General features: G+C 41.1%; 4 protein-coding genes and 3 long non-coding RNA genes across 27 annotated transcripts; 4 read left to right on the top strand and 3 right to left on the bottom strand.

The window, feature by feature from the left end:
* The first annotated feature begins 12,937 nt into the window (after nucleotides 1–12,937).
* On the top strand, nucleotides 12,938–101,296 carry RPGR (retinitis pigmentosa GTPase regulator). Of its 9 annotated transcripts, none has more exons than XM_058713334.1 (18): nucleotides 15,904–16,128; nucleotides 17,836–17,961; nucleotides 18,445–18,537; nucleotides 19,992–20,054; nucleotides 22,026–22,184; nucleotides 23,473–23,622; nucleotides 26,727–26,885; nucleotides 31,084–31,239; nucleotides 34,393–34,517; nucleotides 35,786–35,971; nucleotides 37,149–37,320; nucleotides 42,517–42,614; nucleotides 42,960–43,025; nucleotides 45,290–46,246; nucleotides 55,789–55,902; nucleotides 57,148–57,205; nucleotides 58,738–58,826; nucleotides 89,869–90,013. In XM_058713334.1, exons 1-18 carry the CDS (start codon nucleotides 15,966–15,968, stop codon nucleotides 89,935–89,937), a joined length of 3,003 nt encoding a protein of 1,000 aa, XP_058569317.1. In that variant the 5' UTR covers nucleotides 15,904–15,965; the 3' UTR covers nucleotides 89,938–90,013. The 9 variants fall into 9 exon arrangements, with proteins under 9 accessions (XP_058569313.1, XP_058569312.1, XP_058569311.1 ...); XM_058713333.1 differs by lacking the exon at nucleotides 89,869–90,013 and adding an exon at nucleotides 61,354–61,630; XM_058713335.1 differs by lacking the exon at nucleotides 89,869–90,013 and adding an exon at nucleotides 97,994–101,296 and having other exon boundaries at nucleotides 15,905–16,128.
* Nucleotides 101,297–108,517: 7,221 nt separating this feature from the next.
* SRPX (sushi repeat containing protein X-linked) lies at nucleotides 108,518–220,754 on the top strand. Of its 7 annotated transcripts, none has more exons than XM_058713338.1 (10): nucleotides 108,518–108,732; nucleotides 159,529–159,588; nucleotides 164,951–165,142; nucleotides 167,073–167,249; nucleotides 177,321–177,447; nucleotides 180,408–180,529; nucleotides 181,259–181,438; nucleotides 182,997–183,130; nucleotides 204,500–204,621; nucleotides 220,207–220,754. In XM_058713338.1, exons 1-10 carry the CDS (start codon nucleotides 108,642–108,644, stop codon nucleotides 220,388–220,390), a joined length of 1,389 nt encoding a protein of 462 aa, XP_058569321.1. In that variant the 5' UTR covers nucleotides 108,518–108,641; the 3' UTR covers nucleotides 220,391–220,754. The 7 variants fall into 7 exon arrangements, 6 of the variants coding, with proteins under 6 accessions (XP_058569321.1, XP_058569323.1, XP_058569322.1 ...); XM_058713339.1 differs by lacking the exon at nucleotides 108,518–108,732 and adding an exon at nucleotides 158,694–158,733; XR_009257075.1 differs by lacking the exons at nucleotides 108,518–108,732; nucleotides 159,529–159,588 and adding exons at nucleotides 161,549–162,147; nucleotides 206,029–206,123 and having other exon boundaries at nucleotides 220,207–220,342.
* Nucleotides 220,755–239,323: 18,569 nt separating this feature from the next.
* SYTL5 (synaptotagmin like 5) lies at nucleotides 239,324–512,154 on the bottom strand. 7 transcript variants are annotated; one of them, XR_009256972.1, is made up of 20 exons: nucleotides 512,028–512,154; nucleotides 352,849–353,169; nucleotides 330,587–330,796; nucleotides 300,964–301,079; nucleotides 299,414–299,522; nucleotides 295,691–295,825; nucleotides 282,452–282,593; nucleotides 278,320–278,452; nucleotides 275,587–275,693; nucleotides 269,334–269,426; nucleotides 268,658–268,723; nucleotides 265,373–265,551; nucleotides 263,249–263,348; nucleotides 260,447–260,608; nucleotides 249,915–250,023; nucleotides 248,421–248,556; nucleotides 245,113–245,321; nucleotides 243,877–244,021; nucleotides 241,629–241,678; nucleotides 239,324–240,125 (listed from the first exon to the last, which is right to left on the bottom strand). XR_009256972.1 is itself a non-coding variant. In XM_058712816.1 (19 exons), exons 2-18 carry the CDS (start codon nucleotides 352,965–352,967, stop codon nucleotides 243,879–243,881), a joined length of 2,268 nt encoding a protein of 755 aa, XP_058568799.1. In that variant the 5' UTR covers nucleotides 352,968–353,169; nucleotides 512,028–512,154; the 3' UTR covers nucleotides 240,365–241,678; nucleotides 243,877–243,878. The 7 variants fall into 7 exon arrangements, 6 of the variants coding, with proteins under 6 accessions (XP_058568799.1, XP_058568802.1, XP_058568800.1 ...); XM_058712816.1 differs by lacking the exon at nucleotides 239,324–240,125 and having other exon boundaries at nucleotides 240,365–241,678; XM_058712819.1 differs by lacking the exon at nucleotides 239,324–240,125 and having other exon boundaries at nucleotides 240,365–241,678; nucleotides 278,320–278,449.
* LOC131502203 (huntingtin-interacting protein M) lies at nucleotides 383,988–384,550 on the bottom strand. The gene has a single exon (XM_058712823.1). It carries the CDS (start codon nucleotides 384,437–384,439, stop codon nucleotides 384,101–384,103), a length of 339 nt encoding a protein of 112 aa, XP_058568806.1. The 5' UTR covers nucleotides 384,440–384,550; the 3' UTR covers nucleotides 383,988–384,100.
* A 7,976-nt stretch (nucleotides 512,155–520,130) lies between the features above and the next one.
* LOC131502653 (uncharacterized) lies at nucleotides 520,131–520,856 on the top strand. The gene is made up of 3 exons (XR_009257103.1): nucleotides 520,131–520,217; nucleotides 520,464–520,555; nucleotides 520,681–520,856. It is a non-coding gene; the product is annotated as an uncharacterized LOC131502653 (long non-coding RNA).
* An 841-nt stretch (nucleotides 520,857–521,697) lies between these two features.
* On the top strand, nucleotides 521,698–546,592 carry LOC131502651 (uncharacterized). The gene is made up of 3 exons (XR_009257101.1): nucleotides 521,698–521,804; nucleotides 521,971–522,069; nucleotides 546,295–546,592. It is a non-coding gene; the product is annotated as an uncharacterized LOC131502651 (long non-coding RNA).
* On the bottom strand, nucleotides 529,111–554,058 carry LOC131502652 (uncharacterized). Its single transcript, XR_009257102.1, has 3 exons — nucleotides 553,920–554,058; nucleotides 546,436–546,501; nucleotides 529,111–530,195 (listed from the first exon to the last, which is right to left on the bottom strand). It is a non-coding gene; the product is annotated as an uncharacterized LOC131502652 (long non-coding RNA).
* Nucleotides 554,059–560,184: the final 6,126 nt, after the last annotated feature.

The following is a 560,184-nucleotide window of genomic DNA, read 5'->3' as shown; positions in this document are numbered from 1 at the left end:
TAATGGATGTAGAGTACATATGCTACTGAATACCATACTACAGTACTGTACCTGGCTTTACTGAACAATAATGTTAGCTTTTATTCGTTACTGGCATTAGAACATGCAGTGAGTCGGGGCGCCTGGGTGTCGCAGTCGGTTAAGCGTCCGACTTCAGCCAGGTCACGATCTCGTGGTCCGTGAGTTCGAGCCCCGCATCGGGCTCTGTGCTGATGGCTCGGAGCCTGGAGCCTGTTTCCGATTCTGTGTCTCCCTCTCTCTCTGCCCCTCCCCCGTTCATGCTCTGTCTCTCTCTGTCCCAAAAATAAATAAAAAACGTTGAAAAAAAAAAAAAAGAACATGCAGTGAGAACCCCCACACCTTGTCCCACTTGTTGGTTTATTGTAGTCACTTTCCTGGAACTAAAAGAGAGGTGTCCTGGTTTTTCTCCCCAACATTATCCTCTAAACTAATCAAAATTAAGAAAGAAGCAAAACATGTTTCTCCGTGAGGACCTATGATGTGTTTTCTTCTCTCCTTTCCTTTTCCCCTTAAATGATGGGAAAACCAGGGACTTTGTTCTCCCTCAGTACTTCAACTGACTGACTTTTCATGTTTCTAATATTTTACTGTCTGATAGTATTTTCCTTCTGTACCCTGCCATGCTCACCAGCCTATTCCATGTGAGATGGAAATGAGATAAAGTAATTAATGATTAATACAAAGGACTCTGTAAATGCCAATAGTCAGTGTTGCTTTCCAGTATAATGAAACAGTGGAACAAAAATGGATCATTACATCTTTTTGCTTCCATGGCCACTACTCTTCTGCCAGTTAAAATTTATAATTATTTCCTGTTTGTTCAAAGCAACGAGGGACATGAAGACAAGCCAGTCACTATTTTGAAGCAGGTGTCCCCAAGCAATTGAACACAAACGAGTCTGGAGACATCAGCAATACATTTTGCGAAGTTCACGTGATAATAACACATCATGATCACCTTCGGTTTTCAATGACATGACTGACCCTTCCCCCCCCCCCCCGACCCACAAGCTCTTTTTCTGCAGTGAATGTGCCGTTCACATCTCATCTCTCCTATGAGTTAATTTACATCACTACCAGGTGTTTTTATGCACCTTGCATCATAGCACAGGACACTGGACAGAGAGGATAAATAATCCAGGTAACTTTAGGTTAGGTAGGGGGCAAAGAGTAAATGCATTATTGAGTTTACAACAAACTGTTTGATCAGCTCGAAGTAAAAGCTATTTGCTAGTTTCCTGTTGTAATTCCAAATGGGACAGCACTTTGGAGTTGCTAGGTGTAAGTGCCACCATGCATGGAAGGCCACCTATTTCTTTGTGTCTGGGGAAGCCTGGGGACCTTAGTATGATTCTACAAATGATTAAGACATAGCAAAGGATCCAAAGAATTGGGTTTCCATTACAGGGTCTGGATCTATTCACCACCCAGAATTCAGGGTTATTTTGGAACCAAACTCCTATAGAAGTGTAGAACAATTTTGAAATTGACCACAGTTTTCAGAACATTCTGTGCTATTTTTTTCTTCTTCATCCTGACACTACCCTTTCATTTAACAAAGTAATGTTGGCATCTGACACTATTCCTTAACTTTATTAAGTAAGTATAATTAAAAGTTATTTACGTTCAATTATTTGCTTATCTGCTTCTTTGATTGTGCCTTCTCTTTTCATCAATACCAATTTTAGCTTCATCTAATCAAAGTGGTGAAATAATTAGATAGATAAGAGATTTAAAGTAAAACTGATGCATCAACCTTGATAAGACCCTAAGGCTTCCCAGAATATTAACTTGTTTTTCCACTGTTATCCCTAAGGTTCACCTTGATTTTTATGTGCCTCTTAACTTGGGTGGGAGATACTGAGGAAGCTATTAAAATCAACATGAAATGTTGGGGCACCTGGATGGCTCAGTCGGTTAGGTATCCAACTCTTGATTTTGGCTCAGGTCATGATCTCATGGTTCGTGAGTTTGAGCCCCGCACTGGGCTCTGTGCTAACAGTGCAGAGCCTGCTTGGAATTCTCTCCCCCTCGCTCTCTGCCCTTCCCCAGCTTGTACTCTCTCTCTCAAATAAGTAAACATTAAAAAGTCATAGGAGGAATTCCGTAAATATTATGACTTGCTGATATATGTTGAAGTTTCACGTACAGTGAGAAACTGGGTCAAAATGACCACTTAGAACTACTCATTAGACAAAAGGAAAGACTTGAGACTATGCATTTATTAAACTTTAAAAAAAATTAATGTTTACTTATTTTTGAGAGAGAGCACAAGCAGGGGAGGGGCAGAAAGAGAGAGGGACAGAGGATCTGAAGCGGGCTCTGTGCTGAGAGCAGTGAGCCCAATGTGTCACTCGAACTCATGAACCATGAGATCATGACATGAGCCGAAGTCAGATGCCTAACCATCTGAGTCACCCAGGTGCCCCAAAGATGCTCTTTTACTGAGGAGAGTTACCTTGTAAGATGAAGGCAGTTGTCTTCATCCACCCCCACCAATCCCCAAGATCATCAGATCTCATCATAATTCTGGGAGGGGGATGGCAGTGACAAAGTCTGAAGCAAAGAATGGCAAAGAACTTGTGGATCTAGTTTATATTGGAAAAACTCTGGCAAGTGACTATGAGAATAGAGTAAAAGTATGCTTGATCAAGGATGAGACGGGTAATTTTGGATTGGTCTGGATCCAACAGCTGAAGATTCACTGTGGATTGAGCAGCTATATTGACTCTGAGGAATAAAGAAGGGAAATGCTCCCAAAGGGCAAAACTTCAAGTGGTATACCTTGACTCGCATTTCACTTGGAGGGAGAGAAGCCTTGAGGCATGGATCTATACGCATTCATAAGCAGTGGTTAATGGTTTGGCCAGATGATTAAGCACATGGAAGGGACAAGATTAAAGACTGAAGACAAGGGGGCGCCTGGGTGGCGCAGTCGGTTAAGCGTCCGACTTCAGCCAGGTCACGATCTCGCGGTCCGTGAGTTCGAGCCCCGTGTCGGGCTCTGGGCTGATGGCTCGGAGCCTGGAGCCTGTTTCCGATTCTGTGTCTCCCTCTCTCTCTGCCCCTCCCCCGTTCATGCTCTGTCTCTCTCTGTCCCAAAAATAAATTTTAAAACGTTGGAAAAAAAAAAAAAGACTGAAGACAAGTGTTTTCCACATGAAGAACAGCTGAAAAACACCAAAATTGTATTGAAATACGTGTTCACTGAAGTTTTGGTATGAACAGCCCAAGAGGTTTACGTGTTCTATTAGGAAAACAGTGATTAGTGCATTCTATTGTGTAGACTAATATATATTTTTGGCTTCCCAGCATTTGAACCCCCAAGTAGATTTAAAAATCTTGTTCCTTTCCTCCTCTCTCGTGTAAAGATCTAGAGACATAAAGGGAACTTCCTAAGATCAGGGAATGAGGGATGGAAGGAAATGAGAGCGAGAGAGAGAACAGAGAACTGGAAATAAAAACCAAATCCATATACTCTCGCTGATAGTCTTACTGTTACAGATTAATAAATGATACATAAGGGGCGCCTGGGTGGCGCAGTCGGTTAAGCGTCCGACTTCAGCCAGGTCACGATCTCACAGTCCGTGAGTTCGAGCCCCGCGTCGGGCTCTGGGCTGATGGCTCAGAGCCTGGAGCCTGTTTCCGATTCTGTGTCTCCCTCTCTCTCTGCCCCTCCCCCGTTCATGCTCTGTCTCTCTCTGTCCCAAAAATAAATAAAAAACATTGAAAAAAAAATAAATGATACATAAGAGGTCATTTTTTAATTGAGATTTGTCTTTTTTTTTTTTAAAGAGGAGACAGAATTGTCTTGTGAGCTCTTTCCAGATACCTAGAAATCCCCAGGTGCGTGAGTTTTGAAAGAAGGCAGCAGCCTGGTTCCCATCAAGGAAACCAAAGGAAGCAATATTCCCTATCCTCCCTCCCCTCGGCGAAAAGGGTTAACTAGTAGGTGAACTAGCCCTAACCAATTGGATGCTTCCACCCAGGACTTTTCCCTCAAGAGTGTGACCAAAAGACGAAGGGACAAGATTAGAAGAACTGTGAAAACAGTGGCTTTGTCTAGCAGTGAAATCCTAGCCAGATTGTTCCTGCTGGGTAGCTTTCCTTGATCTCTGCCTTTTTTTTTTTTTTTTTTCACAAGCCTCATTCCCCAGTCCTCCATTGATTCTCTGCACTAGTTGATAGCCTCAGGTGCTAGTTATCTACCCAGGAAAGTTGATTTGCATGGGTTACATTAGTGAGCTCTCAGGTCTTCTAGCTTCTGATTGGATTTGGCCATTGGAACCCCAGCTGGAGAATGGAGGGAGAGAGTAGAATGAAGTCAGAATATTTATGTGTTTTGGGGCGCCTGGGTGGCTCAGTCGGTTAAGCGTCCGACTTCAGCTCAGGTCACGATCTCACAGTCCGTGAGTTCGAGCCATGCATCGGGCTCTGGGCTGATGGCTCAGAGCCTGGAGCCTGCTTCGGATTCTGTGTCTCCCTCTCTCTCTGCCCCTCCCCTGCTCACGCTCTGTCTCTCTCTGTCTCAAAAATAAATAAAAACGTTTAAAAAATTAAAAAAAAAAGAATATTTATGTGTTTAGATATGTAATACGTAATATTTCTGGCTTCCCATGAGGTCACCTTGGGTTGGCTGTTCCTCAACAGAAATGAACTGTTCTTCTCAAGGTGGCCTACTCTACATAACTCTCTCTCCTTCCAAGTTTTTTTTAATGTTTATTTATTTTTGAGAGAGAGAGATCCTTCCGAGTTCTAGTAAGCTCACCATGCCTTCAACTTCTGGGGCCAAGGGATAGTAACAGTTCTATTGCTGTCAGCACTATGCCTTGTGTTTGCCCTAACCCCCTTCCGAGCCTTTGGAATTAGTTCCTTTGTAAATAAACCTTTCTCCAATTATCCTAATAAGAGAGTGCCATCTGTTTGTCAGCAAGCTGATATGCCTTCAAGTACCTTCATTTTCTGGTTAACTTTGTGCCAAAGAAACCCAACAGACTTAGCGTTCTGACAAGAGGATAGAGAAGGAGCAAAAGCCTAGAGTTGGGGTCAAAGGTGAAATTTTCAGTGAATGGTAATAAATGAGAGTGAATGTAGCCAAGGTACTCTGTTAGGAAAAAGTCACCCATGGAAAGGCATAGATAAAAATAGCTCGGAATCCACTTACAGTCTTCAAGCCTGACCCCTAATCACAAAGGGCAATGGCTCACAGTTGATGTAAAAGGAAGCTTCTGTTCATAAACGTACAATTGCTGAATAGTCAGGCCATTCATTTTTAAGTGTCTGGACAGTCATTAAGTCTGCCCTCCCTCCCTCCCAGTTCCTGTGGTGTTTTACACAAAGGAAAATGCACATAGGTTCTTCCACACGTCTCCTCTAGAGTTTTCTTTTCTGTCAGAGGGACACAGCAGCGCCATGTTTGCAATGATGAGCGTGAAAAAGCTATTAATCTAGCTCCATCTAGATGCACCAAGTCTAACTGCAGGGCTGCCTCCAGCTTCATTGTGTACAAAGTAATGGAATTCTAAAAGCACGGACCATGAAACAAAAACCGGGAATTCAAGTTATGGGAGAAAGCAAATAATATGTGAAGAGCTTACTGAAAGCCAGGCACCACAGATTGTGTACACATAATCTCATTTAAACCGCACAATCCTGCAAATTAGGAGTTATTCTCTTGATTTAACAGGTGAAGAATCAAAGGCAGAGTAAGCAACTTTCCCAGATTATTCATGGAACAAGTGGTAAATCCATAATTCACAGCCGTGCTAGTCCAAGCCTAGCTTTGAAACTGAGGTGCGCGGCCCCCAGGGGATGCTCGAGACAACCCATTTTGATGGAGCAAGCCAAATATTAGAACTTTCGGTTCTGTTTCATTTTCATCAGCTTATCTGAAATCTTTTTGTGCATATTTTACAATATACATAATAATATATGAGTACAGCAGTACATGCAGACAAATAGGTAAATACACATGTATTTCTTCTGCTGGGTAGTTTTCCTTGATCTTTGTCTTTGTATTTTCTGAGCTTCATTCCTCAAACTTCTCACTGATTCTGCATGCCAGCTGGTAACGTCGAGTATAGGTATAAACCCAGGAAAACTGATTTGCATCGGCCACATCAGTGAGCTCTCACATCTTCTGGCTTCTGGCTGGCTATAAATGATGTGCGATCTAAAAGGTTTGAAGACCACTGCTCTGCGCCTCTCAAAAGGCAGTATAGTGTAGTTGTTAGGAGGATGGGTTCTGGAGCTAGACTGCATGTGTTCCAACCCCAGCTACCACGTTTTAGCCGAGAGACGTTGGATAACTTCACCTGTCTGTACCTCAGTTTCCTCGCCTACAATATGCAGATTTAGATAATTAATACATAGTGTGCTTTGACCAATATCTGACAAAGCTAAGAGTACAAGCCATTATCATCACATTACATGATCCTTCAAAGTAGTCATCTAGGAAAGTACCTTGTCATAGAACTCCTGCCATATTTCCCTTACAACTCTTCTTTAGGAACTGGCTCTTGAGTTAGTCTGTGAGCCACCTGAGATCACCAGATCCCTTTCTTTTAAAAAAAAATTTTAATGTTTATTTATTTTGGGGGGAGAGAGAGAGAGTGGGAGAAGCAGAGAGAGGGGGAGACAGAGAATCCAAAGTATGTTCTACACTGTCAGCACAAAGCCTGATGTGGGGGCTCAAACCCACAAACTGAGGGATCATGACCTGAACTGAAGTCAGATGCTTAACTGACTGAGCCACCCAGGCGCCCCCCTGGATCCATTTTTAATAGTCATCCTTTATTTGTCACCCCAAAGGATATTGTTCTTCTTGAAAATGTTTTTTACTTTATATCAACTTAAGTTTCATATTATTTTTGAAAACAAATCTATTTTCTAAAATCTAACACAAATGCAAAGATTAAGGGTTTACATTTCTGTAGTTTTTTACAGAAACATACCCCAAGCTCTCAAGTTTCTTCCAAGACTATCAAAGCATGTTCTCAACAATTTCAGTGTCCTCCCAAAGAAGGGGAAATGTCTCATTTGGATGCCTAGTTATGTCTAGCGAAAATAATGGTCATTTTACTGCAAAAAATTAACCATTTTATTAGAGCATGGTGTAATATAGGGAGTCCAATCATCTACGTCAAATAAAACTAGGTTTGACTCCTGGCTCAATATTTGCTAATAGAATCACTTACAGATCATTAACATCTATGAAGTGATTTAATAATTCCTTGCTGCAGGTTTGGGGTGGAAAATGAGCTCAGTGAGGCAGAGAGCCAGATGATGTAGTCTGTTGTTAGGACTATGGCTTTTTTTTTTTTTTCCAGTGAACAGGGAGGGTCTATTGGAGGGTCTTGAGAAAGAAGAAGGCGTGTCATTTTCTTAAAAGGATTGTTCTGATTCCTGGGTTGTGAATAGTGTTAGGATGGAAGCAGGGACACCAGTTAAGAAGTGATGGCAATGGTCCAGGTGAGAGGTGATGGCGTTTTAGGACAGGGAGGTGATAGTGGAGGTGATGAGATTGTAAGGAGCTTAGACGTATTTGATAGAGATAGAGATAGAGATAGAGATAGAGATAGAGATAGAGATAGAGACAGATCTCAATCAGGTAGATGTGTATAAAATACAACAAAGGGACACAATCATTACTACTCTATGCTCAAAACTTGTGCAATAATCAATGGATGGCTAGGTCAGGATTGGTGTGAACTAGAATCTTATATTTTTTCCTTCCAGTCATATTTTAATTTTTCCTCAATAGGCAGATAACATAGTCTTCCTGAGAGTTAGGGTTCTGTAGCCAGACAAATATGGGTTCAAATCTTGGCTCCACCTCTTACTAACTGTTTGACCTAGAGGAAGTTACTTAACCTCTCTGTACCTCGGTGTCTTTATCTGTAAAATGAGGCCACTCGATAACATGTATCCTAGACAGTTTTGTGAGGATTCACTAAGTTAATGTGTCTAAAGTCCTTAGAACTGTGCCTGCCACATAATAAATGCTCATTGAATGTTAGCTATTATGATTTTCAGCTTCTATTAGTTGTTTGATTTCTTATTTTTTATTTTGAACCCTTTTGTTTTGATCAAAAAGCAAATTGTGTTAATTATAAAAAAAAAATTAAAACCATACAGATAGGTAGGGCTTAGAAATTAGAAGGCCATGGGGCACCTGGGTGACTCGGTCAGTTAAACGTCCAACTCTTGGTTTCAGCTCAGGTCATGATCTCATGGTTCATGGGATCAATCCCCCAGGTCGTCCTCCATGCTGACAATGTGGAGCCTGCTTGGGATTCTCTCCCGCCCCTCCCCCGTGCTCGCTCTCTCTCTCTCTCTCTCTCTCTCTCTCTCTCAAAATAAATAACTTAAAAAAATTTTTTGATGACCTCTCTAATTGCACACCCCAGAGGAAACTACTATTAAACAGTGTAGTAAATATTTTTTTTTAATTTGTTTAATGTTTATTTATCTTGGAGAGAGAGACAGAGTGCGAGCGAGGGAGGGGCAGAGAGAGAGGGAGACACAGAATCCGAAGCAGGCTCCAGGTTCCAAGCTGTCAGCACAGAGCCCGACGTGGGGCTCCAACTCATGCACGGGGAGATCATGCCCTGAGCCGAAGTCATAGGCTTAACCGACTGAGCCACCCAGGCCCCCCTAAAGAGTATAGTAAATATTGATCCAGATTTTTACCTATGTGTTTATTACACCTATCCATATATGCATATATGTTAATTTAGTTTTTATGAAATGGGATAATACTCTACATATTATTTTGCAATTTGTTTTTATCACTTAAAATTTGATCTTAGATATTTTTCCATTTAAGTGCATGTAAAGCTATTATATTGATTTTCATGATTGCATAGTATCCTATTGTGTGGAAGCCCAATAATTTACTTATTCAGTAGCTTATTGAAGTCATGTATCTGTCTTTATCTATTTATTTATTTATTTTATTCTAAATTTTATTCTAATGGAGTATTTTGGGTGCACATATTTTCGGTGCAAATTTCTATATTTCTGTAGGAAAAAATTCTGAAAGAACTTATTATAGAAGTGGTTTTGATGAGTAAGAATGATATGCCTTTTTTAAAAAATTGTAATTTATATTGCCAAATGACCTTTCGAAAAGATCATATTTTTGTTGAATTCCCACAAACCATGAATAAATGTGCTTATTCTTCTGCTAACTATATCCTGGCAATCTTTTTAATCTTTGCCAGTTTAATAGGAAAAGTAAATAAGTGTTATGGTTTTATTTACACTTTTTTTTTTAAATTTTTTTTTTCAATGTTTTTTATTTATTTTTGGGACAGAGAGAGACAGAGCATGAACGGGGGAGGGGCAGAGAGAGGGAGACACAGAGTCGGAAACAGGCTCCAGGCTCCGAGCCATCAGCCCAGAGCCTGACGCGGGGCTCGAACTCACGGACCGCGAGATCATGACCTGGCTGAAGTCGGACGCTTAACCGACTGCGCCACCCAGGCGCCCCGGTTTTATTTACACTTTTAATAATACAGTTAACTGTCTTTTCAAATGATTAAAATTTGAATTTTTTGGTACAAACTTCCTATTTTATCCATTGATTTTTTTTTTTTGGCTGAGATCTTTTTTATTTATTTTTTCCTTTTCTCTCCTTTAAGATTTGGAAAAGGCAAGCTATAGGCTTGGAGAAAATATTCATAATACATAAAACTGACGATAGACACTGGATATCTATCCAAAAGAAGTTTTGGCATTTGTCCGAAAAAGAACCCAAAAAACAAAAACCATGAATAGCCAAAGCAGCTTTATTTATGAAAGCCCTAATGTGGAAATGACTCAAAGGTCCACCAGTAGTTAAATGGATAAATCAATTAAGGTATATCCATAAAAATGAACAAATTACCAATACACACAACAACTTAAAATAATTTCAAAAACAGTATGCTGAGCGAAAGAAACCAGACATGAAAGAAGTCGTACAAAAGACAATACTAATCTATGACCATGAAAAATCAGAATTTTTTTTTTTTTTCTCCTAGGAGGTGGGAGTGGGGAAGGAAATGTTCATCTGGCTTAGGCTGGTGGTTACATGGTATAAGGGTATAAACATCTGCCAAAGCTCATCAAAGTATGCACTTAAATGGGTGCATTTATTCTATTTCAATTATGTCTGATCAGGTTGACTTAAAAAGGAAAACTCGTTTTGTTTCTAATTACAAACACTTCAATTGTGCATTTAGGAAGAGAAAATAATATAAGTCACTCACATATCCACCACTCTGATCGAAAAGATGTCAACATTTTGCCCTATTTGCTTTACTTTTTAATGTTTATTTATTTTTGAGAGAGAGAGAGAGACAGAGCACAAGTGGGGGAGGGGCAGAGAGAGAAAGAGGAAGACACAGAATCTGAAGCAGGCTCCAGGCTCTGAGCTGTCAGCGCGGAACCTGATGCGGGGCTCGAACTCACGAACAGCGAGATCATGACCTGAGCCGAAGTCAGACGCTCAACCGACTGAGCCACCCAGGTGCCCCTTGCCATATTTGCTTTAGATCTCTGTTATTTTTTTTTAATTTTTTTAACGTTTTTATTTTATTTTTGAGACAGAGAGAGACAGAGAGAGACAGAGCATGAGCAGGGGAGGGGCAGAGATAGAGGGAGACACAGAATCTGAAGCAGGCTCCAGGCTCTGAGCTGTCAGCACAGAGCCCGACGCGGGGCTCGAACCCACGGACCGTGAGATCATGACCTGAGCCGAGGTCGGACGCTTAACCGACTGAGCCACCCAGGCGCCCCTCTCTGTTATTTTTAAAGAAGCAAACCATTACTGATGCTTGTTCCACCATTCATCCCTTCTTTCCTGTTCCAGAAGAAATGACTCTCCCTAATGTGATGTACATCATTCCCATGAATGATCATATTGCGTATATGTCGCTCTACAAATACTCTATTTTTCATGTTTAAATTCTTTTCAACAGGGGTGCCTGGGTGGCTCTTGATATCAGCTGAGGTCATGACCCCAGGTTCATGGGATGGAGCCCCATGTCGGGCTCCATGCTGAGTGTAGAGCCTGTTTTAAGATTCTCTCTCTCTCTTCCTCTGCCCCTCTCCCCACTCATACACCCTCTCTTTCTCTAAAATAAAATTTAATAAAATAAATTATTTTTGATAAAATAGCATCATATAGTGCATATCGTTTTGTAATCTTATTTTTCTCAACATTACATTTTTGGGAATTCTTCATGTCCCTACATGTATAACTGGCTCCTTTGTTATAACTGCTATATAATATTCATTCCGGTGTGAAAAAACAGCCTTTCCCTTTTTTCTAGGATAAACAGTGCTGCTGTGAACAACCTCATGTATGACACTTTGGGCATAGTTACCTTTTCAACTTTATTTAGTTTGGCAAATTATTTAAATAACGTGATCGTACTAATTTGCATTCTCACTAGCAAGCTTCCCATATTCCTAAATACTCAAACACACTTAAAATTAATAATGTTATTATTTTTGCCAATAATATGAGTGTAAAATGTTATCTCATTATTACTTCTTTTGCATTTTCCTTATTTCCAATAAGGTTGAATATCTTTTTATATGTTTATAGGCTATTTGGATTTTTATTGCTGTGAATGAAATATCCTTTGATTATTTTATATTTCTTATATTTTTGTCTTTTTCTTACTGCTTCATTGGTATTCTATACATACTCTGAATACTAGATCCTTTATCCAACAAATTGTCTATAATCACATTTACCAGCCTGTTCATTTATTGCTTCCATAAACTACTTCTTATGCTTATGAGTTAAACTCTTGCTACATAAAGTGTGATCCATGGACCAGGAGCGTCAGCATTAGATGGGAATTTGTTAAAATTGCAGATTACTGAGGCCCACCCACAATCTGCTAAATCAGAAACTGCATTTTAACAAGACTACTGGATGATTTGTATGTGCATTAAAGATTTTAAAATAGCAGATTAAATGATTAAGAAAAGTGTAAATTTTCTTCCCTGAGTAATAGGATAGTCGTCCCCACCTGCCTTCTGCTGCTTTTCTATAAATCAAATTCCCTGGCTTTGGACCCAAATGTCCTCAGTTAATGTATCCTGGAGCTGCACCACAAAATTTCAGCAAAGAAGCTATTAGAATCTGATTTGTAAATGTGGATGTTTATGGGATTTCAGAGTGGGGTTTTCAAAGTGGAGATACACCTGTTTATCTGAGTCCAAAGAAAGAAACAGTGGTGGCAGCTACATTGTTATACAACTCAAAATGCAAGCCTTGGAAGTTTCATTGAGTGCCCCCAAGAAAGGAACTCGTTCGGGGAGGAAGCATGATCCGTCAGCTGTCTTCCTTGTTTGTACATGCCTCTATTTTTAAGTTGACACAAAATGCTCCAGAAATGAAAAACAACTAAAATTAATAGGGGAAATCCAAGAGTTGTGCATATTGTCAGACGTACGATGACTTCCATATACCTACATGATTTCCTGAGGCTAGCCACCTAGGAAGGGGCACTGAAAAGAGCACGGGACTGTAGTCAAGAGTCAGAAAGTTATACCTTAGAACTCCCTGCCTTCCCTTTTGGGATGAGCACTGGGTGTTGTATGGAAACCAATTTGACAATAAATTTCATATATTTAAAAAAAAAAAAAAAGAACTCCCTGCCTTCTCCAACACGAGGGAGGTGATTCCACAGAAACCATCGGCCTATAGGGATGTGGCAGAGATATTTACCACTCCCTGAATGTCTCAGGTGCTCCCACATTTCCCCGCCTGCCTGCAGTTCACAGGGGCACAGCACATGGGATCAGGCCAATGGGTTGTAAGAAGCCCAAACGTGTCACCTGTTGCCTGAAACATTTCATTTCCTGCTTCCTCTCTCTCTTGACCTGCTATGGCAACCAAGGAGGTCAGGAGTCACAATGGTGCCTTTGTAAGGCTGTTGAACCTCTGTCAGTTGTCCTGGCCCCTGAGTGATCAGTGAAAGAGGATCCTCCCAGTGAGCCACGTTGGACATGTAGCATGAGTGAGGAAAAAACATTTTTGTTTGTGTTAAGCCACTGAGGTTTGAGTGTTTCTTACAATGCAGCATAGCCTGGGTTATGCTGATACGGGGAGCATAGATGACTCTGCCTTATTAATAACAGCTAACATTGCTGAGTGTTACTTTCTAGTCTAGGCACCGTAGTATAAGTTCTATGTGCATTATCTAGTATCTCACAATAACCTGCGGAGATAGAAAATAGTATTATCATATATTATATGACATATGTGATATGTACCTATACCATATGTATCAGTTTTATATAGATATAATCTACTATATGTGTGTGTATGTATGTACATATCAGTGGTATATTGTACAAGGAGGCTTTCTTCCTTTCCTCTTGTTATGCTAAACATACTGTCTCTCCTTCTAGCTAAGACTAGTCCCTCCACATGAGATCTGGATGCTATCTCTTCCTTATATTATTGGTTATCCTTTCACTCTCTTGAACCTGTGTTTTCTGTCCTATTCTGTTTGCCCCTCAGTATTCTCAAGTCTTCCCAAACTTATCAGAATCCCTCCATCTACCCCCCTTCCTCCTCCTCCAAATACTATCTCCTGTCCCCTCCTATTCCATCTCAATCTCCTGTGTCTAACGTGTTCACCCTCACTTGTTCCTTTCAGCTTCAGTATTATTTCTTCCTCCATCACTCTACCAAAACACCTCTTTTCAGCACTACTGGTGATCCCTGCATTGCGAAATTCAGTGGGCAGCTTTCACCTTACCTCATTTCTGAGCGTCGCGTGACAACTGACCACACCCCTCCTGTTGAAACCCTATTCTGTCCAGCTCTCCCTCCATGGTTTCTCTCTCTTTTTTAGCTTCATCGTCTCTTTCTGGGCCATTAAATATTGGCCTTCATCACAACTCATCCCAGTCTCCCTTTTCTTTCCTTCTATAGTCACCATATAGCCAGTCGTTTATAGTCACTTTTATAGCCAGTCTTTCACCTAGAAGTCTTTCCCAAGGCTTCCTAGACCCAGGCACCCCCAAATATGTGCCTCTATCTGGGACTCCTACTTGCCAATTGGCTGCTCAGCTCGGCACCTCCAGTTGGATGGATGCCTTAGTGTGCTCAAGGCTGAACCATACTGTTCCCTCCGCCCCACCTACTTTACTCCACCCTTCCTTTTCTTTCCTCAGTGTTCCCCATCTTGGTGAATGGCACCACCCTTCCCCTATTTGCTTATGTTGGAAACCCTGGAGTAGAGCTACATCAATACCTTTCGGAATGCTCAGGCACCAAAATGTGCTTTCTCTTTTTGAAATTAAAAAAAAAAAAAAAACAACTAAAGCATATCATAACTAAACTAAGTGTTTAGAAATTCTTATTTTCCCATAGTGACTATTATGATGCTTTCATAAAGAATATTAACCTTTTCCCAAAATAATTTAGGGCCCTTTGCTGTTGTTGTAAGAGCTATTTGGTAGCCCTGCACTGCCTAAGAGTCAATAGTCAGACACCATTCCCTGTTGGTTCTGCCTCCTAAGATATTTTCAAATCTGCCTGCTCCAAATTTGTCAGAACACCATATGCCAAGCCATGGTGACTGTTATCTGCACTAGCCTCTGAACCCTCCTCCTTGCTCCAATTTACTCCCCACAGATCAGCCAGGTAGAGTGATCCCAGGAATACACATGGCTGATCCTGTCACTCCACTGCTTAAAACCCCTCAGTGGCTTCCCATTGTCCTTAGGATAAAATCTCAGATCCTTAACAGGCCCAAGACCCTGCCACTTTGCCATGAGCCAGTGTTATCTCTTTGAGCTCCTAGAAAGGGCTACACTTTTTATGAGTCCTTGCCCACAATTTACTTTCTTCCCAGAGCTGTCTCACCTCTCCCTGCTTCTCCTTCTTCAGTTCTTAGATTTAATGAGGTTTCTTTAGAGAAGCATTTCTTAACCTCTCACACCAGGTCAATGCTCCCTCTTAAACACTTTCTTGGTAACTCCCGCTTGATTGTGTATTGCATAGTTTAATCTCTCCTTCCCATTTTAATCAGACTCCCTGAGAAAGCCAATAACATGCTCTAGTACACACAAGATCCCTGAATCCAGCTTTGTTTATTTCTAGAGTCCGTGGCCACAACTACCACATGTGCATACATTTACTCCTCCTGGAGGATGGCTTTGTGCCTCTTTGTTTTATGATGAATGGGAAACTAAAGTTAGTAGAAAAATACAACATTTCTGGATGAATTCTAAAGCAATGATGTGCTGCTGTTGGCGAATCTCTGTGTGGATTTTCTGTCAGTAGCAGATTGCACGCCTCAGCCATCTTCTGTGGGAGGACAGAGGGGAACACTCAAAGGACAGGTTGGGCAGGCTAAGCTAGACCCCAGCTCTCCCCCATTGTATGACCTCCACATCCATAAAAGGGAGTAACATTAACTACCTTACAGGACTGCAGTAGGGCTCATTAATTCAATAAAGATTTAATGAGCATCTAGTACATGCAAGGTCTCGATTTATATGCTGGGGATACAAATGCCTTTTGCGGATATTTAACATAGTGCCTATTTCATTTACAGTTATAGATGGTCACTTATTACTAGTATTATTACATTTGTGTGTCGACGTTTGCCTGTGTCACACAGCCTGAGTGAGACAGCAGGTGATATTTGTGACGTCTGTCACTACCCTTAACAGGACCCCGCAGGGCCTGGATCTCCATATCCTCACTGAACGGCGTGGCCGCCCCTCCCCTCCTGGCCACCAGAGGGCGCGCGGCCTCTACCGCCCCGCCCGCAGCGTTTGCGCCTGCGCCTGCGCCGCGCCGGGCGCCCGGCGCCAGGCCTCCGCCCCCCTTCCCCAACGGCCGCCCCGCCTCCCGCCCCAACGTTCCGCCTCCGTTGCCCCTAGCGGCTGTTTGTTGACTTCCGGGAACGCGGCAGTTGCCGATGTCCGGGGTGTCGCTATGGGGCCCCGGGGGGCTTCCGCAGCCCGCGTCGGGGCTGAGAAGCTGCCGTAGACCCCGCGGAGTCGCCCCCGCCACCTTCCCGGTTCAGGCGCAGGCTTCCCGCACCGCCTTCGGCATGGGGGAATCCGAGGAGGTGGTACCCGGTGAGTCGCGTCCGCGGTGGTGGCGGCGGGCCGGGAGGGAGGGTCCGCGGGCGGGCGGGCGGCCAGGTCCCGCCTCCGGGCCGCCCCGTTGGGGGAAAGGCCCGGGCGGCGGCCGCGGGACTGGGTCCGGGGTTCAGGCCGTGCCCGGGCGCAAGACTGAGAGGAGCAGAAAGGAAGGGGGGGAGCACGGGGAAGCGGTATTTGTGTTTCTTCTTTCTTTTCGAAGAAGCTTTCGATGAGTTTCTCGAAGGCAGGGGCAGTTTTTACCTCCCAGTAAACTTCCCAAAGTACCTCCTTCGAGGTCTCCAGGACGCAGTTGTGTATTGAATGCAGTCAAGAGTGGGTGACCAGGGGGTCGGGTGTGGGGTATAAAAGCTGTTAGCGAGTGCTCGGTGAAGACTATTTCCCTCAGTTCCAGAAATAACGTTTGACATTGTGACCCTGTACCATATGTATAGTGTAGCAGAAACAGACGTTTCATGAAGTAGTGCTTATTCTAACCACTTGGTCTGCACTCGGATCTTTTCTATAGTACATCCCTTTAAAAATGCTAATCGTGACCTACTAAAGTGATTTTCTGACCCACTAATGGCTCAAGAACAAGAGTTTAAAATAACACTGGATTACAGCAGAATCAAGTATTTACTGAAATAAATAAATATGTATTGTGTTTTCTGCCATGCTCTTGACTCTGACATGATTAGATTTCTGACCTCCTGGACTTCACAACCTAGTGAGAGATACTAGAAAGTAAGCAAAATGACAATACCATTTCACAGTAAAAACCAGTGGACAGAGCACAGCCACCAAACCCTGTCTTGTGGTGAGGGGATCAGGGCGGCTATCTGGAAGGCCAGAATCGGACAAAACAGTTAAAATTATTCATTCTAGGAAAACCCAGAGCCTGTTCTAGAACCTGGCCTCTCACATCTCAATTATCAGTTTGAACTGACACGCCTCACAGTTGTTCTCAAAAGATTTCTTATAGTGTCTAGTCTTTTGTATATTATTATTTATTATTAATACTTATGTTTGCTATGTTTTACTTTTTGGTACCCATTAGTTTCTTTCTGTGTGATTATTCTTGAGATTTCCTCAGAATCTGGATCTGGCCTATCTGGGTGTGTGTGTATGTGTTTAAATGGTTATTGGGGACTAGTAGAGATTTTTGGTCTCTCTCCAAAATGGTACTGAACCAAAGTAGTTTGTGAATACTACACAGATCAGGTAGTGTTCATTCATTGAGAGCGTTAAATCTCAACATACTGTATTGACAGGATGCTGCTGCTGAAACAATTCTGTCCTGTTCCCACGTGTGGAGAAAAGCTTTCACTGAGGGCCTGGACCATGAGGTGTTAACCAGGGTTAACCGCAGGGGTTGTATCAGCTCATTCCAGGGAGCAGATGGTCCACCTGGGGACAACAGGACTTTTAGTAACGGATGACTGCCTTATTTATTTATTTATTTTACTTTACACCCGTAAATGAATAATACATACACAGTTTAGTAGATTTCATAAATAAAAGTCGAATCAAGTCTGAGGAATAAGACTGAAGTAAGGTAGAAAGAGAGCATAAACAGTGCTGGAGTGGAAGCAAAGCGGACAGGAGACATGGAGTCGGTATAGACAAATTACTGAAAATGTCTTTTAGTAACAGGCCGCGGAGTGAAAGTTGTAAAATAGAAACTGTCGTATGTTTTTGCAGATTCAGGTGCTGTGTTTACTTTTGGAAAAACTAGATTTGCCGAAAATATTCCCAGCAAGTTCTGGTTTAAAAATGATATACCTACACTTCTTTCCTGTGGAGATGAACATACTGCAGTTGTTACAGGTTAGTATTGAAATCCTAAAAGAGGATAGTAAGGCTTAGAGCATCCTGAATCTTAGACATGTGCTGTGTTTGAAACATGTTGGATATATACTCTGCTTTACCAGAAATGTGATTTTTCTTTCTTTTACCGGAGAATTCTTGACAATTTGATTCATCAAGAGAGTGTTTTAAATTTTAAATTCCCTGAGTATATTTAATTATGATTTTCTATACACACTACTTTCTTGGAATATATTTATTTTACTGTATCTATATAATCAAAAGTGATTACTGTATAATCTTAGACACTTTTTACACCTAACAGAATCTGTAGATGGACAGTTAAAATAATTTGTTTTAACCTGGGCAAGGTAACCGGTTTCAATATGGAAAAGCAATACAACTCTTAAGTATAGCTTTTTTTATTGCTTTGTGATGACTTCATCTCTCGTCACTTTATGTTGAAAATGTTTCACTTTCTTGTGTCTTTTTCCTTCCCACCAGGAAATAATAAACTTTACATGTTTGGCAGTAACAACTGGGGCCAGTTAGGATTAGGATCGAAGTCAACTGTTAGCAAGCCAACGTGTGTCAAAGGTTTGGGGTCTTTTCTTCTTTATTGCTTGAAATACTTAAACTGCATACAGTACTTTTATGCTGATTGTAATGTTCTTTAATATCATATTAAAAATAAAAACCTTTAGTTCTTTTATTCTCTAGTATTTACTTGGCCGTTATTGGTGTTTAGCTTTATTTTTTATGTGATATTCGGAACTACTTTTATATGTTAGGGTCTAACCATCACATTGATTTTAAACCCGAAGACCACAAAGGAAGTGATGATTCTTCAGTATTGCCCTTGAATATCCTTTTATTTTGCCTGTTTGTAAACCTACTTAAATATTACTGTTATTATATATACAAAGAACAACCAATACAATATATTAGAATTTTGAGCCCTGTCTCATTTGTTACAAGCTGTGGACATCATGGTTTTATGTAATTGCCGGTTTTAGAAGTTCTACTTTACCCTGCGGTACACAGTGAGTAGATGTACTGAGTGAGACATTGGGACTAGGGGTTGGTTAATACTGGTGTCCTTACGAGAACAGGACAAACTATTTTAAATCAGGACTGTCCTCAAAAACGTGGGGCGTATAATACCTTTACAAAGCTTTCTTGACATTATGTGCGAAACTTCTGTTTGGCTATAACCTGTGGACATCAGCTAAGCGTGAGTGGTGATGGAGATTCCTTGGAATGTGACACCAGCAGTATTCTTTATCTTCGTAGCCAAATTTTTAATTTCAGCTCCAAATTGCAGTGTAATTTAGCATATCCATGCTATTCATGGAAGCTGTTACGGAGCTTTCACAGTATTCCACTTGGTCAAAAAGTATTTATGGAGCACAGTCTCCTAAACCCTGGGTTTATTCACAGTCCTTATGATCTTTACTCTCAAATATCTAATACATGAGGTGACAGCATTGTCTAGACTCTGAGATCCTTGACACCAGAGGCTCTGTCCTAGTGATCTTTGCAGCCCCTATGCCAAGCACTTAGAGGGATAGTCTGTAAATTTTTTTGAATATGTAAATGAATGAGTGAAGAACTTTAACATAGGTGTATGCCTATGAACATGGGACTTGTAGCATCTCATTGTGTGAGGTAGAAGGCGACCTTGCTGATGGTGATAGCAGATGAGGGAATAGATGAGGTTGGTGGGAGGCATCATAACAGCGCAGGGGATCTCAGTACTTACTAATTACCTGTTTTGAAAAATATGTAGATGCCTAGGCCCTACCTCAGACCTACTGGTGCAGATTCTCCAGGGGCGGGGCTGAGCTATCTACATTCTCAAAGTTCCGCTGGTTATTCTGATGCACGGCCAGTTCTGAAAACTTTCGGTTCATTCATCAACATCAACTCGGGAGTCCGACAGGCCTGGGTTTAAATCTTACTTCTACGGCTTAGTTACCCTTGGACCTGGGTTATTTATCATTCTCATAACCATAAAATAGTTTAATTGTCCTATCTTTTTATATTTTTAGCCTTAAAACCTGAAAAAGTGAAATTCGCTGCCTGTGGAAGGAACCACACCCTAGTCTCAACAGGTGTAGTATTCAATCTGTACGACTTGCTGCCCTATCTGAGGACTGAGGTCGCACTGCAGTAACATTTGTGACTTTGTAAAGTTAATAGAAATGGTACCTTGGCAACAGTAAGGTTAGGATTTTTAAAAATGTAAATGGTTGGTATACTTGTTTGCCTTTGAAAATATGTATTTCAGTGTTAAATGGCTGAAGAAAATCCTCTTTTCTTGGATTATGTCAAGGGGCAGATCTCCTTACCTGTGTGCACACCTCAAGGGCCACTTGCTCCTGGTCTTGCCTTTCCCTCTTTTCTGAGGGTTAGTGGAAGCCGCCCCTGAAAGGCTATTAATGTGAGCACAATTCCAATCAAAATCCAAACTCTGTGTGTGTGTGTGTGTGTGTGTGTGTGTGTGTGTGTGTGTGTAGAAACTGACAAGGTAATTTTAAAGTTTATATGGAAAAGCACAGGACCTAGAATAGCCAAAAGAGTTTAGAAAAGAACAGAATTGGAAGACTAGCACTACTGATTTCAAGACCCATAAAGCCACAGTAATCAAGACAGTGGGCCATTTGCAAAAATAGGGACAAAGATTCACAGAACAAAACAGTCCAGAAGTAGACCCACGCGCGTATGCCCAACTAACGTTTCACAAAGGTGCCAGGATAATCCAATGGGGGAGAAAGTCATCTTTTCAAACAAATGCTGCAGGAACAAATGGAAACCCAGGCACCGATCACCGAGCCTCCTTTCCTACCTCCCTTCCGTGTTCAGGTTATTCTCACTGCCTCCAGCTTCTCCTGGGCTCTGTGCCCTCATTCATACTTTTTCCTTGCTGAAATGTCCTTCTCTTATTCAGGTTCTTACCGTTTAAGATCAGTATAAGTCTTCTTCCATGGAAGTTTCCATGGCTATTCAACTTTGACTCATGCAGCTCTCTGAACTGCTTTAGCATTCCACCAGCTCTTGTTCATGCCATATGTGTTAAATTGTGTGGTCCTATTCCACTTGGCCTTCTAGTCTGTTCCATTTGAAAGCTAGTCTTGCTTCCTCAGTTGGGTTTCATTTTTTTCCTAAAATTCTTTAAATTTTTACTGATTCAGGCTGATTTTGCCCTCAGTTTCCCCTATAATTTAATTTCACGTGCATTTTTATGACGAATTTTTAATGCATGTATGTTTTTAAAAATCTACTTTAGAGCTTACTGGCAATTTTTATTATCTAGGCATGATATACTTCATAATTAATGAAGTAAACATTTATATAGTACTTACAATGAGCCAAGTGCTGTTCTAAGAATTTTATGTCAGCTAATTTAATCTTTATAACAACTCTGTGAAGTAGGCAGCATTTTTATCCCCATTTCACAGAGGAGGAAAATGAGCCACTGAGAGGTTAAGTATAGCTTGCCCTAGGTCACACAGCTGGTAAGTGGCAAGCTGGCGTTTATACCCAGGAAATCTGGCTCTCCAGTCCTTTGTCCTAAACACAATACTATACTGCCTTCCTATTTAGCTTGAAAATTAAAATAATTACACAACATAGAGTTTTCATGTTTCTAATTATATTCTTTGTGGATTTGCCTCATTTTACTTGTTACATATTATATCTTAACTTTAATGGACATGGAAGTTAAAATTAATGAACCACATCTCTTTTAAAATAGTTAGATTTGGATTATAAACTAATTTGGAAATTACTTTCCCCTTTTTTGCTCTGAATTAATAAACTGCTACATTAGCAAGGAAATATATTCCTCACATTCTGTGCATTTCAATTGCTACTTAAGCTCTAGACTGATTTAGGAAACCTCACAAAAATATATAACCCTGCTTGTTTTGCTTCGTTTTTGACAATGAATTGAAGTTCAGCAAATTGTAGGATGATGTCAGCTTTCGTCTTTCTTCACTCTTAACAGAAGAAATAGCTGGTAACTGGCCCATCTTATAAAGATGGTGACTCTGGTATACTGATGTTTTCTTTTCCGTGTGCAGAAGGAGGCAAAGTGTATGCAGCTGGAGGAAATAATGAAGGACAGCTGGGACTTGGTGACACCGAAGAGAGAAACACTTTTCATCTAATTAGTTTTTTTACTTCCCAGCATAAGATTAAACAGCTCTCTGCTGGATCGAACACTTCAGCTGCGCTAACTGGTGAGACTTTGTTCCATTTCAAGCTGGGATCCATCCCTTTCCTTTAGACCAGGTTTTACCAACTCAGTAAACTGACAACAGCATTGCTATTTAGTTTTCTTTCATTAACTGTGTTTTCGGAAGACATTTAAAATCGAACTTTGAGTCATGACATGTATTACAGTTTTGGGCTTAGAGTCAGACTTAGCTGCTGTGCCGTCCATCTACTCCTTTAGATGTTCTTAGATACTATCTTCATTGTATAGTGAAAGTTTTATTTGCAGCTTAATGAAGTTGCTATCAGAAACATGGAAATCTATGGGATGTATGTTACTAAAATACGGTCTGTAACGGTCATTGTATCTCTCTGGCCTCCCTCTCGAAAGCCCATCTGAGAAATGTCTTCAAAATTGGAGCCAAGATCTCCCTGGTGCCTGTGAGGGAGCTGCCGGCGGGCTTGTGGGCTCCTGTCGGCAGAGCCGGTGACTTCCCGCCCGGCTCCTGGCTGTCAGGAAGGCCAGGCTCAGAGCCGCAGCCCCACGCCTCCATCTCTGTCTGCCGTCCACTTAGCAATTTGACGTCCTTCTTTTGGTTCTTGTTCTCAGTTTTCCTTTTATTTGCCTCATTATTACACCACTTCAGAGATTTAAAACATTTTCAATTTAATGAACAGACATAGGTCTTGATAATTTCCTTTCTAAAGTATCATACCCAGCTTAACTTTTTCTTCCATCGAAACCCTTGTCAGAAAGAACATAACCTAACGTGTTTCGGAGATGCTGTATGTCCTAATTCTCTGGAGCTGTGTTACATGTTTTCAAGTATAAATTATATTAAAAAAGTGAAATATATTTCTATGTATTTTTGTCTTCCTTTAAAACTTCATTTTTCACAGTGCTCTCAAGAGCAAGGTCCTCCAGGCCCTTTTGACCTAGGACTTGCCCAGGAGATGTCCAGTGCCAGTCATGCTGTCATTCAGCTGCAGGCAGACTGCTTGGAAGGAGGAACCATTTTCTGTTTAGAGACGGTAGACTAGGAAAAGGTTCTTGTAGGGAAAAACACTCTGTCTTTGCTAGTGAGATCAAGATATGGACACGATTTGCATCACATTATTCTCTGTCCTTTACCTCATAGAAGCATTTCATAATAGAAATTGAACTCTTAAGTAGCTAGCTGGTGTGAATACCTTAGCATTTTCTCTCAAGACACGTAGTTTTTCTAAATTAAAAAATCAATGGTGTGTTGGAAATAGAGTGACTTGATAGCATTGCTACCTCTTAAAACCTTCTTCCTTGTGTTTTCTTTTTAGAGGATGGCGAGCTTTTTATGTGGGGTGACAATTCTGAAGGGCAAATTGGTTTAAAAGATGTAACTAATGTGTGTGTCCCTCAGCAAGTGACCGTTGGGAAGCCTATTTCCTGGATCTCTTGTGGATATTACCATTCAGCTTTTGTAACAAGTAAGAAAGGACATTTTGGATTTATCATGGTCTCTCCCATTTCTAAGTGTTTACTCAATAATAAAATGAGCTAACATTCTACAGTTCTGTGGAAATGAGGCCATGGCCGTCTATTTAATGAAATAATTTTGGCCTGTTTTGGGTCACAGTGTTTCTCCATTTTAGTGATGAGAGTTTATAATTTCAAGCTCACTCTGACAGGCTAACTTTTCAGTGAATATTAGGTCTGTGAGAAAAACAAAATGCAGATGTTAGAAACTCTTCTCAACTTTGGTTCTCAAACTTCTTGGATTCCTTGGCGTTGGAAATGAGACCTATGGGCCGGTTTCCCCTGGGTGCATTTGCCTGTATACTTCGACCTACTCTACTCTTGTCCTGATAATTTGCTTTTATTTCAGCAAGAGAGTCCCAGGCTTTCACTGTGAGAGCAGGGATATAGAGTAGATGAAAAAAGAAGATTGCTCAGTATGGGATATGATTTCCTTTGCTGGGACTTTGCTCAGTATCCACAGTCTCTCCCTTTCCAGGGCTCCCTGGCAACCCTTTCTGCCTTAGTTAAAATATTTAAAATGTTTTCATCTGCACCAACACCAGGAGTATTGAAGTATGATCCTTCCATCTTATCAGAGTTTTTTCTAAGCACGAAAACACCTAGAGGAAGTAGTTTTGTGGCCCCTCTTACATATCTCTAAATCTTTGTTTTATACATTTACTCCGTTTTTCATGCACATCAGATTCAGATTTAGAAAGTGCTTATTGAGCCATCCCGGTGGCTCCAGATCTACCAATGACTTGGTAGCATCATGGTACCAAGAGAGGGCAAACTCCCAACTCACCTGGCATTGTTCACCACTATATCAGCTTGTGTCTCGAACAAGCTAATAATAAATATCACCGAATGAGGGAGGGAGTGAATGAACAATTAGTTGTGTTCCTTGGGGCAATGCTACCTACCAACTTACTGGCAATTTCTGGGCTTGTGGGGTGGCTCTAGTCTGTGCTCACTTTATGAGACAAACAAAAAGAGCACACAAATGGAAAAACAGTCCAAACAAAAACCCCAGGCAAAAGCATGGTCTTATATTTAGATTTTAATAGAAGTACCAGATTCAATGTTATGAGCAAACTCTGCTTTGGCCAGTAGGAAAACAAGGGGAATTGCTCGTCATAACCAGCAGGCATTACACTGAGCATTTTTGTTTTGTTTGTATTTATGCCTTTTTAAAAACAGCTTTATTGAGTGGAATTTAAGAAACAAATGAGCAAAGGGGAAAAAAAGAGACAAATTGAGAAACGGACTCTTAACTATAGAGAACAAACTGCTGGTTACCAGAGGGGAGGTGGAGGGGGTGGGGCTGGGGAAAATAGGTGAAGGGGATCGAGGCGTGCACTTGTCGTGATGAGCACTGGGTGATGTATGGAAGTGTTGAGTCACTATATGGTACACCTGCAACTAATAACAACACTGTACGTTAACTGGCTGGAATGAAAAAACAATTTTTTTAAGTCAACAGACACAAAACCAGCTTTATTGACATGTAGCTCCCATACCATACAATTCACCCATGTTAAGATGTGAGGAGCAGCAGGAAATTTATAGACAGAAGTGGAAAGAAACTCATTTGGACTTAGTGACTCCTTTCATGTGAGAGGCAAGAGGCACGAGAAAAGAGGAAGGGAGCTGACATATGGGACACTTCTATGCCAGCATTTGCTACTTGATTTTCTATGCTGATCAGTCCAGAAAACTGGTACAACTATCTTTGTAGTATTTGATCAAGTTTTAAGTGGTGCATACCAGGCATGTCCCACAACTTCCCTAAGTTCTGATTTACTAGAAGGACTCTCAAGCTTCAATAGCAGGTTATACTCATGGCTAATATTTATTACAGCAAAGGATACAGAGCAGGAACAGCTGGAAGAAGATACCTGTCTTCCAGAGAAGTCTAGCATACGCTCCCTAGTCCTTTCTCTTCTGAGGCTGCACAGGACGTGCTTTCTCTTTGGCAGTGAGCTACAGGGATGTGTGTGTGATGTCCCTGCCCAGAGAAGCCCACTGTATTCTCAGGGCCTGAGGCTTCTTTGTGGGGGGCTGGCAGTGTAGGTATAACCTGCTGGCAAGTAGTCACAGCAACTGAAACTCAGGTCCCTCGACAATGAAACCAGGTGCCCTAAGGACCCACGCTGGCATAAATCGCTGCCTCAGGTATACAAAACAAAAATGTCAAGCACTAACAAAGAATACTCCAAGGGCCACGTTCCCCGGGGTTGGTCCGTAGTCAATCGTGGTTCTCTTGGAGACGTGCAAGTGATAAGCCGTCAGATGTACCGTGTTCCCTCTTTGCTCACACCAGCGGTGATATGTTCTGTGTCAGATTACATTATATATCTACAAAGATTTTTAAGTTCCTGCCTTATAGAATTCAATTATTATCCATTTACAGAAATGGGTAAAACAAATGTACCTGCCTTCAAGAAGCTCATAGTCAGTGTGATAAGTATAGCAGAAGCAAGTCAAGACTACTAGTACGGACAAGACAGTGACTAAACATCAAGAGTTCCTTGATAAGAGAATCTTTCTGGAGGAAGTGCCATCTACTTGAGTAAAATCTGCTATCTAAAGGCTTACTCAGCATATTTACTTCACACATAAATGAGTTTTTTAAAACAAATTTCATAAAACATTTAACAAGTATTCATTAAATATTTCATATACTGGACACTGCTAGGTTCTTGGAATACCAAAATGGACAAGACAAAATCCATGTCCCTATGTGGGCTTAATGTCTAGTCATTTTGCTTTACTAAAAGTAAGTGGAAGTAAGATGGTCTTCTCTATGTCTTATGAAAGAGCTAAAATCATTTTCTAGTTCATTAGTAGTGATGGTTGTGAATTCATGAACATTTTGGGTTAGAATAATCAAGGGGAAAAGAAAACCTTAGCTTTATTTCCTTACCATGCAGTAAGAATATCTCAAGAAAGGTTAAATTTATCCAGTTGTCATTGAATGCATTTTTGGTTGAACATGAGAACGTGTACCTCAAAGACCAGTATTTTGTCCGTAGGTCTGTCATCATTGACTACTGTTCTTTTCCTTCAATAGCGGAGGGAGAACTGTACACGTTTGGAGAACCAGAGAGTGGGAAGTTAGGTCTTCCCAATCAGCTGCTTTGCAACCACAGGATGCCCCAGCCGGTGCCTGGAATTCCCGAGAAGGTGGTCCAGGTAGCTTGTGGTGGAGGGCACACGGTGGTTCTCACAGGTACGTGTGGAACTCGCTGCTGCGTTCCCAACTTTCTGTGCTGGCTAATGAAAAAAACATTTACGTTCATTTTCTTTTATTGTGATGAGAAAGCTTCACACCTGATCCACCCTCTTCACAGATTTTTAAGTCTGTAATACAGTATCGTTATCTCTAGACACAGTGTTGCACAGCAGATCTCTAGAACTTATCTTGTGCAACTGAAACTTTGTACCCATTGATAAGCTGCAACCCTTTCCCCCTCCCAACCCTGGCAACCACCATTCTGGTCTCTGCTTCTATGAGCTTGACCGTCTGAGATACCTCACATAGGCTGGCCTTGCATCTGGTTTTTACTAAGATCCCCACCTTTGATTTCCATCGTTAACACGCATTCCTGGCCTATGGAAGAAATTTGTAAGTAGAAAAAAATGAATCTTTTTGAATTGTTTTGAATCTTTTGTTTGAATAGTGGACATTTTCATGATCTTAACACCTTTAACGGCAGCAGATAACATTGTTTTAGCTTGTTTTCAAGGACCGTTTTCCTCGCCCACGCGTGTGTGTATATATATTCCATATTTATCTAAAATTGACATTATTTTTCCTGAAACATTTTCTTTTCCCTGTTCATGCTATTTTCTACATGTCATTGATGATTCTTTTCTTTGTGATATTCACAGTGTAGAAGTTGGTCATTTCTTTGTGATTTTTATGTTCTGTTATAGTAATTCATCAAAAAATGTTAAGTTTTAAATTCTAGATAATAAAAGAAAGTTAGAGCCTTAAACGCAATGTCACTTTTGGCTTTTGAATTTCGTGTTTGGTATGACATGTCACTTTTCAGGATGCTAGTCAATACGGTGAAATATATGTACTTCTTGATAATACACTTACTAAATTGCTGCCCCTAAATTTGTTCAGCATCAGATTTTTTTATGACGAGTAGTATACAGGTAATACAGTCAGTGAATTATTATGGGTTTTTTTTGGTCAAAAAGAAATGAACAGTTTCTGAAGTTACCACTTAATCGTCAAGTAACCCAAAGTTAGCATTCTAGACAAATTTTGAATAATATCCAATTCTCAGATGATCTGCTTAATGTTGCAAGGTGATTGAGCAACATTTTACCTTTAGATTTCCCTCCCTTCTATCACTTTGCCTTAACTTTTTGGTCTAAATCCCAGTCATGGTTATTAAGCTATGGTTTTCCAGAATTACAGTGCCCTGATGGGATCCTTTTTCCAGGTTAGAAATAATTTTTTTCCAAGACCTCCACTCTGAATTTTGGAAATAATTCTGGGGTTTAAGATTTCTTTGAATTTCTGCTAACAGAATGAATTTTCATATGTTTTTAGAAAGATTTATTCTAGCAGAGCCTGGGTGGCTCGGTCAGTTAAATGTGCAGCTCTTGATTTCAGCTCAGGTTATGATCTTCCAGTCGTGAGAGTGAGCCCCTCATCTGGCTTTGTGCTGGACATGGAGTCTCTCTCCCTCTCCCCGTCCCTGTGCCCCTGCCCTGTGCACATGCTCTCTCTCTCTCTCTCTCTTTTTCTCTCCAAAAAAAAAAAAAAAAGATTTATTCTAGAAATTACACTTTTAAATTAATCTTTATAAATTATCTGAAAATGTATTCTATAGGCAGAAATACAACTTATTCTTTATGTGTCATATATTTTCTATAGTTTCTACAAAGATTATAGAAAGAATTTATTAGGAGACTGAAGCTTATTCTAAAGGACACAAATATTGATTATATAATAATAATGTCATTCAGCCATATATTATAAAATACTATTACAGAAAATGAGCACCCAGATAATCCATAATACTTTTAATTATACTTAAAATTTAAAAATGCACCGAAGCGTGATATTTTCTTGCAGGATTATAGAAATTTACCTTTCTGTGGATTTAATTTTGAGGTTAAAAACTTTGCTGCCAGAAATTGTTCTCTCTAGATTCTTGCAGCCTTCAGGATGTCACAGAGCAGTAAAGTTTTCATATTTAAAATTTTTAATTTTGTGAAAAGAATAGGAGGACCATCAGGGGTGCCTGGGTGGCTCAGTCAGTTAGGTGTCCACCTCCAGCTCAGGTCATGGTCTTGTGGTCCACGAGTTCGAGCCCCGCGTCAGGCTCTGTGCTGACAGCTCAGAGCCTGGAGCCTGCTTCGGATACTGTGTCTCCCTCTCTCTTTGCCCCTCCCCCACTCACACTCTGTCTCTCTCTCTCAAAAATAAATAAATAAATAATAAATAAATAATAAACAAATTTTTAAAAAAAGAATACAAGGACCAACAGACAGTTGCCATGTTCTGATTTGCATTTGGCTAAATATGGACATTGCATAAAAAATGTAAGCGTTCCATCATTATACCATAAATAACGGGCATTTCAAAACAAATATTAATAAGCTCCCAATTCTATTGTAAAACACACTCTCTTAAATTATATACATTTATCTGTATGGAAAAGTCACTACTTTACCTGTTTTTCACATATCTCCACGGACCTGTGACAGCTTTATTATGACCCAGCCCTGGTGAGAAACCTGTGTCCCGGAGTACAGTGTGGACAGAAATGTTTAGTCCTAACTGATGAAGAAATGGACCTGAAGCATGTATTGATTATCGTTGACTAAGTGCTAAATTGAATACTTGAGAGCTATAGAATACTGTGCAAGACCTTAAAGGAAATAATAGCTAACCATCTGTTCCAGACCATTCCCTTCACTAAAGGAAAGGGCTTGGATTAGGTGATTCTATGGGGTCCCCCCCTAGCATTCTTTTTCCTTTTGTCTGTAACTCTGATCTTAAAAGCTGTTTGGGTATCATTCATTAAAATACTTTAAAGGTAATTTCAATTAGTTTATTGCTGATGAATTTATTTAAAACATAATGTTTCTACATTGACTGTAATAGGTTAGAAAATGAAACTACTGGTTGTAGTGAAGGTATGATTAGTTTCTTCTTAGAATCAGGGAGACAATGGACTCCTGTTGAGAAAGTGTCAGCCTGCAACTTGGGATACACTGAGTGAGACAGAGTGATAGATGTAATCTGGTATGTCGTCCACAGTGTTCCCGACAAACAAAACAGTCCTGCTTATAAGATGGGGTCCATAGTGAAGTCACTACAGGGCAGCAAGCTACTAGTCATGAGATCAAGTGTATTCTGAGAAATCAGAATACTATTGAAGCTAATAAAACTGGTTTTCCTAATAGGGTATTATTAATCAGCGTCAAATTACATTGTTAAATGTTACAAAGGTGATATGACCAAAAATATATTAGTTGCGAAACGTAACGTCCTTAGCTAAAAGAGTCTTAGGTCATTTTTTAAAAAATGGAAACTGTTGTCATTGCTAATCATCCAAGTACCCAAGAGCGAACCCAATAGGGTAAGGAGCAAAGTTTGTGTAGCCTGATTCAGGCTGCCGAAATGGCTTCATTTCCCAGGCTCATCTCAGTCTGCGCAAGCTAGGGTGATTATTGGCCAGCAAGAGATAGGCACTTGTTTTTTTATGTTTATTTATGTTTGAGAGAGAGACAGACAGACAGAGTGTGAGCAGGGGAGGGGCAGAGAGAGAGGGAGACACAGAATCCGAACCAGGCTCCAGACTCTGAGCTGTCAGCACAGAGCCTGACACGGGGCTCGAACTCAATGGACCCCAAGATCATGACCTGAGCTGAAGTCAGATGCTTAACCAACTGAGCCACCCAGGTGCCCCTGGTGACTTGTAATTCTCATGCAAATTCTCCTCTGAAATTGTTTTACAAAACATATTACTCTGTTAAACTACTTTTGAAAAGTAAGGAGTTTTTCTGGAGGAAACACTACTCATGTTTTTATTTTAAGGCAATGAAAGGAATTAGCTTAATGACAACTGATGCTATTTTTAAAAAGCTGAGTGCTAATTATAAGGACATGTTAGGTAGTTCACTGAGTTACGTGTCTTTAGCAATTCTTCTTATGGTTGTACGTAAAAGATAAAACCAGGCCCATGCCCTAACTTTTAGAATTGTGTGCCTTGTCATTTTTCTCTTCCTTTGTCATTGAGAATGTGTACCTAAGTATTAGGCATTCTTATATGGGTGTTTCAGAGGCACTTAACTTTCATCATGAAAGTTTGATTGTGACAGTTTTTCTAGCTATAATGGTGAATGTGTCTGCTTCCCTGCAGTCCTTTTCTTATATTTATTTGCTCATTCCCTTTCAGAGAAAGCCGTGTATACCTTTGGGCTGGGACAGTTCGGTCAGCTGGGTCTTGGTACTTTTCTTTTCGAAACTTCAGTACCCAAAGTCATTGAGCATATTAAGGATCAGAAAATAAGTTCTATTTCCTGTGGAGAAAATCACACAGCTCTGATAACAGGTACAGATGAGAATTTCTGTTACATATTTATAGAACTGGGTATGTTTTAGTACAAAATAAAAACTATGTGGAATGATCGTATCTAACTTAAGCAAAGGAATCAATAACTGACAAAATAGAAGTTCTTGTTTAATATGCCAAAGTGTAAAGTTGTAAACTCTTTTTTAGTATTTGTTCAATTTAAAATCAGTGTAAATGATCCAAAGATTTAGAACCTCAAAACAAGTATTATACTCTGGCAGAAAGCTGGAATCTTTTTGAAATTGCATCAGTTTGCAGGCTCTTAACTCTGCTCAGGCCAGAGGAAAAAGTCTTATGAGAAAGAACCTACTATAAAAGAGTCTCCACGTTCAGTCAGACACGGCTATATTCTGGCTGAGTCGGTTCCTACGAAGCTTTTGCCACTAGGAGGCGTTTTCAGGAGTGACTCTGGTACTTTCTCCCCAGTGATGGAAGGGCACCTCAAAGGCTGCTAAGTGGACACCTGAGTCCTCGAGATCTTTCGCTCTGTACTTTCTCCATTATCCATGGAGACTGCTTTGGGCCTGCTTCTCAACCTTAGAAACCATGTGCTGCTAATATGGACTCAATATAAGATTCTCCCTTAGAAATGACGCCCTTACTTTACCTGTAGATAATTGATATACTGCACAATTATCATTGCTTTGGAACAAAAGCCTCTGTAATTTCAGTCTTTCTGGCTCACATTTCTATCTAAAAATGAAGTCAAACATAAAAAGGCAGAAATCATACAGTGTTTTGAAATAAACCAGATACTGGTATTTCCACATTTGTTTCCTTCTTTCTAAAAAAGCTACTGCTAAATGAAGCTCATCTAATGGTATCTAGTTGGGGGAACTGGTAATCTGCAAACACAACGTACTACCATGCATTGCCCTTTTTCCCCAAAGAGCCTTTCAGAGAGAACTACCTGCCCATTTTCAAGTATCAATGTCCTTGTTAATGTAGCATGAAATCAAACTATATAGAACATAAAGAATTATTATTCATTCATGGTCCCGCAAGGGTTGTTGATATGTATCCCTTACTGCAGGGTCTTTATGTCAGTTTTTCATCAACTGTCCTTACTGCTGTTTTTCATCAACTCTAAATTGCCATAGATGGTAAATACATACTTTTTATGGATCATCTAACATACAATTAGACTATTTGGTTAAATTTTGATACTACCTTTCCTCCTGATGGAAGAAGTCATAGCACAAATAATTGAACATTAACTTGGTTTGTCTTTTTGCTCATGAAGCCTCCTCAGGGGGCAGGTGTTATGAATTTTTTTCTTCCAGGACTAATGAGAGGTGTGTAGTGAGTTATCTGTAATTTCTTGCCAGTTCCCCATTATGTAGCCAGTGGCTTATGTTTTAAACAGCTCTCAAGCTGGAAGTACAATAAAGTAGCTTGGATCAGACTTTATTTTTTCTGGCTATAGATCATCAAGTTAAAACACAGAGCCTAAAAAGCACTTTGGATAAAGAAATGAGGGGTCAAAAGAAGAGGAAGAAGGGAAAAGGATGATAAGGAGGGTATCTAAAGAAAAGAAATTAGCTAATACTAAGTATTATAAGAGCCTAAATTCAGGGTGTAAATACTGCTTATTGCTTATTTATGGTTTTTGAACTTGACACTTTACTGCATAATGTTATTTCTCATTTTTCATTTAGTTCTCTTGAATTTTCTTAGGATGACATTACTTTGCCCTCTTAAACTAGAAGTTCCCAAATGAGATCTTAACATGTCCTAGCTCAAAACCATTCATTCAGGGGCGCCTGGGTGGCTCAGTCGGTTAAGTGTCCAACTTTAGCTCAGGTCATGATCTCGCGGCTTGTGAGTTCGAGCCCTGCGTTGGGCTCTGTGCTGACAGCTCAGAGCCTGGAGCCTGCTTCTGATTCTGTCTCCCTATCTCTCCGCTCCTCCCCTGTTCTCTCTCTCTCTTTCTCTCTCTCAAAAATTAATAAACATTTTGAAAAAATTTTAAAAAACCATTCATTCAGTTTATTGCCCTTAAGATAGAGTTTAAAAATTCTTAATATGAACTAATTGGGTCCTCTGTGGTGTGGTTTCTTCTTACCTCTTCAGACTCATCTCCTTCCATTAGTTGCCTTTCAGCTTCTTGACTGTGTTATGTTTTCTCTTGATTCAGAGCCTTTGGATGTGCTCCCTTCTTGCAGCTAAAATCCTAACCATCCTGTAGGTTTCAGCTTGAAAGCCTTCCTAACCCCCACACTAGAAAGAAATCCCCTCCTGCCCCCCTTTCCTTTTGCTTCCATGACCTTTTCCCCCACCTGAGGGAGAAAGTGTGAAGGAGGGCTTGAGAAGAGGAGCAAAGGTTCAGAATAGCCGCTGTGGCAATGGGCAAAGGGTTAACTGCAGAGAAGCAGCCAGATGACTCCCCATCATCGAAGGGGTCCTCGGTTATTGGTATAGGGACTAGTCCACCTGGTTGGTTTACGGCACTTCCTTCAGGGGCATTCCACGGCCCAGGGACCGAATTAGTAAAAGAGACAGTTGGATTGGTCCAAGCTAGTAGTTCTCCACCGGTGGTGATTTGTCCTGCAGGGACACATGACAGTGTCTGGAGACATTTTTTTCTTGTCCCAACTGCAGAGGCAGGGTGTTTTCTGGACATTTAGTAGGGAGAAGCTATGGATGCTGCTCAACACTCCACAAAGCACAGGACAGACCCACACAGCCAAGGATTCCCTGACACCAGATGTCAGTGGTACCCAGGTTGAGAAACCCTGATGTAATCAGTGGCCTGAGGGGGAAAAACTAGGTTGCATTGGAACATAGGGGGCTCAGAATACAAAAATCTCTTTCCCCTTGAGAAGATGGCGCACATCACAAGATCGCTCACACTGGGTTGCTGCTGTTGCACACAGTGCCTCACACGACCAGGCTTCAAATTCACAAGCCGCCAAGGGCTTGATGATTTTTCTCAGAGTATCTGTTGCCTAACGTTATGTGCAGGACCACGGAGACCACATAGGGTGTGGAAATATCAGTGAATCAGAGTAAATATGGTGTAGAATTTGAGGGGGAAAATCATAATTGCAATGTAAGTAAATATATCTGTCTGTTTATAAGTAGATCCATATAAGTAAGCCTTTTATAATTCTCTCTTTTTTTGCATTTTAGATATAGGTCTCGTGTATACTTTTGGAGATGGTCGATACGGAAAATTAGGTCTCGGACTGGAGAACTTTACCAATCAGTTCATTCCCACTTTGTGCTCTCATTTTTTGAGATTTATAGCTCAATTGGTAAGGGCACCACATTTCCATGTTTACATTTTCATATTGTAATACTTGAGTTTCAGTATTTCATAGAAACTAAGGAATTTTATGTTTGTATAAAAGAATATCATGCCTATATCTAATCAGTATATTCGTCTCCTAAAAGCCAAACGTCAGACATCATGCCACTTGGAAAATCTGTCCCTTTCCCACTTTCCCTCCCGTCAGCATCTTCCTTTTCGCCCTAATCTGGACTCTTCTGCTTCGTTCTCCTGTGTCTCTTGAGAGCCAGAACAGTGCCATGCCTGGCAGCTTTGTGGCCTCTGCCAGCGCCCAGCAGAGTATCTGACAGTAGTCCACTGTCAATATTTGTTGAATTAGATCTTACTGAGTCTTATTTGAAATGATAATAATTTCAGGGCCCCTGGGTGGCTCAATCGGTTAAGTGTCCGACTTTGGCTCAAGGCATGATCTCGTGGTCCTTGAGTTGGAGCCCCACATTGGGTTCTGTGCTGACAGCTCGGAGCCTGGAGCCTGCTTCGGATTCTGTGTCTCCCTCTCTCTGACCCTCCCCTGCTGGTGCTCTCTCTCAGCATAATAAGTAAACATTAAAAAAGAAATAATAATTTCAAAATATTATGAAGTAAAGGTTCAGAGTATGCTATTCTTATAACCACCACGTTGAACACTATAAAGACACTAAAAATCTGTGTCTTGCAAATGCTACACAACGGCGGTTTAGGCATTTTATTGAAAACCAGCTATTTCTGAAAATCCTTTGGATGTTGGTTTCATTTTTCATTGTTGCACCATCGTGCATGCTTACCTTTCACTCTAAGGACTTTGAAGCATTAAAATAAAAAAAGTGTTCATGTAAAAAAAAAGGTTTGGAGATTTAATTTCCCCAAGAGACTGATTTATGCTTGGATCACTTTTTTCTAAGTAGAACTTCTCGGAGTAATTTTTTCAAGGTGTTAGTGTTGCTCCCAAATTAAAATAACGTTTTCTAACTAGTTAGGAGAAATGTAATGTGCCAAATAGTTTTTTTCTCTATACTCTATAAAATTGGAAGTAAAATGGTACGTTAAACTTGTTCTCATTTTCAATCGCAGTGTTTAAATTATATATATATTGCCATCCGTGTGTGCGTATGTAACTTGGGAGGGGGGCAGACAGACTGACTGACTACCTAGGAAGTCTACCATTAAGTAAACGTTTTGTGGCTGCCAACTGTTAAAAACCCCTTTGCATTTGAAGCCAGTGTTGATTGATTTATCTGTGGTTTTATGCTGCAGGTGTCTTGTGGTGGATGTCACATGCTAGTTTTTGCCGTTCCGAGACTTGGTGGGACAGAAGAAATTGAGTTAGAGGAAGTTAAGGATGCTTGCTTCCATGCAGCGGCTTCTCTGCCCCTCCGCGATCTGAACTCAGGAAATGTTTTGCAAACAACTCTATCAGCACGTGTGCGGCGACGAGAGAGGGTACAAATTGTGGCCAATTCTATATCATGGCACTACAAAGAAAACAAAAAAATTCATTTTCTTTTTAAATCAAAGAAGGGTCTTTTAAGACAGATTTACGAAATAAAATGGTTAGAGTTTCAGGCTTACAAACTTGAAGCAAATTCAGAGTTAAGCTGTTACACACACAAATGAGAAAATTCAAATGATCATGGATAACCTTGACTTACCGAGAGTGGATACAAAGCAAGGATACAAAGCGTCCTTTTAGAGGCCTATCTCAGCTCTTCACGTTGAATGCTGAATTGTTTTCTCACCTCTATGTGCATTGATTCTACTTTGCTTTTTATCTGTTGGCTATACCTCGTGAGCTGTGGAAGGTTATCCATTATAAACAATGAAATGTAAGAAACAGAAATAAGGACTTCCATTCGAGATAGGGAGTGTTCTTTCTCATTGAGATTTAAAGGTTCTCATTCAGCTTTAAAATGATTATTTCAATAACAATATTTAAAAAAAGAAAATGTCAAATAATTTTAAAGGAGACATTCCTTTTTAAAAAAATTAAGTTCCAAAAAAAAGAGGTTAGAGTGGGAGAGAGCCAAAGCGTAAGAGACTCTTAAAAACTGATAACAAACTGAGGGTTGATGGGGGGTGGGAGGGAGGGGAGGGTGGGCGATGGGTATTGAGGAGGGCACCTTTTGGGATGAGCACTGGGTGTTGTATGGAAACCGATTTGACAATAAATTTCATATATTAAAATAAATAAATAAATAAATAAATAAATAAATAAATAAATAAAAATTAAGTTCCAAAACATTTTCCTTTTGAAGTAAAAAGGTTAAGTTTGACTTTTTGTTATGAAAAAGCATATATAGAAAGATTGAGAAATATCAGTGTTTTGGAGTTACTCTTTTTGTTTAGGCCTCATGACTGATTTTTTGTTTCCTAGCAGAGAAAATACATATACGCTTTTCCCCATCATGTGAAAAACAGGCTTCTAACTTAACAATTTAGAGCAATTTAGATACAGAGATAACAGAACAAAACATTTTTGAGTTCTTGGGGATTATTTAAAAATGAATGTGGGACAGTGGGTAACTTTGAAGTCTCTTTCTTAAATATTTTTAGCAACTGGAGAACAGTTTATATCAATATTAAAAACATCCTCTGTTTATTTAACCTGTTTATTTTAAAGGAGAAATCGCCTGACTCTTTTCGAATAACACGAACACTACCTCCACTTGAAGGGAATCCTGTGCCACCTGTTTGCTTTCCCCCCATTCCAGTTCCTTTCCATATGTCTGCAATTAATCTGCCAGAGACCATGATACCTGAAGATGAAGACCTCATGCAGCCAATGGAACCAGGTAACATCTGATACTCTGCAGGCTCACACAAGAAATGTACCTTTTATTTCTGTTGTTTTCATGTTTATCTTAAGATGTTTTTGTCAATTAGTTAAAATGTCTTCCTAGTTAGAGGCTGACATCTCTTATCTGAGCTCAAGTCCAGGAATACTCTTACAAATACAGAGCATCATAAGTGACCCTAGAAATCCCGTGTAACAATAGCAGTGTATTTTTATAGAGCAATGTATAATACACATAGTACCTTCTCTTATATCATCTCCTTTAAATCCTGAAGCAATTCCATGAAATAGGTGGGAGTTAATAAATTTGTTATTTTTATAGATAAGAAATGCAAGGTTTGAAGAGACTGAGTGACTTGGTCACAGCCACTCAGCTTATAAATGAAGTGAGCAGGATTCGAATACTAGTCTTCTGGTGGACCTATGTGAAGTCCTGCGTTTAGATAGTATAGCATAGTGGTTAAGAGCATGGGGTATGGGGTTCAATTGACCCGGAGTGGGATGTCCGCTCTGACATTTATTGACTGTGTGATTTACTTTGGGAAAGTTACTTAATTTCTCTGAGACTTAGTTTCCCTATCTTTGAAATGAGTCTAATACTTCTTTAGAGAGTGATTGAGATTAAATGAGATATGGTATATAAAATACTTAGCATTGAGCCTAGCACCTCTAGGAACCTCTTTGTAAGTATAATCTTGGTTATTATTAACACCTCTACCTCACTGCCTATTAGATATACATTTTATGTTTTATTTTTTTAACGTTTATTTATTTTGAGATAGAAGGAGAGCGCGAGCAGGGGAGGGGCAGAGAGAAGGGGAGAAAGAATACCAAGCAGGTTCCGTGCTGTCAGTGCAGAGCCCGACATGGGGCTTGATCTCACGAACCATGATACCATGACCCGAGCCAAAATCAGAGTCGGACGCTTAACTGACTAAGCCACCCAGACACCCCCATTTAATGTTTTAAATTGTAATCCCAGCTCCTTGGCTATGTAGTCCTCTTCTAAGTAATTTTGTTTACAGGTATTTGTGTATCTTAAGAGGGTATGTATGTTACTGCAGGGAATGTGCATGGATAGTAGGGGCAGGGTAAGAATCCAGGACCCAAGAGATCAGAGTAAGCAGTAGGTTTGGAATTAAGATAATTTGGGCATCTGGAATTAAGAACCATGGCACAGAGAATTTGTAGTGTCTTTGGGATCAAGAACCTAGACAGAAGTTGAGGTCATAAAAGCAAGAATTGTACGCCATGAGAATAGAATATTACCTACAACCAGGACCTTCGTAAGGAGCTGGTTTCTTGCATCTCACACACAACTTTTGTATGATCCCTTTTGAGATAAGAATCACTGGCACCATTCTGTCCTGTACATGGAAAAAGCCGAGTCTGACAACAGTGTGTACAAGGAAAAGAGAAGTTTACAGTTTGGGGGAAGTCGTTTCCTACCTTAAGAGATTTGAATGTGAACATGTACAGAGTTTTGTAGCTAGATCCAAAAGAAAAGTGATCCCTTATCTTTTTGTGGCTGTTTGCTAAAAGTGTCTACAAAGTATTCTGAAAGTTATGTCTAACATATAATGTGACTTTTTCTAAATTATTTGCAGACTTCAGTGTTTATCAGGGAGGTAGAAAGGTCAGGGAAGATCTTGCTGAGGAGGTGACATTTAAGCTAAAACATAGAGAATAAGAAAGACAGCCACATGAAGAGAGAGAATGATATGCATTTTAGGCAAGGAAAATAATGTAGGCAAAGGTTTGGAGGCAGTTTATAAGAAAAGGAAGGAAGACCATTGGAGCTAAACAGTGGGGAAAAGGCTAGAAAGATGCTGAAGAAAGAATGGGAAAGTATTCTTGATTTTATAGGCTGTGAGAAGCCTATTTTATTTGAGTGTTTTTCTTAAGTGCAATAGAAAGTCATTAAAGGGTTTTAAACAGTGGAGTGATGTGCTCCAATCCAATTTACATTTTAAGATGCTCCGTTTGCCTCTGTATGGATTGTAGGGAGGAAAGACCAAAAGTAGGAAGAACATTTAGCAGCCTTTTGCAGGAGACATCAGTGTGTGGTCCAAGGTGTTTGCTGTGGAGATGGAGAGAAGGGGGCAGATTGGACATACATTTTAGACAGAACTAACTGGATTTGCCAACCTTATTAATGGATTACACATAGATGTGAAGGAAAGGGAAGAATCAAGGATGGTTCCTAGGCAAGAAGATGGTTGGCAAGCTTGAAGGAAAAATTAAAAATTGAGTTTGAGATACCTGTGAGACATCGAAGCAGAAATATCGAGCAGGCAGTTGAAGATGCAAGCCTAAAGTTCAGAAGAGAGGTCTGAACTAGAGAGAGAACTTTGGAACCCAGACAACACAGAGATGGTATTTGCAACCCATGGGACTTGGTGAAATCACCTGATAGATAGAATCACCTACTAGCTAGAGAAGAGAGCCCAGGATTTTGCCCTAAAAACATCTAACATTTAGAGTGTTTGGGAGGAAGAGCCAGCAGAGAAGCTCCATCAGCCAGTGGGGTAAGAGGGAAATCAAGAGAGAGTAGGGTCCTGAATTCAAAGTACTGCTCAGAGGTCATGGAAAAAGCTCAAAGAAGCATCCCATGGATCTGGCATCGTGGAGAACACCGGTGATCTTGACACAAGTAGTTCCAGGGGAAGATGAGGGCAGAAACCAGAGTGTTTAGAGTTGAGGCATGAATGGGAAATGAGGAAGTGAAGAGATGGGGTGTGTAGATAACCCTTTTGCATATTAGTCATGAAGAGGAGTGGAGAAAAGGGCTGGCAGTTAGAGGGAGATGTGGGGTCAATGGAAAATGTTAGAGCATTTTTGTATGCTAATGGACACGAGCCAGTAGTCCCAGATGGATTGGTAGCACACGAGAGCGATAATCCCCAAAGTGCAAAACTCTTGAGGAGAGTGGGGCTGGCATACCGAGCAGTCTTTGATAAGAGGAAAGACACATCCTATATTTTAACAGGAAAGTGGAGGTAAATGTGTCCATTTGTTGGTGGGAAGATAAGGCAGATCAGGTCTGATGACTTCTATTTTCTCAGTCAGGTATAAGGCAAAGCTTAAATGATCTACTGTCTCTTTTCCAAACCTCCATTCTCTGCCGTCTCCAAACTATCCTGCTTAGCATTTCCTATGTTAACCTTCCTCAGGCACAGTTCATTTCCTGTCTGTTCCAGTGTCTTCTGAGAATCCCTAATATTTTTTTAATTAAGTGTAAGTTTCCCCATATAACTCCCAACATGCTTTTCTAGCTTCATCTGTCAATAGTCTTTTTCTTATAACCTTAATTTAGGTCACAGGTCTGTAATCTACAGCTCATGAGCCAAATCTAGCCAGCTGCTTATTTTTGTAAGTAAAGTTTTATTGGAACTCAGTCATGCCATTCCTTTATGTAATGCCTATGGCTGCTTTTCCACTACAGTAGCAGCGTTTGAGTCATTAGGACAGAGACTATATGGCCACAAGGCCTAAAATGTTTGCTATGTGGCCTTTTACAGAAATAGTTTACCAGCTCCTAATCTTGATCAAACTGAGCTCTTCACAGTCAGACTTAGCGGAAAAGCTGTGAAGTCAAGACACACCTGACATTGACACTTGGCACTTAATAATTTGTGAAACCGAGATACACTACTTACCTCTCTTGTTGTCATGGAGGTCACTCAACATGTATGAAGGCGTGCGCTCCCAGCACATGGAAAGCCTTCATTACAAGTCATTCTGCCACTTCTCTTAGTGCTGGGCTTCCTTTTCTTCTCTGCCCACTTCATCTACTCCTCTCAGAATTCTGCTCACTCTTCCCTGCACCTCCTCAGTGAAATATTTCCTGATTCCCAACATTCGGGTGTGATTTCTCATGCCAATATATCACATATTTTATATTCCCTTCTAGACTGTAAGTTCATTAAGAAATAGTAGTTACTTAAGTTGATTATCTCCTGCATAGTACCTCACGTGGAATAAGCACAAACTGGTTATTTGCTCATTTGAATTGAATGTATTTACAAGGGACAGATCAGTGGGGACTGGTGTTTTCAGCGAAGACTTCATTCAGGAGTTCCTCTCAAATATGTATACAGGTGCTAAATGCAGGCAGAGTAAATGAGAAAAATGTAAGGTCAAGTAGAGCTCATAAGTCTTTTTTTTTTTTGGTGTTTATTTTTGAGAGAGAGGGAGGGACAAAGTATGAGCGGGGGAGGGGCATTGAGTGAGAGGGAGACACAGAATCCAAAACAGGCTCCAGGCTCTGAGCTGTCAGCACAGAGCCCGACCCGGGGCTTGATCCCACGAGCCGTGACGTCATGACCTGAGCCGAAGTCGGACGCTTAACTGACTGAGCCACCCAGTGCCCCAAGCTCATAAGTTTTAATGATCTGCTTTATGATGTAATAACCTTACAGTTTTCCATGCAAGTTTGTAGGTGCTTGTACTAGTTATCTTTTCCTACATAACAAGTGACCTTAAAACTTATCTAAGAGTTTGTGAGGGCCAAGAATCCAGGTGCAGCCCAGCTGAGGGGTTCTGGCTCAGAGTGTTTCCTGCAGTTACAATCATGCTGTCAGATGGGGCTGTAGTCATCTGAAGGCTCAATTGGGGCCGAAGGATCCTCTTCCATGTTCACTCATGTGGCGATTGGCAGGAGGTTTTACTTCCTCAGCATGTGGACTTCTCCCTAGGAATGCTCCTAGCATGGCTTCCCCCAGAGAAAGGGATGCAAGAGAGAAAGACGGGGCAGGGGGACCAAGATGTAAACTGCATTGACATTACAATTATGTCAGCTTTATTTTATTGGCCATACAGATCAGCCTGGTAAAATGTGGAAGGGAACAACACAAGGGCACACATACCAGGAGGATGTGGGTCACTGGGGCCCCTTTTAGGGACTGGCTGTCACAGTGCTTGATACCTGGGTAGTACATCTCCCAAAGGAAGTGTATTTGCCCGTTCATATGAATGTAGCAGTTGTTATCATCAGCATCAAAACCTTTCAACTTTCAGAAAGAGACTTTAAAACCTGTTATCACTATGAATGAATTCTGTTCAGTTCCCTAAACATGAAGTTAAAGGACTTTAGTAATATTATGCCTGCACTTTACATTATGGAATAATTTGTTATCTAGTTGTCTTTCAGTTTTCCATTGAAATCTGGTTTTCCCTTTTCCCTTTGAATCAGATTATTTTCAAGATAAAATGACCACAGAGAAAGAGACAGACATTTCTTCAGCAACAGATTCAGAAAGCCTTGGAGAAACTACTGATGTTTTAAATATGGTAATAGTTTTCTTATTTATCTATATAGATTTCTTTGAATTTTAGTTCATCATGTATTCATATGTGTGTATACTTCCTATACTGTTAAATGCATCACAAAAGCTTTTGATTTTGGTTTTGTTTTCATTTTGCTTGTTATTTTTATGTTACACATTATTTTATTGAGGTACAGATTTCATACAAATACAATTACTTTCAGTCCTCATAACATTAGTATGCAATTGAGAGTTGATTATATTACTATCTGAACTGTTTTGTGTTAATTTCATATATACATTAGAATGTGTAAATGTGTAATTCTATACATAGTATTCTTTTTAGAACATATTTTTTTATTTATTTCAGACACATATGATGAGCCTGAATTCCAATGAAAAGTCATTAAAATTATCACCAGTTCAAAAGCAAAAGGTAAAATATGGAGACTTATTTTCATTATTGTGGGTAAGAACAGTTCAAATTACATTTTTTGTTGAAAGGTTTCTAGAAAGAACACATGAAAGATAAGTATTCATTTACTTTAGATTTTAACAGACACAGGAATACATTGTAGATAGCCTCAATTTGGGTCTGTTCTGTTGGAATATATTTCCTGTGGTGCAGAAAGGGTGACAGAATTTCATTGGTATCACTAACAAGTCTAATAGCAGTATTTTCTTATCATCAAAGCAAAGGATTATTACAGCACTTCCTAAATACTGGAAGAGGCTACTGTTTATCAGAACAATTCTCAGACTTGGGTTGAGTAGGAATTTGGTTGAGTTACCATGCTGACCTAAAAGGTCTTTTCTAGCTCTGAAATTTGCTGGTTTTAGTGAAAATATTTGATAATTGCTTTTCCAATGTGTGGAATGGGTTTTAATCTGTCAAGGAATTGCTAGCATAAAAACAGAATTAAACATTTGGAAATTAATCAGAAACCATGCTTGGGTGATAAAGGGACGCTTTTAATGAATAACAAATGAATAGCAAAAGGAAAGGATAGTCTGGTTTTCACAGCCCTGTCAAGATAAAGGCCTGCCCTAAAATCCTTTGCTTCTCCTGGCTTTGAGGACCAGTGAGGTGAAAGGAGGAGAGGGGTTTGGCGATTAGAAAAGTAAATTGGAGAAATATAAATTGAAGGAAGAAGGCTTATAGAAAACATTTCATTTCCATTTCCAGTGCCTTTGCCACATTAATAAACTAAAACTCCTTAACCAAAATGCAAGAGAGTCTCACTGAATTATAAAAATTTAGTGCCAGTCTTCATTTAGTCTTATCTCTAGTTTGCTGAGAGGCCTGGCCAATAACAACATTCCTTTTGAATATGGGAGAGTTGTTGTCGTAATACACCGAGGAAGCCCAGCGAATGTTGACTGACTATACTTCCATGCAGATATCTTTCCTATGTATTTTCTTCCTCTTTTAGACTCGAGGCTCTCCTCTTCCGTGCTGCCTTACTGTACTAGGGAAATAAAGACACATGCATGTAGAAATCATTTCTGGCATCTGGGCCTCCGTCTCTCTTTAGGGCTCTGGAAAGAATTGTGACTTTGTAAATAGGACCGAGAACAAACAGAAAAGGAAAGCACTTCCTTTTAAACTGAGATATATTTTATACACGTAGTCCTTTTAAGCAGAAGCCTGACAAGACCTATTCTAGTGAACAGAAAAAGATTTATTTTAGTGTTTCCATATATTAATTTTTAACTTGTGCTGTTTTAATAATTTTTTAAGCAAAAAAAAAAATGACCTCTTCCTAGGCCTAGCACTCATGCCAATTTTTAAAACTTGATTTCATGAGATTTTACAATCCAGAGAGCTGAATTCATCAAATATTTCAATTCATTAGCTTGTAGAATTTAGGCCAACAATTTGATTTTTACCTTATTTTGCCCAGCAGGAAATTAATTTCATATTCTTAATGTATCATTTGAGTCACAATGTTTAGTTTCATAGCTTTTATAAAAATCTTACATTTTACCTGAAGTATTTTTTCCTCATAGTGGTTTCTTTTACATATGCAAGTTTTTATAATTAAAGAATACAATAGATAGAAGGAAAGCGTTAAAAATTTGAAAGCCCAAAGAATTGTTTTGAAAAGAAAGATATTATTATCTAGTATGTGGATAAGAAGATTTGTTGTTTTCATTTCAGATTTTTCTTGTAGAGATAAGCTATTCATTTTTTCTATTTTGTAACAATTTCATATTTTCATTTATTTTGTTCTGGGAAGTTCATGGAATCAAAAGACCAATCACAGTTTGACAATTAAAATACTAGGGAAGGTAGTTGCATTGCATGGAAGAGAAGTGTACATTTTTAACAGTATTCTGCAGAATCAGTCTGGAAGTGTACTCCATTTGAGAATTGATTCAGGACGAGAAAAGGGGTAGAGAAGAAATATCGATGGTACTGTGTGAGTAACAGCCAAATGGAAGCAGGTGGTAAGAATGTGCAGGTTAGACGCAGAGACACGGTACCACAGCAGAACCGGTTGCCCCGTAGACTTAGAGAGTAGCATAAATCGTCTCTAGAGAAAGCGACATCTGAGCAAAGCATCTGGTCCAACTGGACGCTTTTTATTCTGCCAGCGACACTTAAGAGTGATGCAGAATCTTGGCGGTATTTTGTAGCAGATAAGTTAACCTTTGTCAATTAACAGTCCTATGACAATTATTTCACAAAATTTGCAGAAACGAGAAACAGTCGAGAAACTGGAGCAGCATACAGCTCACTTTGAAAATGATGGTAGTAAAGAGCGTGCAAGTGAAGAGACGTCCAGAACGGTGAAAGAGGGGAAAGTATATAGACAGCTGGTGGCAAAGGGAACGTACATGCTGCCAGTACCTGGGACTGGGCGCGCGTTTTCATATGAGGACTTAGGTGAGGAGTGGGGCCAGCCGGGGCCTCAGGCTGACACCCATGCCGAGGGTGTGCGCAAAGAGATATTTAGATGTGAGAGCAAGCACGGTATTTACCCACCTGATGGTAGAGAGATAGAACGGGAAAGCGATGGAGGCAAAAGTCTGAAGGACTCAGAAACGGAAGAAGCAGTGTCTGAGAGAGGAGCTGAGCTGCCAGAAATGGCAGGTCTGAAGGATATGAGACAAAGCGAAGAGAATTTAAGATATATGAATATGTTCTTTGACGACTTACCAAATAGAGATGTGGATATTGAGGATGAAGAGAGTGAACGCTTTGTTAAGGACAGTAAGAGGAACAAGCAAGACGTGATCTTTGACAGTGAAAGAGAATCTATAGAGTCAGACAGTTACATGGAAGGAGAAAGTTCAAGTCAGCAAGGTATCGCTGATGGCTCTGAGCAGCCCGAGTCAGTAGAATTTAGTAGCGGAGAGAAAGAGGATGATGAAGTGGAAACTGACCAAAACTTGTGGTATAGCAGGAAATTTATTCAACAAAGACATGAGGAAGAGACTGAACACAAAATGTCCACATTCATCGCAAAATATAATTTTAACTTTGGGCACTTGTCAGAGATCCCAGAGGAGCAGGAAGGCACAGAGGAGTCAGAAGGAAGTGAAATAGAGAAGCAAGAGGTAGATGCAAATGAGGAAAATGTGGAGGTGCCCGAAGGAAAAGAGGAGAAGGAAATAGAGATCCTGTCAGACGACCTTAAAGACAGAACTGAGGTGAGTGAGGGCAAGGGAAAGGCAGGGGGAGAGGTGGAGGAGGATGTGCCTGAAGCTGGAGGTGAGGGGGGAATCCAGCGGGAGGGAACTTCTGGAGTGGAACAGAGTCAGAGTGAGGAGGGGGAAGAGGAGGAAGACGAGGGAAGAGGAGAAACAGAGAGCCTGGATAAGGGAGAGAAAGACCTAGAAGAGGAGGAGGACCAGGACCAAAGGGAGAGGGAGCAAGACCATAAAGAGATAGGGGAAGGGGAGGGGCAAAGAGATGAAAAGGAAGGGGAGGGGAGAGAAGGGGAAGAAGACAGGGAAGAGGAAGAAGAGAAAGAAGGCAAGGAGGAGGGAGAAAGGAAAGAGGAAGAAGCTCAAGAGGAAGGACAGGGAGAAGGGGAAGAAGAAGAGGAGGAGGAGGAAGGGGAAGGAGAGGGAGAAGCAGAGAAAGGAGCGGAGGAAGCGGAGGGGGAAGGGAAGGAAGGAGAAGGGGAAGGAGAGGGAGAAGCAGAGAAAGAAGAGGAAGAAGGGGTGGAGGAAGAGGGGGAAGGGGAAGAGGAAGGGGAGGAGGTTGGAGAGGAGGAAGGAGAGGATGAAGGAAAGAAAAGAGAAAGTGAAGGGGAAGAAGAAGAGGGAGAAGCGGAGGAAGGAGAGGGAGAAGGGGAAGAAGAAGAAGAAGAAGTGGGGGGAGCAGGGGAGGAAGGAGAGGAGGAGGGGGAAGAGGATGAAGGAGAGGGGGGAGGGGAGGAGGGGGAGGAAGGAGAGGAGGAAGGGGAGGAAGGAGAGGGGGAAGGGGAGGAGGGGGAGGAAGGAGAGGGGGAAGGGGAGGAAGGAGAGGGGGAAGGGGAGGAGGGGGAGGAAGGAGAGGGGGAAGGGGAGGAAGGAGAGGGGGAAGGGGAGGAGGGGGAGGAAGGAGAGGGGGAAGGGGAGGAAGGAGAGGGGGAAGGGGAGGAGGGGGAGGAAGGAGAGGGGGAAGGGGAGGAGGAAGAGAAGAAAGGTGAGGGGGAAGAAGAGGTGGGGGAGGAAGAGGAAGAAAGAGGGGGGGAAGGGGAGGGGGACAAGGAAGAGGAAGAAGGGGAGGAGGAAGGAGAGGGGGAGGAAGCAGAGTGGGGAGTGAGGGAGAGGGAAGACAAAGAGGACGATGAGGAAGAAGGGAAATACAAAGAGATAGGAGATGAAGAGAGGGAAAAGCAGGAAAGGCAGGGTGAAGGAAGAGAGTCCAACAAAGTGAGCAAAATCAAAGGGTCTGTGAGATATGACAAAAATAAGGCACACCCCAAAAAGTTTACTACTAACACAGAGGAAAAGGGGAAAGAGTACAAGGTACAGAGGTTCAAAATGCCAGTGCAGTCAAAACAAGTTTTAGAAAATGGGCCACCAGGTTCCAAAAAATTCTGGAACAATGTATTGCCACATTATTTAGAACTGAAGTGACAAGCTTTAAATTTGACCTGATATTGTCCAGCCAAATAATTTGAACATTTTACACGTAATAGGCACTCAGTACATTGTATTAAATTGATTTTATGTCATGGTCACTTTATGTGTGGTACAGTAACGACTGATAAGACAGCACAAAGCACTGGTAAATTTGGCTCCTCTTAAGCCAATATTTTGGTATATTTTCCCTCTAAATTATAAATCTATCACTAGAAAATGGTCGTAGCAGATAGTTAACATTATATATTCCTCATTAAGGGCAGATTTGGAAAATAGGAGTATACTATAGGAGTATTGCGTTTGTATATACAAACTGGCCCCTTTAAAGATGGCATAGATCCTTAAGGGCTATGAAAACATCTCATTGCTTACACATTTCTTTCAGTCTCTGATTACAAGTTGCCTATACATAGAATAATTTTATAAGATTTTCTGAAGATTTTTTAGGGCTTTCTAAAGCTAAAATGGAAGATTCACATTTTTAAAAAGTAGTGCTGTCTTTTTACCTTTTATGTGTCCTTTTTGCAACAGTTTACCAAGTGACAGCTGGATTCAGGGCTCAGGTTGTAATGTGATGTCTTTCAGTTACTGTCCGGGCAACTGGCAGTGTATCTCATGAAATGGAGATGAACTTAAGCATCTATTCTGGAAGTATGTACAACTTTTAAGTATTTATTGCCCAGGCAGAGCTCCCCACTGGGCTTCGGTTTCCTCATGTGTAAAATGGAGTAGATTGGATGATAGAACTCCAATCCCTTTTAACTCTCAGACTCTTTCATTCTAACAGGCTGATTTACTCCCATCATGTTTGTTATTTGCAGAAGAGGTTTTTAAGGAAGAAAAATTATACTTTAAAATTAATTGAGTTTCTATAAAATATTGTTCTTGACTCTTACAAACTTAGGACGGCTTTAATGTCTCTTTTGTCATTCTGTATTTCTAAACTATAACTTCTGAGCTTTAACTGTACTGTCAGAATCTTCATTCCCAGTGTCTGTGATGTACCCTCAACCTGTTTTTCGCTGACTGTTCTGTAATTCTCAGTTTATTGCTTGTCAGAATGTTTCAAGTAAAATAAACATTAAGTGTATTCCATCAGTAATTGTTTGTGGAAAGAGAAACTAACATCATGTATTGAATTTTAGAGAGGCTGGATTTCTATTAGTGTAAATTCAATCTTCCCTTACAATGTTCAGTTCGTGTAATGCAGCCAGATCGTTCTTTATTCATAGCTCCATTTTCAATGGATTCACTGCTCCAGTCCCTTCCATATCTTGGGCATTAGGGATTTCTTATACTTTCTTTTATCAAGGAAGATCTTGATGGTAAACTTCCTGTGAATTTTGTGGAATGGGATCCTCTGTGCATTTGATTCTCCGTGAGCAAGAATCTGGGGAGAGAGACTAGAATACGAAGAGAAGAAACTCCTAGGAGCGATTGTAGATTTTGTTTTAGCTGCAGGGATACGTGGTTGCTGCCCCTAACTAACCAAATATGCTAATTTGGCATTGCAGGGTTCTACCAAATTCTACCACAGTCAGTAAGTGCCAGTGGGGTAGAGTTGGTACTTTGACAAAGTGTATGTGCTGTGTTGTCAATTCAAGGGCCTACCGTGGTTATTGAAAAGTCGACTTAAAATGATTAAGGGAGATGGATGATTGAAGAGGAGTTCATAAAGGAAAAGCCTTCAGGGAGAAAAGAAACTATTGCACTCAAGTTACTAATGTAAAAGGTGTGGACATTCTTCTTGCACCAAAGACGTCATCAGCCAGCAATGCTGAAATGGAGTTCTTACCACGTGCCCATCTCAGTATTGGAACTGGTCTAGAGAGCTGCTTTTAAACAGCATTTCCTGCCCATTTCTTCACATTGCCCTGGCCAAAAACATGTTCTGTGCTCTTTTAGGAAGGGTAGCTCGTGCAGGCACGGTGTTCTGGTCAGAAGAGCACAGGCCTAGTCATTTTGAGATGTGAGTTAGTACTTGGTTAAATAGCTTGGAATAATCGGTTCCATTCCTTGTCATCCCCATCTGCTGGTTGATCAAGCTTTTCTTGTCATTTATCACTGATCATTACTGAGGCCAGTGTGAGTTGTGTGTGTAGAGTCCATTGAGTTACAGTTCCAGGTGAGGACTCTGGCAGAAAAATAGTTTAAGGTAAGCTATGAAGGAGTACCACAGAAACATCTGCTGCCGCTGAATAGCAGCTCTTGAGGTGAGTGCAATGAAATGTCTTCTGTTACTTCATTATAGAGGTAAACTTGCTCTTCACGTATATAAAGATAAAAGACTGCCGTAAAGGAAGGCACTTTGATTCCTCCTTCCTTCATTCCTTCTGTTGTGCCTGACATATGGCTTCATACTTGGTGCCTATGATTCACTCAACCAATAAGCGTGTACCTAAGCACCAAAAAGGGAACAGAAGCTTTCCAAAATCAGGTAGATCTCCAGAAATGAGGGCTGCTTGTAGTCCAACTCCTGTGGCCTTTTTACCTGTCAGGGACATTAGGTAGGTACAGATTGCTTGAAAGAACACCAGGTAAAAGGAGTTCCTCGGGCTCTGCCTCTAACTGTGGCTTAACAGTGCCCTTGTGTTTCCCAGTACCCCCGTGTTCTTAGCTAGGACTACCCAAACAGAAAAATAGGATCTGAAAACAAATCTGTGGCTTTCTAGGCTGATGGGAGCCATGAGCGTGTTTCACTGTGACTGCAGCCTAGAGTATCTTTTGGTCCTGGATAAGGAGGCAAAGGGCCTTATGTGTTTATAAAATTTGTTAAACAGCAAGAGTAGGATGATCACATTTGGCCTTTTGCAACATTCTGGCAGCAGTATGGAGGGTGGGTTGGAGAGGAAGAGGACCAGAGCTAGGGATGCCAATTAGGCTGCTGTAGGGGACCAGACAGAGACAGAAGAGGGGCTGACCTAGAAGAGTGTGGACAGAGTCGGGGACATGTGTTATCAACAGAACTTCAGGGATAGAATTGGAGGGCTTAGTAAAGAGATGTAAGTTGGAGGGAGGGAAAAGGCCAAGCTTTTCTTGTTTCTGTTTGAAGAACTGGGTAGGAAGTGTGCCATTCACCAAGGCTGAGCACAGAGGAGTAGGGGTAGATTCAGGAGCCTGCTGGGCCCTGTTCATCCAGGAGGTGTCCAGCGGACAGATACACGTCTGGGCCTGGAGCTCAGGGGAGATGGCCAGGCTTTACCGACTTCCATGGGGAGTTAAAAGCATGGAGTTGTGTGAGAGGCGGCACTCACAGTGTGAGAAGGGAAGAGAACTGAAGACAGAGTTTGAGGAAACATCAGTAGGTAACGGAGAGGTTGAGCGAGGGAAATCTGAGAAGGAGGCCAGGTAGGAACACTTTCTAGGAAAGAGAGGCGCCCCCCAAGCCAAGGAAGCAGTGGTGGAGGGCAGCAGAGAGGTCTGGGAGAGGCCCGGCAGAGACCAGGCAAGAGCCCACACTGCCTGCTAAGAGAGATCCCCAGGAAGCCTGCCTTGCAGAGAAAAAGGGTCAGGGACTTCGGTGCCGTGGGAAAAACCATCTTAGACTTTTACCTGCGATTACTCTATATGAGGCTACATAAGCATAGGATCTTGAAGTGAGCTTATCATCAAAAAGGAAGAGCCTACAATGCCCTGAGTTCCAGCACGTGGGGGAAACAGCTCTGAGGGTGGCGGTTCTGGTTTTCACATTATTTGAGCAGAGCTGGGAAAGAGCCTGGGCCCTGGCACCTGGTAGGCCTGCATTCAAAACCCCAGTCCTTCACAGATTAAGCTGTGTGAATACCTGGAAAAGCTATTGTTTTCTTTTTCTTTTCTTTTTTTTTTTTTTTTTTTTGACTTTTCTGAGTCTTACTTATTTCTTTTTATAAAGGGAAGGGTCTTTGGATAGTTAACACATGAAACATGTTAGTGGTACTCAGCAAATGGTAACCTGTGTCACTTTGTCCCCTCTGACTCCCATCAAGTCAGGTGCAGAACTACCCTCGTGCATCTCCAGGTCACTGACAGATATGTGTGAGTCTAGTCCTGTGAACCTGACTTCTGTGTAAATACCACATAGCTACCCTCCCTGCCCCCCCAAATTGGCTTAAGACAGATCTGTGGGAATGAAGTGAGTTGCAATCATGATAAATATACCCTTAAATATGGGGTAGAGTGAAACTATGCACACCGTCCATGGGTCATCCTCAACATTTGAAGCATGGTCAGAGCTGATGGTACTCACACAGTTAGGCATCACTACTATCACAGGACAACAGATTTCCCTGTGTCCTAATGGTTTTTTTTTTTTTTTTTATCAAGATAGGTTAAAGAATAACTCCACACATAACAACTGCCTACCAACAAGAAGTGCTGTATGCCAGGCATGATATTCACTTTTGCAGGCCTGCTTGTCAGAGTCAAACTGGAATGGATTTGGCGGTGAAAATACTGGGTTAGGAATGAGCCCAGGGTTTTGGTACATAGAAAGCAGGAAACGTTTAGGGATTATAAAGTAGTGACAAAGCCAATAATTTGGAGGTCCACCTGGGAGCCCATAGGTGCAATCTGGCCTGCAGACTTTGTTTGGCATACACAGTGATTTTTTTAACATTTGAGGCCATTGCCAACATTGAAATACCCAGGAATTCTATACTGAAGCAGTGTTTTTCAAACTTCTCTTGGAAACCTGAGGCACCACTGGCCCACAGCCCAGTCAGAGTGGCCCTCCACTTCCGTGTCATCCTGGCCTGCTCCTGACAGGCCCTGCCTTCTCCCCTGGGCTGCTCTAGGTGCCGGGCTCCTGGCAAGAATCAAGGGGTATGTCTAAGAGGGTAGAACAAATAAGTGTACACTTCGAATGAATTACTTTCTGATGATAAGATCTGGGACATTATGGTGAAAAGGTGTCCAGGCATCTTGGGATTTTTTTTTTCTGATAGTCCTCTGTATATACTAGGGAGTCTTACAATCACAAATATGTTTTTAAATTGCTTATATTTATATACAGATACTTATCCTTTGCTTTTGTTGTTTTCTCTGTAAATAATCTTTTTAGTCTTGATATAAACCCGCCGAGGTAGGTGTTGCTAGTGTCATCCTCCCATTTAACAGAGAAACTGTAAAATACATTAATTAGGCACCTTGCTCAGGCTGTGATTGGTGGAGCAGAGCTTGGGAAGCAGTAGTTAGGTCTTTGTATTGAATGCCCTTCCTTCTCTCCTCCTGCCTCAGTGATTTCTAGGGTAGTATAATAGTATAAACATGAAGTTACATATTAACCCCTCTTGTCCTAAAAAACCTTGAAATTGAGCTTTTAGGATATACGCTTCCCCACCTGGTATGATGTAGGTACAAAGTTTAATGCTCTATTAACCTAGCTGGGAAAATGTCTGCCCTATATGACATTGAGGCATCTCACAAATCCAGAATTGTAGCACAAAATTTTACACTTTACAGTGCCTTTTCAAAACTTTTCTAAAAAACTCTTTATTGGAATATAATATATACAGAAAAGATCATATCTCATGCATGTATGTCCAGCTCAGTGTATTTTCCACAAATTGAACCTGTTCGTATAGTCAACATCCAGATCAAGGAGGAGCACACTGTCAGCTCCCCAGTAGCTCCCCTTCAACCCTCTTACAGGCATTTCTCATCCCCCCAGGGTGACTGCTATGCCAGTTTCTGATGGCAACCTCTAGTTTTTCAAGTATACAATATGATGGTATTCTTAAGCCAGCTGAAACCTCACGAGGAACGTTTGGTTTCTTGGTATTTCCCGTAAGAAATGTAAAACGTGTGGGCCCTGGGCCAGATCCAAGACTGCAGCTCCCCGTGTTGTGTCTGACCAATGAGACAACGGTCCTCTTGCGAGAGCCAGGCCTAATCACTTCTTCACTGTGGTCCCAACACAACATGCGTTTCCACTGACCATCCTAGACTGCTTTATGTCTTATGTGCTTCTGGTGACAAGAATGTATTTAAACTTTACCCTTTCTCTTTGTAAAATGATAGTGTTCTGCCAGTCTCTCCTAAATTGTTTCGGTTTGAAGGTAAGTACTGTATGTGATTTAAAGTAGTTGTCCAGATGTGAGTAGATTAATTTTCAGTGTGCTTAAGTGCAACGTGCTACACTTGATGTGATTTCTAGTGAAAATGTTTTCTAAGAGCTTTCTCAAATTGAGAAGACGATATCATTCCAGCAGTTGTTCGTTGTTGCAGATTTTCATAAAGTTAATGAGTAAATTTATAGTTTATTATAAGAGAGATGAGTGTTTTGCTTATTTCTGAAATAGGGCAAAATGTCATGTTCCTTTGTATAATCGCATGATATTGTCCTATGGTTACATTAATATCTTAGTTAACTGGCATGACTGGAGTTGACCCAGGTGCTAAACTAGCAGAACTCTCCGAGTGAAGAGGACTTTGCTGGAACACAGCACACTGACCCTCCCTCTGGGAGACAGTCAGTCTGAAATTGTCCTTCTCAGGAACACTGTTCTTTTCTAGTTGGCCTTCATTTATGTACATTCATGAATACATCTGTCTATCAGCCATCAATCCTAAATCCAGTAATCCTGCTTCCCATTCCCCTCCAAAGTAGTCTTTGATCATTTTACATACTCATAATGTGCTTATGGCTAGGCATAATATACAATATAAGTTGCTTAGGAAAAAAAAAAAGAAAGCTTTAGAAATTCTTGGTAAATGGTAGCTACCTTGTAGTTAACCCTACCCAACCTAAATGTGCAGCGCATCCTTTAATACAGCTCTCTACCCTGGCACCCTGTTTTCCTCTCCCGCTTTCCCCTCTTACATGCACTGACCTTTGCTTGACCTAAGTCAGGCCCTCCCAGAGCAACTTCTGAAACTCTTTTAAATCTCAAGCCTTCACTTCTGGATTGCTTGTCCTTAGTGGCAGTGCTGTTAGGCCACACCCTTTTTGCTACTGGCCTGAGGATGCCACTTACGTCTGTTACTAAGGTGTGAAATCTAAACATATCCTCTCCCTAGCCTGAGTTCTCACATTTTGTATTTTTGCCAGAAAAGAGATGAGTTAATTACAAGCATTATTTTCAAACCACCCACAAAAGATTCCTTTGGGTGTCCAGCTTATCCTTGGCCAAATAGCGACTGGGAAGGTGACCATAAGAAGCTAGTTACAGTGTTGAAGGGATATAAAGGGTGTGTATCGTCTGAGGCAGGTATGGCCCACGTGAACTTTGTAAAAACATTCTTCATGGGAGTAAATGGCACAAGTTACTTACTGCCTCACCTATTTTAGGGGCCATTGTGCCTTTAGTGAAGTGCATAAATGAAAAGCATAGGGAAAAAGTCCAGTAAGGAGCCTGATCCCTTAATGACAAAAAATAAGCAGTATTCCACCCAAAATACGAAACTGCAAAAAAAAAAAAAAAAAAAAAAAAATCTCAGTATAGAATAAAGTTACTCGGAACATAACGAATATTTTTCTGCCTATACTTAATATTACATGATTTACTGTGTGTATCAAATCCATAGACAGGTTATCTTATAATTTGGATTCGTTGGACAGGAGCCAGATGGACTAAGTTCTGCCTCTGTTTGGGTTTTCCCTCTGCTTTAAATTACCAAGAGCAGAGCATTTAAATTGCCTATGTCCCTTTATCTTCTTCCTGGAATGTAAGTAATTATACTTAACTCTCTCTCATGAATATCAGTGAACTGTACTCCTGGAGTGATTTTAAATCCCTATGTTTTGGAAAATAAATATAATATATAGATGTGATCATGTTATAATGCTACAGTAGAAAGCTTTTTAACTTCTCTAAAGTTTAAAAGCATTCTTTTGAGACAGCTCAAAAAGCATATTTAATTTTTTTCCCCCGTTTAACCTTGTCGTAGATGCAGATAGAATTTTGGAAATCCTGGCCATTGAAAATGTTGAAATAGAACGATGTGCATAAAGCCCTGGTAATACAGTAACTTGACATGCGTCATAGATTATGTAGCGTTTTGTTTCTTTGACTTCAGCATTTGAATCCATATTCTGTGTGTTCTTTAAGGTAGTATAAATTATTTATGATAGCAATATCAAATCTCTTTTTTTAAAAAAGAAAATCTTAACTCCTCCCTGATTATCAATTTTGACACAGGATCATGAATTTTCGGAAGACGAAGAGCTAGAGGACATGGATGAAATTGATGAGTACCTGAAAGGCGAGAAAAAAGTTGCTGCAGATGAAGCCAGTGACGACTCAGTTGAAAAGGTATTGACACCACTGAAAAGGTATGATGATATGTGCTTAAATCCTGGTATCCTGCCCAAGAGAAAGTATGTGGGTTCCATGGTCTCTGCAGAGGGCAGATCCCAACTTCCTTTGGGAGCAGAAATACTTCTCTGAATAACTTTGTTCATGTGCTGTAGGAAAAGCTTTGGGCAGATTTATGAATTAGGCACACTTTGTTTCTGACGCTTTCCACACTTCTTGGTGGCATTCGGATCCCCACTTGAGTGGAAATCAACTGATACAGGCCAGTATAGTACACTGTTGAGAAATTAACCGAGAAGTTCAACACTGGGTTCTTGAAAGGATGAAATTACCAAGTTAGGAGCCCTATACTGGTGGCAGAAATGGGACGTGTGTGTGCGCACACATACTAAGTGTATCTTTACATGTATGTGTGTTAAGTGAAAGCTGTTCACAGCAGTGTTGGAGGCTGTGATCACTTCTGCACAGATGTGGTGTAGAAGCAAGGATTTATAGGAGGATAAGGAGGCGCTATCACCGAGGAAAAGAAAGTCAGCCTAAGAGTGGAGCTAGGAATCCCAGAATCATCTCTTTTTGGCAGTTTTGTCCACGAGTGACACTGCTAGGAGACAGTTGGTAGGTTTGAAATCATTCATTTGCTAACACTGCTCTGGATTAATTTCACAGGCATGGAATTCAGAAACCCAAACTGAACAACACTATATTGATTCAGTTTTGGTTGCAGTGTCTGTACCTCTTTTAAAACGTGTGTTGATTCATGTCCATGTATTTTTAATTTACAAAATGGGATTGTGCTATAGAGGTCATTTTCTTTCTCAAGACTCGTTCCTCTCACTGAGAAAAAAAATGTTCTAGCAATTACTATTTTCTTTCAGAGGGAGGGACAGATTTATAAGGAATGTTTATGAGCTCCAGGTAGGGGGGTCCCTAAAACTCTTTAACATAGAACAAACTCCAGTCTGACAGTGTAAAATGTTGAGCTAATTCATACACCAACTAACGTTCCTGAATCTTCTTTGAGTAGGATCCTGCCACTTTTTGTAAGCATAGAACTTTAAGCTAGAAGAGACATTAGCAACCACTCGGCATCTAAGGCAGAAGTTCGGCAAAGTGAAGCAGTAGTCGCCTGTTTATGTTGTTAGCTGGAGGCGAACTTGAGAACCCTTGCCTAAAACCAGGATGACATTTTCTAGGCCATCTCAATTATGGTTTTTTATTACATTGTTTCTTTATCGCTTATAGGACAAGAAAACCAACCAAGAGGAACAGGCTGTGTGTGAATACAACGAGAATCCAAAAGGTGTGAACACATTTGACTTCAAAAGCATGCTTCCAAAGGGCTAGATACCTTAACACACACACACACATACATACACATGCATGTGTGCACATGTATGCCGTCGCTGAGTCATTATAGCTTATACACCTGTATTCTATTTTATCCTTTTTACTGTCACCTGGCTCTCATAACAAGCTAAGAAATATGTGCCACAGGCTTATTTGTTCTCATGAATAACCACTACAACTTCTTCACATAAAATATTCGCATTACTCATGGCTACTCGTGTGTCAGTGTTAAATGGTTTAGGACAGCCTTTTCACTGTCTTTTTTTCTTTTCGATCAGTAGTAGTAAGTTAGGCTTTCGTCCCACATCTCAATTTACATGCCTGATGGGCACTGCCAGACCCCATTGCTAGAGCCACGGCCGGTTATCCCCTCATGTATTCCCCGGAGCTCAGATCTGAGTCGTTGATCTTATTGCAGACATTTAAGACAGGTCCTTCCCCAAGCCTGACTGTTGGTGTCAGAGAACAGTTGCCACAGAATAGAGGGGACTGTGGTTATCCTTGAGACCTACATTCTCTACACCAAAATCACCTGTTTTTGCTGTACAGCCCACCCCTATATCATGTTTCCACACCGCCACATCAAAGTCTGCTTTTTGCTGTGTTCTCATTAAAAATAACCGTTCATAGCGGTGGATGTCTGATCTGAACTTAGGCAGAAGGAGGAATAGTTCCCTTGATATTTGTTTTCCTTCTGACTTCTGCAGAAAGAGTAGTAAGTTTTAGAATATTTTAAGCAAAATGTTAAAATATTTATCATCTGTAAGTATTTTTAGCATGTAAAGTGTGAAAAAGAAATTAAAAGTAAGATTTAAGTAGTTGATAATATCAAAAGAATGCATGTGCTTCATGAGTGTATTTAAAAGATCATTTTTTGGGGCACCTGGGTGGCTCAGTTGGTTGAGCGTCTGACTTCGGCTCAGGTCATGATCTTACGGTCCATGGGTTTGAGCCCCACATCGGGCCCTGTGCTGACAGCTCAGGGCCTGGAGCCTGCTTCAGGTTCTGTGTCTCCCTCTCTCTCTGCCCCTCTCCTGCTTGCACTCTCCCTCTTCTCTCTCTCTCAAAAATAAATAAACATTTAAAAAAAATTTTTAATTAAAAAAAAAGGATCATTTTCCAGCTGTATAACTTGTGGATCAGTTTGAAACACTAAAAAGTAACATGTCCATTTGAGTGCAAAGAATTTAATTTAAAAAAGGAAATTTATATTTTCCGGAAGTCTTTCCTAACACTGTTACCTTTGTAGCTGTGTTTGGGTACTGGTCATGCAAACGTCTACATTGGTCAGGTCATTCTGGGCTTTTTGCCTGAACTCAGCCTTTCAGAAAATATGCATTGTAGACCTTGTTCAGTGCTCCAGTGTCACGCCCTTTTTAGTATTTACCCCGTAAGTCAGGCTTGATGGAGTTGCGCTGAGGGCATCAGAACTTTTCTTCTTCTCATTACTTAGAAAAAAATATTTCTAAATATATCCTATTGTAGGAAGCATGTATGGCCACGCAAAGAGCAGTTCTGCAGAAGACCTGGAAGACACTGCATCAACAAGTAAAGACCTAAAAAAATCAATGAAGGTAAGTGAAATTTATTTTTCATTTTAGTGTTAAGACCAAAGTATTGAATTGCCTCCTCCTGCTTTTTATATGGCGATCCACATAATTTAACTCCTTAATGTGAGGTTTTTAGGCCCAAAAACATGTGAAGAATTTCAAGTGATGTTTCACATTTTAGCATGCATATCTGTTTACTGGACTTTAGATGGAGTCAGGTTGCCCTGCCAGAATTTAATAGCATGTTCCTTTCAGTAATCCCATTCATGCTGATTCGACTTATGGTAAAAATAATGCAAAAGAACTTTCTTGCTTGAATTATAAGAGTATAATCATCATGAGAGTCTGGAGAAAGTAAGGCAAAACCGAGAATTAGAGAGGATGAATGCAAAAATCAAGATACCCGTGCTTAGGAGAACTTACGAGCTACTCCAGTCTCTCCTGCCGAGTACCTGTTCTGAAGTTGTTAACAGTCTGATGGAGATGCCGCTGCTTTTTGGAAGTTACTCTTTCCACTTGCAGAAGAACTTTCTTTACCCATGAGGCCACATTTCAGGGTAGAAGTGTTACAAGGAAATGTGGATAAAGGGTAACTGAAAGGCCTTGTTAATTCCTCTTCAGCCTTCAGGTTTGGGCTTAACTTAGTCACTTCTGTATAGAGGCCTTTTGTGACCAGCTGCACTTAGGTAAATTATGTCCCCTTACTGTTCTCTCACATAACACCCTTTTCTTATCCTTTTTTGTATTTCTCGTAACTGGCGATCGCACAGTTAAGTGTATGCTTATTTGCCTTATGACTGTCTCTCTCTCCACTGGCCTGCTGCTCCATGGGATAGAAACTGTTTTCTGTTTTGCTTTCCGATGGATCTTTAGCAGGTAGCACTGTCCCTGGTACATGGTAAATGCTTAGTAAATAATTTTGGTTGACAGTGAACTATAGAACATAAGGAGGTGGGAAAGAGGATAGGGTGAAGGTAAAAGCAGGGGCAGCCCTTAGAGCAGTAGACGGTTTGTCTCTGGCTACTCTGAAACTACTTTCAGGGTGACTTCTGGCACAGGTCCCACTGTGGTCATCTTTTACTAAAAATTACTTGGTGAATAATCTTACCCTGATGAAAATGGCCTTATGTTTAGATTATCATATCCAAGAGAGAGTTGTGACCTGACTCAAAGGATACTCCAGAATTACTGTCCTTCTCAGAATTGTAATGTGTGTCATCAGCATATCCGATCAAGTGTTAGGGACTTTTTAGACTCTCTGTCTAGTAAAAGAACATTTACCAGATATTCTACTACACAGCAGTCCCGTGAAGACTTTTTCCCAATTATAAGAACTCAGGAAAAGACTCTGGAAAAGGAAATGAAATGTGAGGGAGCAAGATGAAAAGTAAAGGAGTCAGGAGACAGAGGAGCCTAATAGGAAAAGCGAAGTGAAGCAGCAGAAAGAAATATTTGAAACATACCTCTGACCAAATGAAAATGTGTATTCTGGAATACATGATTGAGTTTCGAGAAGTTTTCAGGCTCTCCAGTCTTAAGTGTTGCAATTGCCCATAGGCGGTAGGATTTGGATACACAGGACTAGGAGAGGGGGCCGAGCCAGGGAAGGAGTGCCCTGTGGGAAGCAGAGTGGTGCCTCCCATACAGAGCAGGCCAAGCAGGGAGCCCTAGTGCCAGCACCAGGGGATGGGACAGAGGTGAGGTCAGGCCAGGGTATAGTGGGCTACAGGTGCCAGGTTGAAGAATTCAGTCTTAAACTTGGATTCTGCTTAAATTCTCATTGACACCTAGTGGAAAAATGTATTTCAGTAAATGCATATGTCCTTGGTTAAAGAAAAGAAAATAATGAAAATCATATTTCAAAAGTCAAGCAGTAATAAATGTATTTCCTACTTAAAGAATATCCTGTTGTTCTACATATTTTAAAAAGAAAATAGATGATTTAGGTGAGATTTTCTTTCAGTCATTCCCACATGACCTTTTTTTTTAATCTACAGTGTCTCTAACCTTTTTATACCATCTGAGACAAACAAATCAGACAGTTTTTAAAACTTGGAAAATAAATGATGCATTAAATCATATCAAAAGAAACATATGTTTGAGATTTTGCATTCCAACCACCCCCCCATTCCCCCAGGTAATTAGACATCCCAAAGATAATCTGAAAAAAAAAAAGAAAAGAAAAGAAAGAATTGTACTCTGGGCACCTACAAAACAGAATTCACCACTGAATTTTGTTTTGGTGATTTTGAATGTTTCAGGTAGACAAGTTACGACCTATGATTTTAACAGGTGGCAGAGATCTTTTGTTAGGTGATTGTTCTATCTAGAGATTACCCAATATTACTTTTCCAAACTATAGTTAGTGCTGATTATTTGGATCCACAGTTAGTCACTAAGAAAAATATGTTATCGGCCTAATTTCCATCTAAGGTAGCTAAGGAAAAAAACGATAAACTTTTCAGCTATTAAGAAGAATTTTACATTATACAATGAGTTTATTCATGTATTTATTTAGCATATACTAATCGGTTATCTCTTAATGTGCCAGGCACAAGGCCAGAGGCTGCAGATTCAGAGGTTAAAGATGCACTGCCTTCCCTCAGAAAGTAGCTGGAACATGCCAGATTCTCTGGATAGCTCCCAGTGCCAGTTAACAGTCAATAGATTTTTTATCCGTTGTCACTACCATAAAGGACGCTGAGATGAGAATTTCTCCACCAAAAAAACATGCTTGTGAATTCTTGTCTTTCCTAGTTGCTATCTTTTCTCTGATGGTATGCTTTGTTCATCCATTGCAAGCTACAGATGAGCACTCGCCTCAAGTACACAGTTAGCTTTACTCTGTATTAGGAGAAAACTTCGAGGTAGATTACACATACGGTGTCCTGTCATTGTCAGTTTTTCCCAAGCTTGAAACCTGAGACGGTCTCAGGCTACCCAATAATGGCTCCCCTGCTTTTTAAAAATAGCTTTATTGAGGTATAATTGACATATAATAAACTACACATATTTAAAGTGTATAATTTGGTTAGTTGTGACGTGTGTGCACCTATGAAACCATAATCACAAGAGAGTGAACAGTGCCGTTATTGGCAGAAGGTTCTTTGTGCCTTTTTGTGATCCCCGTCTATGCCCCTTGGCCCCCTGCTATCCTTAGCAAACCTGCCTTCTGTTATCATACGTTATTTTGCAAGCTCTAGATTTTTATATAAATGAGATCCTACACCATGTACTCTTTTTGTTTGTTGGCTTCCTTTGTCCAGCCTAATTATTTTGAAACCCATCTATGCATGTATCAGTAGCTCATCCCTTTATATTGCTGAATAATATTCTAAGTGAATTTTTTATATGATGAGGGTATGAATTGAAGTTATTTTTTTTTGCATATGGACATCCAATCGTTCTAGCACCACGTGTTGAGAAAAGATGACCCTTTCTCTACTGAATTGTCTTCACAGAAATCAGTTAACTTTTCCATGTGTGGGCATATTTCTGGAGTCTAATCTGTTCCTTCCACCTGTTTATCTTGTGCCTATATCACACTGTCTTGATTACTGTAGCTTCATATAAGTCTTGAAATCAGGAAGCGTTAGTCCTCCAACTTTGTTCTTTTTCAAACTTGTTTTGGCCATCCGAGGCCCTTTGCATTTCCATGTGAATTTTTAGAATCAGTTTGACAATTACTGAAAAAAAAAATGTCTGCTGGGATTTTGATTGGGATTTCTTGGTATCTACAGATGAATTTGAGAAGAATTAACATCTTAACAATATGAAGTCTCCTAACTCATGAAGATACCTTTGTATTTATGGATGTCTTCTTAAATTTGTCCGGAATGTTTTGTAGTTTTTAGTATACAGGTCTTACACGGATTTTGTCAGATTTATTGTATGTCTTCTGTTTTTTATTCCCTGATTAACTGGTTAGAAGTTTATCATTTTTATTCATCTTTTCAAAGAACCAGTTTTTGGTTTCATTGATTTTTCTGTATCGTTTTCTATTTTATTTATGTCCACTCCAATCTTTACTAGTAAAACCTTGGTTTGTGAGTATAATTAGTTCCGGAAACACGCTTGTAATCCAAAGCACTCATAGATCAAAGCAAATTTCGAGAACCATTGGCTCAGTTGTGATCATGTGACGTTTGGCATCCCGTACTACTCATATTGCCAGACATCGCTCATTTATCAAGTTAAAATTTATTAGAAATGTCTGCTTGTCTTGCGGAACACTCGCAGAACAAGTTACAATCCAAGGTTTTACTGTTGTATTTCCTTTCTTCTACTTTCTTTGGGTTAATTTGCTCTTCTCTTCCTAAAGTTTCTTAACATGGAAGTTGCAGTCACTGATTTGAGACTTTTCTTACTTTTTAAAACAGGCTTTTTGTGCTGTAAATTTCCTCTGAAGTACTTGTTATGTTGTGTTTTCATTTTCATCCAGTTCAGAATACTTTCGGATTTCTTCTTTGACTCATGAGTTCTTTAATTTCAACTTATTTGGGGATTTTCCATAGATGTTTATGATATTAATTTCTAATTTAATTACATTGTGATTGGATAACATACTTAGTATGACTTGAGTCCTTTTAAATTTATTAAGACTTGTTTTATGGCCCCGAATCAGGTCTATCTTGGCAAGTGTTCCATGTGCACTTGAGAAGGTTGAGAAGAATACTGTTGTGTCCTGTCAGTACCAGTTGCATCAAGTTGGTTGACGGTGTTGTTCGTGTATTTTCTATCCTTTGAGTTGCTGTCTACTTGTAAGATCTATTATTAAGAGAAAAGCATTAATAATCCCTGAATAGGGGCTCCTGGGTGGCTCATCGGTTAAGCATCTGACTCTTGATTTTGGCTCAGGTAATGATCTCGTGGTTCGGGAGTTCAAGCCCCACATTGGGCTTCACGCTGACAGCGCAGAGCCTCCTTGGGATTCTCTCTCTCTTTCCCTCTTTCTCTCAAAATAAATAAATAAGCTCTAAAAAACCCTAAATATAATTGTGGATTTGTCGACTTTCTTTGTACTTCTATTAGTTTTTGCTTCATGTATTTTAAAGTTATTACTAGGTTCTGTAACATTTAGGATTGTTATATTCTCTTAATTGACCCCTTCATCATGAGATGGCCTTGTTTACCCCTGATAATAATCTTTACTCTGAAATCGGCTTGGTCTGATATTATATAGCAATTCAAGCTTTCATTTGATTAGAGTTATCATGTTATATCTTTTTCCATCGTTTTGCTTTTAACACACTTGTGATTTTATATTTGAAGTACGTTGATGCAGGCAGCATCTAGATGGGTTTTGCTCTTTTATCTAATCTGACAATCTCTGCCTTTTAATTGGAGCACTTAGCCCATTTGTATTTAATCTGATCATTAATGCAGTTACATTTAAATTTGTCATCTCACTATTTGTATTCTTCCTTATCCCTAAAAAACGCTAAAGTTTGTGTTGTCTGTTAATAATATAGCCATACTCTCTTTGCTTTGGTTAGCACTTGCCTGATACATCTGTTTTCATTCTTTGACTTGTGTTTTAGATGAGTCTCTTGCAAATGGCTTATGAGCTGGATTTGCGTCTTTGAAATTTTTAATATACGTACCTAAGATCTAAAGCTAATTAATGTTCCTGTCCTTTCCCCAAATAATAGCAAGATCTTAGAGGAGTCTTCTGTCACCCCTTCCTTCCCATTTTACATGTTATAGTGTCAAGTATTTTAAGTTTTTAGCGTCACCAATCACATGTTAACTATTATTTGTTACACCACTTTCTTACTCACCATTTCTTTTTACATCTCAGATGTCCTTTTTGGGATGCTTTTCCTTCTCCCTGAAGAAATCCTTTGGAGGTTCCTGTCAGAACTTTGGAAGTTCCTATCCATTTTGTAGTTAACTTTGTCAGTTTCTGTTCACTTGCAAATGAACATTGAGGTGACTGGGCAATGCTCACTTTCTCTTGGTATCTGCTCCTATGCTCCTTTTAAGAAATTTGCTTTAGTGTAATTGCTGATGACTTTGTATATAACTTGTCATTTCTCTCTGGCTGTTTTTTCACGCTGTTTACCTTTAACGTGCTTCAGTTCACTACTAGATGCCCAGGTGTGAACTGTTTTGCTTTAACTTTCTTCTAATTCATTCATTATGACTCTTGACTCTGAGAATTCAGGTCATTCACCAGTTTAAGAAAACTCTCATCCATTGTGTATTTGAGTATTTCTTCCCTCCTCTTTGGAATTCTGATATGAAATTTTTCTTTTTTTTTTTTTAATTTTTTTAATGTTTATTTTTGAGAGAGAGAGAGGGAGAAAGTGAACGAGCTTGAGCAGGGGAGGGGCAGAGAGAGAGGGAGACACAGAATCCAAAGCAGGCTCCAGGCTCTGCGCTCTCAGCCCAGAGCCTGACGTGGGGCTCAAACTCACAGACCGTGAGATCATCACCTGAGCTGAAGTCGGACACTTAACCGACTGAGCCACCCAGGTGCTCCCTGGTATGAAATTTTTCATTCTGTTGTCCATGCCTTTCAATGTTACTTTCCCATTGTCCGTGTCTAAGTAATATTTTGGGGGAATGTCACAGCCCTCATATTTCAGAGCTCTTTGATGCCATAGTTTCTTTACAGCTAAAACTAATCTTTTTAACCTACCTGTTGAGTGTTAATTTCATCGATTATATTTTTCTCATTTTGAAATGAAATTCTATTTTGATTCTTCTTCAAATCAATCTGATCTTTTAAAAACTAGTATCTTGTTTCGTGCTCATGTTTTTTATCCTGGTCCTTTAAGCACACTTATATTGTATATTTAGTTATCCCAACGTTAGACATCTTCAGGAATCTAAATCTGTCTGTTGCTTTGGTTGACTTGCTGGTAGTGTCCTGCTTCCTCATGTATTTTGAAATTTGGATTCTGGGGGCGCCTGGGTGGCTCAGTCAGTTAAGCGGCCGACTTCGGCTCAGGTCATGATCTCACGGTCCGTGAGTTCGAGCCCCGCGTTGGGCTCTGTGCTGACAGCTCAGAGCCTGGAGCCTGTTTCGGATTCTGTGTCTCCCTCTCTCTGACCCTCCCCCGTTCATGCTCTGTCTCTGTCTCAAAAATAAATAAACGTTAAAAAAAAAAAAAAAAAAGAAATTTGGATTCTGAGTTCATGTTCAGCTGAGACTTTTTGTGGACGCCCCTTAAGGCTTCCATGAAAATCCATCCATAGAGAATTTGTCAGAGCCTCTGGTAGCTCTCCTGGGCATTACCATTCCGGGAGCACGAAGCGTTCCTCACCGGCACCAGTAAAGTAAACGGGAGCCCAGCCTCACACTAGGAGAACGTGGTTCTCCCTCACTCACAGCCTAGACCAAGGGACACAGGTTATTTTGCCGTCTCCCAGTGTGTGTAAGTGGACTTAATTAAGGGCATAGTCCCTAGAGGGTCCTCACTTTATGTAGGGGCGTCTCAGTCCTGCTTTTCCACATTTTATGAGATCACATACATTTACCAAAGCGAGTCTAAGTTGTGAGATCAATAAATGCCATTTTATTGCTCGCTCACTTCTGAGGCTTCCTGCGCCCTCTTCATTTTGTGGCCCACAAGGATTTCCCTTCATTTTTTTCATGAACTTCTGTACACATCATAAAATTAGATTTTTTTACACTTAGAATTTTTTGATGTTTTGTAGTAGCAGAATTTTTATGATAGGGATTCCCGCACAAAAGCAGAAACGAAAGAGGGGTCCCCCCAGTTTAGTCCATAGACCCTTTTCTAGCTAGACTCTGAGTTTTTGGGTTACACCTTTTTGCTTTAATTCCTCCATTCTTCCAGACTAACAGCAAGCAATTACTTGCATCGTTTTGATTTCCAAAGGAGCCAAGTTCTCACCTGTTTTTTGTTTGGGGCATCTTGTCAGAACTGATATTTGTGCTGTTACACTTCAGGAATCCTGTTTTCTCTCTGACTAAATCCTCAAAGGGGCTAAGTCAAATGGAACTTTCCAGTCTTCATCTATCTCCCTTGATTTCTCCTGTCTGTGCTCTGTTGGCCACTCCCTTCTTGATGCATTTTCCTCCCTGACTCCTGAGGTGCCTCTCTTTCCTGACTGTGTTCCTACAAAGCTCTGTCCCCAGTGCTGGCTCTTCTTCCACCGCCTGTGTCTCACATTTGGCTCTCCCTCAGTCTCTTTTCTTCTGTTCTCTTTTCTGCCTGCCTGCGATCCTGGGTTATGGCATCGACTTTCCTCTCTCCAGCTGTTGTGTGTGTTCTCCCCGTTCACGGCCCCGGACTCCCCCGAGTAGCAGACCCAGGTATCCAGCTGACTGCTCAGGCCCCTGGGCCCCCAAAGCCATCATTCGGCAGCACCAGCATTTTCCCAGAAGTTCCCATCTACAGGAATGGGGAAATCCTCCAGAATACCCTACTTGTCTTTTTTTTTTCTCTCATCACAACAAAGTGAAATAACAAATTTGCTCTTTAAAGAAAAATGGTAATGTATTCCCAAGGCACTGACAGTGTTGAAAGCTAAACCCTGAAAGGTCTTATATGAGGGAAGGGGCATGATTGCCATTGGTAAAACAAGGTGCTGCCGGACACTAAGCATGTCCCTTTGTACATGTGACGCCCTGTAAGGGTGTGATGAAATAATGTTCAGACTAGTTGAAAATTATCCCCCCTAAATCCTATTAAGTGGCTATTCACTTACTGAAATGAATTCTTTGTGTGTGTGGGTTTTTTTTCTAGATTTTCTTCTTTAAAAGGATGTCACTCACGAGTCAGAAAAGTATGCAGAGTAATAATGAGCCACTCTCAGAGATAAAACCAATAGGAGATCAAATAGCTTTTAAAAGCAATCAGAAAGATGCCAGCCAGAGCCACATGGGGCAAAATCATCAGGATACTTCACCCCCAAGTATGGCGAGAAGGTCAAAATCTTGTACGATACTATAAATATACATTTATGTCTCCGTGATCACCAAGCACATTGTAATTTATACTTGAAAACCATTCTGACTTCTGAAGGAAAGTTTCTGATAACAAACCCTTAAACATAGAAGTTAATGTTTTATTTTTAATGTTACGACCAGTTTTGGTGTTTATCTATGCTAATATTTTTGACCAGCAATTTCAAAATATGTGTATCTCAAACTCTCCTTCAAGTTCTGTGGCCTTAACTGTTCAGTGTTGCATAAAATATATATTTTTATATGTGAAATTTAAATTAAGATATTTCATAGTTTTTACTGAACAATTTCTTTATCATTTCATAAGGCAACATTTGCAATCTCATGACACTGTAACAGTTTTTAATGTATTTGCAATTTTTCAAAACTGAGTCAAAATTGTTTTTGATGAACACATTTTAATAAACTATATCTGGTCGGTTCCACTGTTTAAATGTGTGAATATCAATAAAATTAAGAGGTACTTGGAGTTCTCTATCAGTTGACAGAATGGGGGCCAAAAACAACCTGTTCAGTTTTAAAATACTGAGAGACACAAAATTCGTTTACCTCTGAGTAAAGAAAATATCAGCACACCCGTGTCAGCGGTACATCTTTGTGGAGAAACTGTTGACATTTCTTTGCCTCCCACTCTTGTTCAGGGAGGGGATTTGGCACGGAGGCGTGGCAGACCGTGTGGTATGATCTGCAGCGTTTAACCTACCACAGATCACCACCGTGGCAGAACGAAACACGGCCAGGCTTGCTCACTTCAGCCGTCTCCAGCAATGACCGTGATAAGTGCTGTTGACTCCGTCACACGGTGCTCTGCCACAAGGAGTAGGAAGGGGGAAGCTGTCGAGTCTGCTCCGATAGAAACGTGGCTGTCTTGTGCTCACAGATAGTATGCGTTTCATGGAGCAGACCGCTTTGTCTTGGCCATTCGGGCTTCTGACTGCAACATTTTATTTTTCGATCACAGTGACCGTTGCCCCAGTTGAAGACAGGAAAAGAAACTCCATTCTTGTGTTTCATGCAAGGGATCGTTGGTCTAGAGTAGATGTGATTTTGAAATGGTACAAAATGGTCTTCCGTGTAAATATTACAGCCAGGGCAATTCTGATTTTGCAGTTGCCGCTGTAGTGCTAGTATAGTATTGCAAAAATCCTTTACCAAAATGTAAACTGTAGGAGCCTAGTGAAAATAAAGCACACAGATGGTACTGAGACATGCCGGTTGTGGCAGGCACAATTCAAAGATGGCCCCCCAGGTTCCCGTTGGCTGGTATAGTTGCCCTGAGTAATCCCTTCCCCGTGAGCATGGGCAGTGAATATGATGAAATACCACTCTATCGTTTAGGTTACATTCTGTGGAAAAGGCGAAAGATTTTGCAGTTGTAATTAAAATTCCTAAGCAGGTAACTTTAAGCAAAAGGGAAATGATCCTAGGTGGGTCTGACCTAATCAGGTGAGCCCTTTCAAAGAGGCACTGCAGATGAGAGATGGAAGAAGTCAGAGCAATTGAGAGCAGTGGAGATGCGGGCATTGAAGAAGCAAACTGCGTGTTCCAGAGAGGACAGTGTGGTAGGGAATGGTGGGAAGCCTCGAGGATGTGAGGGCCTCCATCCCACAAGTGCAAGGCGCTGAATTCTGCAAATAACTGGTGAGGCTGGAAGAGGAAACCAGTCCTTAGATTAGACCATAGCTCTGGCTGACATCTCGACTGCAGCCTTGTGAGGCCCTGAGCGGAGGGCCCAGCTCAGCAGCACCCAGGCTCCTGACCCAGGAAGATTACGAGATAATAACTATATATAGTTTTAATCCACTAAGTTTACAGTAATTTGTTATGCAGCGATAGAAACTAATAGCACTTTTATTCTGGCAAAAAGCCTTTCTATCTGGTTCTTCCACCATCAGAGCCAGCATGAGAGTTAATAGAGGCTGCTAACAAGACAGAGGTCACTGTCTTAGGTAACATGGTGCAAGTGGTGTTTTGTCACCGTTGACACATTCTGTTGGTTAGAAGCAAGCCACAAGGTCCACTCATACTCAGGATGAGGGCAGGGCACGAAGACCGGGAGGCAAGGGCTCTGCGTGATGGGGGCCATCTCAGAGCCTACCCGCCATACCAGTCATTTGGCCGCTTCTGGAAAAGGAGAACGGGTTGGGTTACAGACCAAAGAAAGGATTAAGTCAAAGCCCTTGGAAGAGGTGGACATGAGACCAGCATCATGTCATCCCTGCTTTCTCAGATGTCTGCACGAGTTCAGACTTTAATAAGGTGGTTGGTGCAGAATCGTCAACACCGAGAGTCCGTTTTAGTGTATAGGAGTAAATGCGTTTTTAAAAAGCCGCATCAAAACACCATACCAGTTGTCTGCCCCTGTAAATGCTTGTATTCTATTGATTTTCTAAATGTGATCTCATATCTGGCTTTTACTTCGAAGAAATAGTAACCGAGCACTTCCTATGGCCAGATATGATGCCACAAACTAAGAAAACATGGGAGTAGAAGGGAAAAGATGGGGAATGATTCTGCATTCTCACCTGGAGCTGTTTGGGCAATTTAGAAACCTAAGTTTCCTAACTGGATGGAAGGGAGATCAGTGGATGCTAAACTTAAACAAACAAAAAACAAAGCTAACATATTTGAGAACTCTTCAAAAGAAGCCAGAAGAGATCATTGATACAATTGAATAGGATGATCCATTTATACTAGTTTCAAAAATAAAAGGAATTCTATTTACCAATAACCTTAGCTTAATAGAAAGTGAAGTGATTTATTTCAGTCCCCAAACTGTTCATCTTCATTGCCTTTTCCATTCATTCCTTTTTCCTGTATATAAAACGTTTGCTTTGGACATTTTTTTAGCTTGTTTATTTATTTATTTTGAGAGGGGGAACAGAGAGAGAGAGAGGAGAGAGAGAGAAAATCCCGAGCAGGCTCCACACTGTCAGTGCAGAGCCTGACACAGGGCTCCATCTCCTAGACTGTGAGATCAGAACCTCAGTGGAGACGAAAAGTCAACCACTCAACTGACCGAGGCACCCAGGTGCCCCTGCTTTGGGTGTTTTCACTGACCTTTGTGGGACTTGAAAATAGAATCTGTTGACTTCACATTTAGGGGTTCACCGACCTTGTTCAGATCATTATGAACCAAATGTTAAATGGGTATTAACTTCGAAAATGTCAGTAGTGGTAGAACTTTTTAGGCATCATAAAAGAGCATGCAAATCCATGTCAAAACGTTAAAAAGGAGAACTTGGGAGGCACTAAGGCCTTGCTATGTATGAAGAAACCGTACAGTTCTGGAAAGGTTCTTGTATTATTTTCCTAGGGCTTCCGTAACAAGGTACCCTAAGCCGGGTGGCTTCAAACAATAGAGATTTATTGTCTCATAGTCCTGGAAGCCGGAAGTCTGCACTTAAGGTGTTTGCTGGGCCATGCTCCATCTGGAGGGAGCCTCTCTTGACTTCTGGTAGCCTCAGGTGTTGTCCTCTAGATACATCACTCCAACCCTTTGTCCTCGCACTGCATTGTCTCCCCATTGTCTTTGTTCTGTGCGTGCCCATCTCCGTTTCCGATTTCCCCTTTTGGTAAGGACACTGGTCCTACTGGATTAGAGCTCACCCTACTGACCTCATTTTAACTTGATCATTTCTTTAAAGGCTCTTTTCCCAAATAATACCACATTGTGAGGGCTTAGGACTTTAATATCTTCTCCAGACCATTCAACCCATAGCAAGACGTCAGGTTGAGAGCTACAGATCACACAAAACATCCTCAGTTGTTCATAGTCTCTACCCTCGTATATTCTTGCTATGACTTTTCCTAAAATGAAAAGACTTGCAAAATTCTGGATCTTTACTGATTAAGTATCTTCAGGGGAGGTGCTCTGTGATACTGAGATTTCTATCTCGTGTACCACCAGTTACAGCAAAGCAGGAATTGTCACGGGGTGTTATCTTTTCCAGGATCCCACACACGGTGGCTTGCGTTAAATGTCAAATGATTGTCAAATAAATTCTCACGTGTACAGTCATAGAGTTTGGGTAAGGATCTGTTTCTTAGAAATTTGCACACACACACTGTAAGTTTAATCTCAGTTTTTTTAAGTATTTGCCATATGGTTTATTGCAGTATAATGCTGCTGCCCATAGGCCATTATAAATCCGTAGAGGGAAAAGAAAGTCTTGCCATGAGCAGAGGAGAAACTCTTCCAACAGAAGTGGTGAACACGATCAGAAGCATCCACAAGAAAATTAGGCCAACTCATTTTACAATCATCAGGGTTGGCCACAAGAATGAAGCCAAAGTTATTGTCACAGACCTCTACCCTCAGGGACCCAAGTGGCAATGGAGTTAGAGTTGAAAATCTGAATAATTACTGGGGGAGACAACCAGACTGATTACGTTATCATGCTCCTGAGTTTCAATTAAGCATTTTTCTGCCTGCTTTGATTTTGGGAGGCTACCAAGACTGAAGACATTTCCAGACTTATAAAGTTTCCTTTTGCCAGCAGGGCACATGGTTTAAAGATTTTTCATCTGATATGAGTTCTTTAAAAAGCTTACAGTATCTTTTTTAGACAGAGCTTGAAGATGTGGCTTACTTTTTTACCTTGTAAGAGTAAGAAGTGAGTAAGTAAAAAGAGGAGACAAATCAAAAGGTTGGAAAGTCTTTATCTCAAGAGTGATGGGGATATTTTATTGAATTAAACAAACTGCATTTAAACCAGGGGTCACGTAACTAAAGTATTTTCAAAGGCTAAACAGGTATGCATATTGGAGCTGTGGCTGCTCTCTTCTAGCTGGTAACTGCTGTTTCTCAAGACTGCGCCCAGTATTCCCCGATCCCCAGCGTTTTATTTTCTATCTTTTTTAATGTTTGTTTATTTTTGAGAGAGAGAAAGAGAGAGACAGAGAGTACAAGTGGTGGAGGGTCAGAGAGAGAGGGAGACACAGAATCCGAAGCAGGCTCCAGGCTCTGAGCTGTCAGCACAGTGCCCGAAGCGGGGCTCAAACCCATGAACGGTGAGATCGTGGCCCAGGCTGAAGTCAGGTGCTTAGCCGACTGAGTCATCCATGCGCCCCCGATTCTCAGCATTTTGAAAAGAAGGTGGAAATCTGGGTTTTTATATGGATAGCTCATTTGCGTGCATGTACATACATAAGTTAGGGAGAGCCAAGTCATCGCTGCAGGCCAAATTTGGCCCACAAGAAGCAGTTTGTGACCTCCCTTCTAAACAAAAGATATAATTTTGGCAAGAGAAATTTGTTCACAAGGAAAATATGTTGAAAGAATTAATTGGGCCCTGGATTTATCCGAATTGTAATCTTCCCTAGTTTGATATCAGATTTTCAGCAGGAAAAGAGAGCTAAAGAATTACCAAGGGGCGCCTGGGTGGTTCAGCCAATTAAGCATCCCACTTCGGCTCAGGTCATGATCTCACAGCTCATGGGTTCAAGCCCCACATCAGGCTCTGTGCTGACAGCTGGGAGCCTGGAGCCTGCTTTGGATTCTGTGTCTCTTTCTGTCTCTGCCCCTCCCCTGCTCAGGCTCTGTGTCTCTGTCTTTCAAAAGATAAATGTTAAAAAAATTTTTTTTTTAAAGAATGAGAAGAGTGACCTACTAAGGTCAGTTTTTGGTTGCATACCTATGTACATTTAGCCTTCTTGGGAGTATGGGATGTTGGGGGCACAATGTAGTATAAATATATTGACTACGATAAAATGAGATGTTTATATTGGAAGAAGCTGCATTAAAGAGACCACAGACTGACAGGCTTTTGGTAAATAGTTCCTCCAACAATTCACAATCCTAATTACTGAAAATGTCAGGAAATGTAATCCTAACCCTAAAATTATTTACTAAAACTACAGCAGGAAAAGTTACCTGTCCAAGCCAGGCTGCATCCCCAAATAGTTCCACCTGCTTCCACTTTCATGTGGCATGTATAACACAGGTCGATTACGATAGGTAAGATGTCTTAAGTAAGGTTAGCAGTGGACCAGAGAGCTGGACCTAATTTTAAGAAATGTGTAAAGTAACGGTGATACCTTTGTATTTCTTTTTTTAAGTTTATTTATTTTGAGAGACAGAGAGGAGAGTCCCACGCCGGCTCTGCACTGTCAGCTCAGAGCCCAATGTGGGGCTCAATCTTACGAACCACAAGATTGTGACCTGAGCTGAAGTCGAGAGTCGAACGCTTTACCGACAGAGCCACCCAGGTGCCCCGATCCCTTTTTATTTTTACCTAAGAAAAGTCTTATCTGGGGGGACACCTGGGTGGCCTAGTCAGCTAAGCGTCCATCTTACGCTCAGGTCACGATCTCGCGGTCTGTGAGTTCGGGCCCCGTGTCGGGCTCTGTGCTGACACCTCAGAGCCTGGAGCCTGCTTCGAATTCTGTGTCTCCCTTTCTCTCTGCCCCTCCCCCCCTCACAATCTGTCTCTCTCAAAAATAAATAAACGTTAAAAAATTTGTAAAGAAAAGTCTTAGCTGGTTCAGTCAATGGTAAGCATCTATCCTAAGGTGAAAAAAAATTTTTTTATATTCTAGAAAACCTGTTGAACTTCCTCACAATCAATCTTTACAAGTAATTTGTTTAGAATTGTCAAAATAGTAGTACGCTACCTTTAAATTTTTACAGAACTTTCCCTGTGGGAAAGGTGGCATGAAGGTTATTATAACAAAAGTTTTCTAAGGAAAGTCTTAGTCTATCAGTTGCTTATAATCATTAAAATTCTGCGCATAGGAATGTTTCATTTCATTTGTTTGGATAATGTTTATTTTCCAGCTAGGCCTCAGACTTATATTAGCTCCTTAATTATTATAATTATTTAATTTACTGCATATAGTAATTAAGAATTACAAAATTATGTAGAAGTGTAAACCAGTTTGGGAAAACTTTTAAGCCTCAGATGGATCTTTGGTTGATTTTCCTCATTACTAGATACTATACAGCTTTAGAAGTTAAAGCTAGAGACTTTAAATATGAAATCTGGTAACATTACCTCTTGTGTGTTTAAAAAAATTTATCGTGAGACATTTCAAATATGTAGAAAAGTAGGAAGATTAATATAATAAGTGCCCACAAACCCCCATGCAGATTTAAGTCAATTACACTTTGCTTTTTGTCCCATGTCCTACCAGCACATCCTGATGTTCTAACGCTAAACACATCAATATACATTTCTAAAAATGACATTTTTGTGCATATCTGCAATGCCAGAATTTTCATTTAACGCAGTTATCAATAATTTTCTAATATCACCTATTTACTCCCCAATCTCTTCCTCAAATTTCCCGTGTTCTTCCCAAAATACCTTTTAGTAGCCGGTTCACTTGAATGGAGAATCAAACAAGGTCCATGTATTATATTAGGTTGTCTCTCAAGTCTCTCTTAATCTCACAGAGTTCCCTCATCATCTTTTTTTCATGATACTAAGTTTTGACAAACTGGGACAGTTGTCTTATAAAATTATCCCAGGCTTTAAAGCAAGTCTGGGGGCGTCTGGATGGCTCAGTCAGTTGAGTGTCCGACTTCGGCTCAGGTCACAATCTCGCAGTGCGTGAGTTCAGGCCCCGCATCGGGCTCTGTGCTGACGGCTCGGAGCCTGGAGCCTGCTTCGGATTCTGTGTCTCCCTCTCTCTCTGCCCCTCCCCTGCTCACGCTCTCTCTCCCTCTCTCTCAAAAAATAAGCATTAAAATTTTTTTTTGAACAAAGCAAGTCTGTAGTCTTCTGGTAATTCCTAGGAAGTGGCTCAAACCACCCAGGCGCTGGGAACAGATAGAAAAGTTGGCCAAATACATGTATTTGAAGAATTTGAAAGTATCAGAGTGCTATGAAGATAGTATGGGGCCAAAATTTGGGAGGAAGGAAGCCTGAATAGATGTGCCTGGCACATGAGGTTGCTTTTCAGCAAAAGGTATTAGTTGTTCCTAAATTCTAACATTTTCAAGGAATTCTTGATGGAGAGTTTTGAAGAAGATGGAGAATTTTGGTAGAAAATGGAAACTATTTAAAAAAGAACCAAATGTGTTGGGCTCTGCCCTGATAACATGGAGCCAGCTTGGGATTCTCTCTCTCCCTCCCTCTCTGCCCCTCCCCTCCTTGATCACTTGCTCTCTCTCTCAAAATAAATATTTTTTAAAGAAAAATAACTGAATGTGAATTTTAGAACTAAATATAAGCAGTGAAATTAAGACATTATTAAATGGGCCTAATAGATGGACAGAAAAAAAAATGGTAAACTGAAAGCTAGGCCAGAAGGAAATATTCAGACTGGAGCACAAAGAGACAAAAGGATGCAAAATATACAAAAGAGTCGTTGAGACATTTGTGGTGCTGTGAAAAGGTTGAATACATGTGTATTTGGAGTCCCAAAAGGGAAAGAGAAAATAGAACAGAAGTACTATTTAAAGAAATCATTTCTGAGAACTTTTCAAGACCAAAAATTAGCTCCCAAATTCAAGAAGCACTACAGACCTCAAGCAGGGAAAATATAAACCCACACCAGTGCACTTCATAGAAAACCTTATAACACTTATAATAGAGTATGGCTCCTATCTTTTATGCTACTTGACAACTTTTAAGCCCACCTCACCCTCTTTCCCTTCTGCCCCTGGGCAAGCTGATAAGAAGGCCCAGGTGTTGGGGCGCCTGGGTGGCTCAGTCGGTTGAGCCTCAGGCTTCGGTTCAGGTCATGATCTCACAGTTTGTGAGTTCGAGCTCCGTGTCGGGCTCTGTGCTGACAGCTCAAAGCCTGGAGCCTGCTTCCGGTTCTGTGTCTCCCTCTCCCTCTGCCCCCTCCCCTGCTCGCGCTCTGTCTCTCTCTCAAAATAAGTAAACATTTAAAAAAAATTAAAAAAAGAAGGCCCAGGTATTGGGGCACCTGGCTGGCTTAGTCACTAGAGCGTGTGACTCTTCATCTTGGGGTTGTGGGTTCGAACCCCACATTGAGTGTAGAGATTACTTAAAAATAAAATCTTTTTTTTTTTTTTTTTTTTGTAAAGAAAGCCCAGGTGCTCTCTTCTTTGGCATCAGACCAAAGTTCAAACCTTGGCCTATAGGTGGGAACCCTTAGTCCAGCCCCATTCCCTGACCACCGCAAAAATCCCAAGCCATTCTTCTTTCCTTGCTTTCTCAAACCATTCTCAGACCAGCTCGGGAAGCCCACCCTGCTCTCCCCAGTGAGCCTCATTGTGTGTGTAGCAAACCTTTCCTACTTTTTGGGTATGTGTGTGGCCTCATCGGTTTCATTATCAGAAGTAGATCTTCTTTCTGTCAAGAGTTCATTTCACCCATAGTACGACTATGCAGGTGATCAGAAAGAATGCTACATTAGCTCAAAAGGAACACTTAGCACTTGATAACTGACTTGTCAACAGAAACAATGAAATCTGGAGGATAATATGATCTTTTTTTAATATGCTGAAGGAAAACAGCTGTCAAGTTAGAATTCCACGTCCAGAGAAAATTTGCTTCAGAAATGTAGGTGAATAAAGGCATTTTAAGACAAAAAGTGATACTCATCAGGTTTTTGTTCCCTAAGGCGGTAGTTCTCCACTAGGGGGACAATATTTGGAGACATTTTTTTTATTTGTCACATGGAGGGCAGGGAGGTGGGGGGTGGGGGTGCTGCTGGCATCTAGTGGGTAGAAGCCAGGGATGCTGCTGACCATCCTATAGTACACAGGACGGCCCCTCCCAAATGAACTACCCATCCCAAAATGTCACCAGTACTGAAGTTGAGAAACATGGCCCTCGAGAGGGGAAAATTTAGGATGACGCAGACACCAATACACAAATGCTTTAATAGCACTTCTCTTCACAATCTCCCAAACCTGGAAACCATCCACTATCTTCCATGGTGAGTGGAAGCAAAGAGTAGTAGGTCCCTAAGATGGGATACTACTCAGCATTAAAGAGAAACTGTTGATAGATGCCAGTGACATGAATCACAAAAGCATTATGCTGAGTGAAAGAAACCCATCTCACCAGGTCACCTGTATATGATTTTATTTCTATGACGTTCTCGAAACGTCCGGGGAACAGATGGATGGTTGCGAGGGCTTTGGGGGAGGGGAGGGGAGGGTGTGACTACAAAAGGGTAGTTAGTGTAAGGTAAATTTTTGTTGGAGAGATGAACTGTTCTGTATGCTGATATGGGTAGTGTTACCTGAAAAGATACTTGTGTAAAATTCATAGAACTGTACATCTACAAGTCAATTTTGTTAGATGTTAATATTTTTTGATATAATCAAAATATACTTTAAAGAACTCAATTCAAATTATATGTTCCCCAAACCATGAGGCTTGACAATCTAGCTTAATCTGAAGGTAAGATCTGTCTTATTTTAGAGTAATGCCTCATTGCCAAGGGTATATGTAAAACACAGGGAAGTTTTTAAACATAATAACTGCCTGTGCCTTACCTGGTTCTGATTCACTAGGTCAAGACCAGGGCCTGGATATGCCTTTAAAAATAACTCCATAGGCAATTGTGATACATCAAGTGGAGAATAACTGATCAGAACTGGCCAATTACTGTAAAACTTCAGAATGTTATTTCTCACAAGCGAACTGTGAGATCATTAGACATCAGAAATTTCTACCTTGTCTTCTGTTAAAGATCCTCGTTGCATGAATCTATGTAGTTTAATTGCTGTAACAAATGCTAAATCTAAATGGTTTAATAACCAATAAGTGTTTATTTCTTGGTCATGTCAAAATATACCAAGGGTCAGCAGATGGCCTTGCTTCACACAGTAAGTCAGGGACCTTTGGCTATTACCACTTGGTAGCTTTGGTATCACCTTTGTGCCTTGGCATCCTCCAGGCCTGGAAGTTGTACATATCCCTTCTGCCTACATTCCATTGCCATTCAATGGTATGGGCCCAACTTCAAGGTAGATTGGAAATGGAGGCTAACTGTGATCCCAGGAAAACAAGAAAGCTGCCACGGTTGAATACGTTTACTGTATATGCCAGTGGAGGGCATATCCATGTGCCTTTACAGTTACCTGAGTGAAGGACCGTGGACTATTTTATACTTTTTATGGACTAAAACTCATTTTGAAGACAGTTAAATCCGCATAAAACAGTCACGTTGCGAAAGCATGACTGTGAGTTCCTAGGAATACTAGAAAATGCATAACGGAATTTAACCAAATCCCAAATTCCCTTTTGTCGATCTGAGTACATACTAGCTTCAGATATAATGACATGACTTGGCTTTTCCAACTCCATCGAGCCTTACACAAAGGTACGAACTCTCCCTGCTTGCTTTTGATCACAAGGACCTGCTGACATCAGCCCTGATTGTGTCCCTTGTACTCCAGCAAATGGGCACGTCTTCTAGGTTTTGTCAGCTCTGTTCTCCAGGATATTCAGTGAAGATCCACACAGATCTGTTTCCCCCCTTCCTACCACCCACACAGACAGTGGTGTGCGCTTGAAAAAAAAAAAACACTCATTACACATTCATTCTTGCAGTATATGAAAATATCCTTAACCATAACATATGCACCCTGTATCTTAGCACGTATGATATACTGGATATGGTCAGTGTGATGTCACCATAGAAGTGCTCCAAGAACACACATGGAATATCCCATATCTCCTTCACTTTCCATTTAAGTGCTCAAAAAAATGATTCTTTGGGTTGTGTGATAGAGATGCCAGCGATATTTGTATGTGTGGGAAGACATGGAAAAAGGAGGAAATGGAAGAATAGGAATTGTCTATGATCGACAGAAAGAGGAATTTATCCCGTTTTCTTAGAAGTTCCCAAATATCAAACAATACACCTTGTCTGTTCCCTGTGTTTGTAACAGACTCATTTGCATTGATTTGCAAAGGATTTTCATGCCTCCTACTTCCTGAAAAGCTGAATGAGGTAACATAATTGGACAGTGTTTTTCCTGTCTTTCATAATCATTAGTAAAGGGATTACTCCATGCACGAATACATCCAAGTAAGTGTTTTCAGGAGTCAGGAGAGAGAGTACTCCAAAAGACCACACCCCAGTCTTCAGCATGAGGCCAATGTCAGAACTACATCGTAGGGTTATGACTTCTTAGTGGCAGGATTTCGTATTTAGAAAACCAGAACAATTTATTTTCATTAAGGGTTGAAATGTAAGACCTAGGGCTCAGGGTGCAGGTGAAGCGATAAGAAAAGGAGTAAGATACATGCATAAACTGATAAAATTGTTGTCAGACTAGGAGGCGGATCTGTGTCACTTGTTCCTTAAAATTCTCCACGTGGTAGATTTTACATCCTCATAAGGAGCCAAGCAGAGTACCTATCTCAGGGTTGGTGTCTAATACTAAGGGGAATAATCATGAAAGAGAAAATTGAGAGGTTGGAAGAAATGTGGCATTTCACCAACCATAGGAGACCTTAAAAAGAGGCCTTGAAGGGATTGAAGTGGCCAAGATTGAAAAAGAAATGAAACCCAAATAATACAGAGAAACATGGACCTTCCCTCTGAACTTGGATTGGAGCATAGCTCAAAAAGCTGAAGCAACTTGGTTTTGTAATACAAATACACTTTCCTTTAAGCAACTGCCTACCGTGTCCAAGTTTCTTAAAGTAATATAAATGATTTTACCAATGATCAAATAGCCTGCCAAATCCTCTAAATCTTAGGGTAAAAATCTGACCTCCCAAAATCTACTGCAGGGAGAGTTCTTACATTTGTGTAAGGCTCGATGGAGTTGGAAAATGGCTTCTGTATTTATTTTTAAACGAAGGGGAGCTATTTGCTCACAGCTTGGTGTAGCAAGAGAGTCAGCCATGGCCACTCGCATTTGGCAGACACAGATAGGTAAGAAGTGGAAAAGCTTGATGGTGAAAAAAATGGAAGGCTTCAGGTATGCTCTAATTAGAAGTTGGTGGCATGGGAAAGCCCTGGGTAGGCTAACAAGAAGTGGGGCATCCCAGCGGTTGTGTTGAAGAGCGTATTTGGCTTTCTCTGCTTAGCCCTGAGTTGGAAAGGGCAATGATAGGGAAGTTGGTAAGTCCTAACCATTTTTTTTTTTTATTTTTAAACTTGAGTATAGTTGACATACAGTGTTACACTGGTTTCAAGTGTCCCTCATACCGATCCTACTTCTCTGTATCTTCTTCTGTGCTCAGCACGAGTGTAGCTGCCATCTGTCACCATACCACGCTATTTCGATATCATTGGCTATATTCCCTATGCTGTGCTTTATATTCCCATGGCTTATTCATTCCATAACTGGAAGCCCGGATCTCCCACTCCCCGTCACCCATTTTGTGCCTTCTCCCACCCCCTCCCCTCTGGCAACCATCAGTTTGCTCTCTGCATTTAAAGGTCCCATTCTGCTTTTTATTTGTTTATTCATTTGCTTTGTTTTGTTTAGATTCCAAATATGGGTGAAATGATATGGTATTTGTCTTTCTCTATCTGAATTATTTCACTTAGCATAATACCCACTAGGTCCATCCATGTTGTTGCAAATGGCACAATCTCATCTTTTTTACAGCTGAGTAATATCCCACTGTGTATACATGTCACATCTTCCTTATCCATTTGTCTATCAGTGGACACTTAGGTTGCTTCCATATCTTGGCTATTATTAATAGTGCTGCTATAAACATAGGGGTGCATGTATCTTTTCAAATTAGTGTTTTTGCTTTCTGCGGCTAAATACCCAGGAGTAGAATCATTGGGTCATATGGTATCTCATGTTTAATTTTTGAGGAACCTCCACACTGTCTTCCAGAGTGGCTGCACCAGTTTGCATTCCCACCACCAGTGCAAGAGGGTTCCCCTTCCTCCACATCCTTGTCATCACTTACTACTGCTTGTCTTTTTGATTCTACCATTCTGATGTGCGGGATAATATCTCCTTGTGGTTTTGATGTGCATTTCCCTGATGATGAGTGATGTTGAGCACCTTTTCCTGTGTCAGTTGGCCATCTGGATGACTTCTCTGGAGAAATGTCTATTCAGGTCCTCGGCCCATTTTAAAATTAGATTATTTGTTTTTTGGTGTTGAGTTGTAGGAGTTCTTTATATATTTTGGATATTAACCCCTTATCATATATATAATTTGTAAATATCTTCTCCCATTCAGTAGGCTGATATTTCATTTTATTGAAGATTTCTTTCACCGTATAAAAGCTCTTTATTTTGATGTACTTCCAATAACTTATTTTTGCTTTTGTTTCCCTTGTTTTAGGAGACATACCTAGAAAAATGTTGTTACAGCCAATGTTGGAGACATTGCTTGTGTTCTTGTGTAGGATTTTTATGGTTTCAGGTCTCACATTTCGGTCTTTAATTCATTTTGAGTTTATTTTTATGTATGGTGTTAGAAAATGGTCCAGTTTCATTCTTTTGCATCTAGCTATCCAGTTTTCCAGCGCTGTTTGGTGAATACACTGTCTTTTCCCTACTGTATAGTCTTGCCTCCTTTTTATAGATTAATTGACCATATAAGAAAATTGTGTTTCTATTTCAACAATTATTTACCACCTCAAAATATTTTCAGGAAAAAAGCAGTAGAAATATAAATAACAACATTTGACAATAATTTTCTCTGCCTTTAAAAAATACTCTTTGTCTCAGTAGGAAGGCTAAAAATTTATGCTCTACAACTGCCAAAAAAAGAGAGCTGAAAGCAATTGACCAAAATGATATTTTAAACAGCTTTGTTACATTTTTCATTTCCATTATTGTACTTTTCAGCTCTAGAATTTTCATTTGGTTTTTATGATTTTTTTCTATGTTGAGATTCCCTGTTTGTTAACTCATTAACATTCTTTTAATTTGTCAAGCATAGTTTCCTTCAATTCCTTGAACGAATTTATAACACTCGCTAAAGTGTTTGAAGACATTCTCTGCTAAATCCAACATCTGGGTCCACTCAGAGTCAGTCTCTATTGACTACTTTTTTCCTGAGTGTGGGTTACTTTGCAAAATCTTTGTATGTCTAGTAAATTTTGGTTTAAAAGTAGACATTTTAGGTAATATTTTATATGTTATAATAACTCTGGATTATTTTATTTCTCTGAGTGTTTCTTTGTCTGGTTGCTTTGTTTGTTCGGTGTTTAGTAACTTGTCTGAATTTAAACCGCAGGATCTGTCTTTACCTCCCCACAACCCCTACCTTCCCACCTTAGTCCCAGTATGCAGCTGGTGACATCTTTGTTCAGAGTTTTACGTCTTATTTTTACATTTTAGCCCAACTTTCTAAAGGTTAACTCTGGGTCTGAGTAGCTTAGTGTCTAGCCAATTAATTTGGCTTAAGTTGTGTTCTAACAACTGAGCTCATAACACTTCCACCCTTTGCTGAGTGAACTGTGCATGGTTAAGGAATGCATTCAAAGCTGTAGCCAGTTGTCATGTTTCCCTTGGCTTCCACTTTTCTCCAGGATCATTTGGCCCTCCCCAGTGTTTTTTAGCTTGGAAGTCCACGGAGGGGGTATGGAGAATCTATCTCAGCATTTCTGTGTTTCTCTGATTTCCTGAGTCTCCCCATTAAATAACTGGCTATCGTCAAAATTCACTTCAAACCAGGACCTCAGCCTTGGGCTAGCAAAGCTGGGATTTTCCCCATCTGTTACAGACCAAGTCCATCACTTCTTACTGGCAAATCTGTGCCTCTTCATCCTTTTCCCTTTTTTCTTCACAGGTATTACCCCCAATAAATCTCTTGCACATTTAATTCCATATTGGCATCTGCTTCTCAGAGGACCTAAATGGACACAGTAGGTGGCACAGTTAAAAGGGCCATCCACTTTGCAGTTTTCATTGATGAGGTATTTAAACTAGAATTGGATGATCTGGACTCATCCTCATTCGTGAAACTGAGACTGCTCTGGAACCAGTATCTGATCTCTGTCCAGGTCTACTGGCTTAAATCAAAGATACTGCTCAGTGCTTGAAGGAAACCGGGGGTAAAATTCTTCCTGTGGGAAGAGCTGAAGCAATCATATGGGGAGGGGGGGAGCATTCAATGGCCATGTGAATTTAATCAGTTGTCACCAGCCTGAGGTAGGAAAGCTAGATTAGGACCCAAAGGAGGATCCACAGGGAACACCATCCAGGCAAAAGCCTGAGCCAAGAGGTAAAAAGCATATTCCTAATAACCTTCTAAGATTTCCTAAATGTATTCAAGAACTGCATTTAACTACTATTAGTCAAAACCCGAATACGGTGCCTAAAAACACAAATGTTTGTTCTCTTGCATAAAACCAGATCACAGGTAGACAGTCTACTATTCATGTGACAGCTCCACAAAGTCATCAGGGATCAAGGACCATCCTTTTTGTCCAGCCATTCTCACCATGTGGCTTCTTCTGTCCTTAAGGTCATCCCGTGTTCCAAGGTAGATGCCAAAGCTCCAGCCATTATATATGCAGTCTAGGAAAGAGAACGGAAGGAAAGCAAAAAGGCTCTTCCCGCAAAGTGAGTCAGCTCCTTTAAAGAAATTCCTTCAAAGTTGCATATACCACTTCCACCAAATCCTATTGGCTAAAACTTGATTTCAACAAAAGAGGGCGTAGGATGTAGTCCTTTATTCTGAGAAGCAATGTACCTAGCTAAAAATCGGGCTTCTGTTAGTAAACAGAAGTCTGCCACAGTGATCCATCAGTTTTAAAAATCCACATTGATCTAGTTTAAGTTGAACAATGTGGCCAGAAAGAGAGAGGATCTTGGGAGAACATTTTTCTTTATGGATCCCACTAAAGAGAGATAAGAGGGTCGATTGAACCCCTTTTGTGAACCATGGCATGGAATCATCCATGACCAGCAGTCGACAGAGAAGAGTCTTCTCAGTACCCTAGAGACCCTGGAAAGAACTCAGACATGAGACTCAATAGCATACAACTTCATGATATTTTTACATGGCATTGAAGACTTTTTTTTCTTCTGGATAACAACAACTGGAAAGGCTCAGCCACACCTCATTTATAAAAAAGAGATGGTTCTATTATAAACTTCCTTGCCCAGTGAGGTCTTATACAATCATGGCACCCCTGGCTTACCCCCAAAAAGGTACTGAATGTTTTCAAATAACATTTAAACAAAATACAATCAACCAAACTGGCTGTGAAAATCTACTAAATCCAAACTCAGATTTGGTAACAGCCTCTCTTATACACACATACACACACGCACACGTACATGCACACGCATTCCAGTAAAAATCATCCCAGATCTAGAATTGAGTCTGATAAACCACAGTTGCACTTGCTTGAATACCTTGACTTTATTTACCTGAGAAATCTTGATTGAACACACAGGGCGGAATTTAGAAGAGCTTCCTAAAAAGTAGATGGTTTTTTGCTTTAGCTCTGATTATTCGTGGAATGTGAATATATATTATCTTTCTACGCCAGCAGTCCTGTGTTTCTCTGAGACATATAAATGTATAGAAAGGAGAATAGTTCATGTTCATGAGGTGCATATTGTATCAGAAACTTTCTTGAATGGGAAACATTCTGCAAGAGAGACTACAGACTTGGTTTTCCCTATTGTGGATACCAGAATCTTGCCTACAACTATCAGGCAGAGAAATACATAACACATGGAAGAAGCATTTCACCCAGAACTTCATGAAGACAACCTAGAAATTTACTGAAAATCATAAATGTATATATTTTAGGGGCACCTGGGTGGCTCGGTCTTTTAAGTGTCCAACTCCTGGTTTCAGCTCAGGTCATGATCTCACAGTTTGTGAGTTCGAGCCCCGCGTTGGGCTGTGTGCTGACAGTGCAGAGCCTGCTTAGGATTCTGTCTCCTTCTCTCTGCCCTCAAGCACACACACTCTCTCTCTCTCTCTGTCTGTCTCTCTCTCTCTCTCTCTCTCTCTGTCTCTGAAAATAAGTAAATGAAGTTAAAAATATATTTCAAAAAATAAAAATAAATGTATATATTTTATTGTAAAGGTAAAGCAGGATGATATACAACACTTAATAAGCACTTACATACCACACACTGCTCTAAGTGCCTTCTCTTTATTAATTCATTTAATCCTACCAACAAGCCTATAAGAAGAGTTTTATTATCCCCATTTTCAGATGTAGAAATGAGTCACAGAGAGGATAATTCACATAAGCACACACAACTTGTAAATGGATTTCTGACTTTACAAAACTTGTGCTTTTAGCCACTGTAAATTATGTAAAGTATAACACTGTTTTGCATTCCCTGCATTAATATGTATTTTTGTTCTCTCTCTGAGAATTGATGACTATCCTTCACCAGGTGTAACTAAGAAAATGGTCTTTGTTTTGATCCTATTTTAGTTTATTTTGTCTGTCACTCAGGTTCCACTGACAAGCCCCCTTCTGGGTATCACATTGCCCCCTCCATTAAGGCCTGTATTAAGTTAGGCCACATGTGTTGACTTTGTCTTGTGTCAACCTCGCTGTTAACCTGGGACTACGTTTCCCAGAATTTCATTCCTTGTGTGGTTCTGGTTTCTGGTGGGCCACAAGAGATTCTAGAAGGTAAAGATGAGGCAGTAGTCATTATTCGCTGAAGGTCAATGTAAGGTGCCAGGCAATACTGCAGAGTTCATACATTGCTGCTGATATGCGGGCTTGGGACAACAGATTCTGGGCCTGTAGACTCCTCAAGTCCTGCAGGATCTTCCTCAGCTTCAAGTTCCGGGCCAGATGCTTATGCGGCTCCTTGACAAAAGGGGCCAACTTCTGCAGGCTCCCCACATCATTAAATTTGAGATGGTGAGAACAGATGATTTTGGCTTTGTCCTTGTGGGTTCCAGTGTGTCCTTGCTCTCTTCCTCTTCAAGTTTAGTGTTTCTTCCTTCTAACCCTGATACCTGTAATGACCTTGGGCTCATCACCAGATGCAGAGACATACAGCACCTCACCAGATCCCATAGCTGTCTAAGGTCTAACTTCCAAATGCCATATCAATTATAGGAGTTCTGCTTTCCTAATTGAACGCTAATGGACAAACTCACTTATACTATGTTAATGAATTAACCTCAAAACCAGTGGCTTAACCTAACAAAGGTTTATTTTGAGCTCAGATTCTAAGTCCAATGTGAGTCAACAAGGTGGGCGATGGGGTGGCTCTGCTCCACAGAATCACTCAGGGACATAGGCCAATGGAGATGCTGACATCTTAACACTTGAGCTTCATTGTTGCTGAGACAGAGGGAGGGGGACTATCAGGCTCTTAAATGCTTTGGCTTGAAAATGACAAATGTTCCTTCTTCAAGTCCTTTGGCCATCCGACTCCATTTAACTATAAAGGGAATCTGGAAATGTAGAGAAATATATGGATACTCAATAAGCAGTAAATGTCTCTGCCACAGTTCACACTTCTGTTTACCAAATATCCTTAATGCTTTCCACTTCCCTATACTGGATGCTACTGGTGCCCCACCTTGATGTCTTTCATTAGGCAGATGGACACATCCCTAGCTGCTCTAGGTGTTGGCCAATGGCTCACAGCTTCTCTCTCTTTTGGAAAGTTGCCCTTGGCCAAAGGAAAGCCTCTTTGAACAGAAAGTGAGTGGACCTTCTATCCCTGGGGAGTGGACCTCAGCCAGTGATTGAATGACATAGGGTTCCAAAGGCCATTTCTCTTGCATCAGGGTAGCTAATCCTAGTGCTCCAGAGGTCTCCCATAGGATCACAGTGAATCTATTCTATACCTAATACCACAGTTATGCTTAGATTTCCCCCCTGCTCTATCCTTCTTCCCTAAATTCCTTTATCCTAAGAACATGCTCCCAATAAATCACTTGAACAAGAATCTTAGACTCTACTTCTAGACAACCTGATCTAAAACATTCCCACACACAGAACAGGCTCCACCATTCTCCAAGGGAGGCCGCTAAAGTCCCATCTATTCAGTGAACCTAGCTCATAATCCTGCATCTCTGGGTGATATGTGGTGACTACATCTGGACCAGTCTTGGTTCTACTTGGTCTAAAAGACTGACAAAAAAGGTAAATTATCCAGCTTACTCTCTAACATACATCTGATGTATAAGGGCAAAAATAAACACTCCTATTTGGAAAGGGGAAAAAGGGAGACACACAGAAGTCAGTGGGATGTAGCAATTTCAAAACTCTGCTTTGCAGATGATTGGAGGCCTCCCCTATGCTGAGAATGAAGGACATTCTGGATCAGGCCCTGGTTTTCTCTCTTGGAGTAACACCACTGTCCACTGTTCTTTGTGGTCCCTGAATCTGCTCTTTGGAGGTTTTTCCTTTCCTCTAACACTCCTTGCCACATCTGAAGTAGCTGTTGAAGAACATCTATGCCCTCCTTAAAATCTGTATAGATTTCTCAGTTGCCTTTAGAAGATTGGGGATTAAAATTAAAATTAGAAGATTGGTTTTAAGTCTTACATAGTCAAAGGCTTGTTTTGTTTTGCTTGGTATTGCTCAGGCTTGTAGCTTCTTGAGCAGAACAAGACTCTTAAAAACATAACCGACTTAACAGTAGATGAACAGATAAATAAAATGTAGTATATCCATATAATGAGATATTATTTAGCCATGAAAAAGAATGAAGTGGTGACACATACTACAATGTGGATGAACCTTAAAACAGTACACTAAGTTACCTAGAATTGAAATAAAAACTTGAAACAAAAATAAGAATAAAAACATGCAGGGTTTGGAAGACTTACAAAAACAAAAACATTATGCTAAGTGATAGAAGTCAGATACAGAAGCTCACAGATTAGTGGTTTCTGGGAGGAGGCAAAAAGGAAGTGACTGCTACCTGGGATATTTCTTTTTGGAATGGTGAAAAGGTTCTGGAATTAGATCATGGTGACAATTGTACAACTTTGTGACATACTAAGCATCACTGAACTATACACCCAAAAAATAAACTTAGTAAAAACTTAGTAGATTTCTTAACATATTGTAATTAATTCTGTGTTGCGGTCACACCCACAGTTCATTTGGGGACATAGTTAACAGATATGGAGCATTTTTTCCTGTTTTCTAAATTCCCCATCTTTTTCTTTCTTTTGATTTAATGGTAAAGGAATATAAGACAGAGAAGGCCATAATCTTAATCAGATCGTTTCCTTTAGTAATTTTATACAAGAGAGAGATTTTATTGAGGGCCACACCCTTAATCTGATCTTTACCCTACAGCACTTTTCAAAACATTGCTTTATTGAGGTATAATCGAAGTAAAATAAATGGCACATATTTAAAATGTACAATTTGACACGTTTTGACATGTGTGGGTGGGTGTGTGTATATATCCACACTCCGTATAATGATCTTATGCCTCTTTTCAACCTCTCTTTTTCACCCTTCTCCATATTCTCCCTCAGGACAATCAATGATAGGTTTTCTGTTACTACAGATTAGTTTGCATTTTCTAAAATTTACCTAAATGGAATAATGCAATATGTACTCTTTTTTTTTTTTTTTTTTTTTTTTTTTTTTTTTTGTCTGGCTGAATTCACTCGGCATAATTACTCTGAATGGAATGGTAGGGTCTTATGGTAGCTGTGTGGTTGTCTTTTTAAGAAACCACTATGGTATTTTCCAAAGTGGTTGAACCATTTTACATTTCTGCCAGCAGTGAATGAGTTTCAGTTTGTCCACATCTTTGCCAACACGTGGTATATATGGCCAGTGTTTTAAATTATAGTCATTCTGAAAGGAATGTAGTTGATCTCATTATGGTTTGAATTTGAATTTCCCTAATGATGTTGAGTATCTTTTCTGTGCTTATTTGCCCTCCATATATCTACTTCGATGAACTGTCTTTTATGAATTTGAGAGGTTATTTTCTTTAGTTTTGACAGTTCTTTACATATGCTAAATATGTGATTTGCAAAAGTTTTCTCTCCATCTGGGGTTTGTCTTTGAATTTTCCTCACTATCTTTTAAAGAGCAAGTGTTTTTAATGATGAAGTTTTATGTAACATTTTTTTTCTCTATGGATTGTGCTTTTGGTGTAGTAGCTAAGAAATTTTTGCCTACCCCAAGGTCACAACGTTTTTCTCCTATGTTTCCTTCTAGATATTTTACAGTTTTATGTTTTACATTAGGGACTACGATTCTTTTTAAATTAACGTTTGTCTTTAGTGTGAGGTATGGATCAAAGTTCTTTTTTTATTGACATATGAATGTTTCCTCATTCCAGCACCATTTGTTGAGAAGACTACCCTTGCTCCACTGCATTGCCTTAGCACCTTTGTCACAAATCAATTGACCTTATAAGGGCAGGCCTATTTCTAGATTTTGTCTGTTCCATTCCTCTATTTGTCTACCTTTATGCCAATACCACTCTATCTTCATTAATACAGATTTTTAATAAATCTTGAAGCCAAGGAGTGTTATTTCTTCATTTGTTCTTTTTTTTCCAAGTTGTTTTTGCTTTTCGAGGTTCTTTGCCTTTCTGTGTTAATTTTAGAATCGGCCTGTTCATTTTTATTTAAAAAGCCTCCTGAGATTCGGATTTGGATTGAGTTTAATGGATAGATCAGTTTGGGGAGAACTGACATTTTAACAATATCGAGGCTTCTGATCCATGAACTTTAATTTCTCTCCAAACAACATTATATGGTTTTGGTATTTAGATCTTACACAGCTTTGGTGAAATTTATCCCTAAATCTTTCATATTTTTAATGCTATGGAAAATGGCAGTATATTTAAATTTCAATTTTTAATTGTTTATATAGTGTATAGTATAAAGAACTCACTTATTCTAATAGCTTTTTCACAGATTCCATTTGATTTTCCACATAGACAATTATTTCATCTTTGAGTACAAAGTTTTGCTTTTTTCTTCTTCACAGTCTGAAAGTTTTAGTTCCTTTTCTTGCCTGATTGCTCTGGTTAGCACTTACATTACAATATTGAGCATCCAGTTGAGTGGCAAGTGTGGACATCATAATCTTAGGGGGAAAACATTTAGTCATTTGTCACTAAGTATGATATTAGCTGAAATTCTTTTGTGAATGTTCTTTATTGGGTTGAAGAAGTTTCTTTCTAGTCTCAGTTTGCTGACTTTTTTTTTTTTTTTACCAGGAAGGGATATTGAATTTTGTCAAGTACCTTTTCTGTGTGTATTGAGATTATCGTATAGTTTTTCTTTTATGGTCTGTTAATGTGGTGAAATACGTTGATTGAATTGTGGATGTCAAAACTAGTTTGTATTCCTAGGATAAACTCCATTTGGTCATTATGTATTGTACTTTTTACATTACATATGGTTTGATTCAATTTGCTAAATTTTAAAGAATTTTTACATCTATGTTCATGAGGGAAATTATTCTACAGTTTTCTTTTTTTTTTTTTTTTAATTTTTTTTTAACGTTTATTTATTTTGGAGACAGAGAGAGACAGAGCATGAACGGGGGAGGGTCAGAGAGAGAGGGAGACACAGAATCCGAAACAGGCTCCAGGCTCTGAGCTGTCAGCACAGAGCCCGACGCGGGGCTCGAACTCACGGACTGCGAGATCATGACCTGAGCCGAAGTCGGCCGCTTAACCGACTGAGCCACCCAGGCACCCCTCTTTTTTTTTTTTTTTTTTTTTTTTTTTAATATCTTTGTCTGGTTTCACTGTCAGAGTGATGTTGGGTTGGCCTCATAGAATGAGTTGAGACATATCTTCTCCTCTTCAGTTTTCTCTGAGTTAATGAGAATTGTTATTATTTCTTCCTTAAATGTTAGTTAGAATTCAGCAATAATGTCAGCTGGGCCTGGAATTTTCTTTGTAGGAAGACTTTTAACTATACATGTTGGCTCTTAAGTGCTAAAGCCTAGGAATGATGTATCACATTTCTCACAGCCACAGTCAGCCCCATGGTTCCACTTAATTGCAAGCAGGTTAGAAAATGTAGGGGAGAATGTAGATATTTGGTGATCAATAAATGTCTGTGCCATAGGGTCTTTGAGAAAATTTATAGATAATTATGTCTACATTGAGTAATTGCTCAGTTTACTTCGAAGTCCTAAGATGTAGGCAGGTTCATCCCCTCCAACACTGCATAAAAGCCCATTGCTTTTATTGCACAACTCTGGAAATAAGATCATATTCTCTGTGCTGTGGCTCCATTCTCTGTTCAGTGGAAACTCCGTTTTCTCTTCCTATGGCTTCTGCCCCACAATGGTGAAAGAGAGAATTTTATCCAAGTTCAACTTTGGCAGGAAAAATAATTTCTAAATTGGATCCAAGATGAAAATGGTTCCTTAGTCTTATGGAAACACAAATACCATGATTCTTCCTGTCTTACGCTATAAATATCCCAGTGTCTGCAGCAGCTTCTCTTGGCTGCAGAAATATTTAAATATTTCATGTCCATCAATATTTGGGCTGGGAAATCCCACAAAAGCTTGAATTTTGTTAATATGCCCATATTTTTAACACTGATATCCTAGGCATATCAGATAAGTTTGATTATAAATTAAAAACTTACTGTAAGTTGTGTCACTTGGGCCACATGATAAGATGCTGCAACAGAAGCCCTTTTTTCAGTAGCTTATTCAAGGTGTATATTTCTCTCTCAGATCACAGTTCAGAATTGTGCTGTCCAAGGTTAAGAAAACTGCTGTACAATCCTCTGTATGGGGCTCCCATTTATTTCATAGGAGATGGCTGCCCAGTTCTCTTCTCCCAGCCAAGAATATGGGCAAAGGCTCAAGAGAGCACATGAACCTTCCATTGTGAGAAGACAAGTAGAAATAGCATACATTACTTCTACTTACTTCTGATGACCAAAACTTAGTTTCATGACCACACCAAATTGCAAGGGAGAAAGTATCATCTTGAGCTGGGAATCCCCCTGTGTAGGGAAAGCTCGGGAGCTCTAGGGTAAAAGAGACTGGATATTGGTGGAATGTGATTAGGGTGTCAGAAATGTACAGTATCAACAGGGAGGCAGAAAGAAAGGATTTGGTAAGAAGGAAAAGGAGGGTCGCTCTGGATGGGGATGGGGTGCACGGGGAAATCATAGGAATCGTCACACATCATGGGAATCGTCAAGGCACTGCTCTTGGGTTAAAAAATAAAACCCCAACCATTTTGTCATTTTTCTGTCACTTGTTCTAGATTCAGGGTCCAAATGACAAAGAAATGGTGCCTGCCTTACACTGTATTGGGGAAATAAGGAAGAATCAAATGGATGTTACCGCCTGAAACCCTTTGGGTGTCCATAGTTGGAAAGGGAGCCATTTGGATTTCTCACCCCAATAGATTTTTTATAAAAGGGAGATGTAGTTTCCCAGAAAGAAATTGGGGTACCATTTGGAAGGGGTGTTGGTCTATCATAAGACATGTCTACTAAAGATGGAATTCTTGACCCATCTAATTTATTTGGGCATTCTAAAAACAAGATTGTGGCTATTATAAAAAAAAAAAGTCACCCTTGTAAAAGCATACCTTATATGCTGCTAGGATATAGATTTTATTGATGCTTTCTTTGTAATGTTTCTTGTACCTATGCCTTCTTCCCCATTCTTTATATGTTTTCTGAGCCTTTTCCTCTGTTGCTTGAACTATCCCTCCTTGGCTAGGATGCTAAGGATGCATGTAAGAGAAAATCCTAACTCAACTGATGCAAACAATAAGGACGTTTATTACCACCTATATCAAGCAGGCCAGAGTTACAGGTAGGCTCCAGGCACCATGGATCTGGGTTCTGGTTCTGTGTTGCTTACAGTTCTCTTCATTTTCCCCGTGTCCATATGTTGGCTCTAGTCACAAGCTGGTCGCAAAATGGCTGACACATTCTAGGCATCACATCCGTAAATAACAACATCCGTGGAAAGAGAGGAACTTCTCTTGTCTTCTGATTCTTTTAGGAGTATAGTGGATGCTGGGAAATGCTGGCAATATCAGGACTGGAGAGCCTGCAGCTGTCGGCCCTTTTTGGAAATGCTCTTTGTAGATGATAACTGCCTGATTCATGCCCACCTTCCCTTCCTGGGAGTGGCCAATATCCAATAACTGTGTGTCACGAGTGTATGAAGGCGCAGCCTCCTCACCCTAACTCAGAACAACTCTACAAGACCATCTTCAGAGTTGTTTGTTGTGGTGGCTCAGGTCTTCCTAGAGACAATATCACAGCTGAACTTCTCCCTCTGCCCCCTCTTGTTGCCGTCTCTTTCGTCCCACAGGTGTTGATCCTAAGTGCACTCCTTTGTGAACTTCCTGCCTGTTCATTGTTTTCTCAGAGCTTGCTTTTTAGGGAACATGATTTATAAGAAGAAATAAAGAAATCTTTCTGATATCCCCTCACATCTTAGTGTCCTACTGTGTCACATGCACACCCATTAATGGATCCCTGGGAAGCTGGCACAATCGGCTTAGGACAAGTAGGATTTGCCTTTGGAGCAGGCGACGGGGTCAAATTCCTCTAAATCTTGTGGGGCAAGAAATGCACAAAACTGGGGCTCTGCCAGCAGTGAAGATGTAGAAAATGGATATTGATTAGCGACCAACAGTGTTTGAGGAATCAGCTTCTGCCTCTGGGTTGCCCTTCTTACTCCTGGCACTCACTGCCATAGTCAACTTCCTCAGAGTCTGCCTTGGACATATGACTTTCATGCTTTAAAAAAAAAAAAAAAACCTAAATGGATAGACACAGATTGCATTACAGATAATTTCAATCTTTTCATTTTCTTTCTTTTGCTCCAACCCACTCAGAGAAACAACATATGCCTATCGGTCACAAGGGCTTGTTACTATTTAACTACAGACGGGATCCTGGAAAAGGAAAGAAACAAGAAGGACAGCCCCCGCAGGGTGCTGCAAGTCAGGCTTTACAGAAGCAGGTGTTTTTCACAACCCTGGGAAGCCACATTGCAGTCTCCTTAAGCATCACTCACCTATAAGTCCTAGGCTCTAGGATCAAGTACATAGCTTTTAGTCTGCTCTTCAAGAACCTATATAACGTTGGCTCTGATTATCCTCTCCCGCTGCTTTTCCCACTGTCCCCTTCCATGACCCTTCTGCTCCCGTCTTTATTGCAATGCACATGCCCACTTCCATGTTTTTGGTCACATTGTTCCCAGCCTCCATTCTTCAAAACCTGCCTTGAGCTGCACCTGCTCCATAATGGCTTTCCTGACACCTCCAGTCCATCCTGACATCTCATTGACCACACCACCCATAGTGTCACCCAGCACATGCTCCGAGTTCACAAAGTCTTCTAACCCACTGAAACATCAAATATGGATACTTCTTTGTTTTAAGATTTTATTTTTTTTAAACAGTCTCTATACCCAACATGGGGTTCAAACCCACAACCCCAAGATCAAGAGTCGCATGCCCTACTGACTAAGCCAGGCAGGCACCCCATCAAATGCAAATATTTCTATATGCCTTCCCAGCTTTTGCCCTAATCACATTTCGGTAGTCAAGCGATTCCTGGATGTGACCACCCTACAAGTTAATGCCACAAAGACACAGGCTGAATCACTTTAAGAACATTACCAGACAATAAACAAAAGTCTATGGGGATATAGATGCTGGAGAGTCAAGAGCCATTCACTGAACAGCTAAGGATCTAAACCTTTAAAACTCAAGTAAGCGTCTCAGTAATTTCTCACAAAAATAAACACAGGGAATGTGGAAACCCTGAATGCCGGTAGTCTCTGGTAAATTCTTGAAGTGTTCCATGTGGGAGCGACTGAAGTGCAGAAACCCTGTGGTGTAACTCCTGATATTTCCGAAGTGCCTTTTCATATAGTCACGTTTTTGATGAATGAATGTTAAATCATCAGTCCTCATGCTTCGAGTAATTAATTTTATAGTGAGAAATGTCACCTCAAATAAGTATTACAAAATTACACAATTGAATGTATTAAAGTGTTCGGCTAAGCTCTCATGTGTTAGAGTTTCTAAACCTAGTGCAAATAGGAATTCGTTCGTTTACTTAAAAAGTGTTTTTGGAATACCTACCATGTACTCTTTGTTAGTGCTATAAAGACAATGATGAGCAAATCAGACACTGTCCCTACTTGTATCAAAGGAATCGTAGTCTGTCGGGGAGTACAGGTGTCAGTCAAATACAAATATTTACCCAAATAGATAAACACTATGGTGGATTCAAATGACTCACACAAATAGGTACGACAATAGGTCCATGCTCAGAAGCACGTGTTTCCGTTATCTACTGCTGCATCACGAATCATCTCAAAAGGTAGTGGCTTAAAATAACAACTATCGTTTATCTTACAGTTGCAGGGGTTGACCGGGTTCATCTGCACAGTTCTCGCTCAGGGTCTCTCATATAGTTGCGGTCATACAGTGACTGCAGTTGGAGTCATTTTGAAGGCTTCCTCACTCCCCTGTCCAGCAGTTGGCGCTAGCTGCTGACTGGGGTCTCATCTGAGCTGTCAGGTGGCACACCCCTATGCGAAACCTTCATGTGGCTTCTGTACATCACAGTTGCCGGCTTCTAAGAGTGAGTACCTCAAAAAAAAAAAAAAAAAAAGAGAGAGAGAGAGAGACTAGACAAAGCTGTATCACTTCCTATGACCTGACCTTGATCACTTCCGGCATAGCCACAGACCCACCTTGATAAAGGGGGGGAGAGTGCAGAGCTCCCTTGATGGCAGGAGTGTTCAATGTCACCTTGCGAAGAACCTGAGGGAGGGGGGAGGGGGTATTGTTGCAGCCATCTTGGAAAATACACAGCATATGAAACGGGAAGACTTAAAACTTATCTCCTAGGGAGCCTAAGAAAGCTTCCCTGAATTTCCATGGAAAGTGCAATCTGAAAGTAAGATGTTATCTAGAATAAGGAGTAGGAAAAGCAAGCAGAAGGACGAGTATGCGCAAAGACCCTGAGGCAGAAAGAAACAGAACACAGACTGAAACATCCTGAGTCAATTCAGTATATGTAGAGTTGGAGATGCATTCGAACAATCAAGAGAAGTTATATAGTAGGGTCAGGAACACAGAGGGGAGCCCAAGGGATAGATTTATGAGTTCTCAGTGTTCAGCTGGTGATTAAAAGAACTTTAATCTTCTGAGTGTGGATGGGGTCACTTAGGGAAAGAGTATAGAGAGTCTCGTGGAATTTAACATTCAGTGGTTGCCCAGAGACTCATGGGTGGCCAGAGGCTAAGGAGCATGCAGAGTGGTTGGAGGAATGACAGTGCAGTGTCCTGGATGCTAAATATTATTAGTGTTCCTGGATGTGACAAGTAGTCATTAGTGTTGGATGCTTTCGAGAAGTGTATAAAGATGAGGACAAAAACACTTCTATTGATACAAACAATATGCAGTTTGTAAGAGCAGGAGTTATCTCAGAGGAGCAATGTGGGACCCAGATTGGAGCAGGTTGATAGAGGCAGAGTTCAGACAACTTTTCTGAAAAGGAAAGAGCCGGAAGAAAACGATACAGTATGACCATCATGCAACAGCATGCATTTGAGAGTAAGGTGTACCAAACATTAAGTTTCCTTGTACCAGATCATACACTCAAGAGACACATCACTGGTGTATTCTCCTTCTAAAGAGAAGGGGGCATGAGGTACATGAGGAAAATGCCTACGTTGTATATGTTCCAAACAAACAGAAATTGAACCCACTCCATCCAGCAAAGAGAGAAGGACTTGAGCAATGCAGGAAGGCTCAAGCAGCCACCTAAAAATATTAATGTAGAATCCGCAAGCCGATAGCTCAGAATCTCTGTTTAGCTTGGGTGTGTTCAACTCTTGTGGGCCTTTGTGCAAATCTTGTAACTTTTCCATGCATCAACTTTTCTTTGGCTACTTACCAGGGTCAGAGAAAGGTTGATCCTTGAAAAGCACTCAGAACAAAAAGTCCAACAGGATTTGACTAAATGAAGCATTTGATTAGTTATCACTAATAGTATGATGCAAGCCAGGAAGGACTATTAACTCCTTGTTTGTCAAATTGGCTTGCTTTTGTATTTGGCCAGGGCCCTCAGAGCTCTGGCCAAACAGCAGGGTTTCTGCATGTGCTCTGGCCTCCCTGAGGACCTCACAAGGAGCCAGAAACTCTCAGGATCCAAGAGAGGTCTTTAGGAGAACGAGGAGAAAGGGCATGGGTACAACCACAGGGAGAGGCCGCCTGTACCGTCCACACACATACAGGGGGTGTGTGTTAGCTGTTTTTACAGCTGGAAGCCATTCTTGAGCTCAATCTCTAAAACTAATTTTCCAGTCTAAGTCCTCGCGGTGATGCTGACCTTTGGGTTGATTATACGAGAGCAAATGAAAGCTTTCCCTCTCCTCCAACACATCCTTCTTTGACTTGAAACATGTGACAAGGCTGTTACCTCCAGCAGATGCTTTCTGGATGAATCAGCATTCTAAAAGACAGAGGCCCCAGGATGTGCCAACATCAACAGAATCAGCAGGGATTAACAAGAGAGAAGGGGAACAGCTGAGTGGATGCAGCCTTCAAGCAGGGGGTCGGTGGTAACATCTTCAAAGTTGGCAGCCCAAGAATCTTGCTGGAAATGAAGGGTGAAAGGGCCAAAACTGCTTCTGCAGAGTCCTGAACAGACCCCACTGGGCCAAGGACTGGGGTCTTCTTTGAGAAGTTGGTATCCTAAAGGTTGAGAGCATATCTCTGAGGATCCCGATGGCCTTTAGGCAAAAAGCATTCTCAGTGCCAAGGTACTTAAGAGTCCTTTTCAGATGCATAGCCTCTGGGGCAGCAATTGATTGTTTCCTCATTACCACATTAAAGTCTTCCTTCCTGGCTCTTCTGCTTCTCCGCTCTTCTGTGAGGAAGGGGGAGTAAGGCCACAAACCATATTCCAACCCAAGGAGAGGGCTTTGAGGTTACGGGGCTCAATCCTTATGGGAAAGAAGTTATGCCACAGGATCTAACTGATGTTTCCTCACTGTTCCATTTTCTGTCAGCCCCTAGTCCTGGGTCATGTTCCCTTGTATATATTTCCACAGGACCTGCCTGGCAAGAGAAAAAAAAAGTCCTTCCCCTTTGGGACTCAGATGTCTCCTGTGGAGATCCATTAGCTGATGTTTGCTACAGCCTCCTTCACTTTCCCCTCTTCTGCTTGTATATCCTCGTTTTCCTTTTCTTCCATTATCTCCAGTGTCCTTGAGGAATTCATCCACAGCACTGACTTCATCTTTCACCTCCATGCAAGCATTTCAAATCTATATCCCTCTCCTCAACTCTCCTACTGAATTGCAAATGATCTTAGCACCAGACGTCTCCACGTTGTTGTTTCACCTGCACTGCTGCCATCTTAGCATGTTCAAAACCAAGTTCATTTTCTCTCCACACTGGCTCCTCACCTGTGTCAGTCTGAGTTTAACCAGAGAAGTCAACTCAGTAAGGGATATATATTGCATAAGGCCAGTATGGATTTGAAAATTGCTCTTATGCAATTGTGGGAGCTTGCTGACCAGTCTCCTTATGGCTGTTATCTCTGAGTCTAATGCTGGAGCTTGAAGTTCATGGGGGCAGGCAGTAGAGAAGGAAAGCTATTGTTATGCCCAGAATTCATGATCCCCAAAGACCACTAGGGAGTCCGATGCAAAAGCAAAAGAGCCTTTATTCGAGCTAGCTCGAGCTCAAACCCCTACCTGCACGGACGTAGCGGTGAGATACCAGAGAGAGAGAGCGAGTTTCAAAAGCACAAAGGTTTTATTGGGGCCTAGGGGCAGTTGGTGAGGTAATGGCTGTGGCCTCAGCCGATTGGCTGGGGAAGGGTCGGAGTCCTGTTACGCAGGTCGCTGGGCGTGTTTTGATCAGGAAGTTTGAATGGGTGAGCGGGAGGTTACTCAAGGGGAGGAGGCGTGGTCTAGGTGAAGGACACAGAACAAGATGGAGTCGGCTGGCGTAGGCCCGCCCTTTCACTATGAAGTGCGGGGAGGAGATCAAGTGCAGACTGGAACCCACAAGCTTGAGCTGGAACTCCGTGGGGAAGGGCTATAACCTATGACAGTTCTTGTTGCCTCTGACCTTGGTGATGAGGGTATCCAGCAGAAGCGGGGCTCTTTATCACAGACCTAAACACATACACCTGACCTAGGAGTCAGGCTGAGGGAGGATCAGGGAAGGTAGGGCACTTGCAGGCCCAGCTGCTGCTTCATATCAACGAGGTAAGTCAGCAAATTGGCAAGGTGAGAACCACAAAATGGCCACTGACTGCTTCCCTTCCAGCCTCCAGATTCCCCGAGAATCTCCCTTGTGACTGACCCTAACTGGAAATAAGACAATGAATTCTGGGAAATGTAGCTCAGTCTCGCCAAGTTGACTCATTGCAAAGCCATTAAAATTCACCCCTAGTCAACTTAGCATACATATATATCTCCTTAAAGTATACTTAATCTCCGAAGAAAGACAATGTTAAAGTCCTACTTCTGCATAGCATCATACAACTATCCCCCATACAACTAAAAACAAAACAAAACAAAACAAAAACACGCTGTTTCCCCAGAAGAGAATTGCAAAGTTCCATTTTTGTCCTTGAGTGATGTTCATTCTTTTCCAAGCTGGTTCACATTCTTCCTTTGATATCTTATAATTTAAATCCTGATATATAAAGTTAAGTATTACTAATACATCTTGTATTAGATGATAAAGGGATGTAAAAGAAAAACAAAAATATCTGGTTAACATATATGGAAACACCTATATTAATTTTTTTAATGTTTATTTATTTTTGAGAGAGACAGAGACAGTATGCTAGTGGGTTAGGGGCAGAGAGAGAGGGAGACACAGAATCAGAAGCAGGCTCCAGGCTCTGAGCTGTCAGCACAGAGCCCAACGCGGGGCTTGAACTCATGAGCCGTGAGATCATGACCTGAGCCGAAGTCGGAAACTCAACCGACTGAGCCACCCAGGCACCCCTGGAAACATCTATATTAAAATAAGGAAGAAATATTCATAACTATTACAATCATTGTCTCTGCAATGGTCACATGGTCCTAGCTGATATTTGTGACTAGTCTCTTCCTACATTGTATCTTTGCATATTCTTTTTGCTCTCAGCAGGCACTTCGGCTGCTGGCCATGGCTTTTTGCTTGGTGGAGTGACACAAACTTTCATTCTTGAAGGCTCTGGGATATTAGCAGCCTTGCCTGAATTGGGTTGTTATAGTTTTCTGTTGACTTTAATTATAGGACATGGGCATATTAAAGGTACCTTGAGGATTTCCTGCTTTCCAAATACTCTCCTTATGCCCATCGTGTGGTAGTAGCAACACAATTTCTCCCTGATAGTCAGGATTAATCAACCCAACCAGAAAGTAACCCCCTTCTCTGCTGTTCATTCAGTGACACGAGGAACCCAGAGGGCCCAGGCAATGGTCTCAACTTCCATTTCAGTGGAATCATTGTTGGATCCCTTGGTGGAAGCATTCCTGTGTTTGGAACTAAGACCTCTAGACTCGCAGAGCCTATACATCATGGGGATGAGAAGTTACATTTTGCTAATGGATCACTAGAGCTAACAGTGACTAGTACCCTTCCCATTTTCACCACTGTACCCCTGGATTGGTGAATACTGGTTATGATCGTAACAGCTTCATATATTGGATCCTGACTCAAAGCAAATACAACATCCAGGAGGACCTTGCCTAGTCCTGCAGTGCACTTAGCTGGTGCATTAACTGTGTCTTCAAAAGGCCACTCTACTTCCTTTTTTTTTTTAATATTTATTTTGAGAGAGAGAGAGAGAGAGAGAGAGAGGGAATAGGGGAAGGGCAGAGAGAGAGGGAGAGAGAGAATCCCAAGCAGGCTCCGCAGTGTCAGTGCATAGCCCAGTGTGAGGCTTGAACTGAAACCAAGAGCCAGACGTTTAACTGACTGAACCACACAGGCACCCTAAGGCCACTCGACTTCTCTCAAGCTGCTTCAGGATGAGGGGGACATGGTAAGACCGGTGAATTCCATGAGCATGGGCCCTTTGCCTCATTTCATTTGATGTCAAGTGAGTCCTTTGATTGGAAGCAATGCTTGTAGAATACCATGATGGCACACAAGGAGTTCTGTAAGACCATGGGATGGTGATTTTGGCAGAAACATGTGGACAGAGAAGGAAAACCCATATCCAGTGTAAGTGTCTATTCACAGAATCAGGTAGACCACTCCAAGTCCTTCCTCCTAGGTGGAATTGCCCTCAACATTGTCCATCGGGGCTGTCAGAGAGTAGGGCTGCGGTGTTGGCCACTCTCCGCTACCATTTCAGGTGGTATTTACGTGCCATGCAAAACTATCTGAGGTGTTTCTTCCTCAGTCAAATGGTCCTAGGGAACGCTGCATCAGGCCAGAGATGCATGTTGGAAGAGAGAAGGTAACGTAGCAAAAGGAGGTGCCATGGGCATTTGGGCCACTTCCTAATGCAACTTACTTCTACTTTGGGGGCCTGCCCGAGCCTGACTACGTATACAGTAAAACCTTGGATTGTAACTTGTTCTGTGAGTGTCCCACAAGACGAGCAAACATTTCTAATACGTTTTAATTTGATAAACAAGCGATGTCTTGTAATACACCAAACGTCACATGATCAAAATTGAGCCGATGGTTCTTAAAATTCGCTTTGATATGTGAGTGCTTTGGATTACAAGCATGTTTCTGGAACAAATTATGCTTGCAAACTAATTTCACTATATATCACTTCCATTTGATGATAGACTGATGCTCTGCACACCCAACTGTATGGCTTGGCATTGGACAACACTCAGTTGAAGACAGGCAGCTCAGATTACATGGTAACTTGGTGACCCATGGTCAGGGATTCAGTCTCTAATAATGCCCAGTGGCAGGCCAGAATTGTTTCTAGAAAGGAGAGTAGTAATCAAGAAAAGGTGGCAGGGATTTACCACAAAATTTGAAGGGTCAGGTTTTGCTTCACCTATAGGAGCTTGCCAAAGACTTCAACATACATCCCTATCTGCCACTGACACCTTGAGTGCCACCTTGACCCGCTCCAGGGCCAGCTTGCACAGTGGCATCTTTTCTCGTTCTGAGCCCCACTCAAAGCTAGCATTTCCTAGGTCACATTCATACCGTGCCTCTTTGTTTTAAAATTTGGGGGGCAAGCCTGATTGGCCTGCCTGGGACCCGTGCTTACCTCTCTAATGACGGTGTCTCAGGAATAAAGTTCTATCATTGACCCAACCTGATTCCTGTAACCACACCTATGACCAAGACTTGGAGTGGCTGTGGTTGGCAGGTCCCCTCCAAAACCACATGGGCAGTTCCCCGAATGATGTTTTTCTGGGAATCAATCATCAAGACAAGTAAGGGAAATGCCCTTCCCTGAGGTGAGATAAGGCTTTGGTAAAGTCCTTCCCCTCACAGAGAGGCCCATTTGTGCAGAGAGGTCTCTGAGTATATTTCAGCATGATTATTCTTCCCCTCCCCCTGCCAGAGCAGGTGGGGTCTCTCTTGGACCTTCATCGTGAAAACCTGGTAGGGTTCTTGGAGGTAAAGCCCACAGCAGTGTGGGAGTTTCTGCCGTGGCTCAGCCCCAGGAGTTTCTTATGCTCCTAATTGTCCACACTCAGCTCCTGGCAATTTTCTAGATGGCCATTTATGTGTTCCTACCAATGTATGGGTCCTGGTGTTTTCTGCTCCAGGCAAGCCGATCTCCACTGTGACTGTCTGAATATGCCTGTCTTTCAGGGTAGTTAGTGACGGGTGACGATTTGCCCTTGAAAATGCACTTCTTTGTTGGATCCGAGAAAAGGCACTGATTTTCCTGCTTGCCCAGCCTTTTCTGGTTGCCAAGACAGGAATGATGACTTCCAAGCACGTGGCAATTGAAACTGAAAGCCGTTAATTACCTTTTTAAAGCTCTGCGTTTTTTTATTTCTCAATTCTCGGTATGACCTCCTGTTCCTACTTTATAAAAGCATTTTCCTTGAATCTGTTACTGAATATGCCAAATAGATATTTTCTAAAATTGCTTTTCCTTTTTTGTAGCTTATTATTTTTATAAAAGAGGTGATTTCCTTTGAATCTTTAGAGCAAAAATATTCCCTTTCCCTTATGCTGGGGACATTTTTCATACCCTAGAGCTTGTATTGTTTCATTCTGAATATTTATCTTAAGGAAGAAATCTCTTTAAGCCAGGGGATTGTAAACAGATACTATTCTTGGACTGGCCTTAGCTTTTTGATCTTGATCTCGAGCATTCTTACCTTAACCCTCTCAGATCTGGATATTTGATACATACCTATCAGCAAAAGTTCCAGCCCAACGCACCCTCTCTGCCATTCCTTTAGCATGATTCCAATAGACTGAGGTCAAATTTCCTTGTCCTTGTCTTGAGTTCCCAGAAACCTGCAGTCTACTATCGTCTGTGGTTCGTATGGCAACAGTATTAAAAAGCTAAATCCATGGGGCGCCCTCGATGGCTCAGTCAGTGGGGTGTCCAACTCTTGATTTCAGCTCAGATCATGATCTCATGGTTATGAGATTGAGCCCCGAGTCAGGTTCTGTGCTGACAGCATGGAGCCTGCTTGGGATTCTCTCTCCCTCTGCCCCTCCCCCAACTCAGGCTTGCTCGTGTGCTCTCTCTCTCTCTCTCAAAATGAATAAACTTTTTTTAAAAAAGCTAAATCCACTATATCTCTGCCACTCACAGTATAGCCCCAGAGCTGTGCTGCCCTCCCTCTCTCTCTCTCTCTCTCTGTTTTTTTTTTCATTTTTTTTTCTAGTGAGTCATGTTTATTGATTTTATAAAAGCATTGGCCAATGATGGATTGGAAATTTTAAAATAATAGTCCCTCATGGGGCGCCTGGGTGGCTCAGTCGGTTGGGCGTCCGACTTCGGCTCAGGTCACCATCTCACCGTCTGTGGGTTCGAGCCCCGCATCAGGCTCTGTGCTGACAGCTCAGAGCCTGGAGCCTGCTTCAGGTTTTGTCTTTCTGTCTCTCTCTCTTCTCCTCCCCCACTTGTGTTCTCTCTATCAAAAATTGATAAACATTTTTAAATTTTTTTTTTTCAACGTTTATTTTATTTTTTGGGACAGAGAGAGACAGAGCATGAACGGGGGAGGGACAGAGAGAGAGGGAGACACAGAATCGGAAACAGGCTCCAGGCTCTGAGCCATCAGCCCAGAGCCTGACGCGGGGCTCGAACTCACGGACCGTGAGATCGTGACCTGGCTGAAGTCGGACGCTTAACCGACTGCGCCACCCAGGCGCCCCGATAAACATTTTTAAAAAATTAAACATAATAGTCCCTTACTACAGATAGTTTGAGAAGCATTGATTTAGGCTGCATCACTTCGGAGTGGCTCCTTGACTTTGAGAAACGCCAATCCATTTCCCAAGGTACAGCGAGCCACCAACTTTCCCCTCAAACTTCAGGCCCTTAACTCTGAAAGAGAAGAACTGGTTTGAAGGGGGAGGAGAATGAGGAGGTGTGGGAATGTGGCCGGGGCACGGGGATGGAAGGGCCTTGACTGACGTCCTCAGGAAATCTCTCTCCTGCAGCAGGTAGGTGGCTGGCAGGTCCTCCTTCAGTGTCGTTTCTCACTTGACAAGCTCAAGGCAGAAATTGGGGGTGAATCCCGGGAAGCCTCCTCCTTCCTCTGCACAGTGGGTCATTCTGCTCTGACTCGGGATAAGACTGTGGTGTTTAAGCCAACCTCCTCCTCAACATGGCACAGAGGTTGTGCTCTCACAGCACCAAGTGGGAAGCCACTCTCCCCTCATCTCTATCTGTGTGCTTGGTTTTTGAGATCTAATGTAGAATGATCTACTTACCATTCAGAGTCCGTACAGCATTGCTGCCTGGAGAGATGTTTGGAACCTTCTTCTCGCCTGCCTAGCTTGCTGTCTCACGCCAACAGCGTCTTTTTTTCAACTCGTTAATAGTTACGTCCAGCAGGACAGGAATGAGATCATAGCTCTGGGGCTCCCCCTGAGTGACTTCTCTTCCTGTTTCCATCAACTTATTACCCCATCTTCTGGGTTCAGGTGTTAGATCTATGAATCTACGTAACCCTCCCATTGTCTAGCAAGATACTGTGGGATAAACTGATAACCTCTCTTCCTCCCCTTCCTCTGCCTTCATCCCTTCTATCCCAGAGAGACCTGGAATAATAGTAATAGTAATGGGGCACCTGGCTCAGTCGGTAGATTATGTGACTCTGGCTTTCCCAGTTGTGGGTTCAAGGGTGTGGAGCCTACTTAAAAAAATAATAAGAGTAATAGCAATAATAATAAAATCTGATTGGAGTTTTCTTTAAGGTAGCAGAGAGAAAAACTTTTTTTTTTACCATAAAAAAGTTGGTATAACATTTTATTTTTAATTTTAATTTTATTACAGTTAACATACAGTGTTACATTAATTTCAGGTGTACAACAGAGTGATTCAACACTTGTCTGCATTACTGGGTGCTCACCCTTCGTTTATTTCACCCCTCACCCCCGCATCTGTAACCATCTGTTCTCTGTAGTTCAGAGTCTGTTTTTCGGTCTTTTTTCCTTTGTTCGTCTGCTTTGTTTCTTAAATTCCACGTATGAGTGAAATCATATGGTATCTGTCTTTCTCTGACTGACTTATTTTGATTAGTGTTATTCACGCAAAGAGTGCATAGCACGGAGTGTATAACAAAGAGTGTATAACATCAAGAGTGGTATTTCGTCTAATTCAGCCAGACTCAGGGGCTAGGAGAGAGCCACGTGTTCCTTCTCAGCCCCGTGATAGAATAGAATTGCTAGTTTTTATGAGGAGAGCTTGCTTCAGAGGTGATCTAGAAAAGGAAGGCTACTGGACAAACTAACCTGGAATCTGGGGTGTGCATTCACTTGTGCTCATGAGCCTAGAACAGTTGTTCTCCACTGGGGGCAAACATTCCCCAAGGAGATATTTGACCACGCCTGGCATTTTTTGGTTGTCACGACTTGGAAAATGAGGTGTTTTACTGGAGTCTTGTGCACAGAGGCCAGGGATACTGCTAAACATCCTTCAATGCACAGACGGCTACTCTCCTCAACAAAGTAGTATCGAGCCCCAAATGTCAATAGTGCCTAGGTTGAGAGATGCTGGCCTGGAATTTAGCTCATTCTAAAACCTGCCCCACTGAGCATGGGGGAACAAAAATATGCATCTGCTCAGGGGTGCCTGGGTGGCTTAGTGGGTTAAGCATCTGACTCTTGATCTTGGCTCAGGTTGTGATCTCACGGTTCATGGGTTCGAGTCCTGTGTGGGGGTCTGCACTGACAGCATGGAGCCTTCTTGGAATTCTCTCTCCCTCTCTCTCTCTCTCTCTGCCTCTACCCCACTCGTGCTCTCTCAAAATAAATAAACTTTAAAATTTTTTTAAAAATATGCATCTGGTCAAACTCCAGGCCACATCCCTAAAGATTCTAGTTTCATCGGTCTGGGAGCCAGTCCTGACATGGTATTTTCATGAAGCTCACCACCCCCCCCCCCCCCCCGACTTCTTGTGGGTGGAGAGACTGGTCTGATGGAGGCCACAGAAGAGGATGATGTCCCTCATTTTCTTGTGACTGGTGGGGGCGTGGTTATTGAAAGGTTGTTGGCTCCTTGGGGAGGGAGCAGCAGTGGAGAAACCCACAGATGCAGAACCCCACCCCCGCCCCCCCACCCAGCCCTAGAAAAGATAAGATGGAAGTTCAAGGCAGGAGCTTTTGTGAAAATTGGGAAATGGGCTTGCCTCTAGATAAAAGAATTCAAAAACCTTCTGGATGGATGTTCCCAGGGCCCTTAGTCTACCTGGTGGATCAGACTGCTTGTGGTGAGGAGAAAGTTCCCTTCTACCATGTATGTGGCCCTTGCCAAGGCACAGAGCTCCCTGCCCCAAAGGTGGCTGGATTTGGGCTCCCACTTGCCCCTGCCTCCAGGCACCTTTGTACAGTGCACAACCTGACACAGCAGCCCTCATCAGAATTTGCCTTAGCTAAGATCTCTTTGGGGGCAGGAAAGGAGCGAGGTGCTGCCTTGTGGGTTTACAAAAAAACAAAAAACAAAAACAAAAAAAAATTGGGGGAAAGCCTGTAAGAAGAAACCAGATCCGTACTGCAGGCAGCCTAGAAACCCTATCCTGATGCCAGGCCACAGGGTGGAGGTTTCAGGCTGGTCCTGGTGTCCTTGGAGGTGGTAGAGAACAGCCCAGGAAATGGGGAACTCTGGTTGCAGAAAACTACAACAGCTGGATTCCCCAAGACTGGGAGTGAGACAGGGAACTTTCTGTGCCTTGCGCTTGTCCATCAGCCGACCCTGGAAAGAGAACCTCAAGCCCCATTCATTCCAAACCGCAGTGCAACTGGACCCAGTCCAGCCCTTGATTCATTCCCTTACAAAAGAGAAACAGAAACGCTGTAGTGTGGACCTTGATGCCGGCAGAACAGCACACCTAAGTTCAAATCCCTTCTCTGCCCATAAGGGTGAACTGGGCAAGTTTCCAAGCATTGGTGTCTTCTTGGGTAAAATGGGCATAATATACCGAACTTGAGACGTGCTCATGCGAATGTGGCCGTTAATAACGGGCGGCAGCGGCCAACGTGGACCCGATCGGTTGCCCCCTCTTTCTGTGTGACTCACGCAGCTCTCTGCACAGATAACAGTGTGGGGGCCCAGGATCTGGGAGGCGGCTGGGCACCAGTGTGCGTAGTCGGGGTGAGCGGAATCGGAGAGCAGGAAAATATTCGGGATCATCTGGTGTCCTAGGGCACGCCCCTGGCGCTCTCTGGCCCTGGGGGGCCAGTCCCGCTTCCAGAAGAAGCGCTGGCACCAAAGGAGGGGCTGGGTCGGAGCCCCGGACCGCGCCAGCGTCCCGGGGAGGAGGAGGGAGGAGGGCAGGCCCCAGGCGGGAGGGAGAGAGGGAGGGATAGCGGCGAGAGGAGGAGTTTTCCAGCACTGCTTCGCCCGCTCGCCGCGCAGCCCCTCGGCTGCGTCCGTCTCCTCCGCCCCCTTGGAAGCGCGCAGCGCAGCGCAGCGCAGCGCAGGGAGCCGAGCGAAGTGCCGGCGCGCCATGGGGAGCTCCGCACTCCGGGCCGCGCTGCTGCCGCTGCTGCCGCTGCTGCTGCTGTTGCTGCGGGTCCCGCCGAGCCGCGCCTTCCCAGGTAGGGCCGGAGGCGGGGCAGCCTCCCCGGCGGGGCGCCTTTTGTCTGCCCCGGACTCTGCTGCGGCGGCCCCGGGGAGGGGTGGGCGGCGCGCGTCGGACTCGCCTCTGGGCGCCGGGAGGGGAGAGCCGGCCGTCAGCCCCCTCCCGCCCGGCGCCGCGGACCCTCCGCGTCTGGGCTTCCAGGGGCCCCGGGCCAACCCGGGTTGGCGCCCGAGGCCACGGAGGGAAGTTTGGCGGCGGGCTGCTTTCTCACCACCTGGAGTTGTGCCTGTCACGCCGTGGCGCGGCCCAGGGGGCCGGCAGCTGGTCCTGGAAGGCGCCCCTACCCGCTCCCACCGGAGGTCCCGGGCCACCTCCGGGGCTGCAGGGCACGAGCCACGGGAGAGCGGCTCTTGTGGACCGCACAGGCGGGGCCTCTCCCGCACCCCCCAACCCCCCCTGCTGGGGATTCCGAGAAAGTCTGCGCCTCTGGGAGAGAGGTGCCAGCTGAGAGTGGTGACTTGTGGCATGCGCTCAGTTAGCCCCAGGGAAACTGGACGGCACACGCGCGGCTCTGCGAGGCAGGGGGTGTGGCTTCTTGTTGCTGGGGGGCGTGGTCTCTAGCATCTAAGGGGCCCCCTGGTGTTTATTAAGACTCTCTTGGTGTTGAAAACCACCTAAACCTTTGGCGATGTCCTTCTAAAAAGCTTCAGCTGACTCCCTCATCTGGGAGTCTTAGGTTAGCTGAGAGCCTCAGGGGAGCGGGGCAACATAGGCGCACCCCTGTGCCCCTGGAAGGGAGAAGAAATCCAGGGGCGCATTTTAATTTAGTGCTGATGGGAAAGTGGGTGACATGGGCTTTAGGGCGTGCAAACATTTGGCTTTGCGTTCAACGCTGTGGGCAGTTTAAATCCGTGGTCTGAGGAATGAACCTACCAAGTTCTGGGTGACAGACTGGGGGGGGGGGGGGGGGAGAGGCGGTGGAGGGTGCCCAGATAGTGTGCTTGGGAGATGTAGGGATGGTTGCTGGAAATACTCCGCACATCCCCAAACGATTGAGGGAATCAAACAAATGTATAAAGTGATAAGCAGGAACATTTGTGTTTTGAGCAGTCTCTAGTAAGTTTTAAGCTGTTTGGTTGGTAGAAACTGATTCAGGGCAAAGTCGAAAGGAGACGTAATCCTCGGCCCCAGGCAAGTGCCATTCCCATGGCCCCCACTCCGCTTTAGCGGGAGTTGGAGTTGAGTTAAAATGAACCTAGAGGAGAAGGGGAGGTCAATACTGGACAGGGAGCAGAGGAGAAGTTGAGTATCTACAGGCAGCCCTTCCCGCTGAAGCGAGAGGTGTCTCTGAGCTGCCTGTACATCTGCTCCTGGAGCCTTTCGCAGCCAAGGGGCCTCTTCTCTTTTTCCAACTGACCTCCCTCTGCTCTCCGTTCTCCCAGCTTCTACCCTTATATAGCGTAGCCTGCTGCCAGGGCCCAGCCATGCACAGAATCATGGGTTTGCCAGTTTGGGTACTCCTTTCTGTCTTTGGAGAACTGCCCCCTGGCTAGCTTGGCTCTCTCTGCCAGCCAGGAGGCTGCCCCCAGTTTGGCACCTCTCGGTGGGGTCTCTCAGGAAATGTGCCCTGCTGGGGCTGTTGAATCCAAAGGAGTCCAAATCACAGGTTTGGGAAGGCTGGGGAGGGGAGACTTTCTAGGCCAGTGGGTCCCCAGGCAAATGATGTCAGCTGAGGTCACCCCGAGTGCTGGGTGACAGAGAAGTGTTGCAGATCATTTCAGAGGCACTCCCAGAGGCAAGTGGATTATGTCTCCAGTGAGAGAAGGTGAAAGGCCTGGAATCAGGAACCTCTGAAAGAGGGAGATGGGGATGAAGGGCCCCATCACCACCCCCCTTCATTATATAACTGCCTGAGGTTTAACAGCCAGTCTGTCAGAGTGAGAGTAAATCATTCCCATTCTGACTCCTAGAAGGTCTCTGGAGTTCTTCCATTTTTGAATTTGCAGCTTTCCTGGCCATCTGATTCATTCTTTAAATTTTTTTTTTAACATTTATTTATTTTTGAGACAGAGAGAGACAGAGCATGAACGGGGGAGGGTCAGAGAGAGAGGGAGACACAGAATCCGAAGCAGGCTCCAGGCTCTGAGCCGTCAGCACAGAGCCCGACGCGGGGCTCGAACTCACGGACCGTGAGATCACGACCTAAGCCGAAGTCGGACGCTCAACCGACTGAGCCACCCAGGCGCCCTTGATTCATTCTTTGTAGCCTAGCAGACAGTGTCTATAAAAATCCTCATGAAATCTATAGAAAGTTCATAGCAAAGTTGTCTGTGTTTGTATGCCTATAAGAGAGTTTTTATTCTGTTCTTTTGTTGTTTTTTTGAGGTATAATTGACATGTAACATTATGTTTCAGGCATATATCCTAATGACTTGCTATTTATTTATATTGTGAAATGATCACCAGAAATCTAGTGCCATCAGTCACCATATGTACTTACAGGTTTTTTTCCTCTTGATGAAGACTTGTGAGGTTTACTCTCCGAGTAACTTTCAAATATGCAATACTGTATTTGTAACTGTAATCACCATGCTTTATATTATATCCCCAAGACACATTTTTTTCTAACTGGAAGTTTGTAACTTTTGACCCTTTTGGCCCATTTTGCCCACCCTCCATATCCCCCCCACCCCAGTTTTGCAACCACCAATCTATTTTCTGTGAGCTTGGGTTTTTTTGTTTGTTTTGTTTTTTAGATTCTACATGTAAGTGAGATCGTATGGTGATTTGTCTTTCTGTCTGACTTATTTCACGTAGCGTAATGTCCTCAAGGTTCCATGTTGCCAAATGAGTATGGCAAGATTCTATTCTTTTTTATAGTTGAATAGTATTGCCTTGTATATATATACATACACCACATCCTTTTTATCCATTCATCTATCGGTGGACACCTGGGTTGCTTCCATATCTTGGCTGTTGTAAATATTGCTGCAATAGACATGTGGGTGCAGATATCTTTTTGAATTAGTGTTTTCATTTTCTTTGGGTAAATACCCAGAAGCGAGTGCTGGATCATAGGGTAGTTCTATTTTGAGTTTTTTGAGGGACCGCCATGCTGTTTTCCACAGGGGCTGCACCAATTTACATTCTTGCCAACAGTGCAAGAGGGTTCCCTTTTCTCCACATCCTGGCCGACACTTGTTGTTTCTTGTCTTGTTGATGATAGCTATTCTAACAGGTGTGAGGTAATAGCTCATTGTGGTTTTGATTTGCGTTTCCGTTTTTATTCTGCGCTTAAACCAACTGTTGCGACCTCATTTACACCTGAGAGTTTGGAGGTTCCCTCCACCTCCTCCTGCAAGGAGGGCTGAAGTTGGAGACTGAGCACCGGTGGGGACTAAGGCTCCGTGAACCTTACACCTGGAGAAAACCTGGCCAAGTAGTGTGGTTTCACCGGTCAGGAAAACCGGATGAGGTTTGCTAGAAGCCCAAGCAGACCACGTCAGCCGAAGCAGTCCTCCAAAAGTGCCGCACTTGGAGATAAGTATTAGGAACTGAATACCTGGCTCAGGCCATACAGTTAAAGTCTCTCCAGGAACAGCCTAAGCTGGAAATTTCTATTTGGGGTTAAAACGTGTAAGGAGCTGACGGAATTCCTCTTCATTAAAAAGGGGGGAGGAAAGGGGGAATGCTGGAGAGAGCAGGACATTCTCATCTAGCATTTTCTTCACCGAGAATACTTCCAGTCCAGTGTATTGGTGTTACTGCTTCTCCTTTCACGGATGTGTGCACTGACAGACACCAGAAACCATCCTTCAAAGCAGTGTCTTTTTTTTTTTTTTTAATGTTTTTATTTATTTTTGAGACAGAGACAGAGCATGAGCAGGGGAGGGGCAGAGAGAGAGGGAGACACAGAATCCGAAGCAGGCTCCAGGCTCTGAGCTGTCAGCACAGAGCCCGATGAGGGGCTCGAGCTCACAGACTGTGAGATCATGACCTGAGCCGAAGTCGGCCGCTTAACCGACTGGGCCACCCAGGCGCCCCATCAAAGCGCTGTCTTGAAATGCTCCAACCTCATCAGCCCTCACACCACAATTGAAATAGAGTCCCTCTCTTTTCGAGGATTCCTAGAACATTCTCACTTTTAGTCTCTCTCATTCTAACTCATGGCCAGATACTGTTTATTTATTTTAAAAATTTTTTAATATTTATTTTTGGAGAGAGAGAGAGAGAGAGAACGAGCATGAGTGGGGGGTGGGCAGAAAGAGAGGGAGACACAATCCAAAACAGGCTCCAGGCTCTGAGCTGTCAGCACAGAGCCCAGTGCGGGGCTCGAACTCACAAGCCGTGAGATCATGACTTGAGCCAAAGTTGGACACTTCACCGACTGAGCCACCCGGGCGCCCCCAGATACTGGTCTTTTAAAGTACAACTTCACTTTTATCACGTTACTCTCCTACTCAGAAACCTAGAGCAGCAGCGCCCTGTCCTCTCTCAAGTTACCTAGAAAGTTCTCAACTGTTTGCAGGGGAGTGTACATTTGCTTCCAGTCCAAGTTTTCAGTCTTTCTCCCCTGGTTTCCTAAAATGTGGCCAAAATACACTACCTGTTTTTGCAGAGCTTGACTCACATTTTTCCTCCTCTTGATGATTACTATTTCGTGCACCTGGGATGCTTCCCGCGCCCCTCTGCCACCCAGCCACCTGTCTGCTCAAATTCTGCCCACCCTCCCATGACTTCCTCTCTTGGTTGAAACTTTCACGTGGTCCCTTGAATGGGAAGCTTCTGCCTTCCTTTAAACACCCACGGCGCTTCATGTTTCTCTTGTAGTGTTTGTGACACATGCCGTACGCTGACTTATGTCTTTCTTTTCATTTCCCATGGTGCCTAGCCGAGCCCCTTGAGCCAAGTGGCTATTTGCGCTGATGGAGTTAATAGCCCTATAATTTGGCTGATGGGCCATTGGAGAGAAAGGGGCTGAGTGAAATGTGCGCAGGTAAACAGGGCTTTGTGCCACCGTGAATCTGCATGCGTAGGGACTGTGGCTTGCTGGCCATAGAGGTTGCTTTTAAATCCATGAACACCCTCTGTTTAAGCAATAACCTTCTCTGTTGGGGGCTGTAAGGCAAGAGACTTACTGCAGCCACAAGCTGGAGCGTACATTTATTATTTTTGTTGGCCACTTTGCTACAGCCCCTTCCAAAGTGGTTGAATGGTTTCCTTAGTAAAGGAATATGTGTGCTACATCAGTTCCCCTTTCAGAGAACGCAACTAAAATGGGTAATTGAAGGGGAAGATTGAGTTTATACAGAGGAAGGTTACTTTTGCCAGGCTATAACATAGTACGAAATTGTGGCAGCCAAGTTATGATTAATACCCAGGTTAAAGATTAACTTTCAGCATAGCAGTGTGAATGGGCTCCAGGTCCTGGGGAGTTTCTCAAGCCAGCCCCTTAGTTCACCATTGTGTGATTTCTTGACTGTCAGCGTTTTTGGGCCATTGTTTATGGGAGTCTGTTAAGCCTGAACTTTTCTCTTGGATGTTTGAATGTAGATCTGAAATGGAATCAATTGTTCCCTTTTCTAATGAAACCTGGGCTCTACCCAGAGACTGACTTTTTATTTATTTAATTTATTTTTAAAGCTTTTTAAAAAAGTTTATATATTTATTTTGAAAGAGAGAGAGTGCGAGTGGGGCAGGGGTAGAGAGAGAGGGAGACAGAGAAGCCCAGGCAGGGTCTGCGCTGTCAGCACGAAGCCCAGCATGGGGCTCGAACCCACGAAACCATGAGATTGTGACCCAGCCGAAACCAGAATGGGACACTTAACTAACTGAGCCACCCAAGTACCCCGATACTTACTTTTTAAAGTGGACACTGAATGATGGAGTGCTTGGGACGATAGGGCAAAGAAGGTAGGGAATTCCTTCTCTTACAGCTTTCTGTCTTCTGGAGAAATAGACACTGAGTTATCTATGGGGGCGGGGGGCAGGGTAAACGTTGTAGCACAGGTGGGTCAACGGGTCCTGGTAGCTCAGAGGGCGGCAACGCAGTTAGATGGCTGATGCCAGGGACAGTGGCACTGCAGGCCCAAGGAAGGTTAATGGAGGTTGCCTGTGGGCTTCTCTAAGAACACTTGGAAATTGGAAACAAAAATCTGCATGGGTGTTTTTTTTCTGGGGAGAAGGTCCTTATCCCAATTCCGAACCACTCTTCACTAGATCATCTTCGTGACTTCTGTGAGATGTGCCTCAATGGGCACACAGATCCACATACAAAGTAAGACGAAATTGCCGGAGCAGGGGAACTACGATTGAACCAATAAGCGGGTAGGGGAGGGGGGAGTCTCGAGTTGTAAGCAGTGGTGCAGTTTCTCATTCTTCTTGTTTAAAAAGCAACACCAAACAAAGCGGGTGTAATCATCGATTGTAGTTGTATTTTGGGCTGGGCTGGCAGCTTGGTGTACCCCTTACTTTGCACGGCATCTGTGCCCTGAGGGAGGGTCATTAGTCAATATTTGTGCACCAGTTGACGAACTGAAATAATTGTGACAGAGAATAAACATTCTTTTTTTAATTTTTTTTTAACGTTTATTTATTTTTGAGACAGAGAGAGACACAGCATGAACGGGGGAGGGGCAGAGAGAGGGACACACAGAATCCGAAACAGGCTCCAGACTCTGAGCTGTCAGCACAGAGCCCGACGCGGGGCTCGAACTCACGGACCGCGAGATCATGACCTGAGCCGAAGTCGGACGCTTCACCGACTGAGCCACCCAGGCGCCCCTAAACATTCTATTTCAAGTATCCCTGCAGGATTTAACTGGAATTTCCAAGATGATAATTCCCAAAGAAAAAGGAATGCAAGGTAGCAAGATGTCAGAGGAAATTTGCACTGCCCTGAACAAGGACCTGTCTGGACAGGCAACAAGTCAGGGCATGGTTAATTGTTGAGGCTCTTGGATTTCAGATCACCCTGGAACACTATTCCAGGAGACTTACAAACTCCAGAGAGCCCCCAGGGGTGGGATTTTCAGATAAAGATATAAGGGGAAAGCTTGTGCAAGAGAAAGGTCACTGGTGGCATTGCCAAGCTCCCAAGTTTTCCAGATGATAATTGGTTTCACCTGGATTGTACGGTTTGCATGGCGCCCTCGACCCAGAAACCTCTGGAGTGCTCGTTCCCGAGCGGCATGATTCACTCACCCGTAATCCTTAGCTCATACTGGATGCGTCTTTATGCATTGTTCCCCAGGGAGAAGATAAATGGGTTTGGACATAATGGCTTGGATTATCCCAGAGGTTTGGGGTTGTAAATTGAGTATATTGGTTTTAAAACTTTTGTGTGTGAGTAATAGACAAATCCAAACATAGAATTGGGGGCCGACTTTCTGCCTTGGCCTTGAAATAGCATTGCACTATTTCTTCTGCCTTGCTCGTACAGTGATCTGTCATGTTGATGGGTCACGTGTACCAGCAGCTCGTTTCACCTGCTGTCACTGGCTGTTTGCAGTGTCTACCTAGTTGTGCCTAATGAACATCTATTTCTTCAATGCCAATTGTACCCCAGGACCCTCTGACTGATGGATGACTCTGGCCTGCCATTTGCTGTGTGGGTGGCTGAGCTGAATGGCCCTGCCAGTTCCAGGGATCCAGGAATGTTCACAAAAACTGGTTAAATTAGGGCCACAGGGCAAAGATTGAGCCAAGGTTTGGCAGGCCCCTTGTGGAGTGGAGAGGAAGTGGGGGCGTATAGGAACTCTGACAGACTTGTTGCCACTGACTCAGCATTTGTCAGACAAAGGCTCTAATTCCTTTAAATATCCAGTGTTGAAATCCTGTTTCCACTTAGATTTTAATTCAGCTTTCCAAGGGGTGGAATCATACTGTTTCCCCATTAGTTACTCATGGATCTGAGGCCTCCAGCCATGTGAGCCGATCTGGGCTCACTGGTTCATTTTGTGTCCTCACGGCGGCTCTCAGTGGGTCTGTGGAATGAAATCTGCCAAGGAGAACGCCTCTAGCCAGTCTTGACCCTGCTGAGTGTCCCAGGCTCTATCTAGATCCCCAGAGGAGTTTCCCATCCACATCTAGGCTCCCCGGTGTGGGCCACCTGATCTCTGGAACTGTGGAGTCTCAGACTGGTGGGGCCCCGAGATGCAACTCCCTGTGTCTTAGTGATGAGCCTCCGAAGCTCAGTAAGTTGAAGGGGTTTGTCTGGGGTGACATAGGGCGTGAGAAGCAGAGCTGGATTTAGAGCTAAGTGGTGGCCCCAGAATTCCAATCACTCTCCCCCAGGCATGCGCCAAATTTGGTTTTTGAGTGGCTACTTCGCGTTCGGACACCATCCCGGACACCGGCGATGGGCAGGCTGGAATCAGTTGGACCGTGCCCGTTTGCTGAGGGTGAAATACACCCGTCCGGGTGTATTTCGGCATGGTTGTGTATATCAACACTTAGCTGCAATGTCAGGCTCTCATGCCCGGGGCTGTTTGCACGTTCCTCCAGGGCTGTGAGCCCCAGATGCTCCCTCTCTATACCACTTGCTTTGAGCTCCCCAACTGGTATGTCAGGATATTATTAACAGCTTGATTGAGATATAATTCACATCCCATACTATTCACGCATGTAAACCAATTTGGTGGTTTCTAGTGTACTCACAGAGTTGTGTGTCCATCACAATTTTAGGACATTTTCATTAGCCCCAGAAGAAACGCCACGCCCCTCAGCCGTCACTCCTCACCCCCAAGCCCCTAGCTCCAGGCACCCGTTCATCTTTTTTGTGTCTCTACACATTTGTCTCTTCTTTACATTCCGTGTAAATGGAATCACTCCATATTTGTCCTTTTGTGTCAGGCTTCTTTCACTGAGCATAATGTTTTCAGGATTCATCCGTGTTGAGGCAGGTATCAGCACTTGATTCCTTTTTATGGTTGAATTTTATTCCATTGTGTGGTTATAGCACATTTTATCCATTCATCAGTTAATGGACATTTGAGTTGTTTCCACGTTTTGTTTTGAGAGAGAGAGAGAGAGAGAGAGAGAGAGAGCATGCGCATGCAGAAGGGGCGGGGGAGGGAGAGAAAGAGAGAATGAGAATGAGAATCTTAAACAGGCTTCATGGTTAGTGTGGAGCCCAGCATGGGGATTCGATCCTACAACCTTGGGATCATGACCTGAGCCGAAATCAAAAGTCGGACACTCAACTGACTGAGCGATGCACGTACACCTCTACTTTTGGTTTTATTATGAGTAATGCTGCAAACATTCCCCTAGGTTTCTGTGTGGGCATGTGGCTTCATTTCTCTTGGGTATATACCTAGCAGTGGAATTGCTGGGTCCTATGGCAATTCTGTGTTTAACCATTTGAGGAATGGCTATTTTCCAAAGCGACTGCAGCCTTTTCCATTCCCATCAGCAGTTGTGTGGTGCTTCCAGTTTCTCCACACCCTCAGCAACTCTTGATACTATCTGTCATTTGATTGAGTGGTATTGTTTTTATCTCAGGTCATTAACAGCCTCCACTCAAGGACTGAACGAGAAAGCAGTGTCTGTTCTGCCAACTACGGCAGGATACTGGTGAGAGTCACCTAAGGCTGCCTGCCACCCTTTCACTGCTGGCTGCAGGTCACTGCTAGTCATCGGGCACCCTCGGGCAAATCAGAAGAACATGCTGTGGGGGCGCCTGGGTGGCTCAGTCGGTTGAGCATCTGACCTCGGCTCAGGTCATGATCTCACAGTTCGTGAGTTTGAGCCCTGTGTCAGGTTTTGAGGCGACAGCAAGGAGCCTGCTTGGGATTCTCTTTCCCTCTCTGTCTCTGCCCCTCCCCCGCTTGTCCTCTCTCCCTCCCTTCCTCTCTCTCTCTCTGTCTCTCTGTCTCTCTCAAAAATAAACATAAAAGAACATGCCCTGTGTGGTTACATGTAATTCCATGGGCACGGGGCTTGGTCAGGAGACAGACTTTGGGCTAATTAGGAAAAGGATGGAGACCCACCCAGGAGTCAGGATTGAAGAGCGCAGGGCAGGATGATTTGAGACCCCGCTTGCTCTTTTGGTGGGTGTGACAGTGTAGGGGATAACCCGAACAACCTCACGTGGATGTCAGTGGCTCACCCCAGGTGGGACGGAGCTATGGACCCCATATTTGTTCACAACTTGTGGCTGTCTAAAAGGAGAGAGAACAAAGCAAAACAGAAAGCGTGCTTGCATATCGGCAGCATCCTCCCACGTGTGAATCCTTGGATCCCCCGGGAGCAGGTCAGAAATGCAGAAGTTCAGGCCCCACCCGAGATCTACCAAATCAGCACATGCGTTGTGATCAGATCCCTCCGCGATCCTTATCCACAGTGAAACTTCAGAAGTCCTGGTGTGATGAATGTGTTCAGCCCTTTGCCAAGTCAGGGCGGCTTGCCTGTTTCTATCTGCCGCAGAAGGGCTCCCTTACCCGCCTCCCCCTTTTCCTGTTGGCTTTGCCTTCATCATGGTCCTCTAGACTTCCTAAGTTCCCGACATTCCTGAGATAAGCCTGCACAGCCTTTAGGTCTCTACTCCCTCTTGTAACTCAAAAGCCAAGTCAGTCCTTAGGAGGACCTTGACTTCGTGTCCTTTGAAGTCCTTCCGCCTGGCCTAACGTCCAGCCGTCCGGGCCCCAGAACCGTCTTCAGTGATTGGTGACGGGGCCCTTGCATGGCTGTGCCCTGCAGCTAGGCTGTGCCTTAGAAATCTTAGAAGGCTCCTTAAGAAAGCCACAAGATTGTGGTCGGGCCCTCCCTTCCCTCCCCAGCAAGACCTCGTCCTGCGACTGAGAATTGCTAAACAGACACAGGGACTGCACATCTTTGTGCTAGAAACCAATGCCCCTGCTTGAGGGAGGAGGCAGCCCCTGGGATGATGCGTGAGATCAACACCAGCGGGGAAGTCAGAAGAACACACGCAGCCACTCACGCTCAGCGCCCCAAACCCCACGAATTGGGCAAGTCAGGAAGACTGAACTGGTAACAGCAATAAAGGGGGAGCCTCCCACCTTTTCCAGGGGGTGGGTCGACTCTGTATTCTGTTTTGGCAGATCCGGGCTAGGGATGAGTCATCCAGGCCAGGGGTGTCCCAAGTAAGTGTGGGCAGGCCACGTAGGGCCCACTGCCTGGTCTTGTGTGACCGGTGAGCCAAGAATGGTTTTCAAGTTTTGAAATGGTTGGAAAAGTCAGAAGGAGAATACTTTGTAGCATGTGAAGGTGTTATAAAGTGCAGGTATCTGTGTCATTGGAGCACAGCCATGCTTATCTGTTTGGGAACTGTCTATGGCTACTTGGTGACAGGATGGCACAGTTGGGTAGCTATGACCCAGACCAGGTGGCCTGCAATGCAGAAAACGTTTATTATCTGGCCCTTTGCAGAAAACGTCTGCCACCCCTAATCTCGGGCCTTGCTACTCAAGGTATGGACTGAGAACCAGCCTCATGGGGGAGCTTTAGAGGCCTGTAGAATCTATTCTTGCCAATTCTCAGCCAAGGCCTCCTTTCCTAAGTCAAAGCTGGAGGCAGACTGGCCTTTGCTACTTGCTGACAGACCTTGATGCAGTGAGGATTTCAGGGCGTCTTTCCAGATCTGCTGCCCTGCCAGGACCTTGCTATGTGGTGTGGCCTGCAGCACTCCACCGCCCCTTACCTTGGTGCTGAGGGCTTAACTGGACATGTCTTTTGCCAGGTGCTGTTCTTTCAGGAGCCTGTAATCTTTCTGCCAGTCAGGACTGTCCCTAGTAGAAGATCTCCCAAAGCGGCTTCCCGGAAGTGCTTCCCAGAGAGGTTCATAGATATTCTAGGAGTAGCAGAATGCATTGTCATTGGGAAATGCAGGGTTAGGTTTCTCTATTATGGCAGGACTGCGGAGGGTCATTGATATGCTAATGACCCTGTTACCCTCAGGGAGAGGACAGCAGAGACTAGTGAAGACCACAGACCCGCAAGGGCAGCACCACCTGGGAACTTATTAGATATGTAAATTCTCAGGCTGCACCCCAGAGCTGCTGAATCTGGATGTGAGGGGAGGTGGGCCCAGAAGTCTATTTTTTTTCCTTACATTTTTTTAAATTGACATGAAAGTTAGTTAGCATATAGTGCAACAATGATTTCAGGAGTAGGTTCCTTATTGTCCCTTACTCGTTTAGCCCATCCCTCCCACAACCCCTCCAGTAACCCTCTGTTTGTTCTCACTATTTACGAGTCTCCTGTGGTTTCTCCCCCTCCCTCTTTTGTTAATTTTGCTTCCCTTCCCTTATGTTCATCTGTTTTGTATCTTAAAGACCTCATATGAGTGGTCATATGATATTTGTCTTTGTCTGGCTGACTAATTTCACTTAGCATAATACCCTCTAGTTCCATCCACGTAGTTGCACATGGCAAGATTTCATTCTTTTTGAAGCAGTGTATTTTTTTTAAAATTTTTTTATTAAACATTTTTATTAATTTTTGAGAGACAGAGACAGAGCGCCAGCGGGGGAGGGACAGAGAGAGAGAGGGAGACACAGAATCCGAAGCAGGCTCCAGGCTCTGAGCTGTCAGCACAGAGCCCGACGCGCGGCTTGAACCCACAAACTGTGAGATCGTGACCTGAGCCGAGGTTGCACGCTCAACTGACTGAGCCACCCAGGCGCCCCAAGCAGTCTATGTTTTAACAAACCTTCCACGTGATTCTGATGTTTGCACAAGTGTCCGAATCACTGGTATGGTCATTTCCAAATTGGTTTCTCAGAGCACCTCATCAGACTAGTGTTCCACATTTTGTTTTTGTTTTTTGTTTTTTTCTATTTTTTAAATTGAAGTACAATTAACATACAGTGTTAATTAGTTACAGGGGTACAACATAATGATTCACCAGTTCTAGACGTTAGTGCTTGCCACGGTGAATGTAGCCATCATCTGTCACCAAACAACGTTAATGCAATATTATTGACCGTATTCCCTATGTCTTTTCATCTCGGTGACTTAATTATTTTATAACTGGAAGTTTCTGCCTTTTAATCCCCTTCATCTGTTTCACCCATTCATCCAGCTACCTCCCTTCTAGCAGCCACCAGCCTGTTCTCTGTATTTAAGAGTCTGTATAGGGTGCTTTTTGTTTGTCTGTTTGTTTTGTGTTCTTAGATTCCACATATAAGTGAAATCATATGGTGTTTGTCTTTCTCTGTCTGACTTATTTTATTTCATCCTGTAGGTCCATCCATGTGGTCGCAAATGGCAAGAGCTCATTCTTTTTTTTTTTTTTTTTTTTAACGGCTGAGTAGTAGCAGTGTGTGTGTATCACATTGTCTTTATCCATTAATCCATCCATGGACATGTGGGTTTCTTCCATATCTTCTCTATTGTAAATAATGCTGCTATAAACATGGGGGTGCCTATATCTTTTCAAACTAGTGTTTTTGTTTTCTTTGGGTAAATATCCAGTAGTGGTATTACTGGATCCTATGGTCCTTCTATTTTTAATTTTTTTTTAAGGAAACTCCATTCTGTTTTTCACGGTGGCTGTACCAGTTTGCATTCCTACCAACAGTGCATGGGAGTTCCTTTTTCTGCACATCCTTGCCAACCTTTGTTATTTCTTGTCTTTTTGGGTCTAGTCGTTCTGACAGGTGTGAGGTGATATCTCATTGTGGTTTTGATTTGCATTTCCCTGATGATGAGCGATGTTGAGCATATTTCCACATGTCTGTTAGTCATCTGGATGTCTTTGGAAAAATGTGTATTCAAGTCCTCTACCCATTTTAATCATACTATTATTTTTTTGTATGTGTGTGTTGAGTTGTGTAAGTTTTTTATATATTTTTAAATATTAGACCCTTATCAGATATATCATTTGCAAATATCTTCTCCCGTTCAGTAGGGTGACTTTCCATTTTGTTGGTTGTTTCCTTTGCTGTGCAGAAACTTTTTATTTTGACGTAGTCTCAATAGTTTATTTTTGTTTTTGTTCCAAAACACCTTGCCTCAGGAGACGTATCTGGAAAGAAGTCGCTCCCGCTGATGTCAAAGAAGTTACTGCTTGTGCTCTTGTCTAGGAATTTTATGGTTTCAGGTCTCACAATTTAATCCATTTTGAGTTTATTTTTGTGCATAGTGTAAGAAAGTGTTCCTGTTTCATTCTTTTACATGTAGCTGTCCACTTTCCCCAGCACCATTTTTGAAGAGACTGTCTTTTTCCCACTGGATATTCTTGCCTCCTTTGTTATAGATTAATTGACATGGGTTTATTTCTGGGCTTTCCATTCTGTTCCATTGATCTGTGTGTCTGTTTTTGTGCCAGGACCATAATGTCTTGATTACTGCGGCTTTGTAGTATATCTTGAAATCTGGGATTGTGATACCTCCAGATTTATTCTTCTTTTTCAAGATTGTTTTGGCTATTCGGGGCCTTTTGTGGTTCCATACAAATTTTAGGATTATTTGTTCAAGTTCTGAAGGGAAAAAGCTGCTGTTGGTATTTTGATAGGCATTGCATTAAGTCTGTAGATTGCCTTGGGTAGTATGGATATTTTAACGATATTAATTATTCCAATTCATGAATTGGAGTATCTTTCCATTTGTTTGTGTCATCACATTTGTTGTTTTTAAAGGGAACTGTGTTTTTGGTTTCAGGACAGGACATTTGAGAAGATGAAATTGAAATTCTTGAAGCCAGTTGCAGTGACCGCTGCAGGCTCAAGGGGGAAAAAAAGAAAACAAAAATCCAACTCTTTGGGTAGCATCATCTGTCCCACATCTGCCCCGCTAAGCAGTTGTATGCATACTTGGTTAAAAGAAGTTTCTTCCGGCTTGGAATTCCTTCTCTCTCTCTCTCTCTCTCTCTCTCTCTCTCTCTCTCTCTCTCTGTTTCTGCCCCTCCCCTGCTCACGCACGCTCGCTCTCTCTTTCAAAATAAATTAATTAATTAAAAAGAATAAATGAATGAAGAGCAAAGGCCTGGGCAAGAGAACTCAGTGGTTCCTCCCACCTCCCCTTCCATTTTTGAACTAAGAGACAACAACACAGTGTTTACAAACTCTCAGATAGCAAAGGATGAAAAGTGTCCATCTGCAGGCCCAAGGTTGTAACACCAAGCCGGCGCTGCACTGTTAGCACGGTGCCTGATGCAGGGCTCGAACTCACGAACCTGGAGATCATGACCTGAGCTGAGGTCAAGAGTCAGACGCCCAACTGACTGAGCCACCCAGGCGCCCCTTGCCCTTCGTTTAAGTGGAGGTGAGACCTCAAGACGACCGCAAGAGGTGATGTGGATGGGTGGGTTTGTGACTTGGTTTTGCCTCCTGAATAGAATCTAAGGAAGCAGGGTCACCTCATTGCCAGGGAAGAGGCAGTTTGGCAGGCCCCACAAGTGAATGGGGCGCTAGAGTGAGCTCTTCCCCTGCCCTGCGGCTCCTGGGCGTGCTGGCCAGCTAGGATGCCATGTGACCTCAGCCGGTGCCCAGCCTTCCTCCTTTCTTGGATTGGGAGTGTGTTTCAGTTGACCTCTGAGGAGGACCGGCGAGCCTTTGGGGGACCATATGGAGTTGCTTTTGTTCTGCTGTCTGGTCTTACTTTTAAAGGCTAGACCTCTTTTTGTCTGTCCATGCCGAATGTGCACGGTCAGCCCCCAGGGTCTTGGGGGTGCCCCTTGGTGCCACCAGGAGTTACTCTTTGTTGAGGGCCTGTGCTTTGGGATGACCTCAGATTTAGGTGCCCTGTTTCTCCTCTCTTCCAGCTTTCGGCGAGAGGCAGGGACCCACTTTGGCTCTTTCTAATATTAAACAATAGAAGGAGACTAAACTGAAAAAACAATATTATTTTTCCCTCGAACGAGAGTAATGCCTTCATTTATAAAGCTGTCCTTTTAGCTTGCTTTTTGTTAGCTGTGTGAAATATGGCCACAATTAAAATTTCGTAAACCACATCCTGTCTTAATTGTCTTTGCTAATGAAAGGCGGGGTGCCTGGGGACTGTGGGTGCCTTCCCTTTGGGCTCTTGTGTGGAAGGGTTTGAGTACAGGAAGAAACATTCTGTCAGGCGAAGCAGCTGTAGAAGCAAGGCTTGTCTCTGTGAGCTCCTGTCTGGCAGGGATGGCTTTCTCGCCAACCCCCCACCATATTTACCACTTGTATTTTTTTTTCTGGAGGAAATAAAGTTAGAATGGCTATTTAAGAGTAGCCTTAATGGGGAAAGAAGTTACCTAAGGTTGGTGTTGGGTACAAGAGAGGGAGGAAGAGCCCCCCCCCCCCCCCCCCCGCCCAACAGTAGGATGGAGTCCTAGTTGTCCACAGCAGTGGCCCAGTGAGCAGTAGACTTACAGCCTTCCCTCCCTTCCCGTCATTTTGCTTCCTGGGAATCTCCTCCCAAATGAGCTACTTGCACCTTATTATAGAGTCTGCTTTTGGGGGAACTCACACAATGTTGAAGCTGTAACTTTACCCAAGATTTTAGGTTCTAATTCAGAGTTTTCTCTACTGCTGAATTGATTCTTGCTGAGCAGAACTATCTAGGTCAGTAAGTGAACCAACCATAAGGCAGACTTCCATGAGGAAGCTTGGGGAGTGTTTCAGTCATCTGTTGCTGGGTAAGAAACCATCCTAAACCTTAGTGGCTGAAAACAGCCACCACCACTTATTGGCTTAGGAGTCTGCAATTTGGGCAGGGCTCAGTGGGGATGGCTCATCTCTGCTCAACATGCTGTTGCCTGGGGCAGCTCGTACGGGGCTGGAGGACCCAAGATGGCTCCACTCAACGTGTCTGGCACTTCATCTGGGATGACTGGAATGGCTGAGATGGCAGGGCCTCCCTTTTTTTTTTTTTTAATTTTTTTTTTTAATGTTTATTTATTTTTGGGACAGAGAGAGACAGAGCACGAACGGGGGAGGGACAGAGAGAGAGGGAGACACAGAATCGGAAGCAGGCTCCAGGCTCCGAGCCGTCAGCCCAGAGCCCGACGTGGGGCTCGAACTCACGCTCCGCGAGATCGTGACCTGAGCTAAAGTCGGACGCTTAACCGACTGAGCCACCCAGGCGCCCCAGGGCCTCCCTTTCTACCTCTCTGCAAGGCTCCTATTCTCTACATCTTCTCTGTCTCTCCGTTTGCCTTTCTGTCCGGCGGAGGAAATGGGCCTTTGTACCCACAGGTAGCTCCTCAAGGGATGAGAGCCAAAGCTGCCGGGATGCTTAAGGCCTGGGTGCAGGACCATCAGAGCACCGCTTTTGACACGTTCTGCTTGTTAAAGCAAATCACAGTGCAGGCCTAGTGATGGTGAAGGTGGATAGACTCCACTTCTAGAAATGGGAAGAGTGGTGTCAGGGAATTGTTGGTGGCCATTTGCAAGCAGTCCCCTATGGGTTTGGTTTGGAAGAGCAGAGTAGAAATGTCAGTTTAACCTCTCAGGGTGTATGCTGGGTGTGTTCTGATTAAATGCTGGATTAGCTCTCTGTGTATTAGGCTGTCTACCTATAGAATGTGCATGCCCTGATTCATGGCCAGTCCATAGAAGGGAGCGAGTCTGTGTCCCGGGAATGTCCAAGGTTCATTTGCCAGTGCTTACTGGTACTAGCAGCAGCCTCCATCCTTTGCTTCCCCAGACCTCTTTTATTTTCATCAGTGGCAATGACTGCTAAAGGAAAGGTAACTCGGGGTACTTGGGTGGCTCAGTCGGTTGAGCGGCCAACTCTTGGTTTTGGCCCAGGCCACGACCTCGCAGTTTGCGAGTTCAAGCCCCGCATTGGGCTCTGTGCTAATAGCACGGGGATTCTCTCTCTCCCTCTCTCTGCCCCTCCCCAGCTTGTGCGCGCTCTCTCTCTCTCTCTCTCGAAGATAAATAAATAAACTTAAAAAAGATAAAAAAAAGGTAACTCAAAGTAGGTCATAGACAAAAATATAAAACCTGTAACTGTAAGACTTGTTGGTGCTAATATGGAGAAAAAATCTTTGTACACTTGAGTTAGAAAAGATTTTCTTAGATATGACACCAAGAACATGATGTATTGTGCTCGCTCTGGCAGCACATTTACTAAAATGGGAAAGAGTGTGATTTATAAAGGATAAAAACTTTAAAAAAAGCCGCCTGGGTGGCTCAGTCAGTTGAGTATCCGACTTTTGATATTGGCTTGGATCAGGATCTCACGGTTCGAGGGGCGCCTGGGTGGCGCAGTCGGTTAAGCGTCCGACTTCAGCCAGGTCACGATCTCACGGCCCGTGAGTTCGAGCCCCGCGTCAGGCCCTGGGCTGATGGCTCGGAGCCTGGAGCCTGTTTCCGATTCTGTGTCTCCCTCTCTCTCTGCCCCTCCCCCGTTCATGCTCTGTCTCTCTCTGTCCCAAAAATAAATAAAAAGTGTTGAAAAAAAAAAAAAAAGGATCTCACGGTTCGTGAGTTGGAGCCCCGAGTAGGGCTCTGTGCTGATCGTGTGAAGCCTGCTTGGGATTCTCTCTCCCTCTTTCTCTGCCCCTCCCCCACTCACAACACCCACACCCCCCCCCCCGACACACACACACTCTCGCCAGCACACATGCGTGTGCACACAAAAATAAATAAACTTTATTAAAAATAAACAGTAAAAGAAAGTACTTCATCCAAATTTTAAACTTCATTTTTCAAAAGACACAGTTAAGAGGATGAAAAGATAAGCCACAGACTGGAGAAAGTATTTACAAATGACATATAATCCTGATAAAGCACTTTTGTCCAGAATATATAAAGAGCTCTCTAAACCCAAATAATAGGAAAACAAGTAACCCAATTTAAAGAGTAGGCAAAATATTTTATTTTTTAAATGTTTATTTATTTATTTTGAGAGAGACAGCATGCACGTGTGTGTGTGTGTGTGTGTGTGTGTGTGTGTGTGTATGTGAGAGAGAGAGAGAGAGAGAGCGAGCGAGCGAGCAGGGGACAGAGAGGGAGAGAGAATCTCAGGCTGCTAGTGTGGATCCCGACTCGGGGCTCAATCCCATGAACGAAGAGATCATGCGATCACGACCTGAGCCGAAGTCAAGAGTCAGACGCTTAACCAACTGAGCCACCCAGGCGCCCCAAGGGTAGGCAAAAAAAATATTTTAACAGACACTTCACCAAAGAAAGTATATGCAAAGATGCTCAGCGTGATTATCCACCTACTGGCTGGATGAACTTGGCCAGCTTCACTTCTGCTTTCATCTGCCAAATGTGAACCATGCCACCTGCTCCCCTGGGGAAGTGATTTGTAATGTGCAGCACAAATATAAGGTATTGTTGTAACTCCCCCAAAACAACTCGCGCACATCTTTGTTCCTCGTAGAGGGCTGACTAGCCATTTTCTCTCTCTCCCTCATTGGACCGTATGTGACAGACACCCACAAATTGCTGGCTCTGACGGCGAGGTAACCACTGGCCACTGGCAATTTGAGGCCAGTCATTTACTGTAAGCTCAAGTGGACGTGGGTGTCTCCCACTGTGCTTTTCCAAACCAGTCTGGTTTGTAGGGCTCCCTAAAAAAATCTCCCACTGTCTACTTCTTCTGCCCTCAAGTGTCCCAATGTCCTTTCATTTCAAGGAACTTGCATCATTTGTGCTCTGTAACCAAGGGCCTCAGTGTCCCTGAGTACTGTCAATACCTAAGAGATTGACCTTGGCCTTGATTTTTTTTTTTTTGTCTTGGAATTCATTTGTTATCAGTGGTAAAGTCGGAGATGTATTATTTTATATTCTCACATATTATATTTTTTCTCTAGGACCTCATGTTAAATTCAGTGCTGAATGCTTAGTAAGGACACTGATTGTGCGAGGAGTGAGTAAGAGAACATTTTTCATCAAGTTTCTAAATTTGGAAAAAGAAGCTTAGATGAACAGCTGCAGTATCCCAAATGATTTTCCATTTCTGTGAATCCCAAAGGCCCCTCTTCATGCATTTAAAATTCCTGGAATTCCTGAAATTAAAAAAAAAATACTGTGAGAGGAACACACAGGGTTTGTTTTTTTTTAACAGCTTTACTGAAGTCTACTTGACACAGTAAACTCCACTGAATTACCTTTGCAGCTTTTCTTTTTTTTTAAGTTTATTTATTTATTTTGCAAGAGAGGGAGCACAAATGGGGGAGGGAGGGAGAGAAAGAGAGAGAGAGAGAGAGAGAGAGAGAGAGAGAGAGAGAGAGAGAGAGAGAGAATGAGAATGAATTCCAAGCAGGCTTCACATTCTCAATGCAGACCCCAATGTGGGGCTCAAACCCACTAACCTTGAGATCATGACCTGAGCCAAAGTCAGATGCTTAACCGACTGAGCCACCCAGGTGCCCCCTGCACCTTTTCAAAAATTAATTGGCACGTTTGTTTTTTGCAGGTCTGCTTCTGTGTTCTTTATTTTGATCCATTGATCTGTGTGTCTATCCTTTCTCCAGTGCCACATTATTTTGATTACTGTAGCTTTGCAAATAGTCTTAAAATTGGGTAGTGATGTGGAAAACAAAGACAGAAGAAAAAAATGAAAGTTCCTTACAACGTACAGCCCATGGACAAGTCCTTGAGACAGGCAGAGTGACCTTCCTCTAGGAACTCAGCTGCCTCGATGTTAATACTTTGCTAAGGGCAAAAGGCAATCTTAGCTTAACATTAGCCTGACCTCCAGGATCCTTTAAGTCTCCTCTAATGTATAAAAATCCCTTTGGAAACTTCCTTATCTCTATCCCCCACCCAAGATATATGTTAGAAGTCATCTTCCAAAAATATGGACCTCTGATATACATCTGGAGGGTCTCATGACTAAAGGTTTTACTAGACACTAATAAATGACCTTATCCTAACAGCAACCAGCCTCTCAAGGTGCTGGAAACCTTGCTTCCAAATTTCTTAGAGATTTAGACTACCCCTAACCCCCTCCCAACTTGAAAGTATATAATCAGCCGCCTGTCACAACCCCAGTGCAGCTGTTTGTGCCCATGGGTCCTGTCCCCATGCTTTAATAAAACCACCTTTTTGCACCAAAGACATCTCAACAATTCTTTCTTGGCCATCATCTCTAAGCCCCAACATTTCCATATCAGGTAGTGTGCTTTCTCCAACTTTATTCTTTTCCAAAATGGTTTTGGGTCTAACCTCCATGTAAATTTTAGAATCATCTTATCTGTATCTACCAAAAAAATCTGCTGGGATTCGGATCAGAATGGTTAAATCTATCTATCAGTTTGGGGAGAATTGACATTTTTCCTATTTTGAATCTTCCAACCCACAAATACAGCATCTCTCTCAATTTATGTAGGTCATTTTTAAAATTTCTTCTGTCAGTATTTTGGAGTTTTCAGGCTACAGATTGGGTGCATGTTTTGTTAGCTTTATACTTAAGTATTTCATTTCCTGGAGCAAATAGAAATGATATTTTTTAAAAATCACTTTCTTTTTTTTACTTAAAAAAATTTTTTTTAATGTTTATTTTTGAGACGGAGGGAGACAGAACGCGAGTGGGGAAGGGGAAGAGAGAGAGGGAGACACAGAATCTGAAACAGGCTCCAGGCTCCAAGCTGTCAGCACAGAGCCTGACGCGGGGCTCGAACCCACAAACCGAGAGATCATGACCTGAGCTGAAGTCGGACACTTAACCGACTGATCTACCCAGGTGCCCCAAAAGTCACTTTCTAACAGTTGTTTGCTAGCAGGTAGAAATACAAGTGATTTTTGTGGGTTTTTTTAGTTGCAGTATAATTAACATACACAGTGTTATATTAGTTTCAGGTGTGTCATGATCCAACAATTGAGTACTCAGTGCTCATCATGACAAGTATACTCTTGATCCCCATCTCCTATTTCATCTGTCACTCTACCCACCTCCCCTCTGGTGACCACCAGTTTGTTCTCTGTAGTTAAGAGCTTGTGTGTGGGGTGGGTTTTTTTGGCTCCTTTTTTTTCTTCATTTGTGTGTTTCGTTTCTTAAATTTCACATCTGAGTGAAATCGATTTTTTTGCTTTGACTTTGTATCTTGAAACCTTGCTAACTTCGGGAGATATTTCATAGATTATTTAGGACTTTCTACATAGATAATAATGCCATCTGTGAAGAGGGACAAGTGTACTTCCTTTCCAATCTGCCTGCCTGCCTTCTTTCCTTCCTTCCCTTGTTCCTCCCTCCCTCCCTCCCTTCCTCCCTTCCTCCCTTCCCTTCCATATTGCGCTGGCTGGGGCTACCAGCATAATGTTGAATAAGACTGGTGAAGGTGAATGTCTTCACGTTTTCCCCAGTCATTCGGGATGGGGGGGAAACACTCAATCTTCCACCATGGAGCATAATGTTAATTGTAAGCTTTTTATACATCTTCTTCATCAGGTTGAGGAGGTTCCCTTCCCTTCCTAGTTTACTATGAATTTTGGTCATGAATGGATGTTAAATTTTATCAATGCTTTTTCTGTATCAATTGATATGATCATGTGAACTTTCTTTTTTAGTATGTTAATGTGGTAGATTACATTGATTGATTTTTTTCTTGATTGATTTTTTTTTTAATATTAAGCCAGACTTATATTCCCAGGATATAAATACCACTTGATGTTGGTATTTTTTTAAATGTATTGTTGGTTTTATCTGGTAATATTTCACTGACTGTTGCATCTGTGTTCCTGTAGTTTCTTTGTTTGGTTTTGGCATCAGAGTAATGCTGGCCTCCTAAAATAAATTGGGACATGTTCTCTCCACTTGTTTTAGGAAGAGATTCTGTAAAATTTAATGTTATATCTTCTTTAAATATTTAGTAGAATTCACCAGTGAAATCATCTGGGCCTGGAGATTTTAACTACAAATTTAATTTCTTTAATATTTATGGGATTATTTGGATTATTGATTTCATTCTGGGTGAGTTTTGGTAGTTTGTGAGTTTTGAGGAGTTGGTCCACTTCATCTAAGTTGTCGAAGTTATGTGTAGGGTTATATGTAGTATCTGAAGTGATATCCCCTGCTCTGCTTCTGATATTGGTGATTTGTTTCTTCTGTTTTTCTTTGTCATGTTTTCTAGAGTTGTACCAATTATATGAATATATTTAAAGAATCAGCTTTTGCATTGATTGACTTTTTTTTCTATTGTGTTGTTTCATTGATTGCTTTTACATTTATGATTTCCTTCTTGCTTTGGCTTTATTTTCTTCTTTTTTAAAAGTTTATTTATTTATTTTGAGAGAGAGAGAGAGAGAGAGAAAGTGCACGTGCACGTGTGCAGGCAGGGGAGGGGCAGAGAGAGGGAGAGAGAGAATCCCAAGCAGGTTCCATGCTGTCAGTGCAAAGCCAGTGCAGGGCTGTATCTCATGAACTGAGAGATCTTGACCTGAGCCACAACCAAGAGTCTGATGCTTAACTGGTTGAACCACCTCTATTTTCTTCTTTTTATCTAATTTGTTAAGGTGGAAGCTTAGTTTATTGTTTTGATACCTTTCCTATTTTGTGATCTAAGCATCGGATGCTATAAATTTCCCTCTATGCACTGCTTTAGCTGCATCCCACCACATTCGTTCTCTTCTCCTTCTTGAACTCTGTTGCCTTGAGTGGTAGACCTTTTGGTTTTGTCCCATAAGTCCCTGAAGAACAGAAAAAAAAGATTGGAAAAAATTAACCAAGCAAGGGGAATACAGGGAAGGACAAAAAGCCATGGGTGATCTCCCCTACCTTTTGAGACCACAGCTTCTCTAGTTTTCCAGAGACAAAGGTTCCCCCTACTCAGGAGTTTCAGGTGCCCACAGACCCCTGCTGCTACTGCCATAGCTGCCAGTGCCATCACTCCTGCCTGTTGCCACCACGAGGTTACCTGGGGCCCGGGACACGAGAGAACAAAGAAGACAAACAAAGGAAAACTGAAAGATTTTCCCTTCTTTTTGGACATTAAGAGTCTCCTTTTCTACTCTGAGCCAGAGCTAAAGGGCTTCTTCTGGAACTGTGTTTGCACCCAGTGTCCACTTTTGTGTTTGGGCTGACCTGAATTCAGTCCAAGGGAAAGCTACCACCAATTCAGTGGCACTTCAAATTTTGTCTTCTTCTCCAGTCTGTCTGCTAATGTTTATGTTTCACAGTCCTCAGATAGCTGTTCAGTGTACCCTGTTTGGGTTTGCTAGTTGCATTCTGTAGGAAAGTCAAGGTGGAGTGTATTTACTTCATCATACCCAGACCTGGAATCTTGTGAGCTGTTCTGGTAATGTTATATAATCTTTTTCGTGGTGGTCAAATGGGTGATTTCCTTCCTCCTGTCTTCCTTTCTTTTGTTTCTTCTTTCTTTCCCACATTTTCTTCTTTTTTTTAATGTTTATTTTTGAGAGACAGAGCACCAACGGGGAGGGGCAGAGAGAGAGGGAGACACAGAAACTGAAGCAGACTCCAGGCTCTGAGCTGTCGGCACAGAGCCCAACGTGGGGCTGGAACTCACCAGCCGTGAGATCATGACCTGAGCCGAAGTTGGATGCTTAACTGACTGAGCCACTCAGGCGCCCCTCTTTCCTACATTTTCTTGACTGTGGTACCAAGTATATTGGTAGACTTTGATAAATAACTTCTTACTTGACTTCATTGCAGATGCTAAATATCCTTTTTGCATTTGCATGATGTTTTATAAATATTACAATTTTGAGAAACGACTGGAATGCTTTGCATTGGAACACACTTTCTGCTCACCAAAGATATATCTAGTAGGATGAGATTAGAAAACAATCACAATTTAAAAAGTTGGGAATACTAATCTTATGGAGTCGAGTCACTCTGAAAGTTCAAAAGGATAATATACTTCTAAGTGACACAGGTGTAAGTTACTTTTGTTTCTTTAAATGAACTCAATTCTATCTAAAGTTTTTTTTTTTTTTTCATAACGTAATGCTGGTAATGATTGAAGGAACATGACTATGCAGAGCAATTATACATCAAAGGCCTCCTTCTTTTGCTTTATTAGATAGCTCATCTTAGTGGCGAATGAACGATCCTATCTGTAGCCTGAACAATGGAAACTGTGGAATTAATGGAGATTCAGTAAAACATGATTTTTCATACAGATGAGGCTCTTGGTGAACTTTTCAATTAATTACTTTAATTTTGGCACTCGTATTGGTATCATGAAAGTAAAAAGCTTTAAAACGTAAGTGAAGGGGCGCCGGGGTGGCTCAGTCAGTTCAGCTTCTGACTTTTGGTTTCAGCTCAGGTCATGATCTCACAGTTTGTGAGTTTGAGCCCCGCCTTGGTCTCTGCGCTGACAGTAGGAATCTGCTTGGGATTCTTTCTCTCTCTCTCTCTCTCTCTCTCTCTCTCTCTCTCTCTCTCTCACTGCCCCTCCCCTGCTCTCTCTCTTTCTCAAAATAAATAATTAAACTTAAAAAAACATAAGTGAAATTATATCCATTTTATTTATAAAAGAGCGAACTCGAGGAACTGCGTGGTTCTTTTCTACTTTAGTCAGGTGACTGGTTTCTGCAGTAGACCCATGAGCTGTGCAGGTCATGTACTAGGTGGCCCTGGCTCAGGTGATTGGCTCTGCTTCCTACTCCCACCCACGCTATTTCCAATCACAGAGGAACCAACCATACATCCTGATTTTGTGCAGACATCTGAAATTGACTGCAGCTTAATTCGAGCGAGAGCTGAGGTTCAGAAAACAACATTTGCATTAACATCCAATTTCTGTTCAAAACATCAGCAAAAGCCAGGGGCGCCTGGGTGGCTCAGTCAGTTAAGTGTCCGACTTCGGCTCAGGTCACGATCTCGCGGTTTGTGGGTTCAAGCCCCGCGTCGGGCTCTGTGCTGACAGCTCAGAGCCTGGAGCCTGTTTCAGATTCTGTGTCTCCCTCTCTTTCTTCCCCTTCCCTGTTCACGCTCTGTCTCTTAATAATAAATAAGTGTTAAAAAAATTGAAAAAAATCAGCAAAAGCAAATCCCCCAGTTTAATAGGCTCTTTTGAAGTCTTCTCTTGTGAGACAACAATGTTGACGTGTAATTCATCATTAGCTCATAGAAACGCTTCAGGAGTATAAGTCAGGATCGAATCTAAAATGGGGCCATGCTGCTTTTGACTGGAGCTTCCAGTCCCACGAGCCGAGACCTTCCCTCCTTTCCTCCAGCCACTCTGTCATTGATCAGTCCGATCATCCAGCTCACCTGTGTCCTCATGCTCACCGTCTTGAAATAAGTCTTTCCCTCTGTGGCAATGCCTGTGTTGAGTTTAACGATCTTCAAAAGAATACACCAACTCCACTTTTCAACGGGAGGACAGTAAGACTCAGAGACGGTGGGGCTGGCCGAGGTCGCGCAGCAGCCGGCTGGTACCTCTGCTACCCACTCCACTCTTTCACTCCCAGTCTTCTAGAAAGGCACCGCGCTGTTCCCAGAACCTCACCTCTGAAGGTACCACACTGCATTTTTAGTCTGCTTACAACGTTCTCTCCGCACTTTTTAAGAATATGAAAGAAAACAACCTGTGACGATGTTAGAAGTCAGGATGGTGGTGTAATTCTGCTTGTGGTCCATTTCTCGAGCGGAGTGTTTTTACGCGGGTGTCTTCAGTTTGTGACAGTTCGTTGAACCGTGTACTTTTCTGTAAATAAAACATTTACAAAAAAGTATCCGGAAGAGAGAAGTGCACAAGAGGAGAGAAGTGGCATGTGGCACGATTCCTGATTTTTTGCTTGGGCCTCAGAACTTAAAAATTCATTTTCCTCTTCAAGACCTTTTATTCTGCTCACCAGGGTACTTTTGCTTCCTGGCACCTGCATCGTCTTTGTACCATCAGTGCTGCAGAATCCTACTTAAAAGGAGGTATTTGCCGCAGCCGAAAATCACAGTGATAATCATGCAGTGATTTTGGTCCCCACCCCGGGGTGCTTGCTTGTTTGATATTTGCTGTGCACGCTTTCTAACAAGCCAGGGCACATCTGGATTTATAGTTTCCCTGCACGTCTGTGCTCCAAGGCTCCGACAATATGTGCGAGGGAGTCTGTAGCTTATTTTCTAAATGACAGCACTGAAACCTCTTGCTTTTCTCTTTTTACATTGGATCCAAGACATAGGAAATGATTCTTCTTTGAAGCTTCTCTCGTTCCACCCCCCACCCCCTTCCTTTTATAGCCGGGGAGGGGGCAGGAGCCCAAGTTTGTAACCAACAGTGGATTGAAAGCCATAGATTCTTCCCTCCTCCCCAGGGCTGACAAAATGATCTTGTGGAGGTGTTCATCACCCTGCCTTTTCATTATGTCTCTCTCTTATGTTTAGAGTCTTCTTTGGTTCTTTCCTCCACCCTTCTGCCCATCTGTCCCTCCCCAGAGCCTGCTTTTCGATGACATAGAAGCCAATCTGGGAGTCTATGTGCAATATATTATTTGGTATTATAGTTTTATAGACCCACAGAATCTTAATCTTGGAAAGGGCCTGAGATCTCCATGCTCCTCCCCAGCACAAGGATCCCTGGCTCACTACCCCCTACCCCGCCAGCCTCCCCCAGCCTTGCAGGAACATTTCAGGCTCCTTGAGATTTGATGGCGTCTCAAGATGGTCTCAAAGCCTTAGAAAATTTTTCCCCAAATTGAGCTGAAATTAGCTTCTGGATAACTTCCAAACACTGTCCCTGTTTTTCACTTTGGGGATTATGCAGACCAAATATCTCTCTTTATATTTACATCTACGAGAAATCGGAACACAGGCATTCTTGTTTACCCTGAAGTCTAGTTTTCTTCAGACAACAAATTGAAACTTTCCTCACCATTCAAGAAACATTTTAATTATTTGGTTACTTATTTCCTTGTTATTAAAGCTAGTGCATACTGGTCACTTTTTGGTTTTTCTTTCTAGCCTCTTCTAGCAGGTCTGTGTCATTCTCTAAATGTGGCCCTAGAGTTGGTCTAAATGGCCTGGTATTCCTGGTGTAGTTGGTTCAGTCTAGAATAAACTGCTCTTCTGTAGTTTAGCCTCTGCCCTCTTGCTGGTCACTGTTGCTTTCTCTTTTTAACAGATTTCTTTTTTTAAAAATTTTTTAATGTTTATTTTTGAGAGAAAGCGAGAGAGAGACAGACAGACAGAGCATGGGCAGGGGAGAGGCAGAGAGAGAGGGAGACACAGAATCTGAAGCAGGCTCCAGAGCCATCAGTACAGAGCCCAGCATGGGGCTCAAACCCACATGACATCATGACCTGAGCCAGCCGAAGACGGACACCTAACCGACTGGGCCACCCAGGTACCCCATGTTGCTTTCTCTTTTCAAGAGGGTGCTTCACCTGCTAGTTCACAGTGTGGACAACTAGCTGACCAAGTCGGCCAGGGCAGATCCCCCCACACTGGGTTTATACAGCTTAGTGTGGGAAGAAATATACAAGACTTCATGTTTATAATCTCTATTCAGTTTCTCCTTGTAGATTTCCAACCACCTACTGCCTCTGATGATTTCTTCATCTGTCGTCTTGCCCATTTGTAGCCATTGCTGCCGATGCCCCGCCCCATTTCCCCTCAGCCCACCTTCGCATTCTCCTGCAGCCCAGGTAGACCGTTTCCACTCATGCTGACGGTTTCTCGCCTTGGATGTCCCTGTGTCTCAGAGGCTTTGCCTGCAGGCTTTCATTGGTGCTGTGGGAGCTTGCTTAGCAGAAAGTTCTGGAAGAGTAGAAGATAAAACACCCCCGAGGCCAGCCCTCAGCCAGGTAGGGGCGGGAGTCAGTGCATAAATACCCACTCTGCAGAGCTTCCCCAGTTGGGAATGAGTGTGGTCTTCTCCAGAAGCAGCCTGCTCATTAGCACACCTTTGTGGACTTGACTCTTTTTTTATTCTTACTTCCCCTAACTTTCTCATTATGGTTTCTGCAGTCACCTCCCAAGTCACCTACCTGCACCCAAGTCCTTATCTCAGGGCCCGCTTTGGGAGGAACAAAACTAAGGACCTGTCCTCTCCAGCTTTGTGACTTGTGAAAATTATTCTTAATTCTTCAACTCCTAGAACTACACAAAGCCCTATGGCATATCTCCTGAAGGAGCGTCACCCATTAGTGGGTTATAAACTCCGTTTCCTGGGTCATGACCAGCACTTAAAAAAAAAAAAATTAATGTTTATTTATTTTTGAGAGAGAGAGAGAGACAGAGTGTGAGCGGAGGAAGAGCAGAGAGCGAGGGAGACACAGAATCCGAAGCAGGCTCCAGTCTCCGAGCTGTCAGCACAGAGCCGGACGTGGGGCTCAAACTCGGGAAGTGCAAGATCATGACCTGAGCTGAAGTCAGAGGCTTAACCAACTGAGCCACCCAGGCACCCCTTCACCAGCACTTTTTTGAAACTTAAATGGAATAGAACACAAAATATGAGAAGGCATCACACCTTAAGTATTGTTCTGTGACACTTTTTTCCGTCATGTAAATGTATATGTTTACTGAGTCACTAGATAGAGTTTATTTCTCACTGTGGGTTGTGGTAAGAAAAAAAGTTGAAAAGTCACTGCTTTTGCAAACACAGTATATAAATCAGTATTTTTTAGGGTATTTATATCAGCTTAAAGTATTACTGTCCAGACACAGGGATATCAAGTGAGGGTGTATGGGCCTTCATGCAAACGCAATGTGCTGTATCAGAGGGCCATTCTATCAAGTAAACCAAGGAAATGAGGTTAATTTGGCCTGATTTTTCTTTTTGAACCAGGGCGGATTCCAAATTATCCCTATTTAAAAACATTCTCCTCATTTTTCTGTTTAAAAAGACCTTCTCAAACAAAACTGAGGATAGAATTGAAGATTTTCCTGTCTGTAGTTTCCACACTCCGTATGTTAACCGGTTTGAAAATTGCCCGTCCTTCGTCTTTGACATTTCTTTGGTTCCCTTTTGTTTTTCAGTGATTACAAGGAATCGTTCCATAGCCTGCCCCGTATGTCCTTTCAGGCCCTGAGGTGGCTCTGGAAATTTGAGCCTGCTGGGGGTCTCGCTGCTCTTGTTTCAAACCCTCTTCCCGCTGTGTGCTGTTTTTCTACCTCTGATGGTAGTTCATCTCCACAGAGGTGCTGGAAACATAGCAGGAGTTGAGAGAAGCTAGTCTTCATCTGTTAATCTGTTAATGTTTCTACAGCCTCTCAAGTAGTATAAAATTCATCTTTACCTTCTTGTCACCATAAAGCTCTCTGTTTAGATGAAAACATATGGAATCTGGGCACTTTGTGTCATAATAGGATGGACAGGATGCTGCTCTTGTCTGGTCACTAATGCAGCGACTCTTCCATGTGACTATGGGAGTAGCAGGCCATGGTGGAAGCTTCTAGATTCCTGAGAGGGCAAGACAGCGTTTAGGGCCGGGTGTCGAAAGCCAGCTGGCACAGCAGCAGCAGGGCCGGCATGGCTGCCTGGGCTTTGGGCTTGCTCCACTCTGCCCCACTCCCAAACTCACCCCCTTCCTGCTTTCCACCGTTGAAATACTTTAGCTCTATTCTCTACTTGCTTTTTTGGAAATAACTTATTAAATAATTGTAAAAGTAACACCAGGCCGTTGAAAAAAAATCCAAAATGACTGAAAAGCATCATATATGAAAAAGAAAATCAAGTCACCTGTAATCTACCACCCAGAGATAACCACTTTTAATGTTGGCGTTTATGTTTCTAGGCTCTATTCTCTACGTACGTTCACATAACGACACCAGTGTTATTTATCCATCTGTGTTTGGGTAATCTGCTCTTTGTAAACTTAAAATTTGCGGGGGTCCCCTTTCCATTCTAATTGATATTTTTACCAATAAAATGTTGGCAAAAATTTCAAAGACACTGAAGAGTTGGAAACATTTTTATGGTGAACAGCCATATGGTACCAACTCAATTCCACGATTAACATTTACTGTACATGCTTCATTGCGTATCTATCCATGCCTCTATCCGTCCATCAGTGTATCTAGTTTTTTAAAATATATTTCACACGTATAGACCTTAACACCCGCCCCCATGCTTTAGTCTGCATAGCATTGTCATTTCAATTATTTTTTGTATCATTATTTAAAAAAAAAAATTTTTTTTAACGTTTATCTATTTTTGAGACAGGGAGAGACAGAGCATGAATGCGGGAGGGTCAGAGAGAGGGAGAAACAGAATCTGAAACAGGCTCCAGGCTCTGAGCTGTCAGCACAGAGCCCGACGCGGGGCTCGAACTCACGGACCGTGAGATCATGACCCGAGCCGAAGTCGGCTGCTCAACCGACTGAGCCACCCAGGCGCCCCTTGTATCATTATTTTTAATAGCTCTGTCATAATTTATTTAACTAGTCCCCTTTTGATGGACATTAGAGTATTTTCAGCTTCTTGTTAGGATAAACACCATCACAGTGAACATTGTGGTTTATGCACACTTCTCTGTTCCCTTAGGATGAATTTTGGAAGTGACTGGCATACGGTTCATGTGTGTTTTTAAGGATCTTCATGGGTATTGCCAGTTTGCTTTCCAGACAGACTCCTGCCAATTGCACATCTATAAGCGGTATGTTTCCCCACACTGTAAGAACACTAGATACTGATGATCTTTTAAAGTTTTTCTAATCCCTTTGGGAAGATACATTTTATGGATTTAATTTGTAAGCCTTTTCCCTTTTGTTCTTTCCCAGACTTCAGATCCTTTCTCGTCTTGCCATGGTGATCAGCACTTCCAGGCCCTTCTCTCCTGGGCAGTCTTCATTCAGAACCCTAACTTCCCATTGCAGAGATGGCAAGTTCTGTTGTCTGTGCACTTGGCCTTGCCTTCAGTTGACCTGAGCCCCGAGAGGCCTTTTCTGTCCACTTTGTTATATTCTCATCAGCCCTTTCCCACATGTATCTGACCCACACAGAAGGTTTCTCCTGAGCATTAGTGGTAGCGATGGTAGGGTATTGGCATACGTATTAAAGCAAGAAAAATTTTCGGTAGGCTTTAAGGAAGGACTGTGGACCATCCTAGAGGTAAAATGTTGGGAGTTGCTTGAGACTTGGCTGGGACAGTATGTCCTTGAAGCTGGTGTCTGCATCAGATTATCTTCTGAGAGTGTTTCCAGATCTAAGACTCTCTAATTTCATTGGCAAAGCATGCCTTTTACTGGAGGCTCAAATGGTCATTCTTAAGAACTTCTAGGATAAACAAGTTCTTGTAATTGCAAACAAATGAAAAACCAACCTAACAAACTTTTTGCATCAAAGACGTTGTAATTGCTCTGGTTAAAAAAAAAAAAAAAAAGGTTTAATTAAACATTGAGTAGAACAAAAGAATATATAATATGGGTAAAGTCATAAACAACAACAGCAACAACAAATAGCTGTGTACTTACCAGCTAGTTTAATCAAACAAACATTATCAAAAAAGAACATAAGCGTTATCTCAGAGTCCTTGCTACGTGCCTCCTGGATTCTATCCCTTCTACCACCTCAGAGGTAACCAATATCCAACCTTCAGGTTAACCATTCCTCTGGCTTTCTTCATAGTGTTACCAAATATGTTTATATCTCTAACAATGTATTATTTATGTTTGCATGTGTTTTTGACTTTTGTGTGAATGGTCTCATACTGAATGTATTCTTCCTCACCTTGCTTTTCTCAACATTAGATTCTTCAGATTTGTTTATATTATTGCATGTAGTTTTCGTCGGCTCATTCACATTACTCTATAGAATCCCATTGCATAAATATGCCCTCCTTTATTCATGGTGCTCTTGATGGGTATTTGGGTTCTTGCTAGTGTTCTGTTGTCACAAACAGTGCTGTGAGGAAGATTCTTGTGCATTTCCCTGGAACAATGTGCAGGAATTTTCTAGAATGAATACCTAGGTGTGGAATTGCTGGGTCACACTACATGCATAATTTTGAGTTTGTTCAGCAATACCCAGTTGTTTACTAAAGGCACTGTATTGTACCAATTTGTACCAATTTAAAGTCCTACAACCGATGTGTGTTTCTTGCGCTCACCATCATTGTCAACATCATTGTGATCTCGTTAGATTTAAAAATTTTTCCCAAACTGGTTGGGTGTGAAATGGTATCACTGTGGCTTTAATTATTATTAATGAGATTCTAGTAATAATACAATAGCAGTAATAATATAGTCATCAATTCTCCTGGGAGGGTTTTTTCATCTTCCATTCAGTGCTAGGGTGTAAGACAAGAACTTTTCTTTGTAGGCCTGGTACATGGACTGGATTTATTTCTAGCTTACTCTTTATGCTGAGTGTGTAGATGTTTGGCATATCAGCTCTGTGTGGGTGATGAGGGGAGGAGAGAGGTCTCCTCTGAAACTTTCAGTCTTCAGTGAGTCCAGTCCATGGAAGTCAAAGTTCAATTTCAATAGTTGTCCTCAGAATGAAAGGTGAAACCCAACCTGTGCTTATCTGACCAGGTTCCTGCTTTTGCAAAGGTTTTGGCCTCTATTCCTTCTTTCTTGCAAACTCGAAGTAGATTTCAAAAAATTTTTCAAAAATTGAAAATTTTTACTTGATTTTTTGTATGATCCCAGTCAGGCTACAATGGTTCACATGCTGCTTGAAATAGAGTCCTAACTGCTAGACTTTGCAACCGGTTCCCTTTCCAACCTATAGTTACTTTTAAATGTATTGTATGGGGGGCACCTGGGTGGCTCAGTCGGTTAAGCATCTGATTTCAGCTTAGGTCATGATCTCATGGTTTGTGGGTTTGAGCCCTGCGTCAGGACCTGGGCTAACAGCTCAGAGCCTGGGGCCTGCTTTGGATTCTGTGTCTCCCCCTCTCTCTGACTTTCCTGAACTTGTGCTTGCCCTCTCTTTCTCTATTTCTCTCTCAAAAATACATAAATATTAAAAAATTCTAAAATGTATTTTATGGGATTAGACCAGTACAATCTAGTAGTTTGATGGGTTGAAGGACACTTGTACCTCAAGTTCACATACTATAAAATTCTATGTGGAGATGGCTACCCCATCACTTGTTCAGCATTTTACACTAAAACAAAGGGGTGCCTTTGCTAAATTGCTAGGATGCTTCCCATGTACTGCCCGCTTTTAGTTTTCATTTGCAATTCCTTGCTCAGCGTTTCATTGAAGAGTGGTAGTTTCTAGGACACATCTGCATTCATGCTCTAAAAATGCCCATGTGTTGCTTCCCCAGTGCATCCTTACTGATGAAAAAGATTCCATACCTGATTTGATTTCGTTGTATTGGATTTGAGTGTGACATGACTACCATACATCTAGAAAAAACTTTCAAAGACCAATACCACCCCAAACAATTTACTGCCAACTTTTGTAAGGGGTGCAAAGTAGTGTGCTTACATTCTTCCTTCTCTTTATGAAGGCTTCATATGAATACATTGATTAAATAAATACTTGATGTAAATCACCCAGGGCGGTGCCTAGGGTAGTGTCTGTTCACTAAATGGTAGGTTCTTCTTCTTCCTTACAAGCTGTGAGCACCTGTGTTAGGACTCACGGGTGTCTACTTTGGCCAATAGGCCGAATAAAGTGGTGCTGCACAGAGCTGCTTGTGCAGGATGAAGGGTTGGAGGAATCACTGCTACTTCATTGCATTTACCTTTTATTTCGCTGTTTCCGTCTTACCCTGGACTTGCATCTTCTCATCAGGGTGCTGGAAAGTTGTGCAGAAAGATGTGACTTTGGCAAAGTTCCCTTCAGGGTGCGTACTTCCTTCCTCACTGGCCCCTGGCTTCTGAGAACTGGCCTCAGCCCCGCAAATGGGGACTTGACCAGCTCCACCAGTGCCCTCTCTGCTTGCAGTCTTGCCTTGACCCTGGGGCTTACTGGTGACATAAGTTGCCGGAGGAAGGACAAAGGGAGCTCGTCACTGCAGGCCTGTCTCTAGCAAGGGGCTGGGAAGGAGCCAGCATGCCAACAGGCTCCTGTATTGACAAGTTGCAGCATCCTTTACAGCAGCCAAGACATAAAAATGGGATTTTGTGTTTGCATCTGGAATTTCTGAGCTTTGAATTCTTGGACCGGAGGATTCTCAGTAAGAGAAACCAGGACGCACATATAAACATCCACATGGGTATTAGTCTCTTTGTTAGACTCTAGGTCAGCAGATCAAGACCGCCAACTAGCAGCATGATTGTACTGGGAATAGACTGAGCTTGAATGCTGTGTCCTGGGGCTGGGGCGGGGAGCAGCAGATGTGGGATGTTGCAGGAGCTAGAGAGAGGAGAATGCCCTCTCCTTTTAGTGAGGACTGAGTCACCCCCCGGGAACATTATGACTTAAAATGGCTCCTGTGGACTCTTCAGGGGATCTGATCACCATTTATAATATGGTTTCCAAGGGAAACCCAAGTTCAGGTTGTAAGCAGCTGACTTAAAATTGTACTTTTGGGACACTGACGTGTGTAGGTGAGAGGCACTTGGGCTCCACTCTCACCAGTGCCTGAAATCCGGCAGGGTTACAAGCCATCCTGTGCCTCATTTTGGGCAGGAGGCTACATGTGGTATTTGTTGAATGATGACACCAGAAGCCCATTGATGCAATATACTGCCCCCAACTCCCTGTTCTGCTACCTGAAGTTTTCCTGTGAAGATCGTGGGGTTTCTACAATGAGAAGGAAGCCATTTTTTTTTTTTTTTTTTTTTTTTACCTATTCTGATCTAATGTATTTTGTTGAAAATAAAGCTGGTCCCAGTGAATTTGTTTAACACACTAATGTGTTTTAAAACCGAGCTGCGGTATTGTTTTCAAATAAGGGATTGGAGGTGATATGCCGAGACCGACTTGTTATTCCAAACCCGATGTCCTGCCATATGTTGTGGGCACTCATTTTGCTCAGATGTGAATTGATGGCCTCCTGTTGAAGTCAGAAGTCTTGATGGTGAGTAATAGAAACCCATCTTGAACCAGCTTTGGCCAAAGGGAGATGGTATTGTTTTATGCAAAGGCAGGAATATGCTGTTGGGCCCAAGGAATACTGGAGCCAGGGACTCAAATTCTGTGGCATCTCTCCTTCTCTCCCTCTTTCTCTGTTTTTTCTCTGCTTTTCTCTGGTGATTCCATTCTCTTGCAGATTAGCATTTTCTTTGAGACTTAAGCTTTGTCATTGGCAACTACAGGGCTCACATCTTCCTTACTTTACCACCAGAGAAGAGTCCTCTGGAGGTTCTGATCGTGCCAGCTTCATTCATGTGATTGCCCCCGTGGTCAGGGGATGGGATAAAGCCATCGCCACGAGAGTTGCCCAGGTGGCATGGGGAACGATGTAGTTCTCCAAAAAGAAGGGTCTTGTTTCAGGTAGAAGAACACAGTAGATGTCCCTCACACCCAGACCCTAGGGATAGCGCCAGGCATTGTGTCCTGTGTCTTAGCCTCTCCCAACAAGTGTTGTGCGAGGCCTGCAGATTATCGTTTTGAAAACCAGAATTGCCATCCGCTCAGCTCCACCTTCTTTTTTTCCCCCAGAGCTTGAGTCTGCCAGTGAAGATAATGATAACTGACAGCAGCCAGCATGTGACTGTCAGTTCAAGGGCACTATATGGGAAATGGGTGCTTGCAAAATCAAAGAGAGGAGCTACCCCCAAAGAGAGCGTTCTACCTCCTATCCTGGGTGGAGTTGGCTAAATAAATCATGCGTGAGGGCTTCAAGGGAAGGCCAGGTTTTCATCCTTGGGTGCTCGCGCTCCGTCTTCTGCCAGGGAACCAGAGAATGTTGCAGAAGGACAACGCGTCAGGTTTTAGCTGAGCAGGCTGCAGCCTGGCACTTGTAGACATTTTCACAATGTTCACGTGAGGGCTGTTGACTCGAAGTGTCTTTCCTCGCAGGCTCTTCTCTCTCCCTCCGTCTCTCTACCATTTAATCTTTATTAAAATATCATTGTACGGCTGTGCAATGAAAGGCTTCCTGCCTACCCTTCCTGGTACATGCTGCTGCAATTTCATTTTCTTTTCTTAGTAGCTTGCTTGAATCCTGTTATTCTCAGTTTTGCCACAATGTGCCAGAATTTTGTAAATTATACCACTGGTTCAGTGCCAGGAATGATGTACCAGTTGCCACTTTACTTGGGCAGCTTCTTTGAATCTTAAATACAGTTATCTGTTTCTGTAAGTGCAGCCTTCACTAAGGGAGATGGGTGTCTCATTTTGACACTGATGGGAGAGCTCGAACAGACCAGTGGTGTGGGGGTACTTTGTTAGTTTCACTGGGGCAGGAAGAGGAAATGAAACCCCACCATATTCCTTGAGGAGTCTGATGTTTAGCTGGGAAGGCAGACTGGAACCATATGGGTGGCCTGGGACACACACATCTAAAATGACTTCCGAAAATCCAAAGCAATAGAAGATCAGTCCTAATTCCAAAAATGTGAAGAGAGCCTAGCCATGTGAATCGGATTTAAAGTAAAGGTTAGAGAAGACAAACGAGAGGAACCAGGCTTTGAAATGGCTCTTAAAACAGGAAAGGGACTAAGAAGGAGGGGAAGGACTTTTCAGGTTGGTTGTGCCAGGAGGGCATGAAGACAGAAACGAGTGGTTGTAAAGTTGTAAAATCTGATTTACGGTCAGAGGAGTCCAAGCCTTCTTTCTCTTATCATTGATATTCACTTCATTCTCGGAGTGCAGCTTACAGTCATGAACAAGGTAGCAAAGAGTTGCTGCCCTCCCAGCTTTACATTCTAGTGCCTGGCTCATAACTACCTCATGGGGTTGCACTGAGGACTTGAAGAGGCAATGAAAATGAGAGAACCTGCTGAAGGGTAGTGATTCCCTCTGCTAATTGTTTCTTACTAGTCAGAGGGGGAGGAGGAGGGCAGGTTGATTTGCTTGACCACAGTGATCTCAACGACAGGTTGAAGGTGGGACTGTTGTGAGAGAACATAATTTGAAAATATATACTGTCCTCTATGGTCGCTCTCTTTTGCAGATGAGCAAATTGAGGTTCAGGAAAGGCAAGTGGCTTCTTCCCCAGTTGGGACCATACAGTTAGTAGAGGGGTGGAACTTAATCACGGGGTTCTTCCTTTTATTTATTTATGTATTTATTTATTTTTAATGTTTATTTATTTTTGAGAGACAGAGATAGGGTGTGAGCAGGAGAGGGACAGAGAGTGAGGGAGACACAGAATTTGAAGCAGGTTCCAGGCTCTGAGCTGTCAGCACAGAGCCTGTCGCAGGGCTCAAACTCACGAACTGTGAAATCTGACCTGAGCCGAAGTCGGACGCTTAACTGACTGAGCCACCCCGGTGCCCCAATCCCAGGGCTTTCAATTGCATCCTACCAGCCAGGGTGGCCATGGGCAGTTGAAGAAACTCAGTACCTGCTTGACTTTCCATGGGCTTGAACATCCATGTCCTGAACAAATCAGGGGGAAGCAAAGGCTTCTGTCACAGCTCCTGGGGGCCTTTCTTAGGTAGATATCTTCATTTTGAGGGAAGAAACAAAGAATTAACACGACAAAGCCATTACCTATGGGTTTTTTAAATACCATATTCAGAATCACTGTTTTTCCAATTATTTTGACTGAGACCCATAAGAAGACATATATATTCTACTGTGGCCTATTATTAGAGTGACTATATCATTTACTGTCCAATTAGGAGGCTTTTGAGTGTCAAAAGGAGCGCTGTTGATAATGCTGGGACAACAGACACAAAATTGAAGTTTCCAGTGCAAACTGGGGACACCTTATCACACACACCCATGTAATTGAAACAAAGTTGCACAAAGCGGCATTTATATTTAATACAGGTAGCAGACTGTGCTATTTTCTTTTCTTTTTTTTTTAATTGAAGTATGGTTGGCACACAATGGGTCCATTAGTCTCGGGTCTGCGACACCAGGATTGGACAAGTATATACATTACGCTCTGCTCACCACAAGGGTAGTTACCATCTGTCACCATACAGTGTTATTACAACACCATTGACTGTATTCCCTTTGCTATGTTTTTATTCCCCTGACTTATTCATTCCATAACCAGAAGCCTGCCTCTCCCACTCCTCTGCACCCATTTTCCCCATCCCCCTCCTCCCTCTCTTCTGGCAGTCACCAGTTTGTTCTCCATACTTAGGGGTCTGTTTCTCATTTTTGTTTGTTTATTCATGGTTTAGTTTTTCGATGGCACATGTAAGTGAGATCCTATAGCGTTTGTCTTTCTCTGACTGGTTTCACTTGGCATAATCACTAGGTCCATCTATGTTGCTGAAAATGGCAAGACCTCATCCTTTTTCATGGCAGAGGGGAATATTACTCTGTAGTGTATAATTACATACATAATGTAATACATAATGTGTCTATGTGTGGAGATATATATATGTGTGTGTGTATATCTATATCTATCTATCTATCTATATATATATATATATATATATATATATCTTCTTTAGCAATGCATTCATCTATCGATGGACGCTTGCAAACCCTGCCATTTTCAATTCTCTTTAACTACAGAAGTACCTTATGACCCATTACATTGGGTTAAAAGTTTAAAACGCGCTACTCTAGTTGATTGTTGGTACATGTCAGGGGCTTGGGAAGAGAGAGAGTGTGAAGTGAATGTCTTGGGATACACTGTACTTGTCCTATCTGAACATTTTGGTAAACGTTCTCCCCCAAGAAAAACACTGGTGATAAACATTTCTTTCATTCTATTCCTCGTGATTCGGGAAGGGTTTAGATTGATTGTTCTGGATCCACTTGTTCCACTTGGAACAGGCATCTTCTTGGTGTACTCACCCTCCCACTCCCACCCCTTCACTTAGGTTTGGGCTATCTTCGGTTAGCCTGCTACTGACTTGGATGAGTGAGGCTTCCAAAGAAGAGTGGCTCATTTATAGTTTCTGGCCCTCTGCATACTTTTTCTGGGCCTGCATCTTGAAGTTGAAGCTCTTGTCAAATTAAAGTGTCTAATCTGCTCCACTCCTTTACACACACACATTTAGGTGCTCCTGGGTGGCTCAGTTGATTGAGCGTCCGCCTTTGGTTCAGGTCATGATCTCGCGGTTCATGGGTTCGAGCCCTATATCGGTGTCTGTGCTGACAGCCCAGAGCCTGGAGCCTGCTTCGGATTCTGTGTCTCCCTCTCTCTCTGCCCCTCCCCTGCTCACACTCTGTCTCTCTCTCCCTCTCAAAAATAAATAAACATTAAAAAAATTCTTTTTTAAAAATTAAATAAACACACACATTTATACACAGCTCCTGGGGGTGCCGGGTGGCTCAGTCGATTGAGTGTGTGACTCTTGATTTTGGCTCACGTCATGCTCTCCCATGAGATCGAGCCCTGTGTCTGGCTCTGCGCGAGCGTGGAGACTGCTTGGGATTCTCTCTCCCTGTTTTTCTGTCCCTCCCTCACTCACGTGCACGTACGCTTTCTCTCTCTCTCTCCTTCTGTCTCTCAAGATAAATAAACTTAAAAAACATAAATATTCACAGCTCCTGGAATGGACTCACTCTTGTGCTTCTTCAGCGGCCTCCCATATATTAAGCAACCTTTGTAAATTTACCCACGGAGGAGAGAAGGGTTACCACTCTACCCTCTGTCTACCCTTCCTCAGGGCCTCCAAATATTTGAACACTCCTATGTGCTACCAGGAGCCACAAAAATATGAGATGCAGTAGTAATATTCCACAGCAATAAAATCACTTTCTGTAGGTTCCCTGTTTGTAAAGATCTTAGATTGTGAAGGCACACAGTGGGCAACAGGGGTTTTTCTGCCTCAAAGGATAAGCTACGGTAATATTTTGAGCCCGAGAATCACTTTTTTTCTAAGGCAAATCTTATCATCTGATCATCTGAATCCATAGACTAAATTTGACATAGTTTATTTTACTAGAGGATTGAATATGTGGCTTTTCCTGGTGGTTATTGAGAAAAAAGTATGTGTGTACACACACACACACACACACACACACACACACACACATACACACACATTATACAAGATAGTTTAGTTGGAGGAGTTTGAAAACATCCACAGTAAACTTCGGTAGCACTGAGGTTCCTGACTGTACTTAATGCTTTGAAAATTCTCGAAAAACATATTAGGCCAGATTAAGTTTGTCATATTTTAATATTTTTACCAGAAGCTCATTTACATGCATAATAGCTCAAGGTAATAGAAGCCTGAAATATAATACACATTGAATTCAATAGAAAATGGGATTATAAACCATCAAATAAGAAGTTTATTAAAAAAAAACCAAGCACTGTACCAATTATTGTATTTTAATATAGTACTCTAAAAACCTATACATATGCCATTTGACCTTTACAGCAACCCTATGACACATGGCCAGTTGGGGTATTTGACTTTTAGGGAGATTCAATGGCTGTCTTAACTTGGTCCCCCGGAAGCTGAGTCTGTGGCTTGTGGAGGGACTGCTCTCAGGGAAAATCTACAAGTGAGGGAGGGGAGCAAACAAGTGCCGAGCAGGGATATGGTCTCAGGTAAAATCTAGCAGCATAAGATGCTCAAAACCATATATATTCTGCCAGGTTGCACTCCCTCCCCCACTCAGCCATCTTAGGGGCCGCATACCTCAGTCTGTACCTTCTGGCACCCAAAGACTCATGTCATTCCCCCATGCAGAATCCATTCACCCCCTCCCGAGGTCCCTAAAGTCTCATCTCATTCTACCATCAACTCAGAATCCACAGTCTCATCATCCACATCAGGTCTGGGTAGGTATGAGCCCCCTCATCTATACTTCCTTAGCTGTTACTCCTTAAATATAGATTTTCTTTATCTGGAGACCTGTAAAACTAAAGAGATAAGTTATCTGCTTCCCATGCACCCAGCCTACAATGGTGGGGTAGGCATAATATAACTGCTATAGACATTCCTTTTAAAAATGAGGTTAGGGGTGCCTGGGTGGCTCAGTTGGTTAAACGTCTGACTTTGGCCCAGGTCATGATCTCATGGTTCACGAGTTCAGGCCTCATGTCGGGCTCTGTGCTTGTTTCAGATTCTGTGTCTCCCTCTCTCTGCCCCTCCCCAGCTTGTGCTCTGTCTCTCTGTCTCTCTGTCTCTCTCTCTCAAAAATAAATAAAAACATTAAAAAATTTATGTAAAAATGAGGTTAAATTGGGGGCATAAAGTAGTCACTGCTCTCTAGAAACTCAGAAATCTAGCTGCCTCAATTTTGGTAGTTTATTGGTCATGTGTCACAGTCTGAAAATAATGCTTTTTATTTTTTTATTATTATTTTTAAAATTTATTTATTGTTTATTATTTTTTTTAATGTTTATCTTTTGAGAGAGAGAGAGAGAGAGAGCATGAGCAGGGGAAGTGCAGAGAGAGAGGGAGACACAGAATCCAAAGCAGGCTCCAGGCTCCGGGCTGTCAGCACAGAGTCTTATGCCGGGCTTGAACTCACGAACTGTGAAATCATGACCTGAGCTGAAGTCGGACACTTAACCTATTGAGCTACCAAGGTGCCCATATTTTTTTATTTTTACAGAGAGAATGTAAGCAGTGGGGAGAGACAGAGCGGGAGAGAGAGAAAATCCCAAGCAGGCTCTACACTCAGCATGGAGCCTGATACGGGGCTCAATCCCACAACCCTGGGATCATGACCTAAGCCAAAATCAAGAGTCAGACACTCAACCAACTGAGCCACTCAGGCGCCCCTGAAAAGAATTCCTTATGATTCTCTGCCCTCTTGATTCCAATCTCTGAGCACTATTTTATTTTATTTTATTTTATTTTATTTTATTTTATTTTATTTTATTTTATTTTATTTTTATGAAAGATCACACCTGTTGACAGCCAAGCAGTTCTGTGAGCCTGCTTCCTGACAGGACAGTTCTGGGAGTTCAAAGACCTTTCCTCATTCTGTAATGTTTCTGTCTTCTCCGTCATGCTGGGGATATTTCTGCATATAGAATTCATTAAGAACATTGTGGGTCTTCTGTGAATCTTCTTGGAATTCACTTCATTAGACAAAACCATAGCCACAGATTTTATAGATATAAACTCTCTTCTGCTGTTTGGTTGAAAGGATCTATGAGACACATCCTCATTCTCTTTCAGGGACCTATTGTATGATTGAAGATACTGAGGCACCACCTTGATTTAACAAAGGATTTGACAGTCATATCTTTGGCTTCGTCTTTAGCCTCTGTTTTCCTGGCAATGCCCTGGGTTTGATCTTTGTTCATAAGCCATCCAAATGTCCTTTTCACTTTATTGCGGCTGCATTGTAGCCCCTTTGGCAAATCATTTGGTAGCACTAAATCGTCTGGCTCCCACAAGTAAATACCCTCTGGCTTCCAATGGTACAAAATGCCTTTGTCTAAACATCCAGATCTCTCCAGCATTGTCACATTTCAAATTTATGTACCGAAGCTGTACCGAGTAGGATAAAACCCTTCCAGACGCATAAGCATAAGAACACATGATTTATGTGTCATAAGAAACTTAAGGGGATTTTTCTCTACCAATTCTGAGTCATATACTAGGTATACAAGGCATATTAGACATGGTTCTCACAGCTGAGCTCTTTAGAGATATAATCTGTCTCCACAGAGTATTTTTTAAGTTTATTTCTTTACTTATTTTAAGTAACCTCGACACCCAATGTGGGGCTCGAACTCAAGACCCCAAGATCAGGAGTTGCATGCTCTTCCAACTGAGCCAACCAGGCGCTCCTCCGTAGAATATTAAGTCGAGACCTATGCTGCCTAATGTGGCCACTACCAGCCACATGTGGCTATTTGAATTTAAAAGCACTCTGTTCCCCAGTTGTACTAGCCATATATTTCAAGTGGTTAATGATCACATATGGCTAGTGGCTACCCTATCAGACAGCAGAGATACAAAACATTTCCATCATTGCAGAAGGTTTCCTTCAACATCAAAATCTAGGGGAAAAACAATACGATCTAATAAAGATAAGCATTTATCTCTGGTTTAAATGTATTTATCTCTCTTCTCCCATACTAAAGGAGATACTGCATGCTTCAGTAAACATTCTGATATGCTTTATAGTAGAGAATGCCATAAAACTGTGGTTCTTCATATCTTTTAGATCATGGACCCTTACTAAAAGCTGAAAGTTAGCAACTTTTCCCCCAGGAATGTGTGTATTCATGTACCAAAAGGCATGTCTGATTACAGAGGGTTCATGGAGTACCCCCCACAAAACCCTTCCATTGATTCTCTAGAAGGCCAGGGACTTGGATTAAGGATCTCTACTGTAAAGTGAATTTTATTTTGCTACTTTCAGTATAAAATTGATGATGCAGTTTGCTATTTAATATGATGACTTCTGATAATAGTAAGAGTATATTTAGAATAATGATGATGGGGAAAAACAAAAATTTCCTACAGACATTAAGAATGCAGAGGGGCGCCTGGGTGGCGCAGTCGGTTAAGCGTCCGACTTCAGCCAGGTCACGATCTCGCGGTCCGTGAGTTCGAGCCCCGCGTCAGGCTCTGGGCTGATGGCTCGGAGCCTGGAGCCTGTTTCCGATTCTGTGTCTCCCTCTCTCTCTGCCCCTCCCCCGTTCATGCTCTGTCTCTCTCTGTCCCAAAAATAAAAATAAAAAAAATAAAAAAATAAAAAAAAAAAAAAGAATGCAGAGCTGTCTTCAAAATAACTGAAACATAAACCCAACCCTTTGAACTAAAAATTAAAAATATAACATAGAACCAGCAAATCTGTCAATTTGGATCGTGTATCACAATCAATAAAGAAGTATATACTTTTAGCAAATTGGCTACATTTTCATTAGTCTCAAATGCTCCCCCCCACAACCATGAGAAAACTTTTAGGGTGGTAGAAGGAACATTCTACTAGCCTTCTAAAATCTAAATCCCTGGAACCTCTGGGTGGCTCAGTTCATTATCCGACTCCTGATTTCGGCTCAGGTTGTGATCTCCTGGGTTCATGAGATTGAGCCCCACATGGGGCTCTGAGCTGACAGTGCGGGGCCTGCTTGGGTTTCTCTCTCTCCCTCTCTTTCTGTCCCTCCCCTACTCACACAAGAGTACGAGCATGCTCTCTCAAAATAAATAAATAAAAATAAATAAAATCCAAAGTCCTGTTGTAACTCTAATACACATAACGGATATGTCTTAAGGGTGATTTGGTGCCTCAGTAATACATGGGACATTCAGAATGATAGCATGGGATTCAGTAGACCAGGAAGACCCTTATTTGAACTGTGGGGGAGAAAAGTGGCTATTTCTTTGGAAATCTGTTGAATTAGATGAAGTTTCTGCAAGGAGAGCAGAATTATAAATGGAATTGGCTCCAGGTATGGCTGAGGGACAGAATCCTTCATGGCACCGAGTTTCTGATTTCTGAGCCAATGTAGAATTTGTATTTGTGTGGAAGAAGCACTGAAGCATTCTTTCCAAAGAGTGGTAATCTGAACCATATGAGGACTGATTAATGGTTGTCATAATAAAACCTCAGTTAACCAGAATTCTAAAGGAATAGACTTTCCGAAATAACGAAGAATGTGTTAGGGAGCCTCCTTCTCTCCTCCCCACCCTCTGTCTGTTTCTTCCTTCCTTTCTTTTCATTGTAACCCTATGGAACATCCCCAATATGTATGAATCTCTTTTACTGCTTATTAAACTCTAGAAGTAAAAGCCGCTGGACAACATGTTCATCTTTGGTCCGTCCTGTCGTATTGTCCAGTATGTTCATTTTGTAGACTGGTCATTATTTTTTATAGAAATTGATGTATGCATTTAGGCTGAATATAAACTGGACACTTTTGGAGAGGGATGGCTAATATCCGTTTATTTTCTTTCCACTTCTTTTATCCCCTATCAGTAATAGGCAGTAAATTTTCCCTTCAGTTTGGATGCACTCAGCTGCGAGTACTAAACAATGCTACTCATAGAACCTTAAATTGAAAGGACATTTATTACTGACCTAACAGGAAGTATGGAGGGAAGATGTCTAAGTTGGTTTAGTAGCCCAATAAGGTCATTACAGACCCCAGATTCTTGTTATCCTTCCACTCTACTATCCTCAGCTGAAAATCTTTAGGAGTCGCCACATCTTACCTCATGGTTGCAAAATGGCTGCCATAGCTTTAGGCAGTCATCCTTACACAATAGCTTCCGAAACAGGAGAGAAAAGAGGGCAAAAGAGTTTTCTACTGGTGCGGTTCTCTCTTTTATCAAGGAGAAAATCTTTCCCACATGCCCCATCCCCCCAAATCAGACTTCTTTTTACTTGCCGTTGGCCAATACTGGGTTTCTTGCCTACCCTTGGAACAGTCGTTGGCAAAGGGGAATTCCTGACTTACAGCCATCATAGTTCATCTCCTGGGGACGGGCACACTGCTGCTGAACACAACCTGGGGGTCTTTTAGCAAGAAGAAAGAGGAGAATGGCTGACAGGCTGACAGTCAGCAGTCTTTGGCGAACACAGATCCTTCTTGCTTTTGCGGGGCTCCCTCTTCCCTGGCGTACTTGTTATTGCAGTATGCAAAAGCCATTTGCTGTTTGCCGCCTGTCAGTGCTAGGGAGACAGATAATGGTGGGTTGGGATCTAGGCGGAGGGGGATGGACCAATGTAAGTGAGCTGCTAATCAAGATGCTAATAAAGGTAACCTCTGCCAGGATTCTGAATTGAGATAATCTGAAATGTCTGCCTTGCAGTCTCTAATTTAAATAAAAGCAGTAGTGAGAATGCTTGACTTTGGGTTTGAGCCGGCCATCCAAAGAAACAAATGAAGAAAAGAAAATGGTTGCTTTACCCCTGCCAGGGAGAGCGCTGTGTTCAGCGTGGTCATGTGAACCATCTCTGTCTCCTTTCAGCTCATTATCAAGATTTTCTCTTTTCTTTTTCCTGAGGCATATGTCTAGACGTGGAATGGCTGATATGAAGGGTTAGTTTCAAACGCAGTGCAAAGCTTCTCTTCACCCTAGTAGTACCAGTTGTACTCCACCAGCGGAACTTGAGAGTTCCCAGTGTGCCTGGGTGGCTCGGTAGGTTGATGGGTTCGAACCCCGTGTCAGGCTCTGTGCAGACAGCTCAGGGCCTGGAGCCTGCTTCAGATTCTATGTCTTCCTCTCTCTCTGCCCCTCCTCCACTCACACTCTGTCTCTCTGTCTCTCTCTCAAAAATAAATATTAAAAAAAAAAGAACTTGAGACTTCCCGTATCAACACATTCTTGCCAGTTAAATTTGTGCCAATCTGATGGCGTGAATTGGTATCTTGATATATATTGTCCTGATCACTAGTGAGGTTCAGGAGTCTTTCCTAGTAACATTTTGTCCCATTTGCTTTAAATTCAGGAGTACTTGTTCATATTTGTCATTTCTTTCCATTGGACTGTTTTCTTTATATATCCTGGATAGTAATTCTGTATTATATGCATTGCAAATATTTTCTCCCAGTCTGGGACTTGTCTTTAAACTTTGTTCACGTGTCTCTTATTACACCGAATTTTTACATTTTATTTTATTTTATTTCATTTTATTTTATTTTATTTTTTAATTTTTTTTTAACGTTTATTTATTTTTGAGATAGAGAGAGACAGAACATGAACAGGGGAGGGGCAGAGAGAGAGGGAGACACAGAATCTGAAACAGGCTCCAGGCTCTGAGCTGTCAGCACAGAGCCCAACGCGGGGCTCGAACTCACAGACCGTGAGATCATGACCTGAGCCGAAGTCGGACGCTTAACTGACCGAGCCACCCAGGCACCCCCCCGAATTTTTACATTTAATTTAATTTAATTTAATTTTATTTTATTTTATTTTATTTTTTAAGCTTATTTATTTTTGAGAGAGAGAGAGAGAGAGAGAGCGCGCACACAAGCAGGGGAAAGGCGGAGAGAGAGGGAGATACAGAATCTAAAGCAGGCTCCAGGCTCTGAACTGTCAGCACAGAACCCGGTGTGGGGCCCAAACCCATGAACCGTGAGATAATGACCTAAGCCAAAGTCGTACACTTAACTGACTGAGCCACCCAGACATCCCCAGAATTTTTACATTTTAGTGTGGTGAAGCGTAGCAGTATTTTCCTTTATAGGTTATTGTTTGTAAGTTTTGTTTAATAGTCTTTCCTTACCTCATGATCATGCAGATATTCAGCATTTTTTTCTCCCATTTTTGGCTTTCAAATTTAGGCCTATAACCTCTCTGGAAATGTTTCTTTGGTGTGGTGCAAGATGGGACTCATTTTTTTCTTCATATGCATATCCATTTAATCCTAGCGTATTTATTGACCTTTTCCCCCACTGATTAGTCCTCCTACCTTATCATATTCCAAATTTGACCTACATGGGTCAGTATTATATGTATATGTGTGTGTATATTCAGTTTTATGCTTCATTCTGTATATAGTTTGCAGTATTTGCTTTTTTCCTTGGCTGTATTTCATACACATTTCCCTATTGCAAACTTGATTAGTGGGTATATAATAGCTTGTTGATAGAGGATAACCTGGTTGCTCATTCCTCTATTGTCACATGTTTAATTTTCCCTCTAATAAACAATATGTGGCAAATGTGTCTTAAAATGCTGATCTACTGGCAAAATGGGACTGTGTACCCCAGGGTCACCTGCCTCCCCAGTAGGTCTCAGCCTCTTCCCTTCTCTATGGAGTGTCCTCCCCCACCATGCATTTACATATCTCAAGTTATTTGTCAATGAGCAAGTGTTGTGGTGGTCATGGATTGCCCTGACCAGATCTTCCTTCAAGGAAGGGCCAGTGGTCTCAGCTGGAGGCAATGCTGGCCTTGGTCAGCCATAAGCTTTCAACCCCTTCAGAGACTGCCTCAGCTGTTGGGAGTGCTTTGCCCGTGGTCATGTCCTTCCAACGTGGGCCATATCCTATGGCTGATGGAGGCAGGAATATAAAGGCTCAGCCATTTATACCCAACCTGAGAGGGTGTCCTTGGGCTGACATCAAAGCTCGACTTGTCCCTCTGTCCAAACCTGTTTCCTTCTTAGTCCCTTCACAGGGGTTGATCCCTAATAGACCTCCTGTGCACTATACGCCATCTCACAAGCCACTTCCCAGAGAACCCAACCTGTGACAGTTGCCTTCTTTGCTTTGAACCAGGAATATAAGTCCACAGCCTCTTACTGCCCAGGTAGATGATATGGAGGCCAGGCTAACTTGGGGGAAGAAGGAAGTGCTCTTAATATGAAATAGATCTCTTGACACTTAATATGAGCTATGCCATATGGACTTGAAGAATCCAGCAATTCTTTGAGGAATCCAGTTCAACTCTGAATGTGGAGAGAAATGGGGGCAGGGTGGGAGGAGAGGGACAGCAGATTCTTAAACATTTCTAATATATTCAAAATGTATTTTGGAAGCTAAGCTTCTCTGAATTCTATGCATAATAAAGTTTATTTTCCATTGTGAAAGTAATACATGTTTATAGTAGAAAATTTAGACGGGAAAGAAGAAAAACATCCAATTAGCATAAGGTCTTCTAAGCATTGTTTATTTTGAATTTGGTTGTTTTACATTGGCATAAATCACACCATTTGTATAACTTTGCCATAGCACATTGTTTACTTAATGTTATAACCTTTTCCCATGCTGTTGTATCTTTTTATAAACATTATTTTCAAAGGACCCATTATAGTATAATACAATGAATATGCTGTGGTTTATTTAACTATAATATTGACTATTTGGTCTATTTATAGTCTTCTGCTATTATAAGTGACGTTGCAAAGAAATCTTTGTATGCAAATTTTTTTTCCTATATTTAATATTATTTCCTTGGGATAGATTCCCAGAAGTGGGATGACTCGATAAAGGGGTTTGAACATAGGCTTTTGATTCAGGTAGCTAGATTGCTTTCCTGAAGGGCAATACTGGTCTTCACGTTCACTTTTTGCTATTGAGTGAGGAATAGTTTACTATTCCTTTGTGCCTGTTTGAGTGGCCAGAAACCTGGAGCAAAGAGAGACACAGAACTGGGCTTCCCTAGGTGGGGAGTAGGGGCTTTTTTCAAATGGACATGGTCCAGGCTTCATCACCTTCCTACTCTCAATTTCCATGCTCTCTCTCATCCAGAATATAAGTAGAGTAGGGACCATGACTCATTCACTTATCCTGTGTGGGGATTTGAAAAGCCTCATGATAGAGAGTGTGCTTGCCCTTGCCCTTGTCCCTCTAGGTAAATGTGTGACCATGATGGTGCTAACTCCATGGTCAGTGATCAGACCAGGAAGTCTAAAGGGAAAGGTATGTAAATTTAAGATTAAGGTTTTGAAGTTTGGGCCCTGATACCAATTTCAAGATTAAGATTGTACCACTTACTGGAATTCGGTATTGGATATTCTAAAAATGATTTGGTTCCAACTGCTAAATGAGTTTAAATTTTAAAATTGAATACAGACTTTCCCTCTAAGGCTGTGGTTTTCAAGGGTAGCAAGACTCCTCAAGAAACTTTACTTTAGTGATGCCTGGGTGAGAGGCTCCAAATAAACATCCAAATTGTTGACTTCGGCCCTCATTTCCTACAAATTTATCAAAGTAGCTTTGCATTTCTTTTGTCATTAAGATTAGACATTTGATTTGCCTCCTTATCCTCCACCCAAATTCATTTTACAAGATGGACTGATTTTCAGGTACCACAAACACTCGGTTCTCCTGGGTTTTCTTTGACTGCCGGAGAAACCGTAGGCCATGTCTGAGTCACACACATTTTACTGCGTCTCCCCTGGCATGAGATTCATATACATTGGCGTCTTCTCAGAGCGAAGTTGACTTTCTGTCCTGAGTCCAGAATTCCAGTTGGCTTGTGGTGATTCCAAAGCAGACGGAGGTTCGTTTTGATTGGCTCTGGCAATCTCAGCCCAGCCAGGTTCACTCTGAGAGGTGCCCCTGTCCCTTCGTGAATGGCCACCGAAGCTTTCACTCTTGGCTCTGCGTTCTAATAAGCCCCTCTTGCATGACTGTTGCCAAAGCGGTGCTTCAAAATATTCGTCCATATCATGTGGCTCTCCTTGCTGCAGTTTCTGTTCTTTTTTATTGTAGGATCTGGAGACTCACCGCTAGAAGACGATGAAGTCGGGTATTCACACGCTAGATATAAAGGTGAATGCTTTGCTTTTGTGCTAATGGGGACCTGCTGATGCCAGGAAAACTTTCCTTTTTGCCCTGCAGAGCAGACTATAATAAAGTGACCAGACAATGCATTAAAGTTCAAATGACCTGTCGGGGAAAAAAAAAATGTATTTAAAAATTAATAAGCATATGCTCCCATTTAAAAACAAAATGAAGAGAAATGAAAGAAAGAAAAAGCATTCGGAATTCTCTGAAGTGCTGTCCTTCAGCACCGCGGTGGTCATTTTATTCTCGTAAATTTCTTTACTGTCCTTACTTCTGCAAAGCCAAGCTCTAGCTGATGAAAGTGAAAATCAAGCCGTGAATTCTGCCTGATTCGTACATTACAGCCAGAATGGTCCAGAGTAAACCACCTAAGGTTGAATCTGGACCCCGTGCTGCTAATGTACTGAGATGAATGGGGAATGGGAAAACTTGATTTTCATAAGCTCATTTCACTGTGCTCTTTCTGAGTCCAGCTTGGCTCCTGAAATGATAAGTAGAGTGTGTTGCCAGATGAAACTTTATTCTAATGATAAAGAACTCCATCTCTACACATTTCCAGCAATCCACCCCCCACCAGGTATAAAAAGCCTAATCAAGAAACTTCTAAGCAGGCTCAGGTAAGTATGTCCACAAATATTTCTACTGGTGAGTCATTTCTCTGAAGCTTAGGGAGCCCTGGGAAAAGGGAAGGTACATTTAGGTGATTTCTCTCTGAAGCTGCTTCCTTTTTCAGTGGAGGGATGATGTGAAGAAAAATTGGTTAATAAAGTTCTGTTGCGGAACTTTTGCCCAAGAAATGTGCCCACAGGCTGGCAAGAGGACACTGCCCTGCTCTGTCGCGATATGTCCAAGTTGTAAGAGAATCAGGGTAGTACCAGCCAGTCCTTCGGTTGTTTTTCACATGAGTGAACAGTCTAATATAATGACCAGTGTCTGTCCAGTTGTGTTTCCCACCACATTCCACGTTTTCTTATGATTTGTGAATGCAGAGGCTCATTCCTATGCACAGCTCGTGTATTAATTGCCTCAGGAACTAACCAATCAAACAAAGGACAAACTTGTTAATTAGGTGTTTGGGGTAAGGAGATATTCCAATTCCTAACACTTCTTAATTGAGGGTTTAAAAAAATGTTTTTTCCTTGAGTCCCTTCTTGAAAAATCTTCCTAAAACACATATGTGCACATGTGATCCTTCCCTTGTGCAGTAGAGTTGCCCAGTGCCCTCAGCTCAGCGTTCCCAGTGTTCATCCTCCCCTCATGGCACTGTAAGTGTGCAAGGTAGACCAGATGGCTAAAATATGTGCCAATATATTTAGATGGCTAAAATATGAGTGTTTAAGAACAAATATGTCTTAGGAAATTGTTTTTATTGTCAGGTTTATTTTAGTAATTTCTACTCCCAACTTGGGACTCAAACTCACAACCCCGAGATCAAGAGTCACATGCTCTTCTGACTGAGCCAGGCCGGGCACCCCAGTTTTTTTTTTTTTTTTTTTTTTTTTCAAGTCATAACACTTTAGAGGCAAACCGTTGTTAACCAGGCCCCTGCACAGTGTCCGGCACAGAGTGTATACTCAATAAGTGCTTTGAGTTAAAGGAGAAGAAGGAAGAAAGGAAAATGTAAACGACATTTATTGTGTTCCCAGAATGTGGCAAGCGTTGCTTTTGATTCTCTTGCTTGGAATGCCATCGCACGGTCACATGAATGGAGGGAAGGGGGAGGGCATGTTGAGATAATCTTGTTATTCCTTATTCATAGGTGAAGGAACCACAGATTAGAGAGGGCAGGTGAGTTGCCCAGAGTCCTTCAGCTAGCCAACATTGCATTCAGGTGTGAAATCCAGATGTTTGAAGCTCTGTGTCCAGAGATTGGCTTCTCACTCATCTGCTCTAAGACACTGTCTATCCTAGAAACTCCAGGTAACTGGGAGGCTTACCGCTTTGGCCAAGGGGGTGCTGAAAAAGCTTTCCTGAACAACTGATTTAGAGTTCTCCCTAAATAAACCCCGTGTTAATTGAAGCAGCGTAAGGGCTTTGCTTCGCTAAACCTCTGTGTTAAACATCTTGCTAGTTCACTCTAACTCCTAGTGCTTTTGTGCACTTCAAGTTCAAGTCAGTCACTAGCATTTTAATTATGATTATGGCAGAGCTGTGAAACTGTCACAGTATCTTCCTTAGAAGATTTCTTGGGAAATGACCCAAAGACATTCCTTCTGCGAATAAATGAAAACAAGATTTTTTTCCCCACATGTTGACAACAGCGCAGCTTTCGATGTGCAGCCAGCACTTCTAGGAGGATTTGAGGACTCAGAACGAGGGACAGAAAGGAATCGCACTGAAAATATTGTATTGAAATATGTGAATTTGTGATGTATGTATACCCCGGTCATCCTCTACTGTACCTGCCAGCCTTAAATACTTGTCCTGGGTACATTTGTGGCAAAGACGACCGTAACATGCGTGCTAAAGGGAAGGTATGCTGCTTTCGCATTAGCTTCCTCAAGAATCGTGTCCCTCCTGAAAAAGAAGTCCAGAAGCTGGAAGGTGTGTATTCAACATTTGAGTGAAAAACAAGTTAAGAATTGGACACTCTTCCCGTTTTTACATCAGTAGGGTTGTGATCGGGAGCCAGAATGCACAATGGCTTTGCCTTCAGCTGGAAGGGTTATGAGAGACCACTCAGCAGGCAGAAGAAGGAGTAAGGAGGCAGGCATGGGCAGGGGATCAGAAAGGAATAAGGCAGAGTTTGAAGCCTACAGCTTCAAAGCTAGATGGGACTTTGAAAATAATTTAATCCACTCCTGTGGCTTAGAGTTGAGGAATCTGATTCCCTGAAAAGTTTAGTGAATTGTCCAGGATTGCTAGGAGAGGATGGAATTAGAATGTATGCCCGGGGCTCCTGTCCTTGCCTGGTATTACACTCCCCACACTTGACTAGTTCAGTACGTTTTCCTCCTCTCCCTCTGTGTCGCCCATATTCACTTCTCCCTCACCACCCTTCCCCCACCCCCAGTGCCGGCTTTACTTTCTCTCCCTGGAGGCCAGTTCTCGGGCTTCCACAGTTTGGCGTGTGAGATGGCAGAAAATAAGGCAGGAAAGGGGGCCCAGTCGGCAAGAGGAGGAGGCCGGAGATGGGGAGCGCAGAAGCAATGCGGTCTAGAAGGAGAACAGGACAGACAGGGAAACTAAAAGGAAACGAGGCAGTGAAGGAGTTGAGAAGGGGTGGGGAAGATGATAAAGAGGTAAAACAACAGGTCGTTTGTAAGATCTTTTTTAGTTACCATGGAAATCCTCTGACAAACTGTAAAAAGTGCTTCTTTGAGACAAAACAGCAAGAGCATTTGGGAATTTCCTTGTAGGTGATCTTTCCTATTGGAGTTGGAAAAGAAAGGCAGAGAGAGGGAAGGAGGGAGGGAGACAGACAGACAGGCAGACCTCACGTCTAGTAGTCACAGAAGCCAGTAGGTTCCAAATCTCAGTTTTATTTGAGTGGTAGGCATCTATGGATTTTTCCAGAGTTTATCTTAAGAACATTTGATTACAGAAGAAATATCAATACCTGTGATCGTGAAATCTCCTGGTTTCCTGGCTTTCCTGGAGCCATCACTGAAGAAAGGACCAAGGCATTTAAAATTGTTTCAAGAATTCTTTCATACCTAGAAGACAATAATGGAGACATGTATGCTGTTTTGTACTTTACTTCAGGGTCCAGATTATTCTTAGTTAAAAATGCTAGCACATGGGGCACCTGAGTAGCTCAGTTGGTTGAGCATCTGACTCTTGGTTTCGGCTCAGGTCATGATCTCATGGTTTCGTGAGTTTGAGCCCCACATTGGGCTCTGTGCTGACAGCATGGAGCCTGCTTGGGACTCTCTCCTTTCCCTGCCCCCCCCCCCCCAATAAATAAATAAACAAAAACTTGACAAAATAAAAACGAAAAAAATGTTCACACATACAATGTGTGTTAAGAGGAAACTTTGTTCAAGGAAGGTCTGTAGGCCTGATGTAAGCTCCTGGAAGCCTGTGTCCATGCGTCCGCATGGTCGAACTTAATCAGCCCCAGGCCAAGCCTGCAGGACATGACTTTTACCCAGAAAGTCCAGGAAATACTTGCTTGAGTCCTGACTGTAGGACCCACGTGGCAGCTGTCTGCAAAAACATTATATGATGAAAGTATTAGCCAAAGAAGTTCTGAAAGCACAAAAGAAAAAAAAAAAAACCCAAAACAGTCTGTGCATAAGCCCTGGACCTGACTTGGTCTTCATGGCTGAGAAGCAGTCAGAAACACATCCTCAGAAAATTCCTTGGGAAGTCAGACAAGGTGTCCTCCTTGGCCACATGATGGCGCACGCACCCCACTCACGGACAGCCCAGGTGCAGAGGAGCCTGGCAGCTGTGGGGAGGGGGCTCCCCTCGGAGGCATTGGGAGCGAGGCAGGCTCCGCTCGCTCGTGGTAGTTTGTGAGGTGGGCACTGTGGGAACTTCCCCACCAATGAGCCAGCCTTGCCCTAACAATTTTATGGCTTTCAGCAAGTACCTTCCAAAGGCACAGGGGAGAGGCTCTGATTTGTCAGCGTTCTCCTAGCTGTGCTCCGGGCAACTACTAGACAAAAATCAAAACACGCCAGAATTTTGCCATTTGGGAACTTTACCATTTGTGACACTTTCTTACCTGAATGGGGCCTAACCGGGGACGTCTGAAAAGGGGAGTTGCTTCCCTATGGGAAGCGATTGTTCTGTGACTTTAAGCCAAAATTATCTCCCGTGGTAAAACCTTGGAAATTGCAGCTTTGTTCACATGAATTAAAATAGTATTATGAGTTTTTACAGAGAATATGCATGCAGATTTGGGGGGGGAAAAAAACCTAACCAATTATGGACTTCCTTGCCACTATGTATGGATGGTTGGGGTTAGGGTTTACAATGATATCAAATGCCTTCAAAAGAAGAATTATGTTATCTCCTCAAGGGAAATGCCAACGAGAACAAGCATGTATTGAATATTTGCTATGTGCTAGGCACTGTGCTAGGTGTTTGATATGCATTATTATTTTTTTTTTATCCTTAGAAGAGCCCTGGGACAGAGGTATAGGTATTGACTCAGAGAGGTTCAGTAACTTGTCCAAGATCACACAGTTAGTAACGGAGGAACTCGGATCCATAGACAGATATGTCTGACACCTAGTCCTGTGATCGTAACCTCCCCACCCAGAGACACCTTAAACGACTCCTTAAGAGATTCCAAAATATAGAGTGCAGTCAGCCAGGGACTTTGAGGATGAGGAGACACATTTTCTAAAGATGTCATTTCCTATTTCTCCCCTCCTTTTGTTTCTGCGACCTGCAGACACCCCATGGTGCTCCCCCATCAAGGTGAAGTATGGGGATGTGTACTGCAGGGCCCCTCAAGGAGGATACTACAAAACAGCCCTGGGAACCAGGTGTGACATTCGCTGCCGGAAGGGCTATGAGCTGCATGGTTCTTCCCAGCTCATCTGCCAGTCAAACAGGCGCTGGTCCGACAAGGTCATCTGCAAGCGTGAGTAGCTTGGCCCCGGTGGGGTGGGTTTTTGGGGCCCGTCAGCACCAAGGTTCTTTTGCTCTGAGATGAGATTAGAGCTTTTTTTTCTTTACCGAATGTTATGTGGTCTCTAATGAGAAAAACTGACCTTGTGAGCGGATGCCAGTGGGTTTGCGAGATTTGGTGGAAGGGAGAGAACACCTTTCAGACACCACAGTGTGATCAGCTGTTCAAGAAAGGGGGAGAGAACAGAGGTTTGCTCCGCAGACAGGTTTTGTTTCAATATGTGCTAGACCCTGAAAAGGTGTTGGGGATCTCGAAACAAATAAGACACACGCAGGCTCTGCCATCAAGGATCTCACAGAATAGCATCGGAGAGCAGAGCAGGGGTGCAAATCGTACAGAACGTACCAGGTGCGAAGTCATGGACTTGTGTTCCTGGAGACAAGAAGTGTTCACCCAGAGGGCAGAGCTGACAGAGGCCGGCCGGCCGGGAAAGTTACTGAAGAATGCCATTCCAGGAAAGGGACCGTGCCTCAGGGGAGAAAGAAGATGGGCAGAGCGTTTCAGGGGCTCACTTTTAGCTGGAGGAGAAGTCACATCACATTCAGGCAACTGCCAGAGGTACAGCATTGTTGAAGCACATTTCAGGTGCCATTGTTATTCAAAACAGCCACCATTAATTGAGCACCTGTTGTATGCTGGGCGTTTGACATATGTCCAGTTTTTGCATTGAGGCTATTGACATGGGTGCCAGTACCTTAACTTTATCGTTGGGGAAACTGAGGTTCCGGGCTGCAGCCATATGACCCCGCCTATGCAGACCATGTGACAGGGTGACTGTATACATAGTGGACATTTTTGGTACTTCGCCTGGATATCCTTGGGTCCTGTTTTCCCAATTCTGGGTGTCCCTCCCCCAGCTTCTGACTTGCATGTTAGATCTTCTTCAGAGGAAGAGAGGAGACTGTGTTCCTTCAGAGGGCTGTTCTCTTTGTTCTGACAGGGAGGGCATCCCCAGTAGGCCTGGAGCTGCCCAGTACTGACTGGTAAAGGATTATGGGTGCCCAACTTCCTTGTGTGGAGACAGGACAAACCCCGGGGTCACTCTGCTCCAGAGCTCCCCTGGGCGGGGGCAGGCCAAGGCTGACTTTGCCTGAGATCCCATCTTGCCTGGCCTCCTTCCTTCCCCTGTTCTACCTTCTCCACCCCTCGCTGGTCTCCCTTGGGAGAACTTTCTCACTAAATCACTTGCACACAAATCCACGCCTCAGGGTCTGCTTCTGAGGAACCCGACCTGAAACACTGACTTAGCTGGGATGCCAATCCAAGCCAGTCTGATATGAAACTGTGTGCCCTTCCTTGTAACAAGCAGCCACCCATGGTTTCTCTGGTTCTAGCCATGATCTTTTAAAAATTGTATTATGTTTATTTATTTTTGAGAGGCAGAGAGAGACAGAGCACCACCAGGAGAGGGGCAGAGAGAGAGAGAGAGGGAGACACAGAATCCGAAGCAGGCTCCAGGCTCCGAGCCGTCAGCACAGAGCCAGACATGGGGCTTGAACTCGTGAACCAAAGTTGGATGCTTAACGCACTGAGCCACCCAGGCGCCCCTCTATCTGTGATCTTCTTTTTAAATTTTTTTTAACATTTATTTATTTTTGAGAGACAGAGATGGAGCATGAGTGGGAGAGGAGCAGAGAGAGAGGGAGATACAGAATTTGATGCAGGCTCTAGGCTCCGAGCTGTCAGCACAGAGCCCGATGCAGGACTTGAACTCACTCACAGTGAGATCATGAACGGAGCTGAAGTCGGAAACTTAACTGACTGACCCACTCTATCTGTGATCTTTAAATTGGCTTTGCACTCTGTGTTTTCGGAGTTTCTGGGCTCAAACTCTATGGACAAAAACTAAGAAATGCTGAGTGTCTGGTTTTCTCTTTTTCAGAAAAGCGGTGCCCCGTTCTGGCCATGCCAGCGAATGGAGGGTTTAAGTGCGTCGATGGTGCCTACTTTAACTCCCGGTGTGAGTACTACTGCTCACCAGGATACACGCTGAAAGGGGAGCGGACGGTCACGTGCATGGACAACAAGGCCTGGAGCGGCCGCCCAGCCTCCTGTGTCGGTAAGAAAATACCCATCTTCAAGGAGCGCATGCTTTGGGTGGGTTCCTACAGTGGATTTTACAGGAAGCATTAGCACCCCGAATGTAAAGCATAAGTACCCAGCTTTGCTTCCAGAAGCTCTCTTCATCCCTAGTCCTGTGGCTTAGACCAGACCTAACCTCGGGCTCTATCCTAGAGCCCACTTCACGGCCAGGGGCTTGCATCTAATGCCTCTCTTTCTTGGCTTGCTCCTGAGGCCGCGGCAGGCTGTCAGGGGTGCTGCTTCAGTCCAGGGATCTGCCCTAAAGCACTGAGCAGAGTGGTTGACGTTTGCAGGACAGCCCCACAGAGAACATCTGTGTGTCTTTGAGCTGACAGACGGAGTTCATTTGTTGTAGACTGCGATGGGATGGTCAGTCAGCAGGCACTCCCTTTGCTAAGCTGGGATTTGGAAATGTTACCTGACTCTGGGTTTGTTGAGCAATGGTTCTTAAGGTGTGCCCCTGGGAGCTACAGAAGCACTTGGGAATTCTTTAGAAAGGCAAACTCTTGGCATTGCCCCAGATCTGCTGAATCAGAGGCTCTGGGAGTGGGGCCCAGTGCTTTGCACTTTAAGGAGCCCCCGGGGCATTCTGAAGGGCTGAAAGAGAGCCCCTGATGTAAGGCAGTACTTCTCAAACTTTAAAGTGCATTGGAATCACCTGGAAACCTTGGTGAAAATGCAGATTCTAATTCAGCAGATCTGGGGTGGGGGTCTAGCAATTGGCATTTTCTTAGGCCCTCCAGGGGATTCTCATGCTCTGAAGTTTGAGAATCTGCCTTAAGAATATCAAACTTGGGGGGGCGCCTGGGTGGCTCAGTCGGTTAAGTGTCTGACATTGGCTCAGGTCATGATCTCGTGGTTCACCAGTTCGAGCCCCACATCGGGCTCTGTGCTGACAGCTCGGAGTCTCGAGCCTGCTTCGGATTCTGTGGCTCCCTCTGTGCTCCTCTGTCTCTCGCACTGTCTCTCTCTCTCTCTCTCTCTCTCTCTCTCTCTCTCAAAAATTAATAAACATTAAAAAAAATATCAAATATGGGAAGAACTTTAATACCTTTATGCCAGAAATAGTGCCCTTGGACCAGCAGTGTTAGCACCAGCAGGAAGCTTGTTAGAAATGTAGAATCTTGTGACCCATCCCACACCTGGCAGATGAAAATCCACATGTGAATAAGATCCCCAGGGGATTCCTGTGCCCTTTAAATACCGAGGCAGACTGCTCTGGGACAGTGGTTTTTCAACTCTGGCTTCTATTTAAATCTGAATCACTGGGGCCCTGGTATTTTTCCAAAGCTCCCTCCAAGTGGTTGAGAACCACTCTCCCAGAGGATCATTTACTCATGAACCATTAGAGCTGCCAGGACCCACCCTTACAGAATATTCTAGTCCCTTCCCCTATTCTACAGATGAGGCCTGAGAGGTCACCTGACATAAGCAAGGTTGTATAGAGCCAAGCCTGTGTCTCCAGGCTCTCAGGCCCAAAGTTCCTGGATCCAGAGATACCTCTGGCACTGACGTGCTAAAGCAACTGCCATAGGCGCTTGGCTCTTCCCTTGTTGGTATCTGCCCGTCCTCCAGAGAACCGGTCAGCTCAGTCTGCGAATGTGCCTTATGCCAAGGACTCGTTCCTGACTGTTCATTGTCTGGGGCATATACTTCAGGAGCAAGACTGAAATTGGATGCTACCCTCCGAGGGCAGAAGTATAACAGTAACAACTCTGGCCTCAGTCCCAGGGCTGTCTTCAGGACGGCACCTCTGTCCATGGTCTTCCCTGGCAGCCATTCTCGCTCTTCAGTTCTGTGGGTACTGAGCTATAGCCGAGGGATCTTGCCCAAGATGTGATATGAACCCTTCTAGGTCAGAGTCACAGCCTGGACCATACCTTGTATCCATTTGCCGAGAGCAACAGGTCCAAATAAACTCAGATAACAGACTCAGATTGATTCTAGGCTTCTCTTTTTCTATGTTTTAGGTAGGAGTTCGTAGTGGTCAGTAATTGGGAAAACAGAAACCATGCTAGGTATTTCAAATGGAGGAGAAGAATTTAACACAGGGAATTGGTTAAAAAATATAAAAAGAGCTGGAGGAGCAAATGGTGCCACGGTGTTGTCACCCAAAGTTCATAAGCCTGGCCTTATTGCTGACATTTCTGGAACTGACGCCATCGTCGATGAGGGTGAAATCAGGAGCCCACACTCCTGCCGCTAGTTCGGGAGTCCAGGAAACCCTCCCTGAAGCTCCACCTTCTCCTTGCGTTTTGTTCTCTGACAGGTGCCTCCTGTTTGCAAACTTATCTGGCACCCAGCAGGCAAAAAGAGTCTGGGAGATAGAATTTTGAGACCTTCAGTCCAGGTGGTAAAAGGGAGATTACAGAAAAACTGAGTAGCAACGGGGTATTTGGTTCAGCAACTTTTCTCCGAGGGTTTGGACTTCTCCCCCTGAGTCACAGTAGTTCTCGGTGAGAAGATGGCAAAGCAGTCCTGGTCAACCGATGCAGGTAGAGTGGTGCTGAGGACACACACCTCTTGAAGGACATGACCTAAGGCCAGGCGGTCGGGTCAGCAGGACCTCTCACAGATGTTGTTTTCAGTATCTCCCCTGTGACTTGCTATGTGCAAAGCTAGCTCTTCAGAACAGCCACCCAGATTTTAAATCTCTGCTCCCTCATGTCGGAAAGGACAGAGGTGATGGGAGGAAGGGAGATGTTTGAAAATCTTTCTGCTAAGCAAGCATTGGCGATGAGTTCTCTAGGGATCACACTGTTCAGGTGTCCAGATCGTGTGCAACAATGGAAAGAAAATGCTGATTGTTCTCAAAAAGCAACAGGCATGGCTTAAGCTGGACCAGATGGGGCTGGAACCTTCCCAGAGGGAGAGAGAAAGGACTAAGAAATGAACCCCAGTTGCAGGGAATTTATCTTAGAGTTTGCCAGGGCAAGGTTCAGGCATCCTGGGTGGGGAAGGGATATTGTGCATACAATGAGGTGGGAGAGGCGAAAAGGGGACCAGTGAGCCACAGGAGAGCATAGAGCTCCCAGGAAAAAGAGACAGACAGACAAAGCCAGCAGGCACTTCTTTCGTTAATTTTGGTGACAGAGAAGCTGGAGTTTGTCCCCAGTGACTTTTACTCCAGGGATGTCATGGACTCTGTTGGCTTTAAATGTATTAAATTAGTTTAATAACTTTGTTCATGTGTAGAGGGTCCTTGAGCATAGCTCAGAGCCTCAGCCTCTTTTAGATGCTGACCCATGGTGGCTGAGTAGTTCCCAAATTTCCGCACAACTTCCAGCAGCGCGTCTTGGCCAGAGCTTTGCTGAGTGCTGAGAAAATGGTCCCAGCTCTCCTCCAGACCTGGAGGGAGGAGAGAACACTGGCCAGGCTTTTGACTCTGAGGTGGTCAGTTCTGTGGTCTGGCTAATTTGAAAGTACCATGAGTTAAAATTAATTCTCTTAGGCAGACCGCACTCTGGCAGTGGACTCAAGTCCATGGTTATTTCCAAAACAGATATGGAGAGAAAGAAGTCAATGCAGGAGAAAAATCCTGCTGCAATTGCAGGAGGGTTAAACTAAAGAGCCACAACTTCCATTGATCTATATCTGTATCTAGATACATAGATATATGAAAAAAACCTTGAAATTAAACAGCTATTGTTTTTAGGGGATTTTTTTTCTTTCTTTCCATTTTTAGTTATTTTTGGTTACATTGGCATTTAGATAGAACAATGGACAGTTAGAATTACAAGCAAGCCCTCATCTAGATGCCAGATTTTGAGTTGATGTGGGATTTCTCCCTGAGACCAACACTTTTCCCTGCGCAAAAAGAGGAAGAGATAAACATTAAAGAAAATTAAAAATCACCGATAATGAAGACCCAGCCGATACCTTTTGACATGCAGAGAGCCCCCATTTAGTTGTTTTAACAAAGGACAGTGTACAAACCAACTTGATTTTTGGAATTGCTCTCTGCTTGTTTTGTATTTCCCGCAGAGTAGAATAGATTGAGACTTAGCACACACGAAATTCTGGAATAAAATATCATCTCTGAGATTTCAGATATGCACACTGATGGATTGCTTTTGTGGCTTCTCAGCTCTCTGACAGCTGGGCTTACCCACTGACCCACAGGGACATTCGATGGACTGCCCTGCCTTACTTCCAGAGAATCAGTTGAAGATACACACATTATGGGGCTAAGAATAAATGTGTCAGTGCATCGTTATCAGTGATCTTAAATTATGCTACATTCTTCCTGGGTTGACAAGCACACATCCTTTGGCAAACCTTCAGGAAGCTAGTTTAGCTTTGAAACGACTTGTTGGATTGAGATACTGATCCACATTTTTACCTGGCCTCAACAGGTAAACTCGTAGTGACCTTGTATAATATAAATACATCACCAATGAATTTTCAGTTGGGCATCTTTCTGGTGAAGATGGTGACTTTTTTTTAAATTAAAAAAAATTTTTTTAACGTTTGTTTATTTTTGAGAGAGAGAGAGAGAGTGAGCGAGCAGGGGAGGAGCAGAGGGAGAGGGAGACACAGAATCCGAAGCAGACTCCCCGGGCTCTGAGCTGTCAGCACAGAGCCCGATGCGGAGCTCGAACCCAAGAGCTGTGAGATCATGACCTGAGCCGAAGTCGGACGCCCAACCGACCGAGCCACCCAAGTGCCCTAAAGATGGTGACTTTTAATTGTGGAATTCACTGCCTCCATTTCTTGCCTCTTGCGTCCACTGGGGAAAATTTTCTGATACTTTATATGATAGCAAAAAAACAGAACCACCTCTGAGACACATCCACAAGGATTATATTCTGCTAAAGCTGGGGGAAGCAAACAGTCGGGCAAGTTTACAGAGTCCAGGTTTGTTCTGCCTTTGGGAATTACTCTCTTCCTGTGCCCCATGTAGTGGCCACTTCCTTCCTCTGTCACCAGCCTCAAACTATTTTATATTTGTATCAGTAATCTATTCCTGCACCAACGGACAACCCAAAATTCAGTGGCTTCCAACGACCATGTTATTGCTTCTGGTTGTTTGGGTTGGGGATTTGGGCAGGACTCAGTGGAGACAGCTCATCTCTGTTTGACATTGTAATAGCTGAGGTGACTGGGGACAAAGGATCCAAGATGGCTTCACTCACGTGTTTGGAACCTCAGTTGGCTGTGCTGGCTGGGGTTTGGCTGAGTGTGTCTGTCTGTCTCTCTCTCTTCATAATTTCTTGTCCTCTCCACATGGCCTCTCCAGTCAGATAATTAGACCCTTAGATGGCAGCTGGTTCCCAAGATAGCAAAAGTAGAAAGTGCCAGACCCTGTAAAGGGCCCAGACTTGGGACTGGCATAGATTTACTTCCCTTACATTCTCTTAGTCAAAGTGAGTCACAAGGCTGGTGCAGATTCAGAGGGAGGGGAAATAGACTCTACCTCTTGGTAGGAGGTGCTGAATATATATAAGGGGATTATGAGTAGCCATCTTTGCCAGAAATTCACCACAATATTCTTTGTTTGAAAAAAAAGTGCTTGGAAATCATTAATTAAATACATCTTGGAAGATGCCATACAAGATGAAGAAGTTTGAAAAAAAAAAAAAAAAACAGGTGTGATTGCTTATATACCTGTTCGGCCACTATTAACAAAGCTAAAATCATAATGCTTTAAATGAGATACAGGTTCTATTCTCCTATAAACGTTTATGCTTAAGCAGCCTTGGGCAGTGTCCGAGGCCCAACTCCTCCTCACTTGTTCTTCGGTCTAAGATGGCTGCTATTGCTCCCCCACCATATACCCACATTCAAACCAGGGTAGAGGAGGGAGGAAAAAGGGAAAGGTGCGCTCTTCCCACCCTTTTTAAAAGCACAACCCAGAAGTTGCACAGGTCACTTTTCCTCACAACCCATTGGTGGAGCCCATCACATGACCATGCCTAACTTCAAAGGAGGCTGGAAAATGTAGTCTTTCTTCTAGAAGGCCAAAGGCCCATGCAGACTTCTTTGACTACAAAAAAGGGGATCAGAGAGTAGGTAACTAACCAGTCCCAGCCACACTGACTGTACAGAGTGAGAGGAAGTTGGTGTGAAAGATCAGGGGATAAAAGAGGTGAGAGAAGTGGGGTGCCTCGGTGCTTCAGTCTGTTAAGCGCCTGACTCTTGCTTTTGGCACAGGTCACCATCTCACAGTTCCTGGGATCGAGCCCCACATGGGGCTCTGCACTGACAGCGACATCACAGAGCCTGCTTGGGATTCTCTATCTCTCCCCCTCTTGCTGCCCCGCCCCAATAAATAAATAAATAAACTTCATGGTGAGAGAAGCAGCAGGTTGAAAGCCAGTTTGTACGTAGGAAGTCGGGAAAGGGACAGTGAAGAGTCTGTTTCTGTGAGGAGCCGTGGCAACCTTTTACTTGGGTTAAGACTATCATCTTGCCTTAGAATGAGGCAGAAAGAGGGGACTCCACCTCAGGTCCCGCAGTCTCCGATAAAGGTATTGCCATGCTCTGAAGCGCCCGTTAATCATACGCCATCTTCAAACATGGCTCTCCGGTGGGAAACACTATTTAAGGAAACATTTGAGGATGCAGTTACTTTACAGCCTCAGTTTAAAAGGGTTTTTTTTTTTCCCTCTTGGAAAAAAGTGACCTGCTGGCCAGGACACTGTCCTTTTGAACCTCTTTCTTATTTCCACCACCTACCTGGTTAGACGTGTTAAGGATTCCCAAGCTTCTCCAATAAATAGTAGGTGATAGAGTGAAATATATTTGTTACTGATATTTTATATGCAGAGGGGCAGCTAGAGCCCTGAGAAGGGGAACAGTTGGTCAGATGTCTCCTGTGCATGGCCTGGGTTCTCCCAGAAGTTTTAGGGCTTCCACACAGTAACTGGCTCTGCGGTCATCCTGACTCAACAGGGAATTGCAATTATGTTTCTACAGTAACTGTGTTCATTCATGGAAATTTGTGATCGCTTCTAGAAACCATGAGGGCCATGGCTGTGTAATTATAGGCTTAGGTTTCTGGAACATCTGCTGAAAGGCAGGCTAGCTGGTCTCCTCAGCTGAATATGAGGGCAGCATGCTTGAGGGTGCAGCAGAATCTGCTCTTCAGGGATCGATGGCGAAGCTGTACCAGGCGACCCCAAAAGAATGTACGTCTTGGGAGGAAATTACCGGGTCAGCAGCAGGCAGACACCCAGACGTGTTTGGCTTATTAAGATAATTAAAAAATATGTGATCATGTCTGAAAATCCCAGACCATTGAGAAATTCCACAAGAGAGGAAATACTTCCTGGTATATAAGTGGGGATGTTAACAACAATACTCAGTCTGGTGGGTGGCCATGAGAAGTCAGTGACATAATGCATGGGGTGGGCAGGTAGGTTGGTTCCGTAAACATTCGCTGTTATTTTTAATGATTAATTTTTTTCTTGTTTCTAGTTTGGAAGAGCACTGCTTCTGAAAAACTAGGCCAGTTTCAGCTAATCACTGTTAGCCCGGACATAAGCTGGCTCTGGAAAGCTCTGAGAGCCTTCACCCAGATAATCTAATTTAGAGCACATTTGCTCACAATGGCGGTACGAATGGTTAAATACAGAAAACCCAGCATGTCTTCCAGATGTTTACTTTCCATGACACAGAGGCTAAATGTATCTCTTCACTCTGACAATGTCACCCCAAGAAAATAAGGAAACACTGTATAATTTTGCATTGAAATCTATCTCCTTTTCTCAGCCCATCCTTTTTTGCTTTAAATTAACCAAAAATATATATACTTTCTTTTTTATTAAAAAAATTTTTTTAATGTTTATTTATTTTTGAGAGAGAGAGAGAGAGAGAGAGAGAGAGAGCGAGCGAGCATGAACGGGGGAGAGGCAGAGAGAGGGAGACACAGAATCCGAAGCAGGTTCCAGGCTCTGAGCCGTCAGCACAGAGCCCGACGCGGGGCTCGAACTCATGAACTGGGAGATCATGATCTGAGCCGAAGTTGGCCGCTCAGCCGACTGAGCCACCCAAGTGCCCCTAAAAAAATACATACTTTCTAGGATGAGATTGCCAGCTAGATTTGACCAGCAGGGGGCAGGTACTGTATACTCATCTTTGGGATTCCCCCAAAGCTGTGAAATGTTCATCTCAATTATAAATGTATGTCTTCTATCATCTATCATAACAGAAGTTAAAAGGATTATTTTTAAAAACTTAGCAAATGAAAATAGGCACCTCAAATGCATTTAAAGCAGCTTCCATTTTATCAGAACCTGTATATACTTTATCAATTTTAGGAAGCATATTTGTTTACATTTTAATATCCCTGAAATTGGAATGCATCTCAAAATTGATTGTAACTTAGACGCAGTAAAATATGGTAATTATTCAATTTAGGATTAGCGTATTAAGGTTTGTAAATTCACACTCCATTGAAGCATGACATGGGAGGCATATGAATTTGCATAGCCGAAGGCGAAGTTGTTTACCAAGTTATTCATAACTTCTTGCCCTAAATAAAATGAGAAGTTATTAGAAAAGACATAGAAGGAGGGATGCCTGGGTGGTTCAGTCAGTTGAGCATCCGACTTCGGCTCAGATCACGATCTCAAGGTTCGTGGATTCAAACCCCGTGTCGGGCTTTGTGCTGACAGCTCGGAGCCTGGAGCCGGCTTCAGATTCTGTGTCTCCCTCTCCCTGCTCCTCCTCTGCTCATGCTCTGTCTCTCTGTCTCTCCGTCAAAAATAAACAAACATTAAAAAAAAGACCAGAGAAAGCATATTAAGACTTTACGTGGTGCTTTAGTCTCTCAAGGATGTTTCTGACTCAGAATGAAATGACATTTAATTTTCATTCAGGTTGTAGCATAGCGGCATTTAAATAATTATCAGTTGATGTCTAAAGCAATGAACATCTAAATGTTGTAACTTGCCAGGCTGTCTTTAAATATTTTCTCTACCTGTTCAGAATCATCAAATGGAATTTTCGAAAGTTTGAATTCCCCCTTCTTGTAATTTCACTTTAGCTACGACAAAATGAAACCCAACCCAGCGAGGATTGACGTCTCATTTATTTCTAACCCTCATTATCAACCCATCCTTGATACTGAGGGAGCAGAAATTCTGTTCCCAGGTAGAGAAACTACCTGGGCAAATTCAGGAGGCCTTTGGAGGGCCAGAGGCAAGGTAAAAACTGCTTTCCCGAAACACAAAACCATGGGTGTCGTCCAGTGGTAGGTGGCGAGCACAGTGCAGACCATTGTTTGTTGTAAGCTATTGAGGAGTGGGGAGTGGACTTAGCCAGAGGAGAGAGGGCTTGTTCTAGGAGTAAGTGCTTGGACCTCAGTTATAATTCACACTATCACTGTTTACACGCCTGGCCTTAAATAAATCACTTAAGCTCTCTAAACCTCAGTTTCCACACTTGTAAAATAGAGCATTGGGTCGTTTCTTTAAGCCTCTGTACCATTTGCTTCTGCCTCACCGTGGGCGGTACCATTTTCTACCTCGTGTCCTATTTTATGTATGGTGACAATAATCCCCCCAGTAGACTGTAAACTCTTGAGAAGCACGTAATTCCCTTGCCTTTGTGCATCCCTAAACCTAGTAGTTGGAATGGTGCCTCGAGTAAGGCAGTCGCTCACTAGAGATGTGTTGCCTTGAATTGCATTGAACTAGAAGACAGCTAAGGTGCCCCTTCTGATGTTCTGTCATGCTGTCCTTGAAGCAGGAGGGACTCCCTGTGGCTGAATGAGTTCTAGCTGGGTGGCGGCAATGTTGTGAAGTCAGTAAGCAGAGTCTGGAAGCGTGGGGAGAAGTTGCCGTAGCTGATCAATTATGCTAGAAGACACCTTGCAAGACCAGTTGATTGCGGGTCTGGCCCTGTGAGTTCCCGAGCAGTCTTCAAAGCTCAGCAGGAGAGAAGAGGCAAGATGAACGGAGGGAAGAGAAATACAGAGGGGTGAACAGACTCTTTGAAAATGGGGAGCACGTGGAGCTACCGGCAGGTCAAATGCTGGTTGTTGCACCCCAGGCCGACAAGATATTTCTTCGTGATGGTGACTGTACTGTGGTTCTGTTTTCAGATATAGAACCTCCTAGAATCAAGTGCCCAAGTGTGAAGGAACGCATTGCTGAACCCAATAAGCTGACGGTCCGGGTGTCCTGGGAGACGCCGGAGGGCAGAGACACGGCAGATGGCATTCTAACTGAGTAAGTGCACCTTTGGCAGTGGGAAGGATGTTGCTTCTTTTATGAGAGACGTTTACTGCCCAGAGTGGGGAAGTGTATCTCTGCTGGTCCATTTATGCTTTCAGAGCACTCCTTTAGCAATTCCTCATTCATGCGCTATTTTTCTCCGTGGTCGTCTTCAGCACCTGCCATACTGTATATTTTACTTATGTATTTGTTTATCGCCTGTCTCCACGATAGCATGTTTACTGCCATATCCCTAATGCCCAGAAACAGGCCTAGCACAGAGTTGGTACTCGGTAAATATTCGTCAAAGGAAAGGGAAGAAGGGAAGAAGAGGGATGGGAGGAGAAAGAGGACGCTAGCTGGTTAACTCTGGGATAAAATCACCCCCGTTGCCTGCCCACGGGGCTCCTACCGAAGCCCTTAGGCCTCACTAAGCCATCACCCGCCTCCCTGATAAGCCTCCGTGTGTCCCAGGTAGAGCCAGACGCTGCCCCCCTCCCCTTGTGCTCTGTGAGTATGGTTTAGTGCAGAACTTTCTATCCCTTGGTTTTTGGCAACTGCTCCTTTCAAAACTTTGACTTCTAGTTAAATTTTTTTAAACTTGTGACCACAATGGGGAGCCTGGATGGCTTAGTCATTTGAGCATCCGACTCTTGATTTCAGCTCAGGTCATGATCTCACGTTCTTGAGATACAGCCCGCCGTCGGGCTCTGTGCTGACAGTGCAGAACCTGCTTGGGATTCTCTGTATCCCTCTCCCTCTGCTCCTCTCTGTGCTCTATCTCTCAAAAATAAATGAACTTAAAAAAAAAATAAAAAATAGAGGCGCCTGGGCAGCTCAGTCGGTTAAGCATCCGACTCTTGGTTTCGGCTCAGGTCATGATCTTGCACTTTGTGAGTTTGAGCCCTACGTTGGGTTCCACATTGAGAGTGCAGATCCTACTTGGGATTCTCTCTCTCTCCCTCTCTCTGCCCCCTCTGACTTTCTTTCTGTGTCTCTAAATAATTAATTTTCAAACATTAAAAAAAATAAAAATCAACTTGTGACTACATTAAAGACTTACAGAAGAAGTTTATAAAACCAGAGGAAGGGTCTTCAGCTTTCTTCCCCACCCCAACCCCATTCTCCGGGACCAACTGTAGTAATAGTTTGACATACATCCAGAATGCTTTTTCAAATGTATGGTTCCCTTTGGGAAAGTTCAGCTACATGTTGTTCTAGTCTAGCACCTGGGCCTGTCCCCCTGCAGCTGTCTGATTGGTCTTCTTGTTCCCTGGATGCCACTACTTCATGTCAGCACGTTCACATCTGTGCCTTAAAGTTCACGGCCCTGTCAGACCTCCCTACTTGAGTTTCCATCTGCGGACAAAGGATACCTCTGACTTACTGCCTTATGAGCTACACGGCGGGGAAAGCCTTGCTAGAATCCTATCAGGCTCACTGCGCAAGAGGAAATATCTTAAGCAATTATGGGCAATGAGAGAACATCTACTGGGAAGATGTTCAGTCTTCACCCCTAAGCTCGGAAACAAGTGTTTCCTGTGAATTCACTTATTGACTCCTGGTGATGGTTATTTTCATGTCGCAGATGAAATAGAGTCTCTAAGAGGTTAGCGGCCACTCATATTTGAAGTATGATTCCTCTCAGGTTTTTTTAAATGTTTATTGAGGGAGAGAGAGAGAGAGAGAGAGAGAGAACGAGAATGATAACGAGAGAGAACACACAGGGGAGGGGCAGAGAGAGAATCCCAAGCAGGCTCCGCACTGTCAGCATAGAGCCTGATGTGGGGCTTGATCCCAGGAACCGTGAGATCATGGCTTGAGCTGAAATCAAGAGTCAGATGCTTAACTCACTGAGCTACCCAGGCGCCCTGCTCTCAGGTTTATGTGCATTTGAATTGTGCTTCCTGAGGACCTTTGAGCATCTAAGACCCAAAGTGATACATTTCTAATGGTGGGATTTCTGGCACTTTCCTAAGACCCTTCAGTTCACACCTTATGGACAGACACCCTGTCCACCTCTCTGGGAGGCTCTCTTCAGTAGTGACAATGATAATTTCACATATTCATTATTAGCAAATATTCTCATCATTGCTGAGAACTGTAGAGAGAAGGCCAATGAACCATGTATTGGAAAACCAACCAACCTGGCATGTGATCATGCCGCACTTATTGGTATTCTCCTCAGACAGCCAAGAAGAAAGCTACTACAGTCGCCCTAGTTACGTGATCTTGGGTGAGTTCCCTAAACTTTTGATGCCTCAGTTTCCTCATCTGTGAAATGGAGATAATAATACCTATCTCATAAGGTTGTTGTGAGGTTTAATATGTGTAAAAAACCTGGAACTGTGCCTAAAATATGTATATAAGGTTTATGTAAGTACAAAGAACTTATTATTATTACTACACCGGGATAATCAAGGAATCACAATAAAGTTGCCTTTTGCTCACGGAACCTCTCCACTAGGCCAGATAGCAAAAAAAGAGGCAATTCTAGCACCCCCCTGCAGGCCCAAATTTCCAATGACTACTTGGACTATACCCTCAAATGATTTTCCTCACAGAAAATTCCCTCACCCTCTCCAGAGTGAGGCAATTAAGGGTCCCCCTGGAACAAAGGTGGGCCTGGAAGAAGACTTGTGCCCTGGGTTCTCAGCATGCCCCATCATCTGTCCTACCTCCCAGTGAGAAAAATGAATCTAAATTTGCCAGGAACTGGCGACTTCCTTGTTCTGGTCTCAAACTGCTCTTCCAAAGCAGAATAAAGCTCAGGAAGTTCTGTTCTTCAAGAAATCTTTGTTCTAGTCGGATTGGCCTAATGGCTCTCCCTCAGTGTCTCCACATCCAGGGCAGAGTGGGTGCTGAACACGTGCCCGTAATGATCATCGTGGATCCTTGGGCCCACAGTGGCCTAGTTGTTGTTAGGCCCTTAATGATCGTCTTTGGTGTTTCTGGTTTTTTTCCCCTTCTTTAAGTGTTATTCTAAAAGGCCTCCCACCAGGCTCAAACTTTCCAGAAGGAGACCACAAGATCCAGTACACAGTCTATGACAGAGCTGAGAACAAGGGCGTTTGCAAATTTCGAGTTAAAGTAAGAGGTAAGAATACTGCTTATTGGCTTTTTCCTCTCTTTACAGGAGCAAAGGGAAGTAGGCCCTCAAGCAAGAACCCTTTATGAACTCCTGCTGCCATAGAGATACTTGCCAGCTTTGGATTAGCCTCTGATGACGAGGCTAGGGGAAGGGGGCCATCTTAATGGCTGAATTTCAGAATACAACTCTGGATGAGGTTCAGTGCCGGCAGATTATTTATGAGGTCGGAGGGAGCAGTGAGCCAGTGTCACATGAGCCCACAGCTGGCTGTCCCAGAAGAATCTTATTTTGATGACTTTTTCATCCCCGGGCTTGAGTGACCAGCTAAAGCCTCTAAGTCCTTCTATGAAGGAGGTTAGGAGCCCCCTAGCTTGGGCCATCAGGAATCCATGTTCTTGGTGTTCCAGAACCTTTGTTCTCCCTGAAAAAAATATTTTTAAGATTTATTTTATGCCTCATGGCTCGGGCAGCTAATTCCTAACCATCTTTATTCTTTATTCTTTTGGGTTCAACCTCCTCATGTATAGCACAGGGACTAAACCAGTTGATCTCGGTGGTCTCATTGGTATGAATGGTAAACATTCCAAGGCCCACCCACTGGCCAGATAGTCATATGTGCCCCCTCACTCATTCACAGGCCAGTAGAGGAGCTTGACTGCAAGACTGCCGCCTTCCCTGGTTACTCTGTGGAGGGTAGCTCAGCACTGAGCCTCCTCTGGCCTTGTGTCCCTACAGTCCGCCGCTGTGGCAAACTCAACGCCCCAGAGAACGGTTACGTGAAGTGCTCCAGCGATGGCGATAATTACGGGGCCACCTGTGAGTTCTCCTGCATCGGTGGCTATGAGCTACAGGGTAGTCCTGCCCGAGTCTGTCAGTCCAACCTGGCCTGGTCTGGCACGGAGCCCACCTGTGCAGGTATGAATACAGCCCTCTACCCAGCCAGCGGCAGAACCCGAAGACCCTTGGGTTCTGGATTCCAGTACAGGGAGCGAGGACTTCATTCTGTACACTTTGAAAGGTTCAGCGCCATCCCTCTTTATCTGAGGAGGGAAAATGGTCCCTGAATCTGGGGCAGCTCATCTCATCCACCTTCCTCCTTTGCCTCTGTCCGTCTCCTGATTTCTCTCTCATGCCCTCCAAGGAAGAAGCTGGAGGTGGGAACCCAGGGCCTGCCATTAGTGACTTTGCAAATTAGCAGAGTCCGCTTTAGGTACCCTTAGCCTTCCCTTCTACAAATGTGAGGGTCTTTTTTTGGCAAAGCCAGGATACTACTGCGTATGGACAGTATAATGCCTGCTTTGCAGCGCTGGCTTGAAAGTCACACAGACCATGGGCATTCAGGATGTTTCCTCCTCAGGTCAAATGAGGAAGACCATACCTTACCTACTACTTGAGTTGTCGTAAGGAGTAAATGAGGTCATCCATTGAACAGTGGACTAGAGCAGTGCCTGTCACAGGGTAAGGGCTCAATGCATGTCCGCTCTTATTACCGAGGAACACAGATTGGGCTGGGTAATGATAATGGTGTGAAATTTGGACTAGCCAGAAGATTCTGGGCATATCTTTTATTTATATACTCCACTTCTCCCCCCCACCCCGCATTTCCTGGTACTTTCTCATCTTTATGCTTCCTTTTAAACCCCAGCCATTCAGAGTTGGGTGAGAGAGAGACACATGTAGACCATCAGCTAAATTCCCAGTGTTCTTCAGTTTCATACGTTAAGGTACAAATAACTTCCTGAGGCAGGGAGAGTAATGCCCATCCTCCAAAGATGTTCCACAGCCTAATCCCTAGAATCTGTGACTATATTACCTGTAATAATATATTACCTGCATCTATTACCTGAATAATATATTACCCAAATATATTACCTAGGACCTGTGAATATAAAGGGGACTTTGCAGAGGTAATCAAGGATTTTGAGATGGGGAGGGTAGCTTGGATTTTCCAGGTGGGCCCAGTGTAGTCACAAGGGTCCTCATAAGGGGGAGGCAGAGAAAACGATGGAAGCAGAAGGTGGAGAGGAGAAAGAGGTGAAGATAGCACGCTGCTGACTTCCAAGATGCAAGAACGGCCATGAGCCTGGAAATGAAGGTGGCCTCTAGATGCTGGGAAAGGCAAGGATACAGGTTCTTCCCTAGAGCACCGGGGGGAATGCAGGCCTGGCAACCCTTTGACTTTAGCCCAGTGAAACTGATTTGAAACTCCTGATTGCCAGGACTGGAGGAGAATTTGGTGGGTTAAGCCCCTACAGTTATGGTGCTCTGGGATAGCTGTAAGAAAAAAACTGATATACTTCCCCATTCCCCAACCCCGTGCTTCTTGGGACCATCTCCCACATGAACCACTTACAGGTGAAATTTTATCTTGGGGTTTACTTCTTGATGCATACACTTCTGTAGGTTATCACAGGCTAGGTTGAGCCAGAGCAAGCAGAGACTTTCTCACGCATCTGGCCATTTCTCATTCCAGCCATGAATGTCAACGTGGGTGTCAGAACAGCAGCGGCACTTCTGGACCAGTTTTATGAGAAAAGGAGACTCCTCATTGTGTCCACACCCACAGCCCGGAACCTTCTATACAGGCTGCAGTTGGGAATGCTGCAGGTGAGTCCTTGCAGCAGGGCAAAGGTGAGGGGGAGACCTCTCACAGGAAGGGCTCAGTGATTTCATTAAAAGCAAAGGCCAGATTCAGTGCCTCATCTAGTTACCACGAACTTCAGGAACTGGCACTTTCGAGCTATCTCCATTCATTTCTGGGTCTGGGGCATAACCTGCTTAACCTGGACTCCCAGAGCTAACCCACTTGTTTTCCAACTAAAAAGGTTTGTCTTCGCTAGTAAGCCTCATTCACCTGCCATCCAGAATAGTTGTCTTTGTTGAACCTGTCCAGGATATGCCTATGCTGGAGGCCATCATTCAGTTGTTTGCCCAAAAGGAATGAGGGGAGTCCAGGAGCCCTCAGGCCCCAGATCCTGCTCCAGGGAGCTTCCCCAAGTCTCTTAGAGTTCCTCAGAGAATGATGGCTCTCTTTAAGAACAGTGGTTCTCAAAGTGTGGTCTGTGGACCAGCAGCATCCGCATCGCTTGGGAGCTTGTTAGAGATACAAATTCTCCCCCATCGCAGACCTACTGGGTCTAATCTACATTTTAACAAGACCTCCAGGTGATTCCTAAGCAACTGAAAGTTTGAGGTACACTTTTCTAGCAATGTGCCTTTCTCCGTGATGTAAATTTTGTAGCTACAAAATGAGGCAAGCAGGGTCTTCTGAAAACAAACAAACAAACAAACAAACCAAAAACCAGAAACAGAAAAGGATAGAAGTAGATCTTGCTCGATGTTGTCCAGAAGCTGCTATGCAACAAGAATGGCCAACCTGACTGAATGCTCAAGAGGCAGAATGTTATGCTGGGTCATGGACAATGGTGCTTCACGTTTTTGTTTTTGTTTTCATTTTATTTATTTTTATTTTTTTTTTCAATATATGAAGTTTATTGTCAAAATGGTTTCCATACAACACCCAGTGCTCATCCCAAAAGGTGCCCTCCTCAATACCCATCACCCACCCCCCCCATCAACCCTCAGTTTGTTCTCAGTTTTTAAGAGTCTCTTATGCTTTGGCTCTCTCCCACTCTAACCTCTTTTTTTTTTTTTTTCCTTCCCCTCCCCCATGGGTTTCTGTTACGTTTCTCAGGATCCACATAAGAGTGAAACCATATGGTATCTGTCTTTCTCTGTATGGCTTATTTCACTTAGCATCACACTCTCCAGTTCCATCCACGTGGCTACAAAGGGCATTCTGTTTTTGTTTTTTAATTTCATCTATTACAGTGAATAAGACTAAGTATTTCAAACAATCTTGGTTTAATCAAAAGCTACAGTTTTACGTCTCATTTCAGCATTAATGCAATGATAATGATAAGTCTTTCTTCCTTTTCCCCCGTGTACTTTTAGGGCTTCATGTAAACTCTGAAGAATCGTGCAAAATGTTTTAGGCTCCTTTGACAGGAACTCAACTCATTACATCTTTATTCCCAATCCCTACCACCTTACTTCCATCTTTGGAACCTTTTGTCCCAGCTAGGGACTCGCTCTCAGGGATCACCAGCCTACATGGCTCCACTGTGTGGGAAGCTGGCCTTGCAGGCTACATTACATGAGCATACATTTCCTGACTCGTTAGTTTCATAGAAAAATGAATAAGCCGGACAACTTGCTTTTCCTCTACGTTGGCAAACTATGGCTTTTGCGAGTGAAATTTGGTTGGAACGCCACCACCCTCATTCATTGGTGCATTGTCTGTGGCTGCTTTTGCACTCCAGTGGCATAGCTGTGTAGTTAGGACAGAGACCATCCAGCCCCGTGAAGTCCAAAATATTTACTATCTGGCCCTTTACCAAAAACTGTTTGCTGACCCCTGTCTGAGTCTATCTCATCCTTTCAGATACTTGCTAAATTACTGATGAAATAGTTGTGATGCCAGCAGGCAGGGTCCAAGGACCCAGAGAGGCCGTCCCTTAGGACCAGCCAATCGGGCCCCAGTCTGGAAATTAAGTAGGAGCCAGCAGGAGGTGAAAGTGAAGTTTACTGAAGGTATAGAAAGCGTGTAGGTACAGAGCGTCTGGGAGACTCAGAAAGGAAAGGAGAGAGTGTCCCATCTTTGTTCCGGGTCTGGGGCTTATACTGAGGATCGTGGTCTGGTGCACGTGCCCTCTCAGGCATCCAGGAACCGGTCAGAACAAAGACGAGGGCCCAGGTGTGAGTCTTTGGAGCCAGGAGATCTTGACATCGAGATATCTAGCGCTGGTGGTCTGGCATATGCCTATGATGGCTTCCTCTGGTCAGTCTCACCTGGTCCTTCCTTAAATGTTATCTGTTCGAAAGAAGTCATTAATTTCTTGTCCCTTAGGAGGAGGACATACACTATTTGCATTATAACATATGTGTAAAGCGGGGATGCAAGAATAGCAAGAATGGAAGCAGGAAGAGGAGCAAAAAGCAGATTTTTAGAGAGTCCTTCAGTTTGCCTGTCTCGGTTGGACAAGATATTTGGTGTCAAGGTCCTCATGTGTGACCCCCATGACATATTTACATTGGCATTTTAACCAGAGCTTTCAAGGAAAGGTTTGATTGAGATAGGTGGTTCAGTTACAGTAATAAATCTATGTATTTTTATACTTTTTACCAATTCTGTTACCTTATAGAGAGTTGTTTCAGTGCAGTGGTATTGTAGTAAAATGCTTGGTGTTGTAATGACTCAGGAGTTTAAATTTTCTTTCCCCATTTAGCCAGATTCATCTTACGTTACTTTCATCTTCCCTGTTGCCATTGCTGTTCCTGATGTGACCTCCGGGCACATGGTTGAGGGCCACATTCCTGAAGCTCTTGCCAAGGGCCATCTTAGAGGATTGGAACTTGCTTTTCTTTCTCTGCCTCTTTTTTAATGTTTATTTATTTTTGAGAGAGAAAGAGTGTGAGCGGGAGAGGGGCAGAGAGAGAAGGAGACACAGAATCCGAAGCAGGCTCCAGGCTTTAGGCTCTGAGCTGTCAGCACAGAGCCCGATGCGGGGCTCAAACCCACGAACCATGAGATCATGACCTGAGCTAAAGTCAGATGCTCAACTGACTGAGCCACCTAGACGCCCCTGGGATTTTCTATATATAGTCTCATGTCATCTGCCAATAGTGAGAATTTTGGATGTCTTTTATTTCTTTTTGTTGTCTGATTGCTGTGGCTAGGACTTCCAGTAGTATATGTTGAATAAAAGTGGTGATAGTGGACATACTTCTCTTATTCCTGATCTTTTAAAAAAAATTTTTTTTAATGTTTATTTATTTTGAGAGAGAGAGATACAGCATGAGCTGGGGAGGGGCAGAGAGAGAAGGAGATACAGAATCGGAAGCAGGCTCCAGGCTCTGAGCTGTCAGCACAGAGCCCGACACGGGGCTTGAACTCACGGACCCCGAGATCATGACCTGAGCTGAAGTTGGACACTTAACTGACTGAGCCACCTAGGCGCCCCCTCTTACTCCTCATCTTAAGGCAAAAGCTCTGTTTTTCACCATTGACGATGATGTTAGCTGTGGGTTTTTCATATATGGCCCAGGGGCACCTGGGGGACTCAGTCGATTAAGCATCCAACTCTTGATCTCATCTTAGGTCTTGATCTCACGGTCATGAGTTCAAGCCCCGCATTGGACTCTATGCTGAAGGCGTGAAGCCTACTTACAAAAAAAAAAAAAAAATTAGACTACAGAAAAACAGTATTTTCATATATGGCCTGTATAATGTTGAAGTATGTTCCCTCTAAACCTACTTTGTTGAAGGTTTTTATCATGAATGGATGTTGTACTTTGTCAAAATGCTTTTTCTTGATCTGTGGAGATAATCATATGGTTTTTATCCTTTCTCTTATTGATGTATCACATTGATTTGTGAATACTGAGCCATCTTTGCATTGCAGAAATAAATCCCACTTGATCATGGTGAATACTTTTTTTAATGTATCCTTGGATTTTGGTTTGCTAATAATCCGTTGAGAATTTTTGCATCTCTGTTCATCAAAGATATTGGCCTGTAGTTCTTCTTTTGTGGTGTCTTTATCCGGTTTAGGTATCAGGGTAATGCTGTCCTCATAGAATGATTTTGGAAGCTTTCCCACCGCTTTTATTTTTTGGAATATTTTGAGAAGAATATGTATCAACTCTTCTTTAAATGTTTGATAGGATTCAACTGTGAAGCCAACTGGTTCTGGACTTGTTTCCTGGGAGTTTTTTGATTACTGATTCAATTTCATTGCTGGTAATCAGGCTGTTCCAATTTTCTATTTCTTCTTGATTCAGTTTTAGGAGGTTACATGTTTCTAGGAATGTATCCATTTCTTCTAGGCTATCCAATTTGTTGGCATATAGTTTTTCATAATATTCTCTTAATAATTATTTGTTTTTCTGTGGTGTTGGTTGTTATTTCTCCTCCATGATTTTTGCTTTTCAGTGCTCTTTTTTTCTTTTTTTGATTAGTCTGGCTAAAGGTTTATAAATTTTGTTAATCTTCTCAAGAAATGAGCTTCTGGTTTCATTGATCTGTTCTGTTGGGGGTTTTTAGGTTGTATTTCATTTATTTCTGCTCCAGTCTTTATTATTTCCTTCCTTTTACTGGTTTTGGGTGGGTTTTTTTCTGGTTCCACCCACTCCTTTGGGTGTTTTTTTTTTTTTTTTTTTTTCTGTAAGATTAGGTTGTTTGAGATTTTTCATGCTTCTTGAGGTAAGCCTGTATTGCTAATAGACTTCCCTGTTGGAATGGCTTTTGCTGCATCACAAAGACTTTGGACCACTGTGTTTTCATTTTCATTTGTCACCATTTATATTGTGATTTCCTCTTTGATTTCTTCCTTGAGCCATTCATTGTTTAGTAGCATGTCATTTAACCTCCATGTATTTGTTTCTTTCCAGATTCTTTCTTTTCTTATAGTTGATTTCAAGTTTAATAATGTTGTGGTGAGAAAAGATGCATGGTATGACCTCAGTCTTTTCGAATTTGTGAGACTTTGTTGTGGCCAAACATGAGATCTGTTCTGGAGATTGTTCCATGTGCACTTGAAAAGAATATGTATTCTCCTGTTTCGGGATATAAAGTTCTGAATATATCTGTTAAATTCATCTGGTCCAATGTGTCATTTAAAACCACTATTGTCTTGTTGATTTTCTGTTTGATTGAATTGGCCATTGATGTAATGAGATGTGAAAGCCCCCTACCATTATTGTATTCCTATTGGTTACTTCCCTTATGTTTCCTATTAGCTGCTTTATGTATTTGAGTGCTTTCATGTTGGGTGCATAAATATTTACAGTTGTTATATCTTCTTGTTGGCTTCTCCCCATTTACAATTACATAGTTCCCATCTTTGTCTCTTGTTACAGTCTTTGTTTTTAATGTCTATTTTGTCTGATACAAGTATTGATACCATGGCTTTCTTTTCACTTCCATCTGTGTGATCAATATTTCTCCATCCTTTCACTTTCTTTTTTTTAAAGTTTATTTTTGAGAGAGAGAGTGAGGGAGGGGCAGAGAGAGAGAGAGAGAGAGAGAGAGAGAGAGAGAGAATCCCAAGCAGGCTCCGCGCTGTCAGCACAGAGCCTGATGTGGGGCTCGAACTCACGAACCATGAGATCATGACCTGAGCCAAAATCAAGAGTCAGTTGCCTAACTGACTGAGCCACCCAGGTGCCCTCCATCCCTTCACTTTGAATATGCATGTGTCAGGTCGCCTGGGTGGCTCAGTCGGTTAAGCGTCCGACTTCGGCCCAGGTCGTGATCTCACGGTCCATGGGTTCGAGCCCCGCGTCGGGCTCTGTGCTGACAGCTTAGAGCCTGGAGCCTGTTTCAGATTCTGTGTCTCCCTCTTTCTCTGACCCTCCCCTGTTCATGCTCCCTCTCTGTCTCAAAAATAAATAAATGTTAAGAAAAAATTTTTAAAAAATATGCATGTGTCTTTAGGTCTGAAGTGAGTCTCTTGTAGGCAGCATATAGCTGGGTCCTGTTTTGTTTTTTTTTTTTTTATCCATTCCATCACCATACATCTCTTTTGATTAGAGTGTTTAGTCAATTTATATTCAAAGTTGTTATTGATACATTTGTACTTATGCCATTTTGTTACTTGTTTCATGGTTGTTTTTGTCTTTCTTCTGTTTCTTCCCTTGTTCTCTTTTCTCATAAGTTGGCTTTCTTTAGTGATAGACTTGGATTCCTTTCCCTTTATTTTTGCATATGTATTACTGTTCTTTTTAATTGTGGTTACTTTGGGTTTATATGTAACCTCTATGCATTTTAAGTTGATGTTTGAGTTTGAGACCATTCTAAAATCACTAAATTTTTACTCTTCTCTGCTCCCAGGTTTAGGTATGTGATGTCAAACTTTACACCCTTTTATTTTGTGAATCCCTTGACTGATTTAAACAAATTTTTTTTAATTTATTTTTTGAGACAGACACAGAGCAGCAGGGCAGAGAGAAAGGGACAGAGAGAATCCCAAGCAGGCTCCACACTGTCAGTACAGAGCCCGATGCAGGGCTCAAACTCATGAACTGTGAGATCATGACCTGAGCTGAAACCAAGAGTCAGACGCTTAACCGACCGAGCCACCCAGGTGCCCCCTTTGACTGATTTTTATAGATATAATTATTTTTACTACTTTTTTGCTTCATACTTTTCTTATTCTTGATTATGGTCTTTCCTTTTTCCACTCAAAGAATCCCCTTTAACATTTCTTGTAAGGCTAGTTTAGTGGTGACGAATTCCTTTAACTTTTGTTTGTCCAGGAACCTCTTTATCTCTCCTTCTATGCTGAATGATAGCCTTGCTGGATAGAGCATTCTTGGCTGTAGGTTTTTCACTTTTAGCACTTTGAATATATTGTGCCACTCCCTTCTGGCCTGCAAGCATTCTGCTAAAAAATCAGCTGATGACCTTATGGGGTTTCCCTTGTGTGTAACTGTTTTTGCTGCTTTTTGTCATTTTAATTACTCTGTTTCTTGTTGTGGACTTTCTTGGGTTGATTTTGCTGGGGGTTCTCTGTGCCTCCTGGACCTGGATTCTGTTGCCTTTCCCAGATTCAGGATGTTTTCAGCTGTTATTCTTTCAAATAATTTTTCTGCCCCCTTTTCTGTCTCCTCTTTCTCTGGAATCCCTGTAATGCAAATGTTATTATGCTTGATGATGTAACTGAGTTCCCTTAATCTATTTTCATTTTTTACTGTTCTTTTTTCTCTATTCTATTCAGCTTGATTGCTTTTCATTACTGTGTCCTCCAGGTTGATGATCTGCTCTTCTGATTCCTCTAGTCTACTATTTATTCCATGTAGAATATCGTTAGTTACAGTTAAGTTCATCTCTGATTGGTTCTTTTTTATGTTTTCTCTCTCTTTATTGAGGGTCTCACTGAGGTTCTCCACTCCTTTTTCAAGTCTAGGTGAGTATCTTTATGACCATTACTTTAAATTCTCTGTCAGACATAATACTTATCTCCATTTATTTTAGCGCTCTTGCTATGCTTTTGTTTTCCTGTTCTTTCATTTAGGACATATTCCACTGTCTCCTCGTTTTGCCTCTCTGTGTGTTACAAAAGTGGGATATAGTTCCTTCTCTTCCTTTAGTGCCCTGCAGTGCAATGTACCGTGTTCACCAGAACCGGTTTGTCCTTTGTGGACAGGACTCGGTCCCTGTGTTTTTTGTGAGCCAGTCCAGGGCTGCCTTGGACCTGAGTTGGGTCAGACCAGACATTTGCCAGAACTGCAGGAGCACCGAACTGCAGGGTGCTCTCTCTGTGTTGTACCCTGAGAAGTTTTCATTGGCGGGCGGTGCCTGTAGTCAGTCAAGATGTCTGCTCCCAGCCTACTGCTGGGGCTGAAGTTAAACTGGTGTGTGTGGTTTTCTTCCCCTCTCCCTGGGGCAGGAGACACTTTGACATGGTGCTTGCCCCTGTTGGGGTTGCTTGCACACTGCTGTACTTGGGGCACCACTTTGGATGGACTCCTGCCAAGGGTGTGTTGGAGGGGGTGGGGCCACAGGAGAATATCGGGCAAGAAGGGAGGTGCACAGTGCCAGCAAGGTGCCAGGGCAAGATAGCAAGATAGATGAAGAGTGTTAGTGCTGCACTGGTTCCTGCAGGTGTTGGTGTATCTGGGCTGGAGGGCTTGGGTGGGAAATGGGGCCCTCCAACTCTTTTGTTCTTGGAGAAGTCTGTCAAAAATCCCTGCCCCTCCAGCACATGCGCTGAGCTTAGGAAACAAATCTTTTCCCTGTATACCCCAGGCATTTTTCGAACTGCTGCTTTTCTGCTGTATCTCAGCAGGGCTTTTTGTTGCGCTGTCTTTTAAAAAAAATTTTTTAATGTTAATTTATTCTTGAGAGAGAGAGAGAGAGAGAGAGAGAGAGAGAGTTGGGGGGGGGAGGGGCAGAAGTAGGGAGACACAGAATCTGAAGCAGGCTCCAGGTTCTGAGCTGTCAGCACAAAGCCCGATGCAGGACTCAAACTCTAACTCATGAACCTCAAGATCATGACCTGAGCCGAAGTCAGAAGCTTAACCAACTGAGCCACCCAGGCTCCCCTGTTGTGCTGCCTTTTTAAGGGTGGGGACTCAGTTTCCTGTAGCCTTCACATCTGAGCCCACTGTTTCAAAGTTCCATGTGTTGAGCCCCACTGTAAGGATTCACAGAGTTGACCCCTGTGCTTTTCAAACCAAATATTCTGGGGACTCATCTTCCCAGTGCTGGTCCCCCATGCCTGGAGTACCTGTTGTGGGGTCTGTTACTCTCCCCTTTCCACACCCACAGCATTCCTCCTTCCCATGGACAGTCCCACCAGTCAGTTTGTCTCCTGATTGCATCTCTACCCTTCCTAGCCTCTTTGCTGTGGCCTCTTTCCTATATTTAGCTGTGGAGAGCCTGTTGTGCCAGTCTCTGGGTCATTTTCTGGTTGTTTTCATGATCTAAGTGTTATCTAGGTATATACATGGGATGCGGTGAGCCTAGGATCCTCCTATCCTGCCATCTTCCTGAAAACTTTTTGCTTTTCTTTTGATGTCAAATTCAGACTATTATCACCAAAACCTATGTCAAGGAGCTTATTGCCTTTTTTTTAAGCCCTAGGATATTTATGGTTTCAGGTTTTACATTAAGTGTTTAACCCAATTGATTTTATTTTTGTATATGGTATAAGATAGTAGTCCAGTTTTCCCAAGACCATTTATTGAAGAGACCATCCTTTCCTTTCCCTATTTTATACTCTTGGCTCCTTTGTCATAAATTAGACCATATATGTATGAGTTTATTTTGGGATCTATATTCTGTTCCATTGATCTATGTGTTTTTATGCCAATACCATACTGTTTTGTTTACTATAGCTTTGTAATATAGTTTAAAATCAGGAATCATGATGCCTCCAACTTGGTTCTCAAAGTTGCTTTTGGTTTTCAGGATCTTTTGTAATTTTGTACAAATGTTAGCATTGTTTGATATATTTCTATGAAAAATGGCTTTTGAATTCTGATAGAGATTTCACTGAATCTGCAGATTGCTTTGGATAGTATGGACATGTTAACAGTATTAATTCTTCCAGTTCTTGAAGATGGAATATATTTCTATTTGTGTGTCTTTTTCAGTTTCTTTCATCAATGTCTTATGGTTTTCAGTGTACAGGTTTTGACTTCCTTGGTTAAGTTTATTCCTAAATTTATTCCTTGGAAAACAATTGGGATTGTTTTCTTAATTTCTCTCTCTGATAGTTTGCTATTAGTGTACAAAAAGGCAAAAGATTTTTGTATGTTGATTTTATATCCTTTAACTTTACTGAATTCATTTATTAGTTCTAACAGTATTTTGGTGGAGTCTAGGATTTTCCATATGTGTCATCTGCAAATAGTAAGTTTTACTTCCTTTCTAATTTGGGTGGCTTTTATTTCTTTTTCTTGTCTAATTGCTCTGGGAAGGACTTCGAGTACTATGTTGAATGAAAGTGGTGAGAATGGGCATCCTTATCTTGTTCCTGATCTTAGAGGAAAAGCTCTCAGCTTTTCACCATTGAGTGTGATGTTCAATGTAGGCTTGTCATATACGGCATTTACTATTTTGTTTCCCCTATAACCACTCTGCTGAGAGTTTTTATCCTAAATGGATATTGAATTTTGTCAAATGCTTTCTCTGTATCTATTGAGAGGATCATATAATTTTTATCCTTCATTTTGTTAACATATTATATCACATTGATTGGCAGATGTTGAACCATCTTTGCATCCCTGAAATGATGTTGGCATATGATTCTTTTAATGTATTGTTGAAATACAATACATTATAGGTTCGCTGATGTTTTGATGAGGATTTTTGAATCTATGTTCATCAGGGATATTGACCTGTAATTTTTTTCCTATGGTGGCCTTATCTGATTTTGGTATAAGGGAAATGCTAGCCTCATAAAATAAGTTTAGAAATGTTCCCTCCTGTTCTAAATAATAGGAATCCATGATAGCTGCTCTTCCAGTTTTGTGGAGGAAGAATTTATTAATTATAAGGGAAAAGGAATGTAAGGAAATAAACAATTATAGTAAACTTAGGGAGAGAGGTACAGAGAAGAACAAAGAAGGCTTGACATATCGAATCAGGTACTTACAACATCCAACTTTCTGGCTGGGGAAGCCCTGCTGAACAGCCTGACTGGAGTCCCAGCTGACGGTCCTGGGTGAAGCGTCCTCCCCACTGGTGAGACTTCCAACCAGCTCTTCCTGCCAGGGCAATATATACACTACCTGTGTGTCATTTATGGTTAGTCGTTAAGTTTGTCCAAGCGCAGTCCCGAGCGAGCTGGGTTTTGTTTTGTTTTTTTCTGTTTCTCTTATCATACCTCACAATCTTAGGAGTCTGGGAATCTGCATATACCTCTTCCCTCCCCGATCCATTCCAGGAGGCCAGCCTGGTCTGACTCAAGGAGGAAGATGAGGCACATTAATTCCTCTTGGCATCAGGAACAGAAGAGCCAGTTCTGATCCCGAGGCCAGATATGGAGTACAAGCCAATTAAGCCCCTGTGATTGTATATGTGCAGCTCTGGGCAGAAATGGATGCCAAGTCACATAAACAACTTCTATACAGAACACTTGCTCTTCTGTTCTTTGTTGTTGTTGTTGTTGTTGTTGTTGTTGTTGTTGTTTTGGAAGCACTTGAGAAGGATCTGTATTTTCTTTGAATTTTGGGGGAGAATTCACAAGTGAAGCTGTGTGGTCCTGGTCTTTGGTTTGTTGGGAGGTTTTTGATTAACAGTTCAGTATCCTTACTAAGTAATAGGTCTCTTTAGATTTTCTATTTCTTCATGATTCAATCTTAGAAGGTTGTATGACTCTAGGAATTTATCCATCTCTTCTAGGTTGTCAAGATTCTCGATGTGTAATTATTCAGAGTAGCCTCTTACTGTCCTTTGTGTATCTGTGTTATCAGTTGTAATGTTTCCTCTTTGATTTCTCAGTTTGAGTCCTCTTTTTTTCTTTGTGAGTCTAGCTAACGGTTTGTGAATTTTATCTTCAAGGAACCAACTCTTATATTCATTGATCTTTTGTATTGGCTTTTTAGTCTCTATTTCATTTCTTCTAACTTTGGGCTTTTCCTTTTTCTAGATCCTGCAGGTGTAAGGTTAGGTTGTTTTATTGAGCATTTTCTTGCTTCTTGAGATAGGCATTTATCACTCCGGACTTCTCTGAGAGGACTGCTTTTAGCTGCATCACATACTTTCTGGTACATTGTATTTCCATTTTCATTTGTCTCGGTATTTTTTCAGATTGCTCTTTTGACTTGCTGACCATTGCTTGTTCAGTGGCCTACTGTTTAATCTTCAATATTTGTGAATTTTCCAGTTTTCTTATAATTGATTTCTAGTTTCATACCACTGTGGTCTGAAAAAATATTTGATACGATTTCAGTCTTCTTAAATGCATTAAATGTTTTATGGCCTAACATATGATCTATCCTGGAGAATGTTCCACGTGTCCTTGAGAAGAATGTATTCAGTTGCTTGTGTATGGATTGTTCTATATATATCTGTTAAGTCCATCTGATCTAACATGTAGTTTAAGGCCAGTGGCTCCTTATTAATTTTCTCTCTGGATGATCTATGCATTGTTGTAAGTGGAGCATTAAAAAGTGTCCTGTTACCAGGGGCACCTGGGTGGCTCAGTTGGTTGAGCATCCAACTTTGGCTCAGGTCATCATCTCATGGTTGGTGGGTTCGAGCCCCGTGTCAGGCTCTTTGCTGACAGCTCTGAGCCTGGAGCCTGCTTTGGATTCGGTGTCTCCTTCTCTCTCTCTCTCTCTGCCCCTCCCCTGCTTGTGTGCTTGCTTGCTCTCTCAAAAATAAATAAACAAGGGGCGCCTGGGTGGCGCAGTCGGTTAAGCGTCCGACTTCAGCCAGGTCACGATCTCACGGTCTGAGTTCGAGCCCCGCGTCAGGCTCTGGGCTGATGGCTCGGAGCCTGGAGCCTGCTTCCGATTCTGTGTCTCCCTCTCTCTCTGCCCCTCCCCCGTTCATGCTCTGTCTCTCTCTGTCTCAAAAATAAATAAACGTTAAAAAAAATTTAAAAAAATAAAAAAATAAAAAAAAAAAATAAATAAATAAACAAAAAAAAATCCTTAAAAAATTTAAAAAGAAGTGTCCTATTATTGTACTGCTGTTTCTCTCTTTAGGTGTGTTAACATTTGGTTTATATATTTAGTTGCTTCTATGTTGTGTCCATAAAGATTCACAAATGTTATATCCTTTTGTTGGATTGATCCCTTTATCATTGTGTTCACTGTATGATACCCTTCTTTGTCTCTTATTAGAGTCTTTGTTTTAAAGTCAGTTTTGTCTGATGTAACTATAGTTACCCCAGCTCTCTTTTGGTTACCATTTGTAAGGAGTATGTTTTCTTAACCGTTTACTTTCAGTCTGTGTGTGTCCTTACATCTGAAGCGAGTGTCTTATAGGAAGCATATATATGAGTCTTGGTTGTTTTTTCTTTTTTTTTAATTTTTTAATGTTTGTCTCTGAGAGAGCGAGCAAGCATGAGTGGGGGAGGGGCAGAGAGAGAGAGGAGACACAGAATCCGAAGCAGGCTCCAGGCTCTGGACCATCAGCACAGAGCCTGACACGGGGCTTGAACTCACGAACCGTGAGATCATGACCTGAGCCAAAATTGGACACTTAACCAACTGAGCCACCCAGACACCCTTGTTTTTTTTATATATACATACATTCAGCTACTTTATGTCTTCTGATGGGAGAATTGTTTTTAATTTTTTTAATGTTTATTTTTGAGAGTGAGAGAGACAGAGTGTGAGCAGGGGAGGAGCAGAGAGGGAGACACAGACTCTGAAGCAGGCTCCAGGCTCTGAGCTGTCAGCACAGAGCCTCATACGGGGCTTGAACTCACAAACCATGAGATCATGACCTGAGCCGAAGTCAGATGCTCGACTGACTGAGCCACCCAGGTGCCCCTGATGGGAGAATTTAATACATTTACCTTGAAAGTCGTTATTGACAGATATGTACTTATTGTCATTTTCTTAATTTATGGCTATGTTTTTTAAAATATTTTTTAAAGAGAGGGAGAGCACGAACTGGAAGGGGCAGAGAGAGAGATGGAGACAGAGGATCTGACGCAGGCTCTGCACTGTCAGCATAGAGCCGGATGTGGAGTTCAAACTCACACACCATGATGAGATCATGACCTGAGCCAAAGCTGGACGCTTAATCAACTGAGCCACCTAGGCGCCCAAATTTCTGGCTGTTTTGTACTACCTGGGTTTCCTTACTTCATCTCTCGCTCTTTTATTTGTAGTTTGATGACTTTAGTAGTATGCTTAGATTCCTTTCTCATTATATTATGTTTCTTTTTTTAAAAAAAATTTTTAACCTTTATTTATTCTTGAGACAGAGAGAGACAGAGCATGAACCAGGGAGGGTCAGGGAGAGGGAGACACAGAATCTGAAACAGGCTCCAGGCTCTGAGCTGTCAGCACAGAGCCTGACGTGATGCTTGAACTCACGGACTGCGAGATCACGACCTGAGCCGAAGTGGGCCGCTTAACCGACTGAGCCACCCAGGCGCCCCTCATTATATTATGTTTCTACCATAGGTTTTTGCTTTGTGGCTACCATGAGGCTTACACATAACTTTTAACAGCCTATTTTAAGGTGATTAGACCTCAAGTTTGAATCCATTCTAAAGCTCTGCATTTCTTCTCTTTCCTTCATTTTATGTTTTTGATGTCATAATGCACATCTTTTTATCTTATGTATCCCTTAACTAATTATTGTAAAGTTATCTTTAGTACTCTTTTAACTTTGATACTAGCTTTATGTGATCAACCCACTACCTTTACTATATATTTATTTTTAGCAGTGAGTCTTTTATATGTTTTTTTTTTTTGTTATGAATTAGTGCCCTTTCATTTCAACTCAAAGAAGTCCCCTTTAGTAGTTTTTTTAAGGCTAGTTTAGTGGTGATGAGCTCTTTAACTTTTGCTCATCTGTAAAAATCTTTATCTCTCTTTAAATTCTGCACGAAAACTTTTACTGGGTAGAGTATTCTTGGTTGGAAGTTTGTTTTTTTTTTTCCCTTCAGCACTTGGAATGTGTTTTGCCACTCCCTCTGTCCTGAAAAGTTTCTGCTGAAAAATCTGAAGGGGGCTCGTGGGGACTCCCTTGAACTTAACAAGATGTTTTTCTTTTGCTGCCTTAAGAGTCTCTCCTTGACTTTGACATTTGAATTTTTAATTATGCTGTGTCTTGATATGTGGGCCTCTTTGGGTTTCTCTTAGACTCTCTGTGCTTCCTATATCTGGATAGTTGTCTGCTTCCTTACTTGGGTTAGAGAAGTTGTTAGCCATTAATTCATCAATAAGTTTTCTGCCCCTTTCTGTTTCTCTTCTCACTTCCAGGACTCCTTCAAGGTGAATGTTTCTCCAATTGACGTCCCACAAGTCAGTTAAGCTATCTTCACTGTTTCCATTCGTTTTTGTTTTTATTGCTGTAATTGTGTCCCACTGCTTTGTGTGTGAGCTCACTGATCCTTCTGCATCTAGTCTGCTATTGAACCACTCTGATGTGTCTTTCGGTTCATTTAGTGTATTCTTTAGCACTGTGACTTCTCTAATATTGTATTCTATTTTTTAGCTGTGGGTTGAAGTTCTCACTGTGTTCATTCATTCTTCTCCCAAGTTCAGTAAGCACCTTTATGACTATTACTTTGAACTGCTTATAAGGTAAATTACATATCTCCATCATTTCATTGAGTGTTTTAAATTTAACTTACTCCTTGAGAATCCACTGTATGCCAATGTCACATTCTCTTTTCTCTGGATCTTTTTCCCCTAGTTATATTTACATATAATTGACCTACATCCTTGTATGAGTTTAAGGTGTACAGCAAAATCGTTTGACTTACATATATTGTGAAATGACCACCACAGTAAGTTTAGTTAGCCTCCATCAGCTCATGAATAAAAAATGGAGGGTTGGGTGAGTGGCTCAGTCAGTAGAGCATCCCGACTCTTGATTTCAGCTCAGGTCATGATCCCAAGGATGTGGGATGGACCCCCGTGTCAGGGTATGTGGTGATCGTGTAGCCTGCTTGAGATTCTCATTCTCTCTCCCTCCCTCCCTCCCTCCCTCTCTCTCTCCTCCCCACCCCTGCTCATGCATGCTCCCCCCCCCACCCCTCTCCCCCCTCCCCTGCTCATGCATGCTCACTCTCTCAGTATAAATTAAATAAATATATAATAGAATGGAAAGCAAAAAAAGAAAAAATTTTTCCTTGTGATTTGAATGCTTAGGTTTTACTCTCAACAACTTTCTTATATATCGTACAGCAGGTGCTAACTATACTTATCATGTTGCAGGTTACATCTCTAGCATGTATTTATCTTCTAACTGGAAATCTCCACCTTTTGACCACGTTTCTCCAATTCCCCATCCCTCCAACTCTCACCCCTGATAACCACAAATTTGAATTTGATAATAGATTTTTCTGTCAGTTTTCTTTTTTCTTTCTTTTTCTTTCTTTCTTTCTTTCTTTTTTGCATTTCACATAGAAATCAGATTGTACAGTATTTGTCTTTCTCTATTTTATCTAGGACAATGCCCTAGATTATTCAGGGTCCATTTGTGGTGTTGCAAATGGGAAGGTTTCATTCTTTTTGGCTGAATAATCTTTCATTGTCTGTGTATCTCCCATTTTGTTTGTACATTCATCCACCAGTGGACATTGAGGTTGTTTCTGTATCTTGGCTACTGTGAATAATTCTGCAATGAACACCTTTTGAGTTAGTGTTTTTGTTTTCTTTGGCTAAATATCTAGAAGTAGAATTGCTGTATCATATGGAGGTTCTATTTTTAATTTGGGGGGTAATCTCCATACTATTTTCCATGGTGACTGCACCAATTTACATTCCCAACAGTGCACAAGGATTCTCTTTTCTTCACATCATACCAGGATTTGTTATGGCATTCTAACAGGAGTGAGGATATCTCATTACGGTTTGGATTTGCATTTCCCTGATAATTACTGATGTTGAGCATCTTTTCATGTACTTTTTGACCTTTCGTGTGTCTTCTTTGTAGAAATTTCTATTCAGATATTTCCCATTTTTAATGAGATTGTGGGTTTTTTGAGTTGTTTTGGTTTGGTTTTGCTACTGAGTTGTAGGAGTTCTTTATATATGTTGGATTGTAACCCCTTAGGTATATGGCTTACAAATATTTTTCCCAGTCTGTAGATTGTCTTTTCCCTTCTTTTTATTGTTTTTATTGCTGTGCAGAAGCTTTTTAGTCTGACGCAGTCCTACTTGTTTTTTATTCTGTTGCTTGTGCTTTAAGTGCATATCCAAAAAGTCAATGCCAAGATCCATGTCAAGGAGCCTTTTCCTTAATTTTCCTTCTAGGAATTTCATGGTTTCAGGTCTTATGTTTAAGTCTTTAATCCATGCCAAGTTAATTTTTGCAAGTGGTATAAGATAAGGGTCTAATTTCATTCTTTTACATATGAATATTCAATTTTCCCCAGCACCATTTATTGATGAGACTGTCTTTTCTCCATTGAGTATTCTTGCATCTCTTGTCAAATATTAGTTGACTATATATACTTGGGTTTACTTCTGGGCACTTGAGTCTGTTTCATTGATCTACATGTCTGTTTTTATTTTTTTTTTAATTTTTTAAGGTTTATTTATTTTTGGGAGAGAGAGAGAGAGAGAGAGAATGAGCGGGGGAGAGGCAGAGAGAGAAGGAGACACAGAATCCAAAGCAGGCACCAGGCCACGAGCCATCAGCACAGAGCCTGATGCGAGGCTCAAACCCAGGAGCTGTGAGATCATGACCTGAGCTGAAGTCAGACACCCAACCGACTGAGCCACCCAGGCGCCCCTACATGTCTGTTTTTATAGCAGAACCATCGTGTTTTGATTCTGCAGCTGCTTTGTAGTATAGCTTGAAATCAAGAAGTGTTAATACTTCCCGCTTTGTTCCTCTTTCTCAGGATTGCTTTGGATATTTGGGGTCTTTTGTGATTCTATAGAAGTTTTAGGATTTTTTTTCTACTTCTGTTAAAACAATGCCATTGCAATTTTGATGGTGATTGCATTGAATCTATAGATGGCTTTTGGTAGTATGCACATTTAAACATTTAATTGTGTTTTATTTCTTTCATCATTGCCTTGATGAAAATAAGTTCTGAGTAGAGATCTTTTACCTCCTTGGTTCTTTATTCCTATGTGTTTTACTGTTTTTGATGCTATTGTAAATGGGGTTGTTTTAGTACTTTTTTAGATAATTCATTGTTAGTTTATGGAAATGCTAATTTTCTAAGTTAATTTTCTATATTGTAACTTTATTGATTACATTGATTATATCTAACATTTTTCTGGTGGAATCTTTAGGCTTTCTTATATGTAAAGTCATGTCACCTTCAAACAGAGAAAATTTTACTTCCTTTCCAATTCTGATGCCTTTTCTTTCTTTCTATTGCCTGATAGCTCTAGTAAGTTCTTCCAGTACCAGTTGAATAGGAGTAGTGAGAACAGGCACCTTTGTTTTCTTTGTTATCAGGAAAAAAGCTTTCAACATTTAACCATTTGGTGTGAAATCAGATTTGGGCTTTATTATGTTGTGGTACATTCATTCTATACCTAATTTGTTAAGAGTTTTTATCATGAGCAGATGTTAAATTTTATCCAGTCATTTTTCTGTATCTATTGACTTTCTTCTTTTCATCTGATATATTACATTGGTTGATTCACATAAGTTGAAAATTCTTGCATCTCAGGAATAAATCCCACTTGATCTTTGTTGAATTCTTACTTTGTTCATGCATTGCTGCCCTAATTATGCTTCCAATGTGCTGCTTAATTTAGTTTGATAATATTTTATTGAAAATTTTTGCATTTGTATTCATCAGGGATGTTGGTCTGTAGTTTTGTGGTAGTATCTTTTTCTGGCTTTGGTATCAGAGTAATGGTGGCCTAATAAAATGAAATTGGAAGTATTCCTTACTTTTCAGTTTTTTGGAAGAGTCTGAGAAGGATTGGTTTTAATTCTTCTTTAAAGCTTCACCCGTGAAGCCATCATGTCCTGGGCGTTCTTGTAGTTCACTACACTTTCAGAAAATTATTCTGAATTCTCTGACAGTTCATAGATTTCCATATCCTTAGGATCAGTTATTAGAGTTTTATTAGTTCCCTTTGGTGGTGTCCTTTATTGGTTTCCTTTGGTGGTTCTTCACAATCCTTGATTTCTTATGTTGGGATGTATACATTTAAGTGTTCTCTTCCAGACTTTGCAGGTTCACTGTGGCTGAGACCATTCCTTAGCAATAAGCCCAGTTTTGGTTTTTTGGACATGTCTGCTGATAATGTCCTTGGGCAGGTGGGGCCTGTTGTTAGGGTCTATTTTGGGGCAAGGCAACTGTTTGAGTTCTAGGGTCAGTGGTTGGGGGTGGGGTGTGTGCGCCACTGCTGAGAATATTGGGAAAAGTCTGCTGGCTTGGTTCCCTGTCCAAGTGAAGCTGTAGGATGGACTTCACCATTGCCTGGAATCCCTGGTCAGGCTTATTAGTTAGGACCAGATACTATACTCGGCAGTAGTGGGGGGCTGTGAGTTATCTTCGCTGTTCTGGTGGGGCAACAGGACAGAACCCAGGGCTTGCACAGCTCACTGTGGACCTGAATCAGAAAAGAGTGTGCACTGAATATCGCAGTCAGGTGAGGCTACCAGTTTTGCTCTGTAGACAGGGAAAGCCATGGGCAGCACTCTCTGTTCAAGTGCCACTCTAAGCAGGGTTGTTAACTAGGCTATGCAGCATCCCTTAAGCTGCGGTAAGGTTCCCTGGTTGGGCAGTCTGAAGACTGTATTCAGCAATAAGTGGGGCTACAAATCAGTGGGCTATGCACTAGTTTCCCTGCTTGGGTACAGTGGGAACAGCAGCTCTGAGGCCACTAATGCTCTTTATTTTTGGTCTTGACTCAAGCCGACACAAGCTTCAAGCTCCATGGCTGAACAGGGCTACTGTGTGTGTTCTGGGGACAATCGGCTCTTACCATCCACCTCCCAGCTCTGGAGTTGCTGGGTTATGTAGTGTCCTGGCATTCTTACCAATCTTCCCTATTAGACGGGGGTAGAAGCCATACTCCGTAGCTGGTGGGGCCATGACTCATGCTCCTGCCTGGGCAAGACTAGGAGGGTTCACTTATGGCAACTCCCAAAGTTTCCCAAACAGGCTTTCTGTTCAGGAGTGGCTGTGAGCCTTCATCCATAGTAAGTGGGGCAAGGAGTTCCCCTGCCTGGGCATAGCAGAGAAAACCAAGAGAGAGAAAGGGGGGGGTGGTGCACGTGAGAGCACAAAGATGGTGTGTACTGGCCTATGTTCTAGAGCATCCCTTTAGGGCTCTAGGTGTGTGCCAAACCTGAATCTACCCCTTTAGCCAAAGATCCCAGACAGATGGGCTTCTTTCATAGAAATCCTGGGATTGTACTTCATTCTACTGTCCGTGAAGTACCCTAGGGGCGATAACCTGCCAAGAACTGTCTGATTGTCACAGTTCCCTAGGACCCAGGAACGTAAGCCTTCCCAGCCACCAGAGCCAGGCCATCAAGGGGCATCCTGTGAGTAGCAGCGATAAAAACCAGGGCACCAACATGAAAACTGGGGCACTGGATACTTACAGAGCTCTACGCCAAGAGATGCTGTCACTCTGGAATGTGGGAGAGGGAGAACGTGAAGAGACAGGGCCTGCCCTCCAAGTTCTCTGGAAAGGTTGACAGTCTGCCCTTAGAGGTATATTTATTTGAAAGCCCACCCTTCAGGCTGCAGCTATGATCATAAACTCACAGGCCTCTTCCACAGAATGACTGAGCTCCTGGATCTGTTACCTCTTGCTGAGCCCTGAGGGTGCTGGCTGTTTAAGAACTCTCTCTCCTTTGGCTCTGGTCCTGTGGGACTGCTAGTGCGAGCCTCACTAGACACCACAGCTGGGTGTTATAGAGGTTTGCCCCGGCAGCAGCCATAAAAGTCAGGTTACCAGACAAGGGAATAAGCTCCTTTCCGGAAGATCCCAGTGAGGTGGAATGAGGCAGAGGGAGAGCACAAAGATTGCACCCACTAGTGTCCATTCCCTGAGAGTCCCTCTGTAGGGCCTCAGATGTAGGCCCTTAGATGCCAAACCAGAAGCCTGCCCTTTAGGCCAAACCTCCTGGACAAGCAGATGGTTCTTTTTCTCAGAAAGGCCACAGGTGTCTTTCAGTCTGCCATCTGTCCTGTGCTGTAGGAGGTGTGGTTCACCAGTAACCATCTCTCCAATTGTTATGGTTCCTTGGGACCCAGGAATGCAAGCCCCCACCCCCTACCCTCCACCTCTAGAATCCAGTGATCAAAGGGTGTCCTATGAGAAGCAGGCATAAAAATCAGGTCACTAGATGTAAAAACTAGGGCACCAGATGAAGATTGAAACCTTTTATTACTGTGTGTTTTCTTTCTGTGTTTGGGCATGAGGAGTTTAGGGCAAGGGCATGGATGGTGGGGGGAGCAAGGCAGATAAGGGGACTCTGGAAGTACTCTTCTCTCCTTGAAAATACAAATAAGAATCCTCTGGGGCTGGTTTTGGATACTTCCTGGGATGTTAGGCTCATGCAAATTCACACCCCACCTGGAAATACGCAGATTGCCATCTTGCTTACATTTTCAAAATCTTATGGCCAAGCCATTTCTGAATGATTTCTCTAGGAGAGTATTTATAGGTTTTGTAACCACTAGTTGAACCAACATTTCTCACCTGTTTTCAAGACCATTGGAGTAGGCAAATCAACTTCCCAAAACAGAACGGTGCTGGTTCTGTCAGTCTGTAGTTTGACATGGGAGTCTCTTTCTTGAGTTAGCTCATGCCTTTCCTGTTGGGTTTTTTTTCCAGCAAGCACAGTGTGGCCTGGATCTTCGACACATCACCGTGGTCGAGCTGGTAGGTGTGTTCCCGACCCTCATCGGCAGGATAGGAGCAAAGATTATGCCTCCAGCCCTAGCTCTGCAGCTCAGGTAGGCGGAAGTTCTGTCCTTAAATTGTATCCCCTATGAAGGTACTTTTTTTAGATCAGGTTCCCTGATTTCTTGCTATTTGGTATTGATTCCAAGTAACCTTCAGTGTTTAATTGCTTTTAGTCTGAGAGCTCTATAACCATGCTAATTGGCATGGTGCTGCTTGTCCAAATATATCATGCCGTGGGTAATTTCCAGTGTTCTCTTCTTGTCCCTTTTAACCAGGTGTCTTTGTTTTGTTTTTCTTTCTGCTTGGGGGGTTGGGGGGTGGGATGGAAAGGGAAGAGCCTGAAAAAATGGACCTATGCAATCCTTTGTGTTATTAGGAAAGCAGGCATCCAATTAACTTTTCCAGGCTTCTTCTCTTTTCCCTCCATGCTTCCAGGCACTTGCCCATACCCCCATTTTAACAGCTAGATTTTATTTTGGTAATACTTACAAAGCTAGAATCATGGTGCCCAGGCTCTGTGTAGTGGTGTGTTACAAAAAGCAGAATTCAACAGCCGAAAGGTAATTTCAGAACAGTCTCCAATTTTTACTTGCATCTCTTGACCACTCTGAAAAGGATAATTGGGCTAAAGAAAACCCAAAATCTTGCTTCCTCACCCATCCTTTTTCTCACAACGCAAGGGAGGGTGCTTTGTTTATAGTCTATAATCGCTACTCTTTACATTCAGGGTCCCAGGCTGATGGTGGCTCCACCGTCTTGTAGCATCATTTGGAACACATGACTTCCGGGTTTCTGCAAAGGGGGAGGAGAGTAAAAACGAACCTCACCACTCTTTCACGCTTCATGTTGGAAGCCTGAAATTGCTCTCGGCAAGTCCATTGGCCAAAACTCGTCACGTGATTGCAACCCAACTTCAAAGCAGGCTGGGAAATGCAGTCTTTCTGTGTTCCCAGGAAGAAGAAAATGAAAGAGGACTCGATGAGCCCCATCACAGTTGTTCAGAGGTTCACAGAAATTCCTTGAGAAATTATATGCTAGAACTATGCCCTTAGCCAGTGATATTATAGATTGACACAATAGATTGTTTAATTTGCGTATTTTCCATCTGCCTTTTGACCCCCACCCCATCTCTGATTTATACTTCTTCACCCAAAAAGAGTGCCCCATCCATACCATACCAAGGTAAAAAACTCAGAGGGTGAGGGATGCAAAAAGAAATGAGGATAACTGAATTATTTTTAGTTGGCTGAAAGAGGGAGAAGGCTGGGTATACTCACAAGCATAAATGTGTGTGTGTGTGTGTGTGTGTGTATATATATGTCTGGCTACATTCAGTAGCACCTCTCTAGAGTGTAACACTTTGAGGTCAGTACCAGATCTCCGCAACAGTGCCGGGCACCATGTTGGAGGTAAGTGGAGGCAATGACTCTAAACTGAAACAGGTTTACTATTTCCAGGAGCGAGAGTGGCCTCTAAGAGTGTATTTACAGTTATATTTCAAGTTGAAAACAGCACAACTCGAGATTATGTCGACATCTGAAAAATTCCCAAAGTAGGTGTTTGAAGCTGTTGGTAATTTAGAACTACCTGTCCGTACCCTGTGTTAAAGATTTTTTAAAAAAACTTGTCACAGAATTTGCTACATGTTTCTCTTTGGATTGCAGACCTATAGAGAGGGAATCTTGATAAAATATTAATGTGATGTGATTTTAAACTATTGCAATTTGAAGAAAAGAAAACTCTGATTCAAGAAAAAAACTCTTATCATTCAGGTTGTATATGTTGGGGCTACTCGAGACCTCTTCAGGCTGAGGATGATTTGAGCAACAAAGAAGTTACATACATGAATTACACAGTGGTTCTCAAACTTTAACCTGCCCTAGGATCCCCCGGAGCACTGTTATAACATAGAACGCGGGGCCCCACCCCCAGAGCGTGTGATTCAGTATAGGATGGGGCCTGAGAATTTGCATTTCTAGCAAGTTCCTGCTCCTGTTCCCCTGTTGTTGAAGCTGCTGGTCTGAGGACCACACTGTGAGAACGACTGGCCTAGCATTTTACCAAAGGCTTCACACAGCTTTGAAATGGAAATTTTGCAAAGCAGCCTGTAAAAGGAGGGTCAGTCATTATTGTGTAGCCAGAAGATAGTCCGGGTCAATGTCACACAGAGATGATCCATCACATGCATTGTCTAAGGGATTCGGTGTCAGGCTACATGTCCCCTTTATCAGACCTATCGGTGAGGAATAAGGGAGTTCACAGATGGATGTTTTATCTTCTTCCCTTTGAATTCCACCCCAGAGTCTAGTGCAGATGAAAAGAGCCAATTTAGGCAAAGATTGGGAAGCGTGAAAGAAAAGGAGAGGCAGAATGACTGGAGAATCTAAAAATTCTCCTGTATGGTTAGAATACTATTTTCAAATAGCACTGAGGCCATGATAAAACAATCAAGGGCATCAGCAGTGCCTGGTGTTGTAAAGATACCACCTTCCGGCTTCCTTGCGCTCATGTCTTTTTAGAGATGAAGGTACGAGCAAATTCACGTTCCCTAGAGTAAATTTCCAGCAATTGCACGGGTGACAGGGACCAGGAATTTCATGATTTTTATTTCCATGTTATGTTTCAGCTAGAATTAACACTATTAAAGTATACAACCTAATGATTCAATATTTGTATATATTGCAAAATGATCATCATGCTAAACTAAGTCTATTTAACATCAGTCACCATACATAGTTACATTTTTTTCTTATGAAGAGAAATTTTTTTTTTTCAACATTTTTTATTTATTTTTGGGACAGCGAGAGACAGAGCATGAACGGGGGAGGGGCAGAGAAAGAGGGAGACACAGAATCGGAAACAGGCTCCAGGCTCCGAGCCATCAGCCCAGAGCCCGACACGGGGCTCGAACTCACAGACCGCAAGATCATGACCTGGCTGAAGTCGGACGCTTAACCGACTGTGCCACCCAGGCGCCCCTCTTATGAAGAGAAATTTTAAGACTTACTCTTAACTACTTTCAAATATGTAATACAGTATTATTAACTATAACCACCATGCTGTACATTAATTAATCCCTGTGACTTTTTTTATCTTTTGTGAACTCAGAGACTTTAAATAATTTTTTAAACCTTAAGTCAGAGTTTCCTTTTTCCTTCCAAAGTTTTTAGATTCAAATTAGTTAACATATAGTGTAGCATTGATTTCAGTAGAACCCAGTGATTCATCACATATACAACACCCAGTGCTCATCCCAACAAGTGCCCTCCTTGATGCCCGTCACCCATGTAGCCCATGGCCCCTGCTCCCTTCCACAAACCCTCATTAAGACCCATGATTTATTTTATATCTATAGGTTTCTACCCTTTGACCCCCTTCACACATTCTACCCACCCCTAACCCCCTGCCCCCTAAGTTTTTATATCTATGAGTTTGGGGTTTTTTTGTTGTTGTTATCTGTTGTTTTAGATTCTGCATGTAAGTGACACAATATGGTATTTGTCCTCTGATTTATTTCACTTAGGATAATGTCCATAAGGTTCATCCATATTTTCACAAATGGCAACATTTCATTCTTTTTATGGCTGAATAATATTCATGTGTATGTGTGTGTGCCATATTTTCTTTATCCATTCATCCATCGATGGACTCTTAGATTGTTTCCATCTCTTGGCTGTTGTAAATAATGCTAAAGATGAGGGTGCATATAGGTTTTCAAATTAGCTTTTTTTTAAATTTTCTTCAGATAAATACCCAAAAGCGGAATTGATCAATCATATAGCTCTTAATTTTTTTTTTTTAATTTTTTTAACGTTTATTTATTTTTGAGACCGAGAGAGACAGAGCATGAACAGGGGAGGGGCAGAGAGAGAGGGAGACACAGAATCTGAAACAGGCTCCAGGCTCTGAGCTGTCAGCACAGAGCCCGACGCGGGGCTCGAACTCACGGACCGTGAGATCATGACCTGAGCTGAAGTCGGACGCTTAACCGACCAAGCCACCCAGGCGCCCCATATAGCTCTTAATTTTTTGAGGGACATCCATACTGTCTTCCAAAGTGGCTGCACCAATTTACAATGTCACCAACAGTGACCAGTGTTCCCTTTTCTCCATATCTTCACCAATACTTACTTTTTGTATTTCTGGTAATAGCCATTCTAACAGGCATGAGGTGATATTTCACTGTAGTTTTGATTTCCATTTCCCTGCTGATTAGTGATGTTGAGCATCTTTTTGTGTGTCTGATGGCCATCCTTATGTCTTCTGTGGAAAAATGTCTATGCAGTTCTTCTGTCCATTTTTAAATTTTGTGTTTGTTGTTTTGGTATTGAGTTGTAGGAGTTCTTTATATATTTTGGATATTAACCTCTTATCACATGTGAGTAGTTGCAAATATTTTCTCCAATTTAGTAGGTTGTTCTTCATTTTGTTGATAATTTACTTGGCTATACAGCAACTTTTTTATTTGATGTACTCCCACTGGTTTATTTTTGCTGTTGTTACCTTTAATTTTGGTGTCAAATCCAAAAAAATCATCACAGTGATAATAAACTTACTATCTATTCTTCCAGGAGTTTTATAGTTTCAGGTGTTACATTCAAGTCTTTCATCCATTTTTTAGCTTATTTTTGTGTACAGTGATTGACTGACGAAATTGTCCCGTCCCCATTGTAAACTCTTGGTTCTTTTCTCATAAATTAATTGACCGTATATGTATGGATTTATTTCTGGGCACCCTATTCTGTTGATCTATGTGTCTGATTTTATGCCAGTATAATACTGTTTCAATTACAGTAACTTTGCAACATAGTTTGAAATCAAGGAGCATGATACCTCCTGGTTTGTTATTTCTCAAAATTGTTTTAGCCATTTAGCATCTTTGGTGCTTCTATACAAATTTAAGGGTTTTTTTATTCTATAATTATATAGTTGGAATTTTGATATGGATTGCATTGAATCTGTAGATTGCTTTGGGTAGCTTGGGCATTTTAACAATATCCCAATTCATGAGCATGGACTATCTTTCCATTTTTGTGTGTCTTCAATTTCATTCATCAATGTCATATAGATTTCAGTGTTCTGGTTTTTCACCTCCTTTATTCCTAGGAATTTTATTCATTTTCATGCAATTGTGAAAGTGTTTTCTTAATTTTCTGATATTTCATCATTAGTGTTTATATCTTGATTTTGTGTCCTGTAGCATTACTGAATTCACTTATTCTAACAGTTTTTTTGGTGGAATCTTTAGGATTTTGTATTTCTATATATAATATGTTCTCTGCAAGTAGTGACAGTTTTAATGGATGCCTTTTATTTTTCTTTCCTAATTTCTGTGGGTAGGATTTCTAATACTGTGTTGAAAATAGTGGTAAGAGTGGGCATCCTTGTCTTGTTCCTGATCTTATTAGAAAAACCTTCAGCTTTTCAACATCATGTATGATGCTAGATGTGGGCTTGTCATATATGGCCTGTATTATATTGAGGTATGCTTCCTCTATACATACTTTGTTGAGAGTTTTCATCATAAATGACATTGAATTTTGCAAATGGTTTTTCTGCATCTTTTGATGAGCATATCATTTTTACCACCCATTTTGCAAATGTGGTGAATCACGTTAACATAGGTTGAACCATCCTTGCATCCCTGCAAATAAACATTACTGGATAGGTGAATGATCCATTTGATGTATTAATGAATTCAGCCCTCTGATGTTTTGTTGAGGATTTTTTCATCTCTATTTACTAGGGATATTGGGCCTGTCTTGTAGTGTCTTCATCTGGTTTTGGTATCAAGGAAATTCTGGCCTCATAAAATTAGCTTGGGAGAGTTCCCTCCTCGTGTATTTTTACAAACAGTTTGAGAAGGACTGTTATTAAATTTGGAATGTTTGGTATAATGCTCCAGTGAAGCTATATGGACATGGTCTTACGTTTGGTGGGAGGTTTTTTGATTATGAGTGTCTCCTTACTGAGAAATTGGTGTATTCAGATTTGCTATTTCTTCATGATTTAGTTTAGGAAGGTTATGTGTTTCTAGGGTTTTATATATTTTTCCAGATTATCTAATTTGTTAGTGTATAATTGTTCATACTAGTCTATGATTTTCTGTCTCCTCTTGCATTTCTGTTTGAGCCCCCTTTTCCTTGGTGAGTCTAGCTAAAGGTTTATCAAGATTGTTGGTTTTCATCAAAAAGCAAGCTCTTCTTTCATCTTTCCTGTCCTTTTAGTCCTTTGTATTTATTTTGACTGTGAACATTATTTCCTTTTGTCTATTTAGGGCTTCCCCTGTTCTTTTTCTGGGTGAGGTGTAAGGTTAGGTTGTTTATTTCAGATTTTTTTCTTACAAGTTTTAGTATATTTTCATTCATTCGGTCTCAGGGCATTTTGTTGTTGATAAATGGAATTTTTTTTTTCTAGAGAACAAACTAACACATAAAGTATTATATGAAGAAAATAGGGCACTCATCACATGAAACATTCTCTAGAATAGATCACATAGTAGGTCACAAAACAAGCTTCAACGAATTCAAAAAGGTCGTAGTCCTACCATGCATCTTTTGTCACAACACTAGGAAACTAGAAATCAGCCACACAAAAAAAAAAAAAAAAATCTGGAAAGACCACAAATATATGGAGGTTTAATTTACATACTACTAAACAATGAATGCATCAACCAGGAAATTAAAGAAACAAAATATACATGGAAACAAATGAAAACACAATGGTTCAAAACCTTTGGGATGCAGCAAAAGCAGTTCTAAAGCAATACAGACCTACGTCAATAAGCAAAAAAATCTCAAACAACATAACTTTACACCTAATGGAGCTAGAAAAAGAACAAAACCCCAAGCCAGCAGAAGGAAGGAAATAATAAAGATTAGAACAGAAATAGGTGATATAAAAACTAAACACATCAATGAAACCTGGAGCTGGTTTTTTGAAAAAAATTAAATTGATAAACCTCTAGCCAGACTTATTAAGGAAAAAAGGGAAATGACTCAAAGAAAATCACAAATGATAAAAGAGAAATAACAACCAACACCATAGAAATACAGTTAGAATATTATGAAAAACTATGCCAACAAATTGGACAAACAGGAAGAAATAGAAAACTTGAACAGAATGATTACCAGCAAGGAAGTTGAGTCCATAATCAAATAACTCCCAACAAATAAAAAGTCCAGGGCCACATAGCTTCACAAGTGAATTCTACCAAACATTTATTTTTATTTTTATTTATTTTGGGTGAGTGAGTGAAAGAGAGAATACAAGCAGGGGAGGAGCAGAGAGAGAGAGAATCCCAAGCAGCCCCACAGTGTCAGTGCAGAGCCCAACTGTGGGGCTCAAACTTCCAAACCATGAGATCATGACCTGAGCTCAAACCAAGAGTCGGATGCTTAACCAACTGAGGCACAAACATTCATTCATTCAATCAATCATTTATTTATTTATTTCTATTTATTCTTGAGAGAGAATGGGGGAGGGGCAGAGAGACAGGGAGACACAGAATCTGAAGCAGGCTCTGAGCTGTCAGCACAGAGCCTGACACGGGGCCCTAACCCATGAGCTATGGGACCATGACCTGAGTCAAAGTCAGACGCTTAACCGACAGAGCCACCTAGGTGCCCCAGTGAGCCACAAACATTTAAAGAAGAGTTAATACCTATTGTTCTCAAACTATTCCAAAAAAACAGAAAAGAAAGGAAAACTTCCACATTCGTTCTATGAGGCCAGCATTACCCTGATACCTAAACCAGATAAACACACCACAAAAAAGATGACTACAGGCCAATATCTCTGATGAATATAGATACAAAAATCCTCAGAATACTAGTAAACCAAATCCAACAATACATTTTAAAAAATCATTCACCACAGTCAAGTGAGATTTGATCCTGGGTTGCAAAGAATGTTCAATATTCGCAATGTGATACATCATATCAATAAGAGAAAGGATAAGAACCATACGATCATTTCAATAGATGTAGAAAAACCATTTGACAAAGTACGATGTCCATTCATGATAAAAACCCTCAACAAGGTAGGTTTAGAAGGAACATACCTCAGTATCGTGAAGGCCATCTGTGAAAAGCCCACAGTGAACATCATCCTTAATAGGGAAAAACAGAGCTTTTCCTTAAAGAGCAGGAACGAGGCAAGGATGTCCACTCTCACCACTTTTGTTCAACACAGTACTGGAAATCCTAGCCACAGCCATCATACGACAGAAAGAAATAAAAGACCTCCAAATAGATAAGGAAGAAGTAAAACTTACACTATTTGCATATGGTATTATACTATATATTGAAAGCTCAAAAGACTATCAAAAAACTGCTAGAACTGATAAATTCAGTAAAGGCACAGGATACCAAATCAGTGTACAGAAGCCTATTGTATTTCTGTACACCAATAATGAAGCAGCAGAAAGAGAAATTAATAAAACTCATTTACAGTTGCACCAAAAGCCATAAGACACCTAGGAATAAAGCTAACAAAGGCGGTGTAAGGCCTGTACTCTGAAAACTATAAAACACTGATGAAAGAAATTGAAGAAGACACAAAGAAATGGAAAGACATTCCATGCTCATGGACTGGAAGAACAAATACTGTTAAAATGTCTATATTACCCAAACAATCTACATGTTTCATGCAATCCCTATCAAAATACCACCAGCAATTTTCAGAGCTAGAACAAACAATCCTAAAATCCGTATGGAACTGCAAAAGACCACAAATAGCCAAAGCAACCTTGAAAAAGAAAAGTAAAGCTGGAGACATCAGAATTCCAGGCTTCAAGATCTATTACAAAGCTGTAGTGATAAGAACAGTATCATACTGTCACGAATATAGACACATAGAACAATGGAACAGAAAGGAACCCACAACTCTATGGTCAATTAATCATGGACAAAGCGGGAAGGAATATCCAGTGGGAAAAAGTCTCTTCAACAAATGGTGTTGGGAAAACTGGACAGCACCATGCAAAAGAATAAAACTGGACCACTTTCTTACACCATACACAAAAATAAGCCCAAAATGAATTAAAGACTTAAATGAGAGACATGAAACCATAACCATACTAGAGAACATGGGCAGTAACCTCTGACATCAGCCATAGCAGCTGCCTTCCACATATGCCTTCCCTTGTCTCCTGAGGCAAGGGAAACAAAAACAAAAATAAACTATTGGGACTTCATCCAAATAAAAGGCTTCTGCACAGCAAAGGAAACAACAAAACTGAAAGGCAACCTATGGAAGGGGAGAAGATATTTGCAAATGACATAGCTGATACAGTGTTGGTATCCAAAATATATAAAGAACTTATACAACTCAACACCCAAAAAACAAATAGTCGAATTTTAAAATGGTCAGAAGACACGAACATTTTTCCAAAAAGACATATAGATGGCCAACAGACACGTGAAAAGATGCTCAACATAACTGGTCATCAGGGAAGTACAAATCAAAACTACAATGAGATACCACCCTCACCCCTGTCAGAGTGGCTGAAATCAACACAAGAAACAACATGAGTTGGTGAGGATGTGGAGAAAGGGGAACCCTCATGAACTGTTGATGGGGATGCAAATTGGTGCCCCCGCTGTGGAAAACAGGATGGAGGTTCCTCAAAAAGTTAAAACTCAAACTACCCCCTCTGATCCAGCCCGTGCACTACTAGGCATTTACCCAAAGGATACATTTTATGTTTTTGGTGTCACAACTCTATCTTTTTTATGTTGTGTATCCCTTAACCTATTGTAGTTATTTTTACAACTTTTGTATTTTAACCTTTATACTAACTTTATGTGATGAATCCACTACCTTTGCTATATATTTCCCTCTACCGATGAAATGTATACTTTCATATGTGGTCTTGTTAGTAACTCGTGCCCATTCTTTTCAGCATAAAGTCCCTTTACCATTTCTTGTAAGGCTGTTTTAGTGGTGATGAACTCTTGTCTGGAAAACTATCTCCTTCACTTCTGAATAATTTTGTTGAACAGAGTATTCTTGTTTGGAAGCTTTTTTCTTTCAACACTTTGAATGTATCATGCCACTCCCTTTGGCTTGCAAAGTTTCTTCTGCAAATACATGCTGATAGTCTTATGGGGGTTTCCATGTATGTAACAAGTTTTTCTCTTGCTGCTTTTAGGGTTGTCTCCTTGTCTTTGGCAGTTTTGGTATAGGTCTCTGGTTTCTTATTTAGAATTCTCCTTGATCTGGATGTCTATTTATTCCTCATGTTGGAGAAGTTTTCAGTCTCTCCCTCTCTCTTCTCCTTCTGGGACCCCTTGCATGTGAATAATGGGACCATGTTATATATGAAAGTCTGCTTGACATTTTTCCATATGTCCTTTAAGCTATCTTCATTGTTTAAAATTCTTTTTTCCTTTTGATTTTCTGAATGGGTAAATTCTTCTTCCCTGTCTTTGAGTTCACTGATTATTATATCTTCTGCTTCATCTAGTTTGTTGTTGAAGTCCTCTTAAGTATTTTTCAGTTCAGTTATTGAATTCTTCAGCTCTGTGACTTCTGTTTGGTACTTTCTTATATTTTTTTTAAACTTTTTGAAATTCTCATGATACTAAACCATTCTTTTTCCAAGTTTGGTGAACATTTTTATGATCATTACGTTGAACTCTTTATCGGATAAATTACTTTTCTCCATTTCATTATTTTCTGAGGTTTGATCTTACTATTTTGTTCGGAACATATTCTGTTGCGTTAGATGAAACATCCACCTTTCTCAATGTTGAAAGAGTGGTCTCATGTAGGAGATGATCCTTATTGGTCACCCATGCCCTAGCTTTTGGTTGTCTCTCATACCTTTCTGATTCTCTAAGCAGGCCATTTTATTTTCAGTCATTTCCAGTATTTGAGAGTGTGTCAATGTGTGTCAGTGTATGAAAGATGAGAATCTCAGCACTTACATTCAGGCTCATTGGAAGCCAGACTTTCAATCAGCAGCTAAGTATGCAAATGATAGATGGGTGGATAGATGGATAGATAGATAGATAGTGCTGTGGGACTGTAAAGTGTTAGCTCCACTGGCCACCAGTAGGTGATTGGGAGGTGTTCTCTGGGCATCAGCCACAAAAATTGGGGCCTCAGCCACTGTATAAGCTCTTCTCTGGGACATACTGGTGAGCTGTAGTGAGACAAAGGAAGAGCACAAAGATGGCTTCCCTTGGTGTATGTTTCCTGAGAGCCCCTTCGGAGGTTCCTAGATGTGTTCTAAATCTAAAGCCTGCCCCTTAGGATGAAGCTCCAGGATAAGCAAGTGGGGATTTTTCACAGAAAGATGGGGTCTCTTGTAATCTGTCTGCACAGTGCCCCAGAAGTGATAGACTGCCAAGAACTGCCTTCTTGATTGTTAGTCTTGTGGCACCCAGGAGTGCAAGTCCTTTTGGCCACTGAGCCAGGTGATCAAGTGGTATCCTTTGGGTGGCATCTGTGAAAACCATGGTACTAGATATAAAAACAGGGGCACCAGACGTATATGAGCTCCCCTGCAATAGATGCTAGCACTCTGGAGAGCAGCAGAGGGAGAGTACAAAAATAGCATCTCCCCTCCAAGGTCTCTGAAAGGTTTACAGTCAGTCCGTAGATGTGTATTTAATTAGAAGCTTTTCCCTCACGCTGTAGCTATGATGATAAGCTAAGAGGCCTCTTTCACAGAAAGATTGAGCTCCTGGGTCTGATCTTCTTGCTGTCTCTTGATGGTGGTTGCTGTCCTATACAGGTGTAAGCAACACTGGCCGAAGAGCCAGATGATGTAGAAGTGTCCCAGCAGCAGCATCAGCAAGTATTAGGGAGCCAGATAAGGTATAAGCTCCTTTCTTTAACATACTAGTGAGCTGTAGGGAGGCAGACGGAAAGTGTGAAGATCATGTCCTCCAGCTTGAGTGAAGCAGAGGGGGAGTGTAAAAGATGGTACTCACTGAAAAAGGGATAAAAAGACAAACGGAGATGGAGGGGGACAGAGCAAAGGAGACACACACATAGAGGGAGAGAGAGAGAGTAATGAGGAGATGGTTAGAGGGAAAGGGGAAATGGAGAGAGGGAGGTGGGAGTAGAGAGAGGAGAAATGAGCAAAGGAGAAAGACACACAAGGTGACACACAAATACAGAGAGAGATGCAGAGAGACATTGGCAGAGAGAGGGTAGAGGGAGACACAGACCAAGATGGACAGAGAGAGACAAGAACAGAGATGGGAACAAGAGGGATGTACAGAGAGGTAGAGGGAAGAAGAGATGGGAGAGAAAGGAAGAGAAGGGGAAGCTGGGACAGAGGAAGACTGAGACACACAAAGGGAGAGAGAGAGAGATACAGAGGTAGAAAGACCCACCCACATAGAGAAAGGGTGGCAAAGAGAGAGAGGGGTTGGAGAAAAGGAGAAACAGACACACCCAGAGAGACAAAGCAAGAGATGGACACACACAGAGGAGAGGGAAAGGGAGAGAGAAATGGAAAATGAGAGTGCACAAAGGACAGATGGAGAGAGGATGGGTTTGACAGAGACAGTGTGTGTGAGAGCTGGGGAGCAAGAGGTGGATAGAGCTGGAGGGAGGGACAGCATCAGGAACAGATTGGGAGCGAGAGACCTTGAGTGTACAAGCCAGGGAGAAAGAAATGGATGGAGAGGGACAGAGGGAGAGAGAAAGGTGGAGAGAGAGTGACCATGCCCACCAGTTATAGAAGGCAGGATAACACAAAGATGGCACCCGCTGGCAAGAGTGTGAAGTAGCAGCCCACGGGCCAAAAATGAAAAAGAGATGACTGCCACTGGCTTTAGCAACACAGAGGTATGGTGTGAAAATGGCACCCACCAGCCTCTGTCCCTGGAGAGTATCCCTCAGGCCCCTGCCCCTCAGTCACACACTTAAAAATTATCAAAGGAGGAGCACCTGGTGGCTAAGTTGGTTAAGTGTCCGACTCCTGATCTTGGTTCAGGTCATGATCTTGCAGTTTGTCAGATTGAGCCCTGTGTCGGGCTGTGTGCTGGCAGCACAGAGCCTGCTTGGGATTCTCTCTCTCCCCTCTCTGCCCCTCCCCTGCTCATGTGTGCGTGCATGCGTGCTCTCTCTCTCAAGGAGCCTCTCCCACCTGATGTCTGGGTGCTTTTCAGATGGCTGCTTTTGGGCTGCACCGTGGGGTGAGTTTGCACATGAGTCCTATAAAAACCATTTCTCAATTTACCACAGACCTACAGGTCTCAGGGGTTTCAGCCCTGTTGGTTTTCAAAACTAGACATTTAGGGGACTCTCTCAGGTGCAGGTCTCAAAAGATAGGGTTCCCCAAGTGGGGTGGGAACACGTTGATCCTCAAGGAGAAGTTCCAGGTTTTCAGTTCCCTCCCGATTTGGGGTCACTGCTAGGTGTGTGAATTTTTTGGTGAGAGTGTGTCTCAGCTTTTACTTACCCACTTGGATGTGGCTTTGTTCTCATTTCCTGAAATGCCTAGTTGCACTGCTTGGTTTCGGGTTTTTTTCCCCCAGAGGAAACTGTTCCAGACGAAGTTGTAAATTTGTTGTGTCCATGGGAAGAGGTGGGTTCAGAATCTTCTTCCACTGCCATCTTGAACTGGAACATCCCACATTATCCCACATCCCACTCTAAAGAGTTTTCTACAGTATTCTTCAGGAAGAGCTCATTCCAATCTGATGACAGGCATTTATGTAACTCCAACACCTGCTGGCACCACCCCCCTCAACCTGTGGGGTGTCCCAACATCCATCTCCAAGATTTCTGTGGTCTCTTGGCCATGGTGGGACACGTTCTAGTGACTGTTGATAGCCTGCTGCTCTGAACACTCATTTCTTCCCATGGTAGTTTTTTCTTTTCCTTTATGCTCTATCAAGGCACAAGGCTCACGCGAGGAATGTGTGTGGTCGCAGATGGTGGCATCATGGGAGATTTCCATCCTAGCCTCAGCACTATAACATCGAATGTTCCAATTCCTCATTAGTTGCGCTTTCCCACTGGTTGCAGCCACAACATTGCGTGGCCTTTTTCTCCCTCCAAACCTATTTTCTTTTCTACTCTTGTTTTCTGGGACCCCTCTGCCATAGGTAATCCCTCCCCCCTCCCCAGAAAAACACTAAATATTCCTCTTTTGAAGATGCACAGCAGTTTCTCTCTCCATTTTGATTCACTTCATGGTCTACAAACACTCATTAATGCATTTCTCAGTCATCTTACTACCTCAGGAGACCTGATGGAGATATTTAATGTCTTTTATTTCTAGTCGCTAGCAGTGGATTAGCAGTTTAGCTTCCCACTGAGATAAAATATAAATTGTCCTCATCTTCCCTGAAACTCCCTCTTAAAAGGTAGAAGAAAGCGTAATCAGTTTGGATTTTGAGTAGTGAATTTTTCCCTTGATCCTTTTGTGTGAGGAAAAATATTTCACTTTACAGAGAGCAGTGTGTATTCTACCTGACACATAATCTCTAGATAACTAAACTAAAAAATAAAATAAGCCCACCCAGTCTCTTCTCAATTTTATCAGTGGGCTCAGTTTACCAGCCTGTTTGCTTTCTCTGACTTCTTTCATCTAAACATGTTTCTGATGATATAAAAATAACTTACCCAGTATAAATTCTAGTGTGGTAGAGTAGGAAAAAAACATCAGACTTTGAGGTACAAAGAAAGTATAGTTAACCAAATTAATATACCTAGGGTATAGACCACATTTAATCTCCTCTAACTGCAGTCCTGAGCTGGCTGCTGAATAAGCCAGAATGGGCCAGAACTACAGTGTTTAGAAACTTATTTCAGTCAGCTTCACCCAGTCCAGGGTATCTCAACCTCAGTACTATTGATCGTTGGAACTGGATAATTCTTTGTCGGAAGATACTTTCCTGTGGGTTATAGTATATTAAGCAGCATCCCTGGCCTCTACTCACTAGAAGCCACAAGCACCACTCCACTGTGACAACAAAAAGTGTGTTCATACATAGCCAAACATTTCCTAAAAGGTCAAATCAGTCCTATTAACCATTGACCTAGTTCTAGTATGTACATGGTTATGCAATCCTAGTCTGTAAATTTCAGATGACTCCAATTTAAGGCAAAAGAAATCTGTTAGCATTGTTGGACATACCTTGTAGCAGCTATTGGCATAGAGCACCAATGCAGGCCTAGTATCTTCCTGACCACCATAAGGCAATGCTATCTGAGGTGCCTGGGTGGCTCAGGCCATGATCTCGCAGGTCATGGGTTTGAGCCCCACGTCAGGCTCTATACTGACAGCTCAGAACCTGTAGCCTGTTTCAGATTCTGTGTCTCCCTCTCTCTCTGCCTCTCCCTCACACACTCTCTCAAAAATAAACATTAAACAGTTTAAAGTAGTGCTACCCAACCTTACGTGTGCATACCAGTCATCTAGGCATCTTGCTAATAATGCAGATTCTAATTCAGTAGGGTTGGGGTGGAGCATGGGGTTCTCCATTTCTAACAACGTCCCATGTGATGGCTGTCAGTCCAAGCACCATCTTTTGAGTAGTAAGAGTCTTGAGATGGGTAAGTCCGTGGTATTAAGCCTTTTTGCTGCATACCGTGTCACTATAGGGCGCTGGCTGGTCCAACGGGACCCTTGAGAACCAGGTTTGACAATCTTCTCTCTGCCGTAGGTTGTTGCTGCGAATCCCACTCTATTCCTTCAGTATGGTGCTAGTGGATAAGCATGGCATGGACAAGGAGCGCTATGTCTCCCTGGTGATGCCTGTGGCCCTCTTCAACCTGATTGATACTTTCCCCTTGAGAAAAGAGGAGATGGCCCTGCAGGCTGAAATGGGCCAGACCTGCAACACCTGATGCCATGGCTCTTCTCTTCGCAGTTCCTCTGGTCGTCCAACAGAGTGCCATGCACACGGAAAGGCCTTAAAAGTATCCTTGATGTACAGATTTTTATTTGTAATTTTTAAAGTCTATTTTAATATGAGCTTTCTTTGCACTTAAGAATTACCATGATGCTTTTTGTACTTGGAAGTGTACCAAAAAATTATGAATATGATATTTACTCTTTCTCTTTATTCCATCATGGCTGGTTGATTTTATAGAGAAATTAGAAACCACAACCATACACATGCTTTCAATGTGTTATTCAGTGTAACACATAACTTCTATTTTGTTTTTTTTTTTATATAAAACTTATATGAATAAAATATTTTGGAGCAAATTTATTAAAACTCATTTTGTATTTCAAGCACAAGCCATACTTGCTCAATGTGGTCAGGGGTTTGAGGGCTGGGCTTCTTAGTAGTGCTTCAGGAAGGGAAAACTGAAAACTGTAATTACTTTTGTCAGGAGGTGCTCAGGTGAGCTGGGAGAACTGTGCTTTAACGTGATAGCATAGCTGATTGAAGCAACAAGCCAAAAATTAAAGAGTTAAGCCCTTAATCACTAGCTGTGATGACATAAACAGGAGGCTAAAACCAGAGGAAGCACCAATTCTGCCCTTTTGTTTTTCCCCAGTGGACCATTGTATCAGTCCAAGGTCAAGTGGATCCGCACCCTATTGGGTCATCACCCTATTGAGGGAAGTCCATGTTCTGGGACCCTCCACTCGAAGATAGCCCTACTAGTCCGTGGCCACACCCAAAGCCACAAAAGCTAGACACATGCTTCCCCCACCTCCCCAACTCTGCCACCACCTTTTATTCCCGACAGCTTTTTTTATACATGCACTCACCACCTCAGCAGCAAGTCAGCTCCCCCAGGAGAAACCAAAAACTTTTGCTGTAGCACTACTTTCTGGAGGGAAAAAGAAGCCTCCTAACTACTAACCAGTTGAACAATTAGAATCAAAGTAAACAGACGTTCATAAGATGGAGTAGATGGATCCTGAGCTCACCTCATCCCATGGGCACACTGAGGCATCAACTACATGTATATAACTAACTCTGAAAATCACCTGAAGACTGGCACAGCAGATCTTTACAGTTAGTCTTAGACAATATCAAAAAGGATAAGAGGAGTAGAGATGTGGTTAGGAACCAAACCTGTGGCACAACTAACTGCAAACAAGAGGGACATCACAAACGCGGAGGAGCAAGACAATTAAGACCCCACACTGGGCACCCCGGCACTGGGAACCTGTACTGGGAAGACTAGTGCCCATAATGTCTGGTTATGAAAACTGTTAGGGCTTAACTCTGGGAGAGTCCAAGAGTGATAGGAAACCAAGTTTCTGCCCTTAAAAAGCCAACATACTAAAAAAACAGCCCAAGACATAGCACAGAACCAACAGTTTGATAAGTGCCTGGGGTGTACACGAAGGAGATTTATCCACTAATCTTAGAACAAGTTTCAGAGGAGTAGAGATCTGCAAGAGATTCCTCCAGGAACAAAAGTGCTGGTGGGCACCATTTTTCTTGCTCTTCCCCAGGCTAGATAGCCAAATGCCTGTGGGAACCAGTTGTAACGCTCTCCATCCATCTTGTTAGCACTGCATGCTCTACGCTGGCCATCTCCTGGGCAACCACTCTACTCAATATACCTGCCTCCAAAGTGATTCCTGCCCTGCCTCACTTGGCAGGCAGCTCTGGCCACGACTGGCACCACTCCAATGTGATTCCTGCTGCCACACCAGAACACTCACAGTTCCAGCAACCAGACCTTTTCACTGTTTGTGGAATAAGCTCCGCTCCTTGATGCACCTGCAGCTGTGCCAGAAAGGCTAATTGCAGACAGCTGGGCTGATTACTGGCCTGGCCTATTAAGGAGGCTGTGGTGACTGCAGCCAGACAAGTCAATAGCACAGGGAGCAAACCTACCTAATGCATTCACAGCAGGCCAAGCAGGTTATTGCAGACAGCTTACCTGGAGGCAACCATGGCTCAGCCACAACAGGAAGGTGCACACAGCTGACACGGGACACCCCTAAAATGTCTGAATCTGACATTCAGCTAGGATTGTGCTAGAAGGGACCACAGGACCTCTTTTACACAAGATCACTAATTTTAAGACCAAAAACACAGAAACACAGAATTAAACAAAACACGGAGACATAGGAGTATGTCCCAAACAAAACAAGACAAAATCAAAGTAAAAGAACTACGTGAAACAGAGATAGTATGTCTAATAGCAGATTCAAAGTAATGGTCATAAAGATACTCATTGGACTTGAGAAAAGAGTGGAGGTGCTGAGAACTTCAACAAAGAAATAGAAAAACAGAGCTGAAGAAGTCAATAAATGAAATGAAAATAGACTAGAGGGAATCAACAGCAGATGATAGAATGAAAAGAAATGGATCAGCAATCTGGAAGATGATAATAGCAACCAAGCTGAAAATGAAAAAAGAGTAATAAAAGTAGGTGAAGGGAACTCTGACATCATCAAATGTCATAACATTTGTATCATAGGGGGTCTTAGAAGGAAAAGAGAGAGAGGAGTCAGAAAATTTATTTGAAGAAATAATAGCTGAAAACTTGCCCAATCTGAGGAAGGAAACAGACATTCAGGTCCAGGAAGCATTCAGTCCAGGACTCTCTAGTCCCTAAGAAGATGAATCCAAGTTGGTCTTTTAATCATAATTAAAATGGCAAAAAATAATGATAAAGATTGAATTTTAAAAGTAGCAAGAGAAAAGACAATTACATACAAGAGAAATCACATAAGTGTACTAGATGATTTTTCAGCAGAAACTTTGCAGGCCAGAAGGGAATAGCATGATATCTTTAATGGTGATGAAAGGGAAAAAAACCCTACACCCAACATACTATAGATTAATAACTTATAAATAGGCAATATGGACGTTAAAACACAAAATGGTAAAATCAATTATATCTATAAATATTAGTCCAGGGATACACAAAATAAAAAACTGTAAAATATTATATATATGATATATATATCATATATATGTAAAAATAATGGAGGGAGAAGTAAAAATTTACTATTTTAAAATGTGTTCAAACTTAAGTGACCATCGACTTAATAAAGACTACTATACATGTAGGATGTTACATATGAACCGAATGGTAACCATAAATCAAAAACCTATAGTAAAATACACACAAAAAAAATAAAATCTAAGCATAGTGCTAAAGAAAGCCATCAAATCACAAGGGAAGAAAGCCAAAGAAGAAAGGAACAGAAAATAGCTACAAAAACAACCAGGGAGCAACTTAAAAAATGGCAATAAGTACACACTTACCAATAATTACTTCAAATATAGATGGATTAAATGCTCCAGTCAAAAGATATATAGGGTGACTGAATAAATAAAAGAAACCAAACTCCTCTATATGCTGCTGCCTACAGGAGAGTTACATCAGACCAAAAGACACATACAGATGAAAGTGAAGGGATGGAAAAAGGCAAGTGATATTTATATCACACAAAAAAGACTTTAAAACAGACTATAATAAAGGACAAAGAAGGGCACTACATGATGAAAAGGGGATCAATCAAATAAAAGGATACAATAATTGTAAATATCTACATACTGAACATAGGACTTCTATGCATAAAGCAAATATTAATAGACATAAAGGGAGAAACTGAAAGTAATACAATAATAGTAGGGGACTTTTACATCAATGAATAGATCATTCAGACAAAGTCAACAGGGAAATTGTCTCTGAATGACACATTAGGCCGGGTGGACTTAAAAGCTACATATAGAACATTCTACCTAAAAAGAGAAGAATACACATTATTTTCAGGTGCACATGGAACATACTCCAGGATAGATTACATGTTTGGCCACAAAAGAAGTCTAAATAAATTTAAGAATATTGAAATTATCTAAAGCACTTATTCTGACCACAATGATATGAAACTAGAAATCAAATGCAACTTAAAAAACTAGAAAAAGCACAAATACATGGAGGCCAACAAACAACATACTACTAAATAAATGATGGCTCAACAAATAAATAAAAGAGAAAATAAAAAAATACATGGAGACAAGTAAAAATTAAGATATAACAGTCCAAAATCTTTTTTTTTTTTTTAATGTTTTTAATTTATTTTTGGGACAGAGAGAGACAGAGCATGAACGGGGGAGGGGCAGAGAGAGAGGGAGACACAGAATCGGAAACAGGCTCCAGGCTCCGAGCCATCAGCCCAGAGCCTGACGCGGGGCTCGAACTCACGGACCGCGAGATCGTGACCTGGCTGAAGTCGGACGCTTAACCGACTGCGCCACCCAGGCGCCCCCAAAATCTTTAAGACATAGTAAAAGCATTTCTAAGAGGAACATGTATAGTGATACAGGCCTACCTCAAGAAACAATATTTCAAAGAAACAAACAAGCAAAAAAACCTAGCTAATCTTACACCTAAAGGAAGTAGAAAAAGAACACACAAAGCCAGTACAAGAAAGGAAATAATAAAGATTAGAGGGGAAAATGAATAAAATAGACACTAAAAATACCCAACAAGATCAATGAAACCAAGAGTTGGTTTACTGAAAAGATAAATAAAATTGATAAATTTTTAGCTGAACTCATCAGAAAAAGAGAGGACTCAAAGTGAGAAATAAAGGAGGAGAAATAATACCACAGAAATAGAATTATAAGAGAACATTATGAAAACTTATATGCTAACAAATTGGACAACCTAGAAGAAATGGATAAATTCCTAGAAACACAATCTTCCAGAACGTGACTCAAGAAGAAACAGAAAATTTGAACAGACCAATTGCTATAATGAAATTGAATTGATAATCAGAAAACTCCCAATGGCTCACAGGTGAATTCTATACAGTATTTTTTTTTTTTTTTTTTTTTTTTTTTTTTTTTTGGGACAGAGAGAGACAGAGCATGAACGGGGGAGGGGCAGAGAGAGAGGGAGACACAGAATCGGAAACAGGCTCCAGGCTCTGAGCCGTCAGCCCAGAGCCTGACGCGGGGCTCGAACTCACGGACCGCGAGATCGTGACCTGGCTGAAGTCGGACGCTTAACCGACTGCGCCACCCAGGCGCCCCTCTATACAGTATTTTTAAAAGAGCTAATACCTATTCTTCTCAAACTATTCCGAAAAACAGAAGGAGGAAAACTTCCAAACTCATTCTATAAGGTCAGCATTACCCTGATAACAAAAGCAGACAAAGATACTACAAAAAAAAGAAAACTACAGGCTAATAACATAGATGTGAAAATCTTCAACAAAATATTAGCAAACCAAATTGAATGATACATTAAAAGGATCATTCACCATCAAGTGGGATTTTTTCCAGGGATAGAAGGATGGTTCAATATTCAAAACCCAATTAAGGTGATATATCACATCACATTAACAAGAGGAAAGATAAAAACCATGTTATTATTTCAAAAGATGTAGAAAAAGCATTTGACAAAATATAACATCTGCTCACGATAAAAACTCTCCACAAAGTAGGTTTAGAAGTAGCATACTTCAATATGATAAGGGCCAGTGATGAAAATCCCACAGCTAACATCATATTCAATGGTGAAAAAACAGCTTTTCCTATAAGATCAGGAACATGATAAGGATGTCCACTCTCACCACTTTTATTCAACACAGTACTGGGAATCCTTGCCAAAGCAATCAGACTAGAAAAAGAAATAAAAGGCACCCAAATTGGTAGGAAGGAGTAAAACCATCGCTATTAGCAAATGACATGATACTATATACAAAAATCCTAAAGACTCCACCAAAAAGCCATTAGAATAAATGAATGCAGTAAAGTTTCAGGATAGACAACTAACAGACATCTGTTGCATTTCTATACACTAATAACAAAGTAACGGGAAGAGAAATTAAGAAAACAATTCCATTTACAATTATACCAAAAAGAACAAAACACCTAGAAATAAACTTAACCAAGGAGGGGAAAGACCTACAATCTGAGAACTATAACACATTGATGAAAGAAAGTGAAGATGACACAAAGAAATGGAAAGACATGCCATGCTCATGGATTGGAAGAATACTGGTAAATTGTTCATACTAACCAAAGCAATCTACAGATTCATTGCATTCCCTATCAAAATACCAATAACATTTTTTTACAGAACTAGAACAAACAATCCTAAAATTTGTGTGGAACCTCAAAAGACCTTGGATGGCCAAGTAATTTTGAGAAAGAAAAAACAAAACAGGGATTGAAAGGTATCACAATCCCAGATTTCAAGATATAATACAAAGCTGAATTAATCAAAACGGTATAGTACTGGCACAAAAACAGACACATAGATCAATGGAACAGGATAGAAAGACAAGAAATAAACCCACAATTATATGGTCAATTAATCTTTAACAAAGGAAGCAAGAATATGCAAAGGGAAAAAGAGTTGAATAAATGGCTATCCAGTGGGAAAACTGGATAGTATAACTATCTGTGTAGCTATAGTGTAGGAAAACTATCCAGTGTAGCTATCTAGTGGGAAAACTGAATAGCTACATGCAAAAGTGAAAATGGACCACTTTCTTAACACTGTACACAGGAATAAAAAACCAAGATATTGAATAAAAAACCAATACAATAACCAAGATATTGAATTAAAGACCTGAAACCATAATTCTAAAAATAAACATAGGCAATAATCTCTTGAACATCAATCAGCCTTAGCAACATTTTTCTAGATAGGTCTCCAGAGGCAAGGGGAACAAAAGCAAATATAAACTATTGGGACTGCACCAAAAGAAAAAGCTTTTGCACATGAAGGAGACCAAAACAAAAAGACAACCTAGTGAATGGGAGAAGGTATTTGCAAATTATATATCTGATAAGTGGTTAATAGTCAAAATACAATAAGAGCTTATAGAACTCAACACCAAAAAATCCACAAATAATCTGATTAATCAATGGGCAGAGAACCTGAACAGATATTTTTCCCAAGAAGACATACAGATGACCAACAGACACATAAAAAGATGCTCAACATCACTATCAGGGAAATGCAAATCCAAATCACAACCACAGTGAAATATTACTTCATACAGTCAGAATGGCTAAAATCAAAAAGACAAGAAATAACAAGCGTGGGTAAGGATGTGGAGAAAAGGGATCACTCATGTACTGTTGGGTACAAGGTAAAATGGTGCAACCACTGTGGAAAACAGTATGGAGGTTCCTCAAAAAGTTAAAAATAGAACTACCATAAAATCCAGTAATTCCCCTGAGTATTTACCCAAAGAAAATGAAAACAGTAAATTGAAAAGGTGTATGCACCCCTATGTTTACTGCAGCATTATTTATAATAACCAAGATATGGAAGCAACCCAAATGCCTGTCAATAGATGAATGGAAAAAGAAGATGTGATACACACATGTATGCACACACATGTGACACGTGGACCTAGAGGGTATTACGCTAAGTTAAACAACTTACACATGGAATGATAAATACTGTATGAGCACTCATGTGGAAACCAAAAATAACAAATGAACAAATAAATGAAAAAGACTAAGATTCTTAAATACAGAGAAAATAACTGGTGATTTCTAGAAGGGAGGTACTAGGGAGGATGGGTGAAATAGATGAAGAGAATTAAGAGGTGTAAACTTCTAGTTATAAAGTAAGTCACAGACATAAAAAGTACTGCATAGGGAAATTAGTAATATTGTAATAGCACTATAGTGACAGATGCTGAGCACTGAGTAATGTATAGAATTATCAAATCAACATGTTGTATCCCTGTAATATAACATTGTCAATTATACTTAATAAATTTTTAAAAATAGGGTCAAAGTAAACAAAACCTCACAAAAATAAGAAAGGTGTTTTCCATGGCACATATGGCAGCACGTGCACATTTCATCAGACGCTATGAAAAATCATGGTAATATAACATTGCAAACAGAAAAATATAAATTCTCTAGCAATCAAACCCAAAGACATGGAATTACTGTGATCTAACTTAAGACAATTAAAACTAGCTGTTATGAAGAAATTCAATGTGCTACAAGAAAACTCAAAAAGGCAATTCAGTAAACTCAGGAATTAAATTAATGAATAGAAGGACTACTTCACCAAAGAGATTGAAATTCTGAAAAAGAAGCAAATTCTCGGGCTGAAGGACTCGATAAATCAGGTGGAGAATGCGTCAGAAAGCATTGGAAAGAGAGCAGATCAGACAGAAGAGAGACTAAGCAAGGTGGAAGACAGTGATTTAGAAATGATTCATGTAGAAGAGAAGAGAGAATTAAGGTTTTTTTTAAGTGAAGAAACTCAATGAGTACTCTCAGACTCCTACATTAGAAGAGCAAACACAAGATTAATGGGTATATTGGAGGAAGAGAGAGACAAGTGAGCACAGAGCTTATTTAAAGAAATAACAGCTGAGAACTTCCCAAATATGGGGAAAGAACTCGATCTACAAGTCCACAAAGTGAATTAAACACCTTTTTATCTCAATGCAAAAAGACATTCTCTAAGACATATTACAATAAAATTACCAAAGTCAATGATAAAGAATTTTAAAGGCAGCCAGGTGAAAGAAGACCATAAAACCTACAAAGGAACCCTCATTAAGCTATCAGCAGATTTTTCAGGAGAAACTCTATATTCCAGGAGAGAGTTGAATGACATATTCAAAATATTAAAAACTGCCCAAGTACGAGGTGCCTGGGTGGTTTCAGTTAAGTGTCTGACTTCGGCTCAGGTCATGATCTCACGGTTCGTGAGTTCAAGCCCCACATCGGGCTCTGTGCTGACAGCTCGGAGGCTGAAGCCTGCTTCAGATTCTGTGTTTCCCTCTCTATCTGCCCCTCCCCCACTCACACTCTGTCTCTGTCTCTCTCAAAAATAAATAAACATTTAAAAAATTTAAAAACTGCCAAAGTACATACTGTACGATTCCCTTTGCGTGAAATTTTTTAACAGGCAAAACTTTCTGTAGTGACAGAAACCAACACAAAAGTGGTTTCATCTGTCAGGAAATAAATTGAAAAGGAGCACAAAGAAAGCATCATAGGGTATTAGAAAAACTCTACCTTGATGGGGATGTAGGTTAAAGCCTGAGTGCTGACAACTTGAGCACCAAAAATGTGATCGTGATTAATGTCAACTAGAACCATAAGTCTACAATGACATAAAATGGTCCCAAACCAGAAAGTATGCTTTAAAACAGCATATGTCATGATGTGAATTGATCACAAAATGCAAGGGTGAGTTCAAGATATTGGATATATGACCATCCACCAAGACTGAAGGGGTAGACTATGAGAAAATGAGTGTCTCACGATGGTCCTTGGCCCAACATCGGAACCACCCAGATAAGAGGATGTTAAATTAGACTCACTGTGCGGATTGTGGGGAAAGAAAAGTTTATGCAACACCGCATAGGTGGAGGAGAACATATTCTCAACGACCTGCTACTGACTCAGTTTTCTCCCCACAGAGGAGGACATGGTTGAGGAGGAGGATCTTGGTTCAAAGATGGGAAGAGACAGGAATTCCACGTCCATTAACAGGAGTGTAGCTCATATAACTATAACTCCGGAAAAACATAGAAAAAAAAGGTTGTTTGAATTCACTGCAACTCAACCAAAAGCAGGTAAAAACTGGAGAAGATATGACCCTGAAAGAAGGAAACACATTGAATGAGCTCCAAATTTCACTGGCATTTCCTCTGAAGCCTCTTCCATTTGCTTGATGAACTGAACACGGAGCTCAAGCAGAAGGCTATATAGTCTTACTAAGTTGAGAATTTGGAGGACAGAGATAGGATTGCTAGAGAGGCTGGAAATTGAGGAAACACGAGAGAGGAGAAAGCCACAGTGAAGGAGGCTCTGAATCTGGAGATAAAATTATCTCAAATTTTTAACTGACCCCTGAGTTGTACAGAACAAAGTTCCAAAGGGTCCAGGTGGGAAAACAAAAGTTGAAGGTAAAAGAGCTGAACAGATATCTCGGGAGCTGATCAGTGCCTGAGATCAAGTCAAGTCAAAGGGGCTCACTGAACAGCTTAGGCTTCCATGGAAAACCCAGAAGTAAAGACTAAGTCTCTGGACTAAGATAAACCAAAATAGACCTGCTCAACAAATCCTAAAATCAAACTTCCATGAGATCAGGATGATGAACTAGTAATTTAACTGTCTGCAAGAACAAAAATGAGGCCAGCTTGTATGGTAAGCATTCCCTTAAGCTAGCAGTTCTCAAACCTTGGTAATGCTCCAAAGCATTTCTGTTTATTTGGGTGATATCTACGCATATTTACTGTGTTATAAATTAAAACTGAGAAGGAAGAAAATCTCATTTATAAGTATCAAAAACAATAATATACCTTTAAAAAAAAGAATAAAATACTTAGGAATACATTTAACCAAGGAAGTGAAAGATCTGTCAACTGAAAACTATAACACAATGATGAAAGAAAGTCAAGAAGACACAAATAAATGGATATCCCATACTTATAAATTGGAAGAATTAATATTGTTAAAATGCCCATACTACTCACAGAAAGCTATGAATTCAATCTAATCCTTATCCAAATTCCAGTGGCATTTTTCACAGAAATAGAACAAACAATCCTAAAATTTGTGTGGAATCACAAAAGACCCTGAATAGCCAAAGCAATCTTGAGAAAGAACAAAGCTGGAAGCATCATGCTACCTTGATTTCAAATTATATTACAAAGTGATAATAATAAAAACAGTATGGCATGAGCATAAAAACAGGCACACAGATCAATGGAACAGAATAGACAGTCCATATATAAACCCATGCATATATGGTCAATTAATTTATGACAAAAGAGTCAAGAAAATACAATGGGGAAAGGATAATCTCTTTAATAAATGGTGTTTGGATAACTGGACAGTCACATGCAAGAAAATGAGACTGGACTACTACCTTATGCCATACATAAAAAAAAAAAAAAAAACTTAAAATGGATTAAAGACTTGAAGGAAACACCTAAAACCATAACACTCCTAGATGAAAACATAGGCAGTAACCTCCTTGACATTAGTCTTGGATAGGACTCTTTGGATCTGATTCCAAAAGCAACAGTAACAAAAGCAAAAATAAGTAAGTGGGACTACATCAAGGTAAGAGGCTTTTACACACCAAAGGAAATCCCTTTTAAAATGAAAAGGCAACCTATTGAATGTGAGAAAATATTTGCAAAATCATGTAACCCAAAAGGAGTTAGTATCCAAAAAATATAAAGAACCTAGGGGCGCCTGGGTGGCGCAGTCGGTTAAGCGTCCGACTTCAGCCAGGTCACGATCTCGCGGTCCGTGAGTTCGAGCCCCGCGTCAGGCTCTGGGCTGATGGCTTGGAGCCTGGAGCCTGTTTCCAATTCTGTGTCTCCCTCTCTCTCTGCCCCTCCCCCGTTCATGCTCTGTCTCTCTCTGTCCCAAAAATAAATAAAAAACGTTGAAAAAAAAATTAAAAAAAAAAAAAAAATAAAGAACCTATACAACTCAACAGAAAAATAAAAACACAAAAAACAAAACAAAAACAGAAAACAAAAACAAAATACCAACAATCCAGTTAAAAAATGAGTGGAAGACCTGAATAGACCTTTTCCTAAATAAGACTTACAGATGGCCAACAGGTATATGGAAAGATGCTCAGCATTACTCATCAGGGAAATGCAAATCAAAATCACAATGAGATCTCACCTCACATCTGTCAAAATGGCTAGAATCAGAAAGACAAGAAATAACAAGTATTAACAAGGATGTAGAAAAAAAGGAAACCTCATGCATTTTTGGTGGGTATGGATAACAGCATGGAGGTTCCTCATAAAATTAAAAACAGAACTACCATATCTACTTCTGGATACTTACCCAAAGAAAACAAAATCACTATCCCAAGAAGATATAAGCATCCCCACATTCACTGCAGCATTATTTCCAATAGCTAAGATACGGAAACAACCTAAATGTCCATCAATGGGTGAGTGGATAAGGAAAATGTGTACACACACACTGGAATATTATTCAGCTACAAGAAATACAGTTTTCCCATTTGCAGCTACAACATGCATGGATCTTGAGGACACTCTCCTAAATGAAATAAATCAGAGAAAGATAAATACCATACAGGGCCATTATATTAGTAATCTAAAATGGCAAGGAAGCATACATAAAAGCCAAATTCATAGATACATATGACATACTGGTGGTTGCAGGAGGTAGGGGTTTGAGGGTAGGTGAAAGGGATCAAAAGATAGAAACTTCTAGATATAAAATAAGTAAGTCATTCAGATTACTGCACACCATGACAATTATAGTTAATAATACTGTATTGTATATTTGAAAGTTGCTAAGAGAGTAAATCTTATAAATTCTCATCACAAGAAAAAATTTTTCTAACCATATATGGTGACAGGTGTTAAACAGACATATCATGGTGATCATTTTACAATATATGCAAATATTGAATCATTGTGTTATACACTTGAAGCAAATAATGTCAATTATAACAAAAAAATTGAGTATAAAAATTGTAGCATTTTTGGCATTATATATCAAGCGTAACTTAATAAGAGGTTAAAACAATTTTTTAAAAATCTATATTTTGATTCATTTAGGAAACAATAACCTCAGGTTAACATAGATACATTTTTTAGAAAAATTAAATATGCTTCTTGAGACAAAAAAAGTGAGATAACTGGTATTATTTTACATTATTACAAGTCTCTTCAAATTTGGTTTGCCATAAAAGCAGACAGCTAGATTCTCATACGTACTTTCCATTCAATATGTTGTAGTATCAATATATTGTTTTGATCGAAGCATGTAAAGAAAATCTGGCTTCACAGAGATATATATTTGAAAAAGAGAGGAGTATTTTAACAGCCTATTTAGATAACTGGATATTTTTCTTTGGCCCTTCACCAAAACCCAGCAGTTACTAGTTCCTTAAAGATTAATGTCAATATGAAAAAGTTTTCATACTCTACCGTATTAAAATCCATTGGTCTGTCCTGCGCTTTGAATGGATCTTTGACCCAGGCATGATTTTCTAACTTGTACTTCACTATTTCATTTAATCCTAGTCATTTAGAAAATACTGGTTCACTGAATCAGGCAAATCTTCCAAAGGTCGATAAAATTTGTTCGACAATATAAACAAAAAAATCACATTAGTTAAGGCCATCAACAATCTTATCAGAAAAGTCTCTAATCATTGGAAAGCTGTCACACAAAGGTATATACAAGTTTTTCAAGATTCAAATTTTCACTTCAAAGCTCACATTTTATATTTGTCACTAAATATATGTCAGTTTTTTCTTAAAATGAGAAACTGTTCATTTTTGAGAAAATGTCCACCCAGTCCTCAACACTGAATAACTATGGTTTATCTGTCATTCATTCTTTAAAATAAAAATGGTAAAAAAAAAAAAAAAAAAAAAAATATATATATATATATATATATATATATATATATATATATATATATTGCCAGTTCAATTTGCAACTCAAATGCACAAATGCTTTATTTACCCTGAGACAACCCTTGTACTTTGGCATGCACACAAATTTAAAGACACATGTATTCAAGGTCCAGATTTAATAACATTAGTAATGTTTACGGCTTCATGAAGAACTTTCTTCAAAGTGGTATTTTATTTATTTACTACGAACGCATAAAGGCAAAGAAACACACTGGCTTGATTCATGCTAAAGTCCGTGCAGTTTTACTCACCATTGCTTCTGGACCATTGGTACCCATGTCAACACATTGAAAAAGGCAAGTAAGGAAAATAGCTTTGACTTTGCTGACCCCCCGCAAAAATGTTTTAGGACACCCAGTGGTCTGCAGACCACTTCCTTAAACAAAAGTGCACTGATTGCTCTGGAATGGTGACAGAAGCATGAGTAGAAAAGAGTGGAAGCATACCAAAAATTCGGCCCTTTTCTCAACGCTGACGGGACTCATGGAGAGTGTTAGTGTTCCTGGTAGCTGTGCGCCTTGTAGAGACCCACAGTAGTTCTTACACTTGCCAGACTAGACTCAGACATTGCTAGTTTTCTGTGATAAGACAGCCTGTGCAGTTCCAATGAGTAGTTTTGCTAACGGACTGGTAAGTTCTAGACAGGCAACCTAGACTAAGTAATGTCTTAGGCTGTAAATAAGGCCAACGTCTATTAAAAATAGGCTTGGCCAGGGGTGCCTGGGTGGCACATTTGATTAAGTGTCTTCGGCTCAGGTCACGGTCTCCCAGTTTGTGAGTTTGAGCCCCCCGTCGGGCTCTGTGCTGACAGCTCAGAGCCTGGAGCCTGCTTCAGATTCTGTGTCTCCCTCTGTCCCTGGCCCTCCCCTGCTCACGCTATCTCCCTCTCAAAAATAAACAAACATTAAAAAAAAATTAAAAAATAGGCTTGGCCAGAATATATGCCAGTTGTTACACAGAGCAGTCAGTGAATGTGAGCCAACTTGTGGGCCATCCTCTTCTTTCAGAAAGCTGTGAACTCAGTTCGTGTAGAATCACAAACAACAATAACAAAGTACAGCTTCACAAAAAGCAAATTTGTACCCACATTGGTAGCATTTGCTTTGGAGTTATCTCATTTCATGAGAAATGGAATGACTAAATAGTATTTTAATGTTTTAGCCCTGGTGTAACAACTAGGAGTTTTGGGCAAGGCCATGACCTTCTCGCTGACTACCCATCTCAAGACTGAAAAAGAGCACCTAAGTACTTAGGAAGAATCAGTGTTGACTCTTATTTTTGAAGTTTAGCCTGAACAACACAATCTGTCATACCACTACACTTTCTCTGTCTTTGAGATGAGGGGCACTATGAATGCTCATTATTCAATGATTTGTTCATTCACCAGGAATACATCCCGACTAGCATAGTTCACTGATTCTAAGACACACATTTTCTTTTCACATTTTAACATCTCTGAGGTGGGGAGTGTCTTACAATCAATGACATACTTTTTAGTCAAAGTCCTGTTGGGAAACAGACAACAGACTCAAACGGGAATTGGAGAGGACATAATGAAAGGATTATAACGGTGTGGGCATGGTAAAGGAACTCAGTAAGGGGTACTGAAGCACTTCAAAGCTAACAGCATCAAAGGATATTTACCACCCTAGGCCTACAGGGCAAGGGGAGGGAGTGACAAGTGGAGCCCAGAGAGAACTGTATGTATAGTTTTAGGACAGATCACCTAAGAGGAGCTGTGACAGAAGAACAGTCTCTAACAGCCTTCAGCCTAGCAAGGGGGAATAAACACGCTGAACTTTCTGTTTCTGTCCTCTTGTCCTCTAATCTACCACTATTGGCTCCAGTTGGCCAAATGCAGCGTAAAACCAGAGAGCAAAGTAGCAAAGCACAAAGCAGTTTGGAAACCACCTGATACATAATAGGTGCACAACCAAGGTCACTTCTGATCCCTTCCCTTGTCATCACCTACGATTTATTTAGCGCAAAGGGAGCGATGGTGTCAGGGTTCAGATTTACAGAAAGGTAAGTGAGCAAAAGCCACGGTGATGGTCGAATTCAATAGCTGAGCACCAAGAAGAGTTTTTCAACATCATCCTAGCCTTAGAAACAAAAAGCAGACACTCATTCCATCTGTGTGTGTCAATTCAACAAATGTGCTTTTCTCCAAAGACAAATAAGTATAAAAACAGGAGGAATATAGGTGACATATAATCAGTCCTCAGGGATATACAATCCATCTTCAAGTACTCAGGAATAACTTGTAACAGAACACATTAGAGATATTAGGAAAGTGAATTTAATGAAAAAGACATTAAAGTTTGCAGCAAGTACAGGGTGGCACAAAGCTTTGGCTTGGGGTACATATTCCATACAGAAGGTTAGAAGTAGGCATGTTAAACATTTAGGTATTGCTACTAATTTTGCACTAAACATGGCAAGACAAGTAAATAGGAACAGTTGAAGAAAACCAAGAAAACTAGCAAAATAAATGCAGACTTCCCATCATCTCCAGGGGATTTAAAAAATGTTACTGTTTCCTAGAGTTTTCCATCCTTTTCTCTTTATTTAAAAACAAAGATACTGTATCATACACTTAAAAATGTGTTGACAGTAAAATCTCATGTTAAGTGCTCTTAATGAAATTTAAAAAAATACAAACAAATGAACTATCAGACCACAAAAAGACATGGAGAAACCTTAAATGCGCATTGATAAGTGAAACAAGCAAGTCAGAAAGGGTACATACCATATGATTTCAACTAATGACATTCTAAGAGAAGGCAAAGGAAAGACACTACAGTCAAGTAGACAGTAAAAAGATCAGTGGTTGCCACAGGTTAGAGCACAGATTTTTATGGCACTGAAATTATTCTGCATGATGATGTAATCGTGGATGCAGGATATTATGCATTTGTCAAAACCCACAAAACTGTAAAACACCAAGAATGAACCCTAATATAAACTACGGACTTGAGTTAATAATGATGTACCAGTATTGATTCATCAATTGCAATAAATGTACTACACCAAGATGTTCATTATAGGAGAAACTTGTTGGGGACGGTGTAGTTGTATATGGGAACTCTCTGTACTTTTTGCTCGATTTTTCTGTAAACCTAATACTGCTATGAGAAATAAAATCTATGGATTTAAAAGCAAACAAAGAAGTCGGATTCCTATCTGAGCAGGAGTTTAGGAGAATAAATTGGCAGCCAAAGCAGGTGGGTGGCAGAGACAAAGCAGAAATGAACACACTCACATGTAGGCTACCCAGCCTTTGGCAGTTTGGAAAATTACCCCTCTTATTTCTTCCCAAGGAGAGCTCCTGTTCTAATGTCCCAGTGAGCCAATGATCGGTAGCTGTTCTTAGGATATTGAGAGTTTGTCTTCCTTCTCCAGCCCACTAAACTCTTAGACTCATCTTCAGGCCCAGAAAAAAAAAACAAAAACAAATGGACTGCTTGTGACAACCACACTCAATCTAGGAATGGAGACCAAGTACATTCAGTCGGGCCAATTCTTGCACTGATGATATGGTGCCCCTCTCAGAGGTTCTGTAAATAATTGTATAACATTTGAGGAACACCTGCCTGGTGGAAGGGGTACAAAGGAAACCCTCAATGGAGGCACCCCCCCCCCCTTTCCTTATGTCCTTAGCAATTCATGTCTAGCCCAAACTGTAAACCTTATTCAACAAAACAAACGCTTTGCCTCTAAATAGACCTTTCTTAGAATTTATCAACCATGAATCGCTCTTCAGGCATGGGGTCCCTTCTTCACTTATTTATTGAAATAGACATTATTTCATCCTCCTAATACCATACTCTTCCTTAGAGAAGTTCTCTACCTCATTACCTTTTCAGAGATGTTTAGTGCCCCTTATAACTTGGCACCCCGGGAAGTAGCCAGGACAGCCCGTACCCAGCCCCGTAAACTGGCTTTGTGCATTCAGATGCTTTGCAAGCATATGATTCTAACAGGGCTGGGTTTTGAGGTAAAAGGAAAAAGCTGAAAATTAACAATAATATTTCCATTAATCCATGTGGGATCATGAGGAGTTCCTAAGGTTCTTGTATAAACCCCATTAGTCAGAGGGACAATGTAGGAAGATATTTAGGAATTAAGGAGGACAAATTACGTGAGGGTGATGAAGGTCAAAAGCAAAAAGATTCAGGAAATTCTAGACATCTATTTCTTCATATCAACTGAAAGCCAATGATCTCTCTTCAAAAATGTCCATTTATGAATAATGAATATGAGGAAAGGATAGAAAAGAAAATATATTCCCAACCTGCAATTGCTCTAACTATAGTTTAACCATAAATGTTGGACATAAACTGTCTTGTAACAGAATGGTTCCCTTCCTTGTTTCCAAGTGAGAAAGATTTTAAAAGTTTTATTGTTTAGACTCATCAATTCTCATGGATCTGCACAAATGAGTGTCAACTTTCTGAAGACAAAATTAACCTTGGGCGAAGCAGAAAAAAATGCATGGAAGGAGCAATCAGACTCTTTCCCAAAGTAAGCAGATCTAACAATAAAGAGGTGAAACGAAAATATTTAGATTCAAACACGTATCTAGTTCTCTGCTCTTCTATAAGGAGCCTTTTTTTCCCTCACAAATGCCAATGACTTAAACTTTTGCTTTAAATTATAATAAAATATTTTACTTTCTTGCTGTGTTAATCTCTGCCTCAACCAAAGAAAAAGAAAAACAGAGTTAAGTCTCCCTTTGTGCTGAGATACTAAAGATAAAAATATGATCTACTACCCCATATGAGTGTTTTGTCATGTACAGGCAATACTAACTACATATTCCACTCCCTTTTCCAAATATGGAAGGAACCCCCTGCCAGAATAGTTTGATGGGTTCTAGGGAGGCAAATGAGGTACAAATGCTGATCTTTGAAACACTGTGCATTCCTCATAATGCCAAGAGTAGTTTGTATTTCTATGGAATTTGTTTCAACAGAACAGTAAATTTCCTTCTGTAAATAAAAAGCACAATTCTGAACAACAACCCTGTGAGGAAGGCAGGTTTGATCTCTCTAGCATGAAGGATAAGCAATGGGCCACAGAAAGAGATGGTCTTTACACCAAAAGAGGGTGTTACGGAAAGGCATGGCAACATGGTTTGCTTGTAGATTCCACAACCTGTTAACAAAAAAACTGACCAGTTTTTCTCCCCATCAAATAAAACACATTTTGAAATATTTATTATCTAGTCAGATGAAGTAGGAAATTCCAGCCTAAAAATAAATTACTATTACCCACAATGGGTAATATAGCACAAAATAAGACTTTTCTTTCTTTCTTTCTTTTTTCTTTTCTTTTCTTTTCTTTTCTTCTTCTTCTTCTTCCTCTTCCTCTTCCTCTTCTTCCTCTTCCTCTTCCTCTTCTTCTTCTTCTCCCTTTTTTTTTTTTGTATTTCTATACACTGGAGACCACTTAATTGTACATAGAATGATTAAGTTCCAGCCAAGCATTCAGGAAAAGAAGGGCCCAAGAGATTATGAACAACAGAGTGCTGTATCTAGCTCACCAATGGCCTCCCCCACCCCAGTGGTTAAAATTTACAAAGCATATTTACATATATTACTTTCTTTCATATCTTCAGTAACTCCAAGTTATCCTGATTATTCCTGTTTTACAGGCAAAAAGATCAAGGCCTAGATTGGATACTTAACTTGACCGAGGTCACATAGTTGGTAAGCAGTCAAGACTTGAGCTAATATCATCTGAGTCCGAGGTTAGGCTCCTTCCATTTCACCACGATTGCCTTGCAATGAACAACGTCCAAGTTAGCCAAATCTAACCTGCCATCATGACATAGAGTGAGTCCAGTTATTATAGTTATTTTGTCTTCTTATGCAGTGTTTCTCAAACTGTGATCCATTTGTATCAGAATCACCCAAGAATCTTGATTAGAATGATAGGAATTTCTGAGGATTTTGTTCAGTAGGTTTGGAGCAATGCTCTGGAATCAGTGTATTAAATTCATATTCCGGATGATTCAGATAATCCTTTGGAATCCTCGATGTGGCTCAATTTCCATGGCTATTGTTCAAACTTTGCTAGATCCAATTTTTGTTATAGTGTTACCTGTGTAGATTTACTCCTCCTGTTTGTTTTAATTTCAGAGGCCATAAATGACACCGTTATAGGAGGAGAGCCCTTCTGCCAACTTCTAAAGGCAATGCTCTGTTTAATGTGAAATATCTATATGGAACAAAAAAAAAATAAACATTGATCACAGTCCCACATGCCATAGGCTTTTACTCTGAGGTACTTCCGGGACGATTCAATATTTCGATCTACTTTGCTTCTAAAAGTAGGATTTGCCCTTGTTTCTTCGATGACTTTCTCCTCCCCCATCAAATATAAACCTTAGGGTAGCAGGTGATGATGAGATGATATTACTGTGAATCAGGCGGGCCATCCATTAGTTACTTAAACACTTAAAGATCAATGGTCATATATTTGTGTGGGTTTATTAAGGAAAAGGAGACTAGGATTATGAAGTTCCATAAAAATATCTTTGTGTTTGGCATTTTTGTGTCCTGGAAGATCTACAACATGATGATTCCAGTTATAGTGACAATGTAAGTGAAATGAGAGCTGATAAATTATCTTCCAGATGTCCTGAAGGTACTGTTGACAACCTGAATGGATAAAGTCAGGCTTTAAAGCTTGCCCATGTCCCTTTATAACTTGTATGATTCAAGTGAGGGAATGCTGAGGGCTGAGATGTCCTGACAAGGACACTCCAGCAAGGTCATGGTATCTTCTGAGAAGGTGTTATGGAGAGCTGGGCTGGAGAGCACTCTCTGTGCTTTTATCTGTGCTGAGATAGACTGGGCTGAACTGTCCAGCTGAACTGGCTCAACTGGGTAGATGACAGTACAAGGCACTGAGACAGGATATACTAGAATAGGAAGAATTGGGTACAAGGGGAAGGTGGAATAAAGGGTTCCATTTTGACTATGTTGAAAACATGAGCTATGCTGGTGGATAGGTCATATAGGTAGGTGGGTCTGAGTCTAAGGCTGAGAGGAAGGGTCTGGGTTGGAGATGTGAGTCTGAAGTTATAAGCATATAAAACTACGAGGGCAGCATATGTGATAATGCCAGAGATGGTGTATGAAGTGATAAGAAACAACAAGCACTGAAGAATCCGATGCTTATCATTTAACAATCTTTAACAGAGAAGGAGAGGGAGCAACTAACGACACAGAAAAACTAGGCATATATGATATTGCAGAAGGCCTCTACTGAGGGGCTACTGGGTTGTTTTCTATCTTTTGCAATAAATACTTTTGTATGTACTCATTTCTCACATCTGTATCTATCTCTGTAGGACAAATACCCCAAATTGGAAATACCCAAAAATCTCATTTTGAATTTCGAAGTGTTGATGTTTGAAAGAAAAGGTTGTTCAGAAAAGCCACCAAACGTAGATAGCTTAGTTAACCATATTTAACATGGCATTTGATAGGAATGGTTAAATAAATTTGCTATATCCCTATAATGTAATACCCTATATGCATAAGAAAGAATGAGACTATCAATCATTTCTGCTATGGAAGAGGAGGAAGGCAGATGGACTTTTCACAATTTTGAACTATTTGAATTGTGTGCCATTCACATATGTAATCTAGATTTAAAGATATTTTTACTTCTACACAATACTTAGTAAAAAGAATGACATGAAGATCAATTTACCTTTTCTCTCTGAGAACAACATCGCAGGTTTCTGATGGACTTCTGCATACCTAGGTTTCGCATTGTGGAAATACCCAGTTAGATGTTGGATTTTATGAAACCATAATACAGAAAACTGCTCTAAATGTGGCAAAGATCTGAACACATAAAGTTTATGCTCATCTAGAGTTTAAGTTATAGATTTTAGAATTTATTATTTTGCCACTTTTATTGTTAGCGAATAAATCTACTTCATTTTGTTTACTGTATTTTTAAAATTTTTTTTAAATTTAATTTTGAGAGAGAGAGAGAGAGAGTGCAAGCACGGAAGGGGCAGAGGGAGAGGGAGCCAAAGAAGTAGACTCCAGGCTCCAAGCTGTTAGCATAGAGCCCAATGCGGGGCTTGAACTCACAAACCATGAGATCATGACCTGAGCCGAAGTCGGACGCTTAACTAACTGAGCCACCCAGGCGCCCCCATTTTGTTTACTTTAGAGATGTCTCCATACTTCACCATCATCTCCCTCTCACGTGTCCCCAAAATATCAATGAAGGCAGAATGGGTCAGGTCAAGTCTGAAGACAAGTTTTCCAATACAGGAAGTAGTGATGATCTTACACTTTGTGTTTTGTTTCTTAAGAAGGGCAACATAGGGATGGGAGTTTGAGTTTTTAAAAAATATTCCATATATACTGAGCTACACTACACTGGTAACTTTAATTTTTGAGAATTAGCCTTTTTTGAATAATACTGAAAATGGACTGCTTATTCCCTCAGAATAATGCTAAATATATTCTGAAATCAGTTTTCAAAATTCAAGGAGAAATTTAGAATATGGAAAAATTAGCTCGAATAAGCCTAAAGATGATTCTACCTTTCTTACCACTAAAATTCAGTTTCTATCCTTTCAAAGATTTTATATGAATTCAAGTAAAAAAATGAGCTGAGGGGCTAGACTAGGACTCCGGCAGAAAAGTCGATCAGGTACTTCATACTGAAGTAATCCGACTCTGCTCCACCTTCTTTCATCTATGCCCTCCTCTCCACCTGGATAAGCACAAGATTATGCCAGGGGCTACAGTAGAAAGAATACTGGCCTATAAATCACAGCCTGGATTTAAGTCTGAATATAGTCATAGCTTCTATATGACCTTGGCCAAGCCATGTCAGCTCCCTGGGCTTCAGATTTGGAATATGCAAAATGAGGAACAGGTCTGAGGTACCTTTCTGCTTCAACTACCTTTGCATTTAAGTTTGGTGGCTAAAGCATCTAGAATTCCAGGTAACAGAAAGTATGGTAGACTGAACTACTGGTAACAATTCTTCTTCCCTTTCTGCATCATCAATCTTGCCATGGCTTCATCGTGCACAGATGGATTTTCCTGCCTCTTGATTTTAGGCTTGGCCATATGACTTCCTTCGACCAAAGAGATATCAGTAAATATGATACAAGCAGGAGCTCAAAATGTGCATTAGTTTCTTACTTCCTTGTAGTCAGTGGCTTAGAATATTTTATAAACTAACTGTTTATCATAGAACTAATTGTTAGGTCATAAGTAGGGTGACCCTACATCCCAATTTTCCCAGTTCAATCCTGGTTTACATCTGTTGTTCCAGTATAATAATTTCGTTCTTCTCATTCTCAAAAGTGGGCTGATTTAGATTATAAATTATATAGTCACCAAAAAAACCTCTCAGTTCATCTTGAAAACTTACCTGGTTAATCCACAAGTTTGGTACAATAACAGGGCCACCTCCTTGTCCAAGCAACCATCCCCACCATGCCTTCTTTGGACTGTGGGGATTCCCAGGGTGAGAAAAGGGTAGCCAGTATTCCTTCTTACTCTTCAAGTGATCTATATTATGAGTGGCCCTTTGATCCCTCAAACCCTTTTAAGAAACCTAAAATAACTCATTAATAGAAGTTTAGGGACTCCAAATCTCTACTGTAGTTTCAAAGAAGCTTGCACCATTTCCCTTATGGTATAAAGCCTATGAATCACTGTACAACTTGCTTGCTGACAGGACAATGTGACACACTTTCCATCATCCAATCAAAAAGGCCTTGGTCCATGGACATATGGAGGTACATGCTCTTACAGACACTCAGCAAGTCCCTAAATGTTCATAACACTGACATCTCTCCCCGCATGTCCCAGTTCCCTCAGGTGAGAAATGGCAGGGAAACAGAATCCCAGGTACCAAGCCTGATAATAATAGGAAATGGCAGCCAGACAGTGCCCGGAGGCCCCATTTTGGAGACTGGTACCTTCAGAGTCTACACTTCCCCATGCTGGAACGGAGCATGAGTACACCCTCTACGGGAGTCCCGGGATTGTCGGCCATCTTCTGCCAAAGGCGTTGCTCTTCCCCCTGAGAGTCCATCCAATCCACGTTCTTCCCATGGCTCATACCTGAAGAGGGGGAAAAGGAGTGTTACACTTCACAGATGAAACATTTCGATCTTCTGGAAGACACTTATCGACCTCTAAGGGGGTCTTTTGAGCAGAGAGTCCTTCACTGGCTTGTTTTTCCTTACCACATCTAGTGAGTAGTGTTAGTTAGAACGAAAGACTTCCTTTGTAGTCGGACTACTCACTTCTGCCAAGATGAAGAGAAACAAATCAGGACGGCCCTAGTGGGTCCTTTCCACCACCCTCCAATTTGGTAGTTTATCACAGAGCAGGCTCTCTTCTGGACTGAGTTAATCTGACAGAAGAACAGGCTGAACGGGTGGGTCTCTGAAGCACTCGCTTTTTAACAAGGACCCCTGTTAAACTGCCCACTGACCTGGGGATTTTTCACTTTAGTGGTATAGATATTCTTGGCTCTCCTTAATCTATAACAAAGTAGAGCATCATAGAGGCAGGGTTGTTCTTAACAGGAATATAGACCATGGTGCATGCAGACCCTCCATGTCTTACTTAAATTATGGAATAATGAGAATCTGGGGGGCTACATGTGCTCTACCACTGTCATTTCCCTCCAATTCACCCTGTTGGCTTGCACCTTGTGGCATCGGTAGTATGCTTCCGTAATCTGTTTAAACAACATTAGATGTTATTTTTTAGCGGGGAAAACGGGTTTCCCTTCCATTCAACCAGTGAGTAATCTGAGAAGAGGATGAAGTAAAGTTGGTCTTGGAAACTGTTCTCTCCCCTGTCAGAAGTCTGTGCTGTCTTGGTGATCTTCTCCTGAGCAAAACATGAAATAACACCCAAGCAGGTAGTTGAAATTCACTTAGACTAAGATGTAGGTGATATTTTATAAAAGGACTGAATACAAACATTTTATATCTTAAACTTATAGCCAAAGGATGCAGACTTATGTAGTAGTATTTTTAACAATGAACAGATTCTTGGCTAAAGGGATGGAGCATGTGTGGTAATTTCAGGAATCAGTTAAGCCGAAACTATGTGTGCACCTACTACACGTTAACCGGCAGGAACCACTCTTCTGCCCCATGCCTCGTCACAGACCATCTCAGGGTCCCCAAGTCCCTCACCAGTTCCAGAATTCAAACGAACTCCTCCCAGAAAGATGTTGCTGGAAAAGGCCTCCTTGTCCCAGACAGTAAGTTCTAGGCAAACATTCCTTATGTCCTGGGGATGCAGGCCACTGAACATGAAAGTATGGTTCCACTGAGGGTTAACACTCTTTTTTATTACCAGAGTTTTGTGCTTGCTGGCTTTGCTATCATCAGGGAGCAGGTAGCTGCAAGAGAAAATGCAATCAAGCCATCGGTGAGACAGTAGCAATGGCATCCTTGAGTAGTCATTTCAATTCCCCATCATTCTTTAAAAAAATTTTTTTTAATGTTTATTTATTTTTGAGAGAAAGAGAGACAGAACGTGAGCAGCGGAGGGGCAGAGAGAGAGGGAGACACAGAATATGGAACAGGCTCCAGGCTCTGAGCTGTCAGCACAGAGCCCGATGTGGGGCTCGAACTCATGGACTGAGATTATGACCTGAGCTGAAGTCAGAAGCTTAACCGACTGAGCCACCCAGGCGCCCCCAATCAATTCCCCTAATTCTTAGTATGTGTGTGTGTGTGCATGCGTGTGTGTGTGTGTGTGTGTGTGTGTGTGTGTGTGTTTGATTTTTTTCTTCTAGGTTCTTCTATGCTTAAATCTAGATTTAAGTGGATTGGTTTATTGTTTATTTTAAGTAGGGCGATAGTAAAATTCCTGCACTTTCCTTTCTAATCCTATTTTGGTCCCTCATCTTGAAATGAAAATATCTCCTATAGTAGGTTCTTACAATAAATAAGACACTTTGCAACACTTGAGATTTCATTTCATGTACCAAGAAAAAGACTCCTTTTCTCCCAATATTCATTCTCTCCTTCTTCTTTAAAATACTCATTTTTTTTTTAGTTAGGCACAAGATTGCCCAGAATAAAGACAACATTCCTAGCCTCCCTTGCAGCCTATATAGCTGTGTACTAAGTTCTGGCCAATAGGACACAAAAAGTGGCTCCATATGAAGTTTCTGGGAATTACCTTATGGCTGGAATTTGGATAGCATAGCTGAAACTCCAGCAGCTACCTGGGCCAATGAGGTGAATACCATAACACGACAGAAGAAACATGGGTCGCTAATTATCATGAAGCTTTCATACCTGCCCTAGATACTTTACCTTTTGTGTTTGTTTACATGCAACAGAAAAAACTTTGCTTTCTCAAGCTCTCTTAAAAAAATGTAAGGTCTCTTGAAAATCAGCTCAATATTTAAGTGTAACTAGGGAGACAATTTACTAGAAAGTTATAGGCCCTTTTTCATTATAGAACAAAGATACTATCTTTTATTATCTCTGCTTTGTAAATGTTCAACAAGATACAGTGAAAACTATTTCAAAAGATGTTAAATCACCCCTGTAAGGTGACAATGAGGCCATAGGAAGGAGCCATCCCCTCATCCCACCAGACAGTGAGCAGGAAGAGGCCAGAATGGATGGTGGGGCTGATGAGAGAAAATGCAATGGCAGGATACAAATAAAACATATCTTTTGTGCTTAAAACTATTGTGAGAAAGACTGAAGGACAGATGGACTGGGACTCAGGCCCACACACTCACCAGCAGGAAAGTCCCAGATATCTGCTTCTCTTTATTATTTGCTTTATCAAAATTAGAATGTTGTGAGGGTAAAAGTTTGACTCATTTTCTTATAGAGACAATTATACTTTTCTAAGAAGGATTGATGAGAAGAACAGTAATGTGACTGACTCAAAGAATTAACCTCATGCCTAAAATCTATAATAAATCCACAAAACATAAAGAGAAAGAAAGCCAAATATAACACTGCAGAAAATCATCAATCACAAAGAAAGAGAGCAAGAGAAGAAGAGAGGAACAAAGAAGAACTACAAAAACAACCAGAAAAACAATGAACAAAATGGCAGTAAGCTCCTACCTATTCAAAATGATCTTAAATATAAACGGCCTAAATGCTCCAATAAAAAGACAGGGGATGGCAGAATGGATAAAAAAACAAGATCCATCTATATGCTGCCTATAAGAGACTCACCCCAGACCTAAAGACACATACAGAGTGAAAGTGAAAGGATGAAAAAATTTTACCATGCAAATGGAAGCAAAAAAAAAAAAAAAAGTCTGGAAGAGCAATAATACTTAGACAAAATAGACTTTAAAACAAAGGCTGGCTGTAACAAGAGACACAGAAGGGTATTACATAATGAGATAAGGATCAATCTAACAAGAGGGTATAATAATTGTAAATATCTATGCACCCAATATTGGAGCACTTAAATACATAAAACAAATATTAATGGACATAAAGAGAAATTGGTGGTAACATAATAACAGTAGGGTTTAACACCCTACTTAAATCAATGGCAGAAAATCAATAAGGAAAAGGTATCTTTGAAGGACACATTAGACCAGATGGACATGACAGATATATACAGAACGTTCCATTCCAAAACAACAGAATACAGATTATTTTCAAGTGCACATGGAACACTGTCCAGAATACATCACATCTTAGGCAACAAAACAAGCTTCAATAAACTTAAGAAGACTGAAATCATACCATGTATCTATTCTGACCACCATGGTATGAAACTAGAAATCAATCACAAGAAAAAACTGGAAAAAAGAAATATGCCTCTGCCAAAGCACTCTCCAGTTGATATCTCTGGGGAAGGTGCTCTGAAATCTCTACTTTTTACAATTTCCCCTAAGAGAGCAAAACACCAATGATCTAATATTTTTGTTGCTTTTGTATATTACCAGTATCAAATGATAACAAAGCACAATAAAAAATATATTACATGTAGAAAATCATATTTTCTCCTCCTTTGAGAAATGAATCTTACAGGAAAATCTGCCAGTATTGAGGATGAGAATGACGAGAAATCCTGAAATATGCTGGAAGCAAGCTGAAAGCTAGAATAAACAGCCCCCTCTATACTTGTGTTGTGTTGTTTCATATCTAAAAGCCAGTATTTATGGGGCACCTGGGTGGCTCAGTCAGTTAAGTGTCTGACTCTTGATCTTGGCTCAGGTCATGATCTCACAGTTTATGAGACTGAGCCTCGCACTGGGATTCAACTTTTGAGATTGTTTGGGATTCTGTCTCTCCCTCTCTCTGCCCCTCTGCTGCTCACTCTCTGTTTCTGTCTCTCAAAAATAAATAAACTTAAAAAAAAAGGCAGCATTTAAGGGTAGCTCTTACCTTGTACATTTAGAGTAAGACTAACACAGAAGTCTCACAGCCACCACTGTCTTATGGATCACAGACCCTCTCGTCTCCCATTAAGTATTTTCTAAAATGAGTTAAAACAAAATTACCCCTTCACAAAGCTATCGCAAGTGCCTCCCGACTTCACTGCGGTCAAATTCTTTGCCTCTTTGATGAACACTTCCAGTATTCCTCCAAATATTACAGGTGACTCCTTCTTCTTTCCCCTTTTGAAGCTCTTCTTTCCTGCATCAGCCATCAAAATGAGAGAGATTGAGGGAGACGGAGAGAGAGGGAGGGAGAAGGGAAGTGAAAGAAGGGAAGAGAGAGAGGGTTCTATTTCAAAGTTCAGAAAGAAAATCTGCAAATACTTATTTCATTTGCTGACTGAATCAGGTCTTTATGCTACCGTGTATTTTTCCATGTATTTATTTAAATGTTTTTTACCCCACTGGATTCCTTCTGGATAGGTCTCCCATTTGTGTTTGTTGAAAAACAAGAACAAATAAATTTATTTTTTTTCAATATATGAAGTTTATTGTCAAATTGGTTTCCATACAACACCCAGTGCTCATCCCAAAAGGTGCCCTCCTCAATACCCATCACCCACCCTCCCCTCCTTCCCACCCCCCAGGAACAAATAAATTTAAAACTTTATTCCCCAACAAGGAATATCTTTTCACAGGTATATATAGAGAGAAAAGGGAAAAGACCCTGAGAGCTGCCTGAGCCACATTCTTGCTCTCAGTGAGAAACAGCTACAGTGAACACCACACACAAGTGTGCAGACTCCAAAAGAGAAAATTCCCTAAGTTCCTTCTTGGATGTTTCAGTCTTACAAATTGAGAACTGTGCAAGGCCAGCTCCAAAGGCAATATATAGCCCAGGCACAACTACATTTTTGAGTGAGAGAAAACTCTTCCTGTGTCACATTTTTATTCTGATGAAATGTGCTCAACGTGAATAATCACCACCACCACCACCTTTATTTAGTGCTGCTTTAAGCACTTTACATGAATGAACCTATTTAATCCTTGCAATAACCCTATGAAGGAAACGGAGGCTGAGAGACGGTAATTACTTGCACAGGGTCACAATGAAGAGGGTGATAACGAATGGAAGGACAGAGGAAGCTGGCTATAGGAGTTGATGGTAGAAGGGCAAAAGGGATTTAAAAGTTGACTCCATCTGGATTTTTCCTTTGGTGTGTTCTAGTCAACTTCCTCCTCAAGACTCCCTCAGTAACTGTCAATATCATAAATAGGTACAGCAGCTTTTTACACCTCCCCTCTCAGCAGACTGTACCACTCCCTCCCTCCCCACTCCATCCTGGGGAAGATTCTAGATCTCTGGGACTTCCAGGAAACAAATATCACCATTAAGGCTGGTTTCTAAGTATGAAATTTGCCCTTTACTTGTAAAGATCTTGCACGCTTCCCCATATGTCAGATATACTTCTCAACTCTCTCCAGTTAGTGACACCTAATCCTTTACATTTTCATCCGCGTAATGGGAAAGTAACATAATCCAACAATTCCTGAGCCCTATTCCCACGCTTCTAGATACAGAATGTCCTTGATCAAAGTCACCAATTTTTACTCTACCTTGAACTTGTTCTAGAGGAAGCACCAGGTTCTCCTCTGGGGGAATGTAACGTAAGACAACTGTCAGCTCTCCTTTATAGTGAAGGCCTATGTCAGCAGCAAATTCCACCTGACCAACAAAAACACGTGAAAAGAAAAAGTGACAATGCTTGGTTTATTATTTTGTAGCCCATGTTTGAATGTACAATATTAACTTGCTGGATTAAATATGACAATCCATTTCCATTCAACTATGTTAGAATTTACTGGTTTAAGATATGCCTTAGGTATAAGAAAAAGAGAGGCTGGAAAACTCTATGAAGGTATTTCTCTGCAACTTTTAACATTAAAGTAAAAGGAATTTGAGAGGAGATATAGGACACACGTGTGGTCAGTTAGTGGCTACTGACAGTCCATGGTACAATGAGGACTGGAACCCATCAATGAACATATAGGTTGGGGTATGAGGTGGAAATAAAGATACCACTGAAAACAGCCCCAGAAGATCCTTCTCCTTGTCTGTTCTTGAGGTCTCAGGGCTTTCCTAAGTGACCAAGAGGGGGAAAGTAGGCAGTAATGCTTGGTTCACATTGGGCTGCCAAGCCACCAAACATTAAAAACAATGTTGGTAATTCACATCATTAAAATTCAATGTGGAAGCGCTGCTATAAACATTGGGGTACATGTACCCCTATGGGTCAGCACTCCTGTACATACAATGGAATACTACTTGGCAATGAGAAAGAATAAAATCACGCCATTTGCAGCAACATGGATGGAACTGGAAGGTATTGTGCTGAGTGAAATAAGTCAGTCAGAGACGGACAGATACCATGTTTTCACTCATATGTGGACCTTGAGAAAATTAACAGAAGACCATGGGGGAAGGGAGGGGGAAAATAAATACAAACAAAGAGGGAAGGAAGCAAACCACAAGAGACTCTTAAATATAGAGAACAAACTGAAGGTGGATGGCGTTGGTGGGGGGGAGAGGGAAAATGGGTGATGGGCATTGAGGAGGGCACTTGTTGAGATGAGCACTGGGTGTTGTAGGTAAGCCAATTTGACAAATTATATTTAATATAAAAAAATAAGTTAAAAGTTAAAAAATAAATAAATAAATAAATAAATCATTCAATGTGGAAAAACTGGTTCACTTGGACATTGCTTGTGGGAATGTAAAATGGTGTAGCCGTTTCAGAAAACAGTTTGGTAGTTTCTTATAAGACTAAGCATACAACTACCATACAACCCAGCGATTGTACATTGGGACGTTTATCCCAGAGAAATGAAATATTATGTCCACATAAAAAGCTGTATGCAAATATTCATATCATCTTTATTTCTAATAGCCCCAAATTAGAAACAAACTAGATGACCTTCAAGAGGTGGCTGGTTCAACAAACTATGGTACAGCCATACCATGGGACACTACTCAGCAATAAAAAGGAATGAACTAGCAATATACACAGCTTGGATGAATCTCGACAGAATTATGCTGAGTGAAAAAAAACCCATCTCAAATGATACATGCCATACAATTCCATTTAAATGACATTCCTGAAGTGACAAAATAAGCGGTTGCTGGGAGTTAGGGAAGGGTGGCAGGAGGGAGGTGGGTATGGTTATAAAAGATCACAAGGGATCTTTGCTGTGACGGAACTGTTCTGCATCTTGGCTGTAGTGGTATATAAACAAAGCTACACATGTGATAAAATTGCATAGAACACACACACACACACACACACACACACACACACACACACACGAGAACTGAGGAAATCTGAAGAAGATGGGTGGATTGTATCAATGCCATTACCCTGGTTGTGGCATTGCACCATAGCCTTGCAAGATGATATCACTGGGGGAAACTAGGTAAAGGGTACATGAGATCTGCCTGTATTATTTCTTATAACTGACTGTGGATCTACAATCATCTCAAAACCAAAAGTTTCAATTCAAAAATTCAATGTGAACATATACCAAGAGCCTTTGTTCTGTAAGGCTCCTACTTGCCATGGAGTCAACAGAACTATGACTTTTCATAAGTGGGGTAAGAAAAGTCATATACTTTCTTAGGCTTTTCCTTCAGGTACCTGACTCCTGAGCACTGAGTCAAGGGCTGAGAACTGCTGTCTTCTGAGAGGGTAGACCAAAAGAATTCAGAAACCCCAAAACTCACAGTGAAGCCAGAGGCTGTTCAAGCTTCAGCAAAGACAGAGACTATTACCAGGAAAAGGAATCCTTCCCTGACTTTCCTCTTGGTCGTGGTAAAACTTATTAGTAAGGGTGGGAAAAATCATTTGAAGTATTTTATTCAATCTTCTTACTAGGGGTAAACATGAGATTGGATGGTGAAATAGACTGTCTAATTTTTAACTGTTGTAAGTCACGTGCCTTGTAAAAGGAATTTTGTTTTGACAGTTTTAGTAAATTTTACTTAATGAGAATGTCACAAATGGAAAGTTCTAATGGACATTGTAGCAGATTAAAGACGTCATAACTTTTTGATACTACAGCCAATGAGAGGTGGGGTATTTATCCTCTCTCTTTGGATGAGTGGACCTTGTGATTGCTTTGAATAGTAGACCATGACAAAAGTGACAATGTGCCAGTTTCTGGGCCCCAACCCTAAGATTAACAGCTTCTACTTCCCCTCTTAGAATGGATATTCTTGGGGTGCTCTTTTGAGAAGCCATGATGTTGAGGCCCAAGCTACATGGAGGAGCCACATGTAGGTGCTCTGGTTGGCAGGCCTAGCTGAATTCCCAGCTGGCAGCTAACATTAAGTGTGAGACAGCCAACTTGAACAACCAGCATAGTCAAGCCTTCATATGACTTCAGAGCCTCAGTCTACCATCTAGCTGCAACCACATGAGAGACCTTAAATGAGAACCACCTAGCTGAGCCCAGTCACCCCCAGAATCATGTGCAATAATAAATTGTTTTAAACCACTAAGGTTTAGGGGCACCTGGGTGGCTCAATTGGTTGATTTCAGCTCAACTCTTGATTTCAGCTCAACTCATGATCTCACGGTTTGTGGGTTCAAGCCCCATGTCAGGCCCAGCACATAGACTGCTTGGGATTTCTCTCTCCCTCTTTTTCTGACTCTCTCCTGCTCACATGTCTCGTCTCGTCTCTTCTCTCTCTCTCTCTCTCTCTCTCTCTCTCTCTCAAAATAAACATTAAACCACTAAGGTTTAGGGTAGTCTCTATACAACAGTTAACCAATGCAGGCTCTATTTGCTTTTGGCTGAAAGTTTTGGATAGGAAAATATGTTGTTAGGAAAAAGTGATATGTGTGGGTATCACATACTAATATATAGTATATTAGTAGAGGCTAAAACATGCATTATTGGGATTTATTAATGTTCCATTGGTATTTAGCTTAAAATATACTGGTGACTTTTTGTAAATACAGTCTTCAAATCTTTTTTTAAATGTTTTATTTATTTTTGAGAGAAAGACAGACAGACAGACAGACAGACAGACAGACTGTGAGTGGGGAAGGAGCAGAGACAGAGGGAGACACAGAATCCGAAGCAGGCTCCAGGCTCTGAGCTGTCAGCACAGAGCCCGACGTGGGGCTCGAACCCACAAACTGTGAGATCATGACCTGAGCCAAAGTCAGTCGCTTAACAGACTGAGCCACCCAGGTGCCCCCAGTCTTGAATTCTTATGAGAGTAGAAAATAGTACAGATAAAGTCCTGTAGCATTATAAACACATACCAAAGAAATTCAGTGGAGTGAGTTATCCTGTAGCCTGCATGTATCTCAGGTCTTTGGGATATGTGCTTGCTTTGGCAGCACATATACTAACGTCTTGGGATATTTTTGGCATTCTTGCTCAGAAATTCCAAGGCAATGTCATCTTCTGACATACCAACGTGTTACATTATTAAACCACCTTCTGCTCAGAAAAATGGTATAATGCAACGCATTCAATTCTACCAACACATATGGAACACCTTCTTGTAGTAATGCTTTTAAGGCATTTTGCTGAGTGCTGTAGGGACACATAAGACACAGACCTTGCTTTCTATGAGTTTTCACTCTATCCAGGAGACATATATTCAACAGAAGCTCTGTTAATCTGCCCTTATTTAACTGATTCATCAGATTAATGTTCTCCATTCCCAATGAAGAGCAGATCCTCTATACAAAGACCATGCATGCCTACTTCTATCAGCTGAACTGTGCTCATCAAAAGCTAGGTGAATTAGTCTCCCAGGCTCTTTATGCCAGGCATGTTTGTGGTTCTAATTATATAAGTTAATATTAATACACTAAAGAGAAGAAAAAGACAACTACTACTATAAAAATTGAGCTGAATATTTTTAATTTTTAAAAAATATGTATTTATTTTTGAGAGAGACAGAGTATGAGCAGGGGAGAGGCAGAGAGAGAGGGAGACACAGAATCTGAAGCAGGCTCCAGGCTCTGAGCTGGCAGCACAGAGCCCGGTGCGGGGCTCGAACTCACGAACTGCAAGATCATTACTTGAGCTGAAGTTGGATGCTTAACCGACTGAGCCGCCCAGGCGCCCCAAAATTAAGCCGAATACTTCTGAAGACCTAAGTATTTGAAAATAAATTTGCTATTGGGTTATGTTTGGGCTCAAAGCTGTAAAAGATTAGAAAACAATCATGAGGGGCACTGGGTGGCTCAATAGGTTGAGCGTTGGACTCTTGATTTTGGCTGGAGTCATGATCCCAGGGTCATTAGAACGAGCCCCACGTCAAGCTCCATGCTGAACGTGGAGCCTGCTTGGGATTCCCTCTCCCTCTCCCTCTCCCTCTCTCCCTCTCTCTCTCTCTCTCTCCCTCTCTCCCTCTCTCCCTCTCTCCCTCTCTCCGTCTCTCCCCACCCCCTACCCCTCTCCTGCTCATGAATGCTTTCTCTCTCTCTAAAACAAATAAAATGAAAAAATAAACTGAAAAAAATAATCATGAATATTTAGAAAGCTTTTATGTTTGGTTTACTTTGAAAGCATTCTTAGGTTCTTATTGCACTTTAGAAAAGCTCAAACTAGAAATTACTGATTATAATGCATTAAGGTCAGAATTTATGCCAGGAAGATATGGAAGAATTCTAATCATTGAAACTATACTCAAACGAAATGATTTATTACTATATTAGAAGACTTTAAAATAAATGCACATTTAAGTTAAAATAAATGATTAAGAAATGCACTGGGGGTGCATGTTTGTAGGTATGTAATTTCTGTGGTTTTATTAACTGACCTACTATTTCAAACTCAGGTCAAAGGATGACAGTTGCTCTGATACAGATGCAAAGAAACTACTGTGGGAAGAGAATAATCTAGACTGGGATAAAGAGGTGGCCTTTGCTTGGTGCTTAAAGGAGAGGAGATATGATGACTGATAAATACAGGATGGGAAGAAGGTCAGTCTGGGTTAAGAAAGAAGTATGAGCAAGATACTCACGATCAAAATATAGTGGGGACTGTATAAAATGTGTTTAAGAACTGGTAGGAAGTCAGGCGTGATTAGAGGTGTGTGTGAAGGGAGGTTGTGGCAAGGAGGATGGAAACAAGGTGTCTACTCTGGGTTGCCTGGAAGACTTTAAGACACAACTTTATCTTAGAGTGTTTTATCAGGAAAGGGAGTGGAGAAGTGGGACCACAAAATGAAGACAGACTTAAGAAGGCTGTGATATAAGGCAAAGTTTTATACGGTGAGCAACTTGCTCAGTTCCACAGGGGAGCTCTGGAGACAAGAGAGATCACATGTCAGAGCTGTCCCAACCAGAGACAAGGGAATCAGAGTGTTTATTATGTATGTTCCTTCACCCATCACTTACTGATCAAGGGCTCTGCCCTCAACCTCCAGGAAACTTACTCAGGCTGCTCTGGCTTTCCACTCCCACAGACCAAGACCACATCAGCAGCTTAAGGGCTGGCTCCTCCCCTACAAAGACTGGCAGGTGTTGGCTTATGTGAATGAAAGCCATGGGGAACCACATATGGCTGGGCCATATCAAGGGGCCACTAAGTACCAGGGTGATGGGTTGGGATTTATTCAACCATAAGCAGTTGGGAACCAGTGAAGGCAGCGGACCAAGCCTAGGTGTGGCGTCATCAGGTAACACCTGTTATCGTCTGCATTTTGAAAAGAGAGAGAGACCCACATTCCATCAGAGTTGAAAGCGGAGTTTCTAGTACATTTATAGGTGTAAGGTGGTGGTAATAAATTATGGACAAGTGTCTGCCCAAACTGCCAAATACAGAGAGAGCCTTTTAGCTAGGTAATAATTTCACAGGAACTTACATTTACTCTCTGCCTGAAGGCAGAACAGAGAAGATTTCCTTGGAAAACACTTGAGCTTGCTGTGGGTTTTCAAAGCTCCTTGCTTTTATAATAGCACCTTCTGGGAAGACATGAAAGGCAATTCATACTGACAAACACTTCTTGTCTAACTACCTAACATGCCTTTCAGAAAGATAATGAGTTACAGCTAATAAACAAGCTCACGTCATGCAGTGAAATAGAAGTTATACTGTGAAACTACTTTACGGTACGCGTGACATCTTGAGCTCTTTCTCTGTCTGCACCAGCCTCCTCACCGGCTGAGTGCCGTAAGACCTAGCAAAGACAAAGGCAGGTGGCGAGGGACTGTCACTAACACAGAGTCAATAAGAAATAAGGCACTCTGTCCTTCCAGTATTCCCACTGCAAAAGGATGTCAGTATTTCCAAATGCTTTAAAGGACTATTAATTCTGATCCTCTATCCCTAAAGAAATTGGTTCTCTGCAGCTTACACTTTACCTCCTCAGCTGGATAATCTACAAGAAAACATCAAGACTCCGGGCTGCTCATCCTGTAGGTACAGCTGATGAAGTGACTACTGCCTTGAAGTGTCTGAGACAGGAGACTGAAAATGAAGTGACAGCTCTCATAGCTGTCACTACAGAGCCCATACAGCTCCTCCTGAGGACGGGCCACTAAGGGACAGGAGGCAGTGTACAGAGTTATGGTGCACCTGCCCTCCCCATTTCTGGAAGGCATGGCACCTAAGCGAGGCCGAATCTGCGGGCTTTCCTCTATGCATGTCAGAGACACTTATATGTATCCATAGGCGTCATCTATTTCTTTGCAGAGAAAGATGATCTGGATTAGAGACGTGAACTATATTGAGTTCCCCAGAAGCTGACTCTGAAGTGAGCATTCTTATGCACGTGACTTATTAAGAATTGCTCCCAGAGTGCCGATTCGATGAGGCACATGCACCCCAATGTTTATAGCAGCACTGTGAACAAAGGCCTAACTATGGAAAGAGCCCAAACGTCCATCGACTGATAAATGGATAAAGAAGATGGGGTGTGTGTGTATATATATATATATGTGTGTACACACACACACACACACACACACACACACACACAGTGGAATATTACTCGGTGATCAAAAAGAATGAAATCTTGCCATTTGCAAGAACATGGATGGAACTAGAACGTATTATGCTAAGCGAAATAAGTCAGAGAAAGACAAATATCATATGATTTCACTCATATGTGGAATTTAAGATACAAAACAGATGCACATAAGGGAAGGGAAGCAAAAATAAGATAAAAAACAGAGGGAGACAAACATAAGAGACTCTTAAATACAGAGGACAAACTGAGGGTTGCTGGCGGGGTGTTGGGCGGGGAGAAGGCTAAAGGGGTAGGGGCATTAAGGAAGGCACTTGTTGGGATGAATACTAGGGGCTATATGCAAGTGCTGAATCACTAAATTCTATTCCTGAAATTATTAGTACACTCTATGTTAACTTGGATTTAAATTTAAAAAATAAAAAATAAAAATAAAGCACTCAACAAAAAAATCGCTCCCAGGATAGACCAGCCAAGGGGTGATGGGAAAAAGGTCAGGGAAGGAGAGGAAGCCAGGTAAGGGCATAGCCTGATCTGGCAGCAAAGCTGTAGAGTCTAAGTAATGCCTTGGGGCACCACTCCTTCCCCGCCCCCCCCCCCCCCCCCCCCCGCCGCTCTCAGGGAATTAACTGTGCTTTCAGACTCCCTCATCTATTAGTTATTGGTAAAGGGTTGCCTTGTGGCAGGGCGTATGTAAGCTCCTAGGAGCTTCTGGCTCTCTGCTCACGTGAGAAAAAGCTACAGTAGCCTGAGGAGAGGCTTCTAAACAGAGACTCAGGTGAAAGCTGTTGGAGACAAAACTCCTAACAGTCATGGTGAAAGGAATCCAAGGCGACCTGGTAGAGGACCGAGGAGTCAGAGCTCTTTCTCTGGAAAGACATTAAATGAAATCAGAACTTTTGAGCAGGCTCAGAGAACTACTTCGCCCTTACGATAGAAAGTGAAATCACTCGGTGGTAATGTGAAGGTGATTGCCATGGAAAGTGGTTGGTCCCTGAGCACAGAGGATGCCTGGGAGAGCTCAGATAGCGCCCCAGTGCACATCCTTCAACCATTTCCAGGCAACTGTCTGGAAGCCTCCAAGTTGTTTTCCAAATACCCCCTCTGTGTTTTAATGTTAAATTTATGACAGGCAATTTTATGTATTGAAATGAATGTTACTTGTCCTTCATCTGTGTCCTGCATCGCATAATGTCTCGAACATCTTCTAACTTAAGAGTCTATGGTGCTCACCCATTATGCACAAAAGGAAGAAAGTGACAGGAGACTGTTAAATCAGATTAAGTGCTATCCTTTATTGTAGGGCTTGTCATTCAATTCCAAGAGACTTAGTGTTGTAATGACCAAATATTTCCCCCAGTTCATGTCAGGGGAATGCTAATCCTACTGTGGACTTATTTCTTGTTAATATTGCACTTCCTATTTTTATCATATTTATGTGAGTCATGGGCTTGCAGTTATTTTAAGGACTTTTATTATATTTTATTATCACTTTACCCCAGCCCAAATATACTTCCCGAAGATTTTCCATGAATTATTCACACCAAGCTTAAGGTCTACAATTATAAAACTCCACCAGAAAGCTGTATGTAACTTCTGAGCCTCAATCTCCACACATAACACGGAAATAATGACACTTATCTCACAATGCCTGTTGTACCTTTAGCTGTGAACAGTGCTGCTATTGATGATGATCAATGCATGTTTTGCTGTCTAGCATCCACTCACCCACCATTCCTTTAGATTTCCTTTGGGGCAATATCACCTTCAGGACCAGAGTAGGTTCTGATCGTCTTAAGTCAGCTGATGTACCCCACCTCCCCAGCTGGCCACAGCAATTAGCTTAGGATGGGCAACTGATGTAATCAGAATGAGAACCAGGCCCAGGGCACTGGTTGGACTGCTGGAGGAGTAGGAAATCTTTCTTCTCCTGGACAGTGTGGTGCAAGCATGAGAGGCTTCCAGGTGTTGTAGTGGCCAAGAGAAGCATACTGGAACCAGTGAGGGAAGCCAACTGCATGAGGTCTAAAGATGAAGCCGACAGACAGAAGAGAGACCAAGAGTGTCCAGGGCCTTGATAAGATTTGAGCATCTGGATCAAGCCATGCTTGATAATCACTGGCCAATAATTTCCTTTTATTTTTTGAGCAGTATGAGCTGGGGTTTCTGTCACTTGCAACATAGGGACTATAATGTAACATAAATACTACCTAGCATTGACTGAGAGCTTAAAATGTGCCTGACGCAGTACTGTGAGCATCATATAGAGTGCTTCTTCAAGCCTCAGAACATCCCAGTAAGATCTATCCAATTATTGTATCACAAATGAGAACACCAAAGCCTGGGAAGTTAAATAATTTGCCTAAGGTCACACAGTCACGAAGCCAGGACTGAACCCAGAAAGTCTGATTTGAGTCTACTATCTTTACCATCATGTTCTTTTTGCCTCTCTGTATATAAAGAACAATCTTTGGTTACATAAATGTGACCTTTTTTTTTAAATCTCACTTTTGACTTAAAAAATTACTGTAGAGAGACTCCGTTGCATAGAGTGAATCCAAGGTACTGCTGGTCTAGTTCAGAACATGCTATATTGCACTTAATTTCTAGAATCAGCTTTAAGATGGCTTTTCCGAATATAACTCAAGACCTAGGTTATGAATCTCAAAAGTGGGAATGTAGAAAACCAGATACTTTAGCTACTGGTTACTTCCTTATGTGAGCCAAGGCAAGATCACGCCTGCTTCGGTCTGTCTGAATAGTGGAGAATCAGGAAGAGAGAGAATGCTTTGATACCGATTGGCTCTATGGATCTGTTTTTGCTTATGTGAAATTGAGTACTTTCTATTATGATAGGATCACATAATGCATTCCTTTTGTTTATCCATGGAGACCTGCAAATGATGAATACATTTTTAGCAAGTCAAATTAATAATATACATGACTATGTGACTTGCATTATAGAGTCTGTATTAAAGGAGGAGTTCCAAGGAACAGATTTACGTTTATTATACTATTCCAAAATTAGCTGCACTAATCTGTTCAGATTATCACTTGAATATTAGAAGTCTTCAGATTCTTTAGGCCTATGACATCAATTTTGTTCATAACTTGTCTCACTGCAAAACTGTTTAATTAATCTGGAAGCATTTCCTACCTTGGGCTGAAGCACAAACCACTCATCACTTGGATTTTCAAAATTCCATGAGTCAAAAGGAATCTCCACCTCCCCAAGGAAGCTGTTACGTCCAAATCGATCATAATGCCAGACTGAGAGCTGCAGAGTTCTTGTTTCCAGCTGGGTATGGCTGATGGTGTACTGCAAATGAGATTCACAACATCACACTCCACATGGAGGGCTCTGCCCAATTCTACAACGGGCTGAAATGTATTTCCACCATCTTTTGGATATGCATTATGAACCTTATAATATGAACAACATTATATATAATGCATACACGATATGCATTATAACATTATAATATGAACAACAAACACAAAAACTTTATTTTTCTTTGTTTACGCTACAACTGGGGTTCTATTCCATAAACTGATTTTGTGTTAGACCTCGCGCTGAAAGATATTTCAGCAAATCACTGAGGACAAAGTCAGTAAACTTCAAATATATTAATAAGTGATGAAGCTTGTCTCCTTTCCAGTTTTACTTGGGTTTCATTTGCTAATCATTTTTCCAACATCTACTCTGTAAGCTTAAGGTTTGATATATCAACTCTCCAACTTTTTTTTTAATGTTTATTTATTTTTGAGAGAGAGAGCGAGAGCGAGAGCGAGAGAGCACACTAGCAGGGGAGGGGCAGAGATGGAGAGGGAGACACAGAATCCGAAGTAGGCTCCAGGCTCTGAGCTGTCAGCACAGAGCCCGACAAGGGACTCAAACTCATGAACCGTGACATCATGACCTGAGCCGAAGTCAGACACTCGACCAATGGAGCCACTCAGGTGCCCTCCAACTTCTTTTATTTTATTCATAATGAGAACCCCCAAATCCAGAAAAGTGTTGTCAGTGAGTGTGGGGAATAAGCTTAGGAATTCCCTGAGCTTGCACTGATGGGTTAAGGAGGCATAAAGAATTAGAAAGTCATAGGATGAACACACCCAAGTTTGGGTAAACAAGATTAGGTAAACAGGGCAAAGGCCCCCAGCATAGGACAAAGATATAGGAATAGAAAGGCCTCAGGATGAAAGCATGAAAACTGAGGTAAACAAGATTAGGAATTCAGGGTGGAAACGCCCCTCAACTTAATACAACAGCAGAAAGCTGCTTTCACAGGAAGGAAGGACCAAAATAGGTAAACAGGTAAACAGGACTTTAGACCCCAGCAGGGCAAAGTTGCCAAGAGTGGAGCTAATTAGCAAAAGAAAGGTGCCTTGTTGGCCCTGAGGTAGCATGCTCGGTCTTTCTTGTGCCCTAGGCCAGTTTAAGTAAACAGGTGGGGCCTCATGTATGCTATAAACAACCTTATGCCCAGCACCAGAATTTTGTTTTGTATTGACCCAAACCCCTAACACCACATATCTTCAAAACCCCCTTGCCCCCATGCCCATGAGTTAATGTTCACAGTTTCATTGTCTCTTTGTGCACACCCATCAGGCTTATAAACCTTCCTTTTTTTTTATTTTCAATTTTATTTTATTTTTTTCATTTACATCCAAATTAGTTAGCATATAAGCCTTCTGATCCTAATAAAAACGGAGCAAGGACCCTTACTCTGGGCACTTTTCTCCTCTGGGACATTAGCCTCTCTCACATTTCAATCCTGCATCTGCTCTCTTGCTGGACAAGAGAGAACGACAGACCCTGAGTCTACAATAAGTGAGAAACTTGCAAACACCAAACTCCATAAAGGGTAGCATAAATGCAGGAATAAAGAGACAAATATGTAGACTGAGCAGAAAGAAAATATTGCTGGGGTAGCTTTTCTTTTTCCAGCAGAACATTATCCACTGACTCATGCCTACACACCCTCAAATCTCCTGCTTGCAACTACCACCTGAGACACACTTCAGACCTCTTCTTGATCTTGGATTTACATCCTTACCTGTCCTTACTTTTCCTGACATGATTAACCTTGGCTTCCTGCTTCCTGAATTTGCCAGGTCACTCTATCTATTCTGCTTGGGCTCAGTTTTGCTATCCTATTATGGCCACTGGATTCACCCCCTGCCTATATTCATTCGTTCCCATTTTGATCTATCTTCATATTGGCTCCTGCTTCTAAACGTGACCCCATTGATGGATGTTCCCATTCACCAATTTCCCGCTATGGTGGACTCTGACTCCATCACTCTGGGCACAAGGTCGATAAATTTCCCTGCAACTAGCAATAACTTCTACATTCCAGTCTCCTCAGATCGTTCTTACCAGGCTAGATTGGCCCAGGGTGAGAGAAGGGGTTGTCACATAGAAGCCCATGGGGAAAAGTCATGTCTCTAGGATTGGAGACTAGCCAAATCCAACCTTGCATCTCCACTGTTCATTACCCACAAGCCTAAATTTAGCCAAATTCTGAAAGCTCACAAGAAACAGTACATATTCATGCTGTGCTAGCAGAACAATGAGTGTGTACAAAGTGACTTCCTGAGTTAATGTCAAAATTGTGACAAACTCCTCTTAAGGGGAACTAGGAAAAAAAATAGCTTTCCCAAGTGCGAAATGTCTTTTAGACAAGATGCACCAGCTCAAATGTAATTTCACTGGATCATATTTACTTAAGGTGTAACTTTAGCAGCAGCAGAGAAATAAGCAGAGGAAGAGCGATTTACAGTTGTTCTCGTGCAAGAACTGTCAGGAAAGCCAAGGGTATTACACTAATTTATTCACATTCTACTTTTCTAAAAGATATTTACGCCTGGACATGCAAATCCTCCAAAGTTACTTTTAAACCAATGAGGGTGTGAACAGTATCACCTGAGTTAATACGAGAGCGCACGTACTTACCTTTAATGTCTCGTTGAATTCTGGATTGGTGCCTGTTCTGATCTTAGTCTTGCGTTTGTTGTTTCTGGACGTGTCAGGAAGAAGGTACGACTTGACATAACTGTAAACGATAACACATGAAAGTAGTTATTGGGAAACTTTTACTTTGCAAGAAATAGGGGCTTCAGCGAATAAAAGAGGTGAAGGGAATAGGCCAGCACACATGAGAAACCAAAGAGAATATAGTCTGCACAGCAGGACACCTTAAAATATAACTCTGGACCTTCAATAAGAGAAAAGTAGTATAGTGATAAATAGTGTGGGCTCTGGAGTCGATCCAACTAGGTCTGAATCACTCCATGCCTCACTGGCTTTGGTAAACTCAAGAAATTACTTAACCTCTCTATGCCTCAGTTTCTTCATCTGTAAAACTGGGATAGTAACAGTAACTTATAGCATTCTAAGAATTAAATTGGTTGATACGTACGGGGAGCTGACATATTATACTACTCAATAAATGTCATCTATTTATAGGATCAATGGTCTCAGAAAATACCACAGGGTTGTAGTCTTCTCCATTCAGATGTCAGGACTTCAGATGAGTGGAATCAATGGTGATGGGTAAATGAAGGAAAATGACGGAAAAGAACAAATAGGAAATAATAACCTGATGTCACAATAACAATTCTACCCAACACCTTGTGTTGAGCTATCCCAGGAGTCTCTTGGAGCGGGGGCATCCAAGTCAAGGCAGACTTAGAAATGTACAAGACTGCAATGTACAAGAGGGTGAGGCACATCTACCAGAGCTCTAAATGACCTGTTTCCATGCTACTCTAAATGACTATATTGGTCCTGAAGCCCGCTGATAGTTACCTGAGGAAGTAGGTAGACCAAACTATTCTCTGATCTTAAGACACTTGGAAACAGCTTCTTTGAGTTGTGTATTGAACCTAGGTCACCTATTATGAAGGAAAGGGGTGACATAACACAGCAGGCCTCATTTTGCTGTCCTGAGAAACGCTTGCTTACAAGGTTAGCGGTTGGCTGGCATCTGGAAACTTGGATTCCGGGAGGATTCTCATCACTTCCAGAACAGATAAAGGGGCTCACTGTGACTAAACTATGTGCAAAAAATAATATGGTTTGGGGCGCCTGGGTGGCACAGTCGGTTAAGCGTCCGACTTCAGCCAGGTCACGATCTCGCGGTCCGTGAGTTCGAGCCCCGTGTCAGGCTCTGGGCTGATGGCTCGGAGCCTGGAGCCCGTTTCCGATTCTGTGTCTCCCTCTCTCTCTGCCCCTCCCCCGTTCATGCTCTGTCTCTCTCTGTCCCAAAAATAAATTAAAAAAAAAAGTTGAAAAAAAAAATAATATGGCTTATGCAGAACACCTGCTCTCCTTCTGGGACACTGGAATTTTGGTATGTGACCAGCTGAGTCTCTAAATGAGCTCCTCTGGTGGACAACATTGTACATATGCTGCCATAACTTGTTGCTGGGAAAAATTAAGCACATCCTGTGTAACTCCAGTGGGAAAGGACACTTGGAGGTTTAAGCCTGGATTCTTTAGAACTTCACCACATATGCCTTTTTTCTTTGCTGATTATCACTACATGTGGAGTTCCGGGAGTCCTCCTAGTAAACCAGCAAACCTGGCAGTGATCTTGGGAAGCACTGACACATCTTTCATCTGGTTCCCTTCCAATGTGTCATGGTCCCCATCTGCCTCCCAGCTGATACCTGGAATCCTGAGAGCCTCAAAATTGTCCTTTTGAGTCGTTCAAGTGGGTTAACAGCTTGGTGATTTTCTCTGGAGGTTCTCCCAGAACAGGACACTCACACATCCTGGGGTGTGCCCATGTGTCAGCCAGCCTGTATCTCAAACGGCTGCCTCTGCGTAAACTACAAATGTGCCAGTCCTGAATCACGGTGACTAACAGCTTTTTAAAAACTCAGATAATCACGGACAAAATCATTATATGTACACCTAAGAGAATATCTGGAAGTGTAGCACAGGAGAAAAGGGACAACCTCCTGAAAAGGCTCCGAATCAAGAGGAATGCTAAGAGTCTTCTGAAACAAAAACACACATACTGACAAAGGAAGCAGTGATTGAAAGAGTCTGAGGAATATGCTATATACTTACGCATCTGTCCTCTGTTTCTTTTCATCTCCTATGGCCAGATTTCTGCAGTTCTTGACAAAAATGTAGAGCCCGCCAGTTTTGTAGCAGTAGCTGATGTGAAGAAGGATTTCACCACTGACCTTCACGTTGCCATAGTCTCCTGTTTCACTGTAAACACTCATCATGCTGTTAAGGCTGGTCTGGAATAAACGAGATGAAGACAGGTGTCCAGTGTTATTCTCATTGTCTCCTCACAGAAGCCACCCCCTTCATTCAATTACAATTCTTATTTGTTATAATGAGCAGGAAGGTGTAGGGTGAGAGAAGAAAGCAAAAATCACTTGTTTTGCTGGTTTCTCTGGTATTGTATAAAGTCCAAGCCTGGGAAGGGGCAAGAAGATTTAAGGAGCATTAGTAAGGGAGGCAGGAAACTTGCTGAGAAGGGAAGCATTGCCTTTCTGGGTGGCAAATAGCCTTTGTTTATTCACTTCTAATGAATACAGGGTCACTGAGGCATTTCCAATCCCACATCCTCTCCCGATTCATGTAGCTTTCACCTTTCTCACTGGTAGACTCAAGGTCAGTCTACTTCAAGGTCTAGAATGCATCCATCAGGACAAAGAAAAGCTCATATATTCTGTGCTAGCAGGAGACACAAGGTTTCCTCTCTGACACCCCCAGAGAGCATCCCATCAGTCTCTGGGAAGCCGTAACTGCAGCTTTAACAAGGGCAGGCCAGAAGAACATCATATACCCTTGGCTGTTGTGAATTCCCTGAGCAGCTGTTGTGGTCACATGGGTAGTATGAGACCAGAACTTTGTAAACCTCTATAAAATAACAACCCACAAAATCTGAGTAAGCAAAAAAATTACACACCAACCAACAAATAAAATAAAATGTAAGAGAAAAACAGTCCAAATCTACCCGAATGAATAAGTGGCAAGGGACATATTTAAATTAAATGTAACAAAAGTATCCTTGAGTGCCCAAACTGTATCTTAGCAACACAACTGTCACAAGAGACCACTTGAAAGGCTTTCATGAGTGACCCAGTAGTTTCAAAAGCCCTGTCTGTGAACTCGTGGGAAGGATTATAGTGAGTACAAAGAGAGCCCAGGCTTCCCACTTTTCAGATATGCCTAACAAAAGTCATCATGTTCCTCTAGTTACTCAGAGTAGAGACCCATCAAAGAACAGGATGTGGGTGATGTGCCTAGCATCTCTTCTCAGCTGGAGTCTAGGGCTTAAGAATTCCATGATTACTTAAAAATGATAATTTCAAGAGAGCCAGTGAGTGATCTAATTGGTCTTTCCCAGCCCTAAAACGCAACAAATTTTTCATAGTAACAGGTGGCTTTGAGCAGTGCTTTTCAAACTTTAATTGCACATAAATCACCTGGGGATCTCTGTCAAATGATGATTCGGGTCCAGTTAGTCCCCAGTGGGGTCTGAGAGTCTGCTTTTCTAACAAACGCCTAGGCCCACAGCTTCCAAAATGTGTATTGAGGCATCCCAGAGTACCGCAGCACATGCACAGGGGCAGTACAGGATATTTTAAAGTTTCAAGGGAAACACAGCGACATCTATCAGACATGGTGCAAACTGTTTACGGTAGTTCACGATGTCAACATTAAATCACAATTTATTCTTTTCAGGTAAGTCCTAACGGTGTGAAGCTGAGTTTTTGACAGTTGCCGTGAAAAAAAAAAAAAAAAGTGCTGCATAAAAATCAATGTGGAACAGGAAATAAAAGAGGTGCTGTTCAATCAGAGTCCAAGATTTGACAAGTTGTGAAGTGCCCAACAGGCAACCACATCCCATTAGTAAGGAATAAGAGCTATTTAAGAGTGGAATAAAAATATTTTTCTTTCAATGTATGTGTATTATTGTTCCACCTGTCTACTAAGTTGTTTGCATAGCAGTGCTTATTAAGTTTTTTAACCTAACTGATGTGGAAAACAAAGGCAAAAGAAATCTAGAAAAAATTAAATTTTCCGTTTCAGCCCATTGACAAGTCTGAGACAGGCAGGGTGACTTTCCTCCAGGAACTCAACTGCCTTGATGCTAATACTTTGCTAGAGGCAAAAGGCAACCTTAGCTTGACATCAGCCTGACCTCCAGGACCCTGTAAGTCTCTAACATAAAAATCCCTTTGGAAACTTCCTTTATCTCTACCCACCGCTCCCCCTCTCCCTGCAAGATACATGTTTGCAATCATCCTCCAAGCATACGGCCCCCTGGTATACATCTGAAGGGTCTCGTGACTAAGGTTTTACTAGACTATGTAAATACCCTCACCTTTCACAGCAGCTAGCCCCTCAAGGTCCCGGAAATCTTGCTTCCAAATTCCTTAGAGGCTTATACTATCCCTCACCCCCTCCCACTTTGAAAGTATATAACCAGTCCACTCCTCACACCCCCAGTGCAGCTCTTTCTGCCCACAGAAAGCTCTTCCTGCCTGTCCCTGTGCTTTCACAAAACCACCTTTTTCCACCAAAGACATCTCAAGAATTCTTTCTTGGCTGTTCACTCCCAGACCCCAACATTTCACATCACTAACTACTCGATACATGGGTTGGTCAGGTGTTATTTTTGGCTCAGGAGTAGGATCAAAGAATCACTAGGGGTTCTGTGAATGGACAGTGTGAGAGTCTCTGCCCTAGGGGATGCGATGTTGCTGGTGCATAGACTATGCTTTGACTTTCAAGGGCTTCAAGAATACGCCTCTACTCCCTGTTACAGAAGACGAAACTCTGGCCTCCAGAAATTACTGGCAGAGCCAAGGCAGGAAGCAAGATCTTCAGATTTTTAGTCTGAGGACCTCCCTACCATGCCTCCCCACTAAGTTGTGTCGACATCACATCCCTCAGTAGCCACATTTTCAAAAAGGTCCTCAGTAAGCAGGGGGACCCTATAGATAGAAGAAAATGTAAGAACCCACAAATGCTGGAGCTTGGGAGAAATTAAGGCAATTTTGCTCCTAACCAACCAGTATGCTCTTAACCAAGTTAATGTGATTTAAAATAGAGATGTTCATTTCAAAGAGGTTTCGTAAATGGTAAATCATTTTGAACCATGTGTCTTTTGACTGGCACTCAGGTTCTCATGTTTAATGATCTTTTCTTCCCTTGGACTACTTGGATTCTGATAATGTTGTTTACCCTTTAAAGAGAAACTCTGGTTAATTACACACAAGGCAGGAAAAGATAAATGCTGGAAAATGTGCCCACCTTATCAGATTTCCCGTACCATGAAATTTGTGAAGTATGGTTGGAAAGAAGGCCAAGGAAAGACTGAAAACTCACAGTGTCTGAGTCAGCATCAGGGACATTCAGGTAGGTCCACTTCCTGTCAGAGCCTGCTGGAGAACTCTTTAAGAAAGTCGCCCAAAGGTCAAAAGGAAAAAGGGTATTAGAGCAACAGACAGAAATCAGAGAAGCAAAAAAAAAAAAAGACCTACAGGCATATACACATAGATGGATATGAGGACACGGGGGCTCCTAAAGCCTACTTCTCAAGCAAAGCCTTGAACATGAAAGTAAGGAGGGACTTTATTCTACAGGCAGTGAAAAGCTATGGACAGTGTCTGAGTAGGAGAGAAACCCGACTGGGTATGCATTTGAGGAAAACGACTAGCAGCAGCATGGTGGACGGTTGGGAAATTGAGAGAACGGGGGCAGGGAAATAAATGTATGCAGAGAACTATGATAGTTTATAGGTTTGAGGTGATGAGAGCCTGAACCGGGGAGGGAAGATGTTTTAAAAACTGGGCGAGGACCATGGAAGGAGAGGGAAGGAAAAACCCATACAAAATTAGACCAAAACGTTTTCTGTGGCCAAAAGGCAAGCAGGTGATTATAATGACATTTAACTCACTATCACACATATTCCCAAGAACATTCCTATCTCCTTTGAAAAAAAGTACAGAGAATCAACAAGAGAAAGAAGCAACTTCCAGTCACAGGCTAGATAAATGCTTACGGTTGACAGGCCACTTGCTAGACTGTGGGTGTTTGCCGAAAACCGTGAGGACACTAAGTCATTAATGCCTTCCCCAGTCTCTTCCAAGGAGTCCTAAGGAAGGAGGAGAACATCAGTGCTTTAGTTTCTTTCTTTCCTAGAAAGAGTTTTCACTTCCAAAACCACTTTGTTTTTAAATACCTGGACTATTAGATACAAGTATCTATAAATCACCTTATTCTGAGGTTTTTCTCTTTTGCTATCCATTCAACGTGAATTATTTCATCAGAGGATTGGGGTCTCCTTCCTACTGGTGCTTGTTTTATGAAAAGAACATGAAATTTAGAATCACACAAACCTGGGTGTTCAATTTCTACCTCCCTGATCTCTAAGCTTTGGGCAAGGTACTTAAATTATTTAACTAAAAAGAAAATGGGTTTATGCATGTGTGTATACTGTCAATATGGGGAAATAGATCTTAAAAACCTCTCCAACAGAATTAACTCTTTTAGACACTGGATTCTTGTCCAAAATTCCAGATTCTGCTTTTCTTCTCCTACATGATAAAGTGGTTTTTCCTTTGGTTAATCATGCAATGCCTTTTTACAGTAAAAATTTGCAAACAATATAGATAAATATAAATTAAACTCAGGACTCCCACTAATATCTTAATGATCAAGTTTCAATAGTTTTATGATATGTACACACACATGCCTACATACACAACCACACATAAATGGAATATATCATGCATACTTTTTTTTACATGAACACCTTTTTTGCTTCTCCTCTCCTCCATCTCCTCTCACCCCAGGTTAAACTAATATTTTATATATTCTATTCCATATGTCCTTATTTATGTGAAAAATCATATAAAATTGTGCACACAGAAATCTGAGCAGTCATACATAAGAATTTCCTTTAACCATGTTGTTATAAATTGAGATATAGATATATATATAATATATATATATATATATATATATATATATAATTCTGTGCTTTAAACTAAAACAAATTCTAAAATATCACACATGGAGAAAAGTGCATCAAACATAATTGTACAGTATAATAATATTAAGTGATCGAGTAGAAGCCCCCTTTGTGCTCTGTCAATGTCACAGACCTCTTTCTCTCATCTTTGAAATAATATCTTAACTCTTATGGTAATCACATCCTTCCTTTTCTTTCTATTTTTGCTACCTAAGCATTCATTCCTAAACAATATGATATTGCTTTGCCTGTTTCTAAATTGTATGTAAATACAATTAAATGTAAGAGGCTCTTTTGGGTTTTGCCTCTTTGTCTCGACATTATAGTCTTTTAAGAGTCATCCAAGTTGTTGCATAATGTTATCATTTGTTCATTTTTATTTATTAGTCAATGGTTTCATACCCCACACTTTATCCATTTTCTGTTGCTAAATGTTTGGGTTGTTTCCAGAGTTTTTTCTATCATTATCAAAGTTGCTATGAATATTCTTTTTCGGTTATTTTTTTGAGAGAGAGAGAGACAAAGAGCAAGGAAGTAAGTGCGTGCACACGAGTGGGGGAGAGGCAGAGGCCAAATCCCAAGCCCACTCTGTGTGCTGTCCCTGCAGAGCCCATCGCAGGGCTCCAACTCATGAACTCATTCATTGCCCACCCCAGTCTGCTCTGGCAATCACCAGTTTCTTCTCTGTACTTATAGGTCTAGTTCTGCTTTTTATTAGTTTATTCATTTGTTTTTTTTTTAACATTCCACATATAAGTGAAATCATATGGTATTTGTCTTTCTCGGACTTTTTTCACATAGAATTCTGCCCTCTAGGTCCATCTGTGTGTGTGTGGATATATCTTTATCCACTCATCTATGGATGCTTAGGCTGCTTCAATATCTTGGATATTACAAATAATGCTACAATAAATGTAGGGGTGCGTATATCTTTTCAATTTACTTTTTTGTCTTATTCGGATAAGTACCCAGTAGTGGAATTACTGGATTATATGGAAATTCTCTTGTTAATTTTTTTAAAAATTTTTTAATGTTTATTTATTTTTGAGACAGAGAGAGACAGAGCATGAACGGGGGAGGGTCAGAGAGAGAGGCAGACACAGAATCTGAAGCAGGCTCCAGGCTCTGAGCTGTCAGCACAGAGCCTGACGTGGGGCTTGAACTCACAGACTGTGAGATCATGACCTGAGCCAAAGTTGGACGCTTAACCAACTGAGCCACCCAGGCGCCCCATCCCTTGTTAATTTTTTGAGGACCTTCCATACTGTTTTTCACAGAGGCTACATCAGTTTGCATTCCCACCAACAGTGCATGAAGGGTCCTTTTTCTCCACATCCTCATCAACACTTGTTATTTCTTGTCTTTTTGATTCTAGCCATTCTGACAAGTGTAAAGTGACAGCTCATTGTGGTTTTAATTTGCATTTCTCTGATGATTAGTGATGCTAAGCATCTTTTCAAGTGTTTGCTGGAAATCTGTACCTTTTCTTTGGGAAAATGTTTATTAAGGCCCCTTGCTCACAGTTTAATTGGATTTGAGTTGTATAACATCCCTCTATATTTTGGACATTAACCCCTTAACGGATAAAACATTTGTACATATATTCTCTCATTCAGTAGGTTGCCCTTTTTTGTTGTTGACAGTTTCCTTCATGGGACAAAAGCCTGTTATTTCGGTGTAGTCCCAATAGTTTAATTTTGCTTTCATTTCCCTTGCCTGAGGAGACATATCTAGAAAAATATTTCTACAGCAGATATGAAAGAAATTACTTCCTATATTTTTTTGCTAGAACTTTTATGGTTTCAGGTCACACATTTAGGTCTTTAATCCATTTTGAGTTTGTTGTTGTGTGTGGTGTAAGAAGCTAGTCCAGTTTCATTGTTCTGCATGTTGCTGTCCAGTTTTCCCAGCACCATTTGTTGGAAAGACCATCTTTTCCCCCACTGCATATTCTTGTCTCCTTTGCAATAGATTAATTGACCATCGAAGTGTGGGTTTATTTCTGAACTCTACATTCTGTTCCATTGACCTATGTGTCTCTTTATGTGCCAGTGCCATACTCCTTAGTACAGATTTATAGTAGATCTTGAAATCTGGGATTGTGATACCTCCAGATTTTTCTTTTTCAAGATTGCTTTGGCTATTCAGGGTCTTTTCTGGTTCCATACAAATTTTAGGATTATTTGTTCTAGTTCTGTGAAAAATGTTGTTGGTATTTTGGTAGGGATTGCATTAAATCCATAGATCGTTTTGGGTAGTATGAACACTTTAACAATATTGGATCTTCCACTCCATGAGCATGGAATATCTTTCCATTTGCTTAAGTGCTCTTTCTTTCATCACTGTTTTATAGTTTTCAGACTATGAGTCTTTCACCTCCTTGATTAATTTTATTTCCAGGTATTTTATTATTTGTGGTGCAATTGTAAATGGGATCATTTTCTTAATTTCTCTTTCTGCTACTTCATTATTAGTGTATAGAAATGCAACAGATTTCTGTGTATTAATTTTGTATCCTATGACTTTACTGAATTCACTCATCAGTTCTAATAGTTTTTTTGGTGGAGTCTTAAGGGTTTTCTATATACAGTATCATGTTATATGCAAATACTGAGCATTTTACTTCTTCCTTATCAATTTGGATGCCTTTTGTTTCCTTATTGTTGTGGCTAGGACATGGAGCACTATGTTGCATAAAAGTGGTAAGAGTAGACATCTTTGCCTTGTTTCTGATCTTAGAGGAAAAGCTCTCAGTTTACCACCATTGAGTATGATGTTTGCGCTCAGCTTTTTCATATATGGCCTTTATGTTAAGATATGTTCCCCCTAGTTTCCCTTTGTTCAGGGTTTTTATTATGAATGGATATTGTATTTTGTCAAATGCATCTAATGATCATATGGTTTTCCTTTGTCTTGTTAATGTGATATATAATGTTAATTAATTTGTGAATAATGAACCACACTTGCAACCCTGGGATAAATCCCACTTGATTGTGAATGATTTTTTTAAGTTTACTTATTTATTTTTGAGAGCGAACTAGAGAGAGAGAGAGAGAGCGAGCAGGGGAGGGGCAGAGAGAGGGGGAGAGATAGAATTCCAAGCAGGCTCTGTACTGTCAGCACAGAGCCCAATGTGAGGCTTGAACTCAGGAACTATGAGATCATGACCTGAGCCGAAACTAAGAGTCAGATATTTAACCAACTGAGTCACCCAGGCATCCCGTGGTGAATTATTTTTTAAATGTGCTGTTGGATTTGGTTTACTAATATTTTATGGAGGATTTTTGCATCTCTGTTCAGCAGAGATATTGGCCTATAGTTTTCTTTTTGTAGTGTCTTGATTTGGTTTTGTTATCAGTGTAATGCTGGCCTTGTAGAATTCATGTGAAAGTCTTCTTCCTCTTCTATGTTTTGGAAATTTTGAGAAAAATAGGTATTAATTCTTCTTCAAATATTTGGTAGAATTCACCTGTGAAGCCATCTGGTCCTGGACTTTTGTTTGTTGGGAGTTTTTTGATTACTGATTCAATTTCATTGTTACTAATTGGTCTGTTCAAATCTTCTATTTCTTCTTGATTCAGTTTTGGTGTTGAAGTCCTTTACCTTTTGTTCATCTGGGCAACTCTGTATCTCATTTTCAGTTCTGAATAACTTTGCTGAGTATTCTTGGTTGTAGGTTTGTTTTTTTTTTTCCCAGCACTTTGAATATACCATGCCACTCCCTTCTAGCCTGGAAAGTTTCGGATGAAAACTCAGCTGATAGACACATGGTGTTTCCCTTGTATGTAACTATTTTCTCTTGCTGCTTTTGAGGGCACTTGTTGGGATGAGCATTGGGTATTATATGGCAACCAATTTGTCAATAAATTGTATTAAAAAATAAAATTCTCTATCATTATTTTTTTCCACTTTAATTATTATGTGTGTTGATGTGAACCTCCTTGGGTGGATTTTATTGTGGACTCTCTGTGCCTTTTTGACATGGATGTTTATTTCCTTACCCAGATTATGGAATCTTTCAGCTATTATTTCTTTAAATAAGTTTCTGCCTACTTTTCTCTCTCCTTTTCTTCTGGGATCCCTATAATGTAAATATTATTATGCTTAATGATGTCACTGAATTCCCATAAGCTATTCTAATTTTGTATTATTCTTTTTTCTCATTGCTGTTCAGCTTGTTTGCCTCCCACTACCCTGTCTTCCAGATCATCTATTTGTTCTTCTTCATATTCTAATCTGCCATTGATTCCCTCTAGTATATTTTTAATTTCAATTATGGAGTTTTCTAGGATCAGGAGTAGTTTCATAATGTTGGAATTAGCTGTTCTTTAAAGGGTGAACATAAGTAAGCTTTGAAACCATTTGATCTTATTGCCCCACCCCCTTTTGTGGTAGATTTTAAAATACTTTCCAGGTTTTTTTTTTTTACTCTAGTAAATAACAGTGAGCTTTAGAACCCAAGTTTCCTGGCTTGCTTTGGAAAATTATACTACTGTCATTTAACATTGTTTTATAACTTTCTTTCAAAGAGTTCAAATTCCATTATAGCAATTACACAAATCAGAATATCAAGGTATTAGAACTAGAAGGAAACTTAATAATTTAACTCAACCTTCTGATTTCAAAAACGAGTTCATGTTTGCACTAAAGTTTACATAATTTAATCTCATTTATGAAGGTAGTTTATTAGGGGTAACTTGAGATGTACCAATGTTCATATAAAATATACAGTCAGATAAATCTGGTAATATATGATTTAGAAAATGTTAGCATCCTTCATTTTCCAGGTTTAGATTAAGTGATGTTAAGCCAGGAGTTGAAATCCCCAAGAGGTATTTTTTTTAGGGATAATCTTCACCCATTAACCTGATTACCAGTTAACTTTTCTAAATCATTATTTTTTCTTTTTTTTTTTAATTTAGAGAGAGAGAGAGAGAGAGCGAGAGAGAGAGCGCGCACATGAGCAAGCAGGGGAAGGGGAGAAGGAAAGTGAATCTCAAGCAGGCTCCACATTCAACATAGAGCTCGAAGACGTGGGACTTGACCTCACAACAATGAGATCATGACCTGACCTTAAATCAAGAGTTTGACTCAACCAACTGAGCCACTCCAGGAGCCCTTCTAAAACATGCTTTAGTTGTTTTTATATATTGGTTGTGAAGACCAGTAGAAACATATTCCCATATATCTTCACTTTATTCTCACCTAAAAGTGGGAAGGTTTGGAACAAGACCGTGCCCTTTCCTCATGATCATTAGACTTTCTTCCACATCCAACTTACCAAGTCTTTGTCTAAAGCCCCAGGGACAGACTTGCTTCTTATGTTTACAGTATTCTCTAAATCTTCTGGAAATGACCCACTCAAATCTAATTCAGATCGACTCCGGTCTGGAGGAAGGAAGAGAACAGGAGGGATATCAATCAGCTAATTTTGTTAGAAGATTTCATTTTTTTAAATGTTTGTTTAGTTTTGAGAGAGAGAGAGAGAGAGAGAGAGGGAGAGGAAGAGAGGGAGAGGAAGAGAGGGAGAGGAAGAGAGGGAGAGGGAGAGGAAGAGAGGGAGAGGGAGAGAGAGAGGGTGCCCATGTGAGCCAGGGAGGGAAAGAGAGAGCAGGAGACAGAGGACCTAAAGCAGACTCTGCACTGACAGCAAAGACCTCGATATGGGGCTCAAACTCACAAACCATGAGATCATGACTTGAGCCGAAGTTAGATGCTTAACCGACTGAGCTACCCAGGTGCTACAATCTCATTTTTCATTGCCAATGTTTTATCATTATTTCCATCCTTTCTAGGCACAGGGCATGGAGTGTTAAGAAAGCAACAGTCAGAGAAACTTCATGCTGCTTACACTAACATACTTTTTTTTTTTTAATTTTTTTTTCAACGATTTTTATTTATTTTTGGGACAGAGAGAGACATAGCATGAACGGGGGAGGGGCAGAGAGAGAGGGAGACACAGAATCGGAAACAGGCTCCAGGCTCTAAGCCATCAGCCCAGAGCCCGATGCGGGGCTCGAACTCACGGACCGCGAGATCGTGACCTGGCTGAAGTCGGACGCTTAACCGACTGCGCCACCCAGGCGCCCCATAACATACTTTTTTTAAATAGTATTTTCAAAGTTTCTTTGACGGCATTATCAACACTGATGCATTCATTTCACGTTTGGTTAAAGGAAGTTAAATGTTCTATTGTAAAATGCAAATTTTTAAGCTAAGACTTCTGTTTTTCTCATAGACTAAAAACTCTCACAGAATGGGGCCTTAAAATATAATGAGCTCTTAGAAAAAAATAAAGCATTAATCATTTTGATTTATATATTTAGAGCATTCACTGTGTTTTTACATTTGACACACAATGCTATTAAAGGATATAACAAATTTCTTTCACATAAAAAGGGAGTGGCCATAGGAAAACTGAGAGGAAGTTCCATTTCTTCAGACACAAGAATAGTCTTTCATCAGAGGAACATCTTGCTTTCAAATATGTAATTGTTTGAAATTTTTAAAAAAATTTTTATTTAATTTTATTTATCTTTTTTTTTGAGAGAAAGAGAGACAACACAAGTCAGGGAGAGGGGGAGACAGAGGAGAGAAAGAGAGAATCTTAAGCAGGCTCTGCACTCAGCACAGAGCCTGACGTGGGGCATAATCTCATGACCATGAGATCATGACCTGAGCCGAAATCAAGAGTCAAATGCTTAATCAACCGAGCCACCCAGGTACCTCTTAAAAATATAATTTAAAGAACAATGCACCACTCAGTAATGCTGTAGACAACTTACTAAGACAAAGACAGTTCATTTACACAGAGTGGTGGTTCTATGTCAAAGCCCTGCTGGGATAGACATAGTTGTTCACTACGAGAAAGATTAAAGAGAGCAAGTTCGTACTTGAGTTTGAAATGGTAAATGAAACACTGCAGAAGTGCTTAGCACAGTGCCTGACACAGAGTATGTGATCAAAAAACAGGAGCTGTTGACTAGAAGGAGTAGAAATATAATCTATGAGGTTGGCCTGTAGACTAGTTAAAATTTTTTCTATTAACAGGAGAAACAATTTTGCAGTCCTGAACAAAATGCAACAAGAACCACATATATTTAGAAACCCTTTGTGAGCTACATGACTAGGAAAGACTCCTCAACTCAGCACACAGAATCTAGCCTCAGGCTTTATGCAAATATCATCATTAGGTAACAGTTAACCTTTCCATGTTGAGGATTCTGTCATGATTGTAATTCTACATAAAGGACTACTGCAAATGTCTCTAAAGAATTTTCTTATTCGTAGGTAATAAAATTGCAACATAAATAACACCTGTTTCACAGGGTTGTTGTGATGGAGAAGTGAAATGATATACAGTATTTGAATGTACCATCCGAATGAAAAGGGTTATTACTCACTTTAATGCAGCTTACAAGTAACATTTTATTTAAACCACAGGATAATTATTCTTTCTAGATATAGGGCATTTTAGACCATCATGTCTACTGAACTATCATTTCCCTGAATTCTGGAAAAGTGTTCTCTTTCTACCAAATGAACCAATTATATTTCCTACACTCCTATACTGATGTTTGGTATAGCTCTGAAACTTGACTGACAAGCATATACACTTAATAAATGGATTCTGCATGAACGCAGGAGGCTCAAGGTGTCGCCTGGGTCCACATTTAACCTGTTCTTATGGAATGGACCTACCATCACGGGTCAAGGGACAGACGATTATTTTCTAAAGCATGAAATATCCATTTAATGTCACACAAGACTGTCAATTCCAAAACTTAGTCAACTCCGTCAGTTATGCTTCCAACTCTTGATTGTGGCTCAGGTCATGATGTCAGGGTTTGTGAGACGGAGCCCTGTGTCAGGCTCAGCGCTGACAGCGTGGAGCCTGCTTGGGATTCTCTCGCTCCTCTCTCTGCTTCTCCCCTATGTTCACGTGTGCGCTCTCTCTCTCTCTCAAAATAAATAAATAGATTTAAAAGAGAGTAGTCATGCTGTAAATACCCACCTGAGGAGAGGGAGACCTCAGACACCGCTATGGACGGTGTGCCAGAAGTGTTTCTGCGACGACTCTTTGTGAGGTCGTCAGATGTGCTTTCAAGGGCAGCCAAATCCATGGAATTTTCGAAACCATGTTCCTTCTCACAAAGTAAAAATGAAAAAAGAACATTATGATGACTGTAGTTTACTTTCAAATCATATTAATATACTTCAGTATAACCACATTTATGTTGTATTACTCTTTAGGAGGGGCTAGTTAACGTTAGCGGTGGGGGGGTCCTCATCAGGGGTCCATATAACTCTAAAACTTACTATCAATAACTGCTCTATAAAACCCATTTGTTAATTAGGACAAAAGTTGTTCCAAATAATTTTACATTCACAAAACTGCGAGTGTTCCAATATATAATTAGCAAGAAAGATGATATAGGTACAGCTCCAATCTTAAATGAACTCTATATAAGAATATATAGAGGGGCGCGTGGGTGGCTCAGTCGGTTAAGCGTCCGACTTCAGCTCAGGTCATGATCTCACGGTTCTTGAGTTCGAGCCCTGCGTCGGGCTCTGCGCTGACAGCTCAGAGCCTGGAGCCTGCTTCAGACTCTGTGTCTCCCTCTCTCTCTGCCCCTCCCCAGCTTGCACTCTGTGTGTCTCTCTCTCTCTCTCTCTCTCTCTCAAAAATAAACAAAACATTAAAAAATTTTCAAAAAAAGAAAAAAAGAATCTGGCTAGCTTTGCATCCTCAGAGTTACACACAAGCTTAGTATTCTGTTTTCTTCCATGTTTGTCCCCATTCTCAACACTCTCTTTCCCCAATGACCCCCTACCTCCTACACCCCCATTTAACAGAAGACCGTGACCCACAATCCAGGTTAACACATGGCACAGAAGGGCTCCCAGGATACTGCCCCAGCCTTGCACCAGAGTCTGTTCTGATAGCTCAGTGCCTCTGCCATATCAGTTACTAAATATTTTGAATATCATTCCTTGTTAGGTTGCCAGCGAAGTAAGGGTAATCGCCAACTATCAATGCACTTTTCTGGGTATGGAACACTACTGCTTGCTGAGCTTAGTATAAATATTTATAAATTTTAAATCTGCCTTTTACCTTATCAGCAAGTACAATTCAGACTGTAAGTATTTAAAGAAATCTTCTATTTTTATTCAATCTGTCTGGATGCCTTTTAGCTTTTCCTTAAGAATATTTATAGAATCTGGCTGTTTACAGTCTCTGCTTTTCTTTTTTAAGTTTATGATTTATCTTTCCGAAGTTGCACTATAGGAAGAGTCGATATTTTAAATAAATATTTAGTTTTTATATTCAGTATTTAGATAATAACTTTTTTTTTTTTTCAACTTTTTTTTTTTTTTTTTTTTTGGGACAGAGAGAGACAGAGCATGAACGGGGGAGGGGCAGAGAGAGAGGGAGACACAGAATCGGAAACAGGCTCCAGGCTCCGAGCCATCAGCCCAGAGCCTGACGCGGGGCTCGAACTCACAGACCGCAAGATCGTGACCCGGCTGAAGTCGGACGCTTAACCGACTGCGCCACCCAGGCGCCCCTAGATAATAACTTTTTATTAAAGTATCATTGCCATATGATGTTAGCTTCAGGTAGATAGCATAGTGATTCAACAATTCTGTGCATTATGCAGGGCTCACTACCATAAGCATAGTCACCATCTGTCACCATAGGATGTTATTACAATATTATTGGCTATATTCCCCATCCTCCACTTTTCATCTCCACGACTTACTTATTTTATAAATGGAAGTTTGTACCTCTTAATCCCCTTCACCTATTTCACCCACCCTCTCATTCCCCTCTCCTCTGGCAACCACCAGTCTGCTCTCTGTATACATGAATCTGTTTCTAGTTTTGTCTTGGTGTGTTCATTCATTTTGATTTTTAGAATCCACATATAGGTGAAATTATGTGGTATTTTTCTTTCTCTGTCTGACTTCCCTTAGCATAATACCCTCTAAGTCCATCCACATTGTCACAAATGGCATGAACTCATTCTTTTAAAAAAATTTTTTTTTATATTTATTTATTTTTGAGAGACAGAGCACAAGTGCGGGAGGGGCAGAGACAGAAAGAGACAGAATCTGAAACAGGCGCCAGGCTCCAAGCTGTCAGCACAGAGCCTGATGTGGGGCTCGAACCCACAAACCGTGAGATCATGACCTTAGCTGAAGTCGGACGCTTCACCGACTGAGCCACCCAGGCGCCTCATGAACTCATTCTTTTTTACGGCTGAGCAATATTCGATTGTATACATTTACTACTTCTTTATCCACTCGTCTATCAGTGGGCACTGGGGCTACTTCCATATCTTGGCTATTGTAAATAATGCTGCAACAGGCATAAGGGTACGTGTATCTTTTTGAATTAATGCTTTCCTTTTCATTGAGTAAACACCCAGTAGTGCAATGGCTGGGCCGTAGGGTACTTCAATTTTTACTTTTTGAGGAACCTCCATACTGCTTTCTACAGTGGCTGCACCAGTTTGCATTCCCACCAACAGTGCACAGGATTCACGACCTCCATTTCTATCTCCTTGTTCCAAAGCCCAGTGTCTCACTTGCGGGAAGACAATGGCATCCTAACTGGTCTCTTGGCTTTTCCACTTGTTCCCCTACAGCTGCTTCTCAGCACAGCCTCCAGATCCTGTATAAAAGAAGCCACATCTTCTGCCTATTTTTCATTGGATTATGTCTTGGGGTGTTGGGTTGTGTAAGTTCTGTACATATTTTGAATTAAGGAGCACAGTCGTCACGATGAGCGCCAAGTGATGCATGGAATTGTTGAATCAGGACGCTGTACACCTGAAACTAATACAATCCTGTGCATTAACTATACTGGAGTTAAACAAACTAATAAAAAATAACAAAAAAAGAAGCCACATCGTGTCACTCTTCTGCTCAAAACCCTCCAACTGTCCCCAGCTTATTCCAACTCAATGTCAAAGTGCATACGGTGGTCAGTCCCTATTACCTCTCTGAGCTCACTTCCTCCTCCTCCTCCCTTTGTTCACTCACAACAGCCAAACTGGCCTTCGTGTTCTTCCTTAAATATACCAGGCACGTTCCCACTTCAGAGTCTTAGCACTGGCTGTTTCTCTAGGGGCGTTAAAAATATTTTAGGCACTGGTTGAACAGTGCCTTGACCATCCAAGAGGGAGGCCAGCCGTAAGTAATTGGAACAGCCTTCCCTGTATGTGTACCTGCTGAATATCAGTGCTGTCCCTACCTGGAGAAACACCTTGCTCCAGACTCCTGCATAGTTAATTCTTTCACTTCAAGTCTTTGCTTGACCAGGACCAAGATTTCTTAAACATAGATGTCAGCTCTATGTATGGAGCTTCCTGCTTAACAAAAAATCTAGATGCTCATTGATTCAAAAGAACCATTTCCATATATGTATATATGGAAGGTGTGTGTGTGTGTCCACACACACACACACACACACACACGTTTGTTTATTTTTGAGAGAGAGAGAGGGGGAGGGAGGGAGGAGCAGGGAGAGATGGGGACAGAGGATCTGAAGCGGGCTCTGTGCCAACAGCAGAGGGCGCGATGTGGGGCTTGAACTCACGAACCCTGAGATCATGACCTGAGCGGAAGTCGGAGGCTTAATGGACTGCGCCACACAGGCAACCCATATTCTCTCTATATTTTATGTATAATGCAATTTAAGTCTTTATGGTGTGTCGATCCCTAATTTTAACAGGTGTGCATAAAGAAAAACTATTCAAATATTTCAAGATTCTACTTTTCCTGATTTAAATCAGTCTGGGAAAGTTTTAGTGCAGTCAACTTAGGAATTCTTGGCAAATAACATGGAAGATCAAACTAGGAGACTTCTAAACATTATTTATATTTTGTTTAAGCCACATAGCCATTTAACCCCCCATCATACAAATACCACCCTTGAACCTGCTCCTTCCCTTTCCTTCACATTTCTGGCTTCCCACCAAGAGCTAAGGGTGCAGGAAGTTCAGTCCTGATAACGAAGCATCTACAATTAAACAGCATAAACAACATGCTTCAAGATCCCGAGAACTCAGACCCAACCAGGCAATGGTGGTGAGGTCAAGTCTCGGAAGCTGGGTGTCCTTTCACATTTGTGGACTTACTCTACTGCTGGCTGAGGTCACGCTGCGTGTGCTTGGAGCCGGTGACCTCTGCGTGACGGGGGTCACTCCACTGCTCCGGCTGCTCTTCCGAGTTGCCGGGCCGGCTTCCTGGTCATAAAGGTCTGATGAACCAGTGCTTCCCCTAAATGAGAAAGAATATTCTGACTTTAACTAGGATGCAGACCAGCAAGCAAAGACACAGCCATGGAAAAGCTTTCAAGAAAATGATGATGACAAGCGAACCCCCCCGAAACGCACTGCAGCCACACTGGAATCGGTCGCTATCTTCCTCAGAGACTCACTAGGCTCAAGCCCATTTGTCTGACTCCAGGGTTTCTGTAACTGAGCTTCACCGGACCGTTGCAGCCTTATTTCCTACTGCTCACCAGCATCCTCCCACCTGCGCAGGTTCTCCGCTCCCCTCTCAACTCACCACACTCACGGCACCCGCTCCAGCTTCTACCTCTAAGGCTTTTTCTCATGTTCTCTCCACCTGCTATGCTCTATTTGCCACTCTGCACTTATGCAAATCTTCGCCATCCTTCATGGCCCAGATGAAGGCCAGCCTCCCCTATCAGGCACTTCCTGTCATCTACAAGCCTTGTGAACCTCTGCTCTGCTCCGTTCTTACTGACTCACAGTCTTTGCCAAACTGTGTAGCACTTCACTCCAGGATGTCTTATTTGGCTTCTAAGTGATCCACATATATGGGCCTTGTTGCCTCTTTCAACCTGAACTCCTTGGGGACAGAGTTCATGACATATTTACCACATTATCTCTACCACCTTCATAAATGCCTTGGTGCAAAGGAGGCACTCAGTACATACTTAATCAAAGAGTGGGAATTATGTTTTATTTCCCTATGTTGTTTCAGTGTCTGGCTCATGGTACACATTTAATAAATGTGGCATAAAAATAATGACATTTGGTAAATGGGCTTGACTCACTTTGTTTGCTAAAACTGATTCAATCCCATTCAATAATGATTATAAAATAATAGCTCCTGCCTTTGAGGTGATCATGATTTTCTGATTACGTGGAGTTTCGTAAGTATAAGTTTTGACAAATTAGATTTTAAGAGAAGTGTTTGTTCTATTTTATTCTTTATCCTCGGTGAACACAAAATACGCTAAGTGGTAAAACATAAGCCTTTGTGAATTTCACTATTTGATTTACTATTTAGTAAGTTATAAGTGCATCTATAATCATAAGCATGTTAAAGCCTAGACGTGATAGTTAACAGTGATTAGAACTTACGTTTGAGCCAATCAGAAAAGATATGCAAAAGAATAGAGGAAGAGTGCTTTAAAAAAAAAAAAAAAAAAAAAAGGCTGTCTCACTGTGCATGTGACATTGCTGGAAGACAAATCTGGCAGAAGAAAGAATCGGCAATGACCACTGCAGCTATCAACCACAGCTCCTAACTTTTTCAAGGCTCTGCACCAGAGAAGCCACCAAAATCAAATCAAATATGCCCTGATTTTTACTCCTGGCTACCACCACCCGCAAAAATTATGCAAAGAGAAGCTACATTTACTGAGTATTTTCTAGGTGCTTGACACTTTCCATGTCCCAACATCCCTGTAAGAAAAACATTCCTATTTTAAAGATGGGAACACTGAGTCCTAAAGAGGTTAGACAACTATTCCATGTACGTAGGCATAGGTGTGTGTACACACACAACACACAACACCCCTCCCCCACCACACCGTCGCACAGTTCGTACATAATAAAGTCAGGATAAAAACTGAAAATTGCCTGCCTACCCAAAGCCTACGTTCATTCTAGTTTCTCCTGTTGCTTACTCATCACTCAGCAAGATCAAATTGATAGAACCAGGCAGGCTGTACATTGCTAGAAGGAGCTATCAAACAGAAAACAATTCAAGGGTGAGAGAGCTGGGGGTTAGCTTCTTGGAATCTGATGAAAAGAACTAAAAGTTCTCTCGGTAGCATTCCTACGATACCACATAGAAACAGTCTCTGGCTTCTTCCTCTAGATATGGCACCCTGAATGAATTATAGATTGCTCAGGAAGGGTCTAGGACTGTGTCTTGATGCTGACAAGAGAACAAAGTTTTATGATTAAATAAATTTATATAATTCAAGATTCTAAGTTCCTTGGAGACTTTCCAGAGCCCTCCAAGCTCAGGTGCTACACTTTTACACTTGACGACAGTTAACCATCTGAGTGATTTTGCTCATCTCGGAAGTCCTACCTAGAAAGATCTTAGAGACCTACCCAGGAACACTGTGGTGGAACCACAAAACTTTTCTGCTATTTTAGGTAAAATCTCCTTGAAAAAACAAGGGCTAGACATTAATCTTGCAGAAATGAGCCAAGAAGTTAGGATCCAAAGGGACTCATGTCGATATATCTGCTTGTGCCTGTCCTGAAAGTTCTCCTTGACCCAGGTGGTTTTGAAAAAGTCCCCATCTCAGATGAGCTTCACTAGAACCAAAAGTCCTACTTATGGAGAAGCTCTGGCAGAAGTTGATTAATTGTGGTGATGACATTCAAGAGGCTATCCTGTAATAATAAAAAAATTCTTATAAGTCAGCTACTGGAAATTGTTGCCAGAAGCACTACCTCAAAGATGACATATAATTTCACATTTGTCCCTGACATTTACCGTGAGCTTCTCAAAAATATCTTCCTCTCAGTCAGTTGTTTCAGTTGGTCAGACTAAAAAAAGATTCAGTCTGATGAGGCATAATATCGTAAATAGTTGGGTGCCAACTCTCTTAGATGTTATATAAAATATGGCATAAAATACATAAATCATCGCCACTTAAATAGGAAGAGGATAAAAGAAGTCTAAATTCAAGAAGTTTAAAGTTCAATTAAAAAACAGCTATTTTTTGGGTCAGAGGACCTGAATAGGTATCTTCCCAAAGAAGGCATACATACGGCAGACACACGAAAAGATGCTCACCATCACTAATCATCAGGGACATGCAAATTAAAACCACAACGAGATCTAACCTCACAACTGTCAGAATGGCTAGATTCAAAAAGACAAGAAAGGGGCACCTGGGCGGCCCAGTTGGTTAAGCATCCAACTCTTAATTTTGGCTCAGGTCACAATCTGCCATGAGATCGCGCCTGCATCGGGCTCCACATCCAGCTCCACATTGGGCATGGAGCCTGCTTAAGACTCTCTCTCTCCCTCTCCCTCTCCCCCTCCTCTGTGTGCACACACTCTCTCTCTCTCTCTCTCTCTCTCTCAAAAAAAAAAAAAAAGAGACAAGAAATAACAAGAGTTGGGTGAGGATGTGGAGAAAAGGGAACCCTTGTGCACTATTGGTGGAAATGTAAATTGGTGCAGCCACTATGGAAAACAATGTAGAGGCTCCTTAACAAATTGAAAGTGGAAATACCATATGGTCCAGTAATTCCACTCCTGGCTATTTACCCAAAGAAAACAAAAACATTAATTCAAAAAAAATATATGAACCCTTAAGTGTATTGCAGCATTATTTACAATGGACAAGATATTGGCGCAACCCAAGTGACTAATGATAGATGAATGGATAAAGAAGACGTGGTATATAGATAATGGGATATTACTCAACCATAAAAAAGAATGAGATCTTATCATCTGTGACAACATGGATGGACCTATAGGGCAAGGGTATAATGCTAAGTGAAATAAGTCACAGAAAAATATATCATATGGTTGTATTCATATGTGGAATCCAAAAAACAAACGAAGAAATGAAGCAACAAAATGTAGAATCAGACGTATAAATACAGAAAACAAACTGGTGGTTGCCAGAGGGGAGGGAGTGGGAGGACAGGCAAAACGAGAGAAGGAGAGTGGGACATAAAAGCTTTCAGTTATAGAATGAGCGAGTCACAGGAATAAAAGGTACAGCACAGAGAATATAGTCAATGGTATTGTAATAGTGTTGCGTGGTGACAGACGGTAGCTATATCTCCAGTGATCGCAGCATAACATACAGAGTGGTTGAATCCCTGTTGTACACCTAAAACGAATGTGACGCTGTGTCAACTATTCTTAAAAATGAAAGAGCTATTTTTGATTCAGATATCAGGTCACTGATACTTAAATAGGAAGTATTAGAAATCAGTGTCAACAAAACTTCTAGCTAAAATTTGCTTAAAGGGAAACTGACAAGAAAGAGAGAGATTTTTCCTGTTCTAGAAGGGCCCAGAGTGTGGAGATAGGACACCGCCTGGGGAGCTCAGACATCCCAGGTTACCTGAAAGACACATTGCCTAGAGTAAGAAACCGTCTCGTTTACTTTAGCTTATGAAATATACTTTAAAAGCCTTCCATTTTGTTATCTCTAATTTCACAATGGCCCAAATCTTGATAATGGCTTTCTAGATTTATTTTTAGATAAAGGATCTAAGGACAAGGGACAGAGACTATAATTTAATGAGTTGCCTTTGTGGATTATATAACCATCTCCCAGGAGTTGTAGTCCGGAAAGCATTTCCCAGGATGCAACCCTCCCAGAGTGGCCTGACAATGTTGAGTCTGTGCCCACATGGTTAAATGAATATTCCCCTAAGAAAGCTCAACCAAAAGGCAGCATTAATATCAGAGATACTAACACTCACTGTGACAATGAGGCTAGTGCGTAGCATGACACAGAGACTGCGTATTCTTTCTGTGGTTTATGCACTTTCCTAATTTTTTTTTGTTATATCAGATCTGAAATGGATATATAAGAAAAGCAAGGGAGGTAACAGAAAGTGAAGTGATCCCATTAAATGGGAAAGATGTTAAACATGAGAAAGAAAAGAGAAAAAAGCTGAACATAGGTCAACTTTCCAGTCTCTGGTGATCCCAAAATGCTTTGCCTTTCCTAACAGTCTTATGAGAGATGGGTGGTCTTCATCCGTGGCTGCACATCAGAAACAGTGGGGGAGCTTTTAAAAATCTCCAAGCTTAGACTACATCCAAGACTAATCACATCAGACTCTGAGCATGTAATCTAGGCCCATAGGATCGATATGTTTTAATGACACCACCCCTCAGTGATTCCAATATACAGCCAAGGCTGAGAAACACTGGGCTAAACTCTTGATTGGTTTGAATTTATTCATCTCAGACATCTCTCCATCTGCAATTTGCCCCCCTCATACCACTATTTTCTTAACCTCAGTAATCACATCAATACAAGTGATCTGTCCTCAAGACTTAGCCTGTGGATAAATGGAAGGACACTTTCTTTGTTAGTGAGTGAACGTGTTGTACCAGGAATCAGCAAACTACGGTCCACGGACAGAATTGAGCCCATTGTCTGTTTTTGTAGCCTGTGAGCCAAGAGTGGTTTTTACATTTTTTAAGTAATTGAAAAAAAATATTTTGTGACATGTGAAAATTACATGGAGTTCAAATGTCAGTGCCTCTAAATAAAGTTTTGTTGTAATGCTGGCATGCCCATTCATTTATCTATTGTCTACAGCTGCTCCAAGAGCAGAGTTGAGTGGCTGAGACAGAGACCGTGTGGCCCAAAAAGCTCAAACTATCAACTATCTGTATATCTACAGAAGCTGTGTTGACCCCTGTGAGTACTGCCCATCCACACAGGCACACAACATACAGATACGGGTATCTCCATTTAACAGTCAAATCCTTGGAGCACCGGGTGGCTCAGGCGGTCGAGTGTCTGACTTTTGATTTCAGCTCAGGTCATGATCCCAACCACAGTTGTGGGATTGAGCTCCGCATCAGGCTCCAGGCTGAGCAAGGAGCGGCTTAAGATTCATTCTCATTCTCTCTCTCTCTCTTTCCCCCCTCCCCCCACTCATGTGCTCTTTCTAAAGTGAAAAAAAAAAAAGAAAAGAAAAGAAATAAAAATAAAACTCTTTGGAGAGGTTGACACATCCTAAAAGGATGAATTTCAGGTACTGTGTGCCTGTGTGGATACATGTGTACAGATGTATGTGTTTTATTCTTAGGCATAGGTGAACCATCATAGGAGCTTTGGAATGAAGAATTAGGGAAGCAGAGAAATGAGGAAAAAGTACAAGTTCATCAGGAAGCTTCTCTAGCTGCAGTTTCCTCTGAAGTCACTGGCTTTCTGTGATTTAATTACACACATTTTCCTTCTGTCTCCTTCTTGGAGAAAGGATACAATGTGGTGGGTACTCAGTGAAATTTTATTCAATGAATCATAGTGTTAATTATATAAAGAACCTTTATTTTTTTTAATTTTTCTTTACCATTTTTTTTTTGAGAGAGAGACAGACAGACAGAGACAGAGAGACAGAGTGTGAGCAGGGGAGGGGCAGAGAGAGGGAGATACAGAATCCAGGCTCTGAGTTGTCAGCACAGAGCCCGACATGAGGCCCAAACTCACAAAGGGTGAGATCATGACCTGAGCCGAAGTCGGACGCTTAACCAACTGAGCCACCCAGGCGCCCCCAAGAACCTTTATATTTGATTTACTAAAACAAAGGTGATTTGTTTGGTGGGTTTGAAACTGTTTAGCGTTTTCTTAAAGGACCTGCTTTATTTATTTTTTTTAATATAATTTATCGCCAAAATGGCTCACATACAGTGTGTAAAGTGTGCTCTTGGTTTTTGGGGTAGATTTCTGTGATTCATCGCTTACATACAACACCCAGTGCTCATCCCAGCAAGTGCGTGATGGGCATAAAGGACCTGTTTTAAGAAGACTCTCCATAAAGTGGAGGAGACAGTCACATGAGGAAGGGATTCTGAGTGGATATGAAGGAAAAGAACAGGTAAAACTCCCAGTCTGAAAATACTTTTGTCTTTTACCATCACAATAGAATCCTGATCCCCTGTCTTCTTTCTAAATAATGGATGAAAGCCATTTGGAAGAGAGAGGCCACCAGCCATGAAAAACCTTGGGTGAATTGGAAGTCAGGGGCAAGAAAGCCGATTGCCTCCATGTGTAGACACCAAGGAAAACAAGTGTTTAGCAGAACTTAACTTTCAGGAACTAAAGGGAAAAGGCACATGCTCTGTACTTAATAGCTCAAATTTGCCAAACTCTTGTTCCATCTGGGATGCTATGTTGCTTATAAAAACAGGTCATCAATGTATCCGAAGCCATCTGTATCTCGGTCCAACTTAGCTCTTAATTTCATCTCTTTCATACAACACTTCAATTTTTACACTCTAAAATCCCCCAACAGTTCATTTTCCAGTACACGCAACATCGCTTTATGCCTCTTTTCCTTTTTACTTTCTCTTTCCTCTGTTTCATTCTTATCTTTCTCCACCTGGCAGGGTCTTCTTCATCCCTTAAAATTGCTTAGAGCTCATCTCCGTGAAGCTTCTCTGAATCCTCTCAAAGGATAAATGCCTCTCTCTGGTTTTCCCATAGCACACAGAACATCTTTTTAACATGATACAATATTGTCTTGAAATTGTGTGGTTATATCAATCTTCCTTGACAAATTGGATGTTCATGAAGGGGTGGAATAATATCACTGTCTAAAACCTTCCACAGTTAACTACCATTTGGAATACGGCACTAGGACAATAATGTTGACAGAACTGTGTGTTGAAATTATTTGTATAAATAAAATTCACAGGTGAGCCAGTCATATACCTCTACACCTTAATGATTTGCAGACGGAGAAGACCATTGGTGTATCTTAGATACCCTGAGAATGGACACACCACAAAATACGCCTGAAAAAAATTATTATACCAGAAGGGGGAAATGTGTTAAATTTAGTTCATAGAAATTGGACATGTCAAGGCAGTGAATCTTTGAGAAACGGCTGCAGAAACAGATGAGAGAGCAAAGGAGCTGTCCTTGGGCTCACAATCATTTGACCACAAGAACGAGGCAAGTCAAGAACCCAGTTGTAATCCAACCAAAGTATAATATCAAGAGTCTGGCTGAACGACCAAGTCTCCATAACTCCTCAAATTACTGTCATTACATAAAGGAAAGTCACACCTATATAAAGTTAGCATAAATCAGGAGCTGAGCAACCAGTGGTCTGACAAACTGCACCTTTGGAAGAGGCCCAAGAGCAGTCTGGGAAGGATGCTGTAGCAGACCCCAGTGCCCCTGCCCAGTTCCCTTGGCACTCACCTCTACCCACAGAATCCTATTTACTGTGAACACCCATAACTCTATGCCTGAGGACATTTTTTGTATCACAAGAGCATGGAGCACCTGTGCACAGAACAAGTCAGAAGTGCCAAAGAGTCAGTGCCCCAGAATTAGTCCTCAGCCAGTGATGAACAGGGAGCCGGTGTATAAATACCCCAGACTCCCAGTCTCTTGACTAGATAATTCTAAAGTGTGTTGTACACTGTTTCCTGCAGGTGTCCACTGAGAGTGAGCACTGGATCCCCATGGTAGTAAACGGCTTCTTTCCTTTCTCTGGCTCACTTCCCCCCTCCTCTTGGGTTTCCAAAACCACCTCCTAAATAAATTATTTGCTCTTGAATCCTTATTTCGGGGTTTGCTCTGAGGGGACCCAAATCGGGGTAGGTGTGTATGATGGGCAAAGGATAAGTAGAAAGGGATGACTGTGTGGTATAAACAGAAGTTTCTAGCTGAAGATGTATTTGGCAACTCCAGACTTCATATTACTCCCACCAATAGGGTCACGGTCTAAGCACATGAAACACTGGTGAATCTGATGCGATTGCCATATTCTCCAATGTGACGACAGACCTGCCGCAGAGAAACACAGCATCTTCCTTTGTCCATTTTGTACTGAACTGAGTGAAGGTTAAGTTCAAAGGTCCGTTTTTCCTTCATGTGTTTTAGGGGACATTGTTCATGTCCTACCCAGATCCCCTTATATCACTTGTGCTGGCTCTGCACGCTCATCTCCAGCTTCTGAGCGCTTGCCTGCTAATGGCCTGCGCCCATGGCCTTCAGAGATCTGCCCTTTAGCACTGGAGCAAGGGGCCTAGACATGCTTTGGAGTGGGTCTTCCCAGACCCCCGTTGGAGAGGTGTCAAACAAAATGCAGGACTCTCAGTTACATTTGAATTTCAGGTAAGCAACGAATCATTTTGAGTACAAAAATATACTAATACTTATAGAGTATATGAATGAAAATGATATTGCATGGGGCATACTTTGTATCTTTGTTTGTTAAATCTGGAAACCCTATCCAAGGGAATTCAGAGTCATTGACGAATTGGTAAAGGAGTGCGATGGTCCAGCTCCTCAAAATGGAAAAACTCAAGAGACACATCTTATAGCTCCAGAATCCCTTGAGGGATCAAGCTGAGTTCTCAAATTCAGACCTCATCTGAGAAAGCACATTGCTTAGGTTCTTCCCATTTATTCTGCTTCCCTTACTCCTGTACTGGTTTCTCCTGGAATGACTTCATTAATAAATCACTTACTTATGAATCCTTGTCTGAGGGTTTGTTTCTGGATGGGCGTGACTTCACACAGATCCCTCACAAATCATACCGCATTGCCAAACTCAACACAACGTAAAAGGGCTTAGGACCCGCTGCCCTGAAGAGCATTCTATTTATTAACCATAGCTTCCATGCATATTCTTTTGAAAAAAAGAAGTCTCCTTTGCCTCATCTGTCAAGTCCCTAGCAGCAAGTGAAGGGCCGTGTGCTGTGCGCCTCTGGGAGGCTGCTGGGCCTTGCCTTACCCATTCATACTTTTCCCTGCTTTCAAACTACGGAAAAGAAAGTTAACAAGGCATCTGGTAAAACATCATTTCCATTCTGATAGGACAGGAGTTTTAAACAAGAATTCCCAAGCCCAGCTGCTCCAGGAAAAGAGCAATGGACCATGAAGAAATATGCATTGTGCAGGAGAAAGGGGGAATTCATTGCTGAGCTGGGTCAGGTAACAGACCAAAGAGACTGGCTGGGCCCTTACAGCCTCTTTAGGGAAATTTGCTGTTCCATATTCTAAAATGAGTTACAAGGGAGAATGCAATTCTGCTTGCAAAAGCTAAGGAGGAATGGAAGTCTGCCAGTTTTACTACTTAGCTTTGCAGAATTACTGCAGCTTCAAGCAAACAAAAAGGAGCTAATATTTTTTGGTGGGGGAGTTAGGCAAAGATGGGCTACTTCCCGCCCCAACTTTGCAAGGAATAGTTTTGGGATAATATAACTCATCTCACTGTGGCAGTCCATTAATGAGTCATCGTTATGATAAACGCACGTTCTAGGAAACGAACGTTTTGCTCTACTGATCTCCCCAATGGCTTTACTCTCTTTCTTACTGGGAAAACACTGTTCCTGGCATGCTTAACCCAAAGCATCCCCGACTACCATATCCTGATCTTCTATAAACCATTTCAGGTACTTGGGATTTAGAAGATAAAGTCTGCCTCCTTTCAGTTTACAACAAGAACAAGAAAACCCTAGGTCAATACAACAGTGTTTGGTGAAACATGTCCATATGGCTTTACAATATTATGATTATTTATACTCAGCAGTAGATAACACAGAAGAAATAAACCCAGGCACATGGATTCTGGAAGAACAGCAAAACCATATTCTTGTTGAATAACTGTAACACTAATTAATTTAAAATGGAATAATCTATTTGCTGGGTCAGGAGACTTTTTGGTTTCTAACAGGAACTCCATCTTTCCTCTTCAGACATATATATATATATACATACATATGCATGTATATATACATATATACGTATATATACATATATACGTATATATACATATATATATACATATATACATTTATATATACGTATATATGTATATATACGTATATATGTATATATACATGCATATATGTACATATACATATATACACATATGCATGTACATATACATGTATATATACACATATGCATGTACATATACATGTATATATACACATATGCATGTATATATGTATATATACACATATGCATGTATATATGTATATATACATATATGCATGTATATATGTATATATACATATATACATATATGCATGTACATATACATATATGTATGTATATGTGTATATATACGTATATATGCACATATACATGCATATATATGTATATATGTATATATATACATATATATGCATGTATATATACATATATGCATGTACATACACACATATATGTATGTATATATGTATATATACATACATGTATATATGTATATGTATACATATGTATATGTATATATATATAGAGAGAGAGAGAGAGAGAGAGAATATATTTTCCCTGTATGTGTATTTTTTATGTATATGTATTTTCCCTGTGTGTGTGTGTGTGTGTGTATATATATATATATACATATATATATATACACACATACATATTTTTTTTTAGGAAATATGTAATTTTTAATTGGGTAACTGGTTTTTCTGATTGTGTTTTGATTTGAAATCTCCCGATTTGAATCAACCCTAGGATTGTCCCTCTCCAGTCGGCTGACGTCCTCCTAAAAGAGCAGAGAAGAAAAAGCCAGTTCGACAGAACTGTCACATCACATGAGGTGCCGGCTGAAGGTTTTGTTTTTTAGACGTGGTCCAAAGTGTACATCCACCCACACTGGGTCCCCAGGGTGCTGTTGTAGGGGGACAGGTGTGGAGGCCTGTGGGCACGGCCACTCTTGGCCTCCTTTCTGTCTCGGAGCCGCTCGGCTAGTGTCTGGTGGTCAGGACGTGGATGACCCGCCAGGCTGTCAGCGTGGCTGACGCCATCCCCAGAGCGGCCCTGCGGCGGATGGCCAGCCGTTTGGCTGACAATCTGCTGGCCGGAGCTGGAAGGGCCTGGGCTGCCTCTGGACTCCTGAAGAGGTCCAGGTGGCTCTCGGGCCTTGAATACATTGTCAGGGTGATGCCAGGAGAGGTACCCGTGGCCACCGAAGATGTGATGGCTTCTGCAGGCCCAGGTCGGGGGACCCTGGCCACCGTGCTGTCAGTGCTCTGAGGCAGCAGCCCAGCCTGTTTCTGGGCCTCCTCTGCAGCTAGCTTCCAGTCCATCCAGGTGGTGTATATGTGTGTATGTGTGTGTGTGTGTGTGTGTGTGTGTGTGTGTGTATGTATATATATCACCCCTCTTAAATATTAGCCTGAAGTCTATGCCAAAATGGCTCATCTGTGGAGTCCCCAAGAAGCTGGGCAAAAATAGCAACACTAAGTTAGTTGGTTCTTATCTCTAAATAATGGGGACCACTGTCTGAGAGTCAGAAGTTCAACAACCGCAAACAAAAATGAAGTTTTTATACAAAGATTCTGTGGAACATGGCAGGGGGCTGCCCCAAGGTAAGTCGAGGAGACTATTTCAAGGACAAAAGCAACTATGGTTCGAATTTTTTTTAATCATAAAGGAAATATATCTACATTCTTGAAAATTTGAAAACTACTGAATATCGATGATCTTTTGAGAGTGGATGATAAATGATTTTATACTTCCTCATTTTTTGTGTTGTTTTACATAAAATGCACTACTTTGCAGCAATGCTGTAGAGAAAAAAGAAACCAGTATAGAGAGCCACCATGGGGAAAAAAACCAAAGTCATAAGAGGGTCCTCTCTAGGGGAATTTGCTGTTCCATATTCTAAAATACATTACAGGGGAGAATGCAATTCTGCTCACATAACCTGAGGAGGCTTCACTAGCTGGATTTGTAGAATTACTGCAGCTCCAGGAAAATGAAAGGGAATTAACATTTGGACAAACCAGTGAAACATGAGGGTACATCTTTTTTCTCATCACTGCCTTTGATAGTACACTAATCATGAAAATAAGCCTTGACTTATACCCCAACAGGATAAAGAAAATCAAGCCTGATGTGAAATGACTATGCTCTTGGCTATCCTTTCTTTTTGCTTTTCTTGACAAGGTGATAACCCTGGGCATAGGAGATTCTCACTTGGCCCCACTGATAACAAGTTGGATGAGGTGGAACTAGAAAGAGGTGGAATTTATGGAAATTCTCTGGAGCAGTTCAAGTGATGAAATTATTAATAACTTTTAAAAAGCTGCAAGGAATATATCTAATGCTCACATGTTTCTTTTCAGAAGCTTCAACAGAGAAAGATCAAGAAATCACTGAAAAGAATGTATTTTCCCTGTATATCCCCAAACATCAAGTCCCGTCCCTACACATCACACCGATGATTCTGATAGCTGTAATTCCAGAAGGCTAAGCGCTTCCCATTTCAACTGAAAAATGCCCTCCTGGCTTTTCATGTTATGTTACAAGTTCTCCAAGAAGAAATACTTTACAGGTACCTAGAAGCACTGTTTGGATGGAAATAAGTCAACCTTATTCTCAGGCTATACCATCGTGCAATCTGTATGTGCTTTACCTGTCTGAACCAGGGATGGACTTTAAACTCCGAAAGTTTTGGCCGTCTAAGTCCAAGCTGTAGCTCCGCCCACTTTCAGTTTTTGGAGTTACGATTTCTCCCCTGGTTGCTGATCTGAACTTGCTAAGAAGAAATCTGAAATTATATAAATATATATGTACTTAGAAGTAACATCAGAGAAAAAAGCATTTTAAAAGATCATTTCAAGAATACCATTTCTAATATTTTCAACAGTAAATAATTCTTCAGTAAAGCAGCCTTGGGGCTGAGAGGTTCTGGGAAATTCCCAGTGCCTCGGTAGTATGCCATCAAGGGTAGTGGTAGAGGAGGTTATGACATTCTCCCAAGGCCATACCACTTGTCAGTAAGCCAGGCCTCTGTACCTGCTAGGAAAAAGACCATCAACTTTGGAAATTACCTGGGAATAGGGAAACATTGCCTGGGTTGAGCCTGTATGCAGGGATGTTAAGACTAGGGAGCTTGCAGGTCATGATCTTGCGGTTTGTGGGTTCACGCCCCTGCATCAGGCTCTGTGCTGATAGCTCAGAGCCTTGAGCCTGCTTCGGTTTCTGTGTGTGTGTGTCTCTCTCTCCACCCCTCCCCCACTCACACCATGACACTCTCTCTTAAAAAAAAAAAAAAAAGACTATGGAGCTTGAACTCATCTTGCTCAGAGAGGGGTGCTAGAATGATGGATCCTCTGGGACAAACTGAGGTGGTCATTTATTAGACTACAGCTCCATGAGAAAAGCAACCCTGCCCTGCTGGTTTCCTGTCAAGTCCCCCGAGCCTAGAGTGATGCCTGGCACATACTAGGACCCAATCAATTCTTGTGGAATGAAGGACTAAACCCCTGTGGTGGAAACCACCTTTATATCTTTCAGGACATTTCTCCCTGCGGGAATGAAGTTTGAACATTGGGGTGTCTCATGTGGGATGAAATCTGACTGTATTCCCATTTGACTAAATTATTTAGAACTTGAACAAAAATAGCTTTTCAGGAACTGAGATTTGAGTCATGATCCAGGCCAGTGAAGGCCCAAAACATGGGGGTTTCCAAATATACTTTAATAAACAACCAAGGTTATATTCTTTTTGTGACAGCATTTGGAAAAATCGGTTCATTTACTTTATATTCCAGTTTTCTAGGGAGAAAATGTATTCCAAAGGTATTGGGACAATCTTAATAGAATCTGCCAAGATGTCTCTGTTTCAAAGATATATAAAGAGTGTCTTATCAAAGTGTCGGAAGCTTCAATCTAACTGGAAAATTACATTTTTTTTTGGTGAGAATAGTGTTTGATATAATGTCAATCTATGCTGCTCTGAGAACCACCTTGTTCATGTCCCCACATCCATACTTCTACTTAAGGTGTTTCTTCCATGTGGAATCACTCTTCCCCACCTTTCGCTATCCTGAACTCTTGTCTTTCAAGGTCCTCATCTGGTCACACTTACAATTTTATGTCTTTCCCACTGTCCTCTGTGACCTCCCAACATTATCTAAGCCCCTTGTTTAATATTCACTTCTTTATTATCTAAGCCCCTTATTTAATATTTACCTAATTACTTATCAGCTTATGATATCTCTTATAGTTAATTAACACCTTGTCTTATTTTAGAAAGGCTTTCAGGCAGCTCATATTGTCATCTTACATTTTCCTAAAATTCTTCTATACATATTAACTTTTCGGGTATGTACCTTTTCTACCCAACTAACTGTTAAATTCCCTGAAAACAGAACCATCAGATCTCAGTTTTGAGTTCCAGCAGGGCTTAGGCCAGTGCTATGGCTGTTTTTAATTCAGAGCGCACCCAATTCATTGTGCTGGTAAGTTACTTATTGTCTCCCAGCTCCAAGTACATCATTCTATAACGTACTGAGTGAAGCCCGGGCTGGGGTCTGCAAACGACAGCTCCTACAAGCACTTGTGGGCTCTGAGTCACATGTTCAATCAAGCACAACACCAAAAAGAAAAAAAAAAAAAAACCCACAGGTCCAGCACTAAGGGAGCTCACAATTAAGTGTGTGTGTGTTTGGGAGAAGGTGGTGTCAGACTGCAATGTAAGAGTGATACTCAGGCACATGGCACTGTGGGAGCTCTGATGGGTGACCAATGGATTCAGTACAACAGAAAGGACCAATACGTAGGGTGTATGGTGACTCTAGGCTATCTTTCACATTCATCTCTGCTAATTGATGAAGACATGGTTAGTCATGGGTGTTTACGTTACATGACATTTAGCTTTCACTCCTACTCACAGTTCAAGACTCTAAAAAACCAAACCAAAACAAAAACAGACGTTCTCCAGAGCCAGATCAAGGCTCAGATACTGGCAGTCTCGCACGCTGCTTTCGGCTGAGAGAACAAAGCAGTGCTACTTAGAAAGAACCATAAAGTGACCTGGTGGACATTAGAGCCCTCACTAAGCCACAAAACAGATCAACAGTTGCCTGAGAAATGAAGACTAACAAATGCAGAGCCGGGAAGCAGAAGTTTGCCTTTTGGTCCTTTTAGCCTGCATTTTCGGGGCCTCTTTTCTCCCCTGAAGAAGCCGTGTTGCCTCCAGTTTCCTAGTGCCTCCTTGACTCTTGCTTCCCTATGTGCCTCCCATTCTTATTCTTAGTACTTGAGACACAGATTTTCTGAATTAAGTTACTGAGGTAGCCAAATGTGACTTCTTCCTTAAGGAAGCCCCCATTTGAAAGAGGGGACATTATGTATTAAGCCCAATTAATAAATCTTTGATTTGGATATTTCACGTATCAGCACTCAGGTTGGGGGAGAGTGTTGGCATTCTACAACAAAGGCAGTTGTCACTTCTTTATAGACAAGGCTGGCCCTGACATGAAACCTTCTACCTAGAAGTAATGAGAACCATTTAGTGCAAGACCAGATATGTCAAATGAAATAAAAAGTTTTATTTATATGTTCAAGTCCAAGGTGACCTTTATTTATTTAAGACTGAAAGTACGTAAAACTTCATGTTCTAGGGGGAATGATAGGAGAATATTGTCTTGGTCAGGTATGTTGACCTTCTCTGGGTCACTGAAGTGACATCAAACTTGAAAAACTAAGGGGTCTCAGCAGTATCACTGCTAGGAATTTACCCAAGGGATACAGGAGTACTGATGCATAGGGGCACTTGTACCCCAATGTTTATAGCAGCACTCTCAACAATAGCCAAGTTGTGGAAAGAGCCTAAATGTCCATCAACTGATGAATGGATAAAGAAATTGTGGTTTATATACACAATGGAGTACTACGTGGCAATGAGAAAGAATGAAATATGGCCTTTTGTAGCAACGTGGATGGAACTGGAGAGTGTGATGCTAAGTGAAATAAGCCATACAGAGAAAGACAGATACCATATGTGTTCACTCTTATGTGGATCCTGAGAAACTCAACAGGAACCCATGGGGGAGAGGAAGGAAAAAAAAAAGAGGTTAGAATGGGAGAGAGCCAAAGCATAAGAGACTCTTAAAAACTGAGAGCAAACTGAGGGCTGATGGGTGGTGGGAGGCAGGGGAGGGTGGGTGGTGGGTATTGAGGAGGGCAACTGTTGGGATGAGCACTGGGTGTTGTATGGAAACCAATTTGACAATAAATTTCATATATTTAAAAAAAAAAGAAAAGGAAAAAAAAAGAAAAACTAAGGGGTCTTTATTTCAGAAGTTTCTGGAATGAATTCAAATATGCCCTTGGAAAAAGTGTGTCTTACCCCTTTTTCCTGGGTCCATCATGACTGGCCTTTTGCCTGGCAGAAGGTGAAGTGTCTGCCTTTTCTGCATCCTGGTGGGGTTGCTCTTGGCTTTGTATTTCTTCAGTTCCTCATTAAAAACAATCAGAAGATAAATTTACATACAAAATGGCCAGAAACGAGAGCAATTTTCTATTCTTCATTCACTTTCCTACGTTAGCAGAGGACAAAGAAGTCCACAATAATTGGCAATGACATTCCCATCCTGTTTCCTAGTCACACAGTTATTTCTAATCTGCTGAGTGTTCCAGAGTTAAATGAAGACTAAGTTGAGGACTCATCTGTGGGAGGTTTGCTGAGATAAGCTTTCTAGGGATGTCCACAATGGAGGAATGATACATCATCCCTCTACAGATATTTTTAGGGCAGAGGAGCCTGGGTTCATGAGAACTCCAAATCCCTAGAGACGGGACTGTAGAAACAATACCCTGATTTCTGAGCACCTAAATCAGATTTCCTGCGTATACCTCATGACTTGAGAGAGAGTCTACACTCTGAAAGGTGCTGAGATATGAGTGGGGAAAACAGCCAGAGCCAGCGGCTTAATTCTAACTCTACTCCATTCTGTCCTCCGGTGGCATCAGACCTGATCTTACCCATCTGGGGAAGCCCTTCCTTGCTAGTGCCACATCCAGAAGTGACGCTGGAATCAGTTCCAAGCCTCCCAGCTTTACCTGCCAGACTTAAAAATGAGGGGATTTGTCTCTGTATATGAAACATGAGACACCCTAGGGCCAAGCCAGAAGATGCCTGCTCCACCTTTACTAGGCCACACATGAGAAATGTGCTCCTACACACAAGTTTCACTCAATATTTAACCAGTTAAATTGTAGTTTGAATGCACAGAATAGCATTCTCAAGGTGGAGTGTCATTTACATTTGGTGACAGTATAATGCTTCATTGAGTGAAAGGGTCCTGAGCATTTCAGGCCATTTAGCATCTCTGGCTAAATGCTATTAACCACCCACTACATGCTGTTAATCCCACCTCTGTCACTGCCACAACCAGTAATGCCCCCATTGTATTTCTAAATGCTCCCCTGGCTTGAGGGAGGAGGGCCTGGTACACGATATCACCCCTTGGTTGAGAACCGTTGGATTCATAAAAGGAACATTTAAAAGCAATTTTATGGAAATATATCACGTTGAAAAATCAAGGACTGCTTTCATAATGTGAATCATTTAATTCATCTGTTTTATGTTACTGTCTTAAATGCCTGGTAAAATATTGGAAGTGCATTCAGGAAAAGAACTACGTGTGATGAAAATAAATACTTCCTTTGAATATCTCAGCATGTCAGCTATATGGAAAATCACTGTGGATTTTATGTTCTGTTGATGTCCTCTTCCCTTGTATGAATTACAGATTGAGATTTCATGCTGAGTTTTGAAATGACCTAAGGGATTGAGGAAATTCAACTATGTTTATTTGTAACATATACAGGGGAATTATTTAGCTCATCAAAGTAAAAATTAAGACAGTTTTGAAACCAAATAATTGCTTTAGTTACCTGGGCTTCTTCTTAAGATGGACTGTCGGACTATATCAGTGCCCAGAAGATTGACTTGCTTGAAACGCTTTGCCTTTTCTTCAAAAAACCATTCACCGGTTACAATCCTTAGCTGCCTACTCAAGAGAAAAGGAGAGAGCATTGGAACTCAGTTATCTGGCCAAATAATTAACTCTCAAAAATCCCTAATTGAGTAAAAAATAGCCAGTCCTTTATAGAATCTATCTCAATTTCTAGAGTATTTTATGGTGATTATAATGGCAACTATTAGTTGAACGTGTACTATATACCAGGTACTTTCTAACTGATCTTCATACTTCATATATTTTTATTCACAGAACTCTGTGTAAATATTATCATCCTCATTTTGTAGGTGAGTAAATTGACACTTAGAGCAATAAAAAGACATGTCTCATATCACATAGCTAGTAAGTAAAAGACTCAGGATCCCCTTCCAAACAGTCTGGTCTAGGGCTCAAGTTCTTAGCCACCGCATTAGAGGGCAAATGATCTTCACTGGAAACAACGGGGAATGAGTGAAGGTTCTGAATTACAAAAGGGCCACAATTAGACTGTGTTTTAGAATGATACCTTGATATACTCTGATGATTGGCTTAGAGTCAAGAGCAAATGGAACAAGACAGGTTGGCCATGGCAATAGTCCGGGAAAGAGATGACAAGACTCATGCTGGGGCAACGGCAAGACTAACAGAAATGAAGAAATAAAATAAAAATGTAGGAGGTAGAAGGGTCTGCCTGAATTTTACAACCAACTGCTGAAGGTGGAAAAGAAGAATCTTTGAACAATCAAACCCATTTCTTTAAAGCCCCAGCTCCAATGATAACACAAACCCTTCACTCCAGTTACAAAGGGTATTTACCATTCTCTGAATATGGATTATAGATGTGTTGGTAACGTAGTGTTCCACTACTACTGTCTGAACACTTCTACAGAGGACTGTACTGGAAAAAAGGTTGAAAGGTAGGAGTGGGTCATATAATGAAAATCTTGGAATGTCATGGTAAGGAGTTGGAATGAACTCTTAGTTTTTCTAAAGTTCAGGTTGCCTCATATAATCTCTGGAGCATTATCTGCACAAAGGAGAAACCAGAGGCAGGCCGATGAGGAAGTTATTGCAATAGATAGAATAGGAAATGATGAAGATGCATATCAGTGATGATAAGAAAGATATAAGGTGAAAAGGGTGAAAAGAAAGGTATAGATTCTTGGGCCAATGAGAATGACAATCAGCAAGACTGGTGACAAGTCAGACATGATGGCTGGAGAAAAGCAGCTGAGAGTCATCTTGAGATTTCTAGCCCCAAGAAGCATACAGATGTGATTCAGTAACTAACTGGACTTAGAAATTAATAATTGGATCCTAAATTATCTAAAAATGACCCCCAAAATATGTCAATATGTTCCCCACAGCAACTACACTGAGATGCTACTTCTAAATAGAAAAGACAAAATTAAGTTATATACAAAACACAGTTCCACTACTGGGGAAAAGAAGTGAAAACGTTATCGTTGGAGCAAATTATTCATTGAAAGGAAAGACTATATATAGCATGTAAATCTCAGATTTATTCCCAAGTGGCTAGATCACCTGTTGCGAAGCAAGGGCTACTGGATTAGTTAGAAACTACATATGATATCTTAATGGAATATATCAAATCTAAGAAGATCTAATTTACCAAAACCAAATGCTTGAATGGGTTAAATTATTTCTGGATACATCTCAAGAACTCCACAGCCTTATGTATCATTACTTATGTTGGAAATATAGGGGCTAAGTGTGCTATTCTTATTTCTAAAGATGTCTCTTCAAGGTTCCTGTCCCTTAGTTTTTCAATCAAACACTAACCTAGGTACTGCTATGACTGAACTTTGCTAATGGAACTGAAGTTACTAAGCAGCTGACTTTCAAATAGGGAGATTGTTCTAGGTTATCTAGGCAGACCCAAAGTAATCACAGAGCCCTTAAAAACAGGAAGAGGAGGCAGAAGTCAGATCTGCAATGCTACAGAATGGGAAGTCAAATTCCACATGTGAGAAAGATTTTTTAAGAAGGCTCTGAGATATAAATGTCTACATGCAAGGACCAGAGAGCGGATTCTTGGAGCAAAGGCTGGCTCTTAGCTAACGGCAAACAAGGAAATAGGAGCCTCATTCCTACAGCCATAAGGAATCAGATTCTGCTTACCAAATTGAGCTTGGAAGTGAAATCTTTCCAAAGCCTTCCAATAGGAGCTTAGCCAGCAACACCTTGATTTCAGCCTTGCAAACCTTGAGTACAGAAAGAGACCAAGCCAAGCCAGATCTCTGAGCCACAGAATTGGGAGATAATATATTTGCGCTGTTTTAAGCTATTTGCTTATTATAGCAATTTGCTATGATGGCAAAAGAAAAGTAAAACAATAACTAAACACTGAAATATATTTGTTTGCATATTCAACTCAGGAATTCGGGGCACCTGGGTGGCTCAGTTGGTTAAGCATCCAACTCTTGATTTTGACTCAGGTCATGATCCCAGGGCTCATGGGTTCGAGCCCTGCATCAGGCTCTGCGCTGACAGTGTGGAGCCTGCTTGGGATTCTTTCCCTCTCTCTGTGCCTCACTTGCACTCGTGCTCTCTCTGTCCCTCAAAATAAATAAATAAACATTAAAAAAAATTCAACTCGGGAAATGACCCGCACGGGTTGTGAGAGAATAACTACAGAAACTTCAGAAGACCAATACGGGCAGAGGTTGGCAAATATGATGTGTGGGCAAAATTCACCCCACTACCTGTTTTGTATGGACTACGAGCTAGGGATGTTTTTTTTTTTTTTTTACACTTGTTAATGGTTCAAAAAAAATCAAAAGAAAAATATTTCATGACATACAAAATTAAATGAATTACACTCAAAATTCAGTGTCCATAAGTAAAGTGTTATTGGAATACAGCCATGCTCATTTGTTTCTATACTGTCTCTGGCTGCTTTTCTACTGTAAGTGCATAGTTGAGCAGTTTTAGCAGAGACCACATGGCCTTTAAAGTCTACAGTATTTACTCTCTGGAGTTGTATTTTTTTAAAAATTTGACAACCTCTTCAATAGGACAGAGTTTATGCAAAAAGAAAGAACAAGGTAAATAATAGATAGGTCAGCAACTGAAAACCACCCAGTAGCGGCATACCAAAATCTCACTTCTGTGTGTGTGTGTGTGTGTGTGTGTGTGTGTGTGCGCGCGTGTGTGTGTTTAATGTTCCTGGGATATGGGTTGAGACGGGTGGTGTGCGAACAGCAGTTTCACATATGACAGGTAAAATGGGACACAACCAGTCTACAGGCTCCAGGAAATGGTCCTCCACATCATCTTTACCGTATATGCCTAGAGCTGCCAACACCTAATACAAATAAGAACTTCCCAGAATTGTTAGTCATTACCTCTTGCTCTCCTTGTAGAAACAATAACTATAATCCCTGTATTTGCTCAACTTAGATAGGCACTTGAGTCATTTGTCATTTCAGAGCTCTGCAACATCAGAGCAATCTCTCGGGCTTATGCTTTTGCCACCTTCTCAGGTCCTGGAGGTACACGGGAGTCTTGCTGGAAGAAAGGGAAACTAATACCGAGTAAGCATATACCATGTACCAAGTAATGTGCTAGGCACTTTATATATACCTCTATATTTTATATATCCTCACTCTAAGCCATGAAGTAGCTACTATTATTCTCTAATTCTAACGTTTATTGAGAGAGAGAGAGAGAGAGAGAGAGAGACACAGTGCGAGCAGAGAAGGGACAGAGAGATAGAGACAGAGACACAGAATCAGAAGCAGGCTCCAGGCTCTGAGCTGTCAGCACAGAGTCCAACGTGGGGCTCGAACTCACTAGCCATGAGATCATGACCTGAACCGAAGTCGGACGCCCAACCGACTGAGCCACCCAGTCGCCTCTATTATTCTCTATTTCAGATGACAAAACTAAAGCTCCCAAAGGTTAAATAACATGCCAAAGTTATAAAGGTATTATGGCAGAAACAGGATTTTATACTAAAACGTCATACCCTTTGCATTTGGCTAAACTGTCAAAAAAAGAACTCATAGTGGTCATCTATAACAAGCCTTTAAGCAAAGATGCAAACTTATAGAAGCCAAGGAACAATACACAGCATTTCGTATGATGGGCTAGGATTGTACACGTGTGCGCATGTACACATCCACACGCACACACTGGCGTTAGAGTGACATGAATAAAGGAGGGGTGAAAGAGGAAAGAAAGTAAACATGACGACCACTGTGAAATTTATATCCCTATCAGTCACATCAGTCTACTACTTGAAAAATACAAGGCTTGGAATATATTCGGTGTTTCCTCGAAGTCATGCTCTAAAAACTGAGTTTGACTGAAACTAAGCGGATTGCACTCATTTGTCATTAATGATTACTTATTCAGAGTTTTCTAGGTCCTAATTTTCTTTAACATCAACTTCCTGGGACTCCAAACTTTCACTTGGAAGCTTATTTAAATGTAAAGTCAAGTTAAGTTCTCCTTAGATTTATAGAGGGAAAATAGGTAATCTTACCCTAAAAAAAAAAAAAAAAAAAGAATATGACTGACCAAAATATACATTTTCCTTGTTATCTTCTATTAACTACTGGAGACATCTGAGATAAGATATGTTTATTAGCTATGCTGAGATAAGATAGGAATTTCCTTGTTATTATTCATAAGAAAACTAATTAGATTTACAAATTTATTCATTACACATCAAATATTTATTGCATTTTTACTTAGCCTTCTGCTAAGGCTAGGAGTAAAGATGCAAATAGGACAAACAAGAACCCTGGCCTTACAGAGATGATGGTCTATATTTATTCCTTTCCAAACACAAAAATTAAAAAAGAAATCCCTAGACACATTATGGTAAAACTGCAGAATACTCCAGAAAAAAAGAACATCTTACAAATAGGTAGAGAGGGAAAATTCCCCCAAATTACATACAAAGCGATGACAATTAGAATGACAGTTGGCTTTCAACAGTAATACTAAAACTCAGAATCCAGTCAATGATATCTTCAAAGTTCCGAGAGAAAATAACCTTAAAAGTGTATATACAAAAAACCACTGTTCAGAAATGAGGTGAAATTAAAAAAATTTCAGCAAAATAAAAACTGAAACAATTTACCATCAATAGAGTTTCACTCAAGGAATTTCCAAAGATTGTACTTCAGAAGAGGTAAAATAGATCTGAGGTATAGAAAGAAACAGCACATGGATAAATCTAAGAAACACGGATGTATAAACAATTATAATATCTAAAATGAATTTTAAAAATATATATCTAAACAAAAAAGCAAGCAAACAAAAAGATAGGTCTAAAAAAGAACAAAAAGTATGTATAATCCAGGGAGAAGATATGTGAAGTTTAAGAATATCAAGTTCCGGGGCGCCTGGGTGGCGCAGTCGGTTAAGCGTCCGACTTCAGCCAGGTCACGATCTCGCGGTCCGTGAGTTCGAGCCCCGCGTCAGGCTCTGGGCTGATGGCTCGGAGCCTGGAGCCTGTTTCCCATTCTGTGTCTCCCTCTCTCTCTGCCCCTCCCCCGTTCATGCTCTGTCTCTCTCTGTCCCAAAAATAAATAAAAAATGTTGAAAAAAAAAAAAAAAAAAAAGAATATCAAGTTCCTTTTATTAATTAGAAGAAAACTAAAACTATTGATTAGTAAAATAAAATGAATTTTGTGATTTTTAGTATAATCACTGGAAATAAAAAATCATATATAATATCTGCACTAGTAGAAAAAATAAAATCGAATGAGAAAAATATACTTTAATCAACCTGTAGAAAGTAAAAATAAAAGCAAATAAAATCTTTAGGTAATAATACATGAAGGCAAATATTACAGGGATCACTATAATAGAAACAAATGTACATATCATGGTAATTATGACTGTAAGTAGCTTAAACCATAGTTTAAGAAAAATATTGCCAGATTAAACTTTAAAAATTATATACAGTGAATATGTACAGCATGTATATGTATTACAACACATGTATCATGTATATAGCATACATGTATAGCAAATATTTAAATACATATAATTTAAAATAGCATATGTGCTATATAGATGAGTCTCACCATAAGCATATGGATACAGAAAGGCTGAAAGTCAAATGGTAGAATAATATATACTATGTAAATACTAATCAACAAAAAACTCGATGTAGTTATATTAATAGCAGACAAAACAAACTTTAAAGCATTTCTAGAAGTGAAGAGGGTCACAAAGGAAAACTTCAAATTGGTAAAGACTGACAGTCTAATGGAAAAATGAGCAATGGACATAAATAGTCCTATCACAGAAAAGGAACCAAAAAAGGCCAATAAACCTATGAAAAGATTCTCAACCTCATTAGTAATCAGAAAAATTCAAATTAAAATCATAGTAAAATACCTAGTTATATCTCCAGGTTTGGCAAAAATTAAAAGTTTTCATTATTCCAAGTGTTGGTAAGATTGTGAAGTAAAAAAAAAAATTATATAATGTAGGTAGTTTAAACTGCTAGAACCACCATGAGAAACAATTTAACATTATCTCATAAAGTTGAAAATGCTCATACCATTTGCCCTGCAAGTTCATTCCTAGGTGCACCACCTAGAGAAGTCTTCTCAAACATTTTTGGCATAGGTCACAGTAAAGAATATATATATTTTTTTGAGAGAGAGAGAGAGAGAGAGAGAGAGAGCGAGAGAGAGCGAGCGCACAAGAATCTTAAGCAGGCTCCATGCTCGGAGTGGAGCCCTGTACAGGGCTGAATCCCATGATGCTGGAATCATGACCTGAGCTGAAATCAAGAGTCTGACACTGAACTGACTGAGCCACCTCAGTGCCCCAAAAATGTTTTATATCACAATCCAGAAAATACACACATACACTTTTACGCACATACATATGTACACACATTTATTGTTATATTTTCACACACACATATAACTACAATCACACTGACATTTTCTATTCTATTTTGTTTTTAGTGCTAGTCAATCACAGCCCCCTAAAGGGGCATGAGCCAGTTTTAAAACCCCACCTTAGGGAAACTCTTCTACATGTTTGTCAGGCCATATGCACAAGACTGTCATAGCAAGAAGAACAAAACCCAAACCCAGCAACAGGAAGGAAATAATAAAGAGAAGAGCAGAAAGAAATGATATAGAAACTAAAAAAAAAAAAAATTGAACACATCAAAGAAACCAAGAGCTAGTTCTTTGAAAAGATCAACCAAAGTGATAAACCTCTAGCAAGATTCACTACAAAAGAGAGGATCCAAATAAACAAAATTACTAATGAAAGAGGAGACATAACATCACAGAAATGCAAACAACTATAACAGAATATGATGAAAACTTATATGCCAACAAATCGAATAACCTAAAAGAAATGGATTAAGTCAGAGAAACATATAACCTACCAAAACTAAAGCAGGAAGAAATAGAATTTATTTTTTATTTATCACCATCAATAGAATAGAATCAATAATCAAAATAACGCCCAAAAAACAAAAGTCCAGGACCAGACAGCTTCACAGCCGAATTCCACCAAACGTTTAAAGAAGAGTTAATACCAATTCTTCTCAAACTATACCAAAAAAAAAGGAAGGAAAACTTCCAAAATCATCCTATGAGGCCAGTATCACTCTGACATCAAAACCAGATAAACACACCACACACACACACACACACACACACACAAAAGAGAACTACAGACCAATCTCTCCATTAACTTTATGTTTCTGCAAACATCTTCAACAAAGTATTAGCAAACTGAATCCAACAATACATTAAAAAAATCATACACCATGATCAAGTGAGATTTATTCCCAGGATTCAAGGGTGATTCAATATTCACAAAACAATCTATGTGGTATGTCACATCAATATGACAAATCATAAAAACAGTAAGATCATTTCAGTAGACTCAGGAAAAGCATTTGACAAAGTACACTATCCATTCATGATTTAAAAAATCCTCTGCAAAGTAGGTCTAAAGGAAACATATCTCAACATAATAAAGGCCATATATGCAAAACCCCCAGCCAACATCATACTCAATGGGGGAAAACTGAGAGGTTTCTCCCTAAGGTCAGGAACGAGACAAGGATGTTCACTATCACCACTTTTATTCAACACAGTACTGCAAGTCCTAGCCATAACAATGAGACAACATAAAGAAATAAAAGGCATCCAAATTGGTAAGGAAGAAGCAAAACTTTCCCTATTTGCAGGCAACATGATAGTATATACAGAAAACCCTAAAGACTCCACCCAAAAAAATTACTAGAATTGATAAATGAATTCAGTATACAAGTTGCAGGATACAAAATCAATGTACAAAAATCTGTTGCATTTTTATACACTAATAATGAAGCTGCAGAAAGTGAAATTAACAAACAATTCCATCTGCAATTGTACCCCAAACAGCAGAATATCTAGGAATAAACAACCAAAAAGGTGAAAAACCTGGACTCTAGAAAGTGTAAAACACTCATGAAAGAAATTCAAGATGAAACAAAGAAATGGAAAGATATTCCATGCTCATGGATTGGAAGAACAAATATTGTTAAAATAATTCATAAGCAATCTACAGACCAATAGCATTTTTCACAGAACTAGAACAAATAATCCTAAAATTTGTATGGAACCACCAAAGACCTTGAATAGCCAAAGCAGTCTTGAAACATAAAAACAAAATTTGAGGTATCACAATTTCCGATTTCAAATTATATTACACAGTGGTAGTAATTAAAACAGTATAGTACTGCCATAAAAACAGACACGTAGATCAATGAAATAGAACAGAAAACCCAGAAGTAAACCCAGAATTATATAGTCAATTAATCTTCGACAAAGGAGGAATGAAAATACAATGGGAAAAGAGTCTCCTCAACAAATGGTGCTGAGAAAACCAGAGAGCCATTTGCAAAAGAATGAAACTGGACCATTTTCTTCACTATACACAAAAATAAACTCAAAATGGATAAAAGACCCAAATGTGAAAAAAAAAAAAGAAGAAAGCTACTATAAACTTCACTGAACCTGTCTTTTAGTGAAAAACATTGAAAATTGAAAAAACTAATTTTAACAAATTTCAATTTTTTTATTAAAAAAAAAAAAAAAGACCTAAATGTGAGACCTGAAACCAGAAAAATCCATGAAGAGAGCACAGGCAGTAATGTTTATGACATCGGCTAGAGCAACATTTTTCTAGATATGCCTCCTGAGGCAAGGGAAATAAAAGCAAAAATAAACCACAGTGAAAGAGACAATTAACAAAACTAAAAGGCAATCTAATGAATGGGAGAAGATATCTGCAAATGACATATCTGATAAAGGGTTAGTATTCAAAGTATATAAAGAATTTATACAACTCAACACCTGAAAAACAAACAATCCAACTAAAAAATGGGCAGAAGACACGAACAGACATTTCTTCAGAGAAGATATACAGATGACCAACAAAGAGATGAAAAGATGCTCAGTATCACTCATCATCAGGGAAATGCAGATCGAAACTACAACGAGATATCACCTCACACCTGTCAGAATGGCTAAACTCAAAACACAAGAAACAACAAGTGTTGGTGAGGACATGGTGGAAAAGAAGTCCTCTTGCCCTGTTGGTGAGAAAGCAAATTGGTGCAGCCACTATAAAAAACAGTATAGAGGCTTCTCAAAAAATTAAAAACAGAATTACCCTATGATCCAGGAATCACACTACCGGGTATTTACCCCAAAAATACCAAAACACTAATTCAGAGGCATACATGCACCCCTATGTTTACTGCAGCATTATTTACAATAGCCAAACTATGGAAGCAACCCAAGTGTCCACTGACAGGTGCGTGGATAAAGAAGATGTGGTATATATACATACAATGGAATATTTAGCCACAAAAAGAATGAAATCTTTCCATTTGTAACAATATAAATAGAGCTAGAAAGTATGATGTTAAATGAAATAAATCAGAGAAAGACAAATGCCATATGATCTCACTCATATGTGGAATTTAGGAAACAACAAATGAGAAAAGGAAAAAAAAGAGAAACCAAGAAAAAAATTGTTAACTATGAAGAACTGATGGTTACCAGAAGGGAGGTGGGTGGGGTGAAGGGGAAGATAGGGGATGGGGATTAAAGAGTACATTTATCATGATGAAAATAAAATGAAATAAAATGGAAAAAAGAATGTCACAGGAGCATTTTATCTACCATTATAAATTGAAACAGTATAAATATCCATCAACAAGAAAATAGATACACTATAGGATGACACAATAGTGAAGATGAATGTAATCGTACTCACATAAACGTGGATAGATTTCACACACAAAAAATGTTGAGCTAAAAACGTCACAAAGAATACATACAGTATGATTTCCATTTCTGTAGCACTCAAAAATGAAAAATTATATTACTTAGGGACATATCCAAGTGCAGCAAAACCATAAAGTAAAGCAAAGGAATGAAAAATACAAAACAAGAATATTCTCATTCTTCTTTAAAGAGTTCTTTTTTTAATGTTTATTTTTGAGAGAGGGACCACACGTGTGAGCAGGGGAGGGGCAGGGAGAGAGGGGGACTGAGGATCTGAAGCAGGCTCTGTGCTGTTAGCAGAGAGCCCAATGCAGGGCTTGAAGTCACGAACCGTGAGGCCATGACCTGAGCTGAAGTAGGATGCTTAACCGACTGAGCCATCCAAGGGCCCCAAGAATGTTCTCATTCTTAAACTGGGTGACAAATACATGGATACTCCTTTTATTATTGTCTAAATTATACATATACATTATAGAGTACCTTGATGTGTACGATATTTTCACATTAAAAAAAAATCTTTCTAGTCTATGTAGGTGTTAAGATACTATTCTACAGTCAACAAAGCTAGATTACAGAAATTTGCTAAAGTAGGGGTGGTTATGAAATTACTATGTGGCAACTGTTAATGGCCATCAAACCAAAGATCACCAGGAACCCACATATGGGTGAACAAGTTGAGATATTTTTCATTGCAATGAAGGAAAATACACGCCATGGAGAACCATGGGGCATCTCAGTAACAGGGCATTTGGAAGACTTTCATATAGGATTTGGGCTGACATTAGGTAATTTTGGAGACAGTTCTAGGGAGCAGAGATTTGGTCAAGATTAGGTGAAGTCAATAAGCGGGGACAATGCTATGACAGGTATATTAATAAGTTTTATGTAGAAGGAGGGCAAACAAGAACAAGGCTAAAGGTGCAATTGTTAAGGAAATAGCAGGTCACATGAGTCAAGAAAAGGGGATGTTTCATACTTTCTGGCTTCGACAGGCACCTTGTTTTTTCTATGCTTAGACAGGGCTATGAATTGTTCTTATTTTGTCTCACTTCATCATGATTGCAGAGTAATCTTGTGGGATGCTGATGCTGAGATTATGTCCAACAGATGAATACCATGGTCTACCTGTGAGTGTCAGCTCATCTTCTAACAGCATCAAAGCCTGCTTGTAAACATCAGACCAGTTTCCGCACATCAGGGGCTGTAGTTCTCTTTCTCATAACAAAGGACTATACAGTCCCTCCTTGCACTCTCTCTGTGTATGTTCCAACCATTGGTACTATCTGCTTTCAAGTTTACTGGCAGAGACTCCTATTTTATCCATTTCAGTTATATTTTATCTATTTCAGTAATCATTACCAATTCATCAAAAACAAAAACATCAATTTTCTCCTTCTTTAAAAGACAAAGACTCTCACAAGGATACACAACAACATGAAATGTAACGACATGGCATGAATATAAGATCAAGTGATCGACGCCATAGAAGTAACTGACTTTTTAGTTCCCTATCTCATTTTTCTGAGTTCAAATGCGGTGCTGATTAAGAAAAATGATCAGTAGGACTGTCTCTGTGTTGGATGGCAACTGCATCAGCTAACATAATCATGTGGAATTTTGTAGGTCTCATTAAGATAGCAAAATGAACTAACTGGCTGCATCAGGGTCCCTTTCATTATGTTTCTGCAGTTAAATTTAAAACTAGACCTATAGCAACCAACCTGTTAAAACGAGAAGGGGTTGTAGAAAATGTCAAGGGCTGCTCAGCCCAGGTAGCCTCCCTCCATCAGTCCTTGCTATAAATCGTTCCAGTGGTCCAGCAATAAAATCTCTTTACTTTTATCCAATCCAAGGTAAATGACAATAAAGGTTGTGCTTCCAACTGATTAAAGAATGAGTCACTTTCTGACTCATCTCCTCTCTTAGAGGTCAGGGTGAGAATTTCAATTTTATGGTCTATTAAACATGGAGACAGCCCAGTGGCACTGCAGCATTCTCTCACAACAAACAAAGGGTGTTCACTGCCCATAAAATATCATTCACGATTCCTTTTTGAAAACCACTCCATAAACAGCAAACAAGATACTCCTAATGCTGACAGATAGTTTAAGTTTCTGGGATCACAGAGGCTAGTAGCAGGAATAGTGGAGAAGTAATGGTCTCTGTTTTCAGCTTTAAAAACAAGGAGGGATTTTAAGAAGTCAAATTAGATACGCACCATGTAAATTTCCAACTGTCACAGAAGGACATGATTATAAGCTGTAGTCACAGAAGCATAAGAATTAATTGAAAGTTCTGTTTCTTCCTCCGGACATTTGAATGCATAAAAACAGAATTTATACTACTGAGGAGACAATACTGTAATAAACTCATCTTCCTCCTTAGAGGGTTAAACCATTGAGGGTAACCCATGTTTTATTCACCTTTGTATTCTTATCTCCTAGTGTACCAACAGGTTATCAATAAATATTGTAGAAGGGATGGATGAATACACTGATGGGATCAATCAGCTAGGTGGATGGTTGGGTTTATTAAGTTATTGCTACATCAATAAAAGAAGTACAAATGATTCAGAAGTTCTGTATTGATGCATTAACATCTACAAAGGAAGACAAAGAACTTTCCATTTGTTATTATTTATTCTTACATCCTTCTAACAACAGCTTGTATTACATCTTTGACAGCTGAAAATTTACTCTGTTCAAAGGTCAAATGTATCTGACATGGCTCATATTTTTTAATGTATTTTTTTAAACTTACGCTTCTGACAGAAGAAAACTACCTATGTTTCATAACTTGCTTAAGCCTGAAATGCTTTAACTGGAAAACTACCCTCTACTCATTCACTCACTCTCTTATTCTTCTAATCCATGAGCATGGAATGTTTTTCCATTTCTTGGTATCTTCTTCAATTTCCTTCATAAGCTTTCTATAGTTTTCAGTATACACATCTTTTACATCTTTGGTTAGGTTTATTCCTAGGTCTTTTATGATTCATGGTGCAATTGTGAATGGGATCAGTTTCTTTATTTCTCTTTCTGTTGCTTCATTATTGGTGTATGAAAATGCAACTGATTTCTGTACATTAATTTTGTATCCTGTGACTTTGCTGAATTTATGTATCAGTTCTAGCAGAATTGGGGAGCACTGAAACATATAAAACAATCACAAACATCAACAACCTTATTGATAAGAATGTTGTAATTGCAGGGGATTTTAATACTCCACTTACAGCAATGGATATATCATCTAGACATAGAATCAATAAAGAAACAAGGGGCCTGAATGATACATTGGATCAGATGAACTTGACAGATATATTTAGAATTCCACATCCCAAAGCAACGGAATATACTTTCTTCTCAAGTGTGCATGGAACATTCTCCAAGATAGATCACATACTGGGTCACAAAACAGCCCTTAATAATTATAAAAGAATTGAGATCATACCATTCACACTTTCAGATCACAATGCTATGAAACTTGAAATCAACCACAGGAAAAAGACCGGAAAACCTCCAAAACCATGGAGATTAAAGAACATCCTACTAAAGAATGAATGGGTCAACCAAGAATGAATGGGTCATCCTACTAAAGAATGAATGGGCAATTAGAGAAGAAATTAAAAATTGTATGGAAACAAATGAAAATGAAAATACAATCCAAATGCTTTGGGATGCAGTGAAGGCAGTCCTGGGAGGAAAATACATTGCAATCCAGGCCTATCTCAAGAAACAAGAAAAATCCCCAATACAATATCTAACAGCACACCTAAAGGAACTAGAAGCAGAACAGCAAAGACACCCCAAACCCAGCAGAAGAAGAGAAATAATAAATCAGAGCATAAATAAACAACATAGAATCTAAAAAAAAAAAAAACAGTAAAGCAGATCAATGAAACCAAGAGTTGCTTTTTTGAAAAATAAACAAAACTGATAAACCTCTAGCCAGGCTTCTCAAAAAGAAAAGAGAGAGGACCCAAATACATAAAATTACAAATGAGAATGGAATTATTACAGCCAATCCCTCAGAAATACAAGCAATTATCAGGGAATACTATGAAAAACTATATGCCAACAAACTGGACAACCTGGAAGAAATGGACAAATTCCTAAGCACCCACACACTTCCAAAACTGAAGCAGGAAGAAGTAGAAAACTTGAACAGACCCATAACCAGCAAAGAAATGGGATCAGTTATCAAAATCTCCCAACAAATAAGAGTCTAGGACCAGATGGCTTCCCTGGGGAATTCTACCAGACATTTAAAGCAGAGATAATACCTATCCTTCTTAAGCTGTTCTGAAAAAATAGAAAGGGAAGGAAAACTTCCAGACTCATTCTATGAAGCCAGCATTACTTTGATTCCCAAACCAGATAGAGACCCAGCAAAAAAAGAGAACTACAGGCCAATATCCCTGATGAATATGGATGCAAAAATTCTCAACCAGATACTAGCAAATCGAATTCAACAGCATATAAAAAGACTTATTCACCATGATCAAGTGGGATTCATTCCTGGGCTGCAGGGCTGGTTCAATATTCACAAATCCATCAATATGATACATCACATGAATAAAAGAAAAGATAAAAACCATACGATCCTGTCAATCGATGCAGAAAAAGCATTTGACAAAATATAGCATCCTTTCTTAATAAAAGCCCTCGAGAAAGTCAGCATAGAAGGAACATACTTAAGCATCATAAAAGCCATTTATGAAAAGCCCACAGCCAATATCATCCTCAATGGCGAAAAACTGAGAGCTTTCCCCCTGAGATCAGGAACACGACAAGGATGTCCACTCTCACCGCTGTTGTTTAACACAGTGTTGGAAGCACCAGCAATCAGACGACAAAAGGAAATCAAAGGCATCAAAATTGGCAAAGATGAAGCTGAGATTTCACTTTTTGCAGATGACATGATACTCTACATGGAAAATATACATTTTCACTAGATACATATTACGCAGAGTCTCACTAACTTACAATTTTTAAAATACTTTTTCATCAACCAAAAGTTATCAGGTTTATAGGAAGACAATATATGACCCAAATCAAGAGAAACAAAGAAACAAAATATCAGTCCCATCAGGGACTCAGGTAATATAACTGTCATTTGTAGACTTTTAAATAATTATAAATAATTTTTCCAAGAAACTACAAGAAAAAGGTGAAGGTCAACAGAGAGTTAGAATTGTAACAAAAGCAAAATGAAAAATCTAAAAGTGAAAAACACAACTAAAGGATGAATAAGTGTGCTTAACAGCAAATTAGACACAGACAAAGATAAGATTAGTGAATTGAAAGACAGATCAGAAAAAATATACAAAATGAATTCAGAGACATAAAAGGATAAAAAATATGGAAAGGAATAGAAGAGATATATGAAAACTACTGAATATATAAGAATATATAAGCTATATATTTGGAGTATTTGGAGTAGAGGAGAGAGAAGGGGGAACAAGCAATATGGGAAGAGATTATCTGAGAAATATTTGAACATGACAAAAGATATTAATAGATGCAAATTTAAGACACTCTAGATTCCCCAACATGGACAAATGTAAATAAAATCAGACATAGGCTAGATGTGTTATAGAAACCCTGTATATACAACAGAAAAGGGGAAAATAGTAAAAGTAGACAATGAAAAATATTATTACAGTTGATTCCTGGACAACACAACTTGGTGGGGTTTTTTTCAAGTTTTTATGTAAATTATAGTTAACATTTAAATTATAGTGCAATATTGGTTTCAGGCATAGTATTCAGTGATTCATCATTTAAATACAATACTCAGTGCTCATGATAACAAGTGCCCTCCTTTTTTTTTTAATGTTTTTATTTTATTTTTGAGACAGAGAGAGAGCATGAACGAGGGAGGGTCAGAGAGAGGGACACACAGAATCTGAAACAGGCTCCAGGCTCCGAGCTGTCAGCACAGAGCCCAACGCAGGGCTCAAACTCACAGACTGTGAGATCATGACCTGAGCCGAAGTCGGACGCTTAACCAACTGAGCCACCCAGGCGCCCCATTACAAGGCGCCCCTCCTTAATACCCATCACCCAACTAGCCCATGCCCTACCCACTTCCCTCCATCAACCCTCAGTTTGTTCTCTATCTTTAAGAGTCTCCCATGGTTGGGGCAGCTGGGTGGCTCAGTCGGTTAAGTGTCCAACTCTTGATTTTGGCTCAGGACATGATCTCACAGTTCCTGAGTTCAAGCCCCACATTGGGCTCTGTGCCTACAGCTTGGAGCTTGTTTGGGATTCTCTCTCTCCCTCTCTCTCTGCCCCTATCCTCCTTGTGCTCTCTCTTAAAATAAATAAAACACTTAAAAAAAAGAGCCTCTCATCATTTGTTTCACTCTTTTCCCCCCTCCCATATGTTCATCTGGTTTTTTAAAAAAAATATTTTTTAATGTTTATTTTTATTTGAGAGAGAGAGAGAGAGAGAGAGAGAGAGAGAGAGAGAGAGAGAGAGAAGGAGCACAAGCAGCGCAGGGGCAGAGAGGGAGACACAGAATCCAAAGCAGGCTCCAGGCTCTGAGCTGTCAGCACAGAGCATGACGCAGGTGGGGCTTGAACTCTTGAACTGCAAGATCGTGACCTGGGCCGAAGATGGACACTTAACCGACTAAGCCACCCAGGTGCCCTTGTTCATCTGTCTTGATGGACAATACAAGTTTGAATGGTGTGGCTTCACTTATATGTGGAGTTTTTTCAATATATTGTTAAAATTTTTGGAGATTTGTGACAATTTGAAAAACTCAGAGGAAATGCACAGCCTAGAAATATTAAAGAATTAAGGAAAATCTATGTCATGAATTGCATAAAGTATATGTGGACACTAGTCTATGTTACCATTTACTGCCATAAAATATATACAAATATATCATAAAAAGTTAAACCTTATCAACATTTATGTACACAAAGACTTAGAGACTATATATGGCACTATTTGCAGTTGAGAAAAATGTATACAAAAGTAAAGATGCAGTATTCAATCATGATTGCATCAAATTACCTGTAGTATAAGCTCTACTACTATAGTAATTTTGTAGCCCCCTCCTGTTGCTCTTGCGGCGAGCTCAAGTGTTGCAAGTATCTACTTAAGGTGCCGTGTGACACTAATCATCTCTGCATGAATAGTTCATCTCTACGGTCAACCACGTATCACAGTAAAAAGTGATCCCTCATGGTTCTCATAGTTTTCGCGTCTAGTGCAATACCTCAAACCTCAAATGACACCACTGGACCCATACAGAGTGCCACTAGTGATGCTGGAAGTGCTCCCAAGAAGTAGAGAAAAGTCATGATATTATAAGAAAAAGATGGGGGCTCCTGGGTGGCTCAGTCGGTTAAGCGGCCGACTTCGGCTCAGGTCATGATCTCGCGGTCCGTGAGTTCGAGCCCCGTGTCAGGCTCTGTGCTGACAGCTCAGAGCCTGGAGCCTGTTTCAGATTCTGTGTCTCCCTCTCTCTGACCCTCCCCCGTTCATGCTCTGTCTCTCTCTGTCTCAAAAATAAACGTTAAAAAATTTTTTTTTAAAAAAGAAAAAGATGAATTGCTTGATATGTACCACAGATTGAGGCCTGCGGCTGTGGTTGCCCGCCCATTCAAGATATATGAATCCACTGTGAGGACCATTATAAAAAAGAGAAAAAGAAACTCATGAAGCCATTGCTGCAGTTACACCAGCAGGTGGGAAAACCTTGCACTTTTTGCAAAATACCTCTCTACCTTGTATAAAAAAATGCAACTTTTATGTAGGTGCAGGACTGTCATAAGCAAGGCATAACCTATAGACTCTAACGTGATTTGGGGGAAAAAAATGAAATCATGATGTGACAACTTAAAGCAAAAGAAAGGTGTAGACTCCAAAGCTGGAGAATTTCATGCCAGCCAAGGATGGTTTGGTAATTTTAGAAAGAGGTTTGCCTTAAAAAAAATGTCAAGATAAGAGGAGAAGCATCTTTAGCCAATTTAGAGGCAGCAGATGAGTTTCCAGACAGCACTTACAAACTCACTGAGGAGAAAGGATATTTGCTCGAATAGGTTTTTAATGCAGATGAAAGTAACCTATTCTGGGGAAAAAATACCACAAAGGACATTTGTTAGTAACGAAGAGAAGCGAACACTAGGATCCAAGACAGGAAGGGATAGGCTAACTGTACTTTTATGTGCAAATGCAGTTGGGTTTATCATCAGCACTGCCCTTATCTATAAAGCCGCTAAACCCCTAACCTTGAAGAAAAAAGATAAACATCAGCTGCTAGTGTTTTGGTTGTACAACAAGAAGGTGTTAACAATGAGAACCCTGCTTTTAAATTGGTTTCAAAGATTCTTGTCCCTAAAGTCAGGAAACACCTTGACAGTAAAGTACTACCTTCTAAAGTTCTTTTGATTTGGACAATGCCCCTGACCACCCAGAAGACCATGAGTTCAACACCAATGAAGTAGTCTACTTGTGCCCAAACACAGTATCTCTAATTCAGCCTCTAAAGCAGGGGGTCATAAGGACCTTTAAGGCTCATTATACATGGTACTCTATGGAATGGATTGTCAACATTATGGAAGAGAACCCTAATAGAGAAAACATGAAAGCATGGGAAGATTACACCACTGGAGATGCCATGGTTGTTATAGGAAAATCCACGAAAGCCATCAGCCCAAAATAATAAATTTCTGCTGGCGAAAACTGTGTACAGATGTTGTACGTGACTTCATGGGGTTTATACAGAGCCAGCCAAGGAAATCACGAAAGAGATTCTGGTTATGGCAAAAAAGGTGAGGAGTAAAGGGTTTCAAGGTATGAATCTTAGAGAAGTTCAAGAGCTAACAGACATCACATCAGAGGAATTAGCAGAAGACGACTTGATGGAGATAAGCACTTCTGAACAAGAACAGATGATGAAGAGTAAGACATAGAAGAAGTGGTGCCAGAAAACAAATTGAAATTAGCTAATTGAGCAGAGGAGTCTCAGTTACTCAACATGGCTTTCGTTTCTTTTACAACACGGACCCTTCTATGATAGGGGCACTCAAACTAAAGCAAGCCATGAAAGAAGGGTTGGTACCATAGAGAAATATTTTTAGAGAAATGAAAAAGCAAAAAAGTCAGAAATTACAATGGATTCCTGTAAAGTTACACTGAGGGTGCCTGTCTTTCCCGCCTTCTCTTGTACCTCCTCGACCTCTTCTGCCTCTGCCACCCCTGAGACAGCAAGACCAACCCTTCCTCTTCCTCCTTAGCCAACTTAACATGAAGACGACAAGGACAAACACCTCTGTGATGATTTACTTCCACTTAATGAATAGTAAATAATCATCATGCTGTACAGTTAATAAACTTCTATGTTCATAGAGTTAATAACTTATCTGTTACATGTGTGTGTGTGTCTCTGTGTGAAAATCTAATTAACTGTGCTGTTAAGAAACATATGAGACATTTTGTGTCATCATCATCATGGCCTAAGCATTCACTGAGTGGAACATTTTGTGCAAGACATGTATGGAAGTGGTCAGCCTATGCTCACATAGGCATAAGGTGAGTGATATTTAACATACAATGAACAATGTACTAGTTTCCTTACCATCTTCTAACATTCAAAGATATCATATATATCTTTAACATATATATATGTAATATGTATAATATCTACAGTATTTTATATCAAAGAAGACAATATTGATGTAGGTACTGACAGATGATTCATCTTGTAAACAGACGGTGTAAACTTAGCTTACAGTATTGATACAGTACAGTAATATAAATGTATTTTCTCTTCCCTATGATTTTCTAGCTCACTTTATTGTCAAAATATAGTATATGACACATGTAACATACGAAATATGTGGTAATGAATGGTTTATGTTACTGGTAAGGCTTCTGGTCAAGAGAGGCTATTAAGTTTTCAGGGAGTCAAAAGTTAAACATAGATTTTTAACTATGTGGGGCGTCAGTGCCCCTAACCCCACGTTGTTCAAGGGTCAACAGTACCTTCAAAAAAGCAACAATATAGTGGTATCTTACTTCCTGACAGAAGCATTGGAAACCAGAAGTCCATGGAATAAGGTCTTCAAGTAAGTGAAAGTTAGTAACTTCTAACCTAGAGTTCAGTAACTGGCAAAAACATGCTTGAAAATTAAGGATAAAGTAAAGCATTGCTAAAAAAACAAAAACAAAAACAAAAACTGAGTATTTATCACCAGGAGAACTACACTAAAGGAAACACTGAAGGGTAACCCTTAGGCAAGAGGAAAACTATCCCAGAAGGAAGCACAAAATGTAGTAATAAAAATACAGAGCAATGGAAAGGGTAACAGTGCAGTAAATCTAAGTAAATATTAACTATAAAATAACAGTACTGTCTTATGTGATTAAGTATGTTAGTCTGAATGTCTGTGTCCCCCTTGTAATTCATGTTGAAACACAATTCCAATGTCCTGGTATTTGGGGGTAAAGCCCTTGGCAGGTGACTGTGGCCCTTATCAAGAGAGCCCAGAGACTTTCTTTGCCCCTTTCACAATGTGAGGACACAATGAGAAGACAGCTGTCTATGAACCAAGAAGCAGGCCTTCAGCAGACAACATATCTGCCAGAACCTTGATCTTGGACTTCTCAGTCTCCAAAAGTGTGAGAAATCAATTTGTGCTGTTTATAAGCCGCCCAGTCAGTGTTATTCTGTTACGGCTGTCTGAATGGGCTAAGACAAAGTGTATATGTGTATCTCTGTAAGTACAAATACATGTGTATGTCTACGTATAGATATAGATAGATATGCAGATATTTTACATGTATGATAGCACTAGAAGGGGAGTACAGGGAGTTACAGGATTTTAACATTCTGGTATTTCTTGGAACTGCCAAAAGGACTCATTTATATTAGATTTTAGTAAGTCAAGAATGTATGTCGTAATCTCTCAAGTAATCACTAGATGAGTGATAAAAAAAAATCTATAAATAATAAAGAAGAGAAATAGAAAAAATACTTAGACAACCTAAATGAAGGCCAATAATTTGAAATAAAGAAAGGAATACATGGGACAAAGAGCAAGTAAATAGGTGGTAGATTTTAAGTAAAATGTATGAGTAACTTTTTTAGTACAAATCGAATAAATATCTTAATTAATGACAACTGTTGGATAGGATTTAACACACACGTGCACAATTATATGCTACTTACAGAAGAGACACCTTAAATATAAGGAAACAGAAGGGTTGAAAGTCAAAGGATAAAAGAGGATTTACCAATCATACACTAAAAGAAACACACACACACACACACACACGCACGCAAAATGCTGCTGCAGCCATAACAACAAATAAACGTTAAGGAAAAAAATCATAACTTGCCATCAGGATCAAGTTTTCATAATGTACACCTATAAAATATCCAAATCCAAAATATTTAAGCACTCAAGACGATCACTTTAACATATATAAATAAAATATTATCAGAACTAAAAGGATAGAGAGGCGCCTGGCTGGCTCAGTTGGTAGAACATGTGACTCTTGATCTTGGGGTTGTGAGTTTGAGCCCCATAGTGGGTATAGAGATTACTTAAAAATAAAATCTTAAAAAAAGAACTAAAAGGATAGATAGAAAATCCATAATCATTAATTGAGAGAGGTTAGTATATACCTCTCTCAATATTGGATAGAATACACAGATTAAAAAAATCAGTAAGGATATGGGAGATTTGGACAACACAATTAACAAACATCATTAATAGATATATCTAGGATATTCAAATAAACACTGCAGAATTTTTTCTTTCAATGGCATAGGAAATATTTAACAACACTGACCATTTGCTGAGCCAAATTTCAAAGACTGAAATCAGAGAATTTCCTCTGACCACATTGAATTAAGCTAGAAATCAATATCAAAAAGAGATAAAGTTTTATAAAATTAGAAAAAAGACAATTATAAAGATCTCATATCGAAAAAGATGATGGAAATTATTAAACAGAATGCAGTAAAGGTACTAAAATGAATTGACATAAAAATGTGTGGGATGCAGCTCAAGCAGTGAAAACAGGAAAATTTATATTCTGAAATGCATATGTTAGAAAAAACAAAGGCTAGGAAAGCAAGTATCTAAACACCTGAATCAAAAAAATCATTAATGAAAAAAATGGAAAAAAAGGAGAATGAGATATAAAATATGGAACCTAGATGTACTAAAGGATGAGAATATATCCATTCAAATATCAGGGAATATAGAAACTTGAAAAGTTTGAGTCATCACAGCTTTAAAGTCACTTGAGAAGGAGTTGGGATCCAAATCTCAGTCCAGAGTAAATGTCATAGAGAGGATTCCATAGGGGGATGCAAGGCTATAACATTTATTCACCTAAAAGTCATCCAATACACGTAGGGAAATGGAATGATATTATTCTGAAATAACCTTCTTTTATAGACTGGCCATGCTTTAAAGTGACTTTTATTAAACATATTAATTATATTCACAATTTCTAAATTAAATATCCATGATGCAAAAAAGTCACTAGTGAAAGATACATTAAATCTAAAGAAAGCAAAAAGAAGCAAACAAATAAAGAAGGCAGAAAGCAATAAAATTCAAAACAAATATGCAATATGGCAAAAAAGATACAAGTATTAGAAAGGAAGAAATAAAAGTCATTCTTCACAGATGACATGATTGTATATAAATAAAATCTGAAAGGCTCCGCAGAAACTGTTATAAACAACAAGTAAATTTAAAAAGATTGCTAAATACAAGGTCAGACTATTCAAATCAATTGTATTTCCACATAGCAACAATTAGAAAATAAAATTTAAAAAAGATACTATTCGGGGTACTTGGGTGGCTCAGTCAGTCAAGCGTCAGACTTCGGCTCAGATCATGATCTCACAGTTTGTGAGTTCAAGCCCCACATTTGGCATACTGCTGTTAGCCTAGGGTCCGCTTCAGATCCTCTGTGCCCCTCTCTCTCTGTTCCTCCCCTGCTCATGCACTTGCTCGCTTGCTCTCTCTCTTAAAAATAAACATTTTAAAAAGATACTGTCTGGAATAACATAAAAATCAAATAGTTGGAATAAATCTAATAACGTGTAAAAGTTGTACCCAGAGACTATAATGTTTTATCGAGAGAAATTAAAAGCAAATAAATAGGCACATAGTGTTTATGTATAGAGAGGCTAAATTCTGAAAGATGTCAATACTCCCCCCAAAGCATCTGTGGATATAATACAATTCCTATAAAAATGCCAATAGGGTTTATTTTGTGGGAACTGTTAAGCTGATTCTAAAATTTATATGAAAATGCCAGGGGCCAATAATAACCAGGGAATTCTGAACAAAAAGAACAGGGTTGCAAGTCTACTGGATATAAAATTTTATTTTAAAACTACAATAATCAAACCTGCGGCACTGGCAGAATGTTAGATTAGTCATAAATAATACTTGGTTTGTGAAAGTGACACTGTAGAACAGTGAAAAAATGATGATCATTTTAATGAATGTTCCTGGGTCATGTGCATATACATATTCAAATATAAAAATAAATCCCTAAATCATAAGCATACGCAAAAATCAGTTCCAGGCAGATTGTAGGTCTAAAGGTAAAAGTTAAACCTATAACGATACAGAAGATCACATAGGAGAATATTTTTATGATTTGAAAGTTAGGGAAAGTTTTCTTTAACAGGATATAGAAAAAAAAAATCCCACTAATCAAACAGGAAGAGATAAACAAATTGAGCCACTAAAAATTCGAGATTTCTGTTCATTAAATGGCACCATTAAGAGTAAAAAGGCAAGTCAGAAAAGTATAACAGAAATAACCAACGTGGTTTGTATGCAGGATATATAAAGAGGTTCTTCAAATTAGTCAGTAAAAGACAACAGAAAAATAGGCAAGAGACTTGAACCAGCACTTCACAAGAAAGGATGTTCAAATGGTCAATAAATATACGAAAATATTCTCATTCTCATTAGTAATAAAGAAAATGTAAATTACTCCACTATACATTCAACAAAATTATAAAAGCAAAAAGGTAAAAATGTAAACAATTACAATGTCCGTGCACTGCCAATGAAAAGGTAATGTGGCACAACCACTCTGGAAAATTTAAAATTTGATCTGGCATCATCTACTGAAATGGAACACATGCGTATTCTGTGACACAGCCATTTTAGTCCTATGTATATATCCAACAGAAATGCATACACATGTGTGCTAAGAGACATGTACAAGAATATTTATAGTAACATTATTTGTAAGAGGTGAAAACTGAAAACATCCCATATATTCATTAATGATAGAATAGTTTATCAATTTATGTATATTTCTCTTTTTAATGTTTGTTTACCTTAGAGAGAGAGAGAGAGAGCGAGAGAGAGAGAGCGCGCATGCAAGCAAGCAGGGGAGGGGCAGAGACAGAGGGGGACAGAGGGGGACAGAGGATCCCAAGCAGGCCCTGTGTTGACAGCACAGAGCCCAATGTGGGGCTCAAATCCACGAACCGTGAGATCATGACCTGAGCCAAAGTCGGACGCTTAACCGACTGGGCTGCCCAGGCGCCCCTAATTCATGTATACTTCTAAACTGTAACATTACCAAACAGTAAAAACGAATAGATGACTAATAGAGGTGACAAAATACATTAGTCTCACAAGTATGATGTTAACAAAGTTATCAGCAAACAAATACACACCATGTCATTAAGTTTACATAAAGTATAAAGGAGTCAAAGCTCATCTATGGCATTAGCAGGATAGTGTTTCTTTTTGGGAGATAAAACAGGGAGCAGTGACTGGGAGGAGGAATGGGAAAGGCTTCTGGAGTATGAATAATGTTCTACTTCTTTACTTTAGAGATAACGGCACAGAAATTGGTACAATTCCCTAAGCCGTTCGCCAGTGCTTCTCCAGCAGGGGCAAATTTTCCTCCTCAGGGGACATTCGGCACCATCTGCAGGAATTTTTCATTGTCACACTGGAAGGTGGAGGAGGGGTGCTACAGGCATCTAGCGGGTGGAGGCCAGGGATGTTGCTAAACATCCTGCGGTGCGTTAGACACTGTCAATCTCCAAATTATATCAACCAAGGTATCAGTAATGCTGAAATTGAGAACCTCCGCTGTATACTTGTTACTTGTGTTCTTTTGTGTAAGTTAACTCTAATAAAAGAAACCCAGAAGGCCATTTGTATAAGGGTCAGTAAAAAACAAGGACATTAGTCTCCATCCAAGTTTTTCTATTTCTCTTTCTTTGCTTCTTGTTAATTTTTAAATTCGATTTGTTGCCTGCTAGTGGTCACTAAGAATGGGGAGGGAGAAATGTCCCTCAAAATTGTGTAGACGCAAAACTAAAATTGAGAAAATTCTGTCCATTAACCTATTATTTCCTTGGTGACTTAGTATCTGACTGTACTGGAAGAGCCTCTATAGCCAACTCTGAAATGCCAAATTAAGGGGAGCAGAATTGGAGAAAGCTATTACAACACACTCAGACAAACTTTCTAAAAAATGTCCAGAGTTGAAAACAGCAACTTCTGCATTACTTACTTGACTCACAGAGGTATCGTGTTATTTTCGACGAGAAAGCAAAGTGATCAACTTTTGATAGTTTTTCTCAACAGGCATAAGGAGAAATAGCCAAAGAAAATGATTTGATTTCAGGTGAAATTAAGATGTCTAACATTATTTTTGCATCCTGATTTGCAGATGACTAAACTTCATTTAGAAAATGAATACAGATTTGGGAATTCTGAGGAAGATGGATTCCTAAGCTCACCTCATCCCATGGATACAACTAGGTAACACCCACACCAGTGTACTTAACCAGAGAATGACCCAAAGACTGGCGGCGCTGACTTTCCACACCTAAATGTGGACGAGAGGACACAGTGAAGAGGGTAGGAAGAGCACAGATGCAGTTCGGAGCTAAACAGACTCACAGGACTGTCCCTGGGAGAAAGGGACACACCAGACTCACAGGACTGTCCCTGGGAGAAAGGGAGAAAGGGCATAGAGGAGGAGATCGCCACACCAGGCACCTGCATGGCGAAGACAAAACCCGTAACATTTGGCTTTGAAAACCAGAGGGACCTTATTTTCTGAGTTCTTACAATCAGCGGGGCTTAACACCTGGAACTTTAAAAATCAGAGGGCGTGGCTCTGGGACAGCCAGGAGGGGGAAAGGAAACTGAGTCCCCATCCTTAAGGAGCACAACAAAGAGCTCCACTGAGATAAAGCAGAGAAGCAGTTTGAAAAACACCTGAGGTATATGGGACGGAGACTTGTTTCTTAATCTCAGAGCATGTGCCGGAGGGGCAGGGATCATTGGGAGACTTCTAGAACAAAATTGCTGGAAGGCACCATTTCCCTCTCTTGCCCCACCCCCAATCTAGACACACAGTCATCTATGGGAATCAACTTGCTAACAGTGTGCCATGCCCTAGCATTCTTCTATGGACCTGCCACCTCCGATACGCTTTGACCAGAGCTCATCCAAAGTGTTGCCACAAGCCTAGCAGTGTGAAAGCAGCCCTGACAGAGGCCGGTGAAACTCCAAAGTGACCCCTGCCCCAGGAAGAGGGGAAGATAACTACACACACCACTACAGACCCAACAGTGGGCTGGGGGGAAGACACCTGGTCTGACTGCAGGGACCGCTCACCAACAAAAGATTCCCAGGGGACAACTCAGGGAGAGTGCCCTGCAGTTCGGTGCCTTTGGATACCTGGCAAATGCCAGGTCTGACTTAAATGAAGCATAAGACAGCCTCAGAGTGGCCCACTAACCCCAGAGAGACCAAACCCTGCCCACAACAGGCAAAGAGAGCCATTGCAGACAAGTGTACTGAAGGCAAATTGGCTCAGCCATAACAGTAGAGTGCACATAACACATAGGAGACACCCCTGAAGCACCAGGTTCTGGTAAAAAGGGGACACTACATCGCAGGGCACTCTAGGACTTCTTCTTCATAAGGCTACCACTTTTAAGAGCAGGAGACATGGCTGACTTTTCTAACACATAGAAACAGACACAGACAGTTAGACAAAATGAAGAGACAGAGGGACGTGCCCTAAATTAAAGAACAGGGCAAAATCACAGCAAGAGAGCTTAACAAGATGGAAATAAATAATATGCCTGATAGAGAATTTAAAGCAATCATCATAGAGATACTCACTGGGTTTGAGAAGAGTGGAGGATCTCAGTGAGACCCTTAAGAAATGAATAGAGGGGCGCCTGGGTGGCGCAGTCGGTTAAGCATCCGACTTCAGCCAGGTCACGATCTCGCGGTCCGTGAGTTCGAGCCCCGCGTCAGGCTCTGGGCTGATGGCTCGGAGCCTGGAGCCTGTTTCCGATTCTGTGTCTCCCTCTCTCTCTGCCCCTCCCCCGTTCATGCTCTGTCTCTCTCTGTCCCAAAAATAAATAAAAAACGTTGAAAAAAAAAAAATTAAAAAAAAAAAAAAAAAAAAAAGAAATGAATAGAAAACATATAAACTGTGGACTTTCTAAGTAATTTCCAAGAAATTTGTAAATTCTTTTTTTAATGTTTATTTATTTTTGAGAAAGACAGAGCACAAGTGTGTGTGTGTGTGTGTGTGGGGTGGGGGGAAGCAGAGAGAGAGGGAGACATAGAATCCGAAGCAGGCTCCAGGCTCTAAACTATCAGCACAGAGCCCGACATGGGGCTCAAACTCACAGACTGTGAGATCATGACCTGAGCTGAAGTCAGACGTTTAACCGACTGAGCCACCCAGGCTCCCTGAGCTAATTTTTTTTTTTTTTTAGCAGATACTTGGCAGGCCAGAAGGGAGTGGCATGATATAGCCTAAGTACTGAAAGAAAAAACCTGCAGCAAAGAATACTCTATCCAGCAGGGCTATCATTCAAAACAGAAGGATAGATAAAGTGTTTTGCAAACAAAAATTAAAGGAATTCATGACCACTAAACCAATCCTACAAGGAATGTTAAAGGAGATTCAATGAGTGGAAAAGAAAGACCATAGGCAGGAGTAAGAAAAGTAGGAAGCAGAAAACCAGTAAAATTAAGCCTATCTATAAAATTCAATCAAGGTAATCATGAAATAATACAATGTCAAGTATGACAATATATGCCTAAAGCGTGGGGGTGGGGGCAAAAGAGAGAGGACTCAAACAGAAATGAAAGAAGAGAAGTAACAACCAATACCGCAGAAATACAAAAAAATTATAAGAGAATATTATAAAAAAATTATATGGACAACTGGACAACTTAGAAAAATGGATAAATTCACAGAAACATATAACTTCCCAAAACTAAATCAGGAAGAAATAAAAAAATGTGAACAGGTTATCAGCAATTGTAATTGAATCAGTTTTCAAAAAATTCCCAAGAAACCAGGTGGCTTCAGAGTTGAAATCTACCAAACATTTAAGGAGTGCTAATACCTATTCTTCTCAAAGTACTAAAAAAAATAGTAGAGGGAAGAACCTTCCAAATTCAGTCTATGAGGTCAGCATGACCCTGATACCAAAACAGGATAAAGATACTACAAATAAAAAAGAAAGAAAACTACAGGCCAATATCTTTGATGAGTATAGATGCAAATATCCTCAACAAATACTAGCAAACTGAATCCAACAACACATTAAAGAAACCATTCACCATGCTCAACCTGGATTTATTCCTAGGATGCAAGGCAGGGGGTCAATATTCACAAATCAATCAACCAATGTGATACATCACAGCAATAAGAGAAAGGATAAAAACCATATGCTCATTTCAATAGACGCAGAAAAAGCTTTGCCCCGCATGTGACGTGGAAAGCAGGCTGGATGGATATTTCATACTCTTCCTGCCAGTCACCCCACACATCTAAGGATGGCTTCGGGGAACTGCCTGTGCCTTCTGAGAAGACATGTGAGCCAAGTGGGGCTATAAGTGAAGAAAGCTTGTGCATGGTTTTCAAATGTACAAAGAGACCTCATTCTGCCAGGCTTCCAATTTGACTGTTTTACAGTCTTTAAAACTAAAAATATTGTTCTCTATTTTGCTAGTGTATGCTTACTCATGCACACGTGCGCGCGCGCGCGCGCACACACACACACACACACACACACACACACACACCCCTCTCCAGAATTCTACAAAGGCATTGCTGAGCCTGTGTTGGGCTATATTTGTATTCTACTCTCTATCCCTAAATTTTAAATACTTTTTTCTGTTTTTCTTTCCCCACTCCAATCCTTTCAGTCATCAAATCTGGAATTCCACACAAAGACAAGAAACTCACGCGACTTTGGCACAGATGGTGCATTGCCAGCTGCCGTCAAGGCCCGAGACCCGACATTCGCTGCACACTCTCAGTGAGCAGGCCCGGCACGGGTCTCCTCGGTCGAATATTAAGCCCAGGTTTCTCTGACAGTAGACACAGACTCTGCTGGTTTCTTGTTGAGTCTTCCCACTTCTACGTTTTGCTTCTAAGAGTTCATTTTTCAGCTTCCTGGAAGGAGAGGGAGAAAAAACATCGCTGAACACAAAAAGAAAACAGAGCTACAGAGCTCTCTTCACTTAAGGGGTATTTTCACTTGGAAGAACACTTGAGAGAATCAAGGAGTCAGAGCCAAATGCTTTGAGGAAACACAATTTCTTTCTCTAACATCAGTAATCTTTCGATATCAGTAGTTGAAAACCACAGCGTTTGTGTTTTACGTTTGAATTCGGACCTCCTCCACCGCCTCTACTATTTTGCTATTAGTACTGATTCACATTCTACTCTAACTTCACCAGTCCGTCTCCGATATCTTAACAGCGGGAGTACAACCCATCTGGCAGCTCGCCCAGTACCATGTTCCTTACCTGCCTGGATACACTACATGAAGCAAGAGTGTAAAATCACTGACACTTTCCCCAAGCGATCCAATAAACAGTTTTCTACAAAGACATGTCCCAACACTTCTCAGCATTGGATGGTTTCCAACAACTACCGCCGACCTGTATGTTCTATCAGGAATCAGCTGTCCAAACTGAGGCAATGATTTGTCAGCTAAACCTTAATTTCTTCATTTCTAAAATAGGGGTAATAATGTTCTTACGTGATTGTTTTTAACTTTGAGCAAGATAATATATGTAAAGTTACCGGCATGGTGCCTGGCATATACTAAATAAATGCTAGTTCTATGTCCCTTTGTTTAATGCCTGACACGTAATTTTTTAAATATACACATTAGAAATGAGCTATTCAAAGTGATGCAACAGGGAACTTACTGGGAATGCATAATTTCAGGCCCCACCTTAGACCTAGTGGATCAGAGTCTGCATAGTCACAAAATCTCCAGGTGATCCGAGTTTCAGAGGCACAGCTTTGGACCATCTGTGCTCAAATTTGGCTATATGCTGGAATCACCTGGGAGGATTTTTAAAAGTACTGATTCTCTAGTCTCCCCTCCCCCCACTCTGATATTTTTTTCAACGTGTGACTATTTATTCTAATATACTGCCAAATTTGGAGAAACAATACTCTAAAAGATAGGCTCATCTCCAGACCCTTCTTGAACACAACATTTCTATGTTCCAGAAGAAACAAACATCCAGGGATCACTTCATACATCACATAACATTTCCTTTTACATTTGTGGTACTGAGCTCTGTTATACAAAACCAGAAACTAGGTTTTTTAATTGCTAGTCTGATGAGAGATTCCTAACGGGGAGTTTAAAAAAGGAATAAGGTTTCCAAAACCTTTGATTAACTGTCTCATTCATTCATCCAACGAACATTTCTTGACTGCCTAGTGTATGCTGGGCATTCTGGCATTCAAAGACAAAAAATGAGTAAAAACAGGATGATCTGCTAAGGATTCCCAGTATCCTCAATGTTAGTTAAGAAGAGGACAAATGATGCAAGATGATTCATTCGTTACAACAGGCAGCCATACAGAATGCTCTCAAGTCCTCCTTCTTGTCCACCAAAACGCAGATGACAAGAACCCACAGCAAATTTTCCTAATCCCTGATTTAGAGCTTACAAAGTACCCTTATGCCCTTTTTTCCTCATGAACAACTGGCTTAAGAAATTGAATGTAAGAAAAGCTGCACATAATTTGCTTTTGAAAACTTGCAGAAGCTACAAGCTTTAAGATAACAAAATGAGTTCTCATTCGAAGACCATGATTATATTATCCGGAGAATCACAACAGATGTCTGAACACCTCAGGGCACAGGAGAAATAAAACATTGCTTATTTGAAATCTACAACAATTCATGCAACAATGATAAAGAAACAAAGTAAAACGGGTAGAGCGAAGACAGCAATCATGGATAGCAGTCCTAGCTGAATAGGCTGGTGGGCAGATCCTCTTCTGGAAAAAAAAATTCCATAACCACTTGCGTGAATCACTTACCAGTTCCTTAATCACTTAGTTCCACAGAATGGGTGAGATCACTTGGAGAAATTATGGCCATAGAGTGAAACATTTTCATCGCATCTTTCTTTGTGCTCTACTGATAAGACTCTATTTAGCAATCAGGTTTGACCTAGGGCATTTCTAAAGTCTGAAAAGACTTGGGGCACCATGTAAATCATGCCACAAGGAAACAAGAATGTAAAGGTCCCAACATAGTAGTGGAATTTCTAAGGCAATTGTTGCTAACTGTCCCACATACTCTAGGAGCTATCTCTGAGACTGTGGGAAAAGATGGGAAGACTTCCATAGACTGGCACAAAATACTAAACAGCCTGCTGATTTTTCAGATCTCTCTTAGCAATTGTCCTAATTTAATCATGCCTAGGATAATTTACATTAAATGGACATAACCATTTTCAGACACTCAAGAAGAGGAGGAAGGTTCGAGGGAGGGTAATTGCAACTGGGAAAAGAAAGTATGCAAGTGGAGAATTAACACCAAGGAGAAAGGGAGTATAGGCAGCTAGAAGAGAGGAACAGGATGAGAGAAGGCTCTTCCCTCTGCCTTACTAGCCAGCATTTACAAAAAGCAAGGCGGGTCTCCTTTTGTTCCTGCCTTGCTGACCCAGTCTCAGAAAGGTATCTGAGGAAGCTGACTTTCTGGGTTTCGAGCACAGTATCTATTCATCACCGCACCCCACCCCCCCACCACCACGTAAGCTAGAAATGCTTCTGGTTCCAAGTAACAGGCTTAAAAATAGGTTTCGTTTTTTTCCCTACATAACAAGAAATCCAGAATGAGGAAGTTCTTGCATTAGTTGAGCTGCAAATCAGGTCATTAAAGACTCAGGATCCTTTCGTCCTAATGGTCCCCTATGTTCAAGGTGTGACTTATTATTCTTATGCAAAATAGCCAGCCAGCAGGAGCAGCATCCTTGTTTGAGACTGGAGGAAGGGGTGGGGTGCGTTGTGGCTCAGTGAGCTAAATTCTACTTCGACTCAGGACATGATCTCACAGTGTGTGAGTTCAAGCCCTGTGTGAGCTCAAGCCCTTTGTGGGGCTCTGTGCTGACAGCTGAGAGCCTGGAGCCTGCTTCAGATTCTGTGTACCCCCCTCCTCCCCCACACTCTCTCTCTCTCTCTCTCTAAAATAAAAACATTTAAAAATTTTTTTGTAAAAAGACAGGAGGACGGGGCAAGCTGTGTCAGCTGTACCTGTCTCTTAACAGGAAAACAAAACTTGACTTAGAGCTCCTCACCTCAGACTTCTCCTTGGGTTCCTTGATCATGCACTGTCATATCACCACCACTTGCTACAAGGGAGGCTGGGAAAGTATAACAAGTCAGATGGCACATCCCTGCCCTCCTGACGTTAAACGTCGTCCTGTGACCTGCACCGGTCCACAAAATGTGGTGTGTGATTCCAGGTAAGAGCTTTAGAGTGAATGCGTGGTTTAGCACATACCCTCTTCTTTGCATGGAGAATGGTAATGTCCCAGATAGTTTCCACTCTGTAAGTCTAAATCCTGGTCTGAGGATGCTATAAAGTAGAGTCCTCAGCCATCCTCTTCCGGATACGTAGCACAAATGAGAAATAAACCTTCATTGCTTTAAGCCACTGAAAGTTTGAGGCTGTTACTGCAGCATCACGTAGCCAATCCTCACTGCTAAGTCCAGCCTAGTTCTTCATCTGGCTGGTTCTTCACCTGACTTCCCTACATCCTTTTTACTTGAGCTTTATTTCTGCTTCCCCAGAGAGGCTATCTCTGACGACAAAATCTACAGCAGATACCCATCTCATTCTCACTCCCTGTAATTTTTATTTTAGAGAGAGCGAGCGAGCATGTGAGCAGAGGAGAGGGGGAGGGGGGGAGGGAGAGGGAGAGGGAGAGGGAGAGGGGGAGAGAGAGAGAGAGAGAGAGAGAGAGAGAGAGAGAGAGAGAGAGAGAGAGAGAGAATGAATGAATCCCAAGCAGTTTCCATGCTCAGCATGGAGCCCAATGTGGGGCTTGATCCCATGACCCTGGGATAATGACCTGAGCAGAAATCAAGAGTTAGATGCTCAACCGACTGAGACACCCAGTCACTCCTATAATTTTTAATTATACCTTTATTCGGTAGGTTTTTTTTTTAAACTAGTTTAAGGTTTGTCTTGCCAATTCCTCTGTAATCTCCATTAGGGCAAGACCATATATGCTTTGTTCAGCTGTGCATTTTACTGCAACGTAGTGCCTGGAACATAATAGATATTATGTTAAATGAATAAAAGAAAACATGAGCACAAAATAGCAAGTGCCAGCAAAAGAGGAAGAGGAAGAGGAAGAGGAAGGAGAAAGAAAAGAGATAAAGAGTGAAAGGAAGGAAGGAAAACTCAGCCATGCTGCTTACCAGATGTCACTGGGCATATGAGTTAACCTCTCTGGGTCTCAGTTACTTCAACTTCAAAATAAAGATAAGAATTACTTTCATATCTCCCTCTGAAGGTGTTTGTAAGAGTCAGAGGCAATAAAGTACGATAGTGTGCTTTGTGAATTATAAAAGCCTTTACAATATGAAGTCATCATTATGAAAAGGAGAATGAGAGGGAAACAAAGTACAATGTTGAGTCTGTTAAGGATAAAGTTAAATTAAAATTGGCTAAAATTGAGATCAAAAATACTCTGAAAAAAAAATAGTTCAAGCCTGAGAAAACTACAGAATGCTCTCAAGTACTTGTTAAGTAATTACTTCCAGCACTTTTTCTGTCTTTCTTAACCTCATTCCTACAGTGTTAAGGAAAAATATTTTGATTTTTGCAAATATTAAAAATCTAACCCTTTACTCTGTTTGGTCTTCTCTGAAGAGGTGCAAAAAGTATGGGAGGTGTGGGGTGCCTGGGTGGCTCAGTCAGTTGAGCGTCTGACTCTTGATTTTGGTTCAGGCCCTGTTCTCACAGTTCATAGGATTGAGCCCCGTGTCAGGCTCTACACTGACAGTGAAGAGCCTGCTTGGAATTCTCTCTCCCCCTCCCTCCCTCCTTCCCTCTCTCTCTCTCTCTCTCTCTGCCCCTTCTCCTGCTCATACTCTCTTTCAAAATAAATAAATGAATTGTTTTTAAAAAAGAGTATGGGAGATACAAAGTGTAGCAGACATAAGCAAAACACAAAGAAAAAGAAAAAGAAAAAAGTTTAAGACATTTAATATCAGCTAACACCAGCTCTCTACTTGAGATGAACTCAGGATGCTCTTGCATTTTAAAATATCAGCTTATTCTTTAGATTTCCTTCTTGCTACACAGATGCACTGATATTAACATGCAAATTGATGAGCTATATGTAATTGAAATCTTAAAGACTGAAGAGATGAACTATCTCAACTTCAGTTAAATGATAGAATCTTTTCATTGCAGTATCCTGGTGATATACCGAATTCATTTTTTTCCATCCCATCAAAAACATTCAATGTATTACAAAGACTGCTTGCTTTATCATTGCATAGACACACTTCTTTCAAATCAGGAATTTCTTTCATTAAAATTCCTGTCACATTCGTGTGGCACTATTTTTCTTTTGTTACCCCATCTAGACTCAATTGTACTGAACTCTATTTTGAACCAAATAAGATAGGAATTTTGGAATGGACGCAATTAGCTGCCTGGAAGAGGAAGCTATAAATAACAATTCACAAAGCATCTTTGATTCCTTGATGCCTTAGACAATCCCCAATCTCATCCAGAAGAGCACACCAAGGCCCAAGAGAAATAAATAAGCAAGGATTATTTAGTGGCCAAGAGGATAGGACTCTGGAGGCAGACTGCCTAGGTTCAAATGCTGGCCTTGCCACTTATTACATTTGAGACCTTAAGAAAATTACTTCTCTATGCCTCAAGATACTCCTTCTGTAAAAAAAGAATTATAATAGTTGCAACCTCATAAGGTTGTTGTGAACATTAAGTAAAAAGTTAAGCCCAGCTTGACATGTAGTAATTACGGAATAGGCAATTCTGGTAGGTGCCTCTCCACCTGTTCTTCTCTTCTATATTAATGGAATGTCTAACTAGGCTCATGGCCACTTAGAATGAAGACTACATTTCCCAGTATTCCTTGCAGTTAGGTTTTGTCTTGAGACTCAGTGTTGGCTGATGGGATATGATCAGAAATGACACAGGCAACCTCAAGGTCATGGCCTAGTGGGAAAGAGCCCTTTCCCTTGAACCCCTCGTCCCTTCCAGAGGCTCGGATGAGAACATAGGTATGAGCCATCTTGGATTAAGCGCTAAACTGTCAAGGTGGTGGAACAAGAAAGGCAAGGCACCCAGACCCATATTATCATGGAGCCACCAGAACAAAATCACAAAGCTGCCAACCAATCCAGGCTTTAATATTAACGAGCAATACATTTCCATCTTGTTGAGGCTATTTTTTTAATGTCCATTTATTTTTGAGAGAGACATAGAAGAATATGAGTTGGGGGAGGGGGCAGAGAGAGAGGGAGAGTCAGAATCTGAAGCAGGCTCCAGGCTCTGAGCTGTCAGCACAGAGCCTGACGCGGGGCTCGAACTCACGAACCGCGAGATCCTGACCTGAGCTGAAGCTGGGCGCTAACCGACTGAGTCACCTAGGTGCCCCTTAAGCTGCTATTATAATGTATTTGTCACCTATAGCCAGAACTATTGTCCAGTAAAGACAATAGGGACTCAGTAAATATTAGGCGTTTTCAAAAACCTTGCCATCAGGTTCTGCTTCAGCTTCTGCTGCAATGCCTGCATGCTAAATCCTTCTCTAGAACTAGAGTTTGATATTCCTTTGAGACAGCAAAACCACCGTGGCTGATGAAAAGTACTGTTAAACCAAACGATGAGATAAAAATTACTAAAATAACATTTGCAGGCAGAATAATGTCCCAGCAGCCTGATGCCAATGGCTGCAGAGCTCCTAGCACCCCCATCTTTCATTCGCACCCAGAGGCAATGCCATCAACGCCGGGGCTATTTCATAATTGCCTAAGGAAAATCCAGGGGTGATCAGATCTCCTTTCTGTACTCTGAATATAAAAATACATTTTTCATTTTGATTGTATCTTCTGTGTGCAGAACTTATTATTGAAATCTAAACAGCACAACACTTGGCCACAAAAACGACAGGCACTCAGTGTTTTACATGCCATGTCATTAAGCTTTGGCAGTGTCCTATGAGAAAGACATTTTTATTCCCATTTTATAAATATGAAAGTGTAATTTCAGAGAGGAAACTTGCTGTGGGTCACAAGGTTATTAAGCGGTGCTATCAAGATTCAGGTCCAGAAATTTATATTTCACAATCTGCATTCTTCCCTCAGATTCTCCTGGCTAATTCTTATTCTATTAACATATTTTTGCTCAGAAAAGACACTGCATGTATTAAAAACTGCTATCTCTTCCCTAGTTGTGCAAAGCCGTGCTGCACACGCTCAAAGTTAAACCTCAGTGGGGCGCCTGGGTGGCTCAGTCAGGTGAGCGTCTGACTTTTGATTTTAGTTCAGGTCATGATCCCAGGGTTGTGGGATCCAGCTCCGTGTTGGGTTCCATGCTGAGTGTGGAGCCTGCTTAAGATTATCTATCTCCCTCTTCCCCTCTCCCAAGCTTTGTGCTCTCTCCAAAATAAATTTTTCAAAAAGTTAGGCCTCAGTAAACACGAACAGTTGTTTTTGCCTGACTTCTCCCACCAAATGGCATCTGCCCAAGTAACCCCTTATCACACAGTCTCTTATGATAAACCTTCCCCAATGGAGCTGTTCTTCAACCAACACGATTCTGGTCCTAATAAACTTTATAAAGCTGTTGATTAGTTTCACATCAGAGACTTTTTTTTTAAATGTTTATTTTTGAGAGAGAGAGCACAAGCAGGAGAGGGGCAGGGAGAGAGGGAGACAGAGCATGCAAAGCGAGCTCCACACTGACAGCAGAGAGCCTGACATGGGTCTGGAACTCGCAAATGTGAGACCATGACCGGAGCCGAAGTTGGATGCTTAACCAACTGAGCCACCCAGGCGCCCCTACATCAAAGACTATTAAAAAGAATCAAGACCATCTGAGAATTGGGAAAAAGTTTTGTCTACAGAGACAGTTACTTCAGAAAAATAAAGAACAAGATTGAAAGAACACTAATCTAGACAAATCTTGTGAATTGTGCCAAGCTAATGTGTTTAGAAATTGTCTCAAGGATGGAGGGCATTGTGGAACCTTCATGTCTGCAGGCGACACCAAGCACTTACTGGCACTAAAACACTCAGCTCTTAGGAATATACCGGGAGATTTCACAAAGCCATGCAAACAATTGTTTATTGACTATCGTCTTAAAAATCATGGCAGAAACCGATCCTGTATGTAATGAGAAAACCAAGTTCCATAATTAATATGAAATAAGGAAGTGTTTTGCTAATCTAAAATCCAAAGGAAACATTTCGTGAGTTTCAAAAACAGCAGAAAATTCTGTTATCGATATGGTAAATTATTCAGAAAAAGAGGGGGTAGAGATAGATTCAGTGCAGCAAAAAAGAAAAAACATGGATAAAATACGAGGCTTTTAAAGATTATTGCTCTGACAATGTGAGGATTATCTTGATGGGAAGAAATTGGGCTTTCACGCACCAGAAAAAGATAACTTAAAGACAACATGTTGCCCTTGAAAAATTCTTTAAAACCACTTGTGCTACTGAATACAGGTACATGCTGGTTTTAATTTTTATAAACCATAGAGCTGACGTTTATTCTAAAATGTCTATAACTTGAATTTGCGTAAACTATTTTAAATGCATCAAGGAAGGATTTACACGCCCAGCAGAGACAGTTGTAATTTTTTCCATTTTACCTCTTTAGGGTGGTGCTTATGGGAACTCATATTTTCATAGTTAAAGGTGATTAAAAAAAAAAAAAAAACTACTTCCAGCACTTTTCCTAGTTATCAGCATCAGTAAATAGAACAAGGAATGTAAAGTCACTATGTCTTTGAAATTCATTGAGTATGAATAGCAATAGTGTTTTCTTTATGTGCTTTTTCTTATATGCGTCACTGAAAGTAATCACTGACAATTGCTTTCAGATTTGATGAAACGGAAGATATAATTCATGCCGAGTAATAAACAAATCTAATTCATAATTCTTAATCGCACCCATTGTTTCAGATTGTTGGTTGTTTCCCCAATATTCCTTCCACTCTTTTCTACCAATAAAAAACCCCAAATGTAGTTGGTCCCATGGCCACCCAGAACAAAGAATACATTTCCGTTACCTATCCAAGCTCCTTGCAGCTAAGTACGGTCATGCAACTACATTCTGACCAACACGATGAAAGCAAGGCCATCTAGGAAACTTCTCAGAAATATCCTAAGGCAAGGAAACCTTTTTTTCTGCCCTTTGCCCTTCTCCCTGTTGACTAGAATAAGGACAGTATGACAAGTACTGCAGCAGCCATCTTGGACCACGAAGTGTGACTAAGATTGTCTTCTTGACCATATTTTAGACGGTTTCTTCTGAGGCCACTCATTGACTAGATCTTGTCCTTGGGCCCTATTTTTAGCTTGCATAGACCAGATTTAGCAAGAATCCTGCTAAATCGGCATAGCGAGAATCTCCCTACCCTTGATATCTGATGTCACCCTGGCTTGCCTTCAGTAAGTTTTTCCATTCACTGACCCCCCTCACTCTGCTCACTGGCTATAAATCCCCAGCTGCCTTTGCTGCATCTGAAGGTGGCCTGGATATCTCTCCCTATTGCCATAGTCCTTTTTAAAATTTATTTATTTAAATTCAAGTTAGTTAACATACAGTGTAGCATTGGTTCCAGGAGTAGAACCCAGTAATTCATCGCTTACATATAATACCCAGTGCTCATCCCAACAAGTGCCCTCCTTAATTCCCATCACCCATCTAGCCCAACCTCCCACCCACCTCCCCTCCAGCAACCCTGTTTGTTCTCTGCATTTAAGAGTCTCTTATGGTTTGCCTCCCTCTCTTTTATCTTATTTTGCCTTTCCTTCCCCTATGTTCATCTGTTGTGTGTCTTAAATTCCACATATGAGTGAAATCGTATTTGTCTTTCTCTTACTTATTTTGCTTAGCATAATACACTCTAGTTCCATCCACATTGTTCCAAATGGCAGGATTTCATTCTTTTTCATTGCCAGGTAGTATTCCATTGTATATATATACCACATCTTCTTTATCCATTCATCAGTTGATGGACATTTAGACTCTTTCCAAAATTTGGCTATTGCTCATAGTACTGCTATAAACATTGGTGTGCCTGTACCCCCTTTGAATCAGAATTTTTGTATCATTGGATAAATACCTAGTAGTGCAACTTTTGGGTAGTAGGGTAGTTCTATTTTTAATTTTTTCAGGAACCTCCGTACTGGTTTCTAGAGTGGCTGCACCAGTTTGTATTCTCACCAACAGTGCAAAAATGTTCCCCTTTCTCCACATGCTGGCCAACATCTGTTGTTCCGTGAGTTGTTCATTTTAGCCATTCTGACAGGTGAAAAGTGGTATCTCAGTGTGGTTTTGATTTGTATTTCTCTGATGATGAGTGAAGTTGAGCATCTTTGCATGTGTCTGTTGACCATCTGGATGTCTTCTTCAGTAAAGTGTCTGTTCGTGTCTTCTGCCCATTTCTTCACTTGACTGTTTTTTGGGGTATTGAGTTTGATAAGTTCTTTACAGATTTTGGATACTAATCCTTTATCTGATATGGCATTTGAAGATATTTTCTCCCATTCTGTCGGATTCCTTTTAGTTTCATTGTCTCCTTTGCTGTGCAGAAGATTTTTATCTTGGATCAAGTCCAAATGGTTTTATTTTTGCTTTTGTTTTCCTTGCCTCCTGAGACACATCTAGTAAGAAGTTGCTGTAGCCGAGATCAAAGAGGTTGCTGCCTGTTTTCTCCTGTAGGATTTTGATAGTTTCCTGTCCCACATTTAGGTCTCTTATCCATTTTGAATTTATTTTTGTGTATGGTGTAAAAAAGTGGTCTAGGTTCATTCTTCTGCATGTCATTGTCCAATTTTCCCAGCACCATCTCAAGAGATGGTCTTTTTCCATTGGATATTCTTTCCTGCTTAGTCAAAGATTAGTTGGCCATATATTTGTGGGCCCATTTCTGGGTTCCCTATTCTGTTCCATTGATCTGTTTTGTGCCAGTACCAATACTGTCTTGATGACGGCAGCTTTGTAATACAGCTTGAAGTCTGGAATTGTGTTGCCTCCAGCTTTGGTTTTCTTTTTCAACATTACAATGTCTATACTACCCAAAGCCATCTACACATTCAATGCAATCCCTATCAAAATACCATAATCTTTTGTTTTTAATTTTTTGTGTGAAACAGTTAAAACGTATTTCAGTGGTCCTGAATAAAAAGTCTTCCTTACCATTTTAATAAGTGTCAGAATAACTTTTTAAGTTTACTTTAACAGATGTTAGCCCATGTTGAAGATAGCAGAGCAACCAGTTAGAAGGACCCCGGGCCTCTGATGAGCATGGAGTCACCATTACCAGTCCTGGATTGTTTTCCTCATGACTTTACCAAGGCAATAAAAAAAAATAAAAGAATAAATAAACCTCGCTTATTTAAGCTACTATTATTCTGGTTTTATGACACTCAGAGTTAAACTTACCCTAATTTGTACACCTACAAATAGTATGGATACTATTACAGAACTAGGGGAGAATGCAAATCCTGGTTGTAAAATATAAATGCATATAGCATCTGTCAAAGTTGTAAATTATTTATATTTTACACAAAGAATGTATCAATTTGGCTCAAGTCACTGTGAAAGTGGAGACTGCACAATCCAATAAAATACAATTTTGCTTCTGTTAAATTAGAAACTAATTCATGTCCATATCCTTTGCCTTGCATATAAGTACTCAATGAATTTCTGTGCAATCTTGGAAATGTATCTCCCAAATATGACAAAAAGAATTCAAACAAATATATATTGTCTACAACACTAACACCTGATAGTAAATGGACAATGTGAATAAAAAATTCACAAGAGGAAATACAAATGGCTTGAAATCCTATAAATACCAATAAACACATAAGTGCAAATTAACATAGGACACTGTCATATTAGTAGAGATTTATAGCAACAATTTTGATGAAGGCAGTGGTACAATGTAATAGTTTAGTAAAGAGGAAACTGACATATTTTTAGAAAACTTTTCAATTTAAAAGAAATATAAATCAAAATATGAATTAGAATATAATAAAAAAAATTAAGACAGAAGACTTGCAAATAAGGGTTTTCATGGAAATTGAACAAAATATTGCACATCCATGTTATGAAATCTTATCCAGACAATAAAAATGATGTTTCCAGAGAATTTTTAAGTGAGATGATAAATGTGCATTACATAATATCAAGCAAATATAGAGGATAAAAATTATATATATAATATGGTTTCAACTATATGAAAATTAAATGTATATGCAGCAAAGTGACAGGAAGGAAATTCAACAAGAGGAAACTATCTCTGGGAAGAGGAGAAGTAAGGTTTTTTTTTTTTTTTTTTTTTTTTTTTTTTTTTTTTTTAAATTTTTTTTTTTCAACATTTTTTATTTATTTTTGGGACAGAGAGAGACAGAGCATGAACGGGGGAGGGGCAGAGAGAGAGGGAGACACAGAATCAGAAACAGGCTCCAGGCTCCGAGCCATCAGCCCAGAGCCTGACGCGGGGCTCGAACTCACGGACCGCGAGATCGTGACCTGGCTGAAGTCGGACGCCTAACCGACTGCGCCACCCAGGCGCCCCAGAAGTAAGGTTTTAAAGTTCAAATTATATGTATTTTCTAATTTTTTTATAATGAATACATTACTTCTATAATGAAAAATGTATCAGAAGATATTAAATATTTCTATCACTGGATTGAGGATTTATGATATAAAAAATATTGTACACACTTATGCCCTTTACAGATCCTAGTGAGTTTAAACACTTGAAAAATCCCTTACTGTATAAAAGTTTCATTAATTTTAAACATTTGCATTGAATGTTTACCAGTGACAATTTCTCTGCAATGAAATAATGATTAGAAAAATTAGTAAATGCATGTCAGCCTAATATTATTATAGACTTAAATAAATTAAGCCCTAATTTCTATTAAGATATAAACATTTACATAAACTACTGACATAAAATGGTCATATGCCTGAAATCTAAAATATTAGAAGTTGGGGCGCCTGGGTGGCTCAGTCAGTTAAGCGTCCGACTTCGGCTCAGGTCATGATCTCGCGGTCCCTGAGTTCGAGCCCCACGTTGGGCTCTGTGCTGACCCTCAGAGCCTGGAGCCTGTTTCAGATTCTTTGTCTCCCTCTCTCTCTGACCCTCCCCCGTTCATGCTCTGTGTCTATCTCAAAAATAAATAAACGTTAAAAAAAAATTGAAAAAAAAAAGAAGTGACATTTTTGTTAGTGAAGTTTTCACTTGTATTATTTCCTTAGAAATAAAATGCTTATTTTCTCAGGAATTCAGTTGGCATTTATTTAATTAGATTTTCCCTAATGAACTGACCTACCTTTGGGCAACATGGGCTTTAGAGATCTTTGTTTCTTCAACCTACAATAAAAAGGAATGGTAGTTTCCTGGATGTGAGTGCAAATTAACCCATGCTGCATGGGGGCATGTCCTTTACACCAATTCTGGCTAGAGCAGTACATTAGATGGGAAAAGGGGTACAAAAAGAGGAATTTGGAGAGGAGTCAAAGATGAGAGAGACACACACACACACACACAGAAAGAGAGATACACATACATAGTATATACACACATTCTACATATGTGACAGTTTTACTTATTACTATGGTGACCACATTATTTCAAACAAAAAAAAATATGATCTGGCAAATATATTTATTTATTTGGAGAATCCAACGTTGGAAATGTCCCCAAATACCAGGTATTTGTGGCCCTTTCCCATGGTGAGCCCTACAAGTAAGAATTACTTGGAGGAGAATGCAGAATAAAAACTGAAGTTAGTTTCCCTAAATATGCGTATATATCGAAATTCTGAAGTTCTTTGGTAGGAAAATCTCCAAGGTTTTAAACGCGCTTAAAAGGTGCCCTCCTCAATACCCATCACCCACCCTCCCCTCCATCCCACCCCCCAACAACCCTCAGTTTGTTCTCAGTTTTTAAGAGTCTCTTATGCTTTGGCTCTCTTCCACTCTAACCTCTTTTTTTTTTCCTTCCCCTCCCCCATGGGTTTCTGTTAAGTTTCTCAGGATGAGCACTGGGTGTTGTATGGAAACCAATTTGACAATAAACTTCATATATTGAAAAAAAAAATAAAAAATAAAAAAATGAAAAAAAAATATGTGTACTTAATTGAAAAAAAAAAAACCTTGTTAATCAGAACAAACTCACTCCAAGCCTGAATAAAACATCTATAGAAAGTAAAAAATAAAAAAAATAATAATAATAAATAAATAAATAAATAAACGCACTTAAAGCAAAGCTGGATTTTCTTTTTTCATTTCTCTGTGACTCACAAAGAGTTTGGGTTTTATTAGGGAGCCAGTATGGTCAGGCAGGGAGTTTCTGTTAATCCATTAAGAAGCTTCATGGCAATTCTATTAGGATTGAAACAAAACGTTTACCAAACTAAAAGTCCACTCCTATAGTTCTCTTGGTGTTTTATGGAGACAAGTGAGTCTTCAGGCTTTTCAGAAGGTCAAACTAATTTTGTTCCTAGTGGCAGTGATAAGATTTGGAAAAACGAACAGCCCCAGAGATCAAATATTTGTAGAGGATTAAGAGGATATTACCACTTGGCACTTACTGGTCTCCCTCACTTCCAGGCTGAATGTGTAACTCTTGAAATCAATTCAAATCCATTTGAACTGAATATTTAACTTATCTGCAGGATTACAAATAGCCAATTTGAATACACTTTCCCCTTCTGTTTCTCCCTTCTCTTCCCTTCCCCACCCTGCTCTAAAATGATGGAACCAACTGCACAAAGACAAAGCCATAACATGAATGGCAATTTCCAGGCTGGGATCTGTGGTCTCTTGATGACACTAGACTCTGGCTTGCTCAGTGGCCCATGTCAGCTGAGCCAACTGTTTGGAACAAAGCATAATACACTTTCCCTTTGGTTTCAGTCAGCATAAGGACTAGAACAGCATGAGGAACTCTTGTCAGTTTTCACTGTGTAAAAGCGATGCTTCTACAAAGGTCATAGTAACTTGAGATAATGTTACACAGCTCATAGGTCAGAGCTGTCCATAAATACCAGGCTAAAGAAATGTTTTCTGTTTTGCTCCATTTCTCTAAGAGTAAGGCAATGGGTGGACTCTCAATAGGGTCTGAAGAGGTGCCTTTATTGCATAAACAACACAACACAGAGAAAAGGGAAGGAACATGGAATGTGAGCGCCTCGTCTCTGATGTTTACCAGCTTGGCCAATTGTTTAACAAGTTTCAGTTGCCACAGCTGTAGCCCATCAGAACAATAGCTACCCCACAGATGACATGGGGATTAAGTGGGGATACATTTTTGAAATGAGTAATACATTCTCCTTTGTGAGGCAGGTCTTGAATAGTGTACCATTCCTTTTTTGTCCTGGTCCTCAGAAGGGTCAGATACATCCCCTAGAAGTTAAAAGTGACCTAAGAGTGGCCTGTGAGCTCTGGGGCCAGACGGTAGGGCTACAAACCACAGTTCTGCCACTTACTAACTGGGCGACCTTGGACAAGTTACTTAACTTTGCATTTCAGTTTCGCCATCTGTAAATAGGATACTTATAGCTCTGACCTCATTGGGAAAATGAATTTGTAATCTGTCCCTCACAATTCTGCAGAACCTTTGGCTAGTTCTTGGTATTTTCTCTACCTCCAAATTCATTGTACTGTTCTCCTAGAGAAGCAATGAAACATTTAAGCTGTTCCAGCACATAAGCCACTAGAGATTGAGTGAGGCATAAAAATCTCCTGGAGATGGCAGGGCTCTGTGAAATCATCTAGCCTCCCAGATAGAAGCCAATGCTCTGTCTCTGATAGCTGATGGATTCTAGTCTAACACCATTTTCTCTCTTAGACTATAAATGTCCTGCTGCTCACTGAGATGGCTTACCAAGGATTTTAGATGTATACAGCTATTCTTGAGGCGAGAACCTACCAAGGCATTGTTTTCAACACTAAACGTCAGCAAATTATAGCCCTTGGGCCAAATCCAGCCCACCACGTGTTTTTGTAAGTAAAGTTTTACTGGAACATAGCTATACGCGTCTGTTTACATGTTGTCTATCGCTGCTTTCATACTACAAAAGCAGGCTAACATAATCGTAATACAGAACATATACCCTGTAGAGCCTAAAGTATTTACTATCTGGCCCTTTTCAGAAAAAAAAAAATTGCTGACCTCTGGTCTATGCCATGTATAGTCTGATCCATGACTGCAAACTTCTTTATGTTTATGGACCCAACAAACAATATTGTGTCTCTGCTCACCTTTATTATTCCGATAATACATGTATAGCATTTGGCCTATAGAAGGTTTTCTTTTTTTTTTTTTTTTTTATTTTTGGGACAGAGAGAGACAGAGCATGAACGGGGGAGGGGCAGAGAGAGAGGGAGACACAGAATCGGAAACAGGCTCCAGGCTCCGAGCCATCAGCCCAGAGCCTGACGCGGGGCTCAAACTCACGGACCGCGAGATCGTGACCTGGCTGAAGTCGGACGCTTAACCGACTGCGCCACCCAGGCGCCCCTATAGAAGGTTTTCAACAAATGTTGATTACTTCTGACTCTTAGAGATTACAGGATGCTTTGGGTTGCATGTAACAGAAAGCCAGATTCAAACTGCTGTAAATAACATGGAAATCTATTATATTGCTTAAAGAAGAAGCCCAAAGGTGTGGCAGGTTCAAGTATATCAGCATACTAACGACAATTTTCTGTCATTCTTTTGGTTCAGCTTCATCACTGTGCTGGCTTTCATTCTCAAGAGCAACAATGACAACAGGTCTCATTGAATATGTCGAGTGGGGAAAGAGAACCTTCTGTAAATATGGGCTATATGTTTGAGTGGGTCATCTTTGGTCTCATGTCTACCTCAAGACCAATGAGAGTTGCTAGAGGACTATTAGTCAAGGGATGAATTTTTTTTTTTTTTAAAAATCCACTGCTGGAGCTGAGCAAAATCAAGATTTGGATAGGGAAGAAGAAAAGAACAAAAGGGGGATGTAAGGCAACCAACAGAGTTCATGACTGAGACAAGCCCAAGAATAGGTGCCAAAGAGAACATTAAGTCCAGATATGTTTTCATGTATTGTGGCCAAATGGAAATGAAATCTTCTTAGTAAAGATAAAGCCCAAATGAACTGCTGAAATGAAGAGTCACTTACAAATTGAAGATTTCTTATATAGGCCAATACCACAACCTATACATGTAGCAGTTTGTTTTTACGCATAGAAGATCAAGCAGAGTAAGATTTTTGTCAACGAGATTTTTTTAGAGTAGATTCCATGAACCATCTCATCTTTTACGTTAGAGTGAGTTCTTCCAAAATTAGAAAAACTTAAGGTACAAAATGTCAGCAAAAGTCTTTATTGTGTGCTTCCAAACTATATTTTTTTTTCCATTTGCATTCACTGTTGATAACTCAATTTTATTAGCATCACTTCCGCCCTCTGTCTTCACTGCATTAAAGCCATCACTAAAACCACGTGATTTGTTCTTCAAAGAGAACATTTAAAATATTCTTATTCTGTAGTAGTTGAAACCTGGTTCTAGATATCTCCTACCATTTCTTCCTGCTTGGTCTGAAAGAAAATTAATACATTTAAGCCCCTTGGGTGAACCTAAAATGCTCTGTTAGTAGGTAGACCCCTCTTCGCAGCCTATAATTCATGACTGGAGATAATTATCAGGCTTTCCATGTGCCTTCTGGGTTCAGAGCACCTTCAGGAGCACCAAATCCCATTGTAATTAATGCTACACTTGAGTGGCTATGTGTACCATAGAGCAAAGTTGAGCATCAGTCCTAATGCATTGATTCAACACAATTTTTACATTCTTCCATTTTTCTCTTTTCTTTAAGAATAACCTACTTAAACAAGTAAACACAGAAAGAAACAATAAATCCACTGCTTTCAAAAGTCCAATTTACTAGCTTGCCATATCGGTTACTTTTCTGTAACCGTCATAATGCTTAAAAATTTTCTTTGGCTTCCATTTCCTTCTGAAACCCATTAGCAGAATCTGAAGGCAATTTTGCGGTTCATAGTCAACAGCTAAAATGCGGTTGATATATATTTGCCAATGCCAAATCTTTTTCACATGTCAAGGGCAAGCTCAAGTGTTACCTCTTCTGTGAAACGAGTCCTTCAATTTCTATCTTATTCATAATTAATTATGCTTCCCTGTAGATGCCAACAAAATATCAACTGACACCTCTGTGGCATGGTGAAAACAATCATTGCAACAGCTAGTACAAATGTTTACTGTTGTAACGAAATTGATTACACCATCAATTCCTTATGTTGATGATTTTCGAGGATAACAAGGAAAAAGAACAAAGTTCCCTGTTCCATCTGGCAAATCTCCTGGTTGGGTTCTCCAAAAGCTAATCTGAGAAGTAGATTTGTGTGCAAGTGATTTACAGAGTCCTCTTGGGAGGAACCTGTAAGGGAATAGGGAAGGCAGGAGCAATAAGCAGAGAGGGGCTAAGAAAGGTTGTGGTCTTTGGGTGACGGCAGTATGATTCCACAGGAAGCTGTGAGGCAGAAATTGCATTGCAAAGCCACTGGCTTGGGGATGCCCAGTAGGGACATAAACTCAAGGTTACCTGGCACTGGTGGCTCTCTAGTCCTAGGAGAAACTCTGGCCACTCAAAGTAGGCCTCTAAAGAAGGTAATAGAGACCATCCTTAGCAGTAAAGCATGTGGAAACTGGAACATAAGAGCATGGATCCAACAAGAGACCCTAATGGATCTCAGTGGAGCACTGACAGTGTTCGCTACAACACATACCAACAATAGGGCTAATGATTAATGCCAGCAATTAGTAAGTACTTACTGTATGCCAGCATTCTTCTAAACTCTTGATGATATCAGCTTATTTAATCCCTACAACAACCTCATGAGGTACCTAATGTTATTATTATCTCTGTTTCGCCAAATGAGCGATTTATTCATGGAACACACCTATCCAAAGTGACACAAAGATTTCATGGCTTAACGAAGATTTCAATCAATAAATGTGGATATGTGATTCAACAACACACACTCTAAATACCATGCCACTCACTTTGGTGTAGCTTCTCAATACACAAAGCTGTTAAGAGTGGCAGAGCCAGGGGCACCTGGCTGAGCGTTGGTTGAGCGTCGGACTCTTGATTTCGGCTTAGGTAATGATCCCAGGGTTGTGGGATCGAGCCCTGTGTCAGGCTCCACACTGAGCATGAAGCCTGCTTGGGATTCTCCCTCCCTCCCTCCCTCCCTCTCCCTCTCCCTCTCTCTCTCTCTCTCCCCCCTCTGCCCCTCTCCCCCACTCCCACTTTGTCTCTCTCTCTCTCTCTCTCATTAAAAAAAAAAAAGAGTAGCAGAGCCTGAGTCATCTGGCTTGAGCCAGCTACCTTGGTAGCTCAGGACAAAATGAGACAACATATCTAATACAGTTAGTGCAGAAAATAACTCAACAAAATATTAGCCACTGCTGCTATTAAAGAAGGGAACAAGATATAGTAGCTTTAAAAATATCTATTTTCTATAAAAGTATCTCTTAGATCTATTAAAGCCTTTCTTCTGCTTTCCAGAAACAAGTTTGAAGGGCCAGGAAATCAACAACTTTATTCTCAATAGCTCTGTTGTATGTTACACATTTGCCTACATTTCTTTATAAAGAGTAAGGAAAAAAGGCAAGGGAAGAAAGAAAACAAGGAAAACAGAGTAAAACAGATTATCAGGAAAAGATATTGTGAATGACAGAAGCAAATATTCTGAACAAATCCCTATTCATTGTACTTCAGTGTTTGTGAGGATCTGGTTATTAAATTGGGTTTTCCTGGGGTGCCTGGGCAGCTCAGTGGGTTAAGTGTCCAACTTTTGATTTTGGCTCGGGTCGTGATCTCACAGTTCGTGAGTTTGAGCCGTGTCAGGCTCTGTTCTCTCAGCACAGAGCCTGCTTGAGACTCTCTCTCTGCCCCTCCTCTGCTTGCCCACTGTCTGTCTCTTTCTCAAAATAAATAAATAAAACTTAAAAAAAGAAAGAAAAAAATATTTTGTGTTTTCCTGAATAGAGTGATTTTTAATTCCCCACAGCATGTTATCAGTTACTAGCTAGTACCTCACCTCCCGTAAACAATTTAACTTTTTGCAGAATAGAAAATTTAGTCAGTTTTTGTGACTGGAATACAAATGCCAGAAACATAATTTCTGATTTCTTTAAAAATCATTAACTGCACTAACCTGAATTCTAGGCATAGAAAAATTGCAATAATTTTCATGAAAGCCTTTATTTCTTTAAGATTGGTTGAATCCTATTAATGATGAAAATAAAAATTCTGGGCTCTTAACTATGAAGTAAGCATCAATCAAGAATATTTCAATGTATTTCCAATTCTAGGATCCTGGTTCCTTTAGGCATATTGAATACTTTTGCAATATATAAAGATAATCTTATGACAAGTTTTCTCCTGAGTAAAAAAAAAGGAGAATAAACTTAAGTTTTTGTGGTCTTTCCAGATTTTTTCTTGTGGTTGACATCTAGTTTCACAGCATTGTGGTCAGAATAACTGCAGTCTGGAGAGACACATAAAACACAAAATCTATATGTTGCACAGTAGGTGGTCATTGAGAAGGGAACTGTGTTTATTTCTGCTCCTCTCATCAGGGTGAGATGTAATATCTAAATATGTTTCACAAGCAGCACAGTACAGGCTGCAACCAATCCTAATGTATGTGACAACCAATCAGAACAAGGCTGTGACCATTGAGAACAGAAGATGCAACCAATCAGAATGGATGCTAGCTGAAACATAGGGAAGGTCATGCTTGGGGATCCAGCTAAATATCAACCTTGCCTACAATTGATGTGAAACTCAACTGTGCCCATATTTCTCCATGTTACTCATACAGAGACGTATTATTTTTTAAATTTTATTTGAGAGGGAGAAAGAGAGCATGCGAGCAGGGGAGAGGGGCAGAGGGACAGAGAAAGAAAATCTTAAGCCGTGTCCATGCTCAGGGTGGGCAGAGCCTGATGGAGGGCTCGATCCCACAACCCTAGGATCATGACCTAAGTCAAAATCAAGAGTCAGACGCTCAAGTGACAGAGCCATCTAGGCACCCCTAGAGACTTATTCTTAAAAATTCAGGCGACTTCTGGGGTAAAATGAGAATTTTTCACTCTCCAGATCCTCTTCTTCTTTTCTCAGCTATGGTGGGAACAAATTCCCAGAAAGACTGACCTGAGAAAGGCATTATAAATAAATAATTGTGAACTGAGGTACCAGGCACTGTACATGTATTATCTTCCTTAATCCTTGCAATGATGCTCTGAGGTGGGCACTTTTATTATCTTTCTTTTATGGATGAGGAAACCAAGGCACAGAAAAATTGAGTAACTGGCTCAAGGTCACACAACTAATACATCCAGGAGCTGGAATTCAAACCTTGGCAGTCCTTCCACTTAACTACTACTTATGATGGTATTAGTGAATGGGCATTCTCATCAACACTGTATTATCCCTGGGGCACCTAGGTGGCTCAGTCGGTTAAGCATCTGACTTCAGCTCAGGTCATGGTCCCATGGTTCGTGAGTTCAAGCCCAGCATCAGGCTCTGTGCTGACTGCTCAGAGCCTGGAGCCTGCTTCAGATTCTGTGTCTTCCCCTCTCGCTGCCCTCCCCACTGCCGCTCGGGCTCTGTGTTTCTCTCTCTCTCAAAAAATAAATAAATAAACATGAAATTTTTTTGAAAAAAACACTATATTATTTGCTCAATTACATCCTTCAATCCAGCTAAGTGATAAAATATCAAAGATGTTTTCTAATATGTGGGTTACTGCTGGGAACCCACGAAGGCACTGACCAACATTTGTCTCCAGTAGGGTCGCAGTTGCCCAATTTCTAATCTAGCTTGCTTCCAACAGACAGCAGTCGGGAAGGGCAGAAAAGAGAAAAGACTATTACCTTATTCTCTTGTCCTCCACTTTTTTCAAATATTCATCTCTCTTTAGGACTCCCAGGATCATTTCCTTCTCATGATCTAACAAAAATGACAGATTGATAAACTCCGAGTTCTTAGACATGGTATTTCAGAAACAGCTCTGAGTAGCAGTGGGTGAATCTTCCAGGTGAAGTGATATCCGCGATTCTTGAGGCGCCCCTGATCAACCCGGAGTCACTCGGCTGTTTGATGGCAGAGTGGGCTACACAGAAAAGAGACCCCACTGGGATTACATTCCAAGAAGGTCAATCCTTCAGAATGCTACAAAGCAGGAATCAGATGACCTGGGGTAGAATACAGAACACACAGGGAAGAAAGAGAAAGCAAAGGAGAGAAAAATTATTTAGAATTAATTAGGCCATGTTCCCATAGCGCATAGTGTCTAAGTTTTGAAACAGTGATCTACTTTACTCAAAAAAAAAAAAAATCAACATGCAACCATTAAATAATTACTATGTGTTTTATTACCATGAAATATAATTTATATTTCCTTGATTCCAGGTTCTTTGTGCAAATTCAGTTTCTTCCATTATAATTAATTTCCTTTGCCAGCCAGTGCTGTTACCACCCTTGTGGCTGACCCATGGGTGAACGGGGTCACGATTGGGGGACACTAAGTGCACAGACTGGACTGTCCATTAAATGGTTCCCTCCTATTCCTTCCCTTCTTCCCCCAACTAGGACCACTGTGCAAAGAGCACTGCTGTCAAGACAAATATAAATCGGTGCTATGTGTATCAAGTGGAATGTTTCTCACAAACATAGCACTGAATGGAAAAAAATCAAGTTACAGAAGAATTCATGCAGAATGATGCCGTATGTGTGAAGGAAACAATTTGTTACAACATTATATCTAATTTAGGAATATATACAGTTGTAGTATAAATATAAGGGATTTCATGGGGAATTCAGAGATCCAATCAAAGAGAACACAGGAACTTCAACCATATTGGATAATGTTTTATTCTCAAGATGAGTGTTTATATCTCATGATGTACAGATTTGTGAATTATTCCAGGTGTGTATTACATACTGTGAAACAGATGTTACAAAACTACCCCACGTCAACATAAGAAGCACGCCAGGCTGCGTTCCTCACCCTAATTCTTGAGCACATTCTTTCATTGGCTTGGTACCTGGATTCTCTCTGTACATCCCCTTACGAATGAGGACTCTTAGAGTGATCTCTCTGGTTTTGTGATGTGGCCTCATCCCATGACCTCGTCCCTAAGCTTCCTTCCCAGGTCTACGGACTACAGTCTACGTGCAAGTTACGCTTGGCTTGCTTGGTTATAGCCAGTTTCCAAGCATAATTAGATACCTACTCAAAGGCTGCTTTGGGGCCTCGCAGTTGCCCTAAGTTTAGGCCGACATCAAAATCTCAGGTGATATGAAAGGACAGGATCTTGTCCAGAGCCTAACTTTTCAAAGTCCCTAGGTGTCTGTTTTATACAGTATACACCAAACCATAACTTTGCTGAAATGACTCAGAACAGAACCTCTTCCTATAGGTCAAGAGCTAGCCCCCTCTGAGAAAACTGCCCTGGTCAGCACAGACTTTGCAGATTGACTCCAGGCCTTTTCTTCCATCTCCAAAGTCCTAGAGGCAGCAGGGATCAGAGAGCCCCAAGGCTGACAAGAACAGAAAGCCACAAGGTTAGAGCAAAAAGGGCTCTTCAGAAAGGTTAATGGTTTGGTTTTTGCATCACCGTCCACTGTGGTCTCCTCAGATAAAGAGCGGAACTGGTTTTTCCACCCCTTGTGTGGTTCATCTGGTTTCACACTGAAATGGAAAAACCACTTGGTAACTCAATGAATGAATATGCTATAATTATAGCCTGGTTCACTTAGGACATATTTATATTCGAAATGTCAGATTTAGAAAGTCATATGTGAATGTTCCATAGAATTGTATTTAGAGATTATCCAAGGGGTTGGGAGCCACAAAAATGTTTGATCTGAAGCTTATGGTTATCCTTGCCTCGGGCTGCAAATGCAGACCTGCCCTCTAAAGGTCCATGGCTCTGCCCAGTGAAGAGAATAAAAAGAGGGAGGGCAGTGACGCCGTGGCGGAGCATCTGAAGGTGACACAGAAGATGGGAAATCAGACAAGGATATAAAAGAAATAAAATTTCCCTGTAAGATTTTAATTAACAAAATTAGCCCTAATTGGATTTTTTCTCATTTGTACCAGGACTGACAGAGCTGATTTATAAATGAGTGGCCAAAGAGATAGATAAGAAGTAGCCAAAACTTTACTAAGAAAATCAGTGTGTGTCCTCCAGGTGGCATAATAGGATGGAATCTAACTGGTGACAGTCCTGGAGAAATATGGGGCAGAGGAGAAAGTAAGCCTGGGCATAGACAAAGGAGATCTAAGGAGCTAGAGGCCGATGATGCCCATCCAGGTTCTGAGCACAGGAGAATCACTCGGGCCTCAAAATGAAAATAACCCATTTACTCCCTGCAGCGCACGCTCCATGTTGCAGGATGGGGCGTCAGTGTGGCAGATTTCATGACATTAATCACTCAACTATAGAACTGATGGTTACCAGAGGAAGAGGTGGGTGGGGTCATGGGTTAAATAGACAATGAGGATCAAGGAGTGCACTTGTGGTGATGAGCATAGGGTGATGTATTGAAGTGTTGAGTCACTACATTGTGCACCTGAAACTAATATCACACTGTATGTTAACTAGAATTTCAATAAACACATGCACACGCGCGCACACACACACACACAACCACTCAAATCATACGACCAAAGGGAAATATCCTCTTGCTTGAATTTCACTTCTTCCTGGACACTTCTGATTGTGGACTGGCTTCCCATAGAGCTCTCCTTTTTAAGGAGTGGATGTCCTGGTCCTACCAATGGAACCCTCTGTGTTTAGTCTGAACCTATGTTTAATCTGTTCTCTGTACACCAACCAAAAAAAAAAAAAAAATGTACGAGCCTTTGGAGGACCAGCAGTTGGCGTGGGATGAATTCACCTAAATTTGTACAATTTCTTGATGCCTCTTTTTAGCTAGTTCATAGACCCTCCTGGAGAATCTTGTACCCTCTACACCCTTTACTTAGGTAAGAAAAAAGAAGTAAAAATAACCCTAAGAGCATTTTATCTAGAGTCGATCCTCTTTCTTTTCGTTAAGTGTGCTGTGAAAACACTAGTCAGATTTGGAGAAGAAATCCATTTTTATTTAATTCTTCAATACTTTCACTTTAACATATCTCTCTACGGCAACATTTTAGATGTAGATTTTCCCCTCTTTGGCTAGCGGCCTTGACAAACTGCAAAACTGTTCAAAAAGATGGCAGAATTGTTCCTAAGTCGTTCTGCTGCCTTTCAGCATAGACAGATTGGGACAGATCATTAACTGCTGAGCACCACAAAAGACGCAATAATAAAAAATTCTCACAGCGTCACCAAGATACGTACGTATTTTTTTAAAAAGCATATTTTTTGAGTAACACACTTAAAAATCATGCAGGTTGATATTTTTGTCAAAGGAAAGACCTAAACATATCTTATTAAGGAGTACTTGAAATGCAGCTTTAAAAGTGAACTACTTCTGGCAGTGCCCTTAGGATGAAATTAATAAAAATAAAATCAATTTCCTGTTTTTCTGTCACTGTGTGACAACACAACGGTTAGGAAGATTTCTGGCAGACTTAGAAATGCTCAGGATACAGGCGAAACAGCATTTGCAAAATTCACTTGGGAGTGTCTTTCAAATAGACAAGCAGGGGGCGCCTGGGTGGCGCAGTCGGTTAAGCGTCCGACTTCAGCCAGGTCACGATCTCGCGGTCCGTGAGTTCGAGCCCCGCGTCAGGCTCTGGGCTGATGGCTCGGAGCCTGGAGCCTGTTTCCGATTCTGTGTCTCCCTCTCTCTCTGGCCCTCCCCCGTTCATGCTCTGTCTCTCTCTGTCCCAAAAATAAAAATAAAAAAAAAAACGTTGAAAAAAAAAAAAAAAACAAATAGACAAGCAGGCAAGAATCCACATGACTGTCAAATGGTGAGAATGACCATGGAGATAAACACGCCGTGGGGAGTGAAATAAATAGTTCTTTCACTATGACAGACTCAAAGGCAGATAGTGTGAAATTATAAGCATTATTTTCAGTACAGCAGTTTATTCTTACATAGACAACTGTGTGCAACATTCAATGGGAATATAACTGAATTTTTTTAAACTTCACAATGTATTGATTCTCTGAACATTATTAGGGAGGCCAATTGAAAATATTACCAGCTTTATAGTGATGCTCCAAGAGTGGCATCCTCAGAATGTTACACAGTAATAGCTAACACTTATAGAACTCAACTAATCCTTATAACTCCCCTGCAAAATAAATCCTAATACCCCCATTTTATAGATGAGAAAGCTGAGGCCTAGAGAAGTTAATTAACATGCTCAGGTAGTAATTCAGAGCACTGTGGTTTCAGGGACCCTGCTTCTAATGTGATATGTGACTGCCTCTCAATGCCTCCATGGAAGCAATAGCATCTCATAAGATGTCATGAGATATTCTATGGAATTTTTTTAAAAGTTCTTCAGTCCAACAAAAATTTTTCCATATTGAGTTAAATCAAATTATTTTTCTTCTACAGAACTTCTCAGAGTCTTTAATATTCTAATGTTAATTGTGAACTTTCACAGAACCCTCAGTTTGGAAAAAAGATATATGACATTAACTGGTTCTTATCTCAGCATCACGTATGTTGGTATTTCTAAAGCAAAGACTTTTTATCCTACTTCTTTTAGAAGACTATTTCTATCCTAAGAGAAATCAGCAAGGAGAAAATCTAAATAAATTCAAAAGAGAAAGATTTTAAAGAAAAATGAGAAGATACACTTAAATCTTATTTGATAGTTCCTCTACATGCTTTTTAACTACCAAGACCTATATAAAATTCTATACTGTCCCCCCAAAAAGTTTCAGAGAATAGATCATATATAAACTTAAAATAAGTGTACAAAGGAAGCCACTGCAAATAAAGTGAAAACAAGTGATGATTCCATATAATGCAGGAAAAGGATTCATATCTAGAAAATATAAAGAGATAAATACAAGGGGCACCTGGGTGGCTCAGGCGGTTAAGCGTCTGACTTCGGCTCAGGTCATGATCTCCCAGTTTGTGACTTCGAGCCCCGCGTTGGGCTCCGTGCTGACAGCTCAGAACCTGGAGCCTGCTTTGGATTCTGTGTCTCCCTCTCTCTCTGTCCCACCCCCACTTGTGCTCTGTCTCTCTCTCTCTCTCAAAAATAAAGATTAAAAAAAATTTAAAGAGATAAATACAAGAAAATGAACCAATAAAATAAGGTGCACATAAGAATAGGCAACTCACAGTATTGGCAATTCAGAAACGAATCATAGAAACATGAAGAGAGGCTCAGTTAGCTCACTAGTTATATAAATGCAAATTATAACAAGGAGAAAACATTTTAGCTTTTCCATTAGGTTATAAAAATGTAAAATACAAAAATGTGTATCATCCAATTGTTTAATGAGAGTGGGTGGAAATGGGCAGGCTTAGGCCCCACCGATGGAAGGAGAAATCCGTTCAATCCCTAGCTGAGAGAGAAATCTCCGTGGCTCTCTTCCATATCTACCATGTCTTGGGAGGAGAGGCACTAGCTGCCCTTCTGTTCTGGGGAGTCCTTCCAAGGATGTTTGTTTGGTGACCAGCCAGGAAAGACACTGTGTCTGTCTCTGGAGCCGAGGACAGATTTGCTAACGATCTGTTCGACAAAGCAAAAGTCTCTCTCCAGGGCAGAGGGCAGATTTGCTGGAAGCTCACTGTAAAAAATTTGGGTTCCCTAAGTTCAGGGTTCCTCAGCTGTTACACAAGTCCACTGCATGCACTATTTTCACCTGGGCACTCGAGGACAAGGGCAACCGATGCCAACACGAAGCTCATGAGACTTTCTGTGCTCTGAGTAATCAAGTCCACGGCATTTGACCCCGGAGTGGGAGGTCTTTAATCACCATCCATAAAACTATGACAGTCCTACTTGGTAGCTTGAAAGGAGGGTAAAATCTCAGAGGCTTTACATCTCTTGTCACCCTTCTTAGAGGATGAGTTAAATCTTTCAAAATTGGTCAAAGGGTAGAAAGTTTCAGTTATTCTAGATGAGTAATCCCCAGAGATCCACTGTAGAGCATAATGCCTCCAGTTAACAACATTGTGTTATACACTGAAAAAAATTGCTAAGTGCCTTACCCTTCATTCATATATATATACATAGGATGGGAGAACACTTTTGGAAGTGATGGATATGTGTATGGCACTGATTGTGGTGATAACTGCATGGGTGTATGCTCATCTCCAAACTCATTAAATTGTGTACATGAACTATGTACAGTTTTTTGTATGTCATTCATACCTCAATGAAGTTTTAAAAATTAAGACATACAAAAATAAATAAAATTAAAAAAATAAAAATTAAGACATGCATTTTTTGACCACTTTTAAGAATCCATCTTTTTTTTTTTTTTTTTGAGAGTGAGCAAGCACACGCATGCGCACATGTGAGCAGGGGAGGGGCAGACAGAGAGGGAGAGAGAGAATCTGAAGCAGGCTCCATGCCCAGCATGGGGGCTGATGCAGGGCTTGATCTCAAGACTGTGAGATCATGACCTGAGCTGAAATCAAGAGTCTGATGCTTAACTGAGTCACCCAGGCACCCCAAGAATCTATCTTACAGAAAAATTAATAACCGTGTGTACATGTGAGGATAATGAATAGCTATTCATTGTAGCCTGATTATCCACAGTGAAAATTCTGAAATAGCCTCATGTTACAGCAATACTGCGGTTCCATATTAAAGGAAAATATTTAAAAATATGTACCAACATGGGAATATCTAAACTACACTGCTAGTCAAAATAGGGATTATATTTATGATTTCGAATGCATATGTGTCTAATGCAATGGCATTGATATATGCATATTTATAATATACACAAAGACATAGGAAAAGGCATAGAATAATACATACAGACCTGCTAATCATGTTGCCTATAGGGATGGTAGCTAGGTTGTCAGGGGTTAGAGAAAAAATGAAATTTATTTCCATATTGTTTATTATTTGAGACACATTCATATAGTCATATGTTTTATATATTTAAACCATTCAAGAAGCAGGAAGGTGTGGTGGCTGAGTGGGGTTAGAAGGAAAAAAGAGAAGCCAAAAATAATTTTAAGAATTTTATCTTAAAAGAGTACAGGTGACATTGCCAGCAACAGGGAAGCTGGGTAGATGCGCTCGTTTTGATGGTCAATGATGAATTTTATTGTGCATTGGGTGATACCACCCTGGCTTTTCAGTATTAGTTTCCTGCTTCCATCTTGCTCTCCTACATCAGATTCCTCCAAAACACAAATTTGACCAGTGTTGCTCCCGTGCTGAAAATCCTTCAGTGTTTTCCCTTTGCTCTTAGAAGTTCAAATTGTTTAATATGGTTTTAAAAACCCTTTATTATCTGGCTCTTGCCTACCCCTCTCTCATGTATTTACCATCTAACTACATTCAGCACTTGATTCCTCTAAAACAGCTGTGGCTTCTTCACCTCCAGATCTTTCTACTTAAAAGCCTCTGCGCCTGGAATACCCTATCCTTACCTCTTCACCTTCTAACTCCTAAGTATCCACAGGCATCTGCTTAAATGCCTGACTCCTAATCTAGCTTAGGTACCTTTGATAGGTTGAATAACAGCCCCAAAGACGCTCATGTACTAGTCATGAGAACCTTTACGGATGTGACTAAGGATCTTAAGAAGGGAAGATTATCCTGGATCATCCAGATGGACCCAATGCAATCACAAGGGTCCTTAGTAGGGGGAGGTAGCAGAGTTAAAGTCAGGAAACAAGGTGTGATGATAGCAGTAGAGGTTGGAGAAATGGGCTTTGAAGATGGAGGAAGGGGCCATGAGCCAAGAAATGCAGGTAGCCCCTACAAGCTGGGAAAGACAAGGAAATGGATTCTCCTCTGGAGCCTCCAGAAGGAAGTCCTGCCAACACCATGATTTTAGCCGTAAGACTTATTTTGGACGTCTAACGGATGAGATAAAAAATAAAACATCTTAGAAGCAATGCCTACAATAAAAATTGGAATATATACATATACCATCTTATCTCAGGGGAGAACATTCAGTCAGCCTGGGGTGATGCTCTATGTCAAAATGAAATTGGGAAAAAGAAACTATATTCTGGGCAGATGCTTGGGATGGAAAAATTGGACAATATTCCAACTCAGTGGGAATCAGTGCGATACTAATGGGCTTAGAGTGGAATTTACCCCTGAAGCCACTGTAAAGGACATGATGGTGGCCTCTTTATTATGGATGCCATCTTCTTAGACTGCAGTAGGTTCTATTTAACCAGACAGCCCTCTTCCAATAATTCTGTTACAGAATGTCATAAAACATTGCCGTCTTTACAACAGATGTATGCAAAATGAACAGAAAAGTTCACTTAATTACAAAAAAAATTAGCAGGGAGAATGTGAGGACAAGAGAAGGATCCACCATACAAAATGTAGGAAGAACATTACTGGAATTTCCTCGGAAACCTTCTATATAAGTGGAGCTTATTAGCTCCAAATACAACAGGTGCACTCATTCCTTCATGTTTCAGTTACCTGTTGCTCAGTAACAAACTATCCCCAAATTTAGTGACTTCAGACAACGTATCGCTACTTTTTACAGTTTTTTTGGATTGACTGGGCTTAACTGGGAGGCTTTCATTTTTGTGTTTCTGATGCTGCTGCTGTCAGATGGCAGCTGGGGCCAAAGTGATCTGAAGGCTGGACTAGGTAGGATGTTAAGGACGACACACTCACATATCTGGTACTTGATGTCAACAGCTGGCTGGGAGCCCACCTGGGGCTACTGACCCCAACACCCATGTGTGATTTCTCCCTTATGGTGGTCTCAGGGTAGTCAGACTTTTTACATGGCAGCTGTCTTTCCCTAGACCAAGCATTCTAAAGGCCAAAGCAGAAGCTGCAAGACGTCTTAAATCTTACCCTCGGAAGTCCCAGAACAGTACTTCAACCATGTTTTATCTGTCAACCAAATTACTAAAGTCATCCCAGATTAAGGGAAGTGAATTCAATCCCAATGGAATGGGATTGTAGTGAAGAGTTCGTACCCTTCTCTAATTTACCATATGTCACTTCCTAATATATTAGGTGTATAAGAGTGTGGTGACCAGGAAGTTTGCAAATCAAGGGTCATGCATTCTTTGAGCTCTTGATAGGAATGAAGCTACTGGGTCAGTACAAGTATAGGTACTTTTAGATATGCAAAGCCCGGTTTGAAACGCTCAGCTGTGAAGAAGAAAGAATGCAAGAGTTCTTATTATTTTACACACAGGGACGCATATTAGTGACTTGGTAGCACAGTTAGCAGACATGGAAATTGTATGAGACTCTCTTATAAACAAACAGTATCAGAGGTACTGGTGAGTATCCAGAGAAAATGTATTCCATGGGTTCCAGGGACACACAAAAGGTAAGAGAGCAAGAAAATATAATGTTCTCAGTGCAGGGCCTGGCAAGTAAAACTACAGTCTCCTCAAAGGGTTTCTGCAAGACTTGTGGATGCTCCATTATCTGCAAGAGAAATACATAAAGCTTTTTGAAGGATACCTTAGACAGCCAAGAACCACAGACTCTCTACTTTGAAAAAGTATAAATATATTCTAATGTATCATAGACATGTATAATGTCTAACAAAGAGAGGTAATTTCAGGGGCTCAGAAACTGTGGTTACCCAAAGGTTTATGCCCCACAGGATAAGCGTTGCTAATACAAAGCCTTCACAATCAAAGGCAACCTCGGTGTACCCTCTCAGAGTTGCTGTTAGAGACAGTGTGAAGCTTGAGAAACAAATGGAATTAAAATCTGACTCTCTGAGATAATAACCTGGACAAGGTATTCTAAGTTCCTGCATTTTAGTTTATTCATCTGCAAAATGGGAATATGAATGTCCACTTCCTTGGTTTGTTGTGAATATTCAAATGTTTGTATACAGAGTGTATATAAAATGTACATACATGTATTAAAAAGTACATAAAATGTGAAATGTATATAAAGCACAGTATCTGGCACATAACAGATGCTCAAAAAATCTTAGACCCCTCCGTCCATTTGCCTTTACACTGAAGTTAAGCGATATGTCACTAAGAAAGATTAGTCAAAATGTTCCTCCATTCCCTTTGATTCACAAAATGCCTACAGGTCTGTTTCTCTAGTTTCCTAGACTTTCCATTAAGAATTCACAAATTTCAAGGACACGTGGGTGGCTCAGTTAGTTAAGCATCCAACTTTGGCTCAGATTGTGATCTTGCGGTTTGTGAGTTTCAGTCCCACGTCAGGCTCTGGGATGACAGCTCAGAGCCTGGAGCCTGCTTTGTATCCTGTGTCTCCTTTGCTCTCTGCCCCTCCTCTGCTCATGTCCTCTTTCCCTCACTCCCTCCCTGTCTCTCTCTCTCTCTCTCTCAAAAATGAATAAACATTTAAAAAAAAGAACTCACAAATTTCTTGGAAATTGCTTAGAAAGTCCACAATTTTTATTAGTAAGATTCTCAACAATACTAAGATTCTCGTATATGATGACATGATGGAGGGCTCATAATATGAAGTGAAAAAAATCAGGATATAAAAGTACTTACACACTATGGCTCTAATTTTACTTTTTAATTTTTTTTAATGTTAATTTTATTGTTGAGGGAGAGACAGAGACAGAGCTCAAGCAGAGGAGGGGCAGAGAGAGAGAGACGCACAGAATCTCAAGCAGGCTCCAGGCTTGGAACTGTCAGCACAGAGCCCAACACAGGACTTGAACTCACAAACTGTGAGATCATGACCTGAGCCGAAGTCGGCGCTTAACCGACTGAGCCACCCAGGTGCCACTATGGCTCCAATTTAAAAGGAAATGTATACACACCTAAATATTACAGAAGAAAGAATGGAAATAAATAAGTCAAAATATTAGGTCTATCTCTGGGGAGTTACATTATGGCTATATTTTAATTTCTTCTTTATAATTGTCTTTAATTTCACGTTTCTACAATGAATACACATAACATACACTATCCATAAAAAACGACAGCAAATGTCACTGCTGTCAAAAATACATTGTACCAGTATTAGCTCAGCTTCATATGCCATGATACACAATGCATATTTCCATGGATTATTATGCTCGGATATCAAACAGGAAAATATTTCAGTAGTATTGTCATATAGCTTTGAGGTTAATAAAGTTGTTTTTTAAGGTAATGTTTAATTCATTAAGGCATGTTCGGTCTGGAAAAAAATAAAACCAAAGAAGAGAGAGAATGGGTCACAATAAGCATGTGTAAAACCATGTGTCAGAAACTATGCTGGATCTAGGGGATACCCAGAGGAAGAAAGCATGGGCTATATCCCAAGGAGCTTTCCATTTTCTAGCGGAGACAGACATACACATAAAAAGAACAGTCTTATAAATGCCAACTTGGCTGTGAGAACTCAAAGAAAAAGAACAATTAGGAAGAGGCGAGTAGCCATTCAAGTATGTAAAGACAGTAAATACGAAAAGTCACAAGGACATACAACTAGTCCAGGGAATAATGAATAATCCCAGGGCTGGGGTCCGAGTTAATGGTGGAGAGGTGAGGAGAAGGAGGGTGCCAGCCAGAGAGGAATGTGGTATCCAAATAAAGCATCTGGACTTTATCGAGTGTTTTTCAAACTGTGTCTTTGGGAATGGTTTCTTAGGAAACGCAGCAAGGCAGGTTGAGTGGCCAAGGCTGTGGCGCCGACCCCTGCTTCAAACAGAGCAGCTCTGCTTTTATCTGTTCTATAAGTTGGGTTTCCTGGCACGGTTCTATTTGAAGAAAGAGTTCCACGACCTTAAAAAGTCTGAAAACTGCTCCCATGCCATCAAGCTGTTGAGTGCTTTTAAGTCGAGAAATAGCACAGTCAGCTTTCTCTCTTAGATTTGGCTTTTGAAAGATACCAGCATTCAGTGATTATACAAAAGAGAGGGCAGAAGTTATGCAGACAGCATGGAGGCTCCTGCAGGAGTGCCAGGGACAGATTAGGAAGCACAAGTGGGGTAGTGGGGAAGGACCCAAGGGTCATTTTTTAGACATTTGGGGATGACCTCAATAAGATCCAGCTACCAACTAGATGTAGGTGGTAAACAGGAGAGGGTATGACTCTGAGGCTTCCAGCATAGGGAACTATAAAGATTCTTAAATGCTAGTGTACATAAAAATCACCTATGGGACTTGCTCAAACACAGATTCCGGAGGGTTCACCTCCAGAGATTCTGATTCAATAGGACTGGAGTAAATGGAATGCTGATGGAATGCTGTTAACAGAGATAGAGGATACAAGACAGAAAAAGTTGAGAGAAAAAATTTGAAAATTTGAACATGTTGAGGTCGAAGTGCTCATGAGGCAAACATCAACAAAGATCTGTCCAAAAGGGCGTTTGGAATATGGAACTACAGTGCATCAGAGAAGTCTACACTAGAGGCATTTCAGTGGGAATCATTGGTGTTTATGTGGTCCCTAAGGTTATGCAAGTGAGAACATATGAAAAGGGCCCGGGATAGGAGCATGATGAATAATGATTAAAGAAGGGACAAAGGAACAAAATGAGCTGATGAAACACTAAGAAGGGATAATCAACGCAGTGGGGTATGCAGTTGAGTCTAATGAATTGAGAGTCAAGTATATCACTTAGACTCTATGTAGGCCACCGTTAAGTTAATATTTCAATTAACCAATCAAGTAAACTGTTACAAATCCCTCCAGCTACATGAAGTACTACACTAAACCCAGGATCTTTGGAAAATGCACCATATCAGTAAATTCACCCCAATCCAGGGTTATATCACAAATTCCTTGCCCTAACATCCTACCCTCTAATAATATAATTAGTAAATCCTTCAATTATCTTGGTGTATAATCTAATTCCGTCAAGGTCACACTTTGTACTTGTCCCCCTGGAGCATGCTAAAATCTGGCCACCAGTTATGGACCTTGTGGTAACAAGGATTATTTGGTATGGGTGTTGAGAACAGACAACGTCTTGCATCAAAGGTAGAGAGATACATGGACAGACAATAGAGGTCCAGGCTAAAAACGAGTTACCGGTAAGGATATCTGAAGTTGTTTATCAAAACCAAAGGAAAGAATAGTTCAAGATGGACACCTGAGAAGAAGTTTGATAATAAAGATTATAGTGCAGGAGACCACTTGAAGCCTGGAGAATTTCGAAGAGTCATAATGTTTTAGCAGATCCTTTTCACAGGAATCAAAGTGAGCTAATGTTGGAAAATCAGCAGAAATGTCTTCATACATGTAAAATTCATGGTCAGATAACCCTAACCCTTAACAAACACCTTAAACATTAGGGGGCTTGAAGGCTGGTATAAAAAGATGCAACATTCTGCCGGTAAGTTCAGCTAACTAGCATCCAACCCCAATTAACCAAGCTGTCTTTGTGGATTGCAAATTGTTCCTAGAGAATCCCGCTTCCAAAGTCTTGTCAACATGACCTAGCTGAGAAGACACTAGATCCTTTGTGGAAAGCTCTCCATGCTATTCAGGCAAGTAGCTTGCAACTCCAGGAAGATCTACGTGTAAACTAAACCAAAAGTTGACTCTCACCTACCCAGACCTCTTTTCTAGAGGAAGAAATATCCATAAATGCAGCCAGCTTGCTGCCCCTCATACTTACTATTCTTAGCCATCTGATTGGTAACGCCATGTCTGCCAAATGCAGCAAAGAGCTGTGGAGAGTAAGACGAATAACATTTATTCCTCGAAGGTGGTCATACTTTGGTCTACACTAGGAGTTAACACAATTTTTCTATTAAGGGCCAGCCAGTAAATATTTTAGGCTTTCTGGCCCAAGAGGCAAAACTATTTTGTAGATACTTACATAATAAGAGAAAACAGATGCCAGAAATATTTTATTGACAAAATTCAAAAAACAAAAAGCGATTGAATATTCGTGTCTGGTTTTGTTTGTTGATTGGTTTTTTGGTAACACAGATTCACCAATGAGAAGAATGGGGTTGTAGGGCAGATCATATTTCACTTATCTGTTTCACATTAGTATTCCTATAATCAAAATTATTGTGTGCCTGACTGCATCCCAGACCTACTAAATTTGAACCTGAATTTTAACAAGAGGCTCCAGTGATTTGCATGCACCCTAAAGTTTGAGAACACACCAGTCTAGAGTCTCTTAGTACCATCTGAGCTGCATCTCTATTCCTTAAATTTTTTTTTAGCGTTCATTCATTTTTGAGAAACCGAGAGAGACAGAACATGAGCGGGGGAGGGGCAGAGAGAGAGGGAGACACACAATCGAAGCAGGCTCAACACAGAGCCCGACGCGGGGCTCGAACTCACAGACAGTTAGATCATCACCTGAGCCAAAGGCGGAGGCTCAACCAACTAAGCCACGCAGGCACCCCTGCATCTCTACTCCTTTGGGAAAGATAACAAGAGCTGTGGATCCTAAAAAAGGTTCACGACCATTTGAAGTCCATTCAAGATCTCCTACAGGGTCTGTAGCCCTGAAGCTAAGACCTCAGGGACTTTGCTGTCAGGCCCACCCCAGGATGAATATGTTCTAAAATTAGATTGTGGGGATGGTGTTTAATGTATGAATATATTAAAAAAACATTGAACTGCACACTCCAAATGGGTAGATCTCATGGTATGTGCATTTTCTCTCAGTAGAGCTGGGGTTTTTTTTTAATCAAATTTAAGAATTTGAGGGGCGCCTGGGTGGCGCAGTCGGTTAAGCGTCCGACTTCAGCCAGGTCACGATCTCGCGGTCCGTGAGTTCGAGCCCCGCGTCGGGCTCTGGGCTGATGGCTCGGAGCCTGGAGCCTGTTTCCGATTCTGTGTCTCCCTCTCTCTCTGCCCCTCCCCCGTTCATGCTCTGTCTCTCTCTGTCCCAAAAATAAATAAAAAACGTTGAAAAAAAAAAATTAAAAAAAAAAAAAAAAGAATTTGGTGGTAAGGCACTGTAGTTTTAAAACTTCCCACGGGTTTCCAATGGACAGCTCAAACAGCCAATTGCAAGAACTCCAGGTTTTGGAGTCAGGAAGCTCTGAATGGAAATCCCAGCTTTCCTACCTACTATGTTAAAGAAGCTATTTAATCCTTCTGAACCTCAGTTTATTCTTACGTAAACTGGAGATACTGATAATATCCACCTCGTGGGGTTTCTGGGAGAATCAAAAGGAATGGCTAATGCCAAATGCCTAGCATCATTCCCTGTCACATACTCTTGTTCCATGTGAAGCCACAGAATTCCTCAGATAGCAAACGCAAAGCCAAAAAGAAACCCTTATTATACCTCACGTTATCCAAATCATAATCAATTATACCTGTTCTGTTATCCATGTGGCATTTTATTTTACATTGGGTTGTATATTTCCGGCTTCATTAGTACACTTGCCTTAACTCCTTTACCTTATGGCTCATGGTAAAAATGATGGTAAACACTCACATAGCACTTACTTACAAAGGCCAGGCACTGTTACAGGGTCTTGGTTTACATATGTTAAGTCATGCAATCGTCGCATCAACACTTGGAGTTACTTATTTTTATCATTACCATATTACAGAGAGGGAAAACAAGGCAGAGGGAGACTAAAACACGTGCCCAATGCCACACAGCGCACAAGTGGTGGAGGGGGGATTCCAAATAAGCCAGGTTTCCTCTAGTGACTGTGTTCACGACCATTATACTGTATTGTATACCCACATAATTTTGTCTTGGTCAGTCTTATACCAAGGCCCAGTACTCCTGCTTTTGAGGGTGCACATCTGTAGGCACCAAAAGACTGTACAAAGATGGACATACAGACACATCAGAAAAATGAAAGATGGACTGCAGTAAATACAGATCCTTTGTTCCTAGGAAAGGTGGGGTCTGTGGCAATGCTGCTCTAAACGTGGTTCACCTGGGTGGCTCAGTCGGTTAAGCGTCCAACTTCGGCTCCGGACATGATCTCACAGTTCTTGTGTTCGCGCCCCACATCGGGTTCTGCGCTGACAGTGTGGAGGCTGCCCGGGTCTCTCTCTCTCTCCCTCCTTCTGCCCCTCCCCCACTTGCACACGTGCTCTCTCACTCTCAAGATAAATAAATAAAACTTAAAAAAATAAAAATATTTAAACGTGGTTCACATACTGGTGCTGGGACAAGACACATACAAAACTGATAACATTTAAAAACTTTTATAGAAATTTGACAGTGACATGCCAAAGGAGTGTGTCATCCATGGAATCATGACACAACACAATTTACAAAAAAGTGTTAGTCTGAGGTGGCTTGGAAAATTAAAAACAAAGGAACTGGTTCTTTGCCACAGATCATTTGGGAAACAACACTGTTCTCGATGTTTTCTTTTTCTTCAAATGTTCCTCAAGCTAGGTGTTCTCTCTACCAAGAACAAAGCTTGGAGGTCAGAACATCAAGTTTTATTAGAAGACAGTATAAAGAAAACGTAGGATAAGACACTGGAACAGCTTCTCCTGACTAAAAAAGGAAATGAAACCTCCAGCAGTGGTCAGGATGTGGAGAGGGTAAAGAAAAATAGGTTAGGAAGGGCCTGATGCTACTTGGCTCTTGCAAGCATGGCCTGAGGAGCTCAGCTGGGGGAGGGGAACTTAGCATGGTTGAGATAAGAGGAAGTCTACAGGGACCAGCAGACCTACGAGCCGAGAGAATTCAGGCTCCTCTACTGTTGACAAAAGGTCATAGAGAGGATGCCAATTGGTGAGACATTGGGAACAAGGCCAAATCAGCAACAGCTTTATAGATGCCAGCACAGATTGGGTGAGCCTATGAACCAGGAAGAAAGGTAGAAACCAGGGGAGGAGAAAAAATATCCCAGGGAGATACTTCTAGAAGTACTTAATTTGACCAAGGTCAAATGACTCACAGACATGACTAAACCAAGACGTGATCATGGTTACATGAAAAACACTTGAATAATCCTTGGGTCATAGTAAACTACAGAAAGTGTGACCAGTTACTAAGATTATTAGTGGCAGCAATGGACCTACATTTTATGTTGGCTGACCCAGGGTCAATAGTTTTTCAATATAATCAATCGAATATTATCCCTGGATTTTATCCTCATTGTTCAGGAACCTATTCTGTAGATCTGTGTGGTGCTAATACTTAGTTACATCCTATTGTGCTTAAGTATAAAACCAAACACACAACTATTACTCACAAGGACAATAAAAAAAGTCAAACAGGAATTCACTTGAAAGAAAATCAATAGCTATTTTGTTTGTTGTATATAACTGATTTAGAAATAACCTTCCTGTGTTTGGAGCTCAAACTCAGTAATAGCCAACCAAATTAGATGACAGTTATGAGCGGTTTGAAGTAAGTTAAATTCTTCCTTCTTAAGCATGGCTAATGCAAACAAAACATTCTAGTCTTTTCTTTTTCCAAATTATTGACTGGAGTTCCTTGTAGTTATTTCCCCGGGCTGCTTTCTTAACCAGAGGGCAGTGATTCTTTGTCACAAAATGTTTTGTTTTGTTTTAATTTTTTTTTAACATTTATTTATTTTTGAGACAGAGAGAAACAGAGCATGAACGGGGGAGGGGCAGAGAGAGAGAGACACAGAATCGGAAGCAGGCTCCAGGCTCTGAGCCATTAGCCCAGAGCCCGATGCGGGGCTCGAAATCACGGACCGCGAGATCGTGACCTGAGCTGAAGTCGGACGCTTAACGGACTGAGCCACCCAGGTGCCCCACAAAATGTGTTTTAATATATGTCTAGTCCTAGCCAAAATGTAAAACTTTTAAATCATACATTTGTTTGTAGACACAGACATCTTTGGATATACCATTATTTACTGAAAGTCGGAAAAAATGCCTATTTCTATTAGGCCCTTACTGCTTTGTTTGAGACCATATCCTTGATATATCAACTGATTTAAATGAAATTCATTTCAAACATTTTAATCATGTACTGATTTTAATGTAATTTCACGCCAGGAGACTAAAAATCATTGCTGTCTACAAACGGCTCTTGGGAGGATCTATTAATGGATTTTTCTATACTCTCGACACATGAATTAAATAAGTATGTTTATTACGACCTTTCTTGGTCTGTGTTTACCAAGTGGGCTGTTGCTGAACTATTTGCAATCCAAATAAAAGTATGTTTAGATTCAAAGTCTATTTTTGAATCCTGGAACATCATTATTTGATGGCAACATTCCAAGTATGATTTCTCTACACACAGCTCCCATCCCAACTCCATATTCTGTGGTAAAATCTATCATTTCCATTCTTAGAATAAACTGTTAATGTTCAATGAGTTTTTCAAAATTACATTGTTTGGTTTGGAAAACTTTTACTTGTTTTAGTTATTTATTTATTTTTAAAAAGTACCTCTTAAAGTTGCTTCTTTATACATCTTCCTAGTTTCTCTCCAAGTCCTGATAACGCTTTTGGGAATATTTTCTGACTGTACAACACCAAAGTGAAGTCTATTTACATGAACCACAGACCCCTCAATGAATTGGACGTGTTTTAATGTAGGAACAGAGTGCTTCCTGGCATTCGATTAGAAAGATTAAATCAAATTAGCCTGGATAAGTCAACTGTTGCAAGGACTGGAAACTGCTAAATTAAACTCTAACATGAGTTACAAACGGTATTATGTCTACTTGGAAATGAATAAAGTTATGAAGGGGTTCAGTGGAGGAAAGACTGATTTTAATATTTTTATTCAGTGAAGAAGAAAATGAAGTAAAAGCCTAGTAAATTATTTTCGTAGCCAATAATGCTTAAAGTAAAAAGAAAAACACGAAAGTGAAAGAACACTTAAATGAACAAGGAGTTAAAATAGGAAAATGAAATAACACAGCAATTCTAAATACTGAATTTGAACTTTTGAAATGTTAGCAAAAACAAAGATGGAAACGAACACACATTCAAGAGAATATCCCTGTGGCCAGAAACCACAATGAAGTAACAGTGCAAAGTACCCGCCAATTTACAGTATGATATGCTGTCTAGGAAATAGAGAAGATCATTATTTGAGACCTTTGATGTTCGCATACAGAATCATAGACGAGAAAAAAAAAATCAGACTCCTCTTGCAAAGACACTGGGAAACTTAGTGCAAATCTCATTTTAGTAATTTTTATATGTTATGAAAAACTATCAAGCATTTAATAGCACTTGTCAAGGAGGACTGGAGCAGCATAACCAAAGGCCAGAGCACAGAGGTGCCGAGATGATAGGACTCAGTGATGGAGAATATGGGCTTTGGCCCTGGCCTGCCTGGGTTTGAAACCTGGCTCAATTATCATTAGTTATGCATAACCTCTATGATCCTAAATTTATTCTTATGTAAATGGGATGATGATGGTGATGATATCTTGTGGGATTCTCATGAAGATTCAATTGTTTAAATAATTTAAAGCACTTGAAACCACTCGTGGAATGTTTTAAGTATTATTATCTGTTTTCTTAACATGGGGGAAAAAAACCCTCGCTCAAACTAAACTACTGTGTGAGTAAAGATACATACTCTGGCCAATGGGCCTATAAATTGAGAAGAAGAGAATTTCTAAGGTCCCTTGCACTGTGAAATGTTATAAGCCTATGCTTGTTAAAGAAAGAAATTTCTAAAATACAGAGGATAGTTGTCTCTTTTTTGACATCTGGATACTGATATTTTGATTCCATGAAATACTGACATATTTCATGACTCCAAAAGGCAAACTATTTACCATTCCTTTTTAACTTCCCCAAAGTGTCTGAAAGACCATTATCCCTATCCTTGAACCCCAACCGGTTGTTCAGAATATGCATGGCTCCTCGATGTACATTTGCTCAATTCTGCGGCAGAGGGGAGGACCATTTTTTATGAGTCACGAGGGATTTAGCCAAGTATACGTATTCACTCTGTGGTTGTGTGTTTCCACCCTTGATGGGGCACTGATCTGCATAAGGTAACTCCATTCTAATATATCATTCCCACCTTGTATCCACATGCCCCACCACCACTTCCACACTTAAGAGTACTTAAAATGTGCCAGGCATTGTTTTTAAGTATTTTACGTCTATTAACCCTTCCAATCCTACAATATCCCTTTGAGTAGAAATTTTTACTACCCCCGTTTTACAGAAGAGGAAACTCAGGAACAGAGAAGCTAACTAAGTTTCCTCATTTCTTACAGCTGTTAAGTAGTAGAGCCAGGATTCAAAAGCAGGTGGTCTGGCTGGAGAGTCCAGCTTCCCAGTGCCTACACTATACTGTCTCAGTATTTAAGACCCAGGACCTTTGTTCTTGCCTCTTATTCTTCTATTAGCAAATCTTACTTTAATGTTTATATAGTGCTTCACACTTGAAAACGATTTCGTCTCCAAGATCCTATTTGTTTCTTGTGACCACCGCATGAGATAGGATTAGTGTGAGGAAACGGAGGCTGGCAGAGAGAGAAAGTGCACAGGAGGCCCTAGATGTTAAAATAAGAACTTAAGGCTGGATATTTGGCTACCAACGCCTGTGTTCTTTCTATCACACTTATAATACTGTCACCAAGGTTTGGGAAAAGAAGATATCCGTGGACTTTCTGGTGGAGGTGGGGTCTAACCAAGAACTCGAGTTCTAAGTGGCTCTCAGACTGAGGGAGGAGAGGATGAGAAAATAAAGCATAAAAGAAAAAAATAATAACCAAAAAGATACAGGAGAAATGATTCTAGACATTATTGTAATGAAAAGAATAATTGGAATTGATAATGGTTTGGGTATTGAAAGCAAAGGAAAAGTCAGAATCAAAAGTGACTCCGAGGTTTCAAATGTGCAAAACCAGGAGACCATCAACACCATTAGCAGAAACATGGATGAAAAGAGGAGGACATGAAAGACAGTGAGTTTGGCTACAACCATGACAAATATTAGGTGACAGTTGGACATACGAGTGAGAAAATACATAATAGATGGAACAATCTGGAAACGGATATATTACAAGCATTCACTTAGAGGTGATATTTAAAACTATGGTTTCATGGGACATCACAGGCAAGGAGAAGAAGAAAGAGATTATGGGCCAAATGATACACCTTTGGGGGAACGGACAAGTAAGGAAGAGAAGGAGACAGCGAGAGGCAAAGTTGTAGAAAAGTAGCTGAATAGATAATATAGAGTCATGGATTAACAAGGAAGGGAGGATTCAAGACATAGGAAGTGATTATGAATGTCACATAGAGCAAAGTAGTCAAATAGAATGAGGATTTGGAAAAGCATCCTTCATAGCACCTATCATAATTGAAATGAATTATTTAGGTAAATTAACATCTTTCCTAACTATACTAGAGGTACACAAAGGCAGACATGAGAGTTGCATATTTACTGAACGAATGCATGAACGAATGAATGTAATTAGATTTCCTAATAGCAACACAAGTGACCCTTGGAAGTGCAATGCCAATAAAGTGACAAAGATAGATGTTATATCACAGGGAAATTAAAATAAAGTGGGGTTTTATTAAAAGAGAAAACGGGGGGCGCCTGGGTGGCTCAGTTGGTTCACCTTCCAACTTCGGCTCAGGTCACGATTTTGCAGTTCGTGGGTTCGAGCCCCGCGTTGGGCTCTGGGCTGACAGCTTGGAGCCTGGAGACTGCTTCGGATTCTGTCTGTCTGTCTGTCTGTCTGTCTGTCTCTGCCCCTCCCCCGCTCACACTCTGTTTCTCACTCTCAAAAAATAAATAAACGTTAAAAAAATTTTTTAAAAAGAGAGAGAATGGGTAGCAAGGCACGAAGGGGCAGATTTTATTAAGTACCTCTTAGAGACGTGTTGGGGTGAAAGGGGAGAAAAACCAGATCAAGTAAATTTCCTATCCCAGAGTGTATGTATTTATCAGAGTTTGTACCTCGAAGAGGTCTACCTGACTCCCCGATGATCTTCCAGAACTTAATGTAGCCACTTCAGTTGCCAGCTCTACAAATGATGGAAGCAATGGAACCACCTCTTTTATTACTGCTGTGTTCAGTATAATTGGATGTCTCTGGCTTAGGTGTGATGAAAGATGTGGAGAAAGCATGGTAAGCAGAAGTCACAGGAAGCAATGCTACTACCCACAGAAAGACAGAGCCAGGAATGAAACCAAGTTGGAGAGAAGTTAAAGAACCCTGTGAAATCCTCCAAAAGTGGGGAAGTATGTGTGGGGGTGAACGTGTGAGAGTAACAGTACATACACAAGCAGCATATGGGATGTACAAAAACAGAGTTACAAGTAGATTCTAAATAGAAAGTATTAAAGATGATTAGCTAAGTTATTACATATGCTGGCAAAACAGGCATAACATATGCCATTGTAGAAGAGAGCTTAGGTAAAACAAACTGCTCATTCCACATATTAAAGCTGCATTTCTTTAACATACGAAATAAGCATAAGAAAATAGTTTCAACAAAAATACTAAATGTGCCTCCAAGACACAAAGAGGTAGAAATATTATTCCATTCCCTAAACCAATTAGAAGACATTAACAAACTGGAATAAACTGAATGACAACACAGCTAACTCCCAAACTCTGGCTGGCAGAGAATTTCAGAAAATCCTAAGTGCCCAGAATAACCGTGATTTGACAACAAAAAGACATTTTCTCATCTTCCTTCTTATCTGTTTCCCCAATATTAGTTGTCCATATGTAAATGTGTACACACACACTCAGGGATGTATAGATCCATTGAAGGATTTCACTAGAGTCCATTTGAATGTCTTCATGCACTTAAGTCATGGGGTATAAATTGTAACAGTCTTGTGCTTCAGCTGTTGTCTAAATATGCAAACATCTTATTATAAAGTAAAAAAATTAAACACCAAATTCCTGTGCTTTAAAGACATTTTAAGGAGGCTAAGATTTTAAAATACGTCATCATATACAAGTAATATTTGCTATACATGATTTGGAATGCTTTAAATATATAACACCTTTTCTCTCCAAGTACCTGGTTTGATATATTGTGTTCCAAAATGCATTTTTCACTTAAATGAGAAAGAAAGCACTGCTAATTAAAACAGTCTGTATAAAAAAGAATTTTCCGAAAACCTGATGCATCTTTCTAGTATACGTTCATATTCAGTCAGGATCTCACTTCCTCATGGTGTTAAAAACACCACATTCATGTGGAAAGTATTCCAAAGTTTTCAGACTTTTGCAATTTTTCTGTTAAACATATAACCACATTGGATATTTAACCATATCAAGAACAGGACTGTTATTCAACAATGCTAAATAAAACATCTGAGATTGAAACAAATGAAAGAAAATCAGAACACAAGGATTGCTACCTTATGTACAAAGGTGCGACCGGTTTTTGGTAAAGTGACAGGACTTCTGCTGTGAACCTGATGTCTTTATGTCACTAGGAGATATATATTTGTTCATGGAGACACTCATTGTTCAGTAGGATCTAGCACAAGGTTACAACTTATAGATTCAATTAAGCCCTAGGAACCAGAAGATGCTTCTATTCCCCTCCTCAAGCCATCAAACTTACACAGCAGCCCAACGGTCAAAATGTCCCTTCTGTATATATTCCTTTCTTTCTCATTTCGTTGTAAAATCTCATGTCAAATAGTGGAAAGAGTCATTCATTTCCTGAAAAGCAAACCCCAACCCCCGACCACACAGAGATCAAAAATCAAGAAAGGTGATGTCACCCTGAAGACCCCTAAGCACATGACTCTTACCTCAATATGATGGTTAGAGTATTTTGTAGATGCACTTTTCTTTCAGACATACAAGGTATACAATGCTGGTCTACTTGACCCTCATGGAGCGCTAGGAGAAGGAACTTGAAAAACCAGCCTCTCGTGTTCCCACAATCTATTTACACACTGAACACACCCAGTAGCTCAGAGTAATGTTTATCTGTGGTAGACAGCTATTCCAAGAAGCAGGCAGTATCTCCGCTTTCATAAAGGAATGCCTCTGCTGATTAGCAGGGGAAAGGTAATAGCTGTTTCGTCCTCTAAAGCACATTAGGGAAGACTTTGGAAAAGAGACACTTTTTCAATTAATACTTTCAATTAACGTTTTAATGTTTCAACTAATGTCTTAATTAATTAATGCCTTTCAATATTCTGTTCCTTTAAATATTCTACTCTTAAAAGATTCGAGAAAAATATATATTTGATGATCACAACTGACACATATGTGCCAGGTGAAATTCCAAGTGCTTTACATATATCATTTCCCATAAATTCCAAAACTTATGAAGGATGAGCTATTACTAGCCCCATATTACAGATGAGCAAACTAGGTGTTTTGCCCAGTTACCCAATTAATACATGGTAGAGCCAGAAGTTAAATCCAGGTACCCCGTCACCACAGTCCATGTGTCTAACCATGACAATGCACTGTGTATGAGTTTTTTATACCTATGATCTTGAAAAGAGAACTATAATAGAACGTCATTGCTGAGCTGAACGTTAGATAATGAGTAAAATTTTCCTAATGCTTGTACTATATACTGCATCTTAAGATGGAGTCAGTAAAAATTCTGCAAGATTATTTCCTTGACACAATTATTCATTTATGTTATCATAGCACGCTTCTTTCTAGCTGCAGTAGCCCTTTGGGGTCCCAGAGAAATGAACAGAAGATGAGTTCAGCTTTACATATCAAGAGAACTATTACTTCCTTATGTCCAAAGAGCCACACAGAAAAGCCAATATAACACTTTTTAAAAACAAAAGTCTCAAGGATATCTGTTTTGTTCTATTTGGTTTTTTTTTCTGACTGGATAATTCCTATTGATCAGTCTTCAAGTTCACTGACTCCTTCAGCCACCTCCAAGCTGATGGTGAACCCGTGTAGTGTGTTTTTTAGTTGGGTTATTGTAATTTTAAGTTCCAAAGTGGTTTTTTTTTTTTTTGCATTTATCTTTTTAAGACTTTATTTTTAGGTTTGTTTTCTTTTTTTAAGTTTATTCAGAAAAAGAGAAAACACACGCAGGAGGGGCAGAGAGAAAGAATCCCAAGCAGGCTCTGCACTGACAGTGTGGAGCTGGATGTCCTGAGATAGTGAGGAGCTGAAACCAAAAGCCAGATGCTTAAGGACTGAGCCACCCACAAGCGCCCCCGCCCCGCTCCCCCCCCCCCCACCTTTTTTTTTTTTTTTGCATTTAAAAAGCACTTTAACATGCAGGTGAGACAAACAGCAGGCAGATACCCAGAAGGTGACATAGTTGTTTCTGGGGTATAGAAATTGGGAAGGATTTGGAGAAGTGACTCATTCAAATTCCCAATTAAGTTCTAAAGTTTTAATTTGGTTATAGTGTCCATTTACCTGTTGAAATTCCCTACCTGTTCATTAAGACTGTATTTCCTTTTATTCTTTGAAAATATTCTCCTTTAGCTCTTTGATCACAGAATAAATGCTTTAAAATCATTGTCTAAAAAGTCCAACAATAGGGCATATTGGCTTCCTTTTTTTTTTTTTTTTGACTATAGGTCACATTTTCCTGTTTCTTTGCATGTTGAATAAATTTTATTGTATACTGGATGATGTGAATATGTTAGAGATTCCAGGTTCTGCTATCTTCCTCTGAAAAGTGTTGATTTTTTGTTCCAGTAGGCAGTTCAATAGGTTTGTTTTTATGTTTTGTTAAGGTAGTTACGGAGAAAACCCAAGGTTTCCCCAAGCCTGATTAATTTTAAGGAATCAGACTCCAAATTTTATCTCCTGTACAGAATTTATAAGGGTAGGATTTCATTATTTTTAAGGGTGGCTCTATTAGAGGTTTTACTTTAGGGCATGGCCTTTACTCCTAAGGCATAGTTGTAACATCTAATGGTTCTCTCATGGGTTAAGGAAAACCTTTAAACATGTTAGTTTCATATCTGTGTGAACGTCATGGTTTTATCTTGTTCTGACAATTATCTTCTAATCATCTGAGAGGTCAAATAGAAATTCCCAATACATTAACCTACCAGAGCTAGGTAAATTTCAATGTAACAGAAGTGCACCTGAGGCAGAGTTTAATCCCAAGTGTGTCTTTCTTTTCTTGATGATCCAGGTGAATCCAAAGCACGAATACAATGATGTTGAATCTGTTTCTCTAGTTTTAATTTTTTTGATCTACTATCTCAGTCTGTTTTATTTTGGATACATTATAGCCCATAAGGTATTGCTGTTCTAAAGTAAAATGGCTTTTTGTTGTGGAACAGGAATGAGAACGATGAAATATAAAAGTGAGCATGTACAGAAAGCTGTAGAAGGGTCACAAAAATAGAACTTGAAAAGGGACGCAAATTTGTACTAAATTTTTCCAAATTGGACTCAATTTTCATAAGTTTATTTACAGGATTTTCAAAAAGAGATTGTGGTTACTTTAGTATCAAATATTATGGTGCATATTAACTCAATCTGAGGATTTGATTTACTTTCAAGTAAGAAAGACCAAGTTTTGTAAGAGCATGGGTCTGGTCTTACTAAAAGACTATAAAAGGTCACACCTTAGCCATATGAGTTTCCTATGACTGCTCCAAATAATTACCAAAAGCTTCATGGCTTTCAAAACACATACATTTATTTGATTACATTTCTGAAAGTCAGAAGTTCAAAATCAGTTTCTCTGAGCTACATTCTTCATAATCTGCCGTTTTGTGTTTCAAAAAAATAACTTTTTTCAGTTTGTTCTGATTTCATCATGACCCTGATTATTCTCTTTAAAATAAACAGAAGTTACATAACTTTTGGATGGTTGTTTATTACATTGCCACTTTAAGTAACAGGTAGCCAAGCTACAACCATTCATGTTCGGAAGCTACCATAATCCTATCCTTTTTAAAAGAATTTTTTTAAGTTTATGCATTTATTTTGAGAGAGAGCAAGTGTCAGTGTGGAGCCTGATGTGGGGCTTGATCTCATGAACCATGAGATCATGACCAGAGCTGAAATCGAGAGTCTGCTGCTTAACCGACTGAGCCACTCAAGTGCCCCTCCATAATCCTAAGAGCTTAAATGTCCTGGTAATTTTACTTTTTGCTTTCCCAAAATTAATACTAAATGAAAAATGAAACAATAATTCAAAATATATCTTGCAATTAAAACTCTGAGATTTCCCAGAAGGCCCTGAAAGTCACAAAGATTCTGTCACCTTGCAGAAAGAGAAGTAGTAGAATTATGAGATTTATTTGATATACTACTGTTTAAGAGTTGCATGGGAACAAATTCTCAAAAGAGGTGGTCAATGTTCTCTAGGTTAAATGTGAATACGGTTAATATTACTAACATAAATATTTTAGAAATTGTGTCATATATAAGATGTTCCTAGAGATTTGTCACTATTCTCACTGGCCATTGTTTTTTTTTTTTTTTTTTTAAGTTTATTTATTTATTTCGAGATTGAGAGAGTGAGCAAGCCTGAGTGGGGCAGGGTCAGAGGGAGAGGGAGAGAATCCCAAGCAGGTTCCACTCTGCCAGCACAGAGCCCAGTGCAGGTCTTGAACGCACAAACCATTAGATCATGACCTGAGCCAAAACCAACAGTCAGATGCTTAACCAACTGAGTCACCTGGGCACCCCTGTCCATTGTTTCCATTTAGTGGAATCCTGGTGGTACTTTACCTGATGATATTAAGGCAACAACACTACAATATTTTCAGTGCAACTTCAGTTAATTTTAAATGTTTGATTGCAATCTATTTTAACTTGCAACAAGTATCTTCTAGGTCAGTGCTTTCAAAATGAAGTTATACATAAAACTTATCCCTAGAGCTTTTATTAAAATACACATGTTCAGAACCTGCTCCAGACTTCTAAAATAGTCTTAATCAAAAGACTCATTTTTTTTTGAATTGGCTTTATTACCTTCTTTTGCATACCACAGGGGCAAAAAGTAATTTTGCCTTCATTTGCATTATTTTTATGCCCTCCCACAGAAGTTTTTACGTGTGAAAAATCATCAATAATAAATTAACCAGCCATTATACATGTCTGTCTCCTCCAGATTGTTTTTTGTTTAATTCTGCTGGTTCCCACAAGACCATACAACCAGCTACAGGACAGAGGGCCTGTTTTCAACAAAGGAGTTCTGTCTGAGAACTCCCAAGAAAAAGGACAGGTATTTCCAAGAAGAGGCTCTTGGGTACAGGCTTCTGATGTCACCACATGATCAACTTTAATACCACGTCAGTGGACAGAGTCAGAATTTTCAGAACAAGATAACTGAGAAGCAGAAGTGTCTGTGACACGGCTCAACATAAGATACGGTGGAACAAGACCTACGTTTGCCAAGTACAAAGATAAAATCAAAGTAGGAAATCAATCATTTTATCCTAACCTATCAGCATTTCCCAAAGAAAACGAGTTGCTGATGGCACTTCCGTAGATTCAAGAGACACACTGAACATTCAAAAGACAGTACTGACGAGTTCATCTTCTTTTTCCCAGAGGAGAACACGAAACACTGTCTGTCTCAAGGCCCATTTCTCGGGACACAGGAGAGGAGAGAGCCTCAACATCAGGTAGGAGAGACAAGCTCGCCTTCTGACTGTGAGATGAGGAGAGGGGAGGGGATTACCATCTTGGGGCCAAAGTGCCCCCAAATATAAAAAGGAGATCCAAAAGAAGCCCCATGTACTGTAAGAACTTTCCTCAGGAAAAGCTCTTAGGGTGGTAATTGTACATATGCTTCAAGCAGACATTTAAAATAATGTCGTCCAACCTCCTCATTTCACAGCCATGGAAGCTGATGTGCCCTCACGTAAACTACATTTCCTGGAGACCAGAACCTATTGAATCTTCACCTGCAGTTGGCAGGAAGAACTGGTCTTGGCTAAGGCTAGGAGGGTTTCGTGGCTCTCTGTAACAACCTACCAAGGAGCAGCGGGAGGTCACGCAGGTGGTCAAGGCCTACGAGGACCACCTACCACTTGAGGGCCAGGAAGTACCCGGCCAAGCAGACGGAGAGGAGGCTGCAAGAGATACAAAGCTGCTTAAAGAGGCCATAGATGCCTGGGATGGTACCTCCCTGAGCCCCTCCCACATCACCATCACTGAATTATGAAAATAAAGAGTAAAGAAATTTGAAAAAGAATTTTGTGGGGTAGACATGCTGACAGTATTTCTGTAAATATTCGGCTGAAGGGGAAGTAAGTGCGAAGAAAGGGTTCTTGTAGTTTTACAAGCGCATATTGTAACAAGCTCTAAATACAACCTCCACACAATTATTCTCAGGATACTTCTGTGAATTAGCTAAAAGCCAAGCTGGGTCTTGCTGCCTACACATATGGTGGCAGGAAGCAGAGAGAGGATGAGTCCCCAGGCAGAGGGGAGCAGAGAGGAAACCAGGCTGAGGCCTGTCTGGTTCCTGGGTGTACCTCTGGCTGCTTCCTCTGCGTGGCACTCTGTCTCTCCCCGAGGTTCAGCAGGCTGTGGTCTCACAGCCAGCGGCCCAGGCCCCCCGCCATCGCGTGAGATCCAGGCCAGGGGCACCTGGGGAAGCACGCCTAAGCACGTGGTCTACAGAAAGGGAGAGACGTGCAGCCACGCACTCAGGGCGCAACCCGTGCCGGGTGCTGCGCTATGCGCCAGTTGACAGGCACACAATGACTTAATCTTTGCAAAAATCCAAAGACGGGGGAACCCTTATTATCCCCATTTCACACGGGAAAGTGCTTTTCAGAGGCAACAGAGGAGTGTCCCAGATCACATGGCCACAAAGTGGTGAACTGGGATGGCCAACCCAGCTCCTCTGATCCCTTTGTCGACGCTGCCTAGGCAACCTCTGACCAGCCCTCTGTGACAGTCCAGGGGGCTGTGGGGGGGGGGGGCTTGAGCACATGATGAACCGGAGAAAATATTAAATGTTGACAGTCACAGGAAGGGGAAAGACTGCCAGAACACTTGACGTGACAACTCTTTTTAACCCAAAACACCACAAGAGTCTTTGTAAGAACTGTATGTCCTCCCGAGTCCACCACTTGGGACAGAACTTACACGGAACACACTTGTACCTCTCCAAACACGTATTCAGCCACTGATAACTCTATGTTGCTCCATCAAGTATATGATCGTAGACGGGTTAGGTGTTTCATGGAGAATGAGATTACTACAGGAGTTTATAATGGAGTATATTTCTAAATAAATCTATTAACAATAACCATTAAGAACTTCATAGGATTGGGACACCTGGGAGGCTCAGTCAAGGGTCTGACTGTTGGTTTTGGCTCAGGTCATGATCTCACAGTCCCTGGGATCGAGCCCCGCATCGGGCTCTGCGCCGGTGGTAGGGAGTTCCCTTGGGATTCTCCCTCTCCCTCTCGTTCAGCCCCTTCCCTGTATGCTCTCTCTCAAAATAGAGAAACATTAACAAATGGTTTTTAAAAAGAACGTCTAGGATCACATGTCTTAGGCCAGATGCTACCTTTCATAGTACTATACGGTTGACCAGTGTCCGCGAGAGAGGGCAGAAGGAAATACTCCACAGAGTACCGCAGCAATAGCTAATAATCCCTACCTCGAGCCCTTTTTTGGAATGAGGCGGGGTATAAGGCCATCAAATCAACCTGAGCAGAGTTCCTTCTACGTGTACCTCTTCATGGTTTCCCCGTCGCTCCTCAATCTTCATGCGAAGCCCTGGCCCGTTAAGTGCGTGTCGGCTGCTATGCCACCCTCCCCACCCACCCCCACTGCCATCACCTCCTGACTTCCACATGGTCTCCGGTCAGGAATAGGGCCTGTGGCACCTCAGTCGTGGTCTTCAGCCCCCACCCTCCTTCTGGGCATTCAACATGCCTGGGAGAACCACCCCCACCCCGCCAGCCTCCTGGCCTCACAAGCCTGGACTGGCTCAGCGCCAGTGAGGAAGTCTCTTCCCCCTGACCCGTTACTCCCTCAGGGCCGCTTCCTGCACTGTCCCCAGCGAAACCGCTCCCCGAAATGCCCGAGTCCAGCATCCCACACTGACCGCCCCGTCCACCCTCCACCTCCCATGGGAGGTCTCCTCCCGGATGTCTGACAGACGCCTCCAACGCAGAATGGCAGAAACAGAAGCCAGTCAGAAGCATGGTACTTAATTTAACTCGTTTATTTACTGATGACAGAGGCCAAGGATTCCTCAGCTATGAGAAGCTTTGTCTAAGACTAAGGCTGTGAAGACTCCCTCCAGGCTCTGGGACCCAGTCTTTAGCCACTTCTCCTGGGTCCAGGCATCTCATCAAACAGAGTGAAGCTCACATTCTTCAAGTTTTGGGGGCGCTGTCCGTTGCTGCCAACGCCTCTATCATCTTGTGGGACGGTGTGCATATTGCTATTGATGGCCTCATTGGCTACCATCTGTAGGATGTAGTCAGTAAGGTGGTCAAGCATGGTAAGGCGGAAACGATTTGTGGATGAATTCCAGCCTTGGGTATGTTGATCCTCAAGCAGGAGGCGGTCCACGTAGCTCAAAGGACACTGTAGCTCACTTCTTATAAGATGGGATGGAGTCTGACAGGAGCTCGCCTGGATTTTTTTCCCCGACATGATGTTGGCTGGGTTTGGCTCCAATCAGCTCTGCTTCCTTCTCCAGTTGGATTAGGTCTCTCAAGATACCAGCAGTTAACCCTCCCCACTACATGCCCCTGCTCTTGCTCCTCATTGGTCAGGGAGCTGCCTTTGTGACATCTTACACTTTGTGATGTTACTGGTGCCCATTTTGTCATCAGGCATCAACCTGGAAACGTCCAGGACAGGAACCTGGTCACCCTAATGACTGGACCTGATTTTGAGAAAACTGTAATTTTCTGCTTATTTTAACATTATAAAGATAAACGTGTGTTTCAATGGAAAACTTTTCTGTCTTAGGACACCACTCCACATTATCTGATTCTAGCCTTCTATTGTCTCTGAGGTCTTTTATAAACCTTTGTTATAGGTAGTGATAAATATGTAAAATGTGTTATCTAGGAGACATTACATTGACCCCCCCATGATATAATAAGACCACTTTTGCCTCAATTTATACATTGATTTAAATATTCTTGATTACATTTCCTGCATCTCATCCTTGGATTCTCTATGAACCTGTTATAACCTCTTCCCATTCCCTCATTGATTAAACAGAATCTTTTAACACATGTTTATTTCATATCTGTATTAGTGTCTTGATTTTACACTGTTTGAGAAATACCCCTTGATCATTTTGGAAATCATAATGGGATGTTTATATGTCAGAATCAGGTAAACGTTGTTGAGAAAGAGAAGTGTACCTTGGGCTTAGTTTAACCCCAGTTGTCTTCTTGGCTGTCCTAGGGGAAGCCAAAGCACCAAGAGATGTTGCCTCTCATTTTTATCATTTAAGTTTTCCTCTCCACTAAGTTTGTGTTTCTGCTTTCTTGTAGGTTCATTTACAGCTGATAACAGTTATATACCCTCTCGTGGCAAAAGAGAGAAGTAGAAGGAAGAGAGGAGTCTCTGATCCAAGCAATGGGGATCAAGGAGACAAACCTACATAGGTTTCAATCTGGGAATTATCTTTTGTGGCTTCAGGCTCCTCCCTCTGGTCACATGACTTTACCTGCAACCATGGCTCTGTCCTCAAAATCATCTTTCTTTTATTTTGAATGGAGCACATGCTTATAGCTGAGTAGTTTTGTCACCTTGTTTTCCTCTTGTCAAATTTTTGGAGTCCCATAGCCTTCTTTTATTTCTTCATCTATCCTTTCAGTTAAAGATGGCATTGTTTCTGCTGATTCAACATAGTCAAAAGTCTTGTAGTCTCCCATTTGTGCCTTGGGGATTCCTGTCTTTAAACAGGAGACCTGTTCACAGTTCTCTCCAGGAATATGCCATCCCAACTCATTGCTTCTGCTGAGATGGCTGGAGGTTACCCATGATTCACACCCCATATCACTTCAAAGAGCCCTCTGTATGACTGAATACTTTGATCTTTTGATCCCTCAAAGATGTCTAGCTACACGCTTGATTTTTATCTCCACAGGATGCTTTCCTGACATAAATCCTTTCCTTTTAATGTCTTTTGCAATCTAGACAGGCTGAGAATTGCTCCTATCTTCAAGTCCTGGTTCCCTTTTGCTTAAGAGCAGTTACCTCAATTTACTTTCTTCTAGCATTTTACTATAAGTAGCAAGAAGAAACGAGGGCACACCTTCAACACTTTTCTTGGGAATCTGCTCAACTAAATCTTCAACTAATTGTTCACAACTTCTGCTTTCCGTGTAATTGCAGGACAAAATTCAGCCAAGATTTCTGCCACTACATAACAAGAATCCCCTCTTCTCCATCTTCCATTATGACGTTCCTCATTTCTAAACCTTTACCAGGAACACCTTTGACACTTATATTTCCATTAATAGGTTGTCTTTGATGACTTAGGCCTTCTCTACAACAATGCACATTTTCTCCACTGTGCTCCTTACTTTCTTTTGGGCCCTCACCAGCAACACTTTTAATATCCACATTTCTACTAACTGTTCAAGGTAATCTAGGATTTTTCTATCATACTTCTCGAAGTTATTCTAGCTGATAGCCATTATCCAATTCCAAAGCCACTTTCCCATTTTTAGATATTCATTACGGCAGCAAACTACTTCATTTTACCAAAATCTGTATCAGATTCCTATGGCTGCTAATGAATTGCTACAGATTTGCTGATTTAAAAGAATACATACTTATGGGTCACCGGTTGTGCATCCGGCTTTTGATTTCAGTTCGGGTCATGATCCCAGGGTTTGGGATCGGGCTCTGTGTGGAGTGTGGAGACTGCTTGGGATTCTCTCTCCTCCTCTGTCCCTCTCCCCCGCTCATGTACTCTCCCTAAAAAATAAAATAAAATAATTCTTAAAAAAATACGTATTTAGTCTCGGACAGCTCTGGAGGTAAGAAGTCCACGAGAGTGCCACTGGGCTGAAAACAAGTTGCCAACAGGGCCATGCTCCCTCTGGAGGTTCTAGAGGAAAACCTGTTTCTTGGACTTTTCCAGCTCCCAAAGCCACATTCCTTGCATTTCTTGTCTGTACCCCCTTCCTCCATCTTCACAGTCAGCAGTGTGGCATCTTCCATCAGTGGTCAAATTTCCTTTTTCAGCGTCAAATCCCTCTCTGCCTCCCTCTTATATGGACATGTGTGTTTGCATTTGGATTCTATCAGAGAATACAGAATCATCTCTCATCTCAAGATCCTTATCTTAATCTTACATGTGAATTCTCTTTTGGCATATAAGGTAACACTTGCAAGCTCAAGAGGTTTGGATCTGGTTATCTTTGGGGGCCATTTTTTAGCCTACCATGGTGAGTATTCCCAGGAAACTAATAGGAAAGTGGGGCAATGAGACAGGGAAGGGAAGGAAGCAAACAAATGTCCACTATTAATCAGCTTAGTAGCACTGAAGAACTTTAGAGGACACTAGAAGATACACTTTCCAAGGGAAGATATTGCCCCAGCATTCTGGACTATCATGCTATTGGGCAGTGAGCTCTGAAAGCCTAATAAAAACCTTTACCAAAAAAATGCAGGCTCTAACATTTCGAAGTCAGGCAAATATGTATCTAATTGGTATGTGATGTGATGATATGGGCAGGACCCTGACAGCATCTTCTACACAGTAATGTTTATATACTTTCCTTATAAAGTCTTTCCTTTCCATCCTTACCTCCTGCCTGCTCTTATTGAACAAATGTTTATTGTGCAGCTACCTGGTAGCAAGCACGGAGATGCTAGATCTTTTTTTTTTTTTTTAATTTTTTTTCAACGTTTTTTTATTTATTTTTGGGACAGAGAGAGACATAGCATGAACGGGGGAGGGGCAGAGAGAGAGGGAGACACAGAATCGGAAACAGGCTCCAGGCTCTGAGCCATCAGCCCAGAGCCTGATGCGGGGCTCGAACTCACGGACCACGAGATCATGACCTGGCTGAAGTCGGACGCTTAACCGACTGTGCCACCCAGGCGCCCCGATGCTAGATCTTTAATGGCAAACAAAACAGACAACTATTTTGTCCTTGTAAAGCATCCAGTCTAGTGGGAAACACAGAGGACCAAAGAAATGTGTAATTCCAAACTGTCATGCAAAGCTTGGTTTGCAAGCCTAATTTGTTCCAGAAACAGGCCTGTTATCCAAAGCACTTGTATATCAAAGCAAATTTCCCCATAAGAAATAATGGAAACTCAGATGATTCATTCCACAACCCAAAGATATTAGTGTAAAACTGACTACAATACTATAATACAAATAAATAAATAAATTACAAAATATAAAGAAAAATAAACAAATTAACCTGCACTTACATTTCAAAGCCTTTGTGGCTGGTGTGAGGAAGAGAAGAGAATTATCATGTAGGATGACTTGCACTATCACTAATGGAATCACTGCTATCTATTGGCTCAATAGCATCTTTTTCTGCATGGGGGCCATTGTATATGCTCACACGGATATTGACTACAGTGCAGTATTAATACACTGTCATATATAATTAATATACTGTCGGGTGCCTGCGTGGCTCAGTTGGTTAAGCAGCCAACTTCGGCTCAGGTCATGATCTCACGGTTCACGGGTTTGAGCCCCGCACCAGGCTCTGTGCTAAGAGCTCAGAGGCTGGAGCATGTGTCAGGTTCTATGTCTCCCTCTATCTCTGCCCCTTCCCCACTTGTGGCCTCTCAAAAATAAACAAACTTTTAATATACTGTCATATATAATGACATAATATAATGTCATATACTGTATTTAATGTAACTGGCAATAAAGCAGCAGAGCAAAGGGTCTATATCTGCAGGCAGCCTGACCTAGAATGAAGCAAAGCATTCCTAAGCTTACTCTTGTATGGAAAAGCAAAGGACTGTCCACAGGTGCTTTGAAGTGACAAAAAATACACCAGTGCCAGTTATGGGCAACTTCCAACATTCTGAAAAATCACGGATTTCCATCAAACAGCATCCGAGCATGGGAGATGATCATCCACAATGCCGCACCGAGAGAGAGAGAGAGAGAGAGAGAGAGAGAGAGAGAGAGAGAGAACACGACGGCTCAGTTGTGATCATGTGACATTCAGCATCATGTACTACTCGTATTGCAAGGCATCGCTCATTTACCAAGTTAAAATTTGTTAGAAATGTTTACTCATCTTGTGGAACACTCACAGAACAAGTTACTCACAATCCAAAGTTTTACTGTATATACAAAAATCAAGTTCATGTTCATCCAGACACGAGAGATGGATCCAAGTTCCAAGAAGTCTATTAAAGTCCAGAATTTTTCCTTGTTTGTGGGTGGGTACAAGGTCATCTCAACACCATCCTCTTTTGCATTCATGTTTGGTTACATTACTTTTATTAAAAGGCCTCTAATACATTGACAGCTTAGGAATTAGCCCATTCCCATCTTTCTGAAATGCTCTTTCTCTTGCCTCGTCTCTACCTAATTCCATATTCTTGTACCAGTTCTCAGTCTCACTGTCGCTTTGTCAGAGGATATTCCTTGATTACTTGATTCCTTCATTACTCAAGTTACATCCTTTTATTGTCTCTTAATTTATTTTTAATGTTTATTTATTTTTTAGAGAGACAGAGACAGAATGCAAGTGGGTTGGGGCAGAGAGACAGGGAGACACAGAATCTGAAGCAGGCTCCAGGCTCTGAGCTGTCAGCACAGAGCCCGACGCGGGGCTTGAACTCACAAACCGCAAGATCACGACCTGAGCCGAAGTCAGACGCTCAACCGACTGAGCCACCCAGGCACCCAGTATCTAAATTTATTTTTAATGTACATTTTTAAGGTAATGTGGTTCTTAGATGAGGATACTTTTGCCCTTTAGGGGACATGTGACAATGTATAGGGATACTTTATGGCATCACAACCATTGTGTGCTATTATCATCTAGGGGGCACAGGCCAAGGATACTGCTAAATATCCTACTATACCAGGAACATCCCTCCTGCCCCACAAGAAAGAGTTCTCTAGTCAAAAATGTCAGTACTGCTGAGGGTGATAAACTCTGCTTTAGATCATCCATGACAATTTGGAATTACACATTTCTTTGGGCAACTGTCTTTCCCACTAGACTGGATGCTTCACAAGGACAAAAAGTCAATTCATCTCCTTTTTGTGGTATTATTGTTATATATTAAAACTGCAGATTCTACAAACTCAGTAACACGTTGAAAGAATGATTACCTTATACTATGTCATGTCTCTGTGCCTTTAAAGAAGCTGAGAGAAAAAGCAAACATATAGTTACAAAGATTTTGTTCTATTAACCTCCTTATTTGTCATTTATATTTCTCTTCATTTGTTCCTACGCATTCTAGTCCTTTTCTTAACCCAATACAGCTTTGCTTCCACCCATCTGCTGTGTGCTGTTCTTGGAAAATATATTACATTTTTCTATCTTTTATGCATGATACACTATACAATTTTTTTTTTAATCTGTGAAAAAAGAAACAAAAACAAATATGCATTTCTATTGTCTTTTAAAATTACATAGTTCCCTTAACCAGTGCTTTTTCTGGAAGGGTTATGGATTTGAATTACTGCCTGCAGTTGCTTGCTTTCAGTCTGAAAAACTTCATTTTTTCTTTCTGCTCCTCACACTGAAAAAATCTCAACAGTTCTATCAAGTTCACAGTTTCTTTCTTCTGTCAATTCAAATCTACCAGTCAGCCCTCTAATGAATTTGCCATTTCAGTCACTGTACTTTTCTGCTTCAGAATTTCCATTTGGTTCCTTTGTATGATTTCTCTGGCTTTACTGGCATTTTCTGTTTGATGCAGCTTTGTCATTCTTTAATCATGGTTCCCTTCAGGACTTTGAACATATTTCTTAGAGCGACTTTGAAGTCTCTTTTAAATGCCACATCTGATTGACCTCACAAGTTTCTGTTGCCTGCTTTTGTTCTGGTATGTGGGCCATGTGTTTTGTTTGTTTCTGTGTGTGTCCCACAACTTTTTGTTTGAAAGTGGCAATTTTAGATAATATAGTAACTCTGAGTATTGGTTCCACCACCAAGTGCCTATTATTATGTCTCTAGTGAAATGTTTAGTAACTGGCTGGATTATTTTAGGGCAGTCGGCAGCCTCTCCTTATGTTGTGAAATCTTTTATGTGGTTCCTCATGGGCTGCAGGTGTGGGTATGACTCCTGTCACCCTGGGATGCCATTGGTTTTGGCACAACTCTCTCCGTCTCCTCGACCACAACCAACTGTTAAGCTCCACTAGTTACCAGCTGATTGTTCTACTGTATTTAACAAATGTTCTGAAGCATGAATTATTCCACAGGCTGATCTAATCAAACCCAGGCTCTCTTGAAAGATCAGTTGCTTAGGTCAATGTTTAAGATCTGTTCTGTCCCCAGGAGGGCTCCTCCCAGGTGCCTCTTTCTCAGCCACTCTCCAGAAAACTAGCCAGCCTACAGTTTCATCTGTACCTCCAATTAATCTACAAATCTTTTCCCAGTAGCCTTTCATCACAACCTCCACTGTTTTTGAGAGTGCCCTTAAGTTCAACCTTCTCCATACTTTGTTGCAAATGAAATCAGCTCTTTTGGTAAGGGATTCAGCGTTCTCTGTTTCTTTTTTTTTTTAATTTTATAAAAAATTTTATTTTAATGTTTATTTATCTTTGAAAGAGAGAGACCATGAGCAGGGGAGGGGCAGAGAGAGGGAGACAGAATTTGAAGCAGGCTCCAGGCTCTGAGCTGTCAGCACAGAGCCCGACACGAGGCTCAAACTCATGAACTATAAGATCATGACCTGAGCCAAAGTCGGCTGCTTACCTGACTGAGCCACTCAGGCACCCCTCAGCATTCTGTTTTATGGTCCACTTCTCCTCCAGGGGAACAATCCCTGAGACATGGCTCTGGTGATGGGGGTGGGGACAACAGGACATTTTTCTGAGTGACCCTCTTCCTTTAGGAGCTGAACCCTTATGGAGGGAAAGTAACCTCGGCTCTTCTCACCTTGCCTCTCACTGTATAACACGGTACTTGTATACGTGATCAGGTCACAATATACTCAGTGATGCCACATCCAAGGTAGAGACTACATCCCATGACGGGGGGTTAGGAGGAAGAAGCAAGCCCCCATCTCTCAGCCATACTTGCCCAGGACTGAGTCTTTGCAACAAGTAGCTGGAGGCAGAATGGAGTAGGAGTAGGAGTTGGAGGGAGAAAGAGCCCTGTGTCCTTTGCTGCACAGTCTTAAGTGGAGTGTTTCCATTTTGGTGAGCTAGGATGGGAGTGACATGGCTTGGGTATCAGTTCAGATACCACAGGCTCACTGCAACTTCTGAAGTTTTAAGAGATTTTCTTGAATACATACTTCATTTGTGTATGCCCTTAAGACCATTTCCAAAGGCTTTTTTTTATTTTTTTCAATATATGAAATTTATTGTCAAATTGGTTTCCATATAACACCCAGTACTCATCGCAAAAGGTGCCCTCCTCAATACCCATCTCCCACCCTCCCCTCCCTCCCACCCCCCATCAACCCTCAGTTTGTTCTCAGTTTTTAAGAGTCTCTTACGCTTTGGCTCTCTCCCACTCTAACCTCTTTTTTTTTTTTTTTCCTTCCCCTCCCCCATGGGTTTCTGTTAAGTTTCTCAGGATCCACATAAGAGTGAAAACATGTGGTATCTGTCTTTCTCTGTATGGGTTATTTCACTTAGCATCACACTCTCCAGTTCCATCCATGTTGCTACAAAGGGCCATATTTCATTCTTTCTCATTGCCACGTAGTACTCCATTGTGTATATAAACCACAATTTCTTTATCCATTCATCAGTTGATGGACATTTAGGCTCTTTCCATAATTTGGCTATTGTTGAGAGTGCTGCTATAAACATTTGGGTACAAGTGCCCCTATGCATCAGGACTCCTGTATCCCTTGGGTAAATTCCTAGCAGTGCTACTGCTGGGTCATAGGGTAGGTCTACTTTTAATTTCCTGAGGAACCTCCACACTGTTTTCCAGAGTGGCTGCACCAATTTGCATTCCCACCAACAGTACAAGAGGGTTCCCGTTTCTCCACATCCTCTCCAGCATCTATAGTCTCCTGATTTGTTCATTTTGGCCACTCTGACTAGCATGAGGTGATATCTGAGTGTGGTTTTGGTTTGTATTTCCCTGATGAGAAGTGACATTGAGCATCTTTTCATGTGCCTGCTGGCCATCCGGATATCTTCCTTAGAGAAGTGTCTATTCATGTTTTCTGCCCATTTCTTCACTGGACTATTTGTTTTCCAGGTGTGGAGTTTGGTGAGCTCTTTATAGATTTTGGAGACTAGCCCTTTGTCCGATATGTCATTTGCAAATATCTTTTCCCATTCCATTGGTTGCCTTTTAGTTTTGTTGGTTGTTTCCTTTGCTGTGCAGAAGCTTTTTATCTTCATGAGGTCCCAGTAGTTCATTTTTGCTTTTAATTCCCTTGCCTTTGGGGATGTGTCAAGTAAGAAATTGCTATGGCTGAGGTCAGAGAGGTCTTTTCCTGCTTTCTCCTCTAGGGTTTTGATGGTTTCCAGTCTCACATTCAGGTCCTTTATCCATTTTGAGTTTATTTTTGTGAATGGTGTGAGAAAGTGGTCTAGTTTCAATCTTCTGCATGTTGCTGTCCAGTTCTCCCAGCACCATTTGTTAAAGAGACTGTCTTTTTTCCATTGGATGTTCTTTCCTGCTTTGTCAAAGATGAGTTGGCCATACGTTTGTGGGTCTACTTCTGGGGTTTCTATTCTATTTCATTGGTCTATGTGTCTGTTTTTATGCCAATACCATGCTGTCTTGATGATTACAGCTTTGTAGTAGAGACTAAAGTCTGGGATTGTGATGCCTCCTGCTTTGGTCTTCTTTTTCAAAATTACTTTGGCTATTCGGGGCCTTTTGTGGTTCCATATGAATTTTAGAATTGCTTGTTCTAGCTTTGAGAAGAATGCTGGTGCAATTTTGATTGGGATTGCATTGAATGTATAGATAGCTTTGGGTAGTATTGACATTTTAACAATATTTATTCTTCCAATCCATAAGCACGGAATGTTTTTCCATTTGTTTACATCTTCTTCAATTACCTTCATAAGCTTTCTACAGTTTTCATCTTTTACATCTTTGGTTAGATTTATCCCTAGGTATTTTATGCTTCTTGGTGCAATTGTGAATGGGATCAGTTTATTTATTAGTCTTTCTGTTGCTTCATTATTAGTGTATAAGAATGCAACTGATTTCTGTACATTGATTTTGTATCCTGCAACTTTGCTAAAGTCATTTATCAGTTCTAGCAGACTTTTGATGAAGTCTGTCGGATTTTCCACATATAATATCATGTCATCTGCAAAAAGCAAAAGCTTGACTTCATCTTTGCCAATTTTGATGCCTTTGATTTCCTTTTGTTGTCTGATTGCTGATGCTAGAACTTCCAACACTATGTTAAACAACAGCGGTGAGAGTGGGCATCCCTGTCGTGTCCCTGATCTCAGGGAAAAAGCTCTCAGTTTTTCCCCCATTGAGGATGATGTTAGCTGTGGGCTTTACATAAATGGCTTTGATGATGTTTAAGTATGTTCCTCCTATCCCGACTTTCTCGAGGGTTTTTATTAAGAAAGTTGCTGAATTTTCTCAAAGGCCTTTTCTGCATCGATTGACAGGATCATATGGTTCTTACCTTTTCTTTTATTCATGTGATGTATCACGCTGATTGATTTGCAAATGTTGAACCAGCCCTGCATCCCAGGAATGAATCCCACTTGATCATGGTGAATAATTCTTTTTGTATGCTGTTGAATTTGATTTGCTAGTATCTTATTGAGAATTTTTGCATCCATATTCATCAGGGATATTGGCCTGTAGTTCTCTTTTTTTACTGGGTCTCTGTCTGGTTTAGGAATCAAAGTAATACTGGCTTCATAGAATGAGTCTGGAAGTTTTCCTTCCCTTTCTATTTCTTGGAATAGCTTGAGAAGGATAGGTATTATCTCTGCTTTAAACGTCTGGTAGAACTCCCCTGGGAAGCCATCTGGTCCTGGACTCTTATTTGTTGGGAGATTTTTGATGACTGATTCCATTTCTTCGCTGGTTATGGGTCTGTTCAAGCTTTCTATTTCCTCCTGATTGAGTTTTGGAAGCATGTGGGCGTTTAGGAATTTGTCCATTTCTTCCAGGTTGTCCAATTTGTTGGCATATAATTTTTCATAGTATTCCCTGATAACTGTTTGTATCTCTGAGGGATTGGTCATAATGATTCCATTTTCATTCATGATTTTATCTCTTTGGGTCATCTCCCTTTTCTTTTTGAGAAGCCTGGCTAGAGGCTTATCAATTTTGTTTATTTTTTGAAAAAAACAACTCTTGGTTTCGTTGATCTGCTCTACAGTTTTTTTTAGATTCTATATTGTATATTTCTGTTCTGATCTTTATTATTTCTCTTCTTCTGCTGGGTTTGGGGTGTCTTTGCTGTTTTGCTTCTATTTCCTTTAGGTGTGCTGTTAGATTTTGTATTCGGGATTTTTCTTGTTTCTTGGGACAGGCCTGGATTGCAATGTATTTTCCTCTCAGGAATGCCTTTGCTGCATTCCAAAGGGTTTGGATTGTTGTATTTTCATTTTCATTTGTTTCCATATATTTTTTAATTTCTTCTCTAATTGCCTGGTTGACCCACTCATTCTTTAGTAGGGTGTTCTTTAACCTCCATGCTTTTGGAGGTTTTCCAGACTTTTTCCTGTGGTTGATTTCAACATTCATAGCATTGTGGTCTGAAAGTATGCATGGTATGATCTCAATTCTTGTATACTTATGAAGGGCTGTTTTGTGACGCAGTATGTGATCTATCTTGCAGAACGTTCCATGTATACTTGAGAAGAAAGTATATTCTGTTGCTTTGGGATGCAGAGTTCTAAATATATCTGTCAAGTCCATCTGATCCAATGTATCATTCAGGGCCCTTGTTTCTTTATTGACTGTGTGTCTAGATGATCTATCCATTTCTGTAAGTGGAGTGTTAAAGTCCCCTGCAATTATCACATTCTTATCAATAAGGTTGCTTATGTTTGTAATTGTTTTATATATTTGGGGGCTCCCATATTCGGCACATAGACATTTATAATTATTAGCTCTTCCTGATGGATAGACCCTGTAATTATTATATAATTCCCTTCTTCATCTCTTGTTACAGCCTTTAATTTAAAGTCTAGTTTGTCTGATATAAGTATGGCTACTCCAGCTTTCTTTTGACTTCCAGTAGCATGATACATAGTTCTCCATCCCCTCACTTTCAATCTGAAGGTGTCCTCAGGTCTAAAATGAGTCTCTTGTAGACAGCAAATAGATGGGTCTTGTTTTTTTTTTTTTTTTTTTTTATCCATTCTGATACCCTATGTCTTTTGGTTGGCACATTTAGTCCATCTACATTCAGTGTTATTATAGAAAGATATGGGTTTAGAGTCATTGTGATGTCTGTAGGTTTCATGCTTGTAGTGATGTCTCTGGTACTTTGTCTCACAGGATCTCCCTTAGGATCTCTTGTAGGGCTGGTTTAGTGGTGACGAATTCCTTCAGTTTTTGTTTGTTTGGGAAGACCTTTATCTCTCCTTCTACTCTAAATGACAGACTTGCTGGATAAAGGATTCTCGGATGCATATTTTTTTTCTGTTCATCACATTGAAGATCTCCTGCCATTCCTTTCTGGCCTGCCAAGTTTCAGTAGAGATCGGTCACGAGTCTTATTGGTCTCCCTTTATATGTTACAGCACGTTGATCCCTAGCTGCTTTCAGAATTTTCTCTTTATTGTTGTATTCTGCCAGTTTCACTATGATATGTCGTGCAGAAGATCGATTCAAGTTACGTCTGAAGGGAGTTCTCTGTGCCTCTTGGATGTCAATGCCTTTTTCCTTCCCCAGATCAGGGAAGTTCTCAGCTATGATTTCTTCAAGTACACCTTCAGCACCTTTCTCTCTCTCTTCCTCCTCTGGAATACCAATTATGCATAGATTATTTCTCTTTAGTGCATCACTTAGTTCTCTAATTTTCCCCTCATACTCCTGGATTTTTTAAATCTTTTTTTCAGCTTCTTCTTTTTCCATAATTTTATCTTCTAGTTCACCTATTCTCTCCTCTGCCTCTTCAATCCGAGCCGTGGTTGTTTCCATTTTATTTTGCAGCTCGTTTATAGCATTTTTTAGCTCCTCCTGACTGTTCCTTAGTCCCTTGATCTCTGTAGCAGTAGATTCTCTGCTGTCCTCTATACTGTTTTCAAGCCCAGCGATTAATTTTATGACTATTATTCTAAATTCACTTTCTGTTATATTGTTTAAATCCTTTTTGATCAGTTCGTTAGCTCTTGTTATTTCCTGGAGATTCTTTTGAGGAATTCTTCCGTTTCTTCAATTTGGATAGTCCCTGGAGTGGTGCGGAACTGCGGGGCACTTCCCCTGTGCTGTCTTGAATAACTTGCGTTGGTGGGTGGGGCCGCAGTCAGACCTGATGTCTGCCCCCAGCCCACCGCTGGGGCCACAGTCAGACCGGTGTGTGCCTTCTCTTCCCCTCTCCTAAGAGTGGGATTCACTGTGGGGTGGCGTGGCCCATCTGGGCTACTTGCACACTGACAGGCTTGTGGTGCTGGGGATCTGGCATATTAGCTGGGGTGGATAGGCAAGGTGCATGGGGCGGGAGGGGGCAGGCTCAGCTCGATTATCCTTGGTGATCTGCTTTGGGAGGGGCCCTGTGGCACCGGGAGGGAGTCAGACCCGCCACTGGAGGGATGGATCCGCAGAAGCACAGCGTTGGGTGTTTGCGTGGTGCAACCAAGTTCCCTGGCAGGAACCGGTTCCTTTTGAGATTTTGGCTGGGGGATGGGCGAGGGAGATGGCGCTGGCAAGTGCCTTTGTTCCCTGCCAAGCTGAGCTCTGTCGTCCCGGGCTCAACAACTCTCCCTCCCGTTGTCCTCCAGCCCTCCCGTTCTCTGAGCAGATCTGTTAACTTATAACCTTCCAGATGTTAAGTCCCGCTTGCTGTCCTAACACACTCCGTCCAGCCCCTCCGCTTTTGCCAGCCAGACTCAGGGGCTCTGCTTGGCCGGCAGGCCGCCCCTCCGCCCCAGCTCCCTCCCGACAGTCCGTGTAGCCCGCACTGCCTCTCTGCCCTTCCTACCCTCTTCTGTGGGCCTCTCTGGGCTTGGCTCCAGAGAATCCATTCTGCTAGTCTTCTGGCGGTTTTCTGAGTTATTTAGGCAGGTGTGGGTGGAATCTAAGTGATCAGCAGGACACGGTGAGCCCAGCGTCCTCCTACACCGCCATCTTCTCCAAGAATACCCCTATTTCCAAAGACTTTAAATGGTTGTTTTAAAAATGACTTTCACCAGTTTTCTGGGGAATTGGTCTACAGAGATGTTTCACTTTCCTGCTGGAAGCAGAACTCCGGTTGTGACTTTTAAGTTACTAAGGTTTAGTAGCTTATTACAAAGCATTGTTTTAGCAATAGATGGGTGCTCCACACAAGTCAACACTGGAGCCACTAGAACCCCAGCCTCCCAGTATTTCATGTGGAATCCAGAATATTCCCTCCACTGCAATCGAAACCACCATAGGGACTTAGTGAAAAAAATCACTTACATGGTAAATAATACCATGGACTGAAAAACACTTCAGCCTGCAGTTTCCAAAAATAATTCTCATAAAATGAGTCATACTGGAAGAATCTGACTTATGGAGAGGCTTAAAGCGTAATTCTTTAGTAAGAAAAACTAGCCATTTACTGCATGACAGAAAAAAGTACTCTCATAATTCAGGGGCACATAAAACAGTAAGACTGACAATCTACTTTTAACTAAGCAGAGCAAATACTACATTTGAAAATAGCATTTTATGAAAACTAAATTTGTAGAGTAAGATCCTCCTTCCCCAAACATTTGATCAGGTTTGACAGAGAAAATAAGAGGGAAAGGAGTGAGTAGTCTCATCTAAGAATTTCCTTGCTTTAATCCAGAGTCAGAAATATACCCCACCCATAATACCAACAAAAAGTCACAGTCACTGAACAGGAAATTAATCACTTCTAATTATCGACAGAATCTTCCAATAAAGACAGCTAAAGAATCCCATAGCATTATCAACTCTGTGATAACATAACAGAGTTTCTTTTCTTGACCTACAAGAGCACACATCCTGGTGTTCTCATAGCCTGGCAGTTGACTTCTCCGCCACGATATATTCTAATTGTTTAAAAAGCTAAACTTGCCTCTGCCATAAAAAAGAAATGAAATCTTGCCATTTGCAACAACATGGATGGATCTAGAGCGTAAAATGCCAAGTGAAATAAGTCACAGAAAGACAAATACCATATGATTTCACTCATATGTGGAATTTAAGAAACAAAACATGAACAAAGGAAAAAAAGAGAGCAAGACACAGACTCTTAACTACAGAGAACAAACTGCTGATTACCAGAGGGGAGGTGAGTTGGGGGGGAGGAGGGGTGGAATAGGTGAAGGGGATTAAGAGCACAGTCATCATGATGAGCACTGAGTAATGTAGAAAATTGCTGAATCACTATAATGTACACCTGGAACTAATTTAACACTGTGTATTAATTATGCTAAAATTTAAAAATAAAAGATAAATTAATTTAAAAAATACACAGAGGAAGAGTTGAGGCTTACATATGTTATTTAAAGTTGAACGTTTAGAGTGAGTACCTCTGGGGTATGGGAGAGGATGTTAGGTGGTATTCCAAAGGATATCAATATTTATTTAAAAACTGAGGGTTGGGGCACCTGGGTGGCTCAGCCACTTAAGCGTCTGACTCTTGATTTCTGCTCAGGTCATGATTTCACAGTTCGTGGGTTCAAGCCACGGGGTGTTCATTCTTTCTCTCTGCCCCTGCCCCACTCACACTGTCTCTCGCTCTCACTCTCAAAGAAATAAACCTAAAAAAATTAAAACAGAGGGCTGATGGAGGTAGGTAGGTGGGAGATGGACTAGATGGGTGATGGATATTAAGGAAACACTCGCTGTGATGAGCACTGGGTGTTGTATGTAAGTGATGAATCACTGAATTCTACTCCTGAAGCCAATATTGCACTGTATGTTAACCAGAATTTAAACAATAAATAAAAGTTTGTTTAAATGTATCTTAGTGTAAGATTTTACAAATGATAGTGATGCAAAAGCTTTATTTTAAAATAAAAATAATACATAAATACACACACCATAGACAAATTTGCAGTTAACTTTCTGACTCCTATGGAATTATAATTTTATATCTAGAAAGATCTTTTTTTAACATCCATTTATTTTTGAGAGAGAGAGAGACAGAGACAGAGCACGAGTGGGGGAGGGGCAAAGAGAGGGATACAGAATCTGAAGCAGGTTCCAGACTCTGAGCTGTCAGCACAGAGCCTGATGCGCGGCTCAAACTCACGAACCACGAGATCATGACTTGAGCCAAAGTCACACACTTAACCAACTGAGCCATCCAGGCACCCCTGATCTACAGAGATCCTTAATTATAACAACTAAACAACTGAAGTATATATCAAAATGTCAGAATTTTCCAATATGAGGGGAAATAACTATTCAGGCAATCACACTTGCTGACCTCTAGGTCCTGAGTCAACAGGAAAGCCAGCAAGGTCAACACTCAGAAACCAACAGTGATTTAGTGATAACAGACCATAGTGGTGGGCTGGTTCACATTTCTAAAAGAGCAGTTTCAGAAAGTTGCTTCCAAAGCATCCAGTTTAGTCTTTCCTAAGCATAAGAGGTAATATATTTCCTGACAGCTTTTAAGCCTCGCTCTACCCTCGTCTGCTCCAAAGTTAGCAAGCTTATAAGAAAGACTGAGTACTCCTTCCTCTGGTGCTTGTGAGAGATTCAAACCCCACAGGCTGGTTTCTATACACGAGAACCTCCACCCTGGGCCCACTCCCCAACCACCACAAAACCCCCAAGCCAGTCTTCTCCCCCTGCTCTCTCTAGCCATTTTGGGACCAATTTTGGAGCTACCCTGCTCTATCCAGAAAGTCTCATTATGTGCGTGATACATCTGTTCATACCATCTTGGAGGGTATGTTGTGTGTGTGTGTGTGTGTGTGTGTGTGTGTGTGTGTGTGTGTGTGAGAGAGAGAGAGAGAGAGAGAGAGAGAGGGAGAGAGAGCGCGACAGAGAGACACCGAGAAAATGAGAGACATATCACTGATCTCTGCATCCTAACCAAGTTTGGGGCGAGAATCCATCCCGTATCTGTGTATTCACAACAGCGGTCCACTACGGTGAAGTCTCCGCTGCACTGCAAGGTACAAAGCTCGTAGCACATCCCATGGGGCGCTTTCATCATCTCTCCCCATCCCACCTTTCTAGCCTCTTCTCCCCATCTCTTCCTCTCCACAGGAACCTATGCTTCTGCCTCTGCTTATCTATTCCCAGAATATTCCATGGCCCGCAAGATTTCTGATTGTATACCTGCTTTACCCTTTGCCTGGAAGGTCCTTCCTACCTCCATTTTCCCCCTTCCCTTCCCAACTTCCAAGCCACCTTCTTTCTCGATGATATTTACAAAATGTTCTCCCCATCCCCTAAGACCAAGTAAAACATGATGCCCTCTTAAAGTCTCCACTAACTTCTCTAAGCAGAGGTTTTATCTTCTTTTCCGGGTCTATGATGACATTTAAATCACTGTTCTTGCCTGCTTACAGGTCTCTCTCCCCTGCAAGGCTCTGAAACTTTTGATGGCAGAGACCTTCCCTTCTTCATCTACTATAATTTGTCTCTAACACACTTTTATGAATACCATCAGTGCTAAATAATGTTGACTGAGTATTTTTTCAAAATAAAGTGAAAATTTTGTTAAGAATGAAAGGATGTTGGTAAACAAAATATTTTGAACTCTTGGAGACAGAGCAAGAATTTTGTTTACAATTTTTCTGTACCTGTTTCTAGTCTTATATGCAAATGAAGGTTAAGAATTGTTACTTAGTGAAATAAGTGCAAAATAGTTAAAATCAAGGCACTAATGACTTGCATTATAGGGAAGTAGCAAGGTGAGATATTTATCACTTCCAGATCCTAAACATATCATCACTACTGAGCTAGATTCCTTGAGACCTAAATGATGCTTCTCTGTTAAATTTAATAGCCATAGAAAAAAGCAGTGTGACCTCTATGGCTCAATAATCACAAGATAATTAGTTGATAGAAATGAAAATGACTCATGTGCCTTATTCTCCCCTCCCATAAAAACAAATTTGGAAACTGTGAGTCCAAGTGCTTTTGTTTTGTTTTGGCCAGTCTGCTTATACAAGAGTTAAGAAAAACTTCTTACCATATGATGGCAAATACCTCCATCTTTCCCTGAAATCAATTTAAGTTCATAGTTGCTGACTTGATGTAAGAACATGCCCTTTTGTATCATTTTATCAAGAACCTACACAACAACTTGGAGGATAAGCTTATCATGACAAGAGGAGCAGTTAGTACACCGGATCACATTTCCTTCAGTCATTCAGCAAGTATTAATTAAGCATCTACTATATACCACTCAATCTACTGTGCCCTGTTAATCTCTACATCTCTTCTTATCTGTCCCTGCAAGTCTCGGAGCTTCTCAGGGCAAGAATTATAGTATTTTCATATAATACCCACTACTACATACTGGTTTGGCACATGGCTCCAGTGCTGAAGAAGATTTGTCCTTGTTACCTTGTGGAACTTACTAATATCTAAAGACTGGGAATCCTAAAAGCAATGGGATAATATAGATGTAAACTTCTATATTGAGGCTCACAAAACCAGCAACCTACACAGATATAGGGGAAAGACCCAGGTTGAGAGTACTTCATCTGAAAAGATAGGAGCAAATGTTTTTCTGGTCCAAAATCTTGGTGAGATGTGCTGTTAGGTTTATGCAGTTGCTAAGGTAAATAACATTTGCATCTTTGACTGCTATCGCACCTTCTATAAATGATCCGTGGTTATAGCGATGGGAGGATGGATACTATGGTAAATCCAACCTTCACCAAGGTCTCAAGCCTGCATGCCAATTAATCACATGTTCCTTAACTGGTTCCTTTGCTCGTTCCCACTAGTACCATTTTTTAGCTTCTCACTCTCTTCAAACCATGTTCTCACCTGCATTTCCTATCTTATCGTAGCAGATGTTGTCATTGCCTCCAAATAACCCTGCAACCCCCAGTATCCCAGTATGTCCCAGCATTACCCTACTGGGGTAATGGCAGCACCTGCCACTCTCAAGTGGAAGCCTTTCTCTCATTTGGCCTGGGAAAGGCTGGAAGCCTAGGGAAGTGAATGCCCCTGAGAACAGTTCTCAGCCAGTAACATATGGGAGTGGAGGATATATATTTCCGTTCTCTTTCCCCTAAGATGGGAGAATTGTGATGCATGTTTGCTACTGTCCCCTAGTATTTCCCAGCAGGATTAAGTCCCAGTTGCCCATGGCTGGAAGCTGTTCCAGAACGCCCACTTTATCAGCTTACTTCTCTTTCCTTTCTCACTTCCTTAATTATCTAATGGTGCTCCTTAGAATTAACTTCCACATAAACTACTTGCACACAAACCCAGTCTCAGGGTCAGCCTCTGGGACTAGAAAGTTGAGATACTCCCTTTCAGCAAAAACAATCTCCTACTCCACAGAGAGAAGAGACCCCACCCCAATCCCAGGCAGGGGTGGTCTTAGGACGCTTGTGCCACAGATACAAACTATGAAACCTACGCTCATATTTCCCTCCTACCTTTCAACTTTGGTAGAAGAGTTGCCTACTCTTTTGCTTAAGATTAATCCCCTGGTATGTTATCTACATTCATTAGACTTAAAGCCTTTAAAAAATTTTTATTTTGAAGTAATTTCAAATTTATAGAACTTTTCTTAAAAGACCAATAATTCCTATATACCTCTCAACCAGGGCTCCTTTGTGAACAGTATGCTGTGCTTGCTTCATCATCCACTCACTGGATTTCTTTTTAAATTGTGGTTCTCAAACTGTGATGAAGGACCTATTTAAAAATATCCAATACACCAAGGACCAATCTTCTTGTTTATGTTTTTGTAAAACAAAATGAAAGTGAATCAGAAAAGCAACAATGACCAAAGATAAACAAAATACAAGCTTCTAGTTTTTTAATATTTAGATTCACTAGGTGTCAATTAACAGTCAAGTAGCTCTACAAATTTCTAAATGTTTATTTTTCATTTCCATTATTTATCATGTCTCAGACCAGTAACTCACAATTCATGGACTGGCACTGGTCCACCAACCAAAATGTACAGCATTACTGGCAATAACATCGTCAGAGTTCACCTTGACATTTCAACCTCCCCTTCAACAATAGCCTTGCTCAAATATCATCCTTTTTTTTTAAGACTTTATTTTTTTAAATTTTTTAAATATGTTTTATTTATTTTTGAGACAGGGAGAGACAGAGCATGAACAGGGGAGGGTCAGAGAGAGGGAGACACAGAATCTGAAACAGGCCCCAGGCTCTGAGCTGTCAGCATAGAGCCCGACGCGGGGGCTCGGACTCACGGACCGCGAGATCATGACCCGAGCCGAAGTCGGCCACTTAACCAACTGAGCCACCCAGGCGCCCCATATATCATCCTTCTTAAAACTGAAAACCAGCAGTCCCATCACTGGGTACCATCTTATCATTTTATCCTTATGAACAAAGGTTTTCACTTTCTATCATTGCATCTTCTATCCATTCCTTGGTCCTTGAAATCTACTCTGTCTCCATCAGTTCAGGAAACTTTCCGCAACAAATCCAGTGACCTTCTAGTTGGTGATTTCATGAGATACATGGACCATGTCAGTCCTTACCTCTTTAGACTTCTATCCAGTCTGTGAGATGTGACCATGCCCTCCCCTTCCTCAACCTTTCCTCTCCTTTGTCTTTTGGGCAAGGACTCTCTTTTGGGTTTCCTCCTACATACATACATCTTTCCTCAGTACTTTTCAGTTTCCTTTCAAGGATTCTCTCCCCTCAAACTTCTATTTTCATTCTATAATCTCTCTTCTTGAGCAAACACTTCCATTCACATGTTTCAGTAAACATCTTCCACTGACGATTCCACAATCTGTATCTGGAGCCCAAACTTCTTTCTTGGAACTACAGTTCTTTGTCCCACAACTTGGCCCAAACTAACCTCATTATAATTGCCACCTAGTGAAGTCACTTTATTTGGTTTTGTTAACTTTTCAAATTTCAGTCTTTGTGTCTGTAAAATGGGAATAATATCTGACTGACAGGACTTCTGTGCAGATTAAATGATACAATGGAGGTAGGAGTATTTAAGCAGTGCCTGACCACAGTAAATCTTCAGTAAACAGAAGATATTATTATCTACTTCTTCCTGAATTTTCTTCTCATATTAGTCCCTTATCATATTGAATGTGGCTAATGCCTTAACAAATTGTTTTTCCTCTCTCCCTTCTTTCATCCTTCAACAAATATTCACCAAGTGCCTGCTATATGCTAGACTATGCTATAGACTAGTCTAGTGTAAGGCTCTAAGGATAAAATATTGGCTAAGACAGACAATCCCAACCCTCATTAAGTTTATACTCTAGTGATAATACAGATGTTAAATAATTCACTACAGTATAGACGCTTAGGTGTCACCTTTAACTTTTTTCTCTCTCTTATCCTTATCCCCTAATCTGACCTCTATCAGTGATAAAATATTTTATATTTTTTCTCATGATCTCTCAAGTCCAGTTCTTCCTTGAGCTTTGCATGGTCCAACACAGTAGCCACTAGCCACATGTAGCCACTTAAATTTATATTAATTAAGATAAAAATGCAGTTCCTTAGTCTCACTGGTGAGATTTCAAGAGCTCAGTAGAAACATGTTACCAGTGACTACTGTATCAGAGCAGCTCTAGAACATCACCATCATTGTCTATCGTTGTCTATTAGACAGCACTGTTCTAGTTTCAATGCCTTAAAGCAGATCCTTATCATCTCTTTCCTCTATTAGTTAAGTGGCCTAGGTATTAGTCTTTCAGTCATTAATCGTTATCTCCTCAATATATGTCCCACTGGTTTCCCAGAATGATATCCAGAATGCAAGTATAACCATGTTACTCCTCTGTTAACAATTCTTTATTACTCCTCCACTGTTTTCAGGACAAAGTTTTATACCCTAACAATAGTCTACATTATCTGGCCCTAACCTAACCCTCGGCTTTAATCTTTTGCATTTCACCCTACAGCACCACATGCTCAAGTCATAGTGATAGAGAATAGCCCAAAGCAATTTTCAAGTTGGAGGACATACACTGCCTGAATTTAAGTCTTATTTTAAAGCTACAGTGATAAAGACAGTGTACTATTGATGAAATGGTAGACACCATCAATGGAACAGAATTAAAGGTTCAGAAACAGACGTGGAATATATGGTTAGGTGATTTTCAATAAAGTCACCAAGAAAATTCAATGGAAAAAGGATAACTTTTTCAAAAAATGGTGCCTGCACAACTGGGTAGCCATATGGGAAAAAAAAAATTTCAGCCCTTACCTATAATAAAAAAACAAATCTTATCAGATTATTTATATATATATATATAAATATTTGTGTATATATATATTTGTATATATAAATATAAATATATAAATAAATATATACTTTTATATATTGTATATATAAATATCATGGATATTTATATATACAAATGTTATATATATGTGTATATATATATATATATACACACACATATATATGTACACACTCAAATCTGATAAGGTTTGTATACACATATATGTCATATATGTGATCTAAACAAACATATATACTAATATGATATGTACTATATTTGTAATATTATAGTATATATTATCTATTACTAATTTTACATTATATTGACTATATTAATACAGTATGTAATATATATTACTTTAGATCATATTACATATGATGAATATAACAATGTATTGTGATACATGTGTACATGTATACATGTGTAAAATAATATATGATGTGTGTGTGTATATACACACACAATATGCAATAAATTAGAAATGGATCACAGATGGAAATGCGAAAGCTACAACTACAAAATTTCTAGAAGAAAACAGAAAAGAAAATTTTTGTGATGCCAGTTTAGGGAAAGATTTCTTAGATAAGACACCAAAAACATAAACCATTAAAAAAATAGATAAATTGAACTTTGTCAAAATCAAAAACTTTTGCTTATCAAAGGATCCCACTAAGGAATGAAAAGGTAAGCCTAAAAAATGAGAGAAAATATAATACACATATCTGAGAAAGAACTTATATCTAGAATATACAAAAACATGTTATGCCTTAAAAATCAGAAAACAGCCCAATTAAAAATGGGCAAAAGACTTGAACAAGAACTTTTTAAAAGAAGATACATAATTGACCAATAAGCACATGAAAACATATCTAGAATCTTTATAATATATCCAGCATTTTAGGGAAATGCAAATTAAACTACAATGAGATACTACTATATAACCACTAGGATGGCTACAATAACAAGTCAACAGCAACAATAATATCATGTGTTGGAAAGGGTGGGGAAACACTGGAACTGTTATACACTGCTACTGGGAAGCCATTCCACTCCTATGGATCTTCCAAAGAGAAATGCAAACATACGACCTCAAAAAGACCTGTACATGAAAGCTCATACCAGTTTTAGTCACAATAGTCCCAAAGTGAAAATAATGTGACTATCTGTTAACCAGTGAATGGATAAACAACATGTGGAATATCCATATAATGAAATACTACTCAGCAATTAAAAGGGAACAGATTACTGATACATACAACAATATGAATAAATCTCAAAAAATCATTTTGCCGAGTGAAAGAAGCCAGACACAGAGCTGTACATGTTGTAGGATTCCATTTATATAAAATTTGGGAAAAGGCAAATTAATCCACAGAGATAGAAAGTAGATCATCTTTGTCCTGGGGCCAGGGGTGGAGGGAGGGATAGACTACAAGGGCCCGTAGGAAACTGGAAATAGTCTGTAAATTCATTGTGGCAGTGGTTTCATGGGTGTATACATGGATCAAACCCTTTTGAATTGTCTTTTGTTGAAGTCCTAGTCCCGGATATGATGGTATTTGGAGATGGGGCCTTTGGGAGGTAATTAGAGTTAGATGAGGTCATGAAGGTGGGGTCGTCATGATGAGATTAGTGCCCTTATAAAAAGATACACCAGAGAGCTTGCTTGTTCTCTTTCTCCCTGCCATGTGAGGACACACTAAGAAGGCGGCCATCTGCAAGCTCTCACCAAAACTGACCATGCTGGCACCCTGATCTCAGACTTTCGGCCTCCAGAACTGTGAGAAATAACTTTCTGTTGTTTAAGCCACCCAGTCTGTGGTATTTTGCTATGGCAGCCTGAGCTAATATATCAGTCACAATCAGTGAAATGCAAACTAAAAGGACTATGAAGTACAATTCCATACCCATCAGATTAGCGAACATTTAAAGGGTTTTTTAAAGATAGTAACAGACTCCTAAAAAGCAATTTGGCAATATTTTTTTAAAGCACTGACACTTTATGTATGTACATATTTATTTTTTTTAATGTTCATTTATTTTTGACACAGACAGAGCACGAGTGGGAGAGGGAGACACAGAATCTGAAGCAGGCTCCAGGCTCCGAGCTGCCAGCACAGAGCCCGACGCAGGACTCGAACTCACAAACCATGAGGTCATGACCTGAGCTGAAGTCAGACGCTTAACCAACTGAGCCACCCACACGCCTCTATTTATTTATTTTTGAAAGAGAGGGAGACAGATGGGGGTGGGGGAGGAGGAGAAAGAGAGAATCTTAAGCAGTTTTCAGGCTCAGCAAAGAGCCTGATGCGGGACTTGATTTCACCACTGTGAGATCATGACCTGAGCTGAAATCAAGAATCGGACGCTCAACCTACTGAGTCACCCAGGCACCCTGGCAATATCTTAAATGCTGAAGATTTTCATCCCCTGTGACCCAGGATTTTAACTCTGTGATCAATTATCTAAGAAACTCCTACACACAGGTATAAGATCTAAGCAAAAAATATGTTTGCTGCAACATTTTTTGATGTGGCAAAATATTTGAAACAACACAGTAATTAGTTTTTCAAAAATAGTGATTAAAAACTACTATGCTTATATCATGAAATTTTATGCAGCAATAAAAATAAACTCCTTAAATCCTTCCCCAACCAACAAGAACCATCTTCAGAGGCCAGAGACAACCACCTTTGCTTACTGCTCGTTTTTTCAGATTTATCCTCAGAGCCATATATTGTTAGGAAAGTGTGTCGGAAAGAATATCACACGCAGAATCAAAGGAATTACATTTTAATTATGGACTGCCCTACTTGCTAATTTCTTGGACACAAATAATTTATTAAATTATTCTGCATCCACGGCCTCGTAGTGACCGCAAGATTTTCTGTTTTCTCTAAGTGATGAAAAAGGTCGTGAAGCCCGTTCAGACTTCATTTGGGACAAGGAAAAATAATACCAGCATACTTTCTTTTACTGCACTTCACTTTACTGCACTTTGTAGTAAGTGTTTTCACAAATTGAAGGTTTTTGGCAGCCCTAGGTTGATCAAGTCTATCAGTGCCATTTTTCCAAAAGCACTTGCTCATTTCGTGTCCTGTGTCACATTCTGTTAATTCTCACAATATTTCAGACTTTTTCATTATTATTATATTTGTTATAGTGCTCTGTGGTCAGCAATCTCTGATGTTACTATTGCAATTGTTTTGGGTGCTACAAACTACAGCCATATAAGATGGCAAACTTAGTCGATAAATGTTGTGTGTGTGTTCTTACTACTCCATCGACACGCAACCATATAGAAATTAAAATTAGGCCAATCAATACTCCGACAGTGGCCTCTGTGTGTTCAAGTGAAAGAAAGAGTTTCACGTCTCTGAGTTTCAATCAAAAGTGAGAAATGATCATAAGCTTAGCGAGGGAGGCCTGTCAAAAGCCAAGAGGGGCTGAGAGCTAGGCCTTTTGTGCCAAGAAGTTAGCCAAGTCATGAATGCAAAGGAAGAGGTCTTGAAGGAAATTACAAGTGCTCCTCCAGTGAATGCACAAATGATAAGAAAGTGAAACTGCCTTCTTGCTGATGTGGAGAAAGTTTCAGCGGTATAGATCCAAGCCACAATATTCCTTTAATCCAAAGCCTAATCCAGAACAAGGCCTTAACCTTCTCCAGTTTTATGACGGCTGAGAGAGGGGAGGAAGCTGCAGAAGAAAAGCTGGAAGCAAGCCGAGTTTGGCTCATGAGGTTTAAGAAAAGCCATCTCCAGAGCATAAAAGTGCACGATGAAGCAGCAAGCAAGGTACCCAGAGGACCTAGCTTAGATAATCAATGAAGGTGGCTGCACTGAACAATGGATTTTCAACATAGATGAAATTGGAAGGTGTCATCTAGGACTTTTCAGAGCTAGAGAGGAGAAGTCAATGCCTGCCTTCAAAGCTTTAAAGGCCAGGCTGCCTCTCCTTAGGGGCTTAATACAGCTGGTGGCTTTAAATTGAAGCCACTGCTCATTTACCATTCCAAATACCCTAGAGCACTTACGGATTATGCTAAATCTGCTCTCAGTTTACTCTGTGAATGGAACAAAGCCTGGATGACAACACATTTGTTTACACATGGTTTATTGAATATTTGAAGCCCACTGTTGGGACCTAATGCGGGGGGGGGGGGGGGGGGCGGATTCCTTTCAAAATATGACTGTGCATTGACAATGCACCTGGTCACCCAAAGGCTCTGGTGGAGACATACAACAAGATTAATGTTTCTATGCCAGATCACACGACACCCATTCTTCAAACCCATGGATCAAGGAGTAATTTTAACTTCCAAGTCTTATTATTTAAGAAATACATTTTGTAAGGTTATAGCTGCCATAGATAGTGACTTCTCTGTTGGATCTGGGCAAAATCCGTTGAAAACCTTCTGGAAAGAATTTGCCATTCTATATGCCATGAAGAACAGCAAAGATTCATAGAAAGAGGTCAAAATATCAGCATGAACAGGAGTTCAGAAGAAGTTGATTCCAAACCTCATAGATGACTTGGAGAAGCTCAAGACTTCAGCGGAGGAAGTAAGTGCAGATGTGAGGGAAACACCAAGAGAAGTGGAATTAGGACTAGAGCCTGAAGATGGGACTGGACTGCTTCAATTTCATGATAAAACTTTAATGAATCAGGAGTTGCTTCTTATGGATGAGCAAAGAAACTGGTTTCTTGAGAAAAAATCTGAAGATGCTGTGAAGATACTGAAATGACAACAAATGATTTAGAGTATTACATAAACTGACGTGATAAAGCAGTGGTAGAGTTTGAGGGCAATGACTCCAATTTGAAAGAAATTCTGTAGATAAAATGCTATCAAAGAGCATCACGTGCTACCGAGAAATCATTCACGAAAGGAAGAGTTGATCGATGCGGCACACTTCATTGTTGTCTTATTTTAAGAAATTGCCACAGTTGCCCCCACCTTCAACAACGACCAGCCTTACCAGTCAGCAGCCATCAATATCGAGGCAAGACCCCCTACTTGCAAAAAGATGACTCACTGAAAGATCAGATGATGGTTAGCATTTTCTAGCAATAAAGTATTTTTTAAACTAAGGCATATACACTGTATTCTTACACATAATGGTACTGCACACTTGATAAATCACAGTACAGGGTAAACATTACCTCTTAAAATTTTTTTTTATTTATTGTTGAGAGACAGAAAGAGACAAAGTGTGAGCAGGGGAGGGGCAGAGAGAGAGGGAGATAGAATCTGAAGCAGGCTCCAGGCTCCAAGCTATCAGTACAGAGCCCGAGGCGGGGCTTGAACCCACGAACTGCGAGACCATGACCTGAGCCGAAGTCGGACGCTTGACCAACTGAGCCACGCAGATGCCCCTAAACATAACTTCTATATCCACTGGGAAAACAATAAATTAATTTGACCCACTTTACTATGATATTCACTTTACTGTGGTGGTCTAGAACTGAACTCCCAATATCTCTGAGGTATGCTTATATTTCCATTGAGTTTAGTGGGATGGTGATAGAGAAAAATAAATTTGCTTAAATGATTACAATATATGAGTGCCATTTGATCAATGTCCTCATTGCCAATATATTTTCAATACAAGTGTTATGAAAATATAAAGGGTAATATTACATTATTTTTCTTGTCAAAGTCTTATGATTAAATGAGTGTGGGTTACTATTATTCAAGAGACACTGGGCACCACAGTGTGAATATACTTAACATTAACACACACTTTAAAATAATTAACATGGTAAATTTCATGGTATGTACTTTATTCCACAATTTAAAAAAAAAAAAAACCCAAGACCCGTACAATAAAATATGTGCATTATGTTATAAATCATATAATACTAATAAAAAATTTTATGAATTACATACTTTAAATGGATAGTTTATTGAACATCAATTATAAAGTTAAATTAAACATTAAACTCAAAAGTCTTCTTGAATCTTTTGCAACTGCTCAAACATGTCATGTTCTCTCATGCCTCAGTGTCATCGTACATAGTGTTCATTCTCTTAGGACATGCCCTATCCCTCACTCCAACTAGCCAACTTTGCCTGGCTAACTCTTCCTATTTATTTTATTTTATTTTTATTTTTTTAACATTTATTCATCTTTGAGAGACAGAAACAGAGAGCAAGTGGGGGTGGGGCAGAGAGAGAGGGAGACACAGAATCCAAAGCAGGCTTCAGGCTGTCAGCACAGAGCCCAAGGTGGGGCTCGAACTCACAAACCGCGAGATCATGACCTGAGCCAAAGTCAGATGCTTAACCGACTGAGCCACCCAGGTGCCCCTAACTCTTCCTCTTTTAAAATTAGTTCTAATATCTGCTGATCCTGGAAAATGTTTCCCACCAAATGTGAGCCAACTGCCCTCCTAATTGTTCCCATAGCATTCTGTGTTTAACCAAGTCAACACATGGAGAAGGAATATCATAAAATGTTCGTGTTTCCTGTATCAAGGTCAGAGTGGTAAGTTCCCTCCAGAGTCCCAATAGCCTGGCTAATGAGAGATCTCCTAAAGCATCAGTCATGACCCTGTTAAAAATATCTCAAGGATTTCATCCTTAGCCCAGGCTCAGAAATGTGATCCTTGTCAGCATGCTAAAAGTAGATTGGGATCTACTGACATTAAACAAGTTCACAAGGCATAATAAGAAAAAAAAAAAAAAAAAAGCTATCTCAGGAGCCAAAATACTGCAAACCTAGACAACCAGCAGGTTTTCTTCCTGTGAAAGCCAAAAATTGTGTTCAATTCACGCTTAGGACATACACAAAAAGGATTTGCTTAATTAGGAAAGTTTATGTTTCTTTAGTGACAGAACTGGGATCCCTAAGTAGAAATCACAGGTATTAGATGTTTCCTCATTATGACTTAGATGTTTGCTCATTATTACTGTGACAGTTCAAAAATGAGATGCACTATCTCAAATATTACATGCATTTCTTGTCACTGGAACTGCTAGAAATAGTTGACTCTCTGCCTCGAAATGGAAGATGATGTAAACTGTACTAATATAAAAGGAACTTAAGGTCATTAAAGTTCCAACTTTCAGATGCTATGCATTTTCCCAACTCACATCCTAGCATATAGGTGTTCATAAGATGTTATATGCTCATCTAGGGTACAAAATAGCATTTGTTCCACTGATGGAATTTCTATACTTTTTAAATCTCAGTTGCTGCAACCTTTCTAAGTTTCCTCATCTGTGAAATTTGCATATTTATACTTTTCTTGACAAAGTAGGAAAAAAATTAAATAAGAATACATATCAAGTGTGTAGTTTATATTAAATATTTAATAACTATTAATTCTCTTACTGCTCAGTTTCTGCATGAAAGACAGCTGATGAGTAAAACAGCCAGATACCAATTTCAAGAACTTCTCACTCTGGTTTCACATACTCCCAAAGACCAAGAGCCCTTTGAGGTTCGATCAATGTTACTCATCTTTGAATATCTAATGCCAAGCCCAATGCCAAGAATTTACGGTGCTCTCAACACTGTTGGCTAAATAATTAAATGACCCAGGAGATCTCAGTTGGGTGCCTTTCCCCCAAAGATTTGGATGGTTCTTCAACTCAAGCAGCTTGTTTTTTTCCACTGGGTAGTTCAACAATAACCACAGGAAAAACAAAAGCCGGCCAGGAGGCCATTTTAAGAATGTGGATAATGAAAACAGTTATAAAGTCAAAGTAGATCTTATCATCAAGGTCAAGGGGAGTAGGGAGAAGGAAGAGGTACATTAAATTCAGGAAAGGGGCAAAGTCATTCTTTGTCATTGTAATCACCAAACAAATCACACATCTGTGAAGCATTAGTCACCTGTAAAAATACTATGAGTCATGCTATCCTTTATGATAGCACTTAGAGGGTTGCATTTTACTGAGCTGAAGCTCAACCTGACATATTTACAGTACACCCCCACGTCACGTCCCCTCTGGTTATTGCGGCAATGCCTGGAGTTTCAGTTTGAGATTGGAAAGACTACGTCAGTGAAGTGAAAGCAGTACAGAAAGTCAGAAAAGCTCAAAAGAGATTATGCATCTAAGTATGTTTCCCAAACTACATATATTATTTAAAGTGATATTATTACCTGAACCAATCAAGACACAGACACTTGTTTCACATATTTATTTGTTCAAGAAATAATAATGATGAAGAGCTAATTTGATGGATGACACTGGTAAATGATTTTCCTTAACTATAAACCATTATAGCTCCATTCAAAAGTTAAATACAAATCTTTAAATTTTTTAAAAATGTTTATTTATTATTGAAAGTCAGAGAGAGTCAGAGAGTGAGCAGGGGAGGGGCAGAGGGAGAGGGAGAGGGAGACACCGAATCTGAAGCTGGCTCCAGGCTCTGAGCTGTCAGCACAGAGCCCGACACTATATAAAACAACTACAGTCAGGGGCTCGAACTCACAAACCGCAAGATCATGACCTGAGCTGAAGTCGGACGCTTAACTGACTGAGCCACCCAGGCGCCCCTAAATACAAATCTTTAAAAGATGATGTCTATTCTCTAGCATATTTACTTGATATGAAAAGAATTTTAATAAAAGTCATTGCAATTCATATTTAGATATATCTAATACAAAATGGAGGTTTTATTGTTATTCATGTGATAGGACTTCAAATCAGGCAGGCTGTCAGTATATCAGTTCTAATATGCAAATCAAAGACATATCAATCAATCAAGAAGCAAATTATGGAGCATTTATAATGGTTCCTCCATCCTGGGGTCTCTGGGAAGTTTAAAAAAATTATAGGCTATAGAATTAACTTTCAAATAGTTTATATTAAAAGTTCAGAATATTGATTTCACTTCGTTAACGTCTTTGTTATCTCAAACTGAAAATACCAGTGTACCTAAGTGCCAAAATGTACCATCAGGAAAGATTAGAAGAATTCAAAGTATTTTGTCTAGAAAGGTCAAACACCCATTCTCACCATTCAACAATCAAACTTGTTTAGGATTAGGCTGCATTAACTGTTCTGGGTAAGAAAAACTGCAGTCTAGAGGTTAAAAGAATGCCATGTAAGCCAGATTGCCTAGGTTTTATCCCCAATTAGCCTATTAGTTATGGGACCTTGGCCTTATTAAACTCCTGATGTCTCAGTTTCTCCACTTGTAAAATGGACATGATATTATAAGCCTCTTGAGGTACAATGAGTTAGTATTTGTGGAGAATTTACAACAGGGCTTGCTCCATCATAAGTATCACATATGTGTTTGTTACATAAGAGAGGAAAAAAGAGTATTTGACTCTGATTATCTGAATAAGAGGTTCAATTATTTCAGCCAAGTAACACAGTTATAAAACAACTATAGTCAGGAGCGCCTGGGTGGCTCATTCAGTTAAGCATACAACTTCAGCTCAGGTCGTGATCTCACAGTTTGTGGGCTCCAGTCCCATATCCGGCTCTGCACTGACAGCTCAGAGCCTGGAGCCTGCTTCGGATTCTGTGTCTCCCTCTCTCTCTCTCTGTCCCTCCCCTGCTTATGCGCTCGCTTGCTTGCTCTCTCTCTCTCTCTCTCTCAAAAGTAAACATTTAAAAAAATAAAACAACTATAGTCAAACTGGCAAATAACAGAGCTGAAGAGAATTTCAGTAAGGGAATAGAATTGTTGAATTTGTTACAACTAATTACCTACATAGATGGTAAAATACCAAAGTGATTATGGCACAGTGGAGAATATTCAGACACTGGAATGAGAAGGCTCAGGTTTGAATACTATCTCTACCACTTATTATCTAGGTAAGCTTGCATAAGTGACTTCTCTGTGCTTTAGTTTATTAAAATAAGGAAAAGGAGAGATCTTATATTGTAGGGTTGTTGTGCATATTAAATGAGTTAATTTTTTTAACTTATTATTTTTAATTTACACCCAAATTCATTAGCATACAGTGAAACAATGATTTCAGGAGTAGATTCCTTAATGCCCCTTACCCATTTAGCCCATCCCCCCTCCCACAACCCCTCCAGTAACCCTGTTTGTATGCATATTTAAGAGTCTCTTATGTTTTGTCCCCCTCCCTGTTTTTATATTATTTTTGCTTCCCTTATGTTCATCTGTTTTGTATCTTAAAGTCCTCATATGAGTGAATATTTTTAAAGCACTTAGAACAATGTCTGGCATTTTTACTATTTTTTAAAAAATTATAGGTTCTATGGCCAGATACCTCCTAGGGTACTACAAAGATTTTATTCACGTTATATCTACCGATCAAATTGCTAAGCTAACCACCAAAGCATTATGGAATTACTGGAATGATCACTGCCATCAATATTTGTGGGATCCTAATGATACCAAAGTGACTCTCCTGGTTTAGTCCAAGCTTGGATCCTTTTCTACTCCACAGTCATGATGGATCCTTCTGAAAACATAAATGAAAGCATGCTGTTTCCCTGGTTAAATCCAGTCAATGACTCCCCATCTCTCACTCCCCAAACCTACCCCATACCAAATAGCAAATTAAATATTCCTTACAATCATATACAGTAATATGAGCATTCTTTTAATCTTCTTTATCTCGTCATATTTCCAGTGTTGTTTTTCTGCCCTTAATCCAGCTCTGCAAATCAGTCTTTCTATTCTGTTAGCTCTCCCAAGAATCCTCCTCCTCTGAAGTTCTAGACTAGGTTAGGTCTCTGTTAATACAGAACATCTTGTATTTCTCTTTTCTTAATATTTATTATACTTGTGGTTACTAGTTTAACATCTTTATTGTTACTAAACTGTAGGAGAACAGGAACTGTTTTCTTTTGTTCAGTGTTGAATTCCCAGTACCTAACATCATTCCAGGCATATCAGAAGCAATCAGTAAATACCTGCTGAAGTATAGAAAGTAGAAAAACAGCCTATTAAGGCACCAGTCACATTTTTCATTACCTAACCCTATCTCCTAGTTGATCCTACACCCTCAACACACATTTCACCGTTATCACTGAACTTGGAGAACCGGATCTTTTTTGTTATCCCTTATGACCCCAACTCTCTGCTCCTTGTCATCTGCACCAATGGACGAAAACCACAAAGCCCTGATTTTTTGTCTGTGTTAGATAATGCACAGATCCCTTCCTCCCCTGGCCTTCAGAGTCCTCATCTATACCCTGAGGAATACGCTGATATTTACACTCTAGCACTAAAAAATTCTGTCAAATACTCATCTTTGAGGCACCCCATTTCATGATAGTTTACCCCAGTAAGCAATGATGTGCTAAACCCAGCTTTTATGGACCCACTAGAGTCAACTCTGCACATCTCTTCTCAACCTCACATTCAGTGACATATTGGTAGCTTGAAATCAGCCATAGTGGGATTATGTATGCCACAGTAATCAACAAAAGCTACAAATGAGGGAGTTTATGGGGAGAGCAGGTTGTTAAACATTTACCAGGACATCACTAACTATAAGCTCCAGCTGCTATCATGGAACGGTGATCAGCCCTGGATTTAGTGCTAACTAGTGCTATATGGAGCAAGAACTATTGATGTGGATGGTCCATAAGTGGACATCGAACACTAAAGAGAGAAAACCACAGGTTTGGGGTGGTGCATCTTAGTTTAGGATTACCTCAAGGCAGAATCTGAGACATGGTTTTGAGTTAAATTGGGAGGTGATCCAGGGGAACACCAGGAGTGAGTCAGAGAAGGGAAGAAAACCAATACAAGGTACATTAATGAGCTGGCTTCTGCTATGGGCAACTGGGGCTCAATTCCATTGGAGATATATAGGAGACCATCCAGAAAATGACTCAGGATTGTCTCAACAGAAAGTGAGGGAGCTGAGGTATTATGCACCAACGCCTACCCATCATCGGTTGAGCTGCTTCTGTGGGCTTTAAGTCTGTAGAGGTTTTTTTTTTTTGGCTATTGCTATACTCCAAACCATACATCTATCTATAGCCAGAAAAAGCTCCCAGAGAATCACACATGCTTATAGTAAGAAACCTGTGGCCTGTAGAGGAATAATGGTAGGTATTGAGGTGCTATGGGTCATTAATAATATCCACTAAGGAAGGATAATAATATGACAAAGAAATTAACAGCACTAACTCAGCATTGGAGAAGCCTTTTTATCAGGGATATTCAGAGTGCTTTTATCCAACAAAAAGCCATGATGTACCATTATACCTCTCTACCATCCCATTAGAGTGGAGGTCATTCCCCAGTAACCCAATGCACCTAATTTTGAAGGGCAGTGAGCTTCACTACATTTAAACATTAACAAATTTGCATAATAGTATATTAAGAAAAACATAGAACAATAAAATTACAGTTGGAGAAAACTCTGGAATTCAAGTTTGAAATTACAGTTACAAAGAACGAGAATCCTCTCAAACTGATAGAAAATCCTTTATATGCAAAAGTGAACAGTCCAATGAGGGGGGGGGGGTATTCACAGCACAGGATTAGTAGATGACTTAGAGCTTAGATGATTAAAAGAGAAGAAAATCCTAGGATGAAACAAAGTGACATTTTTCTTATATTCTGTTGGTTTCACCCATTTCTAGTACAGTATAACTGGAAGTTAATACTAGAACCATACTCTATATTATATGTAATTTGTTGTATCTACATTTTTCTCAAATTATTTAGTGTGTACTATTTTGTTTATCTGTGGGATAATCTTTTTCAAGTTAATCCTTCAGTTATTATTACAAAATCTTAAAGGAACTCTTCTAAGTATTAACAAACAAAATATCTCCACCTTTGGATCCAACCAACAACTGAGGTCTGGATTCTCATGTTCGGAGGAGGAGAATAAGTGAATAGCAGTGTTATAAAATAGTTCTTGAACAAAGCCTGTTCTGTTAATACATTAACCCACAACTGAGGAAATTTTCCAGGAATGGATGTGGGGCAGATATAGCAAACTGGATTATCTAAACATCAATCTGCTCTCATTCATAAAGAAATTAAATACACAAGTTCTATGGCAGCATTTCTCAAAATGTGATCCAAAAACCCTCAAAGATCCCCCAAACCCCCAAGTCTGTGAGGTCAAAACTACTTTCATAATACTACCAAGATTTTATTTGCTTTTTACCCTCATTTTCTCACAAGTGTACAGTGGAATTTTCCAGAGGCCATATGACCTGCAATGCTGCCATCACTCTGACAGCTAAGGGAACAGGTGTTTTTGTGTTCTTATGTTTAAAATTTTTCTCAGCTTTAATTTCTAATCTGGTAAATATTGATGGATAGAACCCACATAAACAAAAGCTTTTCGAGGTCCTCAATAACGTTGAACAGGTCCAAGGCCAACACATTTGAGAATCACTGTTCTACAGTATTCTTCAGCACTGTTGTACTGTTGTAAGGCATCTACTACAAATAAAGATTAGGTAACTTTAGAAAACACTAGGAATATATTAGAACTCAAAACATTTTAGAGGTAGAAGGGCCTTTAGTTATTACCTAATCATCTTTTTAGTAGGTGAGGAAAGTGAGGTTCAGAGATACACTCGCTGCAGCTGACAGAGGTAGGTAATGAAGGGTCAGGGTTAGAACACAGGACTTCTAAATGATTAGCAGTGTTTTGCTTTGAATCTTAGTCCTGTCACAGACCATCCACTTCATCCTTTAACCTTCAGGTGGAACCATACAAATGTGCTGGGGCATGAGAATCTGTCCCAGACAAAACTTTCTAAATCAACTGACACATTTGGAATCAGAAAGGCTAGAAATAAATTGAATTAAATTATTATCTCTCAAGTTCCTTCTGCTATCATTTAGTCAAAAAGCTGAGTAGAGTCATTTCAAATCAAGGCAGGGAGATATCCCATCAAAGTAATTGCAAGGAAACTGATCTTGTCACTCAACCCAAGGTCATCTTATCAGCTTCCTCTTCTAGCTCTTGCAGAAGATACTTCCTTAATTCCCCAGTGTCTTCCTAACGTCACTGCTAAGCTGCAAATGTAACTTCATTAAAAAAACAATATCAGCATATAAATCATATCCAGATAACGAATATAATAGTATTTTATGAACAAGAATGGATGATACATTCTGGTAAGTTATGATTATTATAATGCTATGCCCTGTTTGGCTCAAAAACTGGTCCCAGATCCATTTCTGGGGCCTTTTACTAGAGGTTTCTGTGAGACATTATGAGGTAGTGATTAAAAGTACTCATCCCTCCAACAAAGAAAGTTAGGTTCGTGCCCTGTCTCCACCACTTAAGGGCTCTGCGACCTTTGGCAAGACATGTAACCATGTAAGCCTCAAATTTCTCAAACGTATAAAATGAAGGTCTTACTAGAGCTCGCTTCACAAAGTTGTAAGCATTAAAGAAGATAAATGTAATATGAGGCTAATAGAAGATGGTGAATGCTTATTTAGTTAGCTTTGGATAGTCCTAATACTACCATCGTAAGTATTAGAACGAACGCGATACCATGAAGCCAGACTTCAGAGACTGGTGAGGTAAAGGTGCTGAGAAATTCTCAAAGGTGATGGGCGGCATATTGAGAAGGGGAGAAAGATTCAAGAACTTCTCAAATTAGAGATGGGGGAAGGAGCACCAGTCCTGGGATTAGATAACATTGCCTTGAAACTCATGCCTAGCAGAAAAATTGGAGTGGCAAGGGTTGGGATTTGGACTTGGATTAGACTTGGGAAAATGGGGCATACACACTACAAATACTTTAAGGCTTCTTTTATTTCTTTGTAAGATCCATCCTTCCCAAAGTGCTCCACTCTCCACACAGATGCATATCCCACTTCTAGTTTCGGTTAATAAAGTCTAAGGTAAGCAATTAGCTGATTAGGAGGGACTTGGCCCGGTGGCATTTGTATTTCAAACCAGAATCAAGAGGACAAACAGCTTTCACGCCCAAAGGAATGTCTTTTTAAAGGGGAAGTATCAGGCTAAATATCACATCATAACACTTTGTCATATCTTGAGCAAGTTGTAAAAGACATTTGATATTACTTACTGAGAAATATGATCTGAAATGACTAACTTTGCCTGAGAAAATAACTGCGTGTATATTCAATGACAATAAATTCAGCACCTTATTTTTTATCAAGGAAACTGTGCCATATTTCAGGCCCTGAGGACTGACAACACTTAATTCGGATGAAAGTTAATTTACAACTGAACCTTCCTAGATGAAGCCAGGCAATGATTACAGTGTGGTGTTTAAGAGATACCTGCATCTTCTCTGCCACTGATCCTGTATGTGACCTTGAGTAAGTTAATTACCTTCTTATTTCTGATCCCTCCTGTATAAAATAAACATAATGATAATAACCACCTCACAGGTTTGTTCTGAACATTACATGAGAGAAGACATGTTGGCAGTTAGTACAGTGACTGACATATACTAACAGTTATGACTTGTTTTTATTATCAGGACAAAGAACAGATTCTAAGAAGAAAACCTCAACCGATGGGTCAAAATTAAGCTGTACATGATGTCAGGAAAAACACGGACACTGGTGCTACGTATCAATTCTAGACAACTAACGAAGTGAGAATATTTGTTTAGATTAAAAAAATAATAACACCAATTACACTCATATAGGTAAAAATTACACTCATATTCTGTTTATTTTAATCCAACAACCACATCGAGATACCTATTACGTGCCCAATGTTAGCATGTGAGAACACTGAAGAAGAGGACACCGTCCTTGCCCTCAAGAAGCTCACAGGTTACTAGGAAAGATAACTATGCAAACAAATGATTCAATGACAGAAATATACATGAGATACAGACTCAGCATAGAGAACAGAGTCAACAACATGGTGAAGATGAGATATTTACAAAGTTTTCACAGCTCAGAAACACTAGGGATCTAGAGAGTCCGGAAACAGAATCCCCCAACACACACATCCACACAAACACATGCACGCACATGCACACTCAACTGCTTTTCAACAAACGTGCCATGATAATTCAGTGGGAAAAGGATAGTCTTCAACAAATGGTGCTTAAACAATTATATACCCATATCGGAAAAAAATTAATCTCAAACTTCACACTATGCTATATATAAAAATTAACTGGAAATGGGTAATAGTCCTAAATATGAGTGCTAAAATTATAATGCTTCTGGAAAAACACATCAAAGAAAATCTTTGTGACCTTGAGTTAGGCAAAGAGTTCTTAGGGCATGAAAAGCATGAACCACAAAATGAAAAAACATTGATCAAATGCTAACATTTCTAGTCTTAGGAAGATACTTTTAAGAAAATGAAAAAGCAAGCCACATTGGAAGAAAATATTTGCAAAACACTTAGCTTATAAAGGATTCATATCCAAAACATGTTTCAAAAAACAACCAACTAACTTTTTAAAATGGGCAAAAGATTTGAACAAATGCTTCACCAAAGCTCTATGTATGGCCAATAAGCACAAGGTAACATGTTTAACACCATTATTCACTGTGGAAAAACAAATTAAAACTATAATATGATCCTCCCACAAACCTACAGGAATGGTTAAAATTAAAAAGTCTGACAATACCATATGTTAGCAATTGAATTCTCACACTTTGCTGCTGGGAATTAAAAATGGTACAGCTACTTTGAAAAACAATTGGGCTTTTAATGCTCAGCCTTACAGTACCATAAGACACAGAATCCCACTAGGAGGTATTTGGCTAAGAGAAATGAAAATATATGTCCACAGAAATACTTATATTCAAATTATCATAACAGCTTTATTCATAATAGCCCCAACCTGGGAACATCCCAAATGTCCCTCTACCGATGGAGAAACATATTGTGATAGATCTATACAATGGAATACTACTCAGCAATGAAGAGGAACAAACCACTTATACAAGTAACAGTAAGGATGAATCTCAAAAGCATATAAAGTGAAAGAAGCCAGACACAAAAAATCACATACAGTGTGATTCCATGTCTATCAAATTCTAGAAAAGGCAAACTTATGAGAGAAAGCAAATCAGTAGTTACCAGGGGCTAGGGTGAGGGGATCTGATGCAAATTGGCAGGAAGGACTTTTCTGAAGTAATGGACATGTTCTATATCTTGTTTGTGCTGATTAAATAACTAAATACACTTGTTGAAACTCATCAAACTGTACAATTTAAACTGGTGAATTTTACTGTATGTAAAGTATGCTTCAATGAAGTTGCTTGTCTAAAACAATCATGTATGGGTTCCATCTGAAGAAACGATTTGATTGTCTGGTTTTCTTAAAAAATGCAAATTTTAGGGTACTGAATCTTTAGGATGTTAACAGTTCTTTGAAAAACAGCATTCAAGATTACCATAAAGCTGGTTATGAATAAATTCAGTGTAAATAGCCTTCAACATAGTCCTAAAGTGAAAACCTATTGTTAAAAACAAGGAATTTATGAGCACTAACTCATTGTAATTTACAAAGTGGACCATTCTTTAGATAAAAGAAATTCTCCAATTCAAATATAATAAAAATAGATGTACCTTAAGTTAAAATTACATATCTAAATGAAAAAAAATCTCAATTTAAGAAAACCTGATATATAAAAATTTAGACATTTACCTTAAGTGATTATATATATATTATAACAAGTTTCACACTTGGTTTACTTTAACAGTAAATCTCTCTATTCCATTTACAATGACTTGATTTCAGAACAGATTTTTAGGAAAGTGCCCCAAATTATACTGAGCATAAACAAGAATCAGGAACTCTGAGCTCTCTAGCTACAAGTACATCATTTCTTCTTCTGGGTCTTAAACCAAGACTATATATTAAATAACATGTCTGACTTGGAATTGTAAGATTATTCCACACAGTCACATTTTGTACCTCTCCCACACAGTTCAACCAGCAGAACTGGCTTGGGAGAATCAACACAATGTGCGTCTGTGTTCATTTTTAATATGGTTCACCGTGGGAAACAGGCCACAAGGAAATGACTAAATTCTGCATTTGTCTACTCTTCCTCTCATAACCACACTGTGGTGACAACCAAGAAGTTCCAGAGGGGCACCTGGGTGTCTCAGTCAGTTAAGCGTCTGACTTTGGCCCAGGTCATGATCTCAGGGTTCGTGGGTTTGAGCCCTGCGTCGGGCTCTGTGCTGACAGCTCAGAGCCTGGAGCCTGCTTTGGATTCTCTGTCTCCCTCTCTCTCTCCACCCCAACCCACCCCACTTGTGCTCTGTCTCTCTCTCTCACACAGATAAATAAACATTAAAAAAAAAATTTTTTTTTAAAAGAAGAAGCTCCAGAACATACCAATGCTCAGGTTGTAACCTTGAGACTCAGTGCAGGAGAGTGAAAGGGTCCTTAAGAAAATCTGACCTTGAACTCAAGTCCCTAGGGAGGAAGTAGCCATTGAGCCAATTCATAGCATCATTTGGGGAAAAGTAATCATACATTCACTTACTTAAAATCTAAGCCCTTCCTTACACCTGTTAGGAAATTACTGCTAAACGTTAGTCTCAACAACGAAGACATGAGCAATTCCCCAATACTTAAAACATTTGAGGCCAGCATCTCTTAATCCTAACAGTAAGTACAGAAACAAACAAAAGATGTCAAACTAATTATTTTCCAGGATAAAGTGATACAGATGATGTTAACAGATAATTCCAGTCATCCACCTCACTAATTTTGCAAATACAGTAAATAGATTGAATCCTTGCCTCTCAAATCTTAAAATCTGTTAAATAAATTAAAAGAAGTCTGGAGAAATTAAGGTATTTTTTAACAAAGTTACATATAGTGGGTAACCAATTTATACTATTCCTCCAACTTCCTGGTAAGAGACTAATATGTAATCAATAGTTTCAAAATAATCTATATGATGCCAAATGAATATAATGATGTCAGCAAAAAAAATATTACTCAATAAATTACCATCTCATTTACTATTTTAAAAGGTTGTTACTTCCCCTCTTTGATTTTTTTTATAACCACACTGTGAAGTATGTAAGAAAAAGCTGTAACCCCAATTTCAGATAGGGGAAGACTCATTCGCCCTGGACATGGCATTTGTTATCAAGGGAATCCATGTTCTTTATGTTATGCCACAAAATATTTCCAGCTACTGGTAAGACTTTGTTTCAATGATCTCTAATACTTTTAGTATCACTGAATAAAGGTTTATTTGTTACAGTTTTGATAAACCTCTTTTTTTCATATGGCATAATGACCTGAAACTTGGAAACCGGAAGTTACGTCCTGACACTTAACTGGTTACATGTACTTGATCAACTCCAAATAGCTTCAGAGTGATACTGACCAAGAGGGCTTTGCACATAATGCTGCTATAATGTCCACCTGTCTGTATGTAGTGGGGGTTGGGGAGGAAGGTGATAACTATCAGAAACATCACACAACATGAAACACCACATGAAATCAGCTTTGCAAATCGTGAAACATCTGCTAAGGTTCAATTAAGCCCACCGTGGTCTGACAATTACAAACTCTTCACAACAGAAATTCAAAGCAAAGATAAACTACAATGCATCTCGTGGAGAGGTCTACAGTTACCATGACAAAACACCAGAACAACAACAAAAACTCCCATCTTGTTCTTGTTTATTCCTAAGACCTAGCATTTGCCTCTAAAACTGCTACGTTTCCTTGAGAACATCTTGTCTCCATTTATGTGACTTCATTAAAGTTCCAACCCTGGACCAAACTGCCTTCTTCATGTCCACATCATGGACAACTGGAGAAAATCACTTGGCTCTATAGACTGGTACTAAGACAAGCTCATGGTCTGCAAATCAGCTAGGCCTCAGAATCACCTGTGAACTCTTTTCCTCCTCGTGGGTTAGTTCCTGCAGCCAGTACCTCCAATGGCTTTTCCAGTGCCCCTCTCATGCTCACTACTGAGGCTCTGATGTCCTCCCTCTCAGAACACAGCTCTCAATGTACTTCCCTCTTTTAACTTATCTGTGTCCATACTCAGCTGCACCTCCACACTAGGTGCAGAGGATCAAATGTCCTTCCTCCTTTTCAAATCTAGTCTCTTCACCTCTTTGTCCCTGACCTCATCCTCTCATCCCTCCTCCACAGCCTTGTTCCAGCAAGTGTGCTCCTCTTAACTTGAACCTATCCAGTTTAACGCATTATTACTAAACCGTAGCCTATAAACAAGTCTAAAACACTATACACTGCCATCAATCTGGGCAGTTTGTCTCTTTTCACATTTATTAAATTTACTGAAATGCTGGGCTATACCTTCTGTGTTCAATCCAATCCAACTCCCAGTCACTTCTCAACTTGCTATAATCTGACTTTTACCCCCACTGCTCTCCTGCAATTGCAATAATGAATCCCAATTGTCAAAAACAATAGGAGGTCAGTCTTTGTATTCTTGTACCTGTTCACTGCACTTCAAGTTATATTTACTTCTTTCTTCTTAAGACTTCCAGCTCCCTTGACCTTTGTGTCTCTATAATACTATCCCATCTCCACTGTGGAAGACATCAGTTGTTTCTTTCTGCCCAGTACATCTTTCTTCATTCTTCTGGTAACAAAACATCCCTTTCCTTGAGCTTATGGCAGGGCTGCCAATCATAGCACCTGACCACACTGATTGGTACAGGGATGAGCACGTGACTTATTACTAGGCCAATCAGAGTCTTCCTCCAGGATTATTTCATGTCTGGAGCTATCAAGGAAAAGCTCTTTTCTTTATGGTTTTGGAGCTAAAGGAGTATGAGCCTGAAGCTGCCTGAGACCATGGCTCTAGCCTCAAAGGCTCACCCAACTTGATGGGGAAAAAAATAAATAAATAAAAAGCCAATATAGGTAGATAGATAGATAGATAGATAGTCTGAGAGAGAAAAAGAAAACTTTACCATGTTCTAATTCCTGGTTTAAGTTGTACCCTAAAGCCAGCTCTGACCCTGGCTGTTCTGATATGATTATTTGATCCTTTCAATTCTCCCCTTTGACTTAAGCCAATTCTTACTTGTTCTCAAGCTCCCCATCCATCATCTACTGCAACCTTTTATCCTCCTCATTCTATTCTTTTTTTTTTTTTTTAAAGTTTTAACGTTTATTTATTTTTGAGACAGAGAGAGACAGAGCATGAACGGGGGAGGGGCAGAGAGAGAGGGAGACACAGAATCGGAAACAGGCTCCAGGCTCCGAGCCATCGGCCCAGAGCCCGACGCGGGGCTCGAACTCACAGACCGCGAGATCGTGACCTGGCTGAAGTCGGCCGCTTAACCGACTGCGCCACCCAGGCGCCCCTCATTCTATTCATTTCACTCTATATATGTTCCTTTGGATGATTTCAACTGGGCTCTGGCTTTCCAACATTTCACTATGTGCTGGTGATCCCAAGTCTTTATGACCAGACCAGATTTCTCCCTGGTCTTTCACATTCAAGTATCAACTTGATGCTAAAAACAAAACAAAACAGAAGAACAACACTTCACCTTGATTACTTACTACAGAATGATTATCAACAAGTTTTCTGGAAGTCAGTCTCAGGGAAGGTTTTCCCTTGTGGCATAATTATTAATAGCAATCTTTCACATTTTCAAAAGTATCCTGATTTGAATGATAAAGCACACAATCATCCTACCTAAAACCCAATGCTTTCTAAACTGAACCCATCACTATCATTTGTATATCTCAGTCAGACAAACTAGAAGCCTAGAGTCCTCTTTGACTCTTCCCACTGAATCCGGCCTCCATGTTACAACAATCTCCAGTGTTTGAACATTTCTCGAATCTACCATTTCTCTTCCTTTCCTATTGCTGCTGCCCTGGCCTCATCACCTCTGATGTACATACAGCAATAGTGTCCCAACTTCCAGTCTCGTCCTCCTTATATCCATAACCCACATAGGCATCAGTGTGTTGATTTATCAGCCCAAATTCTTCATTCCTCTATCCATGCCTCCGGCCGTGACTTTGAAGTTCCCTCCACTAAAGATGGAGCATACTTCCTCACATCTTGACTTTGGTCTTACTCATGTAGGTTGCTTTAACCAAGTGAATATTTAAAAATATAACTCAGCCAAGGGGTTTGACATGTACCATGTGAATGAACATGGGCTTTTATGCTTCTGCCTTTGCCATCAAAAGAACATTCCTTGGCTAGCCTATAGGTCCAAAAAAGAGGAGAGTTGGGTCAGCAAAATCCAGACCCAATCTGCAACTTGGAGCAAAGTTCAGACAAGCCCAGCCTAGAACAATTAATCCTAACCAAATGGCAGAAGAATGAGGAAGAATATTATTGTGTTAAGCTACTGGGTTCTAGAGTAATTTGTTATGAAACATTAGCTGACTGACACAATTTCCCCTCTCTATCTTAGATCACAATACTGAATCAACCCAAAGTGGAAATCTAAACTCATCCTTGATTCTTATGCCTCACTTGGACCTTCACCTTCCAACAGTCCTTAGGTTTTACGAATCTATGATTTAAACATTTCTTGAATCCAGGGTCTATCTCTATTCCTGTTCTCACTTCCCTCATTCAAACCTTTACCTCTTTGATTCTAAACTACTCCAATAGATTGACCTGATTCCCTTATGTCTAATCCTGTCTTCATCAAGTACGTGATTTACATAGACACCAGAAGATCTTCCGATATGGAACTTTGACCATTCCTGCCCATTTTAACTCTTCTCTCATCTTCTAAAAACCCTTTAATGAGTCCCTATCACCTATACAACAAAGTCACATTTCCTTAACATATTAAACAAGACATTCATAGTCTAGCCCCTACTTAACCTTTTCATACTCATCACTCTCCATTCCCATCTTGCAATATACATTACAGCAACATTGCTTATGGCTGCCTAGTATCTTTCCAGAAAATATTCCCTGGACCTTTATCTATCCCCGATTACATGTTTCTCCTCTGTGCTTCCCACAATATGCTGTACTTAGTCATCTGTACTTCCCCACACTGTAATGACCGATCGACCTACCTTTCCCTTGAGGGAAGACTGTCTTACTCATGTTTTAATTGGGAGTCTTGCTCTAGGGCAGAGCTGAGCACATATAAGGTGCCCAACAAATATTTAACAATGAAAGGATGAGTGAATAGTTTGGTAAGATACATAAAAAAATATTTACATAAAATACATAAAACATTCTATTAAAGCACTCTTCTAATATTCTTCTCCTAACCTCAAATTATAGATTTTTTTCTTGCTATTAATACATATGATTCAAAAATCACCAATGAAATGAATCCATATATCACCTAGGCTCTTAAAGTAGATTTGATATCAGTGATATGAAGGCAAGACAGTGATAGAATCAACCCTGCTGCCCCATTCAGAAACTTGGAATCTCACTTAGATTTCAAACTTTCCTTTACCAATCAATTACTAAGTCCTATGTGACAGTTACTTTTAAGTGTTAACTTGACTGAGCTACAGGTGTCTGGATATGTGGTTAAACATTATTCTGGATGAATATGTGGCAGGGTTTCTGAATGGGATTAACATTTGAATTGGTAGACTAAATAAAGCAGATAACCCTTCCCAAGGTGAGTAAGCCACATCCAATTGATGGAAGGACTGAATGGAATAAAAGACGGTGTAAGAAAGAATTCTTTCTGCCTAGTACTCTTCAAGCCAGAACATAAGCATTCTTCTACCTTTGCACTTGGACTGGAATTTATACCATCTGCTTTCCTGGTTCTCAGGCCTTTCGACTGAGAATGGAACTTCAGGGTATCACTGGCTCTTCAGGGTCTGGACTTCTTGGGCCCCATTATCACATGAGCCAGTTCCTTAGAATAAACCATATACACACATATGTAATAAAATACATATTTACATACATATATGTGTATAGAGACAGAATAGGAGACACAGATATGTGTATTATATACACACACACATATATATACACATACATACATACATACACACACACATCTATATATATAAAATCTCCTATTTGTTCTCTCTAGAGAAACCCAATACATCTATAAATCCTACCACTTAAATAGCTTTCAAATCTTTCTCTTTATTTCTAAAAGCTCCAAGCCCGGGAGTTTTCATTTATTTTCACATCTAAGAAATTACTTAGTAAGAAGTTAAGAGAAGTAGACCTCTTAGATGCTGTTTTCTTTGGTGTATACTGATGTACTAAACTTGAAAATTTTTGATTACTCACAATGACTTTTCTTTTACTTTATGGATTCATAACTTGTTTTTTCCTTTGAAAACCTGTTTATCTGCTCAGATCCAGTCAATTTCTACCTGTTCTAATTTCTTCCATGGTTACTGTTCTACTCAGGCTCTTTACCTCAGGGTCCATTTTGGTAATTGTTAAAAGTAAAATTAGTATTACATGTTGGATGCACAACATCCACATGTATACCACTAATTAAACAATTCAAAAACTTCAATACACCTGAAAATTACCACACAAAATCAAGGTATGTTTCCAAATATTTTTACACTCTCATACCCTAAAAAGCTCTCAGAAAAAAGTAGTTATTTTAGTCAAAAGTCAGTATTCAGTACATGTTGAATTATTAACTTCTGTAATAAAACTATTCTTGAGCAAGCTATTCTTTATGACGACCAACTAAATACACATCACACATTAAGGTAATTTCAATCACTACCAGAGCCACCAAAATGGCAACACAGTGGTCTGAATTTCTTACAGGAAAGCATTGCATAACTCCTGGTTATAAACAAAATTCTAAATATAACTTCTGACAACTGGAAGGATATACAAAAGCTTCAGAAGTGAAAAGTAAATGAAGATCTACTCTGCTTTAACTAAGGCTTCTGAAATGTTGTAATTCAAATGTTATCAAATGATATTTGAAAATCTTCCCACCTAAAACAGTTCCTCCGAAAATATTTTGAGCAAATAATTATCCCTTAAAATACATAAACAGAAAATAGTGATTTTTTTTAATTTACATTTGTTAAGTTTTCTCTAAGTGAGAAATACAGTAGAAGAGGCGTTAACAGAAACTCACACCAGCATATAGCTTATCCAAGAGCAAGAGGACAGCCAAAGACCTAAATGGTATTTAAGTAGAGAAAAGGATGAAAGGCAAGAGAAAGGTACATATAACTGAATCTAACGAGAAGTGATCTAAACTTTTTGAAGTTCCAACCTCATTAAAATGGCATTCCTCAAGGATTTAAAACAGGCATTGAGAGAAAACCTCTTAAAAACTTAAAAAAAGGTTGCTATCATGAATAATCAATAGCCCAAAACAGCAATGAATAAAAGTCACCACTCACTTTTGTTTTTACAACTGATATTCTTTTCTAATGATCTGTACTTAAAAGCAGTCATAAAATTGATTTCCATCAATCGTGATATTAAACAGTAAAGAATAAATTATAAACTTACACTACATTTTTGTTTCTTTACATCTTTTAAGTATAATTGACATACAGTGTTATATTAGTTGGAGGTGTACAATATAATGATTCAATAATTCTGCACATTTCTCAGTGCTTATCAAGATAAGTGTACTTTTGATTCTCTTTTCTTAATTCAACCATCCCTCCAGCCACCCCCTCTGGCAACCACCAGTTTGTTCTCTAAATTTAAGTCTGCTTTTTTGGTTTTTGTTTGTTTTTCTTTGTTCATTTCTTTTGTTTCTTAAATTCCACATTAGTGAAATCATTCTTTTTTAATGTACTCAGGATTGTACCAGGTGCAATTATGAGGACAAAATGTGTATTCAGCATTCACTCTTATTCTCCTTCTCTTTGTCCTTATGGTACTACTTTCTTCCCTAGTGCCTGATAACTGTCCTTCACCACGGTGATCATTTTTTTATTTTGCCTCTATCATATTCTACCCCTTAACCACAGTCAGAATGTACCTCTTTTGCTCTGGCCTTGCAAGGTATGAGAAATTAAGCTCACTAAAGCTGAAATGTTAATGGCAAAAGTAACTCTTTCCAGACTGATGAATGAGGAATGCTTCGGGCAGCAAGGAACAACAAAATCAGCAATGACAAAATCAACAACAGTAATAAAAAACTACAGTGACGTCAACTACTTAAGGTAGAGCAGTGTCAAGTTGGTTTGGTGGCTCACCCCGTCACCAAAGATCTAGGCTCTTTTTCTTTTGTTATGTTTGACCATACTTGGCATATGGAGTTTGGTCCATTGGCTTGTTGCTTCCTGACTGCAAGATAGCTTTCCCAGTTTCAAGCATCACAATAAAACGAAAACATTCAAATGCAGAATGTGATAGAAATTAAGCAAAACAGATCTTTGTCCTCATGTACTTTATTCCTTTTATCAGAAGGTACAGGTTTTCCATGAAGCCTCAGAAAAATTTCCCCTATATTTCACTAACAAGGGGGAAGAGGAAAGTGAGTCTCAGGCTTTTTCAGCCTCTACAGTGGAAGTAGGCCAGAGAAGAAAGGAATTGGCAATGGTCTCTAGGAAGCAAACTAAATGTGCCTGCCATGCTGGATGATATGCTTGAAACTAAACAGAGACCTTAAGGGTTTACCTATGAAAATTGAGGCTGTGGTGGTTTGCAAATCTCTCTCCTATCCAACTGTGGATTTGGGGTGAATAGACGCTGTCTTATTCATGTTTTTATTTCTGCTTCAGAAATTTAATAAATATTCATGGTATAAATAAAGACAAAACATGAAAACCTCTTTGAATGAATTCCACAGAAGTTCACTACGTGTTTTGTTGGAGAAGTGAATAAAGTATGCCAAAGATGGCCCATGGGGCTAAAACAAACTCTGGTCTCTAGCTTAGAGACCCCTCCTCCATATTCTTCTTCCTTTGCTGCACGTGTGAAAACCCCCACAGATATGGAAGCTGAGAACTATAAATTACCCTTCCCACTTGAATTCGGAGCTCAGATCTTTGGAGAAACGGTCTCCTCTGAGCCCGCCAGTGTTAAATAAATCTCCAATCTACCAAGATCTCCAAGTGCCCCTTGGTTTTTCCGCCAGTGTTCCAGCCTGGTTCCATAACACATTTGGTTCCCAACCATGCTGGCCCATTGTTGCCACTGGTTTGGAAGAACGGTGAGGCAGTGACAGAGTGAGCGATCACAAGGGAGAAGGCACACCCTCCCTGAATTTCGGCAGTCTCCTACTCGGTCGCCTCGGGCCAGCCCTGCTCCGTTGTTCCCGCCAGACTCCAAGATACCTGGTAGGTGAGGACCTGGACCTGACATCAGAACCAGTAAGGCCGGGGCCCCAAAGTACTCAGGCCCACCCAAAAGAGTGGAAGGGGGACCTGCTCAATCCCAGGAGGCCTTAATGGTCTCACAGGCGGAAAATTTTCGAGGAGGGACTGTAATAGACTCGTGTGTGTGTGTGTCTGTGTGTGTGTGTGTGTGTGTGTGTGTGTGTGAATGTGCAGCTCGGCCAGGCTTGCCAGTCGAGTTTGAGTTTGTGGCTCCACGGATGGGCACCCTTAAGGTCCCCAAAAGTCTACAGAGTCTGAGTGGGCTCTCCTGTGTCGTGGTGAGAGTATAAAGTCTACAGCAGTATCGGATCAGACTCTGATCGCAAGTCACAAAGCTGAGTCCACTACGGCCAAACCTCACCTAAAGTTTCCCTCGGGAATGTGACCAGTGGAGTATCTGATTGGTCCTCTCATTCTAGGGGATACCCTCCCTTCGTCTGTCTTTGCAGCACTGAACACAAGAAAGAAATTAATAATGGAGTCAAAACAGAGCAAGCCTACAATTTTAGAGGTCATGCTCAAAAATTTTAAAAAGGGATTTTCAGGCAATTACGGGGTAAAAATGACACCCAGGAAGTTAAGGACCTTTTGTGAACTATAATGGCCCGTATTCAATGTAGGATGGCGCCCAGAAGGGACATTAGATGTTCAAATAGTGGAGCGGGTTTGGCTAATAGTCACTGGGAACCCAGGCCACCCTGATCAATTTCCACACATTGACTCCTGGCTTGAAATTGCCCAAAATCCCCTGCCTTGGGTGCTATTCATCTTTAGCAAGCAGAGCCAGGCAAAGGTTTTAGCCACTATATCCGGAGGCTCACCCAGGAAGCCAAAGAGGTGACCCACCACTCCTCTAATATTTAATGGAGACGCGGAAGAAGATGTTGTCTTTCCACCTCCTTATGACTCCTCAAGCTCCATCACCCCTGTCCCTGAGCTTGAAACTCCTCCGCCGTCTGTCTCTCCGCCGCTGCTCATCTCCCCACCCCTCCTGGACCTGGGGAACCCTCCCCCACAGGAGCCAGCAGCCAGACCGCACCCCAGACCCAGACCTAACGCTCTCCAAATGCCTGTAAGGGAGACGAGAGAGCTTGAAAGACAGAATGAGGACAGAATAGTCCAGCCCAGCCGTTCTATGATGTATTATCAACCGTTCTCTACAACCAACCTCTTCAATTAGAAGCACAACACTCCATCATACTCTGAAAAGCCACAAGCAATGGTCGACTTGATGGAGTCCCTCTTCCAGACCCACTGACAGACTTGGGAAGATTGTCAACAGTTACTCTGTAACTGTCAGGAATACCTCGACGTTATTCTGATAACCCAGATGCATACGCAACTTGAAATACAATTTCTTCAATAAGCTCTTTCATCTCATTAATAGCAGTAATGTTAATAATCTTCATAGTCTGAGAAGCCTTCACATCTAAATGAGAAGTCGCAATATAATTAACTACAACTAATCTCGAATGATTGCATGGATGTCCTCCTCCACATCACACATTTGAGGAGCCAACTTATGTGTCCTTAAAATAAGAAAGGAAGGAATCGAACCCTCTTAAACTGGTTTCAAGCCAATACCATAACCACTATGTCTTTCTCAATAAAGAGGTGTTAGTAAAAAAAAATTACATAACTTTGTCAAAGTTAAATTATAGGTTTAAATCCTTTGTATCCCTATGGCATATCCCTTTCAACTAGGTTTTCAAGATGCTACATCCCCTATTATGGAAGAACGTCCTCATTTTCACGACCATGCATTAATAATTGTATTCCTAATCAGCTCCTTAGTTCTGTATATTATTTCACTGACAACTAAACTTACACATAGAAGCACAATAGATGCTCAAGAAATAGAAACTATCTGAACTATTCTGCCAGCCATCATTTTAACTCTTATTGCCCTACCTTCTCTACGAATCCTATATATGATAGACGAGATCAACAACCCCTCCCTAACTGTGAAAACTATAGGACATCAGTGATACTGACACTATGAATATACTGATTATGAAGACTTAAACTTTGACTCCTATATAATTCCCACTCAAGAGTTAAAAGCCAGAGAACTCCGACTACTAGAAGTTGATAATCAAGTAGTATTGCCAATAGAAATGACTGTCCGCATACTAATCTCATCAAAACATGTCCTGCACTCATGGGCTGTTCCATCCCTAGGCCTAAAAACTGATGCCATCCCAGGCCAACTAAATCAAACAACCCTAATGGGCACACGGCCTGGGTTATATTATGGCCAATGTTCAGAAATACGCGGCTCAAACCACAATTTTATACCTATTGTCCTTGAATTGGTTCCACTAACATACTTCGAAAAATGATCAGCATCAATACTGTAAAATCATTAAGAAGCTAAATAAGCATTAACCTTTTCAGTTAAAGATTGGGAGTCTAAGCCTCCTCTTAATGACATGCCACAACTAGATACATCAACCTGATTTATCACTATTATATCAACAATTATAACACTGTTCATTATATTTCAACTAAAATTTTCAAAACACTCATATCCATGAAATCCAGAACCTAAATCTGCAATAACGCTAAAACAACCTAATCCCTGAGAAGACAAATGAACGAAAATCTATTCGCCTTTTTCACTACCCCAACAATAATAGGGTTACCTATTGTTATTCTAATTGTAATGTTCCCAAGTATCCTGTTTCCCTCACCCAATCGACTAGTTAACAACTGTCTGATTTCACTACAACAATGACTGGTTCAACTGACATCAAAGCAAATATTAGCCAACCACAATCACAAAGGACAGACCTGAGCTCAAATACTAATATCTCTAGTTTTATTCATTGGCTCAACAAATCTACTAGGCCTATTACCACATTCATTCACCCCTACCACTCAATTATCAATAAATCTAGGCATGGCCATCCCTCTATGAGCCAGTACTGTAGTTACTGGGTTCTGTTATAAAACAAAAGCATCCTAAGCTCACTTCTTACCCCAAGGGATGCCTCTTCCTTTAATTCCTATGCTTGTAATTATTGAAACTGTTAGCCTCTTCATCCAACCGATAGCCTTAGCTGTACGACTAACAGCCAACATCACTGCAGGCCACCTGTTAATTCATCTAATTGGAGGGACTACTCTAGCCTTAATAAGTATTAGCACCTCTATCACTCTGATCACCTTCATCATTCTTGTCTTACTAACAATCCTTGAATTTGCTGTAGCCCTTATTCAAGCTTATGTCTTCACCTTGTTAGTGAGCCTATACTTACACAGCAGTACTTAATGAACCACCAAACCCATGCACATCACATAGTTAACCAGAGTCCAGGACCACTCACAGGAGCTCTTTCAGCCCTCCTAATAACTTCAGGATTAGCAATATGATTTCACTACAACTCAGTATCACTAGTAACTCTAGGAACAACAACCAACTTATTAACCATATACCAATGATGATGAGACATCCTCCGAGAAAGCACATTGCAAGGCCACCATACACCTATCATTCAAAAGGGCCTACAGTATGGGATGACCCTCTTCATTATTTCAGAAGTGTTTTTCTTCGCAGGTTTCTTCTGAGCCTTCTATCATTCAAGCCTTGCTTCGACCCCAGAATTAGGAGGCTGCTGCCCACCTACAGGTATCACCCTGCTCAACCCCCTAGAAGTCCCACTACTCAACACTTCCGTACTATTAGCTTCCGGAGTAGCAACCACCTGAGCTCACCACAGCCTAATAAAAGGTAACCGAAAACATACTTCAAGCCCTATTCACCACAATCTCTTTAGGGATATACTTGACACTACTTCAAGCCTCAGAATACTGTGAAGCATCATTCACAATCTCAGACGGGGTCTATGAATCCACTTTCTTTATGGCCACAGGATTTCATGGACTCCATGTGATTATTGGCTCTATTTTCCTCATGTCTGCTTCCTACACCAATTAAAATATCATTTCATATCCAACTACCATTTTGGATATGAAGCTGCTGCCTGATACTGACATTTCGTAGATGTAGTGTGACTGTTCTTGTAAGTTTCTATTTATTGATGAGGATCCTATTCCTTTAGTATTACCTAGTACAGTTGACTTCCAATCAACCAATTTCGGTACAATCCAAAAAGGAATAATACATGTAATACTAACTCTGCTTACCAACTATCCACACTACCTGTATTAATCGCATTCTGATTACCCCAATTAAACACCTATGCAGAAAAAGCAAGTCCATATGAATGCGGATTTGACCCCATAGGATCTGCCCACCTACCCTTCTCCATAAAGTTCTTCCTAGTAGCCATTACATTCCTACTGTTCGACCTAGAAATAGCACTGTTGATACCCCTGCCCTGAGCCTCACAAACAACCTATCGACTATGCTCACTATAGCACTCCTACTAATTTCACTACTAGCTGCAAGTCTAGCCTATGAATGAACCCAAAAAGGACTAGAATGAACTGAAAATGATAATTAGTTTAAGCCAAAAATAAATGATTTTGACTTATTAGATTGTAGTTAATTCTATAATTATCAAATGTCCATAGTCTATATTAACATCTTCCTGGCCTTTATTATATCTCTCATAGGATTATTAATATATCGATCCCACCTAGAATCTTCCCTCTTATGCTTAGAAGGTATGATACCACCCCTCTTCTCTTTATAATAATAACCATAGTAATCTTAACCACTTTACACTAGCCACTCCTATTATCTTACTAATATTTGCAGCCTGTGAAGCGGCATTAGGCTTATCTCTCCTAGTCATAGTATCGAACACATACGGAACTACATACAAAACCTAAACCTCCTACAGTGCTAAAAATTATTATTCTCACTTTAATACTAATCCCACTGGGGCACCTGGGTGGCTCAGTCGGTTAAGCATCTGACTTCAGCTCAGGTCACGATCTCATGGTTTGTCAGTTCGAGCCCACATTGGGCTCTGTGCTGGCAGCTCGGAGCCTAAGGCCTGCTTCGGATTCTGTTTCCCTCTCTCTGTTCCTCCCCCACTCAAACTCTGTCTGTCTCTATCTCTCTCTCTCTCTCAAAAATAAAGATTAAAAAAATAAAAAAAAAATACTAATCCCACTAACATGATTATCAAAACCCAACATAATCTCAATCAACTCAACAGCTTACAGTTTTCTAATTAGCCTCATTAGCCTCACCTACCTTAATCAGCTCGGTGATAATAGCCTTAATTTCTCACTACTGTTTTTCTCAGACTCACTTTCCGCACCCCTATTAGCACTAACAGCATGACTTCTACCACTAATACTTACAGCCAGCCAATCACACCTATCGAAAGAAACTTTGGCCCGAAAAAAACTATCACAAAACTCACTCTCCTGCAACTATTCCTAATCATAACCTTCACTGCTACAGAATTGATCATATTCTATATCCTATTTGAAGCCACAGTAATCCCCACCCTAATTATCATTACTCGATGGGGTAACCAAGCAGAACGACTAAACATCGGCCTTTACTTTTTACTCTACACTCTAGTAGGCTCGCCACCCCTACTAGTCACACGACTATATATCCAAAACACAACAGGGTCTTTAAATTTCCTAATCATTCAACACTGAGCTAAACCAATTTCAGCCACTTGGTCCAATATCTTTTGCTGACTAGCCTGCATAATATCATTTATAGTAAAAATACCCCTATATGGGCTACACCTCTGATTACCCAAAGCACATGTAGAAGTCCCTATTGCCAGATCAATGGTTCTTGCTGCCGTACTATTAAAACCAGGTGGATATGGGATAATACACATTACAGTTTTACTTAATCCTATGACAAACCAAATGGCATATCCTTTCCTAATGTTATCCCTATGAGGAATAATTATAACAAGCTCTGTCTATGCCAAACAGATCTAAAATCTCTAATGGCATACTCATCGGTGAGCCACATGGCCCTAGTTATCGTAGCAGTCCTCATTCAAACACCATGGAGCTATATAGGAGCAACAGACCTTTTAATCGCCCATGGACTAACTTCATCAGCACTATTTTGTCTTGCAAACTCAAATTATGAACGAGTACACAGCCGAACAATAATCCTAGCATGGGGCTTACAAACTCCGTTTAATACAGAACAAAGAAGAAGAATGAGAGAAACATGATAGTACCTAGAAGATCACACACCTCCGGGGATTAATGACCCTGCTGTCTGGGCTCAAGCTGCCGTGCCTGAAGAATTTCTAACATGGGATTTCACCACAGAAGAACGACAAGCCCACATCTGACACCAGGAAGCCCTCCTTCAGGGAATCCGAGCTGGAGCCAAAAAGCCCATGAACATGACTAAAATACTGTCAGTCACACAGCACCCTGGGGAGTCTCCCGGAGACTATGAAAGATTATGTGAACCATACTGTGTATACACCCCATTTGACCCCAAGGCACCAGAAAGTCAACAAATGGTTAATACCTCTTTTGTGACACAGGCTGCCCCAGATGTCAGAAGAAAACTCCAGATGTTGGAGGGCTTTGCTGGGATGAATATCACTCAGCTGATAGAGGTCACCAATAAAGTTTTCATGAACAGAGAAGTTGCAGCCAAAAGAGAAGCAGAGAGAAGACTAAAAAAGAAGGCCACCCTTCTCGCAGCAGCACTAAAAGAAACAGATGCTGCAAAGATGGGAAGTCCCCAACCACCAACAGGGGGGAAGCCCAGAGCCCCCTTAGCAAAGGACCAATGTGCATACTGCAAAGAGAAGGGACACTGGAAGAATGAATGTCCGAATTGGAAGGGGCCCTCTAAACCCAGCCGATATCGGGAGGAACCTCGAGGCAAGAACCTCGTCAGTCTAGCTGGGATAGAATTGGACTGAGGGGGACTGGGCTCTTTCTCTCTTGGCCCCCATGAGCCCACAGTCGAAATGAAGGTAGGAGGCCGAAGAATAACTTTCATGGTTGACACTGGGGCTGAATACTCCATTGTTCCTTCCCCAGTGGCACCCTTAAGCCAAAAGACAGCAACCATACTTGGGGCTACTGGGACACAGGCGATGCAACAGCCCTTCTGTCAAGCTTGACAATGTGAACTTGGGGGCCACAAGGTCTGGCACGAGTTCCTCTACTTACCTGACTGCCTGATTCCTCTCCTGGGCCAGGATCTGCTCTCCAAACTTGGGGCCAAGATAACTTTTGAACCCACTGGACACACTAGCCTCCAATTAAACCCAAGGCAGAAGGAAACCCTGGTCTTGGCGATGACCCTACCAAGGGAAGAAGAATGGAGACTATTCTGTGCCCAGGCCTTACCCTGTAGCCCCTCAGAATTCAGGCTTACATTCTCCTCTGTATGGGCTGAAGATAATCCACCTGGACTAGCTTGGAGTTGGGCCGCCATCATTGTTGACCTGATCCCTAGAGCCCAACCTCAGAGACAAAGGCAGTACCCCCATCCACTCGAGGCTAGAATGGGTATACAGGAGCACCTGACCAAGATCAGAGAAGCAGGTATTCTAATTGAGTGCCAATCGGCTTGGAATACCCTGCTCTTGCCAGTCAAGAAGCCAGAAGGAGGATCCCGACCGGTACAGGATTTGAGGACCATTAACAAAGTGACTTGTTTCCTTACACCCAGTGGTTCCGAACCTGTATACTCTCCTCAGCCAAATTCCAGGGTCAGCCAGATGGTTTACATGCCTCGATCTAAAGGATACTTTCTTCTGCCTCTGCCTGGCTCCTCAAAGTCAACCATTGTTTGCCTTCGAATGGACTGAGCCCGTTACAGGGCGCCAGATGCAGCTGACCTGGACACGACTTCCCCAAGGTTTCAAGAACTCACCCACTCTTTCTGGGGAAGCACTAACTGCAGACCTCACTGACTTTCCAAGGGAAACCACAGGGTGTGTCCTCCTCCAATATGTAGACAACTTCCTCCTTGCCAGCGACACCCAAGAAGACTGTATGAAAGGTACCAAGGCCCTCCTGCAGCTCCTATTCTACTCGGGGTACCGGGCCTCTTGGAAACAGGCACAGATTTGTCAGCAGCAGGCCCGATACTTAGGCTTTCTCCTCATAAAAGGAAAAAGAGAACTAGGACCTGAAAGGAAGAAAGTTATCACCACAATGCCACAGCCCCAAACAAAACGAGGCTTGTGTAAATTTTTAGGCGCCACAGGGTTCTGTCGCATTTGGATTCCTGGATTCTCAGCCATAGGCCCCGCTATGACCTGTTAGGAGGGCCAGACCAGGAGCCCCTCACATGGACTGAGGAGGCAAGGGCCACTTTCACAGAAATGAAGTTGGCTCTGGGAGGAGCCCCAGCCCTGGGTCTGCCTGACATAGAAAGGCCCTTTAACCTCTTCATACATGAAAAGGACAAAATAGCCCTTGGAGTGCTCAGAGCATGGGGTCTTGGCAACAGCCAGTAGCCTACCTGTCAAAAAAAACTTGATCCTGTGGCTGCAGGGTAGCCACCGTGCCTCAGAGCGCTGGCAGCCACAGTCCTGCTCATCAAGGAGGCAGACAAATTCACTCTGGGACAGACACTTAATGTTAAGGTCCCACATACGGTCATGTCCCTCATGAGCACCCAAGGATATCGTTTCCTCTCCAATTCTCAGCTGACATAATACCAAGGCCTTCTCTATGAAAACCCAAGGGTCACTCTCGAAACAGTAAGAACACTAAACCTGGCCACCTTCCTTCCCACGCAGGGAGAACCCGACCATGACTGTTCCAAAGTAGTGGATGAAGTCTACACCAGCTGCCCGAACCTCCAAGACCAGGTGATAACAAACCTGGAGATCACCCTGTTCAGTGATGGGAGCAGCTATTTCCAAGAGGGAAGCCGAAGAGCAGGATATGTGGTAACCACAACCACTGAATTTCTGGAAGCCAAGGCCTTGCCAGAAGGACGGTGGGCACACGAGCTGAACTATACGCCTTAACCCGAGCCCTCTTCCTTAGCAAAGGTAAATGAGTTAACATCTACACTAATTCCCGGTATGCCTTCACTACTGTGCATGTACACGCGGCCATCTATAAAGAAAGAGGCCTCCTTACTGCTGCAGGGAAAACTATCAAAAACAAGGAAGAAATACTAAAGCTTCTTGAGGCCGTATGGCTGCCAGACAAGGTAGCTATCCTACACTGTACAGGACATCAGAAAGGAGATGAGCCCATAACTCAAGGAAATCGCCTGGCCGACAAAACAGCCAGAGCGTCCACCTATGGTTACCCAGGTGAAGCTCCTACCTACATCTCTTGCGCCCAAGAGGGAAGCCTCCCTGCCCCTGTACACAAAAGAGGGATGAAGTTGAGCCTCGATAGAAGGGGGCACACTAAGCAAAGAGGGATGGTGGGTCATGCCAAATGGGCACATCTTTGTCCTTTCGTCTATGGGACAACACCTACTGAAGGAATATCACCAGCTCATACACCTAGGGAAAACTGCACTGGAGGCCCTCCTCAAAAAGAACTACTATATCAGCCAGTTGCTGGCATTATGCGGAGCTGTCAGTGAACAATGTGTAATGTGTGCCAAAAACAATGCTCGGTCTGCCCCACGGCCCCTGCCTGGCACACAAAGGATGGGGCCGCCCCTTTCAAAGACTTAGAGGTGCACTTTACCGACATACAACCAAATAAAGGATTCGGGTACCTTCTTGTAATAATCTGCACATATTTGGGATGGGTCAAAGCATTCCCGACCAGAACGGAATGAAGTCGCAAGGTGGCCAAAGCTCTTCCTTCTATGGGAGATTGTGCCTCGGTTTGGTCTACCCTTAACCAGACACAGTGATAACGGACCTGCATTTGTGGCAGACATTATACAAGCCCTGACAGAGTCCCTCAACATTCCCTGGAAACTGCACACTGCTCACCGACCCCAGAGCTCAGGGAAAGTAGAGCGGATGAATCGCATCCTCAAGGAAACCCTGGCTAAGTTCCACCAAGAGACTAATCTCCCATGGCCAGATTTACTACCGCTGGCCCTCCTGCATGCCTGATGCATGCCCGGGGCACTAGGATTCTCCCCTTTTGAGTTATTATATGGGCGACGCCCCCCCCCCCCCCCACATTTAGGAAAACTCCCAGGAGACCTACACCAGATTGGAGACAAGGGAATAAGAGAACAGCTCCAGACCTTGGGGGCAGTACTAAACAAGTTACAGAGATATACCATAGAGAGGGGCCGAATGTCCTTAGGGACCCATGTTCACCTCTTTCAGCCAGGAGACTGTGTGGGTCAAAGATTAGAAGAGGGAACCTCTTAAACCACGGTGAACTGGGCCTCATACTGTTATTCTAACAACTCCTACAGCCCTTAAAGTTTCAGGTATCATCCCATGGGTCCATCACTCCAGAGTTAAGAAGGCCAACTCAGAAGAACCCACAAACTGGCAAAGTAATCCACTTAAACTTACCCTCAAAAGGGAAACTGGCCCCTGAGACCTCCAGCCCTGCTCCAGCCACACCCCAGAAGGCCTGTGCGAGGCAGAAGCTTGTGGAATCAACATGTGAACCTAGCCCAGGGGTTTGGATGCAATTCTTCCAGCCCTTGCTCCTTACTGGTGTCATATCCCTGATCTTACTTCTTACTGTTGGGCTGATAGAGACTGCACCAACAAGCTGGACATGGGACAAAAGATGCATTCTGGGTCTCACATACCACCTCTGGATAGGAGGATTATTCAGTATTGCCTGCATATTATAACCTCTCTCACCCTCACAACTGTCGCTTAACCACTTTGCCCCCACGATTGTTATATGACAATAAGGGCGTCAAGGGCATTCAGCGCCTTCACCTCCCTCCACAAAGATTGCTACAAGGGAAAAACACCCACTCTCTGTCAGTCACCCGTTGCCTCAAGGACTAAGTATTGGACCGTGGAGATAACCCAAAATGTCAGGAACCCATGTCACAACAAGGGCCTCCAGAGAGGGAAGCGAGCTTGCTACACTTACCTTCCTAAATGGGGGATTTCGGATGGGGGAGGGGTGCAAGACAGGGACCTTCAGAAGGTTATAAAGGATACCCAAGATAGGGTAATACAAGGCATAAAGGCGACCACTCCCCCGGCAGCCTACCAGGGTTTGAACCTCTCAGCCCTCAATCAGATGCTTACCAATTCCCCACTCCAGCATTGGGCCAATACTACTCTACAAGTCCTCCATAAAATAGACAATCATACTCAAACCTGCTGGATGTGTTTGCCCCTCAGCCGAAGGGCTTACTTAGCCACTCCTACCCCTTTGACCTGGGAAGCTCCTGAAAATCTCAAAACCAACACCTCTGTCTTAATTGGACCCCTGGCCACTGGGATCCATTTCACAAATGCCGACAATCTAATCTGTACAGTCCCTGAAGGTATGAATGGTACCTCTCTATGCAGAAGAAATACAACCTTAATGAGGACTACAACCTTATGCTGCACCCTTGGGGTGTTCTATCTGTGTTCTAATTTGGCCTACCGATGCTTAGAGGCCAACAGGACTCAGATATGTTATTCCATCTTCCTAACCCCAGAGATATCTGTGTACACTGAAGATCAGCTCTTAACAGCCTTTAGCCCCAAGTCCCAGACTAAATGGGCAATCCTGCTACCTGTTCTGATAGGAGCAGGAATTGCGACAGGAATAGGAACTGGAATGGGGGCATAGGTTCATCCGTGGGACTATACCATAGACTATCTCAAGAGCTAAATGAAGACATGGAATGGGTGGCAGATTGTCTCGTAACCTTACAAAGCCAAATAAACTCTCTGGCGGCAGTGACCCTACAAAACAGGCGAGCCCTTGACCTCCTCACTTCAGAAAAAGGAGGGACTTGCATCTTTCTGGGGGAGGAATGTTGCTATTTCATAAACTAGTCAGGAATAGTTACAACTAAGGTTAAGGAACTCAAGGAAGGAATTCAATATAGACAACAGGAAAGTATCAATCAATAGAAAGGATGGGATCTCACAGACTGGGCATCCTGGCTTCCTGCCCTGGTGGGGCCCCTCCTCTCCAAAATTTTAGTTGTATCCATCGACCTCTGTATACTGAATGCCGTGGTTTTACTGAAAACACTGTTGCTCACCAAACTACAGCACGTATCTTAGCCTTCCGAGAGTACCAACCTGTAAAACTGAAAGGTGATGTCTACTAAAAGTTGTTTTTTTTTAACAAAAAAAAGAGGTTACAGTGGGAGAGAGCCAAAGCATAAGAGACTGTTAAAAACTGAGAAGAAACTGAGGGTTGATGGGGGGTGGGAGGGAGGGGAGGGTGGGAGATGGGTATTGAGGAGGGCACCTTTTGGGATGAGCACTGGGTGTTGTATGGAAACCAATTTGACAATAAATTTCATATATTGAAAAAAAAAGTTGTTTTTTTTTTTAAGGCATCAAAGGGAGGAATGTTGGAGAAGTGAATAAAGTATGCCAAAGATGGCCAATGGGGCTAAAACAAACTCTGGTCTCTAGCTTAGAGACCCCTCCTCCATATTCTTCTTCCTTTGCTGCATGCATGAAAACTCCCACAGATATGGAAGCTGACAACTATAAATTACCCTCCCCACTTGCATTTGGGGCTCAGATCTTTGGAGAAACGGTCTCCTCTGAGCCCACCGGTGTTAAATAAATCTCCAATCCACCAAGATCTCCAAGTGCCGCTTGGTTTTTCCACCAGCGTTCCAGCCTGGTGCCGTAACAGTTTCAAAACTCCAACACACCCAGACCTCACAGGACATTTTTAATCTTAAAAAAGTATCAAGATGCCTGTGTGAATTAAAGAAGAGGACAGATATTGTATAAAGTACTGCCAGACTGAGAAGCAAAAAATCTGGGGATTCACCAGTTAGTCAAAATGATTAAACTAATGCAGAAAATGAATTTCAGTGATGTTTTTAGATTCTAAAATTCCAGAAGAATAACTAGTATTTGTAGTAAACAAAAGCAGCTCGTGTTATACTTCTTGTTCTTCTTAACCTTTACTACTCTCCTATATGTTTTCCCTATCATTATTGTCCCCCCCACCACTTAATAGGATAAAATTGGGAGAAATTACTTTGGATTTAGATGAAATAAGTTCAAGAAAATAAGAAAATTGAAACCTCTTGGAGGAAGGCTTGTCCATTTAAGAAATGTTCCCAGTTAAAATGTTATCAGTTCTCTGAAGGAAATAAGAAATGTCCTATGATGCACAGAGCAATCACAAAGCAAAGGTCACAAAGCAATCACAAATAAAACTGATTAGAGATTACCAGAAAAGGGGTGAACCTTGTAATAGGAAGGCAGTTAATTTAGTCCCTGAAGAATAAGGGAGAATGAAGAGAGAGTTAAGTAAAGGGGGAAGTAAAGAAAAGAGAAAAGTGGGACAGAAGAGGGACCAGGACAATGGAGTGATGATGAGCAGACTGATTGGGAAGGAAAGTAGCCATTATTTGGAAAATTCCAACACAAGAAAAGCTACCTTTGGCAGAAGAGCTTGTGTCACAATGACCGAGATGGAATCATTTCAAGTAAGAGGGAAGAGATCAATTTTCCATTAAGAAAAGTAATTCTTCCCTATTGTATGTCTTCTGAGAACAATTCTAATGATCCAAATATCAGAGAGAAGCTGAGGCTGTAATGACTCTCCTGGTTGAATTTGTTACATTTCTCCCACATCCAATTATTAGGTCCTGCTGCCACTAACATAACTTTTCTGGAGATAATTATTTCACCTTTGCCCATCATCCTTCAAGTAAGTCCATAGTTCAAACATTTTACTATTTCAATTTTTAAGCCTTAATATCCCTGATTTTTTTCTTACCCTGTTTGTAGCTCTCACCACTTATACCAGCAGTGGTCTTATTCTAGTCATGATTTTTGAAGCTTTCTGATTCTGTCATTCCCTTTTCAGCCAGCTCACATTGACTCACAAGTACAACATACCTATGAATCTCTAAAACTCAGACTGACATATCCCAATAACATGTTTCCTAATGTGAACTCAGAAGATAAAGATTAGTTTACTGTTAGAGTAAATAAATATAACATAACAGGATGCAGATGGGATTTTAAGGCCCAAGGTTGAAGGCACACTCTACGTTTATTGAGCCACCAGTGAACCAATAACAGCGGAGGCCAGCCTCTTCCCTTCAGGCCTACTGAAGGGTCCGAGGACAGGTCCACTATCAACCAACACCTTCCTGCTCTCTCAATCAATATTAGAACAATATGCAGAATGGAGAAAGGTTGTCAGTCCTTTTAGGGAGTGTTCACAAGGATAGATTATTCCCTACCCTGCCAATGATAAGGAAATAAATCTCTGAAGTGAAATGAATCTTCCCAGGAATGCAGAGTAGAGTGAGAATTATGGAATCTGGCTAAGATATCATAATGGTAGTATTTGATCTATGGGAAAGAAACTTCAACACAGTTGGGGACAGTTAACTGGCAAAAATAAAGCTGTATCATATTATTACTTCCCCTGAAATAAAAATATTCAACAAACTGGCTCCAGGAACTAAAATGGTAAATTTTGAAACCATATAACTCATATCCACATCAATTTATAATTCTTTTAAAAACAGAATTACCCTACCATGTCAGACAAAATAGACTTCAAAACAAAGACTGTAACAAGAGATAAAGAAGGACACTGCATAATAAAAAGGGGTAACAATCAAACAAGAGTATATAACAAATATAAATATTCATGCACTGGGACCCCTGGGTGACTCAGTCAGTTAAGTGTCCGACTTCAGCTCAAGTCATGATCTCACCATTCAGGAGTTTGTGAGTTCAAGCCCTGCACTGGGCTCTCTGCTGTCAGCAAAGATCCCACTTGGGATCTTCTGTGCCCCTCTCTCTCTGCTCCTCCCCTGCTCGTGTTCTCTCTCAAAAATAAACATTAAAAAAATATCTGTGCACCCAGTTTGTGAGCACTTAAATACACAAAGCAACTAGTAACAGACATAAATGAAGAAGTTGACAGTGATGCAATAATAGGGGACTTTAACATTGAACTTATATCACTGGATACATCATCCAGAACAGTGGCTTTGAATGATGTTGGATCAGATGGACCTGACAGATATATTCAGAACTTTCCATCTGAAAACAGCAGAGTGAACACTGTTTTCAAGTGCGTGTGGAATATCCTCTGGAACAGATCACATGTTAGGCCACAAAACAAGTCTCAGCAAAATGAAAAAGACTGAAATCATATCATGCACCTTTTCTGACCATAATAGCACAAAACTAAAAATCACAAGATAAAAATCTGGCAAGAACACAAATACATGGGGAGTCAATAACAAGCTAGTAAACAATAAATGGGACAACCAAGATATAAAAAAAAAATTTAAAAGAAATACACAGAGAAAAAGAAATATAACACAATGGTCCAAAATCTTTGGGAGGTAGCAAAAGCTAAAGATTACAGCAGTATAGGTCTGACTCAAGAAACACAGAAAAAAATCTCAAACGACCTAACCTTACACCTAAAGGACCTAGAAAAAGAACAAAACTCCAAAACAGTAGACGGAAGGAAATAATAAACATTAGAGCAGAAATAAATGAAAAAGAGGCTAAAAAAACAATAGAAAAGAGCATTAAAACTAGGAACTGGTTCTTTGAAAAAAAAAATCAGCAAAATTGATAAACCTGTAGCCAGACTCATCAAGGAACAAAAACAGAGGACTCAAATAAAATCAGAAATGAAGGAGGAGAAATAACAACCAACACCAGAGAAATACAAAGGATTTTAAAAGAATATTATATAAAGTTAGATGCTAACAAATTGGACTATTTGTTCTAGAAAATAATGGTAAATTCCTAGAAACATATAACCTACAAAAACAAACAGGAAAAATTGAAAATCTGAAGATTACCAGCAATGAGACTGAATCAGTAATCGAAAAACTCCCAGCAAACAAAGGTCCGGGACCAGATAGCTTCACAGGTGAATTCTACCAAAAATTTAAAGAAGAGTTAATACCTATTCTTGTCAACCTATCCCAAAAAAAGAGAGAGAAAGGTAAGCTTCCAAATTCATTCTTTGAGGGCAGCACTACTGTGGGCAATAAGCTTAGAAATTCCCTGGGCTTGCACCAATGGGTTAACAAGGCATAAAGAATTACAAAGCCATAGGATGCTCTCACCCAAGCTTGGGTAGACAAGATTAGGCCTCCAGAATAGAGTAGTGGAGGGGCAAAGGCCCCAATACAAAGGTATATGAGGTAAGCAAGATTAGGTATTCAGAGCAAAAGCACCCCCCAATTTAATACTATAGCAGAAAGCTGCTTTCACAGGAAGGAAAGACCAAATTAGGTAAACAGGTAAATAGGGCTATAGGCCACTGCCTGCAGGTCATGCTGCCCAGAGTGGGGCTGATTAGCAAAAGAAAGGTGCCTTGTTGACCCTGAGGTTACTTGCTCTGTCTTATCCCCTAGGCTTGCTAAGATAAACAGACACAGCGCCTCCTGTCTGCTGTAAACAACCATCTGCCCATCTTCCCCGTGCCAGGATTTTGGTTTATATTGACCCAAACTCTAAATACTGTATATCTTCAAAATCCCCTTTCCCTCATGCCCATGAGTTAATGTTCACAGATTCATTGTCTTTTTGTGCACACCCATCACATTTGTAAGCCTTCTCATCATAATAAATATGGAGCAAGGACCCTTATTTGGGGCTTTTGTCTTTTCCCAGACATTAGCCATCTCTCGCTTTTAATCCTGCATCTGCTCTCTTGCCGGCCAAGAGAGAACTTTAGACATAGAGTCTATGACACACTACTCTGATATAAATAAAGATCAGAAAAAGGCATTACATAAAAAGAAAAACACAGGCCAATATCTCTCATTAACATAGATGCAAAGACCCTAACAAAATAATAGCAAACTGAATCCACCAATGCATTTAAAAAATCATTCACCACAATCACTAGGATTTATTCCAGGTATACAAGGGTGGTTCAATATTTGAAAATCAATCAACGTGATACATCACATTAACAAAAGATAAAAAACTTATGATCATCTCAATAGATGCAGAAAAAACAAAGTATAATATCCATTCATGATAAAAATTCGCAACAAAGTAGGTTTCAAAGGAACATACCTCAACATAATAAACACCATATATGAAAAACCCACAGCAAACATCAAGCTCAATGAAGAAGAACAAAGAGTTTCCCCTCCAAAGGTCAGGAATAAGACAAGAATGTCCACTCTCAACACTTTTACTCAACATAGTACTGGAAGTTTTAGCCACAGCAATCAGACAACAAAAAGAAATAAAAGGCATCCAAATCAGTAAGGAAGAAGTAAAACTTTCCTGTTTGCAGATGACATAATACTACATACACACATACACACACATACATACACACACACACACACACACACACACTCCACCCAAAAAATATTAGAAGTGATAAATGAATTCAGTAAAGTGGCAGTATAAAAATCAATACCCAGAAATTCATTGAATTGCTATACACTAATAATGAAGTAGCAGAAAAAGAAATTAAGAAAACAAACCCATTCACAATTGTACCAAAAATGATAAAATGCCTAGGAATAAACTTAACCAAGGAGGTGAAAGATCTGTACTCTGAAAATTAGACAACACTGATAACAGAAATTAAAGATACAACTGAAAAGATATTCCATGCTCATGGACTGGAAGAAACCATATTGTTAAAATGTCCACACTACTCAAAGCCATCTACAGATTTAATGCAATCCCTATCAAAATAGCAACATTTTTCACAGAACTAGAACAAATAACCCTAAAATTTATATAGGACCACAAAAGACCCTGAATAGTCAAAGCAATCTTGAAAAAAAAAATCTGGAGGTATCACAATCCCAGATTTCAAGAATACTACAAAGCTGTAGTAATCAAAACAGTATGGTACTGCCACAAAAACAGACACATAGATCAATAATAGAACAGAATAGACACCTTAGAAATGAACCCATGCCTTTTTTTTTTTTTTTTTTGAGACAAAGAGCGAGAGAGTGAGCACATGCACAGGAGAGAGGGGCAGAGGGAGAAAGAGAATCTTAAGCAGGGTCCATGCGCAACACAGAGCCCAATGCGGGTCTCAATCCCACAACCCTAGGATCATGACCTGACCCAAAATCAAGAGTTGGATGCTCAACTGACAGAGCCACCCAGGTGCCCCCAAACCCATGCTTTTATGTCAAATAATCTATGACAAAGGACTCAAGGATATACCATGGGGGAAAAGACAGTCTCTTCAACAAATGATGCCAGGAAACTGGGCAGCTACATGCAAAAGAATGAACCTGGACAACTTTCTTACACCATATACAAAAATAAGCTCAAAATGGATTAAAGACCTAAATGTGAGATCTGAAACCATAAAATTCCTAGAAGAAAACATAGGCAGTAATTTCTTTGACATCAGCAGTAGAAACACTTTTCTAGATCTGTCTCCTGAGGCAAGAGAAACAAGCAAAATTAAAGCATTTTAACTATACCAAAAGAACAAGCTTTTGTACTGCAAAGGAAACCTTCAACAAAACAAAAATGCAAACTACTGAATGAAAGAAGGTATTTGCAAATGATATATCCAATCAAGGGTTAGTATCCAAAATATACAAAGAACTTATATAACTCCACACCCAAAAAACAACCCAATTAAATAATGGGCAGAGGACCTGAATAGACATATTGCCAAAGAAGACCTACCTAGGGCCAATAGATACATGAAAAGATGCTCAACATCACTAATTATCAGGAAAATGCAAATCAAAACCACAATTAACTATCACCATATTCTCTTTCCATGGCCTGGCGTAGCTGAGGAATTTGGTTATGTTATGTTACTTGGTTATGTTATGTCAGAATGGCTAGAATCAAAAACACAAGAAAGAACAAGTGCTGGCAAGGATGAAGAAAAAAGGAACCCTCACGCATTGTTGGTGGGAGTGCATACTGGTACAGCCACTGTAGAAAACAGTATGGAGGTTCTTCAAAAAGTTAAAAATAGAATATGTTAATAGGATCCAGTAATTCCACTACTGCAAATTTACGCAAAGAATAGGAAATCACTCATTCAAAGGATATCTGCACTCCTATGTTTAACTGCAGCATTATTTACAATAGCCAAGATAGGGAAGCAACCCAAGCTTCCATCAATAGATGAATGGATAAAGAAGATGTGGTATATACATAAAACGGAATACTACTTAGACATAAAAGGGAGTGAAATCTCGCCATTTGGAACAACATGGATGGAACGACAGGTATATATAATTCTAAGTGAATTAAATCAGAGAAAGACACATACCATATGATTTCACACATATGTGGAATTTTTTTTTTAGCGTTTATTTATTTTTGAGACAGAGACAGAGCATGAACAGGGGAGGGTCAGAGAGAGAGGGAGACACAGAATCGGAAGCAGGCTCTGAGCTGTCAGCACAGAGCCCGACGCGGGGCTCGAACTCACAGACCGCGAGATCATGACCTGAGCTGAAGTCAGACGCTTAGCCGACTGAGCCACCCAGGCGCCCCACACATATGTGGAATTTAAGAAACAAAACAAACCAACAAAGAAAAAAACTACAAACAAATGAAAAGACACTTAAACACAGAGAAAGAACTGTTGTTGCCAAAGGGGAGATGGGTGGGGGAATGAGTGAAAGAGTTGATGGGAACTAAGGAGTACATTTGTCATGATGAGCACTGAGAAATGTATAGAATTGTTGAATCATTGTACACCTGAGACTAATAGAACACTGTATATTAATTATACTTCAGTAAAAATATAGAATTAACCACATCCTGCTTCTCTTCAGCTTGTGCCACCAAGAACACAACAGGACTTGTTGAAACGAGAGCACACACATGAAATTAGCAGGGGTTGCAGAATTCAAAATACATCAAGTACTACCTATTGAATACTTAGTATCTGAAATGGTACCAGTACTGAAAGTTAGTTTAATTTGGGCTCTCTTAAAAGTAAACCCTGAGGCAAAAAGGTGGGGGCAGATAACTATTTGGAAGGTAATCCCAGGATACAAAAGCGAGGCAACAGGTAAAGTGAGACAAAGGAAGGGAGAAAGAGGCGCATATATTACTACTGTGGGCAAATGGAACTCAAGCCCTCCTGAGATACTAGAAGAAACTGCAGGAACTTGCCTCAAAATAACACCACCAACGGCTACTATGGCTAGGACACTAATCTACCTACTCCGATGCACCACTGGTTGAGTTGTGCCTGGCAGCATTAGCTCACTTTCCTTTGTGCTGGAATCCAGGGACTGCCTCTCCATTCTTTGCCCCATGCGCCCACTTGACACGGGCTTCTGGCAAGTGCAGGAGACTTCTTTACAGGTGAATAGAAATCAAGTGCCTAAGGGACTGGGCAGTTCTGCGGAACATCACCAATCACTGCTACAGAGGCTTAAGTGATTGCTATTTTCTTCATGGAGTGACTTACTGGTCAAATGGGTTTCTGTAAGTATATCACTGACTGCACAGGGATGGTCAGACAATAAAATGTTCATCAATTATTGTCAAACACCAAAGATCAAACCTCAGTCAAAATAAACCCATCTCTTTTTCTAGAAAAATATTTTTCAACAGGCACATCTTTTCTAAAATTGGCCAGATCTGTGACAGATCATATATATATATATATATATATTTTTTTTTTTTTAATTTTAATTCCAGTATAGTTACCAGGTAATGTTAGTTTCAGGTATACAATATAGTGATCCAACAATTCTACACATTACTCAGTGCTCGTCATGATGAGTGTACTCTTAATCCCCTTCACCTATTTCCCCCATTTCTCCCCAAACCCACCTCCCTTCTGGTAACCACCAGTTTGTTCTCTACGGTTAAGGGTCTGTTTTTTGGTTTGTCTTTTGTTTTTCTTTGTTGGTTTTGTTTCTTAAATTCTACATACGAGTGAAATTATATGGTATTCGTCTTTCACTGACTGACTTACCTTTAACTTATGTATCATGAGTACATAAGATGGGGACAAAGGAGACTTGGTTACAGCTCAGCCCAGGGCCACAAACAACTCAGGACTGAACATGAGACAACTACCAAATTCCTCAGCTACGCCAGGCCATGGAAAGTTTCTCTCTCAGGCTTCCATCTACATCCTCATTCTACTCACAAGGAGCTTTATATTAAACTGTGAATTCTGTTCAGAAACACGAGAACAGTAGGGAACAACTGTGGATGAAAATCATGTAGATCGGTGTTTTCAGAACTGTGCTGTGAGGGAGCTCAGGGGGCCATGGAAAGAGGAAGAATTAAGGGGGTGGGTCTGGCCCCCTCTCCTACTTCAGTAGGAATCACTGTGAATGGGTTTTGTCTTCAGGTTTCTGCTTAAGCTTGCAGAACACCACCCAACTCTTTCAGTTTACAAATGAAGAAACACAGGCCGTGAAGTGGCTTTTTAATTTTTTTTTTTCAACGTTTTTTATTTATTTTTGGGACAGAGAGAGACAGAGCATGAACGGGGGAGGGGCAGAGAGAGAGGGAGACACAGAATCGGAAACAGGCTCCAGGCTCCGAGCCATCAGCCCAGAGCCCGACGCGGGGCTCGAACTCACGGACCGCGAGATCGTGACCTGGCTGAAGTCGGACGCTTAACCGACTGCGCCACCCAGGCGCCCCTGAAGTGGCTTTTTAAAGACTGCACTGCCAAATAAAAGCAGAGCTAGGACCAGGAATCGGACTTCGAAGCCAGTAGTCCACTTCCTAATTCACCTTAGTTTTCTTTTCCAAACTTGTGCCAAGCCACAGAAATACCCTCAGCGGCAAGTGACCCTATTGTCTTTCCTTTAACAAATGTGGCAGAATTGTTTTTTAAGTGGTACTGAAAATTATACTCACTGCAGCCACTTATTCCTCTCTAGGGCAATGATCCAAATCACCAGGGAGGTGGAGAGCTTGTCTGTTAAGAAAAATATTTGGATGATGGCCTCTGACTACCTTTTTTAAAGGATAAATACAAGGGCCCTTGCTCAAAGTTTGAGAGCCAGAAGAGAGAGCTGAATTACCCTGTGAAACAGACGAAGAGAGATTAAGGTGGCTGAGAGGGAGGCCTGCAAGAAGGAAAGTCAGGATGGGAACAGGGAAAAGAGAAAAGCAGCAGCCTTGATGTAAGTAATATAAGCCGAAGGAGAAATTCCCCATGACAGGGCATAGCCAAGGAATTGAGAACACAGGGGTATAAGAGTCAGTTGTAAGATATTTATGGTACTGGGCTCGGCTGTCACCACTCCCTTCCCTGTTCTTACCAAGATTGAGAAGTCGGCTACACACAAAAGCCTCACGTTAGTTTCATTTGAGGAAAGTGATAGTGTGAGGCCCAGCAAGGGGGAAGTGGACAGAACTGACAGAGAAGACTGGAGGTGAGTGGATGGGTGCCATGTGGTGAATCCTCCCCCTAATTCTTCTCATCATTCAAAGTAATTTCCTGCTCACGCATTCAAGAACTATGAGGGAAGGAGACAGAATGTGTGAAAATTACTTCAACTTTCAGGTACTTGTCAGAAGTGGCATGTAAATCTTGGTGTGACTCATTTAGGTAGGAGGCGACAGCACGTAAAATTAACAGGAATCTGAAGCGATGTGTATTTTCCTTTAAAGAGATACATGATCATAATGGAAAAAAGCCATAAAATCTGCATATGTTTTATTTAAAATGCTGCCATACTATGAGCAGCAAAAATGCACTGATGAAAGAAACCATGCTTACATTTTTGAAAGGCCTATTATAAAAATCACTTGTAGAAAAGCTCCCACTCAACCCATTCAGATTGATGAATAATGCAATGGGATCTCTCTGAAGCATGAGAAAATTTATAGCATTAATGGAGTTTAATGGTAGCTGAGGCCTCCCCAAACAGTTAACCTTAACAGCAAGATCATCAAAATCAAAATCACAGTAAGGGAATGGCTAACATAAAATATAAATGAAAAGGTTTTTTTTTTTCCTCTAAGTTATTTCAAATAATTGACTTTCATGGGTAGGAGGCACAACTAAATATAGATTTTAGAAAATTATTCTACCTAAAGAAAACATGATCTAATTCTATCAAGTTCAGTACTTGATACAGCTCGATGTCATTAGTACAGGGCCTCTCACAGTGTAGTCCCTGGACCAGCAGCTGGAGCACCACCTGGAAACTTGTTAGAAATGCAGATTCCACTCCAGACAGACCTGAGAAATCAACATCTCTCAGAATGAGGCTCAGCGATTTGTACCATAACAGGCTCTCCTGGTGGTAGTTTCAGATAAAATGGCTCTCACACTAATCATTGCATATGAATGACACAAGGCACACAAGCTAAATACTTCAATGAAACTGAGCCTTTCAAATTACTTAAGGAGTATCTTGGGGCAGCTGGGTGGCTCAGTCAGTTGAGCGCCTGACTTTAGCTCAGGTCATGATCTCACAGTCTGTGAGTTTGGGTCCCGTGTCAGGCTCTGCGCTGACAGCTCGGAGCCTGGATCCTACTTCAGAGTCTGTGTCTCCCTCTCTCTGTCCCTCCTGCACTCAAGCTCTGTCTCTCTCTCTCTCAAAAAGAAAGAACCTTTTAAAAAAAATGTATTAAAACCCAAATTACTCAAGGAGTATCTATTACATCAGGGGGAAAAGCCCATTCATTTAGTTGATATGTGATACCTGCTTGCATTAATGTACACGTAATCAGCTTAATATCACAGGACTAAGTTGGGAATAAAAGAAAATGACCCAGAAGCGGCAATGTACATGAGATAATTACAGAACATTACAAGGTCATACACTTGCCCTTCATTTTTCTGTAGATTATCTTTTTCTCTGGGACATTCCATCCAGGTTGATCTTCCCCGTTATCCCACATATGAATCATGCTGACTCTCCACTTTGCCTTGGCTGTTTCTATGCCACCCTTAACTCTTAATATCTTTACAATTTCACCCTTCCCTTTCAGATTCAGCTCACCTTCTCTACCAGTTGCTCAAAGTCTTTCTTTCAACAAATATTTCTTGTATACTGATCAAATAAGTGATGAATAAATCAATGAACACATGAATGTATTTTCCAATGCCATCTCAAATACTTCTTACATGCAAAACTTGAGACTCTCTCCTCTGAATAGCCAAGCATAATAATAGTTAACATTTACTGAGTGCTTGCCAGGCACTGGGGCTAAATATTTTATATGTATTACCTCTTTTACTTCTTATGACAACTCTATAAAATAAGTGTTGTTACTATTTCATTTTAAGGATGAGGAAACGGAGACTTAGCAGATACTAAGTAAAGAAGCTGAGATCTGAACACAGCATGAATCTAGCCCCCTCACTCTTAACCATTACGTTTGACTGAAATTAGAATTCTACCATCCGTTCTTGACACACACATTTTTTTCTCCAGGAAAAAAAACTGATTCTTTTCGCACCATTGTTAGAAATGTGGATCCTCAAACAAGAATAATTGAGGCTTTTGTTCAAGATTAAAATCCAGTGGAAACATCACACAATAGAAACAGAGCCACAGACCTTTACATATAATTATCAGAGATGTCTTTTCTTAGAAGGGGGGAGATCAGCAGAGAGAGGGGTTAATAGAGTTTTGCAGTCATGACCTGACTTCTGGAGTATTCTTTTTATCTTAGAAGATGGTATTCTACTACTCTGACATCTATGATGACTTTGAAGAAACCACACAATTTTTTGTCTTATTTGAATTAGCTCTGAGCCCCCCTCCCCCTACAAAAACCCAACACTGTGTTTTATTCTTCCCACTGTGTAATACGCAAACGAGTAGAAGTTTCAACTGCATCTTTTATAATCTTCCTATCTACGTAGATCCACACTTAGCACTTAGACCTTGCCTAGATAATTTCAAAAGATAAAAAAATCCACAAACTTCATATTTAAGATATAGAATTATTTCCTTTGTCCTGAAAAAGACGTTGCCTTGAAACGTTCTCATTATTTTAACTCAGAAAGGATACACATCACTGACCACTTCATCAAAATAATGTTTATCATTAGGATTATTGTTCATTTCACATTTGGAACATAAGCAAGCACTGCGAGGTAACACAACATCCTTGATGTTATGCATCACTGTGACAGTTTGATGTTATGACTCTTTGGTCCCATTTGCCCATGCTGCAATCATACCTCAGGACAGGGGAGAATTTGTCTTTCTGACATATTGGCTCACTTGACATGTTTAAGCAACCTATCAACTGCAGCCTTGTTAGATATGCACAGAGCTTTTATTACACACTCAGCTCCACTTCAAATTCCTTCTGCCACTGTTCTTTTTCTTTCCCGAATAACAATTTATCTTGACCTCCTATATAAGTGCTGTTGTGCAGCCCTATTTCAACCATTAACTCTAAGGAAGACTGTAATCTACTGAAAAGCCCTAGAATTTTTTTTAAAGTGAAAGAACTAGACAATAGCAAGATCCATTTGCCAAGTCAGTCAAGTAAAATACCTTCTGCACAGGAGAACCGAATTCAAATGTAGAACCTACATAGAGGTGCCCAGCTTTTTACATGACATGTAGGTTTGGAAGTCATAGACTTGTACTATTTTATCTTTTTTATTGAGGTATAATTGACATATAACATGTTAGTTTCAAGAGTACAACATAAGGATTTGATATTTATATATTTGGTGAAATGATCATTACAATAGGTCTAGTTAACATCAGACACAGATCTGAAAAATGAATATGTTTATGATGTTAAAAAATATAAAAGACTGAAATTTTCAGGAGAGAACTGGAAACTCTAAATTCAGTAGCATATTTGAAAGAGAATTTCTAGAATGGAAAAAATTACAGTAGCCAAAATGAAGAATTCAATAGATGAGTGTTACCAGACAGACAAAATGGGAGCCAGTTAGTATTCTGGAAGGCAGATCACAATAAACTATTCTGCAAAAAACTTCAGAGGGACAAAAGGATGAAAAATACAAAAGAGATGGGATGGATAAAACCAACCGGTTGCAAGAATTAGCTAGCTAACCACAAAATTGACCAGGCACCTACTATACCAAATAGCACTCCCCAAATTTATGTGATATATGACACTGTAAAACTTGGAATCGTTTGTCTAACTATATTACAATTTGCATTTTATACACTGAAGGCAGAGAGACAAATCTTAGGTATCTTGCTGAATGACTCTCCTGTAGAGTATAATCCTTACTTACAGACTAAGGATTGATTGTTTCCTATTTTGCAATGATGAAATGTGTTGCTATTGTAAGTGTATGAATCAGTTTTAGGAGGAAGTAATTAACTAGAAATAAGCAATAAACTTAAAACTGGATTATATACCATCTTAAATTAGTCTCTGATTGCTTTATCTATGTTAGTACTACTATATTAAGTGAGATTTTAGTAACTTGGGGGAAGAAGGGATGTCTTAGTATTACCCTTGCATACCTTTTGACATCAAATACTGGAGATACGCTCAAGGCACAGCAAGTATTTAGTGACAGATAAAATGTATGCATTAAAGGGGACCTGGGTGGCTCAGTCAGTTAAGCGTCTCATTCTTGATTTTGGCTCAGGTCATCATCTCATGGTCTGTGGGTTGAAGCCCCACATCGGGCTCTGCACAGACAGCACGGAGCCTGCTTGAGATTCCCTGTCTCCCTCTCTGCCGCTCCCCTGCCTGTGTGTTCTCTCTCTCAAAATAAACAAACATTTAAAAATGTACACATTAATAAAATATTTTATGATTCATTTTCTAGAATACTCAAAAAACAGACGGCTCCATGTTAAAAGGACACAGGAACTGGCTCTAGTCAAATTGGAGACAATTTGAGTGTCAAAAATGAATGAAAACAAAGGACTATATAACCCATTGAATAAAATGAGACCATTTGTTCGTATTGATTTCATAAAATGCGAAGAAATGAGGAAAAGCTTTTCTTTACTATAAAATGGAAATACAGAGGGAATGATGAAATTAGAAGATCAATATTTAGCAATTTAATATAGTGATAATTCAGGCAAGAATCATATATAAATTGGATGAAAGTTTATTGGAGAACAGAATTAAGCTATCTCCCCACAAGTTACTTATTAATTACAAAGTAAAAACTATGCCTTTATGGGGAAGAAATTAGGTAGACACTACCTTAACCTAGTGATCAAAATTAAATCACCACCAAAGGGGACAAACTAAAAACATTTCTTTAGCATTTTTACCAAAAATTGCATTATCTAAGTTTGATCATGAGAAAACATCAGGAAAAATCCAAACTAAAATATATTCTACAGGGGGGAAAATAGCATGTTCTCTTTAAAAATGTCAGTCAGTATCAGGGTGCCTGGGTGGCTCAGTTGAGTGAGCTTCTGACTCTTGATTTCAGCTCAAGTCATGATCCCAAGGTTGTGGGATTGAGCCCCGCATCAGGCTTTACACTGACCAAGAAGACTGCTTCTCTCTCCCTCTCTCTCTCTCTCTCTCCCCTCCCATACACTCTCTCTCCTCCCAACCCCCTGTCTCTTAAATAAACAAACAAACAAATAAATAAATAAAGTCTGTCTCATGAAAAACAAAGAAAGGCAAGACTGAGGAACTGTTCCAGCTTCAAGGAAACTAAAGGACCCACTGGCTTCACCAAATCAGAAGAAAAAGACATACAGCATTGAGGTCTTCATTACATCCTATGTATTACTGACACTTTTATGGCTAGCATGAAAATAGTATAAATATAATAAATGAGATTGTACTCTTAGTGTGATGTAGGAGTTTCAGATTTTGCTTCTTTTTTACATTGTTTTTTACCCTGAAATAAACATTAACTTTTCATTCACTAAATATATAATGCATTTTCTTATCATCATGATTTACTGAAACAGAACATAAAAAGGGCAACGTAGGGCAAGTCGTTGTGCGTTTATTTTATACAGAATCCTACTTCCACAGAGAATGGCCTGGAAATCTCATTCTTTCCCGCCCTTTCACATTCAAACTTCAGATCTTAAAGTGGAGAAGGCAACAAATGAACAAATTGAATGCGGGCCAACGAGTCCAAAGACTGCAGTCACTCCTGCAAATGCTCTTGAGAAAGTTCAGGACTTGGAAAGAAAGCCAGTCAAAGCTCAAAAGAGGCAATTTAAAGAATGGCTAGGGGGACACCTGGGTGACTCAGTCAGTTAAGCATCTGACTTCAGCTCAGGTCATGATCTCACAGTTTGTGAGTTCCAGCCCTGCATTGGGATCTCTGCTGCCAGCACAAAGCCTGCTTTGGAGACTGCTCTGTCCTCCTCTCTCTGCTCCTCTCCTACTTGCACTCTCTCTCTCAAAAATGAACAGAAACACAAATTAAATAAATAAATAAATAGGATACGACATGCAACGTGGCCTGGATTTGAGAGATGGGTTGGTAGGTGTATTATGGGATGCTATAGAGCTGGCAGCATTTTGATCAAATCTTGAGAGCTTGTAATCATAGAAAATACTCGAATCCCACCCCAAATCGTCTATACAGAATCTCTAGGGATGAGGCCCAGGAGGAATCTGTGTTTTAATAATCCTGCCATGTAATTCTGATGCATGCTAACATTTGAGATGCGTTGCTATAAAGGACAAAAGTGGGACAACTAAATTTGAAAATGGACTATATGTATTTTCTCAAGGATACAGTTGCTGAATTTGATAAATGTTTTGTGGGTATATACAAAAAGAATGTCCTTATTCTTGAGAGACACCTAAGAGGAATTCAGTAAAATATAAAATATGGGTGAATCTAGGTCAAATGCATATGAGTATTTATGGTAGGATTCTTACAGTTATTCTATTGGATTAAGTATCTCAAAACAGAATATTAAATACAGACATACACATACATCCATATTCTTAGGCATTCACTGTACCTATCACCATGTTGCATCTTTACAAGATCATATCTGTATTCGTTAACTCTGTGGAAATTAATATTCAGTGTTTTAATTAGCCAAAAAGCCATGCTCAACGCTGCATTTCCACTTTATTTTTTACAGCCATTGCAGACACACTCAGGGTGAGGTTATTAAACTATCTTTTGGTATGAGGTAGTGAGAACAAACCATGACCAATTAAATGCCTTACTGGCTTATTTTTAAAAATTAAAATATTATACAAGTACTGTAAAGTATTCTATATCAGTGGTTGGAAAATTATTTCCAAAAAGAACCAGACAGTAAATAGTTTGGGTGTTGTGGGCTATATGATTTCAGTCACAACTACTCCACTTGGCTGTTATACAAAAGCAGCTATGGGCCACGTATAAACAAATGACCTACGGCTAAGTTAAAACTAAACTTTATTTACAGGCAGCAGATCAGATTTGGCCCATGGGCTGTATTTTTTTTAAAAACAAATAGAAGGGATTTATTAATCAGTATTATACTTGGCTGCTAAAGAAAACCCCCCAAACAGTGGCTTTCACACACACACACACACACACACACACACACACACACACACACACACACACACAGTCTAGGGAGAGGCAATCCACGGTATTGGAAGGCTCCATATTGTTTTCAAGCACCCACGCTCCTTTGATATTCCTGCCTTACCACATGTGGTGTGAATGGCTTTCACCCTTATGGTCACAAGGAGGCTGTTGCACTTCCACTCATGTCTCCCCATTTTCCAGGTAGGAAAACAGGAAAAATACAAAAGAAAAAGTAAAAGGTTTTTCTCCTCATGACCATTTGCATTTTTATTTTTTGATGATTATCTCCCAAGAACATTTTTTTAAAGTGGTTGTATAAATTTTTTTAATTTTATTTTTTATTTTTTAAAATTTACATCCAAATTAGTTAGTATATAGTGAAGCAATGATTTCAGTAGATTCCTTAATGCCCCTTACACATTTAGCCCATCCCCCCTCCCACAACCCCTCCAGCAACCTTCAGTTTGTTCTCCATATTTATGAGTCTCTTTTGTTTTGTCCCCCTCCCTATTTTTACATTATTTTTGTTTCCCTTCTCTTATGTTCATCTGTTTTTTCTCTTAAAGTCCTCATATGAGTGAAGTCATATGATTTTTGTCTTTCTCTAATTTCACTTAGTATAATACCCTCCAGTTTCATCCACGTAGTTGCAAATGGCAAGATTTCATTCTTTTTGATTGACGAGTAATACTCCATTGTATATATATACCACATCTTCTCCCCCAAGAACGTTTTAATTAAGTTTTCAATTTTAATTCCATTACCTAACACACAGTGTTTGTATTAGTTTCAGGTGTACAATATAGTGATTCAACAATTTTATACATGACTCAGTGCCCATCAAGCTAAGTATAATCTTAATCCCCTTCACCTATTTCACGCAACCCCAACCCAACTCTGCTCTGGTGGTAACTCTCTGTTCTCCATAGTGAATAGTCTGTTTTTTGGGTTGTCTTTTTTCTTGTTCATTTGTTCCTTAAAGTCCACATATAAGTGAAATCATATGGCAACTTTCTCTTACTGACTTACTTTGCTTAGATTTATATTCTTTCGATCCAACCATGTTGTTGCAAATGGCAAGATTTCATTCTTTTTCTGGCTAATATTCCATTGTATATATACCACATCTTCTTTATCCATTCATCTATCAATAGATACCTGGACTACTTCAATAATTGGGCTATTGTAAATAATGCTGCAATAAACATAGGGACACAGATATCCTTTCAAACGAGTGTTTTCATATTCTTTAAGGAAATACCCAGTAGTTCAATTACTAGGTGATAGGGTAGTTCTCTTTTGAGGACCCTCCATACTGTTTTCCACAGTGGCTGCTCCAGTTTGCACGCCCACCAATAGTGCATGAGGGTTCCTTTTTCTCCACATCTTCATCAACACTTGTTGCTTTTGTTTTTGATTTTAGCCATTCTGACAGGTGTGAAGTGATATCCCATTGTAGTTTTGATTTGCATTTCCCTGATGATGAGTGATATTCAGCAACTTTTCATGTGTCTGTTGGCCATGTGTATGTCTTCTTTGGAGAAATGTCTGTTCATTTTTTTTAATTGGGTTGTTTTTTGAGTGTGAAGTTGTAGAAGTTCTTTATATATTTTGGATACTAACCCTTTATCAGATAAGTCATTTGCAAATAGCTTCTCACAATCAGTAAGTTGTCTTTTAGTTTTGATGATTGTTCCATAGGCTGTATTTTTCCAATCCCTGTTCTGTGCCAAGGACCTGTTCCACATTATCACATTCATGTGTCCATCCTTGGTGATGTAGACCTTACACTAATAGCTCTCCTGCCATCAAGTAGGATTCCTGTATCCCAGAGACCTCACTGAATGCATTCAACAGTGATTTATACCCTACAGCCATGCACTGCATTGGCTTAACATCAGTAAGTATAAAAAGTATAGGAAGTCTTTTACAGACTTTCATTTTATTTTAAAGCTGCAAAGTGATTCTAAACTGTAAATGAGTATTCTTTAGCACGACATCTAATTTGGTCAAAATGAATTTTGAAGCACTAAGCGGGTTTCTTTAGTTTAGATTTCCCCAAAATCAGATCCTAAGACAAAGATTTGAGTTTGGGAAGTATGTAAACACTAGTTTGGAAGTAGGGAAGATAAGGAAGGGAAGAAAACCAATAAAGGGTATTTTATCAAAGCAGCTACCCACCACGGTGGGCAACTAGGGCTCAATCCTTCTGGAGAATACTGGGGAATAGTGACAACATTTCTGATACCTCAGTTGATCAACAAAGAAGTTGGGCTGTTTTTACCACCAACAACCCACCTGTCATTGGTTGAAGGCTACCTGTAGGGACCTTGCCCTCACAAGGCAAGCTTGCCTTCTTGCCCAGCCCTCAAACACAATCTGTCAGACAATACCAAGTATTTGCAGTAAGCAGCCTTTTGTATCTGAGGTAAGCACTGAAGGACATGCAGATTTTTGAGACCAACATTGGCTGGATCCTCTGATTTTTTGAAAAAGGAAGCAAAAATAAGGATTTTATATGAAATTTCCCTATTTATAAATGTTTGCTATTATTTCATAAAAATTAAAAGCAATGGCCAAGACAAACAAAATACTCCTATGAGCTAGATTTAACCACTGGATCAGTTGGTAAACTTTGATTGAAACCAAGGGTTCCTTGTGATCTCATTTTCCTCACTAGTTCTCTCTTAGAAGGTGTACATGTTGAGTACACAAATAAGTCGTTTGAGTGAAGAGCAGGTACATAATGGATTATATAATTTGGACAAGGATATAATCTTTTACATCAATATTAACCTGGATGCAAGACATGGGACTGGGAAATCTACAGGAAGCCAGTAATAAATACGTATGTCCACTGTATTTTCCTAGGTTTTTTGATAATGTTATATGACGACTCTGGAGAAAGATTTCTGAGAAGGTACAATCGGACAACGACAGGAGACTTACTTGAAAAACCTGACTAAACCCCAACAGTGGGTAAATGACTGTCTGAGGAAAGAAGTTACTCCTTGAGGCAACTGTATCCACTCTTCAAGGCTGTTTTTGGAAATAAAGAATTAGGAAAAGATGCTGCCTAACAGAGGCTTACTGTAGAAAGATTTTCTGGTTCCTGCTGGCAGTTTATGTGGTTGCTATGAATTGCTGGTAGAATTAGATTAATTTGTTGACTGAATACAGTGGAGTTTCTGTTTGAAATCAAGTGCACAATACATTATGCTCTGAAACAATATTCAAATAGAGCTTTAGAATCACTAAGTTATTAAATTTAAGTGTCAGAGGGACTAGTAAAGCTCAACTTCAGGGATTATCTGCTAGGAAGTCATGCTTATGGGATTCACTGCACAGCAGTAACTGGGACCAAGTCCTCATCCACCCAGTTTGTGCTGGGACAGCCCCGGGGAAAAATGCAAAGTGGCTGATTACAGTTTTGTCATGTAATACACGTGCTACCACCTAAGACCCCTTACCCCATTCTGATCATGGAATTCATCATTTGCACTAACAATGATGATGACTGACATAATAAAACTTAGCCTTTTCTCATAAAAGGTTTGGGGACCACAGCAGAAGCTGTCAGTGTGGTGTCCATATCCCTCCAGTATTCACCTCAGATGTAAAAAGCTGCTTACTGCAAAAGCATCCTACATTTCCAGAGGACAGGCTTAAAATAGAATACATGCTCTCAATTTATCACAGTCCCCACTATCTTCAATATATTGTCTACCTTCCTTGCCTCTAGAGGCATTGATATTATAACCAAGATGAAACATAATAAATGTAATTTTGAACACGAAGCTTTGGCAATGTAGCAATCTTATCTTTTGCACAAACAGATGCTTCAGAGAGGAAATTTTCACCAGGAACACAGGCTTCTAGGACTTCACTGAGTGCATTAATGTCTGTAATTGATGGAATTCAGCCAGTATGCCTAGGATGACAATGTACAGCACATGAAATAATCTAAGATTGTCATTGTGCTTCCTGTTGTCCTCCTAGCAAGACTCCCCTGATCCCATCTTTTTAAAAAAAATTTTAATGTTTATTTATTTTTGAGAGAGAGAGAGAGAAAGAGCATAAGCAGGGAATTGGCAGAGAGAGAGAGAGAGAGAGAGAGAGAGAGAGAGAGAGAGAGAGACAGACAGACAGACAGACAGACACAGAATCCAAAGCAGGCTCCAGGCTCTGAGCTGTCAGCACAGAGCCTGACATGGGGCTCAAACCCACAAACCATGAGATCATGACCTGAGCCAAAGTTGGACACTTAACTGACTGAGACACCCAGGCACCCCTCCCCTGGTCCCATCTTGAGTCAGGTCTTGCCTCTGCCCTATAACATCTTCCCCCCAGATAGTTTCTATATCAGAACCAACATAGCAAGAACTGGACAGCAATATGTAGAAGAATAATGAAACTAGACCACTTTCTTACAACATACAGAAAAATAAACTCAAAATGGATGAAAGACCTAAATGTGAGACAAGAAACCATCAAAACCCTAGAGGAGAAAGCAGACAACAACCTCTTTGATCTCAGCTGCAGCAAATTCTTGCCTTGCTCGACACATCCCCAAAGGCAAGGGAATTAAAAGTAAAAATCAACTATTGGGACCTCATCACAATAAAAAGCTTCAGCACCGCAAAGGAAACAATCAACAAAACTAAAAGGCAACTGATGGAATGGGAAAAGATATTTGCAAATGACATATGGGATAAAGGGTTAGGATCCAAAATCTATAAAGAACATACCAAACTCAACACCCAAAAAACAAATACAGTGAAGAATTGGGCAGAAGACATGAATAGACACTTTTTCCAAAGAAGACATCCAGATGGCCAACAGACACATGAAAAGATGCTCAACGTCACTTATCATCAGGGAAATACAAATCAAAGCACACTGAGATACCACCTCATGCCGGTCAGAGTGGCTAAAATGAACAATTCAGGAAACTACAGATGCTTGCAAGGATGTGGAGTAGGGGAACTATTGGTGGGAATGCAAACTGGAACAGCCACTCTGGAAAACAGTGGGGAGGTTCCTCAAAAAATTTAAAGTAGATCTACCCTACGACCCAGAAATAGCACTACTGGGAATTTACCCAAGGGATACAGGAGTGCTGATGCATGGGGGCATATGTACCCCTATGGTTACAGCAGTGCTTTCAACAATAGCCAAATTATGGAAAGAGCCTAAAAGTCCATCAACTGATGAATGGATAAAGAATATGTGGTTTATATATACAATGGAATACTACTTGGCAATGAGAAAGAATGAAATCATGCCATTTGCAGCAACATGGATGGAACTGGAAGGTATCATGCTGAGTGAAATAAGTCAGTCAGAAAAGGACAGATATCATATGTTTTCACTCATATGTGGATCTTGAGAAACTTAACAGAAAACCAAGGGGGAAGGAAAAGGGGGAAAATAGGTACAGAGAGAGAGGGAAGCAAACCATAAGAAACTCTTAAATACAGAGAACTGAGGGTGGATGCGGGGAGAGAGGGAAAAATGGGTGATGGGCATTGAGGAGGGCACTTATTGGGATAAGCACTGGAAGTTGTATGTAAGCAATGAACCATGGGAATCTACCCCAAAAACCAAGAGCACACTTTACACACTTTATGTTAGCCAATTTGATAAATTATAATAAAAAAAAAGAACCAACACAGCAGAGGAAGGCTGGAGGAATAAAACATGGAAAGAAGCTGGAGGAATAAAACTGTATCTAAGAGAGCAATCCATTAGTAAGGAAATGGATTTTTCTCATGGAATGGGTTAATTATCCCTAAACCTCAAAACTTCATGCCAAAAAATGCTTGTGTAAATGCAGGCTTATTTGAATAGGTGCCATCACCTAGTAAATGAACTGTTCAAAAGTTCAACCTTCTTTTGGATGAAAGGATTATCGCCAAAATGTGTGCCTATTTCAAAGTAACTTATATTTAATCTTTGAAAATTTCTGAAATAAGCTGGCAAAATGGGGAAAGCCCAAGTGAGAGTTATGTTCAGTTTAAAGCCTTCTGGCAAGAGGTGGAGGGACAGGGGAGGAGAGAAAAAGGGAGGGGGAAAAAATGAGATTGAGAAAGAACGAGAGAGATGGAAAATTTCAGTTCCATGTATTTTTAAGTTTCTGTTTTTTAATTTTTTGATATTATTTTTTGAAGGACAGAGAGAGAGTGTGAATGGAGAAGGGGCAGAGACAGAGAGGGCGACAAAGGATCTAAAGCAGGTTCCAGGCTTTGAGTTGTCAGCACAGAGCCTGATGCAGGCCTTGAACCCATGAACCGGGAGATCATGACCTGAGCCAAAGTTGGATGCTTAACCAACTGAGCCACCCAGGAGCCCCTATGTTTCTTTTTTATTCAAACCAAAGCTTTAAAGCATTTGACTCTATGAACCACAGAATGAGAGATACAGGAACGAAAAATTCAATGTAAATAAGGATTTGCTTAAGCATTTTAAAGTCAACCATGGGTTGTTTCATACCAAAATGCAAGGTGAGGCTGCTAGTATTGGCCAGATGCAGCACCTGAGAGCAGAAAGATTTTCTACTTTGGCAGGGCTGCAGAATGACCAATAGTTCAATCTTTATCACCTCTTCTTGGTACAGGAACATTTTCAATGAGGGAAAATAGCACAACAAAGGATGTCTCTAAATAAACCTCACCACTTACTTTCCAAAGAAGCCTCCAAAAATATGCATTCAAAAAGGTCCCTAAACAAGCCCTTTAAATTTTACAGGATCAGTGAAAATACATTTTACCACCATTTGCTGCTGTAAGAATAAGGTGGAAATTATGTACATAGACAGGTAGACCCTTCTCACAGTCATGTTTTCCCAGTCATTTGTTACATTACTATTGCCTCAGTCAATAAATTCCCCAGGCAGGATTATACCTCAATTACCTTCCATAATGGGAGACAATGTTTTGAAACGATAATTAAAAAAAAAACAAAACTATCACATATGTGAAAATCATTAAATGCACAGATTTTCCTTTGGTTTTGGGGAGATCCCTGAATTTGTGATACTCAACACTTGTCACAGACATCTTTGGAGTGCTTTATACAACATCTAGTGTGTACCTCATTCACGTGACCATGGGAAGAAAAAATAACAGGCTTCTACACTGGTGCTCTGTTGGTCCAGTGTATTAGTTTTCTACAGCTGCGTAACACATTATCATAAACCAAGAAGCTTATAACAACTGTTTACCTCACAGTTCTTTATGTCAGAGGTCTGGGGGACTAATCTGGGTTCTCTGCTCTGGGGTATCTCAAGAGGAAAGGCTGAGCCGGGCTCTTATCTACAGGCCTTAGGAAAAATCTGCTTCAACCTAAAGTTCATTTAGGTTGTTGGCAGAATTCACTCCTTTGCAGTTGTAGAACTAAGGTCCCCACTCCCTTTCTGCTGTCACCTGGGTTTCCTCTCAGCTCCTAGAGGTCACCTGCATTTCTTATGAAGTGGTTCCCTCCATCTTCAAGGCTAGAAATGGTGTGTTGAATCTTTCTCATGTCTTGAATCTCTGACATTCCTTTCTTCCCTTCTCTTCCGATACCAGCTGGAGAAAGTTCCCTGCTTTTAAGGGCTCACATAATTAGATTAGGTTCACTCTGACAACCTGCTATTTTTAAGATCAACTGTGACATAGGACACAATATAGTCTCACGCAAGTGATATCTATCTACATTTACAGATCCTGGAGATTAAGAACTGGAATCTTGGGGGCCACTCGCAGAAAGTCCACCTACCTGCCTACTACTACATCTATTAATATACATCTTAACATATACTGTCCTCTTTTTTTAATTTTTTTTTATTTTTTATTTTTTTTTATTTTTTTAATGTTTATTTATTTTTGAGACAGAGAGAGACAGAGTATGAATGGGGGAGGGTCAGAGAGAGGGAGACACAGAATCTGAAACAGGCTCCAGGCTCTGAGCTGTCAGCACAGAGCCCGACGTGGGGCTCGAACTCACGGACCGCTAGATCATGACCTGAGCAGAAGTCGGCGGCTCAACCAACTGAGCCACCCAGGCGCCCCTAATTTTATTTTATTTTAAAGAGAGAAGGCATGGGACACCTGGGTGGTTCACTCTGTTGGGCATCTGACTTTGGCTCAGGTCATGATCTCACAATTCGTGGGTTCGAGCCCTGCATTGGGCTCTGTGCTGGCAGCTCAGAGCCTGGAGCCTGCTTCAGATTCTCTCTCTCTCTCTCTCTCTCTCTCTCTCTCTCTCTCTCTCTCTCTCTCCCCCCCTTCCCCACTCACACTCTGTCAAAAATGAATAAACGTTAAAAAAATTTATATAAAGAGAGAAGCCATGGGGGGGGTGGAGCACAGGGACACAGAGAGAGAATCCTAAGCAGGCTCCATGCTAAGCGTGGAGGCTCGATCCCACAACACTGGAATCATGACCTGAGTCGAAATTAAGAGTCAGACGTTCAACCAACTGAGCCATCCAGGTTCCCCTACTGTCCTCTTTTGGTGACAATTCACCAGTTCAACATGGGTTGTGTCCACTATTGAGTGAAGAACAGCATTTCAAATGTCCAATAAAGGAAGTCTCAGCTTCCTCGTAGACCATAATTTGTTCCCCATAATTTGGATGTTAGTAAATCATCCACAGCCCTCAATATCTAACTATCTGTACAGGGAATCAGACCTCCGGGGAAGTCAGACTGACGTACAAGGGATGATAAACCTAGACACAAGAGCATTTTCTTTTTGAAGTCATATGAACTGTATACACTCTGCATTGCTAATGGTGCTAATTTGGGCTCAATAAATGACCTTGAAATTTTCGGGTAATCAATTCATTAATTTCCATAACAGATAACTAGATGGCTGTTACTGGAACAAGACAATGTGAATTCTAAAAGTGGTATCATTTTTCCAATTTTTAATCTATGTGGATGTAGCAGATTACGTATTCTAAAGATAACCACAACAAAACCTCCCATCACATATGCTTTTGGACCTCTGTCGTTAGGTGCATATTTTGGACCTCTGTTGTTACGTGCATATTTGTTTAGAATCATTTAATTTTCTTGATGGATTGACACTTTTATCATGATAAAAGTTGCCTCTTTGTCTCTACCAACAATTTTGTCGTAGAGTCTATTTCAACTGATAATAGTCACTCCAGCTCTCTTGTGATTACTGTTTGCATGGTTTTTCCACTCTTTAACTTTTAACCTATTTGTGACCTTGAATATTAAGTGTGTCTCTTGTAGCCAGTGTACAGTTGGACAATTTTTTAAAATTTGAGTGGGGTGGGGGGAAGGGGCAGAAGGAGAGAGAGAGAATCTTAAGCAGGCTCCATGCCTAGAGTGAAGCCCAACACAGGGCTTAATCCCATGACCCTGGGATCACGACCTGAGCCAAAATCAAGAAACAGAAGCTCAACCAACTGAGCCAGTTAGGTGCACCTGGACCATGTTTTGTTTTGTTTTTCTTTTATCCATTCTGCCAATTTCTTCACTTTGAGAGTTTAATACATATATAGGTAACATGATTCCTAATAAGGTAGGATTTATACATGCCATTTTGCTACCTGTTTTCCATGTATCTTATATCTTTTTTGTGCTTCTCTCCCTCCACTACTGCCTTCCTTTGTGTTCAAACATATTTTCTAGTGTACTATTTCATTCCCTTGCCACTTATTTTGCTATGTTTTGGAGTTATTTTCTTAGTGGTTGATCCTTCAATGACAATTACCTTCTTGACTGAAAACAGTCTAGTTCAGATTAATACCAATTTAATTACAATAGTATACAAAACTGTTCCAGTTTATCTCCATTCCATTCCTCATCGTTTACGCTATTATTGTCTACAAATTACACCTGTGTACACGGCCCATCAACACAGAATTACAAGCATTGCTTTACACAACTGTCTTTTTAATCAAACGAGATTTTAAAAAAAAGAACAAAAAATATACCTATGTTGTCTTTTATATTCTTACCTGCAGAGTTCATTTACCAGTGCTCTTTATTTCTTCATGTGGATTTGAGTAACTGACTAGTGTACTTTTGTTTCAGCCCAAAGGATTCCCTTTAATTTATCTTGCTGGGTAGGTCTGCTGACAGATTTTCTCTGTTTGTTTTTCTTGTTGTTTTATCCGAGAATGGCTTAAATTCTTCACTTTTAAAGGATAGTTTCATGAATACAGAATTCTTGGTTGATAGTCTTTTTCTTTCAGTACTTTAAAAGAAGGCATCCCACTGCCTTCTACTCTCCATGGTTTTTGATACGAAATCAGCTACTCATCTCATTGAGGACACCCTGTATGGGATGACTGGCTTCTCTTGCTGCTGTCAAGGTGTTGTCTTTGTCCACTGAGAGTTTTTGATGGGTCTAGATATAGATATCTTTGAACGTATCTTACTTAGAATTTTTTAAGCTTCTTGAATATGTAGATTTGTGTTTTAACAAACTTGTGAAGTTTTAAGCTATTATAACTTCCAACATTCTGCTTATTTTTTTTCTCCCCTCCTATTAGGACTCCTGTTATGAATACTTTGGTATGCTTGATATTGTCCCACAGATCTCTTATGTTCTGTTAATCTTTCTATTGTTTTTTCTTTCTGCTCCTTGGAATGGATAATCTTAATTGACCCACCTTCAGAACCACTGATTCTTTCCTTTGCTTGATCAAATCTACTGTTGAGCACCTCTACTGAATTTTTCATTTCACACATTGTCCTTTTCAACTTGAGAATTTCTATTTGCTTCTCTTTTTTCTAAATAATTTCTCTAGCGGAGGAGCCAAGATGGCAGAACAGCATGGAAGCTTTTTGTGTGTCTCGCATCCATGAAATACAGCCAGACCAACACTAAACCATCCTACACACCTAGAAAACCAATTGGAAGATTCACACAACAATCTGCACAACCTGAACCACAGAATTCAGCAGGTACATGACACGAAGAGCTGAATTTGGGGAGCAAGAAGCCCTGAAAGGTAGGGAACCCCTTTTGCGGGCAGAGAGAGGACGGAGACTGGGGAGGGGGGAGCATACGGGAAAAGCACCCCTTCCCAAAAGCAGCTAGAGAGAAAGTGGAAAATTGGAAACAGCCACAGGCACTAAATTAAAAAGGGAGAAAGGAGAAAGGAGAGGATTTAAATTCCATTAAGACTGTAAACAGGGGGAGCATAAAGGCTGCAACTCCTCAGCTCGATACCTGGTGGTGTTCTGGCGGAAAAGGTGAATCCCCAGGAACAGAGTAGGGTCTGGGAGGTTCTCGGGCCACATGGGGAAAAGTGGTTCTGCTGGAAGGACGTTTGGTAGAGACTACTGAAGCCACCTGGTCCCAGCAGACCCCAGAAGGCAGCCACATTCGCTGGTGCTGGGGCAAGGTTGTTGAGGGTGAAGCCTGGTGCCAGATGTGTGTTGTGATTTTCCGTGGTCCCTGAAACGCTGAGGCTACACTGTCTCGCAATTTTTTGGGGGGACAGGCTGGCACCTGGCCGCAGTCTCGGGGCATCGGCAACAGGAGGGTCCAGTGGGCATTCCCGGGTGCAGCCGACACTCGGCCATTGCTCATTCAGCCATTGCTCGGTGAGGCCCTCCCACAGAGGAGCAGAGTGGGTCAAAGCCACAGTCCTTCAGAAGTAAGGGGCTGGGGGAAAACAGCCGCATCTGAGACAAAACTTGGGAGAGAGGTACTGCCTGGGGCCTGGTCACGGAGAGTGGAAAAGCAGGGAGAGGACGAGAGCTGAAGACAGAGGACAGGTGCACGCTGATCCGGGAGAACAGACTGGGTGGCTGGGTGGCGCTATTTTCACCGCTCCCATGCATGCGCATACACACCGACGAACCCTGCAACAATCCACCCCAGTAGGCTAGCAGCGCCATCTAGGGGAGAGTGGAGCTGTTACACCAAGCCCTGCCCAACTGGGCCAACTTCGCTCTTCAAGATCACAAACCTCACCACCGGCTTAATTTATGGACTATAAAGAGCTACATGGACTGACCTCTAGGGGAAAATGAAGCAATTTCAGTCCTACTTCAATCTGTTAGCAGGTTCATATATTCAATTTTTTTTCTCTCTTTTTCCTTTGTCTCTTTTACAATTCTTTTCTTTTTCTTTAATACAGAAAGAGAAAAAACTCATTTTTATTTTCAATTTTTATTAAAAATATCTGTATTTAATTTTTATTACTATATTTTTTACTCGTGTTAATTTTTTCAAATTCTACTTTACTTCCATCATTTTATTTTAGTCTATTTACGTGTACTCACATTTTCAAATTTTCAAACATTTTCCTTTTTTTCTTTTTCATTTCTGTTTTCTTGAATGCAGAAAGAGAAAAACTTCATTTTTACTTTAAATTTCTTTTAAAATATTTTATTTAATATTTATAACTATATTTTTTGCTTTTATGTATATTTTTTCAAATTCTATCTTACTCCCATCATTTTATTTCAGTCTACTACAGTGTATTCACTTTTTCAAATTTTCAAATCACTTCTTTGTCTTTTTTCTTTTTCGTTTTATTTCTTTTTAATTTTTATTAAAAATATTTTTCTATATTTTTTCTACTATCTTCTCTACTATTTTAGTCTACTTTAGTGTATTCATTTTTTCAAATTCTCAAACGATTTCCTTTTTTTCTCCCCCCCCCCTTTTTTTGTTTGTTTGTTTCTCTAATCTGTCAAACCATTTTCTACACCTAGACCAAAACACCTAGGATCTAGCATCATCTATTCGATTTTTGTGTTTTTAATTTTTAATTTTAATATTTTTTTAATTTCAATTTTTCTACTTCATTAATTCCTTTTCTCCCTTCAAAATTACAAAACGAAGGAATTCACCCCAAAAGAAAGAGCACGAAGAAACGACAGCCAGGGATTTAACCAACACAGACACAAGCAACATGTCTGAACCAGAATTTAGAACCACGATAATAAGAATACTAGCTGGAGTCGAAAATAGATTAGAATTCCTTTCTGCAGAGATAAAAGAAGCAAAAAATAGCCAGAATGAAATTAAAAATGCTATAACTGAGCTGCAATCATGCATGGATGCAGGGGAGGCAAGGATGGACGAGGCAGAACAGAGAATCAGTGACACAGAGTACAAACTTATAGAGAATAACGAAGCAGAAAAAAGAGGGAGATTAAGGCAAAAGAGCACGATTTAAGAATTAGAGAAATCAGTGACTCATTAAAAAGGAACAATATCAGAATCATAGGGGTCCCAGTGGAGGAAGAGATAGAAATCAGGGTAGAAGGGTTATGTGAGCAAATCATAGGGGAAAACTTTCTTAACCTGGGGAAAGACACAGACATCAAAATCCAGGAAGCACAGAGGACTCCCATTAGATTCAACAAAAACCGACCATCAACAAGGCAGATGATAGTCAAATTCACAAAATACTCAGGCAAGGAGAGAATCATGAAAGCAGCAAGGGAAAAAAAGTCCCTAACCTACAAGGGAAGACAGATCAGGTTTGCAGCAGACCTATCCACAGAAACTTGGGAGGCCAGAAAGGAGTGGGGGGATATATTCGTGTGCTGAATCAGAAAACATGCAGCCAAGAATTCTTTATCCAGCAAGGCTGTCATTAAAAATAGAAGGAGAGATAAAAAGTTTCCCAAACAAAAATTAAAGGAGCTTGTGACCACTAAACCAGCCCTGCAAGAAATTTTAAGAGGGACTCTCTGAGGGGAGAAAAGATGAAAAAAAAATTATACACACACACACACACACACACACACACACACACAGCAACAAAAGATTAGAAAGGACCAGAGAACACCACCAGAAACTCGAACTCTACAAGCATCATAATGGCAATAAATTCCTATCTTTCAGTACTCACTCTAAATGTCAATGGACTCAATGCTCCAATCAAAAGACATAGGGTAACAGAATGGATAAGAAAACAAGACCCATCTATATGCTGCTTACAAGAGACCCACTTTAGACCTAAAGACACCTACAGATTGAAAATAAGGGGATGGAGAACCATTTATCATGCTAATGGTCAACAAAAGAAAGCCAGAGTAGCCATACTTGTATCAGACAATCCAGACTTTAAAATAAAGACTGTATCAAGAGATGCAGAAGGGCATTATATCATCATCAAGGGGTCTGTAGACCAAGAATACCTAACAATTGTAAACATTTATGCGCCAAATGTGAGAGCACCCAAATATATACAACAATTAATCACAAACATAAAGAAACTCATTGACAGTAATACCATCATAGTAGGAGACTTCAACACCCCACTCACAGCAATGGACAGATCATCTAAGCAAAAAATCAACAAGGAAACAATGGCTTTGAATGACACGTTGGACCAGATGGACTTAACAGATATATTCAGAACATTTCATCCTAAAGCAGCAGAATATACATTCTTATCCAGGGCACATGGAACGTTTTCCAAAATAGACCATATACTGGGACACAAATCAGCCCTAAGTACAAAAAGATCGAGATCCTACTGTGCATATTTTCAGACACCAATGCTATGAAACTCGAAATCAACCACAAGAAAAAATTTGGAAAGGTAAAAAATACTTGGAGACTGAACAACATCCTACTAAGGAATGAATGGGCTAACCAAGCAGTTAAAGAAGAAATTTAAAAAGCATATGGAAGTCAATGAAAATGATAGCACCACAACCCAAAACCTCTGGGACACAGGAAAGGCAGTCATAAGAGGAAAGTATATAGCAATCTAGGCCTTCCTAAAGAAGTTAGAAAGATCTCAGATACACAACCTAACCTTACGCCTTAGGGAGCTAGAACAAGAACAGCAAATGAAACCCAAAACCAGCAGAAGACAGGAAATAATAAAGATTAGAACAGAAATTAATGCTATCAAAACCAAAAAAAAACCAGTAGAACAGATCAATGAAACCAGAAGCTGGTTCTTTGAAGAATTAAAAAAATTGATAAACCACTAGCCAGTTTGATTGAGAAGAAAAAGGACCCAAATAAGTAAAATCAAGAATGAAAGAGGAGAAATCACAACCGACACAACAGAAATAAAAACAATAATAAGAGAATATTATGAGCAATTACATGCCAATAAAATGGGCAATCTGGAAGAAATGGACAAATTCCTAGAAACATATACACTACCAAAACTGGAACAGGAAGAAATAGAAAATTTGAACAGACCCATAACCAGTAAGGAAATTGAATTAGTAATCAAAAATCTCCCAAAAAAACTAGAGTCCAGCATCAAATGGCTTTCCAGGGGAATTCTACCAAACGTTTAAGGAAGAGTTAACACCTATTCTCTTGAAACGGTTCCAAAAAATAGAAATGGAAGGAAAACTTCCAAACTCTTTCTATGAAGCCAGCATTACCCTGATTCCAAAACCAGACAGAGACCCCACTAAAAAGGAGAACTATAGACCAATTTCCCTGATGAACATGGATGCAAAAATCCTCAGCAAGATATTAGCCAACTGGATCCAACAATACATTTAAAAAATTATTCACCATGACCAAGTGGGATTTATACCTGGGATGCAGGGCTGGTTCAATACCGGCAAAACAATTAACGTGATTCATCACATCAATAAAAGAAAGGACAAGAACCATATGATCCTCTCAATAGATGCAGAGAAAGCCTTTGACAAAATACAGCATCCTTTCTTGATAAAAACCCTCAAGAAAGTAGGGATAGAAGGAGCATACCTCGAGATGATAAAAGCCATATACGAGCGACTCAATGCTACTATCATCCACAATGGGGAAAAACTGAGAGCTTTCCCCTAAAGGTCAGGAACAAGACAGGGATGTCCACTCTCGCCACTGTTATTCAACACAGTAGTGGAAGTCTTAGCCTCTGCAATCAGACAACACAAAGAAATAAAAGGCATCCAAATCGGCCAGGAGGAGGTCAAACTTTCACTCTTCACAGATGACACGATACTCTATATGGAAAACCCAGAAGATTCCACCAAAAAACTGCTAGAACTGATTCATGAACTCAGCAAAGTTGCAGGATATAAAATCAATGCACAGAAATCGGTTGCATTCCTATACACCAACAATGAAGTGACAGAAAGAGAAATCAAGGAATCGATCCCATTTACAGTGGCACCAAAACCCATAAAATACCTAGGAATAAATCTAACCAAAGATGTGAAAAATCTATACACTGAAAACTATAGAAAGCTTATGAAAGAAATTGAAGAAGACACAAAACAATGGAAAAAGATTCCATGCTCCTGGATAGGAAGAACAAATATTGTTAAAATGTCGATACTACCCAAAGCAATCTACATATTCAATGCAATCCCTATCAAAGTAACACCAGCATTCTTCACAGAGCTAGAACAAATAATCCTAAAATTTGTATGGAACCAGAAAAGACCCCGAATAGCCAAAGCAATCTTGAATAAGAAAACCAAAGCAGGAGGCATCACAATCCCAGACTTCAAGCTATACTACAAACCTGTAATCATCAAGGCAGTATGGTACTGGCACAAGAACAGACACTCAGATCAATGGAATAGAACAGAGAACCCAGAAATGGACCCACAAACGTATGGGCAACTAATCTTTGACAAAACAGGAAAGAATATGCAATGGAATAAAGACAGTCTCTTCAGCAAGTCATGCTGGGAAAACTGGGCAGCGACACGCAGAAGAAAGAACCTGGACCACGTTCTTACACCATACACAAAAATAAACTCAAAGTGGATGAAAGACCTCAATGTAAGACAGGAAGCCATCAAAATCCTCGAGGAGAAAGCAGGCAAAAACCTCTTTGATCTTGCCCGCAGCAATTTCTTACTCAACACGTCTCCAGAGGCAAGGGAAACAAAAGCAAAAATGAACTACTGGGACCTCATCAAAATAAAAACCTTCTGCACAGCAAAGGAAACAATCAACAGAACTAAAAGGCAACCGACAGAATGGGAGAAGATATTTGCAAATGATATATCAGATAAAAGGTTAGTATCCAAAATCTACAAAGAACTTATCAAACTCAACACCCAAAAAACAAATAATCCAGTGAAGAAATGGGCAAAAGACATGAACAGACACTTCTCCAAAGAAGATATCCAGATGGCCAACCGACACATGAAAAAATGCTCAACTTCACTCTTCATCAGGGAAATACAAATCAAAACCACAATGAGATACCACCTTACACCTGTCAGAACGGCTAACATGAACAACTCAGGCAACAACAGATGTTGGCCAGGATGCTGAGAAAGAGGATCTCTTTTGCATTGTTGGTGGGAATGCAAGCTGGTGCGGCCACTCTGGAAAACAGTATGGAGGTTTCTCAAAAAAACTAAAAATAGAACTACCCTACAACCCAGCATTGGCGCTACTAGGCATTTATCCACGGGATACAGGTGTGCTGTTTCGAAGGGACACATGCACCCCCATGTTTATAGCAGCACGATCAACAGTAGCCAAAGTATGGAAAGAGCCCAAATGTCCATCGATGGATGAATAGATAAAGAAGATGTGGTATATATATACAATGGAGTATTACTCAGCAATGAAAAAGAATGAAATCTTGCCACTTACAACTACGTGGATGGAACTGGAGGGTATTATGCTAAGTGAAATTAGTCAGAGAAAGACAAATATCATACAACTTCACCCATATGAGGACTTTAAGAGACAAAACAGATGAACATAAGGGAAGGGAAACAAAAATATGAAAACAGGGAGTGGGACAAAAGAGACTCATAAATATGGAGAACAAACTGAGGGATGCTAGAGGGGTTGTGGGATGGGCGATGGGCTAAATGGGTAAGGGGCATTAAGGAATCTACTGAAATCATTGCTTCACAATATACTAATTTAGATGTAAATTTTAAAAAATAAAAAAGTTAAATTAAATCAAAATAAATAATTTCTGTATTTACTGTTTTTCTTTATTGGTGTGACATTGTTCTCGCCAATATTCACATACTCAGGAAACATGGAGCATACCCTAAGCTCTTATGTCTGACTAGCCTTGAGGCACTGTGCAAACAAGAATAAAGGCTTTTCCTTTACTTCTTTAGACATGGTTTCCTTTAATTCTTTTTATATTTATTTCCTAAATGTTTATTTTGAGAGAGGAGAGCATGCAAGCAGGGGAGGGACAGAGACAGAATCCCAAGCAGGCTCTGCACTGTGAGCACAGAGACTGATGTGGGGCTTGGATCCCATGAACTGTGAGATCACGACCTGAGCTAAAATCAACAGCTGGACAATTAACTGTTGGACTGAGCCACCCAGGAACCCCTACTTCTTTAAATATATTTAAAATAGCTTATTTCAAGTCTTTGTCTTGTAACTCTGACATCTCGCCTTCCTCAGTGATAGTTTCTATGGACTACATTTCTTTCTGTGGATGGGCCACGCTTTCTTCTTTCTTTTCATGCTTCATAACTTGTGTTGGAACCTGGACACCTTTAAATAATATAATGTGGCAACTCTGGAAGTCAATTTCTCCCTGTTCCCAGGATCTGTTGTTTGTTTAGTGACTTTTGTAAACTAATTCTGTGAATTCTTTATTCTTTTTCAAGTGTTGCTACTAAGGTCTTTGTTAGCTTAGTGTTCAGTTAATGATTAGACAGAAATTTCCTTAGGTACCTAAAACCAATGTGTCCTAGTCTTTGCTGAGGGGCTTTATGTGCACTTAGAGCATGCCTTTAATACTCAGCTGGACAGTTTCCAGCTCTGCCTTAGCCTTTACTTCCTGTTTACACAGTATCTCAAGGCTAGTCAGACGTAAAAGCTTAGGGTCTTCTCAAATTTTTCCTGAGCATGTATATAGGCTTCTATATGTGCATGGCTTTATAGAGTTTCACAAATATGTCAGAGTTTTCCAAAGTTCCCTACAGACATCTCATTTACCAGTTTTTCCATTTAAGCTTTTTGGTTAGCCTACTGCTTGCCCCAAATGTTATCTACCACCGTAGATAGCTTGCAAGGTTCAACAACTGCCTCTGATATTTTACAAATGCTCTGAAGAAAAACCTTTGCAGGCTGGGCAAGCCCCAAGTCAAGTAAGGTCAGCCTTGAGAATGGAGTTCTCCAGGGAACTACCAGATAATATAATAATTTCCATAATTCTCTGGAAATGCAGCTTTGAAAGTATTCCAACTCTGTTGTATCCCTTCTAGTGACTGCCAGGATGCTGTTTTTCACTCTAATTATGACATCATATATCTAAAACAGGCGAGAAGAAGAATAAAGAATGGGTTCAAACTTAAGCAACCATAAACTTAATATAGACTGCTATATGCCTAAGAGGTTATATATAAACCTAATGGTAATGACAAATAAAAAATCAGTAACAGATATGCAAAAATTAAAGAGAAAGGAACCCAAAAGACTCACTAAAGAAAATCACCAAACCATGGAGAAAAAGAAGAAAGGATCAGAGAAACCACAAAACAAGCCACAAAATGGCAATCAACACATATCTATCAATAATCACTTTGAATGTAAATGGACTAAATGCTCCTATCAAAACACATAGGGTGACAGAGAGGATTAAAAAAAATAAACCCATCTCTATTCTCCTACTGGAGACTCATTTCAGACCTAAAGACAGAGGTAGATAGGAAGTGAGGGGATGGAGAAACATTTATCATGCAAATGGGTGTCAAAGACAGTCTGAGTAGCAATACTTAGACAAAATAAATGATCAAGCAAAGACTGTAAAAAGAGACAAAAAAAGAACATTATATAATAATAAAGGGCACAATCCAACAAGAAAATATAACAATTATAAGTATTTATGCACCCATATTGGAAACACCCAAATACATAAAACAGTTAATAACAAACATAGAGGAACAAATTGACAGTAATACAAAAATAGTAGGGGACTATAACGCCCCACTTACATTGGTGAACAGATCATCCAAACAGAAAATCAACAACAAAACAGTGCCTTTGAATGACACATTGGACCAGATAGATTCGACACATATATTCAGAAACTCCATCCAAAAACAGAATACACATTCTTCTCAAATGCACATGGAAATTCTCCAGATATATCACTTATTAGGCCACAAAACAAGCCTCAACAAATTCAAAAAGATCAAAGTCATACCATGTATCTTTTTTGACCACAATGCTATGAAACTAGAAATCAACCACCAAAAAAAAAAAAGAAATCTGGAAGGATCACAAATACATCGAGGTTAAATAACATGCTACTAACCAATGAATGAATCAACCAGGATATCAAAGAAATTAAAAAGCACATGAAAACAAACAAAATGAAAACACAAAGGCCCAAAACCTTTGGGATGCAGGAAAAACAGTTATAAGAGGGAACTTTAAAGCAATATAGGTCTACCTCAAGAAGAAAAATCTCAAAAAAAAAATTCTAACCTTACACTTAAATGAACTAGAAAAAGAGCAAAACCCCAACCAGCAGAAGTACAGAAATAATGAAGATTAGAGCAGAAATAAATGATATGGAAACAAAAACAAAAGCAAAAGAACACCAAAGAACACAGCAATGAAACCAGGAGGTGATTCTTTGAAAAGATCAACAAAACTGATAAACCTTTAGCCAGATTCATCAAGCAGTGGTAGGACTCAAACAGAATCACATATAAAAGGAAATAACAACCAACACCATAGAAATACAAACTGTAAGAGAATATTCTGAATAACTATATGCCAACAAATTAGACAACCTAGAAAAAATGTATAAATTCCTAGAAACCTATAACTTACCAAAACTGAAGAAATAGAAAATTTGAACAGACCAATTACAAGCAAAGAAATTAAACCAGTAATAAAAAAAATCTAGCCAACAGAAGTCCGAGACCAGACAGCTTCATACACAAATTCTACCAAACATTTAATGAAGAATTAATACATATTCTACTCAAACTATTTCAAAAAATACAAGAAGGGAAACTTCCAAATTCATTTTGAGACCAGTATGACCCTGATTAAAAAAAAAAGATAAAGACAACAAAAAACAGAACTATGGACCAATATCTCTGATAAATATAGATACAAACACCCTCAAAAATACTCACAGATTGAATCCAAAGATACATTTAAAAAATCACTCACCATGATCAACTGGGCAAGTGGGATTTATTCCCAGGATGCAAGGGTGGTTCAATATTTGCAAATCAATCAATGTGATACATCACATCAATAAGAGAAAGGATAAAAACCATATGATCATTCCAATAGATGCAGAAAAAGCATTTGATGAAGTACATCCATTCATGATAAAAGCCCTCAACAAAGAAGGTTTTAAGGGAACATACCTCAACGTAATAAAGGCCACATACAAAAAACCCACAGTTAACATCAAGCTCATTGGGGAAAAACAGAACTTTCCACCAAAGGTCAGAAACAAGACAAGGATGTCTACTTTCACCACTTTTATTCAACATAATACTGGAAGGCCTAGCCACAGCAATCAGACAAGGAAAAGAAATAAAAAGCATCCAAACTGGTAAGGAAGAAGTAAAATTTTCACTATTTGCAGATGGCATGATACTACACATAGAAAGCCCAAAAGACTCCACCCAAGACTATTAGAATTGATAAATTCAGTAAAGTCACAGGATAAAAAATGTGCAGAAATATGTTGCATTTCTATATGCTAATAATGAAATAGCAGAAAGAGAAATTAAATCATCCCACTTACAATTGCACCAAAAATAATAAGATACGTAGGAACAAATTTAACCAAAGAGGTGTAAGACCTGTACTCTGAAAATTATAAAATGCTAAAGAAAGAAATTGAAAGCCATACAAAGAAATGGAAAGACATTCCATGCTCACGGATTGAAAGAACGATTATTATTAAAATGTCTACACTAACCGGGGCGCCTGGGTGGCGCAGTCGGTTGAGCGTCCGACTTCAGCCAGGTCACGATCTCGTGGTCCGTGAGTTCGAGCCCCACGTCAGGCTCTGGGCTGATGGCTCGGAGCCTGGAGCCTGTTTCCGATTCTGTGTCTCCCTCTCTCTCTGCCCCTCCCCCGTTCATGCTCTGTCTCTCTCTGTCCCAAAAATAAATAAAAAACGTTGAAAAAAAAAAAATGTCTACACTAACCAAAACAATCTACAGATTTAATGCAATCCCTATCAAAATACCAACAACATTTTTCACAGAACTAGAACAACCCTACGATTTATATGGAACCACAAAAGACCCTGGATAGCCAAAGCAATTTTCAGAAAGAAAAGCAAAACTGGAGGTATATCAATTCCAGACTTCAAATTATACTGCAAAATTATACTAACCAAAACAGTATGGTACTGGCACAAAAACACACACATAGATCAATAGAACAAAATAGAAACCCCAGAAATAATCCCACAACTAAATAAATGGTCAATTGATCTTTGACAAAACAGGAAAGAACATCCATGGGAAGATGTCTCTTCAACAAATGGTGCTAGGAAACTGGTCAGCTATGTACAGAAGAATAAAACTGGACCACATTCTTACACACAAAAAACAATAAACTCAAAATGAATTAAAGATCTAAGTATGAGAGCTGAAGCATAAAAATCTTAGACAAGAGCTCAGGCAGTAATGTCTCTAACATGGGCCACAGCAACAGTTTTCTGGATATGTCTCTTGAGATGAGAGAAATCAAAGTAAAAATAAACTACTGGGACTACAATCAAAACTAAGAGGCAAGCTACTGAATGGAGGAGATATTTGCAAATGACAGATCCAATAAAGGGTTAGTATCCAAAATATAAAAGAACTTATACAACTCCACACCCAAAAAATCAAATAAACCAATTAAAATATGGCAGAAGACATAAACAGACATTTCTCCAAAGAAGGCATACACATGGCCAACAGACACATGAAAAGATGCTCAACATCATTGCTTATCAGGGAAATTCAAATCAAAACTACAATGAGGGATCACCTCATATGTGTTATCGTAGCTAAAAAGACAAGAAACAAGTGTTGACAAGTATGTGGAGAAAAAGGAAGCCTTTTGCACTATTGGTGGGAATGCAAACTGGTGCAGCCACTGAGGAAAACAGTATGGAAGCTCTTCAAAAAGTTAAAAATAGAAATATCCTACAATCCATTAATCACACAACTGGGTATTTACTCCAAAACAGTGTTTCCGTTTCAAAAACAGAAACACTAATTCAAAGAAATACATGAACCCCTATGTTAATTGCAGCGTTATTTACAATAACTAAATTATGGAAGCAGCCCAAGTGTCCATTGATCAATGAATGGAAAATAAGAAATGGTATATACATACAATGGAATATTACCCACAAACAAAATGAAATCTTGCCATTTGCAACAACATGGATGGAGCTAGAGAGTATAATGCTAAGTGAAATAAGTAGGAGAAAGACAAATACCATGTGATTTCACTCATATGTGGAATTTAAAAAACAAAACTGAGCAAAGGAAAAACAGAGAGAGAGAGAGAGAGAGAGAGAGAGAGAGAGAGAGAGAGAGAGAGAAACCAAGAAACAGACTCTTAACTACAGAGAACAAACCCATGGCTACCAGAGGGAAGGTGGATGGGGGGATGGGTTAAATAGGTAATAGGGTTTAAGAATGCGCTTGTAGTGATGAGCACCAGGCAATGTATAGAAGTGTTGAATCACTATATTGTACACCCAAAACTAACCTAACACTGTATGTGAATATACTAGAATTAAAATTTTAAAACTGCATTCATGCGACCAAATTTAACTACAAAGAAGGCTAGGAAATGTAATCTTTATTCTGAACATCTGTGGGCCCAGCTAAAAAGCTGGGGAACTGTTAACTTATAAGAGGAAAACATGAACATTTAAGGATAACTGTTTGTCTTAATATCATAATTATAATGTTTAAGCATATTGAGATTACCAACTAGTCAAACTAGGGTTACCATCTCAGAAGACAGGCATGGTTGTCAGGATACAGGATCCAAGCTTTGGGGTAATCACCCTGTGAGACCTTATTAGATACTGTTAGCCTTTTTTATACCTGCTATGAAACAGGAGACTCTTGACTCTTGGGACTCCTGGGTGGCTCAATCGGTTAAGGCTCTGACTTCACCTCAGGTCACGATCTCTTGGTTTGTGAGTTTGAGCCCCGCGTCGGGCTCTGTGCTGACAGCTTGGAGCCTGGAGCCTGCTTCGGATAATGTGTCTTCCTCTCTCTCTCTGCCTCTCCCCTGCTCACACTGTCTCTATCTCTCAAAAATAAATAAATGTTAAAAAAAATTGAAAAAAAAAGAATACACTACCTACTTGGTGCTGGTGATTGATCCAGGGCTAGGCACATGACCCTTGGGAGCCAATCAGAATACACTGCCTACCTTGCCATGGTGATTGGTCCAAGGGTAGTCACATGTTCCAGGATAGCCAATGAGAATTCACCAATTACATGGCCACAGTGATTCGTCCAGGGCTAGCCAAATGACCAAGGATATCCAATCAGAATACACTACCTACATGGTCAGGTGATGGGTCCAGGACTAGCCACATGACCCAAGACAGCCAATAGAATACACTACCTATGTGGGCAAGGTGATAGGTCTAGGGCTAGCCACATGACCCAGGAGAGCCAACCAGAATGCACTACATACCATGCCATGGTGATTAGTCCAGGGATAGGCACATGACCCAGGAGAGCCAAAAGGAATACACTACCTACCTGGCCATGGTGAATGGTCCAAGGGTAGTCACATGATCCAGGATAGCCAATCAGAACTCAGCAACTATGTAGCCATGGTGATTAGTCCAGGGAGAGGCACGTGACCTAGGAGGGCCAATCAGCATCCACTATCTCCTGCCCCTGGTCATTGGTCCAAGGCTATCCACATGACCCAGGACATCCAATCAGAATCCACTGTCTACGTAGCTGAAGTGACTGGTCCAGGGCTAGCCACATGACCCAAGAGAGCCAATCAGAATACACTAGCTACCTGGCCCTGGCGATTGGTTCACAGCTAGGCACATGACCCCGGGGAGCCAATCAGAATACACTTCCTCCCTTGCCATGGTGATTGGTCCAATGGTGGACACATGATCCAGATTAGCCAATAAGAATTCACCAACTAAGTGGCCATGGTGATTACTCCAGGGATAGGCACATGACCTGTGAGTGCAAATCAGAATTCACTACCTCCTGGCGCTCTCTCTCTCTCTCTCTCTGCCCCTTCCCCACTTGCGCTCTGGCTGTCTCTCTCTCTCTCAAAAATAAATAAGTAGTAAATTAAAAAAAAAAAAAAAGAAACAGGAGACTCTCCCTACTTTTTTGAGGGGGACTGGTCTCTGCTGGTTTCAGGTTTGATCCTAAAGTAATTTATCTGTTTGGCTTCCCTAGAAGTCGACACTGAATTCCAATTATTTTTGCAGCTAACTTTCTTCAGGTAATCTTTGTGCAGCCCAATGGAATTCTGAATTCTGGTCATTTTTTTCCTCTTTAGAAGGGTCAAAACCTAATCAGTCACATTTTTCATATCTCTCAGTTGTAACACCAAAGCCATTCTAATAGCTGTATCTGAAAGTGCTTTATGTGTGCAATTCTTGATTTCCAGCTTTCTGAGATCCCTTTTAATTTAGCCAAAGAAAATAACCAGTTCCCTTCTCAAATGCTTCTGAGTTTCCCCCAAAGGTGGCCACTTGCCTTAGCTCCTGCTAGGATCACCTCTTTAATCCTCCCCGGACCCCCTCTGTCCATCTTGTCATTGCTCCATTCAATTCTCCTTTATGTGTTGCTCTCCTCACTTCCACCTACTTCACCAATACCGGATCCAAACCATTGACACGGTCCTGCCCACTTTTTACTAAAGCACAATAGATACCATTGTTTCACTAACTTTATTGAAGCCTTGTGATAAACAGAGGGGGAATTTCTACACAAATCTAGAAAATCTTTTTTTTTTTTTCAATTTTTTAAGCATGTATTCATTTTTGGGAGACAGAGCATGAGAGGGGGAGGGGGAGACCCAACATCCGAAGCAGGCTCCAGACTCTGAGCTGTCAGCACAGAGCTCTATGCGGGGCTCAAACCCATGGGCCGGGAGATCATGACCTGAGCTGAAGTCAGACGCCCAACTGACTGAGACACCCAGGCGCCCCTGGAAAACCTTAAAACTTGTTTGTAGACCTATTTCTCTAGAGCCCCCAGATCACACCCTTCCCTAGGGGTTTCACACTGACACCCTCCTCTTTAGCCAGTCTGGAGGGTATCCTGCTGCTGGGGAGGAAAGCCTCTTTCTACTCAAGATAATAGATCTCCATTTTGTACTCTCTCCCAGAAATTCCTATCCCCCCCCCAACTCACTTCCCTTAAAGGAAGTTAAAAAGGAGAAAAGTCCATTAATAGCATAAGAATCCAGAGACAAAGCCCTTACTCCAAAGAAGACAGCACTTCACATTTTTATGCATAATAGCTTCTACCTGCAGGTAGCTTTTAAAACAGCAGTTTGGTGGGGTGGGAGGGGGCACCTGGGTGGCTCAGTCGGTTAAGTGGGACTTCGGCTCCCAGGTCATGATCTCAGGGTCCATTGAGTTCGAGCCCCGAGTCAGGCTCTGTGCTGACAGCTCAGAGCCTGGAGCCTGCTTTGGATTCTGTGTCTCCCCCTCTCTCTGCCCCTCCCTCGTTCGTTCTCTCGCTCTCAAAAATAAACAAACATTTAAAAACTTTTAAAAATAAAATAAAATAGCAGTTTGGTCCAGCTTCATATATTCTAAAGCACAATTAAGTAGGTAGGATGATATTGTATCATATTAACTTACAACTTAAATTCTAACTTCCAAATAAGAAATGAGATGACTAAAAAATTTTTTTAAGCTGAATGGTTCTTTTAGATCCTCTTGAATCAGTTCAGAGAAAAGCAGAGCTGGAACCCACAGCCACTGTGTCAGGCGGGAGTTGGCAAGCTTTTTCTGTAACTGGCCAGGGAGTAAATATTTTAGGCTTTCCAAGTCTGTATGGTGTCTGTGGCAGTTATTCAACTCACACGTTGTAGCGCAAATGTAGCCACAGACAGTATCTAATGGGACGGCTGTGGCAACATTCCAATTCAAAAACACGAGGTGAGCCACATTCGGCACAGGAGGTAGTCTGTCGACCCCTGGTGTAAAGGACTGTACTAGGCTGGAGACCACAGAGAGCATGTGGGTGAGAGAAGCCTCCTCCTCTGGGCAGGGAGACTAGTCAGACTGCATATGTGAACTGTTTATTCTGCGATCTTTTTCTTCAAGGCGGCCAATTAAATTGTGTTAGTTTCAGGTTACACAAAACTTTGGCTATTTCCCCTGTATGCATGCAGTGGACAGGTAAACACAGCACGGAAATGTCAAAAACTGAGGGGAAAATTCTGGGCCATATACAATGCTTTCACGTCCTCTTTGCAACATTTGTAAATGTTTAAGTAATAAAATCAAATTTCCCTTTCTATAATCAGCTCACGCAAGGTTTAAACCAGACCCACACCATCTCAGCATTTCCATTGTGTCTTCTCTGTCACTATTTTGGAAAGTATTCTGAAGGTGTTTTAAGGATTAGCCGTATTTTCAGACTTGCTTTCACTTCCAATCAAAGTTAGCACGGCATGACTGATCCTGGGGAGTGGACTCCGGAGGAAGCACAAGAAAACACATAAAGAGCACTTCTGAATTAACTCTGCCAGGTTAGTAACACTGAATACAACTATCTCCCTCATATACATCCAAACAGGTATTTTATTTGTCTGGGCTGCCTTTGTTTACCTGCTTTGGTCTCTCCTAAGGACCAGTCCTAGTAAGACAGGATACCAGTTATCTTGGGAAGAGTTAGAGCAAGGAAACAGGTTTGTGCCTTTTATATTGGCATGCGTTTTCCTCTTCTTGCCATACCTTGGAAGATTTTAAGATGAGGAAATGTAGTTGAACGGTCAGAAGTTTTAGAATTTAGTTATGAGGGGCGCCTGGGTGGCTCAGTCAGTTAAGCATCAGACTGCAGCTCAGGTCATAATCTCCCCGGTCTGTGAGTTCGAGCCCCGCCCCCACCATTGGGCTTGGAGCCTAGAGCCTGCTTCAGATTCTGTGTCTCCCTCTCTCTGCCCCTCTCCACTGGCGTTCTCTGTCTCTCAAAAATAAATAAATGTCAAAAAATTTTTAAATAAATGAAATTAAATTAAGTTATGAGAGTCTGTATCACAAGCCAGGTTGTTTCTGGATCTCATCAAATATTTCAATGGTAAAAGAAAAGAACTTAAGGGTTTAACTCATGTCAGTGTCAGATTATAAAACAAAGAATACCAGAGCTTAAAACATCCTTGCCAGCCAAGGAACTCATGCTGGTAAAGGAATCCACGGAATATTCCCCCAAGAGTTACCATCAGTAGTTTTTAAGTGCTAGGAAGAGGGTTTCTTGGTAGATTATGTTAATTAAGCATTGAATTCAAAGGTAGCATTTAGGATAGGACAGAATAACTCTTTAAGTGTAAGTACAATTAGTTAAAATGAGTCCCACTGTTTACTGGTTAAGAAAGAAGTTTCGGTCAAGTAGGGGTCTAGTATTCTAGGTAATTCAAAGCTCATATTCCTTGTCCAGAGAGATCAGTTAGCTTCAACACAGGCTTCCTATAAACAGAGAAAACGTTTTTGTTTTTTCTGAATTCTCAAAATACAGAACACTTTCCAGAAAAAAGTCCTCCATAAGTGGTAGACCTATCCCTACTAAGGCATATCAGATACTGGCATCTACTGGCGAAAATGAGACACAGCAGCTATTATACAAGAACCACCGAGTCAGAGACAAGAAACAAAGATCTGGAAATTACAAATGTGCAATCAGGGATACCCTGGCAGGAAATAAATTACCAAAGTTGACAAAGACTGATAAAGTTCTGGGTAGAGAGGGATTCTGGAGGCAAGCAAATAACACACAGGGAGAAATTTCAAATAGCTTAGAGATGACCATTACTAGCACACGTGATGGACTTAACAAAACTTCAGTCTCCAATGTGTCAATTCACTTGCCAAAAAGTTTCCCATGCTAGCGCAAAAGCCAACAGAAAGAAAAAGAACTAAATGTCCTTTGATTAAAATTTGTCTGAATCCCTACGATCATTCATTTCATAAATATTTATTAGGTGCTGACTATATGTTAATCACTGTTCTAAGTGCCAGGGATCCGGCAGTAAACTAAATGGCAAAGGCTTTGTTCCTGTGAAATATACATTCTATTCAGGGTGAGGGCAGGGTGGACATCCAGTAAATAAGTAAATATGTAATAATTCAGATGATATGTACCAGAAAAAAATAAAGTACAAAAGAGGTCAGAAGTACTATGTTATTATTTTATAGGGAGGAGTCAGGGAAGGCCTCATGATAAAGCAAGTTTGAACTATGTTATAAAGCTTTTATACCCTCAGATTCAAAGATGTGACTTCTTACTTTTTTTTTTTTTTTAAGTAATCTCTATGCCCAAGGTGGGCTTGAACTCAATACTGTGAAATCGAGAGTCACTCGCTCTACTGAGCCAGCCAGGTGTTCCCATCACCAAAGAAGACATCCAGATGGCCAAGAGACACATGAAAAAGATGCTCAACATCACTCATCATCAGGGAAATGCAAATCAAAACCACAATGAGCTATCATCTCACACCTGTCAGACTGGCTAAAATCAAAAACACGAGAAACAACAGGTGTCGGCAAGGACGTGGAGAGAAAAGAACCACTGTGCACTATTGGTGGGAATGCAAACTGGTACAGCCACTGTGGGAAACAGTATGGAGGTTCCTCAAAAAGCTAAAACTAGAACTACCCTGCAGTCCAGTAATCATACTACTGAGCATTTACCCAAAGAATACAAAAACACTAAAATGAAAGGATATCTGCACCTCTATGTTTATTGCAGCATTATTTACAAAGTCAAACTATGAAAGCAGCCCAAGTATCCATAAATAAGTGAATGGATAAAGATGTGAGATACACACACACACACACACACACACACACACACGCAGTGGAGTGTTATTCTGCCATAAAACAGAATGAAATACTGCCATTTGAAACAACATGAATGGTGCCAGAGAGGATATTCCTAAGTGAAATAAGTCAAGTCAGAGAAAGACAAAGACCACATGATTTCACTCATAGGTGGAATTTAAGAAACAAAACAAATGAACAAAGGGGGAAAAAGAGAGACAAACCAAGAAGCAGACTCTTAACTACAGAGAAGAGACAGATGTTTATCAGCAGGGAGGGAGTGAGGGATGGGTGAAATAAATGACGGGGATTAAAGAGCAAACTTATCACGATGAGCACTGGGTACTGTATGGAAGTGTTGAATCACTTTGTTGTACACCTGAAATTTAACACTGTATGTTAATTATATGGAATTAAAAATTTATAAAAGTTTTCTTTCTGCATGGTACTTCCCTGATGTTATCTTCAAGCCTTAAACCAGACAGCTTTTGTAAGTGGGGTTTTAAGAAAGAGACCCTGTCTGTAGGCAGGGATGGGATGGACCAGGGAGAGGCAGCAGCACGGAGGCTCAGGTCATAGGCGGCAGAGGTACTGAGAGAGATGCTGGAATGTGTGCAGAGCTACGTGAGGGGACAAGAGATCATCCAGACACACTTGTGACACGTGTAATGATAGGGCCCCTCAAGCATAGTGGGAAAGGAAACTGACTCCCAGCATCCTAAAAAACCATGTTCCTGGCTTATTAAAGGGAGAGGTAATGCTGGGCTTCCATCAGTCTCTGAGGACTGAAAAACTTAGACACGTTTGAATTACATCATAGAAGAATTGCCTTGGTTTCCAAGGGCAATAAGGACATTGCCAGAAGACACATGATGTAAGAACAAATGTGTACAGAAAGAAAATGCATTCAGGAGTCCCGGGTAAAGCACGGCACAAAATGAATTTGTATTTAAACACTCCGTAAAGTACATCCACCCGTTCCCTAGGGTAAGATCTACTTATGTTATTACTTCCAACTATCCCCTATAAAATGGATCATCAACTGTTGGGTCCTAATATTTTTGCTTTATGGTCATTTGAAATTTTTTCCCCAATACTTGGCTTTTATAGTTGCAGAAAATTTGAGAATCTTCACCTTAGAAGCTCTCCACCCAACATCAGTTTAAGAGAGGGGACATGACAATTGCCACAAACACCCTTAACGTTCAGGCCCCTGTAATAACCCCCCTTTGAACCCTTCATAGGAAATACACCCAAAGGAGAAAGCACATGCCAACATTTTTGCACATCCAGTACTCCTGGACAATTCTGGAAATTTGATTTCTGGTGTTTGAGATGGTGATGAGGTGGTGGGGAGGGGGAAAGGTCTGGCTAATGTGTTTTGAAGAGGATGTCTCAGCTATGAAATTCAAAAAGCCAAAAAAGGATTGTTTTTCCCCCCAATGAATAAGAAATGATAGCAACAGGAAACAAGAAACAGTCATAAAATAATAAAACAAATCCCGAGTTGGTAGCATTTCAATGTTAGAGTGACTCACTCCTTTTCCTTCCAACTTGTCATTCTACTAACAAAGGAAACAAAGTCACCCTTCCCATCTAGACTTCTTAGGTATCCATTCGTTCATCATCACTGTTTCCTGACATATTTACAAACACGCTTATTTAATTCAGTGAGGTGGAGGGAGGCAGCTTTCTAACTGATGTGAAAGCTAATTACACTGCCTTTGTTAAGTTTATGCATTTACTTTGAGAGTGTGTGTGTGTACGTGTGCGTGCGCACACAAGAGCAGGGGAGGGGCAGAGAGAGAGGTAGAGAGAATCCCAAGCAGGCTCCGTGCTGTCAGTGAAGAGCCTGATGCGGGGCTAGATCTCACAAACCTCTCACCAACTGTGAGGTCATGACCTGAGCTGAAATCAAGAGTTGGACGCTTATCCGACTGAGCCACCCAGGCGCCCCCACTGTGCTTTGTTATTAGGAAGGACACGGGGCTGAGGAAACATTGTAGTATAGAAATAATAGTTGAAGCTTATTTAGTATTAATAAGTGCTATGTTAGGTCAAGTAACACAGCCATGTTATAACTAGTAAGTGGCAACAGAATTCCAACCTCGGTATTTTACTTGGTGAGGATTCACATCCTGGTTCTGCCTTTACTTACAGACCAGGTTTGGTCTTAATGACATGGATGTTTCTGAAGCCTTCACAATCTGTATATTGTGGCTTTAGGAGGGTATCATACTTAACATCCAACCGTTTAGTTCTTCCACCAAGTGGATGTTCTATGATTCTTGGTAGCACAATAAGAATAACACAAGTTCCTAAACTAGCAATATCTTCCATTTGTTTAAACTTTCTAACTCCGGAAACTCGGAGGTTTACAGGTTCATCTAATGGGCACCAACCAGGCATCCAGAAAGGCAGTGTGGCATAGAAGCTAACAGCACAGACCTGGAAGCCAGAATGTCCCAGCACACATCCTGGCTCCTCCACTTAAGAGCTTGTGACATTAGATTACTTAACTCCTTCATGCCTCAATTTCCTCATCTCCAAACAAGAATAATAATTGCACCAACCTCTTATAGCTGTAGTGAGGATTAAATGAGATCATCGGCCAGGCCCACAAACCAAAGGCCGCACTGTTTAAGTACCTCATACACAGAAAGCATAAGGAGGCATTTGGGACAAAAGACCAGCGAGACGAAAGACCTTTCCTCTCCCTTACTGGAAAGAAGCAATAAACAAATCACGTGACCCTTTGTAACAAAGGGATCATAGAACCCTTTTGAAAATAAGGGTGAAGTCAGAAATGCCAGTGCAGGAAGCTCTAGGGAAATGCAAGGACTTTTGCTGCCCAAACTCTATAGCTTTGTTTTGGGGATTCCAGGCATCACATGCCATCAACTGAGCACTGATTATATCTGCATGAACACTGATGTAGGGGCTGAGGATACACAGAATTACAGGTCAGCTGTTGTATACTCTAGAGGCTAACATTTTAACTGTGAGGAGGTATCGTGAAGGCACAAAATGCCCAACCTAGATGCCAAGAGTATAGATGTGTCAGAAGTTCAGAGGAGGGAGCAGTGGGCAAAGGCTGTGCAAACCAGGAAAATTCTGGATTTATAGCTAAGCTTTACCTCAGTCTAGGCCAGCCTGCATATAGTAGACCAAAGATGTATCAAGAGGGCCAGGGACATCCTCCAGGCAGGTCAAAAGGTACAGACAAAAGTAGAAAAATATATATATCATTGGTGACCAACAATTATACCAGTTGGCTAGGGGAGAAGATTCTATAGGGAGGTGAGTAGGGGACCACCCATGAGGGGTGCAGGTGGGGCCGATCTGTGGAGATCGCTTTCCCCTGGCCTAAGTCTTGATTCAAGTCTGGCACCTTTGTGAACAGAAGTTTTAGACCTTGTCACAGATATGCTTGGTGACATACAAGGAAATTCACTTCAGAAAATAAAAATTACGAATGTCTACCACAAACTCCTAGTTAGCTGAGTGCATTACAAGCCCACATTAGATTCTCCATCCATACACAAGGCATATTAAACCAAACGACTGAATGTACACAGTTATATGGGCCCAGTAGCATCTTAACAATATCAGAACCTCTTGTGCTCCTCCAAGAAAATGTTCTGGTCATGTTGTCACGGTCGGGAATGCTTGTAGTCTATCTGCAATTCTGAGCATATGTACATTCCAATGGGTTTGCTCCTACTTTTCCTAGTAACCAGTCAAGGATCCAGATATTGGCAATACAGCTGAATACTTTTCACGCAGATATCCCAAAATACCTCCTTAAAATACTACACAAATGCGACATCTTTCACTTTTGCAATGTTAGTAACAGCATGGTTTTGCCTATTAAGTTAAAACACAAAAACGTCGCCAAAACATTTCAACAAATGTTTAGCTGGAACAAGATCTTCACAGAGTAAAAATAAACAAAGGCTTCACGTGGCCAGTCTCACAACCGCCACTTTACAAATAAATACACATGCACCCACAGGCTTTTCATTTAGTGGACATGTCTTCTATCAATCAGTTAATGCCACGTGACCCAGACCAGAAACTTCAGAGGGCCATTCTCACTTGTGGTGGGGAGTGGGGTTGGAGGACTAGGGTGAGCTTAAAATCCATCAGCCCCATGCTGTCACCCTTTAGATATTTGGGACACTTGGGTCACCGGACTTGGCACACGAGTATAGAGGGTGGACAGAAACAGGGATGGGTTTCTTCCTTTACATCTTCCCCACACAAGAGCATGAACAGGATTTTCTACATGCCTTTGCTTGTGGCTCTTCACTCATTACAGAGAGGGGGAAACTTGGCCAAACTCGTTGTTTACAGTGTCCAATAAAATTAAAATAAAGTGTTGTTTCACCTGGAATTATTCACATGCTACTCTGCCAGACGTCAAAGAAAAGGCAGGGAGTACCTTCAGTCACCAATATCAGAACCAAACTGCTTTCCTAGAGATTAAACTGCCATAGCAAGTCTGGTATGGAGCAGTTAAAGGGTCCAAGGTTCCTCTCCTTGAGACTACAAGTCTTGGGAGTGTCCACACCTTGAGTGTCCCCATGCACAGATGGCAGACAATCAGAGGATCAGGACACTGAGTTCTTTTCTCTATGCCTCTGTCGCAGATACTGGAGAGGGACTCATTCACACTTACTCCCACCCCCTTCTAGCAGGCCTCCTCGCATTGCAGAGGCCAGAGAGTCAAAAAGCACATTTTCCAGACTCCCTCACAGCTAACGTTCCAGGTGTGCTTTAGATTCTACCCCTCAGATGTACCACAGGAAGACTGAAATGAGGAAGTAAACTATGTCAGGGATATTGGTGATTCGTAAAAGTGATGGGTTGGAGGCATTTGGCTCCTCTGAAGAACACTGGTGAAGGTTCTTTGTATTCTGTAGCATCATAGGGGCTGAGGACTATGAGGCAGCAGGAGTGAAGTTTCTGCTAGAAACATCCTGTGGGGTAGTTGGCACTTCTCCTGGCCAAGTAACATCCAAACCAGGTTTCGGGCCTTCCCACGGATTCTGTCAATTACCTGTATCAGTTACTCATTGGCACAGTAATGCTGCATAAGGACCCAAAAATTTCAGTGACATACAAAAATAAGCACTTATTTAGCCCATGAATCTGCAGGGTTCAGATGGGCTAGGCTGGACTGGGCTGGTTTGTGTGTCTGTGGCCAGCTGCAGTTCAGCTCACCCATACGTCTGGGGGCCAGCTGGCTGTGAGCCAGCGTAGGATAGCTTCAATTGGGACAACTGGAATGACTTGGCTCTACATCACATGTCGCTCAGCCGCCAGCAGGCTGGCCTTGGCATGTCCTCTCACAGATGACAGACAAGTAAGAACAAAAGCATAAATGTTCAAATGCTTTTACAAGCTTCTATACACGTATCTGCTAACATTTCATTGGTCAAGTCACCTCAGACTGGTCAACCTCAGACTGAAGAGACATAGAGATATTCTGCCCTAGTGAGAAAAACCACAAAGTCACATGTCCCAAAGGCATGGGTAGAGGTGGGGAAAATTGGGGCCAGAAACACCCTACCACCTAATGCCTTCAAATAAACTCTTCTGCTTAAACTAGGCAGAGAGAATGTGGTTGTTTTAAACTAAGCAGCTTGATATAGCCACACTTCTTGATAATCAGTGGTTAAAATGCACACGTGGGACAAAACTCCACCAGAAAAAAAGTTGGAAAAATCAACTGTTTCCCAAGAAAATACAGTGATTGCATTAGGAATTCTATGACTGACCTAATCATCTTTGGTCTGCTCCTGCCCTTCCTTTCTTGCTTCTCTTTCATTATCCCTCTTCTGACCCTTTTCTTCTAGTCTAAAGAAGAATAAATAGATGTTAATATACACAAAATTTCTGGAAAAATATCAGTAACAGTTAACAGGAGTTGCCACTGAAGAGAGATACGAAGGTATGGGGTGAAAAGTAGTCTAAATTTTAACTGTGTGCTCTTTAATGGTTGAACTTTTTTTACCAAATTACTGAATTATTCTTTTGGTTAAGAATTAAACTAAACATTTGACCAAAAAATGGAAATATAGACAAAGAGTGAAAAAAATTCACGTGTAACCAATGGTTTTACTCTTTTTTTTTTTTTTTTTTTTTGTGCTTAGAAACTATTGGGCTAACCACAGTTAGTTAGAAAAATTCATGCCACTGGCCATAAGACTGGGATTATTACTTTATTAAAAATTCATTACCATAAGCCCATACTAATATAAACAAATTAGTGAATAAATAAGTAAATGGGAGAGAAGAGACAATTTTCCTGTGCAGAAGAATTCTAAATAATTTATGTAGATATTCCACCCTCAAGGAGGTGGAGCATAACCCCCATATCTTAAGTGTGCAGGGCACATAGTAACTTCTTTCCAAAGAGGACAGTATCGAAAAGGAGGGAAAAGAGCAACTTTACAATGGAGAACCCTGACAAATACTATCTCAACCAGGCACTCAAGGTCAACATCAACAGTGGTAAGTCATACGGACAGTATGTACCCCGGACAGGATGTGGTGAGAAAGGTACTTCAACTTTGTGGTCTTCCTCCCAAAAACCCATACCCCCAGTCTAATCAGACAAATCCTAAATGAGGGACATGCTAAAAACACCTGACCAACACGCCTCAAAACTGTCAAGGTCATCATAAACAAGCAAAACGCTGAGAAACTATCACAGTCAAGAGGAGGCTAAGGAGACATGATGACAAAATGTAACGTGGGGCCCCAGATGGGATTCTGAACTTTCCAGAAAAAAAGACATTAGGTAGAAAGTAAGGAATCTGGATAAATTATGGACTTTAGATAATATTATTGGTTCATTAACTGTAACAAATGCACCATACTGCTGTAAGATAATGACGGAAGAATTTCCATGGAGGTGTATGGGAACTCTGTATATACTCACGATTTTTCTGTAAATCAAAACCGTCCCAAGAAACAAAGTTGATTAAAAATTCATCATTAAATACAGAAAAAACAGTTAAAATAATAAATCAATGAATCAATCAGTAGGTATTATGGGGGATGCTAATGACCTAATCTAAGTGCCTAATCAGGCTGTACAAACACAAATTTCAAATGGGATCCAGGTGTTTGTGTAGCTCGGGGCACCAACATTAAAAGGTCTATAGCTCAGTAATGAGCCCATTTAAAAGGGGCCGCGGGATGAATAAAGAACTATCCCTGATCTGCATAATAATCGTACAATACAAGGTTCACTACACACTTGGGCAGCTTTTTAATTTATGGAGTAGTCAAGAAAATGCTTCTTTTTCCTTGTATTTTAAGACTGGGCTATCTCTGAGAATAAGTGTTTTTACTGGAGAGTTAAGAGGGAGAGAATAGTCAGGAAGCCACAGCCCGCCCTACATTGTGGTGTGGGAGTCACTGGAGACTGTATTTGAAGGTTGGGAAAACAGAGACGGGACACCGATAAATCCAAGGGGAAGACCACCTCCTCTGAGAAAGAGGCAGGACTTCCAAAGGAAGTATGAAGACTTGCGTGGAAGGCACTGAAGAGCAGGTTCCTCCCAAAGGTCTGTGAAATAAGCATGGGAATTGGGACATACTATGCCTCCCTCAACACCCACGAAGGACTAGAGTTAAGGGCTTTTCTTGAGGACTCTGCTTTAGATAATGCTGGGTATTCACTTTAAAATTACTTCCCTCATCTGTTGTAATTTTCTTTGGTTTGCTTGGAGCAAGGTTCTCACCTTGCGGTCCATGGAACCCCAAGGGCATATGGATAGAATTTAAAGGGTCCATGAACTTGGATGGGAAGAAACACTTCTTATGTTCAATAATCTCTATCTGAAATTTTTTATTTCTTTTAAATATGAATGTAGGCAACAAACCACAATAGCATTAGCACCTATGACTGTCACCAATAGAAACCACAGATATTTTTCATGTCACATTAGTTACTGCAGATACTGAGAAATATCCTTTATGCTTATCAATATTTTTTTAATGCTTATTTATTTCTGAGAGAGTGAGTGGGAGAGGGGCAGGGAAGGAGGGAGAGAAAGAATCCCAAGCAGGTTCCACGCTGTCAGCCCAGAGCCCAACGTGGTGCTCGACCTCAGGAACTGTGAGACCATGACCTGAGCCGAAATCAAGAGTCAGATGCTTACCCAGCTGACCCACCCAGGCACCCCTGCCCATCACTACTTTAAACTTTGGATGGTCATTAGACTCACCACTAGATTGTTTAGTAAGTGAATAAATAAGTACATATGTTACTATAACACAAATTTTTTATATTCTGATCATTGTATGTCAATATAATTTGTTTCCTTTGTAATCCAGTGTTTGATTTTATGTATTTAAGCCACATTTTGATAAGAAGGCCATACGTTTCATCGAAAGGTTGATGGCACAAAAACGTTTTCAAGGTTATAAATCCTAGCCTAGGATGTAAAATCTGCTACAACCTTACAGCTTTGTGTGGTAGCATTGTCAAGGAAAGGAAGAAGTTTGAAGCTATAAAGAGAACTGTCGGGCTAATAGCCTCCTCACTCCCTACCGTAATACTACCTCCTAATACATACACATATACATGCGCACACACGCACATGCACGCGCGCACACACACACACACACACACACACACCATAGAATCAAGGGAGATTGTAGCCCTTGAGCGCTGCACTGAGACCAGCAATAAAATGGCAGTTGGATCATGCACAGTCAAGAGCAGTGGGGAGCCTCAGGATATATAGGAACCACAGGCAAGTGGACGCAGGGGCAAGAGGACACAACAAACTGTTCTTTTCTAAATATACTAGAGGACATGACCCTTAATGGCCATAAGGAAAACCGAATCTTGTGCATTGCCATTCTAGTTTATTATAATGCACTTGAGAACACAAAGGGGAAAAAAATCCCTCACACGCTGAAGAACAGAGCAGGCTTTCACTGAGGCCGTGCTTTGTCAGTACAGCATCCTTGTTGGTGTGGTTTCACTTCATAAAAATTACTAATATGTGATACATACAAAAGAATCTATATCACATTTAAATAAATTCTAAAGACTAATGAGTCTCGATGACCCCGTCACCCCATTCAGGACCTAGAGTACTACAAATGCCAGTGTATCTACTATATGTTCCTACCTTATCCTATGTCCCCATCAGAGGAAAGCGCTAGCCTGAATTTTGGGCTCACCTTGCTTTACAGTTTCTCATATACATAGGATTCCTGGCAATGTACTGTTTAGTATTGTTCATTTTTGAGCTTTATAAAAATTACGCCCAACCACATGAAGGCTTTGGTGATTTGTTTATTCAATTGTTTCTAATATGCATGTATATTCTTGCATATAATTGTGGTTAATTCATTTTTATTCTATTGTGAAATATCAAATTTTTAAATTTATCTATTTTCCCATCAGTGAAAAATCAGGTTTTTCCAGCATTTTTTTATAATTTTTTTTAACGTTTATTTATTTTTGAGACAGAGAGAGACAGAGCATGAATGGGGGAGGGTCAGAGAGAGGGAGACACAGAATCTGAAACAGGCTCCAGGCTCTGAGCTATCAGCACAGAGCCCGATGCGGGGCTCGAACTCACGGACCGTGAGATCATGACCTGAGCCGAAGTCGGCCGCTTAACCGACTGAGCCACCCAGGCGCCCCTCCAGCATTTTTTTTTTTTTTATTACGAACTATGTTGCTAAGAACACTGCTAAGGAGAGTTCCTGGTTCACATGCAGAAAGATTTCTCTAAGGGTTATACCTAGAAATAAAATTTCTGGGCTATAGGGCATGTGGATATTCAACTCTGCAAGGGAATGTCAAGTTTTCTTTTCCAAAATGACTTTACCAAATTTGCACTCCCATCAACGAGGCATGTTAACTCCTGCTGATCCATTCCCATACCAAACACTTAATACTATCAGATTTCATAATGTATCATCATCTTTGTATGCCAAAGACAGTGTACCACTTCATCATACAAGGGGCATAAAAATGTCAGCAAGTACCAAAGTTTTATCAGTAGAGCTTAATTGAAGATAATACAATGTCTTACCCTGACTTCTCCCTGGAATGCAAAGCCTGAGACAAGGATTTGAATGCAAGTAGTCTATTTCGGAAAGTGATTCTAGAGAACAGAGGTAGGTAAGTGGGGAAAGGAAATAGGAAACGTGAAAATAAATCCAGGAGTATATTTTTGAGTTGACCACAACTGTAGGCAACTGGGGCTTAACCCTGCTTAGACCCTCTGAGAATCTCTTAGGAGTAAACAGTACTAAAACGCAGTTCAGAAATATCTGAATGTAAGAAGGGAACATTTATCTCTGGCTCCCATCCCAGGTTGGTCAAATATTGACTCTTTGGGTCTTTAACTCCCTCACATCCCATAATACACATACTTGGGTGCCAGGGGGGTGCAACAAGCTTTGGTGTTGAAATATCAAAGAAGTCCTGGGGTAGAAAGTGAGGCTAAGGCAAGGTACTCTCTGGTTACTCCCATGAAATGTGGTTATTGAACCAATGGCTTGCCTAAAAGGCAGGCTGAAAGGATGCACAGCAAGGCACAAGATGTACCTAATACACACACCTAATAAGCAGCAGAGATGGAACTCAAAACACATGTATCTACCGCAGTTCAAATATTAGGCACTTGGCACATGGTGTGCAAACACAGTCCACTGCCTACCCGGTAGCCATTCCTACTTTTTTTCTCTGCTAAGAGAACACCAGTATGTTCAGAAAGTAGGCAAGAATCTCTGGAATGGAGCTGCAAAGTGGCTCCATGATGCCATCACAGGCCGATTCCTCCTTCTACCTTCCTAAGAACCTCAATGCTGGCGTACATCCAAGTAGTCACTCCATCGTCCAAGAGGTCTCTAGCTAACATGCCTGCATTCCAGGCCAGTAGCTGGAGGAAACAAAGTATAGAAGGGCCTCCCTCCCAGCCAAATCAACTCTCTTCACACAGGCTTCCTAGAAGTCTTGCACAACACAACACTTATCTCAGGGGCAGAACTCAGTCGTAGGATCACGCCTCAGTGCCAGAGATGCTGGCTAATGGAGACTGTTCACTGGAAGCATCACCAGCAGGAATAAAACTAGATTCTGCCACTAAAGAAGATGGTGAGAAAGGACAATGAGTCTTATTTGCAGACTGGAAAAAAGAAAAGTACTAAGTCACAAAGTTGTTATGAGGACTAAATGAGATCATACAAATAAAACTGCACAGTGCCTGGTATGCAGAAAATGATTAATAAATGCTAGTTAATTCGCTTCGGTGAATCACCATCATCAGGCCTGCCGCTGAGCGGCCTAACTCCGGAAAACTGATTTTTATCAGTGTCTCTGCATTTCTCAGGCTAGAAGGTGCTGGAGGCTGACTCACACCAACAATACTCATAAGTGTTTAAAGCCAGAGTGGTGGCTTAGTAATTTACAATGAGAAATAGAACTTTCAGGCAGACCAGACAGCTTGACCAGGTTATTCTCTCCCTGAAGGCAATGAACACGGGGAATCATAAGATTGACTGCTGAGCATGAAATCAGGAGAAATACAATTTATTATACACTTCAAATGTTGAAATGGCATCGGGTCCTGACAGCCTGTTGCATCCATCTCTACAACCTAGCTTGTGTGATTGGGCGGGTCGGACAATCAGGCTGGAAACATAACAGGTAACCTCTTCCCCTAGACAGTGCTGGGAGCCACAATACCAACTGCTGGCAAAACTCATGAGGAATGTGAAAAATGTGTGAAATCCTTGAAGGTAAACTCAAAACAGGTCATCAGCAAATTCATTCTGAACACAGGCCCTATATGCCCGGCATAACTTTGGAAATGTCCTAAGTATGGAGAATATTTTAGCAAGACTCATTCTTTTGAGGACAGCCCCAGAGGAAATGGGGCAGCAAGTTGAATCCATTTTTAAGTTTGAAATGGAAATATTTTAGTTGTTTCATCTAGAGACATAATAGACCACATTAAAAAATTAAAACATAAAATTCTTGAAATTGATCAAATAGAATATGCATATATACACATACATATGCGTGCACTTGTGTGTGTACATATGTATAAAATCTCAATTGTGACTTAATGAACAAAGATAATTTTTTTATCCTCTAGGCTAACCTCATACCTTCTATTGACATTGTTTTTTTTTTTTCCAACGTTTTTTTATTTATTTTTGGGACAGAGAGAGACAGAGCATGAATGGGGGAGGGGCAGAGAGAGAGAGGGAGACACAGAATCGGAAACAGGCTCCAGGCTCCGAGCCGTCAGCCCAGAGCCTGACGCGGGGCTCGAACTCAGGGACCGCGAGATAGTGACCTGGCTGAAGTCGGACGCTTAACCGACTGCGCCACCCAGGCGCCCCGACATTGTTTTTTTTTTCTAAATGGTACAAGAAGAAGTAGAAAAGCAATGTGGTATAAAGGGAAGAGTACTAAGCTTTGGCATCACGGTTGTTTCTGAAGCTTGGCTCACCTCTTATGAATAATGCAATCTAAACAAGTTATTTAGTATCTCTGGACCTTATTTTTTCCTCTGGGATAGTTTATCGAAAAAATGACCCATATTCTTTACCCCTCCTTCCATCTATGCCTTTTGCCACGTAACTCCACGGGGCCCTTGCACTCTGACTCCGGGCATGACTATGTGCTTGCTTTGGCCAACACAATAAGGTAGAAGTGTGACATGCCAGTTATAAGTCTAGGCCTCAAGAAGCCTGTATATTTCCACTTTTTCTCACTTCTGCCTCTGCTACTGCCTTGAGAACATGACTGGAAGCCTGCGGGAGGATGAGAAACATGTGAAAGAGAGGCCGGGCCACAAGGTACTCCAATCAAGGTTAGCCTAGATCAGCTGATATCCAGGTAACCCCAAGACATGTGAGCAATCCCAGACCAGCAAAGCAATCTAGCCAACCCCCAGCTGATCCTGACACATGAGCGGTAAGTGCTTAAGCATATTACCATATGCTACTGAGATTTTGTGGTTGGTTGCTATACCACATTATAGCAAGAGACATCTGACACACACATAATCTGATACGGTTTGTTACAAGAGTTAAATGAGATACTATGGGAACAATGACTTAACACATCCCAGTCAGCAACAAAAATATACATCTTCCTCAACTTATGATGGGTCTACATCCTAATAAAACCACAAGTTGAAAATATTGTAAACTGGGGCACCTGGGTGGCTCAGTCGGTTGAGCATCCGACCCCGGTCATGACCTCACGGTTCACGAGTCCAAGCCCCGCATCAGGCTCTGTGCTGATGGCTCGGAGCCTGGAGTCTGCTTCGGATTCTGTGTCTCCCTCTCTCTCCACCCCTCCCCTGCTCATGCTCTCTCTCTCAAAATAAACAAACACTTAAAAAATATAAAAAAAGAAAATATCATGGGGCGCCTGGGTGGCGCAGTCGGTTAAGCGTCCGACTTCAGCCAGGTCACGATCTCGCGGTCTGTGAGTTCGAGCCCCGCGTCAGGCTCTGGGCTGATGGCTCGGAGCCTGGAGCCTGTTTCCGATTCTGTGTCTCCCTCTCTCTCTGCCCCTCCCCCGTTCATGCTCTGTCTCTCTGTCCCAAAAATAAATAAAAAACGTTGAAAAAAAATTAAAAAAAAAAAAAAAAAAAAAAGAAAATATCATAAATTGAAAAAGCATTTCCTACACCTAACCTACCAAACACCATAGCTTAGCCTAGCCTACCTGGAACATGTTCAGAATACTTACATTAGCCTACAGTTGGGCAAGATCATCTCACACAAGGCCTACTTTATAATAAAGCACTGAGTGGCTCATGTAATTTATTGAGCAGTGTCCTCAAAGTGAAAAACAGAATGGTTTTATGTGTATTGGTCGTTTACCCTTGTGATGGCATGGCTGACTGGGAATCGTGGCTCAGCATCAGGAGAGACACTGCATACCACTGGCCTGAGACAAGATCAAGATTCAAAATTCAAGGTACAGCTTCTACTGAGTGTGTATGGCTTTTGCACTATCATGAAGTCAAAAAATCGTAAGTTGAACCATTGCTAAGTTGGAGACTGTCTGTATAGCTATTGTTATTTTTGGTAGATTTCTACTTTCTAACATAAAATCACATTCTTGATATTATACCCAAATCACTAGCTTAAGGTTTTAGATGTTTCTAAGCCATTTAATCTCATATTTACAGTCTCTTGTTTTACTCCCACAAGTGAATGACAATATCCACAGAATGTGAACTTTACTGACTTAGCTCTCGAAGAGAAGACAAATTATTTTCCCATCTCTTAATTATTTTGGAGAGGGGGATATTATTTGATGTAGCTCACTGTTGGGTCTCATGCGGAAAAAAAAAATATGATTAAATTCGAATTTTGTATTAAATGTGTGTGGAGAAATTTGCAATGCCCTCGAGATTGCTCCATCCACAGAATAGCTAATCCTTGAAAAAAAAATCACAAGGAACCAGCCTTGTAAAATTATCTTGGAGTTGGTACAAGGGCAAGCTGCAATTTAGCTGTGACTGGAGAAGAAACATGAATGGAGACAAATCGGCTGATGTATAGTCCCCATATTCATTCACCTCCATTTGTACAAGAGATTGAGGGAGACTTCACTATAGTATTTTCTCCCATTTCCTCATCCTTTGTCATTTGAGCAGAGAAAGTCATTAAGCTTGGCAAAAGCACAAGTCCAATACTATCAGCAATTAGGAGAGCAAATACCACAGATAAACTCACCTACAATGATGTAATGAACCAGACTCACCCAATACCATAAAGTCTCAAAATGTCAGAGATCTTGCTAAAAGCTTTTGGATTTTTAAAAGCTTTCCAGGTGATTTTTTTTAAGTGCAACAAAGTTTGAGAACCACAGATGGTGTGCTTCACAAAGTATCATCCCTAGACCAACACCAGCAGCTTCACCTGAGGACTTCTTAGAAATGTAAATTGTTTAAAAAAAAAAAAAAAGACGTGTAAAATCTTGGGCTCAACCCCAAACCTACGGAATCAGAAATTCTGAGGCCAGGACCCGGTGATCTGTTTTTAACAAGCTCTCCAGGTGATCTGAATGCCTGGTAGGGCTTCAGAACCACCAATCTAACTAGAACTGCGTTCAAGTATCTATATTGGTATCACCTGGATTTTGTTGGCGCTGCAGAATCCTGGGCCCCATCTAGACTAAATTGGAATCTAAATTATAAAAAATAAAGTCTTCAGGTGACCGGTATGCACATTAAAGCCGAAGAAGTGCCGTATCCGTCCAGTGGTTCCTGTTGTGGGGTGAATTGTGTCCCCACCCCCAAACTCATGTTGAAGTCCTAACCTCAGTAGGTGACTGTTATTTGGAGCTAGGACCCCTATAAAGAGGCGATTAAGGCAAAATTAGGTCAAATGAGTGGGCCCTAATGTAATATAACTTGTGTCCTTATGACGGGAAATTAGGACACAGACGTGCACAAAGAAAAGACCATGTGAAAACAGCAGGAAGGCAGTGATGTACAAGTCAAGGAGAGAGCCCTCAGAAGAAGGCAAACCTTAAGAGACTCGCAAATACAGAGAACAAACTGAGGGTTGCTGGAGGGGAGGTGGGTGGGGGATGGGCATTAAGGAGGGCACTTGTTGGGATGAGTACTGGGTGTTATATGCAAATGATGGATCACTGGGTTCTATCCCAGAAACCAATACTACACTGGATGTTAACTAACTTGAATTTAAATACCAAAAAAAAGAAGAGGAAGTCAACCCTGCCTCCACCTCAGTCTTGGCCTTCTAGCCTCCAGAATTGTCCAGTGACAAAAAAATCTTATTTAAGTCACCTGGTCTGGGGTACTCTGTTATGGTAGCTCTCACAAATACGGTTCCCAAACTCAGGTGCGTATTGGACTTATCTGAGGGAGTTTTTAAAATCCTGACAGCTAGGTACCACTCCCAGAGGTCCCAATTTAAGTAGTTTGGGGATTAGCCCCTAAGTCTGGATTTTTAAAAGCTTTCCAAGTGATTTTTTAAGTGCAACAAAGTTTGAGAACCACCGATGGTGTGCTTCATTCTTTTGACTGGTGAAAAATCTAAGGCCCAGGGTCCTTCAACTGTTAAATGTCAATCTCTTGACACTTGCTTAACTGATGTCCCATCAGTAGGTCTCCAAACCTGGTCCTTCTGTAAATATTTCAGGACTCCTACTGTGAAAGAGAGTCAAGAATCAAAGTGGGCAGTCATCTATGCTCTCTTAATTTCATGCATCAGCTTAAACATTTTGGGGCTAGGATCGTCTTGAACATTTTTTTGTAATAAATCTCCCTCAGCACAGGTATAGGGAGGGCCCCCACAGAAAACCCGTTGACTTAAACTGTCAGTACCCACTACCTCTCCTTATGTTCTTCTTGCCCCTCTAAGTTGCCCTCCGGGTTCCTCAGATCCAAATGAAAGACTCTAAGGTTATGTAAACCAGCATTTCAGGGTGTAGGTGTCAAACCACTAATTGGGTTTTTCTTGCTAAACCCTTTCTACTGGGCCATGTGAGGTTGTGAAGCTCCCAAACTCTACAGTCAACTCACTAGACAAGTATCTACTGAATGTTTATTCTGTTCCAGGAACTGGAGGATCTGACCCTTACCTGATGGAAACCGTATGCGCTGTATGTATGTGTATATGTATATACACATATACATATGTATATATATATATATATATATATATACACACACATACACACACACGTTTTTTTTTTTTTTCTATCTGTAGTCTCTAAAAGTTAACATGCTCCACAACAGTGATTATTTAGCACCTTTAAAACACCATACACCTTGGCGGGGCAGTAGGAGCAGGGGCTGTTCTGAATGTGCTCTTGCTACACTGATTAATATTTAACTTTTTACTTGGACCAGTCATTAATCCTGTCACTGGTTAAAATAGAACCGTTTTCATGACATACTAGCACAATCTGCTGGTTAGCTCCCCAAAGCCATCTCTAACCTCCCTCTCCCTGGCCTCCTTTCCATGACAGAAGCTAAAAAGCCCGATACTCACTTTCCTGGCCTCTCTCACCATTAAGAACTGCTATAGAGCCCAGTTCTGGCCAATGAAATACAAGAGAGATTCTGCTGAGAAAAGATATTTCTTCTCTGGTAAGAGAAAGTCATATGAGAGAAATTATTCTACCCCTCTCCACTACCCATTTCCTGCCTTTGAACATGGAGTAAGGATGTAACGTCTAGAGTTGTTAGACCCATCTTGAAGCCATGAGCTTAGTAAGGCATTGATCCAGAACCCTGACGCCTTTGGGCCACCAACTCCAGTAATCACCTGCTGTCAGGCTTCTCTATTTGTAAAAGCCACCTGTAGTTGGCTTTTCTCTTGCAGAAAAAAAAATCACAATTAATATATAGTCTTCCATGTGTGTCAAACTCATTTATTCAGAACACTGTGTGGCCTGAGGCCCCACATTTTGAGATTTATTGAATGAGAAGGAATATCTTCTAGGAATGAAGAGAAAGCATACCCAGGTGGAAAGGTAAACCCAGTCTGAACTGCCGAATTCATTTATTCACTCATTCTTTTAACAGACCTCCACTTTAGTAGACTCCAGGGATATAAAGATGAATAAAACTTCACCCCTGCCTCCCAAGAAATTTTACTATCTTGAGACTGGTATGTAAACCAAGAGTCACAGGATGGTAAGCACAGAGACAGAGATATGCAGGGGAGAGGAGTCACAGTATCAGAAAGGTTTGGTGGGGGGGCAGGGGGGATTCCCCATAAATAATTTTGGAAAAGAGAATCATGAAAACTTCCATTCAACTCTAAAAAGTTATTCCTGTGACTTGACTAAACACGTGAAGTTTTATTTTTCTTCCTGGGGAGGAGGAGGCGATTCTTTGCTATAATCACAGACTGTAGACCAAATGACATTTCAGGAAAGAGCAATTTAGGATGGGCTACTCAATCAACTGCCAGAAAAGCTTCCCCACCCATCCTTCTCCCACAAAACAGGATAAGGACCAGGTTTGGTGGGGGGCGGGGTGGGGGAAAAGAGGGTAAGTACTTTCCTCCTCTATCAGCAGGGATGTTTGCGCAGCACAGAAGAATTCTGGGCTGTGAATTAAGACCACCTGTTAACATTGCAGCAAACCAAACAATATTGATAATAAAGCAATCAGTTGTCGACAGGAGCCACAAATGCATGCATTCCAGGAGATGCTCTCCTCTGCTACTTTTAAGCAAAAACGACAGCAATAATTAGTACCTATTTAATAATCACAGAAACACCTGCAGTTAATGGTAGAGAAACAGGGATGTGACCTCCCTGCATCGGTTTTTCTAAAGGCAGTTGGTGGAAGCAAACCTCCCCCTCCCTACACACACACACACACACACACACAGACCCACACTGGTAGAGAAAAAGGAAAACTAACATGTAGCTTTGCATTGTTAAATCCTCATAAGAAACAGAATAGGTCCTCATTGATTTTCTCGTAAGGGAAATAATAGGTTTTGAAGCATCTCTGAAAATAAGACCAGCAGCAGTTTCCTAAAATGTTCCTGAAATACATTAAAAATAAAATATTCAATAGAGTCCTAAATGAATTGTTTCAACATTATCATGACATTCACATGAATTGTGCCTCCGGAACATTTTGATTCAGTCAGTGGTGACGAGATTGATATGCAACACGTCCTGGGCTGGGGAGGGTTGTTCCAAGATCCCAACTCAGGCTACAGTGAAACATCTGCCACCTCGCCGAGAATGAGGAAACCGCCTTGGCAAAGGATTCCGGCTCAGCCCTCTAGCTCTCTTGCCACCTCCCACCCCCCTAACCTCTAAGAATCACCCAGGAAGAAAGTGGGGGAGGAGGGAAACACGAGAAACAAATCAAACATTCCTAGCCCCGTAAACGCCGCATCCGGACCTTTGAAGGTACCCTGGAAATTAAGAATATGGCCCCAGAGTTTGGCTTGTTTGGGGTCTGAGCATGGATTTGATAGCCTCTGTTGCGTTTTAAAAATCTAACTTTCTGTCTCCGATGGAGAGAGCCCGAGGGTGGGAGCAAAGGCAGACAGAGATACAGACTGGGAGACATCCCCCCCCCCCCACCCCCAACACCACCCGAGTCACCCAAGCCTGAGGCACCAAAAGACGAGAAACTTACCTGGCCCTCACCTAGACGGAAAGGCGGCTGGTCGCTGAAGCTGGAGATGAAATGCAGATCCCAGGCGGGAGGCGATGTCCCGCTCCGCACCCCGGGGAGCGGAGTGACTCACGCGCCGGGCGCCCGCCTCTCCGTCGCGCGCCCCTCTCCCTCCCCGCCCCTCCAGGTACCCGGTCGGAGCGCTGGGAGGCGGTCTCCAGCCGCCCCTTCCGCAGGGCCCTCTGCTCGACGCCCCCAGGCGGCCGCGCCAGGGGCCTCCAGCCAGAGCCGCCTCAAGCACAGCCCGCCCCTCCAGACAACCACCAGCTGCTGCAGGACGCGTGCCTCCGGGGTGGGTCTCCCCTCTCCTCTGCCCCTCGCCACCCCAGGACCTACTGCCCTTAGGCTGCCCATCTGAGCTCAACACACCTTCCACACGCCGCCGTCTGGACAAGGTGTTGTCAAAGCCCTCCCTCAGGCTCTGCCAGCCTGCTCGGCTCCGCGACTATCGACTATGGGCTAAACACAACCTCCTACCCCCGCCACCCTCGGTCTCCCCCTTGTGGTAGCGCCAGAACCCACCCAACCTAGAGACAGGTGCAGCTGGCTCCTAGAGATCCCAGGTGTATCCTTTTCCATCAGTCTTGCCTCTCCCCGGACTTTTGCAGACTCGTGCACCCAGGGCTGCTCATCTGACACACTTTACTCCTATCAGCTGGTCTGGCAATGCCCAGACCTTCCCACAGTTGGTGTCTATGTCCAAGGTCCCCCTACTGCCCACCACAACCAATGCACAAATTATTCCCACCTGCTTGGAGTCCCCTACCTCGCACAGGTGGCTGTCAGCCTCTCCCCTCTCAGATCCTCTGGAATCCTGGAAGAGTGCAGTGTGGATGATGGGACTCTGGTGCCAGGGGGCACCCTCCTAATCTGACTCAGGTTGGGAAGAGTAGCAGAGACCATATGCAAGCTTCACTTGGGACAGTCACGGCGGAACAGAATACCAAGACTTATAGAAGTAAGATCTCCAACAAATAGGGACTGGGAATCTGCCTTGGGACCTGACAGTTGTCTGAGAGGTTATCTTGTTGAGCTGGGGGGACAGGGGTGATGAGACCATGGTCTCCATCATATCCAAACTGAGAGGAAGAGCATGTAGAATAAGAATCCTGTTTGTTTTGGCAAGAGCAAAGGATTACAGAATTCAGAGGGAAAGAAAGAAGAATGGGGAGAGAGTGGAGCATTTTCCCAGCCTGAAGACAGCATTTCAGCAGCCATACTTCCTGTGTTCTTGTCCAGAATGGAAGGTTACTGACTTTTGATAAAAGTGGGTAATCTCCCCCCAACACACACCCCTCCTCATCCTCCTGTTGCTTTCTTACCACCATTATAAACCTAGATCTCCCCCACAATGGGAAGGCACCATGACATTCATTTCAATGTCCCAATAACCTAGTATGCTGCCTGACACACAGTGGAAAATAAATCTTTATTGAAAGCTCAAAGGTCTAACATCCAGGACCTTCCTACCCCTGCCTTTCATGTCTTCCTCTATGCTTTCCATCTTTTCCCATCTATTTACTTTGTTTTCCTTCCTTATCCACAACTACTTTCCTGAATAATATCAACCCTCAGTTTCTCTACCTCTACTCTCTAAGTCTATAAAGTCATGTTTCCCAAAGTTATTTCTCCTCTTTTGCTAAAGTTTCCCCTACTCTGCATTCTCTCTTACTATCTTATTTTCAAGTGTAATCTCAAGGAAGAACATTTGATGCTTTTTTGTTTTAAGCTGTTAGGTACTTGAATCAAAATTCTTACCTACCAAAAAAATCCTACATTCCTGCAAAATATGGTGTGTGTGTGTGTGTGTGTGTGTCCAAAACAGTGTGTCTTTCCGTGCAAGGTGATCAACCAAAAGTATTACTAGAATAGTCTCTTAACCTATTCACCAAACTCACATTTACTGTGCACCTACTATGTAGTAGACATTATGTTAGGACCTGAGTTTATAGAGATGAATAAAGCAAAGTCTCTACCATCAAGAATGCCATACAACAAGGAGTGGGTGAAGGGGAGGAGAAGACAATAAACAAGTCACTCAACAATGCTGTAATAGGGAAAAAAACCAAGGTGCTATGGGAATGAGAAGAGAATTCACAGACCTCCATGAGGGAGGTGGGAGAGGTCAAGAAACATTTCACCAGAAAATGACAATTGAACTGAGTCTTGAAGAAAAGACTGAGTTTTCCAGGAAATAATAATAGAAATACACACAAGATGAATAATTTACTTTGAATTCTTAATCTGTGTCTCCTTTATATCTTGTGATGCATCATTCTTTAGGCAGATAGTATCAAAGACAGCTCCAGAGTTAAGGGTTGAACTTCCTGATAGCTCCAACAAAGGTGCAGGGATTGGACCTGCTTGAATCATGTGTCCATCCCTAAAATAATCACCAAGGCCAGGTAGGTAGTGTATCCTGATTTGCTATTGGGGGTAATGTGCCCATCCCCAGACGATCACCATGGCCAGGTAGGTGGTGAATTCTGATTGTCTCTCATGGATCATGTCCTATCCCTAAACCAATCGCCATGGCCAGGAAGGTAGGATATTCTGATAGGCTATCCTGGATCATGTGTCCATCCCTGAACCAATCACCATGTCCAGGTAGGCAGTATATTCTGACTTGCTATCCTGTGTCATGTGGTGATCCATGGACCTATCACCATGGCAAGGAAGGTGGTGAATTTGACCAGCTATGCTGAGTCATGTGTCCATCCCTGAAATTATCACCAAGGCCAGGTAGGTAGTGTATTCTGATTGTCCATTCTGGGTCATGTGCCTATCTCTAAACCAATCACCATGGCCAGGTAGGTAGTGTATTCTGATTGGCTTTCCTGGATCATGTGCCTATCTCTGGAACAATCACCATGGGGAGGTGGGAAGTGTGTTCTGTTTGACTATACTGGGTCATGTGGATATCCCTGGAACAATCGCAAGGGCCAGGTAGGTAGTACATGCTGATTGCCTATTCTGGGTCATGTGTGATCCCTGGACCGATCACCATGGCCAGGTAGGTAGTGTATTCTGACTAGCTCTACTGGATTCTATGTCCATCCCTGAAATAATCACCATGGCCAGGGAGGTAGTGTATTCTGATTGGGTATCCTGGTTCATGTGCCTATCCCTAAAACAATCACCATGGCTAAGTATATAGTGTATTCTGACTAGATAACTGGGGTCGTGTGTCCATCCCTGAACCAATCACCATGGCCAGGAAGGTGGTGAATTCTGACTGGTTCTCCTGTGTCATGGGTCCATCCCCGAAATAATCACCATAGCCAGGTAGGTAGTGAATTCTGATTGGGTATCCTGGGTTATGTGTCCATCCCCGAACTAATGACGATGGCCCAGGAGGTAGGGTATTCTGATGGGCTATCTTAGGTCATGTGCCTATCCCTGAATCACTCTCCATGGCTGGGTAGGCAGTGTCTTCTGCTTGGCTTTCCTCTATCATGTGGCTAATTCTAGACCAATCACCATGTCCAGATAGGTACTGTATTCTGTTTGGCTATCCTGGGTAATGTGGCTATCCCTGGACCAATCATAATGGCTAAGTAGGTGGTAAATTCTGGGTGATGGCTATCCCGGGTCATGTGTCCATCGCTGAACTAATCAGCATGGCCCAGGAGGTAGTGTACTCTGATTGGCTATCTTGGGTCATGTGACTATCCCTGGACCAAAAATCATGGACAGGTAGGTAGTGTTCTGATTGGCTGTCCTGGGTCATGTGCCCATCCCCGGAGCAATCACTGATGCAAGATAGGTATTGTATTCTGATTGACTCTCCTGGATGATATGCCTATTCAGGAACCAGGGACCATGCCTGGTCAGGTGGTATATTCTGACTTACTATCCTGGATCATGTGTCCAAAACTGAAATGATCACCACTGCCAGGTGGGTAGTGTATTCTAATTGACTCTCCTGAGTCTTATATCAATCCCTGGACCAATCACTGTGGCCAGGTAGGTAGTATATTCTGACTGGCTATCATGGGTTATGTGTCCATTCCTGACCACATCGCCATTGCCAGGTAGGTAGTGTATTCTGATTGCCTCCCCTGGGTCAAGTGGCTAGCCCTGGACTAATCATGATGGCTATGTAGTTGGTGAATTCTGATTCACTATCCTGGATCATGTGACTACACTTGGATGAATCACCATGGCAAGGTAGGTAGTGTATTCAGATGAACTCTCCTGGGTCATGTTCCTAGCCCTGGACCAATCAACAAGACCAGGTAGGTAGGGTATTCTTATTGCCTCTCTTCAGTCATGTGGCTAGCCCTGGACAAATTACTTCAGCCAGGTAGGTAGTGATTCTGATTGGACATCCTGGGTCATGTGCCTATCCCTGGATCAATCACCAGGGACAGGAGGTAGTGAATTCAGACTGGCCCTTATAGGTTATGTGCCTATCCCTGGACTAATCACCATGGCACCATAGTTGGTGAATTGTGAATGCCCACTGGATCATGTGACTCCATTTGGACCAATCACCATGGCAAAGTCAGAAGTGTATTCTGATAGGCTTTTCTGGGTCATGGCTCCTCTGGGTCATGTCTAGCCCTGGACCAATCACCAGGATCAGCATGTAGTATATTCTGATTGGCTCTCTTGGGTCATGTGGCTAGCCCTGGGCCAATCACTTTGGCCACATAGGTATTGTATTCTGATTGGCTCTCTTGGATCATAGGGCTAGCCCTAGACCAATCACCTTGCCATGTAAGTACTGTATGCTATTGGCTCCCTTGGTCATGTGGTTAGCCCTGGACCAATGACCTCAGCACGGTAGGTAGTATATTATGGTTGGCTCTCTTGGGTCACATGGCTAGCCCTGGACCAATCACCTCAGCCAGGTAGGTAGTGTTTTCTGATTGGAAATAAGGGTCATGTGGCTAGCCCTGGACCAATCACTGAGGCCAGGAGGTACTGCATTATGACTGGCTGTCTTGGGTCTTGTGGCTAGGGCTGGATAAATCACCTCCACCAGGTAGGTAGTTTATTCTGATTGCATATCTTGGGTCATACCCTGTCCCTGGATCAATAACCATAGCCAGGGGGTAGTGTATTCTGATTGGCTCTCATAGGTCATGTGCCTCTCCCTGGACTCATCACCATGGCCCCTACTTGGTGAATTTGATTGGCTATCCTGGATCATGTGACTACCCTTGGACCAATCACTGTGGCAAGGTAGGTAGTTTATTGTGATTGGCTCTCTTGGGTGATGTTGCTAGCCCTGGACCAATCACCTCCACCATGTAGGTAGTGTATTCTGATGGCTGTCTCGGTCTTGTGGCTAGACTGAACCAATCACCTAGCCAGATAGGGAGGTTATTATGATTTTATATCCTGGGTCATAGCATATCCCTGGACCAATAGCCATAGCCAGGAAGTAGTATATTCTGTTTGGTTCTCATAGGTCATGTGCCTATACCTGGACTAATCACCATGGCCACCTAGTTCATGAATTCTGATTGGCTGTCCTGGATCATATGACTCCCCTTCAACCAATCACTATGACAAGGTAGGAAGTGTATTCTGATTGGCTCCTCTGGGATATGTGCCTAGCCCTGACCCAATCACCAGAGCCAGGTAGCTAGTGTATTCTGATAGCTCTCCTGGGTCATATGGCTAGCCTTGGACTAGTCACTTTGGTTAGGCAGGCAGTGTATTCTGATTGGATGTCCTGTCATGTGCCTAACCCTAGACCAATCACCAGGGGCAGGAGGTAGTGGATTCTGATTGACCTTCATAAGTCATATGCCTAACCCTGGACTAATTACCATGGCCACATAGTTGGTGAGTTCTCATCGGCTATCCAGGATGATGTGACTACCCTGGGACCAATCACCATGGTAAGGTAGGTAGTATATTCCTTTTGGCTCTCCTGGGTCATGTGCCTACCCCTGAACCAATCAGCATGGCCAGGTATGTAGTGTATTCTGGTGGCTCTTCTGGGTCCTATGGCTAGCCCTAGCCTATCCCCTCAGCCACATCGTAGTGTATTCTGATTGGCTTTCTTGGGCCATTTGGCTAGCCCTGGACCAAGCACCATGTCCAGGAGGTAGTGTATTCTGACTGGCTCTCATAGGTCATGTGCCTATCACTGGACTCATCACCATGGCCCCTACTTGGTGAATTTGACTGAATGTCCTGAATCATGTGATTACCATCAGACCAATCACCAAGGTAATGTACGTAGTGTATTCCTTTTGGCTCGCTGGGGTCAGGTGCCTATCCCTGGACCAATCATCAGGGCCGGGTAGGTAGTGTATTCTGATTGGTTGTCCTGGGTCATGTGGCTAGCACTGGACCCATCACCCTGGCCAGGAGGTAGTGTATGGTATTGGCTCTCATAGGTTATGTCCCTATCCCTAGACCTATCACCATGGCCACTAGTTGGTGAATTCTGATTGGCTATCCTGGATCATGTGACTACCTTCAACCAATCACCATGGTAAGTTAGCTAGTATAATCTGATTGGCTCTGCTGGGTCATGTGCCTAGCCCTGGACCAATCACCAGGTCCAGGAAAGTACTGTATTCTGATTGGCTCTCTTGGGTGATGTTGCTTGCCCTGGGCCAATCACCTCGGCCACAAAGGTAATGTATTGTCACTGGCTCTTATGGGTCTTGGGGCTAGGCTTGGACCAATCACCTCGGCCAGGTAGGTAGTGTATTCAGATTGGTATCCTGGGTCATAGCCTATTTCTGGACCAATCACCATAGCCAGGAGGTAGTGTATTCTGATTGGATCGCATAGATCCTATCCTATCCCTGGACTAATCACCATGGCCATGTAGTTGGTGAATTCTGATTGGCTATACTGGATCATGTGAATCCCCTTGGACCAATAACCATGGCAAGGTAGGAAGTGTATTCGGATTGGCTCCCATGGGTCATGTGCCTAGCCCTGGACCAATCACCGGCACCAGGTAGGTAGTGTATTCTGACTGGAAATTCTGGGTCATGTGGCTAGCCCTGGACAAATCACTGAGGCCAGGAGGTACTGTATTATGATTGGCCCTCATAGGTCATGTGCCTACACTGGACTGGTCACCATGGCCACATAGTTGGTGAATTCTGATTAGCTATCCTGGATCATGTGACTACCCTTGGACCAATCGCTGTGGCAAGGTAGGTAGTGTATACTGATTGGTGCTCTTGGGTGATGTTGCTAGCCCTGGACCAATCACCTCCGGCATGAAGATAGTATATTCTGATTGACTCTCTTGGGTCTTGTGGCTAGGCCTGGACAAATCACCTCAGTCAGGTAGGCAGTTTATTCTGATTGCATACCTTGGGTCATACCCTATCCCTGGACCAATAACCATAGCCAGGAGGTAGTGTATTCTGTTTGGCTCCCATAGGTCATGTGCTTATCCCTGGACTAATCACCATGGCCACCGAGTTGGTGAAATCTGTTTCCCTATCCTGGATCATGTGACTCCCCTTGGACCAATCATCATGGCAAGGTAGGAAGTGTATTCTGATTGGTGCCTCTGGGTCATGTGACTAGCCCTGGACCAATCACCAGCAACAGGTAGGTAGTGTAATCTGATGGGCTTTCTTGGGTCATGTGCTAGCCCTGGCCCAGTCAGCTCTGCTAGGTAGAGAGTGTATTGTGGTTGGATATCCTAGGTCATATGCCTACCCCTGGACCAATCACCATAGCCAGGAGGTAGTGAATTCTGATTTGCACTCACAGGTCATGTGTCTATCCCTGGAGTAATCACCATGGCCACTTAGTTGGTGAATTCTTATTGGCTAATCTGGATCATGTGTCCACCATTGGACCAATCACCATGGCAAGGGAGGAAGTGTATTCTGATTGGCTCCCCGGGGTCATGTGCCTAGCTGTGAACCAATCGCCAGGGCCAGGTAGCTAGTGTATTCTGATTGGCTCTCTTGGGTCATGTGGCTAGCCCTGGACCAGTCACTTCGGCTAGGTAGGCAGTGGATTCTGATTGGATATCCTGGGTCATGTGGATAGCCTTGGACCAATGACCAGGGGCAGGAGGTAGTGGATGCTGATTGGCCCTCCTAGGCCATGTGCCTCTCCCTGGACTAATCACCATGGCTACATAGTTGCTGAATTCTGATTGGCTATCCTGGATCATGTGACTACCCTTGGACCATTCACCATGGCCAGGTAGGTAGTGTATTCCTTTTGGCTCTCCTGGGTCATGTGCCTATCCCTGGACTAATCACCATGGCATGGTATGTAGTGCATTCTGGTTGGCTCTCCTGGGTCATGTGGCTAGCCCTAGACCTATCACCTTGCCCACATAGGTAGTGTATTCTATTGGCTGTCTTGGGTCATGTGGCTAGTCCTGGACCCATCACCTGACCATGTAGGTAGTGTATTCTGATTGGATATCCTTGGTCATTTGGCTAGCCCTGGACGAATCACTGTGGCCATGTAATTGGTGAATTCTCATTGGCTATCCTGGAACATGTGACTACCCTTGGACCAATCACCATGGCAAGGTAGGCAGTGTATTCTGATTGGCTCCCAAGGGTCATGTGCCTAGCCCTGGATCAATCACCAGCACCAAGTAGGTAGTGTATTCTTTTTTTTTCAATTTTTTTTAACATTTATTTATTTTTGAGAGATAGAGACAGTGTGAGCAGGGGAGAGGCAGAGAGAGAGAGGAAGACACATTATCCGAAGCAGGCTCCAGGCTCCAAGCTGTCAGCACAGAGCCTGATGTGGGGATCGAACCCACGAACTGTGAGATCATGACCTGAGCCGAAGTCGGGCTCTCAACCAACTGAGCCACCCAGGTGCCCCAAGGTAGTGTATTCTGATTGTTTTTCTTGGGTCATGTGCTAGCCCTTGACCAGTCACCTTGTCTAGGTAGGGAGTGTATTGTGGTTGGATATCCTGTGTCATGTGCCTATCCCTGGACCAGTCACCTTGGCCAGGAGGCAGTGTATTCTGACTGACTCTCATAGGTCATGTCCCTATCCCTGGACTAAATACTATAGCCACATAGTTGGTGAATTCTACTTGGCCTCTTGGATCATGTGACTCCCCTTGGACCAATCACCATGGCAAAGTAGGAAGTGTATTCTGATTGGCTCCCCTGGGTCATGTGCCTAGCCCTGGACCAATCACTTTGGCCACGTAGGTAGTGTGTTCTGATTGGATGTCCTAGGTCATGTGCCTAACCTTGGAGCAATCACCAGGGACAGGAGGTAGTGAATTCTGACTGGCCCTCATAGGTCATGTGCCTATCCCTGGACTAATCACCATGGCTACGTAGTTCGTGAATTCTGATTGGCTATCTTGGATGATTTGACTACCCTTGGACCAATCACCATTGCAAGGTAGGTAGTGTATTCCTTTTGGCTTTCCTGGGTCATGTGCTTATCCCTGGACCAATCACCAGCACCAGGTATGTAGTGTTTTCTGATTGGCTTCCCTGGGTCATGTGCCTAGCCCTAGACCAATCACCAGCACTAGGTAGGTAGTTTACTCTGTTTGGCTCTCTTTTGTCATGTGCTAGCCCTAGACCAATCACCATGGCAATGTAGGCAGTATATTCTGATTGGATGTCCTGGGTCATGTGCCTATCCTTGGACCAATCAGCATGGCCAGGAGGTAGGGTATTATGACTGGCTCTCATAGGTCATGTGCCTATCCCTGGACTAATCACCATGGCCACGTAATTGGTGAATTCTCACTGGCTATCCTGGATCATGTGACTACCGTTGGAGCAATCACGGTGGCAAGGTAGGTAGTGTATTCCGATTGGCTTTTTCGGGTCTTGTGTGTAGGCCTGGACCAATCACCTCATCCAGGTAGGTAGTGTATTCTGATTGGATATCCTGGGTCATGTGGCTATCCCTGGACCAATCATCAAGGCCAGGAGGTAGTGAATTTTGATTCTCTCTCATAGGTCATGTGCCTATCCCTGGACTAATCTCCATGGCCACGTAGTTGGTGAATTTTAATTGGCTATCTTGCATCATGTGACTACCTTCAACCAATTATCATGGTAAGTTAGCTAGTATAATCTGATTGGCTCTTCTGGGTTATGTGCCTAGCCCTGACCCATCACCAGGACTAGGAAGGTAGTGTATTCTGATTGGCTCTCTTGAGTCATGTGGCTAGCACTGGACCAGTCACCTAGGCCAGGTCGTTCTTATATTCTGATTGCATATCCTGGGTCATGTACCTATCCCTGGACCAATCACTGTGGCCAGGATGTATTCCCATTGGCTCTCATGTGTCATGTGCCTTGCCCTGGAGAAATCACCACTGCCAGGTAGGTAGTGTAATCTGATTGGCTATTTGGGTCATGTGCCTATCCCTGAACCAATCCTGTGGCCAGGAGGTATTGTATTCTGTTTGGCTATCAGGATCATTTGGCTATCCCTGGATCAATCACTGTGCTAGGTAGGTAGTATATTCTGATTGGATCTCCTGGGTCATGTGACTATCCCTTGACCACTCACCATTGCCAGTAGGTTGTGTATTTTGATTGGCTATCCTGGGTCATGCGATTCTCCCTGGACCAAACACCAGCCCTTGGCTGTGTATTTTGATTTGCCCCCTCAATCTTGTGACTATTGCTGGCCCAATCACCATGGTCAGGTAGTAGTGTATTCTGAATGACTATCTGGGTCTTATGCCTATACCTGGACTAATCACCATGGCCATGTTTGTGGTGAATTCTGTTTGGCTATCCAGGGTTGTGTCCATCCATAAACTACTCATCATGGCCCCGTAGGTTGTGTATTTTTATTGGCTGCGTCATGTGACTACCCCTGAACCAATGACCATGGCCAGGTAGGTAGTGTATTCTGAGTGCCTATCCAGGGTCATGTGTTGATCTCTGGACCAATCACTGTGACCAGGTAGGTACTGTATTCTGATTGGCTCTCTTGAGTCGTATGCCTATCACCATGTACGAATCACCATGGCCAGGTAGTTAATGTATGCTCATAGGACTATTCTGGGTCAAGCGCCTATCCCTGGACAAATCACCATGTTAGGGAAGGTAATATTGTCTGATTGGCTCTCCTGGGTCATGTGCCTCGCCTTGGACAAATCACCATTGCCAGGTAGGTAGTGTATTCTGAATGGCTCTCCTGGGTTATGTGCCTCCCCCTGGACAAATCACCATGGCCAGGTAGGTAGTGTATTCTGAATGGCTCTCCTGGGTTATGTGCCTCCCCCTGGACAAATCACCATGGCCAGGTAGGTAGTGTATTCTGATTGGCTATCCTGGGTCATTGCTGAACCCTGGACCAATCACCTGGGCCAGGTAGGTAGTGTATTCTGATTGGCTCCCCTGGGTAATGTGAATATCCCTGGACCCATCACCATGGCCAGTAGGTTGTGTATTTTGATTGGCTATCCTGGGTCACATGATTCTCCATGAACCAATCTCCAGGCCAGTTGGTTATGTATTGTGATTGACCCTCCTGGATCTTGTGACTATCACTGGACCAATCACCATGGCCAGGTAGGTAGTATATTCTGACTGGCTACTGGGTCATGTGACCATCCCTGGCCCAGTCACCATGGCCAGGTGGGTGGTGTTCTGATTGTCTCTCTGAGGTATAGGTCCATCCTAGAACTAATCACCATGACCTGGTAGGTAGTGTATTCTGATTCATTATCCTGGGTCATATGCCTAGCCCTGGACCATTCACCAGGGTCAGGTATGTAGTGTAGTCTGATTGGCTCTCCTGGGTCATGTGCCTGTCCTTGGACCAATCACCATGGCCAAGTTAGTGGGGTATTCTGATTGGCTATCATGGGTGATGCGCCTATCCCTGATTGTTTTTGGGTGGATATCATTAATAGATTGACAGCCTTACCTGAGGGGGAAGTTATAGTTCCTATAGGAAAAGATGCCAGGAAAGATGTGGCAAAAGTAATATGTCAACTACATGTATACAGTCAATTCCCTGAAAAAAATCTCATTTTGTAAAATAACACTAAAATTAATAGGACTAATAGAAAATAATTCAAGTCGGGGTAGAACACTCAGAACTTACACAACATTATTAGCAGAATATTGATAAAATAAGAAAAAGATGAATATCTCAGGTAATAATTTTGACACCTCAGACACACACCTTGGTATGGTTAAAGGCTGCCTCCAGGGATATTAAACATTTAAGGAACCAATAGAGAGAATTCTGCCTTGATAGAGCTGAGGAGATACAGATAGAAGCACAGTTCTAAGACAGTGAGGCTACTATTAGGAGGATCACAGTAGGGGATGCAATTTGTCTGATGCAAGAACCATGCAAGGCTGGGGTGTACCTTCCTGGGGAGGAAGTCTTGGGTGCAGATCCTCACCTGTAAGGTTTTTTTTTTTTTTTAATAAAGCTTAAAAGGCTCCCAACTGTGCAGCAGGCAAGTTAAGTCGTTTTTCCTTTCTTGCTGAAGATTATAATCATACTCCAATACAACTTCCACATTATATTGACATTGCTCTCCTATTTGCAATTGCATATAAGCTCATTTTTATGGAAAATGTGTTCTAACAGAAGAGATAGTGTGTGTATGTATATATATATATATATATATATATTTTTTTTTTTTTTTTTTTTACCAACTATCAAATATTTATCAAGCACCTGTGATCTAATCCAGTCTTGTGTTTCTAAACTCTAGTCATTTGCAGGGCGCCTGGGTGGCTCAGTCAGTTAGGCGTCCAACTTCAGCTCAGGTCATGATCTCACAGTTTGTGGGTTTGAGCCCTGAGTCGGGCTCTGTGTTGAACAGCACGGAGCCTGGGGCCTGCTTCGGATTCTGTCTCCCTCTCTCTCTGTTCCTCTCCCACTCATGCTCTCTCTGTCTCTCAAAAATAAGATTAAACATTAAAAAAAAATTTAAACTCTAGTCATTTGTTAATGAATCCCAGATTCATGTCTCTGGTCTGAAAACTTCCTCTGAGTTGCAAACCCCATCCAGGAAACTGCTGATTACCCTCAGTCACCTTGATGACTAATAGGAATGTGAAACTTACCCTGTACAATATCCAGCTCTTGATATTTCCCCCAGGTCTTCCTTTCAAGGTCTTCCCTATCTTGTTTAATGGCAACTCTCGGGGCGCCTGGGTGGCGCAGTCGGTTAAGCGTCCGACTTCAGCCAGGTCACGATCTCGCAGTCCGTGAGTTCGAGCCCCGCGTCGGGCTCTGGGCTGATGGCTCGGAGCCTGGAGCCTGTTTCCGATTCTGTGTCTCCCTCTCTCTCTGCCCCTCCCCCGTTCATGCTCTGTCTCTCTCTGTCCCAAAAATAAATAAAAAACGTTGAAAAAAAAATTAAAAAAAAAAAAAAATGGCAACTCTCTTTATATTGATACTGAACCAAAAAACCTTACATCATTTTTTGTATTCCTCTCTTTCTCATACTCCATCCAATCCATTAGCAAATCCTGTCTATTCTACCCTTCAAAACACATCTAGAATCTGGCCACTTCTCACAACTTGTGCTGCTAATGTCCTTGTCCAACCACCATCATCTCTGCTTTGTTGTTACAAACAGCCCAACTGGTCTCCTTGCTTCCGCCCTTTGCCTCCTATAATCTATTCTCCCACAGTAGCTGGAATGATCTTTTAAAACTACAATTCCAGACATGTCATTTATCTGTTGCAAATTCACCACTGTCTCCAGAGTAAAAACCTGATTTTTATAATCATCCCTAAGTCCCTACATGACCCAATCCATACCATCTTTCTAAACCCATCCCCTTCCATAGTCTCCCTAGTTCACTGCACTGTATTCATCCTGGCCTCCTTCCCATTCCATCCACACACAAGGCTAGTGCACTGACTGTTCCCTCTGCCTAGAACTCTCTTCCCCCGGATATCATCAGGGCTCACTCTCTCAAATTTATGTTTCTCCTCAAAGGTCCTCTATCTCTGATGTCTTCCTTGACTGCCTGATTTATTTATTTTTTAAAGTATTTTTTTTATTTTTAAATTATTTTTAATACTTTTTTGAGATAGAGATAGAGAGCAACAGGGGAGGGGCAGAGGGAGAGGGAGAGAATCCACGCTGAACGCGGATCCTGATGCATGGCTTGATCTCATGATCATGAGATCATGACCTGAGCTGAAATCACGAGTCAATTGCTTAACCAACTGAGCCACCCAGGTGCCCCTTGACTGCCTGATTTAAAACAATGATTCTCCCACTTAACCCCAGCACCCTCTATCCTCCACTCCTGCTTTATTTTCCCCCATGGTTCTTGTCCCATCTAACATACTAAATATTGTACTCACTTATTTATCTTCTGTCTCCCACATGTTCAATATAAGCTCCACAAAACATGGATTTCTGTTTTATCAATGTTGTATCCCTAGTACCTAGAACACTATCTGGCACGTTGTAGGTACTCAAGAAATTTTTGTGTGTATATTTGCCTGTTGTGTGCCAAGAACTATTCTTGGTATTAGGAATATGGCAAAAAATAAATGAGATAAAGCCTCCCCACTGTGTGCATCATGCACGTGTGTGTGTATGTGTGTTCAACTGCCTAACTCCTAGTGTCTAGAAAGCAGGACTTATTTTAATATCATTGAGCCTATTCTGTATGGACAAGCAAAATTTTTTTTAATTTATTTTTTATTTTTTTAAATTTACATCCAAATTAGTTAGTATATAGTGAAGCAATGATTTCAGTAGATTCCTTAATGCCCCTTACCCATTTAGCCCATCCGCCCTCCCACAACCCCTCCAGCAACCCTCAGTTCGTTCTCCATATTTATCAGTCTCTTTTATTTTGTCCCCCTCCCTGTTTTTGTATTATTTTTGTTTCCCTTCCCTTATGTTCATCTGTTTTGTCTCTTAAAGTCCTCATATGGGTGAAGTTGTATGATATTTGTCTTTCTCTGACTAATTTCACTTAGCATAATACCCTCCAGTTCCATCCACGTAGTTGTAAATGGCAAGATTTCATTCCTTTTCATTGCTGAGTAATACTCCATTGTATATATATATACCACATCTTCTTTATCTATTCATCCATCGATGGACATTTGGGCTCTTTCCATACTTTGGCTACTGTTGATCGTGCTGCTATAAACATGGGGGTGCATGTGTCCCTTCGAAACAGCACACCTGTATCCCGTGGATAAATGCCTAGTAGCGCCATTGCTGGGTTGTAGGGTAGTTCTATTTTTAGTTTTTTGAGAAACCTCCATACTGTTTTCCAGAGTGGCCGCACCAGCTTGCATTCCCACCAACAATGCAAAAGAGATCCTCTTTCTCAGCATCCTGGCCAACATCTGTTGTTGCCTGAGTTGTTCATGTTAGCCGTTCTGACAGGTGTAAGGTGGTATCTCATTGTGGTTTTGATTTGTATTTCCCTGATGAAGAGTGAAGTTGAGCATTTTTTCATGTGTCGGTTGGCCATCTGGATATCTTCTTTGGAGAAGTGTCTGTTCATGTCTTTTGCCCATTTCTTCACTGGATTATTTGTTTTTTGGGTGTTGAGTTTGATAAGTTCTTTGTAGATTTTGGATACTAACCTTTTATCTGATATATCATTTGCAAATATCTTCTCCCATTCTGTCGGTTGCCTTTTAGTTCTGTTGATTGTTTCCTTTGCTGTGCAGAAGGTTTTTATTTTGATGAGGTCCCAGTAGTTCATTTTTGCTTTTGTTTCCCTTGCCTCTGGAGACGTGTTGAGTAAGAAATTGCTGCGGGCAAGATCAAAGAGGTTTTTGCCTGCTTTCTCCTCGAGGATTTTGATGGCTTCCTGTCTTACATTGAGGTCTTTCATCCACTTTGAGTTTATTTTTGTGTATGGTGTAAGAACGTGGTCCAGGTTCTTTCTTCTGCGTGTCGCTGCCCAGTTTTCCCAGCATGACTTGCTGAAGAGACTGTCTTTATTCCATTGCATATTCTTTCCTGTTTTGTCAAAGATTAGTTGCCCATACGTTTGTGGGTCCATTTCTGGGTTCTCTGTTCTATTCCATTGATCTGAGTGTCTGTTCTTGTGCCAGTACCATACTGCCTTGATGATTACAGGTTTGTAGTATAGCTTGAAGTCTGGGATTGTGATGCCTCCTGCTTTGGTTTTCTTATTCAAGATTGCTTTGGCTATTCGGGGTCTTTTCTGGTTCCATACAAATTTTAGGATTATTTGTTCTAGCTCTGTGAAGAATGCTGGTGTTACTTTGATAGGGATTGCATTGAATATGTAGATTGCTTTGGGTAGTATCGACATTTTAACAATATTTGTTCTTCCTATCCAGGAGCATGGAATCTTTTTCCATTGTTTTGTGTCTTCTTCAATTTCTTTCATAAGCTTTCTATAGTTTTCAGTGTATAGATTTTTCACATCTTTGGTTAGATTTATTCCTAGGTATTTTATGGGTTTTGGTGCCACTGTAAATGGGATCGATTCCTTGATTTCTCTTTCTGTCACTTCATTGTTGGTGTATAGGAATGCAACCGATTTCTGTGCATTGATTTTATATCCTGCAACTTTGCTGAGTTCATGAATCAGTTCTAGCAGTTTTTTGGTGGAATCTTCTGGGTTTTCCATATAGAGTATCGTGTCATCTGTGAAGAGTGAAAGTTTGACCTCCTCCTGGCCGATTTGGATGCCTTTTATTTCTTTGTGTTGTCTGATTGCAGAGGCTAAGACTTCCACTACTATGTTGAATAACAGTGGCGAGAGTGGACATCCCTGTCTTGTTCCTGACCTTTAGGGGAAAGCTCTCAGTTTTTCCCCATTGTGGATGATAGTAGCATTGAGTCGCTCGTATATGGCTTTTATCATCTCGAGGTATGCTCCTTCTATCCCTACTTTCTTGAGGGTTTTTATGAAGAAAGGATGCTGGGGGCGCCTGGGTGGCTCAGTCGGTTAAGCGGCCGACTTCGGCTCAGGTCATGATCTCACGGTCCGTGAGTTCGAGCCCCGTGTCGGGCTCTGTGCTGACAGCTCAGAGCCTGGAGCCTGTTTTGGATTCTGTGTCTCCCTCTCTCTGACCCTCCCCCATTCATGCTCTGTCTCTCTCTGTCTCAAAAATAAATAAACGTTAAAAAAATTTTTTTTAAAAATAAAAGAAAGGATGCTGTATTTTGTCAAAGGCTTTCTCTGCATCTATTGAGAGGATCAAATGGTTCTTGTCCTTTCTTTTAATGATGTGATGAATCACGTTAATTGTTCCATGCTGAGCATGAAGCCTGCTTAGGATTTTCTCTCTCCCTCTTTCTCTCTCTGCGCCTCCCGTGCTCATGCTCTCTCCCTCCCCCCTCCCTAAGAAAGTAGAACAAATAATGAATATTATGCAATAAGGATTCTCCTATGTACTTACTAATACCTGTATATTATGCAAAATCTGCTTGATGTGTTCCTTGATTTTTGTTTTAAATCTGAAAAGCCCGATTAATCATTAAGTCTGATTCCACTGAACCATTTCTTCCCTGATAGGTAGTTCTATAATATCTTGACATTAAACTCTCACAAGCTGACTGTAAATCTGTAAATCTGTTTGGTCATGGAAATATTCTATTCCTATCAGTACCCAACATAAAAGAAAAAGCGTGAAAAGTAAAATTACAATGAAACCGCATGGCACTGAAATAACATGCTCTTAATTATGGAGTAGCACATTGGTGTCATGGGGCAGCACATAATTAAATGGAAAATGAGGTGGGGAGAGAGAATGTGTTGTAAGCTCAGAGGCGGAGCAGTAGCTGGTGGCTGGATTGTCTGGGTCTAAGGATTGGGCAATTCTGCATTTCCAGCCTACTGAATGTAGTACCGTTGGGGTTGGGAGGTCTCGGGTTAGGATGACTGGTGAGATTTGATCTCCCTGTACTTCCTTTTATCTTCTGGTGCAACTCTAGGCCTTTCCTACCAAGGGCGGCCAGGAGATGAAGGACAGCTGCGTCGTTTAAGGTGGTTCCATATCCTCCCTCTAGGTAGCAGGGAATGGTTTCTCAGTAAACCAAACACCAGAGAAAAACCATCAAGTGGGGAGGTACTGATTTTGTTCACTTGAGTTTCATCATTCCTCTTGAAGTTCTTTCAATCTGCCAGCTGCTCCCACCAACATCATGGGCCCCAGAGGCCCCGTGTTTCCTCATTAAAACTTTGTCACGGGGTAGAACAGTTGAGACAATGTGGAATTTTAAATGAGAACCCTATGACACACCAAGAAAGAAAAAAAAAAGCACATAAGAAGTATTGTAGAGAGAATCAATTATCTCCAGTAAGAAAAAGCATGATTCTATTATTTATTTATTACGATCTTTACGTGTATCTTTGATATTCCTCTTAGCAGCCCTAAAAGATAAGGTAGGTGTTATCATGCCCACTCTACTGTTGAGGAAACTGAGGCTCAGAAAGTTTAAATACTTTGTCCATGGTCACATAGCCAGTTAGCAAAAGAGCCAGAGAGTTCTATTTTTCACAAGTAAGGTGCTGGTATCAATTAGACTTTGTCACAAACTGCTGCCCCAAAAGTCAGTGGCTTAAAACCAGAATCATTTACTCTCATGTATCTGTGGATTAGATGAGAGTCAGCTGATTTAGGCTGAGCTCGGTTGGAGGTGACTCTACTCTGTTGAGTCTGTTACCATCTGGAACTACAAAGCTGGCGCCGGCGTGGCACACTCTCTTTATGGTTAGTAGAAAGGTAAGACACAAGGGGAAACATGCAAAGTCTCTTGTTAGGCTGAGAACCGGCACGGCATCATTTCTACCTCATCCCATTGGCCCAATAAAGTCCTTAGGCTGAACTTAAAGTTAAGGGACAGGGGAGTTCACCCCATCCAGGGAGGGTACTGCAGTTACATGGTTAAGAGCATCTGGACAGGAAAGGAGAAGGAATTGGAGTCACTGAACCATTCTACCCCAGTGTTCTTCCCCATTGCACCAGACAACTTCTCTGCACCGGTTTCTCATCCGCCTTCCAGATCCCTATGGCTGATCCAATGGATGTCTGTTCTGCCCTCAAACCAGAGTCAAAGGATGTGATCATGGCTGTTCTACATGGCTGTGATCATTCCTCTGTGACAGTCTGGATTGTTAACTCAAACTGTTATGCCATCATTCCTGGGAGACCTACCTCTAAAACACAGGGGAGTGGCCTCATCTAAGCTCACAGCAAATCTACAACACAGAAACCCCTGCAAATCAAAAGAATTGTAAAACTCATATAGTAAGATGCATATACAGCCATCAAGAGTGGGTCATTGCGTGTATCTGAACTATCCCAGCTAGACGCTGATTCTCTGATGTCTAACTCTTTTCTTCCATCCCATTCATTTGGACATTTTTCAGTTGAGTACCTACTGTGTGACAGGTAGGGCATGAGGCACTTGAGATGCAGTGATGAGTACACACAGGCCCTGCCCTCCCAGGGGTGTTTTTCCCCCCCCCTTGGTAAATTAGTATGTACTGATGTGCGTTAATGAATTCATGTCATGTTATACACACTCACATTTGCATAACTTATTTCCATCTTAACAAGAATTCTAACCCCAAATGTGACCCTTTATGTCATGTCTGGCCCTGATGGGCTAAGGAACACTTTTTTTTTTATTCTTTTTAACCTTTTATTTATTTTTGTGAGACAGAGAGAGACAGAGCATGAGAGGCAGAGGGGCAGAGAGAGAAGGAGACACAGAATCGGAAGCAGGTTCCAGGCTCCAAGCTGTCAGCACAGAGCCCGACAAGGGGCTTGAATCCGCAGACTGTGAGGTCATGACCTGAGCTGAAGTTGGATGCTTAACCAATTGAGCTGCCCAGGTGCCCTGGGATAAGGAACACTTTCTGAGCAGGAATGGTTTTCTGGAGTGTGTACATCATACCACCTAGCCTGTCATTGAGAGTGAGTTCCTAGAATGAAGCCTCTCTACCCACAGTGAATGGACTTGGCAGAAGCCCTGCCTGGAAGGTGAAGTCCAGTTGACTATCCCAGGAGGTGATTTTGTGGATACTCAGTACTCTTCAATGAATCCATACACAAGTACATGCTAAGGGCTGGGTCCTGAAAGAATGTGGGCTCTGCAATGGAACTGCCCAGGTTTGAATCCGCACTTAACCATTTATCAGCCATGTCACCTCTCTGGCATCTGTTTCCTCTGGGTAGAAATGGAGATCATCAGAGAAATTGTTCATGAGTTACTGTGAAGTTTAAATAAGATAATTTATATAAGCACTTAGCACAGTGCTTGACACATTATAGACACTGAATGAATGCTTAGCTGTCATTATCTTGTCCTATAAGCACAGCTGGGTAGAGGAAGGATACAAAATAAATTGAAGAAATTATTCTTGTCTCTAAGAAATGAATAATCCATTTCAGAAGAGAAGGCATATATTAAGCAACAAGAAAGAAATCACAGATGATTATATTAGTTAAGGCTCTTTTATTTGCAAGCAACCGAAATTAACTTTGCTTTATTGAAAAAAAAAAAAAAAAGAGTGTAAGAGCCAATGCATTGTAATCCTTCAGGGGTATTCCAAAGGCTCGAAAACAAGTTTAGCTCCCGAGGCTCAAATGGAAAAGAAGCAGGCCAGCTCCAGAAATTCAACAGCTAGTACTGGCTGTGGATCCTGGGCCTCAAGTTCAGACAGGAAGGTGACTTGAACTCTAACATCTCCCAACCTCTGGGTCTCTGTATCCCAAGTTTCACATTTCCAGGAGGAAGAAACTGATTGGCTCAGCTTGTGTTAGTTTTTTTACCTCTGGACTGATTGATTAGCATGGTCTCATATGAGACACGGCAAGCCTTTGGGGCACCACCTCCTATATATTAGAATCCTCTTCCTAGATTTGAATAGGGAACTTCCTAGAATATTTGGCCTCCTGTGACCTCTTTGCCCCCATCTCCCACAGTTGACCTTGCTTTTCTTCAAAAAAGCCAGATACACTATGCATCAGGAACTTCCTACTTGCTATTCTCATCTCTCAACCACAAGAATCACTTCTCTACTTCAAATGTTTACTCAAATGTCATCTGCTCAGCGAAGCCTTCCCTGACAAAATTATTTAACATCACAAGTCATTCCCACCACCCCCATACACACACAAACCCATACACATGAACACTTCTACTCTCTCGTTCTCTGCTCTATTTTTCTCTGAAGTATTTATAACCTTCAGTACCAGTTAGCTACTTCTGCATAACAAAACACTACAAACTTAGCAGCTTAAAACAACAGCTGTTTTATTTAGCACATGATATTGAGGGTTGGCTGGGCAGGTCTTCTATCCTAAACTGATTCAGCTGATCTCTTCTGGATTAGCGCGTGCATCTGTGCTCAGCTGGCAGGTCAGCTGATGGCTGAATGATCCAGAATGGCCCCGTTCACATTTCTCGTGGTTGGCAGGCTCAGAAACCTCTGATCTCTTCCATGTAGCTTTCTCATCCTCTAGCAGTCTTTCTTTGATTCATTCCCATAGTGGTCTCAGGGTTCAAAGAGCAGTTAGGGAGTAAGCTGCAGTGAGCTAGCACTTTTCAAACCTGGCTTGTGTGTCTTCTTTGCTAATGTCTGATTGGCCAAAGCAAGTCACATGGCCAGCCTAGATTTTTTTTTTTTTTTAAGAGGTTGAGAAATAGATTCCAATTCTTGGTAAGAAGAGCTGCAAAGCCATACCACAAAATAACATGGTAAAAGCGTGCTCAAACAGGGATGGGAGGTATTTGTGGCCATGCTTGCAATCTACTGCATCTTCTAACATAGCATGTAACTTATTTATTTTGCTTCTTGTAAAAACGACTTGCCATTCATTCATGAATTCCTGCCACAAGCATAACATGGTTGGGGGTGGTGGTGCAAGGGGCGGGGGAGATTTGTGTCAGGAAATTAGTTTCAGTTTCTTTGCTCACACTGAAGAAAGGGTGTCTATTTCTGTGAGAAGTTTGATTTTTTTAAATGTCTTATTTATTTTTGAGAGAGACAGAGCACGAGCAGGGGAGAGGCACAGAAAAAGGGAGACACAGAATCTTTAGCAGGCACAGAACCCAACGTGAGGCTCGAACCCACGGACCATGAAATCATGGTCTGAGCCAAAGTCAGATGCTTAACTGACTGAGCCACCCAGGTGCCTCTACCTGAGAAGTTTTCATTACAGTCTGCCCATCAGTTACCACATTTGTATGTTACAGCTAGCTTCTATGCAATTTTGTAACTGTTTTAGTAGCACAATAAACTACCCTAGCAATTGCACAGACAAAATCAACATCCGCCTGAACATTTAAATGAATGCAAATCAACCTAATGGCCTCTCCTGGAGGGAGCATTATCATGCAATGAACATTTGCTCTAACTGATATTATATATGCAAATGAGATTTTAATTTTGATATACTTTCATATGGACATATTTTCAGTACAGTGCAAATCTGATGGCAGTTCATTGCCATTAAGGCTGAATCAGTCTGTTTTCTAGTGTGCATATGTGTGTGCTTAATACTGATATAGACAGTGAGCTTTAATTTTCAGAATATCAGGTGTTCTATTCTGCTGGCCACGTCCCCAGTCCCATGGCAGGCATATTATGGAGAACTTTATTTTTAGGATGGGGACATGATTTCTTGCCCTTCAACATTTTTTATTCCTTTCTCTTCTCCAACCATCTTCCACCCTCTCATTTTCCTCAGTATCACCCTGGACATTTTTGTTTAAGGTATTATAAAGGCACAATGTAGTCACTACTATTATAAATTCACTTGACCTCTCCAAGAAAAAGGAAGGAAGAGAAAAAAAGGAAGAAAGAGAGGGAGGGAATGAGGGAGTGGGGAAAGCTAGAATTCATTGAAAGCTTGCTCTATGCTGGGCATGAAAACCCTAGACTAGTCCTCTGTGGTAGATATTCTTGTCCCCATCCAACAGCTAAGGAAACAAAGGCACAAAGAGTTTAAGAAGTTATTTTGCCAAAAGTCATAGAATTACTAAACGGCATACCTGGCATTGAACTTAGGTCTATGGGAACAAAAATGTTCTCAAACCTTAGCAAAGGTGGACTGGGGCAGAACTTATTGAGGATGTTACTAACAACCTCTCCTGGAAAGTATTTATATCTCTGATAAAAATGTTTGGGCACTTTTCTGATAAGTGTCGATGAGATTTAGAGCCCTATCTTGGAAGTGAAATGTATGCTCACAATACATTAACCGCACAGCCAACCATCTTTCTTGTCTGTATCCTAGAGCCAGACCTTCTTTCTACTACCTAGTTTAACATCAGGATCTAACCACACGCTCACCCTATTACAAAATCTCTCCCAGTGGTACTCTCATTCATTGCTGGGAGGAGTAGAAATGTGTACAACCACTTGGGAAAACTTTCTGGCATTATCTCCAAAAACCATGCTTGTGCAAACCCTGTGACCCAGCAACTCCACTCCTGGGCGTGTACCTAAGAGAAAGTAGTGCACATTCCACCAAAAACCTCATACAAGAAGGGTCACAACTGCATTCTTTCCTTTTTTAAAATGCATTGATTAATTAATTTTAAGTCATCTCTACTCTCTAAAACCAATGAGGGGCTCAAACTAACTACCAAGAGTCACATCGATAGTCTTGATAGTCTATCAAGAGTCACATGTTCTTCCGACTGAGCCAGCCAGGCACGCCCACAACTGCATTATTTCTAATCGTGGAGCACCAGAAGCAATTCTAGTGTCCAAGAACACCTAAACAGACAGGTAAACTGTGGCATATTCATACAATGGGATACCACGCAGCAGTAAAAATGAATCAACTCTTGCTCCACAAAAAAAGCATGGATGAAGCTCATAGGCATTTTTTGGTAGAGCAAAAGAAGGCCCGGCACAAAAGAAAACCTATAATATAATTTCATTTACATGAAGTTCAAGAGCAGGCAAGATTCATCAGTGGTGGCCTACATAAGATAAAGCAGTGTTGATGGGGAAGAGGCATGAGGGAGATTTCTCTGGTGGTGGGAATGTTCTGTACCACAATCTGGACTGTGGCTACACAACTAAAAATTCACCAAGCTGTACACTTAAGAGTGATGTACTTAACTGTATGTATGTTATGCTTCAAACAATAATTTAAAGAATCCCATTCCAGAAAGATTCTTCACCTCTTCTTGCTATAAGCTTGAATAAAACCTTTGACACGCACTGACAATCAGTATGTTTCAGGAACTGCTTTAACATGTGACTGGCTCTGATGCCATGTGCTTTGCATTTACCAAATAGAATTATGCCCTTTTGCTGTTATTTATCTAGCCTGAGGGCAACCTATGCTTTGCTGTGGTACTCAGACTCCTGGTATATCTCGGGCTTGTATTACATTTAGCTCTCAGATCAATAGTTGACTTCCATCCACTCCTGTACTGTTGACTGGTTAGAGAAGAATCCCCCTGTCCCTTACGTCTGTGTCTCCCCACAGTTCCTGCCTCACTGCAATGCTGATTAAGGCGCTCGAGTACAGCTGTTGGATTAAACCACGACTAGAAGTTGCTTCATATAGCTCACTCACTTTCTACCTCTCCAAAGAGATGAAAGAGACGAATTGGGGGGAAGTTTAGCATGCAGACGTTTCCCCCTAGACATTCCTCACTCTGAGATTTCCTTTCCCCTGCATCTATCACATGCCCAGAAAGTGTAAGATGATGCTAGCAGAAAGCTGCCGAGTGTTGTCAACAGGCCCACAAGGGATAAAGAGAATAATGTCATTCTTCCTTATAAGTAGACCTATGAGAGGTGCCAGGGTGGCTCCGTCGATTAAGCGTCTGACTCTTGATTTTGGCTCAGGTCATGAGCTCATGGATCGTGAGCTCCAGCCCTGTATCAGGCTCTGCGCTGACAGTGCAGAGCCTGCTTGGGATCGTCTTCTCTCCCTCTCTCTCTTCCCCTCCCCCACTCTCTCTCTCTCTCTCTCTCTCAAAATAAATACATAACTTAAAAAAAAAAAAGTAAACCTGTGATATTTGCCTCAAAATATATACCCATAGGAAGTTCTTTGGATTATTCAAGTACATACACACATGTATATATGCATATAAATATCCAATATATATGAGATATGTTTATATACCATGCAATTCACCCATTTAAAGTGTACAGGGTTGTACAGTAATCCCCACTATCAATTTTAGAACATTTTCATCACTCCGAAAAGAAACCCCATAACCATCAGCACTCACTTCCCACTTTCCCCCAATCCTCCAGTTATAAACAACCAATAATCTCTTTCTGTCCCTACAGAATTGCCTATATTGGACATTTCATAAATGAAATCATTCAGTGTGTGGTCTTTTGTGTCTGGCTTCTTTCACTTAGCATAACGTTTTCAAGGTTTACGACACACGTTGTAACATGTGTCAGTACTTTATTCATTTACAGTTGACCCTTCAACAGTCTGGGGTTTAGGGGCACCAACCCCTACACAATTGAAAATCTGCATGTAACTTTTGACTCCCCCAAAACTTAGGTTTGGGGGGAGTCGAAAGGTAGTCAATAGCCTACTGTTGACCGGCAGTCTTACCGACAACACAAACACAATCGACATATATTTTGTATGTTATACGCACTATATGCTGTATTCTTACAATAAAGTAAACTAGAGAAAAGAAAATTTTATTAAGAAAATTATAAGAGAAAATGCATCTACAGTACTGCACTGTACTTATAGGAAAAAAATATGCATATAAGTGCACCCATGCAACAAATCCATGTTGCTCAAGGGTCAACGGTATTTTGCTTTGCCTAATAATGTTCCGTGATAGGGACATACCACAATTTATTTGTCCATTTATCACCTGATGGACATTTTAGTTGTTTCCATTTTTTGACTTCTATGAATAAAGCACCTATGAACATTTATGTACAAGTCTTTGTGTGGACATACGTTTTTATTTTTCTTGGGTATATACCCAGGAGTAGAATGGCTGGATCATATGGTAACTGTATGTTTAACCAACCTTTGAGGGTTCCAATTTCTCCACATCCTCATCAGCACTTGTTATTATCTGGTTTTTTTTTCAATTGTAGCCATCCTAGTGAATGTGAGGTGGTATCTCGTCATGGTTTTGATTAACACTTCCCCAATGATTGGTTTCAATTTTTTAAAAATATTTTTAATGTTTATTTATTTTTTTGGCGGGGGGAGGGGCAGGGCAGAGAGAGAGGGAGACACAGAATCTGAAGCAGGCTCCAGGCTCTGAGCTGTCAGCACAGGACCCAATGCGGGGCTCAAACTCACGAGCCGTGAGATCATGACCTGAGCCGTAGTTGGCCACTTAACTGATTGAGCCACCCAGACGTCCCAGCATTTCCCTAATGATTAGTGATGAGTGTCTGTTCATGTGCTTATTGGTCATGAGCATATCTTCTTTGGAGAAATGCCTATTTAAGTCTTTTGACCATTTTAATTCTAGTTTGGATGATTGTTACACAGAGCAAAATAAAAACCCAAAACTTAAGAGGACATGTGATTCCCATTTAATTTTCTCTAAGAGTGGCAAGGCCAATATACAAACAACAGGTCTGGTGATATCAGGCAGGCAACAGTGAAACATAATGAAGATAAAACAATGCAGGAAAAAAATCTCAATGAAGTATAATTAGGATATATTTTTATGTATTTGGAAAACAAGTTAATTCCAGTCCTGCAAGGCTGCACATTTACCTCAAGCATTAGCAGCACTCCATTTCGATTTTCTTTCAGCTAAAAACCAAGGAACTGTTAAATTGACAACAGGCTTTCATTTTGTCAGAACTGAGATTAAAGCACCCAAGAGAAGTTTAAGCAATTCTTTTCCACTGGGTAGGCTATTATTAGGCAAATTGCACTTTGCTTTTCAATATTTCTAATAAACACTCTTTGTATGATTATCCCCTAATACAAGCCCATGCCATATCCAGGAGGTACTTGGCTTCATATGACCTTGTTATGAAAAGCCTATGTAACATCTAAAAATATCTCTAGGTTTAGTAATATCTGTTGTAAACGAATTGACTTAACTTTTCCTTTCTTTTCTTTGTTTGTTGTTTTTTGGGTTTTTGTTTGTTTTGGTATGACCCTAGAGAGAATTGTCTCCATTGAGCTACTCAGTAGGCTGGCACCAACTCCCAAACCTGGAAGTGCCTGGGCTACCCCACATCACAAGGGATTTTTATGATAAAGAAGCATACTTCCACTAAACAATCTGCAACAAGCCAAACGCTGCGAACTGAAGTCCTGTGGAGCTTGATGATACCTCAGCAATCCACAGGGAGCATTCTCAGGCCGCTTATGGTTCCTATTACCAACACAGAAATAGCCCCATTCCTTGCAGAGTCTGCTCAGTAATCCTGGCTGCTGCTTAATTATCCTCTACCAGTCTGATGTTTTTCCTTGAACATCGAACGGCATCAAAGTTTCCCCTGATGCAGCATTCACAAAAGCAGCAGGATATGTCCTCTTCAGTCCTGCTCATAACTCCAGGCCTTTTAGGGGAACCCACAATCCTTGCGATCAAGTGTCCGATTGGAGATTTTCACTCCCCGAGGCCTCCCTCTTTATGGTATCATTGCTTCTGAAAACTAAAGAAAGCCACTATGGGATAAGAGCAGGGGAGCCGTTCTTTTTTCTTTCTAAGACCTTAGAATCCAAGTGGTTACAGTATCATGTTAGAGGGTCAGAGCTGACTTCAAGCCCAGATCTGCCCTTTTGCTGGCTGTGTTGCTTTGGGTGGGTTTATTTGGCAATTTCTAGATTTCAGTCTTCAAAATCTTAATCAAGAAGGGAATTATAAATGAGTATTAAAAGCACACAGGGGGCATCTGGGTGGCTCAGTCGGTTAAGCGGTTAATAACTTGATTTCAGTTCAGGTCATGATCTCACAGTTTGTGAGTTTGAGCCCCGCATCAGGCTCTGCGCTGACAGTGCAGAGCCTGCTTGGAACTCTCTCTCTCCCTCGTTCTCTGCCCCTCCCCCACTTGCACTCTTTCTTCCAGAAGAAATAAAAACACTTAATAAAAATAAATTTAAAAAATACATAAAAGCACACAGAATGAGGGGCGCCTGGGTGGCTCAGTCAGTTAAGTGACTCTTTTTTTTTAATTTGTAAACATTTTTATTTATTTTTGAGAGACAGAGAGAAACACAGAGCGTGAGCCAGGGAGGGGCAGAGAGAGAGGGAGACACAGAATCCGAAGCAGGCTCCAGGCTCCGAACTGCCAGCACAGAGCCCAACACAGGGCCCAAACCCACCAACTGCGAGATTATGACCCGAGCTAAAGTCAGACACCCAATCGACTGAGCCACCCAGGCGCCCCAAGTGACTGACTGTTGATCTCAGCTCAGGTCTTGATCTCAGGGTCGTGAGTTCAAGCCCAGCATTGGGGTCTGCACTGGGCATGAGGCCTACTAAAAACAAAACAAAACACAGAATGAGCTTTGAAAGGGTTAGAGGAAGAGTCTCTAGGCTGAGTTTCCAGTAAAACTCCCAGGGCACATGGCACACATAGGCTAGCGAGACAGTTGCCCCATACCCTGCCTTCCTATCTTCTATCTTGACATTTATTTATAGTAGAGAAGCATTTATCACTGTGCAGGATAGTTTGAATTGCAAAATATCGCTATATTTAACAACATTTTTGAAAAGTAAAAAAAAGCCTGCTGCATCTCCTGCCTTTATAGCCTATGAAGATGGACAAGTGGACCCTGTGCATTTTCTGTGGGTTAAGGAGAGATCATGGATACCATCCAGATATTCTCCTAAAAATAGTGAGAGAATCCCTCACTTTGTTCCTTCTGTTCCATTTGCTCAAATACAGACTTAGAATTGTGGACGCCAGATGTCCAATGGGGGATCACCAGATGTCCCCATAGTAAATGGTTACTAGAGGCATAACAATTAAGTCCCGTGCTTGAAAAAAAAGATGGACAAGTGAGTGGAATACACGTTGGATAAGACACTAGGAAAACCGAATTCCATGTCCAGATCTGCCAACGTACTCTGTGGGAGCTTAGCTTGGGCAAGCCACCAGACCTCCCTGACCTCAATGACTTCATCCAGAAAATCAAGGAAGTGGCCCAGTTAGTAAAGCCAGTTATTGTTCCAGTAATCCTAGGAGCATCAGTGAACTCTGCAAATTATATAAGTAGATATGTTTCTCGTATTTAATTTTTAATGGAATTAGTTGTCTCATGGTTTTTAAAGTCATACATTCTCATTTTTGAAGGCTAGAAAACTATAAAAAGATAGACCTTCTTGTAATTCCCACTACACCTTATGTTTTGTATTCCTGGACTTTTTTTTCTCAGAAATTTCCCCATTCCTGTTCCCCTCCAATATAACATTATTTTGTCTTAGAAGATCCAATGTGAGCTATTCTTGTTTCAAAAATGGCATTTCCAGTATAAAAGTGGACTGTTCAATCCAGTCCATGAGCATGAACTTTTAAGTCGGGGGGGGGGAGCGGAATTATTAAATTATGCTACTTATTTTCATCTAAATTTAATCTTCTATTTCAATTCCAGTAAATAGTCCAGTATTAGGTGGCAGAGACATAACTTAAGCAACCTAATGTTAATTTTCTCTATACCTACTGAGAGTAATGCTCTGGAAAGTCAAATCCTGAGAAAGCCTGTCAATTTGTCACATAAGGCTGAAAACAGGACTAGGGGACTGAGAGGAGTGGGGGTTAGAAAATTGGTACCATACTTTAATGCAAAATTAAATTTGAAATGGAGACATTAGACATTGAAGTACTCTGTTTAGTTTTGTCCTCAAGTGAGAAAGACAGCTACCTATGTGATATATTTGAAAAATAGCCATGGGGCGCCTGGGTGGCTCAGTTGGTTGAGTGTCTGACTCTTGATTTCCACTCAGTCATGATCCCAGAGTCGTGGGATCAAGCCCTGAGTTGGGCTCCGCACTGAGCATGGAACCTGCTTAAGATTTACTCTCTCTCTCTCCCTCTGCCCCTCTCCCCCACTCATACTCTCTCTCTCTCTAAAAACAAACAAAACAAAAAAGAAAGAAACTAAAAACTAAAACTAAGGATGCAACTACCTGTTGGAAGGAAGGGCAGGTAATTACTTATTACCAAGTAATAAGTTAGAGAAGACTATAACAGCAAAGCCCTCAGGAAAAGGAAGCGAAGAAGGCCATCTCTTACGTGCCTGTCACACTCTGCAGGGAGGTTTCCCACTTTAACTCACGCAACACTGGGACACAGGCAGAGCAAGTGCTGTCGCACCCATTTGACGTACGAGGAAATGGAAGCTCCAAAAGATGAAGTGACTTGTCCCATGGCCTAAGGAGTGGGTCCAAGAACTCCAACTCCCAACCACTGATTCTTGGTGCACAGCACTTTGCACTCCCCCACCTCTAGAGCCAGGGGAATGACAGATAAGTGAAAATAGAAGGGGAAAGGAGGAGACATATTAAGGACTTCGCTCTTGCCTATAGTAAAATGGTATTGTGTTTCCAACTGGACAGAATCCTTTCCCCTTTATCTTCAGTGAATGTGTGACCATTCTTACCCCTTGCTTTAGGCCCACAGTGTCGTGGTACGACATCCGAAACAAAAAAACGGACACACAAAAACACACGTCTCACTCTACAGCACCTTGTAAATCTACATATGCATTTCCTGGCGTCTGTTCATGAGTGGTGAAGAGGAACTATACCTCACCACGCTGCGAGACGTCGCTCATGTCCTCTTTGAGACATTCCTCTGCTCATTCATTTATGGTAACTCCCCCTCACCCCCTCACCCCCCACCCCTGGCTCCCCCCTCTCTCTCTGAAATCTCTTCAGGGCCTCTCATATACATCTCCAGCCTTTCCAGACTACTCTTGTCTTCTGGGAGTAGTTTTCTACCCTTTCCTATGTAAATCAACTTAGTGTTTTCACTTTGTCTAACCCTTCTCTCCACTTAATACTGTGGCGGCCATGCTCCAACAACCTGGGATCCTCAAAAGGTGAGAGAGGAGGAAAAGCTGGGAACCCATATACATCACTAAAATGGATCCTGTCATAGCCAACAGCAAGATTCAAAGTGTCTGTGGAAAATGATTAGCTCAGTCCTGTTCTCTCTCTTTCCTCTCCCAGTTTAACCTCTTTAGGGGAAAAGTGGGCTTATTATAAAGGATTTATCTCTCCCTCTAAACTAGGGCATTTAAGCTGTGCTTTTTGAATGCTGAGGAAATTGAGGAATTACAGGTCTCCTGCCTACTACCACACATCTCCTAACTTGGGCATTCCCAACTTGTTAAGAAAGAGCACTTGTTTTAAGAGTGGAACAGTTGAGGCACCTGGGTGGCTCAGTCAGTTGAGTGACCAACTCTTGACTTCAGCTCAGGTCATGACCCCAGGATCATGGGATGGAGCCCCAAGTCAGGCTCCACACTAAGCGTGGAACCTGCTTAAGATTTTCTCTACTGGGCACCTGGGTGGCTCAGTCAGTTCAGTGTCCGACTTCGGCTCAGGTCATGATCTTGCGGTCTGTGAGTTCGAGCCCCGCGTCTGGCTCTGTGCTGACAGCTCAGAGCCTGGAGACTTCTTCGGATTCTGTGTCTCCCTCTCTCCCTGCCCCTCCCCTGCTCATGCTCTCTCTCTCTCTCAAAAATAAATAAACATTAAAAACAATTTAAAAAAATATTTTCTCTCTCTCTCCCTCTGCCCCTCCCCAATTCACACTCACGAGCTCACTCAAAAACAAAAAATAAAATAAAATAAAAATGGAACAGTCAATATGTATTTGCCCTCAAAATTTTTACAAAAATTTGAGCTGAAATATCCTTTATTCCCCTCTATTATTTATAATGTTTTTTTAAATTTATTTTTGAGAGAGAGAGAGAGGAAGGGTACAAGCAGATAGAGACAAGAGAGAGAGGATCTGAAGCAGGCTCCAGGCTCTGAGCTGTCAGCACAGAGCCCAATGTGGGGCTCAAACCCATGAACTGCAAGATCATGACCTGAGCTGAATTCAGATGCTCAACCAACTGAGCCACCCAGGCACCCTTCTCTTATTCCCCTCTAGACTGTAAGCGCCTTGAGGGCATCTTTGTGCTTAGTTTAAGATTTAGTGGCATGTGACATATAGTAGGGACTCAATATTATTACAAGAAGGTGTCCAATGATCAAAAAGTGAGAAATAGATACATCATTTAAAAATAATTTTATAAAAAAATAAATTAAAAAAATTAAAATAACTTTATAATTTTATATTCTTTCCTGCCAGAACTGAGAGGTCCAACATCCTCAAGTATTGTTTATCTGCACAGCCTTTTCCAGCTGTGTTAAATCAATGGAAGCACTAGTCATTCTTATCATCAAACACCAATAATTCATTCATGACCCTGTAATGGCTTTTCTGATCTCCTGTGGAAAATGCTCCTAAAAACAGACACCCACCATTTTTATTTTCTTCTTTATGAGGAGGAAGTAAATAGTTTAATATCCATCACCCTGGAATATTTTTACTTCTTGCTTTTTTGGTTCTTGGTTCTAACATGATTTAAAAGATAAAATGTTTGGATAGAATGCTCATTTAATATAAGTTATATATGCACAAGACACATCTCTGACCATATTACATAGTCCAAACATCTTCATTATACTTGAATGTAGGAAGAGCAAACAGTTTGCATGGATATTCACTCTGGAAACAAATACCCAAGTCAAGCATTGCATCCAGTCAGTGCTCATATCTTTTCTTGCCTTAGGAGTCTCCATTGAGGACTAAAGTATAGAGTTTGGCATATCAGCAGAAAAAAATACCTACAGACTTAAAACTTTTTTTAATTTTTTAAAATGTTTATTTATTTTTAAGGTGGGGGCACAGAGAGAGGGAGACCCAGAAGCAGGCTCCAGGCTCCGAGCTGTCTGCACAGAGCCCGACACGGGGCTCAAACTCAGGGACTGTGAGATCATGACCTGAGCCGAAGTCGGATGCTCAACCGTCTGAGCCACCCAGGTGCCCCCAGACTTAAAACTTTGAAACAAGACTCGCCCTTTATAAGGAACCGCTTTGAGGAAGGGAAGAGAACCAGAGGTTAGGTACCTCTACATTCCATTTCCTTAGCAAATCAAAAGTACAGACTTTCTTTTCTATCTGAGTATACTCACTGTTTTGATTTGGATTTCCTTAAAAGTGGAGCCAAGGGTAGAGTTCACCCGGGCATATTTTGGGCTTTACGTACATTCTTAAATCCTGTATCATTGTTCTTCCCCTCAGTGATTCCTCATCATTTCTGGAGGTAAAAAGGGCTCATTTTCTTGTTTTCCGGCACATTTATAGATTTATTTATATTTTTCTAGATTGTCTTGCATTTTCTAGGAACTGGACACAGTGCAGCGAGGCTTGTTTCGTGTGCCCAGTCTCTACAATAAATTGAAATTGCTAATTTTCACTAAAATTCATGGTGAACTAGACAAGCACTAAAATCTCTCTTTTGAGTTTATTACCACCTCTACTAAGGAACCAGTGACAGAGTGGATCTCAGTCCTGAAAACCTGTCTAGAGCTAGTTCTTCTACATCAAAGCATGAGAATGCTTATTGTCCTTCAATATGCATTCTCTCCTTCCTTGCAGTAGAATCCCTGAGTTATAGCTGGGCCTATGGCCACCCAGCTAGAGACTACACGTCCTAGCTTCCCTCGCAGCTAGTGTGGCTAAGTCAGTAAATGCTGGCCAAAGAGATATAATGCAAGCAACGATGTGTCAGTAAATCTTGAACCACCAGCTCTCAGGGGTCGGGGTATGGGAAGAGGAGACTTGAGGTGCAGCATTTGCTGATGTCTGTGGTGTAAACACTCCCACCACATCTGATTTCAAGATAGAAGGTCACCGAATGCAGAGTTGGGAAGAAATCAGCAGTAGCACCATTATAGACCGTTGCTGCCATACAGGTAACATAGATTCAAATAGCAGCGATAGCACAGACAATAGTACAATGTAGTAAAATAGCTAAGCAAAGAAGAGCTTTGAATGTTTGCCTTTTTAAAATACAATTTGTTCGATGGTAAATTTATATAATTTAATTTTTAATAACGGCTGTGTTTAGCCACCAGCTTGCAAAATTCTTGAAGATTTAACAATCGCCTCTCACAAGCTGGTACAAGCTGTGTGAGACAGCTCTCATACACCACCCAATGAAAGAAATGTGTGAAATATTTGTCACATTCTTAAAAGGAAACTTCTTGCCCTCCACTTCCCCTTTCCCTGTTTCTGCAGTCCAGAATACAGATTAAGCGGTGGTGAGTCACTTATTTTTTGTAAGTGTTTTTTAAAATTTCTTTTCTTTTCTTTTTATTTTTTGAGAGAGACAGCGTGAGCAGGACAGGGGCAGAGAGAGAGGATCCTAAACTGGTTCCATGCTATCAGCACCGAGCCCAAAGTGGGGATCCCTCCCATGAACTGGGAGATCATGACCTGAGCCGAAATCAAGAGTTGGACACTTACCTGACTGAGCCGCCCAGGCGCCTCAAGTCACTTTTAACCAAACAGATGAAGACACCATTCAAAGGGCTGGTAAAACAAAAAAGAAAGAAGAAATCTGGGTCCCTGGATGACTTTTTAGAGCAGTTTCCCTATTCCTCAGTCTACCTCCCGGGTCAGACTTTTCTGCGAGGGAGAAATAAATTGTCTGTCTTGCAAAAGATCATTGTTATCTGATCTCTGTTAAGGTGCCCAAACAAACTAACACCGAATTTGCTACCAGAAGCAGGGCTGACTTAACAGAATATGTAATATGTGCCATTTGCTTAGCACTTCGGGCAGCAGGCAGTCAGTAAACAGATAACGCGGTCTGGATAGATGGTGACCCCCGTTATGTCATAGCAAACATTTGGTAAAACTGTTGTCAGTGCATCAAAAGGCACGCCACTTGCCTAGTGAGCTTGTAGCTTATGGGAAAGCAGTTAACAAAACTCACTTTGTTGGTCTTCCTTGGCTTCTTTTAGCAGAGTACTACAGTCAAGAACTGAACACAGTCAAGGGTTAACCAATTTGCAAAGGTGAAAGGAGATACAGTTCCACCAAGAGATGCTTGCAGCCTGTAGTCTGCTACCTAAATTGAAAATTGGATAATTGGAGGTTTGGTACCTTTGGAGTAACAACTGCTTCCGTATTCCCAACACCATTGAGATGAGACTGTGGCTCTAAAGCCTTTCTCACGAGCATCTCATGTGACTGTTCTCTGTCAGGCGATAGGAGCTAGACTAGCAGGAAAGTTCAGATTAAGGGTTTTGCCTTCACTCCCAAGCTCACTGCTGCAAGTAACTTCAAGGTAGCCACCACCATGATGTTGAGGAAGAAGAAAAAATCATTGAGGAAGGTGACAAGGGTTGAGTACAGAGGCTAGTAAACAAAAGTGCTGGCGAATGTAAGAACTACTTGTCCTTGATTACTTTTGCATGGAATTGACTGAAAGCAAATAAACTAGCACTTTTCTGACATTCTTGGTAGAATTATCATGACAAAACCTCTTTAAACACTAAAACAACCCCTACTCCCTCAAATATGTACCAGCAGAAGTTGAGATATAAAGAATTTTGCAACCCCCTGGAAGGGTATACTTTCTGGTACCCATTTCAAATGTAGCCCTCCAGAATAAAAGACAAGGGAGTCACTCCCAGAGTAGAATCCGGTGGCACTCCACTGCCTCGGCAGGAACTTCCCACAGTATCTGTGCAGCAGAATTTGGTAACTGCCATGGATGAAGAGTGTCTTGTCCTTCCCATTCTTCCTCTTTCCAGAATAAAAGCTATAACTGTGGTTATCCTATCCCTCCCCACCATGTTATATTGGACAGTGACAAGGCTGATTATTTGTCTGAAGGTTACCAGAACATGAGAAGTTACATGCAAACCTAACAGAACTATGCATCACCTTGAAGTGTTGAATCACTATATTGTATGCCTGAAACTTATATGACACTGTATGTTAACTAGCTGGAATTTAAATAACACTTAAAAAAAAGAACCATGCATCACCCAGGGATGCTGAGTCTTGAGTTAGATAAGGTAACCACATGACTGTGTTTTTTTCCCTGGAGAAAGTGGTATTCATGAATGCTTGGGTGGCCAGAGAATGGATTGTGGCCTGGACTGCTAAATGTATCCAGTACTCATTCTTTCTTTTTCTTTTTAGTGCTAGAAACCTCCACTTTTCAATTAGTTGTGGCTACCAAGTGCCAGTGTGCATCTCCAGGATACAAAGGAGATACCTGGCCCCTACTTCATATTCCCTTTTTTCACCCATTGGTTAAAACAGACATGGTGATGATGAGTCTCCTTTGAATCTGCAGATGAGTAAAACACCCAAGGGGTGGGTAGAACAGCAGGAAGAAAGGTATGTGAGTCTCTTGATAATTCTGTTCACCAGGGCTTCCTTATCCTTTTGTTCTATCAGCTTGGACTTTCATATGAAAGAGAAATAAACCTTCCTTCTTGTTAAAGCCATCGTTATTTAGTTTCTACTAAAACAACTGAAGCAATATGCATAGGCTGCTTCCGTAATAATTCCAGTTGTCTCAAATAAAACACTAATTAATACCTTTGCTAGAAATCCTCCTCCTCTTTTGAAATTAGTTCATTATGAGTAATCAAGTTATGGAAACATTTTATGGACCAATACAGTTTTTCAATCGGAAGGCATGATCCTTACACAATTCCGTATTTCTTCAAAATTTGTTTTAATTGCTTGGTAAATATAATTTGCTTAAATTGCTTAGTAAGTATAATTATAGTGAAAATTATTATTTTATATGTTGCTGAAGGTTTTCAAACAGTGTGCTACCTCTGCACTTCAGTTTGGGAAGTTTCTACTGACCTATGTTCCAGCTCAATAATTCTTTCCTTGGCCATGTCCAGTCTATTGATAAGCCCATCAAAGGAATTTTTCATTTCTATTACAATGCTTTTTTTCCCTAGCATTCTTTTTACTCCTTCCTAGACTTACCACCTCTCAAATTACTCATCTGCTCTTGTATGTTGTCTGTTTTATCCGTTATAGCCTTTAACATATTAATCATAGTTATTTTAAACCCACTGGCTGATAATTCAAAAATCTGTGTCAGAACCAAGTGTGGCTCTGACGTTTGTTTTGTCTTTTCAGACTGTGATTTTTATTGCCTTGTAACATAGCTTGAATTTTTTCTTGAAAGCCAGACGTGCTATCTAGATAATAGGCACTCTGGCAAACAGGCCTTTTGTGTGAGGTTTCGTGTTAATCTGGCTAGAAGTTGGGCTCTGTTTAATGTTCGCTGTAGCTGCAGGGGCTAGAGGCTTCGAAGTCCTCCAGTGTCCTTGTTTTTGCCTCCCCTGTTGACTTTGGGCTTCCGTAAGTACTCCTCCTCAGACAGTCTCCTTGCTGCTCTTTCGGCTACAATCCACCATTATTGTACTGGAGCCCTGTTGGTGTGCTAGTAAGGTGTTGGCGAGCAAAAGCATTCTGTAAGCTTTTGATGAAATCTCAGTTCTTTTAATGGGCCTATGTCCCTGGGTTGTGGCCTTCACAAGCATTTCTTAGCTTTATTTTTCTCCTCTTAGGTAAGAAAGGAAGTCTAGATTGGAATGGAGTAGGAGAAATGCCCTTCCTCAAAGTGGGAGAAGACTCTGGTAAAGTCATTCCCTTCGCAGAGTAGGCCTTTGTCACAGAGAGAATACTCTGGGCATATTTCACAATGGTTACTCTTTCCCCTTTCACTGTCAGAGCTATCAGGGGATCTTCTTCAGCTCTTCACCATGAGAAACTGGTGGAGTTCTTGGAGATAAATCCCCAAAATGTGTGGGCCCCCACAAGACTGCATCCCCAGGAATTTCTTGCTGGTCCACACTCAGCCTCTTGTCAGTTCCTCAAAATTACCATGTAAGTGTTCCTACGAGTTTACGGCTGTAGCCACTTCTGCTCTAGGTAAACGGATCTCGGCTGTAACTCTGGATTCACCTCTCTCTGGGGGTGGTGGTTTGCCCTGTAACCTAAGTTCTCTGAGGGGTCCAAGAAAAATCACTGATTTTTTATTTCAGCTTTTTCTTGTCGTAAGGATGACAGTGGCAATGTCCGAGCTATTTACATGTTAAAGCTGAAACCAGAGGCCTGACAGTACCCGATCTTAACTTTTAATACCATGTTTGGGTACAATATGGAATTTGAATGGAAACTGCAGATGATTTTATTTTAAACTTAGATCTGGTCAAAATGATTCTTTAATCATAGGAACCTGGGGTCTGCTTGAAAGCTGTTCATATAAATGTCTGAGTGGTAGGCAGGGTCTAACATCTCCAAATCATGCTACAAAGATGGGAGTCTTCTGGGCAAAAGAATAGGGCTGACTCTACCAAAACTACCTAACAGGTTCCTAGCCTATTTCTGTGGGTATCAAATGAATTTGGATGTTACCTGAGGCTAAGTGAATGAATTTCTAGTAATATGAAGGTTTTTCATGATCTCTTCAAAATTTAAGTACATTGGAATGGGGAAAAGGGCAGGAAACCAAATGGGCATCCAGAGTGCAGGGCCATACAAATCAGCGGAATCAAAGAAGGTGTGTTCTGGGAAACACCCAGACACCAAGAAACTGACTAGCCGAGACTTCCATACACTGAGTAATAGTAGCCACAGAACACTCTCCGATTCCACAATGTGAACTAAGGTTGTGGACTCAGTAATGTGACCCTGAGTTGGGGAAAATCTCAGTCCCCAGAGCATCCAAGATGTTCCAGTTCTCTTGAAATGAGCAGCCTGTGTTATGACCTCAATCCACTGTTGGCTTGTATGACTTCACTGCCCTGGACTTACTCGTTCAATATTCCCTTCACAGCCATATGCCATTAGCACTGTTGGTTTCTCTTTCCATGTCTAGCAAATGATCCAAATCTATTTCCACCCACACGTTCCCTCTTGTACTCTGAGAGTGGGATAGTTCCACTAAAGAGAACCTGTCAATGCTAATTAGGGAGGAAAGCCTATGTGGCAATGTGTAGGTTTAAAAGACAAGAAAATCCCCCATGGAGGTTCTGTGGAACACTTTGGATACACTGACAAGTTAATAAAAAGCTTGATTCAGTGACATTTTAAACACACTGGCATGGAAAGTACCACCAAAAATAAAGTGACTTTCAAGGGAAAAATTGTTTCAGTGAACTCTGTGAAGTGCTATTCCTGCTCTTAAATCTCCCCTGTTTCATGGCTCCTGAAGTGATGCATCAAAGAACAATTGGTGAGGGAGTTGGGTTCCCACTCTGGTCCCACAACCTGACAACAGCTTCTTTGTGGCATTTGGAAGCATCATTGTTAGAGAAACTCACTCATCCAGGGAAAGCAGGCCAGTGTTCTGCTTTTACTCTTTCCTAAACCTGTGTTCACACAGAGCTAACTTGGAGAGGGGACGAGAGGAGAGGGGAAGAGGAAGGGAGAGAATGAGCTGCGCTGACACAGATGGACGTGTGTTTGCTCTGACTGGAGAACAGTCAGGAGAACATTTGGTAGTCACAGCTTCGAGAACACCAGGTTTGATATTGTTTGTGTCGGACGTGTGAAGGATCACTGGGTTTACAAAAAGTTCTCTCCCCTCTCTCAGCACTCTCGTGGAAATGGAAGAAAGCTATAACTGTCTGCCTGAGCTTCACCAGTGTTCTAACAAGTGGCTTAATAAATTAGGCACATGAGAGCCAAGAAACTCAATGGTGAGTCTGTACATTATTACATGGCTGCTGAGATGAGAGAAATGGTAAAAGATTTCAGTATGTGTAGTAGCTACTAGAGCTGGCAATTCAACCTGGAAAAAAAAAAAGAACTATTCAAACTTCTAAGTGGCTTATGGCCATTCATATTTATGACTACCACCTACTCCCATTTCAAGCCATCTCGTCTAAGTAATCTAAGAGAAGCCACTTAGTCAAGCTGTAAGCATTTATGCTTATTTTCAGGAAGTAGATACAGTCAGATTTATCATGGTCATGAATTTCAATAAATGACTCAACGAAACAAACAATGTGGTAGATTGATCGCAAAAATGGCTCCGATTCTCCCCCTCCTGTATCTACGCCCTTTGCGTTGTGATATTTCGGCTCCTCCCATTAAGAGGTGGAGTCCTTTCCTCCACCTTTTGAATGGGGGCCAAGTTGAGACTTGCTTTTGCCAACACAATGCAGAAAAAGTGATACTGTTTTAATTCTGAGCCTAGGTGGCAAGAAACCTTGCATCCTTCTGCTTTCTCTCTTGGACTCATTCTTCTGTATGAGAGTAAGTCCCAGCTAACCTGATGGAAGGTGAGAGGGCACAGGGAGCAGAGCCTTGTCATCCCAGTTGAGGCTGCCCTAGACCAGACAGCTGACCAGAGATGTATGAATGAGGTAAGCTGAAATAAACTGACACCACCCACATTGGCAAAACACAGGTCGCCAAGCCAATCAAGAGACTTCCAAGGCATTATAGATGGTTATTGTTTAAGGTATTATCTTGAGCAATAGCTAATGACATGATCCGTTAATATTAACTTGCTCTTGAACCTGCTGTCTGATTTTCTTGGGAGTCATCCTGACTTCTTGCAGGTTTTAAACGTGTGCAACAGATGAGAAAGAATGAAATATGGCCCTTTGTAGCAACATGGATGGAACTGGAGAGTGTGATGCTAAGTGAAATAAGCCATACAGAGAAAGACAGATACCATATGGTTTCACTCTTATGTGGATCCTGAGAAACGTAACAGAAACCCATGGGGGAGGGGAAGGAAAAAAAAAAAAAGAGGTTAGAGTGGGAGACAGCCAAAGCATAAGAGACCCTTAAAAACTGAGAACAAACTGAGGGTTGATGGGGGGTGGGAGGGAGGGGAGGGTGGGTGATGGGTATTGAGGAGGGCACCTTTTGGGATGAGCACTGGGTGTTGTATGGAAACCAATTTGACAATAAACTTCATATATTGAAAAAAAAATAAACATGTGCAACAGAACTTGTTTTCTTTACGGATGTAATATACAGAAAAAGATATTATTTTCTTTATTAGCAATAGTAACTTTGTACTTTACTCAAGCCCCAAGTCCGTCCATTTCTTTGAGAAATGTCAATATCCATATGGAAGATTCCTTCTAGCATTAATTTTTGTAACCTTCTGAATTTGAAGGACATTTCCCCTCATGGGCTCTTCAATGATCACCTCTCATTCCCTAAATTCCTTCACCCCACAATTTTTAACCTCCAATAGCACTTAACCTTCTCTTATCTTTACCATATCTGATATTCAAATTTGGTGAACGTTTCTACCTTTGGTTTCTCTGCTTTCTTGCAGTGTGTCAGCTCTTTCTTGATCTCACTTCTGTAGCAGACACTCTACATTAAGTTCACTTCAATATCAAACCCCTCCTCCCTGAGCCTCCCTGTCCAATAGAGTTTGGAAAATTGAGACCTTGAATTTCTGGTCTCCTTTGCAACAAGGGTTGCAATGTGATACAATTGTGTCCAAAGAGGTTATGGGAAGTCACAGTGGAATGCTTCCCTTCCTGAAGAAAACTTCGTTAAGAGAAAGCCCTTGACTCCCTCCTCCTTCCTGCCTGCAACTCAGATGTAACGATGCAATTGTTCAGCAGCTATACTGCACCCACAAAGATCAAAGCCATGTGACAAGGATGAAGAAGAACAATATATTGATGTTACAATGACGACACTGGAGTTACACCATGACTCTAGATCCATTCTTCAGGATTTTTTGTTGGATCAGAAAACTAATCTCTTACTTACTTAAGCTATTACATATGGAAAGATTTTCTGTTGCTCATGGCTGCATCACACAGTTGTACTGACACAACTTCCTTTCCTATTCAGTATATCTTGCCTTCTATCACACTGCCCTGCAGTGTTCCAAACTAGAATCCCTCCAACTTCCCACTTACCCCTAGACCTGAATTACAAAGCCTATCCAGAGAAAGCATACAAGCATGTATTCTCACCGGTATAAACTTATCTTCAGCTTTAGTTGGTAGAACATCCTGAGCTTTACTCCATTCTGGACTAAGTCTTTCTTCTCTTCACCTAATAGCAGCAATTAAGGTTTATCATTCTTCTCACTGTTTGTAATGTGACTTTGCAAAGTCCCCAAACCAATACCCTTTTGTACTTATACAGCAACCATAATATGGGCACTACTTGTTTCGCTTTCCTTTCTCTTCTCCCTTCTTTCCTGGAAACTTATCTTTTTTCCAACCCTTATTTCTCTCTTCCCAGCTCAGTGGAGAAGAATCCCTTTTTCTAACCAAGGCGATTTCCTCTTTGTGTTAGTGATCATCTCCTTCTACTTGCTCAGGGATCACTTTGCATAGGTCATTCCCTATTTCTCCTATGTTTTCAACCACTCCTTCTTTGCTGATTCTGTCTCCTGAGCATATAAAAGCACTCACATCTCTACTATCCATATTCCTCTAGCTGTTGCCCTCTATCTCTCCACACTGCATCCGCAGTCTATCACCACAAAATGGTAGACTGTGTTATCTTTATATTTTTCAAATCCTCTGCAGGTGCGTCAAATCCTCTGACCACACCACTTCATTGAAACAGCTCTGATTACAGTCAGCAGAATCCTTCTAATCACATAATTCAATTCATAATTCTTTCTCTGGCATTCCACACCAGTGATCACTCTCTCTTTGAAACTGTGTATTAGTCAGCTTTTGCTGCATAACAAACCACCCCAGAAGTTAGTGGCTTAAAACAACAATCATTGAAGGGCGACTGGATGGCTCAGTCAGTTGAGTGTCCAACTCTTGATTTTGGCTCAGGATATGATCCCAGAGTGGTGGGATTGAGCCAGATGTGCATGGAGCCCGCTTAAGATTCTTTCTCTCTCTGTCCCTCTCCCCCACTCAGGTTCTCTCTCTCTCTCAAAAATAAAAATAAAAACAAAAACAAAAATAAAAAAAAAACAATAACTGATTATTTCAACACAAGTATGCAGATCAGGGGCAGGTTGGTTGATTTAGGCTAGGCTTAGCTGGTGGTGGTTTATCCTTCTGCTGTGCCCAATGAGTTACTGGGGCTAGTCCTTCTCAGACCAGAGATGCAACAATATAGGCCCAATTGTACAACCTGCTTTTCAAATATGTTTGGGTTACATCTGCTAACATTCCATTGGTTAAAGTATATCATATGATCAAACCTAGAATCAGAGTGGGAGGGCACTGAAAATTCACGTAATAATAGGAATAGGTATAAGGAGGGGTGAAAAACTACTCATTACTGTAATTTACCTACTGTACCGCCCTGTGGGTTTTTCAGTGTGTGATATCACTTCTTCTATAATTGCTTTTTCTGTCTTTTTGGGGGCTCTTCTGCTGCCCATCTCTTAGATGTGAATGTTTCCTAGTATTTCAACATCTGTGCTCCTTCTTCTCCACACCCTGCATATCCCCCCCACCCCCGCCATATGCAGGACTCTCACTTTTATATTTCCACATGTACCTTTTCTCTAGCCAAATGGAAGCATTTGTAGTCTTCCGCATACATTGTACTTTTTCATGCCTCATGCTTTTGAACATTCTGTTACTTCTTCCTGGCAGCTTCACTGCCCTTAGCCTGGTTACCATCTGCCCTCTTCCACGAGTCAGCTGAGCTAAAGCATCACCTTCCCTGCTTCCCCCATCCCTTAAAGTCCGGGCTAGTGCTACAACATAGCACGCCATCTAAGAACATTTGTTGATATAGTTATTTAAAATAAAAACATGTATTTAATTTTATTACAAGTTTAAAAAAATCAAAGTCTTGTATGGAAACCAATTTGACAATAAATTTCATATATTAAAAAAAAAAAATCAAAGTCTACTGGGCAAAGGCAAAGCACCAAAATTTGTTTCGGGCTTCAGAGATAAAGGTGACATAGAAACAGATTTTATGCTGCTTTTTCCTCCTACTTTGTCTTCAAGAAAAATTCACAATGTGGTGTGTGATAGGTGGAAGTGAATGATTCATTTTGTTTTGACCTCAAATATAAACTCTAAATGATAGGCCTTAAATAATTTTTTCCCCTAGTGGATGACATACTGTTTTTTGAAGTTGACCTTCACTTTCCGTGTATATGTAAACGGATGAATGCTTTTCTTTTGGGAAAAACACACTATGTCCAACCATGTCATTGGTATCTAACATGTACTATGCAATGCTCCAGTAAATATGAAGGAATAAGTAAGTATAATTCTATCAAAACATTTTCTCCTGCAGCTTCCCCTTCTCGAGTTTTATTACTGAACTTTCTGAAAAATAATTTACTGAGAAATTTACACATTAGCAGTCCTTTGGTAGCATGGCACAGTATGAATGCCATAAACTTGACAAGTGGTCAAGAACATAGACTGTTGACCTAGAAGTAAACGAGCAACTACAGGTAAGTATTCCATTGATACCACTGCTCTGTTGACGAAAGACAACTTATCAGTAAAGATTAACATAGGGGACTTCAAAAGGAACAAAATAATTGAAATTGAACCATAGAACATTCTGGTTCCATAACACCACTCTGCCCCACCACACACGCCTCTTAGCTCTCATTCATTCATCAGAAAACAAAAACATTTACTGAATCACACACTGATCTCCACTCTAGAAATATAACAAGGAGCAGGATAGACCTGGTCCCTAGTCAGGAGGTTTACACTTGAGTGAGAGATACAAGACAAACAGGTGGGCAGTTACAATAAGCCCTAGAGGGAGTGAGATGAAAAGCAAAGGATAAAGAAGAAAAATATCTTTCCATAGTCTGTAAGAAAAAAAGAATAAGTGTCAAAGAACTGGGATTACCACATCTAAGAGAAGCAAAGAACAGCAAGGCAATCATATGTGTTCTTATGTCAGTGGGCAAGGAGTTAAAGGAGGCCTTATATGATGGATTCCACTTCTCAGTGAAGTGGGAAGCAAAATGCAGATAGTGACAGGAAAGTTCTGGATTCACAGGGCTGGAGAGTGAGAGAATGTTTGTAATAGTCTTGGTGGAGAACCAGAGCTGAGCACACCAGAGTATTATCAGAGGCTTCCCCTGCTGCTGTGAAAACCCCACTGTGGGTGGATGCCACAGAGTTATGGAGGCCCCAGTTGGTTTGCTGAGGGACATTTTCTACCAGCCTGGATTTAGGTTGAAAAAAAGGCAAGTGAATTGGATCAATTCAAATGTCAAATGTTTAGCAACAAAGAATCAAAGAAAATCACAGCTTTTTTCACTTTGTGGTGGTTCCTAAAACAAATAGCCAAAAACCAAACTCCAAAATGCCTCCAAGAGATATGTCCCTAGTGCAAACCCCCCAGTGAGGGCCTTCTTCACATCTGAACAAATTCCTGACACTGGTACCTGATGTCCTCACCATAATGACTGGCAGTCTCCAGGCTCTGAATCTGCCATTCCATCAAACATTAACTAGGGGTGAAACAGAGGTAAGACCTAGTGGGCAGAAAACCCTTCCTGAACAGTTTTTTTTGTTCTCCATGCCCTTGTCTGTGTCTGGAAAGAGACAGTTGAGCCTTGAATATTTCCATCAGTTCTGATCCCTAGTTTTTTCAAGTTTGTTTGTTGATTTTGAGGGGGAGAGGGGCAGACAGAGAGGGAGAGAGAGAATCCCAGGCAGGCTCTGACCTCACCAAGCATGAGATCATGACCTGAGCCGAAATCAAGAGCTGGACGCTTAGCCAGCTGAGCCACCCAGGCGCCCCTGAACCCTAATTTTTATACCTTAGAATAGAGGAATAGAAAATGTGTTTAATCATACTGCCTCAGCACATTGTTCAACATCTGTATCATCTGTATCTTTACCTAAGGAGGATGGTATGTAATGATGATTCTTACAATGAGAAATACAGTATATGCACAATCCCTTAGTGTCAACTGAGGTCAATCTATATATGTTTATATTTGATTATGCGTTTGAAAACCAGGGATGGATCATGTGTTGAATAAACATACATGATTAGCATTAGTGCTTAGCAAGTGCTTTATTATGTGGAGACCACGGCACAAATGCTCATTCTGTTCATATTCAGTGTCATTTTCTCCCTGTACAAAAGTTGCTTTGCTTTAAAATTAACCACTTTAAAGGTTCTCATCTGGTCTATGAATAAATATTTATAATGTCCTTTGACTATGAAGAGGTTCATTATCACATAAACCTGGACAGTGAATTATTTCTTCTGATAAGGATGTAGATTTTTGAAGAGCAAAATGACTAAACTTAATGAAGGCATTTTGATGCTTGTAAATACCTTATTTCAGTTCTTCAAAATCATCATGAAATGTCCTTTATGAGACATGGTTTAGAAGAATCACAGAAATTAAGAGCTGGGTGAGACTTAATAGGTTTCCTTGCACCTGTTCTTTCTGTGAATCAGTACAGAACTGACTCATGAAGTACATTTATTTCTTAACCAGTTTATGGTTCCTTTCAAGGCAATAAAGCACTATAATAGACAATAGGGTCAGATTCCATACCCTGAATCAAAAGGTCAGCATTTCCACTAAAAGAGAGAGACGCTAAATAAGAAACTTTGTTTCCCCTCTGTGATGCAAGGAAATATTCTGAGTCCTGAGATTTGCTTCAAGTTTGTGATTTGTGCCTGAGATGGGGCGTGGGTTGCCCATGACATAAGTAAAAATTTTAGTTCAACAAATGGTTCAGACCTTACCACCTTTGCTAGAAATGGTACGAGGAGGGGCCAAAACACACAAATAAATGAATCCTCTAAACCTTAGCCCAAAACATTCTTATTACTGTCTCGCGACTGTGTGAACAAGCAGAACGTACCAGAGACATAAATGTAATTTCACCTTTAGCTACACGGACAAGAAGTAAATCACAATAAAAAATCATGGCACAGACAAGGACAGAAAATAGAGGAAAAAACATAAGCTAGATATCTCATATAGAATCTATGAGTCTGCAGGAAAGGTATCAACCTGTAAAGGAAAGTCTTTCTGTTTCTTCCCTGGTTCCTGTTTACTTCCCTCTAGCCAATGTGCTAATCGTGGTACAGTACACTAGGCTTTGTACTCAGCTACCCTCTTCACTCATGTCCCCTGAGACGACCTCAGGGTCGAGACAACCTCAAATACCAAATACCAAAAAGCCAAAGGAAGGCATCAAATAAAAGCCAGAAGAAGCTGATAAGCACACTGTCCCCTCGCTGTGACACCAATACAAAGCTTCTTATACTCCTAGTAACTCACTTACACACACCCCCACCCGGCTTCCATGCCCACAGTACGATATAAAGGAGGCACCAAGTAGGAAAGGATCCTCCTTGATTCTTGGATCTTGGCCTCAAAAATATTTTCTTTTCAATCATCCAACTTTCTGATCCTCACTCTCTTTCTTCCCATATCACTTCTTCTAAAACCCTCACCGAAGCAATTCTCTGACCCCATTTGGATCTTGAAGGCAAGGACCCTGTTACTTTTTCACTGTTCATTGCTACTTACCCAACTTGGAATCTGTGATCCATTAGCACAGACTCTCCTCTGAAAATGTGCTCAAATCCCATGACCCTCTCCTCCTCAGTTAAAATCATCTGGAAAAAACCCCAACCCTGGTTGATCCTACTCTTCTGCTCATGCTTCCAAGGGCTGAATGTAGCTAGAAACCATAACTGGTTTCACTTTGAAATTAGGACCATTCCCTTCCTATCTCATCTAACTTTCAAGTTCCCATCTAACTTCTTTACATCATTCAAACGATTGCTTAAATATTTTTTTCAGAGGAGCCTTCTCTTATCACCTCACCCAAAATAGCCTCTCCTCCATCATACTTTATTCCCTTACTTTGCTTAAATCATCTTTGTGACACTTATAACTACCTGACATCCTATTCACACATATACATATGTACATAAAAATATATATAAATGCCATAGAGACACAGAATTTTTCCTGTCTCTATTTTCACCCCTATCTAACACAGGATTTCTCAACTTCAACACTATTATTGTGTGTAAAATAAGTTTTGTTGTGGGGCATTGTCCTATGCATTGTGGGATGTTTAGCAGTACCCGTGGCATCTACTCTAATGATGACAGTCAAAAAATGTCTCCAGATGTTATCAAATGTTTGCAGGAGCCTGGAAGGGGAAAAAATCTCCCCTGATTGATAACCACTGCTCTGACACAATGCCTAAGTAAACCTTTGATGAATAAATGAATGACCAGATCATAGGTCACAAAAAAGCTCCAAGAATTAATATAATTTATTGT

Source organism: Neofelis nebulosa, chromosome X (genome assembly GCF_028018385.1).
Source record: "Neofelis nebulosa isolate mNeoNeb1 chromosome X, mNeoNeb1.pri, whole genome shotgun sequence".
NCBI classification, from domain to species: domain Eukaryota; kingdom Metazoa; phylum Chordata; class Mammalia; order Carnivora; family Felidae; genus Neofelis; species Neofelis nebulosa.
The sequence above is the reverse complement of the archived record's forward strand: the minus strand, read 5'-3'. Positions and strand labels throughout refer to the sequence as shown.

Excerpts from the sequence above, each read along its gene's own strand:
- LOC131502203 (XM_058712823.1), bottom strand. The coding sequence starts at position 384,439 with ATGTCGGGGAAAAAAATCCAGGCGAGCTCCTGTCAGACTCCATCCCAT.
- RPGR (XM_058713328.1), top strand. The coding sequence starts at position 15,966 with ATGTCCGGGGTGTCGCTATGGGGCCCCGGGGGGCTTCCGCAGCCCGCG. Across the intron at positions 22,185-23,472 it reads CACTTCAGCTGCGCTAACTG|AGGATGGCGAGCTTTTTATG; the intron begins GTGAGACTTTGT and ends TTTTCTTTTTAG. Across the intron at positions 43,026-45,289 it reads CACCAGTTCAAAAGCAAAAG|AAACGAGAAACAGTCGAGAA; the intron begins GTAAAATATGGA and ends CAAAATTTGCAG.
- SYTL5 (XM_058712816.1), bottom strand. The coding sequence starts at position 352,967 with ATGTCTAAGAACTCGGAGTTTATCAATCTGTCATTTTTGTTAGATCAT. Across the intron at positions 269,427-275,586 it reads GGGCTTTAGACAAAGACTTG|GACTCCTTGGAAGAGACTGG; the intron begins GTAAGTTGGATG and ends CTCCTTCCTTAG. Across the intron at positions 260,609-263,248 it reads AATTCAACGAGACATTAAAG|TACACCATCAGCCATACCCA; the intron begins GTAAGTACGTGC and ends TCTCATTTGCAG.
- SRPX (XM_058713337.1), top strand. The coding sequence starts at position 161,973 with ATGTATGTATACCCCGGTCATCCTCTACTGTACCTGCCAGCCTTAAAT. Across the intron at positions 180,530-181,258 it reads ATTTCGAGTTAAAGTAAGAG|TCCGCCGCTGTGGCAAACTC; the intron begins GTAAGAATACTG and ends GTGTCCCTACAG. Across the intron at positions 181,439-182,996 it reads CACGGAGCCCACCTGTGCAG|CCATGAATGTCAACGTGGGT; the intron begins GTATGAATACAG and ends TTCTCATTCCAG.